This window comes from Syngnathus leptorhynchus, chromosome 17 (assembly GCF_054491065.1).
Source record: "Syngnathus leptorhynchus isolate UIUO chromosome 17, UIUO_Slep, whole genome shotgun sequence".
Lineage (NCBI taxonomy): Eukaryota > Metazoa > Chordata > Actinopteri > Syngnathiformes > Syngnathidae > Syngnathus > Syngnathus leptorhynchus.
Window position 1 is genome coordinate 5,174,237 of NC_141211.1, and position 456,476 is coordinate 5,630,712.

Consider the following 456,476-nt stretch of genomic DNA (forward strand, 5'->3'; position numbering starts at 1 on the left):
GGGTGCTCGCTACCCCCGCCCCAGTCTACAGTCAGTGCTGAGTTCAGGCGGGGCACAGAGTGCAATTGCGCATGAGACACACAGGGGAGTGACCACACTCACGCACGCACTCACTCACATGCTCCCAATTGGTAAGATAGAGCATGAGTCAGCACGCTACAGTTGTACACTTCAATACTGAGGGGAGCCAGACCCCCACAGTGGCCCCTCACCATCGCCCCCCCCCCCCCCCCCCCCCCCCCCACCCCCCCCGCGCTCCCCTCCGGTCCGCCCAGTGCAGCGTTCTGTCACTCTAAACAAGCCGCTGTGATCCATCTGACAACTGATAAACACTATCGATAACGTCGGATTATGTGTCCGTGAGACTCGTTTGGGAAAATGTGCCAATGTGCAAAGAAAGGAGGAGCAAAAAGAAGAAGAAAGGAGCAAAAAGACACAAGTGGAGAGGGAACGTGCGTGAAAGAGGCAAAAGTGAGGGGGGCAACATTCCTTCCTCGGTGCGCACATGTGAATGAATAGAGGCAGTGAGCTGGGGGTTTTGGGGGTGAGGTGGGGAGGAAAGGAGGGAGGGAGGGAAGGGGAGGGTCTGAGGCCCCTGTACTTACGGTTGGGATCCCCTCTCCGGTGCAGCTTGGCCCTCCGGGGGCCTCCCTGAAGGAAGGCGCGCTGCAGTGCCGCACCCAGCATAAGAGCAAATCTGCAACCACCGACACTCGGGAGGAAGCGGGAGAGAGAGAGGTGTGTGGTGGGGGGGGGGGGGGGGGGGGGGGGCGGCACAAATCACGTCACATCTTTGTTACTCACCGGCCCAAGGGCAGCCACAAAGGGGAGGCAAGCAGTCCTAGCCGTCCGTCTCGGCGGCTTCCATGTGGAGGAAGACGAGGGGGCAACGAGTGCAGCCCCCGTCGTATCGCTGCTCGCGCGCTGACACAAAGACACACACGATACAACAGCAATAGAAAATAAAGCAACATCACATTGAAAGAAAATAAAAAAAAAAAAGGGAAAATGAAAGTTGTCTGGTCTTCAGATGGCGCCTGCGACAGCTGTGGTCGGCCAGATTCTCCCACTCCTCGCTCAGCTTCCTCCCGCTCTCTCGCTCTCTCGCTCTCTCTCTCACACACTCACGGATGAACCCGTTCAACTCCCTCGCAGTGCCGCCTCTGCCGCTGCAGCGAGGAGAAATGAATGACTTCTCAGAACTCTCACATTTATCACAGGCGGTTCCTGTAAGAACTGGTTTCAGCCAATTAATGGGGAAGTGAGTCGTACCGAGCTGTGTCATCACTGGTTGAAACCTGGGGGGGTTGGCCCGCGGGGGGGAGGGTGCTCTTGTAAGACGGCCCATATTAGGAAACCCTTTACAACATTCAGCCACCAAGTACAGGCTCACTACACTCCCTTCACCATTGTCATAGAAAAAAAAAAAAAAAAAAAAACGCGGTAAGAAGCCGCGGAGAATTCCCTCGAATCATCGGCCCATCCCTGAGATGCAGTTAGTGACTAATCAATAAACAAATAGATCCTAAAGACAAGCTCTGAGGCTATCCACGGTCACATATAACATCTACACGGCTTCCATCTTTTGTTCCTTTCCTGCCAGCAGTAGAAGCATCAAACATTCTATACGCCAAATCTGCGTGGGCAGTTGCGTCACAAACGGTTGACTTTCGAGCTGATAACTTTCTCTTGAAGGAGGCAACTCATTTCCGTTTCTCCCACTTCCTCCAACAAGCACAACATCATATAACTCAACTTTATAAATAGAGCACTCTTTAAAAAAAAAAACCCCACCAGGTAGTAATTCTAACAGTTCACAAAAAGAACACAAAGAATCAACAGTGCAAGTGAGAGAAAATTGAACCTCGGCTTCAAATCCCTTCCCCCCTCGACGTCAACAAATTCCTGGGATCTTCACACACCGAGGATGTAACAAACTAAAACAAAAAAGGACATCAGCCAAAGTGAAATGTAGCCAAACGTTTGCACAAATAACACAAAGATTATAAAACAAGTGTGAAATACAACAGCTAAGCGGACGGTGAAGAACAAAGAGCTGGAGAAAGGCTTTTCAGAAACGGCGGGCGACTCATCGTCGACTCGATGAGCAACACTGAGTCATGAGCTCGGCCATATTCATCAGCTAACGCCGCAAAAAAATGCTCAGTCTCGAAGTCGATCATACCCAAGGAGCCACAGGACCACCGAAAAAAGATTTGGAGCCTTTTTGTGTTTTTGTGTGGGAGCTACCTTAGTGGAGATCAAAAATATGGGATTCCAATGTTCTATGCTAATCTGTGAGTAGGATTGATTTTGGGGAAAATGTCTCTTTCTGTAAGGCATACATTTGTTTTTTTATTTGCATAAATTGATATAAATACTGTTTGTTACTAGCAAGCTTTAAGTTTTGTAAAGTTTGAGCAAAATTGAGCACGTGAGAGAAGAAATGGTCGTCTTGTGGTAGTCATAAGATGGAATTTGGATATGAGCTATTTCCAGCAGCTACTGATCAAAGTAACAGGTTTGGTCAAAAACCTGAGCCCTGACTGATAATCCAGCCACAAAGCTAACTAGAGCAATTAAAAAAAAAAGATCGTGTGATGTTAATATCAATGGAAGAAATTTGTAAGGCAAGATTAAAGTATTTGTTGTAACTATTTCATACTAAAAAAAAATGCCATCCTATATTAATTATTACAATATATGAATCATGATGTGTATTATGATTATACGGTATATGTACACATTTGTCATTTATTTTCAATATTTATAAAACTTATGGAATTGAGTCCCCAAAGGATATCAGCAGACAATTAGATGATTTATATTTCTGTTTTCAAAATCCATTTTAGCATATATACTGTAAATGTTAAATAGCAGAAAATATTGGAACTGTCACAATATAAAAAAAAAAAACTTGCTCGCTAAATCTGTTTTGAATTGTTATTTTTGTCCATGTAGCGTCTCCATCTTCCAGGTCATGCTATTTTGCAAAAATGCGCATTGTGGCAAAGGGATTCTTCGGGTTTGCTGAATTTGCTGTTTTTTCTTGCCTTTCAAAAAGACTAAATCCCCCCCAAAATTGATGAATAATGCGTGTGGCAATGGCAAACATACCACCACATATGAATATATATTTATTTATATATTATATATGTAATATTTGCACAAGAATGTATTAAAGCTACTCAACTTTGCAGTGTGTGTTGCTTTGTTCAAGCTTGTGCTTTCAATGCATAGTAAAGAACTAAATAGTGAAAATGCAAAGTGTGAAATCGATTCTAGAAAAAATATCACATTTACCTTTTGTAAAAAAGACATTGGCATTTTAATGAATGGTAGAAAAATATGGAAAATTGCTTTTCAGGGTTTGGCATGACGGCAGATCATATTTTTTTTTAGCTTCACCAACATCAGCTTGAGCTGAAGAAAAAAAAAAAAGCCAATTGATGCTATTTCCATTCTTTTTTTTTTAAATCCTTCCAAACAAACATTTGAAAAGCTTGTTGTTTTAAAGGTTCATTTTAGTTTAGAGCTGCATTATTCATTTCCAGGCTAATTATTTCTATTTTCCAAGTCATAATCCTTAATATAAAATGTGTAGACACACAATGGATAGGTACAGGCCCAGTCAAAACTACAAATAGGTGATTGATGGTTTCCTTCATTTTTTTTTAATGATTAAATATGATTTATTTTCTAATTGCATTACTTCTTTACATTACTCCTCCCTCACACACACACATAGACACAGACACAGACACACACACACACACACACACGGTTTTCTAACAGTCTCACACAGACACACACACAAACAGTTTTCTAACAGTCTCACACACACAGACAGACACACACACACACACACACACACACACACACACACACACACACACACACACACACCTATGCCATCATGCTCGTCTCTAGTTAACACACAACAGCAACTAGAAATTAACTACATATGATTTTGTAAAAACAATCAATATGCATATTTGGTCAAACAAAAGGACAAAGCAACATTTTTAACACAGGTTTAGGTTTACACACACAACCCCACAATGATTCTTTTCTGCATGATAAATATTATTTACAGATTTATGTTGGCATCTAAATGGACATTGAGAACTGTTGACTGGCAGACTTTTAAAAGGAATAAATAACGGTGCATTTAAGTATCAAGAAAAATAGTTTATTCGCGAAACAAACTTAGCTGATCAACAGTAAGGAACAAGTAGAGAACAAAGACTTATTGGGGGAAACCCCCAAATGTCGCAACTTCCTGGAACCCGGATGCTCGCCGCCGATTAACTAACTGGAGAGCACTATCTTGTCTCCCGCTCCCCCCCCCCCCCCCTCATAAATGAGCATTTCCTGCTGCTGTTTGCGCATGTGTATTTGATGCTTCAGCATCCTGTGTTTATTTTGCAATAAAAAAAAAAAAATCTATCAATCAATAAATAAGCAGGTCATGAGTCAGAGATGACCTTTGACCTGAGTACGCCTTCTGAAGGCTGCCACCTCAAACGCTATTCACACACACAGACACACATGAACACACACACACGTACGCACACAACCTGGGGATGATAGAGAACAAGGGCTCACATGACATCTTGGCTGGGTCCAACTGGTTACGACACCTTCACAACAACTAGCTTAGGCAAGACTGTTACCCAACACTCCACAAGGCCACAGTTCACACCTATCAAAACAGCACCAATAACAAGACACTGGGATTTGGCACAACGTAGACATGAGATAACTCCCCCCAAAAAGTTCCACCATCTTGAATCTGCCCATGCTGGTAGATGATACTGAGCTAATCCAGCAAAATAGGAGGAAATACTTCACTTAAGGAAAATGATGAGTCACGTGCAATTGCAGTAACGTAATATCGCCATGGCTTCCTGCATCACTTCAAGTGGGCTTTTTCCCCCGATGACCTCATCACTAAAGCATTGAGAGCCCACTCCTGGATGGAGATCCCCCTGCCTGGAGTGTTTATCACATCCGTGTTCCACAGCCATCTCTGTATACATAAGCTCAGACACATACTATCCTCCTGGGTACCGGCTCGACTGCCAGGAAGTCAGGCATGGTCTTTTATTCCTCCTTTCATATCACAAAATGCCACCCAAAAGCAGGTTCTCCATCCTGGGAGACGGATGGATGAGGAGGGACTCATGGATCCATCAATTAAACTGATGGCATAATTAGATAAATAATTATGGCTATAGCCACAGAGAGGGAAAAAGGCACAATCAAAATATATTTTAGCTGTGTGCAATATTCCATGTTTTCACATGTTCCGACCATCCAAATCAGCATAATTTTCCATGGTAAACAGCGCGTCGCCACGGCAACAGCGTTTGACGACAGAACTGCATTAGCCTATATGCAAGTACTGAGGTTTTTTTTCCATTGAAACCTCTCGTGACATTGTATTAAAAAAAACGTCTGTGTTTTGACCAATCTGATTCAAACTAAAAGTAACAAACTTAAGAAAAAGTATAAACCGTGTAAAAAAAAAAAGTATATATTTTTTTTATTTAGGGGTTTTTTCTTCATGGAATCTAACATGTGAAACAATGCCGCATCTGTGCAGTCCATCGAGACTGAAATCAGCAGCTAGAGGTTTTCATTTATCTAATGCTTTTTTTTTTATCTGATATTTTAAAATACCAACAACATAATCCATTATATTTAAGGAGTGCAATTATACTATTCTGTCTTAAGTGCATTTATTCTATAGATTTGAGGCCATCATAAAAAGAGGAAGGATTTCACATTAGACTATAAATTACGACAGTGTGTTATTGCGGCTGCAACAACATTGAGGACATACAGAAAAGCGGAATCTAGCAAATATTTATGAATGAACAGTGCGTGAAACTCAAACGGCAAGAAATGACTTAAGCAAATCCTGTTTGTAAACAAATGCACAGTAGCTACGCCTCATCGTAATGAAATGGCTTTCCCGTTCATGTCTATTAACTTGGTAGCGATTTACAGTAATGGGTGAAAATGACCCCTCCCTCCCTTTGTTGGGGATGGATGGGTGACAAAGTGTCTGTTTTGACTAAAGCAGGGTGGGGAGCAAAAGGTTTTGGATGGCTGACCGGCTAGATGGTTTATGACTCACAGCTCGTCGTACAGTTGTACAGACACGTACGGATGACTACTGATGAAACACTTTTATGATATTCACTGCATTAACGAGTGTTTCCAGCATGAGTTCATTGCAAAGGAAAAAAATAAATAAATTAAATGGTGTTATTTGATATTAAAATACAACACGCTAGTTGTTGACTACGTATAGAGGCATGATCAGATCATTTGATGAGCAAGCAGCAGACTGCGGAGCTGAACACAGAAACAGAGGAAAAGAAAAAAAATCTTTTCATCTTTTTAAAATTTTTAAATCAGCCGGTCAACATGACACCAGACATGAAACACACGTGACCTCTCCCTTCTTTGTCTCTCTCTCTCCCCGACACTCACCAAAGCTAAAATTACATTACGCTCAGTTTCGAAATTCTCAGTGTGTCGTTAAGTTTCTTTCACTCCTAAAAATCAACCTTATGAACTTAGGCTCAGGGCAAATGGAAATTGATCAATGGCATCATTGTCAAGGTGCTTTTCAGGTGACTAATAGGATGACAAATCCTACATATTGGGTTAACTGGAAGCTTTTGCTCATAGGGGGACTATTTATAGGAGTCGTGACGGTCAAACGGACAATTTCCCCCCCCCCCCATTTATTTAAAAGTATGTGTAAATCTGTCGATGGGCAATTATTTACACGGATATCTTGAAACCAAATGGGAGTGGGCAAGGCTAAACTAACAAAGACGTCGTGCCAATACCTGGTTTGGAGCTATCTTTTCATTTTTCTACAAAAACAGAGATATTTTGAAAAGTATTTATGCCGTGTTTCCTTGTTGAAAGGCAAAATCTGGAACCTCTGTGACCTGCCCTGACCCATAACTCTCCTCTGGCCTCCTTGTGAGCAGGGCTACCTGCTGTGATCCCCTCATGCCAGCCGCCCTGTGAGATAGGAATAGCCATCTGCAGGCCCCATTGTGCTGGTAATGAACTCCCTCCCTCCTTAAAGATGGGCTCACATGGAAATGAATGCATTCTCATGGAGACGTGTAAGATCCCCCCCCCCCTATGGTCCGGCACACCGGTTAATACCGGCTAACCTTTTCAGAACCTTGCATGTCAATGACGGACTCCCACCGTGAGCATGCCACCTTGCTTGACGCAGGAGTCGGAAGGATTAGTCAAAAGACAATATACAAGACACGTTGATTTGATCGAGATGGATGAGTGAAAGCAGTCAGTTAGCATGAGCTGAAAAGAGCAAGAAAAAGCTGCTTCATATATTTGGGGATTGCGTCAAAAAGAAAAATCCTCATACTAATTCATTGGGCTGTATTTGAACAAAACGTTAACCTATGACACAAAAATGTATCATGAATCTGATATTTTACTGTAATGCAGATTAATTATTGCTGGTGTTTGTTAAACATATGGAATGAGGAATTTTAAAAAAAAATCATAATTGTAATATTGTGGGAGAAAAATATTTCAAGAAATGATTTTTTCCACCGCCATGTTCTCCGTACTTTTTGAGCATTTATTTATTTATTTTTTACATGTAGACAGCAATTATGATAGGCCTTGTGCAATCACAGCCACAGCAGACAAAGACTACAATACTGCACAAGGTGAATCATAGCAACACAAAAAGTCCTCATTGTCGGCAAAAGTATCAAATCTCCGCAGCTTCATCTTAAACATACACAAGCTAAAGGAGAGCAAGATCTGCAAGCACCAATACAGCCATGTGATTTGCAGATTTGAAACATTTCAAATTATGATTGAAGAAAAAATAAAGAGGCTATCAATGAATATTTCCAGGCTTTTTTTATTTTTTTTTAAAGTTCCTTAATGTGGCTAAAGGCAGCCGCGAGACTACATTAGAACCCCGTGGTGTGTGACTGCTTCAGATGTTGATCAAAGCAGATTTGCTTAGGACTTTGCAGTACATTTCCTGAGCGTAGCGATGAGTGCGCACGCACGGACGCTCTTCAAGAGGAGACAAGTACATTAGTCACAGGATGCAAGTCTGATCAGACACAGGGCTCCGTCCGCCATGGCTCCATCAGCACAAAAGACTTATGAGGAGACTTTCGTTGTGAACAGTTCAAAGCAAAATTATCTTTATTATCATCAAGGCATTGCTGACGGAAGGTTTTCAGATGATTACCTTACATATTGTACAAAAGAGCTTCTTTTTTTTTTTTAAATCCCATATGGTGTAAAAATGTTGCCATCGTAGATAATGCACATCGGGGAAGTTGGATTTTTTTTTTCTTTTTTCCTCTTCTCGGATTTTGTTTCTATTTTGACAAAAAAGAAAACAATTTTTGATTGCCTGATGGGGAAAAATAAAATCACACTTTCCCCCCATTATGTCTGGTGACTAAAATACTTTAATATGTTAATTATGTTCATTTTAATTTAGGAAGTTCCAGATTTACCCCCATCTGGAAACATTTAAAAAAAACAAAAAAACTAAAAACCGCTGAAACTTTGTTGACTGTTTGTGAGATGAAAATATCTGAGTAGGACTGGTTTCAGGGATAAATCGGATTTCCATTAAATATATGCAAACAAGGAAGAAGGAAGTTGGCTTTTCCGTAAGAATGAATAAGTTCAAAAGTCCAAGGTTATTCTTTACCAAACACCAAAAGCCGGAGGCATTGCTTGCTTTCCTCACAACATATTACGCCGTTCTATAATTCTGCAAAAATAGAATTAATTTCAATATAAAGACGTTGAAATTCCACAATTAATTGAATTTAATCAAAATTAAAGGATGAATTGCTTGAAATGAAAAGGGACTGTTAGAAAACTGTGTGTGTGTGCGTGTGTAAGCTTAATGAATTGTTCATGTGCAAGGTAGGCGGATGCGCCTGCAATGTGTACAAGGTGCAAGCCTTTTTTTCCAGCACCTGCATGTAAGCTGACACGCAACTCGAAGCTAAAGGGTTAAATTTGAATGGCGGGCACCCAAGATTTGCGGTTAAGGGTGAGAGCGGCGGCATCATCAATGGTGGGACAGATGGTTTATTGAAGAGAAGGAGTGAAACATCCCGTCGAGCCACAGCAGGAAGTGAGTCAGAGTGGAACTGTCAATAACCAATCAACTGTCACTTCAACTGGCAGCTCAATGAATTGCAGCTAACCAGCTAACCGGTTTATTTTGAACTCGAGTAACAATTTCAGGTCAAATTAGTTTTGATTGCAGATCACAAAAAAAGAAAAAAAAAGAGATTTTAGATGCAGCGATTGTATCGTCTATTTCAAATATTGACTGGATGACAAAGCAAATGCGAGAAATGGCCATTACAAAAAGAAAGCAGCTGCATTGGTTGCCCGTGTGTGTGTTGTGTGTGCATGAGTGCATGTCACTCCCACCCGCAGGTGTGTCAAAGACAGTTTCCAAGCTGCTGGCCCTGGCATTTCTTCAAGGATATCAGTCATGGCAGCAACGAGCCCCCACAGCCAGTATCAAGGCTACAATTTGATTGCGTAAAAAAAAAAAAGTTCACTCATCTTGAAGCTGTGTCTGTGGCAAGGGGGATTTTTCCCTATTTTGCATTTCTGTTGAGATGATTTCAATTTCAGCAGTTTCATAACTTGGGACAGATAGGTGCGTCATAACGGCACAAAGCTACGTGCCGATCGTTCAGATCAGTCAGTCATCCCGATTCGGCGACAGACAAAATACGGCTCAGTCTTTTTTTTTTTTTTTTGCTTCAAAAGGTCACACAAAGGCATTCCATCTGAGGACAAAGAAACACAGCCTTTTTTTTTTTTTTTGGGGGGGGGGGGGGGGGGCTGGATCTTCCCCCCAGAGAAGAAACTAAGAGTAACGGCAATGTATCGTGAGAGATAAAACAGAGATGAGGCCTCTTCTAAAGAACCGAGAGCATCTAATCTCGTGAAGCAGACAGAAAATGTTCAGTCATTCAGTGGAAAAATCCAAGTCATCAATCACCTAGCACGCTATTTCGGCGCCAAAGAAGAACGCAACACGACAAAAAAACCCCACCAATGTTCAGTTCAAAGCCGCTCCTTACCCTGCGTGACCTTTACTGCTTACAAAGAAGAAGAACATAAATTACCTGAATGCCACACGGACTCAAAAGGTCCCGTCACGCTCGACACCAGACTAGGTACTTTGTTTTGGAAAGCGTACACAGACAAAATCCAAAATATGATGCTCATTTCTGCACGCTACAAAACAAACACAATTAGCAAGTCAGAGGATGAGCCGCAGCCACGAGGTCACCGTCGCTTGCAGCTTGCACGACTCCGACCGCTTGATCTCTTTTAAAAATATCATGACGCCCTTTTTGCCCAGCCAGCAAGAAATAAAAGCTTTGGGATGTATGACACACATTTTGAAACACACTGGTGGTATATCATGTCACACTTTGTCCATACTACTAGGATGGAGAAGCAGGATGTGTCATTAGTGCAGAGGGGGGTCTGGAGGCCAACTCCTGTCTGGTCTGATTCCTGCTTAGTCACCAAGCAAGTCGGGACAGAAAGGCGACCCAGTGAGCCAAGCTTGGAGTTTTGTTTAAGGAAAACACAACAAGATCTTCACAAACATATGAACGACAGCAACCTTAGTTCCCAAAGTCAAGTTACGAAAAAAAAAAAAAAAAAAGGAAGGAGCCCTTGGAACCCACAAGAACTTATTTTGAATTGGAGTCCAGAACCCAGGCTTTCCAGCGATACTAAATATATACTGACGAATTACAGGGACAAGTGTATTAAATGACACACAAGACATGGAGAATTTTCCATTTTATGTAATGATGGTGCAAAAAAAAAAAAACCCCAGCTAAGCAGAACATCTAATCGTGCTTCGTTTGAATTTGATGAAAGTATCGTGTTTTATTTCTTAGCATGATTCTTCTATGAAAGCTCCAAATCGATATCTTCCAGGAATCAACACAAAACAACAATTTGAAGTCCACATTAGCATTACGACCACCCGGAGGAAATTTTCGTATTTATCGGTAACATTAATACACAGCTTTCTCGACAACCTTTTACTTTCTTAATCTCACTGGGGACTTCCACTGAACAATATTTTGTTCTAGCAAATAAATCACATTGATCCACTGCCGCACAAATGCACGAGTGACTCAAGCATTTACACTCTCATAGCGTAATCTCCATTTTTTTTTTTAACCAATAGAACCAAACATAGGCGGAACATGCAAAGTGTCAAAATGACCGCCAAGAGTAACAAAATCAAAAAGTTACTCACGCAGTTTCTTTCACGACACCTTGCCAAAAATTGCTGAGCACAAACAAAAATCTCAAAAGCCCACATCCTTTTTTTTCTTAACAATTGGGAGATTAAAAATAATAAACTTTTGGGCAACTTGATTTTTTTTCTTTTTCTTTTAAAGCTCCAGGTCTATTGAAGGAAGGACCTTATGAACAAATTTCATGATCAATATTTAAGATTATAGTAGATGATAAACGATGAGAAGGTAAAAGCAATCGACAAACATCAGGACGATGTTTGAAGGGCTGTAATTGGCCGATTATTTTTTGGGGGAGGCCGTGACGCTATAATGAGAGTGCTTTTCGGAACGTCCTGCGAGGTCGCTGCAAAACACAGGTCGAGCGTGACTGAATGGGGTTGTGACATCACTGTCTTCCGATTGGTCGGCACAGCTATGATTTTGTACGTACACCGCCATGTCTTTATCATAAAGCCAGCCAGACAGACAGATGGAATTTTATTTACAAATTGAACATTAACTGTATGAACTGGATAAGATTTTGCTTTCTTGTGATTCTGAACTAATATATGGATTGTATTTCTTTTCATTAACTATGGCCATATGAAAGATGAGAAGACATTTCGAAATACAGACCTGCCTCCAAAACTGTCCGTTCTTTTTTTAGGCTTTGAATCGAAACAAGCGGCATCCCAAAAATCTGAAGAAATGCGACGCTCGGGGAGAACTGTTCAACTGAGTTCTGAGAATGAGGTGTCAAAAGGCACAAAAACAGCTCATAAGTGGCTTTTTAATTGACGGCCTTATATAATCAATGATTATTTCGTGAATGTAACATTTGAAAACATCAAAATTAACTCTGGTCTGATTATCTTGGATAATGCTGGCGAGTGACTGGCGATAATAATAAAAGCCGTAAGCACTCGTCATTCTGGCGGACACACGATAAAGTATCGCATCCGTACTTTTTTTTTTTTTTTTGCTGAAATGACAATAAGGTGGTCACACAGCTATTCAATACCACATTAAAAAACATGCCACATGGAGACAAAAGTTCCAGTATTACGTTTCTGAGAGCCATATCGGATGCATCTCCGCCACACCTCGCGGTCATCCCAAAAGTCGATTTCCATGACATCACCCATTCACATGGCATTTAAGAAAGAGACGAGGTGGAGCAAATATGGAGCACACCTGATGCAGGTACAAAAGCAAACTTTGGCGGATTTATAACCAGAGCGTGAGGAAAATGAACATCAGCAGACACGTTGGAGAGCGTCTTTCTTTCCATGAGACAGAAAAGGGGCACACCTCGGGTGCAATCTGCTTTCGTACAGTACGTGTAAGCATGATGACTAGCGCTCCCTCCCTCCCTTTCTCCATCACCTCCCACGGACAATGTTCCTCCGCATCAGCTCTTGTTGATGAAGTTCACCCATTCACCCCCGCCCCACCTTCCCCATACTCAGGTCCTGCACAATATCTCCTGCCGATGATGATGAATAAGGCCAAAAGGGGCCAAATATGTTTAAGTTTTCTCAAGCCGCGACAATCAACAAATCTCAGCCCAAAAAAACTCGGTTGAGTTCCTGACCGTCATCAGACATACTGCAAATACCTGACGGATAATCCCGGATTAGATCTATCAAGGCAATATGTCTTTGTCAGCGCTTTCTTTAAAGGGTAAATTGGAATATATTTCTTTCACAATCTGGAGTCTGAGCAGTGTAGTGAGCAATGCACAAAATGGCTGACTTCTTAGCCTCCACAAAATGGCAGCCTTACAACGGCTCGCTACGTGACGGAAGTGGAGGGAGAAACTTTGATTTACAATTTAACCCCTACCTACCACTACAACAACATTAAACATGGATGCAAAATGGTAGAAAAAATTTGCAAAAAATACTTCAAGTCCTGCCACTTCTAAAACATCATTACCCTCTGCTATACATTGATATGTTTGCTGAAGAATTTTTTTTTTTTTTTACTCTTAAGATGATACACTTTTCTGAGTAAATGTGGACCTTGCATATGAAAGCATCATTTTTATACATCCCACAATAAAGATGGTAAGAAGGAAAATACTTTTTATTTTTAAAGAAGATTGGATTTGAATTTTACTGACCTTCTCGATGACTTTCTACCTGGTTGCTTCAATTTGCAGTGCAAAGTCCTGAAAAGGAGAAAGTGGCAAACTGTGAGGATATTTCAAACTTTGCATTCATATTTTAGGAGAATTAAAATGACATGGCTTCTCATCACAAAATCTTTATTCTAGAGAATATGAGTTTCAAATGATCTTTAAAATAACTTAAGGAGACAATGTACAATTGTATGTACATTTTTTTTTCCAGCCCAAAAACTGTTCATATTAATAAATGCATTCAAACATTCATTTTATTAGATGCTTATAAATGTTTTTCATAAATGATGTTTTAGTTTTGTTTAGTTTCATCAGAAGTCAGTTACAATACAATATCTACTTCTAGACGATGAAATTCAAGGCTTATTCCTGGCTACAATTTCCTCTTCTGTTTATTTGCAGTTTAAAGTTTCTAAACCGTTATTAAAGCTCTCCACTTTATTTCTAAAAACACTCACATAACATGATGAAACGAATAATGCCTGAAAAATTGAAAAGCTCACAGTCATCTTCCTATTTTAAACTAGGAAAGATTAACCTCTCCTCTCCAAAAAGAGAAAAGACATGAAAACTAAAATATGAAATCATTTGTGGAAGTTCATCCTGTCTTGTTTTTTTTTGTTGACTATTTTTAAGGATTATTTTTCAGTCTGACTAAAAGACTCCTTAAAATGGTAAATGAAGATTGTCAATATTTATATGTTTTAAAAACATCTGAGAAATATTAGTTTGCTTTGATATCATTTAGTCCACTAAAATGAAGAGAAAATTGGATGAAATCATTCAGACTGCATTATAGATCATTTTTCACATTTTCAAATGTAAATTTTTGTTCAAGAAGGTCAAACGAAATGGCATCCGAATGAAAAATGAATGACTTTACAACAGAATAAATTCATGAACAATTATTTTCATTTCTTCAAATACATCAGTTTCTGCTTTTTGTGCTTAATTGATGTCAATCAAATGAAATGATCCTTGACATGTTTTGTCATCACTTATTTAGCTTTGGGCCAGTTGATTGATATTGATGAACATGATACGTTATTGTAATCAAATCATTAAGCGTGTTTATCACATATCTCTTTTACCTCCCGTGCCAATGTTTAATTGCAAGGTTGCGGGAATGAGACAAAAGACTTTTGTCATTAGACTGACTCACAAATTCTTCTGGTATGAAATGGCCGATTTCCCCCTGACAGCTCCACAAAGCCTCTTTTCACAGCAATGACACAGATCTTTCCCCAATATACCTTTTTTTTTTTTTTTCTGGGAAGGGAAGCCTTAATCTTTATGGATTTGACTCATATTAGTTCTGGGAACACAGGTGGCCTTGCTCGTGGAGACAATTGCCAACATTCTTTTTTTTTTTTGGATCATTCCGTCAACATGAAGGTAAATAAAATGGATTATTTATGAAATTCTTGATGTTAAAATTATGCCGTTCATTCTAGACTACTACATTTCGTTTTTTTACGGCCATCATTGATAATATCATTTTAAAGACTGCATCCCAAATACAATTTAGCTGTAGGTGATTTTTGTTTTCATAAAATAAATGTACAGATTGAATTATTTTGACCATAAAAATAGATACGACAAAGTTAAATACAGAAAATTTATTTTCTGAAAGTGCTAATCAAAATAGACAGGTAATAATACAGTGTGCACTAGTTCATTCAAATTAAAAGTGAAATATGACAATAATATATAGATCTTATTTTTAAAGTGACTTTTTTGTTATGATTAGCAACATATTTTTTTCAAACAAAGAATAAGAGATTAGTAGTCATGTTTATGAGTTTTTAAACTGTTTTTAGGCAGCAAATATGTATTTGTTGATTTAGAAAAGTTGAACTGAATACTTTGCGGCGCTTGGCCTGAGTTATTGAATTTATATAAACACATTTTACATGAAACAACAGCACAACAAAGACACTATAAAAGAAAGAGATGGGAAAAACAACTTTTATAGAAGAAAAGAATGTTTTATATAAAGGTCAGGGAAAACAAATTGATTTTGTTTTTGTTCAAAATCGAAGGAAGGCCTCAGCCTCCTGTTAATTTAAAAAAAAAAAAGAAAAAAGGGGGGAGTGGGAGGGGGCTGGCAATACAAGATCTGACCTAATATGGTCAACAAATCCAGTACAGTACTGATGACACGGTACACAGGGTGCAACCCAGTGGAGAAGAAATCTGACAGACATGGGAGGTCGCCTAATAAGGTTATGGAAAGAGGGGGAGCAAAATGGACACGGCATTTCATTGGTTTGCGATTTGAATTTCAGACGGCGCTCGTGTCCAATGGAGACGCTTTCTCTTTCGACAGGCATATCATTTGAATTGGAGCCTGTCCCCTTTTGTGCGTGCGTGAGTCCAATATGTGTGTGCTCGCATGTATTTTTGTGAGCGAGCAAGAAAGAAAGAAAAGGGAGCGAGCCGTTCAGCTGGCGGACAAGGAAGGAAGGAATGTGCATGGGTGGTTTACAGCTGAACCAATGAGGGACGGTGCCTGGCTCCAAAACACCTGACAAGTTCTGCTGCCCGTGTTCACAGAACCAATCCGTGTTGTGGTGACACCATTGGCACCCCATTTGTTTCCTGACACATGCGTGGGACTTTTTTTGGCTCATACCGAGAGCATGAATGTATTGCCTCAGGCATGTATGACATTGTGATTTACTGGGGAGGGATTTCTCTTTCTCTCTCCCGCCCTTCCTCCCTGGAGAAGCCTCTACCTATCTTTGATGGCTCCGGTTCAGACATCCAGACTCTGTGGTCGGTAGTTTTTAGAAAATCACCATCTTAGTCAGGCCGTTTGCCAAACTTGCCTAAAATCCGCCCCCCCTTTTTCCGCACCCTGACACCCCATCACGAGTGGCTTGCGGGTTAGCAGTCACATCTGCATTGTCATTAAAATGATAATGGTTTTGGTTCAAGCTCGGAATAAGATGATACGCTCAGCAAAATGGCGTAGTCATCAAACGGAGATGAAACACGTGGTGGATGCAGGCAGTTGTCCCCCCCCCCCAAGCAACTATTATCCAACAATTAATCATGTGAGTAGATATTCCATCATTTACAATGCCATTTTGTCTCTTCGTAGCTACGAGGCCATATTACCTTTTGACGACATGGGGAGAAGGCAAGTCCCATATTAAATTTGTGAGGGCGCAAGAGAGGGGAACATTACTTTTAATACGGTCTGAACATCTGTGTTGCCAAGTGACGACAGTTGATAAAAACAAAATCCTCGGGGAGGAATCAGACTTTTATGAACCTGAAACGGCGGTAACCACAAAGCATTAACAAAGAAAAAGGTTTCTTTATTTCAAAAAGTGGCAGCTTGTCATCATCATGCATCAAGATTCGAAATGTGATATTAAGCAGCTTATTATTATTTTTTAATTGCATACCAGAAAGTGCTTCCTGTAGACTCTTTATGGTTACATCATAAAAATTGTTTGGAGGAGAAAGATTGATAAGCAATTGCAAGACAAGAATCCATGTGGGAAACATAAGTGGGAGACAAGGGAAAAAAAAAAAAAAATCAATGCATAACCTACACCCACACACAATTTCCTCGCCCTCTCTGTGCTTTTTTTTTTTTTTTCCTCAATGAAAGTCTTTCACACGGACGACACACGTCTCGGCAGCAGTTGCGTGCGCCCGCCGCAAAGACGACAAAAGTTCATCTTATGAACTCCTGACAAGCCTGCTCTCGCTCGCTCGTCCTCTCTGGCGCAGGAAGTGGCGTGATTAAGCACTCCTGACGCAATCTAATTGTCTATCCTGTCCCCCCCCCAAAAAAAAGGAAGAAAAGAAAATGAGAAGCCCTATCACTCCCTCCCACAAAAAATGTACCCCTGAGTCCACGTTGACAAATTCTTTAACAAGCTGTGGTTAAAAGGAAGCTGGTTTTACTCTGAGTCACCCCCCTCCTTTCAAACGGTTTACTGGAAATAAAGAGGGAGGAGGAGGGAGGGGGCATTTTCAGAGAAGTCACGTGACCCAGTCGGGCAAACCACAGTACAGTGAGCCTTTGACTTGCACTAGGCCAGGGGGGGAAGGCAGGCAGGCAGGCAGGCGGGCAGGCGGGCAGGCAAGCATACGCCCAGCCCAGCCCAGCCCAGCGCAGATGGCCCTGATTTGGGTTACAGGAGATACAATCCTGGGAGTTGGCAATCAACATTTCACAGTCTCTTAACCCTTTCACAACCGGACAGGAAATTCCTAGATTTCATATTCTTGACTCTCGCCGCCGTCAAACATTCCCACACAGGGGGGGCCGTCTGGAGATGACGAGGAACTTCGGCACATTTTTAAGAGCCATTGATATATGCGAGCGGCTGGTTGGAGCGTTCACAAAAAAAAAAAAAAAAAAGCCATGACTTCACTATTCCTAAATAGACGTGGTGAAAAAATAAATTTAGAGCGAGCGCTGGGCATCGCACATGGTAGGAAGTTGGCACGTGGAGGCTAGCAGAAATACCGTAAGATGCTGCCACCTAATAAAAAAAAGGGACAAAGCAGTTGTGGGCAATTGACGTGAGGACACAAAGTTGATGATACGCAAAAAAAAAAAAAAAAAGCGTCCCACTACTATTAATCCGCTTGAGTCTGAGATCAAAGATTTGTGTCCAAATCCATCATCCACGGATGAATTCCTCTGTTCCCCCCTCAAACGTGGCGGAAAAAAGGTAACGCACGGAGCGGTGCTCCGAGATGTCCTTGGAAAAAGATGGAAACATACGAGTTATGTAAACGCGCATCCAGATGCCGTCCAATCAAACGAGGAGAACGTTCAACGTCGGTCGGGCGGGCGCGGGGGGGCTGCCTTGCTGCCACACATCATCAGCGAGCCAGTAATGCACAGTGGGAGATGAACACAGTGCGTGAGAAAGAATAAGCGCATAGGACGAGTCGGACCAAAAAAAAAAAAAAGAAGAATGAGAGGAAGAGGGAGAGCGAGACGACGGGTGTGTTTTAAAAACGGCAGCATGCAACGTCACTTCAAATCTGCTCTCGCTTGGATGCGCGACGCGCAGAAGATGCTGTTCTTGCATCACGACACAAGAGTGCGACCAAAGTCACGTCGTGAAAAACAAAAAAAAAAAACTTTCCTGTGTGATGTCATTGTTTGGATTATTAAAGTTAATTGGCAAAACATGCAGGACCGTACGCCAACCACGTTTTCTGGAGCAAAATTGTTTTGAAGCCAATTCTGACACAATGACGCTCATATTTTTGGGAGGTTTAGCATGATGGATTTTTTTTTTTTTAGATTAATTGTTTATATACGAGTGGTGTCCGTTGAATTGAATTCCAGAACATCATTTCTTTCTGTCTTAGTCATAAGTTGTGAAAGCACACAGCAGTCACGTGCCGAGGTGTGGCTGGCTAAAGCTTTTGTGCGCAAACGGGCTTACTTAAGATCAATGTTTGATTGCTTACAAAATAACAATGGAATGCCGAATGAGCAGATGAGTGATGCCAAAATAAAGGAACGTGAGAAGGAGAGGATGGGGAAAAATAGAGATGAAGATGATGAGGGTCTGTAAAAAGGCACATTATCACCTACGCCAGCAGATTTTTTGGGCTCCGAATAAGTCAGTATTATATCATTGTCCGTCCGGGTCATAAAGTTCCAGGCGGAGGTTTTTGTAGAAATTAATACTCGACTGTTTATCCTTAACTTAGTGCTCACTGACAATCACGTGCAGACAATACGCACTCAGCATGTCAATAAATCTCAATTCAAAAGGCAGATGTGACCTACTGAGCAGGAGGCTGAAAAAGAATCGCCAGATAGAACAGAAAGAAGCGGCAAGATTTGAACGTGGGAATCAAAAACGTCAAGCAAATGTCACCATCTTCAATCTGCTATGCACATGTGGAATGTAGCATCCCTGCTTTTTAGCGTTTTAAAGTTCTAGTTTAGGAAGTACTAACAAGCCCAGTTGGGTGTGAAGGCACCAAGGTTCTCAAAAGGAGCTTGGAGCGATTCAAAAAATAAAAAAATGGGCCGCTGTGATTTTTCGGGAGGCTTCCTTCGTACCAGGGCAAAAAGAGGAAGTGATTTGAGGGGGAATAAATCTTTACAGGAGGAGGAGGGGTGTTAAAGGTGAGAAGGTGACAGCGAGAGGGGCCTCAATTAACACAATGAAAAGAGCCGCCAAGAAACGAAGGTCCGCGTACACCTCATTACTTTGATATTTCCTGCCACAGCGGAGTTGTAAAACGGGGGGGTGAGCGCTACGACACACCAACAATGCTACCATGATATTCTTACGTACGTGGACAGAAATGAAGAAAAGAAATTGGGGCTTCAAGCAAGCATTTCCAATACCAGGAGAATCCAAGCGTTGTATGGAGATGGAGAACTTGAGGGAAGGAGAACTTGAGGGAACCCCCCCCCAAAACTTGTTGTTGTTGCTGCCACAGGTGTCGAGAAAGCGACCTGTTTTTAATTTGAATTATTTTTGAATTTGAGCAGCACCTTCTGGTGTGTGATGATAATACAAAGGATTTGATTTCTTTGATTTGATAATGATGAGCACATTATGGCTGTAAATCAAACATATACTGACATTTATGGGATCAGTGTTGTCTGCACATGAGGGAAACATGAGATTTAGATTTATTCTACTAGTGTGAAAATGTAAATACCTGCAGGGAGCTGTAGAACATTCAACATGGCTCATGAGAAAGTTTTAGCTTGCAAATTATGGGCAATATAAATGAACTGGCAAAAATCCTCAATGCAATATTGGTTACAAGTGAGAAACCACTTGGGGGAAACTCTTAGCACCTTTTGGGCTTTCCCTTCATCATTTGTTCTGAAACTACAATTGTACACACATCTGCCTCTGTGACCAAAATAAAGTTTTTAAATAACATTGATATTTTTTTTTTTTTTTTTTTTTATCGGTGTGCTTCTTGAAGCATAATGACACTTGGATTAGTTGTTGTCTGCAAACTTTGCTAAGTATAACTGGCAAGAGGTACTCACCCGCATAAACACTTGCAGACTGATGATATCACAAACACACACACACACGCACACACAGATACAGTTAGTCGATGGATTTCTTCCTCTGCCTTCATGCTCAAACTTCAGCGTTGCTTGGCAGGAGCAGCCTGGGAGAATCCAAGAAGCTGCGTGGAGAGACACAGAAGGAGGGAAAGTGGTGAGAAAATAAACAACAACAAAACATTACAGGAGTGAATCCACGAGTAGAAAATAGTTTTGAGTCAGCGAAGGAACATCCTGCCATCAGACTCACAGTGACACAGATTATGAAAACGAACAACAACAAAAAAGAAAAAAAAAAAAAAAAAAAGGGCAGTCAGACTAAGTATGTGTTTGGGGGCAAACAAAGATGATAGCTGGACTTAAACTACAGCAAGGGTGAAATTCATGATCATGATGGAGAATTTAAAAAATATATATATTGAATATGGATATTCATAGCTTTTTGTTTTTTTAGCACATTAAAAATGTGCTCCACTTTTATTCTTTTTAACGAGGATACAGTAATAATATATCAATGATGAATCTTTAGTCACGACACCAGATGAGACATACTTGAATCATACATCGAGAGGTCCGGTTCAAATCATATCCATGGCCCTTTTGTAATTAGAGTTGTGCGTGAGAAAGCAACAGGAAGGCGTGGGATGGATTTCTTAAGCAGGTTGTGGACTTGCCAGCTTTGTGATCTCAACCTGATAAACCTTTCAAACTTATTCCAAAGCAAAATCATAGAAGAGATTTGGAACACGATTTGGAACAACGTGGCGAGCTTGACGTGTTATTTCATACATATATTTCAAAAAAACTAGCTCGCTTTGTTTAAAAGAGGTTCAATTCTGACTAACTGCTAGAATGTAAACTTTTTTTTTTTTTTTTTTAAATGATAAAAAGTTTGGTTGAAGTACAATTAGCCACAATACAATGACAATGAATCAAGTGAGATGATGAAAGTGATCAGGCTGTAATTTTGCAAGTCCCCTTCCATACTGTACGCTCATTTGAATGCATTTGGATGATTGACGGATGTAATCAAACAGGTTGGTAACAGTTGACTGGGCCACAAAGGGGGCCAGTGTAACTCTGCAATCCGTTTGTTTAAGCTCATGCACACATGGGCGCCTCCAAAGGGTGCTTGTGACGCACTTGGGGCAGTTTGGCATTACGCAACGGAGCACCAAAGCAATCTGGCTAAACTGGGGTGGAGAAAGAACCAAGTACCGGACTTAAATTAGGCGAGGCAGGACAAGACTTGACAGATGTGGGGGGGGGGGGGGGGAGAGCAATGGTGTGTGAGCAATGTCTTTGGACAGACAGGCAACTCCTTTTGATGACACATTCTGGATTCACACTTAAGGGAGCTTCCAAATGTATTTTGGTGTGACCTTTACATTGCTGCCGTAGCAGACTTAAAAAAAGGGAAAACGTGCTGCTTGATTATGGAAGAAAACGGTCATCACGATTATTTTGGGAGGAATTGAAAGCACGAGGATTCAAATGATCATTAGGTTAGTGGTAGAAAAGAAGAAAATGGTTCAAGATAAAATTACATTCCTTTCAAACGTAACGTAAATTGCAACCCCAAAAAAAACCCCAATGTTATTTTAAAATAAAAAAGCATGTGTACACTTTTTCTTCACTAGGAGTGCCAAAATAGTTTCGGTGAGCACTATAATGTAATTCATGGAATATATTTATATATTTTAAGCATAGTTCAATATCAATATTTAAGATGCTAGTATTGTGTTTCTGTTGTGTGCACATTATGGATACAAAATAACTGGAAAATAAAAAATAAAAAAAGATTCTTTTACGCTTCAAAAGATTGACAGCTTTCATGAAGGCTGTCGTGTCAAGATTAGATTGATTTGTTGAGTTCCTCGTTGATTTTCACGAAGCTGCATTGTTCCACTCAATTGTGTCCGTTTACCATGCGTGTCTAATTAGCGCAGGGTTTTCCCCACTTTGTGCCATTTTCTGGAGTTTCCAACATTTCACGTTTTGAGCAAGTCTTGAACTTTGATTTTTTTGTCATAATTAAACTTTCGAAAATGTTGGTGTTGCTGCAGTCTGGGGGGATTTTTTTTTTTTTATGACAAGCCTGCCAGTGAAGATGAACCTGCCCCACCTTTTCTTGTACAGAGGTTGCTGTTAATATGATAAAATATTACTGTATAAAGTATAATATCATTAAAACACATTAATTTATTTCACTAAAACACAGACAGAGACATGCACTAACTCATAAATTGCAGTTGGAGACAACAGTCAGACAAAATCTTCAAAAACTTGACTTTAAAAAAAAAAAACCTGATAATCTGTTCTGATCTGGTTCAACTTGATTTTTCAGGACTAACAAAGACGGACAATTAAGTGTGCCTTATGATTTTTGCTCCCTTTCTCTTTCTTTCTCTCATGTGTGTGTGCATGAGCGTGCATGCGGTAATAAGGACGGCGAGTCAGACATGCTTGGGATGCCCGAGATGTTATATTTGCAAAGCCATTAATCCAATGACTAGATGAGATCTTGGTGCAGATGCATAAAACATTTGGGATGAAGACAGAAAATGTCATCAACATGAATGAGAGCTTTTTTTTTTTTTTTTTTTTTTTTAAAGAAAAAAAATACAAATAAAAAGCTGAAGCACGCCTTTTAATATTTGATCTGAATATATTTCATGTTCGACAAAACCTCAATGATCTTTGACTGTCATCTTTTTTGTTACAGCTGATCAGAAATACGGTGGATCTAATTCCACTGCAATCGACAACAATCAAAGCCTAAATTTAGGAGTGAGCTGTGGAAATATCAAATTAATGCAACTTATGAGTTCGTAAGGCTTAAATATCTGTAGATGTTTGTAAAAAAAAAAAAAAAAAAGAGAATATCCTCATTCCCAAGATGCTTCCAAAGAAATAACGATGTTCAGCATAACACGTCCAGAACAAGGTTCTTGCACAAGTGAGCTTTCAAGCGCTGTGGGGGCCCCAAAGTGAAACAAGATCCCGGCAGTGCTCTTGCTCTATTTTATCGTTTTCACGGTCTGTAAATTAAGCATTCACTATCCACTAACATCCTCCCTGGGAACAGCAGGTAAAAATACACTTGATGTAATGCCAATAAGTGTGCTTTTTCTTTCGCTACGCATGAATGCATGGTGTGTGGTTGGGTTTTTTTTTTTAAAATCTCTTTCTAAGAACCAGTTCGGCCCATGTACAATCGTCTCAGCAGGATGCACGGACCATAGAAGGGGGGTGGGGGGGTACAAACTTCACAAGTCAAGGAAGAAGACAAGTGGCACTACACTGTCCACTTAGGTCATTCAGGATTTGCAACGCCCTCTACTGGAGAAATGTCAACACTTCACACCACCAAAATCTGGGCTGTAATGGGTGATGGATGTGTCATCAGTTAGGGATGGGTTTTCTTCTCATCCTTAAACTAATAGATTTTTTTGGTAGCCTTCTCTTTGATGTATTGATTAATGAGATCAATAAGATCCCACTGATGCTGTGGAAGCTTCAATCATGAACAGACCAGAGCTGTGCAGACTTTTCTCTATCAATTTGAGCAGCATCTACAACATACCACTATAATATTGTTTTGAGAGATCATTATCTGCCCTTTCCGTGTTTTTTTTTTCAGATTGAGAAGGGTTCACGAGTCAACAGGTCAAAGAGAGACAGGTCAAGTTGCCATGGTGATTGCACCCTGCTTGGATAACCCTCATCACCCATTTGAAGCTCTCTGGCACCCTCTACTGATCACATAGGAACATAGCACTGACACGCCATACTGCATAAACAGTTCATTATTATAAAATCACATCATGGGTATGGAAACTTTTTTCATAATCACACTATTATATGAAGTAGATTGTAAAAACAATAAAAGTCCAATTGCAATAAATGAGTAAATGATTTTTTTTTTGCTAATTGCCTTTAGTTTATATCATGGATTGCACTTGTCGATATTTAAGCAAATTTATTGATTCATTGTTACACAGTGCATGCATTACTAATGGAATACAAAAAGATCTCGAAAGGTTCTGAACTCCTTTTTTCAAGCCAGTGTGACATTGAGTGCAATAACGTTGCCTGAAAGGCATGGATGTTGCTCAACTTCTCATAGCTCGCCTGTTCTTAATTCTTCCTAAGACCACAAACTGAGGCTGTATCTTAGTTACAGCCAGTTACAAATAACTAGTGTAAGGGTTGGTTTCTAATTCCACTCAATCGACAAAATTCTTAGCCATCGGATGATTGATTCTGACTTTCTTTAATAGCCTCATTAAAACACCAGACCCATAGGTCAATTTATCAATGTGTTTAATCTATCCAAACGCCAATTGTAACTGTCTAAATCGAAGAAAATATCTCCAAAATGTTGATGCAATTTCAGGCGAAAAACGCAATAAAACGCAATAAAAACATCCACATAAACCTGATCTATTGGAGGATCAAACGAAAAAAAAAAAAAACTTGCTTTAAAAACAATCCAATTCATAAAAAATGCATGAGGGCGGCCCTAGCAAGGAGCACAGAGTTTCATCATGAACCCAATGACACCAAAAGCTGCAGTAGCAACAACACACCGCTAGACGGCGACATTCTGCTTGGAAATGATTCTCCAAAGTGAGCCAGCCCTCGACTCGTATTGCATGTGGGAGGGAATTATTTATTTGGGCATTTAAAAAAAAAGAGCAAAACAGCACGTTGTGGTTTCAGTTCAGGTCTAGCGGGTAAGGCTACATAAGTTTGACAGCTTTGATGACAGATGGAGCCAGAGCCGCAAACACAAGCAGATGTCTGTGCTCACTGATCTAATCAACAGTGCAGACCTCCTTAGCTATAAAGAGCACACAAAAAAAAAAACTCTCAGGAGATGGAGAAAGTAGAGAGGGATAGATGGAACACACAGAAAGGAGGGTGAGTGACAGGGGTTGGGGGGGAGGCAGAATTGTGGGAGGCGGGCGCCAGAGTCATTTTATCCTCGTGCGCATTCAGTCAGAGGGGTCAGCGAGTGCGATTGTTCCAGAACTGCCTGTCAAAACAGTGCAGCCCCGATTCACGTGTGCCCCCCCCCCTCACTCTCGAATTCATGCACGCAGCAAAAAAAAGCAGCAGCACCGTGACCTTGTTTCGAGAGCTGCGTCACAGTAGCGACATCGCACGCTGACACACAAGCGAGTGAACGACATCACACAAACACGTTGAGGAGAGTGGAGAAAAATGTTGTCTTACCGAAAGAGCCCGAGCGAGGTCGCGCCAAAAAGGAAGGGGATCCCGAGGCCGAGCTCTCCTCTTCACGTAAGAGCGCAAACTGCCAGAGGCCAAGGAGAGGGACAGTCAAGCACATGGCAGGGACACGTTATCAGAGTGAGAGCAAAACAAGGAAGACAAGAAAAAAGAGGGGTGGGGGTACCACAGAGAGAAAGGGAGGGACAGAGACGGAGGAGTGCAAGAAGGTAGAGGAGTGAAAGTGTACCAAACGGAACTTTAAAGGCTGGGAGAGGGCAAGTGAGTGGTGGAGAAAAAAGAGAGAGAGAGAGAGAGAGAGGGAGTGAGTGAGTGAGTGAGTGAGTGAGTGAGTGAGAGACCTTTGGAGACTGAGGTTGTTGTTGTTTTTGAATTTAAAGGACAGGGCCGTAGGCTACGAGTGTTCAGCCCACTGACACAAGAACAGCTTCATTATTCTGTCTACTGGCAGATGAGATTACACAACTCATGAAGTCATAATATATATGACATAATAAAATAACAGAAGCAAAGAGCTCTGCTTACTTGGAATATGATCACTGACATCTATATCTTTGTTTACATCGCTTGCTCGCATGGGTTTATTGGAAGTGAGGTGGCCGGTTGGAAATGGGCCCTGACGGGAGAAGCTCAACTTCCCGGGAAACCCAGCAAAAACAAAAACAATACGTCCAAGCTCTCTCTCTCTCTCTCTCTCTCTCTCTCTGCTGGCCGGCTACTGGAAAGTATCATGCCAACAATAAGAGCGTGGTCGCTAAGAAGCCGTTGCACAACATCTCCAAGGAAGTGGGGGGGGGGCATACGAGTTTCAAAGTGTGACAGGTTTTGGCAAAGAAAAAAAAAGGAGTTGAGGCCAGCCGGAGGGTTTTCATTCACTCTCTGATATTAATGTCTCCAGTAATTTAGTTCGGCCATTAAAAGCAAAAGACAGGCAAACCCAAACTTTGTAAGAAGTTGAACATTAACTCATTGGCTCATAGAAATAATCAGTAGTTGAACATTCATTTGCAAGAACTGTTCTTTTGAATAAATACCAAGTTTTCAGTAATTCAATCATCAAATAATGGTGATTGTTTTTTTTTCTCTCATAATCACAGTGTGATTATCACAGAGGTCTAATTTGGGGTGTTCAATAGCATGCATGTTTTTGGGAGCAAGTCAAAGTACCTGAAGAAAGATTTTTACCGTGTAAGCGTGCAAAGTCAAATATTCAGTAAAACAAGAAAAAAAAAAACTGAATGCAACATCCAACTGAGAAAGAAAAAGTTTGGAGTTGGTCTCAGGTGCGCTTGTAATAAAACACCCCACAATGGAGACTTTCATTTCGACAAAAAAATTATCAATATACTAGAGTGACGTATCTTTCTGCAAGCACCAAATTCACCTTTAAATTATGAGTAAACCCCCTCAATGATATATTTAGTTGAGTTTTTTTTTTTAAACGCTTCATGAGCTTGCAGAACACCTGTTGCACGTAAAAGTCGTTGAACAGCAGGTAGATAAAAAATGTTTGCAAGACAAATACGTCAGTACTCACCAGTAACAAAGTTGACTTGAGTTTTAAATAACGTGGTTCCCTTCACGGTGTGCATTATAATAATAATAATAATAATAAGCGATATGCGCGCAGGAGTCGAGGTGTTACCTTGTTTACCGAGTCGGCCGTCTGATAATTAACCTGACTGATTTCAACCGGTTTCAACTGGCCATTGAGGACTGTCAAAAATTGACCTCAATTTAATTTTAAACACATTCTGCAGTGAATTTTTTTTTTCAATCGAGAAAAAAAAACATATTATAACTACTAAGTGACAGAAAAAAACCTAAAATATGAAGAATATATTGTATTAAAAAAAAAAAATCATCCAAAATTTTACCAAGCAGATGTGGACATTACATATCAAAAGATCTCATGTGTTCCATAACCATCTTGTTCCAAATTGTAAAGCTATACCACAACAGATGCCTTGAATTCTCTTGAGTAACCTGTTATGTTCTCACGTATCCTTGAGAAGCACACGTGGAGCCATGCGATTGAAAATGTTGCTTCTCTCCGAGCACGCCGCTCGCGGTGCTTGTGGCTAACCACATCCTCTTGTCGTTTACAAAATAAACACTTTGTCGTCACACACTTAGACGAGGCCTCCCCGAGCGCACGCGTTGACCTTCCCGGGGGGGGGCCTCACAATGTTGTAAAATACTTGCTGTGCAGCTCGGGAAATCTCTTTAGTCTTCTGACCTCCAACGGCATCTCTAATGGAGAAAACACAAGTCCTATCAGTATGCGAGATGAAGCGTAATGACAGGAAAATGATAAGCGTGTCCTCAGATTGCTCTTCTGCGCACGATTAAATATTTCATGAGGAAGACTAAACAATGAGCCAGAAGGTCTTGTGAGTTGACAGCGCCAAGACCGTCAAGGTCATCTCTTGTCTATCTGTAACGTGAGTCCTTTTTTTTTTTTTTTTTCAGGCTGGGTATGTGATTGGGAAAGGCAAACAAAACAAACACTTTTGTCTTGCTATGATTTTTCTTTGGGGAGTGGCCATGTCATGAGGGCTGCAAAACAATAAGGAGCACAAACAAACCCCCCCAAATTGCTGATAAATATTCACTATACTATATTAAATACTGCCTGATATTTTAGGGGAGGTCCAGTGCCCCCTTGGCCCCCCTTTAGCTCTGCCAGTGGGACGAACTGGCTGCAAGTTAAAGGTCACGACTTGGCAAAGCAATTCCAGATTAAACTTTATCTTTAGTTTGAATGAAGGTATTTTTGTTCAGCACAAATTAACATAATTTAGTTATTTTTGATTTCTGTTGCAGTACTTTTACCTGAAAAACAATAAACTCCATAGCGATAGCACTTTACAGGAAATTCATATTTATCGGTTTCGTTTTGCTGAATATTCACAAGTGATTTTTAGTACCACACTTCATCCTTTATCACTTGAAATGTTTTTTTAAATCAATCCCATTCTGTACTTGTAGCTAAATGTGCCATGCTTTGAGATCCAAAAGTTGTGCCATAAATATATATTTTTTTTTAAATAACTCCACAAAGTCAGAGGTGTTGTGTTCAATGTCCCCGTACTAAAGGAATTGGTGGGAGAAATGTATACGTCGGCTCACGAAGCATTTATTTTTTCGGGACAGAGCTGTCAGTTCATTGTCCCTTTAATGTCAAAAACTTTTGTAATAATGATTTATTTAGCGTTATTATTAATGGGCAAAGTGTTGACATTTGAATCGCAAGCGTTACTGCAATGGCATGCCTTTGAAGCAAGCTCTTGGCATTTAAAACATGCCACCACTTGAACTGTCAACAAGAAAGGAGCTATTCATTTGATGCAAGCGGATTTGTGCACACTAAACACACTCATCAACAACAAGTCGAGTTTATGTGCTTCATCATACTGCGGTAGACGGTTTCACTGTTAAATGACTGTCCGTATATTGAAAACAGATCCATGTCAACATGCGTGATACAGCACAGCACGAATCTAGCACTTGATTGCGCAACTGCTTTCTACCAAAACAACTCAGACCTGATGAGTAACTCTCTGAGAAAAAGAGAGAGAGAGCGAGAGAGCGAGAGAGAGAGAGAGAGAGAGAGAGAGAGAGAGAGAGAGAGAGAGAGGAAAGCTAATACAGAGCACATAAACCTAAGGCTGAGAGATCTAATGCGTGACAGAAAGCTTTCATAGTTGAAGATAAGCATGGAACACTTAATTATAAAAGCAGTCATGGCACAATAATACACCGGTTTTTGATAAATGTGTTGTGGAGTCACAGGCACATTGGGAGCAGTGGGCCACATCTCAAAATTTGGGGGTGTGGCAATGGAGGAGATAAGGCACATATGCCAAAAAATAAAATAAAAAATTCAGGCTTTCCATTGGGAGGGTTCTGGAGCTGGAGCAGGCTGCAAAAAGACATAAAAGGTTCATAGTAGGCTGGCACGAAACAAGAGAGACAGTTCAATTAAAGCTCGAGAAATAAGCAGACTATTTGCCCTGGGGTGGTTCTGAGAGTTGGGAGTTCTTGATGGGGTTTTTTTGCCGAACAAAAATACATTTGTCCAAAAAAGCAATCCAAGATACATTCAAGAAAAGTAGGTAGAATGTATCAATCAAATGTGAATCAAATTCAATTAATTGCTCACAATTAATGGAGGCCTACTCCTAGTAGGTCCTAGAAATGTTACGAGGGAAGGGCAGCGTTAGTAGTACGCTCTGTAGTAGAGGGCGAAAAGTGGAACTAGTACTAGTGGTTTAAAATATTATTCGCAACACACGGTCGTGTACGGGTACGGGAGGATTAGGACCAGTGAAGAAAAAAAAAAAAAAAAAAAAGGAGGGTGACGGGATTCTGACTTTTTTTTACTCTGAATTCTGACTCTAAAGTGGGAATTCTGAATTTAATGTCAGAATTAAGTCAGAATTCTGACTTTAAAGACAGAAAGTGGGAATTCTCACTTTAATGTCAGAATTCTGATTTTATTCTCGTTAAATTACTCTCCAGTACGCTAGGTAGCGCCATTCTGCCCGTCAAAGAATAGGAAACGAAGAAGAGTGTAATCTCCAATACATGAGGTGGCGCTAGCATACCTTTCTACGATTCAAAAGAACAGAGGAAGAAACCCGGCTCATGCCTGTTTGGTAGTTAATACGTGGAGCAGATTTGAGTAAGTAACTTTTCGAATGTCCTGTGAATAAATGTTTACGAGCGAGTTTAACGTCGGCGCCACTGTCATAGAGACCGATGTGCTACTGACGAAATGTTTGTAAGCGCTAACAGAAGCTAACGTTAGCTCGCTGGCTGAGTGGACCGCCATTCAACCGAACAGACTATCTGAATTCATTAACCGTATCCAAAGAATAATTTTCTTCTCATTGAGACCATTTTTTTATAACAAGAATTCTGAAATGATCATATAAACGTGCGATTCTGTTAAGAAATATAAGATGAACTGGACTCAAATGTGAGTAGTTAAAAAAATGCTCTGTACGTGGGTAATTTGAATGTGAAATTAAACGAGTAAACTTTTTTTGGCTAATTTATAAACATTGAAAGAGCCAAAACAGTATAATTCTTTTAGGTAAATATTGTTTTCACTGAAAATTGCACACCCGTGACCCATCCATATTAAAAGGTCCAATTGAAAACCCTCTTAATCCCAATGTTTATTAAGAAACACTTTCATTGTTGTACATTCCCAATTTCCCATGATGACGTCTCCAACTGAACATTTTCACAATATTAACAAGGGTCTGACTAATATTGAAATTTTTCTGCAGAAAAGTGAGTTCCAGAAACTAATTCATGTATTCATTTGCCGTGCCCTAGGTTTAGCATGGACATCCTCCAGCGTCCATTGGAAATGCTCAAAAGTCCACTGGGCATGGGTGTCGCTGCAGGACTAGGTTGCGGGCTTCTCCTGGGTTGGCAACTGGGTGGCCACTTGGGTCCATTCCCCAAATGTCTGTTTGGCGGCAAGGGGTCCAGCTCGACCGAAGCGTTGGAGATGGGTGAAGGAGGGGACTTCAAGATGATCCTGGTGGTCCGCAATGACTTGAAGATGGGCAAAGGGAAGGTGGCGGCCCAGTGCGCCCACGCGGCCGTGGCGGCCTACAAGCAAGTGCAGCGAAGGAACCCCGAGCTCCTCAAGATGTGGGAGTACTGCGGCCAGCCCAAAGTGGTGGTGAAGGCCCCGGACGAGGACACCCTGATTCAGCTCCTGGGGCTCGCCAAGGAGATGAAGCTGCCTGTCAGCCTAATACAGGATGCGGGCAGGACACAAATCGCCCCTGGCTCCCGCACGGTGCTCGGTATCGGTCCTGCTCCTGCTGCGCTTATTGACTCTGTCAGTGGAGATTTGAAGCTTTACTAAAGCTCCATCTCATCAGATGATTGTCAGATGTATACAGCTTCTATACTAAAACAATTTAATGCAAATGACATTACCTGTTGGTATAAATCACTGGAACAGATAAGTGAACAAAGTTGCATTATTATTTTTTTTGTAAAGAAATATTCTGACTAATAAAGTGAAATTGGATCATGTACCACAGCACATCTTCTGAATCCTACACTGGTCTAATGTAACCAAAATCTCAGTGGTTGTGGCCACTTGCAGTTAAATTGTCCAGTTTTTAAAATGCCCTATTATTGATGGCCATGCAAAATGACATTGTCATTACATTTAAGACAAAAAATACTTTTTGACAAACCAGAAGCCTTTATTTTTCTTTTTGTGGAAAACAAAACCGCTGCTTCATACATTATGATCCTGATTATGCACAATCAAGTATCGTAAGTGCACAATTTCATCGTGGATAATTTAGGCAGGATTATAAATTGAAAAAGGAATGAATGATTTTCTGTATACATGAAAACGTTTTGCTCTCTATATATATCTATATATACTTCAAATGACCACACATCCTGTGACAATTCTTAACCACTAGAGTATATTTGTTTTGAGAATTTCCGCAGTGACCCAGACTAATACGCGCAGAAATGAGCTGCAGCATATGGAGGGTGCATTCTACCTCCTGTGTTGGAATGGTCCTCCGTCATGGCATTTAAGCACAACGGAATCTTGTCTGGATGTTGTACAAAGTCCTGCATAGACTAGGAAAAAAAAGTCAACCTCTCCTTTGACATTCAGCCCTGAAGAGTGTTTTGCGGGGGGACGTGACCGAGACGACAATGTAGTGTTTCCGGACTAGCGGTCACACGATCAAAAGAAAGGGAGCGCTAGCGGGTTTTGTGACGGAATATACAAGATTGAATGCAGTCAGGAAGCTGTTCTCACACAGACCAATAGGAAAAGAGTCTACATTAATTTCTTCTCACTACTGTGTGCAAATCAGAAGCTTCTCAACTGAGAAGACAACTAGCTCTTCCCCCCCCCCGGCCCCCGCCCACCCTATTGTACATAAACCACATACCATTCAAATAAAATAGAAGAAATTAATCTAGTCAATACGGAATGTGAGAAAATTAATCTTTTTCTGATTAAATCTTTGAAAACAAAAACAATAGTCCTTCATGAAAGCTTGTAAGGGAGAAAAGTACAAAATAGGATGGTGGTTCTTTGCATGATCCCTAATTTGCTTCGTGTTGTGGGCAGGGAGGGAACCATAATGGTCTGCTGAAGGACTTTTGAACCTCGGATGGATGCTAGCTCCAGTCAGCACATAAACAGGACAAAAGGACCTTTTACATGCCGTAGCCAAATCCTGGCGCGGCGGCGGGCTGACCGTAAGGGGCAGCGGGCGCCTGGTAGCCGTAGCCGTACGCTTGCTGGGGGGGCACAGCTACGCTGGGGCCTGCTGTCAGCATCAGCTGTGGTGTGCCTGCAAAATAGACATGAACAAAAGTGGGAAAAGAGGCAATAGAACCTGGCCTAAATGGTATTTTTCTTCCAGTATTTAAATTTTGTCCAAATGAGGACTTACCATAGACGATGGGTTGCGTCTCTGTTGCTTGTTCCTCTTCTTTTCTTAGTGATTCCGAGGTTTCGAGCTTGTCCACCTGCCAAAGTAAAAAAAAGGTTAAGTGCCACATACAAACCACACAAACTTGTTAAACACGCCAAAAGCTAACACAAATGTTACACGGAAATGTAAAATCTCCAATCTCAAATTAGATGATTCTTACTGATTTCATACTTGTACAGTTCCATCCGTGATGACATGCACTGACGTAAAAAAATAAAATAAAGAAATGACCTACCTTAGTGAGGTGTTCTCTCATGACCTGAATGAAATATGGCATAGAAAAGTCCATGATGTTGTGCCTCCAGGAGGTCTCGAGCACCACATCAGGCCGCAGCAGGTCGTAGCAGGAGAACAAGCACGCCGCAAAACATTCCTTCTTGTTCTGCTGCAGGAACCAGGAGAGCAGTTCCTCGGCCAGCTCCGTGTCCTTCGACTCTGCTGCGTACTGCATGGCATCCTGCAGGGAGCACACGGCGGCACATGTGAGTGAAGTTTGCAATAAGTTACAATCTCACCCCCACCAAAAGTGAAACACACCTTGTAAAGCCTGTCCTTCTTACAGAGCTCCACACTCTGTTTCCAGCGGTTGTTGCCCTTGAAAAGATACGCGGCGATTCTTCGGAACTCAATCAGCTCGTGGTTTTCCAAACGCTGCGCGAGTGAAATGTTGTCAAAGTTGTCGTAGGCGTCTATTGACGTCCTCAAAGCCTAAGAGAGATTTGAAAGAACGTGAATATTTCCCCAGCGAAAAAAAATAAAGTCAATGACAAAGCAGCTTGCTTACCTGATAGTCCTCTTCTGTGATGAAGAGGTTGTTAAGTGCTTCATTGACCGACTTGTTGTTGTGGTTCTGCACTGAGCGCAGGTAGGGCTTAACAAGAGGCAGCTGTTTCACCTGCGGAACGGGGAAAAAAAACAACACATGGATGCGTGCACCTCACTCAACTTACAGTTTATGGTGAGAAGCTAAAATGTACCTTGCTGAAGAAGTTGACGGCACGAGAGTGGTCCAGTCTTGGAGACAGCACTATGAGGAGATCATTCAGTAACAGGGGCTTGAACTCCAGATAGAACTGGGTGGCTTTGTAGTACAGTTCCACATTGGCCACCTAAAGGGTTAACAGAGAGCGAGAACATGTTCAACTAATTAGCAGAATGGACATCATAAAATGATTCCCTTCTTCCCTCATGAGACAAATTGAAAATCTACCTTAGTCACAATGTCTTTGAACTGTCCTTCCTTCCAAGCATCTGTCGGGTGGTTCATCATGGTGATGATAGCGTTGTCAAACTCCTCATACTTGTCGTATAGGAAAACCAGCTCGGCCCACAAGTGTGCTTGTTCCGCTGCTCTCAGGACCTTGGGGATGTTCACTCTTGACCAGAACAGCTCCAGGTGCTCCCTCATCTTCTGGGGTTTGAACTTAGAGTAAAGGATGGCCAGCTCGGTGAACATGCCCATGTGTGCGCGCTCCAGGCCCAGAGCTGCCTCCAGCATGGTGATCAGCTCCTCGAAGTAACCGCGGTCCTGTAGGGGAAAGTGGAGGACGACTTCAGGTCACTAAGTGGTAAAAGCTGATTTTGTGAAAGTGATTCATGTCAAGTGTCAAAATGACTTTTTATAATTAGTGCTACCAGTTGGTTGAATGGGAATGAGGAAACTTCAACCGAACAGCAATAGAAATCATTCTTACCTGGTAGTAATTGATTAGCTCTTCGAGTTCATCGGCATGCACCACAATGTGGAGGCCACACATCTGAGCCAGTCGGAATTCCTGTCCATCTACGCAGGCAAAGCAGACTTCCTTCCAAGTACGGGTGCTGTTGGCTTTGCGGGCGCCATCGACGGCAGCCTGGTACTCTCCGAGGTGCACGAGGGTAGAGGCCAGTCGACCGAAGTTGGAGACGTTGTTGTACAACAACTTGGCAGCCTCGTACATCTTCTCGTCGTAGCAGCGGTCACCGACCTATGAGATCATAAACGTATTTAGTAAGGTCGAGTATCGAACAGGTACAACATTGGCATAAGGCACCAAGAACGCAGCTTGCCTGCTGAATGTGAGCATTGTTGGGTCCGTTGATGAACTCTTCCAATTCGGCTAGGCGGTTGGTCTTGGCCAAAGCAAAGATCAGCTCTGTCTCCACGTAGGACTCACGGGCCTTCTTACGGGCCATCTGGAGGAATTTGACCAAGTCCTCCCAGTTGCCTAAAACACAACGTACAGTTAGCAAACACAAATCCTCCAATTCTTGTGACAATCACAACCTAACGTCAAGTAAATGTTGATGGTCTCTTGCACCTGCCACTGGCCGACACATGGTAATGATTCTTCTGAAACTGTTGAACCTAATCCCCTAAAAACATCTTACTTATTCAATGTCTGTCCACCAGATGGCATCCCGCATCACTGATTTATGAAAATTGGCAGCCCTTTCTCCTTACCGCTCTTATCAGCAGCCTGCACGACCTCCATGTATGCAGAGGGGTCATCGGCTTTGATGTAGGAGTCTATGGCCTCTTTGACGAGACCCTTTTGGAGTTGAGCCTTGGCCAGCTGGCTCCACACTGCAGGTTCATTGCAGCGCTCTGCAAACTCGTAGGCCCGGTCCAGGTTGCTAATGTGTTCAATCAGCACCTAGAGACAAAGAAGAGGAAGGATTTACCCAAAAAAAAAGTTACGTTAAATGCTTGCGCTTCCTGCACAAAGCAATAACGACTTACCTGCACGGCCGATGTGTTGACGTCAAACTTTTTGAAGATGGCAAAGGCCTCCTCAAAGAGTTCGTTGCTGATGGCGATGTTGGCGATATCGGGAGCGTCGTAGTTGTCAAGTCTGTTGATGTACTCCATCACACGGGTGCGGTCAGCTTTGATCGCGGTCAAGATCAGCAGATTCTGCAGATTTCTGCAGGCAAGAATTGACACGGCACACTTTCAGCACACATTCTTTTTAACATTTGTCAGAAATAGAAATATCACTCCATACCTGTGTTCACTGAAAACAGAGTTGTCCAACACAATCTTCTCCAGTAGCTCAATGAGCTCGTTGGGCAAGTCAGCAGTCATGAAGGCCTTGACTGTGACAGACACCTCTTCTGGGTCCTGGGTCTCTGACAGTGCTGTCTGCACCACCTGAGAAGACATCAAAAGCTTAGAGACGTACAGCAGAAAAGGCACGGAATATCATCTCGGGAATACCTGGTCGATAAGTGGTCGTCGGAAGGGGTTTGTTTCCAGCAGCACGCTGGCCCAGAGCTCAGGATCCTTGCGACGCACCAGGTAACGAGATAAGCTCTTGAACAGTGAGTTCTCATTGCAGACCTGTGTGGAAAGAAACAATTTATGCCATTACAATTTGTCCCCCTCCCAATATTATGACGATACAATTTCATATGCATTCTCTTCCTCTTAATTAAATGCCTTACATTGATCAACTCCTGGTCACACTGCCCCCTCTCGTAGGCCACACAGGCTAGGTGGGGGTCTCTCTTCTCGCAGTACTTGCCCACCACACGGCTGTCGTAGAATGGGTTTTCCCTCAGGAAGCGTTCTGGGTTGTTGTTGCTGTCGATGTAGATCTTGGCCAGGGCATTGTGGGTTGCTGGCTCCTCACAGCCCTCATGTATGCGAGACTCCAACCATGGCAGCAGGAGCTTCAGTCTTTAAAAACACACACAATAGAAACAGTTTGATAAGAGTCTGGTTTCCTATCTTTATAGTATTCCATGTGTTTAAGAGACAAAGGTACGATTCCAACAAAATGGGAAGCAATCAATAAACTCCGCTGTACCTGTTCCTCTTTTCCACCTCCGCCACAAGTTCATCAGTTGAAAACTGTCCCCTGACTACCAGAATCAGGCTCTTAATGACATCTTCTGAGCAGTCCACATCCAAGAGACCCCCGACCACCACAGGCAGACGACTTGGGTTTACCTAAAACACAGATGAGGCTTGAGTTTGCATTGCAAGCCTTCTCAAGTAGCATCTCCAATTTAGTTTGAGCCTTACCTTCTGAACATAGATCTCAATGTACTTCTGCAGGTTGTTGCGGTACAAGTACAGGACCAAGTCGTGCACAAAGTCAAAACGGTCGCAAACGATGATGAGCGGCAGTTGGTCGGTCAATTTTGCTTCCTGTCCGTGACAAAGTGAGGAGAAAAAAAAAAAGATGCTTTATTGCAACCAACTACACAAGAAACTGAAGCAACAAGTGTTTCGTATTATTACCACACTGAATTGTGCATAGTGAGACTGAAACGCAGCTCAATGATTTCATCAAACTTTATGAGATATGTTGACCCAGCACGTGTGATGCAGCGCTTGCAACTTTAACATCCTCGTAGTAGCCGCTTCCCTATTTCAAAGGCCAATGCTGGTCCTCTGAACCATGATGCACTGGTGGCGTGTGTGCTGTCACATTGCACCGGTCCACACAGGATTAACAAAGTAGGATTGTGCAATTTGTATAATCCAATAACATGCAGCACAGACTTGAGGCTCTACTGAAGTACTAGGCACTGTATACTAATACGTACCAGACAATTTCATTCACAAAAGGAGTGCAGGGAAACTAGCTAGTACGCCAATAACTGCAGTCATAAGGGACAGATGGCTAAGAGCAACTCCAGATATGAGAGTACTTCCTGCATCCCTGTGCGTGGATTAAGACAGATTTACCTGATACATGTCCTTTCATTCCAAAGACAGAGGAAAAGCACATGAAAAAAATAATTCACGACTATAGTGGTAATTGGTTTAACATTTGCAAACCAATACAAACATAACATACTCAATAGGGTTGAGTGCCATTATCAAAAGCTACTGAGGGTTAAAAATCACTTGTACCATATAACTGACTCATTGCACTAAATAAATGTAAATAATGAAATTCTCAATCATGACGAATTCGCAATCTCCCTCTGCTGTGTGTACCCCTGCCAGCAGAGGGCAATATAATACAGCCATGGCAAAACAACTGTCACCTGTATTATGTCTGTGAGTAAAGTTATATTGTCTGTCAAAATGTGTGGCTGCACCATTCGAAGAGTGTTTTAAGGTCAAGTTCATAAGGCCATGTAAGAGCAACAAAGTGATGAAAGATATTTAAGCAATCTTGAGACAAAGGTGTAATAACCTTTAGGAAATTCTTGACACGCTCGGGGTCGTAACAGTTGCTCTCTCGACAGATGCGCTCCACTTCTTTGATCTGGCCTGTCTTGCAAGCAGCCTGGATGTATTTGAAGTGAACCTCGGGGTCTTGGCTGAAGTTGACAATGGAGCCCAAAAAGTAGAAGAGACCTGAAAGACAGACAGTTTACATGAAACGACGTGATATTTTCCTGATGAATCTTGTAGTAGTAGCAATAAATGATGGAAAAGGTCCCATGCCATCAATATCTTTTTTTCCCCAAAACCAGATTCGCTTTTAAACATTTTATAAGACTGACAAAGATCATTAAAAAAAAGTACATGATCTCACCTTCAAAGCTCTTGAAAGATTCAAAGAGCTCTGTGAGAGACTGTGTAGTAAGTTGCTCGTGGTACTTGGAGGCCACCTGCACGCATATCTGCAAATTCTGGCGTATGTTGGCTGACAGCATGGCCCTGAGGCATTCCAAAGAGTCCTCCACAGACAGTGAGCCAAAGAAGTTCACCAGCCACTGGAATTTGAAGAGGGGACAGCAGTTTTGTCATGTTCATACTGCCTTGGAATTGATGACATTGAACAGTAGCGGATGATTGGAGTAGTTCTACCTCAGGGTTGAGAAGGTGTGTGTGCACCACAGCCCGCTTGATGTCATACAGGTCCGTGTAGTGCTCCAATGCCCTTTGCAGCAGTCCGGCCTTCTCACAAAGTTGGGCAATGTGTGCTCGGTCATAGTTGGTGAACATTTGGTTGCCCAGGATAGCATCAGCAACCTAGAGACAACGACACAAAAGCAATAAAAGGTTAATTTGGAAGTACATCCTTTCTGCAAACCATGTATCCATCCATCCATCCATCCATCCATCCATCCACCTGAGGGGCATGCATGAGGTTCATCTCCAGCAGGCGGGTCTGCAGAGGTCCCTCTGATGGTCTGTTGTTCTTAAGGGCATCCAGCAGGAATGAGGTGCACTGCTGGATTAGATTGTATTCCATGAACACGTCCACGATCTAAACAAACACAAATGGAGATGACAACTGGAATTAGACCGGTACCTCGTGTCTGGCGAATTCTAGTTTGGATAAAGAGCTTTTAGTCACACAGAAAATTGAAGGAATAATTCTAAAACAAACATGGTTATTAAATTCGAACCTGTGTGATGTCAGCCAGGGGCTCTTCATCCTGCACCAGCATCTGGGCAAACTGGAGGCCTTGTTCTGGGTTGATCCGCATGACATTCCTAAGAAGAAATATCCAGTCTGGAGTGTAGCCCACCTGTAAAAAGAAGGGGTGGTGGTATTACTTCAGTGGGGCTATTTGTCATTGAATGAATTAGCCAGCTCAACATACCTTTTTGGCATAAAGGACAATCTTGGGGAACTGGCCAGTCTCCGCAAAACACTGAATGACCTTGTTAGGAACATTGGCCCTAAGGTAGACACTAAGCGCCAAGGTAGGATCCACTGCCTTCACCAGGTCCCCAAGCTCCTCAGAGCACTCCAACTAAAAACAAGTAGGATGGGCACATGACTTGGGAGTTTCCCTTGGTGGACATAAATTCATCCAGACATTAAATACCTTGTCTTCCTTGAGCCACTTTTCCAAAAGCTGCTTTCTTCCCTGCTGGAGAACAGGCCTGCAAAGCTCCAGGGATTCAAATTTGTTAAGCTGGCCCTGGTCCAACAAGATCCCAAAGTACTGCAGCAGAGGAGAAGTCTGTCCTGCTTGAGTGGGGACGCCTTGGAAGCGGCGGATGGTATCCGGGGTTCGCAAAATACCCTGACGGGTGGAGGAAAAAAAAAAAAAAAAAAAAGGAAGCGCAGAAACTTGGTCATGGAATCCTTCATTCTAATTATGATGAATGCAACCTGTCAAGGAGAATACCTTTGGTGCGTTGGCAGCCACCTTAGCAGCTTCGGAGTAGTTGCCAGCCGCAAACAGGTTGTTGAATTTGCGAGCAAAGAGCTCTTCGGCACCAGCGAGGTTGTTGCGGACGGCCAACCGTAGAGCCAGATCTGGATTCTGCAGCACATTGGTGATGTATGGTATGATGTTTTCTTCCTCCACGCAGACAGACAGCACCTGTTTTAAATGGACGTAGAAGGAACATCTCAGTCAAATCTCTTGATATACAAGAGGTGTATATGATTATCCAACTTTGAAGAACATTTTATGACATGTAAAGCATGCATTTTCCGTTGCCTTCCACAGACCGCGATCCGTACCGGATGGCCTTTGAACAAACCTTGCAAGCATATGACAAATACCTTAATAACACTCTAAAGCAAACTGGGCTGAATCTCACAGTGAGTCACATTAAATCTCTGTCTGGCCTTGGGCTTTGGCTCCTGAATACAAATGTATTCTGAGTGGGTCAGTGTCACGCATGCTTTTTTTTTTGTGAGCAGTCTGGCATCTGAATGAAAGGGGAGTAGAAAGAAGTAGTGGTATAAGGGAGGTGGGGAGGGGGGTGTCAAGGAGAAAGACTGTCTGTGTTGGGCCCCCCTCTGCAAACAAACTCAGCAGGTCAGACCTCCAGCCATTACCATAGTGGATTAGACCTCATTCTTCTCACCACCAATGCAGCCTCTGTTGCTTTATTGAGAGGTGAACGCCAAATTGGCTACTACTTGATGAATGACTTTGCATCAGGTTACCAATATTTCTCTCCATCTATTTCCAAAACTGAAAGCGCAGTCCAATATTTTTCCAGATCACAGCTATACGCACACGCATCCAGAACCACCACTGCCTTCGGATCAGTTTTCCTCGCTCCCCTCAATTATTCATGTGCTACATGGGCTGACTGGAATATTCTTCATCAGCTGCTTGGATCCAGTTCTCCTTTCTGATTCAGCTTTACACTAACACTGAAACAACACGCGACTCCCTCCCTGTGTGTGAAACAGTACACCTTGCATAATTTACACCGCTGTCATGCATGCGGGAGGCTCTGAGAAGATACTGTCGTTGAGAACAGAAGCAAACGCTTATGCGTGTCAAATGGAAGGGCTTTCTAGGTTTTGAAAAGCGTTTCAGTATTTTAAAGTTGAACATTTTTCCAAATCAATTAAGATAATGCCATTAACGATAGCACCTTGGTGCACTTACCTGTCCCTTCCTGTTGACCCCAATGATTCCTGCGGTGGCGTCATGAGGAGCTGTGACAAAGATGGTTTCTCCACTGATGCGGTTCATATAGATGCAGGTGCCCGTTTCCAAGTCATACAGGTGAATGTAGCCATATTTAGTAATGAGGAAAACGACATCTTGCTTAGAGCTTATCTGTTAAAAAAAACAAAATGTAAGGAGAAAACTGCGGATCAAATTCCAAATTCAGATTTGTTCCATATTATGAAATAGGATAATAGGATTTTATACTAAAGCGATCCAAAATGTAGGTGCATAATAAAACCATGCATTTCATTCGACAAACATATCACCTGCATGGCGACAGGGAAGTCGTTCTGGGCCTCTGGAGGGAAAAAGACATCCACTGCTTTCTTTGGAAATGGCTGGTTGCCAGTTGGTGGGGTTCCCACTTCAATGATGTGCAACTACACAAGTAGGAGAAAAAAACAAACATTGCCAATGGAAATGCACAACTGTAGGGCAATCATTTTCCATAATGCCTGCCCACTTACCTTCCCACCAGCCTGACTTCTAACAGCAAAACAGAAAAGTGTAGACTCTTCAGTATTGCCCTCCATCTTGAACTGGGCAAAGCTGGCAGCGTGTCCTTCAATGGGCTGAGAAACCTTCCTATCCACAGAATACAACTGCATGGCTCCCACCACCCGATTTTGCTAGTTTGGATGGAAGAGAACCACAAATTATTTGCTGAAGGACCAATTGTCTCCTTTCAGACTTGAAAACTTTTCTAAAAATGTCCCGACTGAACTACAACAATGGACCATAGTAATATACTACAGGGATGTGCAAATTAGCCAAGTGTCATTATTGCTAGGAAAATAAATGGTTGGAATGTCTGCTGGTTTTGGTCCGCATTGTTTGGTAGCACTCGTCTATGAGTGGGCGGCAACCAGTTCTGGGAGTACCACGCCTTCACCACAAAGCCTGCTCGGACAAGAAATGGATGGATGTTCGGTAGCAACCACCAGAAAGTAGTAGAGCTGGAACATCATGCTTGCAAATAAAACAAATGTATGAGAAATTACCTGTGCGGAAATACCAATGAGCAGAAGCCACTTCTGCTTGGCATCAGTGCGGTAGTTGATAATCTGGCAGCCTGCCAGACTGGAGTGGCGGTCAAAAACTTTGACGGGCTGCGAGTCACCCTCCATGCTCCAATGATAGACGGCAGTGTCAGTCACAAGTGCAACTGTATTGAGGGAAATCCACTTCCAAAAGGTGACGTCATCCGTCATGGTGTGCGCTTTCATTTTGCTCTTCATTTCAATGTTGAAAATCTGAAGGGTTTTGGCAGCTAAACATGGGAGGAAAAAAAGCCACACCCAAAGGTCGTTAGGTTTTAAAGACAAATTCATAAGAAAAAAAAAAAAAGAGAAAGACAAAACTGTGACAGTAAAGGACAATGAAATTAAAAGAATTTTTGATCAGGCAACAACGGCCATACATGCTGCAGTCAGAAATAGCATCCAGTATGAATGAAATGTTACACTATTAAAATAAAGAGAACAAGTCAATCACGTTCTGCTGTGAATTGCCTAAGGGAAGATGAATTTAAAATACACATGGAGATCATTGTTGGCACGCCTCCGTTGAAAATAGAAACCCCAACAAGGTCATTGGAATTACTAGAGTTGGCCATTTATAAAAAGAAAACACTTGGATAAAGTTGCTGGTGCCGTTAGCTGAATATTTTGTTGCAGAACCTTTCAAGGAAAATCACTATGATTTCTGTAACTGTAAATGAAATTTCTGCACCTTGACCTTGGTAGTTCACCTTTAATCCACCTGCCCTGTTGCAACTCAGAACATGATTCCCTTATTTGTATTACTTACTGCATTCAACAATAACTTGACACAGTAAAAGCATTCAGATACCGGAATTATGCCATTAAAAAGTTTGTATATTTAAAAGTTTGTGCATTACTCACAAAATAATTTGCACCCAGATATTATGTCCAACATTGTGTCAGACAATGCATTTAAGCGGGTGGGGGAATTTAACCTTTTTTTTTTTCTTCAAGGAACTCTTTCCAGCATTTCATTTCTTTGATAAATTACTGGCCGCGTGGTAAAATATGTTAAATTTACTCACCTGCATTGTGTTTAATTAGTTGGGTGTTAATTCAGTGAGTTCAAGCTTCATTAAGAAGCAGTGTGACGTCATTTTTTTGATCACAACTCATTACAGGTGAAAGAATGCAAAGACCAAGGTGAAACAGCACAACCGTCACAATCACTTTGCCATCGCTAAGCCCTGACAGTCAAACAATTTGCAGCAGCAGCAGCAGCCAAATTTCAATGAGCAAGCGCGGGGCAATAGAGTGAATCGCGGGATCGTGTGAGAATTGTGACTAATGACAATCTTAGTTGTAAAGAATTGTTAATGATGCAACAGCAAGAACTAGTGGGTGGACGAATGGGGAGTGCTTAACTGTTTATGATACAAAGACCAGAACTGACTACAAATTGAAGCAATGTTCTGAAGCGATACATGCAGATTATGGCTCTCGACATCAAACAATCCAACTGACTGATCCATAATTTGTCATTTTATAGAACCAGTTTGGTCATGCCGGTACCCTAAAGAATATGTATTTAAAAAAGGTTCAAAGTATAATATTGGCGTTATTATGCTTCTTGCTTGCAGGTTTACTCTAAATTATGAAGACTGACTGTGTATTCCTTCGACTCAACTCTCGGTGTTGTCAAAAATTGCAAAATTAGGATATCAAACACAATCAGGAAAAAAGCAACATATGGGAAAGACAGCATGGATTTAAAATGAAAATTAAGAAGAAAAAAATTAACATTATAATGGCATATGTAAAATAGGTTCAATCAATCACTTTTATATTGAAGGAAAAAAAATATGATGGAATGCCAGCAAGCTATAAGTCATGAAAGATAAATCCTGTTTAGTTAGATGGAACTCTGACAAAAAGGTCCAAACATGAATAGGGCAAATTAGGAGGGTTGGTGCTGGTCGGTCCACCTTGGAAAAAAATTGGACCAAAACCTCACCATTTCTTTCTGCTCAGTTTTACTTCTGCTGTGTTGACTGAATTGATTGCATCATTCAGAAGTCTCTTTCAAAACAGGATTTTACTTCCATAGTATGAAAGTGTAATTTTAACTCACCGTCTGCAAACACAAGAAAGCGGTAAAGAAAAACAAAAGAGCACAAAAAGACAACACAAAAAAAGTCAAAGCAATCATGGATGCTTAAAAAGGAATTAAAAAAAAACAAAAAAAGATACTTCTAACAGTTCTAGGACAAATGTTCATTAAACATAGCTACTGATTTAAAGGGCTACGTGGAAAGCTAAATTAGCTGACAAAAAAAAGCTTTGCTTCTATATTGAAACACTACTAGGAAATACATCAAGGCTGAATAACATCTGATAACGCAGCACTGTATTGTAAATATTAGGTCTTACCTTTGAGTGCAATGACCTTGCTTGCTGGATTCATAATGGCGCTGTCTGCTGAGATAGGCCTGCGGATTGGTGTATTTGGATCGGCCATGTCAATGATCACCACCTGAGTCTGCTCGCCAACTTTCTCCCGGATGCAGATGAATTTATCCGACTCCATGGTTAGGGTGCTGAAACCTATGTTGGATGGGTTGATTCCCAGATTTTGGAGCTAAGAAGGCGGGCGGTGGGGGGGGGAGAAAAGTAAAGTATTGAAACAAAAGAAAAGCAACAAGTTCCAAATTCAACTGTTTCCACCGATAAGCATTGACAGTTGTTGTTATCATTTATTTGGAAAGCAGTCTGTTAAAACGACTTTCCTCTCAACAGTTATTCAATAGCATGGCTGGGGGGGGATTGTGCACTTGCGTGTGGTAAAGTAATTATCCAAGCGAGAAGCCACAACATTAAGACTGTGGTTGTTCAAGAGGATCTTTCCTGACACCTCCAGTGTGGATAGAAGCTGCTTACCATTTCCTTCAAAGGAAAGCGCTGACTTACTCAGCATTAAAAAAAAAAAAAAATGTCCTGTGTATGATCATCACATGTAAAAGTTCAAGGAAGGGCAGGGAGTGGGGGGGCTATGTAATGTGCTGAGCCTTGCACCACTTCATCGCCATATCCCACAACAGGAAACTTGGGACCATTGTCCATCGAGATTGAAACAACAGGCCTGCCAAGTTCAGCCTCCTCCACTACACCATGTGACAATGGTGGGTGACATGTGAGCAGCTCAAGAGCGTGGAGCTCTCAATACTGCACAAAATGCAAAGGAGAGGAAAGTATTCCTCTGAAAACTTCAAAAAGGGGAAAGTTGTGGCTACTCTGTTTCCTTTTACTCCCAAACGCAATCTCTCGCTCTCTCACACTTAAAACAACGCTGCAGAATGTCAAGTCTTGAGCATAGCTGTCTGTATCCTTGCCAGCAAGTCACGAGACACCAGCAGGTCTGTTACAAGCAAAGTTCAAATGCCACGGTACAATAAACTCTTACAACAAAAGGAAAATGTATTTGAAAAAGGCCCGAGTGGTGACTTTTTTTTTTTTTTTAAACATTTTCTAAATCCACTTGCTGAGTCAAATTATGCAGTTGAACTTAAAAGCCATTCATAAGAATTCTATTGCAGATCACAGTTAAACCAACAACCAATGAGAACAGTGCATGGATGTAAATCATGTGACAAACACCTTATTTGACATCCAGGCAATTTAAAGTTGGCTTAACAGAAGTTGGCACCATTCTACAGAAATGGATGATGTATGAAAATGCAAGCTTTGCATGACAACTCGTGCCCGTTAAGACTGAAAAGGGGAAGATTTATAACTGCTGGGTGAGAAACTTGGTTTGCATACCAACTAAAGTTGGGCATGCATCAATTAGGAAATTAGTTGATTGTGAGCACGAGATTTGATTATTTAGACAGGGCCTTCCAAATAATAACTGTGGTTGCTTGCACTACCATTCAATTGTTTGTGTTGGACCAATTAAGTGTATTGATCAATTTTGATCCATATCATGGGGTGACCATTTTGACACAGGTGACACAGGTTCAACGTGTGACTGTCACCTGACCAAACGGAGAAAACAGGTGTCATGATTAGTTGTTACCTGATCGGCGACCCACTCGTGTCATTTTCAATTGACAGAACCTGATCAGCGATCCACTCGTGTTATTTTCAATTAACAGAAAGCAGCAAAATGGCGGGCCCATGGATGAAATTAAGTGGATTTAGCTGCTAAAATCATATCACACTAACACAATACTAACCAGAATACCATGTTTAGACTAGTGGGGCTGCATAGAACATAGTTTTAGGAACAGTTTTTACTTTACTTCCTCCTTATCTTAAGGACCAAATTGTCAAAAATACAGTACCATTTACCAGCATCTGCATTCACCCCTACATTTTTAAATCTGACATTAAAGACACAAGTGTCATATGAAAAGGTAATAATTTACTCCTACCCTGAGCACAAAGTGTAAAGAAATCACATGACTCATTCTACCAATACAATTTAGCATGTTTGAAGGCGTTCCAATGGTACACCGATACTTTGTAAGGCATTCAAATAACGTTAGTATTTCCTTTACGTTCATACAATTTCGAGAAATATTTCAAAGCAAATAAAACAGGTAGACGTAACACAATCATTAAACTTAATTATTGTGTGTTATAGACACACAGTAGTATGAGTACATGCTTTTAAGACAGTCAACTTTCCAAAATACTAGCGCTCTACGTGCTTTACGTATCGGCCCTGTCAAGTACAGCAAATGTTCATCTTAAGTCAGCCATATCATTTCAATTGACAACCATTAGTAATAATCAAAGACTACATTAAAGCGAACAAGGGCGGCTCACGAAAGTGTTAGCAAGATTGCTAGATGCTAAGCAAGATAAACGTCATCCACCCAGCCTTGCTAGTTAGCATAGCTTGCGAGGCTAACTTTACTTGTTAGCAATGTTTGCCTTAGATCACAAAGTCTCAACGCCATAAGAAAATTCAAAGTGATTGAGGATGAATGAAAGGCACACATAAACCAAGGGATTAATTCATCAATGTACCTGCAGGTGCTCCTGAAAACGAATTGGCAGGATTTGAGCCATGGCGGGTTCGCTCCCTCTCCTCCGCTTTCCTCGAACGCTAACAAACTACGGTGTCTCTCAGATCCCAGCCGAACAGCCAGGAAACCTAAATTCAGAGGTTCCAAAGAGAAGTGAAAGTGCTGTCGTTGTGGTGGTACGTTTCGAATCGCTCGAGTCTAGCGAGCTTCCCTTGACCAACGGCGGGCTGCCACTACACCGACTCAGTGGATCCGCAATGGCGGTGGAGGTTAGCAAGCATAAAAAACATCCCGGAAATGGAAGTACTCAGCCTGGCGGATGAATACAAATTAACATTTTGTAAAAAGTGCATTTTTGTCAGTCACGTACGCTCTTTCATTGGTATTTTAGCAGTATTATTAATAGGTTATTCGATCAAAACAACAAATTTGAAAATATAGGACAAAAGGACGTTACAGAACACAGGTAAATCTAGGGAACTATTTCTTTTTCTTCGCGCCTTGATATTTGCCACATCATTCGTCTGTGTAAAAGGACGTTACGTGTTAAGCACTTGTTCCTGCCGACCAATTAGAAATAACAGCATGAATTGTATTCCAAATTATGACTTGTAGTAGTTTTTAAGTAGTCAAGGGAGTTATTCACGCATAAGTCTGCTGTAACATGGCTGGCAAGAGCCCAAAAGAAAGTTGGTATTGCCCCATATCAAACACAAAACAATGGCACTGCTTTAGATACAGCAATTGGAGGGTGTCAAAAAATCCCCCATATTTAGGGCTCCTTGATGGCTGGTGTCTTGGAGGGGGGCCCAGAGACACGTCTGATATTGATCTGTATCAACGACCCCCAAAAGACACTCCAATGGAGTCAGGAATTTCTAAATGGGGCTATACTCTAACTAGTTACGTTTTTATCATTCTGAAAATGATCCAGTATAGAAATGTATCATATTATATCATGACTATAAGGGGCCAGTACTATTTCTGTCTGGGCCACTACAACTTAGCTCATGGTGGGTCACCACTAAAAAGGCTTGTCAGACTTTTGCTTTCAGTGTTGGTATTTAACATACAGTATGTTATTCATTTTTCATGTTAATTATTTCATTAAATCTATTTTTGCCTTTGCATCGTGGTGTTTTGTTTTTGGGGGGGGGGTGGATCCATGGTCCCTCTGTAAACAGACAAACAAAGAAAGAAAAGAAAGAATAAAGAAAGTTTTGGGTCAGTTCAGTGTAGTAAGTCAGCCACAGCGAGTACCCAAAATCCTCATTTCCCCTTTTAACATCCACAATTTCTTTGACCAGAGGATGTTACCTTCATTGCTCAATGTAAACCAAACTGCTGGGTAAGCAAGCTTAAATTTCTACAGATTTGTTCTTTTTTTTTTCTTGTTCTTCCTTTTTGCTGAGTTATCATATATGTTGATCTCTTCTAAAAGTCAAATTGTTTAATATTGATTGTTTGTTAGCAGGACGGACATCCTTGTCTTGACCTTTTGGGTGCGTCTTCAAAACAAAAAGGTCTCTGGTATTTAAAGGCAGCGATCTAATGATGTAACTATAATTTGTTGGCGGCTTCCTTTAAATGAAAGTTCTTAATCTTAATTGGATTTTTTTTTATCAAATAAAGGTTAAAACATAAATAAATAAAAATTGCTGCACACTGTATAGTGCACACATACCCCACAATTTGTTTGTATTTTGTTTTATGTAATGATTGTGACAAGGCATAATACGTTACCTTGAACAATTAAATACAGCCATGACACTCATAAAGAGAAGTGAAGTATGTCACAATTGTGGCCTTCAGACTCTAAGCATATCATATAGGAGGTCATAGTCTTGTGCTATTACAAAAAAAAAAACAGCAGTAGTTTTTTTCCCTATATTCCCTCTTCTAATAATTGCTCTCATCCAACATTTTACACATCATCTGCAATATTACACAAACCGAAAAAAATGTCAAATGACTTGCAGCTGACAAAACCTTTCCCTCACACATTTTGACCGTTAGTGCACTCTGGTGCTTTGGCGAGGATTGTGGTACAGATGGGAGCTCTGTCTTCCTCTGGGTGGGTCCATCTCAGAGACTCAGAAGGGCTGCCACTTGCATCCAGAAAAGCTGTGCTGAAGTCCCATTGATACTCCATGGACTCCTCTGCTCTCTTTCTGTGTCTTTTCGTGCTTCCCTTGAAACACAGGAGATAAATAAGAATAAAAAGATTGTTTTCTGAGTGTGTTTGTTTGAGATGTATCTTTGTTCCACTCTGAGGAAAGTTATTTTTTTCCTCTAAAAGACATTTAGCATTGCTTTTAGATGGCCAAACAAACATGTCTGCCTGTTAGCTGCAATATTTCATTTCAAGTCTCTGCTTGCACCTCCATATTCTCAAATTAATCTTAACTGCCATTTAGGAAACTACAACCAGAACCTTTGAACCACTTCTGACATAAAGTTACTATTTGACTACAATTGAGCGTTTGCTTCCTGGATCCAAGTGAAGTTGAATTTGAAATATGACGCCCTCTCGCGGCCGCAAGCTTCAATTGAAATTGTATGGACTTCCTGGATTGTTGAAGGTTGAAGTGAAGATACTCATAATCCATTGAAGAGAATGTGATCACTTCTTTTATAAATGAGTACAAATTCACTTCCACAAAAATTTACTCAATTTAGCAAGTAATATTACCAAAAAAAAAAAAATGAAATAAAATTAAAATAAAATAATAAGCATTCAGTGGAAAAAAAAAACTACTCAAGTAGCCTGCTAAGTAACTGGTAAATAACAGGGCATGAACGTCAAATAGACAAAAATATGAATTCATATGCATTCATGCAAAAATAAATTAAGGATTTATTACTCAAAGAATAATAAAACTAGTTTAGGTTTGAAGGACTGGAAGATCTGGCAACACGTGAAATATACAGTTACAAAATATTCCTTATTTTAAAATTGGTGCCTATTCATACGATTGACATGACTATGTTTAAAAAAAAAAAATCTCATAACCACGCCCAAATATGTTAACACATAAAGTCACAACAAACTGAAGGTGTGCACAAATTTCATCATGATTAGACATTGCCCCTGCCCGGTGCCCGGGAGGAGGAGCCACAAAGATCAGAATAAATGTTTGGGTTGGGATTACTCCCTGTTACATCTCTTTCTGTGCAGCACAACATGAAATCAAGTACAGGTATGACATTTCATTTTTTATCATTTATATATTTGGTTGTTGTTGTTGTTTGGGCAGCAGTCCCTAATGTATCCATTTGACAAGTGTTTTTATTCTTTATTTTTTGGATGCCTTGTTTTGTGTTCCAAACTATTTGAATGGGCAACAACATCTTGACTGTCATAACCTTAAAACTATCCTTAAACTCAACATGGTGTCCCACTAGAAAATTATTAGCTACTCCGATGAATACTGTAATCCCCCCAAAAATGTTTTATGATGGGAAAAGCAAACAGTGATCCATTAGTCGAGCACCAAAATAAGAAGTTGCGTGGTCACATGCTCTCTGTGAAGAATTTCATGTTGCTAAATTATACTCGCCACTGTGTTACATATATCTTATCTAAATGGAAAAGAACAGTGAAGTTGAGCCACTCCTACTGTCTTCTGTTAATGTAACACTTTGTGACGCCGACTGAATCTCACTCAGATTGTGGTCAAAAGCTGTGAGATATTCATGGAGAACAATTTGAGCACCAAATGATTAGTTACACAAAAAAGAAAAATATTTACAATTGAATCTATATTCTATGACTTGATTGATAACAAAGAAGTGTTACAGTAAAGCCTTCCTGTTATGATTCCAGAAACATTAAATTGTTACTAACTAGCGTTTACAGTACACGCTATCTGTTTCAATGGGACTGTAGATTACAGAAGGGTTCACGCTGACCCTCCTTGAAAGAGAGCAAAGATTAAGATCATTCACAGGAAGTTGAACCCTATTTTATGGTCCGTGCTAAAAAGTGCAAAACACCCTCTTTAATGCTGATGCCTGAGCTCAGTAGATCGAAGTGACTTTCACAGAGTTCAAAGTTCAACAGGATGTACTTCTCCCACAACTGATTTATTAGTGTTTTTTTGGCTCCATGTTAGGCAAATGAGTTAAGTAAAGTTAGTCTTGCTTTGGGTCCAATATACTTTTTCCCTATCTCTTTTTAATCCAACTTTATTGTGAACAGAGAACAGCTACAACATCAGGCAGCCTCCCAATGAAAAACGGTAAAGTATATCATGAATACTCATTTATTTTATTTCTTTTTTCCTTTTTGCTCAGCGTGACATTTTGTTTAGGAACACTGTAATCTTGAATCCACTGGGACCAAGATAAGATAAGATTTTATTGTGACATCTTATCGTGACAATCTTAATGAGGATTTTTTTTTTAACTACATTGAAATCATTAAATGAAAATGACATCAACTCTCATCTCTTCCTGTGTAGGCAATTTCGATTTAATCCTAAAGAAGGAATAGACAACCCAATGATGGTTATAGAAGGTACGTTCTTAGGACCTTCTAATCATACACCGTAGGCATTTAAGTGTCGTTCCATCTCTTGACTTCCAGAGTGGACATCTAAAGCGCGTCTGTGTGTGCTGAAAAGGGACGAAGGGGAGTCCTTTGGCTTCCATCTGAGAGTGGAGTGGGTACAACAAGGTCACATTATCAGAAAGGTGCTTTCTGGGGGGATTGCAGCTCGCTGTGGACTCGAAGATGGAGACAGGCTTCTTGAAGTCAATAACGTTTATGTAGCTGACGCTCCTCACCAGGAGGTAAATCCGTTCAAATTCTTTTCTATATACTATTTGTGAGTGCTATGGTTTTTTTTTTTGTTGAGCTGAAGTTGTTTTGGATTAGGTGTCCAGGAGAATAAAACTAAGTGGACATCACGTATGCTTACTGGTTCTGGACGGAGAGGCGTACGAGAAGGCAATCGCCATGGGACGTGACCTCCGCGACATTGCTAAAGCCTTTAAGGGTGAAGACTTTAAAGCACCAAGACTGTGTCACATCACACGAGATCCTGTCTTGGGTCTAGGCATCAATTTCACACCTGTTGGAGGTACGCCACTCTTACTGCTCATATGTTGGGGAAGAAAGACTGTGAAGGACATGTTGATTTTTGTCACGTAGCTGAAAAGGGCTGCTTCTCTGTCAACCCGCTGGACGGAGGGCCGGCTGAAAGGGCCGGCGTACTTAAAGGGGATCACCTGGTGTGGATGAATGGAGCTCTCCTTTCAGATCTCACACACTCTGCACTTTGTAGAATGGTACATTAATACAGAAAGAGTAAGGTCCAGAACTATTTGGACAATTAAGGAGATGGAATATTTCCTTTGAGGAGATTTTGTAAGAACTTGACTTGATTCCTAAATATTGTAATTCAAGAGGAAAGTTTTGAATTTAAATTAGTACCCACCCAAAAAATATTGTCCAATTACTTCTAGACTGACCTGTAAGAGCAAGATGCCATCTTCCAGTCATTTTTCTTTGCAGATGAAAAAATGTGGCAAATACATCACTATCCTGGTGATCGACAGCAAGAGTGAGAAAATGTACACTGCACTACGGATGCCCATCCTCCCTTCTATGGCCGTTCCACACAATCTGCCTTATAGACCAAGAAAATTAGATTTGGATTTGGCACCTGAGGGATACGGTTTTCTCCTTCGCTTCGAGAAAGCTCCTTCGGGTCGTACAGGTGAGAGTTCACGATTGTGTTCAACGCAGCGATTGCATTTTGGCCTTTTTTTATTTTATTTTTTATATATATACGCGACAGCTCATGTCCTGCGTAAGGTGGATTCCGGCAGTCCAGCAGAGAGGGCTGGAATGCAAGACGGCGATGTGCTGCTGGAGGTGAACGGAGAGTCCGTGGAGTTGTTGCATCACGATGAGATTGTGACAAGAGTGAGGGAGAGTGGCCCACATATTTCACTTAGAACCATCACTCCACAGGGCCATGATTTTTACACGCAGGTTGGCGTCGCTATTTTTCTCATCTGTAAATTTCAATCGGGCCTGGCAGTAAAGCCGTGTCGTTTTTTTGCAGTTAGGTCTATCACCACTCCTCTTCTGTGAGGATGACGCTATTCAAATGAAAAGTGGGGACGCATCAGAAAACAGCCCACAAGCTGAAAAAGGACCATTAGGCTTTGGATTCAACCTTGACTGTACACCACAGTGTCCCGGGACCTTCATCAGTCAAGTAGGGTTGAAAAATAACATTTTTCAATTCACCTCTGCATGAAGTTAACATTTGCTCTCTTGTTCAGGTGGCCCCAGGGAGCCCGGGAAAGAAATCAGGACTAATTGTGGGTGATATAGTGATGGAAGTCAATGGACAAAATGTGAGAGACCAATACCTGGAAGATGTGCTTGAGAAGGAAGGAGGTCCGTGCCTTTCCTTACCTGTCAAGGATAAGGAAGACAGTGGAGCACTTTCTATCACCACCTGTGAGGTGACAGAATATTTTAGAAAAAATGTAAAAAAAATAAGAATTCTATAATGGTTTGCAATATTTACATTGCATTTCTGTCTCATTCTAAACAGGACGCAGAGGTTTCCCGCCTGTGAAATGACTTGATTGCCATGACCACACTCCACCAAACTATTCAGACTGCATACATTTATCATTTGTGTAAATAAACAATTTTAAAATAATTTTGTGCTGTGCAGTATTTCATTTGTTTCGACAAATGTCTTCACTTAAGTACTGAGTACCAGTAATTATGGAAAGTGGGGGAAACAAACACAAACAGATCTACGAATCTTATTTCCATGGCTTTAAATTAATTATAAGGTATATATATGACTATCAGTTCTTATTCCTAAAAAATTCGAATCCTTAACACGTTCTAGTTATACACCAACTGCCAATCCAGTGTACCCTTTAGTGTACTGCATAATAATATAAAAAATCTAACACGAATATTATTTAAAGAAAAGCAATTCAGACACTGTATGACAACAGTTGTCTTACTTTAGGGACTGAATAAAGCTAACGGCACGTAATGAAACGTCACGAGACTCTGGCTCAAATTTCGACGACTCTATGAATCAAACCTTAAGGGTAACATTCGTTCGTCTTTCATTTTTATGACGATATCGGTGACGAACGTATAAAATAGCAACACATTTGCACAGATGGGGTTAAAGGACACTGTCGCCTTACCTTATCAGGAGGAGGACTGGTTCTTATGAAAAAAATTACCTGTCTGGAAACGCGTCCGGTAAGTGCGTCAAAAACCTTTTGAGGAAAAACTACATTTTAATATATAGCGTATTTTATTGAGACACAATTTGAAACATACAATCTCGTTTTATAATTTTCTATTATCGTTTTATTATTTTCTATTTTCTATATATATAATTTATTTATTTATTTTATTTATTTATTTTTAAGGGATAGTGTAAAATAGTTCTGCTTTTTTTTTTCTTTTTCTCAGGTGCAAACATGCAAATCTTTGTGAAGACTTTGACTGGCAAGACTATCACCCTTGAAGTTGAGGCCAGTGACACTGTTGAGAATGTGAAGGCCAAAATTCAGGACAAGGAAGGTATTCCGCCTGACCAGCAGAGGTTGATCTTTGCTGGCAAGCAGCTCGAAGATGGACGCACCCTGTCCGACTACAACATCCAGAAGGAGTCCACCCTCCACCTCGTTCTGCGTTTGCGAGGTGGAATGCAGATATTTGTGAAGACCCTTACCGGCAAGACCATTACGCTTGAGGTTGAAGGCAGTGACACGGTTGAGAATGTAAAAGCCAAAATCCAGGACAAAGAAGGTATTCCCCCTGATCAACAGAGGTTGATATTTACTGGAAAACAACTAGAAGATGGCCGCATGCTCTCTGACTACAATATCCAGAAGGAGTCCACCCTCCACCTTGTACTGCGTTTGAGAGGAGGAATGCAGATCTTTGTGAATCTGCTAGTGGGTAAGGTCACTTTTGAGAGCGAGGGCAGTGCTACCGTTGAGAGTCTCAGACCCCAAATCCATGTCAAATCAGGTATCCTGCCTCATCAGGTGAAGTTTATCCTTGCTGGCAAACTTCTGGAAGATGGCCGCTACCTGTCTGACTACAACTTCTAGCAGCATTGTGTACTTTTGGTTGTCTTGCGTCTGCGAGGTGGCATGCTGATCTTTGTGAAGACTCTCACTGGCAAAACCATTACTCTTGAGGTTGAAGACAGTGACACAATTGAGAATAAAGCCAAAATCCAGGACAAGGAAGGAATTCCCCATGATCAGCAGAGGTTGATATTTGCTGGCAAGCAATTAGAAGATGGCCGCACCCTGTCTGACTAAAACATCCAGAAAGAGTCAACCCTCCATCTTGTCCTGCGACTGCGAGGCGGGCTCTAGGGCAACACAGTATTACACGGTTAAACCTCAAGCTAATATTATGTCTGACTTGTTAAATTTGAATGAATAAAAGACTAAACCTGCCAAAGTTCCCATTCTAATTTGTTGTTTGTGAGAACACTGGTGGCTTCTTCTGCCCTTCAAATGAAACTACGTAAGTTTTATTAACCTTTTAATAAGTCATACATTCTCTTGAGTCACTCAGTCAATATGAAGCATGTATTTGTAAACTTTTAATAACCATTGAAGGTGTTGTAATGTTTTTCCTTAACAACTTACATTACACTCTATGAATGTGAAATTCAAAATTTAGGATTGATGCACAATTTAAAAAATATAAATTAGTTGCATTATCTTTTTCACATAATTTTACTACATTAAGTATTTATTAAGCAATTGTTGGTGTCATACTGTTGACTATTTGAAAGAAATATATTAATAGCAATTTTTTTAAATATGTTTTTTTCTAATGTCGCAACTGTTGCTGTAATCTGCACTGTTTTAACCGGGGTGTTCCTAATGAATTGGAATGTTTTGGAATTACATTTTTGGGATGATGTATCAAAAACGATTGATGGTAGGAATCGCATCAAAAGACAGGAATTATTTATTGATAGTTAATATGACCTTGTAGATAAGAGGGGCAATTTATCTACAGGCAGTTGTTTGGGCAGCTCTCTCAGGAAGGGTCCTTTTGCTGGGGGTGACATTCAGTCGGCTAGCCTAGCAGCAACCGGTCAAACAGCGTGCCTCGATTACCGTCTCAAAATGGCACAGGCAGTGCAAAAACTGGTCGCCAAAGTACCATCTTTGGTTGGGGGTGAGTTTTATGTTGTTGTTGCAGTTGAATAACGCATGATCGGTTAGGACTTGCTATTTCTCTGAAGGGTTCACTCTGTTGAGTTAGCACGTCCTAGATTGGCTGGCTGCTAACTGAATAAAATTAATAGATCTGTGGTAACTATTGCGAGTTAACGCACCAACTATCTTTTTGCCGTAACAAGTATTTATTGTTTCCGTAACTAGTATATTTTATGATTTAAATATAGCTGCTGTTTTTTGCGGCGATAATTTGTTGTAGAAAGCTCAACGCTAACGTTAGCATTAGCTGTTGTAGTGTTTGCTAATTTTCTGTCCTCATTTTAGCCGCTGTCACCTATTCCAAACCTCGGCTAGCAACCTTTTGGCATTACGCCCGCGTTGAACTTGTTCCACCAAGTCCAGCCGAGATCCCCAAGGCCATCGAGGGGGCATCCAACCTCATCAAGGGTTTCCAGACTGGACGCCTTGGTCAAACAACAGTGAAGGTGCGTTAACGTGGCTTCACAGGCGATGCTTTTTCCAAATGACTGAATGGGCAAAACGTAAGCTTGCCATTCTTCTCTGGATAATTAAAAAAAAATTGCGATATACAGTAAATTTAAGTTATTACATTTGTTTTGTATTTCAAGCAGGTGCTTATTTAATTTAATGATTAAATTTGATGGGTTACTGAAAGGTGCTATTGCATGTAGTCTTGGTTTTTATTGTGAAAATAATCCATTTTGCCATCTCCAGTTTTTGAAGCTATCTGTAGCAGACGTTTGGTGAAAGTGTTTTAAAGTCGTTTCATCTGGCATTTAGTTTGAAACCATCAGATTTGTTCTGTTACAAAAAAACGGAGAATCAATTTCTTAATCTGAATGTGTTTTTCTCTCTACAGGATGCTCTGAGGAATGGCCTGGTGGCTACTGAAGTACTGATGTGGTTTTACATTGGCGAGTGCATTGGAAAAGGAGGAATTATTGGTTATGATGTCTGAACTTTTGGACAATCATTATTTTTCTTTTCCTCTTGAGCATTGTATGCTTTACATCCTACTAAATGTTTGGGAACAATAAACAGATGTCTATTATTACAAAGACAAAAGTTTTCTCCACATGATCTCTCTAATGCATTTTAGTCCCTACTAAAAATGGTAAAAGGTATTTGACTTTTAAAACTTCAAGGCATACAGAATAATCTAAAATGCATACCACTTTGTGTCCTAAAGAAATAAATAGTTTGCATGTACAGTTCCTGGCAAAGGTCTCGTTGATTTCCTAAATTGTAGGAACGAAATCAAACGGCTGCAGTACTAATCCATTAAAACCACTTGGAATGTGGTGCAAAGAGGCAGGTTTGCTTTGCAGGTTTTTATTGCTTCTCATTAACCGTTAGAGGGCGCTGTTGTTACGTGTGATGGGTAACACACCTAATTTGTTATCACAGTTCCTGTTACCTTAAGAATAAAAGAAAAATGGAAACTTTTTTTTCATTTAGCTCTTTATTCAAAACTATAAATCTGTCCAAAATATGAAATAAAACTGTTCTGGATGATTATCTTCTGCTATTATGTAAGTAAACGTGCATAACATTAAATAAAGGTTAGTTGAACTGTGGTTGTGTGGGGGACAGGAGAACATGAGAATAAAATATATTTCTACAGAAAAAAAAAAAAGAAAAATGTGACAATACTTCCAGTTATCTATTTGGATTACAAAAGAACATTTGCCACATTCTTTCAAACAAGATGAATATGAAATATCAGGATATGACATACTATTTTTGGCAGTGATCTTTGGAAGTGTAAAAGTAATTAGATTTTGCAAAATACAGTATGTGATGGTTAAAACAGAGTGTAACATCAATTTGAAAGTTATGCAAAAATATATATCCCATAAGAATGATATAAGACGTTACCAAAATGTAAGTGTTGGCTCAAATATTGATGTTCACTTGATGTTGCAAATTTTGACCGATGTTCCAACTCCAAAGCCCGGGTAAAGGGGCTCGGTGAATGTGGTCTCGAACCTGTGCAGGAGCGTCATACTACTTCCGATGCTGTAGAACGCCAGCACACCTGCATTATGGTCCAAATACACGCCTATTCTCGGTGAGTGCGGGCCGCTCACGGCTTTATCGACTCGATTGTGCCAGGCTGAGTAGCCGGTGTCGGAGCAGAGAAGACTCCAGGATTTATCGTTATAGCCCAGCAGACACAATGAGCCTTTGCCCTTCCGACTGATGCTCCTGTAGGCCGCTCCGATGGAGAACTCCCCACTCCACTCGATCTCCCAGTAGAAGCGGCCTCCGGACAGCCCTTCTCGGCACAAGACCTGGGCAAAACTGTCAAACCTCTCTGGGCTGTCTCCATAGGGTTGCAGGTCCCTGGTTCGGATGACTTTTCTGCTGTGCTCAGAGATGGACAGCTCTTTGTAGGCTGTGATCGGATCCAACTTGAGCTGGCAAAAGTCTGCGTCATGACAAGCAATGCAGTTTTATTTTCTGACTTAAAGTGGCCGTATTACGATTTTTATTTTTTTATTGGCTCATATAAATAATTTCCCCCTTGTTGCTATGGTAACGAAAGCCATACTCACAAATGGCTCAGTAGTACAAGTATATAGATAGATAGGGTTGGCCCCTAAAAAAATGGACTAATCTCAGCAACACAAGATATAGGGTGTGCAAAGTGTTTCCAGTTTAAGAAAAGCATTTTAAACACGTGACACCTGGAAACTAAATTGTACATTCAAAATAGCGTCCCTGAAATACTGTTGATATTTTGAGGACTTACATTTGATAAAATCTGCTCTGCTCCTTGGTTCTGGGTTAGCATGACTCCTGTCCACTGTGGTCATGTTTAGGTCTTGACCTGCAAATGAAAAGTTTTAAAAATCTGACATTGGTGTTGTTTGACCTCAAACATTTATGGTCAAGCTTGGAACTGGGTCATCTGGACAACAAGCTAAAAAATGAATCGTATCAGCTCACCTTTGCTCCTTCTATCCAGGGTTCGACTTTCTGTCGTGTACACCGGAACATCATTCACTGTAAGATACAGCACATTTATTTCTATATCTTTTGTGTTTACTATGTAGAATTGGTACACTAAAACAAGACAAACCTGTCTTGGAGATCATCATCAGCTCTTCCCTGCCAAACTCTTCCAGACGCTCCTTGATGGCAGCAACAGCTTTCCTGACGGCTCCAAAGGAAAAGTCGGGATTCACGGTGACCTTTGGTATGAAGCCGTCATCAGTGGGGGTGCACAGGTAGTTGAAGTTCTGAGGGAAGTAAGTTTGGACAAATAATTCCCAATATGCCCTAATATGCCTTGGACGAGTCTCTTTCCGAAACGGAATACCTGCAAAAAATGGATGTGATCATCTGTACTATAAAGCTGCTTCAAGCCTGACTCCTTTTTCTTCAGTTCATCAATCTCCTGTTCCAGACGCTCGACCAAAGCCTCGGCTTGGTTCAGTGCAGATTTCTCGTTGATCCCGATCAGCTTGGTCACCTCTGACCTCATCCTCTCAATGGAACGAATCATGTCCTCAAACATCTTCTGACTCTCCACCATGGCTCGCTGGGCCGAGTTCTGTGGAAAAACACGGTCATTGTGTTTTACTGGAGGTAATATGATTTGAAAAAAAAACCTTGAGACTAAACATCTTTTTTTTGTAACAATGTAAACCATAAGAATACAAAAGGATAATATTTAGTTGCCATCACAAACTTTGTAATATTTAACCTTACCTTTAGTGAATCTACTGCAGTCTTCAACTCTTCCAACTCCTTCACACGTTCTTGACATTTTTGTCTAATCTCAGATGTGGAGATTCCCAAAAGTTTCTGTAATGAAAATATTTCATATTATAGTCCATCATAAATGTAACAAAAGTTGCCCGCTTGATTGTTATTGTTGGGGGGGGGGGGAGAAAAATGGAAGCTTAGTGCAGACATCCAACTCAGCATGTCTAATAAAGCCTATTCAAAGGGACTCCAGGTTTGATCTCCGACGGGGGGTCCGTCATGGAATTCAGGCCATGTCAGGAATGTGAAAGCCAGCACCGACTGACTTTTTTTTAAAAAGATGTTTCAAGGTGCACGCCATAGTGACATTCAGAAACCAGGGCTTTTCTAATTCAGCTTTATTCTCCAACTCACCAAGCCATTCTTCAAGATAAGCTGGTGGAATGTGGGGAATCTGGCAGGGGCGGGAGACGGGGGGGTGGTAGGGAAGGAAGATGGTGTGAGATTTTGGGAAACTCTGATTGTAAATGTCCCTGATTAGAGTTACCAGACTCTCGAGAGGAAATGAGAGGGGGGGCATAAAGTTTAATAAACAATGTGGAGCTCTACGTAACATGATCTGTGTTTTCTCACAGCTTGATTGGACAGTATTTTGGCTTTGATTCCTGAAAGCCTTGACTCCCTGACATTCCAGTATCACTCCTCCCACAGGTGGGAAATGGCACAGGAAGACAGTTTCAGTGTAGATGGAACACGGCATTCTCTGAAAAGCAACTTTCGGTGGTGATAAGCGAGCCCTCCCCCCTCCGCACAGCTAATCAGAAAGTTTGTTTTGGCGGGCGAATGCATAGCTGATATCTTCGGGAAAATAGGTCAAAGTACGTGCAACAGACAATATGGGATTATACAAACAAGAGTTAGTTCTCGGAGGCCATTTGAAAGTGATCTAACAGGTAGTTGAACAACAAAGTCAAGCCATTTTTACTCTCCTACCTGTTTCTCACTCCTCTCGGCCTCAGCGGAGACAATGTCGTGGCCTTTGTGTTCACTGACCGTGCAGATGGCACAAATACACATTTGGTCGGTTCGACAGAAGAGCTCCAAGGATTTCTGGTGCTGCGGGCAGATCTTCCTGTCCAGGTTTCCCAACTCGTCTACTAACTTGTGCCTTTTGAATGTGGCTGACTCATAATGGGGCTTCAGGTGTTTCTCACAGTAGGACGCCAGACAGTTCAGGCACGACTTGACGGCCTTGAGTTTCTTCCCGGAGCAGAAGTCGCAGGGGACGTCGCTCGGCCCGGCGTAGCCGTTCCCTTGGGGTAGGTGGACGTTGAGGTTCAATCCGCTCTTCTTGATCTTCTCGGCCACCATGCTGAGAGTGGCGTTGGGACGCAGGACGGGCCTCTGGGTGAAGGTGATCTTGCACTGGGGGCAAATATAAATCCCGGTGTAGTCCGCCTCGTTCCAGTAGCCGCTGATGCAGTCCATACAGAAACTGTGACCGCAAGGAATAGCCACAGGGTCCCTCAGGAGATTCACACACAAGGTACAGCTAAAGTAATCTGGAGACGTGTGATCAGCCATCGTGGCGGGCACGCAAAACACTTTGAGTGGAGAAAAAAATGCCGGGAGTAAAGTGGAGTCTGCGTTGGAGCCCGCCCTCCTCGCTGTGGTACGAGCCTGCCAGAGACAGGACCTACTTGTATTTCTGAATTCCAGAGGTTATTGATTGAAAGCAGACAAGTCCCGCCTCCTGCGCTTTGAGTGTGTGAAGCCCTGCCCTGCTCAGATAAGCAGGTTGAGCAAGGTTGGAGAGAACCAACAAGGGAGGGAGGGAGGGAGAGTGAGTGAGCCTTGTAGGAAGGAAAAAGAGGAAATCAAAAGTCTGCAGAGAGGATGAATGAAATGTGCAAAGCTCAAAACGAGAAAAGAAATATGTTTGAAAACGCCTCGGTTTCCCCCACCCCCTCTTGCCGCCGCACCTTACTTCCAATTCCTCTCGTGGCTCATCTGGGGACGAATCGCGCGCACTTCTCAGCAGCTGTATTTCCGCCTATTGTTGTCCGACAGAATCGCCATTGTCTTAAACCGGTTGCGCTCCAACAAAACACAAAACGGTGGGCTAGCTAACGGCTGGAATTTAAGGGACCACCCAATAAACAAACAGCAAGCTTCAAGCATTTTCAGGAAAAAAACATCCCTTCTGTCTCTTTTGATCCTAGTTCCAATTTTTGAACCGGTTAAATGTAGTCAATATGTAACTGCAGATATGAAGATAGCATGGAACCACATACAAGCAGCCATGCGCAAACAGAACATTCCTGTGAGATGCAGGTGTGTGTAGATGTTTGACATACTTGCGCGTTACATCATGCGGAAAGCCGGCCCGCAAAAAAAAAAAAAGCCTCGACGTGAAGCTAAACGTAGCCTGACATCATGAACCGTCATTAGCATTTCTATTGGAGCGGTTTTATATTCAATGAGGTGCTCAATCAAGCATGCTTATGTACACTTAGAGTCTTTCTTCAATGCAACTGGAAAGCAAATACACAAAAGACATTTTACAGTACGATATCCGCTTTTTTACTCTGCATCCTGCATGACTTCATACGTATTGCTTCACCATATTAGGTCAGGTTGTGATAAGGCACTTTTTCCTTTTCCTTCCTCCAGAGTAGAGGCCAAGCTGTGATTACAGATTAACTACCTCGACCTGTTGCAGAGGAAAAAAAAACATTGAACACACTTCTGATATCTTAAAAAAAGGGAAGAATAATGTCACATTTTTGAATTTTGATCACATTTGGGATACTTTCTAATTAGTTTTAATGAAAGAAAAAGCCACTTGTTGCGGATTGAAGAGTTCTGTTTTGAGCCAAACAAATACTCCACTGTCATCCATAGCTGAAACCAAATTCAAGGTCAAAGGTCAGCCTCGCTTATGAGAGAGCCGCTCGGCTGTGCGGGCGAACACACACGGCTATTTCATCGGAGGAAGCAAAGTGCGAGTTCACTCAGGGTGTGTCGTAAAAACAGGAAGACGCCATTCTAAACACGTGACGCTGGAAACACAAGACTGATTTGCGAGGGAGTTAAAGTGAAGACTGATCAATGTGATATAGGCCAAATGTGATTGTTCTGATTATGCACAAATATTTGGGCCACACTAAAAAGGACAATATAATAATCAGAATGATAATAAAAATAAAATAATAATAATACAAATAATAATAATGAACAGACAGAGTGAAACAAACATCAGAATTGAGTCTAAGTACAAGTCATTTTGTGAAGTAGTGACAGCGAGCGTTGGCCAACTCCATAAAAACGGTGTATTTTTGGTTTATGGAAACAAAGTCCATTTACTCTCCAATCGGAGGCCATTTATATTGGCAGAACAAAGTACAGCGCCCATTTCCAAATCCAAACCTTCTCAGTATCAATTTACAGCTTGCAAAGGAATTGTGGCTCTTAAGAACTGAAATGAATGTTTATAAAAACATTGACATTGTGTTTCAAAAATCATATTGAATATAGAATTATCTGAATTGTGAGCATGACTATATATTTTGCTTTTCTCCCAAATAATATGTAGATTTCGCCACCTTTCAAAGGTACATCATAACTATTGTTGTTGCCTTTTCTTTTTTTTTGTATATGGTCTATTTGTTTCATATCAGCTGTTGTTGATGGACAACAGAAGCAAGCGTGCAAGTGGCCATCTTGGCTCTTTAACAATGGAATCTTTTAGCCCCGCTCTTATCTGGGCTATCAAGTGGAGTCGCATTCCTCTCCATTCCAACAACCCTGAAACTCCATCCTTGCCTATGTTTGTATGCTCACTGTAAAATGAAACATTGAATGGGAGATTTATTGATTTTTTTTGAGTCGGAAGAGAAAACATTATTGCAAGGGTTTCTGCAGCAAGTCGAGAATTTCAATTACTGGCCAACTAAGATTGGTGTTAGAACAGGTCGAAAAAAATGAATCTAATCAAAGCAATTAAATGAGCATGAGTGCTGGAAGACACTTTTGATTTGATGGTTGGCTGCAGACAATGTGCACAATGACTTGAATGGAGATCATTACATAATGTCACGCTCTGAATTACAAACTATGACACACCCGAATTGTTTCATCGGTCTCATTACCTTCATCATTCAAATGCAAATAAAATGCATTCAATCACATTTGATCTGATCTTCCTTTTCATTTAACGTGTCTTCATGCAATTCCATTCAAAGAAATGATGAAACTACTCAAAGCCACGTCATCGTACATTTCAGTCATTCTCCAACTGATGAAGACGTTCGCTGTGCCCTTGCCTCGCCCCGCCCTTGTTTTACTGGTTTCGGCTTAACCAGTTTAGCCTCTCCCTCTATTTACTCAGTATAACTTCACGACCAGTAGTCAGGTTGGGATCACTTTTTGCTGCTGTGCTGACACGAGACTGCCACAGCATCAATCCCGTCCGCAATTGCACTCCATGGCATCTGAGCAAGAAAACTGCCACCTGTGTAAGGAATACCTCAGGGATGCTGTGTCCATTCCCTGCGGGCATATTTTCTGCTCCATTTGTTTGAAGACGTACTGGGATCATGCAGACCACACGGGCTCATACCTGTGCCCGCAGTGCCGGGTTACTTACAACAAGAGGCCCACGCCGAGACGCATGGGAAGTTCTCGCCACTCTACGATGCAACGCAACTCGGACAACTTCCCGCCGCCACCTCCGTCCCCTGACTACAATGTCGCCGGCCCGCAGGATGTGGGCTGCGACATCTGCGTGGGGAAGAAAAACAAAGCCGTCAAGACCTGCTTGATGTGCCTGGCATCCTACTGCGACAGGCACCTGAAGCCCCATTACGAGTCGGCGACTTTTAAACGGCACAAGCTGGTGGATGAAATTGGCCATTTGGATCGGCAGATCTGCCCCCAGCATCAGAAGGGTCTGGAGCTCTTTTGTCGCACGGACCAAATGTGTATTTGCGTGCTGTGTACGGTGAAAGAACACAAAGGTCACGACATGGTGTCTGCTGAGCAGGAGAGGGCGGAAGAACAGGTAAGCAAAAAAAAATCACAATGTGGAATACAATCATATCGATGTATCTATCATTTTGTGTCGATTCATCGGCGAATCAGATTTTAGAATAATCAGGTTTTCCTTTCTGTGCGTTTCTTGTAAAACAGTGCAGAAAATGTACAAATATGAAAGAATTATTATTCAGTCGATGGTTTGATCTGTAAAATGTCAGAAAATAGGCAAAAATCTAGAACATTGTTTTTCAAAGTAAGAGCAAATATTTTGTCCAGATTCATTATTATTACAAACATTAGGACTCCAGAAAATTTGAAATGGATTTTTTTTAATTATAAAAGGTATCTATACGATTCATTGATTATTAGAAATAATTCTCGATTGATTTGATCATCGATGAATTGACGATTAATCGTTGCCCCACAATTTTGTAATTCTGCCTTCCTAAATTGTACTGAACCTTCCCGACAGTTTATGATTTATTAATCCAATCAATTGTCGCTTGTACAGCAACGACTAGGTGGCACCCAGGCTGAGATCCAGGAGAGGATTCACGATCGACTTAAACAGATGGAGGAACTGAAACAAGCAGTAGATGTACTCAAGGTTTGTAAAATCAAGATTACGAGATCTGGCAGACAGAATGAGACGTTAAATCAACGCTTGACATTCCTTCATGCTGGGAGTGATGAAAAAAAAAGGCACACCCACGAGATTTACGCCCTGCCTCCTGTTTCCTGCACAGAACTCAGCTCAGAGAGCGATGCAAGAATGCGAGAAGATGTTTGGCGACATGATCCGCTCCATTGAGAGGATGCAGCAAGAGATGGCCAAGATGATCTCCACCAATAAGCGAGCGGCGCTCAACAACGCAGAGGGTCACGTGGAGCGTCTGACCCACGAGATCACTGACCTGAAGAGGAGAGACAATGAAATCACTCAGCTGTCCCGCACGGAGGACCACATCCACTTCATTCAGGTAATTACTTTGGATTTTTTTTTTTTTTTAAATCTCTATATGGTGACATTGAAAGACTTTTTTGGGGGTTTTTCCATCAGAGCTATCACATGCTGATAGCCCAGACTGAGGCTGAGGAGCTTCCCACCGTGTCCGTGAACCCTTACTTCACCTTCGACCCAGTTACTAAGGCCGTGTCTGAGATGAAACAGCACATGAACGAATTTAGCAACGAGGAACTGGTTAAAGTCGCCAAGTCAGGTGAATGGGTTGGCTTTATTGAGATTCACTACTATTTTATCACCTCGCTAACACGTATTTTTTTTTACAGTTAACAAAATGCCCTTTTGTCAACTGGAGGATGGCAAAAAGAAACATGTATATAAAGGTGAGTCATCTGAATAGTCCTTAAAAAAAAGATGGACAGTCAAGTAAGGGATCTTGCACATGCAATCCCCCCAAAAAAATTCTCCCAGGAAATTGAGTTCCTCCAGATTTTCTAAAAAAAAATTTTTCCATTGAAAATAAGGCAATAATAAATAATCCAACTCAGGGTCAAACTATTGCCATCCTAAAACGTTATTATGAATAGAAACATTTTAAAACAGCAAAGCATTCTTTCACCCAGATCAGCAATGGCGCTTGGCAGATGTTGACTCTGCACATTAGGGTTGGGCAATTATGGAGAAATTTGTAATCACAATTATATTAATTGATATGAAGAAAAACGATGATTCAATAACGTTCCCATCCAAAACAATGAATTTAATTTGCACTCATTGGGTGACTTTTTCATAACTCGGCCTGAAAAATGAAATCCGTCCCTTATCGCTTTGCAGAGTTCAGTAGAATATTTTTCCACTGGTGTGGTAGTATATTATTATGGAATAGTAGAATTCAAAGACACTTGATAGCCAGTCGCTTGTTCAAATGTTTACTTTGACAACGATGTGAGTCACGTGACACACCATATTGTTTGCCTTGACTCAGTAAATGGGATAATACCATTACCGTTTTGCTTATCTGCTTTAACAGCACCAATGTAATATTAAATGACGCAACATGTTCTTAATCAGGATATGATTTTGTGCAGATGAGGCTGTCATGTACAAATCTGTGCAAGTTCAGGAACCACAGCACAGGGATGACTTCCTGAAATGTGAGTGTCAGCTAATTTGTTTCCGTTGATTCCTGTTTTTTTTGTTTGTTTTTTTCCTTCTCACTCATTTCAATTGTTAGACCTCTGTGGCTGATCACATACTCAACATACAATACTTGTGAAATAATATCACAGATAATATGACTAAAAAGTTAGGGAAAGAATCAAAACGGCTTGTTATTATTTGAAATGATGAATGCCTGTAGCTGGAGCCTCAAAACACAATATTCGTGTTATGTTACGGCAAATTTCTGTTTGTGGTCAAACACTTACAAGTAGTGTTGATACCTCTGGCATTCCAGATAATAAGCCGGGCAGAACTAGCAGGGGCCGCCGGGTGTCCCACCAACTGTGATCTGCAGAGGGAGGGAGAGAGAGACATAGCAGGCAGGTGACATTTAACCCCTGCCATCTCGTTTGTTTGATGTGTAAAGCCAGAGGGTCTCACACTTTACCCCTTCAGTCAACATTCCCCATCTTACCTTGGAGACTTTTTCCACAGTTGGCCCTTTTCTCTTCTCACAACAAACTTGCTTTTAATCAGCGCTGGTGTGTTATGTCTCCCACTAGATGCTTGTCAACTTACTCTAGACCCCAACACGGCCTACCGACAGCTCCACCTCTCTCGAGGGAACAAGAAAGCTGCCCTCAAAAGAGACCCCCAGTCTTATGGCGACAACGCCGCCAGGTTTGACTCTTTGCCCCAAGTCCTGTGCATGGAGGCTCTTTCAGGTGGCGCCTACTACTGGGAGGTGGACTGGAGTGGGGAGGGGGCCGCTATGGGGGTCACCTACGGGGGCATCAAGAGGTCGGGTTACGGGGACAGCTGCCGCATCGGCTACAACCGCAAGTCTTGGAGCCTCTTCTGCTCTGACTCCAGCTACTCTGCACGCCACAACAAGGACCAGATAGAAGTCAACGCGTCATACTCTCCTCGAATCGGGGTCTTCCTGGACCACCCTGGTGGAACGCTGTCTTTTTACTCTCTTGGGGAAACAATGTCTCTCATTCACCGCTTTACGACGTCATTTAATGAACCCGTCTATCCGGGCTTCTGGGTTTGGTACGAGTCAGCCATCACTCTCATCCCGTTCTAATAAGAACATACAGATCTATTTGGAATAGTCAGTTCTCTATTCAAAAACAAAGATGTTTTAATTACATGTAAAGCTGTAAAAATGATACATCTATTTGGGAAGTTGGGGAAACTGCATTGTTGATGACTATGAATATTCTACCAATGTGTGGATTGTGCAATCAGATGACCCAAGTGTACTGGATAAATCTGAATTTAAGTGTGTTAACTACTTGATTGAAATATCAGATGTGATTTTTATATGCCATTTATACAACATATTTTTCATTATTTTTCTCAATAAACATTTTATGATGGTGTGTCAAGTAATTGTGGTTTGTGCTGATGATTTTTTTTCTTTTTGTTTTCTGTTAAAAATCAAAAAAAAAAAAGCCTGATCCTGAAGCTGGAATAGTTTTCCTTTAATATGAAACTATCAATGGAGTATATACCACTCAAATTGTTTGACCTGCTGTTTGCGTGTTCGCAGTACAACCTGGTGGACAAATGATAGAATGATGCCATTTTGCAGTGGTACATTCTGCGGGCTGCAGATTATTGTTCGATTATTCGAGCGTTTTCCTCTTAAATTGAGTTAACTCATAAAACAAAAATGTGCATGAAAACGATGGACATAATGTAGCAAATAAATAGAGAAACAAATTGTACCGATTTCAGGGAAGTTTCCGTAGTGTAGTGGTTATCACGTTCGCCTAACACGCGAAAGGTCCCCGGTTCGAGACCGGGCGGAAACATGGTTTTATTTTTTCCTTCTTCCTATTAAAATTTGTAAAAATATCATAATTGACAATGTAATCCACAATGGGGCAAATGAAAATATTTAAATGAAATGATTTGATTGTACTCCAAATGCTTCAAGCGGTGGGCAATCAACTTCCTGTTTCACAAAGGGAACAAAGCTTGTTTCTTTCCGGACTTATTTAGCTTGTGCACTTCACAGAAAGAAGCGCCGCATTCTCACGTTTTTACAAGTGCTACCGTGCAGGTGAGCTTTATGTTCATGGTGGGAATCGCTTTACTTTAGTTACTTAGCAACGCGTCAGTTTGCACATTAGTAAGAAATCTCTGACGACCAACAGCGCTTCTTAATTAAATGAAACGGATTATAAACAAACGAATGAAGCTGACCTCGCTAGTCCGCTAACATAGCTAACGTGGGAACTGTATTCCGTACGCTAAAGTTATCGAGTAAGGAGTCAATAGTTAATCATTTCCTATCTTCTATATTGATGTAAAACTAAAATAAATGTGTCATTTCCTTTTTTGGAAGAAGTGCAACGCTTAAATGCGATCGCTTCCCCACTTGTGTTGTAACGATTAATAGTACAGTTTCTATGGCAACCACAGTGGACAAAGGAAACAGCAACACTCGACACATACTTGGACAATATTCGTGCTCAAAAGTTAAAAAAGTCACTCATTTTTAGTTAACTATGAATATTTGACATTCATATGTGCAGTGCAAATGAGCGTACAGCCGTCATAGACATTAGATCGTTTAGGTTGGGCACATCAAAATATGCTCGACAAAGACTCCATGTCAGTTTACGTTATGACACTTTTGTGTATGAATTCAGTTATTACTGTTATAGTCTAGTGTTACTGATGCTTTTGTTACTTTAGTTGTATTAGAACACCCTTCAGAATAAAACAGCACAAATAAACGTAGTAAAACTAATAACTCCATTCAACCTAAAGAAGGCTTTTTTTCTTTGTGAAGGCAGACATTTTGGTTTAGTCATCTTTGTCATCTTGAACTTCCTGTTTGTCACTTTATCTTTTGCACATCTTTCTTATTTGGCCTTTATACTTATTACAGATGGCAACGACTAAAGTTCCAGAAGTTCGTGACATCACACGAATTGAGAGAATTGGTAAGAATGTGCATTCCCACAGATGCTAGGTACAAGAGGTAGTGCCCTGAACTATAATTTAACAGCCTTTTGTGACCATATTTTATCTGTGGCAATTTTATTTTGTTTTTAGGTGCACATTCTCACATACGTGGCCTTGGTTTGGATGATGCTTTGGAACCAAGACAAGTGAGAACATTACACACGACATGATCACAATCCTCAACAATGGGAGTGATCAGGCATGAATAGATTAACTATTAATGTTTCCCTACAGGTGTCTCAGGGGATGGTTGGCCAGTTGGCCTCCAGACGGGCAGCAGGCGTCATCCTGGAGATGATCAAAGATGGCCACATCGCCGGCAGGGCAGTCTTGATTGCAGGCCAGCCCGGCACTGGAAAGACTGCCATCGCAATGGGTGAGAGCTAAAAAGAAGGATGAGAGTGTTGCTCTACCATCACACTTGTACACCCCAAGCTAAATCAAAGGTAATGCACAGGTATTGCGCAGAGCCTCGGCCCTGACACCCCTTTCACAGCCTTGGCTGGCAGCGAGATCTTCTCTCTGGAGATGAGCAAGACTGAGGCGCTCAGCCAAGCTTTTAGAAAAGCCATCGGCGTGCGGATCAAGTGAGCGGGCAAACGTGCAAACAGCCATCTCTGTTGGTTGGAATGAAGTTGTCACGCATAGCTGGCTTTGTTTTTACAGGGAGGAGACGGAGATTATCGAAGGAGAAGTCGTAGAAATCCAGATTGATCGACCTGCCACTGGAACGGTACGGCACTGCTGCTCATAAATAGCTACAAATAAAAACTTTAAATGCGGTAGTAAATGAGAACCTGATCTAATAGGGTGCCAAGGTGGGCAAGTTGACTTTAAAGACTACTGAGATGGAGACAATATATGACCTGGGTAACAAGATGATTGACAGTCTCAGCAAAGAGAAGGTTCAAGCAGGGTAAGGTTTTTTTTTTTCTCCCTCTCGCTTTTTTTAATGCTCTGGTTACAATAGTTTGTCAAATCCACACACTTTTGTATTTATTTATTTTCCTCTTCCGGCCTTTTCCTCCCTAGTGATGTCATCACCATTGACAAAGCCACTGGCAAGATCAGCAAGTTGGGCCGCTCGTTCACCAGAGCCAGAGACTATGATGCTATGGGAGCTCAGGTACTCAACCATTTGAAATTCAGCCCCTATGCCATCTTCTTTCAACTGTACTGTTTTCTTTGCAGACCCAGTTTGTGCAGTGTCCCGAGGGTGAGCTGCAGAAGAGAAAGGAGGTGGTGCACACGGTGTCCCTGCACGAGATCGACGTCATCAACAGCCGCACGCAGGGCTTCCTCGCTCTTTTCTCCGGAGACACGGGCGAGATCAAGGCGGAGGTCCGCGAGCAGATCAATGCCAAAGTTTGCGAATGGCGGGAAGAGGGAAAAGCGGAGATCATCCCTGGGGTACGTGTGAGACTGCACTTTTTTTTTTTATTAACTTTTCTGATATTGGATTAGTAACTTTTTATTGAGTTGCTTTGTCGTCATCAATATTGTATCCCCCCCCCCCCCCCCCCCCGCCTCTTTTTTCCAGGTGTTATTTATTGACGAAGTGCACATGCTGGACATGGAATGTTTTTCCTTCCTTAACCGTGCCTTGGAAAGTGACCTGTCCCCAGTTCTCATTATGGCCACCAACAGAGGCATCACTCGGTATTGTTGTTTTTCAACCTCAACGTCGAACTATACAAAACAGATGAAGGCTACAAAGTCATTTTCACCCGGTATGACGTTTCTTCCCTTTTTTCCATCCCAGCATTCGTGGCACAAACTACCAGAGCCCTCATGGCCTCCCCCTGGATCTGTTGGACCGCTTACTCATCATCGCCACCTCACCTTACACTGAAAAAGAGACTAAGCAAATCCTAAAGATCCGGTGAGGATCATTGCTTATAAATTCCTCAGCAATTTAGCGTCAGCTTTCAAGTAGGTGCTCATTTTCTCTTTCCCAGATGTGAGGAGGAGGACGTGGAGCTGAGCGAGGAGGCTCACTCGGTCCTGACTCGCATCGGCATGGAGACGTCACTGCGATACTCCATGCAGCTCATCAGCACGGCCGGTTTGGTGTGTCGCAAACGCAAGGTGAGCCCACCTCGGGATTCTGGAAATATTTGTTCACTCTTTCAATCCATTTTGCACAACGTCTGGGTAAAATGTCCTCAGCGTACCCGTTAGATTAATTTTGTCATTCCTAGGGCACCGAAGTACAAGTGGAGGACATAAAGAAGGTTTACTCTCTCTTCTTGGATGAGGCCAGGTCTTCTCAGTACATGAAGGAGTACCAGGAATCCTTCCTCTTCAATGAAACACGTGAGTAACATGCCAGCATTTTTGCCACAACATGAGAAGAACAAGTAAAAAAAAAAAAAAAAAATCCGTCAAGACAAGGACATTAAATGATATTTTTCTATATCCTTGTTATATATAATGGTTGGTTGTCCAAATGAATTGTTTGAGAAGTTATTAATATGTATTTGTTCTGTTCACTCAGAAATGACTCAAATGGAAACCTCGTAATGAAGAACATGTGTATTCTTTCTGTTCATTTTTAGTCGTCCATCTTCAAACTTTTCCTAGGATTTGAAATAAAACAAATGAATGACAATATTATGGATTTGTTTCCATATGTACACATACCTAATGTAAGATATGAAGAAAAAAAAAAAAATCTAAGTAAGCAAGATAACATTTTCTTCTTATGCAAGTCAAGTAAGTAGCAATCACTTGCAGGATTTCTCTACACTTGTGTTCCAAATTCACCTTTTTACTTTTTGTTGTTTGAGCATGTTGCCTTCATGTTAATCTGCGAGGCCTTGTGGAAGGGATAACATTTCCCCATGTCGTCTACGTTGAATTGTCATGACATGCTTTTTATTTTTCATTAAAATGATTTAACTGTGTTTTACTAACTCTGTATTCTCTTATTTCACTGCCAAATCACCAACTTGCACATACTTTGTTAAAAAGAGATAATTTTCCAGTGCTGTAGTTAATAATTCCCCAAAATGCACCGTAAACTCATTCATTAGTACAATCTCCTATATAGCACAATACTTTTCTGCAATTTTTGTGACGCAAACTGTAGTTTGAATCGACCGCCACAAGGTGGCACTCATAGATTGCTAAAACAATGGGGAACGCCTGCAAAGACACATTAAAATCTTATGAAATAAAAATGCACTAAAATAAAAAGCATATTTAAACAGTTTGACATTCATTTTACTGTATTCATGTCAACTATTTGGGGAAATCTATTAACGTGTATATTTACTGTATTCATGACATTTGGGGAAAATCTATGAATATAATGTGTGTGTGTGTGTGTGTGTGTGTGTGTGTGTGTGTGTGTGTGTGTGTGTGTGTGTGTGTGTGTGTGTGTGTGTGTGTGTGTGTGTGTGTGTAGGCTCACTAACCCAGGACTAGATCTCATTCATTCCCAATTATAAAATGAACCAGTCTTGTCTGAGTGTAGGCAGACTGTCTCCAACACGGAAGTTAATATTTAATGTTTAGTGCTTGGTGTGCTGTTTATGTCCCATAAATCCCACTTGGTCCCACAAGGCTGCTATTGGCTACACAGCCTGCACCACTTGGCCCAGTTGAGGGATTGACTGCTTGTCTAATGAAGGGAAATGTGTGTGTATCATAAGCTCAACAGTTTTTGTTCTTTCTGCTTTCACAACACTAGGTCGGCTCAGTAAACGCTCAATCAATCATAAATGTTAAACCTGTTTAGTAGTTTCAATCAATCACACAGTCACACCACAATGTATAATGTTTGCTTTGTTCTGCTGCCATGAATTTTACACATCACTATAGGTTGCCTGTCCATTTTTTATCGTCATCGTTTAAAACTGGAGCATGTTTGTTCGCATCTCTTTGTGTCAGTGTCTGCAGGCCACAGGGCATGCACAGCATGCTAACACGCGGTGGCATTTTGCCTACGGAACACATTTGGGAGAGCTTTTTCCGCACCACAGGCTGGCCTCTGCAACATCTTGGGTGCATTCTGCCTCTCGCTCAATTTTTGCTGGACTCCATCCACCTCGCATGTGACATGAGGACAAGCAGGTTGGAGAAATAATCTTTATTCATTGATGAATCGTAATTGAGTTTAAATGAAGTTATAGTTGTATGTTTTTGCTTGGAATACAGAGTATGCTATATTTTTACATTTTCTTTTTAAAATGAAAAAAAAAAAAGATTATTTTTCACTCATAACTCTTACACAACATTTTACAACCTTTCATCATTTTCTTATGTCATTTCCAGTTCGAATTCACATGAACTCAGATTGTGTGGCAAAATGTAGGAATAATTTAGGCTCCACTTTAAAATTGAATTCTTTCCAGCAGATGTAGTGTGGTTAGTGTGGGATTAAAACTAGTGATTACATTTTCTGTGAAGTTAGAGCGAGAAGGCCAAGTGAGCCTGGGAAAAGCCTCTCACCCAGTTCACACTTGACTTTTTGTTATTTTAAACCTGTCTGTAATTTAAAATGACATTTCATTCTCTTCCGAAACGCAGAGGCGGACTTCATCGTTAACTTCCCACTGCAAAATGACTTCTATTAAATCTGACATGAATGGAAGCATTCAATACTTTGATATCGACCACTATAGTTCCCATATCACGAGTTTATTATTATATCCCTCTTGCCATATTTTCATTTTCAATGTCATGTTCCTTAAATGAGAATAAATGAGCGAGTGGAATGTGGCCCTCATGAATGGCGAGACGTCTGAGCTCATATCCTGACTTTGGAACTACAAATAAATCTCATTTCTCTTGATTCCATATGTGAAATGGCAGAATGCTGATTTGAGTCCCTTTTTTTTTTTTGTATAAAAAGTGCTATATAAATAAAGTTTTGTTATTATGGAAAATAACGTCAAGCTGAATTTAAAGGACGTTAGTACTCGAGGTGTTTGTGTCTCTTCTTCCATTCATGCAGAGTTCTTACCGTTCATGACCTCAGTCATTCACAAAGTCTCCATCTCGCTCGCGTGTGAGATGCACTAACGCAGATGCTTCCATGCATACAGCCATGGGCACATGTATAAATAGCTCCGGATTATTTATTTTTTTCTGAATGCTGCGAAGGAAACATCGGTTCTAAATATGGAAGCACGAGAGCTAAAGTTGGAAACAAATGCCAGCCGACATCATTCAACGTTTGCCAAGTCGAGCAAAAAGTGCTCATGCTTAATTCAGAAAACGAGACGTCGTGATTTAGAGTCGGCGATGTTGAACCCGCTGTGTCCTTGACGATTGACATCCTTGTTGGTAAGCGTGGAAATAAAATGAAGGCCGTACTGACGAGCATGATGAGAGATCAGTGTGAGGGGTGAAGTCTTTTGCAACTATCAGTAGCCATTCTTGTCTTTCTGAAACGTTGCCTGCCCTTTTTTGCCCTCAACGATATTACTCAACCCAGCATGAAGCACAACTCTTATTCCACATGAGTTGACAGCATCGAGGAGGATGTCCGGGTCTCCTTCGGAACGTGTGGCAGCTCCGTTAACGTATGTGGAGTCTGAAGCTTTTTTTTTTTTCATGCATTGGATTTTACTCAAGTGCACTAAAGCAACAAAAACATAATAAAAGAAAATAGGATCAATTAAATAACATAATGTACTGATTTCTGTAATTGTTGAACAATTTGTTTTTCCAGCCTAAACTTTTCAGTTCCTAAATTCTGGAGATTTTTTTGTTTTCTTGTGGTTTCTTTTATTTGATGTATTTCTGTTTGTAGCTGTTCCAGTCAGCCCCCCCCCCTCGTTTCCACCAATCGGCTACCTCGGCCACTCGTGACTTGTCCAGGTGCTCCTCATTGTCTCTTCACTTTGTTTGTATGGCGGAACTCCCGGAAGTCAACCAATCAACAAACAGAAAATGTCGGGAAAGCTTTGACCCAGTCCTAGGTCAAAGTCGGCGATGATTGCCGTTGTTGTCGCTACACTCCGAGAGAATAAACATGACTCTGGAGAAAAGTAGAAGAGAAAAGTGGTGAGAAGAAAGTGCAGAATTCAAAGTTTTGAGAGGTGATAAAAACTGCTGGTGTTGCCAAGGGGGTTACGAGGTCTTACCGGCCAGGTCCCAGTGGAAAAAACAAAGAAAGGAAAAAATGGACTGATTCCAACCATCTTCTCCATGTTCATAGATTCAGCGCCTCCTCAATGTCAAGGTATGTAGATCTTTAATTTACTCATTTAATGCTGTGGTTCTTTTTTGTTATATTATATTGCATATTAATTTTTTTTTGCTCTGCTGCAATTGTGGTATATAAAAAAAAAAAAAGCCAACATTAAGGTAAAAACTGAAGAATCATGTCCTGTGCTTGAGGTGATGATTCTTTCAGGCCAGAGCAGTAGACGGGTGTGGAGAAAGCAAGGTGAGACATTCACAGTACAAGTGTGATTGTCGAGAGCAGATGATTGGGAAACATTTGACAAGTTGTCATGTCAGCTTTTTTTTTTTTTAAGAAACTAACCAAATATTTGCTCATTCATTCATCCGCTGGGCCCCTGTGAAATAGAGAATTTGAAATGATTCATTTAAGGACTCTCCCAAATGATGACAGGTCTTATCTCAAATCAAACAGCTCCTCATGAGCTCCTTAAGTGTCCAAAACAAGCTCTTGAGCGTTAATGACGCTTTTTTTTTTTTCCCAAGGGATGGGCCAAACAACATTGCCTTTGAACCCGAAGCTTGACATAGTGAGGCAGGGCCGTTCCCGCCTCACTTGCCTTTTCACTAAATTGCCGATGTGTAAATGGAAATTCCAGCGCTCCTGAGAATGGCTGGGCTTTTTCCTGTCTACGCCCCAGTGTTTCCTGCCCATGTTTGAGATCCCAAGGCCTGACTTTGGGGTGCATATTTGCCTGCATATCTGTGGGAAAGGGTGTGGCTTACTGTGGGTCATCCACCAACCAAGCAACCAAACACTGATTCTCTCCACTTGGAGTTTCCTGTAGCTTCTATGTAATCATCCTCCTCTTTTCAAGCCGACACATTTCTAATGAAAGACTCTAAAAGCTGTCTTCTTTTGTTCCGAATGCAGTATATAGTTACGCTGAGTTTGTGCAGACCTGTCATAGAGCATCCATTAGTGCTATTTGCATTGACGTTAACTTACATCGTCCTCTGTAATGAACATCGACCCAAAGAGTTGCACTTCTTTTTTTTTTTTTTTTTACACTACTGCCAAGTGTGTGTGTGTGTGTGTGTGTGTGTGTGTGTGTGTGTGTGTGTGTGTGTGTGTGTGTGTGTGTGTGTGTGTGTGTGTGTGTGTGTGTGTGTGTGTGTGTGTGTGTGTGTGTGTGATGTGTCAATGTGTCTGTACACCACTCAGGAGACTTATTTTACAAACAGGGCCTCTCTGAGCCCTGCTTCATTGCACCTGAACAATATACTAGTTCATTCCTGAACTAAGTGTAAGCATTGTGGCGCTTGAATTAAAAACAAGGCTTTGTGAGTTGACTAAAATGTGTATGTTTATATACATATAAAGAATAGTTACTTTCTTTTTAGCAATTTTAAGTTCATTTGAATATGTGTAAAAAAAAAAAAAAAAAGGGTTGTGATTGTCTTATGACGACCAGAAACAAAAGGAATAACCTTTTTTTTTTTTTTTGGGTAATGGCTTTTATAAGAACAAAAGTGACGCTATGGGTGTGTCAAGGCCAATGACATTGCAAAGGGCCTATTTTTACTTGAATGAAGGGAAGCTGTGGGTCAATTGGTCATCTTATTTGAAGCACTTTAAAGTCGAAACTGTTCTGCTGATCTCTTTACAAGCCGTTTTGTTGTAAATTGTTTGATTTGCTTACATGTTGTATAAATACATCGACAAAAAGTAAGGTGATTAAATATTGTAGGTTTATTTGAATTACAGATGTGTACATTTTTTTTTTTTTTTTTTTTAACAACCCATGGCGGGAGCATCACAGTTCAGTTCTAGAATAATATCAATTCACACTTCTCGCGGGTAAGCCTGCCTGAAAATAAAAATAACCTTTTTGTTTTTCTGCTTGAACATCAGAAATAGTGCAGGTTTCTTTACTGTATATACAGAATTCTTGTATAACAAGAAAAAAAATGTATTCTCAACACATCACCGAGGTAATGGTTAACATTGACTTAGTAGATACAGAGACTGATACTAAATAAACTAAATTTGGCAAATCAATTCACGACCCACTTTTTGAACCCATGCCTTGACGTGAGCATGAAATGACCTCTTGGATAGAGATGGATGCTACGCTATTGTTGAAATAAATCCCTGAACGTTAATGTGCAAAATGGTTCAACCAGTTGTTCCTAAAAAAACAAAAAACAAAATGAAGCATCAATTTACTGTTCCTTCTGTGTTTAAAATGCATGAGATAAGCCTCAGTCAAACAAAATCATTGACATAGAAAAAAGGGAGACCAAGCAGGTGTCTAAAAAATCAATGACATGAATTAAAGTGTAATTTACACAAACCTAACAATTCCCTTCATCATTCTGCTAAACAAATAAATACATTGCATCCAAGCCATCACTTTACAATATATTACCATTGCTGCGCATATATATATATATCTATAAAAAATTTCAAATAATTCATTAAAACATTTGGTGATAATCAAAATTCAGGACAGTAAGAAGCTTACCGGTCGATTATTAAGAGGATGCAAGTTTCGAAATGCATCAGGTTGCACACAATCACATTCAGTGAGCTCCACAAGGAGAGAAGCTAAAGCTAATCATCTGCCATCGAGGATGCGGCCCCCCCAGCCCCCCACATGCTCAGTGCGAGAAGGACTCTTTCATCCCTCCCTCCACCAAGGTCAACTCATCCTTGTCACGTCTATTTCCTTGCAAGCCTGAAAAGTGATTTTCCTTTCTACCTTTCATGCATCTATTTCAAAACTTGGATTTTTATTAGTGGCTTTAAGGTTTCAGCAAATTGCATCCATCAGTTACGTCTTTTAAACTGACTTGTGAAAATTTTTGCAATCAAATTTGTTTTTCTCGTGGTTGAAATTGAAAAAAAAACACAATTTTATCTTCAACTGCATGTTTGAGAAGGAGAGATCCTCGCTTATCTGTTGGAACATTTCCTTTTCCTGTCAGGGATTCCGATTTCCTCCAGCAATAAACTAGCAGCTCATGTCAAAGGTTCTTTTCTGGTCAAGGCATGAGATTGCTAAAATATAGACAGAGGGTAGATGTTATTCTATCCAGTGTGGGCTGGACTTAAAGTCTGTCTTTTTAAAAAGAGCCTCTGTGAGGGGGGCATTTTGTCTCCAGAAATTCAAAACCAAGCATCAGAGAGTGAGAAAGCCAGCTCACTGATAAGGCCACACTGCCTAAAAAGCTTCCACAAAAAAAAAAAAAAGTATTGCTTCCCATGTACATCAAAACAACCCTTTATACAAGTCACAATAATATGCCATTTCTTTTTTTTTATAAGGGCAAAACCATATATACATACTATAAATTATAAAATATATAATCCAGTGTTTTTTTTGTTTTTTTTGAACCACCCAGCTTATAACGTGTTGATCCCTCTGAAACAGGCAGCGTCCTCCAACTTCTAAAACGGACCTCACATTAAAATAAAGATTGTAAAATAGAATTATCAGAAGCATCCCCTTTCGTGTTGTGATTTAAGTGCTCCGAGTTTAAAAAGGATCGGAGACAGCTGCTTTGCTCTACGGACAGGAGCACTTTAAGGCTGATTCACTGACCCAAGCACGGTAACATTTTTGGCTCTCGGATGAAGACTATGTTTACACGCACGGCACGGCACGGCACGGCCTCGGTGGCAGGTAAACACGCCTTTTGCATTTGAGCACTTGCAGCTTTGAGAAGTTTGCAGCTTTGGTCTGTTTACAGGTTTGAGAATCCACAAAACGGGAGGGGGGGGGGTTACAGTTTGTGTTATCTTTCCGTTTGAGTCGTGCATGTAAACATAGTCGGCGGTGATGTCATGAGGGGTGGTCAGTGCAAAGTCGGAAGGAATGTAATGACACTATGTATGGCACTTGGTGCAGATTGACGGCCAACAGACAGACAGACAGACAGACGGAGAGGGCAGGTTCATGGTCAGCATTCAGTAGTATGGCATCAAGAGATGTCACGGAGGTCATCTCCTCCTCGGAGTAAAAAGTTCAGTGGATCCTCTCAGACAGAGGTGAGGAGGACACCGGTTGTCAGGTTGGCACGCCGCTGTGTGTCTTCTCACCAGCTTGCCATTTCGGAGGCGTCTCCAAGGAGGGGGCAAGACGCTCCCTCCCCTCGTGCTCAAGTAAGAGTTAAGACGAGGAGCAGCAACGGAGGATGCCGGACGTCCAACCAGGGCACGGATGGGCTTGAGATTGAGCTCCACTTTGTGGTCCTGGCTGCTGCTTCATCGCTTGGGTGTCACCTGAAAGGAGACATCGCGTGGTTAGTCCGTGTCCTCACCATGGCTATGTAATTAATGTTGAGGTCCAAAGCTCTTAGGCCATCTGTTAGAACCTTCCGGATACAGCTTGTGACCTAAATATTTCCCCTGCATCCATACCGACGCATGATTTCAGGACTCCCCCCTCCCCCCAAACAACAATACCACACACACATAAGAATATTGTGATTTTTTCAAGGTGTCTTTTGCTGTGACGTGACTAGACTGGATGAGAAAGAAAATGACGTGACCCCCCCGTTGTCTATTCAATGATGCCTTGAGTGCCCCCATACACAAATGACAAATGCTGCTACAATGGGATTAGTGCCCCCCGGCCGGGACCTTGGCACAGCTTCGTTCTTGCTCATATTCACCATACAAGTGGGACATTTAATCATCTTACTATTTAAACAGGGCTAACAAAACCGCAAGGTCTTTTGGTACACACACAGAAAAAAAAAAAAAAAAAAAGCCATGTTGTTTTCCTGACTCATTGGATTTAAGATTTGATTTGGGCTGCTGATTTCCATATTTTGTAGTAATTTAATGTAACACTCATAAGTTGGGGCTATAAATAGATGTAACGATTCCATCATTATAAGACAGGTTTCTCTGCCCCCCCCCCCCCCCCTCTTCCTGAGCTAATGGAGGCTGGCCAGGGAATAAAGTCCAATCAAGTTGATTGAGTGCTTTGGGACTGACAGGATGCAGCTCACGATTAAAGCGGTTCCTGCCTTCACACTTGGGCACGAATGGAAGTGTCTGCTAAAAGGAGGTCAAATATTTCATCACTGGCACAGTGTGTGACGCACATCTCTGTGTCTTTCTTTCTGGTTTCGACTCAATGAATGGCCCGCACCTGTATAAACACTTCATTTTGGACAACAGGTAGCAAATGCGAGTTTCACTTCAAGATGTGAAGTTTCTGCTGTCGGATCTCACGCTGGCCCATTTGACAAGCTCAATCCGCCCGCTAAGAATATTAATTGGCTCACTTGGTGGAGCTAGATTTTCCGTTTTTCTGCAAAACATATTATTAAGTCTTTACATAATGCTAATTATATGATCCCTTCGATAAACGGGTGGAAGAAAAAAAAATTGGAAAATACCCAAAAGTCAATTAGCTGGCTTTTTGGAACTGTTGGTTGAATATGATAACCTTTTTAAAATGTGAGTTTATCCTTATTTTGGACTGGGCCGGCGACTACATTTGTTCCTCATTGTTCTACTGTGTAAACTTGGCTGCTGAATTGCCCTTTATTGTTCTTTTTTTTTTTTTTCCCTCTTTGGTTAATACTTAGCACGCTGGGCAACGTGTGTATATCTGATAAAAAAAAAAAAAGAGCCAGGAACTGGGGAAGGCTGCAAGCACGGCTCTTGATAAGATGTTAAGTTATAGGTCAAATAACCACGCCAAGAATGTTGGACACTCTTTCAGCACAATGCTACTGTAAGCAATCAGTCGCGTGTATTAAAAGTCTGGATAACCTCACGTCAAAGGAAGTATGCTTACTCCATGCCAGACAGTTTGGTATTCTTCCAGCCATCCATTTTCTTTACCGCTTATCTTTTTTTTTAAGGGGAGTTGGAGCCTAACCCAGCCGAGGACAATGCCCTGAACTCGTCTCCACTTAATCAGTGTGAAGTAAACCAAAATATGATCACTCTAGTGTTAATATAAAAAAAAAAATTAAATTACCTGATCACATCTTGACGGAAGTCGAGGGCCGAGAGAGCTGGCTTAACCTGACAAGACATTTAAGAATTTAGATGCCGGAAAACAAAATGCAATACAGTATAATTGAATACAACCCTAAAACAAAAATGGTGGTTGCATCGTCACGATATAAGAACACAAAATGAGTGGTGTCGCCATGGCGATCCCAAAGCCAGCTCTTCTAATTACAAACTACAGTAGCATCAAATGTGAGATCAACTCAGGACGCATTTTGTTCCTAAAGCTGCTGCAACCCCCCCCCCCCCCCCCCAGCCCTGGCACGGTAGATGAGAACCATCTGCTCACTCATCACATCAGCGAGTGTAAATGTAGATTGGGTAAAATGCGGAGGGGTCACGCAACGAGCCTGAGTTATTTATAGAAACGGTGTTGCCAAAAAAAGACAGCAGCAGCCTTGAAATAAAAAAAAAAATAAAATAAAAAATTCTCCTCCAAGCTGGAAATAGACACAGCTACACGAGTTTGGCTCTTATAAATACTCAAAGAAGGGGAAACATGGAATTTATACATCAGAGGCTTTATAGCGTGAATGTAATCTATAAATATCAGGCGTGGAACAAGCCCCGTTATACAAAGTCGTGCACGTTGTCACTGTTCTTGTTCCCCGAGGAGACTGTTATGTAAGAACTGCTGCTGTTCAACTTTTTTTTTTTTTTTCTTCATTGACAAGTCTTGTTGAAATTTGTGAAGCGAGTTACAATGTATGTGTTTGGTCAATAATGAATTCTATTCCATCATTTCTGCTTGTTTTTAGAGAATATTGTAGAGGACCACAGATGAATACTTTTTCCTGACATAAGTGCCTTTAGGGGGTCATTTTTTATTATTATTTTTTTTTTTCCAGAAGCAGATCCCCGCAGAAACCACATCACAGCCGCTCGACGGCCTCTGTAAAATTCTAACATTTAACAATACACAGGGGTCAGATTAACAGCTTGGCCAGGGCGATTTCAAAGTACTGTACAGATTTCCACAAGCCCTTCCCAAACATTTCCCTCTAGTGTTACTTTCCAACCTCTTTGAATTGCTAATAGAATTTTTTTCCGCTTAAGCGATAGCAAATGTCTCGTTTCTGTTCATGAGGTGTGGGAACAACCATCAAAAAGACGAAGGCGAAGTGACTGGACAAGAGACGTCAGGTATCAGACGTACTTGCCACCCTGTCTAAAAATGTCCCTCGACTTTTACAGGAAGGAAGTCATTTCTGAGAAATGTCAGTGTGACAACACAAAAAGAAGGTGTTGGAAAAATATAAAGGCGAGAAAAATACATACAAATAAGCCAACATGCATTTTTGATTTGCACTCAGATGCTGACTAAAATGCTCAAAGTGGATTTAAACCCATAATGAGTCAAAATATATTCCAACATTGCCACTTACTGATTCTGAGCTTTGTCTCGGTCATCCAGAAAGAAGAGCGCAGTGGCCAGGAAGAACATGCCCCCCAGGACGATGATGAAGGGACATAGCATGAGGGCGTAGCCCAGACTGAGGAAACGCCACAGCGGCGACATGGTGTAGCTCTCTCGTAGGCTGTCGGAGATCTGCAACACGCCAGATAGAGGACGTAGAATCAAATATTTGACATATGCAAAATGGTCTTGTCTACACCATTGCTCATATGAATAGATTTTAAATCAATCTCCAGTATAAACCAGAAGAACAAAAAATATTGGGTCTTAAGAAAACCAAAGTAAAATTTCCCACATGTATAGAGTTGTCCAAAATGTCTGGCTCAGATGAAAAAGTAGAATTCACCGGGGATTGATAAATGTTTGTCCATATAGTATAATGTCATGGGAATACTTTGCAGTCAAAGAATAACACCAAGAGGAGAACAGACCTCAGTGTAGCTCCATTCATATCTCAAAGTCAGCGACAAATGGCACGGGGAGGCTCGTTGCTTTAAATAGACTGCTAATTATTCAGAAGCGTAAGGAAGGACAAGAGCTTCTTGTCTGAGAGCGAAAGACTCGGAGGTCAAAAGTTTCTCTTGATTTGTATGTTCGCAGCTGCTATTGGTAGAATTTGATGAGCAGAAATTCAAAAAGCAGTTCTCCTGTGTACTGGATGTGCCTGTGCCGGCTTAAGCGTCACTATGACTGCATTGCACTTGTTTGCGAAAGCTCACTTTTGGAACTGAGGTAGTGACGCACTTGGAGTATTGTGGCTCTTCTTTGGTCAGCACTGTGAAAGCCTGTGGACTTTCATTGCCCAGGTCAAATGGAAAAGTTTGGTTAAGAAGAATCATTTCTGCTAACTCAAATGATGGCAATTTGTGGAGCTGCTGATGTTTCTGGCATTCAAATGACTTTTGTCTTTTGACGAGCTCGTCAGTAGTGGCTTCATTCTTTTTTTTTTTTTTTTTTTTTTTTTTGTTCAGCATCAAGAAAAGGAATGAAAAGGGGAGCGCCACAACGGCTCGACAGCTGCGGTTAAGAATCAGTCAAAGACTTCCTGACCGAGCCCCTTGTGAACATTCCATACAATTTCACAATACGTCGTGTACATCCGTCAGGAAGTTGATAAACAAAAGTGGACTTTGATATCCTTGATGTCACTGCAGCATTAGCGGTTGGGTGACTCATGTTTATGGGTTTTGTCATGGAAACCGCTTCAACGTTCTTCCTGGTGGAGTTACATAGTATCAACTTTACTTTCGGTCACCTCTTTGACCTCCTGAAATTTCCTTGGAATACCAAAAACGTCTCCGACCTGAGTGGAATAAAACTCCCGAGCCTCATTTTGCACATTCCAACTGCCCTCAATTTTCAATTTGACTTACCAAGCCTATTAGGTACGGACTTCCCGCATCACCCAGTAGATGAGAGGTGAAGCTCTGGAAGGCCACCGCCGTTGCTCTCCGTGTGGGAATAACCACAAACTGCAAAGAGAAGGTCACAAGAAGCCAATTGGAGAATAGATTTTGCACCGTTTGTCATCACCCTGCTAAGTGACATAACCGCCAAGGAACATTTTTCACTCGGTCAAGTTTTGAGCCAGGATGAAAAATAGATTTGAAAAAGAAAGCCGTGTTGGTGAGGACATCTCATCAGCCTTCACGACTGAAAATACAACATGCGTATTTGTAATTAAATTGGTAAAATAACAGAATTCCCGGAGACGCCGAGGATAAGTATAGGTTAGGAATACTCACCATTAAAATGTCGGCAGTTATGGCCCAGTTCAGAAAGAGCAGCGTCTCTCCTATGAAGATGCAGACCTAAATAAAGACAACAACATTTAGCATGATATAGCGGCGAGCGACCGGTTTCCATCGTGTGGTTACGAGACACGACGCCACAAGAAGATTTGAACATTATAGCTGCTCCTGTGTGTGGGCATGCGCTGCCGAAATACAACTGCTTGCCTTGCTGCGGTTGAAAAACATGTTATTAAGATTTGGCTCAATTGTACGCAAAAGCGCAGCTCTTCAGTTTGATGAGACCAGACAAAAAAGAAAGATTATATGCCTATATATTTTTATATATATTTTTTTTATATATATATATTTTTTTTCCATAGTTTGGTTCCAGCTACGAGATGCGACTCTTCATCTTCTTTTGGGTGTGGTAGTCAACTTTGAATAGCTTGTTGTGGTCATAATGTACATGAAAGGTGCGGTAGAAGCCGCAATTTCCATTTGGCTATTTTATTTTTTTTAAAAACAACCCCCATTGGGATTTGCTTGTAACAGATCTATACGGGCCGCCGCTTTTTGTGTGGCGTATTTAAAGCCCGTTGACGTCGACTTCCCGTTGAGGAAATATCCTCTTTGCTTGTTCCGCACAGAAAGAGATGGAGACGCGGCTGCCGTGAAAAAGCGAGGAAGAAAGGCCGCTCGTCTGATTTGTTATGTCTTGATGATACAACGGCTGCTACAACCGTGTCACATCCGTCCGTCAGTGCCACGCTGCCAAATATGAGCTGACCACTTACAAGAGGCGAGTTCAAATTTGAACAAGTGAGAGGTGTGAGAACATTTAGAATCACCTTGGCACATTTTCAGATTTTCAAGGCTGTTTTTAAAAAAAAAAAAAAAACGGCTTTCTAGCATTATTAGTCAGCAAAGTGTTGAAAATAATTTCCTGTTCCTTTGTGCCTGATAAGCTTGACAACTAAGTCTGGCCTGCCACAGTTCATTGTTTCATGTGAGTTGCACCCTTTCCGACGTGCAAATTCCGTCATTTGGTTTGAAGACCTTTGGGCCGTTCTCTGGCATCAACAGATTTTTTCGTGGGCCACTTTTAATTACCAACTGCACTAAAATATGAATATCTTGCCGTCCGTCAAACGGTGCAAATACAAGCAACAATTTCTTTCCCCGCACGTTGCTCGAGACTCTTACGTAAGCTCCTATGATGTTCTTCTTTGCCACCACAAAAATAAGGCAGATGAAGATGGCCGAGCCCAACATGCTGACGGCGCACACCAGGGGGTCGGCCCGTTCCGTCTTCTTCCGACATAGGCGCGTGGTGGCGGCCCCGATCAGCACGCCCAACAGGCCCGTGATGCACGTGATTGCCCCAAAGATGAGACTGGTTGACAGAAGAAGAAAAGGAGATTATTGATTATTGATTCTGCTCTGGAATATTTCATTTTGTTTGTTCTTTCACCTCTCGGTGCTGCTGCAGATTTCTTTGTTGTCGCACGGTTCCGCAGTCGCAGTCTTCTGCACCACCTGAGCTCTGGCAAGGTAGATGGGAATCCACATCCCGAACGCGCCGGTAGCGAAGGAAACGGCGGCAGACGCCAAGGATGAGAACACGTAGCTCCGACTGGACATTGAAAAAAAAAAAAAAAGACAGGTCAATATTTTTAGTTTCTAGGAAAACAGTGCGTAAGAGTCAAATGATTAATTTTGATGAATATTTTTTCGGTTTAATAAGTGTCTGTTAAGTGGTAATAAAATATAACGCAACTCCACTTGACAGTTTAATGTCGGAAAATAACATGCTATTAAAAACGCCTTCCAGAGTTACTGAATCGAAGATTGTGTCGACCAACACTTAAACTCTTGCTCCGATCAAGAATAAGGTGCTGCAATAAAACCCCGTGGCAAAGTCAACTTTATGTCTTGGAGAAGCTATTTTAAGAAATGTGCCCAGCAAAGGTCAAGCCATGACAAAAGTGCACACATCCCGAGCGAGCGAGCGAGCGAGAGGCTGAGCGAGAGGCTGAGCGAGAGGCTGAGCGAGAGGCTGAGCGAGAGGCTGAGCGGCCTTCACTCACAGTCAAGCAGTGTTGCTGAGTGATTGACAAAGACTCACTGTGTCTATCCGCTGTTGACATTTCTAACGGCTTCTGTAGGTTAACCTTGCAAAAAATTGATTTTCATCTCAAACAGGAGATCCGAGTCATCTTACTTTTTAGCCAACGCCTTCATGTCACACATCCACGACGTGCGGGTCTTGATTCGTCCTCCCATCTGGTCGGCACTTCCTCGTTTTGGCTCAGGCACAAAAAGCAGGATCAGGGTCGCTGCAGTCATCCCCAAAACCGGAGACACCTATGGGAACACTTGTATAAGGCCTCACGGGATGCATAGGACAGTGTTTGGATGCTTGCAGGACAAGGAATGGTTGTGTTTAAAAGCTGAATGGATGCCCGCTGTGTTTGCTGATACGCTTGACATCCTAACTTTGAACACACGCTGCCTTTCTCTCTTAGTCTGGTCACGTTTACATGGCTGCATTGAAAGCCTGATCAGAATAATAAATGATTCTTGACACACCCAATTGGGAATATTCGAATCGGACTGAGCCCGTTACGATCAAGATATTATTGCGGATGAGAGACCGATTAATAATACGTAAAAAGACTTTTGTAACAAATAATTGGAAATAGAAATGATGTGGACATTCTGTGTCGGTTTCGATTCAAACGTACCCATCTAACGTGTAAAATGTTTTATTTATTTTTCCCCACGACTGTATTTTTCTTCCTATTTTATTGACACTACAAGAAGCTACAATGCTTGTATACTGAATAATACAATGAATTTTTACTTAGGCTTCACATGTATAATATAGCATAGTCTGCAGTTATATTCATCAATTATGAAGCAGATGCGCCGGCGAGATTTACTCGACTGATACAAAAGCAATTTCATCTTCCAGAGCAAATATTGTTTATATTACATAAGTAGCTCATGAAATGGCTTTCTAGGCATAAATAGTACGGCGTGAAAAAGTGAGTGCTTTGAGGCTCCAAGTAGTAGATGAGGTGTAATGTGCTTTATTGCCCCCACCCCATCTCGGATTTGCGAGGATTACATACATTGATCATTTCCTTCTTTTGCGTCTTGTCATATCTGCAATTTTCACTGCAGCATGAATATTAATGAGAGGAATTTTAGATGAGATATCCTCATGGACTAAGCTCTTTATTCATCAATTTTGTATTTAATTTGTTTGCTGCTAAATTCGAATGTATGAATTCAAAAATGTGTCTTTCGAATTATTCAGCAAGGCACAGCAAAACCTTAAATCCCACTGGGCCCATTCCACATTTCCTGTACGTATGGATGGTTTGCAATCCCACATACAAACGATTGCCCTCCCCCCCCCCACCATCTTTTAGGAAGGTCACAGGAACACGGCGGGCAAAAACAAGCGGAAGCTCTGTCGAGTCATTTTTTTTTTTTTTACCGACAGCAGGATAGCGCCGTTGTTTCATGCCTTCATATTTGTTTTCCTCCCACATGCCGAGCCAGTGACTAATTGGCTTTTGAATTGTTGTGTTCGAATGTCAGTGTGGCCACAGTGGAACAAACTGCCCTCTTTATTGTTATGTTTTGAACGTTCCACCAAGACCGGTCAGTATTGACTTCCTGTTTCTCTCTCCCCCGAAGCCAGCAAACTACCTGTCATGTCCAGGAATCCAAAGAAAACCTTTGTGACCCGTCGAAGGAATGTTCCTTTTCCGCCTTTAAATGACAGTTGCTTCATTAGAGGAGTCACGACCTTACATTGTTTGAGTTTTTTTTGTTTTTTTAAATGACCTCCAAAGTCAGCCTCACCTGGGGAATCCTGTTTCACATTTAACCAGTTTGTTTCCCTTTTGAGTGGAGGTGAAGTAAAAAAAAAAAAAAAAGCAAATGTTTACACTGTCATTCCCACAAAATCTAAATTTGGACGGTCTGTATTTTTCAAAGAAGTTATCATGTCATTTCTATGATATAATAATGCTATTATTTTACATTTACAAGTTTCTTGACCCCGTGATGCCATTTGAAATCTTTCCAAATTCTTTTTTGCAAACTTTTCTGAAGGATCCGAGCCGACGTCAATGCGTGAGTGACTTCTTTTGCCTTCAGCACGGTTTGCCCTGTCACTTCCTCACAACGTCCAGCCTTGTGTGCCCCCACTGTGTTTTTGACCCCTCTGAACCCCAACCACAGCCCCGCAGGAGGGGCACTAAATCCGTCCTTGTGTGGGTTTGTTTGTGTGTATAATGCAGCAGTTGATGGCCTTACCCTCAATGCCCAGTGCCAGTCTCCTGCAGCTACCTTGGCGCTGGTGCCCAGGATGTAACCCAATCCGCTGCAGGAAAAAAAAAGCGTCGATGATGCCACTGACACATGGATGTCATTTCTATATCAAGTGTATGACTCATCGGCCAGACTTTTCTCACTCTGTTTGTTTTCCATCCTTTCAATGTAGCAATAAACATATCCTCCTCGTATCGCGGCCTAATTAAAGACTGTCTAAGTTTTTGAAGTTGATGGAGACGTTTGTTGCAACTGGGCTGATTGGCTAATTGCTCTATTTGTGAAAACATTTTTGGAGGGAATCGTAAAAAGCTCGTTTTCAGGAGAACATACCGGGTTGCAAAAATTAATATAATGAATGGCAATTAGTGTTTAATGGGGGAAAAAATTAACCTCCAAATTCACTGAGGACAAAAGACCAATCTAATTTTAGAGAGCACACAACACAATCAATAAACTATAAATCGAGACCCGGTACGAAAGGGTCCACTTACAAAAAGATGGATTTGAATGATGTTATTTATTTTTTTATTTCTATATATATATATATTCCGGTTCTCCTTCTTTGAGTATCTTTTCCATTCTTTCTCTGCATTCTGCTACGCACTGTTCTGTTCATAATGTTAAACCTCAAATGAGTTTTTTTCCAGTGCTCCATCCACCGGTCCATTCATCTTTTATCACTCAGCTTTGTTTACTCTCTCCCTGTGGTCCTTTTTCACATTGAGAGCTGCAGATTTGTGCTTAAAATGCCTCCAATTCCCACACCCACCCCAGTATATTTAAAGTACTGCATTCTTGTGTGGGAGATGTTAGTGCAGCTGTATCAAGGTAAAACGCGTCCGTCATTTTGAGTCTGATCTTCATTATTTGTCCTGATTGATTACTGGACATTAGTGCGAAGATGTTTCTGCTGCTCACCTTCCCAAGGGGATGGCCAGGTAGAAGAAAGAGAGCATCATGGTACGCTTGTTATTGGTGAACAAGTCTCCAATGATGGTGGGGGAGATGGACGAGTAGCTGGACTCTCCAATGCCCACCAGACAGCGGGAGAGCGCAAACAACCAGTAGTACTGCACAAAGACAATAGAAATGGAAAAAATGATTCATTTGTTCTTGAATAATCTTGTGACAAGTCATCTCAGAATATTGCATAAGCTGCAAATATTAAATATTTCCTAGATATGGAGTCACTATTGGCCACCCCTGGTTACCATGTAGCTCCGCCCCTGGAGAATAAGCTATAAAATAATTTGATGACTGTCCTGTAATAATTGTCACACTTTTTTTAGACATGATAAACGGATAAGAATGTAATTAAATGGCTTAAGGAGTGGTCATAGGGGGCATCTGTGTGGGCAGCTGTTTCCATGGCAACACACTATCTGGGAAGATACAGTCTGTAATGCAAGAATAAATCCTTCTTTCTGATGTCACTCATCTAATCAAATAATTGAATACCATTGAGAGAGAAATTGAATTTTGCAGTACTGCTACAATATTAGCATTTTGGTGTCATTAGGAATTGAAGTGGCACACTCCAAAAATGTGCTTGAAGAGACTTCCTCAATTCAACAGCAGCACTTCATTTCATCTCAGCCTTAAGTCTCCTGGCTGCATTTCCCCGTTCAGGCAAATTAATGACTGCCATCTTGTCTCCACCCTCCTGAGACATCTATACTGTCATTTCTTTCTGACCAGCTCCCACTCAAAGCGCTACCGTGTCCTCTGAGAACTTGAGTGCTTCAGCTTTTCAGGCTGCGTGTAGTTGCCAGTCAAGTGGCGCTATCATGGCAGCACATTAGCTCTTTTCAATACCTTGAATCTTGGAGGTGATGTATTCATCAATGCCGATTTGTTTTGTGACCTTCCTTCCGTCCGCAGTTTCCGATCTACTACTTTGTATCATTTCAACTGTTGTGAGTTCAGCTACAATTTTTATCCTGTCGAGTCAATTTGTATTGATGCTACTCAAAAAGCTTTGTTGCATTTTTACGGCTTCCAATCCAATATGGTGATTGATCCCTTTATTGATTTGCCATATGATTAACCCTCGGTGGAGGTCTTGCACATTTATTTCCAAGCGCTCCTATTCCAGTGTGCACATGAAGCTCTAGAACTTAATCTTCTCATGTAATTGCTCCTGAGAGTATAATGTTATTGTTGAATGCACACAAAGGCTTTTCGAGATATCAAAACAAAACCGTCAAGGGCTAGTTAAACTGCCGTCTTATCTTCTAAAGTCTCGTAACCGAAACCAACCGTCGGCCTTGCTTAATTGGATGGAGGGCAAAGATGTAAAAAAAAAAACTGCCAACGTAGTTACGCCAGGCGTGACATTTTCATTTCCTTCCTTTCGACAAAAGCGTATCCACGATAATGAGCTTGTATGTCCCGCTATTGTTTTGTCGTACCTCTTTGCTGATGAAGGAGCTCAAGAGCGTAACGGTGGACCAAAAAAAAATACCGCAGCTCAGGATGGCCTTTCTGTTGAAACGGTCGCCCAGGTAACCAAAGATGGGAGCTGCCACCATGAAGCTGCAGATGAACACTGTGACAGGAAAGGACAAAGAAATGACACATTACAAAATGTTGCTTTGTGCCCTGCGGCTTATTTCCCAATGGCCATAAATAATTCCAGCAACTTTTTACAACTTCCCACTGAAGGTCCCATTAGTGCTTTAAAACGTGATGACTAATTGCTCGGCTGCAGCGAGGCCGCCCTCATTCTCTGGCTTTTTCGTCAATATTTACAGGCAGGGACCAGAAGGACGCAAATAGATCTTGCGGATTTTGCATTTTGAATCCACTCACGCTGACTTTGGGAGTCTTTGTGGTGCAGAAAGGACAAAGAGGTTACTCTTGACAGCAGTGGGAGAGCAAAGGAGGTAGGCTGCTGTTTTGACACATTGTCAGCATAAAGATGTGGTGGTAGGGGGAGGAGGAGGGGGGGAACGTTATATAAGAGCCACGCATCCCAGCCGCACAGGATAAGGGGAGAAATCCGATTATGTCAACATGTGATATGGCAGAAAGAGAAATGGATGTCCTTTTTTTACCTTTCACGGAAAAAAAGCAGCATTCACTGATTCATTCAGTCATTCTCCTAACCACTTATCCCTGGGGTCAAGGGTGAGCCAGATTAAAATATAAAACTATAAGAAAAGATGAGAAATGAAACTGTTTTGATTGAATGTAATTAGAATAAGAGTCACGTACACAGGTTTGACTAAATGGTGGGCAGCGAGTGTTCGACCCAGTTTAGCAGGTTGTCAAAAAACATAAATGAGCTTCCTTGCGTCTTTATTACTTGTGACTTTGCGATATGTTGATGAGATGATTAGATAAGATATTCATAACGGCTCATTATCACCTTGTTGCAATGTCCGCACGTCGGAGCAGACTCAAGCACCTTGACACGGCGCTCATAATTATTCAGTGTTAACTTTGTTGCTTGTTTTCAAAGCACGCCTCAAAGCTTTTTAAATGTGGAAAAAGAATCGAACAAGATTGTCGGCTCCAGAGTCGATTTGGATTGATTTCAGTCTACGTGTACCTGAATCCAACGTGCTCATTTTCACACTGGGGTTATTGATGTTAGCTTAGTACTGAAAAGATCAACACATTAATAATAATAATTAAAAAAAAAAAATTACAATTTGACCAGGCAGATTCTTTTTTTTTTTTGACAGTAGAAATTGAGCAAATCCTAACATTCAAAATTGATTTATAGTATTTTAGAAATGGCCAATTTAGGTGGACAACGTATGACGTCCAATAAGCAAGAACTCTTAAACGGTTAACACGCATAAAATGCTGCCCATCCGCCCAAGTCACATTCCACCTTGTCCACCAAGTGCCTTCCTGTTTACTCAATCTAACAGGACACATCCACATGTTTGTTAGATCTTAACAAACCTTTTAGAGATACGTCTCCAATCTCAAGTAAAAATAGTAAACGTGTAATGCAAATGTGGTCGCAAAACCCAAACAGCTTTGTGGATGTTTATACAGCTGCCCCGATGAGAGAAAGAACATTTTTGATCATCTCAAAAGTCTTCATTATAATTTAAGCCTCTTTTTTTTTTTTTTTTTTTTTTTAGAAGGTGAGCATGATTGGTGGAGAACCTTTGTTAGATAAAAACATGGGAAATCCTGTTCTTGTTTTAATTGACTATAAAACCTCAGGAGGTGCCTCACCCTTATGAATACAAGCCACAGATCATCAGAGCATTCTATTTATGAGTGTGTCAAGGTGTGTTGTGTTTATTCACCAAACCTTGCACAAACACATTTGCCTGTGAAACATGAGACTCACCTGAAGATAGCACCTGTGACACTATGGTTGCTTGATACCCAAAGATTTTCCAAACATGTTTGCTTTCAATGTGAATACAGGAAAGCTTGTACTTGCACGAAAAGGCAGCAGTTTAGTTTGATAAAAGTGGAAGCAGCAAACATAAAGGAGACAGACGCCATTATCCCTGCCGCTTTCTTATTCCCAAATAGGCCTTTGAAGTCGAAAAGATTTGTGTTTCTGCTCAGCTGCTTTTTGGGGTGTTTTTATTAGAGCTGGCCAAACTGCTTTGGATACACATTTAATTATGCCGTCACAGTTGGAGTGAATAAAAAAAAGAATGCCAACAATTATAGCACATAACTGGAAGTGGTTGTAAGATTGTGTTCTGAAATTTTTTTTTTTAATCATTTTTTGATGTTTGTATTTATTTTTTAATGTATTTGATATTATGTATTTCGTTTTTTATTTCCATATATATATATTTTAAAACATAATTTTTTGAATCATTTTTTGACATTTGTATTTATTCTTTTATTGTATTTGATAATGATGTATATTTTGGTTTTATTTCCATATATATATATTTTTTTTTAATTAAATCTTTTCAAATATATAATTTAGACTTGCTTATATTTTTGCTTTTATTTATTTTGGATTTTAGCCGTTTTGTGTTCAATATATGTATGGCCCTCAATACTCATGCAGTTCATACCGTGTGGTAAAATGCAAGTGAGACCATAATATTTGAAATCAGGGGAGGACAGAGCAATTGAGAGCTAACAGTAAGGGGAGAAAATTTCCTTTCGCCACTTTTTCCATTCCATATTTGATTTTTTCGAACCACAGTGACATTTAATAGGTCCCAGCTAAGAAAATGCCACCTATCCACAAAGTACTGTGGATCTTTTAGCTGTGTAACCTGACAGTCAAGACAGTCAAAGCGAGGGCAGACAGCTGAAGGAATTTGACCAGAGAGGAGTAAAGAAAGACACATGCAATAATACGCAGGTCCGTACATGTCTGCAGGCGTCAATCAGTGCCCTTTTTAGCTACATTGTCCTGTTCACAGCCTGTTTTTGTGTCACTGCTTATCCCGTCACAAATTCTTGGGTGAATACCGCAGCTTTCCACTCTCGGAGTCATGACGAGGTTATCAGCATGCTGCAGCGGGAGTTGTTTGGATGATGAGAAAATGATGTATGTCTCTTCTGTTTGTATAATGAGATGTGCGACTGCTTTCACTCTTGGATTGTTTATTTAAAAAAATGAAAAATGTATAACAGGGATGGACAACTGTTGGCGTGCGATTGATTTTCAATTTTCAGGTGATTGTTTTTACCTACTACCGGTTTGATACAATTTTCAAGGATTTTCAATATAAACATATTTTTTTATTTAGTCCGCGCTATACTTTAAGTTGTAATATCACCTTTCACCACTAGATGGCTTAGTTGCACTTGCACCGGGTCCTACACTGCCCTAACTTATAACGTTCTAAGATCGAATAATTTCTTGCAGATTTGACAATTTTTATAAAAGACAGGCCGTTTCAGTGGAGAGAAAAAAGAATCAATGTGGTTATTTTGTTGTTTGCTTCAAACCCTTTGTTGTTCAATAGCGGATCTGATCCACATGTATTGAGGAATGTACTCAGAAATGAAATATATGAAAAGCATATTTGCATATTTGCCATAAAAGACCATTTATGCACAGATAGTCAATGAAACAAGTGAGATTCCACTATTGCTATTCTGGGCGACATCTGCTTGTAACCATGGCGACGCTATGTAAAGCTGTTAACTTTTACACAGGCTTTGAAAAGCACGCTTATTATCACCCCATCGATACTGTGCAGACAAAAGGGATGTTCTGAAGCAGAAATTCTGCAGACACCTTGATCAATTTAAGAAACTCATACAAGCAACAATGAGTTCATTGAACACATTGAACTTTGGTGTGAATTTGCGCGTGAATGCTCGTGTGTGTGTGTGTGTGTGTGTGTGTGTGTGTGTGTGTGTGTGTGTGTGCGGATAGTTCCAGATGGCCCTATAAACGAGAAGACACAGCGGGCAATTTTATACGCATGGGCATTTTGAATGAAATCAAAATAGCCAAGGAGGTTTCCCGCTATTGCGCTTGTGAAACGTGTGTAAATATAATGCTGTTTATTTTGAGTCCGGGGCCCTCATAAAAGCCAGCGTGGTTTTTCTCTTTGCCTTTTTTTTTCACGGTAAAATTAGCATGAAGCCATTCCAAATGTTTGATTCTCATCTGTGAGTATATAAATCATATGAACAAAAGGTGTTGTGTGCAATAAGGCTTCAGCGTGTTGTCAAGTGTACAGCTGGGAGTATATTTCTTCCTCTAATGATTAATGGGACTGCCCATGGTGACTGTGACACTTCCATTTGGACATTCACACATATCAGGCTACTGCCTTGGGGGATTCCCCTTCATGTGGCGCCCCCATGTATTCCTACATTCCTCAAATTTCTGATTACCACAAATTTACCCCTCAGTCCCCCCTCTGCTCAGTCTCGAGCGGTGTTGGATTACCAATCTGGGAAGCCTGGGAAATACCTCCGCAGCTCCCTCTCGCCTGGATCTGAACAGTTAATTCCCAACAGAAGCCGTAGTCAAATAGAGGCAAACTCCCACTTAAACCCTTTTTGATTGTATCCTATCTCGAATGGATAGTCGGTGCGTGTCACAGCTGCGTTCCATCCCGACTACCTGCTGCAGCTGGGGAGAATTACACGGAGCTCCGAAAAAGAAAAGCGTTTGGCTGCAACATCATCTTTTTGCTTATTAGCGGCACATACTGGAAGCAACTACACATGTGCTAAGAATAAAGAAAAAGCTGCTGACAGGAAGTGAGATTCAATTCAAGTCCAGACTGCTATTCAAGGCTAGAGGAAGGCTGGCGTGGTAGAGAATCAAAAAATATGCACTTAGGTGCAGCGTGAGGAGGACGGACCCCCCTTCCAAAATTATTCCCCAGCCGGCGTAATGACGACAGGCGACCCTGCTTGTCTGAATTTGTGCAATCCTTGTTGTTACGCTAATGGCTTATGAAACACACACAGACTATCCTTGACCTTCACCGACTGCATGTGCATTATAAAAGTCAAGTCCACGATTAACGAGAATTGATGTACCATTGGTGGGAAAGAATTGATCAGTTCTCTTTTCAAGAGAAAAAAAGAAGCGGAATAGCGATTAGCACGTTGGTATTACGGTTCTCATATTTCAGAGTTTCTATCTCGGTCGTGGGTTAGTACGTTCTCTTCGTTTTCAATTGACTTTTAAATCTAAACTGGGCGGTCAATCATCAGATTTGTAATTGATTTGATCAAGTGAAAGGCGTTCCAATCATGGCCGACAGCCGCCTTCCCTTGAGACGTGGCCTAGAAAAATATAGACACATGCACGCAGGGTGATGTCGGTGAATCATCGGGTCATCGTTCTATTTTAGGCTCGGCCAAAAAAGACCACAACGTAATTATTGGGGTAAATAATTCCGACAATTAAGGTGCATGTTTCTTGTATGCTCCCTTTTGCCGTCATCCCTGCAGCTCTCAAACTCTTCTAAGGTGACAACAAGGCAAAGGACAGCTGCCAAACTGCTGATAGAGAAAGAAGGGGTACCAAGGGATAGTGACTGAGACAAAATAGAAGCAGCTGTGATCCCTCAAAACAGCTGATCAAGCACAAGAGAAGATACAGGAATAACTTCTTTTTTTTTGCAAGTAACGAAAAGATTCCGAGAGCTTCTGATGACGCGTAGGTCGGATGTGCACGGATGAGCGTTTATCTAATCCAATTTAAATCAATATATGAAAATAAATAAAAAAAAATAAAAAAGTATATATATTCAGAATATATTTGGAATATTCTTGGGGCATTTTATGTTTTATTTGTATTCATCCAAAAATTCCATTTTCACTTAGCAGCGTCTTAATAGTTGGAGTGGCGAGTGGCCCCCGAGCACCTGTGGCCTCATTCCTTAAGCTCACATAGCAGCCCAATGACAGACTGACACCATGTTATGAGCGGAGGGGCTTGTCATGTCATTTCGTGCGAGTGTGTGTGTGTGTGTGTGTAAATGAGCGCGCTAGTGTGGCTATCGCATTACCCACAAGGTGGGCAGCCACACAGAATATGACACAGACAGGAATGTGAGCTGTTTTGAGCTATGGCTCCTCATTAGGATTCTTCACATCCAGAATTTCTCAGCCCGATATGACTTTCATGTTCTACCAGTTGAGGATAATGACATCGTCGCCTTCTATTATGACTTCAAATTTGATTTCTGAATTGCCTCAAAGTATAAAATGGAGAAAGTCAATCTGGTTAGGCTGGAAAGTCGTTTAAGCGAAAGGTAATATCATCCAGGTGAACGAGCTTTTGCATTAACCTTTGTTGCCCTCCGTGCCCTCGGGACCGGTACGGTTCACAGCTGCGCGAGTGCGTCACTCACCTCGGGCAGCCGGAGGGGCCATTAGAGCAGACCTGACATTTGCAGCGGGAGAGCTAAGACCTCGTGCTGTCGTCTGACAAGTCCGGTGGGCTCAGGTGAGAGCATCTCGGTATTGTGACGGGCTCGAGAGCTCCAGGCTTACGCATCGACTTTTTAACTAACTCTCACAAGAGATCTGACAGTTGAGGATTGGGTGTCTTGCTCAAGGGCACTTTTAGCAACTCTCCTCTCTCTCCATCTTCTCAAATTCCCAAAGTCCCAAAAAGCTAAGTCATTACACCATACAAGGAAATGAGTCGTACGCTATGTTGGACTCTCCAAAAAAAGTCTGCAGGTTCTCCAGCATTCTCTTTTTTTTTTTTTTTTTCTTCCGTTTCCCATATTTTGAATCCACTTGCGGAGGAAATTAGAGTCAATACCTCAGTGGAAATGTTTGAATAGTTACTTAAGACTTATTTTTACACTTTGGTATTTAGTTAAATGATACATCGTGTCCTTTCCTGCTTGGTGATGATGATTGAACCTCAGGTTCTTGCTCTATGACTGACTGGAACAAGAGTGGCAGGAACAAACACTTTCCCCAAGGCATATCTTCTATTTCAGCTCATTAAATGGACACTTATACTGTTTTAGTTTGAATTGCATCATATGCATGTTCATTTTTTTGTAGCCTGTCCAAGTTCCTGTCTAACACCTCCACGGTAGTTTGTGGTCCAAGGTGGGCGGAAGTTGCCATGACGGAGGTAGTGAGGAAGGAAAAAAGGCAGAGCGTTTCTGGCCCGCAGGTGCTTACAGAGACTTGGATTGTTCTCTCAGGGGATAAAAGTTGGGTGGACTGAACCAGAGGGACGTGAAAATACTGTAAACATATGCAGTGTGTATACACGTCCACGCTGGGAGTCAACTCGTGACATCACCTTCACACTTAGGTTCCCTTCAGATTACAAACATGCAGCATTCCACAGTCTGTTGTGAGGAAAGGTCGTCTGGGGATCAGGGGCCAAGCGGAGTCTGAGCTACCGCAGGTCCAGGCAGGCCAGGTCTTCTACTTTTAGACCGGTCGGGAGAGGTGAAGGGCAAATCAGCCATCTCTTTTTCACTCATGAAGAATGTGAGGTGTGTGCACCAAGTGTGGATGTGTCAATAACCCCAATTATGATCCAAAGTAAACAGAATTCAAAGTAAAAAGCTGCAGTGTTTTCCACTTTCCTGTTAAGATTTCATCCAAATGTGAAGCAGTGTGTTATTTTATTGAGGTTTTCACACTTTGAAAAAATGTTAGTCGTCAAGCGGCAAAGCAATATAAAAAAAAAAATCGGGAATTGGGTGAAAATTAGATTTGGAAGTGATGAAATGGCCCTTTCACTGGGAGGGGAAAAAAAAATATGACCTAAGTGTTTTTTTCCTGGAGGATATTTTTGTCTTTAAGACACCATTCAGGTCACTTTCAGTTAGCTTAGGGAACATCAAGCATGGGAGGAAAACACTGGGCTGTATTCTTGGCCTCAACGGGCCTTTGTGTACCCAAGTGATGGTGTTGAAATGACTCGGAGGCCGCGCTGAGACAAGACTGGCTCCTGTCCTCCAATAAGAGGGCTTTGGATGCTATCTCCCGAAAAAAAGAGGGATTCATTAGGATCGGAGGAAACCCCGCCTTAAACCCAAGTGCGCACACATTAAGGCTACAAGCAGACTCCCAATTTGCAACATGTTTTCCTTTCTTGCCAATGCAATGGGCTACTCGCAAAACACCCCATTAAAGCCACATTATGTCATTCTTTTCTTTCAAATAAAACCTTTTAGGCTAAAGGGACACATACCTGTTTGCAACAAGGCCACCACGCTGTCGGATACCTCGAAATCTTTTTGGATGTCAAGCGCCACGCCTGCAAACAAGGAAAGCAAGATTTCTTTTGAATCATTTGAAAAGTGACCGACATTTGGATGAATATGATGGATAGATGGCTTTAATTACGGAATTAATAGATGAGCAGAAATAGCACTTGAGTAATGAAGTGCTCGCTTAATGGACACAAACATCATTAGCAGTAGCCTTGTGATAATTGGACAATTTGCGTTTTATGTCGTTACACACGACGAGACGGCTCAGCGGGCGTCTGCGTCAGGTTAAATATAGCCGCCGGCTTCTATCGAGCCCACAGATGAACAGCGGAGGTGTCGTAACAGCCTTTGTAGGTCTTTGAAGGCATCTTAAGCCTGTTTCTGAAAGCTCAAGCATACTTTTGCAGAAATGGAGAAAATTCCAATAGTCATATCTCGTATGCATCAATGGTATGAACCTGAAATGTGTTTCCCTACGGTCTTCTAGAGCTCAAGTGAGGATTGCACCAAAATGAAACAGAAGCATGACTAACATTTAAAAAAAAAAAAAAAGCTGGCAGCTCGTGATCTTTCCCAGCTTCAACCTGACCTCAAGATTCCTGCAATAAATGACTTTTTAAGCAGCAGCGGCATGCAAATGGTCATCTCCAGAAGAGGGTGTGTAGGTCAACAACCAAGATGATAACCAAGAGGTCAATGCTGCTATTCTCAGTATTGACATGGCTTTCCTTCAAAGAACTTCAAACATACGTTAGGCAGGTGCATTTTACCTTTTGACTTCCTTCTCATGTCACCTTATTTAACCCCGCTACTCACGTCCGAATTGTTGAATGAAACAGTACAAGAGTGTTTATCAGTACAGAATCCCCAAATTTATTTGTAGTCGTCAGTAATTAGGCCAGAAGAAGCCTTCAAAGTCGCTAGGGAGGGGTGGGGGGGGGGGTGGGGGGGTCCTACACCAGATGGTGGAGTGTCTCTCTTGGATGCAGTCTACAGAAAATATTACAGGTAGGACTGGTTAATTGTAAGAAGCTGGAATGGAAACCAAAACGTTGTATAAACATCTAGTGAAACCTGTTCAAAAAGGGAAACTGTTCATAATGTGTATTTATTTGAGTAGTGTTTTTGCAGCAGATTCAAGTGCAGCGAGCTGTGTAATCAACTGCGCTAATCTGTAACAGATTACAGAGGGCAAGTCGCCGTGGGTTCGGAACTATCATCACCGCTCTCATCGTAAAACCCTTCGGATTTTTTTTTTTTTTTTTTGTCTTTCCCTTTGTTCAAGTCACTCCCTCCTAAGTAATCGATAGAAACGGCTGACTTGTAAAACGTGTCTGTCTGATGATGAGGTAATACAAAGATGAACGGTAGCAGAGTACAGTTGCCATGGCGACGCTTGGTGCTCCAAAAAAAGATAAAGGTCAAGAATCCACAGTGGAATTGAACTGTCTTTTTTTTTTTTTTTTCTTCAATTCCTTTCTGTTCAAGATTAGACTTGCTTATTCTTTTCATCAAGTGCCTCCCGTTAAAAAGGTTAAACTGAATGTGAGAAACTATCAAAACATTTTTTGACACATTTTCAAACCGTATCAAATAACCACAAATCTCATTTAAGAGAAGTTAATTAGTTGCTTGTGGGGTTTCTCGCGCGTGTAAGCATGACTCAAAGCTAAAGTCATTGTAGGAATGTGGATCCACCTGATTGAACAGCAACTCCCATTTTTATTTCACACAGCCAACCACCATGATCAAATATATTTTGCAACTCTGTCTTTGTGAGACAAATTGATAAACATACTGTATTGACACACTTTGCAGACCTGCAAAGAAATATTTGATTATAATTATCAAATGACATAACAGGCAACATGAGGGCAGATTTTACATTGGAACCCCAACTGGTCCAGGTTCTATTTCTGCCCCCGAGAAAGTAGGTTAAAAGGAAGCAAAAAATAGCTGTCCAATTTAAGCGCAGTGAGATGCATTAACAAATAGGTGATGGCCTTAAAAAGTCAGACGACTGACTGAAGCTTTTTTTTTTTTTTTTTCCTTGTTTACATCTATCTAGAGTGTGTGTGTGCTCCCTGTCTGTGTGTGCCCACACGAGTGTAAGTGAAAGGGAAGCAGTGGATGGAAGTCACTCATTCTGGCCCGGTTCTGGCGTGCAGCGGTAAACCGCCGTGCTGATGTGGCTCCGTCCTCCCCCCCCCCCCCTTTCTTCCATTCCGGCAAAAGGGGGGTGATCACCCCACTCGGTATAAATAGTCAGAGAGAGAGACCAAAAGCAGGGGATATAATAAGGCAGGAGAAAGTGCATGTTTGGTTTTGTTCTGGGTTTGATCAGTTTTTAGATGCGAGCATGAGATAAACGCAAACAACAACGGCCGCCGTGAAGAGAAGTTCAGATTCAAGTGAAGAGAAGTCAACCGCAAATATGTCCGACTGTGGCCGGTGGGCTGCCGAGCGACCGACCGACTGTTCTCCTCCCTTGCCATGTGGCCACAGTGGGCGAGGAAGCCTTTCTTTTCTTTTTTTTTTCTTTTTAATTCTTTCCTCTGTCACACAGAAAGGAAATGTACTGCAGATGTATGAGAAAACGTGGAGCTGACTTCACGCTCAGGCTAGAGAGCATGTTGAGGTGGATTTACCCGCAAAAAAATAATAATAACAAGGGCTAGTTAATTGAAAAATTTGTGTACATAATGAAAAGGAAACTCCATATTTCCATCCGACATTTTAAATGAGCTTCTGGAATTTTGTACGACTTGAGAATATTGTCGTCGTCACGTGGCTCATTTGCATGAGACAGGACCGCCCCTCAAAAGTCTGAAGCAAAATCTCCTTCATGGCTTCTAGATTTGCCAATTTGATTCATAGGCAATTTTCTAATCAACAGGTTGAATTCAGCTCTGGCACTGCAGCCCATTAGTCCCAGTCTGTACGTGCTAAATGTTTTATGTCTGGAGCGGGAATACACGCTGAAGCAGACTGAACCTATAGCTCTTCAATAATATATTTGGAGGAGCTACCTCCACTTGTTCAGGAGATCATGTATTCATGACTGACAAGCAAGGTGGTCTGTCTTTTAAAGTTATAGCAAAGTCATTTTGTAGCTTGGTTATGTGTTTTAATTAGCATAACTTTAATTATTGCAGGATTAAGCTGCGTATAGCTTGTGAAAATAATTGACACTTAATTAAGATAAAGTCTTTTTTTTTGGCTGCTATAACGTCCACGGCTTTTCTGGGCCTCTTTATTGTGTTGACATGTGAGATGTGGAGAGGAATGAGAATCTATTTTCAATTTAGAATCAAATGGCTTCCAACACTCCACGATCATAAAATACCGACTCGTTGGAATATGGTGCCGACTTTCCAAAATTGACAAATTAGGGTCAAAATTGCTTTTGAAAAAAGCCATTATTTAGGAAAATCTTTATTTTGAGGTTTGGAAAAAAAAAAGGCAAAACATATCGTATGTGTTTTTAATCGGCGCAGGCCATCAAACACAAAATGCGGCTTTGGGTTTTTGGACTCGGCGTAGAACTGGAATGTCAGCACGTCTCCTCCGTGCGACGTCTGCAAAATAAAAACACCACTTCCACTTCACGACATCAAAAAGGATTCCCATTGGGCAGCCATAACTACTACATTTTGGTCATAAATAATAACATATCTGTCATTCCCATCGCGTGTAATTGAACTAAGTGGAGACGTTTATTTTTATTCTTGAAGTTCCGAGATAAATACGAGAGTGGAACATGTTATTACCGTGACCAAACTTCCGTCTGGCTTTTCATCCAAATCGCACACATCGACACATTTATACCGACCGAGAATCTGTCATTTAAATCAACTCCATTTCAATCACGTATCAGTTTAGCTTTGTCTCATTTTTCCTCGTCTCATAAATTAGATACCCATCTCATTACTTCCTCCCCAATTCCATCAAACACTTGCAGAAACCCAAATATATATTTTTTTTAACTCAAATCTGCATTCTTCAAGTATTTAATATTAAAAAATAATGTGACCCATTTCTAAATCCAAGCTGCATTATTTACAGCTCGCAATGAAATCAAACAGAGACGGGCCTCGTTTGCTTATCCTTTAACACTATGAAACTAACCTTTGACCTACATATCAACAAATCAAATGTTAAAAAAAGAAGGTTGATGAAATTAGAGGAGCGCCAACACATACTAAGCTCGCTGGTCGTCTGATATGAGCGATGACGTAATCCCTCCGCTATCACATGTAAACGTAGCGAAAGATTCTTTTATTCCAGAAAGCTCGGCGCCGCTGTAAATAAACAGCGCACATGAGAATATGGCAGCTGTCGGCATATGAAAACTACAAAATTCTGCCAGTGATGTGAAGAAATGGAATGCATGGGGAGTCCATATTTTAAGCAGGCTTGAGCTTTGACTTGACAGCGTGTCTGACGCGGCAACGTTCCGAAGCCGTTGCCTATCTCGTCGCTTCCTTCCTGTGATCTTGCTGTCTGCCAGCAGGTAAACACCACAATCTTCAAAGATAATCAAGCGGGAAGGGACGTTGCACTTTTAATGTGGGAAGGAGAGAATTGAAGGATGGTTGCTTGGATGCTCCTTCCACTTGTGACTCATCTTTGCTTCCCACTCCAACATGCTTTGAAATCTAGCGATTTCCCCCCACAACACGTTGGACGGAGGATGCGACGGCGAACAAACGATAGCACTCTGCTGTTCTTTCCACACGATGACAGGGGAGGATGACGATTATCGGGTTGCTGCTTGGGGTGTCAAAGATCAACAGGCAGCTTGAGCAAGTTGTTGACTCCAAAAAGCTACTGGACGTTAAAAAGGCTGATAATTGTCAAGTCTGACAGTTTCAAGCATAATTTGGTTTGGGCTGGGTTGTTCTCTAAATAGACAAAAATATGAATATCGTAATCTGAAGATGGCTGGAATCACCAAAGTGGATTTTCATTGTTTTTTTTTTTTTTTTTTTTGAGTTCATGCACAGGGGTAACTTGATGAAAAATCTGGGTTGGCCACATGAAAGAATCTGGAGGATTCTAATTCCATTGGTTACTATTACAGACGTCAGCTAAATTGGAGCCTTAGGAACACACAGACTGTTTTCACACGCTAGGATATAGAAATAAAGACATTCTGTGGGAACCAGGGTGGAAAAATCCATCATGCCATTGTCACGGATCTGTGTTCAAATTCAACCAATCAATTCAAGGTAAATAAACTACATTTAATTTAAAAGCAAGAAAGCATCTTTTTTGAATTTGCAAATTCTTTCATGTTTTGCTGTAAAAGAAACCAAACAAGCACCCGAAGAAGGTCCACACATCAAAGCGTAACTAAAGATACGTGGTGATATAAGCAGCCACATCAACTTTTGGATATTATTCTTTACTTGATTGCAGCAGACACCTCCGCTTTCTTTCCTCACTTCCCTTCTTTTCCTTTCCAGCCACCGTGGAACTGAAACTATTTGCCGTTCTTGCACTTCCACGCCAGACTGTTGTGGCTAGTGACATCACACAGGAAATCATGTAGCGGCATGGAAATGCATGCCACATTTACCCCCGTAACCATGTAAAGCGCGAGTGCTGCGATGATGATGATGATGATGATGAGAAAACGGAGAAGCACATGGAAGACAAAGTAGCCGCATCTTTGCCAATGCGTGACAAAGAGCTGACCCGCCTTAAGAGGATTATCTAAGATGCGAGAGGCCAAAAAGTATACAAGTGCTTGTCCAAGAGGATGCATCTTTGTTTTGGGGCATTCCTGGAGTGACAGCTTGACACGTATGACGCAAGCAATAATCTGCACACCCCCCCCCTCTCTCCACCCCCAGTATGCGATTATCTGGCAGCCTTCAAATTACCACTATGTGGGGGGGGGGGGCGGCTATAAAAGAGATCAAGGTTGACTTACTGATCAAGCAAATAACTTTAAGTGCCCAGCGTCTGCCTCATATTCTCTCTAAAAAAAAAAAATACATTTAATCCCCTCTTTATGATAAACTCTTGTGGTGTGGGATTTAAGGTTTCAAAGCGAACTCAAATTGAATTAAACATAGTGGCACCCAAAATCAAAAAAAAAAAAAAGTTAATTGAATAAAAGTATCCATGTGCTCTCCTCTTCCGGTAATTTTGAGCTGAAATTGCATTTCACTTTTTAGTACAGGGAAATAAGAAAAGAGCCTCGTATGTCGCAGTGCACAGTAACACTGCAGCCTTGTCTGCGTCACATTCTCAGTCGTAAAAGAAAAAAAAAAAAAAAAAGGGTAGTCAGCTGAGCTGAAATGAAAGTGGCTATTGGCATTTACCACCTCCTCCCTTCAGCAAACACTATTTTTCATTTCTATACAAACTATGAATGTGTGTATTGAAAGGTATATTTCGAAAAATAAAACACTTGATTTGGAGAATGTTACCATTCCAAAATAATCTTCCTACTTGTGCAATTTCATTGTTGTGAGGCAGAATAGCTTGGGTCGGTGTCTGGGATGGTCACCCTCCGTCTCACTGACAATGCTTTAGTGATCCATGCACACACAACACACACACTACAGTCATGGCTATTGGTACAAAGCCCTTTTGACGTTCAGGAGCAAGAAGGGGGGGGGGGGGGGGCGTGGTATTTTAACGCTGCTTGCATTCTCCATCTACTTTCTTCAAACTACCCCTTCCACTGCTGCAGCCCCCCCTCTGCTTACAACTCCCTTCTCTCATTCATCTCTGGAAGGGTGGTCGGGTGTGTATGTGTGTGTGTGAGGGGAGGGGGGAGGACCCATTTATTTTGTGTGTTTGCTTTTTCTATGGGTGTGCACTCATGCCTGTTTAATTGACATTAAGATCTACGACTTGGGATTAGGTACCTGCTACTGAGTGAGGAAAATGACTTCAGGACATGTAGAAAGTAAAAAAATAAAATCCATCAAGATTTGGAATGGAGACAATTGAAATGTGCTGGTAAGATTCCATCATCTAATTTCCAACTGCAATGTCGCTCAGCTAGCAAGGGGAGGAGAGAGAACGCCTCGTAGATTGCAGGAGGATGACAGATAGGCTCACGCTGTACGTTTGTTTTTTTTCCGAGGGTCCAATGCACATTATGACCGTGCATAATGCAAAAACAGCTCGGCCGAGTTCAGGTGACCGCACTTGGCCCATCATCGGTTTGCGAGTTTTAGAATTTTTTTTTTTCACCTATGAATTTTTCGAGACTCTAAGTGATGGTGAGACTGATTTGGAGGTTGCTAACTGCAGCGATCATCAACACCCTCTTAAGGCTCCGCCTCTTTACAGCTAACAGATTGGACCCGGACCCCTCAGGATGTTGCAGGCCACTTAGCAAGTGCACACCATGTAGGACACACTCCTACTTCATGTTTGCTTTCTGTCACAATTTCAAAATCCTCTTGCTTAGATTGCATTGATAACATCTCCATGTAACAATGTAGCATTGTTTTTAGCGGCGACTGCAAAAATCAAAATGTTACTCAGGAATGAATTCCTTTATATGGCTAAATTACACTTCCCTCCATTCTTTGGTGCTGCAGCAATATTGTTAACTCGTTCACTGCTAAGAATACAAGGTCCGATTACAAAATGTATGACTAGGTGGGGTAGACTTTGATTCCATTTTATAACCAGCAATTTTATCCTAAGATTTGCTTCAACATCACCTCAACAAAAATATTCATTTCTGTTTAAATTTTAGTTTTGATTTCACAATGAGCATTCCAGTGACCAAGAAGGCTTATCCACCACATGGCTTCATCTCATCATCATCTCACAGCAAGCTGCAGCACATAATATTGAACTACCACCTCCATCCCCCCCTCCTCCAAGAACATCCTTCAGATCCATCTTAAAGATTTCTCAACCATCATCGACGGTTGTGCATGGCTACAGTGGATCCGATCAATGATTATTTGCGGCATCTCAGTGATTACTGTGGAGCGTTTCCTTGAGAAATAACGAAGGCGCGTCACTTTGATTGAATCAACTCAAAGTCCACGAGCGAGGAAATAACACAGCAAGTGGATGGGTCCACTACACCGAGGCGATCCTATTGTTCCGCCCGTCTGAGCTTGAGATGAGCTGATAAATACTCAAGACGTTTCCAGCCAATTAACGCACGGAGCAAAAAAAAAAAAAAAAGATAAGTAGACAATGCTCCATAATCTTTAATGATATAGTAGTGGGGGAAAAAAAAAAAAAGAAGCTCTTACCGGCTACTGTGCATCTGTCCATGTAATTGAGGACGTTCCCGAAACTGAGGATCACAGCAGCGACCACCGGCGAGCGACATCGGAGCAGGGCAGCGCGGAATTTCTGTCCGGGTTTGCAGGCGTGGAGGTCCGGGTTGGATTTGAGTGCGGGGCTCATACTACCCGACAACGTGCGCACTTCATCCAAATTGCTGCAGCCTTCCAGCTCGCATCCATCACCTTCCACGCACATTCTGGCTGGAGGAGGAATTAAAAAAAAAAAAAAAGAACTCAAGAGGGAGGGGACCACAATGAGCGGTCCTGCGTGAAATTAGTCGCTGTGGAAGTGTTGTCTTGAAAGCTGGAGCGCAGGATGAGCTCTTCTCGGGATCATATTTTTCCACCAGTGTGTAGTGACTGAGGGGCCAGTGCGCTCCTGAGTTGTCTTTCTCCCCCCCCCCCCCCCCCCCCCTGTCAACGAGTCGAGCGCAAGGGGCGTGGTCAGACTGTGTAAACTGCGCCCCTACGCACCCCTTCAGCCAATGATGGAAGCGCACCTGATTGAGCTGCAGATGCACAAGAAACAACTGCAAAAAAAAAAAAAAACGACTCAGGATGGGCTGGATAAGATAACTGAAGCTTGAGTGGGTGTGACTTCATTTATTAAATGATTAACATTGCTGTCACATTTGATTGGGGACAAATAAAAAGAGGTCAGCGTCACCTGTGGCAAAATTTGTCAATATTGTCAATATTCATCTTGCAGACTTGGTGGAGACTTCAAATTTATTACCTGTCGTTTGTTGACAAATTAGGGAATAAGATGTCTTGTATGCAATGTAAATGCTTTTCTTGAGTATTTATTTGAATGAGAAATGCATTGCGTTGTTTTCGGTCGATTGATTGTAGCTAGTGATTTAAACAGTCAATGTTTCAAATGCATCTAGAGTGGAGACATTGAATCTTGGCATCTTTCAGCTATGAAGGCTTAATGTTTGGGTGGTTGCCTTGCTCTGTCCTGCAGGCTTTTGGCATTGTCAGGGCTGCACAGTTGAGGTCTGAATGCCCCCCCCCCCCCTAGAACTCATCATTGTAATGTAGTCTTGTGTTGACTCTGAACTGTATGTACTGCTATTAGGTCATAATGATTTTTTAAATGGTTAACTCGGCAGACTGACTAAGGAAAAAATTCAAGAAGCCCAAAACAGACAGTCGTCTCATGTGGAAAGCTTAGGAGGGAGCCCCTTAAGCACAGTTGTTCCACTACTCTCCCTCTGCACCCCTTTTTTTTTTTCTTCTTCTTCTTCTTTCTTTGAGTTGTTTGATATGCTGCTCGTGTCTTTGGGATCCAGTGTGTTTTTCCCTTCAAACAAGAATAGCTTGGTGGACCTGGACCTACCTCAGGCACTTTTTCTGCTATGTGGCCCAGAGCCACCCAGCACTCATTCTTCTGAAGCTTTCCTTCCTGTCTGTGCTCAGGGCCGAGCCTCCAGTGCAGGATGGGAGATAACTCGGCTAATCGTCGGGCCCAGCGGCTGCGAGGCGATAAGGCCCGAGTCTTGGTGCATTCGAAATTAAAAATGCAAGTGAAGTTTCAAAAATGCCCTGACACACGTCTTTCAGATGAAATCCGCCTTTGCTGTACAGAACAATGTGTGCAGTAGTGATATGTCATCAGTTCAAATTTGGAGGCTGGGAGGGGCACAAGAAAAAAATAAATTATTCTTGAGAGGATTCTTTTTCGCCAATCCACAAAGGGAGAATATTTTCTATGAAAAATGACAGTGGAATTAGTAAGCCATGCATCAAACTTAAAAATACTTTTGTCATGATAATAATAAGAATAAGTTGCAATTAGAAAATATCAAAACACATTTCAGTTTCCTCAGAATATTCAAAAGTCCTGCAAATAATATGTAATCAGCAATTTGGGGAAAATGAGCAACAGTAAAAGTAATTTAAATTGAGCAATATGCTTTAAGAAATAAAAAACATAAAAATATCAACAAAACCAAGACCATATTGCTCATACACAGCACATTTTTTGTCATTTCAGGTGATTGAATTCTTGGAATCCTGTACACTCGACCAAACAATAGTTTCCCCCCCCAAAAAATATTTTCATAATAACACAGCAGGATTGTTCCTTTGTTGCTTCAATGAGTCATGTATACAGTCACTTTAATGCACACATTTCCCCTTCCTGCATTCATGGAACAATCTTTGGACCAAACGTGCTATTTTTCCCGGGAACACAATGTACACTGAAGATCCGGGAGAAGTGACTGTACAGACTTCACAAATATTAACTAACTAACTGGACTTGTTTTGCACAGGCAAGTGAGTATGACAGGTTTACTCCCTTCCATAAAGTGAATAACCATTATAAAAAAAAAAAAAGACAAGGGTCTTGCAAAACCATGATTGATTGATTGATTGATTGATTACTGAGCAGTGCAAAGTACAAAATACATTAACGCTGCACTTTGAGAGCAGCTGATTTTGAGCGGCATCCCACTTTTGTTCTCCTCCATTGCATTTGTATTTAAAGACGGAGCCGTCTGGGCTTGGATCAGCCTTGAGGTGTTGGCTGCGCCGTGTTGACCTTTTCTCATCCAACGTGCCCTCCCGACCTCTGTGTTGTCTGTGCCTGGTTGGAGCTCGCGAGAGCAACTTGTTAAACTGAAGCTGGCTGGGGGCAAAGCAGCTGAGGATTTCATTTGTACTGATGTCTGCAATAAAGCAGCAGCGGCTAAACGTGCTGCTCACGGGCAGACAGTATTTTTTTATCGGTCATTTGAATTATTCATTGGACAGCTCTCGCCATGCTGGCCGCCTTGGCCGTGGGTCATCATCCGTCTCAGTTGATCTGCGGTATAATAATTTACACCCCCCGAACCCGAATAATTCCCCTTGAGTTCTTAAAGTGAAGGAAAACAATGTATATTTATTTATCTCACATGATCAGAATCGAAGGAGGTCAGAACAGTGTGGCGGTGAAGTTTTTATTTATAGTCTTCATGGCTCTTGGTAATTACCACATTGCCCTTGGTTGCGTCTGTGAATCAGCTCCCTCCGGCCCAGTGGCCAGCAGGCTTCTGAAAGAGGAATGCTAAATACATAGGAGCAGACGGCATGCGCCCGCCATTGTAGAATGCACCGCAGAGTTGGCGGTCATTTCCAGTCCACACTGTGACTGCAAGTCATTTGTGTGACACTTGGATGATCTCGAGGTATTTGATAAACATCGGTAAGAAGCAGAAATGTGCCAATACTGTGGATTGCTGTCCCAGAATGTGGGGGGGGAAATATGAAGTGAGGCGTGTTTATTTTTTTTTTGATCGCTCTTTTTTTTTTCATTCCATTGTCCCTTCTTAAAGCTCGTTCTATCTGAGTTCTTTTCCAATAAAATATCCATGGCTATACAAATAACCACATAGGGAGAGTGTATTAAAATCCACCGTCGCCCAGAAAAATTGTTCCAAACGGTCCAACATTCTGCACGACCCAGGAGCCGACCACACGGAGAAAAATAAAAAAGCGGTGTTAAATTTACTCAACTTTCTTTTATCAAGTGGTTGCTTTATTTTAAGAGGAGAAGTAGTTCACTTATAAAACGTATTGGATCCAGATAATCTCGGTTTGTGTGACAATGCGACAAAATGAAATTGAGTAAATAATTAGATGATGAAAATAAAATCATCGGGATGCTGATAGATTTTAGTGGACTATACATCTACTTTCTGCAGACATCTGCTTTTAAATTTTAAATTTATACTGATTAATTTCTTTGTACGTTTCCACTAAAGAGTTTTTAAAATCAGATTAATCAATCAATCCCCAAAATAATAGCAGGAGGATAATCAATAGTTGCATCTCTTTGGCGAGAGATTTGTAAAAATACACTGCAACGCCATAGACGCCAATGTGATGTTATGGTCCAAAGAGGCCACATTAAGAGGTGGATGGGTGGAGAAGGTCTCTTCCTCAATGATGTCATGTAACTGCAGCAGTGTCCTAGTGATAAGCAACATCATATCCACAAATGTTTGCCTTCTTCTCTTATGATGGTCAAGGCATGAAAAAAAAAACCTGCAAATGGAACAGATCACACTGGATGACCATGCTGCTTAATGGAAGAACATTCCAAGCTGTTTTCATGTCCAAATGCTCCCCGTCCTTGAGTAAACAGCGAGCATATCCGTTCTCCCTCATTGATCGACCCCGGACAATTTATTAGCCATTGTGACAGTTTCCTGTGCTGCCACGGTCAACAGGGGAAACCGAGAGAGGTATGCAGATAAAGTGCTCCGAAACATGCCGCACAATGTCCATTGTGTTTTAATTGCAGGTCATACTGTTACCTCTGCAATGTTTTCCACATACCTTTTGCTGTGCGTGTGTGTTTGCTTGTTTTTACACATACGTGTCTGTCTGCTCGCCGTTTCCTCGGCACTGTGGTGAGTAATCACGTAACGTCTCGAAAATGACAAAAGTTTCAAGCGCAGAAATGTAAAAAACAGGATATTCCGTGACTAAGCAGTTGGACTTTGAACAATTGCTTGGCACCTACAAATTGGAACCTGAGTGAAATGGGCTTTTGATGGATGGATGGATGGATGGATGGATGGATGGATGGATGGATGGATGGATGGATGGATGGATGGATGGATGGATGGATGGATGGATGGATGGACGGACGGACGGATGGATGGACGGATGGATGGATGGATGGATGGATGGATGGATGGATGGATGGATGGATGGATGGATGGATGGATGGATGGTTAACAGCACAACTGAGGTGCACCTGAACACACTTCCATCCATTATTTTTTTTTATTGGATCTGCATTTGGCACCCCCAGCAGCCTCATGCTAATCATTAAACCACCAAGAATGTAAAAAAAAAAAAAAAAGGCTAATAATGGTGTGTGTTTTCATGGTGGGGGTGCAAAAAAAATTACAAACCAGATTTTTTTTTTGTCACATCTGCTTATTTGAGAGAAATAATTATGTTTTAATGGGGCTGCTCAAAACACACATGGGCCATTCCGTATATATATATACACAGAAGAATAATGGACAATAGATCAGCTCAACCCAGATGGGCATTGCATTTTTAATAATGAAGTAGCAGCGCCATCTAGTGGATACTCTAATCACGCTACAATTTTGCATCACTTCAGACAGGCAAGGATGATTTTTGAATGTGCCCAAGATGCATAGATAATGCTCCACCCTGACAGAGGTCATTCGGAGGTCACTGCTGCTGATGTTCTTTTTCTTAACACTCAGCATTATCTGCTTAGGGAAGGGATTTTCACATTTTGTTAAATGTCAGCAGAATTTAAAGGGTCCCATTTAGATGAGAAAGGCAAGATGTGATGATCGTGTGGAAATGAATGGACTATTATGAGATTGTAGTGTCAGCTTATTTCAAATGGGGGGGCATGATTACCATTGGAGAGTAATTAGGTTTAATTGACTTGTTTGTATTTATGGTTTATTCTATTTTTTTTCTCATAATTTGTTTTATGGTTAAAAAAAAAGACACAATATTTTTCTTGCTCAATTTATTGAAAATGCAGAATATTTAAAAATATGTTCTGTATCAATAATATGCAGTCTTACTGTTGTGCAACGTGACACAGAATGGAAGTCAACATGTTGATGCAAGCACATCTTTCTTGTTTCTGCAGCCCTTTTGGAAAAAAAAATAAAACTCTTCTTGTCATTTTCCAAATCCATTGTCTAGCTTTTGATTAAATTGACAGGAGGATTGACTGCAATGTCCCCCGTTAGATATTCTGGGCATTGTTCATCTCCATGGTGGGCTCTGGGGAAGGAACTTGCAGGGAAGTATCTACTTGTTCTACACAAAAAAAAAAATAAATAAACTGGTCAATAGAAAAGGCAACAAATGATATGTGATGTGAACAAAGTTGGGGGATCTTCCTCACAAGCAACATGCAATCGTAATGGTGATGGGAATTTGGCCAATGCAGCTCCAATCTAGGTAGACAATGATCCATCTATTTCTGGTTAAGTTAATTTCTGACTCAGTCATAGAACTAGTCAATTGTTGGGTGAAAGAATTTGATTTCCATTAAAGAGTGCTACCATATACAACAACAATGTAGGTCCGGAGGATTTGGAGAGTGATTTATCATTTTATCTTTAAATTATTTTTGAAAAAAAGATCAAATACCTTCAACCAGCTGTTGAGCTATCGCTCTGTCATCGTTGATGTAAAGCGCAGTCATGAGGAAGAAAACTCCTCCGACGATACCAACAAAAGGGCAAATCAAGAAGCTGTACTGAAGACTCGGGAAGCTCCAGTCAGTGGATGGAGGCTTGCTTTTCTGTATTGCGTCGGATATCTAGCACGACAACAGTTTTTTTGCACTTTGGGTTACTAAAGCTGCCATTGATTCAATTCAAAAGTCGTCTAATTGTTACCACTCACTATTCCGATGAGATAAGGACTCCCGGCATCCCCTAGAAGGTGGCAGACTGTAATCTGGAGAGCTTCAGCTGTGGCTCTTCTGGTGGGTACGACGACATACTACGGCAAAAAAAAAAAAAATTATAACTTCAAATCTAACTTCATTGTGTCTCGTTTGGACTGCCGCACTTACAAGTAGCATATCAGCCAGAAGAGGCCAGTTGAGCGATAATAGGACCTCAGCTATGAAAATGAACACCTAAAACGAGATGGCAATGAGAAGAATTCTTTTGAAAATAACTTGGGAATATTTCAATTTTGGTTTACATAAGTGGCTGGAATGCTTGCTGTAGACACGAAGATGCTAATGAAGAGGCACGGAACCGATCCGAGCATGCCACCGGCACAGATGAGTGGATCTGCATTGGGCACTTTGTCCCGCAACCATCTGGCTAAACCCGTGCCGATAAACACTCCGAGAATACCCGAGACCACTGTGATGGCGCCAAAGATAAGACTGTACTGGGAGTAGAGGAAGACAACAATGTTAAAAAGCTACACGGGGCTTTTGGGATTGAAAGATAATAAGAAGAGGGGATTGCACACTGCACCTGTCGATGGCGTTGCAGGATCCTTGAGTGCACGGCTCTAGAAGGCCCTGAGACACCTGAGCCCTGAAAAGAAAGGTGGGCATCCAGAAAGCCAAAGCTCCAGTAAGGAAGGCCATCGCAGTCACTCCCAGAGATGACCAGATGTAACTTTTACTTGGGAGAAAGTGGGAAAAAAAATTGTCACCAATAATCAACCAGAACTTCTTTTTTTTTTTTTTTAATGTCCTACTTTTTCAGAAGATACTTGACATCCTCCAAGTAGGAGCTCTGCTGATTGTTTTCTGCAACCCCCCTAGGTGGATCCGGGCATAATAGCACCACTAAAATGAGCCCCACAAGACCGAAAATGGGAGTGAGCTGTCAAAACAATAACCAGACATGTGATCATTGTCAATGCTCGATTGATTATTTCCAGTTTGAAGTTCTTACCCTGAGAGACCAGTGCCAATCACCAGTCAGGCTCGCTATTGATGACCCGGTTATATAGCCAAGGCCACTAAAGACACACAGAAGAGTGAAATTACACTGATAGAGAAAATAGCAATTCAACATCATGGATTCAGAATATCCCACCTCCCAACAGGGATGAAGATGTAGAAAGCAGCAATCATGATGGTCCGTTGTCCTCGAGTGAAAAGGTCTCCAATGATGGTCGGAGCGATAGTGGAGTAACTGGCCTCGCCTATCCCGACCAGGCCTCGTAACAGCACCAGAAGCCAAAAGTACTTGACAGTACATAGAAGCACATGATTAGTCTGGCATGCTGTTACATAACAATATGTCTCAGTTCGTTTCCAGAACTTCCTTTAAAAAAAAATAATAATAAAGACATGCCGGAAAGATAAAGCCTTTCGAAGACTTTGCACGTACCGACTCGGTAACAAAAGAACTGCTGATCGCTGTCACCAGCCACACAGTCAAACCGGCAGCCATGATGTGTACTCGGTTGTAGCGGTCGCCGAGGTAACCGAAGAGAGGGGCCGTCAGCAGGAAGCTGCAGATAAAAACTGTAAGTCTTTTAGTATATCATGTTAAGAATGGAGTTTTTGTGTGAAGATAGGAACTCAAATAATATCATACAAAAAACATGGAGGCAAATTGTTTTATATAATGTTGTTAGTCAATTTAAGGCCATCTTCATCTCACATTCCGCTCATTGCTCACAGCACTTGAGTGACGAGGTGATAATGTTGCACTTTTGTCCTTTCTGACATCTAGATAGTCTCACTTAGTTTCCTAAATATCACCCCCCCCCACCCCAAACCACTCATGGTATCTTTCATGCTGTGAGATGGCCACTGTAATACAAATTGATGCAATCACAAGCTGCAAGTGAATTGCGGCATTTCCTTGTGAAGCAATGGAGGGTGGAGTGGGCTGATTTCAAAATATACACTTAGTTAAGGACCTTCAAAAGAGATCATTTTACCTGTCTGCAGAAGTCCAGCTGTACTGTCTTTTATCCCAAAGAATGTCTGTATGTTGAGAAGTACACCTATGGGTAAGAAAATAATCGGTATTTCCACTTGGGCTCATTGACAAAGAGGCAACATTGTCTTGTCGTGTGCAAAAAACCTGCAATTGTGTATCGCTCCATGTAGTTGAGTAAGTTGACATAGCAGAGCACAGCCACTGCGATGTGGGCTCGTCGACGTGAGATGGCGGGTCTCTCGTCCAGTTTGGGAGTAAGTGAAGAAAGACTGTTGACGAATGAGCCATATTGCAGACCAGAGCTGGAACCTAAACTTCGCCGAGGTGCTGGTCCATCTTGCTGGGACTTGACTGATCCCTTCAGCTCCATGGTGAGCAGGTTTCTCCTCACCTGGACTAGTGGAATCGGAAGTTCCTGGTTTCAGAAGACTCCAATACCTTGAACTTGTTTTCAGTGGTAAAAAATGAATATGCAGTATTGACTGGTTTTAACACACGATGATATGAATATTGAAATTCATGCTTTTTTTTTTTTTCTTCCTGTAGACGCTACTGCCAAAGTTGCATTTATTGCAAGGTTGATTTGAAAAATGACAATATAAGTGTGGTGAAACGATTAGAGGAAACAGTGTAACAATTTTCAACATAAACAAATAAAAGCAATTCTATTTCCAATGATTTAAAGCAACAGCAAACTGGCACTAGTTTTGCTACTTCAAATAAGTTACATTTGATTTTTGATTAGTTACTAGAGACATAATTGGCAACTTTCAACATCTTTTTTTTTAAGCTTGACTAACAGTCAAAAGCAATGTAACATACTTGTTGCTGGCCGATCTTGTTCATTCCATGGTGGGAGTATACTCAGATGACTTTGGAGCTCTCTGTTGGTCTCTAAGGAAGCCCAATGTAGCCCATAGTCTTATATTGAGTTAGTGAGGGACAGCCCATTTTAAGGGGGGGGTGGCCAAATGTTTTCACAGGGTTCCTCACTGCCTTGCACTGCTGTAAACAATACATGTATCGCTTTCATTTCCTCCCATTTCTTTCTAGAGAAGCAAGAAATGACAACAACTCAACTGCTTAACTATTATCATATGCTGCTTTTTTTCCCCTGTGTGTTGGTTCATCTGCAAAACCTGTTTCTCCGTTTTTCACATTCACACAAGATGACAAGAACATTTTATCTTAACCATGAAGGCTCTTTTTTTTAACAGCTCAAAACTTAAAGATCAGTGTTAACAATCAATATACCATGGTTACTAGCTTTAAGCAAACACAACTCCTTTAACATGTGGCTGTCAGGTGATGAAGGCTAAATAAATGTGTTGTGACTTGTACTTTGACAAAATGAGCATACTTGGGAGTTTTTTTTTGCCACCTCTGAATTAAAACCCTCGAGACATATCAATAACTATGTTGTTGTAATATAAAACAAGGTTTTATCGTCGGCCTTCATTTTGACAACGTGACCATTGACCCAAATGCTGCTGAGCAATCATTAGTCACATGAGTACTACTTCAGTGGCTTTTCAAAACAAAATTCATGACGACTGTATGACATAAAAAGACTATATTTGGGTACATCATGGGTTTTTATACTGACTTTATTATCACAGCTAAAGAAATTTGAAAAAAGGTGTATATTGGATCATTTAATGTTAAGAGTACAATAATGATCAAATAAAACGTAATTCTGTGAGTTGTTCTTGTGTTTAAAGGGAAATTGTTGGAGAAAGAAAACTGTGGGAAATAAACAGAATAAATCAACCACATTTCAGGGGGACTCGGTCTCACGTCAATTGCTGCCATCTGGTGTTTATGTAAATATTACATTACAAACTGTCCAAATATTATTTTCATTGCATCGTTAATAACACAGGCGATCTACGTCCTATTATTACCGATTCAATTAAATTGCTTAATTTCAAACTAGAGTTAGATTTACGCGCGTGCCCATAATAACTCAAGTACACTACTTGAAATGTAAGTATTTCTCCACTAGAGGGCAGCAACTTACTCATAACACCAGCTGCCAGGAGACCAACGAAGAAGAAGCGGAATCAGTCCTCCCCGGAGCAGAGACAGATCTGCAGCAAAAGGCGACGAAGAAGAAGAAGCGATGTCGCGAATGCTAAACTGAAAATAGAGGAGACGTTGGACTGTGCAGTAAACGAGAATATAACGTTGTTACCTCGCCATAATACTATTCACAATAGCTGCATCACATTGGCCAAACTATGACAGAGCCTCAATCAGCGCTGTTACTCAGGAGACAGCTCGCAGGTAATGAAATATTTGGCGTTAGCGGTTACTGCCTGTCTTGCTAATGAACGTTTTAGCTGGGACTCAACCGATGGTACGGGCGCAAACTGTTTGCACGAATGATCCACACTAATGCGAATGGCCCATTACCGATTGAATAAACTGCGGGAAAATTGATAAGGCGATTGTTGACTGACAGAACGTTAACATCATGCAGGTAGAGAAGAAGACAACGCTATCATGGTGCATACAAACAAGTTGAACGTTCGCTGTCAGACGTCAGGAACATAATTCAGGATTACCCCTTACATACAATCTAAAATACACCAGTGAAACGCTCAGTACTTACAGTACACTGTCAAACGTTACTGTAACGCTCCCACTCACTACTGAAACATTCAGTACAGTAACCCCCCGGTTAACACGGTGGTTACGTTCCATATCACCCACATCATCAACGAAACCTGAAAAGTAGCCATCAAGTATATATGGTGTTTGAAGAAGAATCATCTTCCACTTGAGACCATCGACACTTGTGCCGAGATTGAGTTTTTCACCCACTATCTACTGTATATGCCTGTTACGGACCACAATTCACCCTAACTGGTGATAATGGGCTATCTTCAATAAATACCGATGTTTGTTTAACCAGAGGCATGTTATACAAAATTGGCAATGGATGCTGGGCGAGCATTGATTTATGGACACGCCAGCACTTTTACCCCCAAGAAGAAACTTGACACTGCGTCTTTACCATCACAGATTTAGGACCTCTTAAAATAAATACCAAGTATCATCTGACATAGAGATGTCTATAAGTGAACATGACGTGTGTCTGATTAAGCGCAAATAATCTTTCTAATAGCCATTTATAAGAAGTTCTCTGATATTTTCTTAAACTTTGGTTAATTGTGTAGCTTTACCAGCCACACCCTTTATTACTGCGTAATTATGACACTGCTGCTTAATACAGTTAATAGGCCCCAGATCATTAAATGGTGTGTTTGGTTTTGCTGATTTTTAATGGTATGACCTTAATTTGCCATTTGTTTTGTTCTCCAGAGCTCAATAAAAACCCAGTAGAAGGATTCTCAGCCGGCTTGATTGAGGATAATGATCTATACAGATGGGAAGTTCTTATCATTGGGCCACCAGACACGCTTTAGTAAGTTTTCCATTTCCATTATTCAGTCTTGCATTCTTACCAACTCTTGTTACTAACAGGTTTGAATGTATTTCAATGTGATTGTAGTATTGACATTTGTTGTCTTTGACCTTTTTTAATGTTCACAGTGAAGGTGGTGTGTTTAAAGCTCATCTGACATTTCCCAAAGACTACCCTCTCAGGCCACCTAAAATGAAATTTATCACAGATATTTGGCACCCTAATGGTAGGTACAGCCAGGGAGATGTACAATGTTTTCACTAAAATACCTGAGATTAAATTCTTTGATTTTTGTTGTTGTTGTAGTTGACAAGAACGGAGATGTATGTATTTCTATTTTACACGAACCTGGGGAGGACAAGTATGGCTATGAAAAACCAGAAGAACGTTGGCTTCCCATCCATACCGTTGAAACTATCATGATTAGTGTTATCTCCATGCTGGCAGACCCAAATGGTGACTCGCCGGCCAACGTAGATGCAGCAGTAAGTTTGTTTGTTAAATACATAAGGGGTTATGAATGGGGAAAAACAGCCTTCAAAATAAACAAGTTTTGTCTTTTGTTTTTCTTCCGTAGAAAGAGTGGCGGGAGGACAGGCATGGAGCTTTCAAAAGAAAAGTTGCACGCTGTGTACGGAAAAGCCAAGAGACTGCGTTTGAGTGATGTTTAGCAAGGATCGCAATTCATGTTTTCAGGGCAAGTATGTTAAAACTGAACTGAACATTAGTTTTTGTTCTACTGCTGTTTTTGAGAACTCCTTCACATCTTCATTGCATTGAGTCAACCGACATCTGGTTGCAACCGCTGCCCCTAAAGCTAAGAAGAACAATCTGGCCTTGAGCGGTCGTCGTAATGTTGCGGCAGGAAATTTGGAACCTCTTCAGTGCACAACCATTGTTATTTATGAAGGCTTCTTGCCCATGGCTTCAGTTGGCATCTTGGAGCAATGCAGAGGAATTTTACAATGTATTCTAATTGTCCATTGAATGGACCATGCTAATGAATTTAGCATTGGCTGTTTTTATTCTCAGGACAAAATCAATAACAGTGTTGCTTTGTCGCCATCTGGTGGTCATCTGTTTCATCTCGATAAATTCTGTTGTGTGTTGTGTGCCCCCACCAGGTCTCCAATTGAATCTCAACATGGCACTGTTTTCCTGCACTCTTCCACCGTTTTGCCAGGCTCGTCCTCCTTTTATTTTGGCAGGAAGACTATGACTGGCTCCTCTAAGCTGCAATAGAACATTACAGTGACTACCATGGCTGACAGACAACCACCAAGCAAGTGCCAACTGAACATAAAAACAACCCAGAAGAAAAAAAAAACAACAACACTTTGCAAGTCAATGAACTGCTTCAGGAAGATATTGTAAAGACATGTATATAGCACAGACTAAACCAGATAATATATAAGATCCCTCTCCGTACGTTATGCACTTAGTCTCAATTAATTGCGCTGGCTCTGATTGATTTCTTCCCTTTCCCACCCCTCCGCTCCAACATGTGCATTTTTTTTTTTATTCTTCAGCAGAAGGTCTTAAATTGAGGATCAGAATGTTTTTGTGAAGAGCTTGATTGAGTCAAGCACGCTATGACTGACAAATGTTGTCATTTCTAGATTGGGCCATATTTGATGTTTATCATGGATTCTTATATCCCAACTTCAAATCTGTTCCATAGTAATTTTGGATTTTATTTAGCTATTAACTCTTATCATCCCATTCTTTTATCAACAAACAAATCAACTTGACTTCGTTTTAGTGCATGCGCAATTTTTTTTTTGTCTTTTTGCAAAAGTGCCTCCAGATACAAATGCTCGATCACGTCATTCTGCATTGTTTAAGACTTAAACTTTAAGTAGTAATAATGCTATAGTAACATACTATAATGCTATTGTTCCCAATTTAATGTAGCAATAAATCTCCTCTGGTGTGTATTCTTATACACACAATACAAATGAAGGTCCTCCAAAAATCTGCTGATTTCGTAGCTGCTCTTTTGTTTTGGTCAATGTTGTCCATGGTAGGAATTGTTACTATGCATGCTTATCTTTCTGTTCTTGTTTTGTTTTTTTTGTTTTTTCCCCCCCCCAATTTATTTCTGGCATTTTCTTTGTGAATGTTTGTCCATACAGTAGATGTGCCCACATTGTGTTCTATCATCACATCCAACCATCTCGTTATGTTCACTGAACGGTTGCAGTTTTTGGCTAATGTACAAAGACAAAAATACTGATGTATATTTTTCATGTTATGAAATCTGTTATCTGTAATGAGTTCTTCTATTATATTGTGTTTTTTCCGATATTTGCTTGTGTTAAAATCATTTTGTGTACTGGGCCCCGCATAAAACGCACATCAATCCTGAGAAGGTTTGCTGAACCATTTCCTGGAAGAAAATGTAACTGCACTTGCTTGCTTTTCCAATTACTCTGCAGGTATTTAAAAAAAAAAAAAAAATCAAATGTAACGATGGCTTTCAGTCATTTTAGGTAGATGTCTCCCATTATCAACGAAAGTAATATTTTCTTCTTTAAAGAACAAGTATTATTGTTTGTTACTATCTTTAGTGTGAGACAAAATTGAATTTTATTGACATATTGCGCCACGTTCAAATCCACTTTCCATAAAAGTTGTTAATTGTGTTCACGCGAAAACACTATAATTGACGCGCCCACGGACGCGCCTTAAACGTCGCACTTCCGCCCCCTCTCGGCCGCGTTAGTCTTATCGCGAGAACGCCGCCCGGTCACGAAGCCAACGCAGAGCAACATGGCGGAAGGTATGATATTGGATTTTTTGGTGGTCTTCTCTGTCCACTCCCTTCTATTTGCGTGGGTGTGTTGCGATATATGACCCTACCAAGTTCGGAGTACGCGTTTATTGTACATTTCCATGTATATGTGTTTTTGAAACAACACGACATTGTTCTTGCCTTGTTCGGCTTGTAAGTGAGCAAGCTTTTATCAGTAGCTCTCGTTGATGTTGCTAGCAGATTTTTTTGGGGGACGTTTCTATTTAACTCAATTAGCCGAGACTGACAGTCGTCTATAGTGCTGCAACAGATTCTTCGTGTGCTTGTGCAAAACATTTACTTTCATGTACCATTCGTTAGGATAAAGTTCAAATCAGATGATCAACAAAAAACGTAGCTGTTCGAAAATAAAGATCACGTGCTTTTGAATTGAGCATAGTGACATTATACAAGCACAATGCATTTATTTGGCATCTGTTCTGTTCTTGTCGAATAAATAAGGGCACAGAATCTTTTTGTGTACTTACTGTCATTTCCTCCCCATCAGTTATTGGCGCCGCGGAAAAGGCGGTTACAAACAAACAGAAACAAACAACATACAGATTACAAACACTCCTATAAACATTACCTGATAAAAGGGCCTTAACTGCATATGTTTTTTGTCTTTTCTTCAGTTAGTTCATATTGCATGAGAAGTTCTATGTAGTACTTGATAACGAATTCTTTCGCCCACATTTTTGTTTTTTAGTGTGACAAAAAAAATGACTTGCATTGTTTTTGTGGTCATCACTAGACATGGTTTTAAGAATGCATATGCACGACTGGCAAACAACTCATCATTATTTTCTTATTGAAGCCCTACAGTTTTGCAGAATAAAGTTTAAAAGCTGTTCCAGTGTAACACGGTTCTTGTGTGGGGCTCATCGTTTTTGAAGTAACTGTGTCACATGACTTGCAGCATTGCCGCTTACAGTTTACAAGGCAGGACAAAGTAACTAGCCTCCTCAGCACTTTTATCCCCTTTACAAATACTTTAGTGCTTTAAAGGAAGGAAATGGGCCCCAGTGGAACTTGGTGGACTTGGCTGAGTCATGATTTAGAATTTCAACATCAAGAGCTGTAGAGAAAGTCATCCCTTATGCACACCTTTTGATTCATCTGGTATCTCTTTTCTTTTTCTCTGAATAATTGGCAACAACTTTAGGTGCACTTGCGCAATCGAAATTTCTGCGTCCGTAAAACAAATGGATCGACGTGCAACTATTAAATGAATGTCATGCATATTTGTTTGTCTCTGCATGACAACATCGTGGCGCAGAGGAGGTGGCCAAGCTGCAGAAGCATCTGGCCCTGCTGCGGCAGGAGTACGTGAAGATGCAGCAGAAGCTGGCTGACACGGAGCGACGCTGCGCCGTCCTTGCTGCTCAGGTGTCGGTCCAAGGTCCAACCAGCCCAGCAGCTGCGGACACTTTTATTAGCCGTCTTCTGGACATTGTGTCGGACCTGTATCAGCAGGAACAATACAGGTGGGCGTCTTGATTTGCGGAAGAAAATACTTTCATTTCATGGTTCTCTTCTTTATTTTTGCACCGGCAGTGATTTGAAAGTGAAAATCGCAGGGAGTCAGCTCAGTGCCCATAAGTTTGTGCTGGCTGCACGCAGTGATGTTTGGAGTCTTACCAATATGGCCGCCACCTCAGAACTGGACCTGTCTGGTAAGTGACTGTGATATGGCTTTGCCGTTCTAAAGCCGTGTACAGTCCCACTCAACCCATGACATGTTTGCAGACTGCAAAGCCGAGGTTGCTACGGCAATGTTGCGCTGGGCATACACGGACGACTTGGAGCTCAGTGAAGACGACGCATTTCTTATTGACTTGATGAAGTTGGCCAACCGTTTTCAGCTTCAGATGCTCAGAGAAAGGTCAGCCTGTCACCAATGCGGCGGGTTTTCGGTTTATAACGTTGTGAAAAGAGTACAGTGAACTAATTCGGGCAGTGGTACTTGAATGTAGAAATAGTAGCGATGCTTAATTGTTATTGCACCTTTTTCATTTGATTGGGGTTTTTTGCAATTATGACTACTGCATCATTCATTTAGTTTACGTTACTGCCTTTGTACACACATTAGATCTTTCACTTTGCATATGTGACATAGCCACCTGACGCTATATTGGCTTCTTGTGCATGGGGTGGGTCAGGTGCGAAAAAGGTGTCATGTCATCGGTGAACGTCAGGAACTGCATTCGCTTCTACCAAACGGCCGAAGAGCTAAACGCCACGACTCTAATGAACTACTGTGGAGAGATCATCGCTAGTCACTGGGTGAGTTCCTTCTTTTAAAACTCTGTATTTTTGTTCCAGCAGTATCGCGGCCTCTAATTAATTCCTCGTCTTCTCTAGGATGATCTCAGAAAAGAAGATTTCAGCACCATGAGTGCTCAACTTTTGTACAAGATGATCAAGTCTAAAACGGACTATCCTCTCCACAAAGCCATCAAAGTTGAGCGAGAGGATGTGGTGTTCCTCTATCTCATTGAGATGGACGCTCAGGTCCGTCGCCATCTTCTAATCCATGCTAAACTTTTCATAGCTCTTGACTTTGGCGAGCTGAACGAAACATTTCTCATTGGGGTTTTTTATTTTTTTTTTCTTGTTGTTAGTTGCCAGGGAAGCTGAATGAACTGGACAACAACGGCGATCTGGCTCTCGACTTGGCACTGCATCAAAAATTGGAAAGTATCGCCACCACTTTAGTTAACAACAAAGCTGATGTGGATATGGTGGATCAGAGTGGATGGAGTCTTCTGCATAAAGCCATCCAAAGAGGTATGAAGTTCCTATCCAATCTTGATTTCATGCAAACAGTTAAGCTTCGGCGCACCAAACAGCCTTTGTGTAAGCTTTTCTCGTCATTCTCTTCTCCCAGGTGATGAATTTGCCTCCGTCTTCCTAATCCGTCACTCCGCTCAGGTCAACGCCGCCACCGTGGGAGCGGTGGAAACGCCTCTTCACCTCGTCTGTTCTTTTAGCCCCAAGAAACACTCGACCGAAGTGATGAGTGGCATGGCGCAGATTGCGGAGGCTCTGCTCAAGGCCGGCGCCAATCCCAACATGCAAAACAGCAAGGGCAGGTCGGTTATATTATTATTTTTTTAGGGAAACTTGGCAAACTATCATTGCATAAGACTGACGTTTTTTTTGGCTTTGTTAGAACTCCCTTGCATGAAGCTGTGTCTTCGGGGAACGAGCCAGTGTTCAACCAGCTGCTACAATGCAAACAGTGAGTTCCTCTCGACTTCCAACTTAAATACTTGGCTTGATTTCGACTTGCGATGATTAAACTGTCTGTCTCCTCCCTTTAGGCTCGACCTGGAACTGAAAGACCACGAGGGCAGCACGGCTTCGTGGTTGGCTTTGCAGTATATCACCGTGTCCGCTGACACCTCTGTAAATCCATTTGAGGATGATGCGCCAGTTGAGAACGGCACCTCATTTGATGAGAACAGCTTTGCGGCACAGTTAATCCAGAGAGGGAGTAATCCCGACGCGCCCGACACATCGACAGGTGTGCATCGGTTTTCTCCGTCCGTTTGTCATCATTTGCCATTTTCATTGCTTTTTGTATTTTTTGCTCCTACAGGAAACTGCCTGATGCAGAGAGCGGGTTGTGCGGCCAATGAGGCAGCTGCTCTTTTCTTAGCCACTCACGGAGCTAAAGTCAACCATGTTAACAAATGGGTGCGTACGACACGTTATAGTTTGAAACTCACACATAAGCTGAAAAATGGATTTGATGTCCTTTTAGGGGGAAAGCCCACTTCACACAGCCTGTCGCTTTGGCCTTGCAAGCCTGACGGCAGAGCTGCTCCAGCAGGGTGCAAACCCTAACCTGCAGACCCTCAAGTCTCTTCCTGATGACACCCTTGGTGTAGCTGCACAGACTCCTCTTCATATGGCCATTGCTCATAACCATTCAGATGTGGTCTCTGTTATCCTCGAGCAAAAAGGTCAGCCATTTTCCACGCTTAAATGCAAGAGGAACATGTTTGAGTGGATTAACCCCCCCCTTCTTTGTCTGTGTTGCAGCAAATGCAATTCATGCCTCCAATAATTTCCAGATCATTCCAGATTTCAGTCTCAAAGACTCTATGGACCAAACTGTTTTGGGCTTGGCCCTCTGGACAGGTACATCATGACAGTGGAATTATAACTGAACGTTTTATGAGTGGCCTGTTTTTTTTTATGCATATGTTGACTGTTATCATCGAGTAAGCTGAGGACAGACTGCATTTAATTTATGATGTTTTAAATTGGTCAATCTGCCCCCGTTAGGTATGCACACCATCGCAGCTCAGCTTCTGGGCTCCGGAGCTTCTATCAATGACACCATGTCCAGTGGACAAACCCTACTTCACATGGCCATCCAAAGACAGGACAGCAAGAGCGCCCTGTTTCTTCTTGAGCACCAGGCAGACATCAATATTAGGTAACTACTTCATCATCAAGTGTTTGTGATGCTTTTACTTTCATCTACTTTTACTATTTTCCTTTTTGGACACGTCAGCTTGTTATTAGTCGGTTTCTCAAAGATTCCTGGCCAGCTAAATGTTTTTGTAGGGTATTTTTAAAGATATTTTTTTTTCTTTGTGTGGCTATTAGGACCCAGGAAGGCCAAACGGCACTGCAATTGGCCATCAGTAATCAGTTGCCACTGGTGGTTGACGCTATATGCACAAGAGGAGCTGACATGTCTGTGGTGGATGACAAAGGGGACCCTCCCTTATGGCTTGCTCTGGAGAATGGCATGGAGGATATTGCATCCACGCTGGTGAGACATAAAAAAAAAAAAAAGTCGGATGCGTTTAAAAGCAACGCGGATTTAACTCCAGTTAGTACTGAAAAGAGAATATCAATGCAGATAAACATGTATTTGAAATTGAACCCAAAAAAATGGTTACTAGGAGAGAGAAAAAAAAAAAAAGTTTGTCATTGTAATATTCATCTTTTCGCTTCCTCCAAGGTTCGTCATGGCTGCGATGCGACATGTTGGAGCAAAGGCCCCTCTGGCTGCCAACAGACCCTCTTGCACAGAGCCGTTGATGAGAACAATGAGGTCTCAGCTTGCTTTCTCATCCGAAGGTCTGAAACCACATTACTTGAATGCAGTGCTTGGGCTGCAGTGCTTCCATATAATCTAATGAGAGCAAATATATCCAAGCAAGATAAAGAAAAACCCACTAGTTTCCCCCCTTACCTATGATTCATTGTATTTTATGTCTGCGTAGTGGTTGCGACGTTAACAGCCCGAGGCGGCCAGGCCCAAATGGAGAAGGAGAAGAAGAAGCCAGAGATGGACAAATGCCTCTCCACCTAGCAAGCAGTTGGGGACTGGAGGAGGTGGTACAGTGCCTTCTAGAATTTGGAGCTAGTGTTAATACGCAGGTTAGTCTCATCACAGCTGCATCAACTTTGACGACTTGTCGATATTTATTCACAAATTGGCTCTCTCCCCCTTTTTTTTTCTTTTCAGGATGCAGAGGGTAGAACGCCTATCCACGCTGCCATTAGTAACCAGCACAGCGTAATCATACAACTCCTGATTTCCCATCCGGACATCCGTCTTAACATCCGTGACCGGCAAGGAATGACACCATTTGCCTGTGCCATGACGCACAAGAATAACAAAGCAGCAGAAGCCATCCTCAAAAGGGAGCCAGGTGCCGCTGAACAGGTGAGGAACGAGAAACCCCAACGTTTTTCTCTCGTGACCTCTAACTTTTCGCATCTCTCCAGGTTGATAATAAAGGGCGTAATTTCCTCCACGTGGCTGTGCAGAATTCCGATATCGAAAGTGTTCTTTTCCTCATAAGTGTCCAAGCTAATGTGAACTCCAGGGTTCAGGATGCCGCTAAACTCACCCCACTTCACTTGGCCGTGCAAGCTGGATCTGAGATCATTGTTCGAAACTTGGTATAGCCTACGTCGGTTTTATTTTCATTCATATTGCCCCGTAATATTTTTGGTACACTGAACATTTTTCAATGGAGCATTTTTCTTTCCTATGTGACTCACCAGCTGCTTGCCGGGGCCCAAGTGAATGAGCTGACCAAACATCGGCAGACTGCCCTGCATTTAGCCGCTCAACAGGATTTGGCCACCATTTGCTCCGTGCTGTTGGAGAACGGCATTGACTTTGCTGCCGAGGACGAGAATGGCAATAACGGTAAATTTCATTTCGGAAACTCACTTCAGATTGAATGGTTATTATCTGTTCCCGTTTTATTTTGTTATGGGTTGATACTATTGGTATATATAAGTACCGCCGCTTGTGATTGGCTGACATAAAATTTGGATTTAACCAACTTATCACGTGTCATCTCATCTTCGCTGTGTATAAAACTAGTTCAGCAATTTTGTGTGTCTGCAGTTTTGCTGAGTAATTATTTTTTGCAGCAATTCGCTCCAAAAAACTGTTTTCCTGTTGTATCCTCAGCTCTTCATCTGGCAGTGATGCATGGCCGCCTTAACAATATCAGATCCCTTCTCACAGAGTCCAACGTCGATGCTGAGGCCTTCAATCTCAGGTACATTTCACCTTTTGAGGATTTTTCTTTTGAATGACAAAAATTTTGCACGTCATTAAATTCATTTTTTTATTGGCTTATTGAAATAATTCAGGGGTCAGTCACCAATGCACGTTTTAGGCCACTATGGTAAAGAAAACGCAGCAGCCATTTTTGAGTTGTTTCTGGAGTGTATGCCTGAATACCCTTTGGACAAACCAGATAATGAAGGGAACACAGGTACTTGAAAATGCTTTTTTTTTTTTCTTGTTATTTGTAGAGCAACTCCATACTTGTGATGAGATGAATGACATCGATATATCATTTTTATTTACAGTTTTGCTCCTGGCCTACATGAAAGGGAATGCTAACCTGTGCCGTGCTATTGTGAGGGCTGGTGCTCGCCTGGGCATCAATAATAATCAGGGCATTAACATTTTCAACTACCAAGTAGCAACAAAACAGCTGCTTTTTCGCCTTCTTGGTAAGCTGATTTTTTTTTTTTTTTTTTTTGCCCAGTGCTTTTTGGTCAATTCAATGTATTACCTAAAATTCTCAAATTAATTTTCCTCAAAGAAATGAAAAAAAAACAATTCTCCCCCTGGTAGATATGCTGTCCAAAGAGCCCCCTTGGTGTGATGGGTCCAACTGCTACGAGTGTGTTGCCAAGTTTGGAGTCACAACAAGGAAACATCACTGGTTAGTACCTTGACCTTTCTGCACAATTCTTTCCTGTCCGTGTTGTGCCGCACGTACTTCATTATGAATCTTGTCTCTGCAGCCGTCATTGCGGGCGCCTCTTGTGCCACAAGTGCTCGATCAAGGAGATCCCCATCATCAAGTTTGACTTGAACAAGCCGGTGAGGGTGTGTGACATCTGCTTCGATGTACTAACTCTGGGTGGAGTGTCATAATGCAGCGGCCCCGGATATTCCCCACCTACTAATAATGTTCATCGGATCGGGGTCCGACTTAGTTACTGGGCACATCATAAGGGACAGCAGGACATACTAACAAGAGATTGGACAATTTTGGACCGTTATCTTTGTATTATGCCAGTCTTGTGAAAAAGCATTCGAGACGTTTCTTCATTTTGTTGTCGATCAAAGATATAAATGAATAGAAAGCAGTTTAGTGACCGCTGGACTGAGTGAGGTAACTTCTTAAGCTCTATGTTGTTTCCAATGGTTAGCTTGTTTTTCAAATAAAATAGTTGCTTCTCTTGGTCATTGCAATTCAATGATAAACATCTGAAAAACATTGTTGGAAAGATGTTTATCTGTGGTTAATTCATTTCATCATCTGCAGGTTGTGCTACCTGCTCTGAGACAAATGTTTCATGCATCATGATTCATATAGTCGAACCATCAAAATGCACTGTAAACAAAATGAGAATCAAACGATTGAACTCTTGTGACTGTGTACTGTAGTCCCTGGATAAATGATTAAATCAATTAGGTTTTGTTAGACTCCGAAGCAAAAAAACAAGCACATTTTAATTTCACTTGTGTGGTGAAAAAAACTGCCCAGCAATATTGGTGAGCAGGGTGTGAACCATTATCGATCCATATAATACATTTGGTATGTATTAGTACTGACGAGCAACTATATGCCTGCATGTACTATAATTTGTAGCATTTCATAATCATGTCCTTTTTTTTTATTTTAAATCAGTCAGCATGAGTACCTACATTCCAGTTTTGACTCTGCCATGAGGTCCTCGTCACTCGTGATGACGATAATGCCTCAAGTCGAGTTGTCTTGACCTGACACATTTACTGCTTTGTTGATTTTTCTGAATCCAACAGGTGCACTTTATATAAAGATCACGTGACATGTCCAATGGTTTAGGGGGAGTGAGAATGATGGGCATAGCCGACCATTGTTAAATTGTACAGATAAATGTGTGATATTTTTGACCACTGCTACCATTTTTGTACTTAATGCAGTTTGTGATTGCCATTGTGACAGACTTAAATCTTGCCTCTGTTAATCTTTTATGCACATTGTAAAATCTTTTATGCACATTGTATCGTATCTGTATGCTCAGATATCTAGCCCGTCTCTTCCAAGTGTATCCTTATACAGACAACTTTACATAAAGATCATTTCAAACAATTTCTTCCTCACCCTCCCACCCCCTTGTCGTATTTGTGAAGTAAGCCCATTGTGTCCCGGTTATGCTCGTTATTCCTTTTTTGAAACTATTATTCGAGTAAAGAGCAGGAGACCGCATGCATCGAGCAGTCCTCATACTCCTGCAGGTTGGGGTTCTCCCTGGCTGCAGATGATTCTTCCACACAAACACAACGGTACCCACTAGCACCTGCGGAAAATAGTTTTCGAGGAACACCCGGCCAGCTTCTTTCAACTCCACCACTGGTGAAAAGAGAATAAAGGTTCCATCATAACGTTGCAGCTCAGTAATATTTGCACACGCTCAAAGTGTTTATTTACCTCTTGGTGGAGCACCAGACCCTCCCTCCCCTCGAAGAGCTCCACTCCGAGTTACAGGCAGGGAAGTGAAGCATGTCCGCCTCTGTCTTGGCTTTGAGTTGCTGGCCCTTTGCAAACAATGACTCAACACGTAATAGAAACTCTGTGGGCTTTCCATTTTCAGAATAGAACCGTCCTATGAGCAAACCTGAAAAAAAACATGCATTAGTGGGTGCATTCACAATTGAAAATATTTGGACAGTTGTCTCATTTGTTGTCAGTGACAAAACGTATTGGAACGGTTAAGCTATAAAATTGGTCTGGCAAGCGAGAGTTATTGACTATTTCTCTAACCACTAATCTTGCATTGGATGAAAAATTTTCCTGGCGTCCCACTAACTGCCCTAATGCCAAGCTCCATCTGGAGTGCTGCTTTGCAAAGTAGAGGAAGGAGGAGACAAAATGAGTGAGGTGTTTCACCTCAAAGCATTATCTGCCCCTTTCAGAAATGGATTTTATTCAAATTTCTGGACACATCTATTAACTATTATGGACAATCACTCAAGCAATTACACACCTACAGTTTGGTAGGTCTTCTGATAGAAGAGCAGCCAGTCAAACAGGGCTACCACCTGCAATGGTGACAAACTGGACACATCATCTGTCAAGCCACTTTCTGTAAAATCACCCGTGATGAAGGCCAGTGATGCATCTTTACCTGGGTGAAATAAACAGCCAGCCAGCATACTGTATAAACACAATTTTGAACAATTGAATGGAATTCTACATAGCATAACAAAAACATGTAGTATAGCACTAGTACTAAAAATAGTAGGAAAATACAGTTAGATCGTTTTAATGTTGATCTTTGATAGCCAATTATAAAACGTGGCATGCAGTGGAAGATAATTTTGCAAGCAATTATTACTATGTGCATCAAAGGCACAAGAAACAAAGGAAATTCGAATTCACCTGCCATAAAATGATAAGCACCACCAGGCCCATAATGCTTGAGGCCATTGTGTACGTCAAACACCTGGCCTAATATTGCCAGGTAAATCCCCTTGCTGCCTTCTCCGCCATTGTATAACGCCAATTCTTGACTGTTCAAGAGTCGCCTAGTTGATTTGCTTTCTGAATATAACGACCACTTTCGAGGATAAAAAAGCACAGCTAAAGACGCCGATAACAACGCCACTAATGCATAATAGAACATATTGTTTTAATTTGCCGTGCAATATTATCCTTAAAAAAAAATGAAACCCATCGGCTCCCTTGCAGGTGCTTCCGTAAACGAAGAAGAAAACGCGCATGCGCAAACGACTAAACAACGTTTCGGGCAAGCTCACGAATTACAGTACGTCAATGCGGTAGTAGTCTAGGCTAGTAGAGAGAATTGTGTACACCCGATTTTTAAATTGCCCCTCTGTGGGCTGTAAGGATTTAATCGGTCAAATCTAACCCGAAGCAATCATGGGCAACGCAGAGAGCGGCGGAGGTGGAGGCAGCTGCGACGACGAAGACATGGGAACGGAGAGCCCCGGATTGGCGGAAGACAGCCCGGCCTCTGCAGCCACTGGTGTCGGTGGCACCGGTCCCGGGAGAGGCGGAAAACGATTAGCGAAGAATATCTCTGTCCCCACCGTTGGGCCGCCGAGCCCCGACGTGTTCTTCGAACAAGCGAAACTAAGAGAAGCGGCGGCTCGTATTAGCGACTCAGGAGTCGTTATCCGAGAGTCTATCCTGGCAGGGAACGAGGGAGTCTTGGTCCGATGGTTGGAGGAGCGGTTAAACCGTGGAGAAGAATCCGTCAATGTTGAACAGTTTTGTGAGATGTTGGAAAGCAGAGATGCACCAAGAGATGAATGCGAAGAGGTATAAGCTAACACACATCATATGACTTGAATATCATGGCTGCATATCTGCACTGGGTCTTTCACATACTGTATTTTATCTCGGCATGTGCACTCAGCAAAATCAATATTGAAACAATACTTACAAGATCATTAACTGTCAAGAGGCATACTTTTGAATAACTGCACTGCTTGTAGGAAAAAACCTCCCACTACCAGTCCATGACACCGTAAACAGATTTTTTTTTTCATCCAGGTAACCAAAATATGACAATCACATCTAATGATTTATTTAGTGCATGTCATCCCTGTAAGCTACAATCAGATGTAGTATTGTTACACAAGTACTACACTTATACTGTCAATCAAAAACTTTGGTTGTCATTGACATAGTTTTGTATTGAGTCCTGATATTATGGAGATGTTACAGTAGTGTGTTGTAATGTCACTTTCAAAACTCTTTTATAAAAACTTTCTTTCATTGAAAATGTCATCACTTATCATGAATTAACTTAAGAGTGCAATGTCGCTCTGTGATTAGTGTACCCTGTTTTTTTTTTTTTTTTTATCCAAAGTTTGGAATGAATGCAGTATTGCTGTCATTGCCACTTTTACTAAGCAGGTTCATTGTCAGTGTTGTTTGAACTTTGACCGCTTTTATTCAAACAAAGAATGTGAATGAATGGTCCGACTGGTAAATGAGTGCTTTGGTCTAAAAGTAGCTTTGTTGGCATGCACTGTTGATGGAATGCCACTGTGTTGCTTCAAAGGATGGTTTGGTGGATATCAAAGCCATCTACCACTTTCTAGATCATCCCTTTTCTGTCAACATGAATATTATTTAGTAAGGTAGATTACTAGGTTTATGATGCGCCTTACTAATGATATCAAATCTCACAAAGTGCTCTGCTTATCTCCGTCTTAGGCCTTTGGACAGTTTGATGCCGAGGGGGATGGGGTGGTGGATGTCGAGAGCATGCTGATTACTCTTAAGAACTCCAATGGAGCTAATCTACGGGGAGAGCTGAGTCATGTGATAAGGCAGCTGCAGGCGTGCTCCCTAACCCCAGGTATGTTCACGCGTGTACGCCATTCAACACAAACAAACGTGGATTTGAATACGATGCCTTTGTATTGCACACTCGACAGGTTTTGTTGACATATTCTCCAAGACCAAAGACAGGTTGGGGGCACATGCTTTCAAGATCCTGAAATTTTTGCACAGGAATCATATTCCCAGCAGTGCTATCCCTTTCCCCATTTTAGACGGCTACAACAGTATCTGCACCATGAGGTCCAGTGTGGTCCAAGACTTCCTGGAGTTCCTCTTGCAACGGGAAAAAGGTGAACAGGACCCTTTGATGAGAACCGTTTGGCGAAATTTGATCATATTAATCCCCCCCCTCCCCCCCCCCACATCCAGATCTAGATATTCAGTACAGAGCAGAACTGGACCGTGATCCAGATGTGGACAAGGTGAAGGTGGTCACACAGTGCTACAGCACGATAGAAGCTTCGTCCAACGTCGCCGATGTTTACAAAATGACAAACGGAGAAACGTCATCTTTCTGGCAGTCTGACGGCAGCGCACGCTCACACTGGATAAGGCAAGCGCATTGAATTCCATTCGAGGTTTTCCTCATGATTTGACTTGGCCCGTGTCGATGTTGACGTTTGTCGCCTTTTGGGTTCTCAGATTGAAACTGAAAGCGGACGTGGTTTTGAGGCGGCTGGCCGTCGCCGTGGCAGCCAACGACCACAGTTACATGCCTCAGTTGATCTCAGTCATGGTGGGAAAAAATCTACACTCCTTGGATAAGATCAGAGACGTCCGCATCCCTAGCAATGTGACGGGCTACGTGGCACTCTTGGAGAATGCCAACATCACACACCCATGTGAGTCGTCATACCTGTCGGATGAGCTCATGTCGTAATCGTCGAATGCCGTTTTTGAAAGGCAATTTTAGAGCGTGTGATTCAGAATGGCACCTTTGTTCTTAAGGCTATTCTTAATGTCAACTGGCCACAAAATCATGTGTTTAGTAAGAGCAAGGATGAAGGCAGACTGGAATAAGGTGGTCGGGAGCAAGAGCAATCACACAGTTTTGAGAAGAACTTTGCAGTGCGTGGTTCTTGATATTCCATCATTTGTTATGTGCCTGTAACTGATTCGTTAACTAACGATCCGAAGCCTGACTTTGCAAAGACTCATCATTCTCAATTGCCCAAGTATAATGTTTTGATTTGCCAAGCTTCATTTCGTACGGTGAATGTCAAGCAGTTCAGCATCTCTACATTGCACGTTCCATCATCAGTGTGTTGACAGCCGTCGTGTGTTCCTCAAACCGCAGACATCCAAATTAACATTAAGCGGTGCCTGAGCGATGGCTGTGACACACGGATTCACGGTTTGAAGACGCTGGGCTATCAGATTACCAAGAATAAAGAGGTGTCTGTCTCCGATGCTTCAGCCATCTGGTACCTGTCACTCCTCACCTCCTTGGTCACAGCCTCGATGGAGACCAACCCTGCACTGGCTCAGACCGTGCTTCAGAGCACTCAGTAAGACACTATTTTTATTTATTAGGAATTTATGACACATTTTAATGTTCCTCCTTTTCCCCAGGAAAGCATTACAACACATGCCACCATTGTCCCTTACGCCATCATCCACCAAGTTCCCCAAGTTCTTCTCTTCAAACATTTTAGAGGAGGTGGATGCTTTTCTCCTCAGGATAGCAGAGTAAGGCCCCCGCCGGCGCTTCCATCATCACACTCGCGGAACACGGCCTCATCGAGCTGATGAAGCTGATGGCGTCGCACGAGAGAGAGACAAGCTAAAATCAATACTGTGCCTTAGTGCGCTGATGAGCCACTCCATCAATTGCACATACAGTATTGTTGCATCACCCAAAAGGGCTCATGGATTTTTAGATTTATGTTATGCACATAATATATTCCAGTATAGGCTGTTTCTGTAATGACTTCAATTTTGATGTGCTGGAATAATGATTTCTGCTATTCTTTAAACCTCTGAGATTTTACAAACTACATCGTGCAATAACTAACAGCTTTTTATTTTTCTAACAAAATGCCCATATTTATCATTTTGAACCTGTAAAGTTGCTGTGTGAGTCCTGACGCAGAGCAGACCCTCCTCGCCTTCGCTCTGGCCAGAGGCAGCGTGGCCAAAGTCCTCAAAGCTCTTTCCTGCATTAGTGACCACTTGGAGACAGAATACAAGGCCTCCGCCCTCATCGCGTCAATGGCCGCCGTTCGTCTACAACTCCTGTATCGAAATGGTAATGTGTCTTCTGCGTAGTGAATTCAGTAGGTGTCAAAAAAAAATATATATATATATATATATATATATCATCCATATTGTTTTTTTTGTTTTTTTTTATTCACAGGGAAGCCCCTGCAGCTGCACTTACAAGCATGTGATGCAAAGAGTAAAGAGGAGAAATCAGGACCAGAAAATATGCTTTCGGAATCCTCCACTGGAGATGGTAATCATTTCATGAGAAAATAAGAACACATTCTCTAATGTCGCTATGACCGCCGCCACACTAAAGCACAATTGATGCCCTTAAGGTTTTCTCACCGAAAGCGGCAAGAAGAAAGCCAGTGTGATCCTGTCAACCGAGAACCAGAGCAACTTTCAAGTCACTCAGATGAAAATCAACGTGAGTGTCCTTAAGTGTTTTCTTCATTTCGGGCAATGAATGCATAACCAAGCACCTTCCTTTGGATTTACGCGACAAGGTACGAAAAGGGGCCATTGGTGCAAAATGCGGCTTGGTGTTTGCCTATAAAGATGACGAACCGTTTGATGCCGCCAAACATTTCAAGAGGTTCAAAAAGTACGACGCGTGGGACTACAAAGACTACAAGAAGTTTGTACAAGACAAGTAAGAATAAAACGATTTGATGTTTCCCGAGCGCCTATTTGTCTAAAATCTTGCCATTTGGAGCTTGTCGAAAAAGTCACGATGTAACAAAACACACTCTGGCCGGCTGAGTGCGCTTTCACTTAAACGCTGACACATCATGTTGTCACTTGACCTGCAGTGTGAGGATTCCACCGCTGTCCGAGGATGAGCCCATTGGCTGCTTTGAAGTGGAAGAGGACTGGAACGACGTGGAGATCAAGCTGCAGCAGTGTCGTGTCGCAAAGGTACATTTTCTCCCCGCACGTTTGATCCATCACTTCAAACGTATTTAAAATTTGGATTTTTAGTCAGATTGCTTTCATCAATGTTTTCACTTTTTGTCCCTGTCTTCTTAGTTTGTGATGGTAAAGTTCCTGTGCACCAGGCAGGACACAGCTGAGCGCCTCGGAGTTCAGTCCCTCAGCTTCAGCGGCTACTCGTGCAGCGGAAGCCAAAAGCTCGAAGATCTCGACGAGCTCAGCTCTACCAGCACTGAGCAGTGCAAAAATCATGCCGTCAACGGCCTTTGTCTTCTCAATAAGACTTTGTTCTTCATTCAACAGCTCACACAAAATATGGTAAGTCGAAAATTGTACACAATTAACACCTAATTAGTCTTAAAAGAAATGGGATTTGAGAATTTTTTGTTTTGGCATTTTCTACGCACAATGTGACCGGTTTCTCACCTCAAGCTTAAGTGTCTTCTGGACTTCACTGGTCTCACCGTGGACCTCTTCTGGAGTTTCTACAATAAGCTGATGGTTATGTGAGTAGAAGCAACCCCTTTTTTTTCCCCCCCAAATTCCTTCTGGCTCAATCTCACTTGCTTGTGACTTTGTCTCAGTGAGGGAGAAGAAGCGTTGAAAAGCAGAGTTCATCTCCTGCAGTTGCTCCAGAACTGTTTCTCCATGCTGCCCAACCCGCTGAGCAGCACAACAAAAGATGGGCCATCCACATCCAGCAGTGCAGAGCCAGATTCTGTCAGTGCTGTCCACCAGCTTTACTCTCACCTCTGCCACAGTATGAATCACGTACTCGTAATTCATCAATTATTATTATGAGATCCCTGATACTATTGTCACTTCTTTTTATTTTAGTTGTCAATGAGCCCGAGGGAACAACATTTATGGAAAAGGCTTTGCACAAGGAGGCCGTGAAAGCCATTCTAAACGGGGCAGCTGTTTTCTTCCCTGATAAACTCATCCGGCGGGACAAGCTGTTCCACATGATGGTGTGCTAACCTATTCATTTATTCAAATGTATCATTTTATTTATTTTTGATGTTTTTTTTGCAGAAGAATATCACAGAAGAGTATCAACTGCTATCCGTTAAAGTTACATTTGAGTCGCTGTGTAATTACTTCAGGTAGGGAGACCATAAATATGTGAGCACGTTACGTCCAGGATGTGTACGTTCAACTTTACGCGCTCCGTGCAGTGATCTGGATCCGAGCGGCCTTCTCCTGCTCCCGCCTAAAGGAGCTCCCGCTGACTTTGACATCAGCCCAATTCTAGCAGTGATGGAGACGCTTCTCCTAGTGGCAACGCAAGAGGTGAGACCACTGACGGCTCTAAAATTGTAGCCAGCAGTTAGCAACATTTGTCTTTTTGGAGTCCAATCTTTCTTTTTATTTCAAGTGTGAAGTGATGATGTCAGAGGGAAGTGATGGGCCCAGTCAGCAGACAGTGTTGCGGTCCTTGTTCTGGGCTCTTCAAGGAAGCCTCCTCTCTTGGTGCTACCTCCAGCTCAAAGGAAGCACCTCCACTCCCGTTAGCATGGAATTGGCCAGAGTCATCCTATTAAAATGTAAGACCTCAAGTTCTAATGCAAATGATTTATAAATATTCTATTCTAATTCCGCGGCTTTATTGGAAGTTTTGCAATGCCGTGAACTTAAGCGCTTTGGAATGAATTTAATATTGATTTCTGCTCTTTCTACAGATGTGGATCAGTTCTTGGCAAGTATCAAAAGTGTACTCGGTTCCCTACTAGAAAAATACACTGGAAGTGAGATTACGAACAAACTAGGCAAATCCATCATTGCCACAGTCTTCAGACAACTGGTAATTAGGTCATGATTTGGAATCAGACAGTTTTTTTTGACTTGACATAGCTGAATTGAATGCCACATTTGTTCTCTCCATCAGCTTATTTTCCTCCTGGAACTTTGCTCTTTGGACATTCCTCACTGTCTCCTGCTCAAAAGTTTCTCCACTCTGATTGAGCTCCTCAAAAATCTGTCCAGTGGCACAGGAGACATTTTTTCTAAGGTGAGTGTCATCTGTGTCTTACTTTTCGATGCATATGACTTCAATCAAATATCATATCATAAAATATGTGCTCTGAATACATTTTATGTGTAACCACACCATTTTTAATGACTGTATAAAAGATTCCCCAAGAAAGCATTTATAAATATATCATTGTTAGGTGGACCAAGAGAGCTGGCACCAACCCCAACAGCCAGTAGTACTGAGGACCTGGACCATGGAGTCCTCGCATAACTATGAAGATAGCCGTCACGAGACCAACATCTTCACCTTCCCTGGTGCTACGTCATTTGAAGTAGAGTTCGACGAACGCTGTGAGACAGAAAAGAGGTTACAAAAGCAATTTTCTTTTCTGCTTTTTATCTACCCATTCTATATTTATTAAAACCGTATCTAAATTCTTTTAATTTCCGCAGGTATGACTATCTGGAATTCACCGACTCCAGAGGTGGCAAAGTTCGCTATGACATGAAGGTTGGAAGCGAAAAGTGGCCAAAGGTAGGAACTCAAATCATTTCACCACAAAATACCTTTTTACGGGTTGTACTTTTGACATGCGGATCTTCTTTTGTCTCTCTAGAAGGTAACGTTTGACACAGGCCCTCAGCTTCAGTTCCTCTTCCACTCTGATAGCAGCAATAACGAGTGGGGTTACAAATTCACCGTAACGGCCATGGGTCTGCCGGACATCACCATTTCGTGGATGTCTGACCTGCAGCTGCTTGTGGCTCGACTCATGGGGCGCCTCGCCTTCCGAACGCTGGCACTCAAATCACCTCACGGTGAGACGCTTGGTCACAACAAATCATTTTTCATGTTTCTATATTTTCAATGACCACAGAAATAATACAAAAGGTCTTACACAGCATGTATATTCTTTTTATATTCAGAGATACGCTCCGTGAAAGAGCTTCCGTCCTGGAAGGTGTCCCACGTTCAATCTTCACCTCTGTGGAAACCCATTCTCCGACATGGCTTGCAGGAGTCAAGGGACACGGATCAAGCAAAGACAATTCAGGTATGCGAAATAAACTATTCTGACCTCACCCGCAACGTCGTGATGATCTCACACTGTTTTTTTTGTATGTTAGATGAGCAAGTATAATCATAATGATGTAACAAGGCTCCTGGAGGACTTTGCCCGATGGAACCCGAGTCAGGAATCCACTGACAGCGGAATCGAGCTGATGCAAAACCTTGTCCAGTCTTGTAAAAAACAGACAATGAGGAATGAACTAGCCACCGGCTCAATGGCAGACCATGCTGTGAATGCCATTTGGGCCGCCATGGTGTACCACACACCCGTCCTCATCCATGCCCTCAAGACATACAGTAATGCATCATCTTCTTCCCTTCTTATTTTTAACTGTTCAATAGAGTAGCTGTCTCACTTTCAATATATTTTTTTTTTCCCTCCATTTTATGAAAAGTCAATCAGGAATGCAAGTCCTGTCTAAATGAGGAATTTGTGCAGGCGTATTCAATGGCAGATAGCATCAGAACTTGGATGGTAAGGATCCGCCAATGTTGCTGTGGAATTTACAATATCCAAGAGTTTAAATTGTCATCCGTGTCTTCTGTTAGTTGGAGATGAAGCAGCGATATATTGTCGGCAAAATGAATATTCCTGATGAGAAAGAAGGAGGTACAGATGAAGTTACAATCGAGAGTTTGGGTGAGGATCTCCCGCTTCTTCTCGTCTTTTATCACCGTGTCGTTTGTCTAACGCTCAATCGTTTCTTTCTCGGTAGCCGGGATGTGCATCGAGAAGTGCCTCCTGCTCTTCCGATTTTCTCCTTGCGGTACGTCATGCCCCGACGGCGATTCTTCCAAAGCTGCAGAGGGCAGCAGCGCTCCAATTTCAGTCTCAGAAGACGACTTCCAAGCGAGCTCCTCCCGCGAACATCCGAGCGCGGCACCGACTATTGAATCCAAAGCGGTTGAGAACCAATCCTCCAATGTCCTCAACCCCTCGTGTACGCACTGCAAGTCAGACCACAAAGGCTCCACGGAAAGTCTCTCTTCCTGGGGAACCGGCTGTCCAGCCTCCCCTTCCGCCTTAACCCATAAAGCCCCATTCAGTCGGGCAAGGCTCCGCCTCCTGTCATGCCGCTCCGTGGAAGAACCCCGCACGTGCCCCTCGATCAAAGAACGCTACCCGCTTCTCAAGCACATACTCAACTTCATAAAGGACAACGCCCTCACAACAGCAAAGTCAGTCCGCCCCGTCCGTCTCTTATTGGAAAGCGTTTTAATGAATGACGCCATTCCTACTGTTTTTTTTTTTTTTTTTTCCTTCTGTAGTATCCTGCAAACATTGTCACTGAACAAGGCTCAGGCCGTTAGTGTTTGCAAAGTCCTGGAGCTGGTTCAAGAGTGTTTGCATTCTCTGGGAAAGCCGCACCTCTTTCAAGCTCCGTGCATCCTGTTTCTACAAGAGCTGTTGACATGTCAGAAAGACTTCACCAGGTACAACATTTGTATTTCTATAAAAGGGAATGAAAATGTAATGCTCTCCATTGTTGACCGCTTGAAGTTACAAAAGTAGCATTTCATTTGTTCTTGTTGTTTCTTTTAGTTATTTCTCTCAGTTGTCAGACAGCGGGAGAGAACTTGGGGAACAAGTGCGACGTTCCTACCATCAGTTGGTGCTCATTCTGGTTGAAGCAGTGCAAGGATTCAGCCGTCTCAATGACAAGTAATCATATTTGGATGATCAAGTTTGTCTTCCGACCGCTAGAGCACTAACCTCGTCCTTCCTCCCCAGAGCTCTTCTACCGGCCTTGTCTTGTGTGCAAACCTGCTTGTTGCACCTTCTGGACTTGAATTGGGATGTGCACGACATTCCCCTCTTCCTGAACATCAAGCTTCCTGAACTCTTACTCAGCATGTCCCAGGAGAACATTAGTGTGCATGATATTGCTATCAGGTAAAAAGTATAAGTAGAACTATTTTTCTTCATTTCTGTAATTAATCAATCTGAAATGTGAACCATGTAAATTTGTACATTTTTAGCCAGTGGACAGAGGAGGATGAAATTGCAGACTACAAGAAGAACCAAGAATGGATGGACGAGTGTATGGATGGCATGTTTGAGAAGTGGTACGACAAAATTGACGAAGAGGACTCGATGGAGGACAGACGAAAGGTAAGTCCATAAGAGATAAGTGATTTAACAATTTTCAAAATTTGAACAAAATTTGCTGTCCCATCCCCAGATGCACATGTTCATCGCACGCTATTGCGACCTGCTCAACGTTGTGATTTCCTGCGACGGCTGTGAAAGGATGGCACCTTGGCACCGCTACCGATGTCTGCAGTGCATGGATATGGACCTCTGCAAAACCTGCTTCCTCAGTAAGCCATTCGAAGAGCCATCGGCATCACGTAGGATAAAAACCTAAAAAGCCAAACGTGCACGTGTTAACTAGGCGGTGCCAAGCCCGAAGGCCACGAGGACGACCACGAGATGGTAAACATGGAGTACGCCTGCGACCATTGCCAGGGCCTCATTGTCGGCAGCAGGATCAACTGCAACGTGTGTGAAGACTTTGACTTGTGCTTTGGATGTTACAATGCAAAGAAATATCCCGACAGGTGACGCATTCAACTTCACGTCATTCTCAGCCTTCTACTGGGCTCCTAACCCCCACCTTTTTATTATTATTATTTTTTTCATTCAACCTTTAGCCACCTGCCCACGCATCGGATCACAGTTTACCCGATGGTGACCATCCGAATAAGCGACCGTCATCGTTTGATTCAACCCTACGTCCACAACTATTCCTGGCTTCTTTTTGCTGCTTTGGCACTCTACACTTCAGAAGTGATTAGTGAGAAGCAGATAGACGGCCAAGCTTTGGATAGCGCCACCTTGAGCCAAGCAGCAACCCTACAGACGTGGTGCTCAAAGCTCATCACTGACTGCTTGCTCAAGGGGCAAACCAGCAAAGGTATCAAACCCATTTAAAAAATAAAATAAAATACTAGAATGGTTATATCCTTTTTTTTTAATCAATTGTGTGCAACAATACTGTTTCTTAAACTGTGTCTCAAATGTTGCCGATTTCCTTTAGGTCTTCGTTGTTCAGCTTTGCTCAATCTGCTGCTGTCCAATGACTCCGCCTCCGACAGCGAGCTGTGTCCAGTGTCCCCAGAGTTCTCTCAGGAGATCAGTACCGCCACAGACACCTCATCTCTCCCTGGAAGTACTGCGGCAATCTGCTCCCCTTCATCACCCAAAGACAAGGTACACAAATATTCATAGCACAATTGCCGTGTGTATTTCTTGGGGTTCAGGGTTTAACACTTTGTCGTCATCACACCGATAGATGAAACCATCAGAAGAGCAAAAGTCAAAGGAAGCGAGCTCTCTTCCCTCCGCTCCCGCCGAAATGTTCTTACCAGCCAGCGTGAGCGAGACGGAGAAAAAAAAACTTGTTAGCCAAGACACTTTGGAGTCAATTAGCCTCAGCAAGACACCCTCCATGTCTAGCGAGGACCCGCTCTCTCCCGTCATTCGACGTAAGTTCCTTTATACGCTCGCTGATATCTCTATAGATGAAGACATATTTTGATATTTTCAATAGCTTCCGACTCGATTCTGGCCGTCAACTCTCCGGCATCAGATACGGTTAAGGAGACGGGTGATCGGCTTCCTAAGGTCCCCCTCCAGGAGCATGTCTTTGCAGAATGCTCCAGAGAGAGGATCCTGGGACTTCTAGCAGCCATGCTACCGTCCGTCAAACAAGTAAGTCGGGGAATTGACGGTAGATTTCTCATGAAAGGATTTTTTCTTATGAATAGTTTATGTTTCCCTTCCTTTTAGGAGAAGACTTTTAGTCTGCCCAGTGTCAGCTCCATCCTGCACCAACTTTTCAGGGCAGTCATTTCCAATGCCGGCTCTCTTAACGAGACTTACCATCTTACCCTGGGGCTTCTGGGACAGCTCCTCATGCGAATCCCTCCCGCGGAGGCCGACGGGGCTGTCACCGAAGCCCTCACAGACAAGTACGAGTTGCTGACGCATGGCGAGGCGGCTATCGGTGACACTCATGGATGGAAGACCACCCAGTTGCTCTTCAGCTTGGGAGCTGTTTGCTTAGACAGGTATTGTACTCTTGACTCCACAGACTCGTATTATTTCTCGCAAATGTATTATGACTATTCCAAAAATCCTGAGAATGTTATGCCGGGATGAAGCCTCTCTTTTCTTTTCTTTTTGTTTTTTTAATTCCACAGTCGTATTGGTTTGGATTGGGCGTGCACAGTAGCGGATATTTTACACGATCTGAACACGTGTTCCGGTTGGAGCACCGTCATCGCCGCCTTCACCGATCATTGTATTCAGCAGCTGCCGCAAACTCTGAAACGCACCAACCTCTTCACCCTACTGGTGTTGGTTGGCTTCCCCGAGGTAAGAAATGCAAAATGTACCACACGTTTGATTGAATTGCCTTGCACAAATATCAACTACTCTTGCGGCTCTCAGGTGTTGTGCGTTGGCACGCAGACGGTGTTTATTGACAACGCCAATGAACACCACACCATGATTTTACTCAAGCACTTCACAGAAACAAACCAAGCAGCAGTGGTGGATGTAAAAACTCGCAAGAGAAAAACAGGTCAGTGTGTTGAAGCACACTCATTTGGGGGGGGGAAAAAAAAAAGTGTAACATTGCTTATTGTGGGTTCTTTCTTTTCTAGTCAAAGATTACCAACTCATTCAGTCTCAGGATTCTACAGCATGCCTCGTAGGACAAAGTGAGGGCCAGTGTTTGCCCAAGACGCTCGTCAGCCGCTATCTGAACAACTTCATCTCCATCATCTGCCACCTGCTGCAGAGCAGTCAGGAAAATGGATCTCTTGATGCTGTGGAGGCTTCTTGGGTCCTCTCTTTGGCCCTCAAAGGACTCTACAACACACTGAAGGTACCAAAACTCAAAATAAAGAATGTGCACGCTGAAAAGTTTCATCTTGCCTCCTTCTTTTGTGTAGAAGAACGGCGTGACGGAAGCTCAGGAAGCCATTCGGCAGTCGGGATTAACCCAGCTGCTTGTGAGCAAGTGCAGCAAGGGAACAGGTTTCAGCAAGCTGTGGCTCTTACGAGACCTAGAAATTCTTTCCATCATGCTCTACTCTTCCAAGCGGGAAATCCATTCCATGGCTCAGGACCCCGAGCGGGATCAAGGAGAGCAAGACAAGGAGCACGACTCCGACCACTCCAGCAGCATAGCCGATGACGGCGATGTCAACAGGCTCGATCCGCTCGAAGGTTTAGATGAGGAAACTAAAACTTGCTTCCAGGTGATGAGGGGAAACTCCTTCAGAAAAAGAAATGGAGGAAAAAAAATCGTTACATATGAATACTTTTTTTTTTTTTTTTTCGTGTAGATCACCAACAATGCCTTGAACACCCCTCTTCCCATTCTAAGAGCCATGTACGAGTTGCAGATGAAAAAAACCGACTCCTTCCTTCTGGAGGTGCACAAGAGGTCAGTCTAAAGACATTTCCTATCTTAAGATTCCCCGCCCGATTATATGACATTCTCGTTCCTTTCCAGATTTGACGGAGAGGAAATAAAAACCGACGATACAATCCGCACTTTAGCTCAGAAATGGCAACCGCCCAGACGACCTCACTCCGAGGATAGGAACACCAAAGCCGTCGACACGGATATGATTGTGGCATCTTGCGTTGTGAGTCATTAGCCAAGAAATGATTTTTTAAATTGAAATTTCAACAGAAAAGAAATGGCGAGAGTGTCATCATCGTTCTGAATCTATTCCTTTTGCAGTCTAAACCCAGTCAATGCGAAAAAGCCACTGACGAGGTGAACGCGGTGACGCAGAGGCTCATCACCAACTCGGAAAGCGACTTGCAGATCAGTTACGCCAAACAGCGGCGCACAAAAAGCTCGGCGCTGTTACACAAAGAACTGGACGTCCGCAGCAATAAGGCAGTTCGTCAGTACCTGGTGAAAGTCAACCACGCCATCTCCACGCTGTACGCTCGCCACGTGCTCGCCGCCCTTCTGGCCGACTGGCCCGCCGAAGCGCCGCTGAGCGAGGAGGCCTTGGAATTGAACGGCGCTTCTCACATGGCCTACATCCTGGACATGTTAATGCAGCTGGAGGAGCGGCTACTGTGGGAGAAGGTGACAAGTGGGAGGAGCCTCAGCAGTTCTTGTCAATTGGATTCCAACTGAGTCTAAAAATATACTTTTGTTGTTTAGATTCTCCAAAGAGTATTGAAAGGATGCAGCCAGAGTATGCTGTGTAGTCTTTCTCTCACGGCTTGTCAGTTTATGGAAGAGCCGGGGATGGCGGTGCAAGTAAGAGAATCCAAGCACCCGTATGACAACAACACCAACTTTGAGGTACGTGGATTTAGCTAGTTGACTTTTTTGTTTTTGTTTTTTTCTTTACACCATCGCCAACATTTTTTTGTAAAATCGAATTTTGCATCCATCTTTTGCTCAGGACAAGGTGCACATCCCAGGGGCCATTTACTTGTCAATCAAATTTGACTCCCGTTGCCACACAGAAGAAGGTTGCGATGAATTCATTATGTCCAGCAGCGGCGATTTCCTTCAGGATGCCCACATTTTCAGTGGTTCTCCACAGAAATGGTCTGATTTTGAAATTCCAGGTGAGGCTCCTCTTCCTCAGTTCCCTTTTATTTGGAGTGTCAAGCTCTTACTTGTGCGTACGTCACTTTCTCAGGTGATACCTTGTACTACAAGTTTATGTCGGACATGAGCAACACGGAGTGGGGCTACAAGTTTACAATTACAGGGGGTCACAGGGGTCGTTTCCAGACAGGTACAGATATCTCATGATGGCTCATCTTGTTAGCTCTTTTTTTTTTTTTTTTCTTCCCTCACCCTCTGTGTGCTTTTGCGTCAGGTTTTGAGATCCTGAAGCAAATGTTGGCTGATGAGCAAGTGCTCGCTCAACTGCCACTGACTGACATATGGGAGTGGCAAGTAGGCGTGGCCTGTCGTCAGACCGGGAACCAGAGACTGAAAGCCATTCACCTTTTGCTCCGCCTCTTGCAGTGTCAATCCCAGACGTGAGTGTATTTAAAAATCAATACAATATTAGTAACTTCCATCTTCTGATTCTCATTATTAGAAATGTTTGTCAGCATACAACATCATGAGACTAAGAGTTTCCTTCATGCGGATATTATATCAAGCCTCCTTTGCATTTGTTTGAGCAGACTTTGCATAAAAACCTTCGTAAATGCCTCGCGTTGTCCGTGGTTAAGATTGCGTGTAGGAATTTGCCTGTGTGCAGACTGACTGGTTCCATCTGGTCAAAAGTCCAACAACATACACTCGTGATGTGTTCCCAAGGTTAGAGCGGATGTCCTTCAACCAAACAGCTGTTTTTTTGGGGGGGTTTTTTTGCGAGACACGACACTGCATCTCTTGTTTTGATTGGCAACATATTTTTATTTCTTATAGGACAAAAAAAAAGGAAAATACTCCTTGTCACCTTTATGAATCTCGACTGTGTGCTAATTAATTGCGTGAACTATTGTGTTTGATTAAACCACAACTAAATATGGATTGATTGATTTTTCTTTTCACCGCAGAGCTTATGAGCTGACTCTACTTCGACCTCTATGGCAGCTCTTTATGTCCATGGAAAACAATTTGAGCCAGGATCCAACCAGTATTAATGTGCTGCTACCTCTTCACAGAGCTCTCACTGAGCTCTTCTTCATTGCAGAGGCCCGCGCTATGGTGAGTAAACTAGAAGCCCTGCCCTGCCATCTGGCAAAGAGCACAGTGCTGCATTGGCTCCCTGCTCACTGTCATCCATCTTCTTGCACTGAATTATTCATAATAGTAGTCTCATGGATTATGAACGTGCAATGAGCCGGAAGTTTCCTTTTCTTGAAGGCTAGCTTACAAGGTTTGGGGTTGCTGATCTGACATTACAAAGTCATTATAACCTCACGAATAACAGCTGTCTTATTTGTTAGTATTGAATTCCATCTCGTATTTTATAGCCTCTGAAAATGTTGAATTGAAAACCGGTGAAGTATTTGTGAATACCCACCAGAGGGCAGTAGCACTACTTGTTTTTTTTTCTGGTTATTATTTTATTGTTGATGTATTAAAAAAACATTTGAAGGATCTTTTTGAATTTCTTGTTTAACTTCATGTTGTGTGGATGAAAGCGTCAGTCCTTGTTCTTTGTGAAGGAAAACATGCACACATGCAGCAACCCCTTTGAGAATATATGAACCTTCAACCCCAGGAAGTGTGAGTTATATTTAGGGATTCAAATAGTATGTCACGCACTACTGAGTGTACAAATTGTGCTCGGATGTTTCCCAGAATAAACATTTTGGGAGTGCTGTGAGACCGATGGGGGGACCGAGCGAGGCCTTTGTCTGGACTGTGTCGAAAGGGCATCATATGCTCCATTTAGACACTTTCATCCCATTGACTTCACTTTGTTTAAGGTTCACAATAGCGTTTCCAACCTTCTACTGATACGTTTGCTAATAAGAAAGAGATAAAGGATCAGTGAGAATGATTTGGCCTACATTCTAAGAGCATCCACCACTTAATTCATAAAATATCCATCTATTTGAATTTGTTGCATCTTTGTCTTTCTCAGGCACAGGGCATTCTCCAGGAGTACTTGTTAGCAATGACCACCGATGAACACCTCTTAAATCATACAGCACTGGTAAGCTTTGTTTTTTTTCTACCCATAGGCATCCATTGAAATTCCAATTGCCCTTGCCACCGGTTGTTGTCCCATTGTACGCTGAATTTCATAAACAACTGCTCAGTCGATTGAACAGTCAAGGCCGAGGTGTCTTTATGTAGTGACTCATCAAGCTGGTGATGTCCAGCAGAGCTCTTGCGCTCCTCCCCCTTTTCCCTCCCTCTTGTTTTGAGTGTGTGGGCAGCACTCAGAGGACTAATGTATTTGGTAACTAATTACAGTCCATTATCATTTGTGTCAGAGCACGCCTCTGCGTTCTCTATACTTAACCTTAAATCCAGCCTAAGGGTGGACCAGAGGTGCAGAGGTAATGTGGGGGGAGGGAAAAAAAAAAAAAAGAACAATGTCGATGGTTCTCTTTGTATGCTTACTTAATACCTGAATAAAAAAAAAATGGATTCATTTCAAATAACAAAAATCAAACATTTGCAAAATCTTCTGGTAATATTCTCCCCGTCTATTTGATCGGCACACTAATTGCTATTCATTTTGTCATGTAGGCTCTGAAGAACATCGCCGCCATCAGCCTAGCTATCAATTACCCTAATAAATCGACCAAGCTGCTGAACGTGTCCCAGTGAGAGAGATCCTCCCGGAGACATATGATGGGAGCAGCCTAAGGGAGAGGGAGTAAACGCTCCCTGAGCAGCCAGTGCTCTTTTTTTTTTCTCTTTGAAAGGAAACGCACCGGTGACTTTTTGCAGTAATCTGGAATGGAGCTGCATGAGGCAGACTCAACAAGCACTTTTTACACTTACTCACAACCCCCTTTGCCTTAGATGAAGCCCACAAGTCCACATGTGCACGTCACATGTAAATACTATGGGATCTTTTTTTTTTTTTTTGGGTTATTATTTTTTTTTTTTTAAATCACATATTTTTTACTGGATCTGTCAGGCTGAAGGACTTGAAGTTTGACCAAATCCCAACTGTCACAAAAACATGCTCCTCTTGCCTTCAAGAATTTTTTTTTTGTTTTTTTGTTTTCCAACAAGTAGTTGAACATTGAAACGCAACTAACACAACCTAGAAACGGGTCACACTGACGCCTTGGTTGTCTCAGCAGACATGCAGAGCATCCTAAAAATACTGTCCAGGGCAGTGAAGCAGGAAGGCCTGTGTCACTTCCGCTATTTTCTTTCCTTTCCAAATAACTGACACAGGATCTACCATCATATATGTTGGGGGGGGGGGCTTTTGTTCCAAGGTTTAATCAGTGTCTCGTGCCAGATAAACGTGATGCCTTGTCGTGGCATAGAACGGGGATTAGGATTACAGATGAAGGAAACCTTCTGTTAGTGTGTTTCTCCCCTAACTTTATTCAAGTGCGGTATCCTCAAGAGACTTCTCAGTGAATTAAGACAAAGCGACTGTAATGTTATATCATGGGAACGAGTAACAACAAAAAAAAAAAAGAAAAGACTCTTGAATCTCTTAAAGGTCTTTCGTTTTATCCACAGACTTTTAATTTATTGTCGTTTTACGACGTGTACCTGAAAGTTTGATAGTCCTGATGTCAGACCAAGCGGGGCCACCATTAAACCGTACACAAGACGTTGTGTATAGTAGAGTAAACAGTCTCGAAATAAAAAAAAAAAAAAGAAGGGACAGTCCTCAGAAACAGAAGTGACTGCAGATGAACAAATTGGATGATGGGATAGCTCCTTTTATGAAGATATTTGCAGGAGAAGGAGGTTCAATCACATGACTCGAGGGAGTTTGTTAGCCAAATGCAGACAGTATCATGCACTTTTTTTCTAGTTCAACGGGGCAGATTTTGAGGTGGCTGTTTTTCATTTCAGATTTATAGAAAAAAAAAAAAAAAATCTTCAGTTGTAGGAAAACACGTTTGTTTATGCCAAAGAAATCCACAGCCGTGAAAATCTCCAAATGGGCTCCTAACTGAGTTCCCTTTAGTTTATTACATATCACTTCAAAATGAAAAGAAGTAACCTTTGTAGAAAAGTTTCTTAATTTTTCTTTTTTTTTAACTTTTTTTGGATGACAGAGTGAGGAGGAAAACTTTGTGCTTTTGTTCACGCCAACATTATCATGAAATAAATGAAGACAGGAAGAGGTTAGTTAGGCTTCCTCCTGGCTTCCATAACGCCTCATCAATCTACAACGTGCCTAAGATTAACAATCAAGCAATCATGATTTAACAAGTGGGGCGTATTCATTTGATGACAAAACAACGTTTTCTTTTGAAGTTGTTGTACTTTTAAATGTTGCATTGTTTTCCTTGAGGATGCTGGATTCTACTCATTTGAATGTACGTACTGTATCTTGTGAATATTAAATAGCAAATCCTTCTAAATATCATCACTATTGGCCACTAACACATGGACACTTTGACTCTGATTTTGTATGCATGCCACATTCAAGGCAAAAACAGTACTACTAGGGTTGAGTCGTTTCTAATAATAATGAAAAAAAAATAAAAAGCAGAGAAATGACATCAATGCAACCCATACAATGTGCTGTCTTCTTATTTTTTGGGGAGAAATGTATTGTTTACCAAGATGGCATCTTTCAGGCTCTTTTTTATTTGTATTTTTATATATATATATATATATATATATATATATATATATATATATATATATATATATATATATATATATATATATATATATATATATACTCATCCATATATATAAATATATATATATAAATATATATATAAATATATATTTATATAAAATAATACCTTGCAACATATTGACATGCTTATTTTTTGTACACAACCTGGTGTGACCTCTCATCCACCGAGTTTAATCTGTAGCCTCGGAACGTACCGTAATGATGATCGCTGAGGCGATAATGACATCAAATGGAGGAAATACTCAATAAGGCTCCAGATGATTTGGTTCTTCTCTCTGTGTTCCCCCCCTGGCATGATGAGTCAGTTCTCCCTCCTCCTCTCGCTACTCATTGCCCTCGTGTTATTTTGAAGAACGATGGGCTCAAATGACTCCATTTAGCATGTAACAATTGGATTTGATTCCACATTTCTTTTCAACCCTTTCCCATCTATTCTTTTATTCTTAGACTAGCACATTGTCTACTTGTCGTAATGAGACCCACTTCTTCTCACCCACTTGAGACCGGAGGCTTGTGTGGGTCAGCTCTCATAGCGCTCAGGGATAATTGGGTCGTTTAAATAATCCGCTGAGAGTTAAAAGACACTGAAGACCTATGCTCATATTTAGCATCTTTGGGGATGATGATGTCACTGCACCTGAAGAACCAAGCTGGCTGCTGTTGATCTCATTTGGAGACAGATCTATCTGGGTTAGGAGTTGGAAGGGACCACCTGTGGCCCTGATATAATGGGGGGAGCTGGGGAAACGTGAAGGCTGCGCCGCTTAGCCCGTTAACACATTTGGAAGATTAGGAAAAGGGCTGAGGTTGAATAAAAAGTGCGAGCTACTCTAATGGGATGGAGGTGAAAGGAGACGCGCCACTCTTGACACAAAGTCGTGTCTAATGGAAGCTCACATGATTTAGTCTGACCCCAAATGCAATGGTCAATTTAGCTGGGAATAAATTGATCAAATGGAAAAATACACTCTGGGTCATTTTGGTAAATTCTGTTCTTTTTTTATTCCTCGATTCTTTGAATCTTGTTTTGGGGCTTTGGTTATTTTCATATTTTGGCACACCCCAGTATCTTGTTTGCTCTTTTGAAAAGAAATATTTTCCATCTTTATTTATATTTATTGATATTATATATTATTTTTTTAAAAACGTTTTTCGAGATTACTCCTCCTCCTTGACCTTGCTCACCCTGCATTTGGGCCTTCCACTTGAAAATCACCACGAAGATCCTCAACCCTGACGGTAAGAAATAAAAAAAAAACGAAACACCAAGTGAATCTTATGTCGACTGCCTCTTTGTGAAAATATTCTTCCCTTACAATGATCTTTTTTATGACATTGCAGCTCGTTTGGCTGAAGATCTGAAGCCACTTGAGGTGACAGCTGGAATCAGGCTGCAGGAATACCCTGTTTGAAACACCAAAGCCAAAAAGTAAGCTGTCTCCATAAGGGAAAAGGGGCTCAGATGTGCTTGGCAGCCTGCAGCCACTTCTTTAGAACCTGATCTCCAAATGCAAGTTGTCATGGTAATAAAATCTGGACTTACCATCGGACCAGCAGGCTCTAAATATCCTAATATCCTTATTTTGCATCCATTTGAAGATGACACTTGTGCATGAGCATGTAAACTGAATCCTATATCCACAATGTCTATTTTGCAAAAAACTCAAGGTTGAGTTTTTCCCATATTCTCACACACACACACACACACACACACACACACACACACACACACACACACACACACACACACACACACACACACACACACACACACACACACACACACACACACACACTAATGCACAACTCTGGGCCATGAACTTGTAACCCTGCCACACAATGCAGCGTCAGTGCTGTCTCGTGAAAGATGATATTTGAATTCCCTCATTTGGACAGCACCACGCATGCTTGGTATCCCTCGCAGTTAGTGACCCTGACCACACAAAGAGGCTTCAGCCCAAATGAATACATGCTGATTAATAGTTAATGACCACCTCCATTATTGTTTCAAACCAAAACAACACCGACAACTCCGGTCCTAGAGTTTTGAAATGATTGTAATAGATGGAAATTTAAAGTAAACCTGAGTCAGCAAGGACCACACTGGAAAGTCATTTAAAATATATATATAAGGAATTCTAGCCAGCGTTTATTTGGGGCTTCCTTTTTCACTTTGTGGCTTCCTGTCAAAGACAGCTGCTATGTCATCCAGTGTCTCCGCCACCTGTGCGAGAGAGAGGTTGAGGGCGACCCTCAAATGTTCCATGACACATTCACAAAGGAAATCGAAGAGCATGTTAATGCAGCCATTATCGTTTCACAACTTCATGCATTTTTTTTTTTTTTCTCCCTGCTTTTTCTTGTTTATTTGAGCTTTGCTTGTTGAAGGTAAACATAAAAAGTGACAGAATTTGGACTAATTACAACACTGCGAATAGCCTTCATAATTTAGACTTGTTTGGGTATTCAAAATCACTTCCTTAACCCCCACTTTTTTTTTTTTTCCCCTCAGTCTAACCACCATAGCACATTGCCACTCTGTGCTACCTTGACCTTGCTTTTATTTGTTAGTCAAATACTCCGAATAAATCAGGTGGACCCGATATTCCCGAGCAGTTCATTAAAGTTTTGAAATTAGCTAATTCAAAAATTGCCTCCATGCAAATTACGGGACGGTTTCAAGTCGCGATAGATGGCCTCGAAATAATTAATTTTCAAATTTAAGCCTGGTTGAGGAACATTACGATAAGTGAGATACTAATGTAGTCTTGCGTATGTATTGAATTCCATTTTGGTTGTACTAGATTTAGGCTGGGCTCTACATCAAGGCCATACACGCATCCATCCATGTGTGCCAATGTCAAGCAAGCCTTTGCTGAGAAGAGAGCTGCATAATCAGGCCAGTATTTTATTTCAAGTCTGAAACGTGGGCAGCGGCTTTTCTCCAGGGCTTCGATGCATCACTGCACAGCACAACCCTCACGGACGTGAGCAGAGCGCCAACTTTTAACACCTCAGCTTTACTCGCCCAACTTCCAAAGCTGGGTTAGCGAAGATGCTGAATTCCCTCAACAATAGCCTCCGGTTAAAAAAATATAAATGTGTATATTTCATCAGCACTGTAAATATGTGGGCGGGCTTGTGTCATTTGCACAGCGGCCATGTGTTGCTTAACATGCCTGCGGAAACATAACAAGTTTGTCATTTATGCGGGAGTGAGATTAATATTCATCTGACGAGGCTCTCATTTTACATCCGAATTGTTGTGGCACAATTCATAACCATCCTTCATATCTGTGAGGTCTACTCTAAAAATGGAAACCATGCATAGTCTCTTGAAATTTTTATTTTCATTCATTCGAGCTTTTCCTATATGGCATCACATCCATCTCAGAATCGACTTAAAGGAATTAATTTCTTCGTCGATATTAAATAAAACCAATGCTCGAGATTGTAATTCGCTAATTCTGATGCTATAGTATCTTTTGCAAACACAAATAGAAATGTCAAATGTTATTTTAATAATCCACAAACAAAACAATAAAGAAATAATCCACTATGTATAGATGTAATAAAAACTATTTACTGCCTTTTCGACATCTAAATTGGGTTTAGCGCAGTTACAAATGTTGGGTCAAAGAGCGAGCGCAGGCATCTAACTTGTTTTATGTTTATGCGCTCGCCTGCTCGCCGCCTGTTTGATTTGCATTTGGGATTCATGAGGGAAGCTTACTTCGACTTTATCTGTGTTCATTAAGGCTGAGGAACGTTTGCTCGAGATTTAGTTCACATATAAATTGCAAAGTTTTGCACAAAAATAGGTCATAATTGCTTGATTTCTTGTGATGTCAAGAAGTGACATTTTTGAAGCAACCAAGATTCCTTCCAAGTATTTTTTTTTGCAGCTCAACGACAGCCTAGTTTTTGCACACCACCTGCTCCCGTCCCCCGTCTCTCGGCTTGCAGCCATCAGCCGCCGCCAACGAGTCTATTTCCCAGGTCACTGATTAGTAATTGGAAGTGTCTGACCAAACGTGGCCAGGCCAGCCGCTACCTTTGTTGCGCTCTGCCTCCTGTGATGGGGACAAATGTGCACGTTGCTCATTTACATAAAAGGCCATTTAAATGAGCCAGGAGGTGATTATCAAGCTGGTGAAAATGATCACAAGTGACTTTTGATGAGTGAGCATGGACTGAGAGTTTTGGATTCGGGTTTTTTTTAATAATAGCTTTTCTCAGTCAGATAAAAGGCTGGAATGGAAGAAAAACACAAAAAGGTTCAATTTTGTTTCATGTGGTTCGACAAATAATTAAGGCACTTGTGGCCAAACAAGAGGATAGTAAATAACCGCTTTTAAATCTTCTCAATAAAACTTTTTTTTTGTTTGTTCTTCTCCATGTGTTGATTTAAATGAAAGGACATTTTTTTTTTTCCATCTGCCCCCCCCCAGGGTCACCCACTAACTTGCGTCATCACTACTCCATCTGGAAGTTTACTCCAGCAGCTGTAAGGTGGCTTCAAAGGCCAAAGTTCTGAGACATGTGTTGACAGCTTTTTCTGCAAGAGTTAATTGGTGAGGAAGATGCATCAAATGAGCCGTGTCTGACTAAGACAGAAGGGCTTGAAGAGGAGGAAGGAGGACTGCCTGGAGGTTGACGACTGCTATTAATAGCCTAGGTTGAGACAGACCAAGTGACAAGTTGCAAAAGAACTCGACATCCATCCTCTGGGTGGATGAACACAGCTTAACCTGGGAACAACTTGTTTCATTTTATTTTATTTCATTTTATTTTATTTTATTTTATTTTATTCCATTTTATTTTATTTTACCGTATTGTCCTTCTGCATCCTTCCATTTCTTTAACTCGGACAATAATGTCAGCTGGGTTTAGATTCCTTTCCCCAAATGAGATTTCAGTGGTGTGCATTGGATAGCACTGGCCGGCCTACCTTTGCTAAATGGTCATTTTGATTCCATTACAGAGAGACGGACAATGCGATTCTATATTCGGGATGACTCATCTCGGCCGAAAATGATGAAGCTGCAAGGAGTTTGCTTGGATGCAGTGATAGGGAAGTGCAAACTGACAAACCTGTTTGGAAAGGCTGTTTTTCCTGATTATATGGCATTTGCACTAAAGTAGGCTTTCTCAATGTGGCTCAACAAAAAAGGACAAAGGAACACTGTTGCTATTTGTAGAGTATTGTGATTAAGAGTCCAAATGCACGGCTCGCTTCTGTGTTTGGGATGCACCGCCATGTGCGAGGTGCGAGAAAACATGATGTGCCCCCCCTTCACCCTTTGGCAGCTATGGCTCATTTCCTTTATGCAAATGAATGCTGCATAAAAGGGAACGCAAATTCTGTTGGGGGTCTGGCCGAGCTGTGTGGAAAGTGGAAATGGTGCGGACTTGAGAGTCCCCCCCAAATGTGGGTGAGGGGGCTGTGTTTGGGTGGGGATTTCCTTTCGTACGTTTCCATTCCAGTGTACCACCAAAGTTCTTTCAGATCTTATGCCAATGTGAGGATGATGCAAATTGATTTCACCTAAAAGTACATTTTCCTCTGTTTTAAAAATAATACTGAAAACTCAATAAAGCATCGTAAATCTTGACACCAGTGGTGACATTTTCCAGGAAGTAAACTCACTCAGATAGTAAATGACTTATGAAGATTGTGGTCTGCACTGAGGTTACTATGTGCAACGGATGCCACAGGCTGCAATGTTATTTGGTATCAAGAAACACAGACTGCCATCTTTGTGTGTGTGTATATTTTCATATTTCTACCGAAGTTATTAGTTATAAGATTTGGGAAAATTAGCAATCAGTTTTATTCCAGCTGTTTTGTTTCATGACAACTAAAGCAAGTGCAGAATCTTTTCAAGTCAAAGTCTGCTTTATTGTCAACTTCTTCACATGTCAAGACACACAAAGAGATCAAAATATCACATATTATATATATATATATATATATATATATATATATATATATATATATATATATATATATATATATATATATATATATATCATATTATATTGGTCCACGGACAAAGAAAACATTCAAGTCAACAATACAAAAAGTAAAAACAAGAAGGCACATACAATGAATAAATAAGAGCAATAAATAAATAAATAAATAAATAAATAAAGAAAGAAAGAAAGAAAGAAAGAAAGAAAGAAAGAAAGAAATAAGAGGAGGAAAAAATGGAGCAAGTGTAAGTGCAAGTCTCCAGTTATTTTTTATATACTTCTTTACATTTTCAAAACAGAACCATTTTGAGATTTTGGAAAATGAGGAATCAGCTGTTCATTTTGTCTCATGACAACTAAGGCAAATGCAAAATCTTTTGCATGTATATGGAGGAATTTCCCATCACTGCATATGACGTGATCAAAACATTGCTCAACAAGGACTGCCTGCCTTGTTTTGCTCATGAGGAAGTCCCTGCAGCCGCCGTGCGTGCGTGCGTGCGTGCGTGCGTACAGGTACGCGCAGCCAATAGGAGCGCAGGAGGGAGTGGACAACAGATGAGAGAGAGGAGAACAGGCGGCGCACGTCAACCAGCCGGCGCAGCACACCTTCACTTGCAGATGAGGTCCACTTCAGGCGATCACTTGAAGCAAAGCAGCGTGCGTCACAACGTTCAGGGCCGGTGGATTGCCGCTTCTTCCTCAGGTGGGCAAAGTTGATCTCATCCAAGGAGACGCTTCCATTCCATTCTGCGGAAATCCTTTCAGCAGCAGCAGCAGCAGCAGCAGCACCTCGCTCGTCCTCCACCAAACGAGCGCCTGAGTAGATGTTCAACTCCATGCATTGTCATCTCCTCATCTAAGCGCCAAATTGTGTCCGCCGAGATGGAAAACGCGCACACTAAACCAGCGAATGAAGTTTTAGACTTTTTCGGCGTGAATGAAAACACTGGACTGACTCAGGAGCAAGTTAAAGTGCAATTGGAGAAATATGGACCGAACGGTAAGTTATTTGACTTCTTTATTTATATGCATCAATTATTCGCATTAACGCGGTGTTTTAATTGCGTAATTGCGCACAGGCGAGTTTTACCATATATTACCATGCATTAGGATTACAAATATACAAATGTGACCTATATGCTTCATTATTGCTCTTTCTATGTGAAACAAGAACTTGCATGCTCTATTATCGGAAGTGTCAAGGCTGTAATTCAAAGGATAAATGACAAGCCTTGAGAAATGCAGTCGTCCTAATAATTAACTCCTTTAATTAGTCTTCTGCTCTCTTGAAGTTCCCTTATGTCAGGGTTGTACACATCCCTGCTTGTCATTCATGGCAGCAGGAAGTACACGTTAATGAGAACTCCAAAGCTTGATCAACCTGTTTTTACTTTACACACTTGTTTCTCAAATAAAGGCTCATATTTTACTGCTCAAGTCACAAGATAAGATCAAATAACAAATGGTAGCAGGCTGCCAGCAGGAAAATACAAATGGGTAAAAAAAGAAGTGGAATCTCGATTTAATGAGCTCATTGGAGGAAGGAAGATCTTTTTTAAAAAGTATCAAAATTAATCGCAAATAAATGTACAAATTAATCGTATTTTTTAATCCAGTAATCGTTTTGAGACATTTTCTTAAACTTGTCCAAGGCTCTCAAAAATAATAATTCTCATTTCTTTTGTGTTTATTTCCAATAAGACATTTGCAAACATGTGCTTTTACTTTGAAAAACAATTACGATTCATCCTTGTGTGATATTGCTTAGCTGTTGCTAAATAATACCCAATAAACCAAAATAACCGTTTAATCGTATCCTTTTTTTTTTTTAACTACACATCAGAAACACCAAGGAAAACAAGTTCAGAATTATTTCCATTTTTCTTTTTGCCTACATATATTTGGCCGCTCTTTTATTGTCTTTTTCTTGTTTATTATCAACCCTATATGTAGCCATGGAGCTGGCTGTGTTGAATGTTCCCGGCCCCACCTTTCCCTCTTAGCCTGTCATTTGCATGTGCGACCAAGCTGCCGAGTACACGCGAGCGCCATATTGTACAAGTCAAACAGTTGGCCTCTTGTTTGCCGCGCAGCCGCTTTACACCCAGGCCCGCGGTGACTTCATGGAAAAAGCAACGTCTCGCCACAGATAACATCGCTTTTCGCTTTCAGCTGTGAACTTCCTGTGCGTGCCTGTGTGTGTGTGTGTGTTTAAAGTGTGTATAGATAATAGCTGGTGCAAGGGGATACCCGTTTCCCTTTTCGGACCTGACTTTATTATGCTAGAGCCCAAAGTCTTTGCATTTTGTTTTCTGCACAGCTTTTTCTCCTTCCGACTTTCTCGTCGACTGCAAGGTGTTTGTTTCCGTATCATTGTAACGGCTGCACCAGCATGCACAAACGATGAGGCGCTTACCAGAAAGTCATTAGCATGTTCAACGCGAGTGTTTGCCTCGGTGTGCACATAAGAGGGCAAACAAAAGGGAATCAAACACGAGCTGCACAAGTCAGGAGTCACTTCCATCGAGTGACTAAATTCGGTTTTGTTTATCTAATCCGTAACTTTATGTAACCCATCCAGAGTTGCTAATTGGCTGTTATATTTTTTTTGTGCTGTGTCTCACAATTTACTAAGAATTTGACTACAGCGAAAACCCAAAACTACCGGCGGCCAGTCTTCAGTTCAAAATTGTTGCTTCAAATCGATTGCTAGTATTTGTGTGTGCACGCCATGAAGCTGGTCAGACCAAACTAATTAGCAGAACTCACCAGAGGCGCTCATGTGGAGTTGGTGGTCGAAAGACAAAGATGCAATCATTGATGGGAACTTCAGTTTCCTTCCTGGAAGACTCCCCACTGGGATATATTATTATGTACTGCGTGACATCGGCTTGGCAACTTATTTTATTTTCTCCAAAGACGATCAGTCGTTCCTACTACTGAGAAATGGATTTTGACATGATCATAAAGCTACAAAGACAGAATATACTATATGCTAATTAAAGCTAATTAAAAGATATCACCAAGATATTTTGTAGCCTGTTTATTCCCATTTCACAGAATAGTGAAAGCTTTAATTAGCACGCGTCGCTAAAGAGTAAATAGGCCCAACTGATCGGGTCGACCTTGCTGGTTTAATGATGCCTGAAAGCGCGCTCGGATTTTAGTCATCATCCAAGCATTTATTTTGTCGTCCATATATGGTGGTTTCATTTTTTGACTTCATAGGCTCCTGCCGCACTTCATTCACTGCAGGAATCACAAGCGGGCCTTCAATAAGTCACTTAATCGCAAATATTCACACAGTGCCTGTGTGTGGGCGCTCAAAGAATGTTTTTGCTGTTACACGCTCAATGATTTCCCATCCAGCAAATTCACAGGACTCCTATTTTTAGGTAGGAGGCCCAAAAAAAAAGCTTTTTTTTTTTCAGTATTGCATACACAGTTTTTTGTGTGTGTCACTCATTGCGAGAGATGTTCCATTGTCTGCTCCTGTTCCTCCTCCACCACGCCAACACAATCCTGAGTGCTCTCCTCAATCAGGCATTTGTTTGCCTTTCACTTTAATTGTCTGACCATTTTTCAGTCGACATCTTGCATTGTGTCGTTGGATGTGGGCTGAAAATAAAAAGTCATTCAAGGCCACCGGTTTTGAGTCACTTCCTGGTTCCGCTGTGCCATCACGTTCCTTCATACGTGTTACTTGTGAATCTATTGGTCACGAATGATGAAGGATTAATAATCTACAATTTTATTCCACTAGAGCATTATGAATAAAATAGTTTTAATATTAGCCTTCATCTATTTTGGAGCCTGCTGCCATCATATAAAAAATAGATTTTTCATACACAACAGAATAGACAGCAGGAAAAAGTCGAATTTCCCACAGAAGATACGAACGTGTGTGTTTTTTGTCATCCATTTATTTGTGTGTATAATCCAGTTTGAGGTTCCTCATTGTGACAAGCAGATTTCCTCCTTTCATTGTGCTGCCTAGAAATGATAAGTGGCCGGGTGACACATGATCTGCTCAGCTCCACCTGAAGGAAGATATTTGCACAGAGGCTAGATGTAGTTGCATTTTTGCCGTTGCGCAATATCCGTGTTGGGAGAAAAACTGTCAACAATTCGATTTTTCTCAATGCATTAAAGCGCTTTTTTTTTTTTTTTAATTGGGGTCATTAAAAGAGGAAATATATGAAGGAAGCTATCATACATTAGTATGCAATAGCTATTAGGGGGTTACCGTCATGATATTTATAGAGCTCTTTTACATTCTCACAGCTGATTGGCTAAACTCTGCCAAGGTTTCCTGAAGATGAGCTGACTTAAAAGCTGTTTATTATTCAAGTGAGCAAATTATTTGTAGACTGAGATGAGAGTCAATAAAAGTACGTGTCAGGTTGCATCAACCATTGGAAGTATATTTTGTTTTGTTTTTTATATAGTGGCATAATAAAAATAAAAAAATCATGTTAGTTTATTTTTTTTTACACCGTCAATTGAATAAAGAGTTGGAAAACAAAGCCAATATTTTCAAATCGGAGTCTTCGATGAATCAATTTGACAATTTCCGATTAGCATCGTGTGTTTTGGCCATGCTGATATTTACAGTGGTAGTGGAAATTTCCACTCCTCTTTCACCTCTCTACTCGTGTACTGTTTATTTAGTTTGCCATCATCTGCAGATGTCAAACTGCCGAGAGAGTGAAACAATACAAAGTGGCGAAAGAACCATGTCGGGTTTCCCCCTTTTCCTTCCAACGCTGGAGCTCCCTGCTGTTGTTGGCAACTGTCTCCATGCAGGAAGTGTTTCCCCTTATGCTTGGCATTGAACGCTTTTTCTGCTACGTGTAAACAAGCCCCTTTTTTTTTTTTTCTCATTGTCTGGGCCCACTGTAGCAAGAGGAGGTGTTATGGGGACACGGCTCGAGGTGAAGTCAGTATTCAGGAATGTGAGCGGGCAAGCCCCGACTGACTGTGAGGGAATCCTCTGCAGCAGGGAAGTCGGGGAAACCCGTCCTGCACCTCCAGTCCTTGTCTCCCGCACTTGAGCCTCAGCCAGCATGTCTGCCATCAAAACATTATACAAGCAGGGAAGAATCGTAACGGGGCTTATGTCAGGTCAGTGAAGCGTGGAAAACAGCACTTCTCCATATTGCTGCTGCTGACATCAAACCTCAAGGCCTTTTACAAGACTGCAAGTTGGAAGCTAACCACTGTGACTCAGCACTATTATACCCAAATTATTTATATGATCCCGCTTTTGCACTGGTAGCAGATGTCCACACCTGAACTCATCTAGTCGGGAAAGACTCCAAGGTGGCTTTTTCTGACGTAGTCTCATCCGACATGATTTTACTTGTGGCTGAACACTTCATGGGGAAAGTGTTGATTTGATACTCGTGTGGGAGCAGTCACATTGGTGTGTTTGAATCAAACTCGAGTTGTTTTCCTCTCTCTCGGTTCATCCCGTGGTAAAGTCATCGAGATCAGGTGCAGACTGTGAAATCAATTGAATCGTTGAAGATGATAGCCAGCTCTTGCTCGCTTGTGACCGTGAAGATAGATGGGTGACAACATTTTCGAGTTGATGACGGGAATAGATACCCGATTGATTGATCAATTTTGGAGTAAATTTATGAATCAATAATTGCCCTTTAATATCATTGATATTGCAAAATAATAGTATCATAATAATGTCTGTCATCAGAAAAAGAAGCCAAAAATCACAGTTGGGAATTTTTCGATTTAAGTCTCTAACTATAAAATAAGTTTGGCCAATTATAGGGGCCCTTCAAGTTGTTTCTCTTTCCGTTCTGTGTCGAGTGCAAACTGAGCGACTGGGAGAATTTTGTTTTTGGAAGGCGGCGGAGGCTTAGCGTCATGGTTCTCCCGCTTTCCAACTCCATTCCCCACATGGTCACGTTTCATAATGGTGTAGCCACGTCTGCTCAAAACATGCTGGAGAAACATGGTGCTTATTTCCACTGGACCTTTTAGGGTCAGTGCAATCTACATGTGGCTTCTTTTTTTTTTTTCCTCCAACATTTGAACTTTTTCTCCATTCATCAGCAGTCAGGATGATTTTGTTTCTTTGTGTTGGATTTGACAGAGCAGGTTTTTAGGTGATGTCATTTCTTTTTTTTAAATGTAACGTGGCTGACTTAAGCCATTAAAGACAATATTAACTAGCCTTTGTTTTCTTTGTCCCCCTTCCACTCGGCCTCCACCTCTTCAATTCTTCTACAACCATCGTGACGTGACATCTACAGAGCTCCCTGCTGAAGAAGGTAAATATTGATTTTTCCAATGAGGCTTCTAACCTCCTCCCTTGCATGAGCAGTCTTTTTTTTTTTTTTTTTTTCTTTCTGGAGACCAAAGAATAAACTGAACTGCCAAGCCCATACAGATGGATAGATGGACACAAAATATTATTATTGTGATTATTTCTGCTGACTCAATGTTAGACATTCTTTCCTCTCTTGTGTGTTTAATTGTCTGCAGGAAAGTCCCTGTGGGAACTGGTGTTGGAACAGTTTGAAAACCTTCTAGTCAGGATCCTTCTTCTCGCCGCCTGCGTCTCCTTTGTAAGTAGCGCCCCTGCCTCGTGAGCGGCGCTTACCCACTCCAATTGGATTTTGGATTGAAAATTGATACACAAGGTTTTTTTTTTCCATCCAGTGTTGATAGAGTTTTAGTGAGGGGAACAGGGAGAGCCCACTTGGATCCATCTGCAGCGGCTTAAATTGTGACGCTAGCTGGAATCCTGAATACATCTATTACAGAAAGTCTTTGGTGTTTTGGAACGAAATTGCTCTTGCTATTTCTGAAATGACTTGGCTATTAAAGCGTATATGACGCAATTTGCCCTCTCCGAGTGCAGCCGTGGGTTTTGCCTCAAGTATGAAATTTACTCTGTAAATGTGGCGAGTTAAGACGAGCTGTAACGTCTTCCGCACCCAGACTGCTTTGAGATGTTGGCTTCCACTATTTGCACATGTCGGAGCTGAAGGCAATGTTAAACCTGACTTTCTACTTTAGCATTCTTAATAGACAAATTGTGTAATTGATTTTATAACATTTTAATGTCTGTTTACGTTGTATTTTGAGCAGATTGATGAATTTGTTTGTTTTATTTTTGTTTTCTAATATTTGATCAAAACACTTCAACAGGTATTAATTTTACTTGACAAAAGTAAATCACTTGCAACACACCAAAAATATTTATATGAGAGAACGCTCAATTTATTGCTTAATATTTGGACTCCTAGTTAAATGGAACGGAAAAAAATATATAAAAAATCTATTTTTGAACAATGTTGAAGGGCAAATGAAAGTTTGAGTCAATCGGCTGTTTAAAGCGCTGCAGTAATTATAGTCTAATGAGGCCGAAAATGCCAAGGTCTTTTTTTTTTTGCAAGGAAGTTTCAGAGTTGTAAAATGAATGGCTGAACGATTCCACTAAGATTTGGTGTCCGCTTGTAATTGTTTATCAATGAGGCATTCAGAGGACTTTTAAAGCAACTTGATTGCACCAGGGACCTCGAACGTAATGAGCTGCTCTCCATTTTGTCACGCGTCATGAGTTAATTCTCATAACTTGGAGCAAGCAAGCTTTTAAAAATAGTATCATGTTACACGAGTGGAGAGGAAGCCAACCTTTTTTGGATATGTCCACCAATCAATCATAGCGAATGGATTAAGTTCTCTGAACATCTTGAAGGCCATATATAGTCACACGCTTTGTGCATTATTGAACCTGGATCTTATTACATGCCGTTTTCCTTTGCTTCAATGGCAGTACATTCCATTTAAACTTGTCAACTAAAAAAAAAAAAAAGAAATTAGAATAGTAACGAGGAAACAAGTCAAGCTGTCGTCTCTGTTCTACTTTCCAGATGAATACACAAGACACTATACTACTTTTACTTTTTGCATTATTGAATTTGTTTTGGCATGTGGACACAGTTGAAACAAATAATGGATTTTAGAAATAGGCAGAGTTGTCATGTTCTCACCATGTTGCAATTTGAAATGTTTGCAGACTTTAACTCTATTTACTGTTTGAAAACAAGCCTGTGGCCTTTTTTTTTTTTTTCCTTTCCATTCAAATGGGTTAGTGGAACTCTTCTGAATTCACCCACTACATTGACCGCTCTGGGCTAAATATATCACGTAACAGTGATGAACCAGTTATGATGTTAGCAGCGTCCTTATTTTCCAAGGGACATGTGGAAAAATGGATGAACGGCTATGGGAAATATGAATTTGAAATTAGGATTGGATGATGAAATAATGACAGCATGTTGTTTTGAGTGTTTCCAAGGGAGAAAGATCCACATTTTTTTCAAATGCTTGTTGTCCCATTTGATGCACCATGACAGCCAAATCAATTTCATCAAAGACATTTATATAATATGATTCGAATTAAACGTGGCTGGGAAGTGGCAAGGTTAGATTTTATTATCACGTCTCATTGAAGGCACAGCTGTGCTACACAAATGACGTTTTTAATTCCGTCCTCCGTGAAGACATTTTTCCTCGACGCTATTGAAGTATCATTTGTGTAATGAGGAAGTTGTGTGTTTGTCTAGGTCTTGGCTTTGTTTGAAGAGGGAGAGGAGTCGGCCACCGCCTTTGTCGAGCCTGTTGTCATCCTCCTCATCCTCATCGCTAACGCCGTTATTGGTGTCTGGCAGGTGAGATCCCTTTCTCACAATGAAGAAATTCAAAATCATATCTCTGTATTCGTTCATCAGTTATGAAAGTGCATGACCCGACTCATCTCTTTCTCTCAACAGGAACGAAATGCCGAGAATGCCATCGAGGCTCTGAAGGAGTACGAACCCGAGATGGGCAAGGTGTACCGCATGAACCGGAAGGCGGTGCAGAGAATCAAAGCCAGGGACATTGTTCCGGGTGACATCGTAGAGGTGGCGGGTGAGCTCATTTATTCTTTTCTGAGATTCAGCTTTTGCACAGAAACATGTACATGTAGCATTCACCAGCCTGGAAATATCGTAGGAATATCACACAACACCGTTACATAACAGTCTTTCCCCCGTATTTGCAGGTGCCAGTATTATGGTTTGAGTGTATGTGTGTGTGTGTGTGTGTGTGTGTGTGTGTGTGTGTGTGTGTGTGTGTGTGTGTGTGTGTGTTATTCTGTGTAAGTGGTTGTGGTCTTCACTTGTGTTGAAGGTCCAGTTTAACTTTCCACTTCCCTTTGCTTTCCATACTCTCAGTCTCACCACCTGGATGTTTGTCAGGTCTTTACTCATACTACACACTCATCCATCCCCCGTTATAAAGTCACCCATGTGTGGGCAGCCCTTTCTAAAAATAGTATTGTTGTCATTCTGGTGTCCATACTGGACTTAATATGCATGACCTTCTACTATTAAGTCCATAACAGGCTGTCCCGGGTCAAGTTGTCTATAAAAACGGATTTTGGATGAATCAATGTATTTTAAATAAAGCATAAGGATGATCAAGGAACAGAGGTCATGCGGGGGTCAGAGGGTGCCTTGAGATAGGCAGAAAATAAACTACCTGCTGTTCAGCAAATATAAATAAAATGATTCTTCAATGTCATTAAGGCCGTTATTCTGTTTTGGAAAAACAATCTGTAGTTTATTATTAAATTTCAATGAGGATATTCCTGACCCAGAATAATACTCGGCATAAAAAACACAATATGATATAGGTGTAAAACTGCTCCACTTGATTAGTTCGTCATAATTCGTACATCCTTCTAGTTTACCTGGAAATAATAAAAAAAAAAAAAAAAAGATGAACCCACGCATCGCTTCTTTTTGAGTGTTTATGATTAAGTAAGCGATAATACTTTGGAATTTGGGCTTGTTGCAGCCGGTGCCTTTCTTCACACGTGTGTTGTCAACAAGACTCGTAGACAAGCTCACGCAGGTCGTAAAGCATCAAAAGTAGTCTGTTGAATTCCCACCTTCCTACCTTCATCGTCATGACAACAAGTCATACTCTCTTTTTTGCTCATCATTTCTATGTGTGCTGTTTTGGATTACAGTCTTGTCCTACATTGGTGGTTTCGCACTTTATTTTGGCGAAGCCCTCCAACATAAACAGTCCTGGGCAGCAAAAAAAACCCAAAACGGTATCCGCCTTTAACATGATTGAACTCCCTGGCCAGGCTTTTCCTCTACCTCAGATTACCCGAAGATGGTTCCACTGGAACTTGATGTGAGGAGGGTAAAATAAACTGTATGGAGGTCTTGGAGAAAACCCACAAAAGAGGAGAGAAAATATAATGGCTATATTTACATAAGGTTCCACCCCTGCAGTGTACTTGCCCTCTTGTAGGTTCCACGCCGTTATGACACATTTGCGTTTTGCGCCTCCACTGGAACTTTCCTTGAGTTTTTTTTTTTTTAATGGAGTGAACTGTATGAAGGCTCACAGAAGACCCCAAGAGATGGAAACCAAGTGGCATTTATGCTGCCAATTTATTATGCAAGGATGAGATTCTGACTGTCCTGGTTGTGTCAAAAAAGCAGACTAGGCCAATTTGTACTTTGTTTTGAAAAGACACTCTCAATTTTGTCGCTACACTGAATACAAAAATACAAAAAAAATTACAAAAAATAAAAAAATCTGCCTTTACAAGGATAATCATTTTTATTGTTTTATTGAATGACTGAATAGTCCATATCGGTCACGTAAATGATCATGTAAAAGAATAATACATACTGTGAGATCCGCTGTTGTTTTTGTAAATCATATCTTTTATTCAGTATAGTCCGATGGAGCGGAGGGAATCTGAAGGTAGGCGTTCTCCGGCCTGGGCCAACTTGAAGCCTGCAGCCATCTCCCACACACACACACACACACACACACACACACACACACACACACACACAACCCACATTGCACCCGACACCCTGTCTGCATCTCCCGTAGGTGCTACATAGAGAGGCGGAAAGAGTCGTTCGCCTTCTTTGTTTACCCCACCGAGACGCATTTTCAAATGGCTCAATCAAGTCAATGTTGTGATAAGTGCACTGGAGATGCTTTGTAAAAAAAAAAATTGTCCGTCATTAACAAGAGTCTGAGTGTTTGGAAGTATCATCGTCTTTTTTTTTGTGTGCATTTTTATCATTTCAGTTGGTGACAAAGTTCCAGCCGATATCAGATTGACCTCCATTACGTCCACCACGTTGAGAGTGGATCAATCCATCCTCACAGGTACGCTCGACAATCCCTCAATCCAATTATTTCTGCTATTGTTTTAATTTCATTTGGTTATTTAAACTCCTTCTAGGATATTCCATTTAAATTGAAACATTTATGTATTCTTGTGCATTTTTTTTTTTCCCCTTCCTTCAGGGGAGTCTGTGTCCATCATCAAACATACTGACCCGGTTCCTGACCCGAGAGCTGTCAATCAAGACAAGAAGAACATGTTGTTTTCTGTGAGTACAACCTTTGAATTATTCACATTCAAAATGATACTCTGAGCCTATTTTTAAATCAGTTTCATAGTGGAATGAATTGAAATGATTAGAAATTGAAACGACTGATCTGAATTTGTCAACAATGAGCTGCTCTGTCATTCTCAGCCAATCGAAATGGCTACTTGTGATAAGTCAAGTCAAGTCACTTGTGATAAGCTAATTGCATTTCAAGTAGGATAAAGACGGCAGGTAAAAATCTACTCGGAACGGGAAAAAAGTGCCATTTCCAACATGTCTGTGGTGAATCTGACGCTTGTATGTGTAGCTCAGCGAATGGTTTTCCGCTAGCAAGTTATTGGACTTAATTTCAAAACGCTTATTAAAGCCATACTGCCTGCTTGCATGGAAGTAACGTGAATAAGCCAATATTCCATCCAAATAATGCCAAATACCACAAAATAAGCATGTTTGTCTTGCATAAAAAAAAAACAAAAAAAAAACAGGCGTGTGATTATGAGTCACGATTCAATGTAAATTTTCTGACTGACAGATTTATTAAAACAAGGGGAAAAAAATAAATAAAGAACCTTCCACCCACATTGATCATATTTTCCATAGGGCACCAACATCGCTGCCGGTCGGGCCATAGGTGTCGTCGTGGCGACCGGCGTTGCCACGGAAATCGGCAAAATCCGCAATCAGATGGCGTCGACCGAACAGGACAAGACGCCGCTGCAGCAGAAGTTGGATGAGTTTGGCGAGCAACTCTCCAAGGTCATCTCCCTCATCTGCGTGGCTGTGTGGGTGATCAATATCGGACACTTCGGGGACCCGGTCCACGGCGGTTCCTGGATGCGGGGAGCTATCTATTACTTTAAGATAGCCGTGGCCTTGGCCGTGGCCGCCATCCCCGAAGGCCTGCCTGCCGTCATCACCACCTGCCTGGCCCTCGGGACCCGCCGCATGGCCAAGAAGAACGCCATTGTGAGGAGTCTGCCTTCGGTGGAGACCCTGGGCTGCACCTCCGTTATCTGCTCGGACAAGACGGGGACCCTCACCACCAACCAAATGTCTGTCTGTAGAGTAAGTGCCAAAATCAATCTGCTTTTGATGGCTTTGGGATTTGACACCAGGAGTCATTTTCACAAAATCCTTCAAACCAGTGGCCAGAATTCCTTCATCTTGTTTTATCTTCATTTATCTCAATGAGAATGAAAAATGCTTTGTAAGCATTTACATTCGTTTTGACATGAAATGTTTCAAAAAGGTGATTATCAGTTTTGGCTTGAGTTATTCACAAATGATAACCCACTAAATATTTTTCATGTTGCATATGCTCCTCACTAAGCTGACGCAGTGTGTGTGTGTGTGTGTGTGTGTTTAATTTGTAGCTGCAGGGAGTTCCCTCAAACTTGGCGGATGTGTAGGAGTGACCTCACCGCAAACCTTTAAACCCTCCCAGGCACAGGAAAACTTAGCCCAGCTGACGTTGGCAAATATTGACCTGCATCCACCTAAAGGCCCTTCTTACTCCTTAATAGGGAGCACAATAGTTCACATTTTAAGATTTGGACAGCAACTGTGGTTTGAATAGTTTCAAACACATGCACACAAATGGTGTTTACTCCCGCACTGAGTAGATGAATCCAATCTTGCCACCGCCATTGAGTCACATGGATCACAATGTGCCGTCTTGTTACCGTGGAGACCGCAGTAGATCAGATCGTGAGGGGAAAAAAAGAGGGTGAAGGAACAATCTTATTCTATTTCTCATTGGCTGCTTTGTCTGGACTCTTTGGTTTGTCAGAGAGTTATGGAACTGGGCCTTATGAACTTTTGGAAGATTGAGAAACATCCAAAGCATGTCTGCAGCTTTTAGTTGGCCAAGGTGCAACAAAGTAGTTGCTTAGAACATTTGCGTCTCGACACTGGGTCAGTTCGACCCAGCTTCTCCGACCAATTGAAATATTGCGGTAACATTTCAAACAAGTTGTAAAACTCGGAGACATTCAACCTTGTGAGTTTTCCCTCTTTGGCTACAAATGATTATCTTAGTGTGTTTTTAATTCTCCAGTAAAATGCAATCTAACAGCCAGAAAATAAAATATAATATACAATATTTAATATAGATCATTATATAACTTTTTTATATTTGGAATAATTATTTAAATGATTATTCTAATTAATTTTTTATTATTATTCAAAAATGATCCCTCTTGTGTACTTCCTCATGCTAATCAATGTTCCACTGACACAAAGGTTTGCTATAAAGTCACTTTAGTGTCCATCTACCATGCAAAGGTATTTAAATATTTATGTTAACTAATCTCGGCTAATAATAGAAGCAGCACGTTGCAAAAACTCAGTGCACAGCTAATTACTTTTGCCCCCCCCCCCTCTTCTCTCCAGATGTTTGTGGTGGACAAATTGCAGAATTCAAGCTGCACCTTGCACGAGTTCTCCATAACAGGATCCACATATGCACCTGAAGGTCAAATGTGAGTTTCATCTCATGAATGTCAACTTTATTTATATGTGCTCATGAATATTGCCTCGTGTTTTCCAATTGTGCGGCAACGATGGTTTGTTTTCCCTCCCTCCAGACTGAAAGGAGAGCGGGCAGTCCAGTGTGGAGACTATGATGGACTCTTGGAGTTGGCCACCGTGTGTTCCATGTGCAATGACTCCTCATTGGACTACAATGAGGTCATTAAAGACTTATTCTAAATATATTTCTGTTGCCATACAACTAGTCAAAGCAACACACACACATGCACAATAATGTGTAGTTTTGTCTCCTTTTTTGTTGAAGAGCTAATTTTATCTTGCTCAAAGATACTTGTAATTGCTTTTCTCACTTTTTTTGTCATCACCACGGTATCTTGGTAACTACAGTGAAGAGAGACGCAGGGGATAACACAACTTCAATTGCATGTATCATCTGCACCCTGGATGTTCTTTTGCCATCAAAGCTTTCATATTTTTTGGGGGGCTGAGCCGAAAAGAGGAGCAGCTGAGCACCGCGGGGGGATGAGGAGTTTTATTGCTTTGTGCTGTCACACAAATAAATGATTGGCCAACAGCGCGTCCTCTCCCCGACTTGTTTTTTTAGCACCTTTTAAAGACTCGTATGACTCAGCGGCGATGTGGCTATCCAGCAGATCTGAATATTGTCCTTGACGGAATGTTTTGACAACAAAGCAAATGAGTATCCCATGTAATTTAGAGGGATGCCTGAAGGAAGGTCACTGTGACCCAAAGAAATGTTTTTGTTTTTTTTAGCAACTCCGTGCAGTGCTGTAGAATTTCAATGAATGTGTTCATACAGTGCAAATACCATTCAAGTAGGCTGTGCTCACACCCACAACGACGCAAAGTGCCTTTTGCAAACTGCACCATGCTATTTGCATTTGTGAGAATACCAAAACAAAGTCTAGCCCCGCCCACCCCTCCGCAGATTTCCACGACATCTTGTGCCAGACAGAAAAAAAGAGCCCACTGAGTTTAGTCTAATACTTCTCATCCCTTTTACGGAGGCTTCTATAATTTACAAAACAAATATGCAAGGTGATTTGTGTTTCATATTTTTCCCTTACTGACTATTCTGCTTCTCCTCTCCATGCAGGCCAAAGGAGTGTACGAGAAAGTGGGAGAAGCCACAGAGACAGCTCTTACCACCTTGGTGGAGAAAATGAACGTCTTCAAAACGGACCTATCCGGACTCAGCAAGGTGGAGCGTGCTGGGGCCTGCAACTCGGTGAGCTTGGTGACAATAATCATGATTCTGGAGTAGATTTTGACCAAGAAGGACATCTAGTGGTAGAAGCAGCTCTGATGGAAACTACAAGCTATTTTTTTATTTTTTTTAATTGCTACATTTCTCTCCATATCTGAGGCTAATATGCATTTGCCTCCTCTCCAATATCCTTGATAGTCTTATTTTTTTTTGTTCCATGGTTGCTCCTTCAGGTGATCAGGCAATTGATGAAGAAGGACTTCACATTGGAGTTCTCTCGTGACCGAAAGTCCATGTCAGTCTACTGCACGCCAGTCAAGCCGGGCTCTCAGAGCAAGATGTTCGTCAAGGCACGGAACAATCATACGATTCCAGAATTTTCTTTTCCTTTCTGTCATTTTCTAATGTCTCCTTTTGCCCGTATAGTCAATTGTAGTCTTTTTCAACAGGGCGCCCCGGAAAGCGTTATTGATCGATGTCAGTACATGCGGCTGGGAACTGGCAAGGTGGCGCTGACACCGGACTTGCGCGACCAGCTCATGTCCAAGGTCCGTGACTGGGGAACGGGGAGGGACACCCTACGCTGTCTGGCTCTGGCCACCCGTGACGTTCCACCACGCAAGGAGGACATGGACTTGGAGAATTCCAGCAAGTTTGTGGACTATGAGGTAAGAAACCAGACAAAAACATCAGTTGCTTTTCCTCAAGTCAAAGGCAATCGATCCATTCTTGAATATAGTAAATAACATTTTCAAATAAATTGATAATAAGAATAAAAATAAATAAAATAAATCATCAAATAAATCAAATAAAATTAAATAAAGTTAAATACAATTAAATAAATAATTTTAAAATATTCAATCTGCCCCCTAGTGCAGTCATCACATCTTCAAACTACTCCTGTATTATTATTTTTGTTTTTTGCTGTTTCCATTTAGTTGAGCCTCACGTTCATCGGCTGTGTGGGCATGCTGGACCCCCCGAGGAACGAAGTCATAGGCTCCATCAAACTCTGCAACGAGGCAGGTATTCGTGTGATCATGATCACGGGGGACAACAAAGGCACAGCCGTGGCCATCTGCAGGCGCATCGGCATCTTCGGCGAGAACGAAGAGGTGACTGGAAAGGCCTACACCGGCCGCGAGTTTGATGATCTATCGCCGGAAGCCCAGAAAGAGGCTGTGAAACGGGCACGATGTTTCGCACGCGTGGAACCGGCTCACAAGTCTAAGATTGTCGCATACCTGCAGTCCTTTGAGGAGATCACTGCCATGGTGAGGACCGTGAAGAAGAATTTATTCTTCAGACCGCACAATATCCAGCGGTATGATGTAGCACAACTTCAATGAGCAACAATATTTGTCATCCCAGACTGGAGATGGTGTGAATGATGCTCCCGCCCTGAAGAAAGCAGAGATTGGCATCGCAATGGGCTCGGGTACAGCCGTGGCCAAATCGGCCTCGGAGATGGTACTTTCTGACGATAACTTCTCCACCATCGTGTCTGCCGTGGAGGAGGGCAGAGCCATCTACAACAACATGAAGCAGTTCATCCGATACCTTATCTCCTCCAACGTGGGCGAAGTCGTATGGTGAGGGAGACGCTCCGAGAAACCCTCGGTCAGCTTCATTCTTTTGATGTTTATCTGTTCTTCAGCATCTTCCTGACAGCCATTCTGGGTCTCCCTGAGGCTCTGATACCAGTCCAGTTGTTGTGGGTCAATCTGGTGACTGATGGTCTGCCTGCCACCGCTTTGGGCTTCAACCCTCCCGACCTGGACATTATGAACAAACCTCCTCGTAATGCCAAAGAACCTCTCATCTCAAGATGGCTTTTCTTTCGCTACTTGGCCATTGGAGGTACTTTCTGATTTGCTTGCATTCAAATAGACATGTTTTATTTTTTCACAATTTAAGAAGTCAACCAAAATTTTGAAAAATCTACTGGTGACAAGTGTTGTGAATTCATATTTTGTATTTCTCAGGCTACGTGGGTTTCGGAACTGTGAGCGCCGCCACGTGGTGGTACCTATTTGATGAAGAAGGGCCACAAGTGACTTTTTATCAGCTGGTGAGTTGCAAACTTTTTTTTTTTTCTCTTCCCAATGTCTCAATGCAACTTCTCGAGCTTATCTGTTCCCACAGCGACACTTCATGCAGTGCACCGAGGACAACCCCGTGTTTCACGGTATAGATTGTGAAGTCTTTGAATCCCGCTACCCCACCACCATGGCGCTATCCGTGTTGGTTACCATCGAGATGTTCAACGCGCTCAACAGGTCAGTCATGATCTCCTTTAAATGTCACATTTGAATGTCACGTGGTTGTAATTGAAGATATGTAGTCTTCCGCCTTTTGAGAAAGCATTCCGCATCCGCCCGCCGCATGATTTTCATACCAGAACAACACACCCAGAAAATGACTTGGTTAGGGAAGTCAAATGGGGAAGTTCATAAAAAGCGAGTGTGAAGGCTCTTTTGTTTTTGGCAGTCTCCATTGAAAATATACCACACATCATAAGATACAAATTGATGTCTAATGTAACATTCTCTCCCAACCGGCAGTTTGTCTGAGAACCAGTCCCTCCTCAGAATGCCTCCCTGGGTCAATATTTGGTTACTGGGAGCCATTGTCCTTTCTCTCTCCCTCCACTTCTTAATCCTTTATGTCGAGCCAATGCCAGTAAGTACATGATCATTATAAAAATGAGAATTATTTCTAATTCTTCTGTTGCTTTTATCATTCAGCTGATCTTCCAGGTGACCCCTCTCCATTGGTCTCAGTGGATGGTGGTCCTGAAAATTTCAATCCCTGTCATCCTCCTGGATGAGGCACTAAAATTTATATCCAGACATTATCTTGAAGGTAAATCCAAAGTTTTCTCATTGAATGTGTTTGATGGTTTGGTGAGTCAAGTTTTATGAGGACGTTCAAATTGACTTTTCTGTGTTTTTCCTCTTCCGTATTTCTAATGCAGCCTAAATTCTTATCTTCCCTTTTATGCTAAGGTACTTCTTCACTCTTTAATAGAACGACAGTAGTCTACTATCTGACTTGAAATATTCTTTTCCTCGCTCCGGCAGGTGATGAAGAGACCAAGTACCGGAGGAGATGGCAGCAGGATTAAGTCGTCTCCCTCAAACACGCTTCGACACAGGCCTCTCTTCTTCTATTTTTCATCATCCCCCCCACTCCTGCGTGTCGGTTGAACCATCACGACATATTTAAGAGGCATGCGTGCCTGACAACCGACGTGCGAGAAAAAGAAGGCAGCTGCGAGCTTTTGACTTAAATGTGAGTGAATGCACAAAAATGGTTTGAAATGTCTGCAATTTTTTTTTTTTTTAGTTCAGTACAGTGCAAACTTAGCGGTGCCTTCGCTGGACAAGGCAGGGTGGGTTGGATGTTAGAGAAGATAAGCCTAAATGAGCACAGGGATGGATGGGCCATTGCTGATTGGTGGGAAAAATATGGCTCGTGGGCAGAACCGTGCGTGTTTGTGTCTGCTTGTGTGTCCACAATAATGTGGTGGTACTGCCCAAGCTTCTGCAAATCTCTTTTCTATCTAGCACTAGTGTAATGTCATGATCATCACAGTAAAGCTTCCTTGTCATTCTTCATCAAAGTTTTGCAGAGCTCAACTATCTTGTCTTTAGCACTGAGATGATCCAGCTGATGGTGTGAATAGCTTTAAGCCGCTTCACTGCTTTATTGGCGGGCCCATCTTAAAAATAGCACACCGTAGTTTCATGTTAACATTTCATCCGAAAACAGGCTCTTTTTTTTGCGAGTGGTGTATATAAATGTTTTATTTTATTTATACTGCAAGCTGGTAGATGTTTCAGAGTCTAACAATATAAATTAAAGAATGGAAAGTGGACTGCTTGATTATGTGGGGAAATAATGATTGAATCACGCCATGCCTTATAGAGCCCAGCCCCAGCGCACCTCCACTTTGAGCAAGTGGTCAAAATGAATGTCTTGCCAGCACTTTTTTTTTTTTTTTTTTAGTGTGCACTCCCAAAAAGGGAAGTGTTGATCTAAGAAGCTTTTTGTGCACACTGCTCTTTCGCTTGTTCTCGGTCTTTTAGCAATTGATCTAATTAAATAATGTGTTTGACTGAACGAGCATGCGGGGTTAACATTGTGTCTTTTAGGGTCCAGTTGACTGCTTGTCCTTTATTATTATTTTTTTTTTCATCTTTGGCCCATTTGCTGAATAGTACCTGGAAAAAAAAAAAAACGTCAAGGACAGGGAAAGTGTTCCCAATGAATTTTTACATCTGTTTAAAAAAAAGAAAATAGCGTCGAGTTTTCAACAAAAAAAAAAGTGAAAGGCTCAATAGAGGTCTTTCCATGCTCCTCAACTACTGACTCCTCATTTCTGTACAGAAGATGAATATATGATTGCATGGAATCATGTTACTGTAATAATAACAATCCATATAGTATGCTATACAGCATCTAGATTTTTGGGGGGATATTAATGACACTTTTTTTTTTTCCCTCTTCTTTCGGCACTTCTTACTTTTTTGTAGACTAGAGTTTTCTTTTGTCATTTCCGTTTGGTTTTTACATTTACTTGCGGGGGTTGATGTGTGACTGTAGGGGAAGAATACGGGATGGATAGCGTTTGAGAATCATGACCTAACTTGATGATGACGCTGTTCATTTCAGTTTGCTAGTGTGAGGTCAGTCAAAAATTTCTGTGAGCTGAACTGTGGTTTACGCTGAGCGAGAAATAGCAGTGGATCTTGGCTCGTGATGTGAAGGGCATATTAGGATAAACTCGGGCTCTAGAGACTCGAGTGGCCTCAGAATTTACACTCACCCAGCATCTTGGAGAAGCTTGTTTTCTAACAGCAGGGGGCGATCACGTTGATATCGGAAGCATCGAAAAATCGATATTTTTAAAAGAAAAGTCTCTAGAGCTCGATTTTCACCTGAAAAATGGAAAATTGTCTGTATTGCCTTGTTAATATTGAATGTAGACACATAATTTTATAAATAACAAAGATGTGGAAATAAACATTATTTATCTTATTTATTCTGAGCTTCTGTTTTTGTTTTTACTTTTACAGGTTACGTGTTCAAGAAAATTATTGTTAAAGCTCATCCAATAAAATGTGTGCATTTTTCAACTTGGAAATAAGTCTTTGGGATTGAATGAGTTTTCAAATATTAAGTCTTTGTTGAATAGAAATTATATTTCTGATTTGATCACGCTTGATTAGGTTCTCGCACTTCATTTACATGTTCCATCTAGATATGCACACCATCCATAAGACCAGCAAGGGGCAATGTTACACCACCTGCAAGGTGTATTTCCTGACGCCTTCAAGTTGCACCAAGAATCAATTTGGCAGCGTCATAAGAAATTTATTGTGGGGAAAAAAAAAAGAGCTTCTCTATTCTAGTCGTGCTCAGAATAGGGAAGTGATGCTTATGTGTGAGGCAAACATCTTCTTGAGGGGGGCTTGCTGGTGCACAAGTGGAAAGAGTAGGAGCTCCAAAAAAGCTAGTTTGAAATGAATACCCTGAGTGATGAATTTGAGTTCCCCCAAGTCACACACATTCAAGATTGCCAGAGATTGATGATGGATCTTGCCACGCCAATAAACAAACGGAAAGGTCACACGCACGATAAGGCAATGAAATGAATCTCCTGCTTTGCCAGTGTTTCATGATAGGCCATTAAACAGTGCAATACTGCGGCAATGACGCTGCAAAAACACACATTGTACAAAAAGAAGTGTGTGTGCAGTTACAAGTTAAATATGCATTTAACTTTAGCTCTCTTTTTTTTTTTTTGGGGAGAGTTACAACATCAAATAAATTGAGCTGGTTTTAGAAATGAAATAGAATGTTAGTTTACTTTTTGCATAAATGCTGTGAACGATGAACGACGTGGAACTTAAGCAGGAGGCCCATCTGGCTTTATTTAAGCAAGCGTCCAACATTTCTACATATAAGGCTGTGTTGGGACTGAGCCGCTCAACATAACTCAACAAGTGGGCGCTGTTTGCTGACATCACTGCAGTCCAAGCTAGAGGAGAACTTTTTCTTTTTGATTCATACTAAAAGTGAAGCACACTGCTTAACTGCCGCCCTTATGAACTTTTTCTGACCTCAAGAAGTTGTGAAACATGATGACAATTCTACCAACTCACGACTGCAGACGCCAAAAACTGTGCTAGCTTTTATGTAGTGTGACATCATAAAAAGTCTAAGAATCAATTCAGCATTGTTGGGGCACCCCACTGTACCATTATGCATTTTGAATATTTAATTCGGTTATTCTTCCACATACCACTAGAGAGAGCCAGCGTAGCACACTTTGAGAATCATAGTGGATAAAAAAAAAAAAAAAAACCTGGCTTCTATTATTTGCATCCCCACCAATGTTTTTATAGATGTAATATTCTCAGAAAACAACAATAATCCATATTTTTTTACCATATAGATAAGTTTGTTTGCAGTAGTTAGCATTGCAACTAAAAATACCAACATTTGCATTGATTTGCAACACTTGCAACCATATTGTAATTAGAAAAAAACTAATGAAATTAATATTCAATTCAAATGAATGTATTCCATTGGAAAACATGTATTGACTTAACTTCTCTAGGTGTCTGTAACATAGTTGCAAATAAATCACAACGGTTGAACAGGATAAATACAATTAAATGTGCTTTATGTTGTTTTTCATGCCCCAGGCTCCCTCCCGGCCACTAAATGACTTGCTCAGCCGGTCCAATCCTCCAGGCGTGTTAATTTGTGCTACTTATGCCCAACAGGGGCGCTATCTCCACATTTTTCAACATAAATGCAAAAAAAATAAAAAAATAAAACAAAATATCATGGGAAATACATGAGATGTTATGTAAATACAGCATAAAAGGGAAAGCGCAGTTCCGTGCGTATTTTGTAAATATGACACAATGGCGCACGCGCATGTTCGTGACGCTGCAGGTAACCTGGCGGATGATAGGACCCGTGGATTTAAGTCATGGTGAAGAACTAAAGTTATGCTTTCCCGTATGCACTGTGCAGCAGACGGTGAGACAAAGCGGAGTGCTTTTACGCGTGCGACTTGCAGCGTACAGCGTGCAGGAGCGGCCGCAGCCGCAGCCGGCGGCTCGCTTGCTGCAGAATCCGAACGCAGTGGGAGGAGGGAAGGTTCGGCGTGGGCTCGTTGTGTCACCGGAAGAAACGAGAAGGGCGTCAAAACATGGCACGCGTCGCAGGTTTGCAGCCGGAGGTTCTGATTCGCATCTAGCCAAGAAGGACGTGCGTTGTTGTGTTCCGTTTGTGCGCGCCTAGAGATCGGACACGTCTCTGACCGGACCCCCCCCACCCTTTTTGGGTTCGTGACAACGCAAGACGCTTTGGGTGAGTGAAACTTTTGAATTTCCTTTGTTTGGTGGTGTTGTCCGGGCCAAAATATGGGGAAGTGGATGGTGACATGACAGCTGCGCTTCGCAATCCTTCTTGAGACAAGACACGTACTGATGTGTTGACTTGCGAGTTTGACTGCTTCAGTGATGGTGCTCGTAACTCAAAGATACACTCCTTAATAGAAATGCTGTTTATCTGTTCCAACTCATTAGCGTTGAGTTTATGCTTTCCCCACTTTGAGCAACTGCTTTTTTTTTTATGAACCATGGCTTGAAAATTATTTCATCATCCTTGGCTGGATTTGTACTCTTGTACTCAGTTTATGTTGAGGTGAGCCAACTCATCAAGTATTAAAAAAAAGAAAAAGCACAACTCATCAAATCTCAATCTTTATCGAACGTTCTTCGGAATGTGGATTTTATTCCTGGCTCATCTCCTTGGTACTTTGCATTCTCCTGCAAAAGTCTAGTCGAGTAAAGACATCCGATTTATTCAGCACAAGTTTCTCTGTGCTTTCAAAACATGTCAGGGTGCCCCTATGCTCACTAAAAAAAAACAACAACATTCCATCTGCTGTTTTACTTGAAGTTATTTCTTGTCACAAGCCTTTCTCTTCACAGCAGGAATTGGAAAAGACATGATTACAAGTGGGTGATAGGGCATTTCCTTCCACTTGTGTTACTGCAGTAAGCTAAATGAAGTCTCTCAAAAGACAATCATCACACAATCAGCTATGGGACTAAAAAAAACAATCCAGAAATACCTTTGGGATCATTTTGGAGCAACTTGATGTTGAATCAAAACAATGTTTGCCTGGAGTGGAGTGCAACAGTTGCTTATTCGTCATTCAGCAGACTTTGATGGTTTACTGTGAACAGGACCACAAATCAGGATGTCCACCCTACCCAGTGATAATTATTATTAATTGCGTGTTCCAGTATTCGAATGAGCCTGAGGGTGTTTAGCAACAACGTTGCTGAGCAGCTTCGCTTTCCTTTCGAGTGTTCATTATATTTGTGGCCATAAATATCTACACAATGTTGACTAAACGTTGTACAATAAGAAGCAAAAAGATGCCAGCCATATTGCGTCCGCATGGTTGCTAACAAAAATAGCGGCTCACCTATTGACTTGACAACTTTGCATCTTATTTGTGTACATTTTATTTTCTCTTGAGTCAAATGACCAGCTGTGATTTTGCACAAGTGCAAGGCAGCTACTGAAAAAGAGGCCATGTCAAAATTTCATCATCTCACGACTCCACTGGGAAATTACTCGATGAAGGCGAGCGGGCAGAAATTAGTGCACATGCACACGTGACTGTGTGTTTTTCTGCACTTTGTGTTTTATGTCCTTAATCCAAGTCACATTTTGATTCATGTCGTAAAATAAAGTACGTCTGTTGTGTGAGTCACACTAGCATCTCTGTTCGATGGCAAAAAAAAAAAAAAAAAAAGTCATGTCCTGTTGCTTACTTGATTCTTTTATTGCAAATGTTTTCAATTTTGGGTTGATCATGAATAAGTAATGCTGATTTCCATCTAGTGCTTTCCTTGGTAGAGCATAATGCACTTTAATGCAATCAATTTCGATCTGATTAATTGATGGAATAACAGATTGTAAAAATATTAAATTAAATAAAAAATAAATACAAAAAAATAATAAATAAAATAAATAAAATAAAACAGATAAAATGAATAAATAAAAATATTCGATAATGATAGCCCTCCTGTAAACCGGTCCAGTGTAACTCAAAGCTAAGATCTGACACTCGTGACCCTACTGACAATCGTTATGAAAATAAAAAAAAAATTACAAAAAATTTATGATCTGTAGTGTCCCAAAGATTATTTGGAAAAAACACCAGGTCAGTGCAGTAATCCTCCAGGATCTCACACACAGCTTCATTAATTATTCGTTGATTCCCCAAGATGTTTTGAGCAATGCTTGTCATAAATGAAATTTATCAGCCTGGACTCTCACAGCAGAATGTAAATGAAAAGTACTTCTGATGGCAATTTGAATAAATAGCCCAACCTCGGTTGGATTCAGCACACGCAACATGATCAACACAATTATGTTACAAAGTAGGCGACAATGTTGTCGCGTGTGGATACACGGAGACATTTACAAGGCTCATTAGTGGGTCTCATCTACATGTTAGCCTTCATTATTCAAAGCATGACCAGCAGGGACTCTTAGATCTTTCTTGTTAACTGCAGCTAAATGCTAGTTTGCGTTTCACCCCATTTACACTTTGGTTCTCATTAGCTGCTAGATGGGGAACTTCTATCCTTTCATATTTTTTTATGAGTTGCTTGCTTGATGGGTCATCCACAAATGATGTCATTGAAGTTTGAAAAGGGGCTTTCATTTTCTTTCGGTAGTTGAGGGAGGGGTATGACGCCTTCATGGATTTGAATTTCAGTAAGGTTCTTTTTGACCAATTTGAAGCGCATTTTTATATCTTGGGTTGTTGAGATTAGTTATTGATTGATGCTCTTGCAGCATACACAGCTGCTGTTCTTTGTTTCAAAGTTTCTTTTTTTTTTCTTTTTTTGCTGAAATTTGTTTTGGCTTGTATGATGGGGCATCTGTGTGGAAGTATGCAAATTAACTCAATTTATACATAACAATGGGGGGGGGGGGGGGTAATACAAAACAGCTCATGTTGTAATTTCACACTTGATGAATCCATTTTTCTTAAAGATAAATGACATTGCCAGATGGTGTGAACACTTTTTGAACTCTGAAACTTCTCCTTCTGAAAGTAAAGCTGATTGTGCACCAGCATCATCACTCTCCTTTTGTGGAAATCCATCCAATTTTTGACCTTAGCTCATAAATCCAATCAGGGGAATCGACCAAGCTTGGCGCCTCTCCACATTTCTCAGAGTAGGTTGTACCACGCTGGTAAATTGATAGCACTATTGATTTCGGTAGCATGAAATTCTTATTACTTGCCGGGATGAATCTTTGTCTCAAATACGTGTGTTGTATGAAAGCTCTTGATGTTACTCGGTAACAAATCTAAAATGGAAGAAAAACAGAGAAGGTAAAAAAAAAAATGGTGATATCATCACATAATCAGTCACATGAATGTTTTTATAAGCCTTTCGTTGCTTGCTTTACAAAAAGATGACACTGCTCCTATTTGACGTGTTCTTCCTTTTTTGACATTGTCCGTCTTCACTTTACAGAAAGGAAATGATGAGCACATCTTCAAATGGGACTCAACAAGTACAACTTGACACCGCTGATGGTGTTGTTTTTGAGTTCTCAGTTCGAGATTTGGCAAAATGGCTGAGTGGAATTGTAAAAAGTTCTTTCAGACAGTTCAGCTCTACCAAGTTTTTGGATTGGTTCTTCTGTTCCAAAACTAACTGTGTCAAAGTGCACATTATGAGAAATAGAAATGTGCGGTGTTGCCCGTATTACCCAAACAACCATCATCCACAAATATAAAATAATTTCAAGTACCATCTTTAATGTTTTCAGAGTTTTCATCAACGTGAATGATTCCTCCCCCGAATAACGATCTGTTATCTCACCCGAAAGCTAACATTTGAAAATCCAATATTTGACCACAGATTAGTGCTTGGCCGCCTGTATTTGCTCACTGATGAATCATATGATGACCCCCCCCCCCCCCCCTCAACTTGCTCCACCTACTGCAGATCAATTTTCATTTTTCAGGCAGTATGTAAATAAATGTCTTATATTTAACAGATAACTGAGCCGGTTCAACTATGTGCTGGCCATCAGGTCACAGGTTGGAAGGAGATTTTTATTGAGGAGAGGAGCCAGGGATCAGTAGGATGTTCTGAGGGATTTAGAGGGCACCGAGTTACACACTGAGGGGAAGGCTCCTTTCTCATTTCCGCTAGCAACATCATAATCCCCACGCGGGTTCTCGTCTCATCACGATAGACTTCCAGTGATATTGAGCGCTTCTCTCTTAGGGCTGTGTGTGATTACTTTAGCTCCTCAAAGCTCACTGATGCAACCTTGTATAAATAGATGATCAACCAGAGGATCTCACAAGTGTTTTTTTGAACTGCCGGTATTATGTCGAGAAAGATACAAAGCTCTCTTGGTGAAAAGCTGGAGGGGGTTCTGGCTCTGCTCTGTCCTTGTTAGTGCACCACCACATCAAGGATTCCAAGGAAGGTCAACCATGTTGGAAGCTGGACTCTCAATTGGTGTGAGCGGAGGAGAAATAATAGGACTGTTATATATCCTGTGTAATCCTACACACAGCCATCGTTCAGTTAATTTCCACTAAGGTAGATTTATTCCTAAACGATGAAGACCCTTTGTGTCATGTTACAGTATATGATGTGTCTTCGTCTCTCACTGAGGTGTTTAATAGATTTACAGAGTTGTGTCTGCTACAATTGCTTGCTAATCCTGTGGATTAATTTAAGGAGTTCCAGGGATTAGTCTGTGTCAGATGAATACATGTCGAGTGAAAACACTGCAGGTATCATTTTCATGCTTCTTCTGTAGATGGAGGGGCATGTAATAAGTCTATTTTATTTATTTATTCATTTTCTATGATGGTGCCATAGACTATTTAGCATTGCTCATTTTTTTTTTAATTCTACCAATGTGGTGCACTGATGAGGCGGTCTAAAATTCGGTCACAGCCGGTACAAATAGATTTTTTTGTCTGACTTGATTTCAATCCATTTTTCATTTTTCCATTAGCATAGTTGATGGGTGATTTGTATGCAGCCTCAGTTTGCACAGAGGCCTTGGAGACGTTGTGTTCTGAGCTTGTAGAAAGAAAATCTCACGTTAAAATCTCAAAGATGATAAGACATAATCACTCCCAACTGTTTTCTAGCACAATATCTGAGGACATGGTGGGGGACATTTAATCCCCCCCTCCTAAAGAAAAAACACAAAAGCTGTTTAAATGCAAACTGTTCCATCAGAAGAAGCCAGTTGATGTCCCCAATGTGCTATGCAATGGCATCCATATCCTTCCCCCTTTTTTTTTTTTTTTTTTTTGCTCAGTGATTTATGTGACACAGCCACTGTTTGAGCAATATGAAATGTGACGGGTGAAGCAAAATGGAGCCTTGCTAACCCCTGAGGATTGGGGACATTGGCGACACACCAAGGAAAAAAGTTTGTAAAAAGCTCTAGTTTTGCACGCAGCAGGGATTTCATTTCAAGCAGTGTTTGTAATTTAGCACAATCGGCATCTAATGTCTTTGTATACTGAAAATGTACAAAATGTAGCGTATGTTAGCTGAAAGTACAAGTTCAATATGAACGCCGAAATTTATTTTCTCACTGTTTAAAGCACCTTTTTAATTGGATCCTGTTGAAGCATTTGGGTGTACCTAATGGAGTGTCCGGCGAGTGTACATTTCCAACGTGTACCCAAGGCCTCTGCTCATACCATTTCCCGCTGTGAAATAAAGATAGACTGTTCATAAAAGTGAACTTGAATAAACCTGCGTTGGCTTGCAAGGTCGAATGCTTGCGACAGAAAACCTTTTCATCTGTGTTTGTAAAGAAGTAAAAGAAAGCCAATATACTGTAAGTGTTGATGAAGCCCTCCTTGACGATTTCCTCTCTGCATTATTATGGTATGTTTTTTTTTTCTTTTGTTATGGCCTGGGATATTGTTTGCCATGAGTATGCAATCGAATGCTGGCACGGACTGATAAAAGCCAGGAATGAGTGAAAGTGCTTCACTAATGGAGTCATTTGTCCAACAAGCCACTCTGAAGCTTTTACCGTTATTGCGGTAGCTAAACATGTGCAAAGATGGTCGCTATTGAAAGCATTTGATATTGGACTGTGGCTTTCACGGCTTTGCTTTCGTCTTCATGATCAATTTCTGCATTTTTTCTTGTTTGCATTACTGGAAGATATTTGTATGTTGTTTGTGAACTATTGCATTTAAAAACTCCATGAGACGTCCATGAGAGGAACACACCACTTCTTATTTTTTAGAAAACAATGTTGACTAGAATGCCTTGTAAGAAATGTGACAATGCCTTTTTCTTCTTTTTTTGTTTTTGTTTCCAGCTCTCGCAAACGCCAGCTGCACCACTTTTCATTGATGCTGGTGGAGGCCGAACATTTCAATTGCCGCCAGCATCGAGCCCACCTCTTCTCCCGCCATGGCGACGAGCAGCGAGTCTGGCATCCAAAAGCTGGAGTCCAGTTCTGAAGGAAAGAGCAGCAGTCTCACGGACATCCTGGCTGCCATGTCCACGGAAGATGTGGGTGGTTCTGTGAGAAATGGATGCGCTCAGCTGGATAGGGATCAGCCCAAAAGGACTCAAGCTTCACGTCCTCAGTTGAGCGGGAGGAAGTTGTCTCTGCAGGAGAGAGGTACTTACCTCTCCTCTGGAGGGGGTTACACACATATCTCCCCCCGGGTGGCTCGAAGACCCACGGTGGAGTCCAAACGCGTGTCCATATCCGACTCTCAGGTGAGGATCAAAGTTTTTCTTTTGGTACTTGACTCAATGCAGTCTAATTCTGACATATTTTTATAATAAATAAATAAAAGTAAATCAAAATTAAATTAAATTAAATTAATAGATAAATAAATATGAAAGGCCTTATCAAACAGAACCACCGGTGTTGTGTTTTCAAACTTTCCCCAATGTGTCCGAATGAATGCAAGCCAGATTTTGGCCTCTTCATGTGCTTGACCAGACCAAGCTCTTCTTTGTTCTCAACCCTGCCCACACTCCCTTACAGCATCACTGCAGTCAGCAACCTCCAACACAAACTCCTAGTCCCAGCTGTGATTTCTTTTATTTTTTTTAGCCCCGCAAGCAACACACATTATATAACCTGCTTCATAATAGTATTCTTTTTTTTCCAGCAACACTAAACCTGGTGGCCTTGTAATATGAGCCGCTGTTGTATTTTGTATTTTTTTTTGTCATGCTATTCTTGTCTGTTTTGCACCATCAACAAAATGTTCTCAACCTGGGAACACGAGCCTCAGGCGATGCTTTGGCTCAAGCCGCCGCCGCTGCAGCCACCACCTACCAACTCTCATCAGAGATGTGCTCCATCCATTTTCACTATGGATCCATCTCCTGATCCTACAATTTGAGCACTTACTGACTTTGGTGTGTGTGTGTGTTCCCTATGCGATCCAAAGCCTCTGACCGGGCGGTCGTTTGCTCTCCTCTCGTGGCTGGCTGTCTGACACTGATTTGTAGTGGCGGTGGTTGCTATGGAAGTGCAAAGCAGCCTTTCTAAGCAGGAGCACTCTAATGGACTTGTAGAAAGTAAAGGCAGTAAAGTATTGACTGGAACATTTGCTACGCTGCGTCACAAATTTACACTAACATCTTGCTGCTGTGTTTTTTTAAGGCCATTGGTCATGATTTCTTTTCTCCTAATTTCTGCCCCTCCCTCACAGGATTGTATCCAGTTGAACCAGTATAAGTTGAAGAGTGAAATTGGAAAGGTAAATTTGGTAAATAGTTTTGCACTCTGATGAAATATAAGGATTATTTGCCAGTGTTTTTGATTTTTTTTTTTGGTTTTGCAGGGTTCCTATGGTGTGGTGAAACTGGCATACAACGAGGATGATGACAAACATTATGTAAGTCAGCAAACGTATTTACTCTGTTGAAAACTCGTCTCTTCTTCTGCCTCTGTTGTGTAGATTAAAAAAAAAAGAGCTCTAGCAATTTCCCCTGTGCCATTGATTGATTTTTTTTGTTCCTTGTCTTCCATTTCGGTGACTTTTCCGTCACTTTTAGTGCCGCTTGCAGTATATGCACATATTTATTGACAAAATGCATCAAGCAGATGTTTGAACATTTTCGGCCATAATGAGAAATGTTCTTTTTTTAATATTCACCGCAGTTATTCTACATACAGTATGTACAATTTTTCCTCTCCAAAACATATTTCTAACACACTCTTTGAGGTTTTCTTTCCTTCATGTGGCGCAATTACACAGACATTGCATACCCGCTTGTGCTTTTTACGGCCACCATCAAACCTGAACACCTACCCATGAGTCTAATGCTGAAGAAAAAAAAAAAAAAGATGCATTGTGCAGCATTCAATCATCCACGGACATGTCGAACCAAAAAGAAGCGCACATTGCCATCACTCTTAGAAGTGCATTTTTTTTTTTTCGTAATACATCCACATTTTTATCTTTTGAAGTATTGATTGTTGCCTGTGACAGAAATGATGGCGGCCTCTTGGGACAGATTATTGCAGTTTGTCTCATTTGTTAACATTTGAGTATAATCCTAAATAACACTGACAGGAATCAAGAGCGGAGCAGATGAATAAAGATACATTCTATTTCTTGGTAATTCAAATTTGATTTGAGCTTTTCTATCTGCAGCTTGAGTTACACATTGACCGATTTAATCACGTGTACATGGCGACACAAAGGCAGGCGTGCAAATTGAAGAGCATTTGGTCGACGGATAACCGCACCTTTTTTGAAAATCTTGCTTCCTTTTTTGCTTTGTAGGCCATGAAAGTGGTGTCCAAGAAGAAGTTAATGAAGCAGTGTGGTTTTCCACGTAAGTCAAGGCCCATTGAGACTGAATTGACTCATTAGACAGCCTTGTAGAAAAGGTCCAATCATTTTCATGAAGCTTTTTAATTGCTTGAGTATGTCAAGCGTCATTATTCTTTGATTCTGTCATATATTGATTAGAGATCAATTTGAAAATGTTTGGGATTCTGCAGGTCGTCCCCCTCCAAGAGGACCGAAGGCAGTTCAAGGAGAGCAGCCCAAATTCTTGGGACCGCTAGAAAGGGTCTACCAAGAGATCGCTATCCTGAAAAAGCTCGATCATGTCAACATTGTTAAACTAGTAGAGGTGAGTTTAGGACTTTTTATTCCAGAGAAATTTGAAGCCTAGAAGCTTCTGAAAATAGCCAGCCACCCTCCGTCCAAAATGTTTGCCCACCTTCTCTCTCTCGACCGTCATGTTGTGGTTTTACGATTCAATAAAAGTGATCAAGTTTGTGGAGGCTGAACGCGTGACAGGGGAGAAATTCTCCTTCACTTGGATCACATTTTTAGTGAGGGGGTGTCATTCATTTTCCGATGGTCAGCTTTGGTTGTTTTGTAATCCAGGCACTCCCAATCGGTCTCATGAAGGTTTTGATCAAAGTAAATCATATTCACTTTCAAGTTGGGAGTGTGTTTCATTTTCCAATTGACTTTTGCCAAATTCCTTTAGCCCCTAATTTGTGTCAAAAGCACTTTGACTATAAGACTGCATTCCAATCCGGCATTTCTCTCCGTTTGAATATTGAAGCCCACGCTGTGCAGAACAGATTAAAAGCAACCAATGCGACGTGTCCATTTGTCACGGACGGCTGAGACACCAAGGGATATCATTCATAGTGAGTCATAGAGTGGACACTTTCTTTTCAATCACAAATCTGCCTATAATTGAAGTTACTCTTTTAAATTCACACATAACTGTATAAAATAACATTGATGTGTGAAATACATTTCTAAATCAAAATGTTTTAGCGAGTGGCCACACAGGGCGACGACATCTCTGTTTATCAAGCCGAGCATCGGCAAGCTATTACGACGATGACATTTTGAAAACGAAAGCTCCTCTGCCTAACTGTAAGCTGCTTTAATGTGCGTCGACCGCAAAGGTCAAATAGTTGAAACGCTTGGGTTTAAAATAACAGCTGTCGTGAGGAAAAAAATAAATAAATAATTCAATGATTGTTTCTGTTGCCGTAACAGGTGCTGGATGATCCTTCGGAGGATAACCTTCACATGGGTATCTATCTGCACCTTTCTTTTTTTTTTTTCTTCCTGCCTTATTTTAGTAACGAGCGTTCATATAAGTTATAACTAAGCCTCATTAGCACTGCACATGCTTAATGTGGCATAATTGAATGCTCTCTTTCAATACAATCAATTGGCTGCACAGTGGCCAAACATCAATTCATGAATGCTGATATTTACTTGTCCATTCTCTCTCTTATTTTATTTTTTTTTCCCCCCCCGACAGTGTTCGAGCTGATGCGCAAAGGGTGAGTGCATCGTGTTAATATTTGAAAGCTCTTCCTCATTTGGTCGCTCCCTCCCTCCCTCCCTCCTTTCATCCATCCATCCATCCATCCATCCATCCATCCATCCATCCATCCATCCATCCGCCCTCAGCCTGAGCCTTCTGAGCGTTCTGGCGCCGGGCTTCGGGCCGGCACCGTGCCGGTCTTGGCGCTTTTTGTGGCTTCAAAGGGATTTGTAATAAGTTGATGCTTATTAGCAGCAAAACATGCTTGGGCTACCTCCCCCACAATGCTAAAAATGGGATCAAATGAAATGAGACGACGGCTTGTTATTACATAAGGCTGGGAGGGAAATGTGCTTAAACATAACATGCGTGCACACACTTGAGAAGATTTGCAATTTGACTTTGGAGTACAATATTATTCCAATTTGACTTTGTTTATTCCCCACAATTGTCTGGGCATGTAATCTTTCAATTTCAAGTGCTATTTAATCTGTGAAATATTTACAGGCCAGTGATGGAAGTACCCACAGACAATCCGTTATCAGAGGAGCAAGCAAGGTTATACTTCCGAGATGTCATCCTTGGTATTGAGTACTGTAAGTATCTCTCACGAGTATGACATTTTATTATTTATTTATTTATTTTATTTTTTTTCTGGGCTTTGTCATCAGCATTGAGCCCTTCAAGCATGTTTTTTTTTTTTTAGACGCCATTCCCTTGTTTGCTGCAGTAGATTGCTTTCTTCAGTGCTACTAATTACAAATCAATGCTGTCTCGCCATTGCAGTCTTCAAGATAAGTGTGCAGAGAGTCCTAGAAAGACATCACGTGGCACTCGAGGCTTTTTGGAGTGAGCGAGAGAAACTGATTGAAAAGCCTGCCTTTAACAACTCCACTTGACATTTAATACTTCAAAAGTCTCAATATGGATGGATACATGTTGGAATCAAAATGTTGATGACTAATGTTGATGGCAATCTGAATGTATTCATACATTCTTGTTTGTGAAGGAAAGCACTTGATTTATTTTCTTCTTGATGAGCCGTAAATTGATCATATTGCTTGAAAACATTCCACCCAGAGAAATTAAGCATACATTTTTGAATTTTTAGATAGCGAGCATGAAATTTTGCCTCTTCTGATGTTTCAACTATTATACCCGTCTCCTCAGTGCACTACCAGAAAATTGTACACCGAGACATCAAGCCTTCTAATTTGTTACTGGGGGACGACGGCCATGTGAAGATTGCAGATTTTGGAGTGAGCAACCAGTTTGAGGGCAAAGATGCTTTGCTGTCCAGCACGGCTGGCACTCCTGCATTCATGGCCCCGGAGACCTTGTCAGATAAACGCAAAAGCTTCAGTGGAAAAGTGAGTTGGATGGATAAAGATTGGTGCATTTAAAAAAAAAAAAAAGGGCGCACTGCGCCGTTGTGAGCGTTACTCCCAAATAGCTTCTGGCATGTGATCAACCATACCTGAATTTTAGCTATGTTTTTTTTTCCTGTTTAGATCCACGCTAACGTGCTCATATCCAATATCGTATCTGTTACAGAGTTTTTCTATCATCATACTTTTTTTTTTTTTTTTTTAGGCGCTGGATGTTTGGGCTATGGGAGTCACTCTGTACTGCTTCATCTTCGGAAAGGCAAGTTTGGTTTTCATTTGAACATTTGCTTCCTTTAATGAAAATATATCATTTTTATCGAGTTGAATGTTAATTCCACACATTTCGATATGTTCAAAGCTACTCCCAGAGTTTGAACAGTTTTTCATTCATTTGATTTCGATTATTTACGGCTGAAAAGTGCTTTTTAGAATCATTGCTGTAATCTAGCAACAGAATAATCGAATGTGTTTTTCCCCAGTGTCCATTTATCGACGAGTACATATTGGCTTTGCACAGTAAGATAAGGACCAAACCTGTGGATTTCCCTGAAATGTAAGTTCACAGCGCCACTCCATTAAAAAGATATAGCCAGCCAGCCACCTCAAGTCCGTTCCCAGCTCGGCTCATTATCTTCACCATTTGCTTCTCATTGCATCAGCAACACGTCAGTGCAGTGCCAGCATGCACTAAATGTCACCTGCAATGTGATCAAAACAAGCAGTGAAAAGGCAAACAGATTGGTAATACACAAAGCTTTCTCTTTTATTCAATGCACACATCTGCTCCGTGCAAGCGAGAGATAGACGGGGGGGCAAAGTGATAAAGTGGCTTCTCCCCCACCAACATAAGGTAATTAAAGGAGACATCATATTTGTCACAATTGATTTGCCATAGCAGCAAATAAGCACCATGCAAATATCCTTTGACGAGGAATTATAATTCTGTCATTGTGCCGCTTTCAAATATGTCTGACAATACATAATTGAGCTCATCATTAAAAGATTTTCAAGATAAAATGTCTACTAAGCTTCCACGGACTTCACAGTCACTCCCGCCACAGTCAAGTTTGAAAGACTTCAATTGTCCTTTCAATAGCTTCTTTCCAAAATAGCCATTCAAATCAGAATGTGAGAGATTAGCACAAGCCGGAGAAGAAATTCTACTCTACAAATGCTATCTGTGAAGCAAATGGCTTTTCTGTAAACGTTTGTACCATCCATGAGTCATTATGTCCATCCGTTTAGTCCCACTCATTTAAGTCAGTGGTCAGTCAAGCGTGCATTGAACTTGTGAGTATGCATTTAAAACGAGACTGCTAATTGTCACTTGTGAGTTTAACTCTGCTTAATTTAAAGCAGATCTTTTATTTACACCTCTCTGATCAAATGACACTTATTTGTACCAAGGTATAATTCCAAAACTTGTCCCAATCTGTACAGTTCTGGTTACTTTGTATGAAATGATCAGGTTGCAAAATTGTGCACACCCTCTCAGAACTGATGTAGCTGTGTTTGGAACACAGACAAAGTGGATGGAATTATGAATAATTCCAAATACCGGTATAATATCATGGACGTGTTTATTTCTTTTGTCTGCATTGTGTCATTTTCTCACGCGTCCTTTCAGACCAAAAATCAATGAAGAGTTGCGGACTTTGATCTTGCGAATGTTGGACAAGAACCCAGACACTCGGATCACCATCGCTGAGATCAAGGTAATGTGGAGAAAAAGCAAAATTGGACACAGATTTGCACACTTTGCCTTTGATTTGTGTGTTTAGGTGGATCAGTGGGTGATTCAGGGTGGTAGCGACCCCCTGCCTTTGGAGGAGGAGCACTGCTCTGTGGTGGAGGTGACTGAAGAAGACATCAAGAACTCAGTCAAGTTTGTTCCCAGCCTCTCCGCTGTGGTAAATAACAAGATGATTATCCATTTGCAAAACACACATGCTACATTCATCAAGCCAAAAGCTATTGTGAATTCCAGATCTTGGTGAAAGCCATGTTGAGGAAACGTTCCTTCAGTAATCCGTTTGAGTGTCCCAGTCGGAGAGAGGAGAGATCCATGTCTGCACCCGGCAGTTTGCTCATGTGAGTCCGGACATTAGCTGGTTTTTGTGAGCAACGTTTGTCAACTAGATAAGGTCGTGGCTCTCGCCGCTACTTCCCTCCTGTCTCCTCTTTCTATTCTTTTCCATTTGATGAGCTGAGCCGCAGCTCGAGCTGCTGCTTTGTCTTGTCACCATAGCGCCATAATTCATCCTATATTTGTATGCAGGGGAAGCTTTACAGCTTTTGTAAGGTTTTCTTTGTGTCTTGGTGTCAGACATCTATAATGGCACCATACAGGTGCAGAATACTAATTTTCAAAAATATATTTGATTAGGAATTATTCATTTTTATGTTATGTTTTAAAATCATGGATTTTTTCATGGATTTATTCTCAGCGCTTGCAGATACAATGAGAAGCTTTTCTGAAGTGTTTTTTTTTTTTTTTTAAAAGACTAACCATTTTCTCGGAAAGCCTTCTCGCCAATGAAAGCACACGAGCGGGCAAAAAAAAAAACAACAATTTATAAGCCAAGCAGCTCAGTCACCACTATAGCTGCAGTATCAGTAACAAAGGGAGCCAGTCAGCCTGTTTTCGGTCGTCTCCACCAGCCGCCCGCCGTCTTTTTTTTTTTTTTTTTTTTTAAGCTTCTGAGGCTTTTGGTTGACAAATGCCTCTTGGTCTTTTCTCCCACTTTGCTGCAGGGATTCTTGGCCTTTCCGGCCATCTTTAAAACTGCACCCATCGCTCAGGTAACACGTGCCATATACACTCATCACACACATCATGAGGTATACCTGCTCGTATGACGGGATCAATCACAAAAAGTCATAATGACGTAATGATTGTAAAAATAGAAATGATGTGTTGATTGTCTCTTTCACTTTTTAAATTGAAATCCAAATTCAGACTTTTTTTTTTCTGTTAAATCGTAAACTGAATGAAATGGGGGAAATTGTTGTGTCATGCAATTACATGCAAAATAGCCGATTATTCGATCAATGGAGGGAATAATCAATACTAAAATGTAATAGTCTGTCAGCCTCTCTGTAATGGTAAAAACACAACTATATTGCCACTGCTTTTGCCTTGACCTCATTAGGTTTAAATGATGCAGGTGTACCTAATGATGTGACCGGTGAATGTAATCTTTCCAACATCCGCTGCACCACCAGCCTCTGCTCATCTCGTTCTCGAGGCCAATAAGCTGCTCCCTTTCCCACCTCTGACTTTCTTTGTCATCTCGCCGCTGCCATTTAATGGTGCCAGATGTCGTCCTTGTGTATCCTTGCCTTGTTCCAGCTGGAGATGCCTAGATGATAACAGTCATTCTTATTTCTTACAGAAAGAGCAGCACCGGTGATGGACCCAGGGAAGGAGAGCTGGAGGACTTGCACGAAGATGAACCCTCCTCTTGAATTTTCTTTTTTCACTTTGCAGGCACGGAACTTCTATATTTTGCTTTTTATACCGAGACTTGCTTTTATTTGCACTTGTTGGCTTCAGAGAGAGACACTATTCCTTTTTTTATGATTACAGTTTGACTCATTTTTTTTCTTTATATTTTGGATTGGCTGTATTGTCTTTGAGGGAATGACGATAGGATTTTTAATTTTTAACCAACGATGGCTTATTTTATTATTGTATGTAGATGTCTAAAGGTTTCCACAACGGTTTATTGCCTTCATTGCTTTCTTGCAAAAGTAACGACAACCCGCTTTTGAAAACAGAGCTTCATTTGAACTCAACAGGTCATTTTATTATAAATATTCCTGTTACGTACTTCAGATTTCGTAAGAATTGATTTTGCCATCTTACACCTCCACTGATTTGGAATGAAATAATCAGGCTGTGATTCAAGTGGAGACTTTCACAAAAACGGGTCATTTATTCAGAGGACCTCGTTTTGTATTTTAATGCTTGGATTGAAATCATCTGGAGTGAATGTTTGAGGTCAGAAGCCCATATGTCGCCGAATTCCAATTCGTCCTCTTTTTTTGTGGGCCATATTGTTTTGAATGATCACATCTAAATCACATATGATAATTGGCAGTGAGATTTTTTTTTTTTTTCGAAATTGTATTCTGTTGATTCCGCTTTTTTTCACTCCTCCAGTTAAAGATACTGAGGGAGCGATGCTAGAATAGAAAGGATGTTGGAAGGTGGTTTACATATTTATTCAGTTCGCAGAATCATAAATACTGCTCACATTGCATCAAGGCAAACTCTTATCGTAATGTGCGATTCTGAAAATTGTATCAGTTGTGGCTATATCTTAGCGATGACGGGATTTCTCAAAGGGCCTTCACAATTCTTTTGAAATGGTCGAGCCTATTTTGTATGCAAAACATTCAAAGTAAATACTTTATTGTTTGTGTTGACTTATGTGCTAGCGCGTCTAGTTAACCCTTTTGTCCAAACATTCAAGCTGCTCATCACACTGCTTGCACTTTACATGGACTTCATTTACATACTTTGACATGAAAGACCTGCCCGCCAACAGTCATAGCGGCAATCCCCCTTTAAAAAAGATGCTTTACTCTTTGCTGCTTATTTGCTTTGAACAGCTGTTGTGCAAATAGTTCAAGCTAATAAATGTGTCACAAACTACTGAGGCGCTGATGTATCATAAGTGATGATTTTTTTATTGATTTTTTTTATTTGTCAGTAAATCTCTTGAGTCAGGATATATTAAGAAGAAGCGCGTGTCATTATTCTAAAAACCTTTGCGGTATTTTGCAGGTCTGAGCTAAATAAATAACCTGCATGTTTGCTTTTCTGTGCATCCTTGATACAATTTGTAATACTTGAGGGAATGCATGTTGTTGACCATTTGTACCCAGCAGCATCTTATGTACATAGTTAATGTATTCAAAGTACGAAAACAGTGCATTCAAAGGAGAAAAGAAATAAATGGGTGCTTTATTGAAAGTGGGGTCAACTAAAAGTGTAGGAATATGAGCTTGATGCTGTGTATTTGACTGTCCTATTATTCCACGTGGAAGGTCTGTGTTGTGTCGTTTTGTACATTACTGCATGTATAGCGCTTAACACATTTGTTTGACCACCATCCAGGGTTTTTGTTTTGACCATTTTGAACCAGGACTTAGAATTTATTCGATCCAAATTTAATCAATCATACCATTCAACCACTAAAATCATTTTCCCCCAGCAAATCAAGAATAAAATGTGCTTTTATTATTATTTTTATTTTAGGGGGGTACATTTGAAAATTCATCAATGACAATTATTTTAGCATCAAGCATATCTTTTTGTTCCTACTGCATTACACAAAGCTAAAATATCATTTTAGTGGTCCAATTCATTTGTTAAGCACTGTATGTTGCTTTGACTAGAAGCATGCCACACACTCATGCAGCAGTCACATTGTAAATATGTACTTTATACAGTATATATGCAAACAAAGCTATTTTTGCATGCCTTTTGTACACCTTGATTTAAGAGACAATAAAATGGAAACACATTCCAAAGGTTTTGCTTTATTGCCAAGTGCCATATCAATGTATTTGGGAATTTTATGAGGGTCACGCAGGGATGATTTTTTTCCTCGCCAGCTGATGATGCTCAGTCAGGTAGATGACAAATTGTCCTTTTCAGTTCATTCAGGCGTGTAGACTTCTTTTTAAAGGTTCCGCTGCATTGCATAATGCATCGCAGCCACTTGTAAAATGTACGCCTTTCTTCACGTTCCTCCATGTTTCCGCTGTCCCTGGTAAAGAGCAACATCTCAATCAATCACCATCTCCACCGTGGTTGACTTTAGTTAAACACATTCATATTCAAAATCTTTGCAGTTTACAGATATGGAAGGCCCTTGGATGATGAGCAAAAAATTAATTGGTTACTTTGGATTCATCTGTCTCTGTACTGCCTGCTTCTGAATCTTGGTCCTGCATCACAGAAGCAGAGGACATCACCCGGAAAACTTGTTAGCATGATATAAATGTTGTTATGGGATAAGATTTATGACTGCAGTGTTGCGTTTTGTGGGTGAGATGAAGCAAATGGATGCTCTGTCATATCAATATTAACACCTCAGTGTGTCGCTTCTTTCCAAGTGGACTGTTCTCTTTTCTGATCTTTGCTGCCATCTTGCGGTCAAACTAACAAGTTGACTGTTAACAGCACAGGTGGGCTTACCTGTTCATGTGTGTCTGTGTACTTGAATTTCATGTTCTTATAAAATTCTCTTTTGGGGAGCAAATACAGCAACACCAAGTCACAGACAATAGTAGCCTGAAAAGAAATGATGATGCAATTGTTGAGATATCTTTTCATTTCAGGTCAGATAAATAAGAGTGAACACCAACGTACCACTCCAAAGATGCCCACCCCGGAGCCAATTGCTGTTAACGTTGGGATGATATCAAATTTTCTGCCCTGTTAAAACAGTAAAACAGATTCACATTTTTAAGAAAATCATTTACCTGCAGAAGTGCACAATTTAAAAAAAAAAAAATAGTCTTGAAGTTTTTTAGCTTTGCTTTATTTTGGCAATCAGTAAATTTTCCCCCAATTAATTTGTCAGTGTGCCTATTTTAGAAAATCACTTACCATTGATTGCACAATGATATCTAACCTGATGCCAAAAACCTTTAATAGGGTTCTTGTTTGTACCTTGTCTTCCATATAATGTTTTGCATACCTGAAACAGTTACGGAAATGACAACGTTATATCGTTCCTCCCATTTATCATTCTATGACCACCTTAAATAATCAGTAATGCAAAAAAAAAAATTACGTGTGCACACCTAAAGTTGTAGCCAACTGATGCTCTTGCCTGGTCTTTCTCTTCAGGGTTTCCATATAGTCCGTGGAAGCTGTATACAGGTTGACAGTATTTGACATCCACATCAAAGTTGCACGTCCAGTCAATCACAATGCCAATGGCCCCTCCCTTTCAAAAGGAGCAACACAAATATTTGCTGCTTTTATTGTCACGTAAGTCCATTTGTGTGGCTTTTGTCAAACTTACCACTTTGGCAATGGTTTGGAATTGAAAGCCTGATTCCTTGACTATATCTCCCAGTCTTAATATGGGACATAGTGGTGAGTTGGTTTTGTGGTAGAGACATTTGCTGATATATGTCGCATCAATACCCTCTACTAGGTTACTCCTGCAAACACAATAATAATATTTGGGAATTTTAGTCCAAGTGTTATATTAGCAGTCAAGTCATCAATTTTTTTCCTTGTATAATTATCAATTTTGTATAATTAATTTTGTATTTTGATTGCTTCATGCTCCTCATTTTCCTTATTCTTTGTGATTTGTGGTTCCTCTTGCTTCCGGTCTTGACTCTCTGCTTTCCTGCACTTGAATGCTCCAACACCATGAAAAGCAATTTGTGACGGTAAGTGTCAAACAAATCTGAGCAGTTTTTGCATGTTTATGTTGTTTATATTTTTATGACACTGCACTGTGCTTATTGAAAAGAACATTTGCCTGCAATGAAACAAAACAAGCTAAGCCATTTATTGATTATATATTTTATAATGCACAATAGCATTTTTTTTATATTTAAAAAAACAACCACTTCATAATTGATTATATAGTCCACCATGTTTTGATTTATTTTGGCAGGTTATGCTAACTTATATGAGTTCTTTTCAATATTTTTGCATGTTCTGCAAAATGCTTCATTGCATCATCACATCTAAATTTTGATCATACCTTGTCACACCAAAAATGGGGAATGTTACAGTGTTCTTGATAAACAGTGTGAAGTTCTCCGCAGACATCAACAGGGGAGGGCTGGAAGTGAACAAGGAATCGGAGAAATTTGATTTCTTTTAACCAGTCTGAAGAAATGTGACAATTCAGGGTTTGAACTTACTCTGGTATGTTGTGATCATTCTCAACAGGGCACCAAGCCACAACTTCACAAGTCTTTGTGGTGTTATCACACACTCCAGTCATACGACCTTGAAAGAAAAAAAAAATCCATCATTAGTGCAGCAGTAAGCAGGGACATTTTATTTTGCGCGAGGGGCTGCCGGGGGTGGGAATCCCAAACATTTTCTGCTTCTGCTTGTGATCGACTTATCTTTAATTAGTATCAACAGCAGCTAGCAAAATGTGAAGCCAAGCAGAGACTGAATTTGCTGTTTCCCTTATCGCACCCTTTTGTGATTTGTCTTGCTGTGGAAGAGAATTTTCTGGAAGTCTTTTGGTCTTGTGGTCTTTAGTTTTACTGCACAGCTGTCAAACTCAAGGCCCGGGGGCCAGATACGACCCGCCGTATCATTTTATGTTGCCCGTGAAGACAAATTGTGCATCAAATTCGTATGTCATTTCTAGAATTGCAAATTGTCTTAATTCTTAATAATATCTTTTTCTTTAAATATTTGACCAGTTTTTACTCGTCTGATTTGAAAACGAGTTATTTGTTTTGTAACTTTTACTGTATATAATATGAGGTGCTCATACATTCATTTGGGTCGACAGTCATAACGGCCCTCCGAAAGAAGCTACGACTACAATGCGGGCCACGGAAAAAAAAAAAGAGTTTGACATCCCTGTTTTAGGGCCTCAATATCTCGATCATGTGAAAGACAGTTTGCGTTTACTTACTTAAGGCGGGAATTAAAAGCATGCTCGAATGAGAAGCAAGACAAGCTTAAAGTACACACAAGCACTAAATCGAGGCCACAAATGTTTGCCAACGATGAGTCCTTTTTTGCATGCCTTTATATTCTAGCCAAAGCCCATTTTGCAAACACAAGGCTGTCAAACTCTTTATCTCATCTGTCTTGTCAGAATCATCCTATCTTAAAAAGGCTTTGAGGTGTTTAAGGAGGGATTGAAGTCTTAGACCAAGTCAAATTGGAGAAGAAAAGCCTGCAGTGATCTTGCTTTGGTCACAAGGCTGTCAGGATTTACCGTGTCCCGTACGTTTGAAACTCCCTTTTTCACAGTCGGCGTCTGAGCTACAGTTGTGCTTGCCTGGGAGCTGTTGGAAATAAGGAAATATTGTTGGCTTTTTCAAAAAGGAACCAAATGTCGTCCCTTACATTGGTTTTCTTGTCATAATTGACTCGAAGGGGGTGAAGGAATGACATACCTCAGGACACGTTGTCATCTTTTGTCCTTCAGTTATAATGTAGTTAGTCATCACCACAAATGAGGAATCTCCCTGTGGTTTAAAATGAGAAGAATATTTCATTTTAAGAAAGTTTTGAAGTTATTTAAAAGCAGCTTTCTAGTCTAAAAAAGCAAGCACCTGTGGGGGAATTTATCAAAAAGCTGCAAAACTCGCACAGCTCAGCCTTCAGGTGGGGACTGTGAGGTAAAATTCAAGAAATCTTACTTTTGCACAAGTTGTTGAAGACAAGTGCATGCCGAATGACTTTGCCATAAGCTGTGGAGAGCTTCACCTCTACTTGGTTCGAGAAAAAACTGAAAAATGGCTGATCAGTCACTCCAAGCCTCTTACACGAGTTCTTTATAAACAACCTCTTCCATGTAAGCACTTGATGGAGCCAGCTTCTGCTTCATGTCTTTATTGTAAGATTTATTTTCATAGTTATTGCATTTAAAATAAAAGGACAGATGTCAGCCTGCTCCTAACAAAATGGCTGATCTATTAGCAGTTGTGTGTTTTGCATAAGCCGGTCCTAAATTGCAAAAGGGTCCACACCCCAACACCTTACACAGCGAGCAAGACAATCACCGAGCCTTTGTTATTTTTTTTCTCAGCCTTAACAGGACCCAGGAACATTTTAGGTAAACAAAGACTGTGGTCTTTTCATTGACTGTTTGCTCTGTGTTTTATGGGAGGCATGTAGGGAGCATTAAAAAACTGAATCTGTGCTCATCTGCTCATGTCCTCGTCACATCTGGCATCAAGTCAAGCCAACAATGATGTGATAAAAAGTTGCTATAAACCTTGAACTTTGTCTGCATCAGGTCACTTTCTTCTGAGACAATGTTTTCAGTCTGACTATCTTTTTTTATTTTTTATAAATATTACAATTTGATTTCCGTAATTACCTCATTCATGCCAACCCAGTTAATGTCTTTGACGTCTATAACCGTCCGTGGCACTGACTGAGTTAAAAATAAAGTTGACTTGAGTAGATGACCCAATTTGATTCTTAACGATGGATGTTTCACAACAGTGACCAACCTGCGGTGGGAAGACAAAGTCGGCCACATCCCAGAGTTTCTCCACCCCGCTCACGTTGGTGTAGCCCACTCCTTTCATTTTGGTGAAGACGGAGCTGACGGCCGTGTCTGTGGACTGGTAGCCTTTCTCGTAGATGAACACCCACCTGTACGAGAAAACGGGTCATCACCTGAGACTTCAGCTCCACCCTTGCCAAACAAGTAAGGACATGTAATACTGTGTGATGATGATGACATGCAACGTTGCTATCTGGCTATAGCAGCGGCACGCCTCAAGTGATTCATCAGCGTTGCATAATGTTGTCACTTGCTGGAATGTCGCAATGCTTGGAAAAGCTTGAAAAATGGCAGTCCACTAGTGGAATTGAGATCTGTATCTCCCGCCAGCCTCTTGATGTGCTGAGGGCTTTTTTCTCTCTCTCAGCGTGCTGCGCTGCTGCGATTACCTGTCATTGTTTTCAAAAAAATCTGTCCAACAGCTCAATGACTTGTCATTTTTATTCATTCAAATGTGACATTCCAGGAATTAATTAGTTTTTCTTCTTCTTTTTTTTTTAAGATAATTAATTTACTTCTGGCTTCATCCAAGGATGACGTGCCCTAAATTAAAACATTTTTAAAATCATTTTGGACAAAAGTAATAACCAATATTGCAAAAGAGCTAATGAATAAAACAGCTCAAATATATCCTTTCCACCAAATCCGAATTTAGTTTAACTTAGCATGAAGAACTGCAGGCAGGTCAAAACACTGCTCTGTACCGATTGGCAGAGAATCGGGCTGCAGTTCGTTGTTTTCTTTGCCAGTATATGTCCCAGCCTGTTCATCAAATACAATTCCAGCGAAGAGGTGCACCCACACCCCTACACACACACACACACACAGACACACACACACACACACACACACACACACAAGTAACCCAAACAATTTAACATGAATGGGCATGCAGTCCTGTCAAGTGGGCCAGAAGAAAGCTGACCTCTGAGAAATTTTGTGAAGTCAACACGTGTGTGTGAGATGCACAAGCAGGTCATCTTGAACGTTTGTCTCAACTCAAAGAAGAGCTAACAACACGACTCACAGGGTCCTTGAGCTTCAGACGCTTTTCATATCCGAGATGTCTACAAAGACTATAATGAGTGTTTGGGACGAGAAAAGTGTCGAAATTCAGAAAGCCGGTCCGAACAAGCTCAATCTTACGAAACAAAACAAAGTCTTACCCGATGATGTAAGCCAAGACACCCAGCTGGATGATGCGACACACCACCCCTACTCTCCTATTCCTCACCAGCACCTGCCGTGGGGTCTCGTACTCGAAGAAGAAGTCCGAGAGGGTGTTGGTGATTTGGCTCTTCATTTTTTTAGGTGCTTGACCCAAACAGAGGAGAGGAGGAGAGGGTCTGCAGCACCCAAACAAACACTTCTCCTCACCACCGACGAAGATCTTCTGCCTGCTCTCCTCTCCTCTCACAAGAAATGTCAGATGCGCTTCAAGAGAAGTCTTGACTTCCTACCTCCCTCCCTCTTTCTCTCTTTCTTTCTCCCTTCTGCCCTGCCTCTCTTTTGCCCCTCCAGGATGTAGATCTTTGCATCCATTCACTGCTTTTATGTCTGGCACATTTTTGTCTGTATTAGAATGTAGCAAAAGTTGCCACCCCCCCCCCCTCCCACACACACACACACACACACACACACACACACACACACACACACACATGTATACAAAGAGCCTGTACTCTCTTTAAGCAATCAAACCTTATCGTTATTCTCTTGACACACACTTCCTGCATGTGAGGCGGAGATAGATGGAAAAAAAAAAAAACACTGCCTGTTTGCTTATCCCGAAGACACTATTTGGAAACATCAAGGCTTATTATCATGATTTTATGCAGTGGCATACAACACGATACATCCGCGTTCTACGAGGTGCTTTGCATTTCTAATTTCAGTGCATAGAAGTTGTATTAAATGTACAAATATTATCCCACAAAATGCTTTCCACTTGTATAGTTCCTGATTTTTTTTTTTCACTTGTTTTGCTGTGATCTTAATCTCCACTGTTTGATTACAAGTGCACTGCATCTAAACAGAGCAGCAGCTGTGTCAACACTGTCTGGCGAATGTTACTGGGACTCTTTTCGTAATTTGTTGCATGATATTTCATTTTTATAGCTCCACTAGCATATATATATATGTGTCAATAAAGGACATTATGAACTTCCACCTCAATGGTTTCCAAGACTGAGGTGTGACCTTTTGCTTCATACTGCAAACTAGTCACATTTGATGATTACCAGATAATGTCCTAATAAATTCAAAGTATTCATCAGGCCTATACAAATATTGACACAAATGAAAAGTTGCTTGTGGATAGTGTTGGGGAATGAGCAGGGCTGATGGATGGATTTTGGGTGTCACAGGTCAAGTGGAATGAACCAAGATCCAAGAACTTGAAAATCAAGGCTGGAATTGGAAGACAGGAAGAGGAAAAGAAAGGAGGAGCAATAGAGGTGGGCAATGTCCAGGCAGGAAAAAGGATAAGCTTATCCGGGGTAAGACTAGAGGTAGAACAACAAGAGGTAGCGGGAAGGAAATATGGCCCAATGCATTCCCTGGCAACACTTGACCAGAAAGGGATGGTCTTCAGACTGTCTGACCATTTCCTCTTTTCTCTATGGACGTAGCCAAGTCTTGAGGTTTTGACACTTTCCCAAGACAATCAGCTAAAACAGCAGGATGAGCAACTCAAGCCTGGTTGCCCCATGTTTGACCACCTTATTGAACTTTGTTATTGTCTGCTCTTAAATCCACCTGTTGTGGTCATGATACGTTCTCACAATTTGGGTACATGTATGACTGACATACAAATGACACTTCACAAATAAATGAGGAAGGATTTATAGCCATGATATAGCTTTAATATTGTTAAATAGTCATATTGAGAATTTAAAAAAAAATCCACATTTTTCAGACAGTTTGATCAGCCACAATTTAAAACAATGCATACTTATTGTTTATGTTAGTCGGTCCGGCATGAGAGAGAAAAAAGAAAAAACTTTTGGCAAAGTGGAGCTATTAATCAAATTAATGGTTTGAATATCAAATGCTTATATAGAAAGACTGGAGAAACATTTGAGGCAGGGAAAGACAAATGCAACAGCCAGACACAAAAGTATTTCTACTAAAAACAAGTGAAGGTTATTTTCTGAGTGATTCCAGAAAAACTTGGCTTAGATACAAAAGCTTCTTTAATCCTTGACATTAAACTAAGCATGAGAAGGCCGCAATAATAATTCTTGATGCTTGAAATTGTGGGGGGAAATCAGGGTTTTTGTTTTTGTTACAAGTTGCGGCCGGTCTGTGATGCTCAGTCAGGTAGACGACGAATTGTCCTTTTTCTGTCCATTGATGGGTGTAGACTTGGCTTTGAAGGTTCGGCCGCATTGCATATTGCATCGTAGCCACTTGTTAAACTTCTGCCTTGTTCATGTTCTTCGATGTTTCCGCTGCTGTCCCTGTTCGAGGCGCAACATCTCAATCAATCATCGTCTCAACCGTGGTTGATTTTACCTCTATTTTCAGATTCACTTTATGTCGCTCTAGAAATTCTTTTTAGTTAAACACAAAAATTTTAAATATCATAATGTTGATATAATATATATAATTTGAAAATATATTTATATACAATATAAATATTACATATTTCAAATATTTTGCAGTTTACAGATATGGAGAGCCATTGAATGACAATTATTGCTTATGTTAATTGCTTACTTTGGATTCATTTGTCTCTGTACTGCATTCTTCTGAATCTAGGTCTTGGTCTTGATCTTGGTCTTGGTCTTTGTCCTGCATCACAGAAGCAGAGGACATCACCCGTTAAGAGGTCACCTAATGACAGGTATCATCTACTCGAGATTTGCCTTTAACCCTCTTCTGATCTTTGCTGTCATCTTGCGGTCAAACAAAATTTCAGCATGAGAACGTTCCAGTTACTGTTAACGGCATACGTGGCTTACCTCTTGCCCATTTACGGGTGGTGCGGATTTGAATTTCATGTCCTTGTAAAATTTTCTTTTGGGTAGCAAATTCAACAGCACCAAGTCACAGACAATAGTAACCTGAAATTGTTGAGATCTTTTAATTCCAGGTTAGATAAATAGAAGCGAGCACCAACATACCACTCCAAAGATGCCCACGCCGGAGCCAATTGCTGTAGCGGTTGGGATGACATCAAATTTTCTGCCCTGTTAAAACAGTAAAACACTTTCACATTTAAGAAAATAATTGACCTGCAGAATAAAAAAAAAGTACATTCTTGAAGTTTTTTTTAATCTTAGTTTTATCTTCCCATTCTCAATACTTTAGTCAATAAATTGTAACATTAACACCAACTTTGGCATTACTCACCATTGCTTCCACAATGATATCGATCCTGATACCATAGATTTTCTTGAGTGTTCTCGTTTCTACATTGTCCACCATATCATATACTGCATGTCTGAAAGAAATGTTAATGTTACATCCATCTTCCCATTTAGCATATCACACAATGATAGAGCTGCATGATTCTTTCCATTCTATTATCTTTTGAAGAAATCAGGTCCATATGCACAAAGGCTCTGTAATGACAAAAAATATGTGTGCATACCTAAAGTTGTAGCCAATTGATTCTTTGTTAAGGTCTTTCTCTTTCGGGTTTCCATATAGTCCATGGAAGCTGTATTGAGGTAGACAGTGCTTGACATCGAAATCAAAATTGCACGCCCACTCAATTACAACGCCAATGGCCCCTCCCTTTCAAAGGAGCAACACAAACGTTTCCTGCTTTTACTGTCATGTAATGCAATTTGTGTAGCTTTTGGTTTAGGCTTAATCAATCCACCCTTCATGTCAAACTTACAATTTTGGCAATGAGTTTGAAATCAAAACCAGATTCCTGGATTATGTCTCCCAGTCTGAATATGGGACACAGTGGAGCGTGCGTTTTGTTGTAGAGACATTTGCTGAGTTTTGATTTCGTCTCATCATTGATAAGGTTACTCCTGCAAACACAAAAACATGTGGAATTTGTATTCTACATTTTCCTGTACTGTATATTAGCACTCATTAGTTCTTGTCAGTGTTTTTCCTTGTTCTGCAAAATGCTTCGTTAGATGATCACATCTCAATTTGGAGCATACCTTGTCACGCCAAAATAGGGGAATGTTACAGTGTTCTTGATAAACAGTGTGAAGTTCTCCGCAGACATCAACAGGGGAGGGCTGGAGGTGAACAAAAGGAGTTGGAGAAATTTGATTTCTTTTAACCAGTCTGAAGAAATGGAACAATTCAGGGTTTGGACTTACTCTGGTATGTGGAGGTCATTCTCAACAGGGCACCAAGCCCTAATTTTACACGTCTTTATGATGGGATCACATTCGCCAGTCATACGACCTTGAAAGAAAACCCATTGAAAATTCCTCATGGGTGCAGCGCTAAGCAGGCACATTTTATTTTGATCGAGGAGCTTCTGGGGGTAGTAATCCCCAAACATTTTCTGCTTCCACTTGTGATCTACTTATCTTTAATTAGCATCAACAGCAACTAGCAAGATGTGAAGCCAAGCAGAGGCTGAATTTGCTGTTTCCCTTATCGCACCCTTTTGTGATTTGTCGTGCTGTGGATGAATTCACCGAGATTTTTCTAGAAGGCTGGTTTTTGCACGAGTTCATCTTTCAGACATAGCTCATTTTGCAAACGCAAGGCTGTCAAACTCGTCCTGTCAGAATCATCATGTCTTAATAAGACAGAGGAGGGGCTATAGGTTTGAGACCAAGTCAAATGGTAGAAAAGACTACGGTGATTTTGCTTTGATAACACGTTGTCAGGATTTACCGTGTCCCGTACGTTTGAAAGTCCCCTTTTCGCAGTCGGCGTCTGAGGTACAGTTGGCCCTGCCTTTGCTTGAGAGCTGTCGGAAATAAAGAAATGATGTTAGCTTTTTCAAAAAGGAGCCAAAAGTTGGTCGTCTCCTACATTAGTTGTTCACTCTGACAAACCTCAGAACACGTTCCCCTCTTTTGTCCTTCAGTTATGATGAAGTTAGTCATCACCACAAATGAGGGCTCTCCCTGTAGTTTAGAATACGACAAAGTAGACCCATCTTTTAGATGTTTTCAGTCTGAAAGTCGTTTCTTTTTATAATCCATGGCAATTTGATTTACGGAGTTAAAAAAACAGTGACCAAACCTGCGGTGGGAACACATAGTCGGCCACATCCCAGACTTTTCCAGAATCCTCCCCTTTGGTGTAGCCTACTCCTTTCAATTTGGTGAAGACAGAGCTGACTCCATATTCTCTAGACTGGTAGCCTTTCTCATAGATGAACACCCACCTGTGCAGGTACAGGTGTACAATTGGGCAGGTATGTAAACTTCATCTACACCAGGGGTGTCAAATGTTATACTTGCATATGCTGGTTTGTTTTAATTTGTAGTTTTTGTTCCCTAAAACAGTGTGCGTGTGTGTGCGTGCGCGCGCGTGGATGCATGTGCGTCACTCATCTCTTACCATTCCGAACAAGCTCAATTTCTGGACAATTGCAAAGTTCTGTATAAAAGTCTTACCCGATGATGTAAGCAAAGACTCCCACCTGGATGAGGCGACACACCACACCTACTTTTTTATTCTTGACCACCACTTGGCGTGGGGTCTCATACGTGAAGAAGAAATCAGAGAGGGACTTGAAGAATTGGCTCATTCTCATTTTCAGGTGGTCGTCCCTCTCTTTCCTGCCTTTCTTTTGCATCTCCGCTTGTTGAGGGGGTATAGGTCACATTTTTCTCCGTGTTGCAAAAGTTGTTGCTCCCCACGCTCTCGTGCGCACACGAAGAAGTCGTATGCTCTTTAATGCTGACATCACCATCGATCATGAGCCGACAGTCGCGTCACAGATAAATGTCGACGATTTTGTCGTCTTGACGTGATGCGAACAACATGACGAAATGTCCAAAGTTTTGTTCGTCTTGTCGCAGAGAGTGACATATCCTACGTCCAATGCACGCTTGTTTACAATTTAGTGGAAATGTGCTCTTGCTGCTGAGGCAAGTTAATGATTATGACTATCAATTGCAGAGCACGACAAATGCAACTGAGTCACAGCCAGAGACCGGAATGCATTTCTACTCAAAACAAGTGAAGGTTATTTATTGAATGATTCCAGAGAAGCTTGGATTCGATACTGCTTTAAATAAAATTAAAAAAGGGTGTATTTTTCTAATACATTGTTTTCAAGCATAACCTACAAAACATACTTTCAATACCTAAGATATTTGAAAGGTTTCAAAGCATGCATGGAAAAATATACATTCATAGTTATGACCGTGCAAATCAAAATCAAACTTTGTAGTATTTACAAAAACATAATTTGAAGAAGACTTGAATTTAAATTATTAGAATAATTGATTAAAAAACGAAAATGAAAATTGAAAAATAATTATGAAAATTAAGCTGAAGACGTCGTCATTTGGCGACTCAGGAATTTGTCCTGCATATTTTATGACGTCAAACATGTGCGACGAGGCATATCTCGTCGGCCATTTTTTTTTTAGCGTAAACAACTGCAGTGGCGCCTGGAAGCATCTACGCGTGAGCATGAAAACCATCTTCACTTCCATTTGTTGACATCGGATCGAGATTTAAAGTCGCGACTCGAATGCTCTTGGGAAATCTTGTCTTCTAGATCATGCCCTACGATCCCGACCACCCTCCGGCTAAAAAATTCAAGCCGGGGTCCGTTTTTTTCCGCCTCGACAAGCAGAAACCTGCTATGCTGCTGCCTGGGAAGGCAAAAGCCACCACGCCGATTGATGTTCAGAGGAAACAACTTCCCATTTATCAAGCGAGGACTCCGCTTTTGAGCCAACTGAGACAGCTTCACAGTGCTATTTTGATAGGTAACGTGTCCCACAGTAACGAAGTACAATACTGGTACTTAGTTACTATCGATATGTGCCAGCCATGCCGTTCCAACACTAAGAAAAACAGGGTTCATATGTTTTCATTTATCATTCGCAAAGTTTGCATTTTAGTTGCTTCATTCTCAACAAACCTATGTAAGTGTAGTGTTCATTTTTTAAGTGCATTCAAAAGTCCCCCCCCCCTCCACACACACCCATGTGATCAAGTACATGAGATGAATTTGACTTTAAGAAAAGTGTCTCTGTGTGTGTAATGTCAGATGCCCTGATTTTTGACAAGACTCAATCTGTTATTAGGCGAGACTGGCTCGGGGAAGACCACCCAAATCCCCCAGTATTTGTATGAGGCAGGGATCGGACGCCAGGGTCTTGTTGCCATCACTCAGCCCCGCCGAGTGGCTGCGATATCACTGGCTGGGAGAGTTGCAGAAGAGAAGGGAACGCAACTTGGGAAGCTGGTATGTCCGCATCAAACCATGAACAAACTGATCATTATTATAGCAATAAACATAATCTTACCATAAGTAAAAAAAAAAAAGAAAAAGACACATGCAGCAAAAGCATGACAGCAAAATACAAAAAGCCACCCTGGCTTGCTTTTTGAGGCAAAGAGAGACAACAAGAGCCCCACAAATTGTTTATTTGAATGATTCCTTCTACTGCCAGTACTTACACCTGCAACTTTGTTCAGGTGGGCTACACCGTACGTTTTGAGGACGTCACATCCCCCGAGACCAAGCTGAAATTTATGACTGATGGAATGCTCCTACGCGAGGCCATTGGCGACCCCTTACTGCTGCGCTACACCGTGGTCGTCCTGGATGAAGCTCACGAGCGCACTGTTCACACAGATGTTCTTTTTGGGGTTGTCAAGACAGCTCAGCGCCGACGCAAGGAACTTGGCAAGATTCCTCTTAAAGTAGGTTTTATTATGTCCTATTTTAGTTTATTTCTTGTGAATTGTTCCCCTTTTGTCTCATTGTTTTCTTTTTCTTTTTTAACCCGCCCAGGTCATAGTGATGTCAGCTACAATGGATGTGGACCTGTTCTCGGAATACTTCAACAAGTCACCTGTACTATACCTGGAGGGCAGACAGCATCCCATTCAGATCTTCTACACCAAGCAGACTCAGTCGGACTACCTGCAAGCTGCTCTTGTCACTGTGTTCCAAATACATCAGGTAGGCAAAAAATAAAAAACACAATGAATGAGTGAATCATTCAACCTATTTTTTATTACGTAAAAGGGTTCAACAAATGTAAAAAACAAAAACAAAAAAACATTTCAATGCCACACATTACATTTAATAACAAAATTGCACTTTATGGAGAGTTGCTATTTATACATTGTGGAAAAAAAATGCAATGGATTAAATATCTGCAAAATTTACAAACTTAAGATAAAACGTTGTCTTTGTATAATACAACAAAAACTGTAACAGTCTCATCTATGCGCAGGAAGCACCTCCATCACATGATATATTGGTCTTCATGACGGGCCAGGAAGAAATCGAGGCTCTAGCAAGGACATGCCGGGACATTGCCAAGCATTTGCCTGACAACTGTGGACCTATGTTGGTCCTCCCTCTGTATGCGTCACTGCCTCCGACGCAACAGCTCAGGGTCTTTCAGGCAGCCCCAAAGGTAAAAGAGAAATCACGAGCCCAGGGTAGACTGTCAATGAGTTTTAAATTAAAACTTATTTTGCTCCTCTTTCCCCTTACCAAGGGTTGCAGGAAAGTTATCTTGTCAACCAACATAGCTGAGACATCAGTTACAATATCGGGGATCAAATATGTCATTGACACAGGGATGGTGAAGGCCAAACGTTTCAACCCCGGTGAGATCATTATTGCGAGGTCACAAATGAGATTTTGCACAATTAAAAACAGACACCGCATACAAAATAAATGCGTATGTTTGGTTTTGGATTGGCTCTCAGAGAGTGGCTTGGAGGTTCTGGCAGTGCAGCGAGTTTCCAAAGCGCAGGCGTGGCAGCGAGCGGGCCGGGCCGGCAGGGAAGACTCAGGGATTTGCTACCGCCTCTACACGGAGCAGGAGTTTGATCATTTCATCCCTATGACTGTTCCTGAGATTCAGAGGTAACCTTAGTGTCGTTTGTTTTTATCGGGTAATTACGCGCTCACAGCCAGCCACGCAATCTCATCGAGAACATTGTTATTTTCTAGGTGTAATTTAGCCAGTGTGATGCTACAGCTCATGGCTCTCGGGATTCTGGATGTGGTGAATTTTGATTTTATGTCCAAGCCCTCCCCGGGTAAGGTGTGAAAAGATCACAAACTGTAGCGTATTTGCCGATCACAGCGTGAGCTGCAATCTCCACGACAGATGCCATTCGCTCAGCTATGGAGCATTTGGAGCTGCTGGGGGCTGTGGAGAGGAACAATGGGCAGGTTCTCCTCACTGCTTTGGGGAAGAAGATGTCCAGCTTCCCCCTAGAGCCAAGATATGCCAAGGTAGTATTATTTGAAATGTTTCCACACAAGAAGGAAAAAAAAAAAAAAAAAGAACATCAGTATGACACTTTGGTGCTTTGCAGACTATCCTGCTGTCTCCCAATTATTCCTGTTCCGAAGAGATTTTAAGCATCGTATCGCTGCTGTCAGTGGACACCGTGCTGTACAACCCCCCAGCGCGGCGAGACGAGGTTCTCGCCGTGCGCAAGAAGTTCATGTCCAGCGAAGGAGATCACGTGACACTCCTCAGCATTTACAGAGCATTTAAGAAAGTCGGTGGGAATAAGGCAAGTGTTGCACGTTAGTACTTTACCATCGTTACCACATATGATCATCCGACTTGACATGTTTTTTGATAAAGGAATGGAGCCGAGAGAATTTTGTCAACAGCAGGAATATGGGTCTAGTGAAAGACGTCCAAGCCCAACTCAGAGAAATCTGCCTTAAGGTACATCTCCACAAATGCTAATAGAACTTCTGCATCTGCTGGGCAAAAGTTTGAGCCTACTCACGTGTGCCGTTCCGTCCAATAAGTGAAGCCGTTTTTGAGTTGACGTGAAATAAAAGAAAACGATTAATTTTTCTGTTTAATTCTTATTGTTCTGTCAGCTGAACTTAAAGCTGGAGTCATGCGGATCAGACACAGGGAAGGTTCGCCAATGCCTCGCCCACGGGATGTTTATCAACGCTGCGGAGCTTCAACCCGACGGCAGCTATTTAGCCCTGGACACCCACCAGTCGGTGGCCATCCACCCTTCGTCTGTCCTTTTCCAGGCCAAACCGGCATACGTGGTGTTCAATGAGCTACTGCACACCTCGCGCTGTTACATGAGGGACTTGTGCCTGGTGGATCCCGATTGGTTGCTCGATGCAGCGCCCGACTACTTTAGTCGCAAACTGCGCCCCACCAAGAGCTAACCGGGTATGTTTCGTGCACCTTCACTAATCCAGGGATATAGGTCCTTGATTTCCTGGCATTAGGATTTCTGTTTTTTATTGTTCTTCACTGATTTTCTATTCTTGGTTAAACACGTCTACGAACAAAAATCAGACAGCGGTTTCGTAGGAAAGGAACTCTCACGTAAACCCAGGATCCCCTCTATGTATGATAGGTTGCATCTTTTAAACTTCTCAAGAAAGTTTATTGTATTTATTGATAGGACACACTACCTCCCAGTAAGTCAAAAGCGTCACCGCGGCATGAATGTGCACATTGATGTCTCACTCAACTCCGATTTTTCAATTGCTTCAACAATTCCATTTTGAAAGGGTTAAACAGGAATTTGTTCCAATTTGCGTGCATTTTAAAAGTAGATCCTCACCTTGAATACAAATCACAGTTTCTCATTATTATGTGTCTTCTTTGCCGTGAATCTCGGACTATATAGAAAAATGTTTGGAAACCAAATATTGATAATAAGTTCCAAAGAATGTTCAGGTAGACTCAACTGGGCCTTGTATTGTATTGACTTTATACAAAAAAGTGCGCTTGGGGATATTTTACAGGACACGTGCATCGACTGTACAGTTGACTCGGGCAATAATGTATTCGAAAGAGTATTGCAGCATGTCGACGTAATGAGAACTGCATTTTGTAATCTCTGCACCCAACTTGTGCATGTTGTTTTGACGCCTTTGCCAAATACAACTCTGGCTTGTCAGGGAAAGACGCATGAAAGCATCTACTCGTTTCTACCTTTTGATATTGTCTGTAGAGAATGTATGCTATGCATGGAGAAGGAAATGATATAGTTCTTTCACAGACTGGGAAAGATTTGGAAGCATCTTTTGTGATTTTGTACACTTTGACTCAGGACTGTGCCAGAAATAACTTAAAATATTTTTACACAATGTTGATTATGTTAGAGCAACTGCATGTCATGTTATAATAAAAAATAATGCATTTGAAAAGTTTGAGTTTGACTTTCTAAGCACTGAGTTCAAACCAATGCTGGGTTATTTATTCCAAATGCTTGAATTAAGGTCAGTATAGTGGTGGTTCAATATAATACTCATTTTACTAAACAACATTTTGTAAGAATTAGAAGCAACTGTGATTTGCTGTCGACCACTGTTAGGGTGTACCCTGCCTCTTACCCAAATTCAGAAGGTGTTGGTTCTAGGCCGGACTTTCTTTGATGACAAACTTCTGTAATATAAGGGTCAAACATTTCTTAGACATCAAAGATGATGCTATAGTGATGTTTTGTAAGTTAGGGGGTGAGGGGTTAAGGATAAAGGGCCAAAGAGAAACCCAACAGGCAGGAAAATTGCTAGAGTGAGCTGACCAAAAATTTAGGTAAGTTATCACTTTATGAACATTGTATCTGTTCACGTTAGTGCCCATGTTTCTAATGATAACAGACAAGATTATGATTCTCGCCATAATGAATCTACGGGTTGCAGGCAAGCACTGGGAATTGCACAAACCCACATAAAATAAAAGTACATTTTTGGATTCTGCTCGTAAATATTGAGTAAACTGCCAAATTTAATAAATGCTTGAAATGTTATGAGAGCTTTCTGATTTTACAGCTTTAAAAAACACGCGAATGCCACATCCAATATGGCGGTAACGCTGACCTACAAATTTATGATTTATCGTGAAGCGCTTCCTTTACGTCAGAAATTACTTCCGGTGCATAGGGCATAGTTACGACAGGTCAATGTGTCCTTCCCCACACGTGTGTTGCGGCATCACCCTCTAGTAGCCATAAAGTACCCGGGTCGGAAGAGCTAGCTGTGTCTCCATTTTCAAACATGCTCAAGTCGGTTGTCCGCGCGGTGGGATCCGCTCTCCGCCTTCCGAAGGCCTCCACATCCACAGCACGGGCTTTGCCGCTTAGTTGCCCGACATTGTGCTCGCCAAGCGCGGCTACAGCCAGACCCTTGACCCGCTCACTCTGGATGATGAACGGCAACGGATCTTCGGGGTACAGGCCAAAGCTGTTCACGTCCAAACTGTTGAATCCCTCGGCGTCGTGTGGATGCGGTGCTATGCACACAGAGGGTAAATGGCATGGCTTTAGCGTTGAGTTACTTACGAGCCGGCTTAAAAGTGCATTAGGGTGATCGATCTGGAGCTCAAGACGACTTGTCCCATATGAATTTTATTCTCTATTTACAGGTGACAAGGCATTTGGGGAGTTTCTATTTGACGAAATCAAAGAGGAGAAAAAGCTTCAGAAAAGCGGGGTTCTACCCAAGATATCCGGAGGTTGGGAACTGTCTATGGACGGCACTGAGGCACTACTCACAAAACGCCTTGCTGGAGAAAAGTAAGACTTCTCTGTGCTTATGTTGGCAGAACTCTGTAAATTTGGACTTCTTCTCTCCGTCCCCTTACAGAATCACAGTCACGTTCAATGTCAATAACAGCATTCTACCAAATTTTGCTGATGAAGCAGATCAAGGAGAGCAAAAACCAGGGGAAGAGGTAAAAACAAAAAAAAGTCATTATATTCTATGACAGGAAAAAATAAAATCCAGAATAATGTTTGAATGCTCATGTTAAAATGATAAAAATCCTATTTGTCCTCACAGCCTGAAATTTTGTCGACGCCCAACTTTGTTGTCGAAGTTACAAAAGAGGCTGCAAAAGATACACTGGTGATTGACTGTCAATTCATTCAAGATGAGGTAAGCTGGCACCATTTTGAATTCACCACGGCCGTGTGGGTGATCTTGATCTCCTCTGGTTAGTTGTCACATGGTGAAGAGGAGGAGAGCGACATCTTTGGCATCTTTGAGGTCAGCTTCCAGCCAGAAGGGGATACAGACTGGAAAGAAACTAGCTACACACTCACCAAAGACTCTCTGAATGATGTGAGTAGTGTCACAATAACCTCGTCCGGATGGATTTTGCAGTTTCTTGTTGCTTCACATTTTCCCAAATGAAAAAGTCTGGATTTACACAGCAGATAAATAATGCCGTTTTGTGTGTTCTCCCCAGGACCTCTATGATCACATGATGGACTATCTGGCCGACCGGGGTGTCGACAACACCTTTGCAGATGAACTGATGGAGCTGAGCACTGCCATCGAACATCAACAGTACATCAAGTTTCTGGAAGAACTCAAAACTTTTGTGAAATGTAACTAATCTATTTATAGAGTCGAGGTGTTGTATTTTTGTCCGCTCCACACCAGCCGCAACTAATGCAAATATTTGTAGCACTTACTCAAAGATCATGTTGCGAGTTAGGGTCATTGTTGGACAAGACGTGCAACGGACATTAATTGCGTCGATAGTTTTTCAAGGTCAAAATGTGATTAAAAGAGTTCAACATATACTGATCGTGTTGTAATTAATTTTTATGTTTGCTAATTGGGTGTTGCACTCATTAAATTTTGGGGGGGGCAATCTGGCCTAAATTAAAAAAAAATAATTAACAACTCTCAGAAGATTAAAATGAAATATCCAATAAAATAAAAATCCACCCGAGCTACTTTTCAATCTTAACGGTAAGTCAATATAAATAGGTATTGATTCAAAAATAATAATGTGCAGTGAAGGGTTGACAAACACTGTAAAGATGGTTTACAAAGTTCAAATATATGTCATTTCACTTCAAATCCCCCCCCCACCGCGGTCACATTGTGTTGTTGCCTTAAAAAAAAAAAAAAAAAAAAGTCTATTAATAATTACCACCTCGGGCTTCCCTTCGGGACTTTAACACCATCGAAGTGGATAGAATGCTATTGCGCAATCGTGCGCTCAGGAAAAAGTAGTGTGGCTTAAAGAAGGTGCTGTCAAGAGGAAGCTTCCTAAATCCGTCACTGCATTCAAGGAGTAGCACAAGTCATGACCGTCGCATTCTGGTGAATGCCAACCAGGGCTATGGCGACGAAAGAGAAACTTAATTCCAACCACGACTCCTCCGTTTCTGAACCCGAAACGGATCACGCTCGATCAACTGTCAGCGGGCCATCTTATGGGCCTTTCACCTACACGCAGGTCATTCATAGCGGACACTTTATGGTGTCGTCACCCCATCGCGACGCGTCGCCGGGCGGCGTGAAAGGTGGACGGTGCCCGAGATACGACTTCGATACGGTCAATCGAACCTGGTGCCAGACGTATCGCTACGGGCCGTGCAGCTCCGGTAGTCTGAGCATCGATCCCACACTCACGCGCCTGTTTGAGTGCATGTCCTTGGCCTACAGGTACGTAAAAAACACCTCGATTGCTTGTTACTTTGAATTTTTACAGCCCAAAAAAATTGTATTTAAAACTTAAGCGGAAGAGAAGTTTTTGCATTCGTTTATTGTGCAACAACTTGGAAACTTAGCTGGACTTTGATTCGAGTTGGCTGCACTGGATAGATTTGAGTGTAACTGAGGTATTGCAGAACTCTTATTGCACTGATGACAATATTTTTTGCTTTTCATAGTGCTTTATTTTCATAATGTAGGCTCATTGGATAAAATATTTATTTTCATACTATGTAGCTTGTATTTGAAAATGTAAATAATAATGCTCAGCTATGATTTAATCATCTGCTAGTTACTTTGTTTGGATATTTGTTTGGATCCTCACCTGATGTTTTCACCATTTTCCCCCCTCCACATTATTTGCTCTGTTGCATATAATTTTCAATAACTAGACTACACAGTTTTTCTCCTCTGTAGCAAATTGCCCTCTCGGCTGTTTTGTGAACGAGGGCTCCTGATGTTCTTCATTAGAAGCATATTCAAATGTGCTCTTTGGCTTGGCTACCTAGCAACTATTGAGTGTCTCACATTAGGAGTCTCTGGAAAACCACAATTAGCAAGATGTAGTCTCATTTGTCAAGATTGAATTACTTCTTAAGGTATGAAAAGGAAAGCAACACCATTGTTTTTTTTCCCCACCACCATCTTGATAGCGGCAAGATTGTGTCCCCAAAATGGAAATCTTTTAAAGGACTGCGGTTACTGTGGAGAGATAAGATCCGGCTCAACAATGCAATTTGGAGAGCATGGTTCATCCAGTGTGAGTCTCCCGCATTTAAACATCTGTACATGAAATTGACATCATCTGCGCAGGACTTGTACAGTGGCATTTTTTTAATTTTTTTTCAAAACACTGTTTAGATGTGGAAAAGGGGAAAAATCCCGTGTGTGGCTTCAACACCCCATTGGAGGGATCTGAGGCAGATGCCCACAGAAAACCTGAAGTAAGTTGTTTTCTTGTGGATTCTTCAATATACACCAATGCCTTCCAAATAATTTGCTTTTATTCATACAGGCTATTGTATTAGAAGGTAGCTACTGGAAGCGGCGGATTGAGGTGGTCATCAAGGAGTATCACAAGTGGAGGATCTATTACAAGAAAAGAGTATGGATTATATTTATTTATTTATTTATTTTATCCCCAATTCCACACTTACCTCTTCTATCTTATTGTTCCTTTGCAGCTTCAGAAAAAGAAGGATGGTATTATATCAATGCTACAAGAGGTATGGATAAGTTTTTATAATATGATGCATTCAAAAGCTCAATATTTGTAATTTTATACTAAGAAGAATGAAGTTGTTCAATGTAAATACATTGAATTCAAGAGGAGCAATAGCATATTTAGAAAGTTTCTTCGTTTTGTTTCTTTGATTTCAACTCAAAACAAACCTATTGCACATTTAGCCATCGACATGGGAAAGAAAGACATCAGAAAAATGTTCTTCAGTCATGCCGAAGTTTTATCCAGCAGATGTTGTTATCAATAAGGTCATGATGTAGACTCCATCAGGCAGAAATATCCAGTAAGCCTAATGGAAGCAGCGGAAGCTAGAATTAATTCAGGCTCATCTATTTTGCCACTTAGCTGTGTAAACTAGCTGCTGGTCAAATCCAAATTCAACAGGAAGTGACAGAGCTTTGTGAGTGATGGGGTGGGGTCAAGTGGGGAACCAATTTTAAAGGTATAGATAATATTGTGAGCAGTAACTATACATTGCAATACAAATATGAAGTTTGACCCTTGGAAAAAAAAAAAAAAAAAAAGCCTCATTTTGGCTTTAAGTATTGTTTACTTGTGAATTCTCTATGATCACTATTTTGTGGGTTCAGCATCATTCAGATAGCTGGTAAGGAAAATGGTGGCTTGAGATAAAAACGTCAACAACAAAATTTGCGTCATGTGTGGGCAATTGACGCAAGTTCATCGTGAGTAGCGACAATAACCCGCATGCTTCTTGAAGCCTGGTCTTTTTTTTTTTCTTTGTAGGGAAAAAAAAGCTCTACGGTTTAATCAAATCTGACCTACTTTCTGAAATGATGGATTTAAAAAAAAAAAAAGGCGTCACGTTTGAAAACAATCAAAAGACGGTGAGAGGAAATAGAGGCCAATGAGGATGGACACTACTCGAGTGAAATCTCAAAATAATTTGGGATGTACGTTTGTACAGTAAAAGAGATGATCCACTTTTCCCTTTCATACATCACCACCAAAAAAATAATTGACACTTTTCATCATCTTTAATTTCTTTTTTTTAAATTTTAATGCATTGCTTTATGCCCAGAAGATTTTTAGAAAGGGTCTTTTTAACCAAAAGATGAAAACTATTTAATTTACACACACATCACATCTCAATAATACACACACAAAAAAATGAATGAAATGTGCATCAAGGAAAATCACTTCAAAAATCCAATCACCGGAAGTCGGAAATTGCAAGACGGGCATTTGCGTCTGTGCTTCCCACTTTAGTTGATGGGGCCTTAAATCCTCCTATTCACCTGCACGTGAGGATGACTACTGTCGTAGAATTAGGTCAGGGACAAAAGATCGCCCTTCTTATTGAAATGGTGAGACGTCCAAATAAATGAACAAATCCGGCATAATGATAACCTTACGCTTTTCAACACTATGCCCCACTTTGTATTTTTCATTACGCATCACACACACACGCAGACATGGTAATATTTACTCTTTTCTACCCGCACATGCATACTATTCTTCAGTGACGGTCAATCAAGGAGGAAAAACAAATTACAGGAGGAACAGTCGCGTGCGTCGACGGAATCAAAATAGGCCAACCGTCATACAGTCCGGGCTTCCCTATAAATGTCGTCTCTGGTGTGGATGATCAGAATGAAGCAACACATCTTGGGTACGGATCTGCTTTTTAGACGAGAGGTTGGTACTGAGGACTTCATGCCGGTGTGGTATTTTTAAAAAATTTTTGCATTAATAATGCAAAATAGGCATTTCAACCCGATTATGTTTTGTTATGTTATGTTTTCTTGGCTCATTCTGCTATTCATGTATTTGAAGGGTCAAATCTGCCAGGCAAAGTTGGAGAAATGGTCCAGTCAGATGTATCCAGAGCCTGAGGCAACACCAGGGGAGGCTCCCATGTTTGACCTGGACTACCTCCTGTCTGACATCTCTGACACCCTGTTCACCATGACACAGAAGCAATGCCCCTGGGCAAGCAGTGAGTGGCACAACAGTAAGTATCAAATGTCTCCAGACTTTCATCAAAATAGATAAATAGAACATTTGTGGTGACATCAAAGTTTGTAGTGTTCCCAATGCATTTGCATGGATAAAAGCTATTAAAGAAAAGCTATTATGAGGATTTTAGGCTTCTTTTTTTTTAAACATTAACACAACTCTCCATGTTGATTTTAGTATTTTTTTTTTTTTTCTGTGCTGTATTGTTTTATTTATTTTTTGACCAAAGGAGCAGTTTTGTTTCAGCCTTGTGAAATCTGCCTAGTGACAAATGGCTGTGTTAATATTACAACATGAGCAGCAAATCCTTTACATTTGGTTTCTATTCCACTTCTAATTCGGAATCAGGTGTAAACACAACATTCTTTAATCCAATTCATTCCAATCTTGTCTCCCTCCTCAGCATACACAACAAATGCTGATATGATTCAACCAGGCCTGACTCCTCTGCAGCCCAACTTGGATGATTTCATGGATATACCAGGTACCTCCATTTGTCATTCTGACCCCCCCCCCCCCCCCCCCTTCAGAATGAAACTAAATGAAGATATCAAATTGTTTCATGCATGTCATCATGGAGATTCCAAGATTGAAAAAAGTATCTTGTCTATTTTTGCTGTGCCTTTTCACAGATATCTTCACAAACTCTGGTGTTCAGCCATGTGATCAGATGGCTTTTGCAGACTCTGGCTATTTTGAAAGTTCCTCCAGCATTGCACTTGCCCCCGTTGGAGCCGCCATGCACACAGCTCCTCAGTTACTCGGTGACAGCGAGCACTCGCAGGTACTTGTGCAGGTTTACCCAAGTTCTACGTCGCAATCTGGTCCATCAAATCACAAGTGGCTTTTTCTACAGGCTACTTTGTCATCCAGCAGTTTGCCACAGGCTTCATCATCTCAAACGGAAGGGCTAAACCAGGACTGCAGCGGCTACCACCCGAGCTCCATGCCTTACGGACCCCAGTCGTACGCCGATCCCGTTCTTCCCGCACCTTTCCCCGGCGACGTTGAGCAGGGCTTCTCGGCAGCCGTTCCATTTTTTTACCCACTCCCGTGTCACAAGTTCGGCTACCACACCAGCGTCGGCGTGACGCCGACCGTCATCACTCACACTGCTTCCACCGCAGTGAGCGCTACGCAGCAAGCTCACAGATACCCGTACCACCAAGCTCCTTGCCGTTCCCTCGGTTACGTGTCCGACCCGGTTCAAGCAGCCCGACCTCCGGGAGGCACGTCGCATTGCTTTGCGGTTCCCGAACAAGTGTCTGCCGCACCGGTCCGAGGGAAACATAAGCAGAAGAAAGAAAGCGAGAGGACATTTGGTCCAACTTCTGCTTCCTTCACTGCGCCTACGAGCTGTCTGGCTAAGCTGCTCTCTACAGGTGCCCCCTTTTTTAATTTTTTTTTAAATCATCATAAAAAATGACTAAATCGTTTTTTCTGACAGGGAAGACATCGGCGGGGTTTGAAACTACTCACGTGACAGTCAAAGGTCAGAAGTCCCCATCTCCCGGTGCTTCGGTGAGCACGCCTTCAGCCGTAAACGATCTGGATCAATTATCTCACTAACGTTGCTGTAAAAACATAATTAAGCTACAGCTATTCTGGCAATGTTCTGTCTCGCTCTTTGATTTGTTCCTCTTATGGAGGAAAAGTGCTAAAAATGTTGGATGAGACATACTAAGTAGAAAATGAAAGTGTGATGATTTTATTTTGAAGATGTCTACCTAAGTGTGTAAAATGTATCTTGGCAGCAGGCTTCCTCCTCCAGAGCAGCTTCATCTCAAGTGCAACATGGAGCCATTTGGCACGGAGTCATCCCAGCGCCGCATAAGCAGAGTTCAACTCAGGGTCAGAGTCAAAGCTCCAAAAGTTCAACGGCGCCGGCCGCCCTGCTGGCTGATGAGACTGCACACAACAGCGCATCCCTTCTCGTTCCTAAGACTGAGAAACTCTCACCTGTCCAACTTTATGGCACAGACAGGAGTAGCTTAACAGGTAAGTGCTTGAATACAGCACACTCAAGTAAGATTGATTTTCTTCTCACACTGTTGTGGGCTGTTTCTAATAACACTCGTCAACAAAACAAAAAATGGCATCAGAAATGGTTTTATGTCTCCTTCAATGTTTTTTTTCTAACACATAGTGTAAAGCATATATATGTGGTGCTGAAGTGGACAGCTCACCGGTCATTTCAACTTGTCAAGATTTTTGAAACAATTGGAAATTGACAGAAACGTCCCTACTTAAGTGTAATTTCATTTTCCAGGTTACACAGGCCAGACATCACCTCCAAACCTGCTCGAGAAATCTTCTAATCCTGAATCTCCACATTCAGGCTTCCTGGGGTATGGAATGATAGAAATGAGTAAGGTAAAGAACATCGGTTGTTCTTTAATAGAAAAAGGCGGTGCTGAATTTGCTGAATTTGTGATGTTCAATGTCTACTCCAGCAAACAGATACCAGGAGGATGACTCACATATCAGCTGAACAGAAGAGACGTTTTAACATCAAAATGGGCTTTGACACTTTACACAACCTGGTGACAACACTTAGCTCCCAGCCGAGCATCAAGGTACATTAAAAGGACGCACGGAATTATTCAACTGTGATTCCAAATCATACATCTTGGCTGACTCCCGGCTGACTCAGATTAGCAAAGCCACCACTTTGCAGAAGACCGCCAAGTACATCAGTAAGATGCAGCAGGAGAGAACTCTGCTCAACGAGGAGGCTCAGAGACTCCGAGATGAGATCCAGCTCCTGAATTCTGCCATCAAGTGAGACCTTTACTTTACTTGGAGTCCTCTTTGGGATATTTGAATGAAGTCCAACACACCAAAGCCGAGTTAAGATTGTCTTCATTATTTTATTTTTATTTGTTTTTATGCAGTGCATGCCAACAGCAACTACCGGCCACGGGTGTGCCCATCACACGACAGCGATTTGACCACATGAGGCAAAAGTTCCGAGAATACGTCCAGGCCCAAACTTTGCAAAACTGGAAGTTCTGGATTGTATCCTTAACTGTGAGCATACAAGGAGGAAACAAGTAACTTGTCCAATTACTAGTGAGCTTGTGTGACACAGAACATTTGGACACGTCATTTTTGAAAAATACCAAAACAATACGTAAAAGCAAACTATCATAGTGACTTCTTTCCTCAACTCGGTGTCAGTTCAGCATCATCATCGAGCCACTGTTTGAGTCCTATAATGGAATGGTGTCCACTGCCAGTGTGGAACAACTGTGCCAATCCACTTTGTCCTGGCTGGACCAACACTGTTCTCTGCCTTCTCTAAGACCCAGTCAGATTCTTTTTTTTATTACCGTATTGGCCCGAATATAAAACAAGGTTTTTTTCATTGAACTAAAAATGAAAAAGGCGGGGGGGGTCGTCTTACATTCGTGGTCTAGACAAAGGCTTTTTTCAAACTTGAGTCTTGAAAAAGAGGGGGTCGTCTTATAATCGGGGTTGTCGTATATTCGGGCCAATACGGTATTATTGTTGCACTTGTCCTTTGCACTTGTCTGATTGTCAATGTTTATTTGCGTCTCCATCCGCAGTGGTCCTGAGTTCACTCCGTCTCCTGAGCACAACGACGTCCATCCTAACTGAGCCAAGACTGCTGCCTGAGCAGGCCACCCTCGCTGTCACACAGGGTGACCCCTCTACTACCTTAGACCACTCCATACAGCAACCTGCTCAAGACCATATGTGATGGAAAAAAAAAAAGAATCAAATAATTAGCAGTTATTCAAAATAGAAAAACAACCCGTTATTTGATTTTCGTTCAAATATAGAAATACCAAAATTGAAATACAGCTTGATTTAGTCATTTATTACAATGGCTCATATGTTCCCGGAGGTTACAGCTGCCAGCGTTTTTCATACTGACCAGCAGATAGCGACAGAAAACAGTCTTCTGTAATGACCCATAAACACAAAAATAAAAAAAAACATATGTTGCCTTTGAATTGTGGTTCAGCTAGCAATTTGTGTTCGTATATATGTATATATTGTGACCTACAATTAAAGAAAAAAATCCCATTTTGTGTTTGGAGCTCCTTGGTTTGTGGCAGATTTCTTCTCAGTCTTGATGTGGTTGTTGTATTTTATTATTTTTAGGCCAAGGAAACACCGGCACGTCTTAATTCTTCCAGTAGAGGTCACTATCACAGAGGTACGTATTCCCCTTCCACTGAACCTCCCCTTCGACAGAGGGCGCTGTCTGGTGAAAAGCATTCAATTCCCCTTCTTTTGCCTTGCCCTCAGCTCCACGGTGAGCTGTCCAGTTCAGCACCACAAGCCGAGCACAGGCAGCGGGGACGCGCTAATGCCGCAAAGGAGGAACGAAGAGGATCAAGCCACGGCTCAACATCAGGACCCGGTCTACAAGATTGCCGAACACATATCGATTGCGGCTTGGGACGTCTGCGACTCCGTAGCCGAAGACTGCAGGAACGGTAAGAGTTTTTCCGAAGAATCTTAAATTGCATCAAGTGTATTGTGGCATTATTAGGATAATGATCGAGTGTTACCGAAGGAGGTATTATCTTTTTTTTTTTTACGCCCGCCCGGTAAGACTGTTGAGTATTAGTTTTGCTTGACAAAGGGGGGCGACACGGAGACTCGTCGTATTGATGCCACAAGCTCCCCTCACCCAGATGGTGCGGTTCTATCGCTCGTCCATGTTTCGCAGCCTCCCCGCGGCCAGCTGCCGCTTCATTGTCAACACGCCCGCCCCCTCCCCTTTCGCCCCCCCCCCCCCCGTTTGCCTCCCCCCTCCGCCTCCAGCCACGGGACATGTCACATCTTTCTTTTTGACCGAGTTAAATGAAAGCAGCCCGTGCGGTTGCAAATCTCTACAAACGCTATGTGGCAAACGCACTCCCACTCTGCACTCCAAATAGTGCAAGATACTTGAATAATAATAATAATAATAATAATAGCTGGAATATTTTTTTTGAATAGGGTTACTTCAAAATATCACAGTTCTATGGAGCTCCTACTTGAATTGAATTGATTAATCTTTTAGATTAACCTGAGATTAGCAGCAATCGAGCACATCTACTTCTGTAGTGTCTCCAGTTGTTCTCCTGCATTCAAGCATCACTCTGGCAGCCTCAAACTGCTCCTCCTCCTCCTGTCCTACTTCCCTCCTCTCAGGAAAGGGAGGTCACAGGGAACATTTAAGCGGCTGGCATTGGAGGAGCAGCGGGAGAGCCCTCTGCTAATTCAAATAGATGGAGATGTGTGGGGAACATTCGTCAGCTCAGCCTCTACTTAAATCTACAACTGAGTGCCACGGGGCTTTATGCCTTCACATCAGGTGGTAGCTTCTTTAGATTTTGTCTGAAAGGATTGCCGGTATGTGGGAGAGGATGAAGGGCAATATTTTTAGTGCTGTGACTGTAAAGGTTATATTTAAAAAAAATATATATATATATATATATATGTATATATGTATCTGGAGAAAACCAAATTTCAGCCTTTCATGGTTCTGTCTCGTTGCTGCCAACCTACTCGCAAGGATTGCCACAAGAAAATCCAACATCTCTCTTCTAGCAAGCTGGTCTCATAGGCTGACAAAATAGCAAGGCAATCTTTCCGTGTTTAGACGTTCCCATTTCTAATGGTCCCTCGTGCTCCCATATTTTGTGAAGTCGTCACCCAAACGCACACAGAAACAGGCGCTTTCTCTGCTGTCACAGCGTGTTTTTGATGTTGATGTTATCTTACTTCAGACCGCTTTGCTTCGCACTGTATCTGAGTGTAGGCTGGTAAATGGGAATTTACAGCCCTGTTTTTTTTTTTCTTTTCAGACTAAATGTCCAAAAATAGAACAGATGCTCCGATACTAAATATGTCTAACAGAAACTGAGTATTAACATTTAAGTGGTTTATGGTCAGCACATCTTTATTTTCCTATTTATTATTATTATAATTATTATTATGTGGACACATCTTTACTGGTGGTTGGCATTATATTTACTTTTATACTCCCCTTAATAGAATTTATATTCAATATACTGCTTATGTTTATCTAGTGTCGTGAATATCTCGTTTTACTCCCAAGCTTGATAAACAATTCAGTCAATCAAGGAAACGCGAGACTCAGTAGTCTATTGGTCAACGTATGTCTCTTTTGTCTTTGATTGAAAACATTGCAATGAGCAAATCCCTAATTAACATGCCACGCTGAATAGCAGTTACAAGAGTCCAGCAAGAGTGTAATTGCTCCGGACGATCGGTGCCGTCTAGCTTAATGAGTGACACTTTCTCGTCGAGTGAAAGCAGCAGATGACAAAATGTCATCACAGCTGAGTAGCGCTGTGGGATACAATTCCATTTATTCATCCATGAGAGAGAAAATAGGACATAGGCTGAAAAGTGATGCTGTGAACAAAAAAAAAATAGGATGCAGAGCGTTGACCTTTCCTTTGCAATACATTATACATACTTCCGAATATTTTTGGAAATGTTTAAAGCATGGGCTCACTCGAGCGTGACTTAAACTGCACAGTAGCTTGTATCTATGGCAACCCTACACTTCAGGGGGAGTGTTAGCAGGTAATAGACATGGATAGTGGCTTGTGAATTATTTAGAAGCTTGATCAGGCATCGTGTGGCAGGCAGACGCAGCATGACTGGACCGACAGGGAGGACATGAGCTGGCTTCCCCCACGGGAATCTCGGTCTCCTCTTGGACTAAGAACAGTGAACTTATGCTTGCTTTGTAGTTCATTATATGAAGTGAGGAAAGGTAAGAATGGTTGTTTTCTGTCAATACATTCAAACAGACAAAGATATTTGAAGTTTTTTTTTTTCCTGTAAGATGTTCAATTGGAAGAAAATGAGGATAATCCAATAAATAGACAAAACAGCATTTTTGTGACAGAGTTGTTTTTCCCTTCAGCTCATCTGCTCGTCATCCATTAGCCTCCGCAGATGCTGTAGCTATGTCGTGTTTGAAAGATTCTGTTGTCAAGGGAAATTTCATGCCTTGTGCTTTTTTCCATCAGAGGAAAAAAAAAAGGGAAGAATCTATCTATCTATCTCTTTGAGGGTGCAGAGCTAAAAAGTGTGGAAGGTGCAAGGCTCAAATCATAACCTTCAAGTTTCCAGAAAGTTACTGTCAAGCCAGTCATCAAATTTCAAGCAGGTCAAGTCATTTCTCAGTTCGAGCAAATTGTAAGTCAAGTCATACAAAGCTCAAATAGGTGAAATGGTTGAATTTAATTTTCCTATGTCAATTTTTCTTATCCATATATACATATACGAATACAAGATGAAGAAAAAAAAATCTTATTGGCTTAATTATTTCAAAATATGCTATATAGCTTTCTTTATACTCCCTGTCAGCTGTTATAGGATGCAATGATTACAAATGTTTACAAAAAAAAAAAGATAAAGCAGAAGTTACTGGCTCTGCAGAGACGTATGCCAGAATGCTGTGCAGGAAACAGATGGTGATTGGGGGAGGGAAAGGGCGCTGCATAGTTAGGTGCGTTGCCTGCCTGCCTGCCTGCCTGCCTGCCTGGCCAGAGGATATTACTTACGGCAAGTCAGCATGGACACACTTCCCAGAGGATTAATACCATGTCTGAAGACGGGCTGTGGCACTGGTAGATTAGGGGGATGGGATGGGATTATGGTTGTTATTATGTGATCCATTTTTTTTATCATCTTCTAATGTTACAATTTAATTTACTTTTCGAGGTTATCCATTAATAGAAAAAACTGTTTGTGACAGAATAAGGCACAATTTGCATGATTTAAGATTCCCGTAATGTCCTATAGAAAGAAACGACAGTTGTCCTTTCTAAAATGCAGACTTTTTTTTTTTTACACTGTAGCTGCTTTCTCAATCCGGAGTTTATTTGCTCTTGGTGATGTTTCTGTTTTGTGTCTGGCCAAAGGCGATTCGTGACCTTTGAGGCGTGAGCCCACTGGAGTAGCCGTAATTCACCTGACCTTTTCTCGTGTCTACTTTCACCCTTGGCAGCTAATTTTCAGGCCGCTACCACCTCTACGGTCAGATGCGCTCCCCGGAGGACCGGCTCGCCTCAATCAAAGTAGAATACGGGGCGAGCTGACATTGTTAGTTGCTGTGGATGATTTGATTGCAAATCGCTGGTCTATTTGCAATCAAACCATCTGTCAGATTTCTCTCTGTGGAGATATCTACTAGTTCATAGTGCCTGTGTATGTCACATCATCTGTCACAACAGCTTTCAAATTTAATTCTTTGAGGCGAAAATTACTTCAAAGGAAAAAAAATCACTGCGAACGTTGACAGTATAGAAAATGAAATTTTAATGATCTGAATGGATCAAAACACTTCGCCAGACGATTGAATGGGGCTCTTGTTATTCGTGTGAAATATCAAATCAGCTTAGGTCACTGATGGGATAAATGAAATTGAAATCTACTGGAACAAAAACAATCGTGACGACACCTCTCGCTGGTATCATCACCGAATACTGTTGCAATAAAAAATCGAGAAGGCAGCAAGGTCGAGAGGTTCACGGCCAGTTTTAGAAAGCTCAACAAAATATTTTCATGTATTTTTACATTTTTGAACTAATAGGATATTTGTATCCAACTCTATTTTACAGACTCCAATATTGATTTTTCATTGTAATATGAAGCGCTGTCACATTATCTTCTCTGATCTGATCCACCACAACTTCCTTAGCCTTCTTTTGGAAAGCAACTTTATTTGCACAGTGGCTAGGATTATAACAGGATGCCTTCTCTGAAAGATGTCTTAATCCTTCGCCTCGCTCGCAGATTAGAAAAGCTTCTGCTTTTTTGAAGATCTCGCTCTCTCTCTATCGACTCTCTCCCCTGGCATGTAAACACATTTGAACACTGATCAGCTCCGAAATGTTGCTTTAGTCCGTCACATCCCAACCCCTAAAAATAAACACGCGGCCTTCCAGAGGCAAAGCGCTTTCTTATATTTATGCCTGCGTCGTCTCTGGAGGCAGAGCGGCGCCGGTCTGTTGTTACTGCGGCAGCAGCTTCAGAGCCCAAGAGCACGTAGTTCTTCCTTGACAGATGGCCGGAGGACAAAGCTGAACTCCCAGAGAGAGGTGCAATGTCCATCGTGAAGTATTTATTTATTTATTTATTTATTCGTTTTTCTTTTTAATTAATTAATTTATTTTATTTCACGTTATCGCTCTTTTTCACGCATGGCCTTTGACACAGGAGTGAGGCATTATTTAGATGGAACAGAACAGGAACAGGAGCGACATAGCAAATAAGTCGCTATTTATTTGAGCACCCATCTCACCTTCAGAGCCCAAATCTTGTTTTTTTTTTTTCCAAGAGATACGTAACCTATGCAGCCCCCACCTATCCGGTTCAGAATCCATAGATGTGTTAAGGTCATGGCAGAGCTGAGAGGACAATTGATCCAAGCCCACGTGGCATCAGTCGATTGGTTTTTCTTTTAGTAGGCATTCCTAACCCGCCAGCTGCCAATCTTCATGTTCCAACTTCATCTAGTCTCAGTTGGAGGGGAAAAAAAAAAAAAGACATAACCTTGGTGTAATCTTTCTCCTTGGGTGCAGACGTGTTTCTGGGCTGTCAGCAAACTCAATTGCAGCTCTCTCTTCCTTCATCTATGTTGTCGATATAAGATCGTATACGCATGGAATACGCTAATGATGCACCGAGGGAAGCAGGATTTGAAGGGCAGTTGACAGAAGCCTTCTCATAACTGTCCGGGATTGCTGCATTGTTGTTGTCATGGAGAGAGAGAGGGGGGGGGGGGCATATTCAAGGACATCCAATATATAATGTAACACCAGCTTTCTACAATATACAAGTATTTGAGCTCTATTTGTTTCTAATAGTTCAGAAACACAAGAGCAAATTAACAAAAAAAAATCTTCAGAGTGCAGGATCAAATTTTATTGGAGGACATTTTAGCTTGTGTCTCTTTTTCCCTTCAGACTATATAGTTAATTTTTAAGAGCACCGCTGCACTCAATTCAATTTAAAAGTGGAGGTTACCTTGGAGACATGCTTAGGCAATAGTCTGACATTCTAACTCAACTGAGCAGAACAAGTGTTTGATGAAATTAAATATTACTTTCTCCTATTGATTTTCTTCTACGCTTTTTCCTCATTTGGACAGAGTAAGCCATTCCAAGCTTTCTTGGGAAAGATTGCTCCACTTGAATATATCAGGCCAAGAAAAGTGCAGGGTAACAAATTGTAGACCGACACACAAAGTCAAAGTGATGAAAACATCAGGCCTCTTGAAATAGAGCTTTGACACACTTTGTAGTAAAAACACAGATGGCTCTTTAAGGAATGAATCCATTTGTGCTGCCAAATGAATCATAGCGCCTAAATCCTAATGAGCTTATTGTTGTCTGACTGGCTCAGCTCTCACTCTTAATTAAGCTGCAATTGTTGCAAGTTCAGCATGGTAGAGAGCTCCAATTTGGACAATGTTTCTATTCTCCATGTTGCAGTCTTATCTGGGCTCACTCTTCATCCTGCCGCCGCCGTGTCTTCCAGCTGGCTTGTGCCACCTTCATCCACTTAAGTAGCTTTCCACCGGCATCGTGTGTAAATTGCCATTCTGTTAAAATATCATTTAGAAAGACAACCAATGATAAATTGGGATGTTAATATGACTCAGTGCTCCAAATGATTGCACTGATGAAGCTGGGCAATTTTTTTTTCTGCTCCCCCCCACCCCCAAACCCCTTAACACTTTTATTTTGTCAACAACAAAAATCCCATAAGGAATATTTCTGTTTCATAGCTTCATCAAATATTTGCAAGTGTAATCTTTTGATGAACTTTTCTTGAATTTAACATAACCAAAACAAATGTACGAACGGATAGACTATGACGTTGCAGATGTTGCAGATGCAGTTGAAATCTAATGAATCTGATTTTACTGGAGGCTCGGCAACAAAAAACGCTTTCTGTATCTGTGAGCTTGGCATGTTTAATATTGCAATGTAAGTCGTTTGTCAAATGCCACAGGAAAGACTTTGTTGTTGTTGTTTTTCTGACTCAATGAAAATGAGTCACTCGTGGGAATTTAACCACGTCATTTGCCTGAAGCAAAATGACAGAGGGACTTCCCATAATTAAAACACAAGTGAACTCATAAATCATCTCACCCCCTGAATGAGTTTCATTTTACCTAAAATGATGCAATGGCAACCCATTGGCAATTCCTGCTGGAAATCCAGATTTTTAAAGGTAGGGATTGTGATCGCACCTACCGTGAGCTGACATGCGTCCGTCTGTCCATCCCTTTAAATCTGGCAGCTGATCTGGCTGCTCTCTTGAATGCTGTGCCAGCATAAGTGGGGCCAAAAGAGGACAGCATCCTCTTAGTGCAGCAGTCAGCTGACATTGGCCTCCTTTTCCTTGCTGCATTTGACTTTCTCTCGCCTGCAAGCGGAGAGATTCCATTCTATTTCTACTTATTCTGTTACAATAATGGCCGCCTTCTGGAAATATACACCCACATTGAGCTGTTGGACATTCAGATTTGAGATCATATTAAATGAATATCTGTTAAGTGCATTTTAGTTTCATCCTTAATTATTTTTTAATCTAAATTGAATTGAACCCTAACCCACATTACTAATAAATAACAGTCTCTTGCTTTAGCCATTCTTAACTCAGACAACACAAATGAAAAGATGGCTTTATTTTTTTTTTACCACTCTCTGTCAAGGTCAAAACACGATTCATTCCGCCCAGCAGCGATGACCGTCGTTCAAACACTGTAATTCAATCACAGAAGCCCAGAGTGAGTCAGCACTCAATGGACAATGCGGCAAGTCCGATTGGAGCTTTAAAACTTGGCCTTAATCGAAGAAAATGCTTCAAGTCATGTCTGTTTTTTGTCCCGTCAGAGTGGCAATCGAAAATAGAGTGCACTTAAACAAGGCTATTATAAAAGCGCTTTCGTTCTGTTTTAGCAAGAATGTCGAATTGGTGGGTTTGTTTTTCTTATGTTTTGTACAAACAAAGCAACAAATATATTTTAGTTTGTTACGACTTGAAAGACAAATGGGCGTGCGTATGTATGCACCATGCTGACACTGCTCAGCTGTGTATGATTCAAAATGCAAATTCAATTGAAAAATACATAGTAATGGATATGGCTATTTATATCGTCGTATATTGTGTAAAAAATGTGTTGCAATAAAATTAAATATAAATAAAAATCTGACTTTGGAATGGATGACGCTAAGTGGGCTTTTCAGTTATGTTTAAGAACATAAATTATGTAAGATTTCATACTAATGCCATGGAGACGTTTTCATGATTATATATTTAGATTGAAAAAAAAAAAAAGTCCTTTCCCTATATTCGCATCATATCCGTCAGTCCCTTCTCTTCTAACTCATTAGCAGATGCAAATGAGTTTTCTCTCGCTCGCAGCTTGTCCATTACGTATACGTTTCACTTTATAATTGAGCAGAAGCATTTTCTCCATCCAGCGTTTGCGTTGCAACACACAAATCCGACCATTGTCTCTCACTCCATGTAGGAAGAGACTTATTTCATGTTTTTATTTTATTCTACTTTATATCCAAACTCGGATGACACAGCAGGAGGCCCTCACAGTGACTAAACAGGATAAAAAATAAAAAAAAGGTTGAAGTCTCCTTGAATGCAGCACTGCAGATAACCTTCACTCCCTCCAGAGGACTTTCAGCTCACAAAAATATTTGCGATGATCACTTTCAGATGAGAAAATATTGTCACAGAATATCAAGTCCTAATTTCTGGTGTCATCCATCCCGCTCTGCTGAAGGCTGACTCAACTGCACTCAGCATGGCACTCAGCCTCGCTAGCAAAGCAGTCATGCAGACGCAACATAAACTAGTCGAGATAATAATGTCTGGTGTCTTCCGGTCTGGTCTCGAACGCTTTACGACAGTGATGAAGTGCCTCGGATTCTCATTTGTGGCTCCCCAATGAAAAATGAAGCCATGTTGTGGGACTCCGGAGGACCTGGAAGGCCTTTCTCCAATCACCATCTTCCACTCTGGATTTAATAGGACAATTCATCTTGATCAAAATGTCTTTGTGCCACTTAGAACAGATGAATTTGTGTTCCTGGAAAAAAAAAAACCAAAACTTTTTCATCTAATGAGCAACCGAGGTAGAAAATAACCTCTGTCAGCGTGGGAGAATAAGCTCTTATTTATGTTTAATCTTTCAGAAGTAGAAGTTGAGCCAACTATTGCAACAATTATTTAGTCAACGCCGCCAATGCGGTAAGAAGGCCAACTTTGAAAATAAACCTTATCTTAACCATTTTTTTTTTCTGAAATTGTTTCCGGCATAACTGCTGACTGGACTCATCTTTAGACGTTGTTTATTTTTAGGAAGAGTACGATCGCTGCCAGCGCTGTCGTGAGTCACGCCGGTCGACATCATCACGTCGCTTCCATCCAGTCGTGTTTGTCGTTGATGTGTTGCTCAATTGGAACGCAAATCCCGCAGCTTGTCGTGACATAACATCAAATGACAAACGATCCGCTTCTGGGCTCTTGTTTGGCGTTGAACTTTTTTTTTTTGTGGGGCCATTAGCAATTCATGTGTCCTTCATAAAATACCTCTACCAAGGTTATTATACAACCAAATCTTTCTAGATCTCTATATATTTGGTCGCAAACAAAATATTACATAAAAAAATCTGTTCAATATGCACTTATATAAGCTTCTAAATCTTTTAAAAGCTTTGCAGATCACGTTGTAATTTATTTTGCCTGTCGAAGAGTATATTTTGATCAGAGAAGATTGTGATGCTTTTTTGGATTGTAGCCATTCAGCCATTCATTTTGCATTCGACAAATATCTTAGCCTTGGCAGATGGCTGCTTTGCTTTACGTTTCTGTATTATCAAACAAGTCTTTATGAAAGAATCCCTTGGAACTCAACAACATGCGTATCTTCATAAATAAATCATTTTGCTGAGTCAACAATCTCTGCCCTCTTGTGTTCCCTCAGACGATAGTCATCATGTATGATGCAGCAAGGGTACCATCTCCCAAGGATGGTACAAACGGGGTGAGCAAGCCACTGGTTCCCGCAGCACGACCAGAAATGGGGGCAAGCACGGAAACGACGGGCGCAACGCCGACAACAGCCCTACAAGCAAAAAGTGAAGAAGTACAGCCAGATGAAGAAGAAGAAGAAGAAGAAGAAGAGCCTAAATCACAACCAGTTTTGGTGAAAAAGCCACGGAGGGAGATATTGGACCATGACAGGAAAAGAAGGGTAGAACTTAAATGTATGGAACTCCAAGAGATGATGGAAGAACAAGGGTAAGTTTCACACAATTTTTAGCTGTCCTCAAACCACCTATGTCCCAAATTATTCTCATGTGCTCTTGTAACAGAGAGCGAGTACAGGATTATGGGATGGAGAAGTAGAGACATGGCAAATTTGAGACACAATTAAAAGGATGGTTGGAGCCTAATTGGCATGTCGGAGTGAGTCACTGTCACTGAGTCACACATGCCTTCGTTTGACTACAATTCATTTTGCTTGTAGATTTACAATTATAGAAAACATTCAGCGCAAGAGGCCGTGCAAAAAAATTGCTGTTTCTTAACTAGCAGGTCAATGTTGTTGTTTTTTTCGGTGGAGCCACCAATTATTTAATACAAAATTGTGGAAAACTTTCTCCAAGTGCCAAATTCAAAACAGAAAAAAATAACACTCCATTTGAGAGTTAAAGCATTTCACAGTAGCACTCTTGTTGCTTGTTTAAATTGGTCCATCCTGAAATAGAAACGTGGAGGTGTTCATATTGTGCTCCTGTCTTTCTTCCCACTGCCTCTCAATCTCACTTACTACACTGCGGCAGAATTGATGGTCGCACTATTTAATGGATCCGCAACAGTCCCTGAGCTCGACTTATGGAAGCCATGTTTTCTAGCGTCAAACACACAGATAACACACGCGCACTTAATGGAGCGATAATAGCATAAATATATATATATTATATATTTATTTTGTAAAAAAAAATTAATATATTTATAATATAAAAATATGTAAAATATATATATATACAAGTTGTTGGTTTTTAATGTAGCTTTTTATCAGGTACAAGCAGCAAGCGTGCAAGGGCTATTGTAATGTGTCAAGAAGCATCTAACGCATGGTAATGTGTCATGTGCTGGTTGTGGAAGCCATGAATATAAAGTGCATGTTTCCATTGTGCTGAGGTGACAGCCGCTCGGCTGAGAGATTGGCCAAGAGCAAGAGTCGATGGTGCTGTCAAAGCCGCCGGGCCGTCTTCTAGCTATTGCAACGCTCCATCACACTCGTACTAATCTCCTTCTCCACACTGTCAATATGCTGATGGCGGCAGCTACTATAAGAAGAAATGCTTCTTTTTTTAAATCTCTGAAAAGTAAACACCCATTTTCCAACGTAAAATGAACCACTGGTTAATTCATACGAGTTGGGTTGCCACAGCGGGTGGAAGTGCCCGACTTGTTTTTGCAGGTCTTTATATGCACGACTTGTTTTGCTAACATAATCATTTGAATAAAACAATACTGGTTTTACAAGGTCGATGCCATGTAAATAAACTTGTAACGTTATTTGCGGCCCAAAACCGATCCCATCTTTCTTCATCTCCACAGGAGTCATGTTATGTGCATTTCTTTTTATTGTTTGTGTGTTCCGTGATAATGTTTGGAAAAGACGGATCATTGAAACCACCCAGAAATGACATTTTAAAACCTTTCTTAATACCTTTGATAAAAAATGGAACAAGCAAAACCCACAGACAGAATCAGCCCCGCTTAGTTGCAAATCCCTGCAGCCAGATTGTAAATCCAAAATCGTCTACAATTAAAATCATGTAAATGCACAGTATTAAATAAATACGGAATTCTATCCAAGCAATGTCATGTACATTTAACAAATGAAACGCTAAGGTCAACAAAAAAAGATGACTTGACACACTCAAGCCATTTCCCGCTACAGAGGAGTTCATGCTTCATAAAGCCGATAGCCATCAGCCATTACTCCGCCCCCTCGAAGTCATTGTGTAATATCTGGCCGCATTTTTATAATAATTATTTCTTGGAGCTCATTGGAGCTGCTCATTACTGCAGCTACAAGGGCAGAATGTGGGAAGGATGAAATTATTCTTGCAGTGGCAATACATTGAAAATATGATGACCATTGCCATGCTACTGCTTGTATTTGCACAGATCAATTAACCTTCTCCAGATGTTTTCAGCACTGGCTTCTTATTGTCTTCAGATACACCGAGGAGGAGATTCGACAGAAAGTCAGCACATTCCGACAAATGCTGATGGACAAAGAGGGGGTCATCACCAGAGATGGATCACAACCAGTGTAAGGTTTTATTTTTGCCTTCTCAGCGTTTTCACACCGCTGGTTAGCAGTACCAAGCATACTACTGGCAGAAACAAATTGGAAGTATCGAAATAGGTGACTGCTTTTATTACTTGAAATGAAAAGTAAACCTTATGAAAGCTTTGTTTTGTGTCTTGTAAATCAAATCTGACACCATAAGGTCAGCCTCAGTCAGTGTGTTTGAGCCTCCATACCTTTGGCGTTTGATTTTTGAAACTCCTATATTTTACACAGGAACTATTGATAGTGGAAACCCCTCAGCTGTGGTTTAATACATGTCTACACTAGCAAGGAAATGGCCTGGAGCAAATATGGAGGTGCTAGTACATCAATCACTTTGCCTATATCCACAATACAAATATAATCGGCTGGCCGAATGAGGGCCTGACCCTGTGTGTTCATTTTGATGCCCGTTTTTTTCAGAAGGAACACAATATGAGAAATTTGATATATTGTAATCATGGTTTTGCGTGAGGGACCATGGCTGCTTCTCTTAATTCTGCAGTATATTTGGGAAAATGACACAAAATACTCCGAGTTAAAAGCCCAATTGTCCCAAAAGCCAAGACATCTCGAAAGCAGTTTTTCTTGCTACCCAATATGCGTACCTCATTGGTCTGCTCATGCACTTAATGAAATCCAAAAATAAATTGCCTTGATGGTGGGTCCCCCGCTTTACTTTAATAGCTTCTTTTTGTGTTTTACCTCCCTTCACCCTCTTCCTTTCTTTAATCAGTTCCCCAAATGAAGGATTCTCGCCCGCAACAGATCAACCAGAATTGCTCAAATTTAAATAACCTCAACAGTCGGTCATATATATTTTTTTGGTCACAGTGCCACAGGGTAGGGAGGTTAGGTCAATAACATTGAATTCCATGAGGCAAACAATCAGTGCAATATTTTTTTTTCCCCCTCTCCTACCTTTTATTTAGCGCCTGTGGTGCCAGCAAGGTCAGATCTAATACGCAATTGGGGGAAAAAAAAAAAAAAAGTCAAGCGGGACCGTATCTACTGCAATAAATAGTCTGAGTAAACATAGTACTTGGGTAGTGTAATTTCCCCACAGACACCTTTTGTCTTTACTTATTTTTATTGTTCCTTCCTGGTGCAAATCCCACAATACATAAAAGTAAAAAAAAATCACTCAAATTCAATCTTTTTTTTTTTTTTTTTCTATTCTAAGCGTGTGCTGCCATGTTTCAGGATTAACCACACGCACTACTACCCTGAGGATGACGGCGAATTGGTTGGTGATGAAGAGGGAGACTACTATGCCGATGACTATCACAGTGACAACAGGTCGACACACGATCAAAAACTGCACACAAAATATCCTCACTAAATTCAGCAAAAAATAAATATGTACTTATGCAGCATTAATTGAATCTTTATTCTCCATCAACGATCAATTACTATACTGTGAGACCTCGGATCAAATATTAAATTGTTCTCTCCAATTGGCACTTGGTGTTGAAATGTGTTACCACGAAAAAAACGTCAAGTGCATTTAAAAGGAACTACGCTGTTCTGAATCTGACCCTTGTTAGAAATTTCTAAAAGTCTCTCTCACCCACTATTTCAGAGTCAAGAGGAAATCAAGCAGCTCTCCATCCCCTCGTCGAAAGAAACGAAAGAAGAAGAAATCTGGACGTCGGAGAAGTCGGTGAGAGGAAATCATTGATTGAGACATTCATAAAGTAGATCATCCAAGCATTTCATTGAACAACCATAGATTTTGGAACAGTGGTTGGATATCTGACTAAAAGTGACAGAAGCAATTTTGACAGCATTGTCTAGCTGGCCACATTTCTTTTCTTCTTTCCGCTGTTAGGTTTGGCAGCTCATCACCGAGCCGCAAGGAGAAGAAGAAAAAGAGTGGCAAGAAACACAAGCGTGACAGGTGTGTGTATTGATCAAGCATGCATAAAGGTAGCTATTAATGTTCAGGGATTTGAAGTCTCACTTGCTATGGAAAGGGAAGTCGATTGCCACTACAATGGCCTTTTGTGCATTTACCATATGTTGCTTACCATTTGCCTTGGCAGAGAAGACAAGAGAAAGTTGCTAAGAAAGAAAGGAATGAAAGAAAAGAAAAAGAGGCAAGACAGGAAGGAAGGTGCAGAAAAATAGTAAGGACTGGAGGTGAGAAAGAAATGAGAGAAGGTAAGACAGGAGGGGAAATTTGTGAAAGGAGCCATTGTGAATGGGAATAAAGTCACTTGTGTTCACGCCCACAATGGCGCACATGCCCCTTTTTAACTGCACCAATGCCAATAGCTCTTTCGCAGATTTCGACTGCGCCTCACGCTAGACCAAGTATAAAAATAGAGCCTTGTGACAAAAATCGTTTTTATTTTTTGTCACACTACAGCTTGAATCATGCATAGCTGCGGCGTACGCAACAATACGGGATTATTACGATGCCATAAAATTCATAGAGCGACTTGTTTGTTGGAAAAGGCTTTTGGAAAACAGTTGAGATTTGTGTAATGGGGCCATGCACTTGCTCTCAGTCGTGCAATACCACAACAATGACTTTCCGAGGATCCGCTCGTTCCCTGGTGGTTGCTGCAATAATTCACATTCTCTTCTGCAAAATAGTAACACACTTTGACCCATTTCCATTGAAACTCTAATGATCGGATGGCACTACTAGTCATTAATTGAGACCAAATATTTGAAAGTCGTTCGCCGCTAATTGAAGGTCAGTCTCCATCGTAAATTGCAACATGGAATTATGAGATTTTCCGCTTAAAACTATCTTTCCTCGAGCACACGCATGAATAATTCAGTTGTCTAATAATAACCATGTTTACTTTTCTAGGTCGCCATCAGGCTCCAGCAAAAAGAGGAGGTACAGGTATGTGTGTGTGTGTGTGTGTACTAATACAAAATCAACATGATGTGCTTGTTTTTTTTTTTTTCCCCCATCATGATCTAAAAGCTTGATGAGGACTAAAATTCCAAATCCTCTCAGAAATATGATTTCTCAATAATTGTTTTGGATCAAATTTTGCTTCAATGGTCCAAATCTACACAACATTTTGCACATTTTATTTGGTTTTGTAATTGGAATTTGGGATAGATTAGTAAAGGAAGTGATCGTCTGTTAATTATTCCATTGGTTCTTTAGCGAACTCTCACTTTTGTTTCAGGTCGGGCAGCCCAAAGGACAAACATAAAGAGAAAAATAAACAGAAAAAAAGGTGAGACACTACATTCTGTTGCTATTTTTCCAATATCTTACGTCGGATTCAGTGTTACACAGAATGTTAGAGTGTAAAACACCACTTTGCTCTTTTTTTTTTTTCCCAACTTGGCACAATCTAAAAGTATTCAGCTGTGCCTGCCCCGCTTTACATAGAGTCCAATGCATTCGACACGTGTTTCCCTTCCCTGCGGCGTACTCATCCATACAAATTCCTTCCCATTTGTGCACGTGTATTTGCGTCCGTCGATGTAGGTCCCCTACCGAGACCCCCAGAAGGAGCGCACAGCGCCAAGGCAGCTGCTACAGCAGCCGCAGCGCGTCTCTGTCATCCACCGGGAGCACCTCCAAATCTCCCAGCAGGTACGTTCCACAAATCACGCACATCTGTATAATTTTTATTTATTTTTGTCTAACACAGCGGTCGGTCTCACCCTAGTGACTCACCGGCAGCGCATTTATTTTCCATCCTCTGTGGAAGATGGGAAATAAAAATGCCACTCCTTGACCTTCATTAAATGCTTCTTCTTTTTGTGGCTTTGCTCCTCCAGACACAAGAAGGGTGGAAAGAAGGCTTCGCTATCACCGGGCCCCGACAGTCCCGCGGCTTGCCATAATGGCGACCCCACCCAGCGCGCTCACAATTGCCACAAAAGCGGCAGCAGCAGACTCAACCACACAGAGGGTGATAAGGTGCAAGATGTATGTCACCTCCTCTATTCTACTCACTTAACCCTCCCCCCTACCCTAACCTGCTCACAGTTTCTAACGTGAAATTTGATTTCTTCTTTTCATCCGTAATTCCAAGGTCACATGGTTGTCCTTGTATGTGATATGTAGAAAAAGAGCTGCCGCTTTGTAGCTGGCTTTCTTTTGACTCCTCTACCATCTTGCTCATTGTTCTTGTTTGGTGGCAGCACAGACGACGGGTCTTTGTGCGGATGTGTGTGTGTGTTTGTTCCACGTAGATGTTCTGAGCGGAGAATTTGCATACTTTTCTCACATGCCATTACGAAACAACATGATGCCGGAACAGTCACCAAAACAGCTTGTGGTTCCCTACATGTGGTCGCTTGCTGACGGATATGATGATAATAAAAGGGAGGGGAGGGGGGGAGTAGCAGGTATGACTGGCAGCGTAGACCTTTTCAGGTCAAAAGGAAAACTGAAAATGATAGCCACACTATGGAGTTTTATACTAGGGCGATCGTGATTTCAATTAATATTTTTTTTCCTAAATAAAGGCAAGATTTTTTATGTACACAGTTTTAAAACTGGACCAGTAAAGCAAAAAATATGTGTAATAATATATGTAAAAAATATATTTTGGATGAAAATTATTATCTTTGACATTTTCATTGTAGAAAGAAAATACATCCAATTTTGTGATGGACTAAATTGCTTCAAATGGAGACTGAGGGCAAAAAAAGTCATATCATAATATAAAATGATGAAATTACCTGAGAATTTGCTCTGTACCACTTTATTGTGGTTCAAGCCAGCATCTTTTCCCGGTATTTATCCTAATACATGTAGTACAAGTAGCTTTAAAAAAAACAAAAAAAAAACACTAATTAAAGCAGAACTAGGATGACAGTTTTTTTTTTTTTTTCGACACACTGCTGCCTCGTGTTTTGTATTCTTGCATGCGTCTTCCGAGGCCTCATCTGATCTCTGTCTGCTTCTGCCATTCATTCTTCTTTCTTTTCTTAGTCCTCAATCAATCGAAATGGTATTGAACAATTAATAAATGCCCCGATGTCTCTCCTGTTTTATATAAAAAGCACTCAAATGCTTTGGAGCTGCACCAAGTAGGTTAACTGGGTACGTGGAATGGTTTCTTCTTATCAATCCAGTTGTCTTTCTGTCCAAAAACAAACTCTGCTCACTCATTGATCCTCCTCTCCTCACTCGGAGGAGCATTACAGCAGGATTTGATTGATTCGGTTCTTTTCCGTGTCAGTGTGCATGTTGCCTCTAGGTGGCAGTCAGTATCTTCTCTGTTTCTCGCTGATCTTTTCTGGCTGGAGAATGGCAAACAAGCTTTGTCACTTTTGGGATGTAGTAAAGAGCCATTGGGAGAGCCTTTTAATATTCCGAGCATCTTAGCAACCACTCGTCGGTGTTGTTAACCTCCAACAAAAGGTTGTGCGAGTATTCCGGGATGAAATGAATTTATTACTGCAGCTGTGTGGTTTTGCCACCCTGTTTGTTTGTTTCTAGACAGGTTCAGTTTTTGTTTTTTTTGCCCCTTGACCTATGTTTGGCTCTGTCTCACTCCAAGAAATTGCTGGATGCTTCTCAGTTGGGGCTGCGCTTGACCAGCGATAGGGAAATTGGCAATCAATGAATTTGATATTGGGAAAAAAATCAAATTAACAATCTAAGTTTTTTCCCCCCCATCATTACAGTTGCTTGTAATCGGTTGTACAGGCTATAAATCACACTAATGGTCTTTATAATTTTCATTTTTATGTCACAGAATCAAAAAAAATAATTGAAATGCAACATTTAAGGACTAAATACCTTTTTGTTCCTCTATGAATAATTTTGTGAGCATATACCAGTACAGATCGTGCATAAGCATCCAGGGATGAAAGTGAAACACTGCCAAACAAACAAATGATGCGGGTCAACTTGTCAACACACACTTTTATTATTAATATGGATTTTGTATTTTAAAGGGACCCAAGCCATTTTGTAATGTGTTTCTCTGTCACCTACATTTAAAAGCATCGGCTGAATTTGTTTGGAATCATTTCCTTCGTAGTGGATAGGGAGTTATTCCAAACAGTTTTATTATTCCATTGAAAGTTTGAATTAAAAGAAAAAAAAAAGAGACACATGACCAAAAATAGAAGCTGACATCGAAACAGAACTGTAGTATTGATAGTCGTAGTCGCAGTAGTAGATGTAGGGCCAAATATGACTGGGGTCCCTTTACAATGTATCGACTTGCGCAAGCTCATATTAGCAGCGACACTTTTCCTCCTCCTCATCTGTGCCATGTGACTCACAGCTGACTCTTGTCGCATTTTTTTTTTTCCTTCCCACATATCTTTCATATTTGCCAGCTCTGCCTGCACACCTTACCTTACCTTACCTTACCTTACCTTACCTTACCTTACCTTACCTTACCTCACCTCACCTCACCTCACCTCACCTCACCTCACCTCACCTCACCTCACCTCCCCTCCTTTCACCCTTCCACTACGATGATGATTAACTACTTTCTATCCCCTCCCTTGTTTGAATACAAATATGGCTGCATTTGTACAAGCGAAAAAGACAAAGCAAATCATGTAGTTTCCAGAATCATCCTAATTTTCCATCTGGATTTTTATTTCTCTTCATTTTATTTATTTATTTTTTTTTGTGGGGGGGGGGGCTGGTGTTGAGTTGTCGTGAGTCTCTGGTGGAAAATGTAGCTTTGATACTAAAAGAGGTCATTGTCTTCTTCCCATATCGCTGCGGAGAACATTCCCTCCTCTTGTGTTTTTTTTTTTCTTTGTTTCCTTGTTTTGTTGATATTGCATCCGTGTCACTGATTGAAACGGAAGGTAGGTAACGCTTTGCCTACGCTACGCACGTGATCTTAATGCAGATGAGAATGTGACAAGCACCCTAGCCTGAGTGACGTCAATGTTTCTCTCTTTCTCTCTGTTGTTTACGAGTGGCCTTTTAAAAACTTTTTTTTTTTTTTTACTTCATCGATTATGATTTCACTCTTGAAGGTTTTATTATGTACTCAAAGGTCTGATTTTTTTTTTTTTCTTTTTCTTTCTGCGCCTCAATTTCATTGTCAAGCCTGGTATTTTGGTCGCGCTCCCTGGTCCATTTTCTCTTTCTCCATTTTTTAGATTACGGTATTTGATTTGTTTTCTGTCTGGAGGACAGAGCATCTGTTTGACAGAGGGATCACACAGAAATAATCACATGAGATCCAATACAAGGGCTGTATAAAACAAATGTATGGTTTTGTTTTGATTGTCTTTTGCTAATTAGTCAGTATAGTGGGCTTTCCGGTTGAATTCATTCATTCTAAGCAAAACCCCCAAAAAATGGATGAAGAACTTGCAGGTCGGGGGACTCGCTGTCATTGTGGTGCTATATATTTCGTATTAATAAAGTAGAATCTTAATTAAATGTAATGAGGGCAGGGTTTGTCTGTGACCTACTTTTTGTGGCTTTAAAACAACCAATAGAGTGGAAATTGTTAATGTTTTAAAGTTAATGTTTTAAAGTTTATTCAAACTGACCTCACTCGTGCACTTCTCTTTTTCTCAATTGGATTCCATTGACCCCCAAAACAAAATATATATATAATGGACCAAAAAAAAGCATGCATGAGAGAAAGCTGGCTTCATAAATATGAAAAGATCGATGTGATATTTCGAGCTGCATGCTTACGGCTGTTCTATGCTTTCCATTGTCTCTGATAGGACCCTAATTGTGAAATTGCTAGTGCTAATTTGTGACATTTCCCTTTTTTGTTTTCTTTGTTTACAAACAGCACGCAATGGAGTAGTGTGAGTAGCCGTAAAAAAAGGTGTCATCACATGACACACGACTTGCTCTTTTTTATTCTTTTATTGTTTTTATGGACGTGGGGTGTTTTTTGATGCAATTGTAACATTATTACTAAGTTAGCACGCTGGGTTATGCTGCAGATATTTCTATGCCCAACAGAAAAAATATTTTGATTTGAAATGTTTCAAACATTCTTGTTTCCTTTGTATGATTAATTGCGCTCTTGTGTTGGATCTCACATATGTCCAATAGTGTCAACATTTGATAATCATTTCATTTCTGCCTTTGGTCTTGAGATTTTACTTTGGCTTTTAAGATCCAGGTGGTCCTGGAAAGGGCGTTTATTCAAATTGTTTAAATGATCTCTTTGTGAATAATCCAAAACATTACACTCAAAATATCACATTTGTTGTTGAAAGAGGCCGATATATTTCCAATAACCGAAAATCAACGTGTTCAGACGATAAATATCTGATGTTTGCAATGACATAACAAAACAGTTTTTTACTGGTTGTATCGCAAAAGCTCCCTGGAGACACCAAATTTGACACAAACACACGGAATTCAAAAGTTGTCCGAGTGAATTGGGGGAAAATGGTCAAAAGTGCCGTGCCGTTCCCGGCTGAGGAAAGACTCCACGTGTGAGGGAGGCCGTCATGGTTTTCCTCTTTGCTTTGACTTCTTTTCCATTGATGTCCATGCACACACACACACACACACACACACACACACACACACCTTGTCAGGGAAGGCTTTTGTGTCTTTTTCTCTTGCATTTTGTGAATCTAATGATGCACTTATGTTGCCCCACTTTTCCCTTTTCTTCATACCTTACCTACTAAAGGAGGGAATACCACTTTATTGGTAAGTGGATGCTAACCAGAAGGGAGTTAAACAAGAATAACCATTTCAAAAAAAAAAAAAAAATGGGTCGCTGTTCACATGTCAGCACTTGTCCTCAGGGGGAAAAAAAAAAATCCAGAAAGAGAAAATTGAGTAGCAGATGATTTTTGTTTCTGATTCGACTGATTGAATAATTGTGATCTTTATTTTGTTCCCTCCATTTCTGTGATGTTCCGTCCAGTTGTCTTCTCTTTCTGTTTACTTTCATTTCTTTGACATCATGACTTTAAAATATAAACAATTCCTCGTTGTTGTTTTTCTCTCTCTCTCTCTCTCTCTCTCTCTACACTATCTGTAGCTCTTTACTTTCTCTCTCTTTTTTTTTGGGTTCACTTTTTTGGTATTTCTTCCTCTCCTCCTTCTCCTAGTTTTGTTTAGTTTGTTTTTGCGGTTATGATTTCTTCAACTCATTATGGTTTTGCATGCCAAGTATTGCATGTGCTGCACCATAGAGGACTATCTATCTATCTATTTATCTATCTATCTATCTATCTATCTATCTATCTATCTATCTATCTATCTATCAATCTATCTATCCATCTATAAGCCATACGGAGAAAACTTTAGATCTTTTTCTTTCTGATGTTACATTCTTTTGGTACACCGTAGCACGCAGAAAACTGAAAATGCCTAAACATTCTAATGCTCCTTTGTCCTTTTTTTCCCCCCTCTCTCCCCTTTTTTTTGTTTTATTTTCTCATCATTTCTTTCCAGAAGCTCCGCATAGCGGCCACCGGCTCCGCGAGCATCCAATCCGCTTTACCCAAAGAGCAGAAGCTCCATAGCGCCTCCAGCAGGAGCAAATCGGTGCAGATGTGCACCACAGGTGAAGGTGGAAGCGAGGACAGCGTGAGCAGCAGGAGAGCCGCTCAGCGAGGACGCAATAAAAGCTGCCACTCTCCTGCTCACAGCAGCGACTCGGCACGTTCGCACCACAACCACACTCACAGAGGAGGGAGGAGCGGCCGCCATCAGAGAAAGTATGGAGCAAGTTTGAAGCATCAATCTGCCCTTCCACATACACACAATCATGAGAGCACATTGTCGCTGTCCTTGAGCTCAATGTTTTCAGATGCTTGCTTGACTTTATTTTCAGATGACTACCTTAAAAACTAAATGCAAATACCGTATTTTCCGGACTATAAGGTGCACCTAAAAAACAAAAATTTTCTCAAAAGCCGCCTTATAGTCCGGTGCACCTTATATATGGACCAAATTCCTAAATTTAAACTGGCCCGAAGCATTGTGTCATGAAAACAATCATAAGTGGCCCGCTGAAGACTATGAATCATGAATCAAAACGACTATAGATCATTATTTTGTGATTATAAACTAATTTGTTGAGTCTGAAGTTGAAATAAAAAGATCAAATGGAGAATGATTTGATTTGAATTAAAAATCTGACATGATGCATTAATGGTGCGCCTTGTAGTCCGGTGCGCCTTATATAAGGACAAAGTTTGAAAAAGTTTTTTCATTGAAGGTGCGCCTTATAGTCCGGAAAATACGGTACATGAAACATGAATTCCAAGATCTGGATTAAAAAAATTAATAAATAGTGACGCATTAGAATTAAAATTTATGCAGAAAATATAACCTATCACCTGTATGCATAATTATATATCATAGACATCATGAAAGTGATTTAAATGTAAAGATTTGTCCATCCATTTGCCTACACGGAGATCTTTTTCTGGGGTTGTGGAGAACTGCGGCCCTTTCTGGAACTAAAGGTACGGCGTTTGGAATGGACTAGACACTATTTTCTGCCCGATATATCCGCCACGCTTTGTTTCCGTGGTCCATGAAACGAAGGTCCTGCTTTACTTACACAAAACTGTGTGCTTTCCTTCCTCAGGACGAAAAGCAGTCATTCCTCCAAGCGTCACCATCGCTCCGGTCGAGGTCAAGCGCACAACCGGAGCCCGTCGGCTTCGCCGGGCCGCCGCTCTCGCACGTCCAGCAGAAAGAAAGAAGTATCGCGGAGCAAACACAGACATCGCAGCAGCTCTTGGAGCAGCGGACACTCGTCGCTTGCGCACAGGGACCGAGGCGTCAGCAAGATCAAATCTCCTCACAATAGACAGAACACGTCCAGGTGAGGACACACTTCACTCTCTCCTCCTTCGGTTTTTCTTGTCACGCTGACCGGGCTCCCCGTGTCACGTAGAGAGAGGGATAGCCCCAACCGCTGCGACAGCGACGCAGACAGCCGGGCCCGCCGCCGTTCTCGGAGTTACTCGCCCATTCGCAAACGGAGGAGAGATTCCCCCAGTTTCATGGAGGCTCGCAGGATTACCAGGTAACGCAAATCTTCTGGATGCGCCTTGACAATCGAGAAGATGCGCTTCAACTGAAGCCTCTCGGGTTTTATTTACTAGATGTTTGTAAGGTGCCGAAAGTAATGGGACAGTGGACCTAATTTGAATGCAAATGAAATCAAAGTGGAAAGGCTTCTGTTAAAGCCCATCTTGTCGGTTTTATTTCAGATCCATTGTGTTGGTGTTTACAGCTAAAAAGATGACCAACATTTATGGATTTTTATAGATGGGTTCACGAGGTACAAAAAAGGTTTATTTGAAACTTTCCCACAGACTTCATGTACTACAAGTCTGTCGTTAGCGGGAGCTGACGTATAAGTTTACACACGACTCACCAAAAAAGGGATTGCGTTAGGAAATATTTTTTATTCAGCTACTTGTTGGGGAAAAGCGTAAGACAAACATAAAGTAGCGAGCAGCAAGTTTGGTCAAATTAAGTTCAAGTAAAGGTTATAGTGTATTTTAGGTTCATCCTGAAATTTCACCCCTGACTTTTTGTTTTATGTTTAATCTCCATCAAATAAAAATAACAGCAGGGAAATGAACCTTCAAATATATTTATTTACATATCAAATGGCCAGCGGAGCAATTCTAATTGTAATTTGAAAAAAAAAAAAAGTGCTTTTCTAGTTTTTTAATCTGTAAAACGATTTAAGATTGCAGAAACTTGATCGAGTAAAGATATCACACAAACTAAACATACAATTTGTTTTATTTCAAATAAATGAGGCCGACAAACTGTAAGTACACTGTTTGTTTTTTATGGAGTCAAACTTAGCCTCTGCTGTTAGCTACTTTAGATGCACTTTGTTTTGATTATTATTATAAGCTAGCTGTGCCAGCCCATGGTGTAAATAGACAAATATCAATGAATGTAAAAAAAAAAAAAAAAAAAGTCAAATATGCTGTCATTTTTCACTCCAGCCTTTAAAGGTTCCGATGCCAAAACAACGAGATGCTGCCGGCCAGTTGCCGTGGTAACTGTTGCTGTGCAGTAGGACCCTGCTAGTCTGACTCCTGGAGCTTGACTGAGCAGTAAAACACCTCCAGAGTAAACCTGGCTTCCTCCAGTTTTTTTTTTTCCCTCTCTCTCTCTCCTCCTCCTCCACATTCTTTGTGAAATTCACAGCAACTCTGCCCACTCACTAATATCAATCAGAAACACTATCAAGGTTCTTTCTTGCTCTTGCTTGTGCGTTGCCATGATGGAAGTGATTTGCAAGTGCTTTATAGGAGCAATACCTTGATAGCGTTCTACTAACCAATTGGCGGGCTGTGGATTTGGTGACTGGGCCTTGTTAATCCAACCACTTATCATGTCACAAAAGGCAAAATAAAATCACACGTGGGTGTCATCTTAATCATCTGAAGCAAATTCAGACTAACCACGCTATTGTTGACTACCGGTGTTCTTCCTGGTGATAATTACTCTCAGAAACATTTCGCTATTAACGAGTCACCTAACGAGCTTTTCTCTTCTGAGTGTGAGCTTGTTTTAACACACATTGCCGCTCTCTTTTAGCTCCCGACCTGGTCACAACCATCTAACAATGATTTGGCTTGAGTAAATATGAACAAGAAATGGTTTTGATTTGACGCTGATTTTTAACATGCGTTTTCCGCTCGCCCTCCTCCAACAGTGCTCGGAAACGTCCCATCCCGTACTACCGTCCGAGCCCGTCGACGTCCAGCTACGACAGCAGCCCCTCGCGCTCCAGCCGCAGTCGCAGCTACAGCAGCTACAGTCCGAGTCGCAGCAGGAGTCGAAGCAGGAGCAGGAGTCGAAGTCGTAGTCGCAGCTGGAGTCGCAGTCGCAGCTGGAGTCGCAGTCGATCTCGTAGTTATTCCAGCCACAGCAGCTACGACAGTCCAGGCTTCTGAGGGTAACCTTCGGGGAGGGGGGGGGGGGGGGTCATGTCCAGAGTCCAATTCCATTTGACCCTGTCTGCTTCTATAATGTGATCAAATAATTTCCAAGTATTTGGCCAATGACAGTCACTAAGACACAGAAAAGTCATGGTTTTAAAATAAAAACATTCAAATGAAGCACTACATTTAAAAGGCTTCAAAAACAGAAGCATTTAGTATCCTTTCAAAATTACAGACAGTATCCTTGACACACCCACAATAATGAAAATCTGTTGGAAATAACCACATATTTGATAGTTCTATCCCTTTATCTTTAAAATTTCAAATCCATTGCTGCGGTATTTCAATCTTTCTCCCAAATCAGTTCATACATGAAATTTCGATTTGGTAGAGCCCTTGAACAAATCTTGCTATTTTCAGCATGTTCTTTCACTTCTTTTAAAAAAAAGAACCAAAAGTAAATAGGTACTTTCATATATATATATATAGATACTGTATGTATACATTAAAAATAAGTGCCGAGTATCCTACAGATAATATGAAAAAGCCACCATTTAGTCCCGCCCCCCTCCCTAAAATGAGCAGCAAGATCAATGAAAGAACAAAAGAGGACAAAATAACTTTTTTTATGCTTCAAAGTTACATTTTATGTTTGTCTGTATAGATTTCTTCTGGCTTTGTAAACTATGCACTGTATACTTCATTAAGTTGCAAGAATCCAGGTGACACACTATAGCATGGCCAATCGGGAAGCCTTTTGTCATGGGATGGGATGTGGCCCTAATGAATCTTTTAGGATATTACTATTATGGTATGCCAGCCAGCCACAAGCAAATTAGATGAAATGTATTTCAAGATGTCGCTTTCCATCTAAGTACCAATGAGGCTGGCCTGGCACTGTACAGGAAAACCTACTGCAAAACTTTCCATGCACATGTTTTGTGAAATGACTATTTAATGTATTTATTTATTTATTGACATTTATTTATTTATTTATTTATGTATTTATTTATTTATTGGACTATTTATTATTTGAAGTTATTGAACTTGTTTTTAGCCACAAAGTTGGTCGAATCACACTTCGGCTGCTGTTGTGAAAATGGACTGTATGCATCCATGTTGCTTAGTTGGAAGACTTCCATATAAGCCGTCTGGCTGAAGATGCACTCTTCTATGTTAACGATTGTTCGATTGAACCCCCGTCATTATTTCATGGAGTGGTTCAATACATGACTAACAGTCTCCTTCCAAAGTCTATATTCCACTGTATCCCACATTTTACAAAAAATAGAATTGTTTTCATGCTTTGGTGCAAAGTCCAGACCTCAAAACCCTATTTTAAAAGCTGTTCAGCATTTGAGAAGTTGAAACGTATTCCACATTTTCATCATTTGTCATCCTTGGCAAAGTGTCCCAATACTTTTGCCTATAAAGTCTAAAAGCCAAGCTGAGCAGAGACTGAGTCAGGATCTGTACTAACCTGGTCCATGTTCATTTACAGAAGCAAAACGAGTCAAGCTCCACCACAAAGTCTTCCTCCCACTTTTTCATGTCTTATGTCATCAACTTGTAAAACCCCAAATAAAATAAAAAAAAAAGCCCATCCTTAATTTATTCCGAATATACCACTGCCCCTTTTCATCCATTGACACCTTCTTTGTAGCCCACAACTTCATATTCCTGACAATAAATTGAAACAAATGGGCGACTCAAATCCTTTTTGTTCTTTCTTTTCAGCAGATAGAGAGGGAGGGAGGGTTAACAGTGCAGCGGTCAGCTGTCATTTGGGGAGGGCCTTCCTCCTGGATTCCATTGAAGTGCTCCCTTCTGCCACAAATAGATGTTCTGGTAACTTCCACCAATGTGTAGAGGGGAGTGGAAAAAGGAGGGCTGCTATCGGCCGTCGTATAAATACTAGGTGGCCCAAACATTGTCAGTGAGGAAGGCCAAAGTGCACCACAGCAGTAGCTCACCTTGGTTCATCATGGCAGAAAGACGCATTCCTTTCACTCTGGTCCGCAGCCCAAGCTGGGACCCCTTCCGCGACTGGCAAAGCCGCATCTTCGACCAGACCTTCGGCATGCCCGCCCCGGTGGAAGACTTGGCTTCCTACCCCTGCACCCACTGGCCGGGCTACATGCGGCCCGCTTCCATGATGATCCCCGAGATGATGTACCCCGGCGCCGTGATGGCCCAGCAGGCCCGAGCCCTGTCCCGCCAGATGAGTACGGGCATATCGGAGATCAAGCAGACCCAAGATAACTGGAAAGTCTCTCTGGATGTCAACCAATTCTCACCTGAAGAGCTGGTGATCAAGACCAAGGATGGAGTGGTGGAGATTACTGGTAAGATCTCATTTAGTTTAGGACCATGTGTATCGAGATTGACACACATCTTTGTATGCGTTACTTGTATTGGTTTTTATTAGACTGTGCAGGACCAATCCCAAATCCGTGCTTCTCCTAACATCTTAACTGTTCTGGAAAGTTCTAGTTACATAACGCCTTGGAACAATGCATCGATGTTTTCCAGCGTGCTTGTGGGTGTGGGCGTTTTTGCTGAGACAAAAAAAACGTGTCAGTTGGATGACTTCCTTATCTCTGACTTCTCACTTTTTGGTAATTGGCAAAGTAGCATGTTCTTGGATGAAGGTTTAAAAGAATATCTGGATCTTATCCAGGCTTTGACATCTGATACACTCCACATAGTCGGCCAGGGCACCAAATATAAACAAAGCCACAATGGAATTTGCAGCCTTCTGTTCACTTATGTCAAAAGAAAACAAAGACCATCTGCTATAATGTTAACCATACTGAAAGGTGATCGGTGACTTGGACAAGACTTGACAAGAAGTGTCCATGAGAGCCACTCACAGTTGTTACCACAACAAACACTCAAACACATGAATTAAATGTTAGTTGTTAGAATCATTTTCAACTGTGTGGAGATGACCTGAAGGGAACATACACTTTCATGCACCTGTCCTGAAATGATGTCACTTGTCACCAGTTGACTGCAGAGAAGGGTTCACCAACCCAAATACAGGGCTCCCCAACATTCTTGGAGATTCCTATCCAGTCAGAGGGGGGTTCTTGAAGTGGAACACACAGATACTCTGCAGACTATAAATACAGAAACATGAAGAGAATGCAGCATTGGTGGTACATGAGCTCATGATCTCGCATTACCTCACAAGTGGAGCATTTATGCATATTTGCAGGAAAACGCCATTTGCAGTCTCAGTTGGAAGGTATTATTATTATTAATCATCTTCTTGTTTGATTCATAGGCAAACATGAGGAGAGAAAAGATGAACATGGTTTTGTATCCAGATGTTTCACCAGGAAATATACGTAAGTAGTTCATGCATTTACTCCTTTTTAAAACCTGAAAAAATAGGAACTTTTTAATTGCTATGGCAAAGAGGGTTTGATTATAGGAATGAAGTGCTATTTTTTTTTAAATAATAAAAAAAAAATCCCTCTATGACCAAAATAAAATGAGAATCCCCGTTTTCAATGCCTCCACTTGTTTTTGCTTTGGTTTTGCTGCCATCCAGAGGCCACACAGTTTACTTTAGAACGTTTTACAAAGTAAAAATAATAATTTAAAAAATATTCAGCTATACTTATTCAGTACTCAAGAGCTATTTGGGCTTTCAAATATTCACAAATATATTGGATGATTGCAGGGTGAGAATTATTCTATATTTTTGTCAGGAGTATTTGAAGCTTAATGTTTCAGTAAATAACCTCATGTCAGTTTTTCTCTTTTCTTGTAATAGACTACGCCTTAATAATGTTTTTTTTTTCTTTTCTGACAGCCTCCCTTCCAGCGCCAACATAGAAAAGGTCACCTCCTCGCTGTCTCCCGAGGGTGTCTTGACCGTAGAAGCCCCACTGGCCAAGCCGGCCATCGGGGCTGCAGAGACCTCAATACCCGTCACCGTGGACAGCAAAAGTGGCGTGGTGAAGAAATGAGACTCGCTCGCTTGTGTCCAAAAAAAATCATTTCAATGTCAACATCTGGACTCACTGAGCTAAGCCACCTTTTACTGCATGTGTGTGTTTTCTGCTGTACTTCTTCTCCTGTAGCTCACATACTTTGTTCTCCTTTCCTTATTTCTGCTGAGCACCTCTCCTCCTTTACTCTCCTCTCACGCAAGCTGTTCTATATCAAGTCTCTAGAGAGCACGCACTTCAAAAACACCCAAAAGCAGAACAATGGCCGTTACAAGTCTGCAAATAGGCTGCTTTCATCCTTAGTTGTTTTCAAAATGTCAACAGAGAATAAAGACGAAATTACATCCACGGTGTCTCTCTTATGGGCTATTTTATTTCTACCTTGAGCTCATTTTCTAAAAATAAAATACCTGATATTTCTCTTTTTTTCATGCACAACTTTGTACTGCTATTCGTTCTTGTCCATTCTGTGTCACCACTGTGCGTTATTCTTCGCACATATGTTGCTTACACACGCTCATGTATCAGGTCGTCATGGAAACAGAGCGCTGACGTCGTCAAAGAGCTGCAGGCCGTCGCAAAACACATTCAAATGGTGGAGTGAAAAGCCTGGAAGGGAAGCCGGGGGGCTGATTAAAGGACACTGGTGAACATTTTGGAATCATTTTGGCTTAAGTGCCACTTCAATATAAAACACATTCAAATTTCTCTATTTTCATCATTTTTTCCTCACTTCCATATTCCATCAAGATGTCATCACTTCTTCAAACCTTCCCATACATAGAAGAGACAAATGAAGCAATGTTCAGAGGACTCGAGAATTGGAGGTCATCCAGTGCAAAGCAATGGTCTGTCAGAGGCGGATCAAATGTAAGATGTATCAGCACAACTGGTGATGGAGTGGCCCGCCACGCCCGCCGCGGCGTGGTACGTTTTCTTCCTCGTGTGTTCATATTGCGTGCTAGTCCACTAATGCACATGCTAACCCCACTCTTGACTCGGAAGCTGCAGGCCAGAGCTATTTATAGAGCGCTCTGCTATGCACTCAGCCTCCAGCATGTTGTATAGTTACACAGGGCAGATAACACATGATTCATGGCCTCTGAGTCTTTACTTTTATTTGAGTTTTTTCTTTATGCTTTCAGAGTTTGTGTCTAACCCCAGAAACGAAATGGGCACCACCCATCTTCTCAACCACAATCTAAATTAATGAATATAAATATCACTTTTGATCGCTGAATTGCTCATAAAATTGGTCAGCGTTGTTAGAATAACAAACCTAAGATTCCTTCGGTAACATCGGAACCACAAAGTATATAATTAATTGCAGTGTGAAATTTTAACAAGACAAGGAATAGGTTTGGGGAGGAACAATCCAGCGCTCTTGTGGTGAACTGGCCGGCTGTCTCTAAAGCACTTAGCATTTCAACATTTCCTCTGAGTCACTTCTTCCTTCCACTTAAATTCAGGCATAAATGATTCATACGACTTCCCATCAAACCAGCACCAGGGAAATGCTTCTTCATATGAAGAAGCAATGACCTGGTTCTTCTTCTGCTTCTTCTCAACCATTGCATGTTCCTTTCCTGTATTTGCTATTGTGACAGTATTGAGGAATATCTTGATTTTTCTCTGTTCTCCCAGAGGGAAATAATGCTGCTGACACCTGGTGGTGGATCATTTGCACTCTACTAGAATCATCAATTTCCTTCGTTGATTTAAACTGTTTTCTATTTGGATACTTGAAAGCATTGAGTTGGATCATACTAGCACAAAATGTCATCTTCTTCAAAACAAAGACCATTCGAGAATGGGTAGTCTCATTTTGTTCAGCAAGAAATCTGGATTTGCAAAAACAATTTATACCTTGAAGGGCAAAGGTCATCCAATGGAAGGCCCAGTCTTGATTAACTTCCAACCAGGAAGTTTTAAGCAGCTGTTTTCAAATAGTCTGGTGGAAGAAGTGGAAAACATTTCCTTGCCTTGCTTTTTTTTCTTTCCAGTTCATTCATTGCAGTAATGGCTAAATATGGCTTTTGTTGTTTTATTTTTCTCATTGTTATTATTTTATTGCTCACCTCTGTGGAATATAAAAAGAAAGTCACCTTGGTGATTGATTTCTTCCATCTTTTCTTCCCAGTTTCAAGGTAAGAACAGCCATTACTTGGGTTGTAACTTCAAATTGAGTTTTAGTGTTGGGGCTCATTGGATAGGCGAGCATGCATAACATTTTCTTTTAATGTTTAACTTTGCATTTCTAAACGTGATGAACACATCAAAATAGCATGATGTTTCTTAATTGCGATTGACAAATTGGACTCTGATATTTCCTGCGATTGCAATCAATATGAATTGAAGGATGAGATGATTGAATTGGTTTACTATTATTGCAGATTAAATATATTATATTGGATCACATGTTTACTCTAATATGAGTTTTTAAATAGTCAGCCTCGATGGAGTCTTCCAGTTTTTAATATTATGCCCCCCCCCCTTCACTTTAATATGCAATAATACTTTATGAATCATTATTTTCTTGCATGGATATATTATTGGTAGATTGCTTGAATATTTCTTGCCTATCTTAATATTTATTTTAGTTAATTTCCTGTGAGAGGTTTTAGTGTAGTTGTGTTTTGTGATTTGTGATGCATTTAATGACGGCACCTTTTTTTTTTTTTTTTTTTTTGTCCTTACCAAGAAGGGCATGTGACCATAGTAATGTCTGTAACAGATCAATTTATTGGTAACAATTACTGATTTGGTATAGCGTACTTCAGCAAAATGGAGTAAAGAAAAGACATTTGAAAATCAAGTCTAGCTAACAATTGCCATAAAAAGAAATAAATAGAAAATCATCTGAAATAAGGTCTAATATTTTCCCATATCCTATGAATACATAACATCTACAATATAAGTTAATCAATTGAAGCTACTCTATAAATACATCACCAGCATGCACAATACTGTAATATGGAGAATACTGGAGCAGTTCTCATCTTACACCCAAGAAACAAAATACTGTCATAGGCAAAAAGAAACTGCAGATAGTGAAGTGAAGTGAATTCCCAAAGCCCAAAGGGAGCCTTCTGCTAACAACCGTGGCTTCAGCTGCTCTCGTGCTTCCACAAGCCATTTCAGACTGGAACCGTTTCTTGCAATCTACTTTTTTTTGTTGTTTTTTTTTGCTATGTGACTTCTGTGAATATAATCGCCGGCTCCAAAACGGGAACTCGTTGAGGTTATTATAGTGACCACAATACTGACACTAAGGATTAGGTGTCCAAAAACAGTTAATTTATTCAATAAAGCACATCATCAGCACATGATAGGGACAAGCTGCACTAAGATTACTTGATGAACTTCTATTTAGTTACAGTATGACTTGTGTGGCTTAGCTGGACACACACACACACCTGACACAAAGCAAAACAAAAAGAACACTTTGATTATTATTTTTTTTCTCTTCTTCTCCATGTTATATCCTCAATAACGGAGACAACCTGCTTTTCACTCAACGACCGTAGTGTGCTGCAACTAAAGATGTCACGTCAGTACGCACGTATGTGGACAGACACCCCGAGAAGCCGCCGCCGCATTTATCAGCAGTATGCAAGCAAGGCCGTGACATTCAAGGTTACTGAAATTTTCCCTGTTTCGCCTCAAACTCAATTTCGGAATACTTCTGCCTTCCTTCCCTCGCTCGATTGCAATTGAGACACCTCCGCTTCATTTGCACGATGACGCCCGCCGTCTCCGGCAGCCGTCTCGACGCTGGCTGGCGCCGCTTTCTCAATGGCGTTCTAGCAAATGCTGCAGAGGCTACCAAGAAGGAGGATTTGAATTATTTTTTTTATTTTTATTTTTTTTAAATAACTGTAGTTTATACTTCAAGCTAAGATCTTTTCTCCTACTCGTTTCACTTTTAGTTTGTGGAAAAATAAAGAGCAGCGGCAGCCGCGTTAGTACCATTGGCTGCCATTGGATGTTCCACCTCTTTCCCCCCCCCCCCCCCCCCCACCCGCCGTTTAGCTTTAATTTCTAACTTTTTCAGTATTATTTTATTTTTGTCATTTGTGAGCGCGACTGTTGTGGTGTTTTTGGCAGAACGAGGTTGCAGGCTTCTTAGTTGTTGCCCTCGCCGCCCTCGTCGTCCTGCTGGTCGCTTGTCCACAGCGTCAAGTTGTCTCGTAGCAGCTGCATGATGAGAGTGGAGTCTTTGTAGGAGTCCTCGTTGAGGGTGTCCAGCTCGGCGATGGCGTCGTCGAAGGCGGTCTTGGCCAGGTGGCACGCTTGCTCCGGGGCGTTTTGGATCTCATAGTAGAAGACGGAGTAGTTGAGAGCCAAGCCCAGGCGGATGGGATGAGTGGGCTGCATGTGCTCCTTGCTGATCTCGTGGGCTTCGTTGTAGGACTTCTCGGAGGATTCCACCACGGCGGCTCGCTTCTCGCCGGTGGCCACCTCGGCTAGGTAGCGGTAGTAGTCGCCCTTCATCTTCAGGTAGAACACCTTGCTCTCGTGCTGCGTCTCGTTGCAGTTCTTGATCAGGAAGTTGTCGAGGAGGTTGAGCACATCCTGGCAAACCGTCTCCAGCTCCTTCTCAATTTTTTCCCGGTAGGCCCGCACCATTTCGATCTTCTTCTCGTTACCGTCGGCGGACGTCTTCTGCTCGATGCTGGAAATGACGCGCCAGGACGAGCGCCTGGCGCCGACCACGTTCTTGTAGGCCACGGAGAGAAGGTTCCTCTCTTCGTTGGAAAGTGCTTCGTTCAGCTCTGTGACCTGACAGACAAAATGAGTTGAATGAGTTGAATTCGATGATTTTATTTTATTTTATTTTTATTTTGTTTTTTCAAAATGTTCTTTCAAGCCACCGGAAGCCACGCCTTCCGTTTCACTGACATCATCGTCCGTGATGAATGCTGATTGGCTGTGGTCATCGTTCTCCGCTTGTTTGTGCTGTTTTGACGGATGGGCCCGTCCGTGTCTGTCTAAGGGATTTAATCCTTTATAGCCTACTGGGACCTCACCACAGAGGAGTCTTTAGACCTTTTCAGAGAGTAAAGCCTTTCTTTTTTCACCACCAAATTCTGTTCCATTAGCAAAGCGGGAGGGGGGGGGGGGGGTGAACTTTGCTCTTTATGTCTATACTAGAAACGATGTTGCCCAAAACAACTTGGTGCTTTTACTGATATTGTGTTCATGGAAAAGCAAATGTTTGTGACTTCAGAGATGACAAGCGGGGTTTTCTTTTTGTCATATTCTGTCAATGTCAAGCGCCTTGCCATGAGCCTTCACATTTGTCCATCTGATTGTCTCTTCTTAAGACAAATATGTGGAACGTGATTGAAGTCTTTGCTAGGAAGGTAAAGGCTTTTGTCTGCGGATGAGCTGCGCTTTGCAGTGAGGATACCTGTAACCGAGCGAAAGTAGGAGGAAAAGGTAATCTGATGCTACGAGCGCCTGTTTCCATAGCAACTGCAAAATCTTATCCCTGATCTAATCTCTAGTGGAAAGGATGCTGACATGGCTGTTGGTGTGGACAAAGCTGCAGCGGGCAGCCGTGTGGGTGGGAATCCCTGCAAATCAACCAATTTCAGATTTCTTGTCATATTGGCTTTTTCAGAGGTTCAGATGCTAAAGCTCGAGAAACCTAAAGCCAAATTCTGGTGGAGAATCAAAGTAAATATACATTGTATGTTCCTATAGAACACAATTTGGATTGCATTAGTACTCAAATAATGCATACTGCTCCATTATTGTTTTTTTAATGCTTTGCTTCAATACCAACATGTGCGTTAGCATATCAAAAATCCATTTAGGTTCCGTTCCTTTTTAGTTAAACATTGACTTGGAGAGGCAGGTTCATCCAGTAATAAGTCAACTATTATTCACTTTGACATTGCGTTACATAAAACTCAAGATAGACCTAAATGCTGGAATTGAATATTTTATAAAGCCTTGACAAAAGTGATGACTCTGTTTTTAATAATGACATTTTTAATCTGTCAACGCAATATGGCGCTCCTTTGTGCAGAGCCTTATCAATAATCCCAATGACCTCTGTACTGCAAGAATATAAAGGCAAGAAAACAATAAAATGACATCAATTGCATAATGAGCTGACTTCCAAGCAGAGAGGAAAGTCACCCAACCCCCCATCGCTCATTATGGAAGCACATCAACATCATGCTTCTATACTGCCCTTAAATTACAAATCACAGAAATACGGAAAGAATGAGCCAGGGCGCTGAAGCCACGAGCTTTAGAAAAAACAACATGGCGAGGGTGAGCAGGAAGCCACGCTGCCGCTATGACAATAGCGTTTTGTCTGTCTACCCATAATGCTCATCAATTGTGCCTACTCTGGTCCTTACACATCCGAATCTCCAAACGACCAAGGATAATCTAACTTCCTCTTTGACAGCTCTCTTTGGTCATTAATGTATACGGGAAACACTGACCGGCGTCTCACGTTTCATTTATTGAGATTTTGATGCACATAGCAAAGGCGTCGAAAGGTCTTCCAACTCTGCCATTTCTCTCTTCTTACTCTGCGGCCTTCCTTGCTCATTTGCTCCGAGTCTGGAGGCTCTTCTAAGCTGATGTGACAAGCCCCCCTGCTGACCCTCTTTTTCAAGCAACAGAGCACAAAGGCGCAGCGGACTACCTGACGTCACTGGCGGCGTGAATAGGGATTGTTGCTTTAGCCACAAAGAGCGAAGAAGAGGGGGGGAGGCGGAGCACATCAGAGTTGGGATGCTGCTCAAGTGTCACTTTGTTGCCATGTACAACGCTAGTATAGTTGTTGGGCAGATCAAATATTTCAAATGTGCGTAGGAAAGGAGAGGAAGTCTCGGTCAACAGGATCACAAACACTTAAGCACAAGGTCAGATTATTACGTTATATGAGTCACGACTTTAAAGAAATGAGATTAGTGCGCAAATCAGTGTACTGCTTGCAGTCTGAAGAAAGAGGGAGATGTGGGAGGGGAAGAAAAAAAAAAAAAAGCTGAGATTCATACCCAGAACCTCTGACTATGAGGGAATTACTTCTGGATATGCTCATTATTCATTTGAGTTGGCTTTATGTGTTTTGGATTCCAAAAATGACGTAAAAAAGCTTGCACAATATGGACTATGTACATCTCTAATTGAAATCTTATTGATCGGTGTATTATTATTATTATTTTCAGCTCATTTGTGACTTAAAGATTTCCATCATTGCTTTATTTCAAGTTATCTTCGCTCTATTTGATGTGCTAAACCAAGAAATGAATGCTGCCATTGATTCCTTGTGGACTTTTGAATTTCTCTTGGACTTTGTTTGCTTTGAGGGAGTGCCGGGTGAATTTATTGTTTCTTTATCATCCCTACGTTTTGCATTTGTCCAATTTCAAGGCTGTTTATGATCTTAGTATCAAAATGAGCTATCAGGAATGCAGCCAAAAAGGGTCTGCATGGGGTCTTTCTCCTCACACCATTTAACCTCAATAGAAGTTCGATTGCATGCATGAAAGAATATGTAATTTGTACAATCATCATAAAACACATAGCGGTAAAGTAACTGAGCTTGCCTTCTTCTTCTAGTAAATTGTGTTCTGTTCATAACTTCTGTAATTGTCCCTAAAACACAGCCAATGTCATTAGACAAGTAGTCAACAGATGAACATTTGCGGCTCTTGTCCCTGTATCCCGAACGTTGACCAGCCATAGTTTTTGTTTTGAGTAAAGGCGGTTGCCATGTCCACAGCGGCGGCAAGGGATTCCCCACTTTAAATGATGGGTGAGGCTGCAGAGTGCAGACACACCCCTTCCTTCTGCCCATGCAGTGCTGCAGAGAAGACACTGGCACTGGCACACCGACCGCTTTCACTCTGACTCTGCATAAATGGGACGGGGTGGAGCCACAGTCCTTGGAACATTATGGACAATTACCATAGCAACACTTGACATGCTGAAGATAGGCTTTTTTTTTTTTTTCTTACATATATTAGCTTCTTGAACTAGCAGGGTTGCTGTGGGATTAAAAAAAAAAAAAAAAATCAATGACAATTAATAAATATATTAACGGGAATAATAAAGCATGCCTATCTGTATTTATCTATAAGACTTCCTTCAAAATGCTTTTATGATTGACGTAGCTACTGTAGTCGCCCAGACAATATGCTGCTCGTGAAATGGTGCACTACGGGTGAGCCTGTGCTGCATCTTGCCAGATGCTGCGGCACGCCTCTGTGCGTACCTACTGAATGGCTTGCAGGGCCGAGAAAGGCCGAGGGTGCACGAATATGCGGTTGCCAAATCTACCAAATCGATGATTAATGCAGTTGCACTTTTCGTCATGCGACAGTTCGACCGTTTTTTGCTGCAATATGACAATTAAGAGAGCCGGAGATGGGGAGGGAGGGAAGGGGGGGGGGGGCTGCGCGTCCAGCGGTCCACCAACACCCACGTCTACAAAAAAAAAAAGGAGCGCTTATCTTGCGCACATCTGCGCCAGAATCGATTGCGATCCACCTTGAGCCAAAATTGCGCTTCGTAATGCGTCAAACCCGCACCCGTCGTGAAAAAGTGCTAAATCCGCTTTAATCGATACACGTAAACGCGATTCTTTGACGCGGTATTGATGATCGGCGCACCTCGAACGATATTCGAAGAGGTGTCATTGTAAAACATGACATTAGACGTCGATTCATGTTGTCACTATTGGGTGGTGATGGTTTGGGGGGGGGGCGCTGCCTACACGACCACGCACGCACGCACGCACACAGACCGTAAAAAGGGAGCCTGGCAGAAAGGCACCGCCCCAAGATCAAGCGGTCCGCATTCTCACGACCACAGACCGCTACCAGAACTATTAATACTCCAAATGAATGACTGAACCCCAAATGAGCCAAATCGTAGCGCGGTGTTCTCCCCTTCTAGCATTATGACAAGGCTAGAATGCGAACAGGGTCTTCATGGGCCTTGCAAGCCCCCCCTTATCCAAATAATATTATCCAAAGCGTAATTTTTCCGCATGCAACCAATCTCACGGTTTTGTTTTGTTCTTTTTTTTTTTTAAATAAAATTGCGGTTTTTAATTGTAACCTTCACCCACCAATTGTGTGTGGGTTATTCCGTTATGTCTGATCATGACAAGACACCTTGCGCTCTTGCCCACCCAGTCAGGCAGGATCTTTCATGGGCGTGCTTTTGCTCCATTGCGCATGCACATGTATGCGTACGGGGAAATGAATGACATATCAGGCAAAGAAAAAAAAAAAAAGTAAAGGTCAATTCCGAGAAGGGCTACTTACCGACTTCATGGCAGCTGCCATATCGTCATATCTCTCAGCTTGCTCGGCCAGCCTGGCCTTCTGCACCAGTTGCTCGCGGTCCACCATGTTGGATGTTGAGCTCGCTGTCGTTATGTGGAACGTATTTCTTTCGCTTACAAATGTGTCGCTGTGTGAGTGTGTCTTTTTTCTTCTTCTTTTAAATGGAGGCTGTAACGTTATGCGCTCCTTTCGTCGCAGCTGCTGCCTGCCGTCTGACTGTGTGGGCCTTGCGGACGGGACACCCCTCCCACTTGGAGCACTTTCTACGGACTTGTTACCGCCCACCTGGGCGTGTCCTCGTGTCGTGATGTAACGGGCCTGGCATGACAACCCCCCCCCCCCCCCCTCCCCTCCGCGCTACGTTACAACTAGTACAATGTAACGAGAGCATTCCATGCTCAAACATCAAGAAGATAGTACAGGGTGTATTTAAAAATAAGATTTATTTTTGTCCAAATTCTTTTTATTGTTTATGCAATACATGTATATCTGAGATTAAAAAAAAAAACACAAATATAATTTAGTTTTCAAGGGGGGGAGCAATACATTATATTCACAAGCTAGTTATTTCTGCATGCTTATATTTGCTCATAGCATTGTTGTTATTGTTCTTCTTTGCCCTTTTACATTCTTCCATGTGGTACATTCGCTGTCGAATTTGGTGACCAAAATTTGTGCGGATGGAATAAAACTTCTCCTAGTGAATTGTAAAGTGCTTAATAGACGCTGGACGTTACCATTCCGAGGTGTCTTTTTTTTTTATCGTATGTTGTCGCTAGTTATTACGTGATGCATGAATTCCAACGGTAGCGGAATATTCCCGTTGCCATGTTACCGCAGTTATTTACATTTTTATTTACAAGTCCAGTATTGCTGCAATGACTCGACCTATTCGGTAGGAGCGCTTCTTTTAAAGTCATAACAGTGAGCAGGTGACACCAGCATCTTCTGAGTGGTCACAGTTGTGCACGTTCCAGGCTATATGAGAGCAATTCCACAGGGAGACTTCGCTACCGTTGCACTTAAGATTATCCAATAGGATTGTTCCCGTCCCTTGGCCAAAGTGCGCTTCCCCCCACGCCACGACGGCGTCCCCACATCCGACCTGGCGGCAGACAACCTTGGCGTCGGGGATGTCCCATGCATCGTCACACACTGTGCCCCATCCAGAATTTAAGTACATCTCCAAGCGACCTTCGCATTCATGCTCACCATCGACCAGCCTTAGTGTTCCTACAGAAAGAAAAATAGTTTAAGTCAAGCATTAATGCATTTAAAAAAGTGTTTTTCTTTATACTATGTCAATGAAATGTAGACTTGCCTTCAGGCATGGAGGTGGTGGGGTCGTCGGTGGCCATCTCATCTATTATGCTAAAATCACGGGCAAATCCACTGAAGGGTATAGCCGCTGGAAAAAAGAACAGATGCGCAAACACTGACGATTGAGATGGATCCAAATTCCCAACTTTATATGCATTTTCTTTTAAACACATTTGACCTGTCGTGTCAAAAAGTTCAAGTCAAGCCCTTACGTGTACAAATAACTCCAGCATCCTCATGATGGCCACAGTTGTGTTGCCCCACACCGGAATGGATGCACCTGGACAGATGTGTTTCTTCACCAGTACAATGTACATTGTCCAGCAGGATGGGACCGGAACCATAGCCAAAAAAGGCCTGTGATTTGGCTTCAAGAGCCATGCCGCAGCCCAGCTGCCTACATACCACTACGGCATTGGCCATGTGCCAGCCATCATCACAAACAGTGCCCCATACGTTATTGTACTGCACTTCCACGCGACCCTGGCAGCTGTCGTATCCGTTCACCACGCGAATAGCCATTGGAGCTGTGCAGAAACACATTTTTTTTTTTTTTTTTTAAATGGTAATTCAACGGGTACAGTTAAAATTAAGCATATCGCCATACCAGCTTGACAAGTACCTTTAGTTTGAGGGGCGGTCTGAATACTTGTTATGAGTTCTGTAGCTGTGACGTCAACATTTGTTGCTGAAAAAAAAAAAGATGCAAATATAACAGCATAGTGTTATGTTTATACAGTGCAAGAAATTTAAGGGAGAAATGTTCCCCCCTTTTGGTCACCAACAGAAGTGCACGTCTATGTAGTTCAATCTTAGTTCATAGCTGCGTGGGCACTACTTATCAAATTAAAGTAATATTTTTATTTGCTGCACTCCACCCGCCACCCAGTGCGGTTTTATCACTTTTGTAAATATAACATTTTTGCTTGCCATTGTCTTGTGGTCACTTGTATTATAGTTGAATAATCTTTGGCAGAATTCACTTGAAACCATTTTCATATGGAACATGCTCATACTGAATATCATAGCAAATGCAATGGATTGGAATACACTATAGTACATGCAAATACTATACCTGCTGTTTCCTGCGTGGACCGGGTGGACCCTAGGCTTTCAGTGAACGGGTCAACTGGAGGCACAGTTGGGGTGGGTCCTGTACCTAAGTATGCAATAGTTTGAAGTATTTCTAAATGTATGATAAGTTGTTGCATCCACTTGTGTATTGTATGTAATAACATACCAGAGCAGGTGATGCCAGCATCTTCATGATGCCCACAGTTGTGGTTGCTCCAACCAAGATTTGCACATTGAGTGAGTTGCTCCTCACTGCCAATGCAGTTGATGTTGTCCAGAAGAATATGGCCGGTGCCGTAACCAAAGTAGGAGTTGGTGTGAGCCGACACGACTTGGCCGCAACCTAACTGGCGGCAAACGACTTCGGCTTCCCTGGCGTCCCAATCATCATCGCACACCGTCCCCCAGCGTCCCTTGTAGTAGATCTCCACCCGGCCCTGGCAGGAGTCCTTTCCCTCCACAAGACGTACGGTGCCGTCTAAAGACGAGAACAGATACGTTTCATGAAGAATTTGCAAAGTCATCATAAAACAATATCATAAATATTATTAACAATTCCAAAATCATATATATTTATGAAGAAAAAAAAAACTGGTCTATGCCATAACAAATTTAATAAACAGCAATGGCAATTTTGATATCCGATACAAGGAAGGCAGCAGTGCTTACCTAAAATTGCATTCTTGGGAGGTGCTGTTGTAATACCCCCTGATGCTTTTGCTCCTACCACCAGTGGTTCTAACAGCAAGATAAAAATAAAAAAATCACATTTTATTCTCTGCTCTGACGCTTCAACGTCACTGTACTTTACCTCGACATGTGATGGACACATCCTCATAATGGTAACAGTTGTGTATACCCCAGCCCAGACTGTCACAGTGACCCAGGTTTGTTTCCCAACCCTGGCAGTCCACATTATCCAGTACGATGGGGAGATATGTTTGTCCATAGGGAGACGTGCTGCCCATGGCCACAGCCACTCCGCAGTCCAGTTGATGACACACAACTTGGGCATCAAGCATGTCCCAGTCATCGTCACACACGGTGCCCCAGTTGTCATTGTAGTAGACTTCCACGCGGCCCTCGCACCTGTTAGGCCCGTCTGTCAGTCGCACTTTGGACAAAAAAAAATTAATTAGATCCCCCTGTTTACGAGGATTATTCCAAATTGGGAAAATGCGCTCATCGAAATTCCTAGACACGTGTTGTCTGATATCAGTCTTTTTATAATGATAAAAAAAAAAAGTGACCTGCATGCAAGTATCTTCTCCCTACGCAAAAACTAACAACGGTGTCTCATTTTTCAACAAAAGTGTTACATGTATTATTTTTGTTGGTTCAACAAAATTGTATCTTGCTAAATGAAAACATTTTAAAGAGGTGAACAGTTTTCCATAATGAATGATTTGACTGACTTAAGGACAAAAAAAAATTCTTGTCATGGTATACTTCAACAATATGCTCCCGTATCTCATCCCATGAAAATTGCTAGGTAAAATAGTGTTGAGCACATTTGGAAAGCCCAAGGCACTTGTTATTGTCTTTTTTTTAACAGTGACGAATAGTATTCAGTATTCTATGGCATGGCCTAGATGTGGACACTTTCTTCCAGAACACGAGACTCGATGGCAGGAGCATCTTGATAGTCCATGCTTACCTTGGTAATACTTCCTCACTGGGTTATGCTGCTCATTGGCTGAAAAAGAAATGAAGCGGTAAAAATGAGTTGGGGTTTTTTTTTGGGCTTTGTTATTTTGTGAGCGAAGATGTGTCTACGTCTACCAATGAGATCATGCCTGAAGGCTTGTTTGGTTTCAACACCTCACAAAGACTTTGGAAGCATATTTGTTTAGATCACATGATTCACATTCAATCTAGGTCATTCACAGGAGTCTCCCTTTTGTTTAGTCAGTGAAACTTGGATTTCAAATGGGATACTACTCGGAGTATTCAAATTTCATAGCTGCAGAGTTTTATTTTTCAGGCGGCTTTTTTTGCAATTTGCATGTTTAATTTATATTCCACAGACGCAAGATTAATCAGAACATACTAATTGGGCTGCATACGACATATTATTCCGAAGAATAATTTTTTTGTTTGACTTCCCCTTTAATAAACACCAAAATGTTATCAAGTTACTTACTAGATGCAGCACGTCTACTTATTTTGATGTCTCCTGAAAATAGAGTACAGCACATGTCAACAAATCAAAAGTGTAACGAGCAGAATTAATATTTGGCACGTACTCACCTAATCGCAAGAGTACACTGAGAGCCACCAAAACAAGGGATCCAAGCAAGGTCACCAGCAGACACAAAGTCGGGTTCCAGCACTTGCATAGGCTCTCCACAACGCGCTGTCCTCGCATGGCTGCCTGAATGACCATCCGATGCCTGCAACACATTCATACGTACACTGTCCCTCTTAGAAATCAACAACGTATATCATACAGCAAACAGGTCTTTGTGGCCTAGTTCCATTGAAGCCTAATTATAGTATTGGATTGTTTTCCCTAATGAGCCTGCAGCAATATTGATGGTGGAGTGATGAATGGACTTGTCAGAAATGTGCTCCAAAACCAAAGTCCATCTCATAAAATGCAAAGGAGGTGGAGGGAAATTGGTGTAAATGTTTAGTTTAGCTTTTCCTCATTGGGAGGGGGGGGGGGGGGTAGGGGCAGGTGGCACCTGTGTTGTGGATTTCCGTATTGAAGGGGGATTCCCTTGAGACAAAAAATGTTGGGATTCACAGACAATCACTCAGTAATCGCAGGGAGATAGTGACAATGTGAAGACTGACTATTGCGCAAATCATCTTTTCATGCAAGTAGAAAGTGACCAAGAGAAACATATGCAATCTGACTTTTCTATTTGTCTTGACAGAAGAGTTCCTGTGGTCCATGAAATGTTTGTCTGCATCACGAGCTCACAATGTGGTGTGTCTCATCTTTAGGACACTTGGTAGATTTTCCCCCCTGACCTTACACAGGAATGCGTATTAGAGGAGAATTTGATATTGGTCCCTGGAGATAGTGGACATTCCGAGCCAAGGGGGCACAAAAAGACATTTCTGCTTTCTATGGCTCCCATGCTCAGGCCTAAAGACTGCTTCCTGTAATCTGTCACTAAAACACTTGAGCAGCCGATGACACGGCAGGGCTGCCTCTCATCTCCTCTTAAGCCACTCTCTCCCTCATCTCAAGTATGTTTTGGACAATTGCGAGGACAAGAGTTGGCCGCTACATGAGTCTGGTGGTCATTTTTATTTAATGTTCATTGCAATATTATTTGCAAAAACGAACCGTAAACAACTCTGGGACAATTGTTATGAAAGAGGAAAATTGTTTTTTCATAATAGGATATAAGATGGATCCACTTGGGAATAATGTTACCTTTTGTGTCACCTGTGCTTCCCCTCCCTTCTCACTTCCCAGTCCTGAGAAATAGCTGGAAAATCTCATCACGACAAACAACAACGATAATAACCATCTTAATGGACCTTTAACAACCATATTGTGTAAAATGTGCATTTATAAAAACAAAAAGCTAAAAAAAAAAGCTAACGCTGTTCTGTGTTTAACAAAAAAAAAAAAAAAAAGTCAATATGATTGTACTTTTATAACCTTGACACATTGTAAGTAATTTAAAGAGCACATACCTGTTGTGAGAATCTATGGGGTCACTCAAATTTTGAATCGCACAAAAAAAAAAAACCTCAAATAGTTGTCCACCTGCAAAATACTCTTGAAGAATATTTTAAGGCTTAATTAGCATTCCAAAATTGTGCTTTGTCTAAAAAGCGGCTCGGGAATGTTCAAATCAGCAGCAGTTTGTGTTTTAGGTCTTTCATCTCCTCAGCTCGGTCTCACAATAAAAACCTGGCTTCAATGACAGATTACATGAAACAATAAATAGCTCATCATGTCCAACACCCCGCCTATACCCCTATGGTTAAAAAGCAGGAGGGGCCAAAAAAAAAAAAAAACCCCAACAATGACAAAGAATGAAAGCTCAAGCTTCATTGATGTCCCTGCATCTCCTGTTTCAGGTAAAGCTCCGTCATAGTCATGTCCCACTCACTTGTGTACAATCCCATTGGGAGATTGCAGTTTCCATCCTGTGGTGGGTGTGTCTTTCTTCTCTTGCATGTTGATGTACAGTATGTGTGTGATGGGCTGGATTTGCAGTGGCTTTCAAATTCATTTAGGAATAATTTCTACTTCAAACTTCATTTTACAAAGTGGCCCACAGTTCTTTGATTAAGAGCAATTTAATTTCTTAACTTCTTCCATGAATCCCTGTTGTTTTTATGGCTATATATTTTATGAAGGGAATTTCCCTAAATATTATTATGTCATGACTTGTCGTCCTTCCAATGCATTTAGCACTTTTGTTACCAGGTTAGGAGGGTCTTGATGAAACTTGACATGTGTAGTAGTTGCGCAACTTCCTGACACCTTTTGTCATTGTATGATTACATAGCTGGGTCATAGTAAAAAGACGCAGTGAAATAATTTATGTGTGACACAGATTACTTGATCTGTTTTGCAAGAAATTGAATACGACTCTCCTTAAATCCCTGTACACACACCTTTTTTTAGATTGTGGTGACGTTACTGTTATGTAACAGCTAGGATATTATGTTTGTTGAATTGTTTATGTTAAAAAGCATTGCTAGTTTACTTTTTAAATGATAGCTACAGCAATAAATAGGTTTGTATTTTGTGAGTGTAGTATCAGAATAACCTGCACTGACGTATTATCAACACTAGTGGTCCTCATTCTCCACACTGGATTTATGCTGCCTTCAGGGTAATCGGTAATATAAACTTCCAAAAAGGCTGCAGGCTCTCCGAAACGCCGGAGGGTACCTGAAGGCAGCACTACCCCTGGACGGTCCAGTCGGTTGACATGTTCCTTACGGATAAACAAACCCCCTGTTGCATGGTTCCAAGGACCTTTTGGAGCTAACTGTGTCATTTGTGCACAAAGTTTAAATGTGGACAAATGCATCCAAAGCCAAGTAACGTATCCGCTATGAGGTGAGTTTGCTTGAACTTAGTCAGACAATTCTGACAATTGGCTAATCAACGCATTAAAGTTAGCTGCAAATTCTTGCTTCCATAATCCCAAGAGTGTTATCGTTCTCTTTGTTTCATTTATAAAATCCAATAGTTTACTTTGGTATATTTTTCCTACTCGCGTAAGCTAATTAAATAGCAGACGACAAATGGCGATGTAATACGAAGCGTCCCCCGTCTGTCTGGATGTTGCAAACCATTCTGACGTTTACAGTCGCACTGTTCATTGCATTGTTGGTTTGTTTCTTCTTTTTTTTTTATTAGTATTCTATTACTTTGCATCATCACCTATTGCATTTATGGATTAACATTAGTTCGACGCTTGTGTTAGTTGCATAAACTCACTTTTGTCTTCATCTGCTAGTAAACTAGCTGGGCTTGGCTTTCAGCTGCAGAAGAAGAAAAAAAATCATCCCTTTTAATCGATAGACCCAATTAATCTCAATTGGTAACATTTCATTTGTGGTAACTGGAACATCAGACATTTGTAATGGAAGAATAGTTGCTACAGCTCACGAATTGGATATCATTCTAATGTGTAAATTGTCATATTGTCTTCATACCCATTATAAATTCTTTTGCTCGGCTATATCAATAGCACTTATTGTCATATCATATTTTTATGTACTCTACATACTTCTCTGTCTCATCATTCCAGTGTCCTGCTGTGACAACTGCATGCTGCATGTCTCATATCAAGTGTCCATCACCCACCTCTTTAAAGAATTGCCTGTGAATACTGTGCCGTGACATAATGAGAAAAGAAGGCGATAACCCTCTGCTATTATCGTCCAAGAAATCTTACCACGGCCAGACAAACTATGGACCACAGCTAGAAACTGCACATGCTGTCTTGGAAGTGGAGGAAGAAGAGTTAAGGCATCTACAGGAAGTGACTTCCAGACGGAAAAAAACACACTCCAGCACACCGCAGTGTCTCTTTCAAGAGAGTGGGCCATACAGTAAGATTGAGGCCAAGAGCTCCACACGCAAAACACCATTGAATCTGGAGCAGCTGCTGCTGATGCTGTCTGGGAAGATAAATAGTGAGCAGGGAGTCTATAAATTGCATAGGCAGGAATTGGAGCTGGAAAAAGCCATCATCCTCTGCCACCTGCTAGAAACCCACCAAGACTTTCTACACAAAAGACACATTGCAAGACAATTAACCCAAGATGGTGGGAGCTTCCATGTAAATCACTCTAGGACCTCCAAAATTGACCCTTGTTTATCCAAGAAGAACACCAAACTGGACCACCCGGTACAGTGGGCAGCAAGCAGTGACTTGTGTTTAGATGACACCACCAGTGGAGCAGTGGACACCTGTTGGAGCAGTGCTCTAGAAATTCAGCACCCCCTAAACACTCCTTGTGCACATTGCAACAACCAGGCCCCCTACCACAGGGAGTCAACTGGCGCAAATGAGTCCCCACCCTCCAAATGCATGGACAGAAACATGGAGGTAAGTGACTTCATATTTTCACAATGCACCATGAGTTATGAGGTAGCTTGAATTGTCTAATGAGGGCGCTCGTACGATTTTTAGAGCAGTGCTTTGACTTTGAGGTCGTGTGGTCAGAGTTTTCCAAACTGGACTTTTGCTCTCGGTCACGTCTGGCCAGTCATAACAACATAACTGGGAGGGGCAATGTTGCAAACTTGTCTATTTTTATGTGCCAGCTAGCTATACGGATTGTGCATGATAAAGCGCTTTTGCTAAAAACAAATCTTGCCCAAAGGTCTCTCAAAGGGTCTTAGAATTGCTACACACACAGGGGAAAAAATAACTAAATAAATAATAACATTGACATTGATGACATTTGATTTATTTGGCAGCTATACATATTTTCATAATTATTTTAATATATTGCAATAGACAATTAAAAACATTGCTCATTCATATTGTGAGAAACAATATAATTATAATAATTGTAATTATCACCAGAGTGGTCTTAAAAAAAAAAAACTTGATTCAGCACCTTGGCAGGCTACAAATAAATTTTGCACGTGTGAAACTGCAGCTACACATTAGAATTAGTTCCACTTGCTGAAGTGCGCGTCGCATGCAGCCTCCCTCCCCTGCGTTGCAGTCCGTGTTGCCTCTTGAACAATCAATAGGGAGCCAACATCATTCCAGCGTCATCTCCATGGAAACGCGCTATAGTGGCTCTTATGATTGGGCACTGGCTGAATGCTTGCCTTTTTGTGATAGGGTGAGGAGGAAGTCTTCCCTTCTTCCCTCGCCACCCCCTCCTCTCAATGACAACCCCCCGTTTCATATGCTCATTTTTCCAATCGTCCTTTTTCTTCACCTTTATGGCGCTGGAAACAACACGAGTTGTGTGGTCTGGCAGCAGGAGGCAGCCCCGGATTCTTAACGGAAGATCTCAACTACCACGGACAGCTCAGCCTTCCGCACTAGGGACCTGTTAGTTAGGGTCCGCTCGTATTTTTGAGCTTGTCTGCTATTTTATTCTGGACCTATATGCAACGTTTAAAACATGACGTGCAAGATTGGCGGTTTTGTTTTTTGGGAGGCTATTAGGCCAAAGATGCTAAGGTATGGGTAGAGAATTTTAGCACAACGTTATTCTCAAGCCAGAGACTCCAAGAATATTTTGGAGTGCGTAATCAACTTGCCATTGGGTACAGATGCCAAATGATGTTATGGGGGGTTTTTTTTCCACTCTGCCCTCATTTTTGAAGACATCATGACTCGGAGAAGGACAACACCTTTGTCTTTAAATGACGTGATACGGGAATTGTAAGCATCATCTGTTCTTTTTGACCGAGAGCGATGTATGATCTGTGGGCTCGGCCAGAGCCGCCCGAGCAGACGTTTGTAGATATGCAGTGCCGCCAGGAGAGCCAAACTCTGGAACAAACGCAACAAGAGTTGAGGAAATCGAAAGAGCAGAGCGATTCGGGTCAAGGAGACAAGAGCGTGCCCGTTTCCGTTTGTTTCCCTTCAACGTCGTTATTAGGAAAGAGGCACCACTCGCTCTATGAAAACCTAAATGGTTTTGAAGCAGAAGGGGAACACAAGGTATGTACTTTTGGTGTTGTCTTGCACTCCAATTTTAGTGGACAGCAAAAAAAAATGTTAGCTTTTGGTATAGCAGTTTATCAAGATGTTTCAAAATTTGATCAAATGTAACTGTTGTCCCAAACTCTGGGAATGGAGCATTTACAAATGAGTCTCGGCCCACATTTGCTAGAAGAAGAGCATTTCAAAGAAACCAAATTGGCCTGCAATTGATAGAGCAGAGTGTCACATGGCGCCAGAGTCATTTCAAGATGGATATTTTCTCCCGGCTCACGCTGGCCTCATATGATCTGGATACAAGTGGTGGCAGTGTTCATACAGGACAGTCGTGTCGTGACATCATTAGCAACCTTGTGTAACCATCGAGTGCAATAATATTCTTTGAGTTGGCTACCAAGCTCATGTTGAGACCCTTGTTTCAAAAGTTTATTTACATAAACTAGCTTGTTCCCACAATCCAGCTTTTTACTGGACCGGTCAAAGGTAGAGACAAATAAATGCCAGCACGGCACATCTCAATTTGACCTACTTTGTACCTGGTGGAAAAGTGGATCATTCTAGTTTTGTATAGAAGCTCATTATCACATTTAACCCTTTTTTTTTTTTTCTCAAACTGTCTGACACAAATCTAAAAGCACGTGTTTCAAATATTTAGTGAACATATTTTCTGCCTGTTATTTCAGAAGCATTTTTATTTATTTTTCCAAATGGTTCTAAGCCCACATGGTTTGTGCATATTTACATATTATGATATTATGAATAATTGATAGATGAAGGTGCGGCTATTCTCTGGAGTATTTAAATGTCTCAACCAGTAGCCCCCAAGTCACCCCATTGTCTAGCTGTCTGCTTACGAAGCCTATCCATGGTCTCAATGGAACAGAGGTCATGCACTGCTTTCCTTGTCCAATGCAAATGCAGTCACCCTGTCAACGTCACAGTGTAGTTTTTATTTTTTATTCTTTTATAACAAGCCCTGTATGTACTACTACCACTCATCCCTTTTTTGATTGGTCTACTTTTTTTAAAGCACTGCTTAAAAAAGAGCATTTTATATTTACTGTAGGAGTTGTATGTAGCACAGTGCAGCTTTCTATTTGTCTGGCAACTTAAATGCTGGAGCAGGCCACCATTTTTCATTTTTTTTAACACTTCTCTAAAAGGAGTCATATGACACCAATTAATTTTTTTATTTCTTTACTTATTTATTATGTCAAACAGGTTAATGCCTTAATAATAATAATAATAATAATAATCCCAGGATGCCTCAGGGGAATTTTTTACGTTTTTAATTAAGGTACCCTGCAGTTGTGCTAATGGTTTTTGATGACTTTCTGCCACGAGCTTGGTGTAAATTGGGCTCCCCGGCCTCCAGTAGAGATATCCACACTATGTACCGTAGATAGATAAAGACACTAAAACCAGATAACATATTTTATTCCTTTATTTATTATTTAGAAGGTGCTTGCAGGGGTTGTAGGTTGCTTACCTCTTGGGGGGATAAAAGCAATCTGTTATGTTGGCTCTTTGTTCTCTTGCTGCTTAAAGCAGAACCCCCGTCATTCGTCAGCACCCCAGGCAGGGCTAGGAAATAGAGGAGACGACACCTCAATTGAGCCTCTGCTCTAGAGCCACAGCTGATGCAAAGCTGACTCGAGATTTGTTTTTTGTTTTTTTTCTCCCCAGAAGTAAATGTCCCTCTTAGGCCTCAATCAGTAAAATCATTAAGCTCCCGACGCTAGCACAGCAAAGTCAGCCTGTCAGGGCACTGAAAAATGTGCAAGTTGTATTCTTTGCTGAGTCACTCCACACACAATTCAAATGAACCTTGGAAATTCACTTTTTATGGGCATTGCTTTTCTGTCACAGTCACAAATTCAACTACTGACATTTTCTGGAATATATTGACCTCATTATTGTGAGAAGTGACTCTATTCTTCCAAATCATGGCAAAATATCACACCCTCTAAAACCACCCCATGTTTTATTATTATTATTTTTTAATCCCTTTCCTACATTATACCTGATCTCATTGCTCGGTGATTCAGCTCTCTCGGCCGTTGCAGCGTGGGTGCAGAGCTCTTCTTCCTGTTATGCTGACCGAGTGTGATCAGCATATTGAGTCCATCTAATGAAAAGCCTGTCCAGTGATGATGCGTCAACTCCCCTTACTTAGCGAGTGCCGTGAATGGATGCAGGGAAAAGCATTCACAACTCACAAAAGAAAAAGCTTCTGATTATTATGTGCTCGTATTGATTTCACGATATTTATTCCAGAATGGTGCAGACTACCGCTTTCTGGTACGTCAGAACTTTGAACTATTGCGAGCATTGGATGAACTTAAGAAGACATGCAGCATACTGAGGGAAGAAAATTGCCTGTTGGTAAGTTTTAAAGCCATGACTGAAGATGACATAGCATATTGTATTAACACTTATTTTTAGATGTAGGCGTTGTGTGATGTCATTTGTTACATGTGTTTAGCGGAAGAGCAGTGCTCCAGAAACGGAGGAGAAGGTCCGGCGCTTGAGGAGGAAGAACACGGAACTGGCAGTGCTTGCCAAAAGACTGGAGGAAAGGGCACGCAAATTGCAGGAGGCTAACCTCAAAATGGTACGCTGCACAAATTTAACACCGTCATCAACAGCCCGCTTTGTCCTCACTCTCAACCAAATGTCAAAATGGACTCCGAATCAAGCTTTTCCCTTCCAAGTGACCTTCTGTTGATATTACCGTACTCCGGAACTTGGAAGACAATCACCATACCTTAATACTTGATCCTCGTAGGTGAGCGCTCCATCGCTGATAAGGCCCGGATCAGTGGAACACTACAAGAGGGCATTTGCACGACAGCGAGCACGTGACCTGGCCCAGCACGCCGACGCACTCTTGTGCAAGGAGAAGGAGATTGCCGCGCTGCAACAGAACTTCAGGGAACTGGAAGCCCAACTTGGAACTGCTAAAGTACTATATCTATTTTTATTTCCAATTTATTAACAACCATTCTTTCAACCATGATTATTATTAATCATCTTTTAATATTGTCTGCTCTTGTTTTATTGTAATATAATAATTGCATCTAGAAAAGTTCTAACAAACCAGTCAGCACAGCTTCATGTAAACTCAAGTCTGCTCTCTGCTGGACATCAATTGTACTGCTATCAAAACTCCCATTAGGGGGAAAAAAAACAGTTTCTTCCAAAAGTATTGGAACATTTATACCTATTCCTTCACTTTTGCGGTGGACTGAAAACATTTGGGTTTGATATGAAACTGTATTATTATTATTATGTATATTTATTTGTTTATTTTAGCCATGCATGTGTCTGTGCAGGGTTCTCCCGTCCCATCGGTCAGAGTGGAATTTGAGAAATTGCTCAGGGAGTCTCAGAGAGAAGTTCTCCGGCTTCAAAGGCAACTGGCCGTCACCTCAACCACCCAGCACCAAAACCAAAATCCCGATCCTGGTGGCCCAGAGAAGTGTGAGACATCTGACAAGATGCTGGATGAGGAAGGGAAGGTAAAATAAAAATCAAAAAAAAATCACTCCTTACAGTTCATACACTGCCCAACTCTGCAAAATTATGTTCCCAAGCTCCTGCCATTGATTTGATTCTGTGGGATATGACATCATTCAAAAAACATTATGTCCGTCCTCCTGATGTACTGTCCCCAAATCATATTTTCAACGTCTAAATGAAAGCGAGGAAAGCGTATAACATTCAGGCCTGAATGTTTACGCTGGCATGCATGCTGTTTTGCCGCGTTATATAATGGCTTGTCGTTTGAGCCGATACTAATCTGCCACAAGCCATAATGAGATGATTCCCTTTCTCCAACTTGGACTTGATCAAAGATGCAAAACTCACACACGCTCTTGATCCTCACTACATTTCAGTCTATTCCATCCCTCAAATCTCTTCACACCCGTAGAATTGACGATACGTCGTCCACTGATTTTAGGAATCCGTTACATAATGTGGGCTTGGTGTGATTTACTACGGCAAAGTTAGTCAATGACACTACTTAACTCTCTTTTTGTGACTTGTGGGGGGGGATGGGGGAGAAAAAAAACTTCTGTGACTAAATAGAATAATGTATTTTTTTTCTATGTTAAGGTTTAGCAAAGCATTCGGTCCTATGTATGATATTCTTTTGACGGCGCACGTGTGTGTGATGTCCAGTCCCTCCCCGGGAAGATCAAATGAGAATGCCGATTGTGGTAATCTCTCCTTTTGTGGGCCGCATGCACACACGCACTGGCAGTGACACACGAACACCCAGAACGGGGCCATGTTGTGTGAACTCTAATCCCCTCTAACAACAGAATGGTACAGTCCAGTAATCCGCTCTCTGTTGCTGTGGCAGCGGTGAGAGGGGTTTTGGGTGCTAGGTAAGACTCCGGCCGCACCAAAGAGCCCTGCTCTGGATAACTAGCAGGCCCAGCGACAGGCTTGATGTTGCCTCCCATCACGCAAAAGGGGTAGGTCATCACATCACTTTCTATTTCCACGTCACTTCTTCTCGGCTTACCTCCTTTTTTTTTTTTTTTTTGCTACTCGGAGGTGACGTTTAAGTCATGCAAAAGTTCAAATTGCCATGACACGTATCTGTGTTGCTATTGCTTAACGAGTGTTATTAAAGCCCGTCTCTCATGTTGGTCTCGTGAATTCCTGCAGAGCTGCTTGTTTTGCGAGCAACACTTGATTCAAGATTGACAAGATTTTTGTGCATGTAAATGACACTTCAAATGCACAAAGGGTCAGCCAACAATCCAGTTTCAATCTTTCAGACGTCAGTGATCGGGCATGTATATGCTCTGTATTAAAAAAGAAAATCAACGGGCAGGCCAATCCATTAAGGTGCTTTTAAAAGAAGTGATCCAGTTACCCGTTTCAGTAGTCTGCAGGGATTACACCAATGTGCTTATGGCACTCGGGGACTGCTGAATGGTGGATGCACCAGGGCCCAGGTTGTTCTTGATCCTTTCCTTTGCATGGACCTCCTCCCCAGGGCGGACTGGACTGGAGTGAAGTAGAGTGGAGACAGCCAGCCACTGCTGTGCGTCCAGAGATGTGCTTATGATCCTTTGGTTGTGTGGACGGACCAAAGCCCTCAGTAATGTTAACGTGTAGCATAATCATGACGTAAGGGCGAGAACGTGACAAGCCTCCAAACATTTCAGGCCCTTACAAATGGATCCACTTGAGTGGATGAAGCCATTTTAGAAATTGTGCATTCTTTGCACATCAGGTTAAATTTGTCCCTCGTGCAAGGACTGGAATAAATACCGGAATCAGCAGTCTCAAAGGATTTTCATTCAGTGCTTTAATTTTGTTGAATTGTAAATCTTTGCTGGACATTGCTCAATGGCAACCTGCAGAATTGATCTGGTAAAAGCAAGAGACGAGTACTGTTAAATCCATTCCTCTGCAAAGTGTTCTAAAAGCCGGAGGAGGAGCAGCTAAGTAGTAGCGATGTTGTGTGATCTCCTTTTTCCTACAAAATCAAACAAACGAAAGAAAGGCTTTGGAAAGTGGTGATTCTGCAAAAATTTTTTGCCAGGGGTTGTATTTAATCTGTCAAGTATTACGTAACCTTCTGCCTGCGTGGCCTTTTTGACAAACGGTGTCATTATTAGAGATGAAATGGATGCTGATGATATTTACTCAACATTTTGACAGTCTGCTCTTTTGAACGATTTGATCTTTTGGCTCATATGATGTGGCGTTGTAAATTTCTGCATTCTTAATGGAGGCTCACCACAAAGTTACAACAAAATCCATCAGATTTAGATAAGCATCACATACATAGACGTCAAGTTTTCCAAATGATTCAATCTACTATTAAATCTGATGATCATTCACCCAAGATATGGTGGGAAAAAGATAATTGATCATATTGGTTCAATATGGTATGCTTCATACTTAGTGCTTCTTCTATTCTGACCTGATTTACTTGTGTCTTGTATAGTGGATTTATTTTGTAACCCTTTCCACTTTTTTCTCATAAAATCTGAGTAAATTAAATCTGGTGATTGATTGTAAAGGAAAGAAAATATTGATTCTTGAAGTGGGTCGGGACCATATATCCTGAGAACCACCCATGTCAAAAGGCTGATCCTGTATTAGGTCATGGCCTTGGCATCCCTTCTTCAGCGCTTGACCATTAGAATCAGTCATTCCCATCTCCTGACAGCCTAAGAAGACAATTGTACAGTTTTATGGAAAGACCTGTCAGCAATTGCTGTCATTAAATGCTATCCCTCCTAATTCCAATGTAAACGCAGTCATGTTTCATGCTTGCGGGAATCCCTGTGGATTATTCATTGATTCCAGCCAGACAGCGGCTAAGGAGGCAAAGCTGATAATCTGTCACTCACAAATTGTGGGGTGTCATGTGTAGTGGAACTACACTTGGACGCTGACTTCCTTGCTTTCAATTCATCATTCAAATACGTCACGATTCAAAGATGGATTTTTTGTAATACTATCAAAACCCTATTGAGGAAATTGAGTGACCAATGGATGCTTCTCGTGTCAGGTTGTAGGTGAGACCCCGCCGCGTGTGCCGTTAGATGAATCTCCATCTAGGTGTGAGAAGACTCCCGGAGAGGAGGAGGAGGAGTCGGGGCTGCCAGTGACGCCCCCCCACCCGGGCCTTAGCCCGACTCCCCCCCAGCAGGAGAAATATTCCCTTCACTACCTGGTCAGTATCTCCGATATCATAGAGGTGTGTGTCAAATAAATGATTGAAGTCCCGTGGCCTTGAAATAAGCTGATTTCTGCAATGCTGGCACTACATCTAAGCTGCATTTAGAATAATTAAATCATGCTAAGCTATCATGTTCGAATTCTAAAAGCTGTATTTTGCTTTGTAAAATCAAAATGAATTCTCACATATGATCCATGTTATTTGAATTGTGTTTTGAGTTTGTATTGTTTGTTGCCATTTTAGGAGAGCGAGCTGACAAAGAAGAGAAAAGAATGTGAAAATCTTGAGCATGAAGCAAAGAAGCGGCAGAAGAAATGCCTGGATTTGGTAAGTCATCTTTCTGAAAGCTTCCAATCTGCATCATGCATTGAACCTAAAGTGAGATTGTTTGCTTTGTTTCTGTGGTAGGAGAGCCAGCTTGAGGATGAGCAGGGCAAAAATGAGAAGCTAGAGGAGGAGGCACAACTCCTCAGGAGGAAGGCGCAGCTGCTCGACCAGGTTGGTGTCCGTCAAGCTACGGTTGTGGTATGACGCAATCCAGGTTTAGCAACAAATTGTGGAATTCTGTTTGACAGACTCGAGTTGAGAATGACGATTTGAAGGAAGAACTCTCCAAAGTGAGCGCTCAACACAATTCAGTTCTCGAGGAGAACCAGAGACTCTGTGCCAAACTGGAGAACCTAGAGCAGGTCCTAAAGGTGTTCAGCGGGCCTTACATTTATTTTTATGTTTTTAATGATTACATTTAATTGCTTTTTCACCGCTCACCACTAGTATATTTTGTCTATCTGAGCAGCATATGCGAGAGGTCGCTGAGCGAAGGCAGCAGTTGGAATTGGAACATGAGCAGGCTCTGGCTATCCTTAAGTTCAAGCAGGATGAAATCAAACGCTTACAGCGAGTAAGAACCGTAGCACACAATTAACGTTCCTGAAAAAGAGCTTTTGCCCACCAGGAGGCAACCTTTGGGCACTCGTGGTTGCCTTCAAGCACTTTTGATGGTGTGTTTCTATTCATAAAGCGAAGTGATTTTATTCTCTTTATTTGATCTATTTTTTTCAGGCTCAGTTATTTGCCAAGAGGGAGCATGAAGGGGTGGTCCAGATGTTGGAGGTGAGCTCGTAGTCCACATTTCTGGCAGCCACGTTGACCTTTAACCCAATTGCTGTTTCCGACGTGTATTTCATAAAGCACGAATGGACTATTGAGGATTTTATTTCACCAGGCAGCACCAAGCCAAAAAACAATTTTTTATTGAAATGAAATTTACATCCTGCACTCTGCATCATCCAAAACAACCACAAAGTAACCATAGCAACAGTTATCTGCTGCTTCGCCAATAACACGATGATTGTCATCGGCCATCTTATTTTGCCGACGTGTTATTTCGCCCTATCAGACTTTGTTTTTGAAATGAAATGTGTATTTGATTTTAGGAGTTGGTTGAGCTGGTGTTGCGGAGGGAGCTGGTAGAGTATAGCTGTCCCTCTTCCTGTTGCTTGGCTTCTTTGTTCAACTCAAAAGCGTCACAATAGAAAGTCTCTGTCCTGAAATTGGCCGTACCCAATGAATGCTAATAGACAATCTGCATTTTGAAGAGATTTTCGTGCTGACCATGGCTCTTTAAGCTATTGTTGTTGTTTCAGAAGCATGGATTTGAATTTATTTATTTTTTGTTTCCCCCCCCTTTTCTTATATCTGTGTTAACCAGAGTACACTGGACTGCATGCAGGTACTGTTGACCTTTAACCTGCTTAATCCCATGAACCGCATATTAATCTTCCCTTACATAAAATCCCGTCTAGCCCCTCTATAACCTTCATTTCCCTCGTTTCATTCCGGCCCAATATTTTTGGCTTTCCCGTGTGGATTGTGACAGTTCCCTTTTATTTTGAAATGAATGTGATTGTTGTTGATTGACAGCTCTCTGTAAATTGGTAATACATTGCATCTTCAGTTAAATTGCTGCATCTCAGTAAGAAATCATGTTTGTGTAGGTGTTGCAGACAGGAAGTGTTGAGACTGTTTTATGTAAATGCAAGCAGGAAACCGGCACCGCAAGCACAACCTTCGTGTGCGTGTGGCAAATTGTAATAGGGATGAAGAATGTGTATGGGACCTTTTCTGTTTGGCATTGCTTATTTGTCATCAAAATTTCACCCACGTTGCAAGTACAGGGGAAATTGAATCAAACATGAATATTTTAAGCAGATTTCATTTGTTTCATGAGATTCAATAAATAAATAAATTGCCTCAAATGCAAGATGGTCAACAATGTACTTTTGTGCAGTCAAAGGTGCGAGATCTGGAGGAGAAATGTCGCAGCCAGAGTGAACAGTTTGGCTTGTTGTCCCGAGAGTTGGAGAAGTTTCGACTGCAGGCCTCAAAGTCGGACCTGGCCGGCGCCGCCCTTCTCAACCACCCCGGCCTCTCTGTTCTGACAAATGGAGTGGGCCTTTCTACAGATCGAGGTAAAACACAAAAAGTTTTTATTTTATTTCAATGACTGTACCTAATTGAAATAGTGACTTTATTTTTAGAAACAATAGTGACTTTTATAACTTTTGATAGTTTTTCTGCCACTTATTAAACAGGTGTGTTCTTTCCATCCAAATACTGTACATGAAAATACTGACTTGATTAGCTTGCAGCATGATTTTTGTTTTTTTTTCCCTGCGTGTGGTCACAAACAAGCCCGTGCACATGCACTTGGCTTCCTCCTCTTCACTTGTGAGTCATATGCTGTTCCAGTCAGCCAAGCAGACCGGAGCATGCGCAGAAATCTGCCGCCGTCATGTGAGGGAGAGAAAAAATAAAACCAAATCAAATCAAATACCAATTGATACTATATTTTAGCTGTTTACATCTCTGCTAGGATAAATACTAATACAAGGAATACATAGGTCTCCTTTCTGCATGTGAAAGTGCTTCTGGCCTATCCGGCTGGCATTTAAGAAATTGTGGGCAAGTCTAACATCTCGCCCATACATCCGACATCTTGTTCATGTGTTTTAGACTGCACAGATGGCTCATGGGATATGGAGTCTCTGAGCGAAATAGCCTTCTGGAGTCTCGAGGGAGGTGACACTCTCTCCTGCCCCGAGGGTAACGGTACGCCTTAGGCCTTTTCACAAAAAGCATGGCATGTTCTCGTCAGTAACGCAACTTGCATGAGACTGAGGTAAAAAGTGTCTGTGGAAAGAGTTAAGCCCCTTAGTGATGCTGGAGTGACACATGCTACCACAAGGTAGTGTGACCTCTGACTACAGACAGATGGAGGCAGGATTTCTCGCCGCTGTTTAATCAGTCAGGTTCAACCTTGAGCTCTCTGCATGTTGACCTCTGACCTCACCCACCTAGCCAGAGCGAGAGCGATCCTGCATTGTGTATTAGCGCTCTCTCACCTCTTTTCAGATGTGGCTGCGGCACTTCGCAGCATGGGGAGCACCCCGCACGCCGCCGGGCTGTCCAGAGCGGAGCGCTCGCCGCTCACCAAACATCGAGAGCTTCCCACCATCAGTGTCAGCAAGTCGGCCAACTCCTCCAGCAAGTCTGAGACTGCAAACCTCACCCCAAAGTCTGAGAGCCACCTTAGTCCACAAAAATCAAGCCCAACACATGAGGTATGAGATGATGGATGATTTACTTACGCCATTTAATGGGATGCCTTTGATAACATTTGCTTCAAAAGGAGCGAAACACAAAAAAAAACTATTTTTGGATTTGTAGATGAGGATATGAAACTCTTGATTACCTGTAAATGCAGTTGGGGGGGAAAAAAAATCTAATATTAGGGTTATATAATCATATTAAATCCCATGCGGGGACATTAGCTATATAAGCTTTTCCATTCATTAAGTTAGGTACAGGCTCTTGCGTTACCGTCCGTGTGTTGTGTGACCGACAGGTTTGGTCAGAGGTCTTATCATGCAGGCCTCCACTTCAATTCAATAAAGATTGTGTTTGGTCAAATAATCCATCCGCCACTGGATTATGTGGGTCAAATGGTCGTAGTTGTAAAATGCTTTACAGGGAAGCTATAAATATACTCATGAGATGAATGGATTCCGGGTATTTGACATACTCAAACAGCTTGTCCCTTTTTTTTTTAGTGTTCAGGATAAAGCACTTTTTGATATCTTGCTTTACTTTGAGCGTTAATGACGTGCTATTTTTAGGAATGAGCTAGGCTGGCTTTAGCGATTTGAGTTTTCACGCCACGTTTGTGATGTTCTCAGGTTGACACAGCCAGTGAGGTGGAGGAGCTGGACGTGGACCTGGCCCCTGCACCTTACGCTGCCAGCAGAGGCGCATCAAAGCTGCAGGTTTTTATTGCACGATACAGGTTTGTACATTTTTGATTGACACAAAGAATGATGATCTTATCTTAAATTAACGTACTGGCATGTCAAACAGCTATAATCCTTACGATGGGCCCAATGACAACCCTGAAATGGAGCTACCACTCACTGCAGGAGAATACATCTATGTATACGGAGGCATGGATGATGACGGCTTCTATGAAGGTAAGTTAACGCTATATTTTTGTTTACAATTTTATGTTTGTTATTGGGTTGTTGTTTTTTTTCCTCCCCCCAGGCGAGTTGGTAGACGGAAGGAGAGGGCTGGTCCCCTCCAATTTCGTGGAACCCGTGTCAGATGACGACGTCATGGGTACGGATCCGCCAGAGACTATTGAGCTAAGCCACAACAGCAGTTTGCACAGTGCCAGCCACCAGCATCACCTCCACGCAAGTGTCCGCGCCTCCGATAGAAGCGAGCTCTCTTCTGTCTGCGGCCCCGCCTCTTCCAATTCGGCCTTGGCTGTCTCAGCCCCCCTCACCAATGGCCTGGACTTGGATTTGGAGGAAGTGGGAGCGGACACTGTGCCTTACCCACGTAAGCTCACCCTCATCAAGCAGCTCGCCAAGAGCATCATCATCAGCTGGGACCCTCCGTCGGTGCCGGCCGGGTGGGGCAACGTGTGGAGTTACAACGTCTACGTGGACCAGGAGCTCCGGCTCAACGTGCCCTTCGGCGCCCAGACCAAGGCGGTGCTGGAGAGACTGGACATCAACCTCAAGGCTTACCGCGTGTCCGTGCAAAGCCTGACGGAAAAAGGACTTTCGGACCAGCTCCGCTGCACCATGCTCATCGGCAGGGACGTCTGCGTGGCCCCGACGCAGCTGCGCGTGGATCGGGTCACGGCTACGTCCGCCAACCTGTCGTGGCTTCCCAGCAACAGCAACTACGTGCACATTGTGTTCTTGAATGAGCAGGAGTGCGAGCTGGTCAAGGCTGGCTGCTATTCGCTGTGCCTCAATAACCTCTTACCCAGCCTGCAGTACAGCGTCAAAGTGGAGGCGCGGCCGCACCGCACGCCTTGGGAGTTACCCGTGGAGCGACGTCAACGCACAAGTGCCACCATCAACTTCAGCACGCTAATGGCAGGTCAGGATCTGATAGTTCCTCATTTACCTGTGAGTTTTGAATAGTTTTTCCCTTCAAGTGAAATGGACTACCCTACAGAGTTGGACCAGTCAAGCCAGTTCCTTTAGTCTTGCTGAAGAACATTTGGCTTTTACAGTTTTCCATTTGTAGATGTTTTAGCAAAGTAGTGATTCGATCGTTTTTTTTTTCGGAATTTAGAATAGTGACTAGTGTAATGTCTTTTAAGTTCAATAAATGACGGCCTCAACTTTGCTTAAGTTTCATGCCCACAGTCTGGGAACGCAGGTACATATGGTCTATTTGTTTTTGAATGTCTCTTGGAGGATTGTAGTTGTGCTTGCCATTCCACCACCAAGACTGGCTGTGATTTTTTTTGCAGGTCCCCCTGACGCTCCATTGGATGTACAGTTGGAGCACGGTCCTTCACCGGGTATCGCTCTCATCAGCTGGCTGCCGGTCACCATTGATTGTGCGGGGACCTCCAACGGAGTCCGTGTCACTGGATACACCATATATGCAGATAAGAAGAAGGTATGCCCCCCCCCCCCCCCCCCCTCTGTTTGTGAAATGTCCGTCAACTGGAAATCAGTCCTTATTCTGATCCGATTGTTTTCCAAACAAAGGTGCTGGAGGTGTCTTCTCCAACAGCCGGCAGCGCTCTGCTGGGACCTTCTCAGATCCAGTCCCTACAGGCAGCTCAGGAGCTCACTGTTCGCACCATGTCAGGACACGGGGAATCTTGTGACTCTTTCCCTGTCAACGTGCCGTCCAAAATGGCCGCCATTATGGCCGGTTCGCTCGCAAGCGCCCCGGCGGCGCCGCCCCACCCCTGCGAGCCCGTCGGAACCACAAACCCGCCCCCGTTACTGTCTTTGGGAAAGTCCGCTGCCAAAGCCTCCCCAGCGGTCTGCCCGTCACCTCCGAACAGAGACATGTCTAGCCTCACAGCTGAGGCCCCTGCCAACTCTCCCCAAGTCCCACACTCACCAGCCTCATTTGTAAAGGCCTGGGCCGACCCCACTTCCGCTCCCGAGGTCACGTCGCTCGTCACCCCAGTGGTAATCAACCAGATTCTCACCTCGTCTTCCAGTTAAATCCATTCAATTGACTGTTCTGTTCTTTCAGCAGATGACGTGCCCCGATTGGTCGACTCCCCAAGCGCCTCCTGTAATGGCGGTCGCACAAACACCAGAGGCGCCGCCGGCGACCACGTCGGATCAACGCAGAGATGCCGATAGCCCCGGAACGATACGTCCTTTCCCATCCATTACAGATTTCCTCGAAGATCCCTGTGCCAAACTGGAAGCGCCGGAGCGCGTCGCTACACCGCCCAAAGCCCCAATCACAGACCTCCTTAGCCCTTCGGACACTTTAATCCTTCGACCCCCGAGTACTTCACCGCTGGACTCTGAGGTTGAGGAGGAACAAGAAAACAAACGCTTAGTGTCAATTGAGGAGTTTTTGAGACAAGACAAGGACCCAGCGTACACAAAGGGACAACAGGTTAGCTCTCGCCATTGATTATCATGTCTAAGTGAATCCAATCAACATTGACGGCAATGTTTGTGTCATTGCAGAGCTTTGGCACAGGCTTGGTTGAGCCCCCCAATGACTACTTGGCCGACAACAGCCGCTCAGACCTGTCTGACATCCTAGAAGAGGAAGAAGAAGAAGTTTACTCCGACCACCTGGCGGAAGCGCCCAACGGGGGATACACAGCTGGCAGAGTACGTATCCATGCCTCAATTCATACCAGTCATTTTCTTTGCCCGAGTTACGTCTATATTGAAAATAGTGTTTTTTTGATTGTCATTCCTGTTTCATCTCTTTTTATTTTGCATGACTCTTTTTTGCCCGGTTTATTCCGTCACCTTTCTCGCTGGGTAACGGATACGATCATAGGTAACCAAATCGGAGCCTTCAGACAGTGATGAAGATGTTCTTGAGAGGATCCTTAAGTTACCCCCTCAGCCGTACCACAAGCAGCTGTTCAGTATTCCCGAGGTAACCGAGGAAGAAGACGGCGCTTCACATCGTCACATACAGATTCAACAGAGACCCGGCCACCTTCAACCCAGAGGCTTCCTTCATCAGTGTCACCGCCATCCGCAGCAGCACCACTTCAACGTGGATCCGGCATCCCTCACAAAAGAGCCTTTAACGAAGCAAGTCAAGCCTAAGACGCAGCACAGAGTTCACTATTCGGATGCAGCCGACGCTGTCGGTTATCCCGGTGAAAAAGAAGTGCGTGGATGTGAAGGTCCGGCCACCAGGCGAGGAGGTCCCGTCCGCTGTCCCGCCCCCAACAAAGATAGAGTACTACTTCGAGGGTTAGGGGACCGCCTTAGGAGGGAGGCCATGCTCAGGAGTCAGAAGGCCGCAACGGCGGCAGCGGCAGCATCTAACTCGGGCCATGGCTCTACCCAGCCGACAAGAACCTACCCAGTAAGCAAAACAGTACGCACCGTCAAATCACCAATCGGGCGTCGGATGGAGATCGACGTGGACTACGGGACGGATGACAATGAGGAAGCAGATGCGACAGGGGAAGTGGTGCTAGAACAGATGAGCTCAGAGTGGTGGATCGAAAGCGCTCCAATGGAGCACAGAGGACCTTCCTACCGCCAAGGAAGAAAGACCTTGGTAAAAAGTCGACTTCTCCTTTCAGTTTTGCCCCCCAGCCCCATTTTAAACCCCCCCCCTTTATTATTATTATTTTTTTTTTTATAGCAGTTGGCCCTTCCCTTGTACTATAGCTCCATAAACACGAGTCCCTCTTCAATCATCAATCCCTATTTGCTTTTTCCTTGATCCGTCAAAGTTGCTTTTATGTAGGTCACCGTCGTTTGCTAAAGGCACTAATACGATACGTTTTTTTTTGACATTGTAGCTCATCTTCATTGACTTTGTAACAAGAGGCTTTGCATCTCCTTGTGTGTGATCTGGTTCTTGGTGGTGTGCAACGAAAAATTGCCTAAAATTCCTCTTCAATGAACTCATGAGCAAAAATAAATAAATAAAACATGGTATCAGTGTGTAAGCCACAATCAGGGTGTGAAATTTAACACCGGGAAAGTTGTTGATAATGTTGTCTTGTTGGAGAAAAGATTATTCCAATTAAGTGAGAAAGAGAATTAGTTTTTTCCCTGTGCTTTTTTCCCCCCCCTTGTTGTGCTTCCCCTGTAAATTGCTGCTGTCCATCCTTCCCTTGTGTTTGAGATGCTTTCCTTATTCCCATTTTCTGTTTGGTGCACAGGAGCCCAGTCAACTAACAAGATTGGAGGCGGGTCCATCATGGGGGACGGATTCGAAATCAGCGGCTTTGCAAAGCCAGCAGCTGAAAGGTCAGAGAGTTTTTTTTTTTCCCCTGCAGCGGGAATGTCGAAGTGATGCCGGCCCACCTGTGCTTGCCTCCATCCCTCCCTTCCTCCCTCCCACACGCCGCTAGTCAGATTAGCAGCATGTGTGGCTAGGGAGGAGTGCCAGCAGTGATGAAGAAGTGGGAGCAGTCCACTAAGCTGAGAACAAGCTTACCGTAACCTAAAGTGGCTTGTCATGACAGGAGGAAGTGACAATCTTAAAATAGTCACATTGATTAGCTGACAAAACCAGCAATGTTCCTCTTGAAGTCGCCTTTTATTTTCTTTTATTTTTTTATTCAATGAGACTCAAATTCACTTTTTGCTCGATCTGAATTTTTCAACACGAGTTTCAAGTTAATGCCAATTTTAACATACGACCTGTCAGACTTTCTGTCTCTAGCATTCATCAGTAAAGGATGTGAAACTGCAAGTTCTCTGTCCATGCTTCTCTCCAGCCACAGATGGCCTCCATAATGAGATAGAGAGCAGCTTCTCTTCGGAGCAGCTTAAGTCTCACTACAGCTCTTCAAATTTGTCTCACTTTGTCAAATTGGATCGACACGGTCACAAGTTGCCGGGTCACAGCAGCATTATGTATGCTGCTGCAATGCAGAGGCGGCCCCCTCAAATTCTTTTTTTTTTTTTTTTTTCCAAATTCAGTCACTAATGTAACGGAGCATACGAATTATGAAAGTCCTTGTTTTGGGGGGAGGAAAAAAAAAAAAGGAGCATGCAATAAATGGCACTTGCGTACGTGTTGCAAGTTGTTTGATCTTGATGAGATTGCGTCAAGCAGCACAGTTTCCCTTTCTTGCTGGCTTGGCTGTTGCAGATCATGAACGAGTGTGTGTTTGTCAAACAGCTCACACAGCTTAGGATCAGTGCTTTAGCTTGATTACCTCTTTTAAGGACACGCCTGAGCTAAGCGAGGAGCAAGCTCCAGCAAACCTGCCTTGAAAGCATTTGTACAATATGTCAACATTCTCCACGCATTTCTTGCAGGTTCTTTTGACTCAGCCCAAAAAAAAGGAGATCCCAGCCAATTGCGCATCTTTGTGGCCCTCTTCCCTTACGAGCCCGCCACCATGTCACCTAACCCGGACGCCGCCGAGGAGGAGCTGCCCTTTCGAGAAGGACAGATTATCACAGTATGCACAATATCAACAACAAAAGAAATATTTTACCCTATTAGCATTTCTGCTATTTGAATCCAGTGAAAATGATCATATTAGCGATGCACGTCATGAATTAAGAGCTGTTTTTTCTACTCAGGTTTACGGTGATAAAGATTCAGACGGGTTCTACCGAGGGGAGTCCGCTGGTCGTTTGGGCTACGTGCCTTGCAACATGGTGTCTGAGATCCAGGTGGAGGATGAAGAAACCCGGCAGCAGCTTCTGCAGCAGGGCTTCTTAACAACCCCAGCACCTGTAGAGAAGATAGGTATGGAATTTGTTTTCAAATATGGATTGATGACCTGAAATTGAATTGCTCTTGGGCATCTGTACTAAAATATTCCATGTGCATAGTCTCACCCTTGTTCATGATTTAATGCAACGGGAAAATGGCTACCTACTAATGCACAAACTTAAACCTGCTTTGCAAAGTCAGTGGGCCTTATGCAGCAGATTTTTAGATCCAGTTTGTGCACGGTAGGGGCGGAAAAGTAAGTTTTCAGTTTGGCCAAAGATCAAACCACATTGAAAGTGCACAAGTGTGAAAAAGTGGACTGTGCACTCAAAGTAGGCTACAGTAATCTGATTTGGGTGCTGATATAATCAACATGCGATAAGTCACAGTTTTTCCATTTTCAATGGAGATATTTTCTACTCTTGTGATTTCAGTGCAATTGTGAGGATATGAGCATAACGTACAGTGTAAGGAAAGTCACATGATCGCAGCTAAATGCTAATCATGATGACACTTGAACAATCAAACGTCATCTACTGTTCCTGCATGAGGCCCACTTTTTTTTTTTTTTTTTTTCTTTTAAAGTCTCTCCAATATAAAAGTGTGCTATAAGGGTACTTATTGTTTTTGAATTCGACTGTGTTGCTGTTCTGGAAATCATAACCATCAGATGCAGTGGCTGTTTTTGTCGCCTTGCAAATTTAAGCTGACACTTTGCTTGCGTTTCCTGCTTTGTAGCCAGAACCGAGCACCGAGTCATCGTTAACACTCCAAACCTTTTTTCACTTCCACTGGCACTCGACTTTCACGATGTCTGCTGCTTGCTGCTTTGTTAATGGCTTTTCATTGGCTTTTTGTTTGCACCCCCCTGTCCTTTTTGCTCTGATTTTCTTTATTTTGGTGTCACCTATTTTGGTTTTCTATTCTAAAATCCCATGAAGGCACTCGCACACATGCACAGCTCCCACGTCGCCCCGTTCCACCGGCCAAACCGAGACGATCCAAGAAAGGTGTGTCCCATTCCCGCTGCCCTCCTTTTTTTTTTGGCTCTTCTCTGCTTTGCGTCTCTTTTTGTCTCTTTCGCCTCATCAATTACATTTCACACAGTGACCAGAGGGGATTTAGAATAACTCCGTTCCGTTCATATTCTGCCACTAAAGCCGTTTTGTACCGTTCTTGTACAGTGCAAACTCTAAAGTTGTCTATTTTGTTGGCTAACCAATTAGCGCTTTGACCAAATATGATTGAAAATTCTAAAAATTGAAAAAAATAAATAAAGGATCATTCCTTGCTTCTTGTAGTCATAATCCCTTCTGATCATCATCTGTGAGTTTGTGCCGACTGTAAATTCTAAATCACTTTTTTTAGCCTACGAGGTTTCATTTCCAGTATGTTTCTACAAACAAATGTTTCCGTTTTATCCCTCGTTTCGTCTCTTCCAGTGGAGTCTGCAACACTCTGGGAGGAGAGTGTAGACTCCTCCAGTCAAGGTTTGTCATTTGCCCTTTGACCCTCTGCATGATGGGATCTGTGGACGGACGTTCCATCAACAACTTGCATGTGCTTGTATTTTCATGTCACTTTCCATTGTTGGTTATGTCCACGTGTAACGCCACCTCTCATCTTCATCCACCAGTACAAGAATTTGATTTTTTTTTTTCTTTTTTTTTTTTTCCCCTGGGTGTACTCCCAATTTCCAAAAACATAATAGAGGAGTGTAAGTGGTTGTCTGCGTTGGCCATTTTGTTGACTAACTATTATTTTTCACCCACCCAATGCAATAAATTATGACAGTCTTTCATTAATTCTTCATTAACACCTTGAAGTTAGCAATTGCAAGCATCCTAACTTTTCTTTCCTCAGGGAGCATCTTTTTTTTTTTTAACTCATCTTTTTCTTCACGTTCACTTGCAGTGGCGCTTCACTCTGCATTCTGGTTGTCGCCATAAATGTGGACAAACCTGTCTTATATTATATTTTCCTGCATGTGTAGATGCAAGGAGCCAGGCAGCTGCTGCACCTGCTGCAAACTCCACCCCAGGATCTCGCCGGATGGTGGCCATCTTTGATTACGATCCGCGAGAGAGCTCACCCAACACCGATATCGAGGTCAAGACACGCTGAGAAGTAATCATTGTTACTTGCTTGCGTTTGTCTGACTTTCACAATTTCAATTAGGCCGAGTTGACCTTCAGCGCTGGAGACATCATCCATGTGATTGGGGAAATGGACGAAGATGGCTTCTTCTATGTAAATATCGTATTGAAAAATGAGAGCGGCTTCTGATTCTGATTCTACTTGAAACAAAAGTGCATTTTTTTCTACTTTTCTGTTTGTCTTAGGGTGACTTGAATGGACAACGAGGCTTGGTGCCGTCCAATTTCCTGCAAGCTTTAGCAGAAGATGCTCCAGCCGAGCACGTCTCCACTCAGCCTGCACCAGAACACAAGAAAGAATCACAGGTAGCTGTGTGTTTGCGGTCGGTGGCCTGACTTTGCTTGTTTTGCTCATTTCCTCGTCGTCTCGTCATTTTTTTTCTTCAAACTGTCAATTGCTGTCTTTCACTATTCTGTTTCTATTTCTCAAACTTGGTTGCTCTTTTTTTTTTATTCTTTTCCCGCCTCCGCTCCGCCATTTCCTGCATGACCTTTTTGCAGAAGCAGAAACGAACAGTGCACTTTGAGACTTGATTGTAAGTGTTGTCTGAAGGCGAGCCAGTGTCTTCTCCATTTACTCCCTATTTGTTCATGTTCTTCCACTGTAGATCCACAATGCTCCCTGGATTCAATCCAAATGTGCTTTTAGTTACGTGCTCCCTCCTTCTGTACTATGACTGCTCTCATACCTCAATTAGTGCAACAGAACTTTATCACCAAACTCTTTTCTTCAATGTTTTTTGTCCCCTCCCTGAAGGGAAGCTCCTCTATAGATCAACAAGATCCCAAGCCCTCAACAAACCACGATACTTTGATCCCTCAAGAAGAACCTCCATGCCCCCAGCCAACAGAAGACTCAGAACCACTGGCCGCAAGCAGCACATTAGAACCCGGCCCCGCCTCTCCTCCAGTCCCTCACCCAGCGCTGGCCGATTGCTCTGCAGCGGGCAAAAAGAAGAAAGGCTTCTTCTCCAAAGGCAAGAAACTGTTCAAAAGGTTTGGATCCAGCAAGAAAGAATGAAAGGCAGGACCTGAAACTTGATACAATATTTTAATTTTTTTTAAATGAAGCACTTTTTCTTCACGATTCAGTCAGTGGCAATCACAGCTGGTAATTTAATCAATAAGTACATTTGCCTTAGAAAACCGCTAGACAAGCTCGGAATGACAGCGCCGCTATAGAAGTGTACAATCTCGCTACTCCAGCAATAGCTAATTATCAAAGCAGCAGCAGCAGCTCCTTCTATAGTTGTCGCAATAGAAACTGAAAGGTGTGGTGTCGCTCCACAACAGAAGGCCTCATGGAGCTTTGGCTAAACGAAAAGTAACTTGGAGAAGCGGCAGCAGTCTTTCTCATCTGTCGGATGATTATTCACACATTCATTTAGCCCTAATGTGTTTCCGATGTTTGTCATAATTATGTTCTGTATCTGCATCCTCGTTGTAGACTCGATGGAGTGTGCGTGCAGTCGTTGAGTGGCACTAAAGACGGGGATGACACACGATAGTGTGTGTGTGTGTGTGTGTGTATGTGCTGTGTGTGTAAGTGTGCGTGCGCGCTATCCAAAGCAAATGCCTTTTTTCCGATATTAGCACCGGAGCTCTCAAATTTGTCGCCACCGGCCTCATTGACGCATCCAAGCTAGCTTTGTAAAAAGAGCTTTTGAATTGAACAACTGCAATAATAATAATAATGTTTATTTTAATGCCCTCCTGATATTTTTTTTCACGTTTATGGATAGTGTGCAGAAAGAGTGACATCTCCATGTGGAAAATGCCAAAATCTTGAGGTGCTTTTCCTGTTTGAAAACGCTGCAAAGAACTTCTTCTAGCTTGCAGCCATTTTTAACCTGGAACTGTTACAAGGTAACTACTTAAGTAATTAGTCATTGTTAGTCAGAGAGAGCGGAGTCAGTGGGGGTGGGGGTGCTTTATTTGAAAACGAGCCAGCACGTAGGTAAGGCTGAGACCGCAATTAACCATCTCCACCCCCTCCTTTTTTTTCTTTTTTTTTAGAAGCCGCAAGTTGTCGGAGTGTACAAAAACTCTTTGTGCTGTTGGATTGTATTTACGGCCTTGAATGCACAAGTATTACGTAACTCTTCCTGCTGTTTAGTAAGTAGACTGCAAATGTAGTAAACGGTATTTAGCCTTACAAGATAATATTGTTTAGTCTTCATATGTTGTTTACAGCATATTTATTGATTGCATGAATACCAATATTATGCCCATATTATGCCTTATTTATTCATATTTATATTTTCTGTCTGACAATTTGAGGTGTAGATTGTCCAAATGCAGTGAAAAGATCGTTGTATATATAAGGAACAGTGTTTGGATCCGTTTTCCTGTATTTATATTGTAAAAACCTTTTTATATGACATAAAAATGTTTTTATTACCGATTCGCAAGCTCATCTGTAAATATTTTTTGCATGTCCATGCGACGTCCATGCGGTAAAGGCTTAGTATGTAAAAGAATTGAAAGGTGGGTCTTTTGATACAAAAGAAAGTGTCTATTTTCACATTAAACAAAAAGTGCATTGAGCATGTGAATTTCTCTGTTTTGTGCAAGAATGGAAGCAAAGTAGTTCATCACTTCTTTATTTCATCCTTAAGACATTTCACTTTCGGTATATACAATTGTATATTTATAGAAACGGAGGAAAGAGTTTGCAGGCTTTGCTCCGAGCCACACGGCACCCATGTGAACTAGCACAAACCACACTCTGGGTAACGTGGAGCCTCGCGAGACATAGTAAGCCGCTTCCTCTTTTTTTTTTTGACTTCCGGAGAGAGGCCGCACTGTCCCCGAAGCCAACAGTACACTCATCCATAAAGTAGGAAACACTACACTGTGGCGAGGAGTTTAGTAGTGCTTTCTACTTTATGGATGACTGCACTGTATATCTGTTGGTGGTCTTCCAGCATCTGTGGTCTTCTCTTCTGCACCTGCACAGGAACACACTGCCCCCCCCCCCTTCTCCCCCTCCCCATCCCACCACCGACACTTCGATCACCACACATGCCGTTAACATTCGTTTCCCCCGTCGAGCCGTTTCTGCTCTTGAAAAATCTTTGGTTAATTTACTTGCTAATGAAAATCTTTTTTTTCTTTCCTCCAAGTTCGAAAAATGTTCCTTTCTTGTGTCTCCATGTCTAAAAGTCCTGCCACAGGAAGCGCTATCTTGAAGAAGCCATTTTGGCTGGCGTGAGTAAGCTTTTTTTTTTTTTTTTTATCATTCACAAGTTGCATCAAAAAAAGCAAAGAACTTGTCATTAAAGTCGGAATTACGTTGATGTAAACAGACAGAGGAATCATTAAAAATAACGCGTAACCATTTCAGAGCAAAGAAAAGACATTTTGAATCGCAGTGGCACTTGTCGCCGATTCCGAATTTCAAAATTTATATCATGATTCTAACATTAAAATAAAAAAATCTGCCTTTCACACTTTACCTGGACTTTTTCCTCTTTGTGTTAAAAGCGACAGTCTTCCGCTATCGTCGCAGGTGCCATCGCCCGCCCGGCCGGCCGGCCGAAGAAGTGAACGAAGAAGTCGTCGTCGTCTCCTTTTGAAGCCCCTTGGACCACGTGATGAAACCACAGGAAGAGGTCTAACAGTCACAGCCGCTTTCGTTCTCTTCCGTCTTAACACTGTGCCTCCTACAGATGGTTTGAAAAAGAACACACAAAAAAAAAAGAAGCATCCCAAATCCAAAGTAAGACTATTCACCCAAAAGTCACAATTATTATGTACACTTGCACAATACTAAATGAGGTCACAGCATTAGATGTTTGTTAAAAGCTGCAACACAGAATTTAGTCAAGTGTTTTTGATCTTGTGACAATTTTTATTTTCGAAAAGGCAGATTCATTCAATTTTAGACTTTGTCAGTGTACTTAACGTGCATTGGCCTTATCGTGTTCAAGGTACTCGAGTGGTACTAGCGAAATGAGGTCGTGAACCCCACATACTGAAAAAATGGTCTCATCTGAAAATACGCATATACGTATGACACACTTTTTATTTGTTATTATTAGCTTGTCAAGTTTTTTTTTTTTTTTTTTACATATTCAAAAGGTTAGTAGATCTGCTAGCGTAAAATACAATACAATCAAAAGTCAGGACAAAAAGGTGAAAATCTTTTTTTCTGTGCACTTTTTTGTTAACAAATAGGGCTGTCGATTTTTGGCTGGTCTGCATTTCTCACTCGAATTACAAATTGAATTGACCTTTGCTCCTTTTACCTTTGCTTCAGGATTTGCGTCTATTTTTCTTTTTCCTTCTTCACTCATCTTCACATCTACTTTTGTACCATGTGAGTAAAACGAGAGCACAATTTGCTCTGGGTAAATTTCCACTTCTGGTAGGTGTCATGACGAGCATGTCCCAACACCTTAGGGGAAATGCTGGTAACACAAAACCAGTACAAGTTTCCCACCAATCTCAATTCACTTTTGTTGTAACTATTTAACACAACTAGGTGTGAGTACATCTCGCACGTCTTTGTGAGAGTGCGCCAGTCAGGAAGTGATCCTGCGTGAAGCCCAGGCCTTTCCTGAGGAGCCCTGACTGCTTCTAGTGATAGACCTTATCTGGGCAGGCAGCAAGCTCCCCTCCCCTCCGTCCCTTGTGCTCACTCGAGCGGACATTTCGTATTCAATTCACACGTGTCGCCTGAAGTTGGCATTCGTTGTAAAAGGAAGTGAAATCCTCATGCGAATCTGCTTGTGCGTTCAATAGAGGAAGTCTTCATGAAACACAGCGTGGTCTTCTATCAATACTGTCCAGCCTCCTTAGAAATGACACGCTCGTTTCCTTTTTCTTTCACATCTCGCCAATGATGAAAGTTTTCAACGTTGCTCATCTGAGATGCCCCACATGTTAGCCGGGTGCTTCAAACGAGACCTTTGCTTCTGGAGCTCGGTACGTTGCTAACATATCCAAATAAGGGCAAAAGCGACAGTTTCAACGAGCAAATAGGCCGCCCGCGGTGTGCTCGAAAAGAAGGCCACGCTCAGCTGCGCCTGGCAGTCGCTGGCGTCGGCTTTCCTGTTTGACAAGGCGTGCGGTCGAGGAAGTCTTGCAGCACGCAGCTCAGTTCTCGCTTTTGCTCACAAGGAAACATTTTGCTTACATGAAGCTAAACAGGCACTGGTAGTAAGTAAAATCAGTCGCCATTTAAAAACTCAATTTTATAATGACTTGCCTGATCGTAACATTTCTATTTCTTTTCTCGCAGACATTTAAGCGGGGAAATGATGTAACAACAAAAAAACTCAAATTAAAAATGGCATTAAATCTATCGGCGCTACTAATTTACCGACTAGTTCTAACGTAAGTGGCAAAACCACAACACCCACAAACCCTGTATAAAAAAAATAAAAAATAAGCACTAAGCAGACAGTGTGATTTCTATGTAGAAGTATAATTTAGTAAAACTCGCAGAAAGAATTGATTTGCTAGTGTCTTTTTTATTATATTATTTCAAAGTTGTTATTAAAGGTGGTACTGCTAAAGAGTGAGCCTTAATTTAGTCCAAGCATGCAAAAGCTATTACCTTTTTAATACATATATTTTTTTATTGTGTTGCTGTAGATCAAATATTAAATGTAATGAAATTCTTTCACTGTTAGTGATGTAAAGCTCCCTTTTTTTCCCCCTATCTCGGACTGCAAAATTGGAGGGTTTAACTTTCCAGGCCTTACTTTGCATCTTCGTGACCTGGATTTATCAAGTTGCAATGAAAAGAACACCACACGCTTCAACAATAAGCATAAAAAGTAAAGTGGTCTTTCCCTAACCGTAACATAATCTAGTCTGACCTTGACCGGGCTACATTTCCCCGACAGCTACATCCAAAACCTACATATTATATTTTGTGTAGACGCCTTTTAAAAGAAAACATATAGGTTGTGAATTTGGTGTGATGTACTTTGCTGTTGATCAGTGATTGTCAACCGGTGGTCCGCGCTCTTTAGTGGCATGTGGTGGTATTGCAGGTGGTCCGCTAAATTGGAAATAATTGTAACATTTTGAAAAATAAAATTGATTTATTATTCTAACTAGATTTATTTTCCAACAAATTTTGAGAATCATTTACCCATCCAAATTATGTCAAATATAGCTGAGATTCCCCAAAATAGATGCAAATGAATAAGCCTGTATAGGTCTATCCTCTTTTGGTGCAGAATAAAATAATATTCTGCCAAAGCAATGGTCCCCGAGTTACTTCTTGCTTATAATGGGAGTCCCTTGGACAAAACCAATTGAAAACGCCTCCTGAGTTGATTGTTGCAGGAAAGCCGTCTTATAGTTCCCCCTGTTGGTAGTACGTGGAATTGCATTTGGTAGTGTGGAGCGTTTCTAGTGTCTTACAAGTTTGAGTGACGTGGCAAAAAAAAAATTGCTGTCGGAACTCCCCAGTCACGCCCCACCCTTCCACGCCGCTGTTTCTGTCAATCATCCTAAAAATAGCCCCCCCTGCTGACAGCCCGCGTGACCGCGCATCCCTACTTGAGTCAGCGCGGAAACTCCAAAAGTCGCCTTCAGGCGTGCCCGCGCACGGCAGAAGAGCGTGTGTCAGGATCAAAGTCTGGCGTGGACGTGGAGCTTAAAGCACTTGACGGCGCTTTGCGTGTGAGGGTGCGTGCGTCTGAAAGTCCACGCCAATTGAAAAAAAAAAAAAAAAAAGACGCGGACACGCGCCTCGCCTAACCTTCGTGGGACCTGAGGAAAAGTGAAGCGAGTCTGTCGCGCCGGCGCGTGCGCGCACCAACAAAAGAACTTTACAGACGCTTGGAACCACGCAGACGTGTTGTCCACGATGACGTCAGTGTGGAAGAGACTTCAGCGTGTGGGCAAAAAAGCGTCCAAGTTTCAGTTTGTTGCTTCCTACCAAGAGTTGCTACTCGAATGCAAAGACAAATGGTGAGTAAACGGACACACTGATCTTTAAGATACTGCGTGCGTTTTTTTTGGGCACCTCCAGAGAGGATGTCGGCGAGGGTCGCGCGCATGCGTGTACCCGCGTCAGCTGTCGGTGTGGTGATCTCCGATGCAGAAAACTCGCCATAAAAGAGACCCTTTAATAAGGTCAAAAATTATTTCTAAAGCTTAAATGCAATTCAATCCATTCAAATATTCTCTAGCACCTGTTGTTACTCTTAAAATAACAACAAAAATGATTCTTTACTCATTTACTATGTAGCAGGAACTGAGTTGAGTCATGAACTTTGAATTCAACTAAAGATTCTTCAATATTCAACATCTTTTGCGTGCAAGTTAATAAACAACACACCAGTGAGCAGCATATGAATCATTTCCATCACCAACGTTTAGCGAACCTTCAACAGTCTACTGACATTTGTACTGTGTTGTACGCAATAGATTGTTATGACTTCCCTTCCTGACAACAGTTATGTTTGTGGGTCAGATGACTCCAGCGCAACTTCCTCTTTCACTCGCTTAATGCCCGCGGACAATACAGCACACAAACGCCAAGCGTTCACATGACCTTCATGAGTTGGTGCCTTGAGATGATTCTGGAAAGTGTACACACAACATATGTCTATTATACACATTCAAACCATGTGTGTTTATATGTGTGTGTGCAGGCAACCAGACAAATTGCGTGTGGTTTGGACCAGGAGAAATCGGCGCATGTGCTCCAAGGTGGAACAACTCGGCACACGTAACAGGAAATGTCAGGGTTAGTCACAATTTCAGAAAGACCAACCTTTGTGTGTGTGTGTTTGGGTGTAGTTGCACAGCTGGCAGCCTGGAATCAAGAACCCGTACAGAGGGATGGTTCTGTGGCCCGTCCCGGAGAATGTGGACATCTCTGTGACGCTCTTCAAGGTAGCTGGCAGGCTCCAAAGATGGTGCTGCTTTTCAAATTGTGATGCCTTGTGTTGTGGTGTTTGCAGGAAGCGGGGTCTGACGTTTTTGAGGACAAGGAGTGGACCTTCGTCATTGAGGGTGTGAGTTCTCTGCACAGGGCGAGTGGTTCCTGCTTTGGTTCCTTTGCCTGCTGCTCTGACTGTAGCGTGCGATCCGACAGGAGTGCAAAGGCCACCGTAAGGTTCTGGCGTCCGCTGCGGTCAACTTGAAGAATTATGCCAGCTTGACGCCGACGCAGACTGACATCAGGCTGCCGCTCAAGCCGTTGTCGGTCAAAGTGGTGGAGGCGGAGCTTAAGCTGTCGCTGTCCTGTATTTTTGTGCGTGAGGGAAAAGCCACGTGAGTAGATATGCAGTTAGCTTTAGCCAGCTGCAGCTACGTTACGCTAACGCCGGCTGTGTTTAGTGACGAAGACATGCAGAGCCTCGCCAGCTTGATGAGCGTCAAACCCGACGTGGCCAATATGGACGACTTCAACGAAAGCGACGATGACGGCGACGGCAAGTCCACCAACGGCGCCGCAGGTAAAGGAAGGCCAGCATCAAAACGCCGCCTATTCCTGTTACGTTGAACTCACGGCCCGCCTCTTTCTCTTTGACGCAGCCGCACCGCGCCCTCTTACGCGTCCCAATCGCCCCGCCCCTCCACCGCCTGAAACCACAGGTAGGTGTGCCAGGTAGCTTTTTACTGTCACATGCTCACCTCAAACAACACAATGTTCCTCTGACTGTTCCGGTTCCTGTGACTGATCTGACCACCCCATTCTAACAATCATTTGACTGTTTCTGTGAATGCTTCTCTTCTTGTGACTGTCCCTCTCACTGTCAAATACTTTTGACTTAGTGTTTTTGACAACCTCTTGATGTCTTGGGAAGCTCTGGATGCTTATTTTCCCCATCTTCTCTTTCTTTCTTTTTCCTGATCATTCATCCATCAGTCATCCAAGGGGGCGGTCCACCCAACACCTTCATGGCTCCGCCTCCGCCACCACTGCCTACCATCTTCCAGGCAAAAGGTAGCCTGGAGGCTGGCCTTCTCACACTCACAAACATCTGCCCTTACTTACTTTGCCTCTATGGACTAAGATAATGCCTAGAAAGTCCACCAAGCATGCCTCCACCTTCTCATACCTCCTGTTTCTTCCCCTGCTCCTTTTCATTTCCTCCCTCACTTGCAAGTGATGGAAATATTATTGATACAAATCATTTGCATATCTTTGCAAACAGTTTGTTTCCCCCCCCCCCCCCCCCCCTCTTAGTGCTGGCCTCTGCCCCTCCTCCCGTCCCACTGTTGAGTCGTCCGGACCTGGACGCCCTTGGAGAGCCCGCCGCACCGGCTCTTGGTTCTTCCCTGGTGCCGGCCTTCCCCCCTCTTGCCACAGGTACACCCTCCCAAAAAGTGGTTGCCACGGAGACGATATCAAGCCCAAGCCAAAGTGCCACGGCTGCTTATGATATCACGGCATCTGGACGACCAATCGCAGTCCAGGACTCCAAGACGGCCAGCTCGGAGGAGCTACTGAGGGCCAGGTGGGGCCACAAAAACTCACACTCACACACACACACACACACACACACACGCACACCGAGTGTGATCTCCACCCTGTCTCTGTGCTTAACGTCCATGCTAATGTCATGCTAACATGCACTAACAGTGTTTTTGAGCTGGCCCACCCCCTGCTGGATGTTTCATTGGCATTTTGTGGCAGTCCTCCTCCCGCCTGGAATGTCTCCGTTTGGCCGAACTAAAGGAGTACGGGTCAAACCCGATATCCGCTTTTTATTTCCCCCCCAGTTCCGGTCAATCGCAATCAGAGCTGATCATAGTCCCGCCCCCTCCGTGGCCCTTTGCCAGCTGTGAGAGCTCCGCCCCCCAGAGGCCTTCCACCAGCGTTCTGGCGGCTTTTATCACCCCCAAGCAGAAGTGTCTACATGGCGACGAGGAGGCCGACAACCTCGGACGCTGCGTGGAGGCGGAACGGGAGCCGTCCCGTGATAGCGTCACTGGGATGCGCGGGAGCCAATCAGGAGGCTGCTTTGCAGAATGGGACTCGGGCGGGTGAGTTTGGGGGTGAGGGGAAAAGAGAGGAAGGGAAGGAGGAAAGAGAAAAGATCAACGGAAGTGCGGGAAAGAGGAAATTAAGGGGAGGAACAAAGAAAAAAAATGAGCCATGTTCTTTCCCCTCTGCAGCCTCCTGCTGAAGGAGCCTTCCAACAGGTTCCCTGCCCAGGAGAAGCAGAAAGAGCAAGAGAAAAAGGAGAAGGAGAGGTGGCAGATGCAACATGAGGAGGAAAAGAGGAAACTGCTGGAGGAGGAGAAGAGGCGACTCTTTGAGGAGCAGGAGGAGATGAGGAAGCTGAAGGAGAGGAGGAGGCACGAGGAGGAGAGACTTCTCCGGGAGAAGCGAGAGAGGCTGCGCAAAGAGGAGGAGCGCAAGAGGAAGAGACTCCTGCAGGCCCAAGAGGAGCAGGACAGACTTCTGATAATGAAGCTGGAGGAGGAGGAGCAGCAAAAGAGAATGAAGGAAGAACACCGGCGCAAGAGGGAGGAGGAGACACGGCGGATGCTGGAACGGGAGGAGGAGGAGAAGAAACGCCTACGACAGCAGGAGCAGGATGAGGAGAGGAGCAAGAAGCGGAGGAGAGAGGAGGAAGCAAAAGAAGAGGAGGAGAGGAAGAGGGTGGAGGAAGAAAAGGAGCTTCAACAAAGATTGGGAGAAGAGAGAGACGGGATAAAAAGGGAGGAGGAAGAGAGGGAGGTGCAGAGATTGAGGGAGGAACGTGAAAGGACAGAGAGGGAGGAAGAGGAGAAGAGGAAAGAGGAGGAAAATAAACGAAAGGAGGAGGGAAAGAGGAGGCAAGAAGAGGACCAGCCAGTCAAAGCCGAGAAGGAGGAGAGGTTGAGGGAGGAGAAAGAAAGGATGGAAGAGGAGGGGAAGAAGGAGCAACAAAATAGACAGCGGGATGAGGAGAGAAAGAGGGATGAAGAGAGGGGAGTCCAGAAGGAGATGCAGAGATTGAAAGAAGAAAAAGAAAGGATGGAGAGGATAAAAAGGGAGGAAGAGGAGAGGAGGAAGGAGGAGGAACAAAAGACACGGGAGGATGAGGAGAGAAAGAGGGAAGAGGAGGAGCAGAGGGTCAAGGCGGAGAAGGAGATGCAGAGATTGAAAGAAGAAAAAGAAAGGAACGAGAGGATGAAAAGGGAGGAAGAGAGGAGGAAGGAGGAGGAACAAAAGCGATGGGATGATGAGGAGAGAAAGAGGAGGGAAGAGGAGGAACAGAGGGTCAAGGCGGAGAAGGAGATGCAGAGATTGAAAGAAGAAAAAGAAAGGATGAAGAGGGAGGAAGAGGAGAGGAAGAAGGAGGAACAAAAGAGACGGGAGGATGAGGGAAGAAAGAGGAGGGAAGAGGAGCAGAGGGTCAAGGCGGAGAAGGAGGTGCAGAGATTGAAAGAAGAAAAAGAAAGGATGGAGAGGATGAAAAGGGAGGAAGAGGAGAGGAAGAAGGAGGAGGAAGAAAAGAGACGGGAGGATGAGGAAAGAGGGAGGAGGGAAGAGGAGGAGCAGAGGGTCAAGGCGGAGAAGGAGGTGCAGAGGTTGAGGGAGGAGAAAGAGAGAAAGAAAATAGAGGAGGAAGAAGACAAGAGGTGGAAAGAGGTGGAACAAGAGGAGCGTCAAGAGGAGGGGAGGGCAAAGGTGCAAATGGAGAGATTGAAGGAGGGGGAGAGAACAAGGAATGAGAAAGAAGAGGAAACGGAGAAGCAGGAGACGTTTATTGCACCCTGGCTCCATCTAGTGGACATTGATTGCCCTAAAGCCCTGATTCTCAGCCAATCAGAAGAGACGCCAGCAGCCAAACAAAGGTGAGTTTGGCCTTGAGCTGAGCTGATGACGCCCCATGTATCGGCCCCAATTCCAGACTGGGAAGAATGGCCCGTCCGGCTCCATCTTTATTTCTTTATTTCTGTCCTCTCAAGAAGAAGTCTGGCCACCAAGTTCTTCTTCCACTTTTCTCCTTTTGTCTTCCACAGTGAAAGCGCCGATGCTCCCGTTGGGCCAACGGTGGCCGAGGCCCCGCCTCCTATCGCTCTCGCTGTGTCAGAAGGTGAACAAGCGAGAGAAGAGGAGGCAAACCGAGAGACTTCAAGACTTTCGGGAGAAACGGTGTGGGTGCCCAGATCCAAGGAGCTGGCGGAGGAACGTGTGGAACAGAGGTGACTGCTGACCTGGTTGCATTTGATTTGAAAAAAAAAAAATCTGTATGCATCCTATAGTTAGGTTTGTCTCATCTAACTTGACGGCACATGATGAGGTCATGTGACGGCAAGCGGGTCACGTGACCGGGCTTCCACAACCCTCCGTGTGGCTCCCAACTGGCTGTAGGACCTGCTAACCCGTCCTGTCCATCGCCTTTGTTTTGTCCAGCAGTTGCGAGACGGCGGCCGAACAGAACCGACAATGTTCTACCCGGGTCGCGTCCTCGGGTGGGATCGCGGCATCGGAGCCCAGCCTTGCAGACGCGCAGCTCCTCACTTTGGTCGCGAGCCTGCGTCTGGCCGCAAAGGAGCAGGAGGAGGAACGAGAGGAGAAGCGCAGGAGAAAAGAAGAAAGAAAGGAGAAGTCGCAAGTGGATGAGGAACTAGAGCAGAAAAGGAAAGGAGAAGAAAGGAGGGTGGAGCAGGAAGCCAAGATGGAAGAAAAGGAGCAACAAGAGAAGAGCGAAGAAGGGAAAAGAAAGGAAGGCAGAGAGGAAGAGAAGGAAGGAGGCCAAGAACGTCAAATGAAGAAGAGACAAGAGAAAGTGAAGCGCATTAAGGAGAAGAAAGGGCAACACCACCAGGAAGTCACTAGCAGCCAATTGGAGATCGGACCACCTCTAAAGGAGGCGGAGCTTGATGACATTGCCTCTGAGGAGGAGCAGTGTGGAGATGATGAGCAGGTCACCTCACAGCTCGCATCACCTGGGATTGTAAATCCTGCTGATCCTGGTCCTCTTCCCAGTCCTCTTGGTCTTCCTGGTTGTCTTGCTTCTCCTGGTCCTCCTGATGTTCCTGCTTCTCCAAGTTCTCTTGGTCCTCCTGGCCCCCCTGGCCTTCCTAGTCTGCCAAGTCTAGGCTCAGCTGTCCATTGGGAGGCTAGTGCCGACGTGGAGGAGGTTGAATTTGAGCCAGGTCACGAGGATCTGGGCTCCATATGGTTGGCCGAGCTCTACATGGGCGGCCGCGCGGCAGGGTGAGTGTGAGTGTGTGTGATGGTTGGACTCTGGCCTGCCTGCACGTGGCGCCGCCGCCGTCCTGCGTGGCCTTGGTGATGTCTGCCCTGCATGAACGCTGGCATGTAGGTTGAGGGAGCTCATGCAACATTCTGCTCTCCTCAGTTGGAACCAACACGGCTGGATGACAATTGGCGACCTATCTCGGCCTCTAGCGGAGCATTTGATGACCTTGTCAACCCTTGTCTTTTCACTGCAGACTATCTGGTCGCTGTCACGGTGGTGATGATGTCACAGCGAATGGAGGTGCGGGGCAAAGCGGTCCGGCCGCCGTCGTCTCCCAGCACGACGATCCAAAAGACCGTGTCAGCAAAGAGCAACATTTGCAAGAAGAAGAGCGTCTCTTATTGGATAGAATCCAGGTGATGTCATCGGACACGCCCCCCAATGCCAGGAAGCTTCTGGTTCCTGCCCCGGGCGAGATCAGCGATACGAAGGCCGAACGGTGTCCGAGCTCGTCGGAAACACGCACGTAAGTCCGCGTCGTTACGCCGACTGCATGAGAGGATGAGGAGTATGATGCCCATGTTGTTCTTCATCTTCATCAGGCCTTCAAAGTGGAAAGTTCCGCCAATCAGAGAAGATGCAGACGGAAAGGACGACGACGGCGGCGGCGAGGTAAAAGCCGTGACAGCCAGCCAAAGGCTAACGTGCTAATGTGCTAACGTGCGGCCTCCTGGAAGGGCGTGATGACCTCTGGCCAGTCGCTGTTGCGCTGGTGTCAGGAGGTGACGGGGGGCTACGCTGGCGTCGAAGTCAACGACTTCAGCGCGTCCTGGAGGGACGGCTTGGCCTTTTGCGCCCTGTTGCATCACTTCCACCCCGAGCTCATGTACGACACATCCGTCCGTCCAACCGTCTGTCCGTGCGTGTTAGCCAGCATCCTCTTTTTGTCCCTTCAGAGATTTCCAGCAGTTGAAAGCTCACCAAATGGAAAGCAACAACAAGAAGGTGAGCTGATGATGTCATCACGGCATCAACATCCTTACCCGATCTGCATCCTCGCCGCCAGGCCTTCGCCGCCTTGGAGTCGGTGGGCGTGCCGCGCCTCCTGGAGCCCTCCGACATGGCGGCGCTTCCGCTTCCCGACCGCCTCATGGTGATGACATACGCCAGCCAGCTACGCACTCACTTCACGCGTGTCACGAGTCGCCCCGACGAGGGAGGGACCGTCGAGCCGGTGCCCCCGCCGAGAGCCAGGAAGCCGCTTCAAGGTTGGTCTGAACAATTCCATCGTCCTCCTTCCATTCCAAAGGTCCAGACCTTCATGAGTCGTTGCACTTTGTTTTCTTGCAGAAGTGGCCACGCCTCCTCTTCCACAGGTGAGCGCCGTACACCTCCTCCTCCTTCTCCTTGCCTGATTGTGTGATGTTGTGTTCAGGATGAAGGCAAACTCCTCATCGAGTCTGCAGCAAGCACACAGGAACACGGTTAGAACCTCAAGTCACACACACGCAATATAAAATCAATCGATTTGAGTGCGCATGTGTTTGTGTGTGCGCAGAGTCCCAGCTTGCCAAAGAAGACGACAAGATGACGGTGAGTTTTTTTTTTGTCTCTCAGTTTTGAACGCCGTCAAGCGAGCAGATGATCCTGTTTGGTCATCAGCAGGTCTACAAAAATCACAGCTTGCTCATTTTTGGACCTACCTGCTGGCTTTCTTCCCTCCCCCTTGCTTCCTTTTTATCCGTCTTCGCTTCCTTCTTCCCTGGCTCCTCGGTCAACGTCTTCAGGACACGAGTCAGTACGTGCTGAGTGAAATGGCGACGTTGGAGGCGGAGCAAAAACACGTCGACGGCAGGGCGACGGTGGTGGAGCGACGCCTCCGGAGCCTCATGGAAAGCGGTGTGGTGCACGCACTTAAGCGCAAACGCACCCTCGCGTTCACTCGACATCACCTAAGACGTGTCATGTGACAGGAAGCGACCGCGCTGAGGAGGAGCGGCTGATTCAGGAGTGGTTCACGCTGGTCAACAAGAAGAACGCCTTGATACGGAGACAGGACCACCTGGAACTGCTGTAGGTCACATGATCACGCCGAGCAAGATGATGATGATGATGACGATGATGATGATGATGACAGGCAAGAGGAGCAGGACCTGGAGAGACGTTTCCAGCTGCTGAACCAAGAGCTGCGAGTCACCATGGCCTTAGAAGGTCAGCCGAGCGGCCTCGCCTCACCCGGCTCGTGTCATGTGACCCTTCTGACAACTCGTGTGTGTGTGTGTGCAGACTGGCAGAAGTCAAACGCCCAGCGAGAGCACGAGCAGCGACTCCTGCAACAGTTGGTGTCGCTGGTCAACCAGCGTGATGATGTCATCCGAAACCTGGACGCCAAGGAGCGAGGGTGCGTGTGAGCCACTTTTGGTGTTTTTGTGCCTGTCTGTGTACGACTTTGTGTTGTTTGCCATGTAGGGCGCTGGAAGAGGACGAACGTCTGGAGCGCGGCCTGGCGATGAGGAAACGGAAGTATAACGATAAGGACAAGTGTGTCCTGCAGTGACGCCCACATTAATGTGCACTTTTTATTTATTTATTGTCGTGTAGATTGTTTTCATCTGCTCAGTGTGTTTGAGTTTGTAAGTAATTATTTTGATAAGCTGGACTCAGCATGGTAGCTGTCCAAATTGTCCAGACTCACAAAAATAGCCTTATGAGTATCAAAAGAAATATTTTACTGTTTTGGTCTTTTACTGTTTTTTTTAATTATTTTCTAGTGTTTTTTTTTTAATCGAGACTTGATTTGACTTGACAAGCCAAATGATGTGTGACGTTACCATCCAGCAGGGGGCGCAGCCACGGTTGTACCACCAAGATTGTAATACTTTTTATTATTGAAATAATAAATTATTAGAATAACTCTCACAGGCAAGTTATTTGCTTGGTGAATTTTACACGAGTCGCGTGTTAGCGAGTAGAGACCAGCAGGGGGCGCCGTGCAGAGTTTTTTTGTTAAAAAAAAAAAAAAAAACTTGTGGTTGTTGTTTGCGTGCGCGAGACACCGCAGAAAGACAAAAGCAAGAAAAGAATTTGCAGTATCAGGAGCAAGAAGTGAATCTTCAACAGGCCTGTAGGAAAGATGGAAGCCAAGTCAGCACCAGGCCTTGAGGAGAAGAAGATGAAGGCGGAAAAGGAGGCAAGGGAGGACGGGTGAAAGGGTCGACCAGAAAGGACTCATGAACTCTTCATGTAAACAATGCTGTGAACATTCCTCTTGCAAGACCCTCTCTGGTCTCCATGACGACTTCTTGCACATCTGGGCCCGCCAACAAACACAAAAACTCAACTGCACCCAAGTAGACGTGATTGGCCAAACTGGATAGAATTCGATTTGACTGGATCCAACTGGCAATGAATTGATCGAATAAACGGATTTGACTAGACTAAATATGAGCTGACTGGACCTGGAGTATGTCCCAACTGAATAGAACAAAATAGAACTAACTACACCCGACGGGATCTAAGTGGACCTGACGTAGCCGAACTGGACCTCGCTCGACCTGATTGAATCGGGCTGGGCCCAATTAAATCTACGGTAACTCGACCTAACTGGAACGGACAAGAACTGGGCTTAATTTTACCTAATTGAAGCAATCTGGATCTAACTGGACCTAACATAGTCAAACTGGACCTGACTAACTGGAGGTACTAAACCTGATTGAATCGAATTGAACCCACCTAACGGGAAGCCATGGACCTCGCTGATTTGAATTGGATGGAAGTGAATCACACGCATGTGCTTGGCTTGGCTTGGCTTTGCTTTGTAGAAAAGTTCTTCCTTCTCCAGTCAGCTCTTTCCATGCTTTTATTTTCTTCCAAGTCAGCAGCTTTATACTGCTTCTGTTTGTCACCCGAGCGCTGACGCCGTCTTCTTCTAGACTCCCCCCTCCCGAAACCCAACACCCCCACCCTCATTCGTTCACTCACCCCCTCGTTCTCTCACCCCTTCACTCCCATGTCAGCTTCCACGCTGTCCTACTTTTCCACATGCTCTCTGCTTTCTTCATTTCTCAAACTTTCCATGACTTTGGAACTCTGCTCTCTCTCAGTCTGTGTGTCTGTGTGTCTGTGTGTCCTTGTGTGTGTGTGTCTGTCTGTGTGTCCGTGTGTGCGCCACTTCACAACTCCTGCAAGAGGGAAGGTCAAAGTGGAAGGGGTCACTTTAAAAAAAGGTATTTCCACCCTATAGTCCAGGGAGCGGATGCATGCCATGGCTTGCATCGTTTTCGGTCCGGTGCGGGGAATCGAACCTGGACGCACACACACACATCCTCAAGAGGAATACACACACACACACACACACACACACACACACACACACACACACACACACACACACAAGGCCAAAGCTAATTGCTCCAGTGTGTGTGCACACAATCAGTGTGCGTGCGTGTCTGCGCGCTTGCTCGTGTGTGACATAGGACACCCGCGGTTGGGAAGAGTTAACGATTGTTTGATCTGGCGCGCACGCATGCACACATGTTGGGTCGGTAGATTCCGTTTCGACCCAAAACAAACATGAGCGCTGCTCGCTTCGCATAAAATGATTTTTTTTTTCTTTTTTTCTTGAACTCGAGCTGGATGTCATAGCGCTCGCCATTTTGCTGTCATGTGACTCATTGGTATTTCAGGTGTGATTGGGAGCAGGTTTGATTCATTTTCTTGTCTCGCTCGTGGGTGAAATGAGCGAAAAAAAAAGAAGCATAAGAAGTGCATGGCGTTTATGACACTTCCGCTGCACTTGGGGCAAGACTTCCTGCCCATATGCAAGCCCATACCTTGATGAACTTCCTGTATGGGGGCGGGGCTTGGGCTTCACCTTTGAAAAGGGAGATCCAGAGGTGGATTTCTGCGAGATCCATCGCAGACGCTGGAATGTCTGAGGGGGCCGGGCCAGGGCTGGTCCTGCAGGGCCAGCGCCTGCAGGACCAGCGCTGATGGCCAAAGCAGACGGCGACGCGACTGCGCGCTTTGAGCTGGAGGTGATGACGAGGACAAGGAGTGGGAAGCCCATGCGAGGGAGAGGACGAGGAGGGGGAGGGAAGCAAGACCAGAAGGCTCTTCGGGAGCCGCAGGTTTTCTTCTTTCCTTCTTTCTGTTCTTGTGCTGCTTCTGCTTCTGCTGCTGTCCTACTGAACGCCTCCACGCGCGTGCAGGCACACATACTCTACTCAGGTGGTCCAGTTTGAAGGTAACCCCAAAATATACTCTTGAGAGACCATCCTCATGCACATCTGGCATTTCCTGTTTCCTCTCCTGCACCCCGGTCCAACACACACACAAAACTCACACACACGCATGTGCAAACGCACACACACAGATGATAAAGATTTTCCAGTGTATGTGTGTATGTGTATGGAATAATGGGGGGGGGGGGTCATATGGTTTTCATAACCCCCCCCCCCCCTTGCCCCCCCCCAAATGCCAGCACACTGAATGAAGGTCCTCCTGGCTTTACTGCACTTTAAAAAAAAAAAAACACTTTTTTTCCCCTCGACGTCGCAAATGAAGCCCCTTTCCCCCGCTCTTCTCCTCCTCTTCCGAGCACCCCCCCCCCCCACACACACACACACACGCCCCCACTTTCAGAGCTGCATCTTCTCCTTCAGTCGCTGGTGAAACTCTCAGCAGAAGTGATACGTGAAGTCTTCACCTGATTTGGAAAACAAAACAAACCAACGGGTGTCCTCCACATCCCATTTGGCTACAGTGGAGCTCTACGTCCGGTCCTGCGTCTGCAACAGACTGGCTAGTCTACTTTAAAGAAGGATCTTCTTTTTTCTTCATTTCATCAGCAGTGACCTTTGCAATGTGGCCTCTTTGGAAGCGCTTTTGCGCGCTGTGCACTTCGAAGACGGCGCACGCCAGCTGGTTGCTGATGCTGCTGGTGTGCCTGGCCGCCTCCGGTGCCGCCCCCACCGACGCCGAGGGCTCGGAGCTGCGGGAGAAGGATGCACTGTGCCACCCGCGCGGATGCCTGGCCGTCTTCATGCAGCGGAAAACTTTCCGAGAGGCGGGACGCGGCTGCAGGGAGCGTGGCGGCACCCTAGCCACGATGCACGACCGCCAGACAGCCGACTACGTCCACCAGTTGCTGGCGGAGGCCGAGACGCGCGGCGCCCGCCTGCGCCTGCGCCTCTGGATTGGTTTACACCGCGCACCGCGCCAGTGCTCCGCCACGCGCCCACTGAGGGGATTCGTCTGGGTCACCGGTAAATTGGGCCGGGTCAGGTCGGGTCGGCTTACTTGGCCACATATAAACCTATCAAAATTGAGTGTATGGAATCAATAATTTGTATTTAAAAACAGAAAAAACATAATTGCAGAAAATATTGAGCGGAAACTTCCAAATGGATATGCAGATGTAAATTTATACGAGGGTATTTGCTCAAATCCTAAAAGAATGTAGTAATATAGGCAAGTGAGCGCCTGATGGAACGTAAGTCCACAACACTTGCTGCGTTCTAGTGACCTCTAGTGGCCATAAATCGAACACCGTCTTTATATTACATTAGATTTTTCAATCATCCATCAACCGAACCACCTAACCTCATGAGGGTCGCGGATGTCTGTGGTCCGCCCTGGCCTGGTCGACTGCAAATTGCAGGGTGCAGATTAAATCAAATGAAATTCTCAAATCTGATGGAATCTGTGAAGATTCTTTTAGATTTGATTACATTTGAGTAGATTCAATTGGATTAGAGTGGATTGAGTTAAATGACAGATGAGAGTATATTTTATTGGACTGGATTGGTTTCCATGAGTTCATGGCCTTGGCGAGATGAACATACGTGCAAATGGAATGACCTTTTGCTTTTTGTTGCGCCCCCTGCAGGTGACCAGGAAGGCCAGTTCACCAACTGGCTGCGTGAGGAGGCGGTGGGCACGTGCGCGGCACCGCGTTGCGTGGCCATGGCCATGACTGTGAACACGGCTGATGGGACCCGCCTCAACGCCGACGACACCGACAACTTCAAGTGGTTGGACGGCTCTTGTGGTCTGGCACTGGACGGCTATGTGTGTCAGTACCCCTCCAAGGGCATGTGCCCACCAGTGGAGGATGAGGGGTACGGCCCGGCCTTCTACTCGACGCCCTTCCAGCTGACCAGCCGGTTTCTGAGCCACGTGCCGTTGGGCTCGGTGGCCGCCCTCACCTGTCCGGCCGGAACCTCGGACAGCGGTGCCGGCGATCAGAAGGTGCTGTGTATGGAGAGAGACGACGGCTCGGTGGGCTGGTCTCGGGACGCGCCGCTGTGCATGGCTAGCGCGGCGCCGCCCGACCAGGACTTGTGCAGCGGCGACCACGGATGCCAGCAGCACTGCCAAAACACCGACTCAGACTATTACTGCTACTGCTCGGAAGGCTACACGCTTGCCGAGGATGGCTACAACTGCGAGCTGGACCGGGTAGCCCCCACCGACCTTCCAGAGCTTTCTTCTCCAGATCAGCCCAGTGAGCCGCCGAGCGTCAAAGCAGCGTGCGTGGCCATGGGCTGCGAGCACGACTGCGTGGAGACGCCCCGAGGGGTCCGCTGCACGTGTCCCCCGGGGTACCAAATGGGCCCCGATGGACGTCGGTGCTCTGACGTGGACGAGTGTCAGCAGCGGCCGTGCTCGCAGGCGTGCGTCAACGTGCCCGGAACCTTCCACTGCGCGTGCCACGCCGGCTACCAGGCCGACGACGAGGGCGAGTGCGTGGATGTGGACGAGTGCGAGGATGAGAGCAGCTGCGAGGGCGCCTGCCAGAACACCCAGGGCTCCTTCACCTGCGCCTGCCGCTACGGTTACCAGCTATCGGAAGACGGCACATGCCAGGACGTGGATGAGTGCGTGGGGGCGTCGCCCTGCCAGCAGCAGTGTCTCAACTACTTAGGCAGCTACCAGTGTTACTGCGACGTCGGCTATGAACTGCAGGCCGACGGACTCAGTTGTCGGCCGATGCCCGCCGATGAAGAATACTCCACTTTGACCCCGGACCCCACCGACCCGGCCCACGGAGCGGACTGGGACCGTGACAGCTCGCGCAACGCCGGCCCAGACTTTGACGTCCAGTGGCTAACGACCGCCTCCAACGAGCGCCTGAACGACTGGTACCCTTCGTCGAGGCGGTACCGCACGGAGCGTCCGCCCGAGGCGGGGCGAAGCGACGGCGAAGGACTACGCCCCACAGCCGGAGGTCAAGAAGGTGAAGGTGAAAGCGGCCGTGACAAAAGCAAACAAGACAAGAGCTGGCTGCTGGTGGCGCTGTTGGTACCGCTGTGCGTGTTCCTGGTGGTGATGTTGGCCCTGGGCATAGTCTACTGCACCAGCTGCGCCGTGGACAAGACCATGCGTGTGTCGGAATGCTGTCGCTGGATCCTCCCCGGGCCACAGCCCGAAAACGTTCAGCCTGAAGCGCGAGCGTGACGCTGATGGGGAACAATGTCCTGTAATATGGTCACGTGTCACATGTCACACGCCTCATACTTGACACATGACGATGTTTCATGAACACATCGCAGGAGCATTTTCCATGACCATGTCACAAGGTCAGGTGACAAGTCATATGGGATGTTGCTGAGATGTGGTCATGTGATGTGGTCATGTGTCAATATTGGTGATGAGACAAGACCATAGCATTTGTGGAACACTGGTTGTGAGAGATTGGTCACGTGACACGGTCCCGTCGCAAGGTCATATGATGTTGGTCTCTAAACATTTGTCAGGTAACATGGTCATGTCATTCATGCCACATCACATTGTCTTGAGGTCTGGTCATGCAACATGGTCATGTAAAAGTGGTTATGTGACTCGTCATGTAGCATGGTGACGTGACATTGGTTAAGTGACAATGGTCTTTTGACATGGTCACGTAACATGTGCCACGTTACATGATCATGTGACATGACCATCATTAAGCCAGCACTCAACCTAACTTTCTGTCTCTCCCACAATTTTTGTAAATAAATCATTTCCATTCCATTTTGAAACACAATAAAAGTGACTTTAAGAAAACCACCTGGTTACAATTACTGTGATACATTTTCGAAACTTTTTTCAAATTAGCTATGAACAGTAGTATATGGATCCAACATGACATCACTGGCACGTGACGTCACAGTTGTTAAATCAATATGTGTTAGTGAAACGTGCAGACGTGGGGATGTAGCTCAGTGGTAGAGCGCATGCTTCGCATGTATGAGGTCCCGGGTTCAATCCCCGGCATCTCCATTTTGGAGCCTAGCCAATCTTGAGCAATTGAAAACTAGAAAAAAAATGACTTAACAGTACACTCAAATACAAACGTAATCGTTGGGAATTGAATGTGGACTTTTGGCAATGAATCTCATGCTGCAAATATTAATGCATAATAATTAATAATTTGATTGTAGGCGTTGGTCAGGCAGTAGTTTTCCGTGACGTGAGTACCAATTGCCAAAGATACGTGCCGACATGTAAAAACGGAAAGCAAAAATAAATTCTGGTTCCACTGGGGCTCGAACCCAGGACCTTCTGCGTGTAAAGCAGACGTGATAACCGCTACACTATGGAACCATCTGACGATCACGGGCATAGAAATGTCAATACATAGATGTATTTACCATCTGACCATTTCAAGCGATTTCAAGATTTCGACGATGTAATTGGTAAAGTAATTCGTTTCGGTTACGTCGAGTCAAAGTTGAAAGTCTGTTAGTTCCGGAATTGGCCGTTGTTTCCTGGCGCTGTGGTGCAAGTAACAGAGTATTTCCGTATATGTACATGTATTTCCGGGTCGTGTCAGTCAGCTAGGCTATCCAGACGCGCATCCGCGGTCATGTTGGTGGGGGCAGTTTTCTTGCTAATGCTTAGGGAAAAATAATCATATGATAAATAGGAGGGAAATTAGTGATGTGCATTCCAGTTCTTTTAAGTGAACTGAATCTTTAGAATCAGTTCACTCATAAGATTCGTTCAAACGAATCGTTCACCGAATCGTTCGCTACACCCATGAGGTGTACCTAATAACAGGCCACTTCATTAGGGAAAAAGCTTAAGTGAAAGTGAAAAGTGCCACACCCGCCCTCACCCCCACCTCCTGATTGGCTGGTTGATCCATGACGTCATTCAGACACTCTATTAGGTACACCGCCATTTTCAGGTGTACCTAATCACAGGCCACTTCATTAGGGAAAAATCATGGTCAAAGTTTAAATGAAAGTGAAAAGTGCCACACCCAAACAACCCCCCACTTTCTGATTGGCTGTTTGATCTGTGACGTCACACGGACACAGGTGTACCTAATCACTTCATTAGGGAAAAAGTTTAAGTGAAAGTGAAAAGTGCCACACCCGCCCTCACCCCCACCTCCTGATTGGCTGGTTGATCCATGACGTCATTCAGACACTCTATTAGGTACACCGCCATTTTCAGGTGTACCTAATCACAGGCCACTTCATTAGGGAAAAATCATGGTCAAAGTTTAAATGAAAGTGAAAAGTGCCACACCCAAACAACCCCCCACTTTCTGATTGGCTGTTTGATCTGTGACGTCACACGGACACAGGTGTACCTAATCACTTCATTAGGGAAAAAGTTTAAGTGAAAGTGAAAAGTGCCACACCCGCCCTCACCCCCACCTCCTGATTGGCTGGTTGATCCATGACGTCATTCAGACACTCTATTAGGTACACCGCCATTTTCAGGTGTACCTAATCACAGGCCACTTCATTAGGGAAAAATCATGGTCAAAGTTTAAATGAAAGTGAAAAGTGCCACACCCAAACAACCCCCCACTTTCTGATTGGCTGTTTGATCTGTGACGTCACACGGACACAGGTGTACCTAATCACTTCATTAGGGAAAAAGTTTAAGTGAAAGTGAAAAGTGCCACACCCGCCCTCACCCCCACTTTCAGATTGGCTGTTTGATCTATGACGTCACTCGGACACTCCATTAGGTACGCCGCCATTTTCAGGTGTACCTAATCACAGGCCACTTCATTAGGGAAAAATCATGCTCGAAGTTTAAATGAAAGTGAAAAGTGCCACACCCGCCCTCACCCCCACTTTCTGATTGGCTGTTTGATCTGTGACGTCATTCGGACACTCCATTAGGTACGCCGCCATTTTCAGGTGTAACTAATCACAGGCCACTTCATTAGGGAAATATCATGGTCAAAGTTTAAATGAAAGTGAAAGAGACAACCCCAGCTGAAGCTTTCCACAAGTTCAAGACATATTCTGCACACCCCACCTTCCTTGTTGAGAATAAATCCGATTGTTGCGGGAGCAGTTCAGAGTTGCTTTCAAGCACTTTTGTGCACAAAAGTGATGCTGTCTCTCCTCGCTTTTAAGTGGAAAATGGGCAAATTGTTTATTCAAGTTTATTCAAGTTGATACTGATGTAGACTGATAACACTGCAAAAATGCAATATGGTTGCAACGCACGAGCTGAAGCTCCACAACTCATGTCAACATTGTTCCTTGGCATCAAGATGCCAGAATGCACAAGCGCATTTGTCCTGACCAAACATTGTCCTTTGAGGGGTGGTCAGCATTCTCCCGCATGTCCTCCTAGATGTTCTCCCTGCGTCCCGGATCCACCACCAGAACTTTGCACTCTCGCTTGGCGATCTTGTCCAGTGACAGAAGGCTTTTGTCCTGCGGTGGCAAGTAGAGCGGCCGACCCACTGGAGAACCCACGGGGGGCGTGATGGCGCGCCGTTCCATGGCGCTGCCCGTCCTGAGTCGGACATGCGCATGCAGTCAGGTCCAAGGCCTCCACACAATTCATCATCATTCATCATCAATTGCTACATCTGAACAATAAAATGCTTGATATTTATTTGGAGCAGGAGAGTGCGAAACAAGCGAGTGAGGTTGCGTTCTCACCTCATGATGTGCGAGCGAGACGGCTGCTGGTGGGAGAAGGACTGGGATCGACCCAAACTGGCCTGGTGACGGTCTAGAAGGTCTCGCATTGCCGGGCTGGATGGGCTGTTCTTACCTGAGTGCATTCAGACTCGAGAATCAGATGACATGATTGACGCCGCAGTTCGCAGAAGGTAAGAGGTCACGTTCAAGCAGAAGCACCAAACGGCATCTGCCAAACTTCTACTCTGTGTCTTCTTCAGAATTCCTGAATTCCTCATCAAAGTCTAAGCAAGGTGCACCTACGTGAGAGTGGCCTGGCGTCAGGTGGCGGGTTGGACACGGATGCCGTGAACTGCAGCTTGAGCTTCATGTGCTGACTCAGCTGAGGAGGCAAAAAGGAGGGCCAGGTAGGTCATCCATCGCTCTCTCATTTCCGACACGCTAATTTTAATTCCTTTCAACATAGTAAACATAAACTTGGTTTGGGAATCCAGATGAAATTTGTAAAGCGATGAGTGTGATGGCGCCCCCTACAGGCGGTACCTCGTAGAGACCCGGTCGGAGGATCTGGAAGGCTACACTGAAGGTCAGCGTGCTGCCTTTGCGACAGTGGCCCAGGTTGCTGAGGGGGGTGTGGCACACTACCGCAGAAAGCGTGGAGTCCTCACTCTGACCGCGCCCTAAAACCACAAACTGCGGCGTCAAGGACTACATGGTCCAATTTCCAAACATCCATTTGGTTAAGAACAGGATCATAGCACAAACCCACCCTCGGGGGTCCAGACCAGGCGGACAGACAGGAAGTCCTGCAGGTTGTTGAGCAGCACATATTTGACCTTGAAGTGCTCCTTGACCTCGACGGTGCTGGGACAGCTTGCCGTCATCACGAAGCGCGGCCGGTCCAGGCGGACGCTTGGCAACCTGGCGGATGGACAGCGGAGCGCTGGCAAGTAAGTCGCTATACATATTTTGTATTCATATAGAAATATAATAAGTGAAATATTACCTGTAATGGGTGTAGATGCAGTTGGTGAAGGGCATCTTGGCAGTTGACCACTGCAGCACAGCAACCAGAGGGACCTCCATCCCCTGAGCAGAAGGTTGCAAACATTAGGGGGAGCACATTTTGGATCCAAAACGCTTTCCAAACGCACCTCATTGGACTCGTCCAGCGGCATGTCGTTGAGGTGCAGCTGGAACAGGAAGTCGTGCTCCTCCAAGGCACCGAGCATGCTGGGAAGGCGGCAGGCGGCGCTGTCTACTTTGCAGAAAGACGCCATGCCCACCTCGCCCGAGTGGTGGCTGCGACGCCACGAGCATATTAAAGCAGAGTTTCCTCCAACCATCTCCTGAAAAATGCATTTCCTACGCACCAAACGTTGTCCACTAACAACACAGAGCCGTCGGGCATGACGGGCAAGTAGGAGGCGTTGAGGTCCGGCAGAATACGAAGGTCCCGCACGCTCACCTCCTCCTGCGATGACTTGTTTAGTACTGAGCACGAGCAGAAGAAGAACTTCAGCTTTTGACGGCGGCGGCTTGACGCCTCGCCTCGCTCGGCATGTTGATGCGCTTTACCTTTGACCACAGCCAGGTGGCGCCCCGAAACGCTCATCAGTTTACAGCGCACGGATGGAGGCGGTAGGACGGTCAACGTGGTGCTCACTAAGTCAAAACAAGTTTGAGTTGTTCACCCTTCAAAGCTTTGAGCACGGAAAGCAAACCTTGAGCCTTGAAGGTGTTCAGGTCCTGTCTGAAGGTGAGTGACGGCTCTCGTTGCTGCAGCACGCTCAGGTAGCCCAACTCCTGCACCTCCGCTTGCTCTGCCTCCTTCTTCCACACTGTGACCATCACCTGAAGCCACACGCAATTTGGACATTGGTGCTGAGGATGCACAAGGACGAGTGTAGCGGGAAGATGGCTGGGGACTTGAATGTGTGCTAAGGATCTAGTGTTTTTTGAGATGCTGACGTGTGAGGGACCACCTTGACTTTGACAGTGCTGACGGGGAGTTTGTCCAAGGAGACGGTGAGCGGAAAGATGACCTCGTCCTCCAGAACCATCGGCTCATCCAGAGGAGACTGCACGACGTGGAGGACAAATGTAAAGAGGAGCGCTCAGCTCACGCCACGCATTCCGCACCGACCTGGAACGGAGCCCTGCGGAACTCCCGACCGGTTGACCCGCAAGAGTTGTGAATGAGCAGCGGCTTGCAGTCCCGGAAGGTCCGACATCGCGAGTCCACTCTGCTGCCCAGCGCCGCGATGGCCGCCTCTGCTGCCGCCATGTAGTCATCCCCGGCGTCGTCGCCGCCCTCGTCCCCGCTGCTGCCGTAGTCGTGGTGGTGCTGGCCGGCCCGGTGGCGACCGCTCTCGCCCGGACTCACGCTGGCCACGGCGCACAGTGAGCCCGCCAGCTCGCGCCAGGCCCGACCGCTGCAAGTTTCGGTCCCGAAACCGTCCCCTGATGAAGCACAAGCAGTACTGTCAGTTTAGAAATAATTAATAACGATTATTGTTATGATATTTGACTCATGAAAGTGTTGAAGCAATGAGAGAGTATGTATTGTAGTCAATTAACATAGAACATCCGCTTCCTCTTCCTCCACCCCCCTCAACCCCTCCTCCTCCGTCCTTACCGGGGCCTGTCTCGGTCGGCGTCGCCCTTCCGGCGTCCCTGCAGCGCAGCACCAGCAGGAAACGGACCGTCTCTCCCAGGTAGAGATGGCTCCTGCGCGGTAGGGTGCGGTATTGGGCTGGCTCGGACAGGTCCGTGATGGGCACTGCCGGGAAATACATAAAGTACTCGCACTGAGACTCCATCATCTGCACCATGGCGACGGGCGGATGCGGAGGAAGAAGAGGAGGAAGAGGAACAATGCTGCTCAGGCCTGACTTGGAGCGCCATCTGTTGGAGGCGACGCTGCTACTGCAGGACTTCGATGCCGCAGAAGTTGACTTGTCATGTCTGGCCTCTCGGCTATGTTGCCCGTTATAATTAACTGTAACTTAATTTTTGAAAAAAATATTCAGGCTCCTGGGCCTCTTGGCCAGTGAGATCCAAACAAATGGCATATAGATGTACTTACAGCGCGTACTGTATTTTAAATTCGACGCTGAAAAGTGACGTTCGTAGCCGTGGTTTGATTGGTCGAGACTGAATTATGTCATTATTACGCGTCGCCGCTTCCGAAGCAGCGAAAGCATGACAGCCGATTTAAAAAACTGTCGACCTTCTAAATTACAACGGTGATAGAGTCGCGTTAAAGAAAACATTTCTGTCCACTGCTGCCACTTTAGATCCAATGGGAAAAGTAGGAGGAGAACGAGGAGGGAAAAGGGCCCCTTCCGGTGAAGCAGCATGATAATGCTCATAACCGACACGCTTGCTGGAGGAGGAGGCAAAAATGTGGACTGGTATCTACTGACATTCTCGGACTGAACACCGTCGTGTGAATCAATGGTGTGAAACTTTGAAATCTATCCTTTTATATTTAATAGAAGCCTGCTGATTACCTTAAGGTAGGATTCTTTGATCTCTTGTTTGGCTTCCATTATTGGAGGCATTCTATCCAGAAAGAGAATCTTGGACAGTTCCGGTAATTGGAATCACGAGACATTCTTGAGTGATTTGGACCATGGTCTCTCTAATCAGCCTGGACACTAATTCCCATACATGTCTCTTATATAATCTTACAGTGCTGTCAAGCAATGGAGGCCCAAGCAGATGAAAAGATATGTGGGAAATTGAGGCTGGCCTGCGGTCTCTACAATTACAAGCTGAGGGACGTCTTCACGTGGTGAGTGCTTGGATTACCGACCTGTTTTTGTTGGAAAGTCATCCGAGGTAGTGGGGGGGGGGGATTGATCGCCCCGTGCTTTCTTTTTCCCAGGGATCTGTTGAAGACCTTGGTCATGGGCCAGGTCTTGTCCCTGATGATCTGCGGCACTGCGGTAAGCTGCCAGTACCTGGCCGACGCCGGCGCGGAGGTGCCCATGTTGCAGAGCTTCCTCAACTATGCCCTACTGCTGCTGGCATACTCCCCCTTCCTCTGCACCCACAAAGGTATAAACAGTTCATCGTAGTCCTTCTCTATTATCTAGACTATTTTTCCTCCAGTCATGCTGTTGTTATAGCTCAAGGTCTTTTAACATGATAATGAAAAGCAGTTTTTATAAGCAAGCATTGATGCCAGAGGTCAAAGTTCCACCCAGGCCACATACTCTCAAGTGATCAATACATTTATACAAGTGTAAATCATATTCAAAAATCTGAAGTACACTTGTTGCATATATGTGTGTACAGGAGAGCAAACCTTCTTGCAAGTGTTGAAGTCCAAGTGGTGGAAGTACCTGCTGATGGGTCTGGCCGACGTGGAGGCCAACTACACGGTCGTCATGGCCTACCGCTACACCACGCTGACCAGCATCCAGGTGAGACACAACAGCAAGTAGCACAGTGTTGTTGCATACCCTCTTTTAGTGCTGCCTTCATAAAGCCATTTCATAAATATGTTAATTGGGATCATATCAGTTCCTCCCCGTGTGTTTCGCAGCTGCTGGACTGCTTCGTGGTGCCGGTGCTGATGGTCATGTCCTGCTTCCTGCTGAAGACTCGCTACAGGCCGCTACACTACGTCGCCGTGACCGTTTGCCTGCTCGGCGTGGGCGCCATGGTGGGCGCCGACATCCTGGCCGGAAGAGACCAGGGAGGAAGGAAATCCAGTAAGGAAGCCGTCCGTCGTCTTTCTTCTTTCTATGCCCGTCCGTGCCATCTTCTATTAATGGAACGACTCCACAGCCAGCGGTGTCTTGTTGGGCGACAGCTTGGTGCTGATTAGCGCCGTCCTTTACGCCGTGTCCAACATGTGCCAGGAGTTCACCGTGAAGAACCGCTCTCGGGTGGAGTTCTTGGCAATGATGGGATTCTTCGGGACGATCATCAGTGGGATTCAACTGTGAGCTTTCTACCCCACAAACAATTTTATTCGAAAGAGACAAAGAACAAACTCATGTGGAACCTGTCTTTTGCAGAGCTGCACTGGAAGTTAGTGCGCTCAAGAAAATCAAGTGGAACTTTCACATCGGTGAGTTCATTATTCAAACAATGTTTTTTGAAAAATATTTCATGCGCCTAATGTTACAATGGCGTAGACATTTTTTTTGGAGAACCTCTACTCTAACCCATCTCCGTTTTTTTATTTTTTTGTGTGTGTGTGTGTTTGGCACAGCCATGCTTTTTGTTCTCTATGTGCTGTGCATGTTCACACTGTACAGCTTCATGCCGGTGGTGGTGAAGAGGACAAGCGCCACCGCTGTCAACCTGTCACTTCTCACTGCTGACCTCTTCAGCCTTTTCTGTGGGCTCTTCCTGTTCCACTACACGGTAGGAGGGTGGGGGCGGAGAAATAATGTCTGTCTTAGTCGCCATTTGGGGGTGCTCCCTACCTGAATAATCGAGGCCTGCATAAAAGAGATTTTTAATTGTGGCAAGATGCCACAAGATAGCTGCAAAACACCAAGGCCATGCTTTGAGTTGAGCGTTACAAATTTTGGAACACTTCTCAATAACGCAACCTTTTCGTTTCCAGTTCTCAGCGCTGTACATCATGGCGTTCATCTTTATCATGGTGGGCTTTGTCACTTTCAACGCCGTGCCCACGTACTCTGCTCAGTGCGAGCCTGAGCCCGACTCCGGCAACTCGTCGGACCAGGAGGCCCGAAGCGCATCGGACCACCTGTTGCCAGCTGACACAGACAGACAAAGTCATGTGACATTGGTCTCTGCGCTCTGACGGCCGAAGAAGAAGCAGCAAGTCTTTCTGTTTTAGGAAAGCCAGCTCAAATATCTTCCGTCATACTGTTACAAAAACGGGAACAAGGCTGCTTACGTTGATGCAAAAAAAAAAAAAAAAAAGAAAGCTACTGTTCATTTGTTTTGTTACTTTTACCTATGTGGTGTTGTTGATTCACACTTCCAAAAGCGTTCTTGATCCAGAAGTGTTCTTTTCTGCTGCTAGACATTTTATACCCATTGATTTGATGGCATTTGTAGTTCTGCAGTGCATTACCAATGTATCATCTTTGGTTTTGATACTCTCCTTTCAAAACATTTTGTGGAAAAGTCAACTTTTGATGAGTACCAGAAATGGAAGAATATTAAATATTGTCAGTTTGTTAATCGTTGGCTTTGGGATCAATGCTTTTTGTTTGCAAAAAAAATAATAATCCGAATATCTTTTTGTTTTCTATAAAACTAATTTTTGGAAAATAATTTTTAAGAACATAATATATTGAATAATACTGTACATCACAAAACATGTCTTGAAATAACTCCTTCCCCAAATTTGACCATTCATTTGATCACATATATTGTTACTTTCTGCTTTCTCTCAAGTAATAGAAACGGCTCCAGATACTGAATATTGTGAAATCTCGAGAGCTTTTTTTGTGCAGTTTTGAGCACCACTCTCCATTAAGCACGTTACGTCACTCATCTGCTTCCTTGCATTTTGGCGACCCCTGTCGACTACATCCTGACATACCAGCGGCGTCATCATGGAGGAGAAGCGGACGTCTGGTGCCGAGTGACGGGAGGGAAACACGAAGCTGCACGTCGCCTACCTTTTAATCCCTTTGAAAGATTAGAAAACGGTAAGATTTTCTTTTTAAGACGCATTTAGTGACGCGCTGACCTTGCAAGGCGGAGGGCAATGCTGCGCATGGTTGCGGATTATGCAAATGTACCGCGTTGCTTTTGCTAATCATCCAGCAGATTCTTTAAAAATCACATGATTTTATAATTCTTTTTATTTCACCACGCTTTGATTGTGTCGTCGATTTGAAACGGTGGCGCCTTGTTAGGGGTAAATTAGAAGAGACTAGAGCCGCAAATGCAACGGCTCGCGCGGTCATGTCTTCGCACCATGGACAGTTCCTCAGATGCAGGCCTGCAGCGGTGGGGGACAACAGAGGGTCCACGGGCACAATGCGAACCACTAGTATGCAAAAGAGAAAAAAAAACCAATATTGCAAGAATTATTTTTCAATACGTCTTGATTAAAATATTTTTTGTGTAGAAAAAAAAAAAGCAATGTTATGAGTATTCTGAGGAATTTTCTCCTCTCAAAAAGCTTCAATGTTCATCATCTACAATCACAAACATTTGATTCATACATGTCATATGGTTCACTTTGCAGGTCATCCCCCAGTTTTAGCTTCAGCGAAGAAGACACCAGGCACCATGAAACACTTCCTGAGGTAAGGCGAGCCTCCATTTTATCTGATGATGGAATTTATTATTTGTGATGCTGTTTAGTTGTCCTGCATCAATCACACCTAATAAGCACCTGCTATGCACAGACAAACGTTTATCCGTCTGTTCTATTTATAGCACTATTGTTGCGCTTACTCTATGTACCGGGTTGGCATTATTGATCACGTAGAGGTTTTAGAGAAACTGCTTTGGTTTATCTGTGGATAGTTTTATTGAACCTCGTTCAGGTTCAAACAGTCAAAATCCTTTGTCTTTTTTGTAAAGGCACAATATGTGTTCTCCCCTTCAGAGTGTTGACCCAGTTCTTCGTGTTCCTCTACTGCAAATGTCTGTGGCGAGGCCTCAAGTTTGTGGCACGCAAATTCACGGGACGCTGCGAGCTACAGCGGATCTGCTACAACAACAAACACGGTGCCCGCAGGACGCTCAAGATCGGTGAGAGGCTAAAATTCTGAGGAGGTTGACAATTTGAAGTTCATGAAATGATGAATCGTTAACTGATAATTATCAATGATTTGCCAATTCGTCTATCTAGTCTTTTCCAACTTTGCAATGTTTTTCTTGCAGAATCGTCTCTGAAGTATTCCAAAAATGAGGTAAATGTCCAAGTTTAGCAATTAATGATGCAATCTGATCGGCTTTTTTGAAAGAACTATACACCATATTGTATTTGTAGCTGCTGCAGTCCGCCCTCAGCGCCCATCCCGACAAAGTAGAAAAAATGATTGATGACATCATGGCTCTGAAGAAAATCAACCCCGATACCAACCCTCAGTAAGACCACACACACCACTGCCTCTTGGAAAAGATAACTCACAAGCTTCTTCCACCAGGTTGGGCATCTCCTTGCAGGCCACCCTGCTCCAAATTGTAGGCTACAGGAATTTGGTGGCCGAGGTGGAGAAGCTCCGGCGGGAGCCTTACGACTGCGAGAACGAACAACACGAGGAAATGTTAATGAAGGTGTGCCGTTCATCAATCCATTAAACTCATCTCATATGTTAGTACGTTGTTTTCTCTCCACAAGATGGCCGCCCAATTCACCCTTGTTGGTTTTTGGTATAGTTGTGGAAGGAGCTGCGTCCCGACATTCCCTTGACCGGACGGATTTCCAAGCAGTGGTGTGAGATCGGATTCCAAGGCAGCGATCCCAAGACGGACTTCCGTGGCATGGGCCTTCTGGGTCTCCACAATCTGCTGTAAAATAAACTCCAAGTTTACGTGCATATGCTAAAGATGCTATGCTAATTTTGCCTTTCTCCATAGGTACTTTGCAGAACATGACAAGGCTGCAGCTTTGCAGATGCTCCACGACTCTCTTCTGCCCAAGCACAAGTATGTCAGAAGACTTCACGCAGGCTCCCCCTCGATTTCTTGCATCAGTGTCGTTTCCACCATAACACAAGTGACCTCATCTGTGCACCATGCTGACTGTCGGCGACTCAAACACTGCTTCACGGCGTATGGACAAAAGCATTTGACACACTCACCTTTCTTTGACAAATGAAAAAACCTTCCAGTGAAATTGTGTCAGAATGATTGTTACTGGAGGAGAACACTTCAACCTTGGAGGGGATTTAAAACGCCTCCCTGAGGAACTCCTCTCCAAATTTTGTAAAATATTCTGGGATTTCCTCGAAGCACTTCTTTAAAAGTCAACGGCTAGAGAAAAAGGTGTGTCTGTGTACTTTTGTCCATAGAGCGTGGTCTCTTCTCAGCTGGACCAGGTCACTCAGTGCCTCCTCATCTTGTGTTGATTGCATCACTGCTTTGTATTGCTTTGCCATCAGCATCTCAGTGAGCTTCTTCTGTCTGTTTCGACACACGCTTCCCTCCTCTGTGTCGCTCCCACGCCCGCCGCCGCAGGAGTGCGCAAGGGAGTCGCAGGTACTCCATTTATGGTCACCCTCATTCACTCGCTTTGTCAGCCACATGCCGTGAATGCTCCATTGTTGCAATTCCAAGCCATCTAGTCCGTTTAGAGAAGAGCTGGGGGAACCGTTTTATACCTCATTTGTGAATTGCACAAGCAGTTTCGTCTGGTCGTGCTGCAAGTGTCTGTTTTAGAGCACGTCGCCTACGACCCTTGACTTTTATGTGTGTGTCCTTCACAGCGAGGCCAACATGTTAGAATTTGAGCCCAAGAACGTTGACAAAGCCATCGGGTAAGGTTACCAAAAAAAATGAAATGATTACAAAAATCACATTCTGAAACGTTGTGAACTATCGCAGCTATTCCTTCGCCATCGTGGGCATCAACATCACGGACCTGGCCTACTCGCTGCTGGTGAGCGGCGCCCTGAAGACGCACCTGTACAACGTGGCGCCCGAAATGGCCTCCCTGCTGCACCTCCAGCAGACCTTTTGTGAGTCGACGTACGGCCAATGGCGAGACGGCCTTTGGTTACCTTGACAACCATAGGCAGAGGCTCGGAGCCCAGACATCTCTTAAGATTGTTCCTGTGTGTTTGTCAGGCTACCTGATGCAAGAGTTCCACCGCTTCTGGATCGAGGAGGACCCCAGCGACATCATGGAGTTCAACCGTGTGCGTGCCAAGTTCCACCGGCGAGTCCTGCGGCAGCTGCGGGACCCCGACATGGCGCTGTGCCCCCGCTTCGCCGCCTCCGACCTTCACCTGGTCAATCTGTAGGCACAACTCCCTCACCTCGCCTTTCCATCACCCCCCCACCATCACCATCTGACGTCCCGGTAGGCCTGGCCGGTCAGTAAAAAATCCTCGGGCTAATGTCACGTGGCCTACACATGCAGTAGCAGTCAAAAAGTTTGGAAACATCCTCCATTCTCAGCTGGGCATATCCAAGTTAATATCTTGAAATTCTTTTCACACACCACCACCAGCGTAGCGTCAGACATCACAATTTTTTGCACCATCTTTGTGCCACATTTTACTTTCATGATTGTATGGCACTCGAGTCACCAGACCAAAATCCATTCAGACCCGATTTAGGCTTTGTTGTTCTTTATAAATGGGAAGCGATCAAAAAATAGTAAAAATGTATAGATAATATATGACACTGCAAGTTGTCAAATTTCTGTATGCGTTCCATCACCTATTTGCCAATATTTTGAATGTGTATATTTGACGTGGTGTCTTTATAGCAATAGAATGCTTCTCATTTGCCTTTATTCACACACACACAAAAAAAAAAAAACAAGGATCACTTTCTATCATGAATGTTTCTCACATTAACGATTGTTTCAGTTCAAATCCATGGAATGTGACACTTTTAATGTCCACCATCAGCCAAAGCAATAATTCCGCCTCATTTGGTGTAGACGAACTGCAATGTACTTGTTTTGACGTTTTTTATTAGTAGTGCTCCGTTTACAGTTTAGTTACATCTCCGAACGATGAAGTGATAACAAAAGATTGCCGAAAAAAAACAATGAACGTTGTACTGTAACCGCAGGGCTGTGAGCCACACGCTGCTGCTTCACCCAAATACTCCATTCGCTTTGTTTACTACCCCGTTCAGCAGCACTGTTTGCCTTTTGACGTTTTCCCGCCTGTATTCTTAAGTGGTGGCGTTTCACTGCTTTCTTGATGATCTTCGACATGTTCTGAGTAGATATTGTGACGCTGTACTTTAGTTGTCTGTGCTGTGGAACACAAATCAATAAAAAAAAAAAACAATGTAAAAGACAGTTAAGGGATGACTCGTTTTTTTTGGGCGCATCCAAAAAGACTGATGACAGACAGGTGATATAAAATGACCTTTGGGCATTTGATTTAGGGTGTGTAGACTTTTTATAAGCAATGCTTTCAGGAGGTAACGGATGCTAATGAGGATTGCAAGTAAAGCACAACATGAACATCAAAGCATGAAAAGTATCCGGATTAGTGCGGATCAGCTGAAGACAAACGTACGAAATAACCAGCGCAAAATTGCAACTGTGAAAAGCTGCACACATTGAGTCAGCACTTTTGAAGATATTTTGTCTGGACAGTAAATATCACTTAACTTTTCAGGAATGTACTTAAAATGTCAATTTTCATCCAATAGTTAATGTAAAAGTACAGAACAAGAGGGCTTTAATATGCGCAAGGTGTAGGGTAGCCACATGGCGGCGCTAGTGGCTAACATGATGACTTTTTGTCTTCTTATTTCACGTCACTAACTCGCTCATCTGCCATTCACAGCTCGTCATTTCGTTTTGCTCATATCAGTTAATACATTTGTGGTTATGACAATGGTGGCAATTAGATTTTTTTCTTTTTAAAGGTCACATTTTAAGTGATGAATTCAAAACTATTTGGTTTTGGTGACAAGAGCACTGACAACCATAGAATAGGGATGTTAAAATGGAAGGCTTTTAGGCATGCAAAAATTCTATCTGCTCTGTTTGATTTTCAAAAATATATTTTCAAGAAAAGTAAAATGAAACAACTTGAGATCATGTGGTTGCACTCGTGTAAATTTACAGTCATTGCTAACTGAGCTGCACCTCGGATGTTGAGATACCCTTTGTTACTTGCGGCGGATTTTTCAGCATGTGCAATTTTCGTTTGTGCAGGAACAAGAAGATGTGAAGCTCATACAAAAAAAGTAAGTCATTTCCAACTTCCCTACACACCTCACCGAGGTAGGTGGTGGCGGCGGCATACTTGTGTAAAATTCACTTTGATCCTTTGCTTCTTTCCGTTCTTGTTCCTGCACACCGATTTTATTTATACTCTGTTGCTGTGTTGCGAGTCACCATTTATCCCACTGAAAACTTTCCACTTGCTCATTTCGGCATCTTTTTCACTGTACCTTTATATATTAATGAAAGCCCCCCCCCCCCCCCCCCATTTCCTCATTCCTCCAACTTCAGCAGGATTAGGAACAGCACTAATTCTATGCACAGCGCCGGCCGCTTTGAAGTCAACTGGCAGGCTAAAAACACCCGCCTCCTCCTCCTCAATTGGTTTATTTGCATAATCCCGCCGGATGAGCTAGTACATAGCGGCGTCATAATCTGGCAGCATCCAATCAATATCCTTATGGATCAATGGATGTCCCTCAACTGCCCCCCCTCTTATCGCAGTTAGCACGCTCAACACGCCAACAGCGGTTATGTGCGTTATCTGCACGATCTGCTGCATGCGCTCTCATAGCGGCTGTAAATGTATAATTAGTCCTATTTTATTTCATAATTCACTAGTCAGCTCCCACGGCAGCCATTTTGTGACCAACTCATTTCAGGCTTGATTGCTAGAGACATCCTTCGCTGATGAGGCGAGGTCAGGAAAAAAAACCTGACAGGTACAAAAATATCTCGTATTTGAGAAAGTTGAGTCGGGCTCAGATGATAAATAATGAATTAGTATTTATAATGAGAACTCATTAATTGTATCAGCCCCAAAAGCTGTGATAGCCGTGTATATATTTCAAGACTTTTCAGTCGAGCTTGCTTCCTTCTACTCTGTTAGCATTTGCATTTGGCTCAGAGCGCCGCATTTGCTGAGGGCATATCCTCAGGCGTCAAGTGTTTTGCTTCAGGACACATTGCAGTTCAAAGTTTCTGATTTCTGATAACTTACGTTTTTTTCCGACGGTTTAACTCAAATGAATTGTTTGAGACGCTAGCTGCCCAAAAGGGGTCAAAATGTCACAAGCTGCAAAATTAGCTTATTTCATATACTTCCAAACCTTGAACCACATTGTTACTCTAATATTATTGATGTATGCAGTTGATTTTAATTTGGACTCTGGACAAAGAATGTCTGCAAATGAAATAGATGGATCTGCCCACTGGGAGCTCATTAGCATTCCGAACAAACACGCGCTCAGAGTCGCACTCCGTCACCATTGACATTTTATGACAAAAGCGTAATGGGAGAAAAACAGGTGATGTTTGCTACATGTCATGTTTATGATGGAGATAAAATAAGAAACCAGTATGGGGGGGGGGGGGGAATAGCCGCACCCAAAAAAGATAAAACAGATTGATTTTCTGCCTTCTGTTTGCTTCCCCTTTTGTCCCTGGAGTAAATGAATGCAACAGAATCTTGACCCAAATGCGTCTCAATGACGGTGGCTCTTATTTCAAGGTGCAAATATTTCCAAGGAACCTCGTGTAATCCCAATGCCAATTCCTGAAGGCGGACAGCTGGATATGTGCATTCAAAAAGTTGAAAGGAGCTTCTAATACATATCTCCAACTTTACGAGTAAGGCAAGGTGCTTAAGGGTTTGATTGTCAAACAAGAAGCCAGACATAGGGACGAGTATCCGGTGTTTGCATGCAGCGACGGGGCTTTTTGTGGAGTCTCTTGCAGCCATGACACTTTCTTGGCACCGCTTTCACACCTTTCATCTGATTAAACGGCCAGTTTAGCCTCCCGCTAGCGCCTGTCGGCTTGACAAGCGGTGTCATAAGGAGGCGCGGTGGAAGGCGGGGGCGGGAGTTGTTGTTGTTTTATATGCGGAAGGAACAGCAGCGCTGACATTTTGGAGGTATAATTGGAAAGATGGATGGATTTACAGACAGACAACTCAAGCGACCAACTGACTGCTTGGTGATTTTCTGTGCTATTCTCCAGCCTTGGAAGATTGTTAACAAAATCACACATGGAATGGATTCATGCGTGCGTACCCAAAGATATCGCTTGTCATCTGTGTTCATAACCAAGATGAGTTGGCTGTCAGCCTCAGTGCACTTAGCCCTCTCACTCTGTTAGCATAGCGACGACACAAGTCACCTCAGCCGCCGTCGCCTTTGGAATATCTTTTTTTTTTCGTACTTGAAATGCAGAATCAGAACCTTTTCAAAGCCCCCCCGAGAAGATAAGAACACCTAGGCGTGGCGTGTCCGGAATACAAAATGGCTTCCTTAGCATAGCGAGGTGAAAAGGGAAAGATAACAGGCCGAGGTACGCGCGTGCATAATGGCCAGATAAGAAAATTCACGGCCACGAGATTCTTAGCGTGAACCATCCGGAGATAAAAAGAGAAGTGTCAGTCACTCCGTAGCTTGTCGGGGTACGTTTCCTTCGCTGGTTCTCGAGAGTTCTTTTTATTTCACAAAGTATAATTCATTCCATGTGTTTGTCCACTTGTTTTGCTTCATCACATTGGTTTCGTTCTCTCTTTTTCTATTTTATATGCCGTAAAGTACGATATTAGGATTAAGGTGCTCCGGGGCCCATGAGGATAAGCGTAACCCTATAACCGATGAAGTTCATTTTGTCAGGAACAAAAAGAGGAGTCATAAATTGAATGAGAGGATCAGGTCGGAAATAAGAATAAAAAGGTTCTTTACCGTACGCTCGCTCGCCTGGTGAAATTCGACCCCATTGATCCCACTCCATCTTTCCTTTCCTTCTACCCGCTCATCAGGCGGTCACATGACTCGTATTAAATCAGCGCGTGAATGATGAAGCTTATCTGGCTTAAATTAGAGCGACATGGCAAAGAATCCCCTTCGGGTTCGGTCGCCATGAATATTAAAGGCAAACTCGCAAGGTTACACAGACGGAAGAGAAGAAGTAGCAGATGATGATGAAGAAAGACGAAGGACAAAGAAAGCAGATGAAACGAATGGAGGAGGAAGGACGAATGTCGTTATAAATTAATATGGACGCTAATCATTTTGCTCACATGAAAAAGAAGCTTTCAAAGTGGGATAATTGAATTTCAGCATGCCACAAATTGGACAAAAAAGAAGCTTGGCAAAGTGTAGACTTCTTTTTCTGAAGCGATTGTGTTAACGTAGGCTGGTGACGAACAACTTTGCTGTGAACTGAGGGGACCGTGATCGTTAGATACTGGCGGTGTTCCACAAAGCTCTTTTCTCAGTCCGCAGACTTTCACACTACCGATTTATATTCAAATTCCGGTTATGTTTCTGCTGAAGGATTGGAAATTCCCTTGTAACCCGCCACCGGTTCCCTTCCTGTCATATTTAAAGCCTGTAGCGTTTAATCCTAATCAACGATGCCTATTTGTACCATCTGCTATATCGTTGCTGCTTTATTGATTTAAAAAACTTGTTGCAAGTTGACAGAGAGAAAATCTTCCAGGGTTTGTTTTTTTATTGTGATTAATTAAAGTTGGTTCCCTGACAGAATACTAACACGCTTACGCGATGAGCAAGGAGTGGACACGTTTCTGGTTCTTCCCACATGTGAGCAAGGTCTGTCTCACTGCAATAAAAGCAAGCCTCCCCCTGAGGACCTCGTCATCCTCGACGAGGAGAAGTCGCTAACGGGCATTAGCGCCGCCGCATCCTCCGTGAATCACTCGGCGACGTCCCGATGCCTGGATTTGGCAGAGGCCCGGAGGCTGTCATGTGGCGTAGCCCGGAAGATAATGCTCTATGTTAGTCAGCCATTGTGTATTTCCTGCGCTAAACACGCACAACACCCCTGATGTGTTCTGCTAAAAGCATTCATGTGGACAGCTTTGTTCAAATGAGTCCCATGACTCATCTTATTATTTATGCTGCATATTCAAGCCTCTGTTTTTATGCTTTCCAAGCTGAATTATGATGCACCACTTTGTCATTGTCCTACAACCAAACATCTATTCATTGGGAAGGGAAAAGTCAAAACACAAGGAAGCTAATCACCGACGGGTTGATTCGTCAGAGTCTCGTCTCACTCGGCCTTTCCCTCGCGTCGGCGGGCGCAGCTGTGTTCCTGTTATCCGATGAACACGCCGTTTGACACTGTTTAAATTCGCCGTCCCACCTCTGTCTTCTCAACATGACGGCACAAAATTAGCAAATTAACGGAGCATAAGCGATTCATTTTTGGGGATTTTTTGTTTCTACTTCGTCTTTCGCCCATAGTTAAGAAGAAATTCAAACAGTTTTACTTGTGGTGTGAAGTGCACAAATCTTTGCCCATTGTCCTTAATGCTATAGATAGGACCAAGGTGGGGTGCAACATTCCAGTACGGATTATGAGGGGGCCCCCTAAATAAGATATCGCTGATTGCCATGATGTTTAATCGTTAGCAGTATGATTATTAACCGTATTTGTGACTATACATCATGATTAGTGCGAGTGGCCTGTTCCAAATACGTCAGCATGATCTTTTTTCTTCCTCCTCCAGCCACAGCCAATTGATTCTCCACAGGCTGCTGGGCCGAGAAACGTCGCTTCCTGTCAGAGCCTGGAATAAGCGGGTGGGCGAATGGATTACTCCATTGTAGCGCCGAGACCACGCGGTGAGAGATTTCACATTATATTCAATTAAAACCCACAATTAGCAAAACAATGGCCCAAGGATGAAAAAAAAAAAAAAAAAAAAGTCCTGGTGCGTAGAGTTTGATTTTCCAATTCAAGTGAGAGTGCAGAAAATAAATGGGAAAATCAAAGGCGTTTGAATCCAACATGGGCTTGAAAATAAGACTTGGCCATGCGCAGCTGTGATGGTGTGAGGAGTGTCGACTCGGTGGGGGCGGCAAGCACGGGCTGCCAGATGGAGACGAAAACGCCATTAGATGCAAGAGTCCAGCCAGTGGATACTTTCCTCATCTTCATCATGCCTCAGTGGGATGCAGGTGAAATTTGTGCAGTTAACACACGTGACTAGTGATGCTGATGATTTGCATAATGAAAGTGTTTGAAAGCACCACTCACAGACGTGTGACAATTATGCATTAGTTTATTTGCGGAACAATCAAGTCATATAAACAACCCCCCCCCCCCTCTTGAAAACGCTAAATGACTTTCCTAAATTACTATACTGCCTAAATCTTGAAATGTTACTTCAAAACATTGCCTGTGCAGTTGATGACAATTCTACGATGGTGACAGTTAGACCCAAAAGAAGAATATTTCTATTATTTCCTGGGGGATAAAAAGCTAAAATGAAAGCCATTTTTTTATAAGATGCTGCTTTTTACAGAGAATCGCAGATCGTTAAATGCCGGTCGTGACTGAATGTTCACATTAGATTGTGCAAACGGGTCAAGTGTGAAAACGACCTGCAGCAGAAGCTCGAGGGAAGAATTTGGATGTGAGCATCAATAAATGCGCTGCACGTAAACAATGTGCAGCGCAGGTACACTTGCATGCTCTTGTAATGAAGGCTTTGCCAGCGCAAAGGAAATCAGTGCAAATCTGTCAATCCTATGAAAGGGGGAATTATTCGCCAGCGTCTTATTGGCTCGCTGGGCGCTCCCAGGCCACATTTGCAACTCCCCGCTTGTTATCTCGCCGCAGTTAATTAAGAGCGCTGAACTAAAGAGCCCGGGAACGGGATTTCTCTCGGAATTAAATGCACACACTTGTGAAAGGAGCTTGTGGTAGACTACTTTTTCACTCCATTTTAAACGAGAAGAGGCAGACATTTTGTTTGTCCTCTGGGAATGCCAATCGAGTTCTCATCTGCTGGATTGAAGAACATCTGACAAGCTTAAGCAAAAACTAGCCCAAATACGGCCCATTTTCACTCACAATTTACAGTGTCAAAATAATGTGCTGCCATCTAGTGGCCGACAGTGAAATTACATCTAAATCTGAAATAACATGACCACAATGGAACCTAACAAAACAGGAAAATGAGTAATATTTCATGAAGAGGATCCCTCTTTTACATAAATTAGTTTTCCATATAAAATTGAAAATAGCATTATTGAAAAGTAATTGCTTTTTCTACACCAAAGCAAAGCCTGTTCATTTCAAAGGTTAGGAAGTTCTTCTTGCAAAAACGTTAGACTTTTCCATTTCCTTTAGCTCAGACGATATTTGCAAGGGGCCAACGCAGTGTTTAAAAGTGCATGATGAGGCCGTGGAGGCAGCAAGCTGACAGACTGGCTGAGGGCTGACACAAGCGATGACATCAGCTGCCACTCGGACCATTGCTGATGATCATCAAAGACGTGCATGTGAAAAAGAAAAAGGGGTTTGAATTTTTTATTTTTTTTTAACCCCCCCCCTCTTGACTTCTCATCAAGCATAGAAAGTTGTTGAGCTCAAACCTTCAGTGACATCTTTCACACTAATGGATCATAAAGACAGACAGAAGAAGTATGTTTAAATTGGACTAAGCGGATGAAATTGAGATTAATGGCGAAAAGATCCTGAGCAAGAAACCCCCCCGATGATAAATGAACACAATGTACACAACGTGTGGAACTTAAATTAAGTGCTCGGTTCGGAAAGGTGGCTGCACTTCTGATGACTCATTTACCGCAGAGCTGCTTAAATCACCTCGCTACACTTTTGCTTCTGCTCTGGTATCTTAAATGATGTCGTTCATTTTCACCTATGCCATTATTTGTGCAATAGCAGAAACTGTACATAAACAATTTAGGGGAGATGGAGGGGAGTCCTCGACAGATGGTTCAAGGCCAAATCTAAAATTGTCGTGCTTCTTGGTGCAACCTTTCTTCTGCCCTCTGGTGTAGCGGAGAAGATTAATTGTGACAAGGTGACTGACTCCGATGAAAACATTTCAAAACTCTTGTTAGACAACCTCAGGCCGCGTCACAACGACAATCCTGACAGGGTTTACCCCCAAAAGCCTATTCTACTGGATTTCATGAAAGCTAGCTTTGAACTGCAGGTCCCTCCCAATATTTCAGGCAGTCTTCTAGTAGTTCCCCTCGGAGACCCTCGGAATTGAAAATTCCCTCGGGACCAACAATATAACTCTTGGCATTAGTCGTTTCTTTTTTTTTTAGTCATGGCCGATACTGCGCCATTCGACTTCTTAGGGCAGATGCTTCCCCGACAATATGTGTTTACCTTCTGGAGAACCTAAACATGCGCTTTGGTTTCAATTTACACCCGATGATAATAATAATAATAATAGGCTGCACTCAATCATCCACATCAGTCTGGCTGTGTTGCAAATCATCAAGGCGTGCCATTTCCCACAAGCCACTTGAGCTTTTCCAGTCCTCTTCTGCCTCCTCGCATCGCACAGGAGTGGCGAGCCTGAGGCAAGGGAAGGGCGGCGGCGGCGAGTCACTTGACAGCCGCATCCTGACATGCGCTGCATCTTCTCTGCAGCTGGAACACAGCGTGAATAATGATTGAGCGCGTATTGACGATGCTAACGGGCAAGAAAAGAGGGGAACGTCTCGCCAGCCTTCGGCGATGCGAGCCCGACGCAGCCGTGGGAGTCGTTAGCAATCATGTAAAAAGAGGTCATTTGCAAGAAAACTAACGGTGATGTTGAGCAGAGTTGCTATACTTGTTTTTTTTTTTAATCTCTTGCCAGTGGCAGCATCAACACAACGCCCCCCTAACCCTTGTCTCTCAAAGTTATTAGGGTGTTTTGCCCCCCTCCCCACCCTGCACAGATAACAAGCTGCTGCTGACTCCTCTTCACCCAAACCGGCACTGGCTTATCATCCTTAAACACACCCAGCGCTCCCCTGAAACTAATTATAATGCTGCCAGTACAGTCCAAGAATTTTATCCCAACCCAAATGCTCCTCGCTTGGGCCCCTCTTCCCCCCGCCCCCCCCCTTTAAAGTCCGGGCCAACTCAGGTGAAAATTCGTGAGTTGGCGCACTTTGATTCAAAACATTGATAGAAGGAATGCTGCCATTTTTTTTTTCCAGTTGACTGTCCCTGTCAAACGATAGCAAAATGATTCATCTATGGAACATTTACAGCCTCTATAGGAAAAATGCATATATAATGGACAATAGATATTCTGTAAAATGACAATCAAGGAATATTTAATATATTGTGGCTGTACTTTTTGCATTTGCAGCCTTCCTGTTGGTGGGCGACGGCACAGCCGGCCAGTCAGGCAGCCGATTGAAACCTGATGGATAATTTATGTTCTGGAGGTAAGCCTGTAATTTTCAGGGTTGGTTGAATGGGCTAGGCCACTATGAATGATTTATAGGTCAACATTCTCCGTAACTTTGCCTCGTAAATTCAGCCGCTCGTTAATCCGGCACAAATGCCACACCGCACCGGGGACAAATTGGATGACTTCGACGGGCGCTGAGGCTGGAGAATTTAGCAATGGTGTTGGTGATGCTGCTGACAGTTTGTTTGTAGCGATTTGAGTTCATGAGCTTCTAATTAGCATACGCCCTCCCTAGAGCGTTACAGCTCAACGGAGATGTGCGTCCGTAACATCCCGTGGCAAGAAATTCTGAGTGTACTGAAATACGTTGGAACAAACCATGTGACATCACTCTCTTCTCTTATTGGTCACATGAATGTAAACAGGAAGTCTATATGTACACAAGAGCCAATGGTAGGAACTTTAGATTGCCATCTTATACTCTGGAACAGTCAGTAGCGGTAATGTGTCAATCGCCGGAACGTCCAAGAAGAAGAAGAAGAAACAGGAAGTTGTTTTTCTATTGCATCATAAATGAAAAATGGCGCTAAAGTTGATGGACTACAGTACGGCTGCACACTGAAATGTATGCACACAAACACAATTAGTCACAAACAGGTTTAATTTTTCCAGCAGGGCTTTTGTGCTTGTCCCATCCACCAATCAATACACACACACATACCTGGCCTCCAAGTTGGAGCGCCGATAAATAAGCCCACTGTGAGGTTTGGCTAATTCATTTTTTTGGTCAATGCTGGAAAAAGATCAACACTCCGGGGTGAACTGGCTAAAGTTTCCCGAGCCCGCGGAGGGTGCCAAAATGATTTCAAAGCAATTGAATGTGACATTTTAGAAGGCGACACGGGAAAGTTACGCGCTCAATCCTGATTTTCCTTAACCATTGCTTGACTTTTAAGTGACTTTGCGGCGGGCGGCCTTGTTATCAGTACTCCTTCCACCTTGGTCCTCCAAAAGTGCTGACTCCAGCGTCATGGCCGCTTTTTGCATTAGCACTTTAAAGCGCATCTGTTGCCCACCAAGTCAATTACTGTCGCTGATTTGATATTTCCACACCAACATTCCTCCTAATCATACTGAAAATGAGGTTGGAATCTTGAATGGAAACGACTCCTGGCATAGGGAACGGAATGAAGGTACCGGTGGGTTGTGGGCACTTTTTTTTTTTTTTTTTCCCACGTGGGGGTGACCCACATTTTTCCCGCCTCGGAGGACTTGGCACTGTTTTGGGGGTTGGATCTCTCCGTCTGGCTGTTTTCAAATATGCAAGGCTTCCTTTAAACAAAGCCATATGTTGTGTGGACACACAAACACATTGGATTCCGCGCAACTCCTGTTTGAAGAGACTCAATACATTGGCCATGAGTACAGGCGCTCAAATAATTGATTTTTTTTTTCAGAAAAGATTGCTCCATGACTTTTAGTCAATTGTAATCTTTGTTTTTAAATCTGTTTTGGTTTTAACAGTGGTTGTATTGTTATTTGAGACGACACAAGAGGCTGTACAACACTTGCTGTTTGAGTCGAGTGACTCGGGGTGGGGGGGGGGAAGCATCCTTGTGGATTTGGCCGCAACGGAACAGAGTGTCTGAAAAGTTGGCAGCCGCTGCAGCTTAATTCTCGACAATTTTTTTTTCTCCCCCAGAACAGGCAGCTGCCAATTCAGAGCGGATGGCTTCACCTCGCCGCTCCTCCTCGACGGTGATGGATGAGCCTGTCTCGTCCTCTCACCTTGCTGCCGTAATTGAGGCTTCACTTCACCGTTGCCTCTTCGTACGGCCGACACAAAAGCGGTAAGAGTTCTCTCACTTTTTTTCTCAAATGAGCCACCAAACAATAAATCCCACCTTTCACAAAAAAAAAGTCATTGGAATACTTGAGAAAATCCTCAAGATGCTCGGCAGTGGCTTTCAATTTCCTTTCTGCAATATTCCAGGATATTTTTTTTTTTGCTTTCTGAGGAAGGGAGGGTGGTGAGTGTTTGTGAAGGTGTTTGGCACATGAAAGTCGTCCTTGGTTGCAAGGTCTTGGCAAAGGCTCCGGAGGGATCAGGTGCCTTCCAAGTGGCTGGAGTTCAGAGAGCGCTCGCTCGCTCGCGCAAATGATGACATCTGCCATCTTCAAAACATGCGCACCTTTAAAGCGCAGCTGCGACAATCTCTCGTGCATGATCCTTTGGGTTTTCCACTTTTTCCTCAATCTGTTCCAGGTATTCAACCATCATATTAATAATCAACATCATCAATCAAACCACGACACGGCGGTGCTTTGATATGCGACAAACCAGACTTGAACGGTTTTTCGAGACCCGTCAATCGGTATCCCACTTTTTCCTCTTGACTCAAACTCAAACAAAAAAACAAAAACGTACAAATCTGTGGCACATGATCTCTCTTTTGCCAACTAAATCCGGCGGCTATTGGAGGACACGGGAACAATGCGAAACAAGCCATTGCGGGAGATTGAGGCCGACGGAGGGCGGGCGAGCGGCCTTTCCGAAGCGTGTCATACTTGTCGTTTAGTCGCCCTTGTTGCGGTAGATCAAAGCGTTGGCCGCTGCCCCTCGCTCGCTCGTAAAACGCCTGCTTGCTGAGCAAGGCGCTGGATTATACCAAGCCGTGAATGTAAAAGAGAGGCGGTTGGGTGGGGTGGGGTGTGTGTGGGGGGGTGAATGTTGGCCTACAGGGGGTGGCATGTTGCTATTTATGGATAGAGTCGCATAAACTACAGCTCCAAAGTCTTGCTCGCAGGCATTCAATTGTGCCTTGGCCCGCTTCTGAACGAAATTCTGCCGCCACAACACAACTTTAAGCGTGCAGTCGCTTTTCCGTGTGTCATTGATTTGGTCCCTCGGCGCGATGTGTTTCATTAAGTCTTCATACTTGTTCAAGTGAAACAATTTGAATTGGTTTATTCCCTTTTGATGTGTTTTCAGACAAATATTCTGACTTCGCTATCTGAGAATTACAATCTTGGTAAAGGCAATCTCGCCTTTATTTGAATAATCTGACACTTAACAAGTATGAAATCATGCAAATTGTCCAAGTTCAAACTAGTGTGGTGAATGATGTTGAAAAATGTGAAGAAAATAAATTCCTTTTCCTGCGGCCTAAAGCATCCTCCAATCACAAAGGGCCAGCGCTCAGTTTGACCAATTAGACGGCAGCTGTGCAGACGCCGGCGCGGCGTCAAAACAGCTCACAGGTGACGTCACGGGAAAAGCTCTCTGATCCGAGCAATTTTGACGGCAATGGCATTTTCCCGTGGGTATTAATAGTTCCGCCGAGTGAGTCAGTTGGCTGGCGAGCGATGCCACGTCATTTTTTTCCTCTCAAATAATCTCATTTTATTCTTGATAACTTCATTCCTGGCCATCACTCCCACACCGCTGGAGGCGCCCCGTTTAAACTTTAATGCCCAGGTTCTCCTCTGCTCGATAAATAAGCACTTAATAAAATGCCACTTAATATTTAATAGCCTCATTGTGCATTATTAAAAAAACATAAGTCAGTTAGGCGTTTCCTGTTCTGTTTTGCTAATTAAGCATGTGGATGTTCCTTTAAATTAAAGTGGCCACATTGGAATACAAATATTCATTCAAAAACTTTTCTGCGTCTTTTCCCGAGTGTTTGGATGGCAGTGAGGAAGTTTTGTTCCGATTTTCTTTTCAAATTGCTTCATTTAGACAAAAGTAGTGCTTGACCCCTCTCCAGCCAAAGAAAAAGCAAAAGACAGTGGTTTTGGTGGTTCCACTGTCACAGCAAAGCAACAATGAGTTGATTTCTTTTTTTCCCTCGCCTCCAAGTGATTAATTGAGGAGCGTTTTGGATTGTTGCGCTGGCGTGTCTACCAGAGAGACTAATGTGCTGGAAAGTAACCCAATGTGTGTTCCAGCCTTCACTGGTGGGGTAATGATTTAGAAAATGACACTTGCTTCTTAACAAGAGAACAATGCAGCGAGAGATGGCATCAAAATACAAAACTTTCCCGACCACTATTATCAAATAAGTGGATGACATTTGTTTATCCGGGTTATAGAAAAAATGGCCGCCCACAGGTGCATTTTGCCAGTTTCATTCATTTTACAGTAATCACAACACTGTTTTGATTAGTTGGGCGGCACATTTTTTTGGCTGATAGATTTTTTTAAAAATACATTTACTGTTATTATCATCACTATTGCTTCCTCCTATTTAACTCCTTGCCATTGCGTGCCACATTTAATGAGAAGAAAATGGCTCAAATCTCGATTTAGTGCCCGTCGGCCACTCTTATTTGAACACGCTGCTGCGGGAAGTAGCCGAAGTAAAGCGTGGAAAATCACTTTGCAACGTGTGAAATGATCTAATTGGCATGAGTTAATGTGAATGAACACACGCACACACGCACGCTAAAATTAGAGAGCTCGCCGGAAGGAATACTCGGCTGCCCGTCCAGACAGGGCACGCTTGCATCAAGGCAAGCTTGGTTCTTCTGTGTAATCCTTCTAATGCGCTTAAATAAATACATAAACAAAAAAAAAAGTGCAATAACCCCAAAGTCAGACAAAATTGGAACGCTATCCAATGACGAGTCAAAATAAACGCTTTACAAAGTGTGTTTAGCAATTTGGATAAACATTTGACATCATGTACGACAAGCTGCTAGCTACTCTGATCCTGCGTTTGCATCGTCGTGGCTCGCCTTGCCTGTTGTGGCCTCTGCGTGTCAAAAGAGAGAAATTAGAAGAGGGTGAGGGAAGAAGTGGCGTGCGTCTCTTGACAGGCGTAAGACTGCACCTTTAATCACGGCGGCCATTTGTGCTGTCAGCACACAAAAAAAATACCTCACAGGGTGTAGAGATCGTATATTCCGTATATTGACACATTGTATGGACTTGTGCAGGCACGCAAGTCGTTGACCTATTTGTAAAAGTCACCGGCTACTGTTGTTCTTCTTCTTGGTCAGCTTGTGTGCCTGGCCGATGACTCACCGTTTTGTGATTCAGCTGATAACTGCCGGCGCTTTTTTTTTTTCTTCTTCTCCTCCTCACCTCTCCTGCAAATACGCAAGCATGCACAAAGGTCACATTTTATATTCAAGATGGCAAATAGAAGGGGGACAATTATGACAATGAAAAATTGTCCTAAAATGAAGCTCTTTTTGACACTTTCCATTTGCTACATATTTTTATTGTATGGTATTTTCATTTTTGCAAAGCTACCTCAACTGGCTTGTTTACTCTGAAGTCAACGTTATGCGAAGGCAGCGGACGGGCCAATCGAAAGCCTTCTCGTAAAATAACCGATTTGAAAGGCCGGACGCTAAAAACACGTCATTAGAGCTTCGTCGCGTTCAAGCGTCAGTAAAGTCCACTAAATGCTTCGTATTGGATTTAATAATATCTTGAGGATGGATAATAGGAGGCGCTGGCTGGCTGGCTAGCTAGCCAACATAATGCAGTGCTGCTGCATAAAACAAGTGTATGGCGAAGGGAGGGCTGCGAGAACGGGGATGGCTGCTTGGTGGCAACAAGAAGAAAAGAGTATTTATCAGCAAACGGCAGCATGCCTTTGCCACTTCCATCTCCGAGTAATCCCGCCCGCAGCGTCTGCTGAGATCTCAAACGGCACACGGGAGCACAACGCTATTCGTGTGATGCCACATATACACACACACACACATAGACACACTCTATCCTGGGGGGTGAGTTCTTCCACTTGCACATAGGATGATGGTCCTACAGGATCATTCATTGAAGTGGTTGAGTAATATGACCTTTATCCAAATAATACACTTATGCGCCTGATAACTTTAATACACACATATGTGGGGTTCACCTATATGAAGGTTTTTCACACGTGGAACCTTAGAAACACGCCTTCTTTACGAGGACTGGCCTATCTTTCACTTGAGCACATAAGAGGAACACATAATGTTCTAGACACTGGCGGAGCTAGGATTTTTTTTCCCCCAGAGGGGGGGGCCAAGGGGCAGTGGTCAAGGACAGCTTGAGGGTCCGAAAAAAAATTTCCCCAGCCCTGATTTGTCAACCCCATCTGAACAAAATGAAAAATATCAAATAATGAAAGTCTTGAGGCGCAAGATTGTAAGCTTCCCCCTCAGGAAAACTCGATTCATTAACTTTTATTGTCAGCTCATTCAGCGTGTACTGTGGGAATTCATTCAAGGTACATATATATAAACGAAGCTTAACAAACAAAAAAAAATCAGACTGTCTTGTTATCGCCCAAAGAGAGTCGGGAAAGCTTGCCTCGAGTCATATTGCTCTCATCTTGACAAAGTCGCTTTGAGCCAGCTGACACTTTTTGCTCGTCTCATCAAATCATGAGTAATTTTAGTGAATGCATTAGTTTGTTTTGAACACTAATTCAAATGTACTGCAAGAGATAAAAGTAGCAAAGAAGTCTTCAGTGTGGACTTTTTCCAAGTATGCCTAATTTGCCCACCTACGCTACGCTCTGTCCAAAATATTGAGTAGAATGTAAACGAGCGAGCACTTTTCATGGCAATTTTCGAGGACGTGGCTGCTAAAGCGTGTCGGAGCTTTTGATTACACTTTGTTCTAATTGCGTAGCCATCAATCACCAGGCGCGTACTTGTGGAATTAATTAGCTCCTGCAAACACTGCAGAGGTCAAACAGGGTGTCTGTCCCACGCATGTTTTCTCAAGCTGGAGACTTAAATTGTGGAAATTGTTTATGGGAGCCCCCCCCCCCTCGACCGCTCTTACTTCAGTGCTCCTCCTCTCTGCCTCTCTGGACCTCAGCCGTTCCATTTGACGTTTGATTTAGTCATTGATTATTTATGAGGGAGGAGATGATACAAACCGTCTGCTTCGTCAAACTCCTTACTTCTGGTCTAAATTGGCCTTTCGGACCTTTTTTATTTGTAAGCTCACAGAAACAACAACCGTGTCTTTGAATTCAAAACGGAGAGTCACGATCGTAAAGGACAACAATGGCGGACATCTGGTCAGATTCATTAAAAGATGATTTTTCTCACAAGGCTACACACTCCTGGCAAAAGCTTCCGCCGCTGCCAGCCAGAGGAAAGACCCTGGCTCTGGGCCATGACAAAGGACATGGAAGCTCCTTTCCAGCTCTGGCTGAAGCAACCCCATCAAGAAAAAGGTCTATATAGCCTTAAGTGGGTATTAGCAGCTGTTGGATGGATTCACATCTCCTTCTCTCACCCTACTTTCCCTCTAAATGCTTTTAAATGGAATGGTTGCATCATAAAGCAATGTATCTGCCATCATACGCTTTTAATACCACGTGGATTGGTGCACGCTTACTGGGAGTGTCCAAAATGGGATTGATGCAACTGGCTTGCTTTTCGCCTCACTTTTGAGGAAATTAATACTTCTTTGAGGATTTTAAGCTCAAAGATTTACCACTTGCAAGCCATATTTTTTTAATGATCCTTCCTTTTATATAATTGTTTTTTTTTTTCATCCAAGACACACACATTGTCATTTGACGACGATAGTGTGTGCGGGATTCCTTCCCAAAGAGTCGCCGAACAACACGACATGATGTGAGCTGGGAAAACCTGCGTGGGATTCCCATCTGTTCAGCACCAAAGTCATGGCTGCCATCCATTTTGCAAAAAAAACAAAACAAAACACTGCCTTCTAACTTAACGTGACTATTTTTGAATAACTGCAACAGAATTGGAATATTAACGCATTTCTGATCAATTATTGTCGGCCAGCAGCTTTATTGATCTTGGTGCCGTACAGGAGACGGAATATGAAGTTAGTATGCAAATTCTTTTTTTTTTTTTTGCGGACCTTGGCACAGAACCTTGGAACGGGTTCTCTTGAGAGGGTGCAGATATTTCCTTTTTAATTTTACTCCATTAATTCCCCAGACATCAAAGCAAAGTCGTTGCTAAAAGTAGCAGTTCTTTTCTCATTAAATTCATGAACTATGAATTGGAACTTGCTGAAAGAATCAATGGGCATCAGTATTAATATTGCGCTCTTTATCTCGCTCTCTATTTCTCCATCCATTTATCCAACCTATCTCATCCAAAATAAATGTGATGGGTCACATGACCCACCTGCCCGGTCTTGGACGCATGGAAAAGCGAAAGGGCACATGTGTGCGGCGACTACAGCCGCATCCAGACTCACTGGCCGCCTCTGGCTGATGCCCCCCCCTCCCCATCCCCATCCTCTTCTCCCCTCCCCTCCCCTCCCCTCCCCTCCCTTCCCTCTCTCCCTCCCTCCCTCCCTCTCTCATTTTGGTGGCGCTGTGCGCAAAGCTCCAGCGCCGGACTGGACGCAGTTTTGACGGTCCAGAACGCTGGTAGAGATTTCTAAAAGAGCAAGAAGGTGGGGGAGGGAAAAGAAAGACAGCCAAATATGGATATTGAAATAATGCCTGACAGTGTTTTTATTTTTGATTTTTCTTAGGATGATTTCTCTCCTTCCATGTAGATGTTGGTGTTGCCCCGCGGGCTGTTGAAGGCGAAGCCGCTGCTTCAAATGTCTCCAATCAGTTTGTAAGGGACACAAGATGAGGATTTCTTCTGGCCGCTGCTTTTTGTTGATATTTGGGTGCTTGTGGGGATTGGCGCTGGCTGCTTTCCCCAGCAGCGTCCAGATCGGTAAGTACGAGCGAAGATTACTCGAGTGTTTTTTTTTTGTTTTTTTTTTTCTTCATACATTCCAAGAAGGGACCGTGAATGAATGCATGCGCGCGGAGTCTCACATTTTGATTCCAACACATTTTCTTGGCGGTGTGCGCGCAAATCTTGGTGATGTGCACGTAAGCGCACGCTTACTCCGCATGTGTGTGTGTGTGTGTGTGTGTGTGTGTGTGTGTGTGTGTGTGTGTGTGTGTGTGTGTGTGTGTGTGTGTGTGTGTGTGTGTGTGTGTGAGCGGGTACTAGTAGAGGCGAGTGTGTGCATCCATCCCATCAGCGCACTGCAGCAAAGTGACTGCTTTTCTCCATGCAGCTTACATGTGCACACAATGTGCGTGTGTGCAGTGCAATTAAACTCCACGCAGATTGGCGGGATGGGTCCAATGACGAGCAAGGGTTGGAAACCAACGGTATGCGGGCTATTTGTGGTTTGGTGCACTAGTCTGAGCACCCAAGGCCTGACCTAAGTGCTCTTATGCAGAGAGATGCTTTGAGATATGATTATTTCAAGATCCAAAGAGTCATTCATCTGCTTTATTTGATGTTTTTTGTTGCCTCGGGTGCAGACATGAGATATGCACACTGTATTGTGACGATAAACTCAACTCACTTGAAAACAAGCAGCAGTTTGGCACGTACAATCAGTGAAAAATCTTCAAGAAGGATGTGTTCAAGAGATCTATTGCCACTCCCAGTTGGAGTTAAATTAAACCTAAAACAAAGAAAAGGACAACCTGACTGTTTAAAAACTCTCTGCTAATTCATCTATTCTTTATCCTCCGTGTAGAATGACAAATATTAGTATCACCGTCTCATATCTAAAGAAAGTGTATAGCAATTGGCTAACACAGTCTCTCGCAGCCAAAGTCATCTAGGATAGACTCGAGCTCACCCATGACCTGAAAATCGCTATAGAAAATGGATGGATGGATTTTTATTTTATGGCGTTGACATGTCGCACAGCCTCCAATCTGATGCGAAATGACAGCCTGTTCCAGTGATTGTGCTTGTCTCTTTATATTATGTGATACACTATAGCACCCTGAGGGAGTTCAGAGGTCGGCTTCTGTTATGAAAGCGCCCCGTTGGACCGGCGGCGGCGGCGACGTGCCATCGTGCTGACATAAAAGTGGCCATCCATCCACTACCACAACAACAGGGCTTGCTTGCGTGGTGTTTTTAAAAGTGTTTTTGGGCTTGGTGTTTTTAAAACTCATTCACTGCCATTGACGGCAATAGACATTTTTTTTCAAGACCAAGATGGGCTTTCCCAACATACATTGCCTCACACGGGATGGGGAGGGAAATCAATCCATTACATCCACAAAAGCTTCAAGTATCCTTCGATCCAACCTAAAAAAAATAGATTGGAAATACATTTTGTTTAGGATGATTCAACGTTATGCCCTAAAGCAGGGGTGTCAAACTCAATTTTTTCGCGGGCCCCGTTGTAGTCATAGCGGAGGGCCATTATGACTGTCAACCCAAATAAATGTATGAGCACCTCATATTATATACAGTAAAAGCTACAAAACAAACTGACAAATAACTCGTTTTCAAATCAGACGGGTAAAAACTGGTCAAATATTTAAACATAAAGATATTATTAAAAGTGAAGACAATTTGCAATTCTAGTAAGGACGCACGAGTTTGATGCACAATTTGTCTTTATGGACCACATAAAATGATGTTGTGGGCCGTATCTGGCCCCCGGGCCTTGAGTTTGATATCAATGGCCGAAAGGTTGACGGTCCTCAAAAAAAACATGCTTCTTCAACTCTTCTTTTCTTTTTTCTGTCTTTCACTCACAACCCATTGCATTGTAAAAAAGGAGTCTATTGTGACTTATCGGATGGTTTGTTCTCTCGTAGGGAATTAATGCAGACTGCATGCATTTGTTAACAAATTTAGGTTCAAGGGAGGTCAACCGTTCAAAAAAAAAAAAAAGAGACACTGACATTTTGCTTTAAAGGACATTTCCGCACAAGAAATATGGCCCGGAGGTGCGCTTTGAAAATGTGAAACAAACTGCCTGCAACGTAAAATACCTTTGACATTTGCGCAAGCATAAACAGCCATAATGAGGACCGTTGGACATGAATTAGGTGATAATGCGAAGACGGTTGAGTGGAACCAAGAGCCGAATTTGATGCTAAGCTAAGCTACGCTCGTAGTTGGATGAATGACAATTGGTCTTATTTGCTATTTGTTAGCAACATCAGTAATACTACATGAAGAAAATCTGGAGCTCTATCCAAATTTGAACATCTCCGCCACAAATTGTGGATGGATTGGCATAGTTGACAGAAGCATTCATCTTTCCCCCTTGTTGATGCATTGGCCCATGACTTTTGTGATCCCCTAATATTCCCCGCTGGCTTCTACCGCTGCTTTGACATTCATCGTTCTCGCTGAACGGACAAAAGCAGGACGGGATGGATTGCTCTGACATGTGGCACAGATGTTCACGAGTACCTTGGGGTGTTGTGGTGATCCCCATCTGACTTTGCGAGGCCAAAACAAAAAACTGTTGATTAATAAGCCGGGAATGACGTTCCCAATTTGTGCGTATGACCGCTGTCTACCTGCTAGCATGGATGAAATGCTGAATGATGAACTGCTGAATTGAGACATGCTCTGTTTGACAGTGTTCTAGCACTTAGGATTCCTTGGGCTCACATGTCTTAGCGAGTGTACCCGAGAACCTCAAGCAAGCCTTCTTTGTTCCTCCTCAGGCGGTTTGTTCATCCGAAACACGGATCAGGAGTACACTGCCTTTCGCTTGGCCATCTTTCTGCACAACACCAGCCCCAATGCCTCCGAAGCGCCCTTCAACCTGGTGCCTCACGTGGACAACATCGAGACGGCAAACAGCTTCGCCGTCACCAACGCCTGTAAGTCGTTTTCGTTTTGCTCTGACTTTTTTTATACAATACAATCCGAGCCATCTTTATTTATATGGCAAGGTGACAGCCTCCTTGAAACGTGTCCAGTATGGACAGGCGGACGGGAAATGGCCACTCTAAGCTCCTCTCAGCTACCAAAGGCAGCAGGGGGTCCAAAAGTGAATGGGAAGGTCCCGTCCCCTATATATGTATGTAATCCCGAAAATGGTGTGATTTGTCACCTCGGCTCTAATGGCCGCCACACACTGACAGGAAGCCGCTCTGCGGCCCATTGATTGGACGACGTAAATCAGAGCAGAATTACATGAGCCAATCAATGGCTGTGATAGCTCAGGGGCCAGCGAGGGGGAGAATCTGCTATCGAACCACACGGCTTGTTCCGACGCTTATTTTACTATACTCTTTTATTCATTTTTCTGCCGCTTCATCCTTGTGCTGTTTTTTTCTTTCCGATGTGGATCGTTGGCGTGCCTCCACTAGGCTTGGATGTTACTGTTGTTTTAATGACTTCTCGAGATGATTGGTATCAAATGTTCTATCCTTCATAGTAATAGCAAAAGTACTATTTTATTGCAGATGTTGACGCCATCACATTACGACATAGATGAATCGAGGCTAACCGCTAGAAAAATATTCAAGGTTTATTTCTTCGTTCTTTTTTTTTTTTTTTTTGCAGCTGATGCCCTAAATGCTTAGAGGGCTTATTTTGACCTCCATCGAAACATCTTCATCTGCGCCGAGTCATTTTTGCCAGTGGGGCATAGGCGAGCGACGCTCCTTTGTGTGTCCTTGGATGACAAAAAAAAACTACATGTATGTATGTATGCGTGTATGTTGGCCTTATTTAAGTCTATTATCTCCTGCACGGGCTTTCATTCAGAGGACTCTTCTCCCCATACTCTTTCCTCATTTGTGAGGATTCTTCGGGGAAAATGTATAAAAGGCCCTTTTGCCGCCTGTTCGGCTAAATGGCTGGCGAAAAAAGAAAAAGATGGTGCGGAATGGAGGGGGAGGGAGTGGAAGGGGGTAATGAGAGATTAATGTGGTGAAGCTGGCAGGAAGGTGCTGTGAATGAAGGGAGGGGAAGATAATGCAAATACGCTCAACCACCACCTTCGGTGGATAGAATAAGTCGAAACACCCCGATGAAATCCAAAATGTCTGTAATATTCTAAAGTCAGACTGACATCAATCATTTCCAAAATTTGATACTGTGAATGTGATCTAGATGTCAATAAAGACAGAGAAAAGTTTTAGTAGCTGTCAAGGTTTGACCTCATAAGCTATTGGAGTCATTAATGTGTAGCGATGCTGCTTTGGTTTGTTTGCTAAGGTCATATGCAAAATAAGTAAGAGTCAGATGACGGTGAAGCTAATACAGTCAAATTGGAGCCCTATTTTTAAAACAGCAAACTCGGTCAAATTACCTGAACCATCTAATTTGATTATTTTCTGTTGTTATTAATGTATTAAAATGGCAATAGGACTCAAAAGGATTGGCAAAACTATGACGTGGAGACTCTCGAGTGAACGATCTCTTTATGAACTTTGACTCGTCCCCTTTCTTCCTCGGCCCGTCCCTCCCCCTCCTCATCTATGTGCTGGTTATGTAAGTGCACCCCGAGGCGTGCGTATGCAGCCGTCCGTGTGTGTGTGTTCAGGTCACACAGTTCGAAAAAGAATTCCAGGGAGGCAATTTGCACCAAACAACAATTTACTGTTGCTTCCTGATACTGTTTGATGAGTGACATCACTGTTATGTACTTCATAGAATATTTAAAGTCAACAGTTAAGCTTTTTCTTTGGCTTTTTCTGCCACGCTTGGTCGAACGGTAAGGGAGCCGTCATCCCTGATTAAATACCTTCAGAGAGAGCTCATTTCTACCGGTGTCATTTCTGTCGAGGATAAATATTTTATTGGCAGGCTACATGTGTTGCTGCGCCGGTTGTGTTCTGGTGCAAGGTAAATGCCAGTTTCATCAACCCGTTTTATTAGCTCATCGATGGTGTTTTTTTTTTAAAAAAAACTGTTCTTTTCTTCCACAAACAGTAGTGTTGATGAATCATCAATCAGAATAACAATTATTTACCTGCTTCAGTGCAGTTGCCGTCTTCACTCCATTAAAACAAGAAACAAACAAAAAAATGGCTATTTTCGGGGATGTTCGGAAAGTTTCTCTCTCAAAACTAGGACAGGAAATCATGTCGAACTCTCTGTGTTGAGCGCTTTCCTCTCAAATTCCACTATCCCGCTGCGATATGTAAATATGGGAATCACTGTTTGGCAAACAGGCAAATTGGAAAAAAAATTAAATGCTAAAACAGTTGCATCTGTGGCGATCCCAAAATTTATGTCATCTTGCCCTCAAATGCAAACTTCCCCTATTATTTTGAAATTAGTCCATTTGACCCGCGACATGCTCAGATAATGAGAATTTTTTTTAAAAAGTCATCAAGTTCCTGGAACGGATGAGCGTGTTAATAATAATGCCGCCTGACCTTGAAGCGCTAATATCAACAATGTTCATGCAACATTAGCGCTAATGAAAGCCCAATGGATTGAAGGGGCACGACGCTATTTGAAGAAGGACAGACAAATGAATCAAAAACAATCACTACAGCTAAGTGACATGCCGGACCTGCAACAACAACAAAAAAAGTTAAACAAGAGCAAGAAGGATTCATTCTCTTGCATCCATTGGGAAAGCAACAAAGGTCACTTCAGGTCGCCTACTCCCCCTTCCTGTGGGGCCGGCCACATTGACGTGGAACTAATGAAGAGAGCGCATAATTCACAGCGTCCGTGACAGCTTTCTCCATCAAAGCTGGAAATTTAACGAGCGTGTAATCAGCAGGCTAATTGTTTGGACACGCCGGCACGTTCAACACGGATGATTTCTTTGTCTCCAGGTGAGCACACGTGTCGCCTACTAGCCATCAGATAGACGGAATTAGCTGCTTTTCTTCATTTTCCACCACTCCAATATCTCGATGCTATCTTGATTTTAATGCCAGTCTTCTCAATTATTTTGGGCTGTATCGTAAAGTACTTTTTAATGAACGCCTGCCATTTTCTAATGTTGAGTTGTTAACCTCGCTATCATAAAAGCCAGTGAAACCAAAATAAAGTCAAACGACTCCCGCTTCTGACATAGCGTGTTTGAAATCAATTTTGGCGGGCGCTGCTTTTTTTGTTGGCCTTCATAGCAAACATACTGTAGCATCTGATCAAGGCAGACTCCATCCCAGCGGCTCTCTCTATTCTGCGCACACGCCGACACACGTGCTGCAGCACACACTTTAACCTTTCACCTTATGCTACTCCTGCTCCATCAAATGATGACTGTTATTAGTGCAGATCATTACAAAGTTATCTGCTTCCTGCAAACCATTCAGTCGCTGTGCGTGTGTGTGTGGGCTTTATCTCTACAAAGCCGGCGATGGACGGCCTCGCCGTTTCAACTCTCTCCAGCGAGCCAGCGTAGAAAAGCGGCCTGATTGTAAGTTGATTGGCCAATTATTGCACTTTTATTGAGCGCGTCGATAAAACTTCTCAGCGGTGGTCTGTGGATGGAGGAACAAGTGAGGGAGAGGATGTAATGATTGCAACATCTCAGCCCTCACGTGAACTCTCACTCTGCTGAAGCGCTGTAGTGACTGCGATTTGGGTTTTTCAATTTGAGATTTTTTTTTTAAAAAAACATACAGTAAAAATAATGAGAATAGAACTAAACAATTTGTACACCATTTAATGATTCTGGGCACCAGGTGGTAGTATAATACAGATACACTTAATACACAAAGAGGAGTTTCACAACTAAGGGGCTCAATAAGATGCAATCATATATATATATATATTTTTTTTTTTTTTTATTCAAAGTGAATGTTAAGTCATGAACAAATATGCCCGCTGGCCACCAAAACTCTCCACCCAAAAGTCTTTCCCACTTTTGTTTTAAGAAAGCGAGTGTGGACAACCTCTGCTAATAGATGAGTTTTATAATGTTGAGCTGGGAAAAAAAAAAAGTAGCTTTGCTTTGCGGGAAACAACAAAGCAGCTGCATTCTCCAAAGCTTTTTTGGCACGTTTGCACACAGCTGATGTCAGGGCTTATATTTTGAGCGCTGCAGAGGATTTAGAGGGGGGGGGGCTTTTTATTTCTTCTTGGTTTTACATCGCCTGCCCTTGACATTTTGCAGTCCTCCATTCTGGCTCTCTAAGAGATTCAACGCGTCGAATTGTTGACTAGCCACCCCGCTACAATTTCCCGCCTTAATTTACCCCGTCGCAAATGATAATGAATTGTCCTTGAAAGCTGGCTGGGGATCTGAGACCCCCCTGTCCCCCAACCCAGCTCTTCGCCACTTCTATTTGAGTAAATCCGCTGACTTGCAGGATCCTGTGGGAACAGACTGCATGATGATGCACATTAACAGCCCGCAGAGAAAACACATTTTCCGAGCCGGACGTGATTCTAGTCGAGAAATGAGGAGAAAATGAAGCCATTGATCATATTATTAGCGATGCTGGTGCATCCAAATGGACAGATACTTTATTTATTAATAAACACCTTGACTTTTTATTAATAAACACCTTAACTCTCCAAAGTAGATCTGTTCTTGCGTAACAATATTTTTATTTTGGCTATTCAACTCACTCGTGGAAACAAAATGTGAATGCATGATTGCATTTTGAACTCCAAGTCAAATTCCATGTTTGGCATGCACAAACCTGGCCAATAAAGTTGATTCTGATTGTACGCATTTGACTTTGAAAGTTCAAGTGTCATTCAGGGATCTACTGCTTTGCAGTGAATAACAAGGTCACCTTATCCCGATCTTGTGCCACTTTCCATCCAAATTGCAGGCGGCTTTGTTTTACGGAACCTTTGACATTAAAGCCGCTTTTCTCCAGCGAAACCGACCGACCGCATGCAAGCAAGCGAGCACTAAGTGTCACAATCAGGACGTTTGTTATTAAGTTGACTCATCTCTCCTTGCTCTTTTAAATCCCGCAAACAAACATTGCTCACGCTGAGTCGTGCGTCGGGCCCAGATCCCCCCTGAAGTTATTTCCCAACTCCACAGGGATGCTCTGGTGGGTTAACGAGGCAGACAGGCCAGATGATTTTCTTCCTTGGTGATGAACGTCCAGCGTTCCTTCAACATGCATAATGCAAGGGCCCATTTCCCGGAAGAAATGAAATGAAACCCACTAGAAGTGTCGTCTCCGTTTTGAACACGGGATGTGGAGCGAGTGTGACATGTTGGTGGCAGTTCACTTCCTGTTTTGTCAAGTGGCAACTTTCGCCTTCACCGTCCATCCGTCAGCAGTTAAGGAAATAAGGACATATAGTCTCCCGTCCGTCTGGTTCTGCACTTCAGGTCACCTTGCAAGCGTATCGACTCAATAGCACTGCACTCGAGTGCAAATAAGAGCCCGTGGTTGGTCTCTGAGAAGATAAATCCCCAGCCCAAGCGCTGTTGCGCACACTTGTTAGCGCCTGTAATGAGGTCAGAGTTAGCGCTGCCTCACTCCGCTGGAGATTTATACAGAGATGAAGAGGTCCAGCTGTCTTGCAGTGGCCCTGCCATGAAGATGCATGTACCATCCGCTACGGCAGCTTAAAGGAAGGTGGAGAATACTGCGGGGTTATGTAGGCAGCTCTGGAGAGTCATGACTCAGTCGGTGAATCCTTGTGATTTATTTACAGCTGGCGGCACAAAGGGGTGGCCCACCAGGGCACTTCCCTCCTGAAATATGCTTTGACCCCCCAGGTGGGAAGCCAGATAATTGATTTATGGGTATTTTGTTTTTCCTGGAATTTTCCCCCAGAGTTCCACCTGACCCCATAGAAATCAGAGAATTAATCTTGACTGTCATTTTTTGAAGAATATTTCAGGTGTGTGAATTTTTTTTAATTTTGTTTTGTAGACCTTGTGAGGAAAAATATTGTAGTTAGCTCTGTCAGTGGTTTGGGAGGTATTTATTTGATTGGAGTTCCCTCACTGTTTGAGTTCCATCAGCTTTGGAGGATCCGCTATCTCCTTGTCGACCGCTCACCAGATTGCACATTGTACATTGTTACGGAAAGGCGGGAGCGAGTAACGCTTCCCACTAATAAGAGTCAACAAACGCTCATCTTAGGAGGTCACGCTTGTTTTTACGCCAGAGGGGAATACAACTCAAATCGCTGCACCAAGCCTGCGAACGTAACAACATTTCTCGATTATTCATGTTCACTTTGAATAATGCAAAGTGTTTACCTTTGCTGACAGTGCCTATTTCACAATAACAAGTACGCCGGCCGGCCGGGCATGCATGGGAACGCTTGCCTCGCTTGTTTGCCAATTCCCAGGAGTGAGCGGTGGCAGCACAAGCGGAGAAGAAATTGGGCGTCTGAACCCAGATAATGTTTGCTTTTGACGTAGACTTTAGCGCTCAACTTGGACACACACACAAAGTACGGAGTCCCCAATGACGCTGAGATGTGACTTTTCCATCTTGTTTATATTCTAACATAATTTGGAAATTTTAGATATCGGATGAATTTATGTTAGAGATGTTTCTCTCTTATAGCTTCGGTGACCGCTTGTCCATTTTATTCCGTGTCCGCCTTTGGATGTTTTCTGCCCGTCTGAGCGGCTTTCAGCGCTTTCTAAAAATAGGGCAAACGTCTCGGTAGCGGTCAGCGCAAGTTAGCGCACACAGCATGTCAGTTATGGTAGGTCATTGTTGCATTTATTTGTAATGGCGTCATTTTGTTTTCCTAGAACTACTCCATTTTTTTTTCCCCTTAAATGAGATGAGCACTAAAAGTTGCACAATCTAGTTTGGTCCCCGGTCTGAGCCTCGTTGATATTCAAACAGTAACGTGCAGCTCTGCTATCTTCAATTGTGACATGACAAAAGACAGATTAACACCAGCGACGACGCATTGACGAATGGAAGCGGGAACGAGCGTGACGTGATCCAACGGGAAAGGAGGAAGGTTGACAAGGGCGGGCCAACATATTAGCCATCTTCATCCGAGCTGGATCCTTTTCTTCTGTCCTCATTTTGCCCTCAACCCGTCCACCCTCTTATGGCATTTTCTTCGAGTCCCACCTCCGCCAGGCACACATGAGTAAAGAGAATCCATCTGGTGACGGAGCTGGTAGAAGGCCCAGCGCGAGCGAGCCTGTGTCTTTAAATTCCACTCAACTCCACACGTGTGTGACGCTGAGCTGATCTGACAGCATCGAGGGAAAAGAGAGAGAAAAAAAAAAAAAACTGTTGTCCTCAGACCAAAAGTCCTCCAAGCTCTGCCACGGTTTAAGTGTGGCTGGGTGGACGCAAGGCGCTGTCTGAAAACTCAGTGAGGCAGAGTGCGCTTTATCCTTCCCAACATGGAGATGACTCCAGGCGTGCATGCATGCGTGCGCAAGCGTGTATGTAATATGTGCGCTCTCTCTCATGTGGCTCCTTCAACGATGCTAGATCTCACCGATAGTACTCGAATGGCTCGAATGTTCATTCCGCAGCTCTTTTCGAGGCCCGCGTAGTGCCGCCGGTCGCTAATGCTGTGATGATGTGTTAGGTGAGACCAAAGACTTTGACAGTTAAGACTGAAGACTTTGGTTGAGATGGAATCATTTGGTGCCTTTGAGAGCATTATGCCAGACTGACCCCAAATTTGTATTCTTGAGACTTCCAGATGGGTCCCATTCAGTGCTCCATTCTGTCAGACACCAGGTTTTAGTTGCAGTCGGCTCCGATAACATGTATGTTGCTTCCCAATCAATTTCCCCATACCTCCCCGCTTTCTGGTTATCTCATGTTTTATGTATGCTAAGTGGTTACAAGGAATTTTGTTTGCGCGTCCCTCGGTGGTTAAAATATTCATTTTTGAGGCGCTCCCGGCAATCTCCTCCAGCGAGCTTCTCGGCGACATTATTAGCGCTTTTATTTGTTGTGTTTTGATGCCTCGCGACGTAAATGTGTTTCGGCTCGAGCGGATTTCTGATTGGTGGGGGTTTGGGTGCGCCTGGTGTCTGCGTGCGGTCATATCTATATTTTACCCTTCTGTCACATGCCCCCCCCCCCCCCCCCCGCCACTTAGTGTAATTGTGTCGCTCCACTTCAGTTCTGATTTTATGCAACACTTTGCCGATAGTCTCCCTGTATGATGGATGCCAGGCTTTATTTTTTTTTATTGAATCTATTTGCCCAACTGTATTCAGGCATCCTGCTTCATTTATTTCACAAGTACCCAAAAAGATTGTACTCCTGGATCGGGCTAATGACAAGCAATTAAGTATTAATTCATTAGGCAGCAAGACTTATATGACACTTTTTTTTTTCCAAAAGGGAGGAGAAAACACATTCATTAAGAAAAGACGTCATAAACGGTTGTGTTAGACAGCTTTATCACCGGAAATAGCACTTTGTCAAAGTCGTTTAGAAATTTGCTTGCTAACAGCCGTGAGCAACCTTCGGGTGTTTTTATTTAAATTGTGCAATTTTTTTCTTTTTTGTGCTGTCGTAAAATTTTGCTCATGTTAAAAATCCGTTTTACACAATATATCCTCTTCTAAGATAATTCATTTCTCCATTTTATTGCAAGTTCAACTTGGCACAAATTGTTACGTATAAGTATGTTGTTGAATATTATGCCAAATGCTGCCTGGAGCTCATGTATAGTTGAATTGTAAATGGTCGCCCCCAATCACTCTGCATGGATGCCTTTGTTTGCCATTTCTTTCTTGTTTTTTTTTTCCTGTCATTTCAACGCCACTCTGATTCAGAAGTGCGCTTTAATTAGAGGCGAGCGAGGCCTTATAATATTATGTCCACGTGCTGCGTAAAAGGCGAGCGCTAATGCTTTTCAACATGCAGTGTCAGGCTGCCTGATTGGAAGACGGCCTCGTGTGGAAATGATGAGTGCGCTTGTCCCCCCTACCACATTCCCCCCCCCCCCCTCTCTTCCCTCTGAGCCATCACTTTGAAAGCTAAGGCACGCTGGGAGACAAAATCAAGCTGACACAAGTGCACCAACGTACGCGTGTGTGTGTTCTTGCAATATGTGTGTGTGTGCAGTTATGCTCTTTCAGTAGCCCTCATGCATTATGGGAAAATGTGTTGCCTTGATGTCCGATGGGACCCCCCCGCCCCTCCCTCCTCTGTCTCTTGGATCTTCTTCTTTTTTCATATGTGAATGTTCACAAATGCGGACACGCGTGCACTTGAGTGCACACGTGCTTTATTCAAGCTGACACACACACGTACACGTGTGCACATACGGAGCTGTGTGGTACACAGCGTTATTTCCGGAAGGACGTGATGCCCTCTGTTTTCTCGCTTCCCATTGCTGCTCGTCTTACAAGGATTTGACTTCAGCAGTGGCAAGTCAAAGGTCGCCACATAGTAAATCCCAAGGTCATATTTCAATGATCAAAAAGTTGATTCTTTATTGCGATTATGATGATACATGATTGTCGTTATAAATATCGTAGTCGTCGTATAGTATTTATGCCCTTTCCTGCATTGTGGCTGTCATAAAAGTGGTATTTTAATCACGCTGGCTTTCTTTTTCACGGCTCCCTCATTGGAGGGCGACGTTATCGACGTTGAAGCCCGCAGACGCCTCCACAAAAGGGACTCTTCTATTGTTTGCCTTTGCGTGCCTCTCGCTGCTTCATTCTCAACCAGTCAATGGAGACGTTTTTGTGCAGTTGATCTCGTGCTGTGAAAGGATGTCATTAAAAGCATCTAACGCTCATTTCTAGCCATTAGATCTCACTCGATAGAAGATAGAAATGTCATTGAAAGAAAAATAATGTCCATAGGTGGGAATGGGAGTGCGAATAGTAGTTTGTCTATTCGTGCTCTTCACGGAGAAGCCTCAAAACTAAATTGCCTGTAGGTGTAAATGGAAATTGTTGTCTGCGCCCTATGATTGGCTCTGGACCGTGAATGAATTTACTTTTCTTTTTCTTTTTTTTACCTTAAAATTCTAGACTTGTTTGATACATTTTTGCCCCGGTCTACAAAATTTCACCCGAAGCACATAACAAAGCAGCTAAGTGCTCAGAAATCATGCCAGGCCAGCACAGAAAGAAAAATTTTTTTTTGTAGTATATAAACTCTTAAAGACGACAAAAACGTTGCTTTATTTTTTTTTTTTTTATCTCACAGAAATGACGTGCTGAAGTCCCGTTTGTGTGTCACACGCATGCAAGTCTGAAGCATTGATCAGCTGCTGCACAATGTGTGTGTGTGCTGTGTGTGACCTGTTTGTGCAGTGGAGTGTAAGGCTAGCGGATGCGCTTTCAGGGTCACCGCTGGTGTGGGCCTAAATGGACCAGTCCAGGATTCCGTGGGACCGCCCACGAGGTCACAACGGTGCACGCCGTGTGAGCCGCCGTGACACTGATGGATCGCCCGCTATCGGCTTTTGTGCGGCGGCGGCGAGTCTACCTCGTGGAATGATTAAAAAATATCCCTGAAGGTGTTAATAGTACAATCAAAGAGCTGTGCTGCTAGTTTAAAAGCATCTCCTAATACTAGTTTCACTTCATTTGGTGGGCATATCCATCTTAACAGGACACCAGTAGTGGTGCTAGATGGGAGACCGCAGGGGCACTGCCTCCCTCAGAAACATGCCAGATGATTGACATTTTGACTTTCTGAGATATTCTTTGTCATGCATGTGTGTATGTGTGTGTGTGAAGCCCCAGAGAGGACATGAATGGGCTGTGAGCATTTTCAACCTGCTTTCTTGCTCGAGCGGAGCCGCTCTCAAGCGCAACACCACTGCTCCCGAGGGCCGTCATCTTTCAATGTGGACGTCATGCACAGCCGTTATTCAGCTTTGGACTCTACTGCGAGGCTTTCTTGCTAGAAGACAGATTTGTAAAAGGTGCTAAAGAAACAATGGTTGCATTATCGTAGCAAAAGTTGCTGACATCACGTGTGACGCCCCTCTCGTTTATAGCAAGGAGTTAAAGGACCCTACGGAGCTTCTTTCGGTAGGTTGGCCGAGGAGGACGATGCTCATTATCTTCCCATTGCGTTGGGCAATTACAGTAGACAAGGCACAGTCTTACCATAATGAGATCTCCCTTAAGCAGTCCACCAGTCGTTTTTTGAATTCAAAGTGTGGCCAACAAAACGCCTCGTGCAGCCTTTTCGCATTTTGCACACGAAATAGTCTTTCTCTGCAGAAGGAAATTAAAATATTTTCCTTTATTCCTTTTGGTCAAATGCCTGAATCTGAGTTTTGATGACAAAATCAAATTTATTAGCATTAGCATTGAGCTAATGTAGCAGTCACAGAAGATCCAAATTAGCAAATGACTCCTTAACTGAGATCTGAAATGAGGTGCACTGATTGTCCTAGCATTATTTAATTTTTTTTTTTTATTCTGGCCCCACAGTTTGCTCCCAGTACTCCCGAGGTGTCTTCGCCATCTTCGGCCTCTACGACAAGCGCTCGGTCCATACGTTGACGTCCTTCTGCAGCGCGCTCCACATCTCCCTCATCACGCCCAGCTTCCCCACCGAGGGCGAGAGCCAGTTCACCCTGCAACTCCGGCCATCCATCCGGGGGGCGCTCTTGTCCTTGCTGGACCACTACGACTGGAACAAGTTTGTCTTTCTCTACGACACCGATCGGGGTGAGTTTCCCACTTGGCTTTCATCCTTTTTTTTTTGTCTATCATGACATAAAAAAGTCTCAAGAACCCATTTCTGAAAGCACACATTTATGATAAAACCATGACCAAATGTTTTACATTCACTTTTGAGGAGATATCCTTTTTAAAAAAAAAAAAAAAAAAGAACCATTGAATCCCAAATAATTGCATCCGACAGGTGTAAATGGCGTTATCGCCGTTGTCCAGCGCCATTTGATTAATACTGGCTCATTTCCTGTATGGCTGCCGCCCCTGAAATTGCACACACCACGGCGTAAAATAATGGTGCTACTTTGTCCGCAGCATGCCGCCGGGTGGAGAAGGCCGATCGATATCGCAGTGCAGCTCTTGGTCCAAATGTTGCGGCTCGTGTTCTCCCCCCCCCGCCGGCTCCCTCACCTGAAGTCCCTATTGTGCCTTTCAGGGACTTTTCTTTCCCTGTTGATAGTCTGGCATCCAATCTTTTGCCTCTGCCGCATTTTATGTATGCCAGAGAGAATCAATAGTGTCACATATCCATGACAAGGCTGGATCACATCTCACTTTTCATATTTTCCACAACGCATTCAAATGTTTTTCATTCCCTCTGCAGAGGTTGCGGTGTCAGGACGGATTCACATTTGTTCATCAAACGCCCTTCCCTCACTTTTTCCTTCTCTTACTTTCACGCTCGGCAATGTTGAAAAGCCATTCGACTCGCTCCGCAAAGATGATGTCTTTTTTAATGAGTCAGGGCTTGTCCGTCAAAAGCGGACATAGGTTTCAAAAATAGAATGCCGCTTGCAGGAAAAAAAAAAGAAAGAAACGAGCATGTAAAAAATGAGGACGGGCCAGTCATGCTGTAAACAAAACAATATTTCTTCCCTGGCTAGCGGCTGCTCGTACACGTAGTGATGGATGGCTCGTTTTTTGGGAAAACATAATATTTCCTATCTGCTGTCTAAAAGCGCAATGTAAGAAGGAAGCGACACACATGCAGAAAATCTTAAGTGGATCAACAACCGGATTGGCGTGGCTTTGTGTGAATACAAGATTTTCAACATGTGATATAACTAGACAGGTGCAGGAGTACCTAATATTTCGACTTGGATGTGTGCAATCTCCCTCTGCGCCGTCTTCTCCCGAGTGGCTTGGTAGTGTTTGAAGAGGTGCAGGTGGGAAGGAAGGAGTGTGTGGGTGGGTGGGTTGCCAGAGTGCAGGTTAAGCCACTAATTGGTAGCAAAGGGAGTCAGGTTGCCAGACTGTGATGGCCACTAGGAGGGGCCGTTTAAAGGGGGACATCTGTTCCTGCCGGCGAACAGCCGCTGCCCTCGCAGCTCGCCGCAATCACAGCTCTTCTTTTCAAAGCAACCTGACAAGGTGGCCAACCCCGCCACCCGACGACAGCATGTGCACGCGGGATCCATTCATGAAAGTCGACACCAAGTCAGACGTTTTGCTTTCAAAGCAGCCATTTTGGATCAATTCCAAGAATGGTTGAAGTTGAATTTTCTTCCACTGGTGCACGGACGTGATTTGACGCGAGTTACGTTTGGTTTCAGGTTACGCCATCTTGCAGGCCATCATGGAGAGGGCGGGGCAAAACAACTGGCAGGTGAGCGCCATCTGCGTGGAAAACTTCAACGACGCCAACTACCGACGACTCCTGGAAGACCTGGACCGGCGGCAGGAGAAGAAATTTGTGATTGACCTGGAGGCTGAGAGACTGCAGAACATGCTGGAACAGGTAATGGGGCCAAATGGGCCAAAGTCACACTTTGCTCTTGCTCGTGAGTGATATTTTAGCAATGATAGCTAGACTGTGCATTTTCTTAATATGGTGCTAATGGAGTGCATACATTCATGTCTTTCTCAGTGCGTACGCCTTTCATCGATGTTTGTCTCGCAGTCTTTGAGCGGGCCAATAGAAAAAGATTGTTCTGATCTGGAGTAATGTTCTACTTTGGCGTAAACACGCTCACCTTCCCGAGCCCCCCCACACACATCTTTCCGCAGGGGCAACTGGTGTCTGTTCAATTATTCACCCAATCTCCACTCTTGACATCTGCCAAACCATTTACGCTTTACACTCCCTTATGCCCCCCGAGACGCGGCGTATGTCGCTGAACACGCTGTGCTAGTTTGTGCTCAAATTTCACCTTTTAGTTTGGATCCATTCAAAATGACATTGTTTGTATCTATAAAGCGCATTTTTTCAACATTTATGTCCCAAACTGACTGAAAACTGGGATATTGATTGATAACACAATAATATTGTTGCAATATTGCGCTTCCTGATTGATAGTATAAGCATATTTTTTCTGTATCTCAGTAGTGTCATCTTTCTTCCAGTCGCCCTATGAATTTTTTTTTTTTTTTTTTTTTTATATCATATTATCTCCCTTACAAACTCTCTGGAGAAATTTAAATTGTTTCTTTTTTTTCGCTGCTTAGTTCACACTCCCAGTTAAGTGCTTGTCCAGTGGGATTTTCCAGCAGATGTCAGCTTTCAAAATCACTTTTTATCAACACGTGGCTTGTGCGTGTGTGTGCGTCACACCATTGTGTGCGCTTTGTCTGAACATATTTACGTCTGGACACGCTAGCTAGCTTGCCCGTCACGCGCATGGCTTAATGCAATTAACGTGCGATGATGTCACGCTGTCAATTTTAACTCTGTAACCCCCTCCCCCACTGCCATCATTGTCTCTTTGCAGATTGTCAGCGTGGGAAAACACGTCAAAGGCTACCACTACATCATGGCCAACCTGGTGAGAACCAAAATTAAAAAAAAAATCTTCTTTATGTGTTAAGTGAGGCTAGCTTCAAATCTTGCTAGCTGCATCAAGACTGCAAACGTGACCTTTCAGCTCACCTGCTGTGAAACATGGACCATTTTGGGTTCTGTTCTTCAGCCACACTACTCTATGATGTCAATTTCACTCAATTTCTGTATTAATTCAAGCTATTTCAGTCCTAATAGCAAAAGCAGCATATCATTTCACGCGCTATTCCAACATATATGAGGCCACGCAATCAGCGCACGCCGCACATCTGCAATTTCTGCCGTGACGAGTCTTTGTGTTCGTGGTCCCCTCAAGGGTTTCAAGGACATCAATCTGGAGCGCTTCATGCATGGCGGCGCCAACGTGACGGGTTTCCAGCTGGTGGACTTCAGCAATCCCATGGTTATCAAATTGATGCAGCGCTGGAACAAGCTGGATCAAAGAGAGTACCCGGGCTCCGATGCGCCGCCCAAGGTATAGCAAGCACGCTTGCTGGGCTCGCTGCTATATGTAGCACAATGTAGCGCAAAGCATTCGTGGGCCCGGCGGTAGCGCCACGGTCGGCTTGGCAGCGGCCCATCATCCGCCGCGATGTGACAGACTGACCCAATTTGCTGTTTGTTGCACGGACAGCGAATGGCAGTGGGGCAAGTGGGCGGTCAGAAAACGCCTGCAAATCTTGAGCAAATCTTTATTCTTATATTTATGAAGCAGCTGCAGCGGCGTGGAAAGAGTGTGCCTCACTCTTCGGAATATTCAGCAGAGTTTCTTGCTGAATTACTATAGCAAATATCCAACGACAAAAATTAGCTAAAAAGTGTCCAAATTGCCAACAACAGTAAAAATAATGCAAACTGTTTTGTTTGCATCCATGTTTATGTATACTCGTTTTGCTACTAATGGCAACGGCCCAACGAATGCTGCTGGTGGTGCAAAAAAAAAACAAGGAAAAAGGAAAAAGTGTTTGTAGAACTAAAGGCCTGCGTGCGGTGTATGTAAGTAGACGCTGCGGGCCTCTTGTCAGCGTGAAGAAAAGGACGAGGACGACGGCCGCGCTAAAAGAATAGCGCGGCGGCGAGCTAATGAATAGGAGGAAGCCAAGCTGATGAACTCCCGCTAGTCACAATGATTAAAGTCAGGCTGTTTGCGCCCCGTGCGGGCTAAACACTCGCTCTTCATCTTTGCACCAGTCCCCGCAATTGCTCTAATGGATATATAGGAGAGGTAAACACAAATATTCATCCAGTCTTTAGGTGAACGAGAAACAAGAGCAGCGTGCAAATGATTTGTGCTGAAGAATAAAGCTAGCATCCTACCTCGCAGTACACTTCGGCGTTGACGTACGACGGCGTGATGGTGATGGCCGAAGCGTTCAGGAACCTGCGCAGGCAAAAGGTGGACATTTCCCGCCGGGGGAACGCCGGCGATTGCCTGGCCAACCCCGCCGCCCCGTGGAACCAGGGCATGGACATGGAGCGTACTCTCAAACAGGTGGACTTCCACGCGCCTCTCATTTGCAAAGTCCTTTTCCCCGTCACAATTAATTGATTGCCATGCTTTTGTGTTTAGGTGCGGCTGCAGGGATTAACAGGTAATGTCCAGTTTGACCACTATGGCCGCAGGGTCAACTACACGATGGACGTGTTTGAGCTGAAGAATAATGGACCCAGACGGGTAAAGCATCACACCGTGCTTCCTTCATTCCGACATCACGATGTTTCTTTCGTACACCTTATTTCAATTCATACCTTACTTCAACTACATTTGCTTCGATACATGTTTGACTTCAAAGTGACTCCAACTTACCTGACTTCCTCCAAATAAATGCCTTACTCTAAATGAACAACTTAACGCAAAAACGTCTGACTTTAGATAAAGCGCTTCCTGTGAATAAACATTTGACTTCAAGCTTAACTCCAAATAAATAGCTTACTTCCAATAAATGGCTGATTCGAAAGAAACGCCTTACTTCCAAAGAAGCTGTCAGCTACTTTTCTTTGAGTCGCCGACAATGAATGGCTTCGAGAATTGAAGATGGCATTGTGGGGAAAAGTAGGAATTGGGTCAAATGATGGAAGTGGCCATCAATCAAGCGGCGCTTTGGCCTCTCACGCAAGGATGGGAAGGTGCCGTTAGGACACACATCTTGCTTTCCCTCCTATTTGACGTGTTCTTCAATCATCTGATCGAACTGGAGGTGGCGGACACTCACAGCCCCTTTGCGTTTTTCTTTGGGCCCCATCCCATCCATCTCATCCATCCATCCATCCATCTATCCATCCATCCATCCATCCATCTATCCATCCATTCCATCCATCCATCCATCCATCCATCCATCCATCCATCCCATCCATCCACCCAACAGATGCTAGTTTTGACGTTTCAAGTAAACACCTTACTCGGAATAAATCCCCAAAAATATAAAGCGCCAATAATGTGTGTACAAAAAGTCCGTCCATGAGGGTTCTTAGCCTGGTCTGGTTGTCCCTCCAGATCGGCTACTGGAACGACGGCGACAAACTGGTGCTGATCCAGGACTCGCCGCTCCTCCCCAACGACACGTCTGGCATGGAGAACCGCACGGTGGTGGTCACCACCATTATGGTAAGACCACAGCCTGCCTTGCCTCATTCTTGCTCACTTGCACTCACACGACGGACAACAAGGATGTGCTTGCAATTTTGCCACATACACCTTTGTAATATGATCATGTCGCTATTGAGAGGAAACGGCAACAAAACAGCTTGATAGCCACATTAACAAGTCTCACAAACTCAAATCCAGCCAAGATTAAACGTCTCAACTCAGCGACGCAAAAAAGATTTTTTGTCCGAGTATTATACTTTCATACTAATCTTAATAAATGACCGGTATTGAGATTTTTATCAATACAGCAATTGTGTTGCTATCTGGTATTCGTTTGATGAGTTTGAAGGTGACTTTACAGTTTTTTTTTAAAGTGGCTATAAACACGTAAGCTTTTTATTGTTTGGCTTGAGACTCTCCCAGTTCTCCAAATAAGACGCAAAGTGTGCTTGAGAAGTTTCAGGCCAGATTTTTACAGCGGGTGAAATTTGCGGAGCTGCGTCAATGACGGCGCTTTGGGGGGTCAACGGCTCAGCACAATCCTCCCCTCTTTTCAGCCCCCGCTGAGGAAGGCCATTTTACGAAACTGAGCCCCGAGCCGGACAGCAAGCGGGATATGACACCACAAGACGAGCCCTAACCGCACAAAGGACGCCCCCCCCTGCCCCCCATTTAGAAAGGAATCTGCTTGAGAGGAGAGTGAAATGCAAAAGAGGATACACACGCCGCTCGCTTTGTCCTTGTGTGTCACGCATTTCACGCTCCGTGTTGTGATCACAACGTGATTTCCCGTTTTGCCGTAAATTAGCGTGGATGACTTTGGGCCTTGCTCAGTCCCGCTAGCTAGACGATGGTCCATTGGTTAGCTTCACGTAACAACTTGTTTATTTAATTATTGATTTGTTTATTTATTTATTTATTTTTGTCAGCAGGGATTGCGTGAGATGCATCGCGTCATTGCAAATGTATTGAAATGAGATGCAAAATGTCCATTAATAATTATATGCATATATAAAATAATAATTATTATACTATATCATTAATAATTATTAATGATAAGTATAATGAATTATTATTAATTATTAAAATGTCCATTGATAATTATATGTATATATAAAATAAGAATTATTATATTATATCATTAATAATTATTAGATGTGAATAATTATTCTATATAAAATAATCAATTCATTGAATCCTAGTTATGAAGTTAAAAAAAATACAGCCTCATCGCAAGACGTGATTCATTTAAGGCGATTACGAGCGAAACGGGGAAGAATCTCTGCGACTAAACCCGCCTTTGCATTTTTGCTCTTTGTCTTGATATCCCCGTGAAATCAGCCGGATTTTCCCTTTGTCTTCCAGTGTTTTGCCGATCACAATGAGATTGTTCTCCCAGCAGACATGAAGCAACATTTGTAAATGTTCCTAGCTAGTATACTGTAACCACTCATAGGAAGCGCCCAAGTTCAATTTTGTTTTGGCCACAAAACAAGGCCAGGGTTCCATTGCGAGGACTTGTGGATTGTGTTGCTCCAGAACCTTCAGCACCAAACGTCTGGCAGCTCATTTTTCACTTGCCATCAGCTTTACCACCGCTTTGCGCTTAGTCATGCTCCCCTCCCCTCTCTTTGATTCTGTGTATCATCCTTCCGCATTACCATTTTGATGACTTTTTTTTTTTTTTCGTATGCCCAAAATGTGGTGCACATCACCGGGATTACTCGCGCATGCACGGCTTTTTCTTTTTCTTTCTGTTGTACCTCTGTGGGAAGAAGAAGAAGAAGAAGAAAAAAAAAGTGCATCCCACAGCAGGTTGTGAGCATTTTAAGATGCAAGAGTCGGAGCTGTTTCCCTGTTTGTGTTCATTTCGGTAATTGTTTGCTTGACGTGTAGCTTTAAATCAACCCGGCGGGGGCACGACGACATTACACACATTTGAAACAGTTGTCGGGGTCACATGACCGCAGAACGTGCTGCTCCATATAAATCAGTGGTTGTTCCGTGGGCCATTTGGTACCTGACCGCGTAGAAATCTTGTGCCCCCAGCCACAGCGCTTCCCCCACCTAAATGTTATTGATGACTGTTTTAAAAAAATAAAGATGTACTTGTTGACTACTAAAAGATTCGCTCTCCATTTACTGACGAGCTTTTGTAAACATTTGCGCGCCATTCTGTCTGCTGCTGCTGCTGCTGCTGCTGCTGTGTGACATCCGTCTGTCAATGTGTCCGTCTGACGGTGCGCTTCACTGGTTGTGCTCCCCCTCCCGTCCCTTTTTTTGCGTAGGAGGGTCCCTACGTGATGCTTAAGAAGAACTGGGAGATGTACGAGGGCAACGACCAGTACGAAGGCTACTGCGTGGACCTGGCCTCCGAAATTGCCAAACACATCGGCATCAAGTACAAGATCTCCATCGTGCCCGACGGCAAATACGGCGCCCGGGACCCGGAGACTAAGATCTGGAACGGCATGGTCGGGGAGCTGGTGTACGGGGTGAGTAACCCCTGACCTAATAAATGGCTCACTCCTTTTGAGCTGCGTGCTTGCAGTAATGCTTTCCATCGGTCGCCCCTCCCAATATGGCCGCCATGGATGTACCTTGGTATATTCTTGCATGAGTTTCCCCTGCCAACATGGCCTCAACATTGGCACGCCTGCTCAAGTCTACTGTAGTCAAGTAAATAAAATAATCAAAAAAAGCTACTTTTATCGTGGTGGCAATATCCTGCCGTCACTGGGGTCGGTTTGAAAGCTGTTCATGTTTATTCATACAAATGACTCAAATGCGCTTCCACTGCTTTTTGGTGAAATAAGTAGCAGAGTGAAATCGATGTTTGTTCCTCCGCCGTCGGACGATTGCGTTAATCCATCACTGTCTCGGTGTCTTTCCATAATGAAGCGCTTTAAGTTTCCATCAGAGCTCATGCAAAATTAAACACCGCGTTGCACCATCATTAAATTCTTCCTCGACCACGTTTGCTCACGCTCGGCCATTTTGTGTGTATTTGAGCGCCCGCCACATCCAAATTAGTTTCAGTAATTCAAGGCGCCGGGCACAATTACGGGAAGGTCCGAGTGTAATCGAGTTGGAGTGCAGCGAGGAGGAGATTTATCTGCACTCTGGACTTTAACGGCCACTGTGCAACCAAACATGTCCGCTTCAAGTTTTCTTTAAAGGAAGCTCATCCATACTATGAGACGCAATTAAGTTACACAGACGTTTTTTTTCTTCACTGTTAATCTTCCTTCTACTGGCTTTGAAATGAGCATAATACAGTCATGAAGCATGTTTCAAAGGGGGGCAGTGCCCTCGCACCCCCCCCCCCCTTAGCGCCACTGGTGGTGCAGACCAAAAATCTGTTTAAGTGTAAATTTGTGGAATTTAAGGTGTCTGACTGTTATTTAAAACGCTGTGTGTGACAGCAGAGGTTACAAGTGAAGGTGTAGGCCACCAACCAGAACGTCTGAGGACATGGAAGCTGTCAGCAGAAAGCTTCTGCTCAGGGGTGCCTCCTGTTCCGTGGCGTTTCTCCCAAATGCCGAGCACAAAGCGCTTGACTGCTTTTCACCCCGCCGAGTCTTTTAACACCGGCTGTCATCTATTTTGCCGAGGATAAGAGAACTTTAGATCTCTTTCATCGGAGCGTCGAGCTCGGAAATGTCTTTGTTTCTTTCCCCCAGTCAAGCAGATGAGGCCAGGGGAAACGGCGCCATTAGTCTTCAACTGTAATCTGCCGTTTGGATAAAAGAATGTGTTTACGCCGACCGGCGCAGAAATTGGACCGAGGAAAGCGGCTAACCCGTTTTGCTTTGCTTGTCACCTTGACAGAAAGCGGAAATCGCTGTGGCCCCTTTGACAATCACGTTGGTCCGGGAGGAGGTGATCGATTTCTCCAAGCCCTTCATGTCTCTGGGCATTTCCATCATGATCAAAAAGCCCCAAAAATCAAAACCGGGGGTCTTCTCCTTCCTGGACCCGTTGGCCTACGAGATCTGGATGTGCATCGTGTTCGCCTACATCGGCGTGAGCGTGGTGCTCTTCCTGGTCAGCCGCTTCAGCCCGTACGAGTGGCACACCGAGGAGCCCGAAGAGGGCACCGACGGTCCGCCTAGTGACCAGCCCCCCAATGAATTTGGCATCTTCAACTCCCTCTGGTTCTCCCTGGGCGCCTTCATGCAACAGGGCTGCGACATCTCGCCCAGGTAAGACCAGCAAAATTCAAGCGGGTGCATAATCCAGTCAAATAGAGATGATCATGAGGATTAAAAAAAAAAATAAAAAATAGCATGTCCAATTTATTCAAATGGCAATACACGATAAAATCATCGATTATTTTTAGCCTGTTCAAACTCTGTTTTGGCCCACTTTGGTTCTCTCCAGATTTTTGTAGGAAGTTAGAAATAGCCGGTAATCTCTGTCTTTCATCGTGTCATTTAATAAGGGTTAATGCCGTTCTTGCTCTCCCCCCAGGCGACCCATAATAATGAATTTGGTGATTAATATTGTGCTCTCTGGTGGTAATGTCTCCGTGGAAACGGGGAGATTAAATAAAACGCTCGACACAATAGCTACTTTCATTGACGGGGATGTTGACGTTTTTGAGGTCAGGTGTCACATTTGCCAACATTGCGGAGGCGTCTGCGTGCGTCACAGAGCTTTTACAGTTAAATGCGCTGTTATTGTTATTTTAAATGTCAAGACTTTTTTTTTTTTTGTAGTTCTTTGCGTATTTAAGGTTGCAAAGCATCTCCCGGGATGCAAACATTGAAATTTGCCAGTTTCCGCTTGGCCAAACAGAAGCTGTCAAGCATCCTGCTCATCTATAGGCTTCCCATTATTCCCGAGCCCCTGCGCCAATTGGTTCTCTCATCCAGCCGGAACGCCGCACAGCTGTTCTTTTTCCCCGCCGTTTTATTTTCACTCCCCATCAGCAGTACTCAAGTCTTTTTGTCTCGCAAGCTGCCGGCGTAGCGCACCGTCAATAGCTTTAAAGCCGAGAAGCGTACGCCAATTGGGAGGCTTTTCATCAAGATTTGTATTCTTTTCGGAGCTATTGTTGAACAGGCTCCGAAAAAAACGGTTTGTGCCGCAAAAAACGAGAGCGTGGCATCGGTCTCCGGGTGTCACCTCGGGGCCAAACAAGTACCTTTTCATTTATTTAGTTCCTCGCTCGACACCATCGTGGCGTAACCGCTGGCAAGTGTGACACCTGCTTGTTTTTAATTCAGGTAGAGCGCAGAGTTCAGCCAAAGTAAAATTTTGCCATATAAGAAAGATGATGTACAATCACATCACGCACATCAATTGGGTGGATCAACATTTGGTGGCAGCTTCCCAGTACCACTTTCGAAAAAGTCACAATGCAGGGCGCAGTCGGAGAAAAAGTGGCGGTGGCTCTGCAGAGGTCTCTCTCTGTCCCCCCCCCTCTCTCTCTCTCTCTCTCTCTCTCTCTCTCTCTCTCTCTCTCTCTCTCTCTCTCTCTCTCTCTCTCTCTCTCGGCTGTCTCAGTGCGCTGGCTCCATCTGACAGGCGGAGCCTAGAGGTTTTTTTTGTATCCGCCGCTATTTGATTTGCACAGAGGGGAGGTCTTGTTTGTTCTCCTCAATGCAGCATTTACACTTTAAGATTCTGCTCACGCACCGGTGCCGGTGCTCCTCGGCAGCCTGCTATTTGTCTCCCCCGAGTGTGCGAAGCAGGGTAACGCCGCCGTGGGGGTCTCGCAGCTCTTTTCTGTCGGATGAAATCACTTTGTTTGCACAGCCCAATCAGCAATAATGGATGGAAATGGTTTGACTATGGGCTACTTGTCCATTTTGTTCCAGTTATCCAGAGAATTCCAGATTTTCCTCTTACTACCGCTCCCTTGTCTAGCACCTCAAATGTGGGGAGTAAATATATAGACGAGGAAAAAAAATCCACTTAAGTCGAGTATTTGTAGTTGTTTACTTCCCTCAGCTACCGCTGATAAATCCCCCTTCTTATTTGTCTCCAAGGTCGTTATCCGGTCGCATCGTGGGCGGGGTGTGGTGGTTCTTCACTCTCATCATCATCTCGTCCTACACGGCCAACCTGGCCGCTTTCCTCACCGTGGAGAGGATGGTGTCGCCTATCGAGAGCGCCGAGGACTTGGCCAAGCAGACGGACATCGCCTACGGCACTTTGGACTCGGGCTCCACTAAGGAGTTCTTCAGGGTGAGTTGGGCATTCCTCAGGGATCCGTTCTAGAACCACTTTATTTTACTTCTCGGTGGAAAACCTTCATCAGTGATTTGGATTAGGGTCCTCTAATCCAGTCTGAAGAACCCAAACTAGGCAACCTAATGCCTTTTTTTCTACTGCTGTATTCAGGTCGGCATTCTTACCATACCCTTGGAGTTTAAGGGATATGAACCTTGTTTGCCACTTTCTCACTTGATCAAAAACAAGAATAAATTCAACTGCTTCCACTTGCTGATTAATTCTCTCTGCTTTGAATCTCCAACCCGCCCCAGCGCTCCAAGATCGCCGTCTACGAGAAGATGTGGGGCTACATGAAGTCGGCCGAGCCCACGGTGTTCACCAAGACCACGGCGGAGGGTGTTGCGCGCGTGCGCAAGTCCAAGGGGAAGTACGCCTTCCTGCTGGAGTCCACCATGAACGAGTACACGGAGCAGCGCAAGCCCTGCGACACCATGAAAGTGGGCGGGAACCTGGACTCCAAAGGCTACGGCGTAGCCACGCCCAAGGGTTCACAGTTAAGGTGGGTGGAATAATGTAACAATATGGCCGACGTGTTGTTATAGTATTCCACCTTCCCTGGTGTGCCGCCTTTTTTCCACCATTCTGGCTTTGGTTTGAACGGGCGGGACTTTTTCCCGTGTGGATGTTTTGAAGGCAATTTTTACATTTGTGTTTGCTGCACGTGGGTTTTCATTGTGGTCTAATCTGCCGTATTTCCTCCAATAGTGTTGTTCAGCTAATAGCAGCTAATGCCTTCTAAAAATAGAGACCACCACCCTCTGTAGTTGAGTAAATAAACTGCAGCAACTACTATAGGAGGAAATAAGGTATTTTCTCCATAGGTGATCCTGCTCAGGTAAATTGTGTGTTTGCATGGCATGCGTCACTTATTCGTTTTTAAAGAGGACATATTATGAAATTTTGATCTTTGACGTTCCGTGGTTAAAATAAAGGCTAAGAATTTCCAGCGCACTGGTTGATATGAGCGATAATGGGTCGATACTAGCCCTATTTGGAGACCGCCGATACCAGCTACCGATACTAGAATGTTAGGAGTAGGTCCTCCACTTCAGTAGTTGGCAGTATACTGTTTGACACATTGGTCCAATTGTGTGTTTGAGAGAGAGAGGGATAAGATTGCTGAGAAAATATTATTAGAATTTCATGGAATAAATATTAGAATTCAGGTTTGAAGCGTTAGTGATTAGGTAACTGATTTTGCATAATATGTCCCCTTTAAATTAATGAGCACATCCACATGGGATACATCAGACTGTCATAATTGTTTTCATTTCTTTGAACAAAGAAGGTTTTGAAGCTTTTTCTTCTGCGGTGTCACACAAACGCAAAGCCTTGACGCCGACACCGCCTCCTTGCAAAGGCGGGCCCGGAGGAATTTATCGATGTGGAAATGGCTCAGCGCAGACCAAGCGGGACAATACGCAAACTATTGACAGTCAGTTGCGTAATTGTTTGCATTCACTTGCAACTTCTGTTAATTCCTCCCATGGCGTAGAACAGCTGCTGCTGTACTTTTTTTTTTTTTTTTTCGCCAAGGGGGAGAGAGTCCCTGACAGATCACTGTAGTCCCGTACCAAGGTTCCATTTTGTTATTCCAAGGGATTATCGTTTTCTGCCAGTCACTTGTCCCCACATGACAAAATCCAAACGAGCAGACGGCGTTGTCGTACAAGGCTTTGACTTTATCGACCTGTTTTGTGGCTCCGTGGCTGACTGGATCAAAGCACAGGCTAAGCCAAATCTACACCTAAACCAAATGTCCATCATGGCTTTGTTGGGTTCACCTCCAGTCCTGTAGGTGGCAGTAGTTCCTCCCACAGCAAAGTGATAAATGATAAAAAAAAAAAAAAAAAAAAAATCTTCTGGAGTGGATAGGCTCAATCTCATGGTATGGTGTGGCATCTATTTTGACTCAAAAAAGTGAGATTTGGCTTTGAGTGTGTTGTGGTTCAGAAATGGGATTTACTGCACTGTCTCCACCATTGCTCTTTCTTGCTTTTCTTCCCTCTTTCTCTCTCTTTCTTTCTCCCCCTTTGCCCAATTGGAAGTACACACTCACCCTTTTCACCCAATTTCTCTGTATGATTCTGAAGAAGCGCCGTTAACCTGGCCGTGTTAAAGCTCAATGAGCAGGGCCTCTTGGACAAATTGAAAAACAAGTGGTGGTACGACAAAGGAGAGTGTGGCAGCGGCGGCGGCGGCGAGAAGGTTAGCCGCTCACGTGGGCCGCACGCTCACCTCTTTCTTCTGATGTGTTGTGCTGGCAAACGGGCGCATCTGCAGGGACACTGAACATCTGATTGGGATTTTTTTTTTTTTTAAAGCATGTGGGCCATACGGGAGCATTTACATGCTTGAAATCAGCGTCAAAAACACGCTGAGACATCTGATTGAAATTTGCTCCCGCCATAAGTTCAATACAAAGATTAAATGTTAAGTGCAATGCAAATGCTCATCACCAAAATCCAAAAAGGTCCCGGCAGTATACGCCCGTTGCTGATAAGCGATGTGACCGGGGCCCCACAAATATATATGTCTGTAAGCGCCTAGACGAGCAGACATGTAACATCAGTGGGGCCCCTTGTTGGCAGTGCCCCACATTTGACGGGGGGGCCAGGTTATGATTGAATAACATAAAATAACATGTCCTATGATGTTATTTATGTTATTTCCCCTTCCCCCTGACCCTTTGGTTTGAAGAACGCCGGTAAACCTTGCCGTATTGAAACTGAGCGAAGCAGGCGTCTTAGACAAACTGAAAAACAAATGGTGGTACGATAAAGGGGAGTGCGGACCCAAGGACTCGGGAAGTAAGGTCAGTCCATCAGGGGAGCCTCCACATGTTTTTTTTGTCTGTCTTTGTGCACACTCTCACACAGCGCCCGTGAGTTGCGGTGTTGCGTTAACTACGAAATCGCATACTTATAATGAGAAGCGTGATGGCCGGGCGGGGCATGGCTTCATCGCTTTGGCTATTTCAACATGCATGGCGATTAGAGGTTTTTAAAAAAAAAAAAAAAAGTTTGAGGAAGATGACATCACCGCAGATTGAGTTGGGAAGTATTTTTGAATTCTTTGGGGTGGGTATTGACTTTGGAGTGCGTAAAACGGGCAATCTGAAGCATGCTGATGAGTAGAAAGATGTCAAGGTGATGCATGGGAGAGGTTCATCTGACAGGGGGGGGGGGGGGGCAGCAGGAAAAGATGATCTTCAACGTCATGTCAGCATGATGGATGCAAAGCATGGCGCTGATTGAATGGGGGGGGGGGGGCATGCGCAAACCTTAATCCACTCGGGTTTCAGTTGCGCGCACATTTGAGACGCATGTGAGAAGAGCGACGCGGCGAAAGAATGAGAGCAAGCGTGACGGGCAGATGTTTGCATCTAGGTGCGATGGGGATTCATTTGACAGGGCGGAGCAGGAAAAGATGAAAGAAATTAGACAGAGGCAGCCACGCTCACGACTCTCACTCGCTACTTTTTGCAGGCTCAATGTTTGTTTGCAGCCACCTTGAAATTCCTGCTTCATTTCTACGTTCTCATTGAAACACGCTGAGCAATTTCAAACGGACTGTCTCCATCTTTGCGTAAACAGCAGTGTCTGAAAAAGTAGCGGAGTGACAGAAGTGAACAACGATGAATGATCGTATTCGAATAACTTAACTATTATTGATTTGTGTTTTTGATCTTTGAATGTTTCTCGTGAGCATGGCTAAGGTTAGCGTGTTGAAGAACGTGTGTGAGCGTTCTCATGTCCGCGTGTTTGTGTTTGCATGACATGGCCGCCCACCCACCCGTGTTGCCACACTAACACCTGTGCTTCTTCTTCCCCACTCCACAAGGACAAGTCATCGCAGGCCCTCAGCCTGAGCAACGTAGCAGGGGTCTTCTACATCTTGGTTGGGGGCCTGGGCCTGGCCATGCTGGTGGCCCTCATCGAGTTCTGCTACAAGTCCCGCAATGAGGCCAAGAGAATGAAGGTGGACCCCCCGTTGCGTCCCTCCCCTAGCCCTCCCACCCCGAGGCCCAGCGTCCCCGATTTAGCCCAAGTTAGCGAGGCGTTCGCTGGCTACGTCTTCAATGATGAGTAGTCAGATTTCTGGTAGAAGACACCCCTACCCCACCCCCTCACCTCATTTCACCCCTCCTAGCTTCCCTTTCAAGGCGACTGTAAGTGACACCCGCCTATATATGCCCCGACCTCTGACCTCCACGCTAGCTAAGCTATGCTATGTGCCTGTGGTGACCAGTTAGCCTGGCAAGCCAGAACAATGCTAGTCATCACGTGACGTCAAGGGAAAAAAAAAATCCATATTGGCCTTTAAAAATATTTGAAAATACGTCACAGCAAGTAAATTTGATTTGTCAGTACATTTTGTGCCGTGCCGAGCAGAGCCACGGAGAATGGTTCTCCCCACCGGACCCAATCCTTGGGTCTGGCTTGCCAGGTTAGTGACCAGTGGCTTTGTCCGCGTGTGGTCATGTGGCGTCTTAGTGGTCTATATAGTAATGCTCTTTCCTCTTAAAAATGTCTGTCCCGAATATGATCATGTATGCAAGTTTTTTTATTTTTTTAAACAATGACAAAGTATTAGTTTGACCATGTATAGTAAGAGCTTTAAAATGACCATGTATAGTATGGCTCTTTTTCTTAAAGGAACGACCAGACAGATAAATAAGAGCGGAGAGAAAGTGAGAGACATAAATGTATAGTAAGGCTTTTTTTTTCTTAGAAAATGACCATGGCTTTTGTTTTTATTACAAAATGACCATGTAAAAAAACGTACAAGTTTTGGCTGCATTTGTCCCACGTGTGTCTTTGTGTCCCCCATCAAGCAGCTAAAAGCGTCTTCATTAACTTCACTGTCGCCAAGTCAGCTTCTCAGTTTTGCCTCCCCGGTCTGCAACTGTGCAATAATGCGTGTGTTGCAATTCTGCAGAGATCATCCTATCATCTGCAAACTGTTCAGTCCACCTTGAAAGCAGATTGGAGTTTGACAATTCAGCCAAGACGGCTCAGATTTCAGGCTGGTGATATGCTGCCCCCTGTCGATCAAAAAGGCAAACTTATTGAGCTATTTTTTGTGTAATTGTCAAGTAGTGCAATTGATTCAAATCGACCAAAATCCTCCATCTAACTACTATAATCTACCTTTTAAGAAAAATCAAAATGTTTTAGAATAACGTTTAACTCAGCTTTTGTATGTCAAATATTTTTTTTCAAACTCCAGTCTGCACCATCAAAGCTTTTGAGCCACATAATGAAATCGCTAACTTTACGCCTTTGTTGTTTTTTTTGGTTGCAGCTGACATTTACCGAAGCCATGAGGAACAAGGCCCGCCTGTCCATCACGGGCAGCGTAGGCGAGAACGGCCGCGTGCTGACGCCCGACTGCCCCAAGGCCGTCCATGCCGGGCCACCCCTCCGCCAGAGCTCGGGCCTCGCCCTCGTCTCCTCGGAGCTCCCGTGAAAGCCAAAAACCTCTCAAGTGCCTTAAATTTCCAGGAGCGGGGTGCCTCACGACCACCCGGGAACACTGTTCGAGGTTTTTGCTTCAAACTAGCAGAAACACTTTCAATCCCAATGGGGCCCAGATGCACTCCGGGGTGGGGACACCTGGGATATGATATCATTATGAATAATGAAAACTGCTTTTTGGATCATTTTTCCAGGACAAGCTGTTCCATGGACTTGATATCAACAAGTGGGAAACAGCGCCCAATTTCAGATTTGTATCCATAGTACAAATAATTTAAAAAAAATATTGATAATGAATATAGGAAACTGTGAACATACAATGTATATTGAGTTAGATGTACATAAGCTTGCTTGCTTTTTAAACCATGTACAAAAGATTGTGTAGTGGCCACATTTGTTTTGTTTTTTCTAACGGCAATAATGACAAAAAGATAGCTGCCTCATGTTAATTGATCCATTTCAAAGAGGAATGTCCACCTCCCCTTCTCCTTAAACCCGCACTGTGTAGAGTTAAAAAAAAAGAAGAACAAAGAACATGTGGGGTGGGAATATAACTATTTTTTTCATTCTTTAATCTATTTTTTCTACAAAAAGTGAACAGATTAAAAAAAAAAAAACAAGTGTTAACCTTGTAGATCTTTTTAGTTATATTTGTGTGGCGAGGCCAAACAATAACGCCAATCGATCGCCATTTCCTCTTAAATGTGGTTCGAAAATCTTTCGTCAAAACGTGGGTTAGGGTGATCGCAGTGTTTACCGTTTCCACTCTCGTTGCCTTTTTTTGTCCTCGCGTCCATTTTCAAACCTGATGACATTGTCGGGTTCCAATTGTACGTTTTTATTTTGGATTTTTTTAAAGTAAAACCAAATCATTCTGAATTCTGTCGCGTGTCATCATTATTCTGGATTTTGTCGCGTCTCAATGTGTATTGCTTACTGCAGTGGTCCCCAACACGGACCGGTTACCTGTCAGAAATATATTTGCTGACCAGCCTTTATATAAATAAATAATACATTTATATAAATATATAATACATTTATAATAAATATATAAATAGGATGAAATAAAATGATACGATTGGCATAAAAACAAGTATAAACGACACCATTTTTATTATTATTTATTTATTAGTCATTATTAAATTTCATTAATAAAACTCACCACTACGTTGAATTAGTGGGAGCACTGAGCTTGTTTCTCAGAAACGAGTAGTGATGTGCATTCCAGTTCTTTTAAGTAAACTGAATCTTTAGAATCAGTTCACTCAAAAGATTCGTTCAAACGAATCGTTCACCGAATCGTTCGCTACACTTTCTTATTCATTCATTTAATTATTTTTTTACCTCGTGTAGTGTACCTATTGAAGTGTCCATGAGGTGTATCTAATAACAGGCCACTTCATTAGGGAAAAAGCTGAAGTGAAAAGTGCCACACCTGCCCTCACCCCCACCTCCTGATTGGCTGGTTGAACTGTGACGTCATTCAGACACTCCATTAGGTCCACCGCCATTTTCAGGTGTACCTAATCACAGGCCACTTCATTAGGGAAAAATCACGGTCAAAGTTTAAATGAAAGTGAAAAGTGCCACACCCAAACAACCCCCCACTTTCTGATTGGCTGTTTGACCTGTGACGTCATTTGGACACTCCATTAGGTACGCCGCCATTTTCAGGTGTACCTAATCACAGGCCACTTCATTAGGGAAAAATCATGGTCAAAGTTTGAATGAAAGTGAAAAGTGCCACACCCAAACAACCCCCCACTTTCTGATTGGCTGGTTGATCTGTGACGTCACTTGGACACTCTATTAGGTACATCGCCATTTTTAGGTGTTCTAATAACAGGCCACTTCATTAGGGAAAAATCACGGTCAAAGCTTAAATGAAAGTGAAAAGTGCCACACCCAAACAACCCCCCACTTTCTGATTGGCTGTTTGACCTGTGACGTCATTTGGACACTCCATTAGGTACGCCGCCATTTTCAGGTGTACCTAATCACAGGCCACTTCATTAGGGAAAAATCATGGTCAAAGTTTGAATGAAAGTGAAAAGTGCCACACCCAAACAACCCCCCACTTTCTGATTGGCTGGTTGATCTGTGACGTCACTTGGACACTCTATTAGGTACATCGCCATTTTTAGGTGTTCTAATAACAGGCCACTTCATTAGGGAAAAATCACGGTCAAAGCTTAAATGAAAGTGAAAAGTGCCACACCCAAACAACCCCCCACTTTCTGATTGGCTGTTTGACCTGTGACGTCATTTGGACACTCCATTAGGTACGCCGCCATTTTCAGGTGTACCTAATCACAGGCCACTTCATTAGGGAAAAATCATGGTCAAAGTTTGAATGAAAGTGAAAAGTGCCACACCCAAACAACCCCCCACTTTCTGATTGGCTGGTTGATCTGTGACGTCACTTGGACACTCTATTAGGTACATCGCCATTTTTAGGTGTTCTAATAACAGGCCACTTCATTAGGGAAAAATCACGGTCAAAGCTTAAATGAAAGTGAAAAGTGCCACACCCAAACAACCCCCCACTTTCTGATTGGCTGTTTGACCTGTGACGTCATTTGGACACTCCATTAGGTACGCCGCCATTTTCAGGTGTACCTAATCACAGGCCACTTCATTAGGGAAAAATCATGGTCAAAGTTTGAATGAAAGTGAAAAGTGCCACACCCAAACAACCCCCCACTTTCTGATTGGCTGGTTGATCTGTGACGTCACTTGGACACTCTATTAGGTACATCGCCATTTTTAGGTGTTCTAATAACAGGCCACTTCATTAGGGAAAAATCACGGTCAAAGCTTAAATGAAAGTGAAAAGTGCCACACCCAAACAACCCCCCACTTTCTGATTGGCTGTTTGACCTGTGACGTCATTTGGACACTCCATTAGGTACGCCGCCATTTTCAGGTGTACCTAATCACAGGCCACTTCATTAGGGAAAAATCATGGTCAAAGTTTGAATGAAAGTGAAAAGTGCCACACCCAAACAACCCCCCACTTTCTGATTGGCTGGTTGATCTGTGACGTCACTTGGACACTCTATTAGGTACATCGCCATTTTTAGGTGTTCTAATAACAGGCCACTTCATTAGGGAAAAATCACGGTCAAAGCTTAAATGAAAGTGAAAAGTGCCACACCCAAACAACCCCCCACTTTCTGATTGGCTGTTTGACCTGTGACGTCATTTGGACACTCCATTAGGTACGCCGCCATTTTCAGGTGTACCTAATCACAGGCCACTTCATTAGGGAAAAATCATGGTCAAAGTTTGAATGAAAGTGAAAAGTGCCACACCCAAACAACCCCCCACTTTCTGATTGGCTGGTTGATCTGTGACGTCACTTGGACACTCTATTAGGTACATCGCCATTTTTAGGTGTTCTAATAACAGGCCACTTCATTAGGGAAAAATCACGGTCAAAGCTTAAATGAAAGTGAAAAGTGCCACACCCAAACAACCCCCCACTTTCTGATTGGCTGTTTGACCTGTGACGTCATTTGGACACTCCATTAGGTACGCCGCCATTTTCAGGTGTACCTAATCACAGGCCACTTCATTAGGGAAAAATCATGGTCAAAGTTTGAATGAAAGTGAAAAGTGCCACACCCAAACAACCCCCCACTTTCTGATTGGCTGGTTGATCTGTGACGTCACTTGGACACTCTATTAGGTACATCGCCATTTTTAGGTGTTCTAATAACAGGCCACTTCATTAGGGAAAAATCACGGTCAAAGCTTAAATGAAAGTGAAAAGTGCCACACCCAAACAACCCCCCACTTTCTGATTGGCTGTTTGACCTGTGACGTCATTTGGACACTCCATTAGGTACGCCGCCATTTTCAGGTGTACCTAATCACAGGCCACTTCATTAGGGAAAAATCATGGTCAAAGTTTGAATGAAAGTGAAAAGTGCCACACCCAAACAACCCCCCACTTTCTGATTGGCTGGTTGATCTGTGACGTCACTTGGACACTCTATTAGGTACATCGCCATTTTTAGGTGTTCTAATAACAGGCCACTTCATTAGGGAAAAATCACGGTCAAAGCTTAAATGAAAGTGAAAAGTGCCACACCCAAACAACCCCCCACTTTCTGATTGGCTGTTTGACCTGTGACGTCATTTGGACACTCCATTAGGTACGCCGCCATTTTCAGGTGTACCTAATCACAGGCCACTTCATTAGGGAAAAATCATGGTCAAAGTTTGAATGAAAGTGAAAAGTGCCACACCCAAACAACCCCCCACTTTCTGATTGGCTGGTTGATCTGTGACGTCACTTGGACACTCTATTAGGTACATCGCCATTTTTAGGTGTTCTAATAACAGGCCACTTCATTAGGGAAAAATCACGGTCAAAGCTTAAATGAAAGTGAAAAGTGCCACACCCAAACAACCCCCCACTTTCTGATTGGCTGTTTGACCTGTGACGTCATTTGGACACTCCATTAGGTACGCCGCCATTTTCAGGTGTACCTAATCACAGGCCACTTCATTAGGGAAAAATCATGGTCAAAGTTTGAATGAAAGTGAAAAGTGCCACACCCAAACAACCCCCCACTTTCTGATTGGCTGGTTGATCTGTGACGTCACTTGGACACTCTATTAGGTACATCGCCATTTTTAGGTGTTCTAATAACAGGCCACTTCATTAGGGAAAAATCACGGTCAAAGCTTAAATGAAAGTGAAAAGTGCCACACCCAAACAACCCCCCACTTTCTGATTGGCTGTTTGACCTGTGACGTCATTTGGACACTCCATTAGGTACGCCGCCATTTTCAGGTGTACCTAATCACAGGCCACTTCATTAGGGAAAAATCATGGTCAAAGTTTGAATGAAAGTGAAAAGTGCCACACCCAAACAACCCCCCACTTTCTGATTGGCTGGTTGATCTGTGACGTCACTTGGACACTCTATTAGGTACATCGCCATTTTTAGGTGTTCTAATAACAGGCCACTTCATTAGGGAAAAATCACGGTCAAAGCTTAAATGAAAGTGAAAAGTGCCACACCCAAACAACCCCCCACTTTCTGATTGGCTGTTTGACCTGTGACGTCATTTGGACACTCCATTAGGTACGCCGCCATTTTCAGGTGTACCTAATCACAGGCCACTTCATTAGGGAAAAATCATGGTCAAAGTTTGAATGAAAGTGAAAAGTGCCACACCCAAACAACCCCCCACTTTCTGATTGGCTGGTTGATCTGTGACGTCACTTGGACACTCTATTAGGTACATCGCCATTTTTAGGTGTTCTAATAACAGGCCACTTCATTAGGGAAAAATCACGGTCAAAGCTTAAATGAAAGTGAAAAGTGCCACACCCAAACAACCCCCCACTTTCTGATTGGCTGTTTGACCTGTGACGTCATTTGGACACTCCATTAGGTACGCCGCCATTTTCAGGTGTACCTAATCACAGGCCACTTCATTAGGGAAAAATCATGGTCAAAGTTTGAATGAAAGTGAAAAGTGCCACACCCAAACAACCCCCCACTTTCTGATTGGCTGGTTGATCTGTGACGTCACTTGGACACTCTATTAGGTACATCGCCATTTTTAGGTGTTCTAATAACAGGCCACTTCATTAGGGAAAAATCACGGTCAAAGCTTAAATGAAAGTGAAAAGTGCCACACCCAAACAACCCCCCACTTTCTGATTGGCTGTTTGACCTGTGACGTCATTTGGACACTCCATTAGGTACGCCGCCATTTTCAGGTGTACCTAATCACAGGCCACTTCATTAGGGAAAAATCATGGTCAAAGTTTGAATGAAAGTGAAAAGTGCCACACCCAAACAACCCCCCACTTTCTGATTGGCTGGTTGATCTGTGACGTCACTTGGACACTCTATTAGGTACATCGCCATTTTTAGGTGTTCTAATAACAGGCCACTTCATTAGGGAAAAATCACGGTCAAAGCTTAAATGAAAGTGAAAAGTGCCACACCCAAACAACCCCCCACTTTCTGATTGGCTGTTTGACCTGTGACGTCATTTGGACACTCCATTAGGTACGCCGCCATTTTCAGGTGTACCTAATCACAGGCCACTTCATTAGGGAAAAATCATGGTCAAAGTTTGAATGAAAGTGAAAAGTGCCACACCCAAACAACCCCCCACTTTCTGATTGGCTGTTTGATCTGTGACGTCACTCGGACACTCCATTGGGTACAACGCCATTTTCAGGTGTTCCTAATGTCACATATGTCAATATGTAATTGGTTTTTCAGCAGTGTCGTAACATGCCTTCCATATCATACGGCAGTGGAGGGGCACTTACGCACACGCACTGGTTCGCCTCTCTCTGAACTATGTGCATGCCATCACAAATAAACGGAGTTTGATAACCACACGACTTGGATCATTTTACATATATGACTGAGATATGAGTGGATTTATTTTCTTTATTCTTATTTTTTGTATAAGTGATGGGTGTTTTTTTTTTTATAGTTGACAGATCTGATATATCTCAGATATCAACCAACTTATAATAACGTAAAACACAAACATATTGTCATAATTTTTTTTATTTATTGGCGAATATAAAAACAAGCAATAAAACACCAGACAAGTTTTAACATAAATGTTTATTAAAATAATAATAAAAGTACATTTACATTGTTCACGCCAAGTCGGCGCGCAACACGTTCACTGACTGATCCGTTGATGCACGGGAAGGAAGGCAGTTCAACCATTGATTCGTTCGCGAATGGGAAAGTCAGGATTCATTCCCTCTCTGATCCGTTCTCGCGATGAACTGGAAATGCAAATCACTCACTCACTGACTCGTTCGCTCGCAGATCCGTTCAGTTGGTGAACGGGAAATGCAATTCACGACTCGTTCGTGAACGGGACGTTACGTCATTTTCTTCTTCGTTTGGTTTTACAGCGAGGTGGCACCAGCTTCCATGCACATTACCGACACCTACTGGTTGAAGTCATATGAACTGAAAGTAGGACTCCAGAAATGTTCTTTTAAATGCAGCTTTCCTTTTCTAAGAAGTCGTAGCCTCTTCTTCCGTCTCCTCATTGGGCTTTTTTTCCCTTTTCGAAGAAGCTTTCCAAACATCTGTTTCTTGCTCATTTTAGCTTGCTTCACGGACTCGACTGAGGTGACATGTTATGTGACCGAGACGAGTGTCTTGACCTGAACCGACATGTAATTAGGAGAGAACCGCCAATTGTTTTTATATTTTTCAAAATAAATTCTTACTCATTTTATGCTAGCTTTGCGGGCTCGACTGGGAAAACTTGTCACGTGATCGGGACAAGTGTCTTGACTTGAAATAATTGATCGATTAAAAAACTGTGCGGCCCAGTACCAAGTGACCCATGGACCGCTAACAGTCCGCCGCCCGGTGGTTGGGGACCTCTGGTTCAATGTATTTCCTCAGTGTCAGTTTTCACGAATCCCACCAACGGCCCCTAGTGACCACAGGTCAGCATGACATTCTTTCAGTTTGAAGTTTAATGTTAATTCCATGCTGTGTTTTCAGTAAGAATACAGATGGTACTTGTGGCTCCGGTGACAATATCCAGTAGTACAAATCAGATTCACGTAACACACACACCGACAAGGAGGAAGAGAAGGAGGTGGTAAATAATAACAAAGCAAAAGAAAGAAAAAGACGAGGCAACCTAAAAAAGTCGTTCTGGGGATTTAAGATACAGCAGGCCTCCATTTCCCAAACTTTTTTTTTTTTTTGTCCCTGTGCCCATGCAAAACTGTTTTCCAATACAATCAAAAGTGTTGGTTGGGCCCCAGACACCACACAAAGACATCATCGCCTAGTTAGCGCAACTACAGAACTTTGCCTAGAGCGCGACGGTTGGTCTGAGCAGTCAAGAGCGAGAGTTTGTTATGATTAGAAATTCAATGGGAGGAAAAAAGAAAACTCCTGTTGGAGGTGGTTCTATAGAGGGCACTTGAGTTGTTCTGCGCTTCCCTTTTGTTGCGTCTCTTTGCTAAACGAAGCGCTCGGTAACAGCACACACACGCGCACTCATCTTTTAAATAAACTCTTCACATGCGTGTGTGTGTCTGTGTAAGTGTGTGTGTGTGTGTGTAAGTGTGTGTGTGTGTGTAAGTGTGTGTGTGTCTGTGAAAGTGTGTGTGTGTGTGTCTGTGAAAGTGTGTGTGTGTGTGTGTGTGTGTGTGTGTGTCTGTTACAAAGACAGGCAAGCTTACTTGGCAACAACATGAAGCATAAAACTAAAAGGACGTGGACCTTAAAGGGCATAATCTTGCAAACGAGACATCAGGGGGGGGGGAAAAAATGAATAAAATAAGGATAGCTCCCAAACCTTGAAGGGTTAAACTCAGAGTGGGGGTTTTTGATGAGGTCGGTGGGAGTGAAAAGGAGAAATGGACGAGGAAGAGTCGCCGGATGGAGAAGGGGGCTTGTGGGGCTCGTGGCATTGCGTTTGGGGTCTCACTGGGCCTCTTCCTCCGCTTCTGGCGGTGCTTCTGTGTTCTGTTCGTCACCTGGAAGATAAAAAGCGCCAAGCATCAAACCTCTGTGGGAGAGGGAAGAAGGAAAAAAAAATCCCACACTGACAAACTCTAGAAAGATGGCATAGGAAGACACACATTCACACAAACAGCAAGACACACAAACACAGAAATGCACACAAACCAGAACGATAGAGACAAATGTGCAAACGCACACAAATGCATAAATCCAAACAAACGAGGACAAAAGCAAAAATAGAATCATACACACACACACACACACAAACAGTGAGATTGTGCAAGTATGTTCAAGCCATAGACAACCATGTTACTGGTTGGAAAGTTCTCATTGTGACCAACCAGGATAATGCGGACAAGCTTGGAAGGGTTGCCATGGAGACGACGAGAGAAGAAAAAAAAAAGGAGAAATTGGAGGATGCGCTAAGAAAGGGCGAGCAAATCTAGTGAGGAGCTGATTAGCAGCGACGTCCGCCACACGCGCACTCCTCTCGCCATTTTGTAACAAGCTGCTGTTAATAAGGTGCACGTTGTACATTTGGTTGTTGTGAGGCTCACTAGCTGGTGGAGGATGTGACATCGCAACTTCATTTTTTTTTTTTTTTTAGACGGATTGTGGCTGAGAGACAAATTCCAAGAGGGGTGTTTGAGAGAGAGCGAGCGAGCCAGAGAGAGGACATTTTAGGACACAAGTTAAGAAAATGAGGTGTTAAGGGAAGGTAACAGGAGTGAGGGGAGGTAAGGCAAGTTAGTTTTGCAAGATGTCAGGGGAGTGGTAGTGGAAGCAACGCAGAGGAGAAAGAGAAACTTACAAAACAACGTTTATTAAGGACAGAGCATGAATGGCCCCTTTAAGAATCTACGAGGAAGAGATGGTAGGTTAGGATGAGAACAGACAGGAAGTGGATCCTGAGGAGGGCTTAAGGGGGGGTCGGGGCTAACAGAGGCGTGTCTCACCATCTCCCTGCAAGTCTGAGGTCCAAAGTGTCAAGTTGTCACGTAGCAGCTGCATGATGAGCGTGGAGTCCTTGTAGCTCTCCTCGCTCAGAGTGTCCAGTTCGGCGATGGCGCTATCAAACGCCTCCTTCGCCAACCTGCCCCAAAGTCGGCAAGCGGGTCACAACGGCCGTCTCCCGAGAAGGCGCAAAGGCGGCGTGGGTACCTGCAGGCGCGGTCCGGCGAGTTGAGGATTTCGTAGTAGAAAACAGAGAAGTTGAGGGCCAGTCCGAGGCGGATGGGATGCGTGGGCGCCAGCTCGTTGAGGGCGATGTCGCTTGCGGCTTTGTAGGCCACCAGGCTGTTCTCGGCCGCCTCCTTCCTGTCGTTGCCGCTGGCGAACTCCGCCAGGTACCTGTGGTAGTCTCCCTTCCTGCGGGAGAAGTTTTGGAGAGAATGTATTTATTGTAGCCCACAAGGGACACCCCCCCTAAAAACCGCCAAGAAATGTAACATGTAAATGTAACAACGTACATTTTGTAATAGAAAACCTTGGACTCTCCCGAGGTGGACGCCGGGATGAGGTGCTGATCCAGAACTTCCAGGATGTCTTTGCAGATTGACTTCAGCTCTTTCTCGACCTGCAAACAACAGGAAGTCAGTATGCCGATGTGATCCCAATGTAGACGAGGTGGGAGGCGTGCGCTCTGACCAGCTTGCGGTAGTCCCTGTACATAGTCAGCTTCTCCTCGCTGGCTTTGCTCTCCTCCTTCTGCTCTAGGCTGCTGATTATCCGCCACGAGGCTCTCCGTGCGCCGATCACGTTCTTGTAGGCCACCGACAGGAGGTTCCGCTCCTCCACTGTCAGCTCCATGTCCAAGCTCGCCACTTGCTTCATCGACTCCACCATTTCTAACGGCGAAAGCGGACACTGTTTGTTAGAGTGACAATAATGACGCAAGACTCAAGTCTGGAGGTAAGAGAAACTTTCTGACGAAAAGGCTCAGCGTTTGGCACGCGAGAGGCGCGAAGGTCGAGTCGGGAAACTGCTTCAGCCTGACTTAAGTTTATTTTCTAGTTTGCAAAGACAAACTTGACTCGCTGGCCAAGGGCGGTCAATGCAAACGTTAGCGCCAGTGACGTTCATTTCATTAAAGAAAAAACATTCAGCACGACACAAACATGATCGGGGCGATCTGGAAAAGTGCCAGAGCTTTTCCCGTTAACAACAGGTTTACAAACCCAGCAAGATTTTATGCTGAGGTGGGCATTTTTTTTAATGGAGCTGCCAAATTGCGCCGCCGTGCGCGTGGGCCATCGACTGACTTGGTGGGGTGCTGGGAAGAGGGCCAGAAACGGTTCCACAGCCTCAAGGTGATTCACTGCAAAGCAATAGCAACAAATGGCTGCGCAATCCAGAGAGAAAAATGAAAGTACCAATTTATAATCAATTAGCTGTTCATGGATATCAAAGTATGAATCACAAGACAGATTTAAACAAGAGTTGGGAGTTCAATTTGGGGTTTGGGGGCAAGTGTTGGGGTATAAATGTTTTAGACCAGAGTGGTTTGGGTTTCAACATTAGGGTTCCTAGCCTCGGTTAGGGTTTGTAGTTTGGCTTTGTTTCCAAGTAAGATTTGGGTTTTAAAAAAGGATTTCGAAATTTCAAGCCAAGGATTCAAATCATACTTTCAGGGAAAAAGCTTGGGGTGTTAATGTTAGGATTTCAGGGACAGCGCTAGGGTATCAAAGTAAGATTTCTCGACGATTTTGTTGGCTAGAACTTCTAGGGCCCCTTGGCGAGCAAATGTGACTGACTGTAAACTTTGATGGGTGCGATCGAATGCAAATAAGGAGCTGTGAATCAAAGACTCAACCACCACCGCCGCCGCCACCCTGTGTCGATGCTATGTAGCCAGCTAGCTCAAAGCATGCAGTCAACGTTACAACACGATTTACCACCCTCATTTGAAATTTGAATCAGTCCGACGAGTTATCACGTATTTTCGTCGAGGTGGAGGTGAAACTTGTAGGCGTATTCCCCGGGCGGCGCTCGCGTGACGAGGGTGAAGAAAGGCTAGCAGGCTAATTAGCAAGCTCGGTTAGCGGCTAATCAGTTAGCTACCCAGTAGGGAGGGGGGGGGGGGGCTTTTGAATTATCAGTTTAAATTTTATAAACTATGCCAAATGGTTATGGAACACATAGATGTTTAATGTACAGCTCGGCTTTCCCACTACAAGTCGCGAATGATTTTTTTTAACCGTGTTATATCCAATTGGAATGACTATGTTCGCCATTTTGTTTCCACCGAGCCCCGCAGATCCATGTGAACGGCGGCACCTACGCTGGGGGTGGGGGGGCGACCCGGCTAGGGAGGAGGAAAGCCTGCGTGCCTCGAGGGAGAGAGGCCGATGCCGAAAAAAATAATAAAACAAAACTTACCATCGTATCGCTCCGCTTGCTCGGCAAGCTTCGCTTGGTAAACTGCGTCCACTCTGTCCGCCATGGTGCTCGGCTATGCGGTGGTGGAGGGGAAGGGGGGTGCTCTTCGAAAAAAGGAAAAGTCCCGGAGGGAGGGAAGAGAGAGAGAGACAAAAAGGGAGGACTTGTCGGGGCCACTTGGTGGTTCCTGGCGGCGGAGTAGCAACAAGCAGCACGGTCCCACGGTAAATATGGCGTCGGAGCAACATCCGGGAACCCTGCGCGTCTCCACCCTCCTCGGCATGAAACAAACGCGACACACCCCGGCATCCACATGACCACACTGCATTATGAAAATACGAAATAAATCGACAAATGTCATATTAATGACGCCACACCGTAAAGAGTGAATACATCGTATGATTTCTAAGAAACTCTACAATTCGGCTTTCGTACTTTAGGAGAAAAGCGACCATTAAATGTGTCAGAGTATAAGTACAATTTGCGTCGTAAATGCTTTCGTGATGCCATTGTCTTCTCGTTATGACGTCACGTTGTAGGGAAAGCCAGGGTTAGGTGATCAAAATGGGTTTTCTAGTCAGAGTTTGCGTTTACTGTGTTGCACACATTTCAAGAGCTTTAAGGACAGAGTTAAAATGTTTCAAGACCATTGTTTGGCTCTAACAAAGTAAGGTTTCAACTCAGAAATAGGGTTTCTGTCACCACTAGAAAAACAAAACAAAATCAAACTATCCATATCTTGGTACATTGACTTTTTTATTGACTAGGTATATTATTAACACATAACACATACAGAAAAATAAAACATAACCTGAAATATATTTTCATAACATTTTGACATAATGTACAAAATAAAATGGGAAATCTGTCTGTGGTCCTTAAACAGTGGTGTGGAATGGTACAAATCATTTAGTTCTCTGCAGGAAAAGATTTTTGGATCATTTTGGGGGGGCCTTAAAAACTTTCGGAAGGAGTGAAGGGCTTAAGGTGCATGTCAACAGTTTCATTAGTGGTTGCTTCGGCATTCACGTGAGTTACAATAATCCCATTTAAGATGTTTTACCCAAGGCTACAATGAAAGTTTAGGAATCAGAGCTTGTTTTTTTTTTTTGTTTGTTTTTTTAACACTTTCAGCATTTAGCAGCATGTCTACCTCTGGAAATACACAAAGCAGTATTATGGCCACACCTTATACATCTTTCAGTGTAAAGTTGCAAGTTTACTCTTCCAATATCCGGTATATCCTCACAATATGGCTTACTTCGCATAAAAGGAAGACTTTTGACAGATAACCAACATGTTTTTAAATCGTATTTTCTTTTTCAGATTCATTTACCATACATGAGTTAATGATTTATCATTCATTCGATGAAATGACTTATTACATTTTTGTTTTTTGCAAAAAGGCAATTAGCACATACGTCTTGAATGTAGTGTAGCTTTCTGCTCATTTGTAGTGTGGCTTGCAATATTTGGGTCAGAAATGTCTCAGATGGTTCACAGTCTTAACGCAATAATGTTTGTAGATTCGATTGAGTTTAAAAAAAAAAAAAAAAAAAACACACACACACAAACATACAGACTGAGCAATACTGAGCGGAAAGTAAACAGTAAAGTGTAGTCTCAGATCTTGAGGTCAAGTTTGCTTTTTTCATTGTTGCCACCAGAACATTGGCAACCATTTGGGAATGCTTCCCAGATTTTTTTGTTCATTTGAAATGAAAGCAGCTAATGCTAAATAGCTCAAATAGTTCATGAGCCTCATTTGGTTTCTGGCTAAATGTGGGATTGACATTTGACTACATTTACTTGATCAAAACAGAGGAAGAAAAGGGGCTAGATTTGGCATCACACATCTCAAGCAGTCAGAGAAATTTGACATCAAGATGCATAAATGAACTGCCACCACTTCCCAGATTATTTAGCGTAGCAAGATAATGCTAGGACAGTTCATGCAACATTTTTTTGTTTGTTTCGTTTTAGCCAGATGACGCATTTCCATGATCAAACACAGTGGAAGACAGCAGATAAAACCCAGACATAAGAATGTCATTTGGAAAAGTTTCAAAATTTACATCTCAAAGGTATCAAGCCTCAACTCGCAGATTTTTGTTCAGTTATTTTAACACAGCGAGGAAACGCTAGGTAGCTCAGATAGTCAGCCCAACTTTTTCTGGTTCCAGCTGGGTGCTAGGAGAATTGTAAAACATAACCCTAAAGTTTGGCTGGGAGGCTTCATATTTGGTGTCACAAAGTAAAATAAATTTTAAAAAATTCAGATTGCTCCTGTTCATTTAACTTAGGAAGCTAATGCGAGAAAGCTCAGACCATTAACACTAGTTTGAGTTCTGGTCCGACAAGGCAGAGGCATTTGAGCACATTTCACAATATGTAACAATTTGAGAATTGTTAATGAATGTTGTGAACTCCTTTTCCAATGCCAGTTGTATTAAGCCAAATAATGTAATGCAACTACATCGCTGTTTGTATGGATGCAGCAGCACGGCCTATTTTCCTTCAGACCATGGCGTCAAAATTCAATAAATCGGCTATCAATAATCGATCAGCCATCCCTAAGATAGATGTGTAAACATTCACTTTTTGGTTTGCACATGTAATCAGGGCTTAATACGAAATTACGGGCAGTTGCCGTTTGGGTTGAGAATTAATCATGGGGTAACCTAAAAATAAAATAGGTTCATTCATATACCTCATCAATAAAAAACATGTACAAAAAAATTAAAGTGTTATCTCATTTTGGGTTTGACTGTTAACCACGACAACCACAGTAATCGGGAATATTTTTCGCTGTTGTCATTCCAATGAGCTTTGGCGTCCATCAAAGAAGAAGGCGTTCAATCTCAGCTCGTCACGCGTTGGCCTTGAGGGCCTACGACCAGTTTAGCTTGTAGGTTTGCTTTGTAGGTGTGTGCTTCTGTAGTTTGGTGCGTGTGTGTCCCTCCACTGACACAAAAATACACAAGAGGCGGGTCCCCGGCGATGAGCTTTCCTCAGCTCTCGTCATCCGGCTGGTGTTGTTCCAGCAGTCGCACGTGGGTGAAGGGGAAGTGGCCGCGCTTGCCTTTGCACTCGCCCTCCCACTGGCCGTTCACGTTGATCTTGGTCACTTTCACCATGTCGCCCACCTGAGGAAACAAACGACAAAATACATGCATCATCTGACATGATTGCAAGGCTAAAGATTAGCTCGAGTGTCTGTGAAATCATCTTGGTGAGGCAATGCAGTAACGTAAATCTACATGATCACCCACACGGTGACATTTCGCCGGCGGACAAAATGCATTCAAGTTGCAGACCAAGCACACTTAGCAGTGTTTGATTTCACCATCACGCCACCTGAATGAGTTATGGTCTCTTGCCGTGGCCAGTTTAATCCACGGTGAATGGCAACTTAATGGTCAGGCTTGTCAATCTGTGATGGGACCGCAAATCATTGCAACTGCAGAGCTCATTAAGAGACATGAGTGACTGAGAGGTGGCTGTATGCAAAGCAGGGACAGGAAGAGCATCATATTCAGGGAACTATTGGGTCCCAGAATGCTTTGCTCCCCTGGGCTGCACAATGAGAAGCTCCCGTTACAATGTACAGAGTGTCGCATTCATACGCTCGTCAACAGCTCGAATTTGTAAAGCCACTTTTGTGCGAGTGCACACAGGCGTGACGAGGCCGTCTAGCGATCTCGGCTTGAGGCGAACAAGGTCAACAGTGAAAGTCAGGGATGGCCCGCACTTGGGGGGACAGATACGTTGACGGACAACATAAAAAAAAGAAACGTTACCTCCAGAGCCAGTGCCGTCTTGTCGTAGGCGTTGGGCACCCTCTTCTGAATGGCCCGGGCGTAAACCGGCCCGTTCTGTAGGTTAGGCAGCTGGGTGGCGACCACCGGTTGGGCGTACTGGCCTGGGTCACCCAGGGGTTGAGGCGGCCCCGTTCCATCAGCGCCGACCACCGTTCCCCCAACCTGACCCGCTTGTCCCGTGCCCCCAAGCGGGGCACCGGGGCCGGCCGCCGTGGGCGAGGCGGGCCGGTACTTCTCCACGTAAGGGACGGGGATCATCCCGGCACGTCCCTCCTGGTTGGCGGCGCTCCACCACTGCTCCTCCGGCTTCTCCAGCACACGCAGAATGTCGCCCTTGCGGAACGGGAGGTCCTCGTCGTCTTTTCCGAGGAAGTCGAAGAGCGCCCGGACAAACTCAACCTCCTCGCTCTGCTGCGGGGGCGCACTGGCGGAAGAGATGAATCCCATGTGCTTGGATTTGGTGATGGGCTCGATGAGGGTGGTAGTGTCCAGGTAATGGATCTTGTAGAACTCCAGCAGGGCCGGCAGTGCCTCGAACTCCTGATCCCCGATGCGAAACCGTGGAGGAGCCACACCTGGCAAACAAACGGTGGCATGGTTAAAAACGTAAAAACATAAAATGTTGGGAGGGCAGAAAATGAGCAAGAAAAGGGCAAAGGTTGTGTAATAAGGAGCCTTGAGTGTGGTGGCGTTAAGAGTCAGACGCCGGGCTGTGTGAGAGCGCGACGAGGCCGGATGACAGACATTCCACGGAGGCCGATGTGAGCAGTCATCCCCCACACTCTATCCCGGTTGTGACTGAACAGCCTGCCCTTTTCCATCCCAAAAAAAAAAAAAAAAAAAAAAAAGGAAGCTTGCAGCAGTTAGCAAAGCAGGCTGCCCAGCCCACATCCCTAATTTTGCTTGCCTCCATTCCGTCCATTCATTTCCTCATGAGGGCTAAGAGGGAAGGTACACCCGGGACTGGTCGCCAGCCAATCACTGGGCGAACGCAAGCATTCACAATTTAGCATCTTAAATTGGCAGCGTGACCAAATTGAATTTACACAAATGCCACCTTTGCACATAGTCTACTTTTATTACAATTCAAAACACAGTATGATTGCTTGTTTCATGCTCAAGTCTACAGGTGATCACAACTTAAATAAATTCTTCAATGGTTGCCAGCAAAAGTAACCAAAACGGCACTAAGAAATTGACCAAATCTAACTTTTCACAATTCACAAATGAAGCAATTTAGTTTTTGTGCATCTTGTATTCAAGTACGCAATTGACCACAATGCTTTTAAATTTTACTATTATAATTATTTTTACATTTATACAATTTACACTTTTTTCCCCCCTGCCATGCTAATGTTGGCTACTAGCTAGGTCCCCCAAATCGCCACCTACAACTTCTCGTTTATCTTGTACTTGTGCAATTAACGTAATTTTACAGGATCCGAATTGTAAACAACACACTCAAAAACCAATATGACAGTGCCTTCAGGAAATATAGGCGCTCCGTCGGTATTAAGTAGTCAAACGTGTTAAATCGGACTTTCCACCACGGCGGTTTCGTCCCGAAGGCGGAGCGACGGGGGCCACAGCCTACCAAGTCGGACGGCATTTTAAAAATAGTTAAGAGTAGATCAGGAAAAGAGGGAGTTGGAAGCACAAAACAGAAGGAAGTAGCGTTTACCTGAGCCGGATAGTCTGTTCGTACTGATGCTGTTGATGATATAATGGGACACTTTGGAGTTTTCGGACACGGACAGCACGTAGTCCCCGGGGCTGGTTATGGAGTCCCTCACCAGGAAAACGCCGTGCCTCTGCCCCTGCAAGAGAGAAACGGCTTCCTGGCGGCTCAGCCTGCCCCAGAACCAACTCGCACGGTCTTCGGCGTCAAAATTACCGGCCATGACTGAACAATGAACGCCCCGAGGCTTGAGGCCCTGTTCCCCCCTTCGCCTCTATCGCTCACTCTCTTTTTTTATCCGCAACTCATACAAAAAACTTTGGGTCAGGGACGCTCCCCCGGCATTGAAAAAAGGTGGACTATCACGACTTGAGGCGGGTTTTCACGAGCAACGAAGACGCAGGAAGGCTTTCTGCGTTGTCTAAAGGCTTGTAGACGAGTGTTTGGTGTAATAAATGACCCAAAAAAGCCCCAAACTAATGTGCAACAAGAAAACTCCCAGACTGAAATGGCGGATCTAGGGAAAAGTTGACCTCATCTACCGGAAGGGATGCCTGGTCAATGGGAAGGGGTGCGTTCACGAGCCTCCAGAAATGTCGGACAATACGCACAGTTCGTCCAAATTGACTATTTAAAATGAAACTCCACACAATGGGGTTTTGGTTGCGTCAACCAAAACGTGTACATCAACTTTCCAAATACATATTAAAGTCACTCATATATGGTGCATGTGTACCGACTGAAGTGACCTGTGAGGGCACAATGAAGACACGTTGTGTAAACGGCCATGGTTAAATTTGGCCAGTAGGTGGCGACACGCATGCTGTCATCAGTCAGTCCGCTAGTGATTCCATTCCAGTTCTTTTAAGTGAACTGAATCTTTAGAATCAGTTCACACAAAAGATTCCTTCAAACGAATTGTTCACCGAATCGTTCGCTACACTTTCTTATTTATTTATTTATTTATTTATTTATTTATTTATTTATTTATTTACCTCGTGTAGTGTACCTATTGAAGTGTCCATGAGGTGTACCAAATAACAGGTCACCTCATTAGGGAAAAAGCTTAAGTGAAAGTGAAAAGTGCCACACCCGCCCTCACCCCCACTTTCTGATTGGCTGTTTGATCTGTGACGTCATTCGGACACTATTAGGTCCACCGCCGTTTTCAGGTGTACCTCATCACAGGCCACTTCATTAGGGAAAAATCATGGTCAAAGTTTAAATGAAAGTGAAAAGTGCCACACCCACCCTCACCCCCACTTTCTGATTGGCTGTTTGATCTATGACGTCACCCGGACACCCTATTAGGTACACTGCCATTTTCAGGTGTTTCTCATGTCACATGTGTCGTAACACCTTCCATATCATACGGCAGTGAATGGGCTCTTACGCACGCCACCGCGCAATATACCTCTCTAAGCTATGTGCATGCCACCTGTCTCACAAATAAACGGAGTTTGATAACCACACGACTCGGATTATTTTACATATATAACTGAGATATCTGAGTGGATTTGTTTTCTTTATTCTTATTTTTTGTGTAAGTGATGGGTGTTTTTTTTTTTATAGTTAACAGATCTGTGAGATCTCATATATCAACCAACTCATATAACAACGTAAAACACATACATATTGTCCTATAAAGCAGTTCACCAAATGTCTGATTTTTAATATATATATATATATAAAATATATAAATAAATAAATATAATATAAATATATAATATAAAAATAAGCAATAAAACACCAGACAAGTTTCAACATAAATGTTTATTAAAATAATAATAATAATAAAAGCACATTTACATCTTTCACGCCAGGAGACGCAACACGTTTACTGACTGATCCTTTGATGCACGGGAAGGAAGGCAGTTCACACTTTGACTCGTTCGGAACGGGAAAGTCAGGATTCGTTCCCTCACTGATCCGTTCTCGCGATGAACTGGAAATGCAAATCACTCACTCACTGACTCGTTCAATCACAGATCCGTTCAATTGGTGAACGGGAAGTTACGTCATTTTCTTCTTCGTTTTGTTTTACGGCGAGGTGGCACCAGCTTCATGTGCATTACCGACACCTACTGGTCGAAGTCATATGAAGTGAAAAAAAGAACGAATCACTTTAGGAAGTGATTCGTTCACTCTCGTTCACTGAAAAGATTCGTTCTTTTGAACTAATCGTTCACTCACGAGCCAACACTACACAACACAGACTGAGTCTGTCTCACAATAGTGAAGCTCTGGGTTTGAATCTCAGCTGCGACCTTCCCTGGATAGAATCTCGCGATTCCGTGACTGTAACATCAAACGCAATAGAAAATGGATAGATGGGTAAAAAAAAAAAAAAAAAGATTTAAAATGGAAAACTGAAAATAGCTTTATTTTGACACACTGCAAAATGCATCTCGTGCTATTCTAGATAATGTCCACGTTGGACTTGCACATCCGCATCAGCAGTTGTGACAATTGTATTATTAAATAGTGGGCCTTGGCTTCAAAAGTCCCTTTTGTAAACACCGCAACAGCATACGAGACCTACCAAACATGAACACTTGCACATTTCCTTATTCTTTGGTATGATTATATGGCAACAGCAATGTGTGTCTTTGCAGTCTTCTCTGATACAGAGTTACAGTAGTTACTCAAAGGTCTTCAGGTGGTTGTAGAGGGATTGGACGTAGGTGAACACGCACATGGGGTCCGGTTTGTCACCCATCTCCAGCATGTCGTCCACCTCGATCAGACGAAGACAGTCGGCCTGGGTTCTGAGAGGGCAACGGTGGTTGAGTCAATAAAGACGAGGCCTCCCGTCATTGGTTGGAATAGTGCCAGTCGTGTTCCTACATCCAAACCAAGATGACAAAATAACTTACTCTGCCGTGGTGAAAGCCAGCTGCAGGTTTTGCTTGCGGTTGGCTGGGTTCAGCGTGTTGTATTCGAACTCCAGCGGAAAAAAGGAATGGACCAGGGCGCAGAAGGCCATGCCGTCGCTCCAGCTCGAGGAGAAGTTCTGGATGTCGATGTTCTGCGGGATGAACATTTATTTGCAAGACAGTTTCCAAAGATGTAAAATTACAATGACTGACTTTTGTGTTTGAGTGTTTTGTGAAATCGAGGAATTGAATCAGAACCATCTCGACGGAGATCCCAATTGATGTACCTTGTAGCCGATGGTTTTTGAGCGGCACCACTCCAACAGGATCTGCTTGATACCGCTGGCGCTGGAAACACCAAAGCTCTGGGAGCGCTTCAGCTTAGGCTTGAAATCCTTGGGCCTATCCAATCAAAATGCAAATTAATATCCAGGCGTCATAAAAATCACAGACAATCATCATCGTTTGGCCTTTGTGGGTGCTAATATTCGTTGCAATTCTCGCTAGCTATATGTCATCAATGCTACAAACTTGATGGGGTCGGAGTTCATCCTCTCGAAAAGGGCGCGTTTGGCTTGAGCTCCGCCAGCACGGGGAAGCGTGTTCGACTTGCTCACATCTTGCTTCGCCTCCACTGGAGGGGAATTTCCTTTCCTGGAGAGAGAAAAACAACCACGTCAACTGGACATACAAACAGCAGCCGAGGAAATCGACATCAGGGTCCATAGTCAACTTACTTTTCGAAACTTGGTGTGAAACCTGGTTTTATAATTGATTTGGAGGGAAGTAACTTTTCTGAAAAGGGGAAAAAAAAGTATTTACTGTTCAGAAGTAATCAAATCCAAAAGTAGTAGATACCAAAGAGAGATCCAAATGATGAGGATGGGATTGCACGCTTTACCTGCCGGTTGAGGAAAGCTGACACTTCTTTTCAGAATCGGACTTGGCGTCTTGAGAACTGGAGCTGCAAAGCAAAACGTGAGAGGAGGTCTTCTTTGAAGATGGGATGGGAGCTACCTCGCTTGAAGGGGTATTCCCCAGGTTTCACAGCTTCCTGGGATGCAATGGCTGAAGCAACCGGCGGTGACTCTACGCCGCTTTGAACCGAAGTGGAGAGACTCGATTGGGACTTGACCTCGCTCACATCTGATCATAGGAACCGTTTCAGATAGAAAGCCAACAATACGGCATACAGTGTTTTGGTATGGACGACTCACCGCGTCGAAATGGATACTCTCTTGCTTTTTGGGATAAAGATGGAGTCTGAACAATTTTGGGTGCAGGAGATGGGTCGGGGTTGCTTCTGCTCACAGCTGCGAGAGGAAGATGGGCCAGGGATGAAGAGCTGCACTGATTCTGGGATGCAATCTCCTTTGAGCCACCTTACAGAGGAAATACAAATGGCGTCATTTCATTTTCATTTTAGTCGCGAACATTGTTCGTTCGAAACGATTAGGAACGGAAGCAGGAGTGAAGAAAATCAAACTCACTACTTCTACTTTTTACTGTGGTTTCTGTCGTGGTTTTAAGCACGACTGGAGCTTCAGAGCCGACTTGAGTCATTGCGCTGATGGGAAGATGAGGTTCGGTAGGGCTGTCAATGTTTTCCTGGACTGGATGCATCCAAAGATGGATTTAATCGACAAATATTTTCAAAGTGGTGGTAGGGGAAACTCACCTGACATGGCACTGGTTCTGGTGATGGAAGTGACAGACACGTGGGACTGGGCCACGCATTCTAAAAATAACAAGCAAAGTTGAGGATGTTAATGTGACTGTGGATTTAAAAAAAAAAAAAAAAAAGAGAGAGGGGGGGGGTGCTCACCTTGCTTCCTGTTCTGTAGTTCCGCTGAGCCAACGTGCTTCTCTGCCGAGGCCCCCGTTCCCTATTTTGGGAGACAACATAACATCCCAAATTTGGATTTTGTTTCCACACGAGGTTCCGAAATTCATGATGGCAATCGATTTTACAAGCAAGCAACCTGCCCGCCTTGTGTGATGATCGCTTCGCAGCTGTCGTGCTGTCTATTTGCGTGCGGGCCTTAGCAACGCGACTAGGCGACTATTGTTGACTGTTTACGTTCCGAGGTGTATCCCCTGTCGTTGTGGACCGCCGTGGCATTTTAAGACCACTTGTGCGAAAATAAACTCAGAGATGACAGCGATGGAGCCCACCGGACATCCGTCATAGTTCATGTTGTTATTTGACACGAAACCACTGAATTTAGCCATGGTTTTAATTTTCTGAATTATTCTTCTTTTTGTTACTACATCAAAATTAGATTTTATTTGGCTCATACTGAGCACATTGAACGCAACTGAATGATTCTCCTAGCTGACAGCTGCGGCCATGCACAAACGAGAGACTATTCTCGATGTGGTAATCGGCCCCGTTTGCAAGAGTTTCCTTTCTGTTCATGCGTCCCGATATAGCCCTAAATGGATGCTTTGCAAAATCAGCGGGGAGCGAGCGCCTAAGTATGTCACCCTGAAACGCAGCCTATATTTGCATCCCCCTCAACCCGCTCCTCTTTTTTTGCTTTCTGGCAGATGTCATAGGCAGACCCCCCCAATCTGTCAACTCGCCACCGGGATGGGAGATTAGCGCCTGGTTGATGTGTGGGCTTGGCCCTTAGCCTCAGTAGGATATCACACTCTGACATCTGTAATCCATTTAAAACCCGAGCCCGGTCCACCTCTGTGAACTTCTTGGAAGCGCATAAACGCCAGCGTACCCTCTTTATGCGTCTCATACGCACGGACGGCGTTTGGGAAGGAATACGGGGGAAACCGATACGGAGCACATGCCCAGCCCGACCGGGCCGCTCTGGACTGCAAAGCGTGGAGCCAAAAATAGCCCTGACCTTTTGGCGGCGATAATAAATCGAGTGCAAGCGGCGGTAGGGAAGAGTGTCAGGATATAATCGCGTGAAATGATATTACTGACGAGAAGAATGACAACTTCAAAGAGGTGATGTTTCACTTCCTTCCAATCGTACTAAATTGTTCTACACCACTGGACCTGGTTTCAATTGGGTGAGCGGGATTACCTTTGAATACTTACATTAAGTTCCTTTCCTCTCCATGGTGGTAGGGCTCCAGATGTAGACAGAGCCACCTGGCCCCTCTGGCCTCCCTGGTTCCTATAGTGCATCTCCTCCTCCAAGAGCCCATTTCCCAAACCTTGTTCTTTCTTCTTCCCATTGTTGGGGGAGTTTCTGTCAATTTGCACCCCAGCGAGCGACTCTACCAGGCGGCTGAGGGTCTCTAGCTTGGAGCGGAGCTGCAGGTTTTCTTCCTGAAGCTTGCCCACTGCCTCAGCCAGGGGCCCGCTGGAGGCGTTCATCTCCTCAATGCGCCGTTCCATGCGCTGTTTGAACGCACTCACGTCCATGTGGACTTCCCTTACGGCCGCTTGCAAGGTAGCATTGAATTCATCCAGGGCCTTGCTGACCATTATCTCCTCAGCACCCTTTGCACCTTGGTCCATGGTTGTCTAGTAGTACCGGGTTGGAGTCCAGAAACAAGAGTTCTCTTGTTGATGTTCTTTTCTTCTCTAATGGAAATTCTCAACAGATACCTGTGGTGTCCATAATAATAATCCAGCAAGGACACGTTAAAAGGATCGCAAGGAGTCCTTACCCATTAAGGACCCTGGATGTCTCTCAAAATAAGTCTTCTCTTCCTCCCCCTCTAACTTGATCTTCAGTCTCTGTAATGGAGAAAGGTGCAGATAAATAAGTGTCAATGGGAGGGCGACGACAAGGTCTGGCAATTAAATCAGGTTTGCAACCGGGTATAATCTTAACAAACCTTCTGAAAGAATCTGGTTGTTGTCCCATCATCTTCCAGTCTCTTGCTAGTGAGTGTTCCTCTCAGTTCCGCCAGACACTTGTGCCATCTGTGCTTGAGCACAACAGGTTTGGCTATGTATTTTGGGATGTTAAAGGGGGGGGGGGGTGGTTAGGAGGGGCTTGTATTATTTGTGTGGGAGTACTCTTAGCAACTGGTGATGACACTAGATGGTTAAAAAAAATGTAAACACAAGGTGAAAAATTGGAACATTTGAGAATTTCCTTGGTGCTCACCACGATTGATGATTGCTCACCATCTCTATTGTAGTTCAGATGGATTCCTGGAAAGAGAAAAAGCCTTGCCCGAAGCATACAATTGTCCAAAATAAAGTTAGGTGTATTGATGAATATGTTATATGGGACGTGTAACCCATTTATGATGCTCCACGGCTTCAATTTGAATCAACAGTGCCCCTTAGTGGCGGAGATGTCAACTACAACATGAACTAAACTTGTCAGAATATGTGAAGAATCGTTGAAGTGATGGGAGTCCTTAACTTTTTAAAAAATATCTAATTGTATGATTGATGTCGACTGACAAAATGAGACACACACAAGGTCAAAAGACTATCAAATCAATTTATTGATTTTTTTAAAGGGGTGCCCAAGTTGAAACGGTATCTCACATTTGTTTTTTTTTTCCTCACATTTTCTCATAACGCAATCCAGTCCCCAAAAATATCAAGCTACAAAATAGATCAAAGTTTGCAATTGACCAGTGAAAATGAAAGAAAATATTAGAACACAATCAAAAATAAAGCAGGGGGTCGTCGGGGCAGGAAGTGATAAAAAGGTTGTGCCGGCGGTGCGTTCACTGACCCCGAGTGTGTCTGGGAAACAAAGTTATTCTGAGAACGCTACAAATAGTCAAAACAACAGGAGCACAGCAACCAAATGTAAGACTTTGATAAATTGATTAAGTATATCATTTCCATCAATTAAAATAAACACCAAATAGATCAAAAATCCTAAAATTGTAGCTTAAAATGTCAATAAATTAACCGGGGTCAGGTGTCAAAAGTTAATTCTACATATTTTTAAAATATGCTATTGAAATGATTGCCAAGTGTATGCATAATCCAGGATATGCTGGTGATGATAAACACAAAGCAACAACCTGTAAATGCCGCCTGCCGACTTCATTCCTTTTTTTCACAAGGCACCGGGAACCAATTTTGGCTCGCTGTCTGCGGATCCCCCTTTCCTTACATCACAGCTCCGATAGTTGTGCATTTTTCCTCAGAACATCTGCATGCACATCATATCATAAAACAGTAATGCCGTTGCATTGTTCAAATGCATGAAACTCAAGAGACTCAATCCAAACATTTTAGCGCGCAGGCGACTAAGATGGAAGAACGAGCTCTGAGGTGATAGTTGACGAAATGGAAGGGCTTGACAATCAAAATCCCCAGAATCAGGATGTTAGCATCAGTCGATAGTTGACAACACAACATAGGTCTAGCATGAGCTAACCGTGATTTATTTTTTAATTAGCTTGTCACTACTGAAGGTTACTGAATAGTTTCATTACATGCTAATGCTAACACCTATCACGCCGCCCCTGTAGCTGCCCCAAAGCCAATGACATCATTTTTTTTTTTGATATAAATGGGAGGATCCGGGGGAGAAAAAATCCAAAACAACAAAAACAAAAAAACACCTGTATGTATTGTTAGCAGCCTTTTGAAGAGATGGTTTACTGATATTACACAAAAGCTACAATTGCTATAAATATAAGCATGTTCTCCACATTACTACCATGCTAGAATGAACTAAAGTGCTCAACAGTCTTTGGTTTGCCAACCAGTAGAATGACTTTTAGGAAGAAGTACAAGACTGTGTGATGATAGTTTCCAATCGGTGTCATCACAGTGACATGATACACTATCAACTTCCGAAGTTATCTTCTTCAAACCCTGAGCAGATAGGTCAACTTAAGACGATCGATAAGATTAATATGTGTTACACTATTCAGATTTGTGATTTAAAGTCAGCGCTTGGACTAATGTATACAAATATCTCTATGTGTTATGTCACATAAATAAAAGGTTGAGGGCCTTTTCGACACGCTTTGACAAAAGGCTGTATGAAAAACTCAAGATCGGCGATTATCTTTGTTCAAAACAAATTATCGAAATTACGGCAAATAAGGCTACTCGACGGCAAATCTGCGTCAAGATTTCGCCACCGGCATTCAAAAACTAATAAGAGCAATGTTTCGCCCGGAATGCAACGTGGTAAAAGGACCGGAAATGCCGTCAACAAATTGCGAAACGATACAAACCAGGGCAAGACTTAAATCAAATGAACTTGACATTGGTCTTGTAAACATGCGCCATTAACATTGTTTTTGCATAGATTCTAGATTCTTTCTGAGGGGGGGGGGGGGGGGGGGGGGGGGGGTTAATACAAAGCGCAGTCAGTTTGTCATCTATAAAGCTTTACGATATACGACGGAATCCGAGTGAATTGGTCGTGTAACTACCAAACAGTGCAGCATTCTGAAAATAAAAGTTGTAATCTACGATATGATTAGCGGTAGCTACGAGTCGCTGATAACCCGCATCGGAGTCAAAACAGAATGTGCCTTTTTCTGCACAACCCGGCAGGATATTGCTCTGTTACGGCTCCGATTGAAATATTGCTGAGTCGGCTTCATCGCGCCCCCCACCCCCCATTCCAGAACAGCGACGTTAGGGCGGGCTTAGGGTAAAAGGGCTAATGATAATGATAGATTCTGCTTGTGTCAAGTAGTTTAAAGGTTAAGATATATTTGTGATCATGTAAATCTCTAAAAACCTGAAAGTGTATAAAGCCCTCAAAGTCTTGCCAGTGGCTTGCACTAACCAGCTAACACTAGCTCACCTTATTGCTCGTCTGAGGCACCGGCTTGGCTTATTTTAGGGCAAAAAACTTCATAAATATTAGCTATCCAGTGGATCATTCATGTTAAAATCGATTATTCTTCATGGACGTAACAATATATGGACGACAGAAACGCCTAGCATACAGCGCTAATATTGTATATACCCTGGATGCTAGCATTGAGTCATCTCCGCTTAATACTGCCTATCACATTTCAAAGAACCCCCTCTTGTCTGTGCGATTAAAATCTGTATCATTTGTCTTCTTTGTATTCAACTGGAAAATACATTTACAGATTTTTCACAATTTGAATTTTAGGCTCAGATCACAAACATAAAAATCAGCTTTGTTGGTCATGTCAAGATACGTTAGCTTGCGTTAACTTGTTAGCTGGCCCGCTTCCACGACCCATCAACAATCTTATCACATTATCTACTTTTAGAGGAAAGAAATGCAAATTACCTGCAATATTTCAATCCAGTTTCAACTGTTGCGTAATAATACACCAGCTAATGTATCTTCCATCCATTTTCTATACGACTGAGTTTTTATATATTATTCAATTTTTATTCTTATTTTTGATCTGAGCCCACAATCTGTAGTTTTTCTATTATTTTGTGCAAGTTTGATTAACCTCCCCAAAAAAAAAACCAAATTAGTCACTTTTTCTTTTTTGGAAATCCAATTGGAAACGAAACTAACGACTGATGCACAGATTGATAAAGTGAGTCGACGGGAAGACGACGACAGAGAGCCGCCACTCTTTCCAAAGAAAACGATATAAATAAATACCTGTCGTAGCGACCGCACGTTCGCACTGTAACAGACCTTCACTGCAAATGGATAAAGATTGTGTCCATCACGCGTTTGCTCTTCTTCTCATCCGGTGGTGTGAACCACCGGCGAGATCCACAGCCGGCTGGGACCAGGCTTGAAATGCCAAACATCAGTAGTAGTTGCTTGAGAGAAAGAAAGAGAGGGTCCGCTGTAAGCAGCAGATTCCAAACTTGAAGGGTGAAATTGTGCAAGGTGGGGTAGACGCCGCCGGTCTTCCTGGGCTACAGTACAATGGTGGGCGCTCAGATAGGAGAAGTACAGTAGTTGTGTTAAGAATGCGTGGCGGAGATCACTGCTTCTTAACCGAGGGCGAGGGCGGCTGCCGACTGCGCTGGTACAGCCGGTAGCCCTTTCGGCAAAGCAGGACGAACCAGTAGACCTGCGGCGCCAAGATGCAGGAGTTGCCCAGGTTGGAGGCCAGCGACAGGTGGAAGGGCACGGCGTAGAGCGGGATGCCGTAGTGGCGCCCGTAAGCCCAGTACATGTAAGGGAAGAGCGCGATGCGGCACATGAAAAAGGTGAGCAGCACCATGCCGCCGTTTAACTTGTGCAGCCAGCCGTCCTGCAGGCTCAGCTGAAGGGAGAGAAGAGCACATTTGTTCCCACTTCAAATTAGGACATGTTCGTAGTCCCGCTAAGATATTAATCTGACTCAACCGTCCACATGATCCAAATTTTTGTAGAAGATAAAGCAGACAAAAGATGGTGTGCCCTTGCCACCTCACCTGAATTAATATCTTGCCCAGGGAGACAAAAGGCGTGCTGAGCTCGGTTAGAAACAAGCAGCCGATGAAGAAATCTCCCTGGTCCTTACGGAAGAACTGAGGAATGGAAAGAAAAGTAGAGAAGTGGGAGGAGGAAAGCAAGGGGGGGAGGCATCACACGCCGGTCAGGAAAAGCAAACATAAGCTTGCTTGGTGGAAAATAAACACAGCTGGCATCCAAGGACAACAAGCTCTGGGAGCATTGACTACATATATCATGAAACACTTAATTCGGGATTGAAAATGATAAGAAAACATCATGGCATCTAAAATCGCCTTTAACACAACATCCCAGCGAATAAATCTGGGGTCCATTAAGACAGCTCGCTTTCTAACGACGGTCGTACTTCCTCGGGTTTATAAGCTTTCTCGCGCCATTAGGACGCCATCCAAGACTTCATACCGGGAAAACCAATCTGGCTTTTATGCAGACAGACTGCTTAGAAGTAATTAGCTGTACTATAAGTCGGACAAGAAAGTTTTTTTTCTTTGCTGTTGTGCCCTGAAACATTAGCATGTGTTCCTCTGCTAATTGTCTTAACTTCACTTTAACTGGTCCTAAAACTCTAAAGGGTCCTTGATCATCCATTTATTAACCTGAAGGCTCCTGAACAGTGATTATTCTGGAGGCGGCTGCCGTCCGAGATATACGTCGCTGTCTATTGTTTGTTTTGTGCCGCCGCTCTTGAAGCGAGCACGCTTGGGCTCTTCTCTGGAGAACCTCACAAGCAATCGAAACAGTGACACTGAACACTGAATTGAATAAAGCCCCCCCCATAAGGCTCAAGCATGAGGCGCTTTTCAAATATTGACTAGCGTGGTTAGCGACGCCATCTGACGAGACGGAGACATGGGACAAAAGCTAGTAAGCTAGCTAGCTCACTTTAGATGAATAAAATATGAACTTACTCTGTCATCTGCCCATGAAAAGACTGCCGGGAACTTAACTCCGCAGCTACCTGGGTGGACTACCTCACCCTCCCCCCCCAGCCAGAACTAGTCCAACCGTGGCCTTCGAAGACAGGTGAAATTCACACGGCGCCTTTAATTATGAGCTAGTTTGCCTGCGGTCTTGGAGAAGAAAAGAATATTTGCGGATTGATGCTGGCCATCTGTGCGTTTGTTTTCCCAGCACGCTAGTTAACCTGTGTGCCAGCCAGTAAGATGCGTGACACGCTTAATCCTTCCACAAAGAGAATGAAACGCTCACCTATTTTAATATGGCTCTCCTTTTAAGGCGAGCATGGCGACGATCGGTAAATCTCTCGCTCGCATGACTTAACTCGGGGTAACCCGGCGAGATGCTATGTTGTCCAGCAAAAAATGTCTCGGACCTTTTCTGGGCAAGGAATTTTTGTGAGCGTGCTATTAGGTTTAAAACCTGACACTTTTCAAACGATGCCCAAGTTTGACCAGTTTGAATTGGCCGACGGGTGACGAGTTAAGAGAGAACGATCGCAGCTGCAACTAAATTATGTAGCGTAATGCGATCGCTCTGCTCTTTTTTTCTCACTCCGACAAGCAAGCATGTTTCCATCTGCCCGACGCTTCCCTCCGCAAGATGACTCAATGCTCATTTGATTGTCGCAATCAAGTGTTTCGTTTTTTTCCTGAGCTTTGATTCTTCTGGCGGGAAGTGCATTCACACACTTGAATAGCCAACGCTTTTCTTCTGGAGGAGCGACTTCCTGTCCATTCTTAGAGCATCCATCTCCGGGAGCGTTACAATTGTAGGGCGGCGTTTTTGTTACCTGAAAGAATCTTATCAAGAATCTAATTCATTTCTGCTGGTGGACCATTCGCACGATGGCGTGTTCCGCAAACAAAATGTTGTTAGGAATCGGGCCGCTTGGCTCACCAGAGCGAACGGCAGCAGGATGGTGAGCAGGGCGATGTGATGCAGCACCAGCAGGGACTCCCGCCGCACGAAGGCCTTGATCGTCGTCAGGGAGTGGCGCTTGAATTCCTCGTGCCCTTTGACCCGGAAGCGGTGGTAGTGGCTGAGGTACATGGCCAGGAGGTCGTACGTCATGTAGGGCACGCCGTACCAGATGACAAAGTGGGTGGCCAGCCAGTGCCTGGAAAAAAAGAAAACGAGTTTGGGACACTGGCTTCATATTCCATATGAATGGAAACGTCTTTGTGGGAAGGTCAGCGGCGGTTTTACGAGTCGGACTCGCCTGCGGATGGATGAGTGCTGCTTGGCTGCTAACTTGACATTTGATGGCGAGGTTGGAGCGTGTGCCCTTGCCGCGGCAACCTTACATAAGCGCATAAGGCGGCATAATAAACAGCTCCCATGACCTAACGAGCGCCGACTGACTATGGGCACGGTTAATTACGCGGACAGTAAAGCCGCAGGGGCAGAGCCGGGTCGCTGCCCTCTGACCTTCGCCGGGGTTCTTTAGCTCTTAAGGTCATTGGCTGGCGATTCAGAGTGCGGTCAGGTACAACAAACAACACGGCTCAGTAGGACTCGATTGGCCGAGCCGATGCCACTATCGCTTTGGCTCAACTTAGCCTAAAGCTGCTGTTGCCAATTTCTTCAAGCCAAATGAATCTTTCACAATCATCCTTTAGGTCTTTTTTTTTTCTTCTTCGAGGTCGTCGTGATGTGGAGTAAAGTGTAACGCCGAAGGCCGGAGGCAGCGACAGATTGTGATAGGGTATTAAGCGTAGTCTGACTGCAGAGCATGTGTTTGATAAGCCCCCCCCCCCACAACACACACACACACACAGGCCTTGTGCGCGTCACAGGACAGCAGAACTGAGCAGCGCTGTGAAGGAATTAAGCCCACAAGGGGAGGGCAGGAGAGAGGAGGGGCCTGTGGAGATTAGAGGCCTGAAACCGGGACTGCCCGGGTCTGGCCGCTGACTCAGTAGGATTACCAGGCGAGCATTACCTTACATTCACACTTTCCTAAAAAAGAAAGAAAAAAAAAACAACAACAACAGGGCCCGCCCTGCTTCAAGCCGAGCATCAACTTTACAAACAAGCTAGCTGGCACAAAGACAGCTGGAACAATCCGATTAATGTTACATGTTGCGGGCAGCCGTTGCGTGACTCGACAACTAACTAACAAACCTGTCATCGATGACATTGCCCCTGCACGACGACACCACGACCACTCCCGCTGTGGTTGCCATGACGGCATGGATGGACGACACCAACCTGAGGGGAAAAAAAAGACATGAAAATGATAAGAGGCTACAAATTCTGAAGGGTCTTACAGCAGCCGCGCTAAGGAGATTTGAGACATTCCGAGCAATATTGTCACCTTTTCGCTACAGACTCCAAAAACTATGGCGAGATGTTGAAACAATGGCCAGTTTGTCGTTTGGGCAGCTGAAGCTGCCGTGCTAATAATCTGTATTATTACTGTGGCCACGTGATGGCCCGACGACCAAGACCTCAAACCCGATCCCAAGTCGACCTACACTTAACATGCTTTTGTTTACATTTAACCCACAACGAGAGCCAGATTTGTGCACAGTCCATTCATTGTGTGCGCCCCAGCCGTCCTGCCCTGCCAGCGTGGCCACAAAGCAGGGTGAGTGGAGGGGAACAGGAAAAGGGCAAAGAATTCCTCGCCGCCTTGCTGGGTAATTCGCTCTTTCCTGCCACGCAAACCTCGGCTCGGCGTTCACTCGCGGCGTGCCGCTTGCTATTTCACGTGCCGTCACACTCAGAATATGTGTGGGGGGGCAAGGCAGCCAAGCAAAGACTACATCGGCGTACAGTCAAGCCAGTCGAGCTATTCCCATCGAGAAAATCCACATAAGTGACTTTCGCATAGAATATTTGGAAACGGAAAAAATAGCATTGATAAAACGCTGGTCAAGTGCTTTCATGAGAAATTGCGCTATATATGAACGGTCCCCTCAGAATGTATTGTAATGTATATATCAATTTCTTCGTTTTGGTTGTTAAACAATCTAGACAACAGTGCCAACAGAGATGTAAAGGCCAGCGGTATTCTGGAGATGCTTACGCCAAGGAGACCCACATTTGCGTGTTCCCAAGGATTACACAAGATGAAACCAGAACCACTTGTGGTTTGTTCCGTTTTGGAAGTGGTCAAACCCTTGGGACCGTCAAAGCACACAATGACTCCAGGGCAAGGATGCCAGGGTTAACATTTTGTTTCTCGCCCGATAAAACAAGCAGCGTCACATGGCCCTCGGCGGGGACGCTCGGCGAGAGAGAACGTTTTCCCGTCAGATGAGCATTAGTGGAAATAGGGAAGCATTATTCAGGGAGGAGGAGGACACAGCTAACTCAGCAGCGGCAGCAGCAGCAGTGAATCCAGGCTTGGCTCGGAAGAGGATTAAAGCAGGGTGACTGCGGACCAATGAGCGCCGGAGTGCACGCATCAGTGTGCAATATGAGAGCTTGTCATTCGACGACTATTCTTTAAAGTCGTGATCGTGGCAATCTCGGATTCATTTGCAGATTTCCGCTTCATATTCACTTGGATGATCACTTTAAAGCAGGGAGAGGGAGGGAGGGAGGGAGGGGATTGCTTGATTCAGACCCATACTAAATGTATTTGTATGCTGAAAAGAAAACAAATGAGCTCTGTTAGAAGACAAGCAGTACAGAAAACGGATGGGTGGATTTATTATTTCCTTTTGCCATTATGAGCTTTTAAAACAGTTGTACTGCATGAGAATTACATAAGTGAGGTGCAGCCGGGGACCCCACGTAACTCAAGGGCTAGGCTATCTCTTAAAGGTCTTTAACGTAAGCAAAGAAGCCGTCACAGAGATAACTTTATTTTTTTTTTTCGATGAACGCATACGGTCACGAGACTTGAAAGCCAACGTTCCTTAACAGCGCCGAGTTGAGCACAAAACAATGGAGGAGAAACAAGCTAGCTGAGAACGAACGCTCGTTGGACAGCGACCAGAGCAGACCAGACCAAACCCCCCGGCCCCCCTTCCAAAAAAAAAACAACAACCATAAGCCCCGCAATGAATGAAGCAACAAAACACACCACACTTAGCAAGATAAGAAAAGGGGTTGTTTTTCCTCACCTTTCGCTAACGAGCACCACGTCGGCATCACTCCAATTCTTAAACACTCGAGGCAGGATCTTCCTGAAGGCGAAGAACAAGCCGGGGAAAACTACGGCGCCACAAGCTAGCACTTGCAACATCTTGACCCTTTTTTTATATTGATTCGGGGTTTTTAGATTGTGTGTTTGTTTTGGGGTCGTCGCTTTAAAAAAAAAAAAATCCCGACTCGACAAAACCCTTCTGCTTCGACGACGCTTCACATGACACGCTGATGCATTCCGTCGTCTGGCCCGAGCTGGTGGTGCTGGTGGCGAGTTTTCAGTCCACCACCATCCGGGACGAGGTTCTCCTACTTGCTTCGCAGCAGCAGCACCGCTACTGTGAAGTTAACGGGCGGAAGTGCATCACGCTTCCTCCCGGGACTTCAGAATAAAAGTATTGTACATTTCCGGTGAGGTGATTGGGCATTTTGACAAATGGCCACTCGATGACGCCAAAGTACAGAAAGCACAAAGGCAACTTTGAAGTCAATTTATTTCTAGTCATTTCTAGGGCAGTTTAACAAGAACTGCAATTGATGCACAAAACATTAAAAAACAAAATGTTATAATAAACAAGTGAATAAAAATGTGCAAGTTTCAGCTTTTACATCTGGCAAAGGTGGCTACTTTAATTAATGAGTCAAACGTTCAGAACACATTCAGGTTTTATAGATTATAGTATTAATCTCAATTAAAAATGGAATAAGCAAAGTTTTCCTTATTAAATAATAGAAACCAAAAATATATAACTATCAACTAGGCACAAATTTCACATTCATATTATCTAAATGACATTTAAAAAATAACAAAACACAACCAAGTAAAAATGAGAAAAAGTACTGGAGATTTTTAAACATGACTACAACATGTACGATAACAATTTTAGGTTAAAAATTGAGCGAGATTGGCACCGGGCAGGTAATATGGTGTACAGTAAATATGATTGCAACTTCCTCTTCAGTAAACTTAGATACCGCAGTAAATGTATTTCCTTATTGCTTTCTTATTGCCTTTCATCGAGTGTTAGATGAACACGGCTAAAGTTAACTTTATTCATTTTTAGTTCGATTATTTTTGATCCAGCTCTTTCATTGGATCGATCGATGAAGTGTACGCTAAACTTGTCCCATCAGTTTCATTTTCAACAGAAAAACATTTTTATGGTTTATGGGGAAAGTGGTCCATCCTCCATCAACTTGAATTTACCAGTGTGTTTATCAGTACTACTGGAAAACGAAACTCTGTCTGCTTTATCTGTGACCATCTTGTAAAGGAAACAAGTTCTTAAAATGACTCAAGTCCACATTTTTCTTACTTTATTTTTATTACTTCAACGGTGGCATACATTTCCGTCTATATCCTCGCAAATCACATGAGATATCTATACAAATAAATACATAAATAAATACAATTCAGATGAGATGATACAGCAAAATAGTTTCCATTTACTTCTTTTTTTTTTTAAACAAACTTAAAAGTTTTCTTGCGTCAACATACAGCATCAACGAGGGAGTCATAAAAATCCAGTTATAGCACTTGTGTTGGGCAATGTATTTGCATTGTGTGTGTGTGTGAGGGTGTGTGCGAGGGTGGGTGGGTAACATAATGACGGATCAAGAAGGGGAGCGTCCTGGATCGTGGCTGTTGATAAAAAAGAGCCTCACAAAGTAGAAACCACAGTCGTCCTGGTGTCAAACCCAAGAATCTTAGGTGAGCTAACCTTCCATCGGGGATGCTTTGGGGTTCTGGGTTTTGCCAGAACCCACGTAGCTTCGACATTGGAAGGGTTTCTTCATTTTGATAAATCTGCAACTGTGACTAATATTGTTGACTAGCAGTAGAAATTTCGGATAGGCTAAAAGATGCAGGTTTCATTTTCCACAGCAGGTTGTAAAGATTTCAGAATTACCTGGCGAGTGATTGTTTGCATGGTAAAGAAACTTTTCTGGTATAGTTTCTTCTTCTGCAGAATTTTTCTTTTAGACTTCTCCTTGGTTTTCTTTCCCCCAAGACTCTCTGAACAGGATGAAATTGGATCTCCTCACCCTGACCTTATGCCTCCTCTGTACAGGTATGATAATACAAAAATATTTCTTTAGAAACCTCAAAAAAATTGACCAATATTTACATTCAAGAATGTTAAAAATGACCTCCATTTCAAGGAAAGGTCAAGAGCAAAGGTTGGTAGCATTTCCTCAAGCCAGATCATAAAACAGCCAAAGCTTATCATTTTGTAAATATCAAGATTGTTTTGTCAAAAAAGGGTTTGTTCTTTTCAAGAGTTCAATAATAGTCGCATATTAAGCCGTGCGTGGGATCAATGCATCACTCACATATTTTCTATGAGCGGGCTATACTGGACATTTGCCTTGCGAACACACAATACTGACATATGTGGCGTCCCACAGGAGTCATGCACGAGTACTCCCACTATATCTCCAAACACATGAAAGTAATGAATAATTGCTATGAGTTGTGCTCCTAGCGGAAAAAAAGAAATAAATTCACAACTGCTCCACAAATTTGCGTCAACAGCCATGCTGTGCAGAGGGCAGGAGACCACGATCACACCTGCTCCTGCAACGAAACCAACTACACTTAAGCCGGGCTCGACACCACACGGTCCAGGTTCAACTACACCCCTTCCAGGATCTAGCACGGCTGCTCCGGGCTCGACAACACCCGGTCCAGGTTCAACTACACCCCTTCCAGGATCTAGCACGCCTCCATCAACGGCCGGACCTACGCCACCAAAAGAGACTAGCCCCGCCACTGAGGGTAAAGGGCCGGAGGGATCCGAGGGGCTCTCAGACGGCGCCATCGCGGGCATCACAATCGGTTCTATTGCCGGTGTGGCTGCTATCGGTGAGTTCAGTTTGAACTGAAATGCTTTCTTTGCTTCCTCAAGGACATGTGAGCGAGCCAAGAGATTTCTGAAAAAGTTTAGATTGATAAGAAAAGCGCATCAGGAAATAATAATAAAAAAAAAGCAGCCATCTTAAATAGGTCAATACTTATTAACAGACTATGATAATAAATGTTCTTCTTTCAGGTGGTGGTATCTTTGGAGTCCTCAAGTACACTGGGAGAGTGTGAGAAGTTAAGACTGCTGCATCACTTCTTATTTTCTACTAATTATTTGCTAATGAGAGAAAAATTAGAATTCCATTTATCCAGGATGTGTTCAGGATATTTATTTTCAGTTGTACATTTGAATTAAAAGGGCTACTTGTGCATTACTGTGTTTAAAAAAAAAAAAAATCCTTAAACTCATGTTTGCCTCATATTATTAAGCATGACATTTTGGCTACCATTTATAATCACAAACTCGAGTTAGCAGGCTAAAGTCCAGCTGTACATACTATAAAAACTTTCCTATACAGACATAGAACACAGATACTGAAACCTTATTAAAATCGGTAAGTGCAATATAAGACCATTAGATGAGGTGAGCCTTCGTCACTCGTGTTGGTTGGGGTGGAGATGGACTTTATCCTACATCAAAAAGCTCTTCTGGAGTTTATGGTCACTAAGGTTATTAGACCGTGTGTCAACACAGCTGCACTTATGTAAAATCAATGTGTGTGACGTTTTATTATTTTTTTTTAAATGCCCAAAAATCTGTAATGTTTTTCAAAAATACAAGAATATGCATATTGGGAAGTCATGTTCATTTTCAGCAATAAAAACCAAAGGCAGGTAAGTTCGCAATGGCTTTTAATTGTGAATAAAAACAAACATACACGCATTGAGCAACTTTTTTTTTTCCTTGTTGCGCTGCGTTTGGTGTTGTACGTTAACCGCGCTGTACGAAAAATAAAGCATCATCTCTCCAGCTTGGTGATGAGTTTTACAAAGTACTGTCAAGTTACCTTACCTCTCGTCTCTGACAAAATAAATAAAAACACGGCAGTCAAGTTTGACACCATTTTGTGTCTCCAAATGTCCCGTGTTTAGAGTGCATAGAAAAAAAACTTCTCAAAAAAGAATCATGGTTCATGGATTCCAGTTCATCTCATGACCAGTCTGTCACAGTCTGAGCCACAAGGTGCTGCTCTCCCCCTAGCAGTGAACCATTTACGTCGCTTTTTTTTTTTGTTTGTTTGTTCTTTTTTGCAACCCGATGGCGTCTACAGGTGAAACGTCTGGTTTTTGGCAAGTTCGTAGAAGAGGATGTAGGCATTGCTGCTGCGCACCTGGCTGGAGGACATGTGGCTCACCCTACACACACGGGGGGTAAAAAAAGACCCCTGTGGTTAAAATGCCACAATCTTGATGAGATTGAATAAACAAGCTAAGCGGGACTTTATGAGAATTCAAGGGTGATTAGTTTAATGCCTGATTTCATAGAAAATGGAAAAAAAGCGCAAAGGTTGATTAATTAATTGCTATACCCCAGGTATACCTTATATCCGTAACCCTAATTTTATTGCACGCTTGTTCAGTGATAAAATGTTGACATTAAAATACATTAGATGCCAGTGCACCTCAGATCCCCACCGCTAGATGGCGGTACACACCAGCCCAATGACAAATGACCCCACCAAAGTTCGGAAGCAAAGCAAAAAAGGACAAACCATTAGGTACAGTCAGGTTTTGTGCCTGTGTTTATGGTCTTTGCAATTAAGGTGGAGAGCAATTATATCTCTTATTTTAAATATAATGTCTGTATTTTGTGAAGCGATTTGTGAGATTAAACTTGTCGATTCATCGCTTTTGCTTTCAATTCTACAATTTGTGATAATAATGTAACAGTCTAACAAGACACATTGAGAATAGGAAAATGTATCCGGGTTTTTTCTTACTTTTATATAAAAAAATACATTGATATCTTTGTTTTTATAGGAAACTGACCTGCAGTCATTGAAGCCGTACCATTCGCCAACAATGGCATTCTTGCAGTAGGATGTGTAATGGCCGCCCAGCGTGTTCCCCCAGTGGTTTGACACGGCGTAGAGGTTATACATGGTGCGGTCTGCAGGGGAAGACAAACAATCAAAAACGAGGAAAGTAGCCAGAAGGTTCTCCAGGAGGCCGTGGTACGTACCGCTGCCGTCGGACGCAAACTCCCTGAGGTCCAGCTCTTTGAGGGGAAAGTTGACGTACGTGGACAGCTTGCTGGCTCGGACGTTGGAGTCAGAGAAACGCTTGAGGTCTAAAGATGGGGGGGGGTGAGTCAAGGAGGTCATGCTGGTGTATGAAGTTACTGATTAAGATCAATTTTAGGTGTTCGTTTTTTTAAGGATACGAAGCACAAGTATCTGAGGGAACTTCTGAATACTGAATCGTTTGGTGCATTTCTGCCTGCTTTTGCATCCGTTGCAAGTCTGCGTGGGAGAAAAAAAAAGCAGTGAGGGCCCGAACATTCTCTCAAACCACAAAAACGAGGCGTCAAGGTCTTACCGGCCTCTCGTCGCCGTCCAACACGTCCTCCTTGGTGAAGAGTCTCAGGCAATCTTTCAGAGTTACCTCGCTGGAGGTCATCTGCATGTGGACGCAACACAGATGAGACAACGCAGCCACGAATTTATCCACGTGGGAAAATGTTTGTGCGGTTCTGACCGAAGCGATGGGGATGGAAAGGTCCCAGAAGGGCTCGAAGACGTCGGAGCGGAAGCCGCAGACGGTGCAGGTTAGGGAGCTTTTCAGCTGCCCGACAAACAGATCTACAACATACAACAGTAATTAATTTAGTAACGATAGCATTCCCAGGATGCTAATTGCCAGGCTAACGCTAAAACAAGGCTTACCCACGACTTTGCTGTCCTCCCGCTCCAAATACATGCTCCACATTCGTTTGGCTTTGTCCTCGTCACTGGGAAAAGAACACTTCAAAAGTCAAATATGAAGAGTTCTACCTGTTTGAGCAAAACACGTCTCGCTGTCTGATTGAGAAAAAACGAGGCAGAAAAATGCTGAGGTCGTTTAAAAAAACAAAAAAAAGGTTGACACGATGTTCAAGAAAGCGATCGTAAAAATTCCAATTTGGTTTTATGGTCATTGAGTGACTTATTGGGAGCAGAGGTGACCCACGTCCAGACTTACGAGAGGTGGTCAAAGTCCTCGACGGACGCCTCGGGGCACTCTGTCACTCGGTTCACCTCGTTGTGGAGGGCGTCCAGTAGGAAACGCAGAAACTCCTGGGCGTCTTGCTGACTGCAGAAGACAGACAACAGGTGGAGGTCAGCGAGTTGACTTCAAAAGGGGGAAAAAAAAAAAAGTTGTGGCGAGAACCGCACTTACTTGCAACCTGCAAATTTGGGAGCGCAAATCTGAACCTGGCTCCGGAAATCGGAGGGGGTGAAAGTCTCATTGTTGACTGACGTCCACAAGCTCTGAATCAGCTTGGCGAACTCTAAGGTAGAACAGAAATAGTTGACGAAAGCCATATTTGCTTTCGATGACTAACAAAAACACCTTCGATGGTTTCTAGCAAAGGTCATCTAATCTCTTGTAAATTAATGCAAACACAGGAACAAAAACTAGATTTGACCTACTGTACTTGGGCGTCATAAAATGAGTCAGCGCCTTTATGCAACAAATGCCTCATATGCTTACTTGTCATAATATCAGGCTGCATGATAAGAGCCAAGTGCCGAAGAAAATTTTATCTTCTTGCACAGGAAACAAGAGCCTACTTAGGTAAGGTTCAATGATAATGTTGGGATGTTTTCTTATGATAGTCGAGGGTGAATGACAGTGGGCCTAGATATGAACTCTGTGGGACTCCATGACTATAGGACAGTGGAAATGCAATCAAACGCTAGGAGGTTTTCGAATGATAAGAATGAAATAACATGGCACCTATCTGTAATTCTCAAACATCTCACAAAATATCCAGAAACCAACACGTTACCTTCGACGAGGGCTGAATTGGTCCTGTCGTTGTTCAGGTCTGTTCGATGAACCTCCCTCAAGCAGTAGTCCCTCAACTCTGGAGTGTTACTCAAACACTGGAGGATGGAGTTCATAAAACACTACAAATACACACAGAGAAAAACAAATATGAGATAAATTGAACTTGTGTGGAGGGTTGTGTGTGTAGTGAGAGGCATTCAGGGACACTTACCGTGTTTCCCAGGTTCTTTAGTCCCACCAGGCCTTGTGGACTCTGCTTCTGCTCCCAGAGAAAGAGTTTAGGTTAGGGTTATTTTCTGTGGATCGGATTATAAAATTCTGGGGATTATCAAAGTTATACACTTCTCCTGGGAATTACTGAGAAGTTATGGGAATAAAGCAGGAATTTACTAAATCGAAGGTTCAACACATTTACAATGGGCACGTGAAAGCCCAGTCCAATCATTCATCCAGCGTGACCGCAAGACAGAGGGCAATGCAATTGGTCACGCAGTCTGCAGCCAGCCGATTTCCACATGCTTGGTTAAAGCGTCTCGGTACACGCTGATCCGTCGCCATGGACGACCGTGACATCACCAAAAACACGGGACGCGGGTTCAACCAGGAACATGACGCGGTGTCAAGTTGCATCAGGTTCCAAATTCATCAACTTATTATAAGCCATAGAAGCTGCTTACTTTTCTGTTTCACTTGTTGTTATGCAGTTGGAAAGCAAGTTTTTTTTTTTTTTTTATTATTATTATTAGCGCTGCTGATAAGATTAGCCTGCGCTTCGTATCGAGAGTTATCAGGTTTTGTTATGAATTGTTGTTTTCTAGCGTGTTACGTAGTTAAGATACAGGACGGACCGACCACTTTAGATAACAAAAGGTCTCTTATTTTGTCAATCAAACTAAAAGGCCAAAAGAAAAAGATAAGAATTATATGAGAACAGAATAGGTGCAAACAAATGAGTTTTATGTGTGCATATGTGTATAATAATAATAATAATAATAATAATAATAATAATAATAATAATAATAATAATAAATGCACGCTTCCGAGAGTAATGCTAACAAACGTAGATATAATTCAGAAGCGCTCACCTTGGCTTGGTTGATGATGAGTCCCATGAAGGTGGACATCAGCTTGGAACGAGACAAGGACGGAGCCATACGTCGCACGTTGGATTTCGCCGCCGATAGAGCGACAGCCGGCTTCTCCGGTGCCGTCACCGTGTACGAGTATCTTGGGGATGGCATGGTGGTGCAACGCTCCAAAACAAAACGACAACAAGAAAAAAGTCCAATGATTTTAAAGATGCGTACACGATGAAGGAGGGAGTCGTATGTGAGACGTTGCGAGGCTACCAAGCATCTTAAAACATGGCCGAATAAAGAGCGCCTTTGTCGTTTTTACTGTGGACTTGAACGCCTCTTCGCCCTCCCCTCCTGGCTAGAGGGACGGCACAGTGCTGCCTTCAGGGATCGTAGGAAACAAGATGAAACAATCGTAGTTTTTTTTCTCGTCCTTTTTTGAAATCAGAAAAATAAAAATGTTCTTTCATTTGTCTAATTTATTACAAATTACTCATAAGAAAAAAAGCATGCACCGTGTGTCCAAATTTTGTTTCATTTACATCTAGAGCCACACTAAAAACAAAAATTACATAGCCCCAATGTTGTCCATCTTCTTTCTTTTGCCATAATGTTTAAATCCATTTTCAAAAATATAACACAGCCACAAACCAATGAAAAGAAAACAAGTGTTCGTATATGCTAACTGCCTTTGACTCTATCTATATAAATCAGAGCAAGTAATAATAAAATTAACGACTCTTACATAACAGTGTTTTGAGTATGCCATAACAGTCCAGATAATATTTTTGTCTTTTCCCTCAGCAGGTGAATGTTACCTTTGTTTGTTTGGCAGTGATAAAGTCAGAATTCATTTTAAATCTCCAAATCTGCCCACTTTTGCAATCCTTAGTGAAAATTGAATTGTGTATTTCAGGCACTAGCTGAGTTTTTTTGCAATATTTTTCCAACAAAAAGTGAATTAAAGTATGCAAAGCGAGAGGCATTCCAAACACACACACATGCGCGACAACATTATGTAACCACGGATACATAAACAGCTCAACAATGACCAACAAAGGTCAGTCCTTGGGTGTAGTGTTGGCATGATAACGTTTTGAGTGTTTTACTTTTATTAACTTGTAAGCGAGACAAGCGCAGCCCTGTGTGTATATATACACCTATATGAATAAGAATGTTTCATGAAAGAAAAAAAAAAAACAGCTTGCTATATTTTCAGAATCCTGGGTCTTCTGTAGAAAAAAAATAGTCCATGGCTGCTCAACAGGCTAAGTCCACTTATGTAAAAGGCTTTGATGAGTTGGTGACATAACTCGATCGGCATGCTTGTTTTCTTACTGTTTATATATGGACAAAAGAATTGGGACATACATTTCAATCATCCGTTCAGGGTGCGTCTACACTTTTATTGCCGGATGAGTTTGGCGTGAAAGAAAAACGAGGCAACAAATGGGTGGAAGTAATACATTTTCGAGAATCAGGTCGCATAGCCATGAGAATAGCTATGAGGATAAAGTCGTAATATTACAACAGCAAAGAAGCGTGTTAAAAATGAGAGGGGAAAAGTTATTAGGATTAACTTATATTATCATATTTTGATGAAAACTATGTAGTTTTAATGTTCCGGAAACAATACTGAAAGTTGACACTGATAATTTTAAGATTGCATGTATGTGCTTGCTCATTAATTCTCAGTAAAAAAGCGTGTAACCTTACAAAATGAAAACACACCACCTCATGCGAGTCGGCGAAAAGAAAAGCTAGACCAGACGTCGTCATACGCTATGTTTAGACAACACAGCGAAAGTCATGCATGATGGAAGATCCTGAAGTACGTGTTACTAGACTGTCGTCTGTACAATCCCTCGACAAATCAGGGTTGTGGAACCTTGTTACAATCGGGGGGGGGGATGAATGTGAGCCACTTTATACTTGCAAAATTACAACTGTTTTCTTTTTGTAAAAGAATGACTTTTTGGAATGCTACGACTTTACACTCACATTTGACATTTGTTCTCCAAATGTTGCAACTTAATTGTATAATTGTTTTTTTAACATTCAAGTCCCTGAAAATGAGAACTTTAAAAGCGTTCGGCGCCACCTTAGTTCCCCCACTTTTGCGTTGCTAGACATGTCAAGACTAAAAACGTTCGTCCTACAGCGCTGTCTAGTGGTGATAACAGAAAACACACCAGTGAGATGACATTACAAATCGACTTCTTAACAGTGAAGGACAGAATGAGGTGGAAGTAATGAATCAAACCGACAGTCTTTTGCGTGTTCAAGTCTTTTCTGGTTGTGCGTCAGCGAAGGAAAAGCAGCTGCGCGCAAACAGCGGCGCTCAGCAGGAGGAGCGCAGGTGTGAGTCTGCGACTCGAACTTGGAGCTAGGACACAAAAACAACAAAAAACATCAAATGATGCTGCACTTTTCCTCAATTTATGCACTTTTATTCGGGCTGGGGTTGTTTTGTATGCTTTGAGTTGTGAGCAAAATTTAAATCCTGCCTAGGCTTCAAGAATATCTCTTGGGATCCACAAAACTTATAATTAATATTATTTTTTTTAATAATTCTTCAAAAAATGCTGATATTGATTCATTGTAGGTTCTCCTCGGGGTACAGATAGAAATATAAAAAATATAGCCGATTTCAGGGAGGAAAGGGGGCACTGCCCGCACAGCCCCCCCCCGTCTAGCTACGCCAGTGGCACCAATTCAAGGGTCAGAAAATCAGAGTTGACGCTGACTTACTCCGACAGGTCTTCCTGTCTGCTTGCAGCATCCCGGTTACGCAGCTGCACATCGGAGCGAACGCCTTACTGGTGCACATCTGCTCACAGCCGCCGTTGTTCTCCTCGCACCAGTCCGAAACTGAGACAATTTCACAAGCACAAATTAATACGTTACAAGAGCACAGAAAATCTGTAGTAAAAAATTTAATCATTGAGATACCTTACTCAAAAGCTGCCAGTGGCTTACCTTGTCTTCGAATGGGCCCAACACTGAGTATGTGATCTTGTAGCATCTTATCCTTAGATGACATCCTCCGCTTGGGCGGACAATTCTGCATGTACAAATGTTGTTTGAACACAAAACAAGTTGCGAGAGGATTGCTCGGGAGGGTTAGGCGACGTTGTCTTCTCACCACTTTGCAGACGTGCCTTTCGGAGTCGCACAGCGAAACGTCGCAGTGCAGGTGCACCTCGTCGTAGTCGCCGATAAACTTGAAGACTGTGACGTGGAAACGGCAGGTGAGCGACACGCCGTTCTCCGCCATGCCGATGGTGGTATCCTTGATGTTGGGACACCTAAGGTGTATAAATAATAATATTAATAAATACAATTTGAAATAAATGGAAGGAAATGAAAAGGGCCCACCCTCGCTCTATGATGACATAGCGCAGCCGGTCGCTGCTGTTGCGAGAAGGTGTGGCCCAGCACATGTTGACGACCAGGATGAGCTGGTTTTCGTCAGCGCCCTCCACAAAGACGCCCGCGTACAGGACGTCCCTTGTGCTGAGGACCACCTCGCCCTCCCTGTACGGCTGGCGGTATGAGGCGTTCTTGTACAACGCCATCTTGGTGATGAAATTGCCCGCTTGAGTGGCCAGGGTGAGGTTGATCACGCTGGGGAGGAAAACCAAAGTGAGCCCATAATGCCCGGATACGGCACTTGTGTTTACCAGCTGAGCGACCCACCTGAGTATAGGTTTGAGGACCGTCTCCAGCGAGATCTTCAGGTCCAGCTCGTAAGCGCAGGAGAATTCCACGTTAATGGTTTTGTCCCGAGTGATGACGTTGCCCGTGTTGTTGACGCTCTCGATCCACACGGTGTTTTTGTACACGATGTGCGTACCGTTTGACTGCACGCAGTGACAAAGTGGAAAGTTTTTGAGATGGCATCATTAGAGAGGATGTACTCTCAACGGCTGACTGACATGCACGATGGAGCCGCAGTGTCCTTTGGTGTTGTTGATGTGGAACGCAATGTAGTCCTCTCCCTCCAAGCCGGCGCAGCTTTGGTCGTTGACGCGGACATCGCCGCGCTGAAAGCCCAGCTGGAAGAGCTTGCACTTGGAAATGGACACCTCCATCACGGCGGGCTTGCACGTCACCTCCGCCTCGATGACGTCGTCATCGCCTGACAAATTGTTTTGCTTTTAGAGCGTGTTGGCCCTTTTCGGGGATCAAACGGCAAGCGGGCAACCTCACCTTCATGGCTGGCGGGCATCTCGGGGCAGCCGCACAAGTCGCCATCATTCTCCAGCTCGCATGTGAAGTTGGTGCAGGTCTCCGTTGCGCAGGGGTCGTAGATCCATTCTGCTAAAAAACAGGGTCCGACGTGCAATGTTAGCTGCCACGCGTTGGCAAAAACACAAATGCGCAGGTGGTGCTTCTTACAGCAGTTCTCTTGGGCGATCCAACTGGTGGTGAGGGCGCCCATGGAGCGGCAGGCCTCGGCGTAGGCGGCCAGCGAGCCGCACACTTGGGCACCGCGCCGGTTGTAGCAGCCGTCCAGGTAGCAGGAGCGGTAGAAAGGCCGCGGGTCCAGCAGGCCATGGCACGGCTGAAAGAATCCCTTAGGCTCAGTCAGCTTCAGGCACGTGTCCTCGCGCTGCAGCGCCAACACGGCAGCGTTGCCGCACGACTGGGCCAGGGCCACGTATTGAGTCTCGTCGCACCTAGGGTTGGAGGAGTGGGGGAAAAGCCCAAAAAATGCAAGTTCTCAAAACCTATGCAGCTCTGAGGTGTCACTTTTAACCAAGCTTTTTGAAAATATACATTTTGGAATCAACTTTAAGAGACTCACCTGTCTTGCATACCGTTGGTCTTCCAGCTCTGGGCCAGTTCCAGAGCGCTGGCAGCCGCCCTCCCCGTTGAAGTGATGTAGTCGTCGCCGGGGTCGCCGTTGAAGTTGCCGCACAAGCCGCATAGTTTGTCCTGCAGCCGCGTGCCCATGCTGACGCTCAGCGTGTTGAAGCGGTTGTAGCGCACACGAATGTCCTGCGGCGAGTCGATGTCGACGAAGCCCTCCGACGACGACAGGCGTGTCATCAGACCCGTCACGAACGGCACAGACACCGGCGTGCCGTTCACCTGCGCCGACACGTCGGTTGTAAGCGCTCGTCGCTACGTGAAGAAAGGCGCCGCACGGTGACCCACCTTGACCGTGTTGCCCGAGATGAGGATGTTTTCCTCGTTTATGTAGAGGTAGACGTGAGAGATGGTGGTGAGGTTGGGCGAGCTCCACTTGTCAAAGTTGGCAATGAGCTGGAAGGAGAGGTCGGGCAGCTTGTGGCAGTTGGTGGACAGCACGAAGGAGCAGGAGGCGGGCAGGCGAAGCGAGGCGCCGTCAAAGGTTTTGAATACCCCGCCGCCCGACGCTACGCACTGCTGGGAGCGCCGCGCAAAGCAACCGCGCACGCCGTGCCGCAGGCCGCACTCCTCGTCTGCTTTGCAGCGCCGCGGGTCGCACTGGACCAGGTTGCGGCCGATGCACTGGCAACGCTTGGTGCAATCGCCGTTCCAGAACAGCTGTTTGGGCTAGAAAAAAAGCGGCAAACAACACAACAAATGTTTTAAAAAAAATAAATAAATAATCACAAAATTCCATCCGCACCACACTGACCTCATAGTATTTGCCGTCGGTGTAGCAGCCACAGTCTTGAGGCAGGATGCAGCTCTTGCCGTTGAGGACGTAGCCCTGGTCGCAGTGGCAGCCCTCAACGCATTCCTGGCTGCAGTCCCTCTGGCTGCGGGCGGGGGCGCATTGGGGTGGGCAGACCGGCACGCATCTGGAGTAATGGCTGTTGGGCGGACACCTCTGGACTGGGACATGTGGCATGATATAGACAGATTTGAGGGATGACATTTACAGCAATTTATAGTGCGTCTGAAGATTAGTAGCTATTCACCACATGGTGCATCGCCCCTCCAGCCGGTGGTAGGAACCCCTTGTGTCTGACAGGTAGTGGCGTAGGCCTGCAGCCAGCTGCAAACCGTTTCCTGAGCACCCCCGTCCAAGCAGACGTCCCGCAGGCAGCCTTGGTAAAAGAACTCGGGGGTCACCTTGCTGTGACAGCGTGCAAACGCACCCTCTCGAGCCACTATCAGGGCGCACAGCCTTGCTGCCTCTGGTTCCGCAAACGTGTAAAGACCATCTCCCAGGTGGAAGCGGAGTTCGGCGCCGCGGTCGTCTTCCTTGCTGTCGTCGTCATCGGCCGAAGCGATGGCACCATCGTCCTGTGGATTTTTATCCCCCGGCGGGCCACACCTTGGGCATGAATCGCCGCAGCCCACCCGGCAGAAAGCGTCCCTCTCGGCCCAGGTCGCACCCCAGTCATCGGAGTTGCGGGTGGCCGGGACTGAGTGAAAGCCCCCGCAGAGGCCGCAGGAAGCGTTGTACAGCTGACGGGGTAAAGTCAACAGAAGCAGGGTGTTCCAGTTGAAGGCTACCTTAAGACCAAAGTCCGTCTCCAGGACGACAAGCAGCACGCCCAAAGTGAAGATGTTGATCTTCCCCAGGCCGAGCTTTATGGGAAAGTGCAAGCGCTCCTTATTTACCTATAAATGAACAAAGCATACTGTCGTCAGGTAGAAAGCACATACCTATGTGTTAAATATGATATATTGCCCCATAAGTAAAAAAATGTGATCGGTCCACAGCTTGAGAACGAATCTATTAACTTTGTTTGGGTCCCTGAACATAAGTATCATGATGAATATACACTTGTCTCCCCACGATCGCTGGACATTGACTCACCATGGCGGTGTTCTTGTAACTTCGAGACACCTCGATCTCAAAGTCAAAGACCTCCAGGACGAAGCCTCTCACCCAAACCGCTTGGCCGGTGTCTCTTTCCTCATTAAGAGCTAACAGTTTAAACGAAGGCAAGGTGCCAGCCATGCTTGCACTGTCGCTGCTCCCGCAGTGGCTGGTGGCCAAGCTCAGGCTACAAGAGCTTTGCAACTCAAACATGCCGCCGCTGAACGGCAGAAAGTGGCCATAACCGGCCACCACGCAAAGGGCCTCGCTGCGAGGCCGGCAGTAGTACAACCCGTTGTCCTCCTGGCAGTACTCCTCGGGGTGGCACGCCGCCGCCAGGCAATACACGCCGTTGTCAGAACCGTTGCAGTAGCAATGCTCCAGGCAGTCCCGATCCGTCCAGAAAGTGTGATTGGCGGGTATCCGACGGTCGAGGTCGTGGCCGGCGCAGCCGCAGTCGCCGCGGGATACGCACAGGCCGTCCCGCAGGACAAAACCGTCCTTACAGCGGCAACCTTCCCCGCATGGCAACGGGCACGGCACTTCCACCTCGTCCAGGCCGGCGCACGTCAGGGGGCAAGCGCTGGTGCACTCATCAAAATGGCTGTTGGCTGGACAGGGAAGCGCTGGAACATGATAGGAAGAGAGAAAGCAATCACTCCACATGGGAATGGGAACCACCAAATTCAGTGTGATGTCATGGCTCAAGCTCTTCTACTTACGACAGTTGGTGGCCATTCTCCAAGAAGTGAGGACCACCTGAGCATCCTGGCAGGCGGCGGCGTAAGCTTGCAGCGAGGAGCACAGGGCAGAGCGGTTGCCGCCCTTGACGCACATGTTGTACAAGCAGTTGCGGAAAAATGGCGAAGGATTGACCGCACCGTGGCACGCCAAGAAAGAACTGTTCCCGGGGTCATTGATGTTCCCGCACATCCACGGACTCTGGTAGAGGCGGAGGTCGGTGCACGTACGGTACAAGTCATCGCAGTCTCCGTTGCAGGTGATATCATCGGCGATAGAGCGCCAGCCCTCTGAGAACTGGGAGGCCGACTCGGCCAGGCGTCCGTTGGGGAGGCGGAAGTCGTCGGCGGGGTCGCCGTTGAAGACTCCGCACAGACCGCAGGTGACGTTGTAGAATGCAGTCGAGAGAGAGATGTTGATGGATCCCGCTTGCGTGTAGTGAACACGAAGATGGTCGCGGAATTCCACCACGGTGGCATTCGCAGATGTTCGGTAAACCTTTACGGTATGCGTCGGATGCACGTAGGGGAGGGCGATCGGTTCTCCGTTGACCTAGGACACACACAAAAAACGATCATCAGGTGGAGAAGTATAGTTGAGAGCAGGGGCTATCAAAGTTTTTGGGTCCAGGAAAGAACATTTTCCTCCTAATCATAATGCGGAAACAGCGACAGTAATCTGTATAGCTTTTATGGAGAGGACGCCCTTTGGTATTTGGAACCTGCCACGAAGCGCCAGTACCCATAGAAATGGTTTCAAGTGGAAGTCAGCACACTGTACTTACCTTGACTGTTTCTAAATCCAGCCCTCCCACGTGAACCTCCAGGCTAGAAACCGTAACTACCACAGGTCTTTTCCAAGCAAGGCCTTTGTTCACCAGCCGTCTGCCTATCTTCACCTCCACCATTGAGCCATTAGCTGGCACATCGCCACACAGCCTCAGCAGGTAGTAGGAGCTGTCATCTGGGAACAGCAGGAAGGCGCCGTCAAAGGATGATGTCACAGCGTTCTGAGCCATTGAACACAGCCCCTCCCGGCGGGGGTAGCAACCCAGCGCGCCCACCTCCGCCTTGCACACCTCGCCCTCCTTGCAAGAGCCGTTGAAGCAAGAGATTTCACCCGCGGCCGCACAGGTGCAGCGGAGGCTACATTCGCCTTCTTCACCGTCAGGGCTGGCCCAAAAAGAGTCATTGAGCGGGTAATAGAGGCCGTTGTGCTCGCAGCCGCAGTCGTCACGCTGTACGCAGTGACTGCCGCTTAAGAGGTAGTCTCGGTCACACTGGCAGCCCTCGGTGCAAGGGTGGGCGCAGTACAAGGGAGCGGTGACGTCCGAGCAGGAGGCTGGGCAGGCGCTGGTGCACACTTGGTAGTGGCTGAATGGTGGACACGGCAGGGCTGAGGTCCAACAAGAGAGGAAGGAGACGTCAGGTCAGAGAGATGCCAGCGAGACAATGTCACGGCCCAAGAGTTGACAGCAGCTTTTGAATCGGTTAAGAAACGTAAAATACATATCTGCAACTCACCGCAGAAAGTACGAGACCTCCAGGGACGAATGGTGACTCCGAGTGCCTGACAGGCCAGAGCGTAAGCCTGAATGGCCTGGCAGAGTGTGGTGATGTTGTCCTTGTTGCTACACATATCGTAGACGCAACTAAACACAAAGGCAGTAGGATCCACCACAGCTCTGCAGTCCCGGAAAGGTCCGTCCGTTTTGTTAATGAATCCGCAGTAGTCTGGGCCAAAGAAGAAGGCCTCCGTCGAGGCGTCGCATACGGTGCAGTTGTCCACACAACCGTCAGTGCAATGCCAGTCTGCGCCCTCCGCTCGCCAGCCGCCGCCCAGTTGGGCTACAGTTTCCGCAAGGGTGCCGTCGGGAAGGACGGGATCGTCGGCGGGGTCATCGTTGTAATTCCCACAGAGGCCGCACGTGTTGTTGAAGTAAGAGCTCGGCAGGGAGATGGAAGCGTAATGCTGGCCGTCGTACGTCACCAGGAGTCCAAAGTCTGTTTCCAAAGCAACAGCCACCCCTGACTGGTAGACCCTGACAGCGCCCAGCTGAAGATGAACCGGTAAAGTCTTCACTAAGCCATTCACCTAGAGAGATCAGAGATTATCAGTCATCGTCAAACATTGCAACATGACACGGCATTTTGAGGTTATCGATGTCTCACCTTAACAGTTCCCAAGCTTCCTTTCGGCAACGTGACTCTGTGACCGTAGACCTCCACGGTTACGTCTCTCAGCCAGGAGACGTCGGACACGCCACGGTCCTCGTTTTTGGCTTCCACACTGAAGAAGGGCGGCCCTGCCGCTTCCCAGCATGGCCGAGCCAGGAGGTAGGTACAGGTCCCTTGAAAGTGGTACAGCAGACCATCGAAGGTGTGGTAGTGGGGGTCACCGAACACCACGCAGGTACTGCTGCGAGTGGGCTGGCAAAAAAATGCTCCATCCTGCTGCTCGCAGGTCTCCATTTGGCCACACTCAGCATCTTGGCAGATCACCTCGTTGTCGATGTCCAGACAGCGGCATCGTTGCGAGCAGCGTTCCGACAGCCAGAAGATCTCACCTCGTCTGTAAAAACGACCTAGGGAAGTTGAAGGATAAAGACGTTTTAAAGAGTGCGAGACAAGTACGTATGTGCCCGTCGTTACTGTCGTCATATGCTGTCCGTTGCTGCTTTGTCTGTGGCCCAACTTGCCGTTGTAGCTGCAGCCGTTGGCGGGATCAATCAGTTCCGGGTCAACGCGGAAGAACCAGCGTCCGGGAAGGTTCACGTTGGTACTCTGTTCAATGTTGACCACGTCGTTGGACCGAGATCCCGGCAGGTTCAAGAAGTGTCCAATTTCCCCACCATTAAATCCTGACTGGAAAGGAAGGACAACTAACTGTGAGGCAGACTTGGTCAACCGAGGAGTCTTCCTCTACTGTGCTATCCAATCAAATCAAGCGTACCTGAGCTGTGGTACCACCCAGTCCAGTTAGAGGATCTCCGCCACTGGCCGTCCCAGTGCTCCAAGTGATTTCCTCATAGTTGAACAAGACGAAGGACACTGCACCATCTGAGATTAGCACAGTTTGGAATGTGTTCACCTTTTAATCAAACAAGAGGAGTGAAACAGTTTTACAAAAGAGAGAAACAGACCAAACACTGTGCATCAACTAAAACAACAAAGAATCAGGAAATCATGCAATGATTCATCTAGTTAGTTAAAAAATTTAGACATAAAATTCCATGAACTTTCACAACTATGCAATGTAGCTTTTTGATTTTTACCGGGGTGGTCTGGCTCCCGCCGTAGAAGGTGACCTGGTGCCACGTGGCTATGAATGCCCAGGTGGCTGTGAAGTTGGGGATGTTCTTGAAATGCCGGCGGACGTCACGCGTCGCCTTCTCCAGTATCTGCGGCAGGGTGGTCTCCCTGTAGTAGATGTCTCCGCGGATCCCGTTGTGCACGTCTGCCCAGAGCGGGGCGATGAAGGACCGGCTGTCGCTGAGGGGGAACGCTTCCGGCGTGAACTGGCTCACGTGCTCGTTGAAGGATATCACGCCGTTGTTATTTACCTGGGAAGGCAATTTGTGTGTGCGTGGGTAATTGTGGAAAAAAAATTCTGCCAAAGGGGAAAGAGTTCCCGGTCACTTCTTACGTAGATGGTGCGGTAGGGTGTGCTGAAGAAAACAAATGGCACAAGTAGAGGAATCTCAGGGGTGCTCCCGTCATCCATCTTGGGGGTCTCCAGATCCATGTGGGCGGGTCCGAAAGGATACAGGAGATCCCGAGTACCAACTAAAAGGAGGGACCAAAATGAAAAACGGCTCTTATTAGGTGTGCCCATAGTTGCCTTTTGTGATCTCATACCTGTCGTGCCAGCGGGTGCACTGATGTTGAAGAAGAGAAGTACCAGAATAACTGGCCTCACCATCCTACCAAAATGAGGAGGGAATCCAGAATTAGAGACATTGGACAGATGTCACATTCTGTTTTGGCCTTTAATTCAAGTCCAACTACTACTTCTTAAAGTGCGGGCTCCCAGGTGTCCCTTGAGGAGCGCCTTGAAAAGAACCCATTATGCGTGCCGGGACAATGTGACAGGATCACATTAGCCTTACGGTCCCATGCGAGGAGGCACCGGTGGATTACAGGCTTGTTCTCTGCTTCTCCGACTCGGCCGCCTTCGACCGCATTACCATTGAGGGCGCTGGGGAGGGGGGGGGGCATGGGGGTAAGATTTACGAAGGTGGGTTGCTGCATGAGAATGACCTGAAACTTATAGACTAGAGATTCTCAAGATTCAGGAGTGGCCTAGCCATTCTCCAAAGCTGAAACCAGTTTACAGGGATAAAACGGCGAAATCTGAAAGATCTGGAGAATATCTGGAATGGCGAGTGGGCCAACATTCCTGTTGCAATGTGCATATACTTGAAATGTTTAATTCCTGTCTCTGTTTTCCTATTTTATCCTTGTGTCAAATACTGATTTTATGCACTAACTTTTTTTTTAGTTTTAGAAAACAAATCATAAAATCTTTTCCCAATTAAAATCAGTAAAAGAGTAGGTTTACTCTTGAAACATGATCTGTCGTTCATTTTTTGTATTTCACTTTATTGGAATTGTATTCACATGAATGATATTATTGTGGCATAAAGTAAAGGCTGCACTCACCTGCCTTCAAGAGATGGGCATGGAGCACGTCGCTAGTCCAACCTGGCAACCTCCACACAGCGTAGCCCCATCCAGTACACCAGCATCCACGGTTCAAACAGCTCGACAGCGTCCGTCCGATTTCCAACTTGCACAACTCAAACACAGTCCGCCCGAAGCCTCGGCCGGCTGTTTGTCATATGCGTACACTGCGCGGTAGGCAACTTAAGTGGGATTGACTTCAATTTAAGAGGAGATGAGAATTTGGGGAGGAGAGGTGGGGTGGCCTAGGGGAGGGGCAGGGGAGGGGCGGAGCAAGAATGTCAAGAGGAAGGTTGGAGATGGAGAAGTCAACGTAAAAAGATATGTTGGTAAAAGTCTTCTTTAGAGAATACATACACTTTTATTACACACAATTATTACACTTAATAAATAAAGAATAAAAACAGAAACTCACAAAATATTATGTATTGTTTTTAGCCCTGTGCAATATATATATATATATATATATAATTTTTTTTCTTTCTTTTTTTTTCTTCTTCTGAGTAATGGTAATACCTCTTGAAGAAAGCCCGCTGTCCTGAAATGGGGTCTTTTCGACTATAGTCAGCTCAAGTTACGAAATTAACATGAGTCACTTTGTCTCTCTTTGATTTTTTTTTTACAAGGCAATGCATCATTTTCGAGGATTCGCAAGCCAAGTAGTCTCCGGAGATATTCGCCCGATAACGGGCGGGGGAAATCTCGGGTGGACGTGTCCTGATGGGGTCTGGGAAAGTAGTTTGGAGGGCGCTGAGTCGGGGCTTTGTTGCGGTAGGACAGCGGGGAGTAACTGGAGAGGTGGATTCGGAAGGAGGAGGAGGAGGAGGGGGGGTCAAGACATGTGAAAGGCTCCAGGAGCGAGGCCAGGAGCCTTCCTACCATTAGGACACACCGATGCGCTCTCAGCAGAGGCTTCTTTTATGAAGCCCCTCAAGACTGAGCTTAAATGGACGCACAGTGATAGGTGAAAGCCGGAATCGCACAAAGGCTGAGGATATCAAGAGTTACCGATGGTGACCAGGTGGCCAAGGACAGGGGGGGGGGGGGGTGACATTATCCTTTCTGCTTGCATCAGAACCATTGTCAGAAGGTCATTGGATGTATGTTCCAAATTGGATGATAGATTTCATAACAAGTGAAATATTAGACAGATGGGAACATCCCTTCAGCTGGATCGGTTTCAAAATCTAGGCAACAACCAACAGAGGCCTGAAGTCTTTCTTTCAATTTGTTATCCGATGCGGTCCCGGTCAGCATCGTATCTTGGAGGTAACCCATCAAGCCTGACCTTCACAATGAAGGTCCACGACCGGAGTCACCCAATCCAAAGAGTGGGGGAACGGGCCACCTCTGATCCCGGCAGTTACCCTTGGCCTTTTAGCGCTCTCATTCAAGACGAAGCCAAGCTTCTTCCAGAAACTCAAACCTTCCCTTCATGCCTGCTTCTTTGAAGAGCTGGGTTAAATCCCTCCCCACACCACTGCACTTTAATTGGAAAGGACTATCCCGGAAACATGACCCCTATCTGACACATACGGAATGAGCGACATTGCAGCTTTGCCAAAAGTCTTAGACCAGCCAGAATGAAAGGCCAGAATCCTGGAAGACCTGAGAGCGACATCTTCATTGGTTGACCACCTGAAACATCTGGAAGACTCAAAGATGAAAACACAAAACTCACAGAGGACAAGATTATAATTTATTTCTTCAGAAGAAACCAAAGCAAAATGATACACAGAGCTGTAAAAGGGGCACATCACTGACAACATCCATTCCGCACGTAGAAATTACTACACTACGACAACACAAGGCCATAGTTCCAATCGTCCTCAAAGTCAGGCTGTAAAAATGTCATCAAAATTTGTCCTCAAAGGTAAACAAACATTTCAGAGCAGCATTTTATTTTCACAATAGTAATTAATTAAAACACTACAAATCTGGGTCAAGTGTGTCTTTTTTTGTGGAGAGGGGCACGAGTACATATTAAGATTCGTATAAAATCGTACTAAATTCTCATGCGCGCAGAGCGTCACAATTTATCCACATTTACAAGCAAATGTCAGAATATATGAAAACCAACACCCAGTGAAAAACAATGATAGTGTTAACCAAATATGGACCAAAATGTCCACCAGAGCCCACCCAAATTTTCCCTTTCCTGCCATTTCAGGGAGTCTTCAAACTCAAAGGTAAACCTAACTTTTTTCCAACGTCAACGTGAGCCAGTGGGAGAGGTCGTGACCCCACATCCTGTGAAAGAGAGGACACTCGAGGTGTCAGGTTTGTGAGGGCCACGGAAGAAGGGCGGCATTCAGTTTGGTCGCCGCCTCTCCCGCTACACACCAAGTCACCTGACACTACATCAGGTGTTTGCTTACCATTTAGTCCGCGAGACGCACAAATTGTGGACCGGATGCTTTTGCAATTAATTTGATCACGTGGCTGCGTCATTGAGGTTGAGTGTTTTCTAATCAGTAGCTTTTACCAATGACATTGTACACAAGCAAACAAAAACATGTCAAACAGCCACCTGAGCCCAAATGTCCAAAAACCTTGAGCCTCCATCTTGGTTGGTGCCTTAAAGTCTCCATAATGTAAACTGCTTCATTTAGCCAAGGCAATAAAAACTTGCAAGGCTTGACTCTGGAGTTTTTGCTTCACACGCTGCCTTACACAACCCGTTCAGATTCCCTTGTCCCGAGGTAAGGCTGCTTCCCAGCGAGATAAGCTCGCTTGCTAACCCAAGTGGCTCTTGAATTAGCGCCATTTTCTTGTACAACATGACAAATTCAGGCTCTGTCAATCCCCAACACAAACAAACCAACCAAGCCCAAAACCCAGGAGTCCTACGTCAAAGATGTGAGGAGCTACAGCGGCTTTTCACCTTTGGCACGACGAGGATCTCGTCTCCATCTCGGATTCTGTACGAGTGGAGCGCCCGGAAGCCGCACTTCAACTCCTCCGGTCCCACCACGGCAGCCATTTCCCGGCTGATGTAGAAGAGCCTGATCCCGTTGCTGGGCAGTTGAAGAAGTGCCCTCAGCTGCTTCCTCAGGTTGCCCACCGTCCACTCCAGGCGGAGGCTTACCGCCTCCACTCGATCACCCCAGCGGACGTCCACCGTTGTGCAACGGGGACTCAGGTCCACGTCGACCAACGGGGCCAGTTGACCGTACTTGGATACCAGCTCGTTGTACCTGTAGGAGTCAGACCGCTGAGCCTCAACATTTTGGTGCAAACAGTGACCCGTTTTATATGTATGTGACTAATATTTCAGATATTTTTTTTCTGATTAATGATTAATCTCTTTGTCAGAGCAGTCAATTCTGACAAATATGTGATCTCTGGGTTCGTTTGTCTTTAGTATGTCAAACATGAAGACGCGGGGTAACCGATTCACATTGTGTCTCCTTTTGGGGAAAGACCCAATTCAATGGCTTTGCGGTGCCTGATCAAAATTTGCATTAAAGGTTAAAAATGTCAACGTTGCCACCTCTTCTTATCTGACTGGAACACTCAATATTCCCACCCCGCCGTCTCCTTTCAATTTCCTTTCAGTCCCTCCGCTTGAGACTCGCATTTCATTTCGAGTCTGGTCACTCCTCTTGCAACTAATCCTTCCTGTACACCTCGCTGGGCTCTTTTCATGCTACGCCTGTTTCTCAATGACTTGCAATGTCACACAAGACATTCAAGCAGCGCTGAACCTCTGGTGGACAGATTAACTCAACTCCTACGTCAATCACTCAACACCATCACCAAGCGGTCCGATTCAGTGTCGGTCATCCACGAGGTGGTGCTGTTTGTATTTACGTACTTCTAATGTCTAATTTTCCAGCAGTTATTCAAATGAATGTTTTTGGTCAGCTTCCAGAGTGAAAAAACTAATCTTCCCACTTAAGCTTTCAGAAGTAATAAAATTTAAAAAGCTATAAATATCTACCTGCTAGCTGGTGTATCCGTTTTCCGTGTATCAGAGAAGTCCCAGTACAAAGAAGTCATTGAGTAGGGAAAGAGTGGTGGCATTGTCCCCACACCAAAGGTTAGTCCCGCCCCCTCAACTACACATTTGCTCCGGACCAACTCGAGGAAGCAAAAATATGGAGTTCTCGCTGTTTTTGCCAAGTTAGTTCATTTTCTTTGTCGTAAAGGTTAGGGTCTGCTGAATTGTGTTACCTTCTACTCAGTGGCTTGTTCTTCATTCATCAGCTGCTGCAAAGCTCATTTCTTTATTTAAGTCTTCCTTTGCACCTGCTAAGCTAGCATTAGCATCTTATGGGCCGCTCTGTCCTCGGCAGGATGGATATTTCAAATTGTTTTGACTGTTTTTCCTAAACGGCTGGACATGACGGCAACATGTCAGGTCTGGCGACTGAAGCCCGACACTTTGTGACTTGGTCAAACCTGTGCGGACGCTCCAGCTCCGGACACTCCAGGTAGTAGCGGATGAAGAACCGCTCAGCAGCTTCCCTGTCGTTGTCAGTCACCGCGCCCCCGTTCAGCACCGATACATTTGGCAACCTGCAGAGCGGAGGCACTAAGTTAGCAACAAAATTTAGAAAAACTGGCATTGGCACCAACGTTACAAAGCTCGGCATTACTGTGCTAAAAGGAGGCTGCGGCGCTCTTGCGTGTTGTACGGCTTCAACAGCGGAATCCCCATCACTTTCACTTCTTGCAGCTTGGGGAAGAAATTCAGCCTCTCGATATCCCCCCACTCACTCAGCCCTGAACCACGGAACACGGTGGCCATTCAGACGGGCAATATGCTGATAGCGCCCCGTTGCCTCTCTCCTGACCTGAGTTGTTGAGGTTGACACAGCGCAAGTTGGGGAAGAGGCACTGCAGAGTTTCCTGGGTGTCGCCCACGTGCTCCACGCTGTTGTTGGCCAGCACCAATTCGCTGAGGCTGGGGTACATCTGCCCGAATTTGCGCACCTCTGCCCAATCGCGCAGGTGGTTGTCGGTGATCTGCAGCAGGTGGAGGGACGGGCAGGTCGTGCAGGAAAGGGACACGTCGTGGTAGTCGTTCAGGCACAAAAAAAGCTCCGCCAGCCTGGGGGAGAAATCAGGAGCACAAATGAAAGGCAGCTTCGGGACGCGCTCGTGTGCTCATCCTTCTACTTACTCAGGCGTGTTTTGTGTGAGCGCGTGCACCGTGTCCCAGCTGACGTGCGTGTTGATGAGGACGAGTCGCCGCACCCGAGCGAACACCTCGGCCATGGGCGGCTCCAGCGCGGCGCCGCTCAGCGGGTTCATGCTCAGGTTGAGGAAGTCCAGGTGGGGGACGTTGGAAACAATGGCGCAGATCTGGCAAACCCGAAAAAAAAAATCACATTGATGTCTTGTAATCCTGAAAGTCATTTGGCTCACCTCGGCCCAGTCGTGGATTTCATTGTAGGACAGGTCCAGCTCCACCACATGGGCACAGAAAGCGGCGATGTCGGACCTGTCGCCCGCTTTTTTGATGCCGCAGTCGTTCAGAACCAGCACGTTGGGCAAGAATAGGTGACCTGCAGATGGGGCGCGCCACCATTAGGATGGAAAGTGCCTCGGAAACGACCGCCGCTAACCTTTGGTGGGCGAGCCGGGCGGGGAAGGCAGCACCACGACCCCCAGGCCTTGGCCATACGGGAAGTTCTCCGTGTTGTACTTGTCGCTGATGACCTGTACGAAGGTGCGAGCCACCTCTTCATCACAGGACTGGTCCATTGTCTCAGCCCTAAAACATAGTGACCCTTATGATTTCATGTCTCATTTGAGTGCGCTGTCATGATTTGCACTTTTTATGCACTTATTAAGGAAACAAGATGATTATTTCAATTTCCATTCATTTCCTCTGGGAAAACTTCATTTGAACTTCCACTGTATGGAGCTCATATTACATTTGGGTTCACGAGGGCCTCTAGGGAGCACGCAGAACTGAGCTCACGTGGGCCCCAACGCCGGCAGGGAAAAGGGCTCTAAAAATAGCCCGTCAGCGTGATCGCATGAGTGACAAGGAAGTTGAAACGCGAGGAGACGCAAGCGGGCTGCGCTAACGCCGGTCGATGATCTTCGACCGGCCACGAGCCCATTTACAGAACCTGTTGCGTTCGCCCCCCCCCCCCCCTCAAATAAGCAAAGACATTTTACAAAATGTATCCACCGACCTGGAGTAAAAACAGCCAGTAAAAATGATTTACTGTTCATTTGTGCAATTCACTCACTGTGTGAATATTAGAATCTTTTTGACAGTGCGATGACATCACTCAAAGTCCCTCTCTCTTATCCACCATGATCAGGACTATCGGTTTCAGACAAATCATCTCGCAACGCCCGAATAGCTCGAGTTTGATGTTCCTGTCGTAATAGTTTCTCACAGATCGGCCAAATCTTACCTTTGATGTGGGGGGGCAGAGCAAAAAGCAAAGCTGCTTTTCAACGGCGCATCTGATCACATTCCCCTGCTGAGAAAAGACACCCAAAATTAAAAAAAAAAGCAGCAGAGAGCAGGGAATGGGAAAATATGCGCAAACATGTATACAACCACCACAAGACGGCGGCCTTGCACCCCCCCCCCCCCACTACGTGACGAAATGTGATATTATAAGTGAATGGAAGACACTCGGAGGGAAACCTCCTTTCTTCTTGAATGGCAATTATTTTAACAGCGTGCATTATCACTTTTTGGTTCTTTTATCACAAACAGGGTATTTTAGGTTGTATTACCTGACATGTTTCGGCATGAACTTCCGCCTTCATCAGAGTGTCATGCCAAGTTCATGCCGAAACATGTCAGGTAATACAACCTAAAATACCCTGTTTGTGATAAAAGAACCAAAAAGTGATTGAAAAAAGGAAACAGAATGAACTTAGTACAACTATAGCGTGCATTATGTTGCAGACAATAGAGCACGGGAGAAAGCTCCTTTATGCCTGATGAACATATGTCAGTTTCTTATGAAGACACTGACATCCAGCTTGCACTTGGCATCTTGTCTCTATGTATTCCCTAGATTTGTTTCTCATACAAATATTTATTTTGACTATGACTTATTAGTGTCATAGTGGAGGTCATTTAACGACGACATGTCCCGACTCACGCACACGTTTGGGTTGCGTCACCGCTGTCGTAAACCGAAGACTCAAGGGGAAAATAAAACAATTCGTTTTTTGCACAAAGTCGTTGTTTATGCCGAATTGAAACACGAGTCTGACACGTTTGAGGGGAAAAACACATTTCTCGTTTACACTCGAAAATAATCAAGGCCACGTTAAAAAAAAAAATGAACTGGGTTCGGCAGAAGTCAATCTAATGGTGCGATAACCAAACACCAAGACCTGCGCGGTGTTGATAAATATGGTCAAGAGATAAGACTGTCTTAAAACGTGACTGCTTTCTCAATCGAGAAAAACGACGTAAAAATGTATACTGCTGTTTTTAATTGTGGTGCTTAAAACTACCTTGTCCCGTCATGACATGCAGTGAAATAATTTAATCTTCGGCAAGTGCTCTCGAGTCAACGATACCAACTTTTTAGCTTCGTTTTTGAAAGCGACATGGTTATTTTTGTGGACATTATGCCTGCACTCACCGTGAGCCCCCCGGAAGACACTCGCTATGTTATGTTTGTGTTTTGCTTTTCGCTGGTGGGCTGTCAGTGGATGACGGAAGTGACGTAGTTTAAATGGCTTTAAACTTGAACGGGGCTCCTCCTCGCGCAATTTTAAAACAAAACAAAACAACAAAAAACGTGGTTAATGTACCTAAAGTGATGCTAACTAGAATAAATGAATAAATATATCCAAATATATGTTTATAGTCAAATTGTATTCATTGTTTTTCTTTTCACGAGGCGCGTGTCAGCGTAAAGCCACGCCCACCAGAAGTAATGGGGTTCAATCATCACGAAATTTACAAACAAAACGGAAAAAAGACGTGTGCAGAAGAAAAAAATGTATTATATAAAATAATAAACATTTAGAAAATCCAAGACGGTGTTTTATATTTGTCTGCTGAGAGTTAGGGGTTTATTCGTCCGCTGTTGTGGAAATTACGTCATGTATTTTCAAAAAGGAGTTTTCCTCCTCGCGTTTAGTCAAAAAACTAAAAAAATTGTTTTTGCAAGCAGTAGTTAATATTAAATCAAAAAATGTTTTCCAACAACTCTAATACAGTGACTTTATTTTTGCTGCCGATGCAAACCTCGCCCACTGTACCGGAAATACAAAATCTAAAACGGGTTAAACTCGCATTCAAAACAAAACCTAAATTCTTGCGCAAGACACAATACATTACCATAAAACAATGTAAAGACAACAATGTCACGCTTTTTTGTCATGTTTTTCTCACTGTCCTCCATGAATATGGTTTGCATTGTTGTTGCTTATCTCCCTTACGTTGTAAATCAAAACTATGCATTTTTATATATATATTTTTTATTTGACCTAATGTCAAGGCCAGAGAAGTCTTGTGTTACAGGGAAGACTTGCATGCATACTTGGAATAGTCGTGTAGCTGACATTTAGAAATGGGCTAATCCTGGTGTTATGTCATTTTATGTACTATATTCTGTGACAATGTCGTCAATAAAACACAAGACATACTACTTTGACTTGTGTCACAAGAATATTTTATCCAAGTTTGTGTGTTGGTTTAGAGAGGAAATTAGTCCAGGGGAAAATGAAGCAAAAAAGTGGGGGTGCCCGAGCAAGCGCTCGCCTAATCCAGAATTATCCTGTGACTCAGTCGTGATAGGAGAAAGGATAATCTGTCAGACGCAAGGGGAACACTATCTGTTCCATTGTAGGTAAAAAGAAAGAATATTTTGTTCCTGTTCCTCTTCGTGTATTTGGACCACAGGTGACAAACATGGCACTCATGAGGTCAGGCTGGCTTTGGAGACAGAGTGAGTACATTGGGTGCTGATGATAACAAACCAAGCGTTACCTATTCTTGGAATGATCGGTCATGCTTCCCACCGTGCAGCGTCTGTGCTGAAGCGCTGGAAGTTGAACTGGTGTGACCTCTGGGTGGATGGCAGCTTTTGCTTCTACAAGAGCGACAGCCGTCGAGAGCTGGTGCACCGCGTCAACCTCAAGCTCACATGCGCAGATGTGCGTTGCGGCCTAGAATGTCAAGGTAGAGCATTATTGTTGAGTTCTCCTTAATGGCAACATGATGCTAAAAGTGTTTTTGTTTTTTGTTTTCTCGTAGGGGTGACGCCACCTGAGACTAATCCCCGCGAGAACGTCATCGTGGTGCAATTCAAGGACAGCTCAACGATGAACCTGTGCGCCAACAGCGAGGATGAGTCCATGTAGGTATCGCAGAGTTCACAGCAGAGCCCCTTTGACCTCTGTTGCTAACCTAAGCAGCAGCACCTATTGAAACACAAGCAAACTGTCTCGAAGACAGAGATACATTAACTATCATTCTCATAGAGTGCAAACAGACACAAGAGTTGACTGCTCATTTGAACCTGGTTGCTAAACAAAACAGCAGCACCTACCCCCATAAACAACACCAACAAGCATCACCAAAACTGCCATTGAGCAGAACAGGGAGCAGCTGAAAATAGTGTGCAATAAAAACAGCAAACTATCACCACTGTCCATTATGTGCTGTTCCTTTTGTTTTCTTTTTTCAGCGCGTGGAAATTGACCATGCTGGAGACCAGGAGGAACCCGGTAAGATCCACGTTCTTAGGTTTGCTTTTTTGGGGTATATAAAAACTTGAGATTGCGTTTTCTCACTGGCAGGTGTTCATGTACGATCCCTACAATGATTCCTATGAGGCCATACCCCTTAACCACTTTCACACATTCTATGTGACGCCAGGAGCGGGAACAGGTACAGTCTGCTCTGTTGAGAGTAAAAAGTTCTGATGTCCCTACTTCCAAGCAGTCTGAAATGCAGCATCAAAGGCCGGTTTTGCCCAATAAGGTGATTATCATCGCCATCTGCTCCCCAGGCACCCACCAGTTGATCGTCCAGAGGGAGAGAGAGTTCGACCACCTCGCCATGGGATTACTGGCAGGCATAGCAACGGGAGCGGCTATGCGCTCCTTCCTCTGGGCGCCCATGTTCTTCTGCTGAGACGAGTCGATTCTGCACCTTTAGCTTAACAATTCATATGCGATCAGAGGCGCATCTTTAGTTTAACAATTCATACGAGATCAGGAGGCTCTTTTGCAATTTCAATATGCTTTTGGTCATTGCTACTCATGTATGGTTGCTGCTACGTGATTATTTTTCTGGCTTGTGTTTAAAGTACAAATCATGAACCAAAAGCGTTTAAGTGCTTGTTTTTATTATTATTAGTGATTATGTCTTAGCCCACCATCAGAGTTGTTTTAGCAGTGCTACAAAGATCATGTACAGATTTTGGTGTAATCTTGGCATAACTAATTGTCCTACAAAAAAAGTTCGTTTGAACAGCAAAGCTTGTGGGGGACTAAGACTTTTGCACAGTCTCCACACAAGTCAAAATCCACTTTTAGCCCTCTTCATGTACTGGAGCATCGCTAGTAAGAACTGGTCGTATCGTTCTCAGCAACTCCTTATTAAGCAAACACAAGAAGCCTAACCATGATTTCCAGATCATTACTGATTGTCTTTTGTGATCGACGCTTTCGGAAAAGCAATTGTTACTCCTCTTTGCGCATGGCGCCACTGTGTCCATTAGATTTGCCGTTGTCTAACTTTCCCTCTGCCCGGAGCCTGCGGATCAGGTCGTGGGGACCCTTGCCCATCAGGGCTGACGGGTATCGGTAGGAGCCCCCTAGGCGGTCCCAAAGCGTGAAGTACTGGCCATAGTTGTAGTCAAAGAACAGGTGGTGGTCGGTGTGATGCGCCGAGCCATTGATGACTCCCGTCATGGCGCTGGGAACTCGGTAGTCGCCATCGTGGATGGAGATGGTCCAGATGTTGACAAAGACATAGAGGACCAAGTAGAGCACCTTATGGAGCGGGAAGAGAAACGGGTAGATGTGGTACGGGAGACCCTGCATGAAGCCGTCAACCGGGTGGAAGGCGTGGCTGGCGAATGGCGTGGGGATCTTCCACACGTGATGCGGCTTGTGAAAGAGCTGTGGACAACGCAAGACGACAAAGCAGTTTGATGTCAGGAATAGTAGTTGACAGATTCATATATCGTTCTAATTACATCAATCTGAAATGAATTTGAATACTTCATATTAATCACTTAAGATGGATATTTGAAGAAATGGATAAGTTGAGGGCAAAGTTAACTGCGCTCCCTACTGGTGAAATACAGTACATCATGTCATACTTCAAAATAGAGGAAATTCACTTACTTGATGGACGTGTTCTCACCTTATATATAAGCTTATGATGTAGGAAGCGGTGAATCCAATAAATGCACATGTCGGTGAAAAGCAGGAAAGAGATCATACTCAGGAAGAGCCCGGTCCAACCTGGAAATGCACAAGATCCGTCAGCGGTGATAACCATCGAGAGATTGAACTCAGAAACAACATTAGAGCGTACCCAAAGGAGAGTCGTGGACATTGTCGTACACTTTGCTGTATCCTCGGACTTCGGCAAAGAACAAAGCCACGGTGGGAATGCTGATCCACGGCAGAGAGGTCAGAGCGTATTTGATCTCCCTCTGAACCTGATTCTGGGGGAGGAAATTGGACATAAAACAGGGAAGAAATCAAGTCAAACATGGAAGAAAGGATGTGAGTACCTCTAAGAAGTGGGGGTGTTTCATGAGGTCATGGTCAAAGACGAAGAAGTAGCTGAGGGCCCCCAAACTTAGGTAGAGGATCATCGCCCCAAGGTTGGTTACCACCAGGAGGCTTAGGATCTGCCGCAGGGCGCCGTCCTCGGACCAAGACGACGGGTACACGTACGGCGTGAAGACGTAATAGTCGGCCACGTTCAGCACGAGATCCATGGCCGAACCTGAATATGTTTATGAGCAATTAAAGTACAGTGGTTAAGTATTTATTTACCAGTGAGAAAGCAATAAGAATGAGAACAAAAAATAAAATAAAAAATATTATTAAAAAGGAATGGCTTGCATTTTCTAATATATTGCCAAATCAAGCTGATTTATCTTTTGTACTAAACATAGGATACAGTCGTATCAAAATAACACACATGATTGTTTTAATATTTTGGATTTGTCAAAAATTGTGAGCAAATTCTTCAGACATGAAACATTTTCTTGACGGTCTAATGCACCAAAGTATACGTTACACAAGCACAAATATAACAAAATGCATGACTTAATAACTTAGCAACACAAAATATGAGTTATTTAATGAATAACTGTACCTGGTGTTGGTTACTTTCCTTAGGACAGGAACAACATTGAAAGGTACAGCTCCGTGCTATAACCAGACAATAACCAATCAATGAAGAGCAGTGAGTGATGTCACCCAAATGCTGACCCATGAGCGCCCAGAACTTAGTCACATCAGCTTCGGTGTCTTTCGTGATTGGCCAATTGGGTGATCTGCTCATTGCGAAAGGCTTCCGCGATGCCCCTTGCCTTAGCTGGACCCGAGCTCAAACGCCCATCAAAATGTTACCAAAAAGTGACCTTAAAAAGTCTGCTTCGACACTTTAACTTGGAAGAAGAGGGGCCAGCTACAAGATCCGGGTGGATGTATTTTATTACGTATTTTTATGCTCATATTGTCCACAAACAAGGCTCCTAAAAAAACGGAGCACCGTCCACAAACATATCAACTTAAGCCTTGCTTCGTGTAAATTACAGTTGCGTCAAACGGTAGAACATGAACTCATTGATGGTGACAAGGGATTACGCCTTCCATTCAATTCGGCGACATTTAATGCCTCCCCGTAGTTGGTTCATTGAGCGCATTCATGTCGTTTGCACAACAGCCCTAAAACCCCCCCAAAAAACAATGGCATTAAAAATCCACTAGGTGTCACAATTGCTCCGCGTAAAACCATACTGCTCAAACAATGCACAACAAATATGGTCAAGTAGCCATGGGGTCAAGCCATTAACCCTGAATGGCATCACGATGACGTCATCACAAAGCCTATTAGCCATATGACTGTGATGTAGAGCAATATGCCCTCTTCTGGGTGTCATCATGACTGTGGGCTAGAGTCGTTTTGCCCTGCCGATATCATTGGCACAAATCATCGTAGTCGTTCGACTATGAACTAGAGCAGCAACTGGCGGGATCTTAACGAAAGCTCAAATTAAGTAGGGACTACTATCTTGTCGGCACCAATGTGGCACTGAAACCACCAAATTGAGAAGAAAATGGAGCCCACGGACAAGTACTCCCTAAAGCAAAATGTGCAACTCCTCCAGTATCAGACGGAGAGGTTTAGACAGCTATGGACGAAGGGGAGTGAATGTTTCGAAGAGCTCAAGCATTATTACAACCAGCTCAATGAAGAGTGGCAAACCCAGTGGCTGAATAGGGAGGAGACCATAGCATCTTCCCTGAGGAACCTGGAGGTGGACTATATCAAATTGTTAGAGGAATATACCAAAGTGTACAACAGCAGGGAGGCCAATGAGAGGATTCTACTCCAAACCAATGCTGACTTACATAAGCGTAATTTAGATCTCAAGCAATACCACATGCAACTCAACCAAGTATGGCAAAGCCGCTGGATGAAACGGGAAAAAAGTATCGCCTCCCAAGTGCAATATTTGGAAGCAGACAATAGGATACTGGTGATGGAAAAAGCCGAGCTGTCTCACAGAATGCAGGCCAACGAAAAGATGTTCTTGAAAACCAAGGCTGAATTGTACAAAACCAATTTAGAGCTGGAGAAACTAAAAGCTTCCAAAGATTCTCTCTCCATGGAAATGTCAGACAAGGAGGTGAGCTGGAACCGAGAGAAAGGCAAACTGCTGAGAGAACGACAAGAGCTTCTTGACCAAATCAAGCACTTTGATCACCTGATCCTGCGTGTGGTATGTGTAGATGAGTTCTAGGTCAGATTATTATTATTTATTTTTTATTAAATCACTAATATTTGAATAGGGTGGTAGTAAAGGTTTTAAATCCACTATATAGTTGAGATTCAACCACCATTGCTCATGTGCCTGATTTTTGCTACTCAGGAAATTGCTGTCAGAGCGATGGAGGAATGGACAAAGATGAAGCAGGGCGACAACAGAACCAACTCTGAGGAAAAAGAGTGCATCAGGCAGTGGGAGGAAGCAAGGCAAGGAGGCGATGACAAGCTAGAAGGGAGCCACAACACCGAGTACCAAGCCACTTGTGAAGAGGAGCAATATGTGGAGGAAGATGAAGGAGATGGGGAGGAAGCCATGCAAGAGAGTTATGAGGGCCGAGAGAGCGAAGACAACGAAGACAGCGAGGAGGACACAGAGAGCAACGAGGACACAGAGAGCGACGAGGAAGAAGAGAGTGACGAGGAAGAGGAGGACGAGGAGGAGGCCGAGAACAAGGGAGGGCGTGACTGCAAAGGCGACGACAGAGAGTGGGAAGACTGTGAAGATGAGTGGGAAGACTGCGATGCCGCTGACGACGAGGTGGACGATGACCAGGAGGAGGAGAAAGAGGACGACAGAGACGCAGGGGACAGAGAAGATGATGGGGAGGATGACCAAGAGGAAGGGCAAGAGGATGACCAAGACGAGGAGGAAGAAGATGACCAAGATGACGTGGAACAGGATGACCAAGAGGACGTGGAAGAGGAAGGCCAAGATGGTGACCGCGAGGAAGGAGATGAAGGTGACCCGGATAAAAACACAGTAGAAGAAGAAGGAAATGACTCAAAGGCTGACGTGGAAAATGCTGAGCAGGAGGGAAACAATCAAGACAATAAAGATGACAAACCGGCTGAAGAGGAAGGTGGGGAGGGGGCTGCCAAGGAGGAGGAGCTGCAAGAAAAGAAAAGCCAGGTTGGAGAGGAGACCAACAAGGAGATTGAAGAGACACAAGAAGGCCAAAGTGTCAGCGAGGGCCCGGAGAAGGAAGAAAGTGGCGCCACCGAGGAGAAGGCGGCTGAACAGAGCACTGCTACTTCAGGGGCTGAAGAGAGTGCCACAGTGGAAGAGGGGGAGAAGCCAGACGCTGGACAAGAGAGCATCACGGAGGAGGTCAGTCAAGAGAGTGCCCAGCCAGCCGAGGAAGAAGGGAGTGGTGCTCAAGAAAAAGAGGCAGATGGTGAGGAAGACAGCAAAGAGGGTGACAAAGAGGGTGAGAAAGACAGTGCAAAGGAAGAGGGGGAGAGTGTCGCTGAGGAGACGACGGAAAGGGAGCAAGAGAGCGCCCAGGCAGATGAGGGGAGTGTCGCCGAGAAGACACAAGGAGAGGAAAGTGTCACAGAGGCGGGCGGGGAAGACACTGTAAAGGTAGAAGAGAAGGAGGAGGAGAGCAAAGTGAGTGTTGATGCAAAGGAGCAAGTAGGAGGTTCTGCTCAAGACCAAGTGAGCCAGGAAGCGGAGGCAGAGTCGGTTGAAGGGGAGGTGGCGGTGGCGGCGGCGGACGACGTGAGGGAGAGCGCTCAACAGGAGGCACAAGAGAAAGACCAAGACGTGAAGGAGAGCGCTCAACAGGAGCCGGAAGAGAGTGGCAAGCAGCAAGATAAAGACCAGGCCCGGGAGGCCCAGGAAGCCCAGGAAGTCCAAGGCCAGAGCTTGGTGGAGGTCCAAGACAAAGACAGCGGCCCAAAAGACCAGGGCGAGGAAGAAAGGGTCAAGACGGAAGAAGGAAATTATACCGGTGTGGAATTGAGTGACGCCAAGAAGGAAGAGAAGAAAGAAGGCGCCGAGGAAGACAGCCTTACAGAAGAAGTTCAACAGGTCACCTGCCCGCCGCCACCGGAGGAGGCCAGTGACGCACCCAAGAAAGACGTCGCTGCTGACGGCGGCGGCGAGAAAATTAGTGCCGCGGCACCAGAGGACACAAAGGAACAAGAAGGCTTCGCCATCGAGATGGTTAAAGAGGGCGAGAGAAGGGAGAGCTATTTTGAACGAATGATTAGCCGCCTCACCAAGAAAGACAAAGAGGAGAGACGAGAGCGGGTCCGGCGGGAGGTGGAGCGCATAGAACAGGAGAAGAAGGAACGCCTCCGCAAGGAAGATGAGAGAAAAGAAGAGAAGAGGAGGAGAAAGGAAAACAGGAAGGAAGAGGAGGCCAGAGAGAGGGAGGACAGGAGATCCAAATAAGAGACAGAGATGACAAGCTTTCCACTCCGATGAGGTAGACGCTGCCATCCCGCACCCGGATTTGATGAAAGTTGGAATCTTCTTTTAGGGGGGAGGGTTGGGGGGGGGCAATCACTTTCCAATCTGCCCGGAGGAGAAAAAGAAATCAAATTTGACAACGAGGTAATGAACCCGTGAAGCCATTATCTTAGATAACCCCTTTCAAAGATACTGATGGAAATTCTATTCAACATAGCTGGCTGATTTCTCCATTTGCGAGCTGCAATGCTGGCTTGAGTAACCCTTTCCACCACCTTCAGCTAATAAAGTCAGATGCACCTCATCCGGATAGCCAAAGTTGTTTTTTTAAATAATCCGTGGCTCCACCTCCAATCAACGAAGGCATCCCACCTGGCTCTTAACTCGGACACCTTGACTTTACAGTCTACACGATACCGCTTTACGTCAACAACTCCGTCAAATACCAAAACATTTCCAGATCTCGCAGAACACTTGCTGACTTTATTGTCGAGACACCGGAGAGGCTCGAATAGGCCCAGAACTCTGCTGCAACGATTTACACCCACTCACCCTCCTGAAATCTACAACGCTGCGTCTCTTAACATCAACAATCTTGTTTGGCATCACTGTTATGGATTGTCCACGAACATCACTCAATGCTACCTCATAAAACCGATTATTCTGAATCTTTAAAAAAAAAACAAAAAAAACATTGCTCAAACAGGTTGAAAAGGAGCAAATGTACCTGGAAGTTACTGATTTTGGTCGAAAAGTACTTGGTCATTGAAAATACATGGAAATGGCCAGTGGCACTAAAACATTTGGCGACTGCTGCGTTTATTTAAAAATGTCAAAATAAATGTTTGTGTGCGTGTATTGTATGAAAGTTGCAGTTGACTAAAATACGTTTGTGATTTATTCACTCACCAATGACGAGTTTGCGGTTAGCGGTGGTCGCTCACAGAGGACAAATACGAACCTTACTTTTGGTATCATCTTAAGATCTTTGGATTGTAGTGAGGAAGAACACATTCTGTCATGTGATCATTTGACCTGAAAAGGGAGAAAGCGGCAGTGAATGTGATGTTTGCTAAAAACCCTTGTTCTCTCATCATGTGGCCACTGGATCTGTTTGAACCTGAAATTAACCATCATCGCCTGGGGCTTGGAACACATCAATCTGGAGAAAGTTTGAAATGTGAAGCCCATGTGATATTTATCAGCTTCCCGGATACGCGTCGGCCTTTATTTGTTGCGTGCCTCCTTGTGTATTCATGACATGAATAATGCTACGAATGCTAATCAGATGGTAGAGCTGAGAGCGGTCCCAAAGCAAAGCATCCATCCCCCTGGAAAAGCAATCATCCTTCTTAGCGCCAACCGAGCGGCCCCCTAGACAAGATTGCACTTGAGGAGTGCGCCCTCTCCATTTTGCATAGTGCCGGACGAACCACGGGCACTGATTAGAAGCATCCTCCCCGCTGATAGAAGCTTTGTGCCTTGATTTTAATGAACTGCTTCACATTAGCCAGGAACTTCTCTGCACATTTTCCTCTACTTGCCCTCTTGCAGTGAGGAAGAAAAAAAAAAACAGGCCAAACTCCCATGGGGGATAAAAATTAATAAATCAACGGTTATATCTGTAAACAGCCGCCCGGGCCGGGCCGTGCCGTACCGGGCACACTCTTGAGCCAAGACAAAAATATTGACAAGGTGTCTGCGAGCCATCATATTATCTCGCCCGGGGTCGCTGCCGGCAAAATAGCCAACGCTGGAGGCAAGCGGTGGCGCGGAGGGGCAAAGATGCCAATGTTTGCACAACTCTGACACCATTGTGGACTGATGTGCCATCATCCGCTCGCCACCATAACTTGGCTAACGCTGTTAGCGCGATAATGATCGATTCGCATTATGACATCAGCATGGCGACAACGGCCACACACTAGTTGCTCTGAAATGACCAAAAACACAACGCTGAAAAGATGTCCTTAGATCTGAACAAGGCAATTCGTAAAATTGGCAAAAATGCTTTGCGGACCTTTTTTTAAGCCGTCTTGGTATGTCGTCCTTGCCAGTAGTTGGCGCTACACTGCAGCACTTTGACACAATAGCAAATCATTCTTTTTCACAAATTGACATCCTTGTGTTAGATATATTTTCTTTCAACGTACAAGAGTATCGGAAAGTGAATACTCGTATCGGTCTGAAAAAATATCCAACAACCCACATTTGGGGGTAAATACACGTACGCCATCATTGGAGAATAAATGCATCCACCCAGAATTCAAAGTGACGCCGCGGATATCGAAACGATGGATCTTGATAAATGCTGGCGCCCCAAAATGTCACATGGTGACCAAATACGCCAGATGACAAGCGCAGATAAGTCAACCGCGTGAATGCGGCGGCGGCGGCATAAATCAAAGCACATTAATGTCTAAGTGACAGTCACATCAGCCCACCCTCGAGTGACACGCACTCATATACGCATAATAATGCATAATAATGATATCCAACGCCACAAGTAAATGAATCAACTTAGCAGCTGTCATTTAAGGTGAAGAAATGAGACATTTACGCCAAATACTGAAGGGGCATCAGATCTAGCTTATATTTAGTGTTTGAGTACCTGAGGCCCATTGGCAGTCAAGTCTAGATGAAGCTGGGCCACACGGAAGAACGTACAAATATTTTTTCGCCCATTCATGCTTTCGGCCGAGATACACGGTGTGAAGGTTTCGTGGCACTCCTGGACAAAAAAAACACCAAAAAAGTGAATTGAAGTGAATATCGAAATTGAACATAATTGAACCCACAGATGTTTTTTTGCTTCTGCCTTTATGGGTCTGGCTGAGCTCAAATGTTTAGTTGTAAACCCCCCCCAAAAAAAAGAGTTCTGGACTGCAGTTGCAATTTTGAAAAAAAAAAAAGAGGAAAATCATTACGCCCTCAGAAAAAATCCTTCCAACATTTCATTTCATTGGTGAGCATTAATTAACAATCACAAATGATTCCAAATCTAAAGAGCAACTTGGGAGTAGTTTGCCTACAAAAGCACTTGAAGCCATTGTATTTTTGTCCACCGTTAAAAGAAAAAGTAAAAGGTCATTGGGCTAAGAGTAGCACGATAAACGCTAACATAGCAGCCGGGCCAAAGGGACACTTTCAGTTCAGAGCTTCTCTCTGCCTTATTGCTCTTGATGTCTTTCAGAGGCTCGTCTGCCTTCAGTCCCAGCGCTGCACCGTGCTTCCTATCGCTGCGGCACAGTTGCGGCTGCTTGCTGCAGAAAAAAAAAAAAAGCAGAAAAAAAAACCCAAGACTACAATAAACCAAACAGCCAGCCAAATAGGATAGTCTCAAATAATGTCGCTGAGCAAGGTACAGCGGCGCATCACTGGCCAAAGGAGATAAACACTGCTTTTTGTATCCTACCCAACATGGGCAAAAGTATTGGGACACAGGGCTACCAGAAACTGGAAGAAATTTGGCAGCAAAAAAACAGCCCTAGGCATTCTTGGAAGACATTTCCAAAATGGAGTTATGTTGGCTTACCGCCGTTTCGGTTCTTGCTTATCCCAAAGTTGTCTGATGGACCACTTCTTAGCTGGACTCATCCAAGCGTGTCTTTGCTTTGTTCACTTGGAGTAGAATAAAAGGAAACATTGGAATATACGTGTCTGTGTATATATATTGGAAAGTTCCGTGGTGACAATTTTAGGCAATTAAAGCCAGAGTCTTTGTGTTCAGGGACAAACTGCATAAATGTCCACATTTTTGAACCTTGAAATGAAAACATCCAAATAAGCAAGCCTACTGAGAATAATAAGATCTCTCAGGAGAGCCTTCATTTTTTATTTTTTTTGTTAAAGCAAGTGAAGCAGAAATGCCCTCCGGGTCAAAAGGTGAGAGGCCAGCCTTTATCTGAAGCTGTTGGAATATTTTTCCTCCTTGGCATATCACACGTTACATTCAGCGCATTGAAATTGGAGGCCAGCCGAGGTGGCGTGGAGATCCCGAAAACGCGGGCGTGAGGTGAACGCAGGTCCCAGGCGTGCGGGATGGGAAAAACATTGGCGAGATGGAAAGGTGTATCTTATTTAGGAGTGACCATGGACACTTGGCTTCTAAACAAGTTATCTGAGGCGCTTTAAAAAAAAACCCCTCCAATTGCGGTTCAAGGGCTGTTTTCTCATGTGTGCCATCTAAAACAAGAGTGAAATTCAAATCAAAGTTTGACGAGCCGAGCCGTCCGTATAATGTCCTCTGACGCCATTCCTCCATTACTCTTTCTAAGATTTGACTCTAAAGCAAGACCTTCCTTTTTGCCTCAGTGCACCCGTCAGTCTTCATCTTTCCAAATCGCTACGTCTGGTCATAAAAGGACGCGACGTTTCGGGTTATTTTTCTTGCAGAAAATCTCCTTACATAAATATTAAAAATATTAAGGCCATTCTTTTGTTTGGACAGGAAAGCTGTGTTTATTTACGCTTAGCTGTTCACCAAATTACCGATTGACAATTTTGTGGGTGGAACACAAAATGTCAGATATTTACAAAAAAAAAATCTTTTTGTGCCATATTTCAAAACACCAGGATGCCCCCAATCAAGCTAATAATTGCCATTTGACAACTTGAAGCTTCTTCTTGGAAGAATCTCCCAAACTGCTGATTTTGGTGGCGGGTCAGTGGCGTAGCTAGAGTGGGGTGGCTCAGGGGCACTACCTCCCTGCCCCTGAAATATTGGCCCATCCAACCCATTTTGAAGCGGTGATACTGTCTCATGATCAATGCTGAGTATAGTTTTCATTACCATGGCAACCGCTGACAGAGGAAGGAGGGGCTACTTGTTGAGCCTCCCTCAGAGACAAAAAAAACAAAACTATCAAATGCAAATAAAGTTTTGGATAAATCGGACACGCGTCGGAGTGTGATGGGGATGAATGGACCTGGATGTTCTTCCTCTGTCCCCAATCTCTTTTCATTTACCGCCGGCGGTTGGAGGATATGCTGCTCATCATTAATCAGCAAGACAAATGAATTCCCGCCAGTGTGGCGCAAGAGGAAGCCAGAGTAGAAGGAGAAAGGGAGGGGGCGGGGCCTATAAATCAAACCCGCTTTGATTAATTCACCTTGCTATATAGAGGACGTGGCAAATAGGATCAATCAGTTTGAGATTTGGGATTCTTGCCGCGTTGTCGCCCGGCTGCCGCTAACTTAGTCTGCAAAATGGTCATAAAAGCTCAAGCAGCATATCCAAGAGATCAAAATCAATTGAGACCATGTTTCAATCAAGGTGAAATAAATGTAGAAAACATTAGATTCAGTTTTTCTTAACACTAACGATGGATAAAGTGAGAAAACATGGAACGTTCCGTCAAAATTTGATGCACCAAGCAAGCAAGCAAGCAAGCAAGCAAGCAAGCAAGCAAGCAAGCAAACAAACAAATGAATGTTAGCTTTGCATAAATGTAAATGACCGCTGGAGGAATTAATCGAAACTATGAGAATGAATATCAAAAGGCTGCATCTACATAATGGAAGCGCATCAAATATGGATTTGCGCATTAAGCATCCTTGTATGGTTCAACAAAAGGCCGCTCATTAATCTTGGACCGGCCTGACTGACACCGCACATTTGCCCTTTTAAATAGAAATGAGCAGTTAAAGAAAGATTGGGTGCATGTTTTTGTTTCGTTGTATCTACTTGACACCACTTTGCCTATGTGGGAGAGAAAATGTTTTTATTATGACAATGGGGACAGCGCTCGAGTACGCCAGAGAGCCAGAGTCCTTTTCTATGAAACCTGCCGAGCAACCCAGTCGCTTTTTAGACCGAAGATTACATTTGACCCGAGTCGGAGCGAGGCCACGGTGTGAAGTTTGGCCTTGAGGCTGCTCCTCCTTTTGTGCCCTGCAGCTGCAAATGTGCCCTGTTATCGTTGTGCTCATCGAGCACATCACAAGGTCTTCCCGGGGGCTAAAACCTGGAGAAAGTTCCATTCCCCCGGATTCCCGGCGGACTCCGGGGGTCATCGCGTTGATCGCCGGCCGGGTGCATAGATACTCCACTCACAGGCTTAGGGTGGATAAAACGTGGTGAGGCCTCCAATGTCGCCTGGCAAAGCCGCTTGAAGATTTACCATTCCTTCGCTGACTGCGACCCTTCGGTTGTATTTAGCCCACTCGCCCGCTAGCTATCGCTTATACGTGACATCCACTGACAGTCACCGTCGTCGGGGCCCAATCAGCGACTCTTCAAATGAGAGCAAAGATGAGGAGCGTAATTGCGGCGACCCTCGTTGCCGTAACGAGGCTCCATACGACGCGTTTGCCCTTTCCCAATCAATAAATCACGCTGGGTGCCGGCGGGGCGACGACCTCTGGCGCCGCTGCTAAATTGCTCGTACTTAAACGGAGCGTCGGTGCAAACAAGGACGATTCCTCCATGTTTCATCAGGGGCCAAATATAACGAGAGAAGTAACGAGAAGTCATCCGAAATGATGTCCTTGCTGACTTTTCGTGAAATTGGCACCAGTCACCAATAAGGTGATGCAGACGATCCAGATGCAATTAAAGCGCAGCGAATGGAATTTCTATGCAGGTTGTTGGAGGATATTGAGTAATGGATCTTTAAAAGAGCAACTGGCGTGCGCATTAAACATGCACTCACAAGTTCATTTTCAATGACTGATAGCTGGCC

At 43.2% G+C, this 456,476-nt stretch overlaps 44 protein-coding genes, 3 long non-coding RNA genes and 3 other non-coding genes across 91 annotated transcripts; 28 read left to right on the forward strand and 22 right to left on the reverse strand.

Annotated features, from left to right (window-relative positions):
• Positions 1–254: 254 nt before the first annotated feature.
• Positions 255–26,228, reverse strand: LOC147043331 (uncharacterized). 4 transcript variants are annotated; one of them, XR_015068600.1, is made up of 4 exons: positions 25,766–26,228; positions 13,471–20,646; positions 805–1,169; positions 255–697 (listed from the first exon to the last, which is right to left on the reverse strand). It is a non-coding gene; the product is annotated as an uncharacterized LOC147043331 (long non-coding RNA). The 4 variants fall into 4 exon arrangements; XR_015068599.1 differs by having other exon boundaries at positions 255–1,169; positions 13,471–13,518; positions 20,501–20,646; positions 25,766–26,224; XR_015068597.1 differs by having other exon boundaries at positions 255–1,169.
• Positions 26,229–30,380: 4,152 nt separating this feature from the next.
• Positions 30,381–31,846, forward strand: ptrh2 (peptidyl-tRNA hydrolase 2). Of its 2 annotated transcripts, none has more exons than XM_085935360.1 (2): positions 30,381–30,467; positions 31,130–31,846. In XM_085935360.1, exon 2 carries the CDS (start codon positions 31,137–31,139, stop codon positions 31,671–31,673), a length of 537 nt encoding a protein of 178 aa, XP_085791486.1. In that variant the 5' UTR covers positions 30,381–30,467; positions 31,130–31,136; the 3' UTR covers positions 31,674–31,846. The 2 variants fall into 2 exon arrangements, with proteins under 2 accessions (XP_085791486.1, XP_085791485.1); XM_085935359.1 differs by lacking the exon at positions 30,381–30,467 and adding an exon at positions 30,491–30,764.
• Positions 31,847–31,998: 152 nt separating this feature from the next.
• On the reverse strand, positions 31,999–47,909 carry cltca (clathrin, heavy chain a (Hc)). The gene is made up of 30 exons (XM_085935355.1): positions 47,631–47,909; positions 45,027–45,234; positions 42,615–42,883; positions 42,081–42,242; positions 41,880–41,993; positions 41,548–41,721; positions 40,321–40,518; positions 40,015–40,215; positions 39,787–39,939; positions 39,589–39,711; positions 39,309–39,446; positions 39,044–39,208; positions 38,769–38,949; positions 38,424–38,587; positions 37,298–37,423; positions 37,080–37,222; positions 36,715–36,949; positions 36,488–36,610; positions 36,276–36,421; positions 36,011–36,194; positions 35,732–35,924; positions 35,338–35,495; positions 34,983–35,255; positions 34,499–34,816; positions 34,266–34,397; positions 34,073–34,183; positions 33,826–33,996; positions 33,524–33,745; positions 33,247–33,322; positions 31,999–33,144 (listed from the first exon to the last, which is right to left on the reverse strand). The coding sequence occupies exons 1-30, from the start codon at positions 47,670–47,672 to the stop codon at positions 33,008–33,010; spliced, it is 5,040 nt and encodes a 1,679-aa protein (XP_085791481.1). The 5' UTR covers positions 47,673–47,909; the 3' UTR covers positions 31,999–33,007.
• A 1,310-nt stretch (positions 47,910–49,219) lies between these two features.
• On the reverse strand, positions 49,220–54,893 carry LOC147043334 (uncharacterized). The gene is made up of 3 exons (XR_015068611.1): positions 54,827–54,893; positions 54,017–54,105; positions 49,220–49,820 (listed from the first exon to the last, which is right to left on the reverse strand). It is a non-coding gene; the product is annotated as an uncharacterized LOC147043334 (long non-coding RNA).
• Positions 50,707–54,315, forward strand: nherf4b (NHERF family PDZ scaffold protein 4b). The gene is made up of 11 exons (XM_085935357.1): positions 50,707–50,829; positions 51,831–51,870; positions 52,093–52,148; positions 52,218–52,423; positions 52,509–52,713; positions 52,785–52,921; positions 53,148–53,352; positions 53,434–53,630; positions 53,704–53,859; positions 53,927–54,112; positions 54,205–54,315. The coding sequence occupies exons 1-11, from the start codon at positions 50,763–50,765 to the stop codon at positions 54,226–54,228; spliced, it is 1,479 nt and encodes a 492-aa protein (XP_085791483.1). The 5' UTR covers positions 50,707–50,762; the 3' UTR covers positions 54,229–54,315.
• Positions 54,764–56,099, forward strand: LOC147043336 (polyubiquitin-B-like). Its single transcript, XM_085935358.1, is given in 2 exon segments — positions 54,764–54,884; positions 55,101–56,099. A coding segment is annotated over 1 exon segment (912 nt). The 5' UTR covers positions 54,764–54,884; positions 55,101–55,108; the 3' UTR covers positions 56,021–56,099.
• A 580-nt stretch (positions 56,100–56,679) lies between these two features.
• Positions 56,680–58,074, forward strand: atp5mg (ATP synthase membrane subunit g). Its single transcript, XM_085935361.1, has 3 exons — positions 56,680–56,840; positions 57,167–57,327; positions 57,723–58,074. Exons 1-3 carry the CDS (start codon positions 56,789–56,791, stop codon positions 57,819–57,821), a joined length of 312 nt encoding a protein of 103 aa, XP_085791487.1. The 5' UTR covers positions 56,680–56,788; the 3' UTR covers positions 57,822–58,074.
• Positions 58,075–58,288: 214 nt separating this feature from the next.
• Positions 58,289–62,267, reverse strand: ftr82 (finTRIM family, member 82). The gene is made up of 7 exons (XM_085935356.1): positions 61,571–62,267; positions 60,581–60,676; positions 60,189–60,422; positions 59,949–60,108; positions 59,816–59,872; positions 59,619–59,696; positions 58,289–59,294 (listed from the first exon to the last, which is right to left on the reverse strand). Exons 1-7 carry the CDS (start codon positions 62,159–62,161, stop codon positions 58,774–58,776), a joined length of 1,737 nt encoding a protein of 578 aa, XP_085791482.1. The 5' UTR covers positions 62,162–62,267; the 3' UTR covers positions 58,289–58,773.
• Positions 62,268–64,978: 2,711 nt separating this feature from the next.
• On the forward strand, positions 64,979–69,133 carry ftr83 (finTRIM family, member 83). 2 transcript variants are annotated; one of them, XM_085936327.1, is made up of 8 exons: positions 64,979–65,639; positions 66,126–66,221; positions 66,361–66,594; positions 66,675–66,834; positions 66,905–66,961; positions 67,667–67,732; positions 68,035–68,119; positions 68,303–68,445. In XM_085936327.1, the coding sequence occupies exons 1-7, from the start codon at positions 65,064–65,066 to the stop codon at positions 68,085–68,087; spliced, it is 1,242 nt and encodes a 413-aa protein (XP_085792453.1). In that variant the 5' UTR covers positions 64,979–65,063; the 3' UTR covers positions 68,088–68,119; positions 68,303–68,445. The 2 variants fall into 2 exon arrangements, with proteins under 2 accessions (XP_085792453.1, XP_085792452.1); XM_085936326.1 differs by lacking the exon at positions 68,035–68,119 and having other exon boundaries at positions 68,303–69,133.
• A 356-nt stretch (positions 69,134–69,489) lies between these two features.
• Positions 69,490–69,562, forward strand: trnav-aac (transfer RNA valine (anticodon AAC)). Its single transcript has one exon. It is a non-coding gene; the product is annotated as a tRNA-Val (tRNA).
• Positions 69,563–69,766: 204 nt separating this feature from the next.
• ruvbl2 (RuvB-like AAA ATPase 2) lies at positions 69,767–73,630 on the forward strand. The gene is made up of 14 exons (XM_085936651.1): positions 69,767–69,813; positions 70,648–70,702; positions 70,815–70,870; positions 70,959–71,100; positions 71,182–71,311; positions 71,391–71,457; positions 71,534–71,640; positions 71,757–71,850; positions 71,916–72,134; positions 72,265–72,383; positions 72,487–72,606; positions 72,683–72,812; positions 72,926–73,040; positions 73,222–73,630. The coding sequence occupies exons 2-14, from the start codon at positions 70,648–70,650 to the stop codon at positions 73,245–73,247; spliced, it is 1,380 nt and encodes a 459-aa protein (XP_085792777.1). The 5' UTR covers positions 69,767–69,813; the 3' UTR covers positions 73,248–73,630.
• A 4,661-nt stretch (positions 73,631–78,291) lies between these two features.
• Positions 78,292–109,665, reverse strand: spns2 (SPNS lysolipid transporter 2, sphingosine-1-phosphate). The gene is made up of 13 exons (XM_085935541.1): positions 109,262–109,665; positions 100,997–101,062; positions 92,811–92,947; positions 91,318–91,469; positions 90,382–90,448; positions 88,271–88,413; positions 87,521–87,682; positions 87,253–87,442; positions 86,062–86,127; positions 85,690–85,788; positions 84,285–84,448; positions 82,865–82,911; positions 78,292–81,147 (listed from the first exon to the last, which is right to left on the reverse strand). The coding sequence occupies exons 1-12, from the start codon at positions 109,491–109,493 to the stop codon at positions 82,869–82,871; spliced, it is 1,521 nt and encodes a 506-aa protein (XP_085791667.1). The 5' UTR covers positions 109,494–109,665; the 3' UTR covers positions 78,292–81,147; positions 82,865–82,868.
• Positions 109,666–114,814: 5,149 nt separating this feature from the next.
• spns3 (SPNS lysolipid transporter 3, sphingosine-1-phosphate (putative)) lies at positions 114,815–118,616 on the reverse strand. Of its 3 annotated transcripts, none has more exons than XM_085935791.1 (13): positions 118,552–118,616; positions 117,874–118,173; positions 117,728–117,793; positions 117,169–117,305; positions 116,872–117,023; positions 116,728–116,794; positions 116,528–116,655; positions 116,299–116,451; positions 116,015–116,204; positions 115,881–115,946; positions 115,709–115,807; positions 115,451–115,622; positions 114,815–115,114 (listed from the first exon to the last, which is right to left on the reverse strand). In XM_085935791.1, the coding sequence occupies exons 2-13, from the start codon at positions 118,097–118,099 to the stop codon at positions 115,041–115,043; spliced, it is 1,530 nt and encodes a 509-aa protein (XP_085791917.1). In that variant the 5' UTR covers positions 118,100–118,173; positions 118,552–118,616; the 3' UTR covers positions 114,815–115,040. The 3 variants fall into 3 exon arrangements, with proteins under 3 accessions (XP_085791917.1, XP_085791915.1, XP_085791916.1); XM_085935789.1 differs by having other exon boundaries at positions 117,874–118,120; positions 118,552–118,610; XM_085935790.1 differs by having other exon boundaries at positions 117,874–118,125; positions 118,552–118,608.
• Positions 118,617–119,785: 1,169 nt separating this feature from the next.
• Positions 119,786–123,466, forward strand: ube2g1a (ubiquitin-conjugating enzyme E2G 1a (UBC7 homolog, yeast)). 2 transcript variants are annotated; one of them, XM_085936545.1, is made up of 6 exons: positions 119,786–120,015; positions 121,057–121,159; positions 121,288–121,385; positions 121,466–121,644; positions 121,737–121,860; positions 122,284–123,466. In XM_085936545.1, the coding sequence occupies exons 1-5, from the start codon at positions 119,970–119,972 to the stop codon at positions 121,821–121,823; spliced, it is 513 nt and encodes a 170-aa protein (XP_085792671.1). In that variant the 5' UTR covers positions 119,786–119,969; the 3' UTR covers positions 121,824–121,860; positions 122,284–123,466. The 2 variants fall into 2 exon arrangements, with proteins under 2 accessions (XP_085792671.1, XP_085792670.1); XM_085936544.1 differs by having other exon boundaries at positions 119,787–120,015; positions 121,737–121,856.
• A 450-nt stretch (positions 123,467–123,916) lies between these two features.
• Positions 123,917–132,598, forward strand: ankfy1 (ankyrin repeat and FYVE domain containing 1). Its single transcript, XM_085935398.1, has 25 exons — positions 123,917–123,941; positions 125,233–125,440; positions 125,511–125,629; positions 125,703–125,838; positions 126,116–126,239; positions 126,318–126,467; positions 126,578–126,743; positions 126,844–127,048; positions 127,129–127,197; positions 127,280–127,482; positions 127,558–127,655; positions 127,723–127,924; positions 128,004–128,102; positions 128,250–128,403; positions 128,577–128,745; positions 128,938–129,056; positions 129,203–129,359; positions 129,448–129,648; positions 129,711–129,887; positions 129,993–130,140; positions 130,411–130,501; positions 130,596–130,720; positions 130,818–130,964; positions 131,089–131,179; positions 131,262–132,598. Exons 1-25 carry the CDS (start codon positions 123,932–123,934, stop codon positions 131,392–131,394), a joined length of 3,501 nt encoding a protein of 1,166 aa, XP_085791524.1. The 5' UTR covers positions 123,917–123,931; the 3' UTR covers positions 131,395–132,598.
• On the reverse strand, positions 131,286–134,663 carry cyb5d2 (cytochrome b5 domain containing 2). Of its 2 annotated transcripts, XM_085935401.1 has the most exons (5): positions 133,889–134,663; positions 133,635–133,663; positions 133,494–133,548; positions 132,938–133,124; positions 131,286–132,859 (listed from the first exon to the last, which is right to left on the reverse strand). In XM_085935401.1, exons 1-5 carry the CDS (start codon positions 134,130–134,132, stop codon positions 132,688–132,690), a joined length of 687 nt encoding a protein of 228 aa, XP_085791527.1. In that variant the 5' UTR covers positions 134,133–134,663; the 3' UTR covers positions 131,286–132,687. The 2 variants fall into 2 exon arrangements, with proteins under 2 accessions (XP_085791527.1, XP_085791526.1); XM_085935400.1 differs by lacking the exon at positions 133,635–133,663 and having other exon boundaries at positions 131,295–132,859; positions 133,494–133,634; positions 133,889–134,653.
• On the forward strand, positions 134,178–153,169 carry zzef1 (zinc finger, ZZ-type with EF hand domain 1). Of its 3 annotated transcripts, none has more exons than XM_085935395.1 (54): positions 134,178–134,791; positions 135,695–135,839; positions 135,919–136,113; positions 136,193–136,376; positions 136,466–136,665; positions 137,121–137,331; positions 137,396–137,512; positions 137,893–138,071; positions 138,180–138,278; positions 138,364–138,455; positions 138,535–138,680; positions 138,841–138,946; positions 139,058–139,279; positions 139,394–139,467; positions 139,546–139,721; positions 139,799–139,932; positions 139,997–140,067; positions 140,140–140,254; positions 140,340–140,508; positions 140,644–140,765; positions 140,850–140,972; positions 141,133–141,302; positions 141,389–141,470; positions 141,553–141,754; positions 141,863–141,990; positions 142,064–142,304; positions 142,403–142,482; positions 142,557–142,647; positions 142,724–143,186; positions 143,277–143,441; positions 143,551–143,670; positions 143,740–143,901; positions 143,988–144,120; positions 144,191–144,329; positions 144,404–144,569; positions 144,663–144,925; positions 145,049–145,221; positions 145,304–145,496; positions 145,562–145,722; positions 145,801–146,081; positions 146,214–146,388; positions 146,464–146,596; positions 146,679–146,902; positions 146,970–147,278; positions 147,366–147,466; positions 147,536–147,671; positions 147,770–148,129; positions 148,208–148,351; positions 148,455–148,623; positions 148,698–148,796; positions 148,881–149,046; positions 149,575–149,725; positions 150,612–150,683; positions 151,226–153,169. In XM_085935395.1, exons 1-54 carry the CDS (start codon positions 134,390–134,392, stop codon positions 151,304–151,306), a joined length of 9,015 nt encoding a protein of 3,004 aa, XP_085791521.1. In that variant the 5' UTR covers positions 134,178–134,389; the 3' UTR covers positions 151,307–153,169. The 3 variants fall into 3 exon arrangements, with proteins under 3 accessions (XP_085791521.1, XP_085791522.1, XP_085791523.1); XM_085935396.1 differs by having other exon boundaries at positions 140,000–140,067; XM_085935397.1 differs by lacking the exon at positions 134,178–134,791 and having other exon boundaries at positions 135,732–135,839; positions 135,919–135,952; positions 136,036–136,113.
• Positions 153,170–159,871: 6,702 nt separating this feature from the next.
• On the forward strand, positions 159,872–179,519 carry atp2a3 (ATPase sarcoplasmic/endoplasmic reticulum Ca2+ transporting 3). Of its 2 annotated transcripts, none has more exons than XM_085935478.1 (22): positions 159,872–160,011; positions 160,074–160,308; positions 165,584–165,601; positions 165,816–165,898; positions 167,906–168,010; positions 168,113–168,251; positions 170,451–170,531; positions 170,673–170,758; positions 171,359–171,823; positions 173,150–173,238; positions 173,344–173,446; positions 174,366–174,497; positions 174,710–174,826; positions 174,926–175,144; positions 175,415–175,750; positions 175,848–176,068; positions 176,134–176,336; positions 176,462–176,547; positions 176,622–176,755; positions 177,041–177,158; positions 177,224–177,341; positions 177,560–179,519. In XM_085935478.1, the coding sequence occupies exons 2-22, from the start codon at positions 160,191–160,193 to the stop codon at positions 177,601–177,603; spliced, it is 3,015 nt and encodes a 1,004-aa protein (XP_085791604.1). In that variant the 5' UTR covers positions 159,872–160,011; positions 160,074–160,190; the 3' UTR covers positions 177,604–179,519. The 2 variants fall into 2 exon arrangements, with proteins under 2 accessions (XP_085791604.1, XP_085791603.1); XM_085935477.1 differs by having other exon boundaries at positions 159,874–160,011; positions 160,077–160,308.
• Positions 179,520–181,469: 1,950 nt separating this feature from the next.
• camkk1a (calcium/calmodulin-dependent protein kinase kinase 1, alpha a) lies at positions 181,470–198,806 on the forward strand. Of its 4 annotated transcripts, none has more exons than XM_085936082.1 (17): positions 181,470–181,868; positions 187,923–188,332; positions 189,283–189,339; positions 189,415–189,468; positions 190,363–190,414; positions 190,584–190,717; positions 191,611–191,647; positions 191,882–191,903; positions 192,395–192,483; positions 193,058–193,257; positions 193,481–193,534; positions 193,755–193,828; positions 194,903–194,990; positions 195,057–195,185; positions 195,263–195,366; positions 196,030–196,077; positions 196,671–198,806. In XM_085936082.1, the coding sequence occupies exons 2-17, from the start codon at positions 188,018–188,020 to the stop codon at positions 196,741–196,743; spliced, it is 1,530 nt and encodes a 509-aa protein (XP_085792208.1). In that variant the 5' UTR covers positions 181,470–181,868; positions 187,923–188,017; the 3' UTR covers positions 196,744–198,806. The 4 variants fall into 4 exon arrangements, with proteins under 4 accessions (XP_085792208.1, XP_085792209.1, XP_085792210.1 ...); XM_085936083.1 differs by having other exon boundaries at positions 189,283–189,330; XM_085936084.1 differs by lacking the exon at positions 196,030–196,077.
• A 3-nt stretch (positions 198,807–198,809) lies between these two features.
• On the reverse strand, positions 198,810–205,093 carry p2rx1 (purinergic receptor P2X, ligand-gated ion channel, 1). 3 transcript variants are annotated; one of them, XM_085936087.1, is made up of 13 exons: positions 204,698–205,088; positions 203,476–203,620; positions 202,411–202,482; positions 202,230–202,299; positions 201,184–201,271; positions 201,021–201,101; positions 200,322–200,463; positions 200,098–200,243; positions 199,901–199,991; positions 199,661–199,726; positions 199,487–199,582; positions 199,192–199,236; positions 198,810–199,055 (listed from the first exon to the last, which is right to left on the reverse strand). In XM_085936087.1, the coding sequence occupies exons 1-13, from the start codon at positions 204,832–204,834 to the stop codon at positions 199,029–199,031; spliced, it is 1,206 nt and encodes a 401-aa protein (XP_085792213.1). In that variant the 5' UTR covers positions 204,835–205,088; the 3' UTR covers positions 198,810–199,028. The 3 variants fall into 3 exon arrangements, with proteins under 3 accessions (XP_085792213.1, XP_085792214.1, XP_085792215.1); XM_085936088.1 differs by having other exon boundaries at positions 202,242–202,299; positions 204,698–205,086; XM_085936089.1 differs by lacking the exon at positions 199,192–199,236 and having other exon boundaries at positions 204,698–205,093.
• A 1,280-nt stretch (positions 205,094–206,373) lies between these two features.
• On the reverse strand, positions 206,374–210,321 carry LOC147043351 (P2X purinoceptor 1-like). 3 transcript variants are annotated; one of them, XM_085935780.1, is made up of 13 exons: positions 210,086–210,321; positions 209,709–209,853; positions 209,519–209,590; positions 209,367–209,430; positions 208,826–208,913; positions 208,661–208,741; positions 208,381–208,522; positions 208,129–208,274; positions 207,888–207,978; positions 207,659–207,724; positions 207,497–207,598; positions 207,252–207,326; positions 206,374–206,992 (listed from the first exon to the last, which is right to left on the reverse strand). In XM_085935780.1, the coding sequence occupies exons 1-13, from the start codon at positions 210,265–210,267 to the stop codon at positions 206,963–206,965; spliced, it is 1,284 nt and encodes a 427-aa protein (XP_085791906.1). In that variant the 5' UTR covers positions 210,268–210,321; the 3' UTR covers positions 206,374–206,962. The 3 variants fall into 3 exon arrangements, with proteins under 3 accessions (XP_085791906.1, XP_085791905.1, XP_085791907.1); XM_085935779.1 differs by having other exon boundaries at positions 209,355–209,430; XM_085935781.1 differs by lacking the exon at positions 207,497–207,598 and having other exon boundaries at positions 209,355–209,430.
• Positions 210,322–211,046: 725 nt separating this feature from the next.
• On the forward strand, positions 211,047–215,833 carry dhx33 (DEAH (Asp-Glu-Ala-His) box polypeptide 33). 2 transcript variants are annotated; one of them, XM_085935583.1, is made up of 13 exons: positions 211,052–211,106; positions 211,201–211,414; positions 211,736–211,896; positions 212,130–212,357; positions 212,449–212,619; positions 212,897–213,082; positions 213,167–213,278; positions 213,381–213,540; positions 213,628–213,716; positions 213,788–213,915; positions 213,999–214,202; positions 214,277–214,363; positions 214,525–215,833. In XM_085935583.1, the coding sequence occupies exons 2-13, from the start codon at positions 211,204–211,206 to the stop codon at positions 214,831–214,833; spliced, it is 2,046 nt and encodes a 681-aa protein (XP_085791709.1). In that variant the 5' UTR covers positions 211,052–211,106; positions 211,201–211,203; the 3' UTR covers positions 214,834–215,833. The 2 variants fall into 2 exon arrangements, with proteins under 2 accessions (XP_085791708.1, XP_085791709.1); XM_085935582.1 differs by having other exon boundaries at positions 211,047–211,414.
• Positions 215,834–216,547: 714 nt separating this feature from the next.
• On the forward strand, positions 216,548–218,205 carry c1qbp (complement component 1, q subcomponent binding protein). Its single transcript, XM_085935584.1, has 6 exons — positions 216,548–216,925; positions 217,043–217,193; positions 217,264–217,351; positions 217,459–217,554; positions 217,618–217,740; positions 217,868–218,205. The coding sequence occupies exons 1-6, from the start codon at positions 216,676–216,678 to the stop codon at positions 218,015–218,017; spliced, it is 858 nt and encodes a 285-aa protein (XP_085791710.1). The 5' UTR covers positions 216,548–216,675; the 3' UTR covers positions 218,018–218,205.
• Positions 218,206–218,343: 138 nt separating this feature from the next.
• mlxipl (MLX interacting protein like) lies at positions 218,344–226,396 on the forward strand. 2 transcript variants are annotated; one of them, XM_085935580.1, is made up of 17 exons: positions 218,344–219,081; positions 219,783–219,889; positions 219,991–220,073; positions 220,145–220,234; positions 220,314–220,355; positions 222,170–222,347; positions 222,756–222,836; positions 222,985–223,136; positions 223,209–223,734; positions 223,800–223,873; positions 224,107–224,350; positions 224,622–224,725; positions 224,806–224,928; positions 225,006–225,133; positions 225,247–225,370; positions 225,533–225,662; positions 225,922–226,396. In XM_085935580.1, the coding sequence occupies exons 1-17, from the start codon at positions 218,741–218,743 to the stop codon at positions 226,074–226,076; spliced, it is 2,682 nt and encodes an 893-aa protein (XP_085791706.1). In that variant the 5' UTR covers positions 218,344–218,740; the 3' UTR covers positions 226,077–226,396. The 2 variants fall into 2 exon arrangements, with proteins under 2 accessions (XP_085791706.1, XP_085791707.1); XM_085935581.1 differs by having other exon boundaries at positions 224,110–224,350.
• Positions 226,397–226,487: 91 nt separating this feature from the next.
• On the forward strand, positions 226,488–251,617 carry srrm3 (serine/arginine repetitive matrix 3). Of its 2 annotated transcripts, XR_015068778.1 has the most exons (16): positions 226,488–226,538; positions 226,631–226,821; positions 236,373–236,689; positions 238,647–238,742; positions 239,967–240,062; positions 240,346–240,426; positions 240,595–240,663; positions 241,588–241,623; positions 241,919–241,969; positions 242,227–242,334; positions 242,523–242,673; positions 248,119–248,384; positions 249,263–249,502; positions 249,575–249,706; positions 250,650–250,776; positions 251,366–251,512. XR_015068778.1 is itself a non-coding variant. In XM_085936671.1 (15 exons), exons 3-15 carry the CDS (start codon positions 236,385–236,387, stop codon positions 251,604–251,606), a joined length of 1,872 nt encoding a protein of 623 aa, XP_085792797.1. In that variant the 5' UTR covers positions 226,488–226,538; positions 226,631–226,821; positions 236,373–236,384; the 3' UTR covers positions 251,607–251,617. The 2 variants fall into 2 exon arrangements, 1 of the variants encoding a protein (XP_085792797.1); XM_085936671.1 differs by lacking the exon at positions 250,650–250,776 and having other exon boundaries at positions 251,366–251,617.
• Positions 251,618–253,543: 1,926 nt separating this feature from the next.
• On the forward strand, positions 253,544–257,360 carry hspb1 (heat shock protein family B (small) member 1). The gene is made up of 5 exons (XM_085936674.1): positions 253,544–253,939; positions 254,884–254,947; positions 255,418–256,202; positions 256,307–256,483; positions 257,201–257,360. Exons 1-3 carry the CDS (start codon positions 253,579–253,581, stop codon positions 255,572–255,574), a joined length of 582 nt encoding a protein of 193 aa, XP_085792800.1. The 5' UTR covers positions 253,544–253,578; the 3' UTR covers positions 255,575–256,202; positions 256,307–256,483; positions 257,201–257,360.
• Positions 257,361–257,459: 99 nt separating this feature from the next.
• On the forward strand, positions 257,460–297,049 carry tspoap1 (TSPO associated protein 1). Of its 9 annotated transcripts, none has more exons than XM_085936662.1 (33): positions 257,460–257,703; positions 273,012–273,815; positions 277,677–277,784; positions 277,885–278,013; positions 278,188–278,364; positions 278,735–278,920; positions 281,944–282,108; positions 282,358–282,441; positions 282,523–282,612; positions 282,690–282,812; positions 282,911–283,015; positions 283,177–283,227; positions 283,826–283,846; positions 284,405–284,585; positions 285,130–285,225; positions 285,529–285,737; positions 286,353–286,459; positions 286,531–286,640; positions 286,714–287,565; positions 287,945–288,096; positions 288,189–288,623; positions 288,691–289,068; positions 289,143–289,292; positions 289,468–290,208; positions 290,822–290,909; positions 291,930–292,075; positions 292,200–292,368; positions 293,277–293,345; positions 293,778–293,825; positions 294,329–294,444; positions 294,514–294,585; positions 294,678–294,797; positions 295,249–297,049. In XM_085936662.1, the coding sequence occupies exons 2-33, from the start codon at positions 273,108–273,110 to the stop codon at positions 295,510–295,512; spliced, it is 6,450 nt and encodes a 2,149-aa protein (XP_085792788.1). In that variant the 5' UTR covers positions 257,460–257,703; positions 273,012–273,107; the 3' UTR covers positions 295,513–297,049. The 9 variants fall into 9 exon arrangements, with proteins under 9 accessions (XP_085792788.1, XP_085792790.1, XP_085792792.1 ...); XM_085936664.1 differs by having other exon boundaries at positions 288,694–289,068; XM_085936663.1 differs by lacking the exon at positions 257,460–257,703 and adding an exon at positions 272,173–272,314.
• Positions 258,085–265,116, reverse strand: ywhag1 (3-monooxygenase/tryptophan 5-monooxygenase activation protein, gamma polypeptide 1). The gene is made up of 2 exons (XM_085936673.1): positions 264,859–265,116; positions 258,085–260,338 (listed from the first exon to the last, which is right to left on the reverse strand). The coding sequence occupies exons 1-2, from the start codon at positions 264,943–264,945 to the stop codon at positions 259,682–259,684; spliced, it is 744 nt and encodes a 247-aa protein (XP_085792799.1). The 5' UTR covers positions 264,946–265,116; the 3' UTR covers positions 258,085–259,681.
• On the reverse strand, positions 265,339–269,471 carry LOC147043359 (scavenger receptor cysteine-rich domain-containing group B protein). The gene is made up of 10 exons (XM_085936672.1): positions 269,417–269,471; positions 268,931–268,969; positions 268,085–268,387; positions 267,943–268,011; positions 267,440–267,751; positions 267,275–267,358; positions 266,822–266,887; positions 266,412–266,726; positions 266,201–266,287; positions 265,339–266,112 (listed from the first exon to the last, which is right to left on the reverse strand). Exons 1-10 carry the CDS (start codon positions 269,469–269,471, stop codon positions 265,796–265,798), a joined length of 1,647 nt encoding a protein of 548 aa, XP_085792798.1. The 3' UTR covers positions 265,339–265,795.
• A 3,978-nt stretch (positions 297,050–301,027) lies between the features above and the next one.
• Positions 301,028–311,042, forward strand: LOC147043360 (EH domain-binding protein 1-like protein 1). 5 transcript variants are annotated; one of them, XM_085936197.1, is made up of 26 exons: positions 301,028–301,424; positions 302,111–302,168; positions 302,259–302,354; positions 302,423–302,476; positions 302,557–302,735; positions 302,802–302,920; positions 303,000–303,059; positions 303,334–303,411; positions 303,655–303,925; positions 304,191–304,454; positions 304,587–306,257; positions 306,426–306,608; positions 306,820–307,626; positions 307,866–308,138; positions 308,215–308,284; positions 308,350–308,498; positions 308,569–308,617; positions 308,679–308,880; positions 308,963–308,988; positions 309,048–309,096; positions 309,171–309,205; positions 309,400–309,511; positions 309,586–309,685; positions 309,750–309,823; positions 309,899–310,013; positions 310,082–311,042. In XM_085936197.1, the coding sequence occupies exons 1-26, from the start codon at positions 301,321–301,323 to the stop codon at positions 310,167–310,169; spliced, it is 5,286 nt and encodes a 1,761-aa protein (XP_085792323.1). In that variant the 5' UTR covers positions 301,028–301,320; the 3' UTR covers positions 310,170–311,042. The 5 variants fall into 5 exon arrangements, with proteins under 5 accessions (XP_085792323.1, XP_085792324.1, XP_085792326.1 ...); XM_085936198.1 differs by having other exon boundaries at positions 306,823–307,626; XM_085936200.1 differs by lacking the exon at positions 306,820–307,626.
• Positions 311,043–312,719: 1,677 nt separating this feature from the next.
• LOC147043361 (endosialin-like) lies at positions 312,720–316,630 on the forward strand. The gene is made up of 3 exons (XM_085936238.1): positions 312,720–312,857; positions 313,462–313,878; positions 314,502–316,630. Exons 2-3 carry the CDS (start codon positions 313,476–313,478, stop codon positions 316,070–316,072), a joined length of 1,974 nt encoding a protein of 657 aa, XP_085792364.1. The 5' UTR covers positions 312,720–312,857; positions 313,462–313,475; the 3' UTR covers positions 316,073–316,630.
• Positions 316,631–316,804: 174 nt separating this feature from the next.
• On the forward strand, positions 316,805–316,876 carry trnaa-cgc (transfer RNA alanine (anticodon CGC)). Its single transcript has one exon. It is a non-coding gene; the product is annotated as a tRNA-Ala (tRNA).
• A 251-nt stretch (positions 316,877–317,127) lies between these two features.
• Positions 317,128–317,200, reverse strand: trnav-uac (transfer RNA valine (anticodon UAC)). Its single transcript has one exon. It is a non-coding gene; the product is annotated as a tRNA-Val (tRNA).
• A 1,873-nt stretch (positions 317,201–319,073) lies between these two features.
• Positions 319,074–322,349, reverse strand: LOC147043364 (trafficking protein particle complex subunit 14-like). The gene is made up of 13 exons (XM_085936204.1): positions 322,139–322,349; positions 321,647–321,963; positions 321,486–321,581; positions 321,225–321,354; positions 321,079–321,165; positions 320,874–320,994; positions 320,655–320,802; positions 320,507–320,589; positions 320,270–320,421; positions 320,044–320,180; positions 319,804–319,882; positions 319,519–319,633; positions 319,074–319,369 (listed from the first exon to the last, which is right to left on the reverse strand). The coding sequence occupies exons 1-13, from the start codon at positions 322,332–322,334 to the stop codon at positions 319,201–319,203; spliced, it is 1,830 nt and encodes a 609-aa protein (XP_085792330.1). The 5' UTR covers positions 322,335–322,349; the 3' UTR covers positions 319,074–319,200.
• Positions 322,350–322,660: 311 nt separating this feature from the next.
• On the forward strand, positions 322,661–325,680 carry LOC147043365 (queuine/queuosine transporter SLC35F2-like). Of its 2 annotated transcripts, none has more exons than XM_085935840.1 (9): positions 322,661–323,021; positions 323,199–323,299; positions 323,393–323,565; positions 323,806–323,933; positions 324,056–324,224; positions 324,301–324,457; positions 324,534–324,586; positions 324,731–324,885; positions 325,091–325,680. In XM_085935840.1, exons 2-9 carry the CDS (start codon positions 323,211–323,213, stop codon positions 325,292–325,294), a joined length of 1,128 nt encoding a protein of 375 aa, XP_085791966.1. In that variant the 5' UTR covers positions 322,661–323,021; positions 323,199–323,210; the 3' UTR covers positions 325,295–325,680. The 2 variants fall into 2 exon arrangements, with proteins under 2 accessions (XP_085791966.1, XP_085791965.1); XM_085935839.1 differs by having other exon boundaries at positions 322,661–322,962.
• A 427-nt stretch (positions 325,681–326,107) lies between these two features.
• elmod1 (ELMO/CED-12 domain containing 1) lies at positions 326,108–330,436 on the forward strand. Of its 4 annotated transcripts, none has more exons than XM_085935717.1 (13): positions 326,108–326,153; positions 326,699–326,759; positions 327,065–327,210; positions 327,343–327,371; positions 327,452–327,549; positions 327,609–327,738; positions 327,841–327,974; positions 328,042–328,110; positions 328,476–328,502; positions 328,642–328,662; positions 328,890–328,940; positions 329,008–329,141; positions 329,251–330,436. In XM_085935717.1, the coding sequence occupies exons 2-13, from the start codon at positions 326,743–326,745 to the stop codon at positions 329,424–329,426; spliced, it is 1,032 nt and encodes a 343-aa protein (XP_085791843.1). In that variant the 5' UTR covers positions 326,108–326,153; positions 326,699–326,742; the 3' UTR covers positions 329,427–330,436. The 4 variants fall into 4 exon arrangements, with proteins under 4 accessions (XP_085791843.1, XP_085791840.1, XP_085791842.1 ...); XM_085935714.1 differs by lacking the exon at positions 326,108–326,153 and adding an exon at positions 326,214–326,500; XM_085935716.1 differs by lacking the exon at positions 326,108–326,153 and adding an exon at positions 326,214–326,457.
• Positions 330,437–330,989: 553 nt separating this feature from the next.
• LOC147043367 (uncharacterized) lies at positions 330,990–336,214 on the forward strand. Its single transcript, XR_015068588.1, has 3 exons — positions 330,990–331,344; positions 335,838–335,952; positions 336,152–336,214. It is a non-coding gene; the product is annotated as an uncharacterized LOC147043367 (long non-coding RNA).
• Positions 336,215–348,048: 11,834 nt separating this feature from the next.
• Positions 348,049–380,698, forward strand: gria4b (glutamate receptor, ionotropic, AMPA 4b). Of its 2 annotated transcripts, none has more exons than XM_085935782.1 (16): positions 348,049–348,176; positions 350,951–351,109; positions 362,539–362,778; positions 364,338–364,522; positions 365,493–365,546; positions 365,877–366,035; positions 366,885–367,052; positions 367,131–367,235; positions 368,055–368,165; positions 370,436–370,642; positions 371,979–372,352; positions 374,144–374,342; positions 374,642–374,889; positions 376,484–376,598; positions 378,234–378,371; positions 379,698–380,698. In XM_085935782.1, exons 1-16 carry the CDS (start codon positions 348,086–348,088, stop codon positions 379,860–379,862), a joined length of 2,718 nt encoding a protein of 905 aa, XP_085791908.1. In that variant the 5' UTR covers positions 348,049–348,085; the 3' UTR covers positions 379,863–380,698. The 2 variants fall into 2 exon arrangements, with proteins under 2 accessions (XP_085791908.1, XP_085791909.1); XM_085935783.1 differs by lacking the exon at positions 376,484–376,598 and adding an exon at positions 377,091–377,205.
• A 6,649-nt stretch (positions 380,699–387,347) lies between these two features.
• LOC147043369 (14-3-3 protein epsilon) lies at positions 387,348–391,983 on the reverse strand. The gene is made up of 6 exons (XM_085935295.1): positions 391,747–391,983; positions 390,016–390,215; positions 389,838–389,944; positions 389,530–389,736; positions 389,325–389,461; positions 387,348–388,382 (listed from the first exon to the last, which is right to left on the reverse strand). Exons 1-6 carry the CDS (start codon positions 391,808–391,810, stop codon positions 388,330–388,332), a joined length of 768 nt encoding a protein of 255 aa, XP_085791421.1. The 5' UTR covers positions 391,811–391,983; the 3' UTR covers positions 387,348–388,329.
• Positions 391,984–392,485: 502 nt separating this feature from the next.
• Positions 392,486–397,836, reverse strand: LOC147043370 (adapter molecule crk-like). Its single transcript, XM_085935294.1, has 3 exons — positions 397,249–397,836; positions 395,547–396,142; positions 392,486–394,892 (listed from the first exon to the last, which is right to left on the reverse strand). Exons 1-3 carry the CDS (start codon positions 397,466–397,468, stop codon positions 394,758–394,760), a joined length of 951 nt encoding a protein of 316 aa, XP_085791420.1. The 5' UTR covers positions 397,469–397,836; the 3' UTR covers positions 392,486–394,757.
• A 1,234-nt stretch (positions 397,837–399,070) lies between these two features.
• LOC147043371 (smoothelin-like protein 2) lies at positions 399,071–404,158 on the reverse strand. Its single transcript, XM_085936112.1, has 13 exons — positions 403,935–404,158; positions 403,186–403,833; positions 401,947–402,007; positions 401,800–401,859; positions 401,612–401,734; positions 401,339–401,503; positions 401,139–401,267; positions 401,023–401,085; positions 400,859–400,916; positions 400,653–400,775; positions 400,409–400,523; positions 400,122–400,273; positions 399,071–400,013 (listed from the first exon to the last, which is right to left on the reverse strand). Exons 2-13 carry the CDS (start codon positions 403,609–403,611, stop codon positions 399,887–399,889), a joined length of 1,602 nt encoding a protein of 533 aa, XP_085792238.1. The 5' UTR covers positions 403,612–403,833; positions 403,935–404,158; the 3' UTR covers positions 399,071–399,886.
• Positions 404,159–406,367: 2,209 nt separating this feature from the next.
• tlcd3a (TLC domain containing 3A) lies at positions 406,368–413,844 on the reverse strand. Its single transcript, XM_085936262.1, has 5 exons — positions 413,482–413,844; positions 411,530–411,616; positions 410,303–410,522; positions 408,406–408,501; positions 406,368–408,254 (listed from the first exon to the last, which is right to left on the reverse strand). The coding sequence occupies exons 1-5, from the start codon at positions 413,601–413,603 to the stop codon at positions 407,970–407,972; spliced, it is 810 nt and encodes a 269-aa protein (XP_085792388.1). The 5' UTR covers positions 413,604–413,844; the 3' UTR covers positions 406,368–407,969.
• Positions 413,845–415,197: 1,353 nt separating this feature from the next.
• On the forward strand, positions 415,198–416,692 carry LOC147043373 (uncharacterized). The gene is made up of 4 exons (XM_085936788.1): positions 415,198–415,214; positions 415,516–415,575; positions 416,040–416,369; positions 416,557–416,692. The coding sequence occupies exons 2-4, from the start codon at positions 415,530–415,532 to the stop codon at positions 416,598–416,600; spliced, it is 420 nt and encodes a 139-aa protein (XP_085792914.1). The 5' UTR covers positions 415,198–415,214; positions 415,516–415,529; the 3' UTR covers positions 416,601–416,692.
• A 512-nt stretch (positions 416,693–417,204) lies between these two features.
• Positions 417,205–421,740, reverse strand: LOC147043374 (ubiquitin carboxyl-terminal hydrolase 2-like). The gene is made up of 12 exons (XM_085935855.1): positions 421,448–421,740; positions 420,574–420,621; positions 420,361–420,481; positions 419,748–419,859; positions 419,550–419,660; positions 419,255–419,319; positions 419,067–419,170; positions 418,908–418,988; positions 418,753–418,831; positions 418,552–418,659; positions 418,359–418,479; positions 417,205–417,725 (listed from the first exon to the last, which is right to left on the reverse strand). The coding sequence occupies exons 1-12, from the start codon at positions 421,601–421,603 to the stop codon at positions 417,635–417,637; spliced, it is 1,197 nt and encodes a 398-aa protein (XP_085791981.1). The 5' UTR covers positions 421,604–421,740; the 3' UTR covers positions 417,205–417,634.
• Positions 421,741–422,826: 1,086 nt separating this feature from the next.
• tecta (tectorin alpha) lies at positions 422,827–431,431 on the reverse strand. Its single transcript, XM_085936293.1, has 18 exons — positions 431,117–431,431; positions 430,469–431,039; positions 429,730–430,340; positions 428,927–429,497; positions 428,202–428,830; positions 427,354–428,002; positions 427,068–427,267; positions 426,602–426,982; positions 426,249–426,535; positions 425,840–426,120; positions 425,651–425,761; positions 425,377–425,579; positions 425,138–425,301; positions 424,817–425,065; positions 424,584–424,746; positions 424,418–424,502; positions 424,190–424,309; positions 422,827–423,824 (listed from the first exon to the last, which is right to left on the reverse strand). The coding sequence occupies exons 1-18, from the start codon at positions 431,414–431,416 to the stop codon at positions 423,742–423,744; spliced, it is 5,658 nt and encodes a 1,885-aa protein (XP_085792419.1). The 5' UTR covers positions 431,417–431,431; the 3' UTR covers positions 422,827–423,741.
• Positions 431,432–431,923: 492 nt separating this feature from the next.
• Positions 431,924–432,866, reverse strand: LOC147043376 (alpha-tectorin-like). The gene is made up of 4 exons (XM_085936294.1): positions 432,803–432,866; positions 432,591–432,730; positions 432,220–432,507; positions 431,924–432,004 (listed from the first exon to the last, which is right to left on the reverse strand). The coding sequence occupies exons 1-4, from the start codon at positions 432,864–432,866 to the stop codon at positions 431,924–431,926; spliced, it is 573 nt and encodes a 190-aa protein (XP_085792420.1).
• A 2,438-nt stretch (positions 432,867–435,304) lies between these two features.
• Positions 435,305–441,284, reverse strand: LOC147043377 (tubulin-specific chaperone cofactor E-like protein). 2 transcript variants are annotated; one of them, XM_085936647.1, is made up of 9 exons: positions 441,205–441,284; positions 440,008–440,076; positions 439,201–439,349; positions 439,001–439,140; positions 438,756–438,937; positions 438,427–438,683; positions 438,229–438,355; positions 438,032–438,148; positions 435,305–436,824 (listed from the first exon to the last, which is right to left on the reverse strand). In XM_085936647.1, the coding sequence occupies exons 3-9, from the start codon at positions 439,337–439,339 to the stop codon at positions 436,479–436,481; spliced, it is 1,308 nt and encodes a 435-aa protein (XP_085792773.1). In that variant the 5' UTR covers positions 439,340–439,349; positions 440,008–440,076; positions 441,205–441,284; the 3' UTR covers positions 435,305–436,478. The 2 variants fall into 2 exon arrangements, with proteins under 2 accessions (XP_085792773.1, XP_085792774.1); XM_085936648.1 differs by lacking the exon at positions 441,205–441,284 and adding an exon at positions 441,074–441,159.
• Positions 441,285–442,481: 1,197 nt separating this feature from the next.
• On the forward strand, positions 442,482–443,708 carry plekhb1 (pleckstrin homology domain containing B1). 2 transcript variants are annotated; one of them, XM_085936480.1, is made up of 6 exons: positions 442,482–442,518; positions 442,599–442,751; positions 442,827–442,929; positions 443,260–443,299; positions 443,372–443,462; positions 443,584–443,708. In XM_085936480.1, exons 1-6 carry the CDS (start codon positions 442,482–442,484, stop codon positions 443,706–443,708), a joined length of 549 nt encoding a protein of 182 aa, XP_085792606.1. The 2 variants fall into 2 exon arrangements, with proteins under 2 accessions (XP_085792606.1, XP_085792605.1); XM_085936479.1 differs by lacking the exon at positions 442,482–442,518 and having other exon boundaries at positions 442,538–442,751.
• Positions 443,709–443,903: 195 nt separating this feature from the next.
• Positions 443,904–446,021, reverse strand: LOC147043379 (lathosterol oxidase-like). The gene is made up of 5 exons (XM_085935842.1): positions 445,917–446,021; positions 445,324–445,541; positions 445,122–445,254; positions 444,948–445,048; positions 443,904–444,700 (listed from the first exon to the last, which is right to left on the reverse strand). Exons 2-5 carry the CDS (start codon positions 445,531–445,533, stop codon positions 444,260–444,262), a joined length of 885 nt encoding a protein of 294 aa, XP_085791968.1. The 5' UTR covers positions 445,534–445,541; positions 445,917–446,021; the 3' UTR covers positions 443,904–444,259.
• A 765-nt stretch (positions 446,022–446,786) lies between these two features.
• On the forward strand, positions 446,787–450,097 carry LOC147043380 (uncharacterized). Its single transcript, XM_085936024.1, has 2 exons — positions 446,787–447,549; positions 447,700–450,097. Exons 1-2 carry the CDS (start codon positions 446,884–446,886, stop codon positions 449,773–449,775), a joined length of 2,742 nt encoding a protein of 913 aa, XP_085792150.1. The 5' UTR covers positions 446,787–446,883; the 3' UTR covers positions 449,776–450,097.
• Positions 450,098–456,476: the final 6,379 nt, after the last annotated feature.

Bases quoted from the DNA above. Each gene is read 5' to 3' on its own strand.
- cltca (XM_085935355.1), bottom strand. From the start codon at position 47,672: ATGGCTCAAATCCTGCCAATTCGTTTTCAGGAGCACCTGCAG. The intron at 42,243-42,614 runs GTAATTTCTCAT...CATCCAAACTAG, and splicing joins TCATTGGTATTTCCGCACAG to CAAAATCGGGTGGTGGGAGC. The intron at 36,950-37,079 runs GTACAGCGGAGT...GTGTTTTTAAAG, and splicing joins GAGGTGGAAAAGAGGAACAG to ACTGAAGCTCCTGCTGCCAT.
- nherf4b (XM_085935357.1), top strand. From the start codon at position 50,763: ATGTTTGGGTTGGGATTACTCCCTGTTACATCTCTTTCTGTGCAGCAC. The intron at 50,830-51,830 runs GTATGACATTTC...TATTGTGAACAG, and splicing joins CAACATGAAATCAAGTACAG to AGAACAGCTACAACATCAGG. The intron at 53,860-53,926 runs GTAGGGTTGAAA...TCTCTTGTTCAG, and splicing joins CCGGGACCTTCATCAGTCAA to GTGGCCCCAGGGAGCCCGGG.
- atp5mg (XM_085935361.1), top strand. From the start codon at position 56,789: ATGGCACAGGCAGTGCAAAAACTGGTCGCCAAAGTACCATCTTTGGTT. The intron at 56,841-57,166 runs GTGAGTTTTATG...TCCTCATTTTAG, and splicing joins AGTACCATCTTTGGTTGGGG to CCGCTGTCACCTATTCCAAA. The intron at 57,328-57,722 runs GTGCGTTAACGT...TTCTCTCTACAG, and splicing joins TTGGTCAAACAACAGTGAAG to GATGCTCTGAGGAATGGCCT.
- ftr82 (XM_085935356.1), bottom strand. From the start codon at position 62,161: ATGGCTGATCACACGTCTCCAGATTACTTTAGCTGTACCTTGTGTGTG. The intron at 60,677-61,570 runs GTAGGAGAGTAA...TTTTCATTACAG, and splicing joins CCGAGAGGAGTGAGAAACAG to AAACTTTTGGGAATCTCCAC. The intron at 60,423-60,580 runs GTAAGGTTAAAT...GTTTTTCCACAG, and splicing joins CTGCAGTAGATTCACTAAAG to AACTCGGCCCAGCGAGCCAT.
- ftr83 (XM_085936326.1), top strand. From the start codon at position 65,064: ATGGCATCTGAGCAAGAAAACTGCCACCTGTGTAAGGAATACCTCAGG. The intron at 66,222-66,360 runs GTTTGTAAAATC...TTTCCTGCACAG, and splicing joins AAGCAGTAGATGTACTCAAG to AACTCAGCTCAGAGAGCGAT. The intron at 66,962-67,666 runs GTGAGTCATCTG...GATTTTGTGCAG, and splicing joins AAAGAAACATGTATATAAAG to ATGAGGCTGTCATGTACAAA.
- ruvbl2 (XM_085936651.1), top strand. From the start codon at position 70,648: ATGGCAACGACTAAAGTTCCAGAAGTTCGTGACATCACACGAATTGAG. The intron at 71,851-71,915 runs GTACTCAACCAT...TTTTCTTTGCAG, and splicing joins ATGATGCTATGGGAGCTCAG to ACCCAGTTTGTGCAGTGTCC. The intron at 73,041-73,221 runs GTGAGTAACATG...CTGTTCACTCAG, and splicing joins CTTCCTCTTCAATGAAACAC to AAATGACTCAAATGGAAACC.
- spns2 (XM_085935541.1), bottom strand. From the start codon at position 109,493: ATGTGCGTGGAAGGTGATGGATGCGAGCTGGAAGGCTGCAGCAATTTG. The intron at 101,063-109,261 runs GTAAGAGCTTCT...CCTTGTTTGCAG, and splicing joins GGACAGATGCACAGTAGCCG to GCGTGGCGCTTGACATCCAA. The intron at 87,443-87,520 runs GTGAAAGAACAA...TCTGTCAACCAG, and splicing joins ATCTGCAGCAGCACCGAGAG to TCTCATCTTTGGGGCAATCA.
- spns3 (XM_085935789.1), bottom strand. From the start codon at position 118,575: ATGAACAAGATCGGCCAGCAACAA. The intron at 118,121-118,551 runs GTATGTTACATT...CCACTAGTCCAG, and splicing joins ACAAGATCGGCCAGCAACAA to GTGAGGAGAAACCTGCTCAC. The intron at 117,794-117,873 runs GTTTTTTGCACA...TCTTACCCATAG, and splicing joins GGAGCGATACACAATTGCAG to GTGTACTTCTCAACATACAG.
- ube2g1a (XM_085936545.1), top strand. From the start codon at position 119,970: ATGACAGAGCCTCAATCAGCGCTGTTACTCAGGAGACAGCTCGCAG. The intron at 121,386-121,465 runs GTAGGTACAGCC...TTGTTGTTGTAG, and splicing joins AGATATTTGGCACCCTAATG to TTGACAAGAACGGAGATGTA. The intron at 121,645-121,736 runs GTAAGTTTGTTT...TTTCTTCCGTAG, and splicing joins CGGCCAACGTAGATGCAGCA to AAAGAGTGGCGGGAGGACAG.
- ankfy1 (XM_085935398.1), top strand. The intron at 128,404-128,576 runs GTAACTACTTCA...TGTGGCTATTAG, and splicing joins CAGGCAGACATCAATATTAG to GACCCAGGAAGGCCAAACGG. The intron at 129,649-129,710 runs GTGAGGAACGAG...GCATCTCTCCAG, and splicing joins AGCCAGGTGCCGCTGAACAG to GTTGATAATAAAGGGCGTAA.
- cyb5d2 (XM_085935400.1), bottom strand. From the start codon at position 134,132: ATGTTCTATTATGCATTAGTGGCGTTGTTATCGGCGTCTTTAGCTGTG. The intron at 133,635-133,888 runs GTGAATTCGAAT...TATTTCACCCAG, and splicing joins TGCTTATCATTTTATGGCAG to GTAAAGATGCATCACTGGCC. The intron at 133,125-133,493 runs GTGTGTAATTGC...GTTTTTTTTCAG, and splicing joins GAAGACCTACCAAACTGTAG to GTTTGCTCATAGGACGGTTC.
- zzef1 (XM_085935395.1), top strand. From the start codon at position 134,390: ATGGGCAACGCAGAGAGCGGCGGAGGTGGAGGCAGCTGCGACGACGAA. The intron at 136,377-136,465 runs GCAAGCGCATTG...TTGGGTTCTCAG, and splicing joins GCACGCTCACACTGGATAAG to ATTGAAACTGAAAGCGGACG. The intron at 142,305-142,402 runs GTAATGCATCAT...TTTTATGAAAAG, and splicing joins CCATGCCCTCAAGACATACA to TCAATCAGGAATGCAAGTCC.
- atp2a3 (XM_085935478.1), top strand. From the start codon at position 160,191: ATGGAAAACGCGCACACTAAACCAGCGAATGAAGTTTTAGACTTTTTC. The intron at 165,899-167,905 runs GTAAGTAGCGCC...GTGTTTGTCTAG, and splicing joins TCGCCGCCTGCGTCTCCTTT to GTCTTGGCTTTGTTTGAAGA. The intron at 176,756-177,040 runs GTCAGTCATGAT...CCCAACCGGCAG, and splicing joins ATGTTCAACGCGCTCAACAG to TTTGTCTGAGAACCAGTCCC.
- camkk1a (XM_085936082.1), top strand. From the start codon at position 188,018: ATGGCGACGAGCAGCGAGTCTGGCATCCAAAAGCTGGAGTCCAGTTCT. The intron at 188,333-189,282 runs GTGAGGATCAAA...CCTCCCTCACAG, and splicing joins TGTCCATATCCGACTCTCAG to GATTGTATCCAGTTGAACCA. The intron at 195,186-195,262 runs GTAAATAACAAG...TGTGAATTCCAG, and splicing joins TTCCCAGCCTCTCCGCTGTG to ATCTTGGTGAAAGCCATGTT.
- p2rx1 (XM_085936087.1), bottom strand. From the start codon at position 204,834: ATGAAGAGCCAAATCACCAACACCCTCTCGGACTTCTTCTTCGAGTAC. The intron at 203,621-204,697 runs GTAAGACTTTGT...TTTCTCGTACAG, and splicing joins GTCTTGGCTTACATCATCGG to GTGGGTGTTCATCTACGAGA. The intron at 202,483-203,475 runs GTTGGTCACTGT...TTTAAACCACAG, and splicing joins ACTTTGTCTTCCCACCGCAG to GGAGATTCCTCATTTGTGGT.
- LOC147043351 (XM_085935779.1), bottom strand. From the start codon at position 210,267: ATGCAAAAGAAAGGCAGGAAAGAGAGGGACGACCACCTGAAAATGAGA. The intron at 208,914-209,354 runs GTAAATCCTGAC...TTTTCTTTCAAG, and splicing joins TTTCAAACGTACGGGACACG to GTCGTATGACTGGCGAATGT. The intron at 208,275-208,380 runs GTAAGTTTGACA...CTCCTTTGAAAG, and splicing joins TCAAACTCATTGCCAAAATT to GGAGGGGCCATTGGCGTTGT.
- dhx33 (XM_085935582.1), top strand. From the start codon at position 211,204: ATGCCCTACGATCCCGACCACCCTCCGGCTAAAAAATTCAAGCCGGGG. The intron at 211,415-211,735 runs GTAACGTGTCCC...ATCTGTTATTAG, and splicing joins TCACAGTGCTATTTTGATAG to GCGAGACTGGCTCGGGGAAG. The intron at 211,897-212,129 runs GTATGTCCGCAT...AACTTTGTTCAG, and splicing joins GAACGCAACTTGGGAAGCTG to GTGGGCTACACCGTACGTTT.
- c1qbp (XM_085935584.1), top strand. From the start codon at position 216,676: ATGCTCAAGTCGGTTGTCCGCGCGGTGGGATCCGCTCTCCGCCTTCCG. The intron at 217,194-217,263 runs GTAAGACTTCTC...GTCCCCTTACAG, and splicing joins AAACGCCTTGCTGGAGAAAA to AATCACAGTCACGTTCAATG. The intron at 217,741-217,867 runs GTGAGTAGTGTC...TGTTCTCCCCAG, and splicing joins CCAAAGACTCTCTGAATGAT to GACCTCTATGATCACATGAT.
- mlxipl (XM_085935580.1), top strand. From the start codon at position 218,741: ATGCCAACCAGGGCTATGGCGACGAAAGAGAAACTTAATTCCAACCAC. The intron at 220,356-222,169 runs GTATGGATAAGT...ATGTATTTGAAG, and splicing joins TTATATCAATGCTACAAGAG to GGTCAAATCTGCCAGGCAAA. The intron at 225,663-225,921 runs GTCAGATTCTTT...CTCCATCCGCAG, and splicing joins TCTGCCTTCTCTAAGACCCA to TGGTCCTGAGTTCACTCCGT.
- srrm3 (XM_085936671.1), top strand. From the start codon at position 236,385: ATGTATGATGCAGCAAGGGTACCATCTCCCAAGGATGGTACAAACGGG. The intron at 240,063-240,345 runs GTCGACACACGA...CCACTATTTCAG, and splicing joins GACTATCACAGTGACAACAG to AGTCAAGAGGAAATCAAGCA. The intron at 240,427-240,594 runs GTGAGAGGAAAT...TTCCGCTGTTAG, and splicing joins TCTGGACGTCGGAGAAGTCG to GTTTGGCAGCTCATCACCGA.
- hspb1 (XM_085936674.1), top strand. From the start codon at position 253,579: ATGGCAGAAAGACGCATTCCTTTCACTCTGGTCCGCAGCCCAAGCTGG. The intron at 253,940-254,883 runs GTAAGATCTCAT...TTTGATTCATAG, and splicing joins TGGAGTGGTGGAGATTACTG to GCAAACATGAGGAGAGAAAA. The intron at 254,948-255,417 runs GTAAGTAGTTCA...CTTTTCTGACAG, and splicing joins TGTTTCACCAGGAAATATAC to CCTCCCTTCCAGCGCCAACA.
- ywhag1 (XM_085936673.1), bottom strand. From the start codon at position 264,945: ATGGTGGACCGCGAGCAACTGGTGCAGAAGGCCAGGCTGGCCGAGCAA. The intron at 260,339-264,858 runs GTAAGTAGCCCT...TTTGTCTGTCAG, and splicing joins TGGCAGCTGCCATGAAGTCG to GTCACAGAGCTGAACGAAGC.
- LOC147043359 (XM_085936672.1), bottom strand. From the start codon at position 269,471: ATGTGCTGTACTCTATTTTCAGGAGACATCAAAATAAGTAGACGTGCT. The intron at 268,388-268,930 runs GTAAGCATGGAC...TTTTGTCCAAAG, and splicing joins AGTGAGGAAGTATTACCAAG to TGCGACTGACAGACGGGCCT. The intron at 266,288-266,411 runs GTAAGGGCTTGA...TCTTTTTTCCAG, and splicing joins TGCTGGAGTTATTTGTACAC to CGGCTATACCCTTCAGTGGA.
- tspoap1 (XM_085936662.1), top strand. From the start codon at position 273,108: ATGAGAAAAGAAGGCGATAACCCTCTGCTATTATCGTCCAAGAAATCT. The intron at 282,109-282,357 runs GTCAGTATCTCC...TTGCCATTTTAG, and splicing joins AATATTCCCTTCACTACCTG to GAGAGCGAGCTGACAAAGAA. The intron at 282,813-282,910 runs GTGTTCAGCGGG...CTATCTGAGCAG, and splicing joins ACCTAGAGCAGGTCCTAAAG to CATATGCGAGAGGTCGCTGA.
- LOC147043360 (XM_085936197.1), top strand. From the start codon at position 301,321: ATGACGTCAGTGTGGAAGAGACTTCAGCGTGTGGGCAAAAAAGCGTCC. The intron at 302,355-302,422 runs GTAGCTGGCAGG...TGGTGTTTGCAG, and splicing joins TCTCTGTGACGCTCTTCAAG to GAAGCGGGGTCTGACGTTTT. The intron at 302,921-302,999 runs GTAAAGGAAGGC...TCTTTGACGCAG, and splicing joins GTCCACCAACGGCGCCGCAG to CCGCACCGCGCCCTCTTACG.
- LOC147043361 (XM_085936238.1), top strand. From the start codon at position 313,476: ATGTGGCCTCTTTGGAAGCGCTTTTGCGCGCTGTGCACTTCGAAGACG. The intron at 313,879-314,501 runs GTAAATTGGGCC...CGCCCCCTGCAG, and splicing joins GGGATTCGTCTGGGTCACCG to GTGACCAGGAAGGCCAGTTC.
- LOC147043364 (XM_085936204.1), bottom strand. From the start codon at position 322,334: ATGGTGCAGATGATGGAGTCTCAGTGCGAGTACTTTATGTATTTCCCG. The intron at 321,166-321,224 runs GTTTGCTTTCCG...GTTTTGACTTAG, and splicing joins GAACACCTTCAAGGCTCAAG to TGAGCACCACGTTGACCGTC. The intron at 320,181-320,269 runs GTGGGTTTGTGC...TTGTGGTTTTAG, and splicing joins CCTGGTCTGGACCCCCGAGG to GGCGCGGTCAGAGTGAGGAC.
- LOC147043365 (XM_085935839.1), top strand. The intron at 324,458-324,533 runs GTGAGCTTTCTA...TGTCTTTTGCAG, and splicing joins ATCATCAGTGGGATTCAACT to AGCTGCACTGGAAGTTAGTG. The intron at 324,886-325,090 runs GTAGGAGGGTGG...TTTCGTTTCCAG, and splicing joins TCTTCCTGTTCCACTACACG to TTCTCAGCGCTGTACATCAT.
- elmod1 (XM_085935714.1), top strand. From the start codon at position 326,413: ATGTCTTCGCACCATGGACAGTTCCTCAGATGCAGGCCTGCAGCGGTG. The intron at 327,975-328,041 runs GTAAAATAAACT...CTTTCTCCATAG, and splicing joins CTGGGTCTCCACAATCTGCT to GTACTTTGCAGAACATGACA. The intron at 328,663-328,889 runs GTACTCCATTTA...TGTCCTTCACAG, and splicing joins AGTGCGCAAGGGAGTCGCAG to CGAGGCCAACATGTTAGAAT.
- gria4b (XM_085935782.1), top strand. From the start codon at position 348,086: ATGAGGATTTCTTCTGGCCGCTGCTTTTTGTTGATATTTGGGTGCTTG. The intron at 351,110-362,538 runs GTAAGTCGTTTT...CTGGCCCCACAG, and splicing joins CTTCGCCGTCACCAACGCCT to TTTGCTCCCAGTACTCCCGA. The intron at 367,236-368,054 runs GTAAAGCATCAC...TTGTCCCTCCAG, and splicing joins AGAATAATGGACCCAGACGG to ATCGGCTACTGGAACGACGG.
- LOC147043369 (XM_085935295.1), bottom strand. From the start codon at position 391,810: ATGGCGGACAGAGTGGACGCAGTTTACCAAGCGAAGCTTGCCGAGCAA. The intron at 389,737-389,837 runs GTACGTTGTTAC...CTTCTCCCGCAG, and splicing joins AAGGTTTTCTATTACAAAAT to GAAGGGAGACTACCACAGGT. The intron at 388,383-389,324 runs GTGAGACACGCC...TTTATCTTCCAG, and splicing joins CTCAGACTTGCAGGGAGATG to GTGACGAACAGAACACAGAA.
- LOC147043370 (XM_085935294.1), bottom strand. From the start codon at position 397,468: ATGGCCGGTAATTTTGACGCCGAAGACCGTGCGAGTTGGTTCTGGGGC. The intron at 396,143-397,248 runs GTAAACGCTACT...TTTGTTTGCCAG, and splicing joins GAACAGACTATCCGGCTCAG to GTGTGGCTCCTCCACGGTTT. The intron at 394,893-395,546 runs GTAACGTTTCTT...TTGTTTCCTCAG, and splicing joins AGACGGCACTGGCTCTGGAG to GTGGGCGACATGGTGAAAGT.
- LOC147043371 (XM_085936112.1), bottom strand. From the start codon at position 403,611: ATGGACCAAGGTGCAAAGGGTGCTGAGGAGATAATGGTCAGCAAGGCC. The intron at 400,274-400,408 runs GTACATCAATTG...TTCATCCCGCAG, and splicing joins CAAAAACCATCGGCTACAAG to AACATCGACATCCAGAACTT. The intron at 400,014-400,121 runs GTAAGTTATTTT...TTGCCCTCTCAG, and splicing joins CTGGCTTTCACCACGGCAGA to AACCCAGGCCGACTGTCTTC.
- tlcd3a (XM_085936262.1), bottom strand. From the start codon at position 413,603: ATGTTGCAAGTGCTAGCTTGTGGCGCCGTAGTTTTCCCCGGCTTGTTC. The intron at 408,502-410,302 runs GTGAGCCAAGCG...TCCATTCCTCAG, and splicing joins TCCTGCTGCCGTTCGCTCTG to TTCTTCCGTAAGGACCAGGG. The intron at 408,255-408,405 runs GTGAGGTGGCAA...CTCTCCCTTCAG, and splicing joins TGGGCAAGATATTAATTCAG to CTGAGCCTGCAGGACGGCTG.
- LOC147043373 (XM_085936788.1), top strand. From the start codon at position 415,530: ATGAAATTGGATCTCCTCACCCTGACCTTATGCCTCCTCTGTACAG. The intron at 415,576-416,039 runs GTATGATAATAC...TTGCGTCAACAG, and splicing joins CTTATGCCTCCTCTGTACAG to CCATGCTGTGCAGAGGGCAG. The intron at 416,370-416,556 runs GTGAGTTCAGTT...TTCTTCTTTCAG, and splicing joins TGCCGGTGTGGCTGCTATCG to GTGGTGGTATCTTTGGAGTC.
- LOC147043374 (XM_085935855.1), bottom strand. From the start codon at position 421,603: ATGCCATCCCCAAGATACTCGTACACGGTGACGGCACCGGAGAAGCCG. The intron at 419,860-420,360 runs GTAACGTGTTGG...GTTCTACCTTAG, and splicing joins CAATTCAGCCCTCGTCGAAG to AGTTCGCCAAGCTGATTCAG. The intron at 418,660-418,752 runs GTATCCTTAAAA...CCCCATCTTTAG, and splicing joins CCCTCAGATACTTGTGCTTC to ACCTCAAGCGTTTCTCTGAC.
- tecta (XM_085936293.1), bottom strand. From the start codon at position 431,416: ATGGAGACCTGCGAGCAGCAGGATGGAGCATTTTTTTGCCAGCCCACT. The intron at 425,580-425,650 runs GTGAGGTTGCCC...ACAATTTGTCAG, and splicing joins GATGCCCGCCAGCCATGAAG to GCGATGACGACGTCATCGAG. The intron at 424,503-424,583 runs GTGAGAAGACAA...TTGTACATGCAG, and splicing joins AAAGGCACGTCTGCAAAGTG to AATTGTCCGCCCAAGCGGAG.
- LOC147043376 (XM_085936294.1), bottom strand. From the start codon at position 432,866: ATGGTGAGGCCAGTTATTCTGGTACTTCTCTTCTTCAACATCAGTGCA. The intron at 432,731-432,802 runs GTATGAGATCAC...CCCTCCTTTTAG, and splicing joins TGCACCCGCTGGCACGACAG to TTGGTACTCGGGATCTCCTG. The intron at 432,508-432,590 runs GTAAGAAGTGAC...TTGCCTTCCCAG, and splicing joins CACCCTACCGCACCATCTAC to GTAAATAACAACGGCGTGAT.
- LOC147043377 (XM_085936647.1), bottom strand. From the start codon at position 439,339: ATGGACCAGTCCTGTGATGAAGAGGTGGCTCGCACCTTCGTACAGGTC. The intron at 438,149-438,228 runs GTAATGCCGAGC...TCCGCTCTGCAG, and splicing joins CGCAGCCTCCTTTTAGCACA to GTTGCCAAATGTATCGGTGC. The intron at 436,825-438,031 runs GTTTGACCAAGT...TGACTCCTACAG, and splicing joins GAGCTGGAGCGTCCGCACAG to GTACAACGAGCTGGTATCCA.
- plekhb1 (XM_085936479.1), top strand. From the start codon at position 442,538: ATGATAACAAACCAAGCGTTACCTATTCTTGGAATGATCGGTCATGCT. The intron at 443,300-443,371 runs GTAAGATCCACG...TCTCACTGGCAG, and splicing joins TGGAGACCAGGAGGAACCCG to GTGTTCATGTACGATCCCTA. The intron at 443,463-443,583 runs GTACAGTCTGCT...TCTGCTCCCCAG, and splicing joins GACGCCAGGAGCGGGAACAG to GCACCCACCAGTTGATCGTC.
- LOC147043379 (XM_085935842.1), bottom strand. From the start codon at position 445,533: ATGGATCTCGTGCTGAACGTGGCCGACTATTACGTCTTCACGCCGTAC. The intron at 445,255-445,323 runs GTACTCACATCC...TTCCTCCCCCAG, and splicing joins AACACCCCCACTTCTTAGAG to AATCAGGTTCAGAGGGAGAT. The intron at 444,701-444,947 runs GTGAGAACACGT...CGTTGTCCACAG, and splicing joins ATCATAAGCTTATATATAAG to CTCTTTCACAAGCCGCATCA.
- LOC147043380 (XM_085936024.1), top strand. From the start codon at position 446,884: ATGGAGCCCACGGACAAGTACTCCCTAAAGCAAAATGTGCAACTCCTC. The intron at 447,550-447,699 runs GTATGTGTAGAT...TTTGCTACTCAG, and splicing joins ATCACCTGATCCTGCGTGTG to GAAATTGCTGTCAGAGCGAT.